At 43.1% G+C, this 576,716-nt stretch overlaps 6 protein-coding genes across 31 annotated transcripts in view; 3 read left to right on the top strand and 3 right to left on the bottom strand.

Annotated features, from left to right (window-relative positions):
* Positions 1–70,363: 70,363 nt before the first annotated feature.
* nf1a (neurofibromin 1a) lies at positions 70,364–361,917 on the top strand. 11 transcript variants are annotated; one of them, XM_068010585.1, is made up of 59 exons: positions 70,364–70,618; positions 112,351–112,494; positions 115,370–115,453; positions 117,565–117,755; positions 130,315–130,421; positions 136,142–136,209; positions 138,219–138,294; positions 139,585–139,742; positions 142,475–142,648; positions 145,373–145,501; positions 149,291–149,365; positions 157,002–157,133; positions 159,611–159,745; positions 164,920–165,033; positions 165,506–165,585; positions 168,436–168,559; positions 173,775–174,021; positions 176,660–176,733; positions 177,785–177,868; positions 180,404–180,844; positions 181,288–181,427; positions 182,713–182,835; positions 183,083–183,166; positions 184,894–185,010; positions 185,164–185,345; positions 186,525–186,736; positions 190,487–190,522; positions 192,195–192,356; positions 194,224–194,327; positions 196,312–196,447; positions 206,203–206,268; positions 220,765–220,923; positions 222,025–222,122; positions 227,334–227,480; positions 228,552–228,698; positions 229,517–229,627; positions 296,365–296,797; positions 303,136–303,476; positions 312,732–312,934; positions 314,051–314,244; positions 315,509–315,649; positions 316,388–316,667; positions 322,868–323,082; positions 324,443–324,504; positions 325,498–325,612; positions 333,978–334,079; positions 336,162–336,302; positions 337,388–337,514; positions 342,648–342,779; positions 343,558–343,693; positions 344,251–344,408; positions 345,404–345,526; positions 346,522–346,646; positions 349,136–349,236; positions 349,931–350,073; positions 351,165–351,211; positions 352,032–352,248; positions 356,797–356,850; positions 360,390–361,917. In XM_068010585.1, exons 1-59 carry the CDS (start codon positions 70,559–70,561, stop codon positions 360,530–360,532), a joined length of 8,454 nt encoding a protein of 2,817 aa, XP_067866686.1. In that variant the 5' UTR covers positions 70,364–70,558; the 3' UTR covers positions 360,533–361,917. The 11 variants fall into 11 exon arrangements, with proteins under 11 accessions (XP_067866686.1, XP_067866688.1, XP_067866689.1 ...); XM_068010587.1 differs by lacking the exon at positions 356,797–356,850; XM_068010588.1 differs by lacking the exon at positions 206,203–206,268.
* omgb (oligodendrocyte myelin glycoprotein b) lies at positions 240,191–243,400 on the bottom strand. 2 transcript variants are annotated; one of them, XM_068009994.1, is made up of 2 exons: positions 243,356–243,400; positions 240,191–242,343 (listed from the first exon to the last, which is right to left on the bottom strand). In XM_068009994.1, exon 2 carries the CDS (start codon positions 242,326–242,328, stop codon positions 240,769–240,771), a length of 1,560 nt encoding a protein of 519 aa, XP_067866095.1. In that variant the 5' UTR covers positions 242,329–242,343; positions 243,356–243,400; the 3' UTR covers positions 240,191–240,768. The 2 variants fall into 2 exon arrangements, with proteins under 2 accessions (XP_067866095.1, XP_067866096.1); XM_068009995.1 differs by having other exon boundaries at positions 240,191–242,305; positions 243,356–243,396.
* LOC137346771 (mucin-17-like) lies at positions 261,401–270,240 on the bottom strand. Of its 2 annotated transcripts, none has more exons than XM_068010581.1 (2): positions 270,009–270,240; positions 261,401–263,803 (listed from the first exon to the last, which is right to left on the bottom strand). In XM_068010581.1, the coding sequence occupies exon 2, from the start codon at positions 263,737–263,739 to the stop codon at positions 262,663–262,665; it is 1,077 nt and encodes a 358-aa protein (XP_067866682.1). In that variant the 5' UTR covers positions 263,740–263,803; positions 270,009–270,240; the 3' UTR covers positions 261,401–262,662. The 2 variants fall into 2 exon arrangements, with proteins under 2 accessions (XP_067866682.1, XP_067866684.1); XM_068010583.1 differs by lacking the exon at positions 270,009–270,240 and adding an exon at positions 267,851–268,034.
* Positions 277,836–289,734, bottom strand: LOC137346772 (mucin-4-like). The gene is made up of 2 exons (XM_068010584.1): positions 289,606–289,734; positions 277,836–283,914 (listed from the first exon to the last, which is right to left on the bottom strand). Exon 2 carries the CDS (start codon positions 283,895–283,897, stop codon positions 283,139–283,141), a length of 759 nt encoding a protein of 252 aa, XP_067866685.1. The 5' UTR covers positions 283,898–283,914; positions 289,606–289,734; the 3' UTR covers positions 277,836–283,138.
* A 25,196-nt stretch (positions 361,918–387,113) lies between the features above and the next one.
* On the top strand, positions 387,114–449,779 carry akap1b (A kinase (PRKA) anchor protein 1b). 2 transcript variants are annotated; one of them, XM_068010597.1, is made up of 11 exons: positions 387,114–387,301; positions 428,883–430,739; positions 434,432–434,571; positions 435,481–435,607; positions 437,591–437,715; positions 439,580–439,755; positions 442,996–443,148; positions 445,048–445,115; positions 445,211–445,284; positions 447,391–447,453; positions 449,346–449,779. In XM_068010597.1, exons 2-11 carry the CDS (start codon positions 428,903–428,905, stop codon positions 449,406–449,408), a joined length of 2,826 nt encoding a protein of 941 aa, XP_067866698.1. In that variant the 5' UTR covers positions 387,114–387,301; positions 428,883–428,902; the 3' UTR covers positions 449,409–449,779. The 2 variants fall into 2 exon arrangements, with proteins under 2 accessions (XP_067866698.1, XP_067866699.1); XM_068010598.1 differs by having other exon boundaries at positions 434,480–434,571.
* Positions 449,780–537,770: 87,991 nt separating this feature from the next.
* Positions 537,771–576,716, top strand: part of msi2b (musashi RNA-binding protein 2b) — a 539,697-nt gene continuing 500,751 nt past the window's right edge. For 4 of the 13 annotated variants that reach the window (XM_068010602.1, XM_068010606.1, XM_068010604.1 and 1 more), the window contains exons 1-5: positions 537,774–537,945; positions 538,226–538,266; positions 538,660–538,741; positions 539,114–539,198; positions 543,246–543,287. In XM_068010602.1, the coding sequence (XP_067866703.1) occupies positions 537,884–537,945; positions 538,226–538,266; positions 538,660–538,741; positions 539,114–539,198; positions 543,246–543,287 (312 nt within the window). In that variant the 5' untranslated portion in view covers positions 537,774–537,883. Of the gene's footprint in view, positions 537,946–538,225; positions 538,267–538,659; positions 538,742–539,113; positions 539,199–539,811; positions 539,859–543,245; positions 543,288–576,716 lie in introns of those variants that run through there. The other 9 variants (XM_068010599.1, XM_068010601.1, XM_068010603.1 and 6 more) reach the window with 6 other exon arrangements.

The following is a 576,716-nucleotide window of genomic DNA, read 5'->3' on the forward strand; positions in this document are numbered from 1 at the left end:
TGACATTCCAAGGTTAACCAAGCTTTACAAACATAGCTCACTCATGGTTCCTGTTCCTTGACAGAAGATGGGTTTTTGACATAATCACAGTAGTCTTCTCCTACAGCTTAACCTTGTACTCCCGATTTACCTTATCCCATCCAAAAAACAGTGGCAAAGAGAATGCCTTATTACTTTTTTTTTCCAAAAACATACTTTAAGTCATAAAACTTTCAAACATACATTACAAAACATTTAAAATTTCACATTTCAGGAAGTACAATAGAGATCAGATTTTTTCAATACAGAAAACATTAAGTGCCTCATAATTTTTGCCATTCCATTTCATTACATGGTAAAAAAATATTTTGGTGTATACAGCCCAAGGGGTTTTACAGAGGTTCCAGCCCCTCAGTTCGCTTTGGCAGGAGGACCTTACACAGTGGTCTTTCCCCATTGAGTCTTTGCTGCGGCTGCCCCAAGCTTTAGTGCGTCCTTCAGCACGTAGTCCTGGACCTTGGAATGTGCCAGTCTGCAACACTCGGTCGTGGACAACTCTTTGCACTGGAAGACCAGCACGTTTCGGTCAGACCAAAGAGCGTCTTTCACCAAATTGATAGTCCTCCAGCAGCAGGTGATGTTTATCTCGGTGTGCGTCCCTGGGAACAGCCCGTAGAGCACAGACTCCTGTGTTACAGAGCTGCTTGGGATGAACCTCGACAAAAACCACTGCATCTCTTTCCACACCTGCTTTACAAAGACAAATTCCAGAAGGAGGTGGGCAACCGTCTCTTCCCCACCACAGCCACCGAGAGTGCAGAGGGGTTGAGGCCCCGGGTGTGCAGGAAGGATCTGATGGGGAGACCCCTTCTCATCACCAGCCAAGCTACGTCTTGGTGCTTTATTGAAAGTTCTGGTGTTGAGGCATTCTGCCAAATGACTTTGGCAGTCTGCTTGGGGAACCATCAGACAAGATCCACCATCTTCTTTTCCTGTAGGGCCTTGAGGACATTACATGTAGACCACTGCCTGATGGATTGGTGTTCAAAGGTGTTTTTCCGCAGAAACGTTTCCACGAAGGATAGGTGGTATGGCACGGTCCAACTGGATGGAACGTTCCACGGCAATGTGACCAGACCCATCCTTCGTAACACCGGGGACAGATAGAACCTCAGCATATAGTAACACTTGGTGTTTGTGTACTGGGGATCTACGCACAGCTTGATGCACACAAAGGTGGTCATCAGGATGAAGGCGACGCTCTTATCCAGAAGTTTGAACATCATGTCCCTCCGGACCCAGTCCATCTTGGATCTCCAGATAAAGCAGAAAATGGCTCGGGTGAGCACCATGGCGCAGGAGTGGGGTATGGGCCAGACCTGCGCCACACACAGCAACAACATGAGCGCCTCACACCTGATGACCAGGTTCTTACCCACCATGGAGAGAAATCGCTGCTCCCATATGCTCGGTTTATGGTGTACCCTGGCTACTCGCTCCTTCCAGGTTTTGGCGCACGCCCTGGCCCTTCCGAACCATATCCCCAGCACCTGCATGCACCTGCAAGGCTTGGACCAAGTACTGGAAGGTGGGATTAGATTGGGCAGCGAGTTTTCCCGGCCGGCATAGACACGATGGGCCTAATGGCCCCCTTCTGTGCTACAATTTTTCTATGGTTCTATGGCTGCACTGGAGAGTCATGTGACAGGTAACAGGACACCAGCCTGGGGCAGTGCTATACCAAACAGCATGGAAGCTGAATGGAATAAAGAAAGTCTGCAGCTTTTCCAAGTCTAATGTGTGACTATTTCCAACATATGGGAACCAGAAAACAACCCAAAGACATAATACAGCGTAATGGGTTCCTTTACATTCACCCAAACTGGCAATTGGGGCCTCAGTTTAACATCTAAAACGAAAGACAGCACTCTCTATAATCCAGCACTCTCTATGTACTGCATTGAAGTGTCAGCCTAGGTTATATATTCAGTTTCGTGGTGGGACTGGAATCCAAAATCTTTTGACTCAAAGACAGAGTGCTACCAACTGAAAAAAAAAGTACCGTTCTCCTTTCCCTCATTATAAAATACAACCCTCTCCATATTAATATTCTCAAGATTTGTAATGACCAAGTGGGACTTTGTCACTTCCATGCCAGGACAATTATCCTCTTCACCATTAACAATAGATCTTTCGAAGATCTGATACTGATCGGTATCTCCAGTAGACAATTCATAAGGCTATCTGACACCACAAACATCAGTTTGGCTTTCATTGAAAGAACATTTTTACTTCTTTTACTCCAGCACTAACAGCAGCACAGTCACATTCCACAAAATTTTTTTATGGAAGCTAATGTTACTGACAGTGCGATGCAAGTAGGAACTGATGGGGGCTGAGCAGGTACACTCCCCTAAGTTAAATCCTATAATATATCGTAGAGGAAAGAAAAAGTACATTCTGTTGAATTGTCACATAACTTCATGAAGTGAGGCTATGCTTTCGTCTTCCAATCAGATTTATTTAAAGCTGGTGCTTGTTAAAATAGTTTAAGGATGGTGTTAAAATGATGCCAATTGGAAAGTCTAGGCTGGATCCTATACTTTGATATGGATGCAGTGTACATTCACCTTGTTAGAAGTGTGTTTTGCACTGCTCCTATTTATGGCCTGTTTTCCAAGGCCAGCTCATTAGCATTATTAAGCATCACTTCTGGATTGTGCAAGATGACCAGCGGCGAAATTAAAAAGCTACAAAAATAAAATTTAAAGGGGTGGGGTCAATTGAAGGGGCATGTCACAAATGGGTGACAGGAATTCTGGAAGGCTTTGGAAGAGCTCAAAAGCCATCTCAACCACCCAACATATTGGCATGGATAGAAGATTGGCTAGCTAACAGGAAACAGAGAATAGGCATAAATGGGTCATTCTCTTGTTGGCAAGCTGTAATGAGTGATGTGTTGCAGGGATCAGTGTTGGGGCCTCAATTTTTTACAATTTATATAAAATGACTTGGATGAAGGGACCAAAGGTATGTTTGCTAAATTTGCTGATGACAAAAAGATAGGTAAGAAAGTAACTTGTGAAGAGGACATGAGGCTACAAAGAGATATAGATAGGTTAGGTGAGTGAGCAAAGACCTGGCAAATGGAGTATAATGTGGGAAAATGTGAAATTGTCCATTTTGGCAGGAAGAATAAAAAAAGTATATTATCTAAATGGCAAGAGATTGCAGAGCTCTGAGATGCAGAGGAATCTGGGTGTCCAAGTGCGTGAATCACAAATGGTTAGTATTCAGGTACAGCAAATAATTGAGAAAGCTCATAGAACGTTATTATTTATTGCGAGGGGAATTGAATACAGAAGTAGGGAGGTTATGCTTCAGTCGAGGGAGTCAGTTGCCAGCATTCGCCAGAGCTGGCGGGCAGCCATAAAGACAGGGCTAAATTGTGGCGAGTCGAAGAGACTTAGTAGTTGGCAGGAAAAAAGACAGAGGCGCAAGGGGAGAGCCAACTGTGCAACAGCCCCAACAAACAAATTTCTCTGCAGCACCTGTGGAAGAGCCTGTTACTCCAGAATTGGCCTTTATAGCCACTCCAGGCGCTGCTTCACAAACCACTGACCACCTCCAGGCGCGTATCCATTGTCTCTCGAGATAAGGAGGCCCAAAAGAAAAGAATACAGGGCATTGATGAGACCACATCTGGAGTACTGTGTACAGTATTGGTCTCCTTTTTTAAGGAAGGATGTAAATGCGTTGGAAGCAGTTCAGAGAAGGTTTACTAGACTAGTACCTGGAATGGGTGGGTTGTCTTTTGAGGAAAGGTTGAACAGGCTAGGCTTGTATCCAATTGAGTTAAGGAGAGTAAGAGGCAACTTGACTGAAACATATAAGATCCTGAGGGGACTTGACAGGGTGGATGTGGAAAAGATATTTCCCTTTGAGAGAATCTAGAACTAGGGGTCACCCATTTAAGGCAGAGATTAGGAGAAATTTTTTCTCAGAGGGTTGTGAGTCTTTGGAACTCTCTTCCTCAAAAGGCAGTGGAAGCAGAGTCTTTGAATATTTTTAAGGCGGAGGTAAGTAGATTCTTGATAAGTAAGGGGGTGAAAGGTTATTGGGGGTAGGCAGGAATGTGGAGTCCAGTTTACAATCAGATCAGCCATGATCTTATTGAATGGTGGAGCAGGCTCAAGTGACCTACTCCTGCTCCTAATTCATATTTTCGTATGTAACCCTTTTAGCCCTGCTATTATTCTGGGGAATCTGCTGTGCTCCCGACAAGGACATTATATCCTTCCTGATTCATTTAACCCAGCACAGTCTGAGAATTGAACCTGGGGTCTGTAGAATTCAAAACTATACAACGCATTTTTGTCCTTACCCACTAGGCCATTGGAGAAACCTACCCCTTTGTAGGACTGAGCAAAATAAACAGAGGAGGGAAGACACTAATTGACTCAAGTGTTCAGTGAAAGTTTCCATTAAAGAGGAAAACAGAGGAAACTACAAGGTGAGAAACAGTTCATCCTAACCTCTGACATCGTGCTTTTTCAATTATCCTTATGCTGTTTGTCACTCCCTCACCACATCCCTCTCCAATGATAGCAGTCAAACAATGCTCCAGCAGAGCTGACCACTGCCACCTCCACAGGTACTTTTTGTGTGTGCTGCTTTGCGCGTTGTGACAGGGCACCGGAGGACAGGTAGAGAGCACAGGGTAGGAGACGGCGACACCACAGGTAAACTTGAAGAATTCATGGAGACCTGCAACTGGAAAGCCCCAGTAAACCTCAAATCTTCTGGAGCTGCTGGCCTTGACAAGACAGGTAAGCTTACCTTGATGTTGTCAACAACCTCGAGGTCCATGTGTCAAAGGAGCAAATGGCTCTAGCGTGACACCAGAGCAATATTCAAGCTGCTGAAATAATTCTACAGTAATTGTGAATCTCTTTCTGCCTCCTTGAACAAGCTTTTGGTCTCCTCACTCCTCCTAACATTTCCTCTTTTGGCTCGGTGTACATTTTAAAATATTACCCCTCTGTGCAATACTGAGATATTTTTCTATATCAAAACTGCTATAAATCCTAGAGGATAAATTGAGAAATAATAGAGCAAAAAAAGCAAGGAATTTATGATGAACCTTTTTAAAACACTCGTTCAGCCTCAACTGGAGTATTGTGTCCAATTCTGGGCACCATACTTTAAGAAGAATTTGAAGGCTTTTGAGAGGTTGCAGAAAAGATTTACAAGAATGGCTCCAGGGAGAGGGACTTCAGTTATGTGGATAGGTTGGAGAAGCTGTGGTTGTTCTCTTTAGAGAAGAGAAAGGTTGAGAAGAGAGGTGTTCAAAATCATGAGGGATCTAGACAGAGTAGAAAGAGAGAAACTGTTCCCATTTGTGGAAGAGTCGTGAACCAGAGGACACAGTTTTAAGGTGATTGAGAAAGGAACCAGAAGCGGGAAGAGGAAAAACATTTTACGCAGCAAGTGGTTAGGATCTGGAATGCACTGCCTGAGAGGGGGGCAGAGGCAGATTCAACCATGGCTTTCAAAAGGGAATTGGATATGCATCTGAAGAGAAAAACTTGCAGGACTATGGGGAAGGGGTGGTGGAGTGGGACTAGCTAAATCGCTCTTGCAGAGAGCCAGTATGGACACGATGGACCGAGTGTTGTAACCAGTCTATGATTCTTTCTACATCAGTGCAAGTTGTTGTCATTGCCATTATCTCCAGACAGATCTCAGATTGAATAATGGAGATACACTCAACAGGGTGCACACAATGTACTGAGAGTCACAGAAGGATGGAGAAGACAGTGGGAATAATCGGTTTTGTATATAACAACGGGATGCTGATTAAGGATTCAGTGGGATCTGCATAGCTGCTAAAAGCAATAAAATTTCACCAAGGCCGAAGCGATAATCCAGGTCATATCACTGACTGGCTCTGGTTTTAATGCATATTTGTGACAAACTTGTATTACTAGAGTTATTCATAAGAACCAATAGCCGAAATATTTTACACCACAGGGTAGGTAAAACTTATATTGCTGTTAAACGTCTTCACATAACAGTGGATTATCGTTAGATTACACTTCTCAGTGGGTTATCAACATGGCACCATGACAACAAACTAGTATGCAGGATGGATAAAAGGGAAAACCAGAAGTGAAAGGGCTCCTTTGAATGTCTCAGTGAGTTTATCCAGTCAGGAGTTGCGCTATACAAATTGGGTTAACACAGTCTGTGTAGATGTAACCAATCCCAGGCAGGGTACCAGCGAGGACACATCAAAAAATCAAGCAAGGTTTGTGTCTGCAAGTGAATGTGACAATGTTTGAGAAGAGGAAAGCAGCACCCAAGAAAGCTGAGAGTACAGCCACATCAAAGGGCATCAAGAAGCACAGAAAGTCAAAGAAGGAGAGTTTAATCGATTTACGCCTACAAAATGATGAAGCACATTTACCCCAAGACTGGCCTCTCGTTCAAGCACCATGAACACCTTTGTGAAATATATTTTCTTGAACTCATCATGGGTGAGGTTTCCCTCTGGGCCTATTACAAGTGTTTGAACATCAACTCCAGAGAGATCCAGACTGGTCCAGTTGCTGATCAGTCAGAGGAATGGGGAGGGGGCAAGTTTTAAAGCTAAAGTGGGTGGCAGAGATTGGGAAGCATGAGACTTTGAAAGGAATTTAAACACAAGGATGCGATTTCTTATTTGAGACATTGGGAGACTAAACAAGACTAAACTGAAGGCTTGTCTGCTTTCAAGTCGACATAAAAGATCCCATGGCACTATATCAGAGAAAAACAGGGGAGTACTCTTCATTGTTTTATTTTAGTTCCTCAATCAACATCACTAAAACAGACTGACCAAAAAGTTGGTTAAAACTCCTTCTTCAGCTCAGTGTCAATTTTTGTCTGATTATGCTTCTGTCAGGCAAACCCCCCACCTGCCAGGACTGAGGCACACATGATTTCGCCACACGAACATTAAAACTTAGAATTGCAAGCCCCTGACTGGAAAGACATTTGCATAGTAAGCGACAGTGTTGGAACAATGGGGACCTAGTCGTTGCTTCCCCAATACACAGAAGTGGTCAGACCAGTTTTGGTCACATGACTGACTGACTTTTGGAGGTTTTGAATTTGAACTTGCAACAGACGATTTTGAACTCAGAAAGCCATGTGCTCCTGGAACTGAAACAGAACCTCCAATCCTGCCTGCCTCCATCTCTTTCCAACACAATTGAATCTTGTAAAAACACATGAACTGTAAAGAGAGAAAAGTCTCCTAGGTAAACAAGGTTTAAGAAGAACACTGGACCCTGACGAACAGCAAGACTACCTACAATCAAGTGAGCTTGAAGCACAGTAAACAAGAAACTTTTCTGATATTGCCTCAAACCCCTCAACTATATTTTCCCCTCCTCTTTTCTGTCCCTATTTGCATGTGTGCATGCTAGCGTGGGCACGTCGTATATCCGTAGGTGCCAACCGTATTAGAGTTTAAGTCTAATCTTTAATAAAATTTCACTTTTCTCCTTTAAACCTGAAAAAACCTGGTGTGTTGGTTTCTTTGCCTTATAATTGGAAAGCTGTGAACAAGGATTCACAAAAGGGGGAACTCCAAACACTGTTTAAAAATAAAGCCCTGTTACAATAAGACCAGGTAAAGACAGCAAAAAAGACATATATATTTCGCACCTGGTCGTACCACTTATATGAAGCATCTTGGGGCTATGTTAAAGGTGCTATATAAACGCAAGTTATTGTTGTCATATATGCCTCTGACTGTTCTTTGTCTCCAAAGACAAACAACCAGCCCCAGAGGCTGTGGATATAGTTCTGGTGGGGTGGGGGCAGGTTCATTTGAAATTTTCTAGACTGAGAGGAATAGATTTTGTACAATAAGGGTATTAAGGTATATGGAGCCATGTGGAGAAACAGAGTTGAGGTACAGATCAGCCATGATCTAATTGGATGACAGAAAACAGAACATAAGAAATAGGAGTATGAGTAGGCCATATGGTCCTTCAAGGCTGCTTCACCATTCATGGCTGATCTTCTACCTCAATTTCACCTTCTTGCACTATCGCCATATCCCTTGATTCACTCAGTATCTAAAAATCTATCGATCTCTGTCTTGATTGTATTCCACGACTGAGCATCCTTGGCTCTCTGGGGTAGAGAATTCCAAAGATTCACAACCCTTTGAGTGTCCTTTGGGTAGTGTCCTAGGCCCAACCATCTTCAGCTGCTTCGTCAATGACCTTCCCTCCCTCATAAGGTCATAAATGGGGACCTTCACTGATTATTGCACAAGGTTCAGCACCATTCGTGACTCCTCAGATACTGAAGCAGCCAGTGTCCAGATGTAGCAAGACCTGGACAACATCCAGGCTTGGGCTGATAAGTGGCAAGTAATATTCATGCCACACAAGTGCCAGGCAATGACCATCTCAAACAAGAAAGAATCTAACCATCTCCCCTTGACATTCAATGGCATTACCATCGCTGAAGCCCCCACTATCAACATCCTGGGGGTTACCTTTGACCAGAAGCTGAACTGGACCAGCCACAAATTCTGTGGCTACAAGAGCAGGTCAGAGGCTGGGAATTCTGCGGTGAGTAACTCACCTTCTGACTCCCCAATGCCTGTGCACCATCTACAAGACACATCTACACCATCTACAAGGCCTCGTGGCTGCCACCACCCCCGCCCCCCCCGCCGCTCGGCCACGGCAGCCACATTTAAATATGTTAATTAATGTTAATTAAGGAATTAATGACTTATCTGGTCCCACCAGCCGTCCCACTCCGATTATTGCGGTCGGCGGCCGGCACTCCCGTGCTGTCCGATCTCCGACTAGTGAGCTATGGCGAAACACTGTTAGAGAGGGGCAAGGAGGTAAGTATATCAGTGCAGGAGGGGAGGGGAAGTGGAGTCAAACCTACCTGATTGGTCTAGGGGGTGATGGGAAAGGGTAAAGTTGAAAGTTTCTGAACTTTGCAGGGTGGTGGCAGGGGGTAGGTCAGGTTCACAAGGGGAGTATGTTAGGCAGGGAGAGGGTAAGGAATGAAGTGTAGGTTTACTGGGGAGGTGGGAGGGGGGCTGGGAACATAATTTATTTTTAATACATTTAAAAGCAATGCATCTTTAAACATGTAAATTAAATGTAAGGGCTGGAAGCCCTTCAAAAATGGTGCTGGCGCAATGGCGCCGGAAGCTGTTACCGGGGACGAATCGCCCACCCACTCCACGTCATCTGGGTGGGGGAAACGGTCCACCCAAGCCATGTAAATGAGCCGCCACATATAGTATCGCGGCAGCTTCACGGAGTAAAACCCACCCGTGCGCATCGTCATCTTTTACGGCCACTGCCGATTACAGTGGCAGCAAAATAAAATCCAGGCCATCACTTCAAGTGTGGTCTCATCAAGGCCCAGTATAATTGGAGAAAGATTCCAATTGTAGTAACAGCAAGACTGAGGGCAAGCCTACTGCTGTTCCAATATATTTTCTTGACAACCTGTCTATTTTATTGAGCCAGCAGAACAGCAAGAAACAGGTATCACCAGTTCTAAAGAAATTCTCCTGTGGCTGCTTGGAAAAAAAATGAAGTTGGCCTAATCAGAGATTCCTCAGTCTGGTAGCTCTCAAACCCTTTTTGTCTGAAGGGCCCCTTTTATTTCGGATTAGTAACTAGTAATTAGGGATTAATGATCACAGATCCACCCTGCCCCCGCTCCCCCACCCCCGCATCTAAATTATAATACTCATAATATGAAAGGGTCGCAATAAAGAGTACTTTATTCCTAATGATTTTAAGAAAACAGGTATGTAGTTTCAGATATCTGCAAGATGGGTTTGCCTGCTTCTCACTGCAGAGTCCCTCCCTAACAACACTGTGGGTGAACCGACACCACGTGGTCTGCAGCAGTTCGAGAAGGCAGCTCACCACCGTCTGCTCGAGGACAATTAAGGATGGGCAATAAATGCTGGCTTTTTGCCAGCAACACTCAACCCTTGAAAGAATAAAAACAAATCTGTCTATTGTTGGGGTGCTGCTTGACAATGCTCCAGACGGGATGTAGGAAACTGGTATTTTGGCACCCTTTCTTTGAGTTTAAATATGCAGTGTTTAATAGTAAAAATTCCCTCTCTTGATCAAGGTTGAACTCACCTGGTGCCGTGGTAACTGTAGGTCTACCTGGTGATCTTCCTGCCACTTTCAGCACTATCCATGTGTGCTTCCTTCCTTGGTGAGACAGCGGGCCCACTCTGCACTGTACATTTGGTAGCCTTTTTTAAAATTTTATTTCCAAAATATACTTTATTCATAAAAATCTGTAAAAATTACATTGCCAAACAGTTTCAAACAGCACCAAAAAATACAAACATTGCAAGGGAGATCAGTTTCCTTCTATACTATCATGAGTTTCTTCACAACCCTTCCGTTTCACAATTGTCATGCCAATTACAGTTTTACATTTACAGCAATTGAAAATATTAACGATACAGTTTGAGGGGTTTCCCATGGATCCAGCCCCTCAGTTCAGCTTGGTGGGGGGACCTTACACTGTGGTCTTTCTCCATTGAGACCTTGGAATGTGCCAGTCTGCAACATTCGGTCGTGGACAACTCTTTGCGCTGGAAGACCAGCAAGTTTCGGGCAGACCAAAGGGCGTCTTTCACTGAATTGATAGTCCTCCAGCAGCAGTTGATGTTTGTCTCGGTGTGCGTCCCTGGGAACAGCCTGTAGAGCACAGACTCCTGTGTTACAGAGCTGCTTGGGATGAACCTCGACAAAAACCACTGCATCTCTTTCCACACCTGCTTTGCAAAGACACATTTCAGGAGGAGGTGGGCAACCGTCTCTTCCCCACCACAGCCACTGCGGGGGCATTGTGCGGAGGGGGCGAGACTTTGGGTGTGCATGAAGGATCTGACGGGGAGGGTCCTTCTCACCACCAGCCAAGCTACGTCTTGGTGCTTGTTTGAAAGTTATGGTGATGAGGCATTCCGCCAAATGACTTTGACGGTCTGCTCGGGGAACCATCCGACAGGATCCACCGTCTCCTTTTCCCGTAGGGCCTTGAGGACATTCCGTGCAGACCACTGCCTGATGGACCGGTGGTCAAAGGTGTTTTCCCGCAGAAACTGCTCCACGAAGGATAGGTGGTACGGCACGGCCCAACTGCATGGAGCGTTCCGCGGCAATGTGACCAGGCACATCCTTCGCAACACTGGGGACAGATAGAACCTCAGCACGTAGTGACACTTGGAGTTTGCGTACTGGAGGTCTACACACAGCTTGATGCAGCCGCACACGAAGGTGGTCATCAGGATGAGGGCCACGTTGGGTACATTTTTCCCGCCCTTGTCCAGAGATTTGAACATCGTGTCCCTCCGGACCCGGTCCATTTTAGATCCCCAGACGAAGCAGCTAAAATGGCTCGGGTGACTGCCACAGCACAGGAGTGGGGTATGGGCCAGACCTGCGCCATGTACAGCAACAACGTGAGCGCCTCGCACCTGATGACCAGGTTCTTACCCACAATGGAGAGAGATCGCTGCCCCCACATGCCCAACTTTTGTCGTACCTTGGCTACTCGCTCCTCCCATGTTTTGGTGCACACCCCGGCCCTTCCGAACCATATCCCCAGCACCTTCAGGTAATCTGACCTGACGGTGAAGGGGACAAAGGATCGTTCAGCCCAGTTCCCAAAGAACATGGCCTCGCTCTTGCCGTGGTTAACTTTGGCTCCCGAGGCCAGTTCGAACTGGTCGCAGATGCTCATCAGTCTGCGCACGGACAGCGGATCCGAGCAGAAGACGGCGACGTCATCCATGTACAGGGAGGTTTTGACCTGAGTGCCTCCGCTGCCTGGGATTGTCACCCCTCTTATGCTCGCATCCTTCCTAATAGACTCAGCAAAGCGTTCAATACAGCAAACAAACAAGACCGGGAAGAGAGGACAGCCCTGTCTGACTCCAGATTTGATCGGGAAACTTTCCAATTCCCACCCGTTGATTGAGACTGCGCTACTGATGTTTGTGTAGAGCAGTTGGATCCAATTGCAGATTTATCCCCAAACCCCATTTTGGAAAGCACGTCCATCATGTAGGTGTGCGATATCCTGTCAAAAGCCTTCTCCTGGTCAAGGCTGATGAGGCAGGTGTCCACCCTCCTGTCCTGTACGTAGGCGATCGTATCCCTGAGTAGCGCGAGACTATCAGAGATCTTCCTGCCGGGTACAGTACAGGTCTGATCAAGGTGGATCACCAACTCCAGAGCAGATTTGACTCGACTGGCTATGACTTTGGACAGAATCTTGTAGTCAACATTAAGCAGTGAGATGGACCGCCAATTTCTGATTTCTGCCCTCTCCCACTTCTGCTTGTAAATGAGGGTGATGATGCCTTTCCTCATGGATTCTGCCATGCTGCCTGCCAGGAGCATACTCTCGTATACTTCCAGCAGGTCCGGGCCGACCCAGTCCCACAGGGCCGAGTACAACTCGACCGGTAAGCCGTCGCTCCCGGGAGTTTTACTCGTCTCGAAGGACTCGACGGCCTTTGTCAGCTCGTCCAGAGTTAGCGGCTTGTCCAATCTCTCCCTCCTGCTGTCATCTATGACCTCTGTGATAGATGACAGGAAGGACTGGGAGGCTCTGCTGTCTGTGGGCTTCGCGTCATACAGCCCAGCATAAAAGGATTTGCTGATCCTTAGTATGTCGGACTGCGAAGACGTTACCGAGCCATCTTCTTCCTTCAGGCTGCTGATAACAGAGCTCTCTCTGTGTACCTTTTGGAAGAAGTAACGCGAGCACGTCTCATCCTGCTCGATGGAGCGGACTCCGGACCGGAAGATGATCTTGGAGGCCTCCTTGGCAAAGAGCGAGGCCTGCTGGCTCTTCACCTCTTGGAGGTCCTCTTTGACCTCGACACCCATTGACTGCAACTGGAGTAGATTTTGCATAGTTTTCTGGAGTCGGGACGTTTCCCTCTGTCTCTCTCTCGCCCTCTGAACACCTTTGCGGATGAAGAACCTCTTGATGTTCTCCTTGATCGCTTCCCACCAGTGAACTGGAGACTCAAAGAGGGGTTTCACGGTCCTCCAACCTTTGTAATCCCTTTTGAGTTCCTCAACGTTCTCTGGGGTCAGCAGTGTAGCATTGAGCTTCCACGTCCCTCTGCCAACCCGCTGGTCGTCCTGTAAGTGACAGTCGGCCAGTAAGAGGCAGTGGTCGGAGAAGAACACCGGCTTGACGTACTCGGCTCCCACCTCCCGACTCACACCAAGCCCACTTCTGGCCACCACTCCTTTCCTTACGCTCCACCACAGCGCCTCATGATCATGGTGTCCTGGGTGGTCTCGCCCACATTGCCCACCCCTCAGGCCGGCCCTGCTTGGTGAGCACCTCCATATTATTCACAGGTTCCCTGGAAAGTTTCTACAGACCCCCAGGAGTTCACAGACCCCCAGAGTGAGAACCTCTGGCTTCATCCAATGCAGATTTCAGAACCTTGGTTTAAAAGGTGATGGTTAATTGTGCCAGATCTTTAACATTTCCCCCTTTACCTCATCTAGAAATCATTTAATTCTTGTAATAGGCAACAGTAGATGGAGCCCACTCACACTGGATTAAAACAACAATTTGCGTTTATATAGCACCTTTAATGTAGAAAAAAATGTGAGGAAACAAATGGACACTGAGCTAAAGGAGAAGCTATTAGGAAGGGTGTGGAAATGCTTGGTTGAAGAGATTGATTTTAAGGTCAGAAGAGGAGAGGGCGGTGAAAAGGCTGAGGGGTTTAGGGAGGGAACTTCAGAGCATGGGGGCCAAGGCAGGCACCTGAAAGCAAGACTGCCAATGCTGGGTGAAGGGGAGGGGGTATGCACAAGGCCAGATTCAGAGTAACAGTTCAGGGGTACTGGAAGTGCTGGGGATAGTTACAGGGATAGGATTTGTGAGTCCATTAAGAAATTTAAACAATGATCAGAATTGTTCATTTGAAGCCTTCGGGGACCAGGAGCCAATGTTGGTGAACACGCACAGGGTGATGAGTGTTAATTGTACATTTATTGATTCACTAGAATGCAATTAAACATCGGCATTAACTGGGAATTCATTTGGGCTCCGATACATAGGAGCAAACTAAAACTGTGGTTGTTGGGTTTGGAGGGGCATGTCTGTAATGTAAACATGTACATAAAAGCTTAAGTGTGTAAAGGTTAGCCTCCCATTCTATCCTTCACTGCCTGGCTATCTATAATAGAACAATGGGTGAGTGGGACTTGGTGCAGGATGAGGCACAGACAGCAGAGTTTTGAATGAGCTGTTGTTTACAGAGAGTGAAGCCTGTGAGGCTGAGGTGTCAGCCAGGAGAGTATTGGACTAATCAAGTCTGCAGGCGGCATTGACATGGATGAGGTTTTCAGTAACAAATAGGTTGAGGTAGAGGTGGAGATGGGCAATGTTACAAGGGTGGAAGGAAGTGGTCTTTGTGTTGATGAGGATATAGGATCAGAACTCAGCTCAGAGTCGAATAGGATGCTGAGGTTTTTAGATTAGAGATACAGCACTGAAACAGGCCCTTCAGCCCACCGAGTCTGTGCCGAACATCAACCACCCATTTATACTAATCCTACACTAATCCCATATTCCTACCAAACATCCCCACCTGTCCCTATATTTCCCTACCACCTACCTATACTAGTGACAATTTATAATGGCCAATTTACCTATCAACCTGCAAGTCTTTTGGCTTGTGGGAGGAAACCGGAGCACCCGGAGAAAACCCACGCAGACACAGGGAGAACTTGCAAACTCCACACAGGCAGTACCCGGAATCGAACCCGGTACAGCAGTCCAGTTCAGCTGGAGACAATGGCTGTGGAGGGGATGAAATCAATGGTGAGGGTACAAAGTTTACAGCAGTAGCCAAAAACAGGGGCCTAGGCATTGTAGGTAATAAGCTGGAGAAAATTGCAGCTTATCCAAGACTAGATGTCGAGCAAACAGTCAATCAGCACAGAAGCAATGGAGGGTTTACAATAGGTGGTTGAGTGGAAATGCTGGGTGTTGTCAGCATATATCTAGAAGTAGACCACCTCTGCGGATGACGTTACGAAGAGACAGCATGTTGATGAGGAACAGGAGGGAGCCAAGGATAGATTCCCTCAGAACCCTCAGAGTGATGGCAGGGGTGGGAAGCAAAGACATTGCTGGAAATAAAAACAAGAAATGCTGGAAATACTCAGCAGGTCTGGCAGCATCTGTGGAGAGAGAAGCAGAGTTAACGTTTCAGGTCAGTGACCCTTCTTCAGAACTAGCAAATATTAGAAATGTAAAAGGTTATAAGCAAGCAAAGCGGGGGTGGGGCAAGAGATAACAAAGGAGAAGGTGTAAATAGGACAAGGTCACAGAATGACCAGAAGGTCGTGGAGCAAAGGCAAACAATATGTTAATTGTGTGTTGAAAGACAAAGCATTAGTACAGATAGGATGTTAATGGACTGAAAATCGAACAGCTGCAAGTACAAACATGAAAAAAAACAATGGGTAAGCAACCGAACAAACTAAGATGAAATAAAATAAAATAAACACAAAAAAATATATTAAAAAAAAGGAAAAAGAAAAAAATAACTGAAAATAAAAGTAAAATGGAGCCCGTCATGCTCTGAAATTATTGAACTCAATGTTCAGTCCGTCAGGCTGTAGCATGCCTAATCGGTAAATGAAATGCTGTTCCTCGAGCTTGCGTTGATGTTCACTGGAACACTGCAGCAATCCCAGGACAGAGAAGTGAGCATGAGAGCAGGGAGGAGTGTTGAAATGGCAAGCAACCAGAAGCTCGGAGTCCTGCTTGAGGACTGAGTGGAGGTGTTCTGCAAAGCGATCACCCAGTCTGCATTTGGTCTCCCCGATGTAGAGGAGACCACACTGTGAGCAGCGAATACAGTATACTACATTGAAAGAAGTACAAGTAAATCGCTGCTTCACCTGAAAGGAGTGTTTGGGGCCTGGGATAGTGAGGAGAGAGGAGGTAAATGGGCAGGTATTACACGTCCTGCGATTGCAGGGGAAGGTGCCATGGGAAGGGGACGAGGTGGTGGGGGTAATGGAGGAGTGGACCAGGGTGTCATGGAGGGAACGATCCCTTCTGAATGCTGACAGGGGAAGGGAGGGGAAGATGCATTTGGTAGTGGCTTCATGCTGGAGGTGGCGTAAATGGCGGAGGATGATCCTTTGGTTATGGAGGCTGATGGGGTGGAAAGTGAGGACAAGGGGAACCCTGTCGTGGTTCTGGGTGGGAGGGGAGGGGGTGAGGGTAGAGGTGCGGGAAATGGGCCGGACACGGTTGAGGGCCCTGTCAACCACAGTGGGGGGAAATCCTCGGTTGAGGAAAAAGGAAGACATATCAGAAGCACTGTCATGGAAGGTAGCATCATCAGAGTGGATGTGTCGGAAACGGAGAAACTGGGAGAATGGAATGGAGTCCTTACAGGAGGCAGGGTGTGAAGAAGTGTAGTCGAGGTAACTGTGGGAGTCGGTGGGCTTATAATGGATATTAGTAGACAGCCTATCCCCAGAGATGGAGATAGAGAAGTCGAGGAAGGGAAGGGAAGTGTCAGAGATGGACCATGAGAGAAGGATGGAAATTAGAAGCAAAGTTGATGAAGTTTTCCAGTTCGGGGCGGGAGCAGGAAACGGCACCGATACAGTCATCAATGTACCGGAAAAAGAGTTGGGGGAGGGGGCCTGAGTAGGACTGGAACAAGGAATGTTCGACATATCTCACAAAAAGACAGGCATAACTAGGACCCATGCAGGCACCCATTGCAACACCTTTTACTTGAAGGAAGTGAGTGGAGTTGAAGGAGAAGTTGTTCAATGTAAGAACAGGTTCAGCCAGGCGGAGAAGGGTGGTGGTGGATGGGGACTGGTTGGGCCTCTGTTCAAGGAAGAAGCGGAGAGCCCTCAAACCATCCTGGTGGGGGATGGAGGTGTAGAGAGATTGGACATCCATAGTGAAGAGGAGGCGGTTGGGGCCAGGAAACTGGAAATTGTCAAAATGACGTAGGGCGTCAGAAGAGTCACGGATGTAGGTGGGAAGAGACTGGACCAGAGGAGAAAAGACAGAGTCAAGATAGATAGGAAGAAATAAGTTCAGTGGGGCAGGAGCAGGCTGACACAATGGGTCTGCCGGGACAGTCCTGTTTGTGGATTTTAGGAAGGAGGTAGAAGCGGGCTGTCCAGGGTTGCGGGACTATGAGGTTGGAAGCTGTAGAGGGAAGATCTCCAGGGGAGATGAGGTAAGTGACAGTCCTGTGGACAGTAGCTTGGTGTTCGGTGGTGGGGTCATGGTCCAGAAGGAGGTAGGAAGAAGTGTCTGAAAGTTGGCGCTGAGCCTCTACAAGGTAGAGTTTGGTACGCCATACAACAACAGCACCACCCTTGTCTGCAAGTTTGATGACAATGTCAGGGTTCGACCTGAGAGAACGGAGTGCCTCAAGTTCAGAGAGGGACAGGTTAGAGTGAGTGAGGAGGGCAGAGATGCCCTCACCAACTCACCAAACTAGTGGAAATAGTTTTTCCTGATTTTTTTATCCACTCTTGGGACGTGAGTATTGCTGGCAAGGCTGGCATTTATTTACTATCCCTATATCCTTTCAGAAGATGGTAATACAATGGAGTGGTTTGCTAAGTCACTTCAGAGGGTGGTAAGAGTCAATGTCAACCAACTCATTGGTTTAGGACTGGAGTTACATATAGGCAAGATAAGATAAATAGGACATAAGTGATCCAATTGAGTTTTTACAACATTCTGACAGCTTCCTGGTTACTTTTACTGATTCCAGTTCTTTATTTCCAACTTTTGTTTTCAAATAGAATTCAAGCTGCCAAGGTGGGGCTTGAACTCAGTTTCTGGATCACTTATGCCTGACATCGCAGGTCTCCCAAAGTTGCTTTCAGAATTACACGAGTTCGAATCTCGGCTTTGCTTGTTGCCTTGAGAAGCTGCTGGTGGACCTTCTCCTACTGGCAACAATTGGCAGCTGCCTATTGGCAGCAATAGCTGGCTTGCTGGGCCACTTCAGAGGCCAGTTAGGAGTCAAATGCTTTGGTGTGGGACGGGAGCCAGATATACGCCAAACTGCATCAGGACAGCAGGTTTCCTTCCCAAAAGAACATTACTGAACCAGTTGGGTTTTTAACAACAATCTGACAGACCATCAACACCCGGCCTAATTTTGAATACGACGACCACATCTTCTCTTAACCACTGCTCTATCCCTGTACTGCTCCATCTTGCCATGTGTGGCAAGTGATGGTGTTTGGTTTTATTGAGACATGTTAATTTGAAGACCACCTCAGGTTCTCGTATCAAACACCTGGCACTTGATCCAAAGCTACAGTCCAACGTTATGCTGTCTGGCTGGAAACCAGCATGAACAGATTTTTATGTCCATGGACTAAAGTCAAGGGACTATGTCAAATATAATAAATAGGTTAAGTTGTATTAGCCAAAAAGAATGTCACTTTGTAAATTTGATTGCAACAAGAAAAGGACACAAGTGAAATTGGCACAATGTATCATTATATAAGCAACTGAATGTAGGATGTAACAAGTACACAGTGCCACCATGAAGCAGTCAAAGGTCAGCTGCAGTACGATCTAGTTCAAACATACAGGAAGAATTTTCTGAGCTTGCAATACCAGCAGAGAGCAACAGCCACTGGACACAGATAGGGGAATCGAAAGAACATAAGAAAAAGGAGATAACCATACGGCCCCTGCTCCGCCTAGAACTCAATCGCTGCCTACGAGGGTGGTGGAAGAGGAGACGATCAAGGATTTCAAAAGGAAATTCGATAGGCACTTGAGGGAAATAAACTCGCAGGGCTACAGGGATAGAGCAGGGGAATGGGACTGACTGGATTGCTCTACAGAGAGCTGGCACAGACCCGATGGGCCGAATACCCTCCATCTGTGCCAAAATGACTCTATGACTCAATAAGATCAACTGCACTTTCCCACCCTATACCCAAACCCCTTGGTTCCCTTAATGTTAAATACTGGGTGGCAGGGCACCTGTTGTGAACTCAGAAAAGTCCTCACTCCCAGCCCCCCAAACGATTTGTGCTGAATACAGCTCAAGGCCTGTCCATTTTGTTTCCTACCTGTTGTATCTAGGGTTTCCAATTCTAGTTGAAAGTATTCCAGGAGGTTTCATCACATGATATACCCGCCTCCAACTGCCCCGCACCCACTCTGCCACCATTGTTCACTCGACATGTCCATCTTTGCAGCGCCCCACCTTCCAACAGCCAATTGCAAAGTGAATAGACTCTTTGTTACCCCCATTGGTTGATTCTTGACTGTAGGTCAAGCAGCTGTTTTACTTACATCGCGAAGATTTTTATAACTGGTCAACAAAAGCGTTCAAAGAAAGTGGAAAAACACATTGGGTGGATTTTGTTCTCCCCCAGGTGTCAGGGTCCGTGGCAGGGTGGGCCTGAAGATGCCTCCGGGAGAGAGCCGCCCCACAAGCCCGACGGCCGGAGGGCCCAGTCCGATATCACCAGCGGCGGCAATGCCTCATGGCAGACCCCCACCACTCGGCAACAGCCCCCATTTGAATATGTAAATAAATTAAAATGAATGAATAAATGATACTTACGCCACCGCCTGATGTTTTAGAGAAACCTCCAAGCCTGTTTGTGAAGAAGACACTGAGACTAGGATGCTTTAGTGGAGATTGTTTATTGCTTTCCACAAAGCTTACTTCTGCTCTCCAAACAACAACCCCAGTCAGTGCTGGCTGGGTCCTATATATAATCACACTTGAATACAATTAACTAATTCACACCCAACATTTGTTCACCCTATTATCTTGAACTACCAGGTATTTATCATCCATTAACAGAACTTCAGACCTGAACAGATTCCTCCTTTTTTCTTCAAATTAAATACATATATATATGAGAAAAATAAATAAAAAACAAAATAATGACACATTTTTCTTTACATTATTTATCATTAACTTTCAACAGCACCAGTCATTAACATGCTGTATATTCCCCCTTTTTAAAAAAAATGTGTTTTCAGAAAAAGCGATCTTATTGTAAAAAAATTTCCATGTTTTCCTAATTTATCATAACACAAGACGGCCCTCTTCGAGGACATCCAAAAATTTTTTCAAACAAGGACCTCTCTTAGTAAAACAATCCGACAACTGATGACTTGTGTCAACCCATTTTATTTTGGAAATTTCTTTTCTTTCCAACATTTCTTTTACACTTGCGAGATCAATCGTCAACTTCTTTTCTGTGACACCGTTTTATCGAATGGACATTATCCCAGACAGAATGGTTATGTATGTATCATTCTATAGGAAAACTCTTCTCCGATTGCCCCTGATACAAGAGTTCCTTTAAAATGCTCGATAAATACATATCCATATCTATCGCTTCTATCAGTGCAAGTGTCTCAGCAGCTATGGTGCTTTTAACTATCCTCCTTATTTTCTTCGATTCCCAGGCTAACGGACAACATGTATCATTTCTTCCCACCAAAAATATAATGAACCCTGCTGTGCTCGAATTTTAGCGTGTGAGGCGTCACTAAAAATGACCAATTTCATTTCTTCTGGGTCACCCGTTGCTGGAAACTTGAGTGTACATTTGTCAAAACTCAATCTCTTCAAGGTCTTATTTCTCTCCAGCACTTCCCCAAGCATGGTGCTCAATTCTAATACAACATAACAAGCATCCGCCCAGTTTATGTGCACAACCAGTTCAACTGCCTGATTAAACTCCTTAACTGGTGTGCTTCTTCCTTGGTTGCAGAGTCTTCCTTTTTTGAGGATCTGGCCTGATTTATTGGGATTGCATTAACATTCTCTAGGTAAGACTATTGATTTAGGGTTACTCCAAACATTGTCTGCCTAATATTCAACCCTATATATTTCAAAGCTCCGGAAGCCTGACTTCCAATTTGAAATTCCTGCAGAACTTTATCTACCACAAATTTCTCAAATGCCTCAGATCCTCTCCACAGAAAATCGTCCATGTGCATCAAGAAAATGCCTACTAGTTTTTCTTCATAGTACCAATAAACCATTGTCGGATCCACTTTTAGTTGAACACAACCAGCTTTTAGTCGGACAGACCTAACTGAAAAATACCACACCCCGAATGCATCATTTAGCCCATAAACACACTCGTTTAGCTGCCATAATTTCCCTTCTATATCTCCAGCTTCGTTTGGTGGCTTTAAAAATACTTCCGTTTGAAATTTCTCCCTTTGCAAAAATGCTGCTTTGATGTCAATGGACTTACATTCCCATGAATGTGTCACTAAAGGGGCCAATAAAATCCTCAAACTTGTTTTTCCTGCTATTGGGGAGTTCACTTTAACTTCCTGGTCACCTAGTCATTCCTCAAATTCCCGAGGTACAAGTCTGGCCTTCACTTTATACGTTCCATCGGGAAGTACTTTCTCTATCAGATCCATCTATGGGACAATGCTGGTTGGCTTCTATCTGGCACCTCTGTATATACGCCAAACTCTCCCCAACTGTCAAGCTCTTTTTGCTTGGCATCCTTTATCAAGTTACCATCTAACTTTTTTCGCCTACCGCCGAAATCAGCGGTGGGCACAATTTTTCAGCCCATTGGTTGGGATTTTCCATGAATCGGTGAGAAGGGGTAGGCAGGACCGGAAGCAGGTGGTGCTGGCCCTCATTCTCCGATCCCTGATCTCGCCGGAATCTCACAGTGGCCAGTCAATTAACAGCTGGCAGGTGGCGGGGCTGACCAGTCACTGGCCAGAGGTGAGGACTGAGGCAGTGGCCATGTCATCAACTGGCACAGTCGCTGTGCTGGTGCCATTTTAAAGGGCCGCCAGCACTGGAACAGTGCTTCAGGTCTCCTTATCCACCTGCCTCAGACCTGCTGAAGGGCCGCCCAGCCAGTTGCTTCCTCAACACACTCCACCCCACCCCCTCTCGGCCCCCTCAATGGACCCACGTGCCAGCAGCTAGATGGTATACTGGAGGCTCGAGCCCAAATCCCTGGCATGTGTGCACCCCCTCCCCAATGCAAATTGCTTTGGCCACTCTGCACCAGCTTCTTGTCAAGACAAACTTCCTGACCACAGCTGCCGAACGCAGCAATGATCTCAGCTGCCGCCCCTTTTTCCCTTACCTACCTGCCGGGGCTCTGATGTCCTGGGCCCCCAAGCACTTGCCATAAAATTCAAACAGGCCCATAAAATACCATTCAATTGGATGTTTAATCACCTCAACTAGCTCTCAATTTCCGGTTTTCCAGAAGCATTCCCATTCACACTTCACTTGCCATCTGCCGCTGGTAAAATATGGACCCGGTGTCATGGTGTCGGAGCTCCATGCTGACACCACCATATGCAATTTTACACTTCCCTACACCACCACCTCCAAGACCATCCGCAATGGGGCGTGAAAATCCTGGTTGTTGTTTTTAACGCCTCATGATTTTTCTCCTGGGTTACTTGCAGCAATCTCCTGGAGATTAATCTTTAATTCCTGAAGATTGCAGGACAATTCTGAAGAGTTGGTACCCTAGTTGTGTCTTCTTACATGGTTGGGCCATCTTTTATTGGTCTAGAGGTCCCTCACTGCTTCATTTACTTTGCACGAATATGAAGAAGAGCTCTGGATGATCAGCACATCTACTGAAACCCTCATTGAGACCTTTGTTACCTCTAGACTTGAGCATTCCAACACACTCCTGGCTTATCTCCCAGATTCTACCCTCTGTACAATTGAGGTTATTCAAAACTCTGCTGCCCATGTCCTCATTCACACCAAGTCCCATTCACCTATCAGCCCTGTGCTCACTGACCTACACTGCCTCCCGGTCAAGCAATGCCTCGATTTTAAAATTCTCATCCTTGTTTTCAAATTGCTCCCTGGCCTGTGTCCCACTCCCCCCACCATCTCTGTAATCTCCTCCAGCCCTACAACCCTCCAAGATATCTGTGCTCATCTAATTCCAGCCTCTTGAGGATTCCTGATTTTAACCACTCCACCACTGGTGGCCGTACCTTCAGCTACTTGGGCCCTAACCTCTGGAATTCCCTCCCTAACCCTCTCTGCCTCTCCACCTCTCTTTTTTCCTTAAAGAAGCTTCTTAAAACTTACCTCTTTGACCAAGCTTTTGCCCATCTGCCCTAATATCGCCTAATGTGACTCAGTGTCAAATTTTGCTTCATAACGTTCCTCTGAAATGCTTCGGGACATTTTATTACATTAAAGGCACTATATAAGTATAAATTATTATTGCTGTTGTTGATCTGGAAAGTTCTGCCAGAGAAATGCCAACATTCTTTTGCTTGCTTGAAAAGGAACTGCGAAAGACTGATACAATCATTCTCAAGTCAATTTGCCTACAATGTATAAGTGTAAATTGAAAGACAGGTCGTACTTAAAAACACAACCCTCCCTGAGGTGAATAAATATTGCATGAGAAATATTGGCCTGAATGTCCTGATCCGAAAGCGTCTCCATTGTGGCAGTGGTAGGACTGCTGATACTGGCCATGGCACGCCTGGGTTATGGAGGGGAACATCAACAGAAAACAGGGCATCAAAGGAGGGAAGAGTTTCTCTGGTCACTGTGTGTAATGATGAAATTTATTAAGAACATGAGGATATCAATGTGCACTAGCCTGTCAGTACACCTGAAAAGTATGTTGTTATCTGGGCAAGGCGCTCGATGGCTCCTGTCAAACCAACAGCTGTCTCCCAGTGCAATCACTGCCTTGAGGAAAATAAGGGGGAGTAGATGGGGACTGGAGGAGGGAAAATTTTAAAACTCGGGTGATTCCTGACAGAGTATTCTGGAAGCTGACACCTGTGCATTGCAGGGAAAGACAGAACTGCTCATAATTGCTACCCAGTCATGGCATTTCTATCGTAATGTTTAAAATGCAGACTTAAACAGCAGCACTGCGATTACTATCTAAAATGGTGGATGTTGCCGAACAAGAAATGCTGGAACCACTCAGCAGGCCTGGCAGCATCTGTGGAAAGAGAAGCAGAGTTAACGTTTCAGGTCAGTGACCCTTCTTCGGAACTGACAAATATTAAAAATGTCACAGGTTATAAGCAAGTGAGGTGGGGGTGGGGCAAGAGATAACAAAGGAGAAGGTGTAGATTGGACAAGGCCACATAGCTGACCAAAAGGTCATGGAGCAAAGGCAAACAATATGTTAATGGTGTGTTGAAAGACAAAGCATTAGTACAGAAAAGGTGTTAACGGACTGAATATTGAACAGCAGCAAGTGCAAACATGAAAAAAAACAGTGGGTAAGCAAACTGAACAAACTAAGATGAAATGAAATAACTGCAAAAAAAGGTTGTAAAAAATGTAAAAAAGAAAAGAAGAAAAAAGAAAAAACAACCAAAAATAAAAGTAAAATGGGAGGCTGTCATGCTCTGAAATTATTGAATTCAATGTTCAGTCTGGCAGGCTGTAGTGTGCCTAATCGGTAGATGAGATGCTGTTCCTCGAGCTTGCATTGATGTTCACTGGAACACTGCAGCAATCCCAGGACAGAGAAGTGAGCATGAGAGCAGGGGGGAGTGTTGAAATGGCAAGCAACCGGAAGCTCAGGGTCCTGCTTGCGGACTGAGCGGAGATGTTCCGCAAAGCGGTCACCCAGTCTGCGCTTGGTCTCCCCAATGTAGAGACCACATTGTGAGCAGCGAATACAGTATACTACATTGAAAGAAGTACAAGTAAATCGCCCACCGACTCCCACAGCTACCTCGACTACACTTCTTCACACCCTACCTCCTGTAAGGACTCCATTCCATTCTCCCAGTTTCTCTGTCTTCGACGCATCTGCTCTGATGATGCTACCTTCCATGACAGTGCTTCTGGTATGACCTCCTTTTTCCTCAACCGAGGATTCCCCCCCACTGTTGTTGACAAGGCCCTCAACCGTGTCCAGCCCATTTCCTGTACCTCTGCTCTCAACCCTTCCCCTCCCTCCCAGAACTGTGACAGGGTTCCCCTTGTCCTCACTTTCCACCCCATCAACCTCCATATCCAAAGGATCATCCTCCGCCATTTCCGCCACCTCCAGCGTGATGCCACTACCAAACGCATCTTCCCCTCCCTTCCCCTGTCAGCATTCTGAAGGGATTGTTCCCTCCGCGACACCCTGGACCACTCCTCCATTACCCCCACCACCTCGTCCCCGTCCCATGGCACCTTCCCCTGCAATCGCAGGACGTGTAATACCTGCCCATTTACCTCCTCTCTCCTCACTATCCCAGGCCCCAAACACTCCTTTCAGGTGAAGCAGCGATTTACTTCTTTCAATGTAGTATACTGTATTCGCTGCTCACAATGTGGTCTCCTCTACATTGGGGAGACCAAGCGCAGACTGGGTGACCGCTTTGCGGAACATCTCCGCTCAGTCCGCAAGCAGAAACCTGAGCTTCTGGTTGCTTGCCATTTCAACACTCCCCCCTGCTCTCATGCCCACTTCTCTGTCCTGGGATTGCTGCAGTGTTCCAGTGAACATTAACGCAAGCTCGAGGAACAGCATCTCATCTACCGATTAGGCACACTACACCCTGCTGGACTGAACATTGAGTTCAATAATTTCAGAGCATGACAGCACCCAATTTTACTTTTATTTTTAGTTGTTTTTTCTTTTTTACATTTTTTACAACCTTTTTTTGCAGTTATTTCATTTCATCTTAGTTTGTTCAGTTAGCTTACCCACTGTTTTTTTTCAGGTTTGCACTTGCTGCTGTTCAATATTCAGTCCGTTAACACCTTTTCTGTACTAATGCTTTGTCTTTCAGCACACCATTAATATATTGTTTGCCTTTGTTCCACGACCTTCTGGTCAGCTATGTGGCCTTGTCCAATCTACACCTTCTCCTTTGTTATCTCTTGCCCCACCCCCACCTCACTTGCTTATAACCTGTGACATTTTTAATATTTGTCAGTTCCGAAGAAGGGTCACTGACCCGAAACGTTAACTCTGCTTCTCTTTACACAGATGCTGCCAGACCTGCTGAGTGGTTCCAGCATTTCTTGTTTTTATTGCAGATGTCCAGCATCCGCAGTATTTTGCTTTTATTTTAATGCTGCCAAACACATTGGGGCTGATAATCCAGTATCTTCTCACAGTGCCAGCAGGATCGAATGGCCATGTGCATTTTGCCAATGCAGCTGGGAACATCGGCGTCACTGTTGACAATCTTCTAAATCTCAATTTATACACCTTTTGCCTCTTCTTGCAAGTAAAGGTCTGTCTGCACATAACAGTTGGAATCAAATTCGGATCGGACCAAGTCTTCCCTAACATTGACTGACTCAATATAAGCTCTGGGGAACAGATCCAATAGAGAGACTGGGGAAGGTCTGCCCTACTCTCGGAGTTAATAGATGAGCTTTCCAGCAGGGCTCACTGAATCGAGATGAGGACGCTTAGCCCAGACTGGCCTTTGAACTTAGGGATTGTGTCACTCAGTAACATGCATTTATGCACTGAGCCTTCAGGAAGGCAGGATTCTTATTATCACTTAATGATTCAACACCTCTTGATGGCACCACAATAGTCCTATTGATGCATCTCTGCTTTACGATGCAACAGCAAGCTTCTCATAACTTACAATCTGTGCATGATATTAACTGCATATTATTTAATTATAGGTTTTTTGGGGGGGATTTTCTTTATCTTCTTGAAGCTTCTTAACACCATCAATTTGTACATCATAATCTGTTCCATGCAAAGTAACTGGCATTTTCCAGTGTGTTTTTATTTTATTCATTCATGGGATGTGGGCGGCACTGGCTAGGCCAACATTTATTGCCCATCCCTAATTGCCCTTGAGAAGGTGGTGGTGAGCTGCCTTCTTGAACCGCTGCAGTCCATCTGGGGTAGGTACACTTTTGGGTGGACAGGCTTTGGGGAGTCAGGAGGTGAGTTACTCGCCGCAGGATTCCTAGTCTCTGACCTGCTCTTGTAGCCACGGTATTTATATGGCTGCTCCAGTTAAGTTTCTGGTCAATTGTAGCCCCTAGGATATTGATAGTGGAGGATTCAGTGATGGTAATGCCATTGAATGTCAATGGGAGATGGTTAGATTCTCTCTTGTTGGAGATGGTCATTGCAGGATATACAGGATATCTGGCACCTTGCAGTATATTATGTAAAGAGTAATGTTAGGAAGGGAGTTCCAGGATGTTGACCCAACGACAGTGAAGGAACGGCGATATAGTTCCAAGTCAGGATGGTGTGTGACTTGGAGGGGAACTTGCAGGTGGTAGTGTTCCCATGCATTTGCTGCCCTTGTCCTTCTAGTTGGTAGAAGTTGCGGTTTGGAAGGTGCTGTCTAAGGAGCCTTGGTGCATTGCTGCAGTGCATCTTGTAGATGGTACACACTGCTGCCACTGTGCATCAGTGGTGGAGGGAGTGAATGTTTGAGGATGGGGTGCCAATCAAACGGACTGCTTTGTCCTGGATGGTGTCGAGCTTCTTGAGTGTTGTTGAAGCTGCACCCATCCAGGCAAGTGGAGAGTATTCCATCACACTCCTGACTTGTGCCTTGTAGATGGTGGACAGGCTTTGGGGAGTCAGGAGGTGAGTTACTCGCCGCAGAATTCCTAGCCTCTGACCTGCTCTTGTAGCCACGGTATTTATATGGCTACTCCAGTTCAGTTTCTGGTCAATGGTAGCCCCTAGGATATTGATAGTGGAGGATTCAGTGATGGTCATGCCATTGAATGTCAAAGGGAGATGGTTAGATTCTCTCTTGTTGGAGATGGTCATTGCAGGATATACAGGATATCTGGCACCTTGCAGTATATTATGTAAAGAGTAATGCTCACTATACAATTTTAGATAATTGACATTCTACATTATGTTATTCACATGATAAAAGAAACTTTACATATTATGCAAACAGTACATCAGCATTTTACATGGAGGATAAAGGGTACATTACTGTGGGTTATTTACAAACACAAAATGGCCCATTTAAGCAAAATAGGTCTAATTTGCATTTGCACATAAATGAGTGGGCCCAATTACACATGAGCGATTTGCTGCCATTTTATAGATGCGCAAAGCTTCTTTTTAAAATACTTAGCGATGCAAAACCAAATCTTTCTTTGTTCAGTTCTGAAATACCGCAATTACCAGGAATTCATCCCTGTCACCAGACTATCCAATGATTGGATAGACATCCTTATCTGGGATACTGCTTCCTGTTAGATGTAAAATGGCTGTTTTATGTTCCAGAACTTAAAATGAAGGGGTGACTTGAGTATAGAGTCTCTGTCAAATTAGGACTCCTCAGTATGTAGCAAAACATCATGCCAGTTATTTTACTTTCCTCCCCCAGCTACTTGCTATCTTCACTTTTGAATGCAGATCGGAAAATGAATGATGGAGGTCGATTGCTGAAATCATGTAACACAAACTATCAAGGCTGTGGGGACATCTTGTGGCTAGAGTGTACAACTGGTCTTCATGTGGGATTGAAACAGGCAAGGCTGAATTTTGCGGCTTGGCCACAAGTCCCAATGTTAGGACCAGAAGCGGGTGCTGCCTCCGTTTATGCAGGGAGCACTTGATCTTCCAGCAACCAGCCAATTAGCAGTGGGGAGGGGCAGGGGCCGTCCAATGACAGCGTGGAAGTGGAATGCGAGGCAGCATCAGGTGGTGTTGGCGCCATATTTAAAAGGCTGCTAGCCCTGCTTTTATTGGTGACTGCCTGCCTGGAAAGCTGAAAATGTAAAGGAAACCTGCAGCCATAAATAGCAGAAGCAAGAGTGGGTGGCCACATGGTTCAGCGATGCCTAGACCGGCCCACCTGACCAAGTAAGCCAGGACATAGATCGCAAAGGAGGTCAACAGCCAAGGGGTCACCCCAGAGGATACAGTGCCACAAGTGAGTCGATGATCCTATTCGGTCTGCCCCAAGGTAAGTACTCCATACCTCTTTTCCCTTTGGGACCTGCATGTGGCAACACAAGAGGGTGTGTTTGGTGGAGATAGAGTGACCACTCAATTGATGGCAAAGGGTCAGGAAGTAGCATATGCTGCCAGAGGCATGGCTGTATCTTGGTGAGAGGTGCCCGTCTGTAATAGCTGACCCCCACAAGGTCCCTTGAGAGTGGCCACATGCAGGAGGCATTCCGTCCCCCTCATGGACTGCTGGACTGCCACCAGTATAGTTGGTGTGCTTCTCTCTGTGGGGAAACTAACAGTGTTCATTTGTGTTCTTGTAGGAGAAGACAACCCAAAACAAAGGAACAGGCCAAGTCAGGCAGAGAGATGCCATTTCTGTCCACCCTAACCCCCATGGAGGAGGAGGAGGCCTTACAGCTGGCAGGGCAGCATGGCAGCCATTCCATCGCTGATGAGGAGCCAGGAGTTCCCACCCAAGAGACACAAGGGTGACTGCAGAGACACAAGGGTGCGTCTGCTGTTCATGAGACATCGTGATAATGTGTCCAACACTGGACACATGGAGCTCCATATTAGGGATAGTTGGAATGATGCAATAGGAAGCCCATTACCCTTCAGTCTGTCTGTTCTGTCATGCAGGTCAGGGTCAGACCAAAGAGCGGAGAGCAGGAGAGACTGGGGGACAGCCGGCCACCTCTCAGGAGGGGGAGGGAGGCTCGGACGACACACCGTCACATCATTCCCCCACACCCTCCACCAGTGCAGATACTGTCATGCTGGTGAGCATCCATTTTCACGTAGATTTGAGTGCACACCCTGGTGAACACAGCACAGATGCGCCTGAGCAGCTGACAAAAGCTGTGACAGCTGAGGCCACTGAGCAGGAGGACTGTGGGAAGCCAGGCCAATGCTGAGCCCAGGCTCATGACGTGTCTCTGGCGTCGTCGGCGACAGGGCAAATGCTGCAGCTACAGCGAGATGTGAGGAAACATCTGGCAGAGCGTCCCGAGGCTATGCGCACTCAAGTGCAGCCGATGGAGAAGTCCATCCAGGCCTTGAGTGCTGCCATATCTCTGGCATGTGCGCGCTTGGCTTCCTCCAGATCCAGCGAACCACTCTATGGATGCCGGAGATGTTTGCAGACCTGCATGCCATTGCCTTGTCCATGAGCCCTTTGCAGCAGTGACAAGGTGAGAGGGGGTCGAAACACCTGGAGTCTATGTCAGGTCCTTGCAGTTCTCAGGTCAGCAGGAAGGTACAAGTGTGCCTTGCATGGGAGGAGCAGCAGCTGCCTTCTGCAACGGAGAGCTTTTCTCAGGGCGCTCCTGGTGTAGCCAACACCTCCTCAGCCCCTCTGCCTGTGACATCAGCGCCTCAAGTAATTGAGACAACAGAGGAGGGTCCTGAAGCTGTGCAGGAGCCGCTCAGCATGCCGGAGCCCTCCAGGGCTCACAGGACGGCCGCCAAGGTCATCCCAAGCCACGGGGCAGCAAAGTCAGCAGCCTTTCTCCACCTCAGCTGAAAGTGCAGGGGGAGCACCTTGTAGAAGCACACGTAAGAAATTTAAGAAGAGCACCGAGCTGCACTCAGTTTCACAGGTAAATAGAGTACCTTACATCTGTTGCGCTGATTAATAAAGGATTAATTAAAGTGCTGGTGCTACATCTCCTTCCATTTATTGCTACCTTTGGGATTTCAGATACATCCTCAAGGGGCTGGATGCAAGGGACCATACGTGTGCAGTTAACGCTTCACCCGTGTTACTGTGTACTGTGCACCTGGGCACTGGGCGATCGAGTGCAAAATTAAGGAGGCGACAGCAGGGCTGCATCAAGGTAAGGCTTTATTAGTATGGTTCCAACACGTAGTAAAGGTCATATGAAACGTCTCTGTATCAGCGCGTCCCGAGCCTCCCTTGCACGTTCCTCATTGTGCCTTGCCTGTGTTTCCTGGGGTCCTTCATCTAGCATTGCCTGCTCAACAGCCTCCTACATATCCTCATCGTCGGAGAAGGCATCGTGATCCACGATCTCCTCTTTGTTCAACCCTCCCTCCTCTGCAGCGCCAGGTTGTGCAGTGTACATCAGACCACCACAATATGCTAGACCCTTGCAGGGGCATACTGAAGGGCTCCACCAGATCGATCTAGGTACCTGAATCATATCTTCAGGAGACCAATAGTCTTCTCCATGGTTGCTTAGGTGTTGTATCTCTCCTCTGCATCCATGCATATGTTCTTCACAGGCATAAGTAGCCACATCCTCAGTGGGTAGTCCTTGTCTCCTGGTATCCATCCTTGAAGGCATGTGGAGGGCTGGAAAAGCTGTGGCATCTGGGACTGCCAAAGTATGTATGTGTTGTGGCTGCTGCCCGGGAACCTACTGCAGCGGTCGCAGACCAGTTGCACATTGAGGGAGTGGAAGCCCTTTCAGTTGATGGAGGCCACTGGCTGATCTGTGGGAGCCTTCATGGTCAATGACACTCTGCACCTTGGGGACTCCAGCATTGGCCCTGAACCCAATGGCTCTCTCAGCTTGACTGTCAGGATTGGTGCTATAGTACACACACTTCCCAGCCCTCCTGAATAGAGCATTGGTCACCACCTTGATGCATCGATGTGCCACAAATTGCGAGATTACACACATATCTCCAGCGGATCCCTGGAAAGTTCCTGAGGTGTAGAGGTTCAGTGCCAAGGTGACTTTCAGTGCCATTGACATTGGGTGGCCACCAAGTCCCACAGGGCTGAGCTCGTCCTGCAGATCAGTAATGGCCTCCCTGGAGAGGTGCAGTCATCGGAGACACTGCTGCGTGGACATCTGCAGGTAGTTGAGCCTCGGCTGGTAGACCCACTCTGGAGGGTAGTCCCTTCTGTGTGCAGGAGCCTGTTCGTGTGCCCCTCTGCAGCCTTCTCCTGCATCCCAACCCCGAGGCAGGCCCTCCTGTTGAGTCTAAGGTTGTTGCTCTCTCACTGCCTGTGCCTGAACCTCCCTCCCTCTCTGCTGCTCCTCCTCTTCAACGAGGCCCCTGGGTTAATGAGGTCCGTGGCTGGTGGCCTCTCTCAGTGTGCAAGGCCTTTTATGCAAATAGCATCCCCCCTTTCCCCCACCCATTTCTTCTTCTCAAGTGTCACTGCCCCGATGGCACTCTGGCAGCACATTCCCACAGCACTGGTACCTTATTCCCCCACTCCTGGCTTTATTTGCTGCTGCCCACAATGCTCCACCATCCCTGGCAACACCACACTGGCTCTCTCAATGGCTGGCAGAGAGATCCAGCGCTGAGCTCCTGCTGGCTCATTGCCTCCTTTTACCGCGTGAGGCTCTGAAGCCCCGTGTGCTGTTAGTAAAATCCAAAATCCTTGGTAAAATTGCTCTCAATTGGCCAGTTAATTGCCTTAACTACCTTCCCGCTGTGTCGATGTGCGAGGTCCGCCCTCCATGTCGGCCACCGTCGGGAAATCGCCTTCTGTCCCGATTTTACATGCCCCCACCCCATCTCTGAGCCCATTCTCAAAGGGTTTGTAAAATCCCAGCCGCACTTCCTGCAGTACTCCAGTATCCCACCCAAGCTGAGGGTATTCGTCCTGCTCTGCTACATGAGGATTGGCCGACCATTCAACTGCTGGGGCATCACGACCGAGCATTCTTTTTTAACCTCACTCAGTGTCTAGAAGTACACTTCCCAGCAGGAGTCACTGGTTGGAGTGGGAACCCTGGCTGATTTCTCCTTCCCTGATCTGGGGATACTGAGACCAGCTGAAGCTCCCCAACAGCTGAGATCGATGTTGGCGCTGTCCTGACCTATTAAATGGAAACCTCTGCAAAGCATGTAAAGGTTAACTTGCATGGTTCAGATAAAGCCAAATTATCATACCAAGAAAATAAGACCAGAGACTATAAAGGAAAAGAACAGAAAGTAAAATTAGATATTGGAGATACAATTTCCTAATTCAAAGAGTGATAAATATTTGGAATAGTTTGTCGTGCATAATAATGGTGTAATTGTTAGGTCATTGGATTAGCAATGCATAGACCTCGAGTTCCAGTATCACCATGGCAAATGATGAAATTGAATTCAATAAATTTCACAATCCAAGGGCCTGCAGCCGAAAAGCTGAGCGAGACACTTCTCCGATTGTTAGAAAAAAAAACAACTAAAGCAGATTGTGAAGCGATATGGTGCGAATGTTTAAAACCATGGAAGGATGGGACAGGATAGAAACATAGAAACAGACCATTTCCAGTAGTTGAGGGGTCAAGAACAAGGGGCCATGGATATAAGATTAAATGTAAGAGATTTAGAACAGAGGGCAGGAGAAAGCTTATTCACAGAGGGAGTTCTGAGGCTGTGGCATTCACTGCCAGGGTTAATGGTTGAGGCAGAAACTAGATCGACATTCGAGATAGGTGGATAAAGGTTAATGGGATATGGCAACTGGGTGTGTAAAGGTGATTAGGGTCATTTTCTTGCATGGCCACTGAAATAGACTGATTGGGTCAAGTAAGCCTATTTCCATGTTGCACCATCAATGGAATCTGCTGCCCATATCCGGGGAACAATTTTAAAAGAGGCAAATGATTGAGGGGAATTATTCAAAAAAAATGTGCTGTGATGGGGGAATTTCTTTTGGGCCTCCTTATCTCGAGAGACAATGGATACGCACCTGGAGGTGGTCAGTGGTTTGTGAAGCAGCGCCTGGAGTGGCTATAAAGGCCAATTCTGGAGTGACAGGCTCTTCCACAGGTGCTGCAGAGAAATTTGTTTGTCGGGGCTGTTGCACAGTTGGCTCTCCCCTTGCGCCTCTGTCTTTTTTCCTGCCAACTACTAAGTCTCTTCGACTCGCCACAATTTAGCCCTGTCTTTATGGCTGCCCGCCAGCTCTGGCGAATGCTGGCAACTGACTCCCACGACTTGTGATCAATGTCACACGATTTCATGTCGCGTTTGCAGACGTCTTTATAACGGAGACATGGACGGCCGGTGGGTCTGATACCAGTGGCGAGCTCGCTGTACAATGTGTCTTTGGGGATCCTGCCATCTTCCATGCGGCTCACATGGCCAAGCCATCTCAAGCGCCGCTGACTCAGTAGTGTGTATAAGCTGGGGGTGTTGGCCGCTTCAAGGACTTCTGTGTTGGAGATATAGTCCTGCCACCTGATGCCAAGTATTCTCCGAAGGCAGCGAAGATGGAATGAATTGAGACGTCGCTCTTGGCTGGCATACGTTGTCCAGGCCTCGCTGCCGTAGAGCAAGGTACTGAGGACACAGGCCTGATACACTCGGACTTTTGTGTTCCGTGTCAGTGCGCCATTTTCCCACACTCTCTTGGCCAGTCTGGACATAGCAGTGGAAGCCTTACCCATGCGCTTGTTGATTTCTGCATCTAGAGACAGGTTACTGGTGATAGTTGAGCCTAGGTAGGTGAACTCTTGAACCACTTCCAGAGCGTGGTCGCCAATATTGATGGATGGAGCATTTCTGACATCCTGCCCCATGATGTTCGTTTTCTTGAGGCTGATGGTTAGGCCAAATTCATTGCAGGCAGACGCAAACCTGTCGATGAGACTCTGCAGGCATTCTTCAGTGTGAGATGTTAAAGCAGCATCGTCAGCAAAGAGGAGTTCTCTGATGAGGACTTTCCGTACTTTGGACTTCGCTCTTAGACGGGCAAGGTTGAACAACCTGCCCCCTGATCTTGTGTGGAGGAAAATTCCTTCTTCAGAGGATTTGAACGCATGTGAAAGCAGCAGGGAGAAGAAAATCCCAAAAAGTGTGGGTGCGAGAACACAGCCCTGTTTCACACCACTCAGGATAGGAAAGGGCTCTGATGAGGAGCCACCATGTTGAATTGTGCCTTTCATATTGTCATGGAATGAGGTGATGATACTTAGTAGCTTTGGTGGACATCCGATCTTTTCTAGTAGTCTGAAGAGACCACGTCTGCTGACGAGGTCAAAGGCTTTGGTGAGATCAATGAAAGCAATGTAGAGGGGCATCTGTTGTTCACGGCATTTCTCCTGTATCTGACGAAGGGAGAACAGCATGTCAATAGTCGATCTCTCTGCACGAAAGCCACACTGTGCCTCAGGGTAGACGCGCTCGGCCAGCTTCTGGAGCCTGTTCAGAGCGACTCGAGCAAAGACTTTCCCCACTATGCTGAGCAGGGAGATTCCACGGTAGTTGTTGCAGTCACCGCGGTCACCTTTGTTTTTATAGAGGGTGATGATGTTGGCATCGCGCATGTCCTGGGGTACTGCTCCCTCGTCCCAGCACAGGCATAGCAGTTCATGTAGTGCTGAGAGTATAGCAGGCTTGGCACTCTTGATTATTTCAGGGGTAATGCTGTCCTTCCCAGGGGCTTTTCCGCTGGCTAGGGAATCAATGGCATCACTGAGTTCCGATTTGGTTGGCTGTATGTCCAGCTCATCCATGACTGGTAGAGGCTGGGCTGCATTGAGGGCAGTCTCAGTGACAGCATTCTCCCTGGAGTACAGTTCTAGGTAGTGCTCAACCCAGCGGTCCATCTGTTTGCGTTGGTCAGTGATTATGTCCCCCGATTTAGATTTGAGGGGGGTGATCTTCTTGATGGTTGGCCCAAGAGCTCTCTTCATGCCATCATACATTCCTCTGATGTTTCCGGTGTCTGAGGCCAGCTGAATATGACTGCATAGGTGTTGCCAGTAGTCGTTTGCGCAACGCCTAGCTGTTCTTTGTGCAGTACTTCTGGCTGCTTTAAGTGCTGCGGATGTTAAATCGCTGGGGGCTTTCTTGTAGTTCAAAAGTGCAATGCGCTTAGCGGCTATGACAGGTTCCAGCTCTTCATTATGAGATTGAAACCAGTCTGCATTTCTCTTCGCACTTTTGCCGTAGGTGGTCAAAGCTGACTCATAGATGGCGTCTCTGATGTGGGCCCACTTGGTCTCAGCATCCCCTGTGGGAGTGTTTTGAAGGGCTGTTACAAGTGAATTTAGAAATTTTTGTAACAGCTGTGGGTGAGAAATTCTGCTCGTGTTGATGCGCGGGTGGCCCTTCTGCTTGGAATGATGCAACTTCTTTGGTCTGAGTCTAACCTTGCTGCACACCAGGGAGTGGTCGGTGTCGCAGTCCGCACTGTGGAAGCTGCGTGTGATTTGAACACTGTTTAAGGCGGCTCGCCTTGTGACAATGAGGTCTAGCTGGTGCCAACGACATGATCTTGGGTGCCTCCATGAAACCTGGTGACAGGGTTTAGTGTGAAAGAACGAGTTGGTGATGCAGAGGTTATGATAGGTACACAACTCAAGCAGTCTCTGCCCGTTCTCATTCATCCTTCCAACGCCATAGCGCCCAAGGCAGGAGGGCCATGAGTCATGGTCGGCCCCAACCCTGGCATTAAAGTCCCCCAGCAGGAATAGGTGTTCGGTGTTGGGGATGCTGCTAATGATGTTATGGAGTTGTTCATAGAACTGGTCTTTAGCTTCAGGTGCGGAGCAGAGTGTTGGAGCATAGATGCTGAGTAGGTGTACTGGACCAGAGGTGGTGAGCAGTCGGATGGACAGTATGCGTTCCGAGCCATTTGAGGGAGGCTCTATCATGCTGAGCAAGGAGTTTCTGATGGCGAAGCCCACTCCATGCTGTCTTGGTTCTTCAGGATCCCTGCCCTGCCAGAAGAAGGTGTAGTCTTGCTCTGCTAGAGAGCCACTCGCGGGGAGGCGAGTCTCCTGAAGTGCTGCAATGTCCACATTGAATCTACTGAGCTCGTTGTTAATGATGGCGGTCTTCCGAGAATCGTTGATTTGTGTAAGGTCTTCCGACAGGCCAGGACACATAGTTCTGACGTTCCAGCTTGCAAAGCGAAGGGCTGGTACCTTCTTTCCTTTTTTCATGTTGTTTGGTGCGGTGTATCAGTCCACCTTTCGGGCAATGACCCTGAGCTCCAAGCACCCATTGAAGCAGGCAGACTGTGGCGGGACAGAACCTTATTGACCGGGGGCTGCCCGGTTTGAGGCGGGCGGTAGCTGTCCAGTGAGGTGCAATGACCTCTCCCACCGACAAAGGCAACCCGTGGCGCCCAGTTTCTACGCCAATTTATCTGGACTTATAACCCGTAACTGCTGCCTTCCGTGTTGTTTTAGTCGCTGTGAGGCAACTATGGAGTGACCTCTCCATGGCGCATGCCTGGGCAAATTTATGGGGGTTGAGAGTTGCCCAGTCGTCAAAACCCCCCTCTCGGCCTTTCTGGTGGGGTCCAAAGGAGTGCAGGACACGACGTTTGGCACCAGTATGGCTGCAGGAACTGCCGGAAACATGCCAAAGGTGACACATGACCGCCTACGGGGTTCCGCTCCGGATTTTCTGTTAGGGTTTACTCCCTTAGCCTTGGTCGCTCCCGAGACGCCCACAAGGCTGTGGGGTTGTTGGGGCCCCTACACAGGTGTAGGATGGTGCCGGTGGGAGGAGGGGATGCAAGGGGGAGGGGTAGAGGGAGGGGGTGGGGGGGGGGTGCAGGGGAAGGGGGTGCGGGGTGAAGATGGTGCGAGGGGGGGGCGGGCTGGGACGGGGTTGTGAGGGGGTGAGCTGAGAGGGTGGAGCAGGGAAGGGGACGGGGGTGGGGGGGGGTGGAAGGGGGGTAAAGGGGGGGGGGGAGGGGGGGTGGAATCTGGTGCAGGTAATAAGCCATTTCCTCAGTGCCCACCATCGACGTCCGGAAAGCTCATCCACGTCCTTCGGGAGGTGAAGCATCATTTGGCAGACTTAGAGGTGATTACATTTGCTAAGGGTTTTTTTTTTGCAGTGGTTTAAATAAAGGCATGCAGCATTGCCGACAGTGCGCTGCAGATGCTCTCCGAGCCATCTCCCGCGGGCGCTTTGAAGTTGCGGCCGGGGGGGCCGTTCGTGAATGTTTTGGGTGTTCGGGGCACCTTTTCACAGGACTTCTCTCGGGTCCCGCAGCTCCTTCTTCACCTCAATGGACTTACCGCATGCCGTGGCTGCAGACACTCTGGACTGTGAAGACAGCAGGATCGGAGATTAAAGTATCGGCAGCTGTTCTCGTCAGTTTCATCCGGATCAATTTCATTGAGAAAACAAAGAGCAGGTGTGGCTGGGGGAGGGCAGTGGGCCCAGGTAACATACACTAAACTAACTGTTAACTTTTAGATAGGGCTAAAATGAACTGATTTAAAGAGCCAGGGGAATTTAAACAGTTTAAGAGGGCAGATTGGGGGAGAAAACGTTAGGGATGGGAGCAGATGGCCATGGATAGAGTTGAACAGCAAGGGAGCTTCCTAGGGAGCTTCCAGCCCAGGAGCCATCTTGCAAATGGAATTAATGGGCCGAATAGCCTATTCTCCATCCCCAACCTTTCCGATAGTTACTTGGTTTGACTCCTCATGGTGTTACCCAGCTGAGACGTTGTAGAAGCTGATGTAAAGCAACAGAATCATAATGTTGAATGTAGTCAAAGCATCTCAAGGTGCATCACAGAGGTGTAATGAGACAGAAATGGATACTGAGCCAAGGAAGGAGATTTCAGAAATGTCCGAAGAAGAAAGACCAATAGCTCAGTCAAAGAGGTGGATGTTAAGGTGAGGAGAAGGAGGTTGGCTGTGGAGATATTTCGAGTGGAAATTCCAGTGCTTAAGGTCGAGACAGCTGAAGGTATGACCTCTATAGTGGGTCGAAGGGAGGGGAGATACATAAAAGGCCAGAGACAGATGAACGGAGTTTTTGGCATGAGTTACAGGGGATTAAAGGGTTGCAGATAATTACAAACAAATAATTCACAACCCAGAGGCACCGGATTTAACTGCTGTGAAAATAATTCACTGGAGTAAGCTGTGCTATTGCTGACTGAGTGAAAGAACACTCCCCTCCACTGTTGGTTACGCTGGTAAAGCCCAACAGCCTGAAGTTCACTGTTTCAATGGCACAGAGGCCTGTGGCAGTATGTTCCTGCAGGCTTCTGAGCTCCGCCATCAGGCTGAAGTGGGGGGTCAGAAGCCCACACTGTGGGCTGCATTTTGTGCCCATGGCAGGGCTCCCGGTGCCGGGCCAAAAAGGTAGATGGAATCCCACCTCGGCCAGCTGGAGACCCCCGCCCCCAGGAGCAATTGTCCAGTGCTGGGCCAATTAACAGCCCGGTGCTGGGATTCCCGTCCCTTTAAAGACAGGAACCCCACCTCTAAGAGCTGCCATCCAATCACAGGGCCAGCAGCTCAGCAGTGCCCCCTGGGAGCGGTGGCCACTGCCGGTACTGCTAGAGGCCCTGGACTCAGGCCGAGCGCTGGAGCCCGAATCCAATGTAAGTGAGGCAGGGTGCTGGGGCCATACCGGAAGGCTCCGGCGAATTGGTGGGGGGGTGGGGGGTGGATGCTTAGTGCAGTGGAATGGGAGTTCAGAGAGGTGCAGGTTTTCCCATAAATTTCCCATACAGGAGGGTACCCTCCCCCAAACCCGCAGGGAGGTTGCCTCATATTACTGGGTGACCTCCCCACATGGTGTAGGCCCCCTTGCTCCCGCCACTGGTTATATCCCAACAGAGGCAGAAAAAGGCCCCTAAGTGGCTGTTAATAGGGCTGTTTGGGGCCTCAATTGGCCTCTGGTTAGGAAGGCCGTCGTCAGCCTATCCCGCCCCCGACAAAATTGTGTTGCAATGGGGAGGCAACAGGCCCTCCACCCCCTGCCTCCCATCACAATTCTATGGGCCCCCCCACCTCTGAACCCATCTCAGGGGGCCCATAAAATTCAGCCCAGTGTCATTCATCTGTGATTCTCTGTGGATTGGTTAATTAATGGCCAATTAAGGATGGCGGCCAGGCTATCGAAACTGGAGGGCCAATCAGATGCCTTCCAACTTGAAAGCTGCAGCAGGATGCTATGGCAGGTAAGTAAATGAGAGGGGGCCCCAAAATGGAGGTGCCCTCTCTCCAACTTTTTCAAAGTTGAAGTAAAAAATTGTTTCAGCAGCTTGGCCACCATTGTTTTGCGGGGGGGGAGAGGGGAGACCCTCCATAGAAAGGACTGCTACCTCTGCTGAAGCCAGGCCAGCTGGGAGGGCCTCTAAGCCTGCCTGGAGAGATGGTCCCCTGGTCTGCCGCTGGGAGGCTGCCTCCAGGCAGCCAAACTGTCTACCACCTCCTGCGGGAACCTGGAGGCCGCCAGGAAAATCCCAGTTGGCCTCCAACATTTGGTCTTAAGTGGCCATTAATCATTTGAATTGGCTAACTGCCGCCCCATCCCGCCTCTAGGAAAATGGTCCGGGGGCGAGATGAAGCCGGGAAACTGGCACACTGGCCAATGGTGCTATTTTTAGCGCCCACTCACCTCCTTCACTGACTTAGTCAGGGGCTTAAAATCCTCCCCCTGGATTTCATGAGCTGTTGTGAGATGTCTGCTCAAAAGTGAAAGCCTGAAGCCTGGAGATACTTGGACACAAAGTGGGAATTTCCGACACAAAACTGTGCTGCTCATACCCTCACCCACCCTGTCCCATTCGCCCATCAACCCTGTGCTCACTGACCTAATTGGCTCCCGGTCTGGCAAAGTCTCAACTTTAAAATTCTCCCCCTTGTTTGCAAATCCCTCCATGGACTTGCCCCTCCCTATCTCTGTAATCTCCTCCAGCCCCACATCCCTCTGAGATATCTAGGGTTACTCCAATTCTGGACTCCTGCACATTCCTATTTTATTTGGTCCACCATTGGCCGCTGTTCCTTCAGCTGTCTGGGCTCTAAGCTCTGTGACAATGATGGCAGATTCTAAGCAGGTGAAGTTCATGGGAATCTCACCTCCAAGAGATTCTGGCCAATCAGAGGGCCGCAACTCAGTAGTATCAACAGCACCACCAGGTGGCCACTGCCAGAACTGCTAGAGGTCTCAGACCAAGGCCCAGTGCTGGAGACCCAGACCTGAAGTAAGTGAGGCGAGGTCTCCGAGGCCAGTCCAGGAGGCCCCAGCATTGGGGGGGGGGGGGTTCACTGCAGGAGGAGGGGTTCCAGGGAGGTGGGTTGTTTGCTGGTGGGGGCCCTCCACGAGCTAGAGGCCTGCTACCCGACCCGAACCCGCCGGGACCCGATGACATGTGTCGGGTTCGGGTCGGGCCAAGTCCAGGTCGAGTCGGGTCGGGTCGGGCTGGACATACATGGTAAGTGCTCTGCTGGTAAGTATTAAAAATAAAAAAAACTTACCTGAGCTCGGAGTCTGGGACGAAACTGAGTCTGCGCAGTGAGCGAGTGACGTCACTATGACGCTGCAACTTCTTTCAGGTTCGGTGTCAGGAAGGTAAGTGAAGGGATGGTCAGGTCGGCCTCGGGTCGAGCCAAGTAGTGTTGGGTTCAGGTCGGGTCAGGCTCGGGGCAAAATTGGAGGGACGGGACTCGGGCCGGGTTGAGCTTGGGCCTACTGTGGTTAGGTCGGGTTCGGGTCGGGTTCTTCCTCGCGACCTAAAGCAGGCCTCTACCATGAGCCACAGATTGCCCATGGAGGAGGGCACGCCCCCTCCCAAGCCTGCCGGGAGGTCACCTCATTTTACTGAGTAATCTTTCCGCATGACGAAAGCTTCCCCCCACCCCCGCTGCTTGTTTAATGCCATCTGGGGATGGGGGGCGGGGGGCGGGGTGCAGGGGGGAAGAGGCGCTTTTGATAAGCTTCATAAGGGCCTCAATTGGCCTCCGGGTGGGAAGGCCGTTGTCAACCTAACCTGCCCCCAATGAAATTGCAGTGCGACACTCCCTCCACACCCTCCCTGCCTTTGGTCACAATTCTATGGGCCCCTCCGCCTCCTCGCCTGCCTTCGGGGGTGGGGGGAGGCCATAAAATTCTTTCTTTCTTACTTCCTTTGTTTCTCAACAAAGTCATCCACAAAAACAGAATTCTTGGACAACTGAGCAATAGCACATATTTAAAGTGCCCAAACACTGCAATAAATTGGGTGGTGAGACACTTACCTCCAGAGGGCACCCTGCATCATTCTGAATGTGAAAACCACGTGGACATAGAAGCTGAACTGCAAGTAAAGATTTTCAAAGTGTGAGGCACCTCCTCTTGATGGTTCAATATGCAACTGAGCCATACCTTTCAGGAAAGACCTACTCCAATTACTGGGCTGTACTGAGTTATGGGATTACAGCCAACAAAATCGGAACTCAGTGATGCCGTTGATTCTCTAATCAGTGGAAAAGCCCCTGGGAAGGACGGCATTACCCCTGAAATCATCAAGAGTGCCAAGCCTGCTATACTTTCAGCACTGTACGAACTGCTTTGCCTGTGCTGGGATGAGGGAGCAGTACCTCAGGACATGCACAATGCCAATATCATCACCCTCTATAAGAACAAGGGTGACCGTGGTGACTGCAACAACTACCGTGGAATCTTCCTGCTCAGCATAGTGGGGAAAGTCTTTGCTCGAGTCACTTTAAACAGGCTCCAGAAGCTGGCTGAGCGCGTCTATCCTGAGGCACAGTGTGGCTTTTGAGCAGAGAGATCGACCATTGACATGCTGTTCTCCCTTCGTCAGCTACAGGAGAAATGCCGCGAACAACAGATGCCCCTCTATGTTGCTTTCATCGATCTCACCAAAGCCTTTGACCTCGTCAGCAGACGTGGTCTCTTCAGACTACTAGAAAAGATTGGATGTCCGCCAAATCTACTAAGTATCATCACCTCATTCAACGACAATATGAAAGGCACAATTCAGATTGCAGCGCCTCATCAGACTCCTTTCCTATCCTGAGTGGCGTTAAACAGGGCTGTGTTCTCGCACCTGCACTGTTTGGGATCTTCTTCTCCCTGCTGCTCTCACATGCGTTCAAGTCTTCAAAAGAAGGAATTTTCCTCTACACAAGATCAGGTGGCAGGTTGTTCAACCTTGCCCGTCTAAAAGTGAAGACCAAAGTACAGAAAGTCCTCATCAGGGAACTCCTCTTTGCTGACGATGCTGCATTAACATCCCACACAGAAGAGTGTCTGCAGAGACTCATCGACAGGATTGCGGCTGCCTGCAATGAATTTGGCCTAACCATCAGCCTGAAGAAAACTAACATCATGGGACAGGACGTCAGAAATGCTCCATCCATCAATATCGGCAACCATGCTCTGGAAGTGGTTCAAGAGTTCACCTACCTAGGCTCAACTATCACCAGTAACCTGTCTCTCGATGCAGAAATCAAGAAGCGCATGGGAAAGGCTTCCACTGCTATGTCCAGACTGGCCAAGAGAGTGTGGGAAAATGGCGCACTGACACGGAACACAAAAGTCCGAGTGTATCAAGCCTGTGTCCTCAGTACCTTGCTCTATGGCAGCAAGGCCTGGACAACGTATGTCAGCCAAGAGTGACGTCTCAATTCATTCCATCTTTGCTGCCTCTGGAGAATCCTTGGCATCAGGTGGCAGGACCGTATCTCCAACACAGAAGTCCTCGAGGCGGCCAACATCCCCAGCATATACACCCTACTGAGCTAGCGGCGCTTGAGATGGCTTGGCATGTGAGCCGCATGGAAGATGGCAGGATCCCCAAGGACACATTATATAGCGAGCTCATCACTGGTATCAGACCCACCGGCCGTCCATGTCTCTGCTTTAAAGACGTCTGCAAACGCGACATGACGTCCTGTGACATTGATCACAAGTCATGGGAGTCAGTTGCCAGCGATCGCCAGAGCTGGCGGGCAGCTATAAAGGCGGGGCTAAAGTGTGGCTAGTCGGAGACTTAGCAGTTGGCAGGAAAAAAGACAGAAGCGCAAGGGGAGAGCCAATTGTGTAACAGCCCCGACAACCAATTTTATCTGTAGCACCTGTGGAAGAGTCTGTCACTCTAGAATTGGCCTTTATAGCCACTCCAGGCGCTGCTTCACAAACCACTGACCACCTCCAGGCGCTTACCCATTGCCTCTCGAGACAAGGAGGCCAAAGGCTAGACTAGACTGAGTTATGGGATTACAGCCAGACATCAGACCAGCAGTTGGGGCTGCTACAATTGATCTGGGTATCCTGGGCTGCGAAGGGTATGAAAATCAGCACATGATCATAAAGGAGAACTTATATTTATAAAGCACCTTTCACATCCTCAGGACGTCCAAAAGGGCGTGAGAGCCAGTGAACCTACTTTTGAAGTGCTGTCTCGTCATTATGTTGATAAAACACAACTTCCAATGTGAACACAGCAAGATTTCAGAAACAGTAAAATTAGATGAATGTCCAGCACTGTTTTGGTGGTGTCGGCTAAGGGATGAACATTAGCCAGGACACCAAGAGCAGTCACTGCTCCTCTTTGACTAACACCACAGGATCTGTTACATGCGCGTGGGGCTTGAACTCACAACCTGACCATGAAGCAAGGATGGCAATGAATCGCTGCGACTGATCCCTGCTGGAGACTGCATGTGTGTGGATGTTGTGCCAGGTGTGGTGCATGCCACAGTGGGAAAGCCTTTACTGTTGACTGGCTGGCCTTATACATGAAGAATTAGCGAAGTGTCAACAAATGGTTTTTGCCCATGGGCCTGTACCCTGATGATGGCCTTCTGGAGAAGAGGAGAGGAAGTTGGGGTAAAATTGGGAAAACTGAGGGAATGCTGCATTGTCAGATAAGACATTAAACCGAGACCTTAAACATGAGCACAAAATCTAGGCTGACACACCAATGCGGTATTGAGGAAGTGCCTTTCAGATGAGGCATTAAACTGAGGCCCCATCTGCCCGTTCAGCTAGGTGTAAACAACCCCATGGCACTAATTCAAAGAAGAGCAGGGATGTTCTGCCCCAGTGTCCCAGCCAATATTTATCCCTCAACCAACGTCACTAAAACAGGTTATCTAGTCACTATCACATCACTGTTTGTGGGACCTTGCTGTGTACAAATTGATTATATTGCAACAATGATTACAGTTCAAAAGTGCTTCATTGGCTGTAAAGTGCTTTGAAACGTGCAAGGCACTATATCAGTTATGGGTTTCCTCCAAGCACCCAGGACTAGTCTCCAACAGCATTGCTGCAGTAAGGTGCAGAATGGGAAACTAGTTACTTTCCAGGTTGGTGGAGCTGGAGGAGGAGTTTCCAACAGGCTGGTCCCTGATGTCTTCAGGCAGCTCCACATTTTCAATGATGTTGACTCTAATATGTGGGTCTCAGGCAGTCAAGTAACTTTCCTCTCTCAGTCAATGTCAGCAGAGACTAGTTCTTTCCTGAGTCTCTTGAACTGCTGCTGCTGGAACAGGCTTGACAATTGGATGGCAGTGTACAATTGCACTGTTACACCAACATCTGTGATTTTAGATTGTTAATTAGGTTTTAGGGAAGGACTTTTATTTTGATTGTTTATGTGTGGGTGATGCTGGAAAGATCCTATTTATTGCCCATCCCTCGTTACCCTGACAACCAAAAGGCTTTCCAAGCTACTTCAGAGAGTCTTAAGAATCAACCACGTACAGTGGACAAGAGTCACATATAGCTCAAATTAGTAGGGGTGACAGCTTCTCTTCCATGAAGAACATTAGTGAACCAGTTGCATTTTTAATGACAATTCATCATTTTCCCTGGTGTCAGCCACAATTTACCAGAATTATCAAATTCACTTGTTTCAATTAATACAACTTGTCTTTACATAATGATACAAAATAATGAACATTCTGTTAATTGTACCTTAAATGTGTTTAATTATATGCAGGTGATGGGCATTAACTGGGGATTCACTCATGCCCCTATACATAGAAACAGACTGAAACTGTGGTTGTTGGGTTAGGAGGTACATGCTTGTAATGTGTATCTCTATAAATAAAAGCTTATATATGTAAAGATTTTTCTCAATGAAATTGATCGCAGTCCGGATGAAACTGAAAAGTACAGCTGGTGATACTTTGATCTCCGATCCTGCTGTCTTCACCATCCAGAGTGTCTGTGGCCACGGCGTGCGGTAAGTTCATTGAAGAGAAGGAGCAGCAGGACCCTCGGGAAGCCTTGCGAAAAGGTGCCCCGAACACCCAAATATCCACGAACGGCTCCTCGGCCGCAACTTCAAAGTGCCCGCGGGAGATGGCTCGGAGAGCATCTGCAGCGCACTGTCGGCAATGCTGGTACCGGCGCCCGAGGATGTCACTCACCTCCCGAAGGACGTGGAGGAGATTTCCAGGCGTCGATGGTGGGGACTGAGGAAATGGCTTATTACCTGCACCCCCTCTCCGCCCCCCTTCCCCTTCCCCCCCTTCCCCCCCTTCCCCTTCCCAGTTCCACTCTCTCAGCGCACCCATCCCCCGCACCCCCCTCCCCCCTCACAACCCCTTCCCAGCCCCCCACTCGCACCATCTTCCCCCTGCACCCCCTTCCCCTGCACCCCCCTTACCCCCTTACAGCCCCCTTCCCAGCTCCCCCTCGCACCCCCTTCCCTCCACCCCTCCCCCTCGCACCCCCTCCTCCCACCGGCATCATCCTACACCTGTGTAGAGGCCCTAACAACCCCACTGCCTTGTGGGCGTCTCGGGAGAGACCAAGGCTAAGGGAGTAAACCCTAACATAAAATCCGGAGCAGAACCCCGTAGGCGGTCCTGTGTCACCTTTGGCATGATTCCGGCAGTTCCTGCAGCCATACTGGTGCCAAACGTCGTGCTCTGCACTCCTTTGGACCCCACCTGAAAGGCCGAGAGGGGGGTTTTGACGATTGGGCAACTCTCAACCTCCATACATTCGCCCAGGCATGTGCCATGGAGAGGTCACTCCATAGTTGCCTCACAGCGACTGAAACAACACGGAAGGCAGCCGTTACGGGTTGTAAGTCCAGCTAAACTGGCGTAGAGATTGGGCGCCATGGGTTGCCTTTGTCGGTGGGAGAGGTCATCGCACCTCACTGGACAGCTACCGCCTGCCTCAAACCGGGCAGCCCCCGGTCAATAAGGTTCTGTCCTGCCACAGTCCACCTGCTTCAATGGGTGCTTGGAGCTCAGGGTCATTGCCCGAAAGGTGGACTGCAACACCGCACCAAACAACATGAAAAAAGGAAAGAAGGTACCAGCCCTTCGCTTTGCAAGCTGGAACGTCAGCACTATGTATCCTGGCCTGTCGGAAGACCTTACACAAATCAACGATTCTCGGAAGACCGCCATCATTAACAACGAGCTCAGTAGACTCAATATAGACATTGCAGCACTTCAGGAGACACACCTCCCCGCGAGTGGATCTCTGGCAGAGCAAGACTACACCTTCTTCTGGCAGGGCAGGGATCCTGAAGAACCAAGACAGCATGGAGTGGGCTTCGCCATCAGAAACCCCTTGCTCAGCATGATAGAGCCTCCCTCAAATGGCTCGGAACGCATACTGTCCATCCGACTGCTCACCACCTCTGGTCCAGTACACCTACTCAGCATCTATGCTCCAACACTCTGCTCCCCTCCTGAAGCTAAAGACCAGTTCTACGAGGAACTCCATAACATCATTAGCAGCATCCGCAACACCGAACACCTGTTCCTGCTGGGGGACTTTAATGCCAGGGTTGGGGCCGACCATGACTCATGGCCCTCCTGCCTTGGGCGCTATGGCGTTGGAAGGATGAATGAGAACGGGCGGAGACTGCTTGAGTTGTGTACCTATCATAACCTCTGCATCACCAACTCGTTCTTTCACACTAAACCCTGTCACCAGGTTTCATGGAGGCACCCAAGATCACATCGTTGGTACCAGCAAGACCTCATCGTCACAAGGCGAGCCTCCTTAAACAGTGTTCAAATCACACGCAGCTTCCACAGTGCGGACTGCGACACCGACCACTCCCTGGTGTGCAGCAAGGTTAGACTCAGACCAAAGAAGTTGCATCATTCCAAGCAGAAGGGCCACCCGCGCATCAACACGAGCAGAATTTCTCATCCACAGCTGTTACAAAAATTTCTAAATTCACTTGTAACAGCCCTTCAAAACACTCCCACAGGAGATGCAGAGACCAAGTGGGCCCACATCAGAGACGTCATCTATAAGTCAACTTTGACCACCTACGGCAAACGTGCGACGAGAAATGCAGACTGGTTTCAATCTCATAATGAAGAGCTGGAACCTGTCATAGCCGCTAAGCGCATTGCACTGTTGAACTACAAGAAAGCCGCCAGCGAGTTAACATCCGTAGCACTTAAAGCAGCCAGAAGCACTGCACAAAGTACAGCCAGGCGCTGCGCAAATGACTACTGGCAACACCTATGCAGTCATATTCAGCTGGCCTCAGACACCGGAAACATCAGAGGAATGTATGATGGCATTAAGAGAGTTTTTGGGCCAACCATCAAGAAGATCGCCCCCCTCAATTCTAAATCAGGGGACATAATCACTGACCAACGCAAACAAATGGACCGCTGGGTTGAGCACTACCTAGAACTGTGCTCCAGGGAGAATGTTGTCACTGAGACTGCCCTCAATGTAGCCCAGCCTCTGCCAGTCACCGATGAGCTGGACATACAGCCAATAAAAGCCCCTGGGAAGGACAACATTACCCCTGAAATAATCAAGAGTGCCAAGCCTGCTATACTCTCAGCACTACATGAACTGCTATGCCTGTGCTGGGACGAGAAAGCAGTACCTCAGGACATGCGCGATGCCAATATCATCACCCTCCATAAAAACAAAGGTGACCGCGGTGACTGCAACAACTACCGTGGAATCTTCCTGCTCAGCATAGTGGGGAAAGTCTTTGCTCGAGTCGCTCTAAACAGGCTCCAGAAGCTGGCCGAGCGCGTCTACCCTGAGGCACAGTATGGCTTTCGTGCAGAGAGATCGACTATTGACATGCTGTTCTCCCTTCGTCAAGATACAGGAGAAATGCTGCGAACAACAGATGCCCCTCTACATTGCTTTCATTGATCTCACCAAAGCCTTTGACCTCGTCAGCAGACGTGGTCTCTTCAGACTACTAGAAAAGATTGGATGTCCACCAAAGCTACTAAGTATCATCACCTCATTCCATGACAATATGAAAGGCACAATTCAGCATAGCGGTGCCTCATCAGACCCCTTTCCTATCCTGAGTGGCGTGAAACAGGGAGGTGTTCTCGCACCCACACTTTTTGGGATTTTCTTCTCCCTGCTGCTTTCACATGCGTTCAAGTCTTCTAAAGAAGGAATTTTCCTCCACACAAGATCAGGGGGCAGGTTGTTCAACCTTGCCCGTCTAAGAGCGAAGTCCAAAGTACGGAAAGTCCTCATCAGGGAACTCCTCTTTGCTGACGATGCTGCTTTAACATCTCACACTGAAGAGTGCCTGCAGAGTCTCATCGACAGGTTTGTGGCTGCCTGCAATGAATTTGGCCTAACCATCAGCCTCTAGAAAATGAACATCATGGGACAGGACGTCAGAAATGCTCCATCCATCAATATCGGCAACCACGCTCTGGAAGTGGTTCAAGAGTTCACCTACCTAGGCTCAACTATCACCAGTAACCTGTCTCTAGATGCAGAAATCAAGAAGCGCGTGGGAAGGGCTTCCACTGCTATGTCCAGACTGGCCAAGAGAGTGTGGGAAAATGGCGCACTGATACGGAACACAAAAGTCCGACTGTATCAAGCCTGTGTCCTCAGTACCTTGCTCTATGGCAGCGAGGCCTGGACAACGTATGTCAGCCAAGAGCGATGTCTCAATTCATTCCATCTTCACTGCCTCTGGAGAATACTTGGCATCAGGTGGCAGGACCGTATCTCCAACACAGAAGTCCTCGAGGCGGCCAACATCCCCAGCTTGTACACACTACTGAGTCAGCGGCGCTTGAGATGGCTTGGCGATGTGAGCCGCATGGAAGATGGCAGGATCCCCAAAGACACATTGTACAGCGAGCTCGCCACTGGTATCAGACCCACCGGCTGTCCATGTCTCCGCTTCAAAGACGTCTGCAAACGCGACATGAAGTCCTGTGACATTGATCACAAGTCGTGGGAGTCAGTTGCCAGCGTTCGCCAGAGCTGGCGGGCAGTCATAAAGGCGGGGCTAAAGTGTGGTAAGTCGAAGACACTTAGCAGTTGGCAGGAAAAAAGACAAAAGCGCAAGGGGAGAGCTAACTGTGTAACAGCCCCGACAAACAAATTCTTCTGCAGCACCTGTGGAAGAGCCTGACACTCTAGAATTGGCCTTTATAGCCACTCCAGGCACTGCTCCACACACCACTGACCACCTCCAGGCGCTTACCCATTGTCTCCTGAGATAAGGAGGCCAAAGAAATGTAAAGGTTGGCTCCACTTCTATCCTTCACCACCAGGCTTCCTGGAATATAACATGATAGCTTGTTGCTTGCCTAAAGGTAAAGTTTGGTATCTAAGAAAAATTTTTGCAGACAGAAAACTAATATCCTAGTGACCATTGTGGAAAATGGCAGAAAGTTAGTGTAAATTGTTGGGGTATGATTACCCTCCAATGTTCTTGAAGGCTGAAGCATATGATCTGTGAAAGAATGAAGTGGATATGTGGACATGGGTTACATCGCTACCAAAGAGGAAACAAGGTATGATCTTTGTGCTATCGCTTCCTGCAGGAAGTAAAATCAGAAGTAAAATATTTTGTGAGATGGATGCCCATCGGTTGGATATTGATAAAGGTTTGGACCTCCTATTCGAGTTCTTGGGTGAAATTTACAAGAAGATGATCTATTAAATGCCTATGAGGCATGGTCAGAATTTAATAGATTTCAGAAAACAGATAGTCCATGGAAGAAAATATATAAACTTCAACAGAATGCAATTTGGGGATCCCTGCATCGGTACTAGCATTTAAATTACTAGATTTTGCTAAGGTGTCTCATATGGACAGGCAACTGCTATCACTGGTCGGTTCTCAGAGAAGGAGACCCTGTTGGATCAGATGTCTGCTGTCTTTGAAAAGAATTACTGGGGAAACAATCATTTCCTTCAGTCCTCATGGAACAAATAAAACATTCTGCAGTGACACAATGAATAGAAGACTCAATTATTGATAGATTTCAAAATAATACAACACAAATGTAGGCATCAATACAAAGGAAGGATTTAAGGTAGGCAGCGTGAAGATGAAAGCACCTTTAGCAGATCCGGCTATTACAACAGAAAACAAAATTTAGAGCAAAAATAATGGGTAAATAAATCTTAGGAATGCCCAAGGAATGATTAATAGGTGCTTCAGGTATGATCAAAAGTATCGTTACACAGTGAACTACACAAACGACACATGCTGAAGGGAATTCTGAGGAAGAGACTGAAGATAATGGTGACTCTAAACAAATTATACTGGTCACAAGGAGTTTTAATCTTGTAGTGAATGTGTTAGTTGTGATCTCCTTTAATTGTGCAGCACTAGCTAGTACTTGTACTTCAACAGTATGTGTGACAGATTTGTTAAAATGTTATCTTGATTCACTAAGTACTGAGGATCGATGCAATGTTAATAAATATAAAAGTACTACTTGCTTTAGGTTTGGCGATGACAACACATTGAGGTCACTCAAGAGAATTGTCATTCTATGTAAAATAGTTGGAGTAAGCCATTTTATAAGTGCTGATGTAGTCTCTAGTGAGATACCTATGCTGTTGAGTAAACCTTCGATGGAAAAGGTACAAATGAAACTTAAGGGTAAACTAATAAAAGAGGCAAAACAAAGATAGTTGGAGAGAGTTTGGAGTTTATGCTAGAGTACCAGATAATGGTTAACCAGCCTTGTCACATCGATGTATTTGTACTAAAAAAAAAGTCCCTGCAGATGGGACTTATAAGGCTAAAATGAAACCAGTAGTTAGGGGGTTTGAAAAGTTACTGGGTGGTACGGATGTTATAGTGGATTCTTCCACAGCTGGAAATCGTAAATATCTTTTCTGTTCTTTTGGCCACATAGTCATGTGAGTGTAGGTCAATCGACATATAAGCCTGATTTCTGCAGGGCAATATTTCTGAGAGAGGAGTGTTTCTGAAACCACTCAAAAAGGCAGCAGATGTAGAAAGAAAACTATGGAAATTAAACAAATGTGTCTATGGCCTAAATGATCCCTGCAGGGCGTGGTATTTCTCCGTGAGATCTGTTTTACTGAAAGTAGGTTATGTTCAACAAAAAGCAGAGCCTGCAATTTTTTTGTTGGTATCAAAGGAATATTTTCAGGCATTTTCATGATGCATGTTCATGATTTCTTATGGGCTGGTCCAGTGGAATTTTAGAAATGTGTTATTAATAAGATTAGAGCAGAATTTAAGTTTGGGAGTCAGGCTTGTGGGGCTTTTAAATACAGAGACCTATACATTTCTAACTTTTCCCAGTTCTGATGACTGGTTATTAACCTGAAATGTTACCCCTGTTTCTCTCTCCACAGATGCTACCTGTTGAGTATTTCCAGCATTTTCTGTTTTTTATCGGGGCTTTTAAATATATTGGTTTAGATATTAAGCAAAGTAGGTCTACATTAACTTTAAATCAACAGTTCTATTTAAAGAGTGTTAATACCATCCTGTTGACTCATACTAGGTCATCACAGAAAGATGATGTTATATCTAAAGAAGAAACAGAGCAATTGCAAAACTTGTTTTGTCAGTTGAATTGGTTGTGCACTGAGACTAGACGATGGGCCGAAGGGCCTGTTTCTGTGCTGTATAACTCTATGACTATCACTCTATGACCAGATGTTAGTTTTGATGTGTTGGAGTTAAGTATCTCAATGAAACTCCCTAAAGTATAGAATGTTTTAAGGGCGAATAAAACATTAAGTAAGTTAAATCTGCATGAATGTGTACTTAGGTTCTCAGCCTTAGGTGACCCCAAGAATATGAAGCGTGTCATTTTTAGCAATGCTTCACATGCTAATCTTCCTGATGGGTATTCTAGTGCAGCTGGTTTCATAATATTTCTAATGGGTAAGAATGGGACATGTTGTCCTTTAGTTTGGGAAGCTAATAAAAAAGGTTGTTAAAAGTACTACGGCTGCCAAAACACTGGCTCTTGTTGAGGCAGTGGATATGGAATTCTATGTCAAATATTTTAAGTGAGATTCTTACCATGGGATAATGTACACTCTACGAAAGGTGTAAGTGAGACAAGGTTAAAAGGCACTTAGTACCTGAACAAGGGACCTGGCATCAGGAGGGAGGGGGCCCGCTGAGAGCCACCCCCCTGCTCTTGCTGCTGACCCCCCTACACCCCCTCCCCCTCGACTCCCACCACACGAGACCCATCCTGCCCTGACCTACCAGTGGCTTGGGTCCAGCACCACTCCTAGGCCTCAGGTGGGTGCTCCACTGGCAGCAGCCACAGCCTCTGCGGTGGCACTGCTGAATTAAAGAGCTGCCAGCCTCTGATTGGCTGGGGTCCTTAAACCCTTGATCCATTGGAAGGCCCGCTGCTGTCCAGTTAAGTGCCTAATTGGCACTTGATTCAGCAGGACTCCCACAGAAGAGGCGACACTGGGTTCTCGGCGTCACTTTTGCCAGACGTCAGGACTCCTGTCACCTGCATAAAGTCCTGGTCAATGACTCACTGTAAGGTTGATTGTTGGGGAATTTGGGCTACGTCCTAAAAGTGTGACTCATCGTCCTACTGCATTGCACATAGTCACCACCAGTACAACCAGGTATTCAAGCAGCCAGCAAATCTACAGACCATGAGAATCACCACTCCAACACGAATGGTGATGGACAACAAAAGACTTCTGCAAAAGCAGAAGATTGGCACAGCGAATCGAGGGGCAACATGATTGTCATCCATTTCAGTTTCAGATGCTGAAATGAGTAGCTTAATTTTTCCTACATTGCAATAGTGACTATTTCCTTGACTGCAAAGCGCTTTGAGACATCCATGGTCATGAAAGGCACTATATAAATGCAAATCTTTCTTTTTTCATACACTAATACCAGGTCACCTACACTGATGCACTCGATTAAACTTGCATGCATTTGAATGTGATGAGTGAAGCATAAAGTAAATGATCTGCACTAGTAAATTGCCTATGGTCAGTGTATGAGTATGTTTTTATTATAAAGGCAACGGAGTTGAGACCTCAAAAGCTCACTCCATAACACCACCTATGGGCTAGAACCCCCAACTATGTCAACAGAAGTAACTGTTTACATGCAGGCTTTCCACTCTGATTCCTGTATCATTGGTGGAAGATAAGGGGCGGCACAGTGGCACAGTGGTTAGCATTGCAGCCTCACAGCTCCAGGGACCCGGGTTCGATTCTGGGTACTGCCTGTGTGGAGTTTGCAAGTTCTCCCTGTGTCTGCGTGGGTTTTCTCCGGGTGCTCCGGTTTCCTCCCACAAGCCAAAAGACTTGCAGGTTGGTAGGTAAATTGGCCATTATAAATTATCACTAGTATAGGTAGGTGGTAGGGAAATATAGGGACAGGTGGGGATGTTTGGTAGGAATATGGGATTAGTGTAGGATTATTATAAATGGATGGTTGATGGTTGGCACTGACTTGGTGGGCCGAAGGGCCTGTTTCAGTGCTGTATCTCTAATCTAAATATAACTCATCTAACTGCTATCTCGTTTTTTTCTAAGGGAAGGATGAAAATACTGCTCTCCCATTTGCTTATCCCCTCTGAGGCTTGCTTCTGGGATTTGTGGGGCTTCGGCGGGGATGGGGGGGGTAGGTGTAGAGCGGCGGTTGTTGTAGTCTTCAGCCGAAATCACCACCCTCCTGTCCAGCACATCCTGCACAATGAAGGACACTTCAATATACATGGGACCACTTGAGTTTGTGATGATAAATAGCCATTCATCATACATGAGCCTTGAAAGTGAGTTCCAGGAGGCTATCCAACTCTGAAGGGCATCACAACCAAGCTCAACCAATGTCCATATCTGCACCCTTCATATACGGCTCCAGGGGTCATTGTACTGGAGTGGGAACCTTGACTAATTTTCCTTTTCCCAACACAGGAGCACTGCAACCGATTGTAGCATCCACTCAGCACTAAATCACAGTGCTGTTGAGAGGAATCTATTGTTGGGGATACAAATGGCTGCAGGTACTGCTCAGATCTTTCTAGGGTGGACCAGCACTCAGATTCCCGCCTCTCCCCACCCCCCCAACCAAAGCCCCAAAGCTCACTAGGCTTCAGACAGACTTTCTGGCCTCCCCAGCATGGTGGGTACCCCAGATGCAGCCCCAGAGACATGGGTATACATCATTTGAATGGGAATGCAGCACTGTCCCTCTGACCTCAAAAAAGGCATCAGGGTCAGTGGCATTGGTTCCTAATGGGCACGATCCTGACATTGGTGGCAAGATCACTGCCCCTTGGATTTTCAGTTCAGGGATCTTGCCATGAGGACATCTTTTAAAGGTCAAAACTCTGACAGTTCTTGAATTTGTTTTTGTTTAAACAGGGAATGCAGATAAATTCATTATGATTGGGGAGGGCAAGGGGGTGGGTTGGAAATGTGATGGCTAAAAATTTAATTTAGCAATGAAATACGTGAATTATCATGAGTTGTTAATCCAGAGAGGATTCAACCGTCTTCAAATGTAGCTCTCATTGGTAGAATCAATCGCCCTTCTCAACCAATGATCAGTTCTTTAAACTAAATATTTTAAATTCATCATTCCTTCTTGTATTTATCTAATGAGGGAATTAAAGCGCGTAGTCAATGCTAATTCACTCCTAGGTTTTCTGATGCTATCTCTGCTAATGATAACTCACTACCCATTGTTAGCAAGTATTCAGACAAAGATCATCAGGACTCACTGAACAAAATATACTCAAGAATTAACATAAATGGACAGAACAAAACTAAAGGATGATAATTAGAATCATAGGAATCCAAGTTGCTGTTGCTTGTAACTTTGTTTCGTTTACCAATTTTCCCTCTGCCGCCTCAAACTGATGGCAAATACTGGGTTATGGGTTATGCTTTCACCAACACATCTGACATCCACATGTACTCTTTATACCAGAGGTTGTTGGATGGCAGTCAGTGGATTGTCCTTTGTGCAAGAGGGCCAAATTATGAGGAAGAGTGGAGATACTGGGGTTCATTAGCCTTGAAAGGAGGCGACTGAGAGAGAACCTTGCAGTATAAAATAGTAAGTGATGGAACAAGGGTAGATCTGAAACATTACTTCAAGTTGAACCCCAGCAGCAGGACAAGGTTTGAATGCAAGTCTCAGACTGACACCAGGAAAATCTTTCTGCAAACAGTGACTGACATTTGGAAAGGACTTAATGAGAACAAAAAAACTTACTTATTTAAAAGACAGTTGGGGAATATGATGAAGGCACTGTAGGCTTTTCTGGGTGGTTGATCTAAGGTGGATACAAGCATACGAACAAGGACAGACAGGTAAAGAACCTTTGGTCCATCCAGCCTGTCTCATACATTGTTGATATCTTGTAATTCACAGTATAATGTTATAGAAGTGCTTCCATCTTTTTAAATATTGTTTGAGGACTCATGTTTAAAAATTGTGGAAATGGATTCATTTGAAAGACTGAAGAGATTCCATAGATGCTGGACTTTGTTTTTATTTAAAAAGGTCACTGGAAGGACTTGAGATTTTGTTTAAAATCAAACCATTACTGGATGTCACATGTCTTAAGCTAAGTAAACAGCAGGAGTCTTGGTGACCAGGGGAGTTGTTTACAAAGAAGTTGCATGTCAAGATTTATGGTGCTCACGAGTTGGTTTTGTTTTGGATATTGTTTTGAGTCAGTTGGCCTGCTAAGAGAGAAGCAACCAGCTCATCCTTTTCCACCCTTTTGAGAATCTCTGAGAATTCATTTTGTGGACTGGAGAAATTGATGCCGCATTTCTGCTGAAAAGCCTGCCCAACTAATCCTCAACATCGACTGAAGAGAACTACTCCAAAAAAGATCCCACTGACAGCCATCGGAGAACATCGCATATCTTGTTCTTTTTTCCTTCAAGAATTAGAAAGTATTTGGCCAAAGTATTTTTTTTGTCTTTTTGTAAAGAGAGCTCTGCAGAGAATTTTTTTTTTCTTTAACCGGTGTGTGTGTGTGTGTGTGTGTGTGTGTGTGTGTGTGTGTGTGTGTGTGTGTGTGTGTGTGTGTGTGTGTGTGTGTGTGTGTGTGTGTGTGTGTGTGTGTGTGTGTGTGAGAGTCAGTGAGTGTTGGGCTAATTGAGAAGGGAACTTTCATTTTTCAACCTGTGTGTTAATGCTTTGCATATTCATTGAATAGGTCTTTTTTTTTTATAATAAATTAATAATTTTGTTCTTTATTAAAGAAACCTGGTTGGTGGATTTTATTCTGAAATAAAAATAGAGTATATAATTGGCCGTATCGGTAACTGGCTAAAACATTTAAATATATGTTATGATCCATGTCATAAGATGTGGAACTAGAGAAAAAAACAGCTTCAGTTGTAATAATATACACTCTTCACCCCACCCAAAACCATTTGATCTCCTGGGAGAGGTGAAAATCCAGATTAAAAACCCAGGCCAATTTGGGGAAAAGTTTGAGAAATCCCTCTCTAGACATTTAGCTGATTACAACTAGTCCAGGAGATCATTCTGGCCATGAATTCCCCGCAGTACCTTCCTTTTGTTAGAGGTGATGTCCGACCCAGCCAGAAACAGGTCCAGCTCTCGCCTTGAAGGACAGAATGGTCTCACCTACATTGTAAGAAGCGAGAACCCGGGCTGATTCTTTTTCCTTCCTTGGCCTAGGGAAAAAGAGGTCAAATGCAATGTCCCTGTGGCTGCATTGGTTCAGATAATGCAGCAGTGACTAGGGAGGAAACATGGGACCTCTCTGGGTTTTCTGGCTCCACACCATACAACACTGTGGATAGTTTGAGGATCTCCTAACTGTTTGACTGTTAAAAGAATCATGCTGATGCAACCCACTTTTTTAAAATCATCAAAATTATAAATTGAGTAAATAATGCTTACAATGTTTCTGTTTTGGGAGGGAAATCATTTTCAAAACACCCGAAGCCAAATATTTTGTGGTAGATGACAGGCAGTGGCCAGGGCATTAACCTTAAAAATGTTGCTCATTGAGGCAGCATGTTGGAGGTTTGATACCGCTTCTACTGAGCTCCCAGTCTCAAATATATCATGGTAATGTTATATGGTGAGGTGGGAGGACTGACATTGGAGGCCAGACACTGGGAAAGCAAAGCTGGAAAGCAGAGTAATTTCTTTTTGTCTGTAAATGGGAGAAAAGGTAGTTTTAACATGCACAATCTGCAAAATCAGTAATCACTGTCAAACTGGGAGCCAGTGGGGCATGGTTCATTCTGATAGTTATGTAATTAGATGTTAAGCAGAACTAAAAAGTAAAATTAAAGCCTAGCAAATGCAGAATTCAGAGGGATAGAGCCATGCGGCAGGGCTTCACAGAGCAGTAGTCATATTCAATGACTCTTGGATGAGTGCCTCACTCACCTGTCTTCCTTGTTGCACTGCGTTTCTGCTGTGGCTGTTTTTGGTCAGTGCTTGCCTCCAGCTCCAGCCTTGGTTCTGGGATGGTCTCCGTCAGGATTAGGATCCTCTGCATTGCAAATTTGTGAAGTGTGCAGAAAGAAAGAAAGAACTTGCATTTCTTCAGAGTATTTCATGCCCTCGGGATAACATTCTGGTGCCAATTAACTACTTTTGAAGTGTGTGCAATGCAGTTAGCTAGGCAAACACAACTACTAATCTGTGCACAGTGAAACCTTGCCAACAATAAATGAGCTGAATGACTATTCTGTTTTGAGGCATTGCTTAAGAGATAAATGCTCAGAATCACAGAATCACATGACTCGGGCATTGACAGAACTCCCCTGCTCCTCCACAAATAGAGTTATGGGACATTTTATGTTCATCTGAGCAAGCAGACGAGGCCTTGGTGTAATGCTTCACCTAAAAGACACCATGGTTTATGATGCAGTACTGCACTGAAGTATCAGCTTAGATTGAAACTTGAACCTACAACCTCCTGACTCAGAGAAGAGAGCGCTCTCACTCAGCCAGCAGACAACAATGGCCGTGGCGGCACTGGTGGGAATATAGTGCAAGGCATCTTCTGATCTGCATGCTAATGCTATGCTCTATAAAAATCTTGGTGGTTGCATAGACCTTGTTGGAACTTCATTCAGATTCTTTTTGTGGTTATTGCATTATTGTGGTTATTCATTATTCATGGCTGCAGAGCAGCCATTTTTCCAGGTCACCTTCAAATTATTACTGTTATTGGCTATCCCTCGCAGGTGAGGATGATTGTCTTCCGTAAATCCAAAGGTGGCTGATGAGGCTGATTTGGGATGTACAGCCTTTATGGCACGTATGGTATTTGTGGTCAACTCAGATGTCCGGTCGTGTATTATTAGCTCGGGTCATGGCTTGTTCTTTCCGCCTCTCTCACTTTTCCTCTTCATTTTGTCGTTGCTGGGTCTCAAAATGCTGACATCCTTCCCACAGACTCTGCCTCCATCTGAGTCAGTCCAGGGCGATGATCGCCCAGGAGTTGATGTCAATGTTGCATTTCATCATGTTGGCTTTCAGCACATCCTTGAAACGTTTCTTCTGCTCCTCTGATGTGTCTGCCCTGCCTGAGCTGGGAGAAGAAGATCTGCTTTGGGAGCCTGGTATCTGACATCCGAACTATATGACCAACCCAATGAAGATGATGGTGGATAATCATAGCCTCGATGCTTGTAAACGAAACTGGCTTACAAACAAGCAAAGGCAGAGGTACAACGGAACACAAACAACATGAAGAAAAGGTGGTGGGCAGACAAGGCAAAGGAAATTCAGCATCTCGCTGACATGAATGATATCCAAGGCTTCTTCGCTGCCACAAAGACCATTTATGGCCCGAGTACTCAAGGACCTAAGGATGGGGAGATCTGATCAAGGAAAGAGAAGCTGTCAACGCCCGTGGGAGGGAACATTTTGAAGACCTTTTCAATCAAGAATCCATTGTTGATGAGTGTGTTTTCAACTCCATCTCACAACATCCAGTTGGAGACGAGCTGAGAATTCCGTCAATGCCGATGGAGGTGATGCAAGCCATCACACAAATGAAGAGCAGCAAAGTGGCAGGAGGTGATGAAATCCCTGCTGAAATCTTTAAGCACGGGGGAGAAGAACTAACATTACAGAGAGCCAGGATGGACTCGATGAGTCAAATGGCCATCTTCTGTGCCGTAATGACTCTATGTCTCTATGACTCTGCTCCCCAAATCTTAGTGTGGGTTTAGGCCATCATGAGGCACTGCTGCCATGATTTTCACAGCTCCCCAACTACAAGAAAAATGTCACCTGCAAATAAGCCTGGCATAGACGACTATCTTCAAATGAAAGCATTTTGATTTAAAAACAGGAAGTGCTGGAAATACTCAGCAGGTCAGGCAGAGAGAGGAACAGAGTTAATGTTTCAGGTCTGTGACCTTTCATCAGAACAAAGCATTTTGACTGTGATTGGAAAGTGGCCAGCTTGGTAGGGCAAAACCCTTTCAGTTCATGTAGGTCGTTGCATATTGCCTAGGAGCCTAAAAGACCACATGAGTGCCATCAATGACCGCTGAAGTTTGGAAATCCAACAGTGGGATGGAATTGTGCAGCCATCTCATGCTGCTTTTGCTGTTCAGTAAGAAAAGAGATGAAAATATTGCTGCTGCTGAACAATGCAGTGATACTTTGATGGGTGGAAAATTGGGTGATGTTACAGCTGTTCCTTTTGGTAGCCTGGAAGGAGCCTGATGCATGACTGCCAATAGAAGTGGCATCGCTATGGTACCAGTTCACTGCAGGTCTCTTTGAAGTAGATGTCACATCTCTGTTGAGCCTGCAGAGACAGTTCTCCTCTATCAGTGACAGGGGAATGTATCTGTTCCTCTATGTGCAGTTTCATCTGATGAAATGTCATCGACATGAACTGTTAACTCATTTGTCTCTCGACAGATGCTGCCTGACCTGCTGAGCCTTTCCAGCATTTCCTGTTTTTATTTCAGATTTCCAGCATCCGCAGTACTTTGCTATTCGATTAGTGCTTTTAGATAGTCCATCCAACACCTTAAATATCCATTCCCTTCACCATTGCTTACAATGGCTGCAGCGTGTACCATCTACAGGATGCACTGCAGAAAATTACCAAGGCTTCTGCAACAGCCCCTCTCAAACCCACCACCACTACCACCTCGAAGGACAAGGGAAGCAGGTGCATGGGAAAACCACCACCTCCAAGTTCTCCTCCAAGTCACACACCATCCCATTCCTTCATCATCGCTAGATCAAAAGCTGGCATTATCTACTTAACAGCTCTGTGTGAGTATGTTCACCACATGGACAGCATTGGGCAACTAGAGGTGGGCAATAAGTGCTGGCTTGCTAGCTAATCCATTCTCTGGATGTGAGCATTGCTCGCCTTCTTCTCTTCTTACCCATTGTCTCTCGAGATAAGGAGGCCAAAGAAGAAGAGAAGAAGGCTAGCAATGCTCACATCCAGAGAATGGATTAAAAAACGTTCATAAGAATGGTTGCTGACCTGACAAAAAAAGGAAAAAAGTTGCATTTATTTAGCATCTTTCCCAACCTTGTGATGTTTCAAAGCAGTAAAGAGTCATCAAAGCACATTTGAAGTGTAGTCACTGTTGTTGTCCAGGCAAATATGACAGCCATTTGACATACAGCAGGATTCCACAAACAGCAAGTGTTGTAAGCAATGAGGAAGATAAACAGACGGAATGGATGGACACAGTGTAGATGAAATTCGATGTAGGCAAATGGGAGGTGACACATTTTGGTAGGAAGAATGAAGAGAGACAATGCATGTTAAATGGTTCAATTTTGAAGGTGGTGCAAAGACAGAGACCTGGGGATGTCTGTGCACAAATCTTTGAAGGTGACAGGACAGGTTAATAAAGCAGTTAATAAAGCATACAGGATCCTGGGCTTTGTAAATAGAGCAACAGAGAACAAAAACCAGGAGGTTGTTCTAAACCTATATAAAACACTAGTCCAGCCCCAACTGGAGTATTGTGTCCATTTCTGGGCACCACATTTTGGGAAAGACGTAAAGACCTTGGGGAAGAGCTTTACTACAATGGTTCCATAGTTACATGAATAGACTGGAGAAACCAGGTTTATTCTCCTTTGAGCAAAGGAGGCTAAGAGGAGATTTGATAGAGGTGTTTAAAATCATGACGGGATTAAGAATAAATAAAAAGAAGCTGTTTCCAATGCCTGAAGGGTCGATAACCAGAAGGCAAAGATTTAGCCACATTGGCAAAAAAAAAAGTGACATGAGGAAAAACTTTTTAATGCAATGAGTGGTTAGAATTTAGGATTGCACTGCCTGATAAGATGGTGGAGGCAGATTCAACAGTAGGCTTCAAAAGGGAATTGGATAAATGCTTGAAGGAGAAACAATTGCGAGGTTATGGGGAAAGAACAGGGCAGTGGGACTAACTGGATTGCTCTTCGGAAGAGCTGGCACAGACTTAATGGGTCAAATGGCCTCCTTCTGTGCTGTGCTATTCTATGATTCTATAAAATGGTTGGCCACTTAATCTGTTTTGGATCTGTTGCTTGAAGGACCCCAGGAGAACTTCTCTGCTCTTTGAATAGGGCCACATCCACCTGAACAAGCAGACGGGGCCTCAGTTTAAGCTCTTATCTGAAAGACAGGACCTTTGACGGTGCAGCACCCCCTCGGCGCTCTGCCACTTGGCCAAAGGAAAAGATAGATTGTGGCTTTTTATCTCCAGTGTGTAAGTTTGTGTAATGTTTCCAATAGGCGCTGGGTTGTTTTGATGGGTGTGTACTTGTTAAGATCTAGAATGCACTGCCTGAAAAGGTGGTGCAATTCAATTGCATACAAACTTCCAAAAGGCAATTGGATGTGACCTTGAAGAGGAATAATTTCTGGGTTATGGGGAAAACGTGTGTGTGTGTGTGCGAGGGGGGCGGGGGGGTTACCTTTTAGAGCACTCTTTCAAAAAGTTGACACAAGCAATGACAGGCCAAATGGCCTCTTTCTGTGCCCAGAGATTCTATGATGCTACATGTGACTTGGTGTAAGCCAAACCAGAGCCCCTTGTGGTATTTCTCTTTGGATAGGAGCATCCCATAACTGAACTGGCAGACTATCAGATTTCCCTGAATCCTAATTTCTCAATTTGACATACACCTCATCTCAAAATATATTGGCAAGCATCATAGGACAAACTTCAATTATGTTTTGCTGTTGAAACGGTCTTTGTTCTCTTGGGACAAACACACAGCTGGACTTAAATGTGTCAGATGCACATACCAATGAATTATGTGGGAACAGTAGTGTGATCGTATGTATTTCTCTCTCTCATACGTCTCCTGGTTGTGTGAGGTATGCCTCAGTATGTGTTTGCGTCCTTGTCTGTGTCCATGTGTTTTGTATGTGTGTCTCTGTGTTGGTTTCTTGCTCCGTGTGTGGGGAAGGAGGGGGAAGGGGACTACTGAAGGTCTAACCACATAGCAATTAACTCCAACTGTATCTCCGCTCCAAAACCAAATACTAGAATGTCATACGGATGGGAAACTTTCATGTGTGGGAGCGTATCTTTGGGGGAGGGATGCATGTCACATTTTGGGCGATTGTTTGCATTCCACAGCCACATTGTATTCAGTCCCTGCAGCAAACCACTTGTGTGGGTGGATGCACTGCAACCCGATTCCTTACTGCAACCCTCCACATGTATTATTCTTTGCTATAAAGCTGCAAACGATTTCCTTCTCTGGAGTAGAAAATCGGAAACTTGCCTCTCATTTCCGACACACTGGCGTCTTAGCGGCGCTCCACTCTTCTGCATGACAACCAACATCCATCAGAATCCTGGGCTATTTAGCAAATTTAATAGACCAACTGCTCTCTACACCTATTACAGTCTGATCTGTACATGACATGGATATTTCCGCTCACCTTTTGAAATATAAAGTGTACTTAAATAGAGGTAAATGGTCACCTTGTAATATCATGGAGTCAGGGACTATCACTTCTTCAAGAAATCAATTCCACCCCCCCCCCCCCCCCCCACCATTCGTAAAATTAACCAGCAACTGAGTTTCTGCATTGGAAATCACACAAAATCAAATATACTAGTGTTGCCCCCGACATCCCGTTTGATTTTTCCCCTCCTTATTTTGACAGCAGTTGTTTTAAGGGGCGGGAGTGGGCGACATCAGGGATCTGATAAAATAAATTGCATCATCTTATGGTATAAATCGTTAACTTTAAAATGCATCCGGATGTACAATGATTTTGCAGATGAAGTGAAAAATAAACGCCCGGAGAACGAATTTATCAGCAGCTGTTTTAATGCCTTAAAATCGAACGCTCGCAAAAGACATTGTTAACTAAGAAACGAATGATCCACCGTTTGCAAGGTCACAGTTAGTTTCATGGCCTTTGAGATCAAGTCGGCGCTTTCGTGCACTTTTCGATAAATCGATTAGGTTAACAATGATACAGAGACAATAGATTTTGCTGCACTCGGAACCAGTGAGGGGAGTTTGTGAGATGTCTGAACAGGAACGGAATGTGTGTTCAAAAGGGGGAAAACAATTATGAATGTGGGTCAAACAGAAATAAATATATATCTTTTAAAAAAACGACACAATTCCTTTCATAAAAGTGGTTTATCGGTAATTCAAAAATAAGTTGAATTTTTGAATGGTCCAGGAACCCGACGAATAAAATTCCCGTTTTTACATTTTACCCAGCTCGAATAGATTATTAGTCACGCGCACAAAGAACGCCGAACTCACATAAAAAAAACACTTTAGTACGTACATGAAAATTGGTGACTATAAATAGCTACAACGCCCTTTGGCATTCGACCATATAATGTTTATATGCAGCCCCGTGCGATGACTTGTGGATAAATAAATGTTGGCCTTATGATTTAAGAAGTCGAATGCAACAACGAACAAAATGTGGAATTTGTAGAATATACAGTAATGCTGCATTGCTGTTATACCGCATTTTGTGAATCAAAATGGTTCCTTTTAGAATTGCAATGTGATCATGGTGTCTGAAGGGACGAGTCGTGTTCATTCACAGTGCCAGAGCAGAGTTGAATGGCAGGAGCCCCCTACCCTCCCCCTCCTCCACCCCGCAGCCTGGCTGAGCGGCTGCAAGCTCCCATTGATGCCTCTGACTCACACCATTCACGTTTCCCTGCTCTGCTGAGGCAGGTACGAACCCTGTGTGACGTCAGCCGCCAACTTTTTCATTAATGAAAGCCGGCGCCGGACGCAACCGCCCGAGTGCGCAGGCGCGGCCAGCTCATTTAAAAAAAACAAACACATACCGAGCACACAGCCAAGGATCTGTGTACATTGTGTGTGTGCGAGAGAAAGACAGTCTCAGACCCAGCACCGAGAAAACGGGGAAGATCAAATCTCAACAGCAAATGTATTATTTTAAGAAAACAAACCTCACTCTCATGAACACCAGGAAACGACATCTGGGGAAACAAGTTGCAACATTCACATTTTGACCAGTAACAATGTAAACCTAACAGTGTAAAATGCATGAATATTTAAAAGAGGAACTGTCATCATTAAAAAGCTGTTTGGGAAATCCTTTGTTCATCTCGAGAAGAGGGATTAGAACAAAAGGTTAACTCTATATCAACAATTACTGCATCCCAGAAGTCATTAATTGGGCATGAAGCACTTTTTAGAGATTGAGTAAACCTCGCTAAGGTGATATGTAAATGCAAATATTTATTTCGAAAATTTTGGACGTCTTTTTCATTTTGATGATATCACGTGATGCATTTCAACACAATCTGTGCAATATCTGGCAGGTAGTCGTTAAACAAAGGCTCACCAAACATTTCAGAAGGAAAATCGTGCCTGTTAAAACATCACAAGTCACAATTATCTGCCGGAAATGGGTGGGCCAAGGCGTTGATTAAAAAAGAAGCAAGATACTTCAAAGGGCTTCCTTCATGTAAAGTGCGAAGGTGCACAGACCCGGCTACTGAAGGCAGGCCATTCATCAAATTCCCGCCCTACCCAGAGAAGAAGCTGAAAGTAATGTAAAGCAGTATTAGCAACCGTTAGAAACATGACTATTTGAGGAGTATTAGTTGGATTATACGTCTTGCCAAAATGAGAACACAAAGATCTTTTTGCTGTACGATATTAAATACTGATGTTGTGACAAGACTCAACGCACAGCTTTCTTCCTTATAGATGCTGCTGCATATTTCCAGCATTATATAGAGGTAATATATGCTGTTGCTGTAGCGGAATTCCTCTTAGCGGGGTGATGTAGCATTGGTTATATCCTATCCGAGATAAATTGCGCATTGAGTTCATTAGTGGCTGTTATTTAATTTCTGCACCCCGCCCTCCCCCACCCCGCACCACATTCGTAAGACACATCAAAGGATTTAATACGGGAAACAGGTACTTCAGAGAACGAGCACAAACCGAGTACAGCGTAAAACTTGCTGTAAGCACTCAATGAGAATACACAAGAACACAATTTATAAACACATGCAAATGTCAGGGCTGGTACTGACAATGGAAGGAGCCAGGCTAAGCGTGGTGACAATTTACATTTGCCAGAACATTGTTACAGATCTGCTAATATCAGAACTGTGATACTGGGCGGAATTTTACAGTACTATGTAAATTATATAAAATTGTACATTGTTACGAAAGTGCCTCTGTGTTTTGTTAAGTATATTTTTTGAAGATTCATTTTTGAAAGATTGAAGAAATGTTAAACTTTGGGGTTTTCAAAGGGGGTCATGTAAAGGCCACTTGACTTTGAAAAACAGTCCCTGGAAATTTTTTTTAAAAGGGGCACTGAGAGGTCTTGTGAGGAAAACAAGCCTTTCCGGGAAACCACCTGACTTCCAACAATAACAACAAGCCTTTCTGGGAAACCGCTTGACCACTAGAACAATAAACAACAGAGAACTTTGGACACCTGGACAAATTGTTTACAAAGAAGTGACAGGTCAAGATTGATGGAGGTCAAAAGGTTGACCTCCTGTTGTTGGTTTCGCTTTTGAATTGTTTTGGGTTGGGGTTGAACTGTATAAAAAGGGAGAGAACTTCCAAGGAGAGAAGAGAATTCCCAAGGAAGGAGAGAAGACCACAACCCAGCTCAGCATTCCAGCACCTCTGTAAAAGACACTGTGTCAACTCAGCTGATCTCCAGTCGTTGAAGAAAGGTCTGCTAAATTAATTCTCAATGCTGCCTGAAAAGAACTGTTCTAAAACATTCCAGTGACCTGTCTACGTGTACTCGGAGGCCAGACTGTATGCCATTTTTGGAACATAACATATCTCATCTGCTGTTTCTTCAAGAATGAGCAAGTATTCAGCCCAAGTGCTTTTTATGTCTGTAATAGAGCTCTAAAAACAAAAATCTCTTAATTTTTCCGGTTAACCAATGTATGTGTGCGAGTGAGTGTGAGGGGCTAAGGTAAAAAGGGAACTTTAATATTTCTATCTGTGTGTTTATGTTTTACTTCATTACTGGTTAAGACTTATTTTATAATAAACTGATAATTTTGTTTATTAAAGAAACCCGGTTGGTGTGTTTTATTCTGGGATAAAAATTTAAATATATGTTGTGAGCCATGGAGAGGTGGAACTAGAATAAACAGTGCACTCCTCTCACCTTGGTTGTAATAGCATAAACATAGAAAAAGCTATAAATGTGCATCGGATTGACAAAGAACAGATAACATTTTGGATGTTAAAGAGCTAATTAGCCCTTGCAGGGAGTCGGCATGGGCTCGATGGGCCAAATGGCTTCCTTCTGTAGAGTAACAATTCTATGATTCTATGAATGGGACCCATCAGCAGAATTGCTATTCAGACTGTAAATTCCATTTACAATTTTTAACGCCAATATTTAGAGAGTGGAGAAAAGCTGCTGTTATCAATACAAAGTATGCTTGAAATAGACTCGAGAAAATCAGAGCATTTTTAAAAAGACAATTAAAGATTATTCGGTAACTGCAAGTGAATAATCCTAATCTTGCTTGACATTGAATCTCACTGGGCCTACTGAACAGTTTATTTATGAGTTGCTCTTTCACCCTCCCTTTGCTTTAATTGGTTTCCATTTCAGTACTCCAGTTGGGAGGTCAAAACAATCCTGGCAGTACTGCTTTTCGTCACAGTCACTGACCTGAAACGTTAACTCTGTTAGATGCTGCCAGATCTGCTGCGTATTTTCAGCACTTTCTGTTTTTATTTCAGATTTCCAGCATCTGCAGTATTTTGCTTTTACTATTATGGCAGCGATACTACCCAGTACAATGGGGTAAAAGCAGCAGGACGACTTTGCAGTGTGCGATTGGTCTCCCTGCTGCAAAGCTGCCTTTTAAGTTCTGGTGCGGGTCCGAACATAAGATTCTTGTTGAGTGGAATCCTTTCTCCCATTGCTAGCGGCGATTGGAGGAAGTGGTTAAATGAAACAAAGGTTGGAATTGAGTGAGGATAAGAAATACCTGCTTCAAATAGTTACTTGAACTATCCAGTTTAAAAAAAATGTATTTTATCCCTCTTAAATACAGCATATATTGCATTATTCCCCGTCTTCCAGTGGACAGGATATATATTTATAGGCCCTTAGCAATACTGGTCTGAACTGGGAGATCCACGTTAGTGACTCAGCTCCAATTGCCCTTTGATTTCCCCTCCCCCCGGTCGTTTCAAATGTTCACTGACTTCTTTGGAATGCGTGGCTGAGTTTGATAGCTTATTCTGTAGGGAATAATGAGGGACAAAGCTCCATCCTACCGTTCTGTGACGTACTGTACTCGTACACTTTGCTGATGGGATGTCGTTGTTGCCATTTTTGTTCCCCCAGCTCACTTATCCCTCTTTCACATTAGGAACCATTCTCTGGGGCCAGAGAGCGGGGTTACGCTCTCCGAGACCTTTATTATGCAGTTAAGAGGAAGAATCCCAAAGAACATGCCCACCGATTTCCCTTCCCGCCAGTATCTAGATTTGTGCCCGTTGTATCCAGATTTTTTAGCAATTCAGATGCAGAAATGTTTGTAGCATGCACTTGCTGCACAAACGGCAGTGCTAGCTTCTCCCGGTCTCTGTCCAGTGGATTTTCAGACCCCAGGATTGTTACTTCAGGAAAATATCCGGATAATTCTCCCGCCCCGACCAAATTTTCGTTCAGCAAATCTTTTACTGTGTCTCACTCAGTTTTCTGGCATTTACAGAACGTGTGGGGGGTCAGTTAACAAAGTCACCCCAATTGTTCTCGTGATTGAGAGAGATGCAGAGAGAAACCGCATAAGCAACCTTATAAACGTAACGATACGGCCCAGAACAACACATTAAACCTTAACTCACCTGTCGTATTTTTATCTTGTAGTGTAAAGAAAATTCTTTCTGCTTTTTGTCAACAGATAATTGGGACGCAAAGTGATGTCTCTTTAGCCCGCTCATAGTCGTTCTCAGATCGTATTGCATATTATATATTACACACATACGATGTATATCAGCAAACAAACATAAAACGGTGATATGTCCGTTCAGGATTAGGTTACTGGTCAGATTAATATGGAAGGCACATCCATATCTAGTTATGCCATCGTCTAACAACGTGAAAATGACAGGAACCCCGTTTCCACTTCCCAAAATTAAAGATTCCTCCCCAGTCTACTTATTTCCATTGAAAGTCACCCAGATTTGGCAGCAGGGACACTACGATGTTTTTTTTTAGCGTGAGTTTTTATTGGTGTTCGAGGTCTTCTGTTTGTATTCCTGATAATGTAGAGACCAAAAAACAAGTTCAAACAAATAAAAACAGATGCTGCCTGTCGGTCGTCGGTGGGTATTTGTAAAGGGAAAATACAGATTAACGTTTCAGAATGTGGGCTGTTCAGAACTGGAATGTGGAAGTTAAACGAGCCCCTTTATAGAATAGGACGGGATTTATGGTATTATTTTATTCAGTCGTATAAAGGAGTTGTCTCCTGGCTTCCAGTTCTGGCAAAGGGTTTACATCCGAAATGTTAATCGATCCTCTTTCTACAGATGTCGAGAGACACGTTGTGCATTCCCAGTGTTTTTCTATTTTTGTTTCAACTTCTTTGATAATTTGCAAACATATATAATTAAAAAATATATAAAATTACATAGAAACCAGAAGAAAATACAGAATGAAAAACATCCTTCTATATTAAAAATACACGCGGAACAAACAGAAAACAATCGCTGCACATTGACAAGCTTATTTTGTTTTTCTGTCTCTGTTGCCATTACACTCCAGCAGCGCTCTCCATTGAAAAAAATGCTTCTGGGAGCTGGTGCGCGTGCGCGTGAGACCTCAGAGGCGGAGGGAGGGGGGGAAGGGAAGAAGGGGGCGGTGTCTGGCGGGCGATGACGTAACCGCTCCGTGCTTTTCTTAATGAACGGCCGGGCCGCCAGCGCATGCGCGTTTTTTTTTTTTCACACGGGAGCCTGCGAGAAAAAAAATCCAACTTCCGGCTGGTGTCATGGCCGCCGTGCCCTGGTGAATGTGGAGACGCTGAGAGTGGGGAGCAGCGGAAAGCCAGAGACAGAGAGGAAAACAAACCCAGCAACACAACCGGGAGGGATTTATATCTATCTATTTATATTAAAAAAAAACAAGAACACCGATTGTACTTGGAGGAGAGTAGGGGAGGGGGTGGGGGGGGAAAAGCCGAGCATGGCGGCTCATAAGCCGGTGGAATGGGTTCAAGCCGTCATAACGCGTTTCGACGAGCAGGTAAATAAAAAAAGGGAGCTAACGGTTTCTGTTTTATTCGATACCAAAAAAAGTGTTGGAAGTGACTCTGTGATTTTTTTTTTTGCCTCCTGTGGTGAGCGCGGTTGAATGTTCTCTGAGGTAAAATTTGGCGTCCGTTTTTTGTTTCTGCTTTCTGGGGGTGGGTGGCTTTTTCCGTGGAGCCAGTCAGTCGAGGCCTGGCCTGGCTTTTCTCGATCCTCTCAAGGCTGGGTCCAGGGACCCGTAACCTGGACAGCGGGAGCTGGGGCCTACAGGAACCCCCCTCCCCCTCCCCCTCCCAAACCCCAGTGATTTTCAATGATTTTAATCTCCCTTGTTTTTATATAAAAGAAATCCCTCACAAAATTGAACGGTCCCCTTCTGGTCCTCCCCAATATCACGCAACCTCTTGCCCCCCCCCCCCCCCCCCATTTCTGAGCATTTGGGCGACACTCCCTGTGTATTTATCAAATTGGACAAAACGGTCCACTTCTCAGTGGAGTTCAACTTATGTCCTTTTTTTTTAAAAAAGCAAAAATAATTTGCAGTTTTCTATCCCGATCAATACAGTTATTATGCAACTTTGCTTTCGGCAGCGGTGATGTTGGGCTTTTATTGTAGTTCGCTTTGGAGCCGATATTTGCAATTCTTGTTTCTTCATGTTAAGATCAATATTGATTTACCCCCCCCCCCCCCCCCCCATTTAATAGTTCGTGTTTTGCTGATTTTATTGGCAGTTGACAATTTTGGGGGAGAGCTTGCTCAAACATTGATATTTATTCAAAATTTTAAAGTGGAGTTAGAAATGACTATAAATCTATTGACTAGGGGTATCTGAATATTTATAATTTTGTCTAAGGGGGTAGAGCTTTCACTTTGGAAGCAATTGGTAATCCGGATCCCAAGTGTGGCCAAAATCGCTTTAGTTTTGAGAAGCTTTTTTCCCCTCAAGTTTCCACTCAATCCCATTTGCTTATCAGTGTACGCGTGCAGTAGTCAGTTTCTTAGTAAATTAAAATAGGAGTTATATTCTGAATCTTTTAAAACATGGAAATTGGTTTCCTTGCACCAACAAAGCTTAACTATTAGAACCTCCTCGAAGGCCCGCAGAGTGGAAACTTGCAATGGTGATTAATTTGATCGGGGTGTGTTGCGCCCAGGTTTGTGAGCAGAGCTGGCTTTCCGCACAACATTTGTAAACTAACGCAAAAGCTCACAAACTTGATTTGCGTTGAATTTTTTATGCTGAATGATTTGCAGTGCTTTTGCCGATTTGAAGTGAATTGTGCAAAAAAAACAATGCAGCCTAGTGAAAACTCCAGGCCATGGTTTTTTATCAGAGAAATGATGTACTGTTTTGGTGACTAACACAAATGGAGCACTCTGTTGATTTTTTTTTCAGTTTAAAAAAAAACACAACCATGGATTAAATGTTTTATCAATCAAAGTTTAAAAAAGTGTTGTGTATGCACGTTTACATCTTGTGACTTATCAGCAGTTTTTGCAATTCAAGTATGAGAGTAGATAAACTAGAGGAAAAGACAAATAACATTCCAGTGTATTTTTGGTGGGATGAAGCACAGGCTTTTTTAATGAATGGAGGTCATTCCTATAGCACTATGCTACAGAATTTTCTGTTTTGATTCATTTATCAGAAATCAAAAGAATTTGGCAGAAGGTTATTGGATTCTTGGATTGTTCTGGAATGGAAATTGAAAAAGTTTTTCTTACAACAATTCTGAAGACATTGAATCTTTGGGGTATAAACTACACAAGCACAAGGTGTCTTGTCCAACCAGCCATTCTTCATGGGTGAAGTTCGACTGAGTGTGGACAGGTTATTTAACGGGTGAGGTGTCACGGTTAAGGCCAATCCTTGCTTTGTCTGGTGGAGATTTCTAGCAGAGGTTCATTGGATGGTGGATAGGAGAGGGGAATCTGGCTAATTTCCAGCCTCACCCTTCCCTTAAGATGAGGGTGCTAAGGTCATTTGTAGTGCCCAGCTGAGGTCGTTGTATTTGGCATAGAGCAGAGATTGAATTAGAAACTTTATTAGTCTGTATAGCTCAGTAACTCATGGAACCATTCCTAAGCGTGACTGTATTCTCATTCCCTGTCATTTGTTGGAAATCTCTTAAGCAGGTCAGTATCAGGAAACTACCTGAAAAGCTATTAAAGGATTTTTCTTGTAAACAATATTTGCACATTTATGACCTAAGGAGATTTATCAGTAAATGTACAAGATGTGCAACCCGAATATATGTTTCTGGTAATATTTGTTCATTTTGGAATACTTTTAATTGGTTTTAAAAATAAAACTTGCTCTACAAATCCTTTTTGCATTTTGTAAAATTCGATATTTAGAGTAACTTGTCTAGCAAGATTGTTAAAATAAATAGTCTCTACATCAGATGGCACTAATTGGAAATGGCTTTGATATTTCCAAATATTGCAGCACATTAATTCTGGACTTGGGTTTTCATTACAGGAAATTGTACAGTCATAATAAATTGAACTGGTGTAATGCGAGAGGTAATTATTTGTTTGCTGTTTTAAGCATGTGGAATGGAGGATATGTTCTGGATATCTGTGTCTTGTGTTAAGTATCTGAACAAGTGAGGTAGACCAAAAAAGGCACAAGCGAGCTATGGGTGCTCACAAATAATATTTATTGTGAAATGGTTGGTCATTATATAGTTGTGTAAAATTTCAAGTGCGCTTTAAATAATTGCATATTTTTGTAGTCTAGGAAATAATTTACAAACCTATTTTGTAATTAAGAAAAACTGAAGTAAGTTATAGGATCCGGAGTTGGAGAAAAGGCTTTGCTTTCTGACACTACCAATTAAAAGCCTGTAAGTTGCAATTGCTTTTGTCATTTCTGAAGAACTGGTATATTTATTTTAATCTCTGCTACCCTTCCTGATATATAATACTAGTGATACTGCTGGAGCTTGCCCGATTGGCTGACACTTTTTCATATATCAAGACTTGTATCAGAAACAGAAATTGCTGGAAAGACTCAGCAGGTCAGGTAGCAGGTGTGGAGAGAAAAGTCCAGTTAATGTTTCAGGTTGCTGACCTTTCGACCTGAAACGTTAACTCTGCTTTTCCCTTTGCAGATGCTGCCTGACCTGAGTATTTACAGCATTTTCTGTTCGTGTTTCAGATTTCCAGCATCTGCAATATTTTGCTTTTGTAAGACTTAACAGTCTTGGCTCAGTGCTAGTATTCTTTCCCTATGACTCAGATGAACGTGGATTCAAGTCCAGAATTATGAGCACATAATCTCGGCTGACAGTCCAAAGCAGTACTGAGGGAGGGCTGCACTGTTGCGGCGCTGTCTTTCGGATGAGATATTAAAATGAGGCTTCGTCTTTCCTCTCGGGTGGACATAAAGGATTCCATAGCACTATTTTGAAGAACAAGGGATTTCTCCTGGTGTTGGTTGAGGCATATGTTGGCCAGGACACCACCAAAAACAAATTAACTGGTCATTTATCTTATTGCTGTTTGTGGGATCTTGGAGAGAGGAAATGGGCTGCCATTCTTTGCTACATCATAATGATGACTGCACTTCAAAAAAATAATAATTGGCTGTGAAGTATTTTGGGACCTTCTGAAGTAATGAAAGATGCTTTATAAATGGAAGTTCTTCCCTTTTTTGCTTTTAATGGTGAGTGTCATCAGGGCTATTAGCTGTGGCAGGGCATTATTACTGGCAATCTCATGCTGACAAATATTTGCAGCTATCATAAGTGGACCCTGTTTGATTTTTTTCCTTCCCTGCAGATTGGGATTGCGGAGGTCAGTTTTCTTTCTTTTCCTTTGTTCTCTTTCACCCTTTCCTCCCACTGTTGTAACTGATCTGCTAGCTTGACCAGAGATTGAATTTGGTATCTTTGTAGTAATTACATCAAACCTTAGCTTAGCAGAAGTTCATGTATTTTACAAAGAAAGGTGCTGTGACTTGGGTTTTGCTACAGTATTAGTAATAGCATTGAAATTTTCTTTCTGAAGAATCTGCCTGGAGTTGCATTTGCTGATGTCCTGTTTTGACACCAAAGGTTCTGTAAAAATAATGGATTTAATATGTAACTTTTAAAACAACACTGCATTCATGTATTTAAAAATATCTGGAGAGAAATAATGGAGATTTATTTAGTTTCAATTAGTTGAGTATTAAAGTTCTCCAGTTATCATGGCAGTGTGTACAAAATGGAGATATTTATTCTTAATAGAAAAATGGTGTCACAGTTATAGGATTGTGATGCCTGAGGTTGACTAGCTGACCAACATTAGCTGTTTTGGGTCTTGCATGGGTGAGGTATTGGAGTGTGCCTGGTGCTAATGGAGCAGTATGGGCGGCACAGTGGCGCAGTGGTTAGCACCGCAGCCTCACAGCTCCAGGGACCCGGGTTCGATTCCAGGTACTGCCTGTGTGGAGTTTGCAAGTTCTCCCTGTGTCTGCGTGGGTTTTCTCCGGGTGCTCCGGTTTCCTCCCACAAGCCAAAAGACTTGCAGGTTGATAGGTAAATTGGCCATTATAAATTGTCACGAGTATAGGTAGGTGGTAGGGAAATATAGGGATAGGTGGGGATGTTTGTTGGGAATATGGGATTAGTGTAGGATTAGTATAAAATGGGTGGTTGATGTTCGGCACAGACTCGGTGGGCCGAAGGGCCTGTTTCAGTGCTGTATCTCTAATCTAATCTAATCTAATCAGTACCTGAGCAAGGAATTCGTAAGTTTGCGCAATGCATTAACAGCATGCGAGCTGCATTTTTAAAAAAACTTATCCTTTAAAATGTAGACAGTTAGAATAATTTTTGTAGTGTAGGTTTGCAGTGGATAATGGACTATCTGGATAAGTATGCTTTACTGAATTTAGTGGCTTAAATGAATTGAATTTTTTTGCAGTTACACTGAAAAATCATAGGATTGCCCATCTCTGACTTGTTTGGTAATGGTACCAGTGCTGATAATTCACTTCTTCACTGGGTTAGATGGTATTGCACTGCCTAGTTTTAAACTGAGACAAATGTACCAGGAAGGTATCTGGTTTGTATTGAATTAGCAGACTTGAGATGGGAGTAAGGGTGCAATACCTTGGCCTCTGCAATTCCAAACAAATGAAGGTGGGACGCTGGGTTGGAGGGGGGCTGCAGAGAGATGAAGAAATAACAGGGTTCCCACATCTGATGGCTATCTCCTGAGTATTGCTGAAAATCCCCGTGTGCGAACTGTAGATGAGAGCCGGATCTGACTTAGCTATAATATTCCCACTGTCTGGATTCACACACAAAAGGCAGCCACGTAGGATGAGGTGTGGGAGGGCAGTGGGCATCCATGAAACTGTAACTCTAACTATAAGTTAGCATCGATGAGGGAAGGGATGGTAACTTATTTCTAATTAAAATAAAAAAATACAAGTTTAGATGCTATTACATGGACAATTTAGAAAACTGATGGTTAGCAAGTAGAGTGTACAAAGTGCCAATCAGCAAAAGATAGAACAACAGAAAAAACTATTTTTATCATGCTCTTATTTTATTTGGTTTCTGGAAGCAGTATAATACCACCCTCCTGTATTCTCCATGAGATGCCGAGCAGAAGCAAAGCTGGCAAATCCAGTGGGAGTTCCCACAACCCACAAAGTGGGTTGATTCTGAAGTAGTTGAATATAAAGCAGACATTTCACACTCCATTTTATTCAAATCGCCTTCAGTATGGATGCACAATTTAATTCATCCCCCCCCCCCCCCCCCCCCCCAACCATTTCTTAACTTTATAGGTTATGTTCACAACTGCAGTCTTAGCCACAGTCTTTCCCGCACTCCTGCCCCAGGTTCCATGTGTCAGGAGAGAGTTAATTGTAACTAACAAGCTCCAATTCTCTTACTACTGCCCCCCCCCCCACTGAACTCCCCTCCCCAACTCCCACCAAGTGTGAAAATTCTAATTTGCAATTGATTCAAATCTTAATGTGTTATATTTCAAGTTGCACAGAACTGCAGGCATGTATTATAACTGAAAATGCAAGTGGCTGGTGCAGTGTGTTGGAGGCTCCACCTGTGATTTTTTTTTTCCCCCACATTGAGTTCTTGATCTCAGCTATGCTGTCATGGGGAGAAATTGAATTAAAGCCAGCTGCTTCTCTGTTTAGAGGGAGACAGAGAAAAAATCGGAGGAGCAAATCCTCTGGCCCCTTAGAGAATGGCTTAAGTAGGGACTGAGGAGTAGTTTGGACTTCAGTCACTTGTCTGATAGTGGAAGAGTGTATGGTGTCAGCAGGAAGGCGAGAAGGAAATTAGGCAAAGCTCTGGTACATATTTAAAATATTTCTCATCACACGAACGACTATGTTTGCTGTTCTAGGATGCAAAAAGATAAATGAACGAGGGCAGGTTTGGGCTCAGCTGCAGTGCTCCCCATGGTGCTGACACTCACTGTTGAGGCTTACACATGAATCAAGGTTTCTTTAACTTGATATCAGAGGGGGTTCAGCATCCAAGGAATTGTAACCCAGCGGGAAGGGGACAAAATGTCTGTGGGGAGGGGGATAAATTAGAGAAACTGTGCTTAACCGTTCTGGGAAATCCATGGCTTTTTTTGAAGAAGTCTGGTAATAAGTAATAATATTTGGTGAAAGCTTTAATTAGCCAGAAGGAGTAGAATTTGATTCCATGTATTAAGGTTTTGTCGACTCGTTCCTGTACTTGATATCTGCTAATTAGATTAGGGATGTCCAAGCTACAGTCTGGGCTATAATTGGCCTTACAAGCCTGTGCAAACCTCGACAACTTGTACCAATTTGAGCTTATGTTTCTTGATGGTTGGTGCTGTTTGAATTTCATCGGTCTGGATGTTTGGTAAGTTATTTTCAATGTTGTCGACTCATTGGATAATTAAGATACTTTGTATAAATTTCAAGAATAAATGTCAAACGAACGGAAACATTGATTTTTAAACTTTCTACTTGGCCAAAACGTTCGGACATTTCTGATTTATATTTTTCTAGTCAATTTATTTCCTCTTCTCTCCTGAAGGGATTGACTTTTGCTGGAATATAATTGTTCGGAGGGCCAAACACCCTTTAATACATCACCCAAAGTGACCACAATAGGTCAATGTGCTTTTGTACTGAGAGGACATAATAACTGAGCTTGGTCTTGCTGCTAGCCAGCATCCATGCTGTTTGCAGTTTCCAGCAGGGGATGTTGAGTGGCTTGTCCATTTTCCACATCCCAGTGATGCTGTGGTCAGTTGTACTGCCTCTCTTGCAACCCTTTTTGTGCACAAAGATCAGGAATTGAACCTAGACCTCCTTATCCTCATGTCTCTGGTTAACTTGCAAGGCCATTAGGGAGTCCTTTTTTCTGCCCTTTTGCACGAATCCTGCTGGAGTGCAGTTCCGTACCCAAATCACTATTCTATTCTTTACGTGTGAGTCTAGACCTTGAGTGGCAGTGGTTTGTGAATTGGTGTGATCAGCTGAACTAAATCAGGCATCCAACTTTACAGTGGGCATGCCAAGGATCATGCCCAAATTAATTTCATTGGGGAGGTGAATAATCAAATTTTTCCATGCAAAGACAGTTGAGTCAGGGCTAGGAATTGAATGCTGCAATATTCATGATTCAGCCTAGTATCTGCTTATGTTTATAAGCCTTGGTATGTGTGAACAAGATGCATGCTACATATCAGTTCAGCATTAGTGTGCGAGAGGAAGGAGGGCAGGGGACTCGGCTGCAAGAGCAGTAACAGTGGTCTTGTCTGTCATCTTGCATTGCCTTGTTCCTGAATCACTTGATGCCATATTTTTTTGATGGAAAAAAATTGAAGCTTGGTTCAATAAGCTGAATTTTGTACTTTTGTTGTTGATCCATTCATTTTGGAAGCCCATTCACTCTAGATTTTAGAACATGTAGTCTGTGATACCATTGATGCAATTGTTGCCTGAAAGCACTGCAAATATGCCTGATTGAATTATTTGGGTGACTGTGTTTGCTCTGGTACATGGTGCATTCCCTAAAGATCTATCTTTGGCTCCTCTTATTTCCAATCTATACGCTGCCTCTTGGTGACATCTTCAGAAAGCACAACACCAGGTTCATATGTATGCTGACAGCACCCAGCTCGATCTCTCCACTGCCTCTCTCGACCCCTCCACCTTCTCTAAATTGTCACAGTGCTTGTCTGACATCCATGACTGGATCAGCATAAATTTCCTCCAACGAAATATTTGGAAGACCAAAGTCATTGTCTTCGGTTCCTGCCACCAACTCCGTTCCTTAGCCACCAACTTCATCCCTCTTCCCGGCAACTGACTGAAGTTGTATCAGACCGTTAGCAACCTTGGTATTGTGTTTGTCCCATGGAGCAGATAAGGTCGGGAGCTCATCTATCAGCAAGGCCACCTGCTTCTGACTCTGTCCCACCTCAGCACGTCTGCGGAGACCCTCATCCTTGCCTTTCCAGACTTGACTATTTCAATCCTCTCATGGCTGGCATCCCATCTTCCACCCTCCTTTAAACCTACACTCATCCAAAACTCTGCTGCCCATATTCTAACTCTGGCCAAGTCCTGTTCACCCATATCCATTGTGCCCACTGACTTACATTGGCTCCTGTCTGGCATAACCTGGATTTTAAAATTCTCATTCTTCTTTTCGAATTCCTCCGTGGCCTTGCCACTCACCATCACTGTAACCTCCTTCAGCCCTACAAAGAGATCTCTGCAGTCCTCCAATTCTAGCCTCTTGGGCATCCCTGATTTTCATTGCTCCACTATTGGCGAGTGTGCCTTTAGCTACCTGGGCTCTCAGCTCTAGAATTCACTGCATAAACTTCTCCACCTCTGTACCCCTCACTCCTTCCTACCTCTTTCTTCTCCTTCAAGACGCTCCTTAAAACCTACATTGACCTGCCCTCATTTTTCCTTATATGGCTGTGTCAAATTCTTTTTGCCAACAATGCTGTGAAGCACCATGGGAGATTTTACATTGTTAAATCCACTCTTTAAATGCAGGTTGATGTTGAGTGAAGGTAGAATGCATGCATTTTAGAGCAGTGAAAATTTGTCTGAAATTCTTAATTAATAGTGTTACTGTTGTATTGGCAAATTAGCTGTCGATTGTGTATATTGAATTAGAATTCTATAAACCTCAAATTAAACAAGGAGACTGGCAGCCCCTTTAATTGTCATTTTCCAATTCACTTTATAAAAAAAAATAAATGTACTTTAGACAGCTCATTATTTTTTGAGCATAAAATACAATTTCTTTGCTGTTAGTATGTTGAGGTTTTTTTTTATTTATAGGTGCATAGATCAGGAGATTTATTCACAGCACAAAGTGACTACGTTGGGACTCTCAAAATATCTCCATGTCAATTTTCTCCTCTTTCCTCTTAAGGTTTGAACTCATTGCTAAGTTATAGTTCCGCTGACTATGGTCGGTCTCCACTCGCTAGCCCAAGTATTCAGTATTGGCTGAGTGGTAACACGATCATCTCTGAATCATTTTGGGGGTTGAAGTCCCACTCCCACAGACTGGAGCCTATAATCTAGGCTGATAATTCAGTGCAGTACTGAGGGAGTGCTGCACTGGTTGGAGGAACTGTCTTTTGGATAAGATGTTAAACTGAAGCCCTGCCTGCTATCTCAGGTGGGTGTAAAAGATCCTGTGGCACTACTTCACAGTAGGCATGGCGTTCTTGCAATATTTTTCCTTAACCAACATCACTAAAGCAGATTATCTAGTCATTACTGCATTACTGTTTGTGGGACAAAGCCGTGTACAAAAAAATGGCTGCTATGTTTCCTACATTGGCTGCAAAATGCTTCGGACTGTCCTGAGATTGTGAAAGGTGCTGTGGAAGTGCTATATTTTTTTTCTTTCGTGTGTGAAACTTGCTCCATGTCAGATAATTCAATTTGGAGAGGAAAGGGAAAAACACAATCACAGGCAAAGCCTAAAGCTATCTTCAGCTGTTGCCCACATATTTTTGAGAATTGGGAATCCTAATTTTTATCCCCTTATTAACCTAAATGCTGAGCCTAATTGTACCTGAGCTATCAACCCGTCTGAAGTCAGCTAATTTAGCACAGACAGTGGGTTGAATCAAGGACCTTGCTGGTTGGTACAGCTTAGCATGACAATGGGTAGATTCTCAACAGCAGCTTACATTTTTTTAACTTAAACGTCGCAAGGCAGTTCAGATGGGCGTAATCTGATTTTTTAAAAATGACCGAGCTGAGGAAAGATGTATTAGTACAGGCAAATAAAGGTTTGGTCAGATTTAGGCTTTAAGGGGGTCTTAAAAGAGGAGAGAAAGGCATAGAAGTTTCGGACCCAAACAGCTGAAAGCAGGGCCACTAGTAGTGGGCCAAGCAAGGGGTGGGGGGTGTGTGGGGGCAGGGTGCTGTATAAAGAGGCCAGAGTTGTGAGAATGCACAGTTATCAGTTATCAGCTTCCACAGTGCGGACTGTGACACCAACCACTCCCTGGTGTGCAGCAAGGTTACACTCAAAGAAGCTGCATCACTTCGAGCGGAAGGGCCGCCCGCGTATCAACACTAACAGAATTTCTTATCCACGGCTGTTACATAAGTTTCTAAATTCACTTGAAAAAGCCCTTCAAAACAATTCTACAGGGGATGCAGAGACCAAGTGGGCCCACATCAGAGATGCCATCTGTGACTCAGCAATGACCGCCTATGGCAAACGTGAGAAGCAGAATGCAAGCTGGTTTCAATCTCACTTTGAAGAGCTGGAACCTGTCATAGCCTCTAAGCGCATTGCACTGTTGAATTGCAAGAAAGTCCCCAGCGAGTTAACATCTGTAGCACTTAAAGCAGCCAGAAGCGCTGCACAAAGAACAGCCAGGCGCTGTGCAAATAACTACTGGCGACACCTATGCAGTCGTATTCAGCTGGCCTCCGACACTGGAAACATCAGAGAAATGTATGATGGCATTAAGAGAGCTTTTGGGCCAACCATTAGGAAGATCGCCCCCCTCAAGTCTAAATCAGGATACATGATCTCTGACCAACGCAAGCAAATGGACCGCTGGGTGGAGCACTACCTAGAACTGTACTCCAGGGAAAATGTCACTGAGACCGCCCTCAATGCAGCCCAGTCTCTGCCAGTCATGGATGAGCTGGATGAACAGCCAACACAATCGGAACTCAGTGATGCCATTGATTCTCTAGCCAGTGGAAAAGCCCCTGGGAAGGACAGCATTACCCCTGAAATAATCGAGTGCCAAGCCTGCTATACTCTCAGCACTACATGAACTGCTATGCCTGTGCTGGGACGAGAAAGCAGTACCTCAGGACATGCGCGATGCCAATATCATCACCCTCCATAAAAACAAAGGTGACCGCGGTGACTGCAACAACTACCGTGGAATCTCTCTGCTCAGCATAGTGGGGGAAGTCTTCGCTCGAGTCGCAGCTCACCACCACCTTCTCAAGGGCAGTTAGGGATGGGCAATAAATGCTGGCCTGGTCAGCGAGGCCCAAATCCCATGAATGAATAAAAAAAAAAGAAAACTGGCTCTAGAAGCTGGCTGAGCGTGTCTACCCTGAGGCACAGTGTGGCTTTCGAGCAGAGAGATCCACCATTGACATGCTGTTCTCCCTTCGCCAGCTACAGGAGAAATGCCGCGAACAACAGATGCCCCTCTATATTGCTTTCATAGATCTCACCAAAGCCTTTGACCATGTCAGCAGACGTGGTCTCTTCAAACTACTAGGACAGATCGGATGTCCACCAAAGCTACTAAGTATCATCACCTCATTCCATGACAATATGAAAGGCACAATTCAGCATAGCGGCGCCTCATCAGACCCCTTTCCTATCCGGAGTGGCGTGAAACAGGGCGGTGTTCTCGCACCTACGCTGTTTGGGATCATCATCTCCCTGCTGCTTTCACATGCGTTCAAGTCTTCAGAAGAAGGAATTTTCCTCCACACAAGATCCTGTCTTGTGTGAACACCAAAGTACGGAAAGTCCTCATCAGGGAACTCCTCTTTGCTGACGATGCTGCAGTAACATCCCACACAGAAGAGTGTCTGCAGAGACTCATCGACAGGATTGCAGCTGCCTGCAATGAATTTGGCCTAACCATCAGCCTGAAGAAAACCAACATCATGGGACAGGACGTCAGAAATGCTCCATCCATCAATATTGGCGACCACGCTCTGGAAATGGTTCAAGAGTTCACCTACCTAGGCTCAACTATCACCAGTAACCTGTCTCTCGATGCAGAAATCAACAAGTGCATGGAAAAGGCATCCGCTGCTATGTCCAGACTGGCCAAGAGTGTGGGCGCATTGACACGGAACACAAAAGTCCGAGTGTGTCAATTCTATGTCCTCGATACCTTGCTCTAGGGCAGCAAGGCCTGGACAAAGTATGTCAGCCAAGAGCGATTGTCTCATTTCGTTCCATCTTTGCTGCTTCCGGAGAATCCTTGGCATCAGGTGGCAGGACCATATCTCCAACGCAGAGGTCCTCGAGGCGGCCAACATCCCCAGCATATACACCCTACTGAGCCAGCGGCGCTTGAGATGGCTTGGCCATGTGAGCCGCATGGCAGATGGCAGGATCCCCAAGGACACATTGCACAGCGAGCTCGTCATTGGTATCAGACCCACCGGCCGTCGATATCTCCCTTTAAAGACATCTGCAAACGTGACATGAAGTCCTGTGACATTGACCACAAGTCATGGGAGTCAGTTGCCAGTGATCGCCAGAGCTGGCGGACAGCCATAAAGGCGGGGCTAAAGAGTGGCAAGCCGAAGAGACTTAGCAGTTGGCAGGAAAAAAGGCAGAAGTGCAAGGGGAGAGCCAACTGTGTAACAGCCCCAACAACCAATTTTATCTGCAGTACCTGTGGAAGAGCCTGTCACTCTAGAATTGGCCTTTATAGCCACTCCAGGCGCTGCTTCACAAACCACTGACCACCTCCAGGCACTTACCCGTTGTCTTTCGAGACAAGGAGGCCAAAGAAGAACATTAATCCCATTTTTCCCCTCTCACATCCCCACCTTCCCTCAATTCTCCTACCACCTACCTACACTAGGGGCAATTTATTTGCAAAGGCCAATTTACCCATCAACCCCCAAATCCTTGGCATGTGGGAGGAATCCGGAGCACCCGGAGGAAACCCATGCGGTCACAGGGAGTACTTGCAAACTCCGCGCAGGCAGTACCCAGAACCGAACCCGGGTCACTGGAGCTGTGAGGAACTGTTTTACCATTGAGCCTTGGAGAGCAACATAGGTCAGTTTTGAAGATGGATTACAAATATAATATGGTGGCGGAGTCAGTTAGTTCTCTGAAATGTAGCCTTGTCAACAAAGTGAGATTTGCATTACAATCATATTCTGAACACAGTAGCTTTATATTCTTGTTCTGAACTGTCTGATCTGTTTGCTGGGGAATTGGGAAAGACCATCTAGTTGAGCTGCTTCCTGTTCTTCTCTGTCTCTATCAAAATATTGAGATGGGGAGGTTGAGTAGGGTTCTTGACCTGCCTTTTTAGTTGTCACTGTTAGTTGCATTTGCACATGTGCATTGCAAATCAGTGATTAGAGTCCAACTTTTCATTGTAACATCAGTTGTGCTGTGGTCTGTTGGTTTTTTGGAATGCTGGGCCCCAGAATGGTGAGTTGTGAGTTTACACCTATGGTTACACTTAGAGTTCACAAACTTTATCCTTCCATAGAGAAATTAGCAGCTTTGAAGCTTTTTCTATTGGAAGGAGGGAATGGTGAGGTTCCTTCTCTTGAGGGGGCTCTTGTGTATCTCTTCCATCACATTTCTGACTTGTGCCTTAAAGATGATGAAAAGGCTTTGGGAAGTCAAGAGGTGAGTCACTTGCTGCAGAATACCCAGCTGCTGATCTCATGACCCACAGTATTATTGTGGTTGGTCCAGTTAAGTTTCTGGTTGATGACCTCCAGGATGTTGATGGCAGAGAATTCAGCAGTGGTAATTCTTTTTAAGACTAGGAGTGGTGGTTAGATGCTGTTGCTGGAGAAGGTCATTGCTTGGCACTTGTGTGGCTCGAATGTTACTTGCTGCATAACACTCCAAGCCTGAATGTTGTCCAGGTCTTGCTGCATGTGAGCACAGACTGCTTCATTTACCTGAGGTATTAAGAATGGAACAGAATACTGCGATTGTCAGAGAACACCCCCACCTCTGACCTTATGATGGAGGGAAGGTCATTGATGAAGCAGCTAAAGATGGTGGGCCTACGACACTACCCTGAGGAATTCCTGCAGTGATGTCCCGGGGCTGAGATGTTTGATAACCAACAAATGCAACCATCTTCCTTCGTGCTAGGTATGCTTCCAATCAGTGGAGAGTTTTTTCCCGGTTCTTATTGACTTCAATTTTACTAGGACTCCTTGAGCCCACACTAGGTAAAATGTTGCCTTGATGTCTAGGGTTGTGTCTTTCACCTCCGCTCTTGTCAATGTTTGGACCAACACTGTGCTGACGTCTGAAGTCGAGTTGTCTTGCTGAACCTAAACTGAACATTGGTGAACAGGTTATTGCTGAGTAAGTTTTGCTTGATAGCACTGTTGATGACATCTTCCATCGCTTTGCTGATGATGGGCTGGTACTTGGTTGGAATGGGTTCGCCTTCATTTTGTGGACAGGACATATCTGGGCAATTTTCCACATTGTTGAGTAGATGCCTGTGTTGGTACCGGAACAGCTTGACTTGAGGTGCAGTTCTGGAGCACAAGTCTTCACTGTAGCTGGGATGTTGTCGGGGCCCACAGCATTTGCTGTATCCAGTGTGCTCAGCCATTTCTTTATCAGGTGGGGTGAATCAAATTTGTTCAAGTCTGGCATCTGTGATGATTATGTCGGGGGAGGCCAGATGGATTATCCATTTGACACTTATGGCTGAAGATGGTTGCAAAAGCTTCAGCATTCTCATGCTGGGCTCTGCCATTGTTGAGGGTGAGGATGCTTATGTAGTTGCATATTCCCATTAGTAGTTTAAATGTCCACCACCGTTCACAACTGGGTGTGGCAGAATTGCAAAGCTTTGATCTGACCCTTGGGTTGTGGTATTGCTGAGCTACATCTATAGCATGATGCTTCTGCTGCTTTGCAAACATGTAGTTCTGTGTTGTAGCTTGACCAGGTTGGCATCTCATTTTTAGGTACGCCTGGTGACACTCTTGGCTTTATATTGAAGAAGAGCAGCAGCGTTCTCCCCAGAGTCCTGGCCAATAATTATCCCTCAACCAATGTCATGTAAACAGATTATTTGGTCATTATCACATTGCTGTTTGGAGATTGCTCTGTGCAAATTGGCTGCTGTGTTTCCTACATTACAACAGTGACTGTACTTCGAAAGTACTTTGTTGGCAGTAAAGCATTTTGGGATTTCCTGAGGTCTTAAAAGCAGCTATAGAAATTCAAGTCTGTTCATTCTATCGACCCACACACCCCTTCTCCTTCCCCTAGCAACATATTCAGATTGTGCTCTGTTGAAATTAGATTGTTTCCATCCCTCTGGTGGGAAAGATGTTCTTTAAACATTATTACATTTTACTTTCTAAGACACTAACCTCGGATACCAATAACCCCCAACTGTCTGCACCTCCTTGGATTACTACTTCAATGCTTGCAATCTGCACCTTGTGTTTGAGGGAAAGGTACAAGGGACTTAAGTAAATTAAATTGCTTTTTTTCTGTTCGTGTTTTTTGCATATCTGAAGGCACAGAAAAAATCACTGGGTAGAGGTCAGGAGAAGGTACCTTTTTAATGCTTTAATTGCTGCTCCAGCTGACATCTAACTTCAAACAGCCTGGAAATAGAACCTAGAATCTCTCATCTATATGGATTGTTAATACACTGAGCAGTGACTTTACCTATGAAAGCTTGTGGGAGTTGTTTGTTCCCTAAAGTAGCCATTTATCATCTTATTTGAGCAATGAATGCTTGATAGTTGATTGTGGGGTCAACGCAACCAACCTTGATCCTGTCTTTAAAGCATGTATATCTCAAGCAGTCATTGGACTGTTATAAGGGGAGAAGTGTAGTTGACTTCATACTTTTTACTTTCTTCCTTTTGCCCTTTTTCCACCCCCTGCTCTTGTGTCTGTGTTCTCTCTCGCCAATCTGTGAGGTCAGTGTTAGCTCGCCACATTGGGCATTACTGCATGAAATAGTGGAGTTAGCCAGTGACTCCTTAGGTTCCTACCTCATTTCTATTTTGTGCTGTCTCATTCTGTTTCCCTTCCTTCCTGTGCCATAAATCATGCCTGTCTAAGAGGATAGTCGACAGCTTCTAGATCTTCGTAATCAGTAGAAAAACTTTGCTCAGCTTTCTCTTCCCCCGCCCCCACACTGTGCAGAAGCACTTCACTGCTGCTTGGTACCTCCTTGGGTGCCAGAGCACAGTTTGAGAAGGCAGCGTGAGATGATTACAGTGATGTACTGCTGCTGGTTGATTATAGAATAAATAATTGTATCAAGTTATTGTAAGCATTTTTTTTTATTGGAGAGGGCTTTAAGGAGCTGAGACTTCAACTTGTTTTACGACTTCAAGCAAAATAAACTGGCAAGTCCATTACCGATCCTCCTCCTGGAGAACCACTGCTGTGGTTAAAGTGCCACATGCACACTTTGTCCTCTTACCTTACAGAAGTGACCAGTCTTTGTCTGAGTGTAGATTATTGGCAAGCTATTTGACTACAGATCACTTAGAATTGTTGCTATCCTCCCCATATTTTACAGGTACTTAACAACAGAAATTGCTGGATAGACATCAGAAGCAGGATTCTTGGATGATTTTTGTTTACCAGCCCAATGTTTGCTGTGTTGTCTGATAAATGTTATTTGATTGTGGGATCAACACAATGAACCTCGATCCTGTCTTCGACACATGTATATCTTGAGAAGGGGTCATTGGATGAAAAGTATATTCATACTTTTACTTCGCTCCTTTTCCCCACTTTCCAGCTCCTGGTCTTGCAATGCTCTTGCGTGCTCTCTATCCAATCTGAGTGAGATTTGTGCTGTCAGCTGGTAATGATAGGGATTTATTCTTTGGCTGCATTGTGCATTATTACATGAAATAGCAGAGATATCCAGAGACTCCTTGCTGTGCCCTGACTGCTTTGCTGACTTCTGGTCTGGAAAACAGTTATATGCTGGTTTTGCAAGCTATTGGGGAAGCTATCTCCATTAACTCTGAAAATAATTTCCTACTGCAGTTTGGAGTACTGTGCTCTTTCAAATGGTAAAGTGATGCTTTGACTTTAATTGGAAATGGAATTCACAATTGAGAGGAAATACCCAAATGGTGTGCCTGAAACCACTTTGAAACAAGCATGTCTAACTGGGAGCTTCGAGATGTGTGGCAATGTGGCATGATGATCTCCACCCAACTAACTGCCATCTCTGAACCAATATGGATTACAGTAATTGGGATGATTGTAATCCATACATAATTTACTTTTGTCATGTCAATAAGAAAGGAAATCACTACCAGTGGTAGCAGATTTAAAAAATATATATATTTTAAAAATAGCAGCTAAGGCGATGGAGTAAGTTTCAATGTTATCCTTTAGGACTGCTATGTTAGCTGTGATTTGTCCTGTTAAGGGGTGAAAAATCAGCTAGGATTTTACTTGTGACCCTGAATGGAAACTGCATGCACTTGGTTGTTGGCTGAGAGTAGGATTGACCTTGGCTATGATACCTCAATATGCTTAAAGCATGCTGACACTCACCTTGAACTTGTTCCTGCCTCTTTTAAAAATTGTTGTGGTTGATGTTTTTCCTCTCACTGACTGAAGTTTTTTTACATTGCCAGAACACTACTTAAAAGCAAAGTAAAAGAAAATTGTTGACACAAAATTTGTCCGCAGCTTCCAGAGCCACAATCAAAAAAACTAAGGTTTACTGATCCGATGAGCTAAGCGGAAATCTGAAGCATAATTATAAATAGAAAGGAATGATTCAAGACTGTAATCCAACCTCGGTTTGGATGACGTCCTCTGAACCTCAAGCCTTATATTACTTTCTTGCTGTCCATTTGTTCTATAAAAACCATTTGCTGATGTGAAGAATGGCTGAAATGTTTCAGTTGATCATTCAGCTGTATAACTGCAGTTGATGCAGCTTTGTCCTTTTAGATTTGTTATTGTTGCTTTCAGGACAGAAAATCTGAGACCGGCTGCAACCGAATATGTGGGTTATTTTTCTGATCACGAAATATTTGTCGTCAGGGAATTTTAGGTTGAATTATCAACATAATTCTCAAAGGAATAAATAAAATACTTTTCAAGTTTATAACTGTCTTTACAAAGATATCATGCTGAACGAATTGCAGAGGTCCTTCAGTGTGGATAAATATAACATGACGCATTGGAGTCTAGGTAGTTCCAGCTGTCTGTATACAGTGTACGGATATCTGCTAAAGGTTGAAAGATAGGAGGCGCACCTCATCACGGTGGATAAAATGGTGCATGTAAATGAGCAGTGTGGCAAGGCCATAGAGAAAGCAGATATGTCGTTGGGGTGTATTGGTAGATTAGTATGATATAAAGTCAGGAATAGTATGACAAGTCTGTTCAAAACCTTGGTGTAGCCACATTTGTAATATTTTCAGTTTTGAAGCTTTGGAGAAGGACGAGAGGCGGGCTTCCAAAATGATGCTTGATCTTCCAGCTATCGCAATCGGCTGAAGAAACTGAGATGGTTTTCCACTGGGAATTTCAAGAGATATGAATAAGATTTTTGAAATGACAGGAATAGATTTTCTGGGTGGTTAGGTTATTTGAGTGTGGTTGGGATCTGAGAACTAGGGGTGTGAGCATAATTTGGGTTTGATGCTGGGAAGAATTTACTTTCACCGAGTCATTGACCTTTGGAGCAGATTGATGAAGTATTTGTTGTATGGGTTCTTTGCAGACCTTCAAAAGGGAACTGGATGCATTTTTGAGAGAAGGACATTTTTAGTTACAGAAAGTAGGATTGTGGGATAGCTGGGATTAGTAATACTCACAAGTTGCTCTGGTCTCCTAGATGGCTTAGCTATCTGTAGGGGGTCGGAAACCTATTACCCAGCATGATTAAAATATTCAATATGGTAGATAGAAACTATTTTGTGGAGGAATCCAGAACAAGGGACCACAGTCTTGAAATTTAGGCCATTTAGGAGTGAAATCAGGAAGCACTCCATACACTAATGGTAGTGGAAATCTGAACAGCTCCCCCAGCTGCCTGAGATTTTTGTTAAGTATAGATATCAAGGGATATGGAACAAAAACTAGAAAATTGAGGTGCAGAGCAGCCATGATCTAATTGAATGGCAGAATAGGCTTGAGGGACTGAATAGCATACTTGTATTCCTATGTAAAGAGAAAGGAGAGTTCACAGTTTTAGGTGTACATGCTAAACTCGTTGACTGTAAGTTGGAGAATGTTGTGAACCTGAATAAAATTCTGGTTATCCTGCACCTTGAGTACTGTGTCCAGTTTTGGTTACTAGCATAAATTATGCAAACTGGAAGGCCGCATGGGATGCTGTTCAGGTGGAGGATAAAGCAAAATATGGACCAGTTAGACTGATTTACTTGTCTTCCATGTTGCAATTTCTACAAACGTTTATGTAATCAAATTGAGTTGTGAGGGAAGAACGCAGATGTTGGGGCTTGTCAGCTTTTAAGAGGTGGAGAGGGGTCTTCATAGAATTCCATCGGATGAATTATGTAGAAAAATTAAACCCAGACCATTGCTTAAAGCTATGTGGTCATAGGAAGGCAAGAGGGCACAGTTTCAGCTGTTGGATGGCAAATTTAGAACTAACATCCTAATGGAGACACAGTGAAATAGCTGAAGGTTAGTTGTGTGGAAAATTGCTGGTGAAGCGAAAGCTCCCTTCAGTTGCAAAAATAAAATGAATGTGATACATTAAACACAGGATAATAGCATGGACGAAAGGGTATAGATGCAGTGCATTCTCAGTACAAAACTGGGTAGAAAAGCATTAGAATACGTGCAACTGTAAACGTCGTGATACATGTAAAGTAAAAAGTGGACAGCCACAATTTAAGAATGATAATTAAAAAATATATTTTCTGTTTCCATTTTGAAGAGACTATGAAAAGTGAAATATTAGAAATAATACAGAAAGATTCAGAAACTAATTACTTCACCAAAGACCTCTTTGCGGATCGACCAGTGTGACATTCTCATGTTATAGGCAATATTTTTCATGTCTGGTGATTCTGTTTGATTTTATTTGTAATTTTGGATCTGTTTTGCATAGTTCTGCTGAAGAGTGAGGAGGTGAGCAATGCCCAGTGTTCCAAACAGGTGAAAATTCAGAAAATGGAGGAGCAGTTTGTTTCCACTGCCCATTTTTGCGCACAGATTAAGTTTTTCTATTGGATACTAAACTGCTGCATTTGAATGGTGGAGTACGCTTTGAACTAAGATGTATTTTGTTTAGGGCAGATTTACCAGTTTTTTTTCTGATTTTTCAAGCATGTATCTGCAGTGGTATTGCACATGTATTGCAAGTGTAGTCCTCAGGTAAAGCAGAGCTAAAGGCTAGGGATATTTGGGCCAGGACATGCAGATGTAATTCAGTCTGCATTTTAACATGCTATCCTTTTTATTTTTCCTAAGTTCCAACATTTGCATTTGTAATGGAAACTGCCAAAGTAAGCTTGTCATGCAGTAATTGTGCCCTACTGCCAGAGGTGGTGTGACAGCAGTAGCTTGGAGGGGTGAAGGCATAATTAGAGTTAAAAGTTTACATACACGGTTTCAATTATAAATATGAAGATAGAAATATATGATGGTGAAAATTGACAGGAAGTGCAAAAAACATATCCACACAAAATCCAAAATCATGAATTTTGAGCTTTAAACAAATAATGTTTATGTTTGAGACAAGAACTTATTTGGCTTTTTGCACATTAAAGTACTTTTATTTTGTTCAGGAATAAAGATAAGGGTTATAGAAAAAAATCTGAACTAAATTATGTATTTGAGCACTTGCTTGTCGTGGGTGGGTGTGTGTGAAAATATCCTTCCCAGGATGTAACTTAGCACATCTCTTCTGTATTAACATTTTTATGCTCGTGTATACGAAAGGGCTCCTTCAGCCTTGAATAACAGGGCTAAGCAATCTTATTTTGATGGGTTGGATATGCTTTTATAATATAGCTAATTAAGTGTAACAAACTGAGTGTTAGAAATTTGCATGTACCTGTCTCTATAATCACAAAACTGTTTAGCTGAGCCACAGAGATTTGTTGTCACTGACAGTTAATGCTGCCTGATGACCCAAATATCCTTGAATGTTTGGAGATGCAGTAACATGCTGAGAAGGAAACTTGATTCATACTTATACAATTTGAGGATTTTAGTCCTGGTATTTGCTTTCCTATTGGATGAGATTGGCATTTAAAGCATATAAAATTTTTTTGTGTAAACTTTGAAAGCCTTTGTAATCCTGTTTTCATACAGCCATCAACACTCAATTTTTTTTTCCCTCTCTCGTTCCATCCTGTTTCACCCTGTGTCGCATCTTGGTTTGTGAAGCAGTTGTGCATAAAGTCAAGCATGTTAAATACTAGCACTTCCTTTGCTTGTCTTTTTAAATCCCTTTTTTTTATCAGCACAGCTACAATTGTTATTTTCTTAGAATCCTATAAAGTTTACGGCACAGAAAGAGGCCACTTGGCCTGTTGTGTCTGTGCCAGCTGAAAAACGATTCACCCAGTCTAATCCAATCTTCCAGCATTTGGCCCTGCAGATTACGGCATTTGAGGTTCATATCCAAATTCCTTTTGAATGAGTTGAGGGTTTTTGCCTCAACCATCCTTTCAGGCAGTGAGTTCCAGACCCCCGCTATCCTCCGGGTGAAAAATCTTTTCATCTCCCCTCTAATCTTTCTACCAAGCACTTTAAATTTATGCCCCCTAGTCACTGACCTCTCTGCTAAGGTAAATAGTCCCTTCACCTCCACACTATCCAGGCCCCTCAATTTTGTGCATTTCAATCAGATCCCCCCCTAAGCCTTCTCTGTTCCAAGGAGAACAACCCCAGCCTATCCAATCTTTCCTCTTAGCTGCATTTTTTTCAGTCCTGGCAAAATCCCTGTACATCTCCTCTGTACCCTCTGTAGTGTAATTACATCCTTTCCATATTGAGGTGACGAGAACTGCACACAGTACTCAAGTTGTGGCCTAACCAATGATTTATATACATTCCAGCATAACCTCCCTGCTCTTATACTCTATACCTCAGCTAATAAAGGAAAGGATTCTATATGCCTTCTTAACCACCTTATCGACCTGTCCTGCTACCTTCCGGGATCTGTGGACATTCACTCCAAGAAAAGAAGTAACAATTGTAGCTGTGCTGATTTTTTTAAAAAAAAAGGGTTTTAAAAAGACAAGCAAAGGAAGTGCTGGTATTTACTCAACACTTCTTAGTATTTTCCCATTAATCTTGTATTCCTTTGCATTGTTTGACCTCCCCAAATGCATCACCTTACACTTCTCTGGATTGAATTCCATTTGCCACTTTTCTGTCCATCTGACCAGACCATCAATAGATTCTTGCAGCTTACAGCTATCCTCCTCGTTAACTACCCCCCTACATTTACGTCTAAATCGTTAATATATACCATAATAAGCAGGGAACTCCGTATTGAGCCCTGCAGAATACCACTGGAAACAGCCCTCCAGTCACAAAAACACCTGTCAACGATTACCTTTTGTTTCCTGCCACTGAGCCAACTTTGTATCCACCTTGCATTTCTGTGAATCCCCATGGCTTTTATTTTATCAACCAGTCTGACGTGGGACCTTGTCAAAAAGCCTTGCTAAAATCGATGTAGACCACATCAACTGCACTACCCTCATCTATCTTCCTTGTTACTACTTCAAAAAGTTCGATAAAGTTGGTCAGACAAGATCTTCCCTTAACAAATCCATGCTGACTATCCTTGATTAATTTGTGCCCTTCTAAGTGAAAGAAGACAGAGGGTGGTGGTTGATGGCAAATGTTCATCCTGGAGTTTAGTTACTAGTGGTTTTTTTTAGATTGGAGATACAGCACTGAAACACGCCCTTCGGCCCACCGAGTCTGTGCCGACCATCAACCACCCATTTATACTAATCCTACACTAATCCCATATTCCTACCAAACATCCCCACCTGTCCCTATATTTCCCTACCACCTACCTCTTCTAGTGACAATTTATAATGGCCAATTTACCTACCAACCTGCAAGTCTTTTGGCTTGTGGGAGGAAACCGGGGCACCCGGAGAAGACCCACGCAGACACAGGGAGAACTTGCAAACTCCACACAGGCAGTACCCAGAATCGAACCCAGGTCCCTGGAGCTGTGAGGCTGTAGTGCTAACCACTGCGCGTACCGCAAGGATCTGTTTTGGGGCCACTGCTGTTTGTCATTTTTATAAATGACCTGGAAGAGGGTGTAGAAAGGTGGGTTAGTAAATTTGCGGATGACACTAAGGTCGGTGGAGTTGTGGATAGTGCCGAAGGATGTTGTAGGGTACAGAGGGACATAGATAGGCTGCAGAGCTGGGCTGAGAGATGGCAAATGGAGTTTAATGCGGAAAAGTGCGAGGTGATTCACTTTGGAAGGAGTAACAGGAATGCAGAGTACTGGGCTAATGGGAAGATTCTTGGTAGTGTAGATGAACAGAGAGATCTTGGTGTCCAGGTGCATAAATCCCTGAAGGTTGCTACCCAGGTTAATAGGGCTATTAAGAAGGCATATGGTGTGTTAGCTTTTATTAGTAGGGGGATCGAGTTTCGGAGCCACGAGGTCATGCTGCAGCTGTACAAAACTCTGGTGAGACCGCACCTGGAGTATTGCGTGCAGTTCTGGTCACCGCATTATAGGAAGGATGTGGAAGCTATGGAAAGGGTGCAGAGGAGGTTTACTAGGATGTTGCCTGGTATGGAGGGAAGGTCTTACGAGGAAAGGCTGAGGGACTTGAGGTTGTTTTCGTTGGAGAGAAGGAGGAGGAGAGGTGACTTAATAGAGACATATAAGATAATCAGAGGGTTAGATAGGGTGGATAGTGAGAGTCTTTTTCCTCGGATGGTGATGGCAAACACGAGGGGACATAGCTTTAAGTTGAGGGGTGATAGATATAGGACAGATGTCAGAGGTAGTTTCTTTACTCAGAGTAGTAGGGGCATGGAACGCCCTGTTTGCAGCAGTAGTAGACTCGCCAACTTTAAGGGCATTTAAGTGGTCATTGGATAGACATATGGATGAAACTGGAATAGTGTAGGTCAGATGGTTTCACAGGTCGGCGCAACATCGAGGGCCGAAGGGCCTGTACTGCGCTGTAATGTTCTAATTCTAATTCTAAAGTTTATTCTGTCTCTCAGAATTGAGTCACAACGTTAGCAGTCCTCCAATCCTCCGGCACCACACCTGTATCCAGTGAGGACTGGAAAATGGTTAGACCTTCCGCTATTTCCCCTCTCGCTACTTTTAACAGCCTGGGGTACATTTCATCCGGTCCTGGTGATTTATCAACTTTCAAGGTTGCTAATGCCATTAATCTCTCCCTATGTTTATCACATCTAATACTTCACACCCCTCTTCCTTAACAACAATATCTGCATCGTCCCCCTCTTTTGTGAAGGCAGAAGCAAAGTATCCATTTAGAACAATACCAACATCTTCCACCCCTACACACAGGTTACTTTTTTGATCTTTTCTGTTCTTTTCTTAGTTATCCTCTTAATCTTAATGTATTGATAAAACATCTTTGGGTTCACCTTGATTTTGCTTGCCAATATTCTTTCGTGCCCTCTCTTAGCTTTCCTAATTTCCTTTTTGATTTCACCCCTCCCCTTTCTATACTCCTCTTGGCGTTCTGTAGTATAGTAGTATTCTACATTGGTCATTCAGAGACATGAGTGTTTAGTAAACCTTACCTGTTTAAATTTTTCTCCCTCCCTTGCACTGTAGCGAGTGCTACCATGATAGTTATTTTGAGCACAACACTAGAGATCAATGGAAACTGACCCAAAGAAGAATTGAAGCTGAGATTCTAATCCTGTGAAAGAAAATGAGCTTTCTATTTTAAGAACCTTCTCTAACTGTAGGTAAATGGGAAAACTTTTAATGTAAGCGAGCTACCTCATGGGGTATCTGCATTTTGGTATTTTTCACATCCATTCTACATTGCTTACCCTCTCTGCCAGTAAACTATTGGTGAGGGATGGGGTGAAAGTTGTGCATATACTGCTGTACTTCGTCCCTTGATTGAACAGACTTCCACTTTGTGAAATTGCCAATGTTGCTCAAAATTTAGAATAACTGGCAACTGACATTGACCTAAAGCTAATGGTCTAAAGCTTGTTTCATAACTACCCTACTTTGGACTACCTGATTTTATCTGTGATAAAATAGTGCCTTTCGCAGAATACCATTTCTGGTTAGATTCATAAATTGAAAAAGCAGGGTTGAATATTGAACTTCATATGTACTCTGTGAAACTGGCAAACCTGTTAGACATTTGGCAGCTTTTTATGAGCACGTACCGTACTGATGGGCAGTTTCCGGGTAACACCTCACTGTTTTATCAATTGACCTGCTCCTGATGCAGTTTCATTGCATCAGGACAAACCAGAGTTAATTATAATACAGTTTCCAACTGTAATTGGTTGTTAACAAGGGTTTGGCATGAATTGCAAAGTCCTAAGTGGTGCCTGTTGATTGAAGCCTTGAAATGCCAAGGTGCTTCTGCAGTAGTCCAGTTTCCTGAGGAAACTTTCAACACTTCATAGTTACTTTTACTTAAAGTATTCAGTTTCACATTGCACAGTGTGGTAATTGTGTAGAGGCTTAGGAGAAGGGCGGAGTGCGTTATACTTAGCTGAAACATAATGGAGATTAGACTCAAGCTACAGTTACTGAGACCCTTTGGGTGATTGTAAAGTCACAAAAGAGAATTAGAGGAGATTCTGTCATGTATGTGCAAGCCAGGTGGCTGAATCTAATAATAAAGCTCTTGACTTTTCTTCGATTAGTTTTGCTAAACCTTAGCACTATTGAAAGGCTCATCAGTTCAGTAACATTTAGCAGTTTCAGCCTACATATGCTAATTAATAGATTTACTTTTTGATAAGGCATGGGCCAAGAGACATGATACATTAATATGTCCTAAAATCTCAGGAAAAAAAATCATTGACCACTTTTAGGTGTGTCTTTGTTCAACTGCAGAATGTAGTGTTTTTTGTGCCAGTTTTCCCATTTTCCCCTTCGTTCTTCCACCTCCTTGAAGGTGTGTTAACTCTTAATGAGGTACAGCCCCTTGGATGCTGGGATTTGCCCATTCTTGGTGAATGTTGGCAGGCTGTGAAGACTGGATATTCTTTAGCTGTGATGTTCTCCAGATGTGTATGTACTTGCTAGGCGGGCTGTACGGGTAGCCATTAGGAACAAGAAATCTGGCTGGCTGTTTTTCTTGCTTCCTTCGCTGAGACTCGGAGGTCAATGGTAGCACCCCGATTGAACGGAGAGCTAATTCAGTACAGACTGGGACCAAACACAGAACTTGAGATTTATATGGCTTATTACACACTGGGGATGCTTGTACTCACTGCAACATGGGGGAACAAAAATATTGTTCAATTAGATATTGGTTTCGAAAATCCACTTAATGCTTGACTGCGAAGGTTTTAAACAACGTTGATTCCTTAGGGCCATTCTGTATGTGGATTGGAAAATAGATTATTTAAATGTGAATTAATATATTGTTTCATGGCAATTAAAATTGTTAGCCCAATGAGGTACCCACATGTCATTTTGGAGTGGTGAAACATGGATTAATTGTTCACGCATCACTTACTAATGTCTGAAACATTGTTATATGGAGGTGCTGAGTGGAGGAATGTTCTGCCCCAAAAGGAGGAAAGTTGTTCTTGGAGTTGCTGTCTTGCATCTTGGCAGATAGATAGTTAAGACCATGTACTAGATTACCCATCATACTAACTGCAGAAAGCATGTGTACTGTTAGATAGAAATTAGTGTACTTCCCATTTAAAAAAAAAATTAGCCAAAACGAGTGCAACTTTGTGAATCCTGCAATTAGTTAATCATTTCTCTAGAACTAACGGTAGATGATTCTCAAGAGTATTCTTGTTTGTTGTTTCCCCTTTTGTTAATGCTCTTAGTGATGGTATGGCCTGCTTTGGTTTGCATTAACATGTATGCATTATGGCCCCAGTTGGATGAAATAATGAGTGGTGGTTGCGATTTGCTTTTTATAAAAGAATGTTGGAGGCTTTTATATATAGCACATTGTACCGCAGAATTTTCAGTGTTTTTGCTTGAGGCTCAAGTGTGTACATTTGACCAATGAAGTTGGATATCATTGTGATTCAAGGATGCCATATTCTATCTTCAATATTTGCTTATTGCGTAGAAACATTGCAAGTTGCATACATGAGTCAGGAAAGATCTTGCATTATATAGCACCTTCCCCATCCTTGGTTAGTTCCAAAGCACTTTGCAATCAATGAGTTACTTCTGAAGTATTATTCAGGCAAATGTGGCTGTCAGTTTTTACAAAGTAGACACACAAACAGCACATCAGGTTGGTTGAGGGAGGTATGTTGGCCAGGACAACTCAGGATCTCTCTCATTTGTTCATGGGGTGTGAACATCACTGACAAGGCCAGTATTTTCTGCCCATCCCTAATTGCCCTTGCAAAGGTGCTAGTGAGTTGCCTTCTTGAACCACTGCAGTCCATGTGGTTTAGGTGCACATGGTTTAGGCAGCTTTGACCGAGTGTGGGATCAACACCCTAGTAAAATTGAAGTTTATGGGAATCATGGTGTAAGCTCACCGCTGTCTGGAGCCATACCTAGCACAACAAAGATGGTTGAGGCTGTTGGAGGTCAATAATCTCAGCCTCAGGACATTGCTGCAGGAGTTCCTCAGGGCAGTGTCCTAAGCCCAACCATCTTCAATTACTTCATCAAGGGCGATGAGGTAGGGAGATCCAAGATTTTGGAACAACAATGTATTTCCAGAGCAGGATGGTGCATGACTTGGAGGGGAATTTGCAGATGGTGGTGTTCCCATGCGCCTGCTGCCCTTGTGTTTCCAGAGTTTAGAAGTCATGGGTTTGGAAGGTGCTGTTGAAGGAGACTTGGTGTGTTGCCGCACTACATCTTGTAGACGGTACACAATGCAGCCATACAGGTATTTACAGGTGTGTCATTGGTGGAGGGAGTCAATATTTAAGGTGGTGGATGGGGTGCCAATCAAGCTGGCTACTTTGTCCTGGATGGTGTCAAGTGTCTTGTGATGTTGGAGCTTTACTCATCCAGGCAAGTGAGGAATATTCCATCACAATCCTGAGTTATACCAAGCAGATGGTAGAGAGGCTTTGGGGAGTCAGGAGAGGAGTTACTCGCTGCATAATACCTGCTTTTGTAGCGACTGTATTTGTGACTCATCCAGTTAAATTTCTGGTCAATGTTGATCCCCCAGGATGTTGATGGTGGAGCATTGAGTGATAGTAATCCTGTTGAAAGCCAAAGGCAAGTGGTTAGACATTTGTGTGGCATGAATGTTAATTGCCACTTATCAGTCCAAGCCTTAATGTTGTCCAGGTCTTGCTGCATGTGGGTATGGACTGTTTTATTATCTGAGGAGTTGCGAATGCAAATGAACATTATGCAATCATCAACCAGCATCCTCGCTTCTAACCTATTGATGGATGGAAGGCCCTTGATGAAGCAATTGATGATGGTTGGGCTTAGGACACTGACCTGAGGAATTCCTGCAGCAATGTCCTGAGGCTGAGATTATTGGCCTCCAACAGCCGCAACCATCTTTGTTGTGCTAGGTATGGCTCCAGCCAGCGGTCAGCTTACACCATGATTCCCATTAACTTCAATTTTACTCGGGCTGCTTGATCCTACACTCCGTCAAATGCTGCCTTGATGTCAAGGGCAGCCACTCATCTCACCTCTGGAATTCAGCTCTTTTGTCCATTTTCTTATTTGGATACTGCCAAGGTATCATGTCCACCTGAGCACATAGACGCACCTCAGTTTAATGTCTCAACTGAAAGATGGCACTCCTTAAATAGTGCATTGAGGTCAGACTAAATTTTGTGCTCAAATTCTTGAATAATGTTTGGAACCGCAGGCATCTGACTTGGAGTCAAGAGTGCTGCCAAGATAACATTTTAGAACTAGTGATTTTCAGCTAGTTACAGGACAGGTTGTTGATGTATATACCATACCTAATTTCAGACCCCTGTAAGGATTTTCAAGATGGTGCTCACATCTTTCAGAGAGAATCAAAGGCTGCTTCAGCAGAAGACTTGTAATGCCAGCACACCATTAAATTCCACATTGGCTTAATCCAAAAGGAGTTCTTAAATGCTTCATTCTAATTTCAGTTGAAGAGGTTTACTGCATTGAAATAGTGACATATGGTGACGCCACTGTTCCGGGCCAGGCTGGAGATTATTGGGTAATTCCCCTGTCAGTCACCCCTGGAGACTCTGCTGCTGTGAGTGACTGGCATTGATTTTACGCACATAATTTGTATTCTGTAGCTACCCGTGACTCGTTGCATTTTGTTGGAGAAGTAACTGTGCTTTTATTGGGAGACATTGCTGTAGTTCACAGAAACTCTGCCGACTTTTCCTCAGTGTGATGCTTAAACTATTTGCTGAGTAAATAGACTTGCTGTAAAATGCACTGTTTACTGAGTGTTATGCCTCAAGTCCTCCCGCACTTCCGACTTATTGTCTGACATTGTGCCAATAGCCTCTTAAAATACACCCTGACTGTTCTGCATGGTGAGGACTGAAAAATTGGTGTCTAAGACTTCAGCTAATATTTTTGTTTAACTTGGTTTATTAAAAAAATGGCTTTCAAATGGCTTTTCATAACTTTTTCTTCCATTTGTCCTTTAAATCAATTGGTGAATGGTTTAGTCTTGGTGAAATAAAGGTTTACTTTTAAGCATTGTGCCAAATTACTGTAATTGAAGCTTCAGATCTAATGTTACAGTAATTTTTTTTATAAGTAAGCATCGTTAATAGTCAGGGTGGTCAGTTGACCTGTCTCCAAACCTTGGAGAGCTTGAGAGATTCTTGTGGGGGTGAGTCTTCGGGTACTATTCTTCTCATATCTACTGTCTGACTCAGCACCTGAAAATACAATTTATGAGCTGCACACATGTTAAATTATAGGGCTGAAATAGTGATGCTTTGAAATGTGTCCCTATTTCTCCACTCCTCTACCCCCAGTGCCCTCGAAGATCATCTCATCTTGAACCTCGCCTCTGATTTGCTTAACACCATTTTCACTAAAGTGCTGATTATCCATTTGAATGAGATCAGGAAGCACTTTCTTACCCGAGGGTAGTGGAAATCTGCAACACTTTACACAGGCAAAAAGCTGTGGATATTGGAGGTCAGTTAACATTTTCAAGACTGAGATTGATATATTTTTGTTGGGTAAAGATATCAAGGGATATAGTGCAGAGGTGGGTATTTGGAGTCGCGGTACAGATCAGCCGTGACCTAATTGAATGGTGGAACAGGCTTGAGTGGCTGAATGGTCTACTCCTGAGTGTGTTTTATTCTGCTTCTCTTCCTGGCCCCATTCAAGCTGATATGGTAAACTGCTTCCTTTCCTCCAATCCCCCTTCCTTTTAAAACTGCAGTCATTATCTCCACTTCAAAGAATCCACCATTGATACCTTTGTCCTTGCAAACTACTACTGCCCCATCTCTAACCTACCTTTTCTTTCTGAAGTCCTCCTAACATGTTACTTCCCACATTTGTACCCATTTCTCCTGCAACTTCCTATTTTTAATCCCTCCACCAGATTTCTGCACCTCCCACAACACATAGGTAGACTTAAAAACAAGAAATGCTGTAAATACTCAGTAGGTCTGGCAGTATCTGTGGAGAGAGAAGCAGAGTTAACTTTTCAGGTCAGTGGTCATGGAGCAAAAGCAAACGAGGCAAGTCAGGAGTTTGGTGGAATACTCTCCACTTGCCTGGATGGGTGCAGCTCCAACAACACTCCAGAAGCTCGACACCATCCAGGACAAAGCCGCCTGCTTGATTGTCACCCCATCCACAAACATTTTCTCCCTCCACCACCGAAACACAGTGGCAGCAGTGTGTACCGTCTACAAGATGCACTGCAGCAACACACCAAAGCTCCTCAGACAGCACCTTCCAAACTCGCGACCTCTACCGACTAGAAGAACAAGGACAGCAAATGAATGGGAACACCACCACCTGCAAGTTCCCCTCCAAGTCACACATCATCCTGACTTGGAACTGTATTGCCGTTCCTTCACTGTCACTGGGTCAAGATCCTGGAACTCCCTTCCTAACAGCACTGTGGGTGTACCTACCTCACATGGAATGCAGCGGTTGAAGAAGGAAGCTCGCCACCACCTTCTCGAGGGCAATTAGGAATGGGTAATAAATGTTGGCCGAGCCAGTGACACCCACATCCCATGAATGAATAAAAAATAATTGCAGGAGGTGCAATATCTGCCCATTTACTTCCTCTCTCCTCACTATCCAAGGCCCCAAACACTCGTTTCAGGCGAAGCAGCGATTTACTTGTACTTTCAATTTAGTATACTGTATTCGCTGCTCCCAATGTGGTTTCCTCTACATTGGGGAGACCAAATGCAGATTAGGTGACCGCTTTGCGGAACACCTCCGCTCAGTCTGAAAGCATGACCCCGAGCTTCCAGTTGCTTGCCATTTCAAAACTCCCCCCTGCTCTCATGCCCACATCTCTGTCCTGGGATTGCTGTAGTGTTCCAGTGAACATCGACGCAAGGTCGCGGAACAGCATCTCATTTACCGATTAGGCATGCTACAGCCTGCCGGACTGAACATTGAGTTCAATAATTTCAGAGCATGATGGGCTCCCATTTTATTTTTATTTATTTTTTCTTTTTTCTTTATTTTATTTCAGTTTGTTTAGTTTGTTTCTATTGTGCCTACTCACTCTTTTTTCATGTTTGTGCTTGGGGCCAGGCTGTTCAGTTTTCTGTCAATTAACACCCTCTAACACTTTGTCTTTCACCACACCATAAACATACAGTTTGCCTTTGCTCCATGGCCGCCTGATCAGTTATTCTGTGTGACCTTGATCTATCAACACCTCTTTTGTTATTTCTTGCCCCACCTCCTGCTTTACTTGCTTAAAACCTATTACATTTCTAATATCTGCCAGTTCTGATGAAGGGTCACTGACCTGAAACATTAACTCTGCTTCTCCCTCCGCAGATGCTGCGAGACCTGCTGAGTATTTCCAGCATTTCTTGTTTTTATTTCAGATTTCCAGCATCTGCAGTATTTTGCTTTTATTATTACATAGGTCTTTTCTTTTGGGCCTCCTTATCTCGAGAGACAATGGATACGCGCCTGGAGGTGGTCAGTGGTTTGTGAAGCAGCGCCTGGAGTGGCTATAAAGGCCAATTCTGGAGTGACAGGCTCTTCCACAGGTGCTGCAGAGAAATTTGTTTGTTGGGGCTGTTGCACAGTTGGCTCTCCCCTTGCGCCTCTGTCTTTTTTCCTGCCAACTACTAAGTCTCTTCGACTCGCCACAATTTAGCCCTGTCTTTATGGCTGCCCGCCAGCTCTGGCGAATGCTGGCAACTGACTCCCACGACTTGTGATCAATGTCACACGATTTCATGTCGCGTTTGCAGACGTCTTTATAACGGAGACATGGACGGCCGGTGGGTCTGATACCAGTGGCGAGCTCGCTGTACAATGTGTCTTTGGGGATCCTGCCATCTTCCATGCGGCTCACATGGCCAAGCCATCTCAAGCGCCGCTGACTCAGTAGTGTGTATAAGCTGGGGATGTTGGCCGCTTCAAGGACTTCTGGGTTGGAGATATAGTCCTGCCACCTGATGCCAAGTATTCTCCGAAGGCAGCGAAGATGGAATGAATTGAGACGTCGCTCTTGGCTGGCATACGTTGTCCAGGCCTCGCTGCCGTAGAGCAAGGTACTGAGGACACAGGCCTGATACACTCGGACTTTTGTGTTCCGTGTCAGTGCGCCATTTTCCCACACTCTCTTGGCCAGTCTGAACATAGCAGTGGAAGCCTTACCCATGCGCTTGTTGATTTCTGCATCTAGAGACAGGTTACTGGTGATAGTTGAGCCTAGGTAGGTGAACTCTTGAACCACTTCCAGAGCGTGGTCGCCAATATTGATGGATGGAGCATTTCTGACATCCTGCCCCATGATGTTCGTTTTCTTGAGGCTGATGGTTAGGCCAAATTCATTGCAGGCAGACGCAAACCTGTCGATGAGACTCTGCAGGCATTCTTCAGTGTGAGATGTTAAAGCAGCATCGTCAGCAAAGAGGAGTTCTCTGATGAGGACTTTCCGTACTTTGGACTTCGCTCTTAGACGGGCAAGGTTGAACAACCTGCCCCCTGATCTTGTGTGGAGGAAAATTCCTTCTTCAGAGGATTTGAACGCATGTGAAAGCAGCAGGGAGAAGAAAATCCCAAAAAGTGTGGGTGCGAGAACACAGCCCTGTTTCACACCACTCAGGATAGGAAAGGGCTCTGATGAGGAGCCACCATGTTGAATTGTGCCTTTCATATTGTCATGGAATGAGGTGATGATACTTAGTAGCTTTGGTGGACATCCGATCTTTTCTAGTAGTCTGAAGAGACCACGTCTGCTGACGAGGTCAAAGGCTTTGGTGAGATCAATGAAAGCAATGTAGAGGGGCATCTGTTGTTCACGGCATTTCTCCTGTATCTGACGAAGGGAGAACAGCATGTCAATAGTCGATCTCTCTGCACGAAAGCCACACTGTGCCTCAGGGTAGACGCGCTCGGCCAGCTTCTGGAGCCTGTTCAGAGCGACTCGAGCAAAGACTTTCCCCACTATGCTGAGCAGGGAGATTCCACGGTAGTTGTTGCAGTCACCGCGGTCACCTTTGTTTTTATAGAGGGTGATGATGTTGGCATCGCGCATGTCCTGGGGTACTGCTCCCTCGTCCCAGCACAGGCATAGCAGTTCATGTAGTGCTGAGAGTATAGCAGGCTTGGCACTCTTGATTATTTCAGGGGTAATGCTGTCCTTCCCAGGGGCTTTTCCGCTGGCTAGGGAATCAATGGCATCACTGAGTTCCGATTTGGTTGGCTGTATGTCCAGCTCATCCATGACTGGTAGAGGCTGGGCTGCATTGAGGGCAGTCTCAGTGACAGCATTCTCCCTGGAGTACAGTTCTAGGTAGTGCTCAACCCAGCGGTCCATCTGTTTGCGTTGGTCAGTGATTATGTCCCCCGATTTAGATTTGAGGGGGGTGATCTTCTTGATGGTTGGCATTACATAGGTAGTCTTAATCAAAGTCATTAGCATCATTCTATGTGATTGTAATTCATTGTTCCTTCATTTCCTACTTGTGCTCTTTGCAGCCTTGGGCATGGTTGACCATGCATCCTTCTGTTTGTACAGCTCTTGAGAATGTGGCACTCTTAAACGTATAGGTGTGCAGAAAACTGCTGCAGCACAGTACTTCTACCATTAATAGAACTCTGATATAGAAGAGGTGACTGCATTATTGGCGATATTTGGGGCTTTTTGTTGGATGAAGTAACAAACTTCTGTGGAAAGGATCTCTACTTGAGTCAGAGCAGTGAAGGAAGGATTGATCATGGCCCATGGCTGTTAGGTCCCATATTGCGTACTATCCAAAGAATAAAGATTATGGCTCATGCTGCCACACTCTGGTAAATCAAAGCAAGTATTACTTTGAGGAATAATCATTGCTAATAAACTCTTAAGACCTGACCTCGAATGAATTTCTCAAATGAAATATCTATCAAATTCTTTGCTTTATCCACAATTAAGATATTGTTTTGTGACTGATGTCAAGAAGCCCCTACTTTGAGCTATTGCAAAAAGGAGGTACTGTACCAGATATGTTAACAAAATTCAGATATAAAACCAAACATTTACTTACTGCTTCAAACCTATACTAGTAGATAGCAATGAAGATATTGTGCTTTGCCTTATGTGGGTATAGGATTATAGACAACTGGTAAGTGGGGACAAGGGAGTAATTAAATTTTATGTTACTTCTGTTTTGCAGCTCCAAAGGTGAAGTTTGGCAGTTTATGGATATCAGTAGACATGCGATGTTAACTTGCTTCCTTTGACTCTGTGTCCTAAATGTAATGTTGATACTCTATAGCCCTACTTTTGTAAACTTGCACAGCAGGTGTAGCTGTGAGCAAAATTAAGATGGTGACCCAGAAGATGAGGATACCTACAATCAAATGCTGCCTTTATTAGCCCCACACATCAGACTATTATATTGCCATGTTATTTTCAATAAGCAAGTCATTGAGCAACAGCCTATATCCTGTATGTTTCTGTAAATAGCATAAAAACACAGTGCAAGAAATGCCCAACTGGTCCAAGGTCATCCAAGAACAGAAAGGATGAGTTCTTGTTTTGGGTGTCGGCTCTTACTCACATCTGCAAACTGTAAACAAAAAAGCAATCCCTTAATAGATCGGGTTTGGTGGGTGGGGGAGGTAGGAAGGTAGGAACAGGACTGTGGGATGAAAGCCTTGTAAAAGTTCAGTCAGAGTTGTTGACTGCTCTGAGGCAATTAATGGGTTAAATAGATTTAGCTGTGGTGCTAGCCACTGCGCCGCCCCTGCTCTCCTGAAAATGTTGATTTCTTTCAGTCCAATACCTATCCCAAGTAGCCATTATTCACGTAGTGACTGTTCTACAGTGAGAACCTCAGTGCTAGTCCTGTTGCTGTTCCTGTGTGCACATATTACCAGCAGGGGCCACCATCAGGGTCATCATTAGTTTTTTCCTTGCACTCTAAATCAGAGGTACTAAGGCTAGTTGCTTTGCTCAAATGAGCAAACGCCATATAGACGATCATTAAATCTGGAACCTTTCTGATCTGTATGTTGTAGGTATATACTGGGTAAACTCACTGAACCTTTGGAGGAGCTGGCGCCTAAATTCCAATCTGCCATTCCATACAAATTACACAGGATGCATTCTTAATTGGTTGGAGAGGGGAAATGTGCACAACAAGCCCTCTTTCTTCACCACCTCTCCCCTTTACCTTTTATGTATTTCCTGCATGACACCGACCAGTTAGCTGAAAAGTGGCATTCATGCTTGCATGTAGCCCTGGAGATGAAATGTTGGATGTTTTAGGAAAAATGAGGAAATAAAAAGGAGTCTTTAGAGTGGGCAGGGGAAGGATTGCAAGAAGGTGTTGGAAGCAAAGTCTATAGATTTATAACCACCACCACCCTTATGAATCAGACGTTCAGTCATTAACTGTAGTTAGTGCTTGATACATTGAGGCTCAAGCATCATTGCAGCCATCAAAGGGTTAATCTTTTTGTGCGCTTCCATACTAGTTTTGAAATGAAATTCAACAAGCGAGATTCAGTTGATGGTCTTCATGTGGTCCAATCCTTAGCATCATACACAACTGGTTCTGGCTTTCTGCACACAAGAGAAATGATTGGACTATGACCTTTAAGGAATTCACTGTATGCAAGTGAAACAATGTGTCCACTGTTTAGTGAATAGCACTTTTTAACATAAGCTTCAACAAATTGTATGCTGTCTGTGTGAGTCTCCTGTATCCCTCTGAATAGCTTGTTGAAATCTGGTCTGGAAATATGATTGAAGAGAGTCACGACATGGAAAAGAATGAATTGTATTTGGAGGTCAAAACTGCATTTGATTTGCTTCTGTACTATGGAGTCAAATGTGGAGCTTGTAATTAAGTTCAGTATAATACATTTTAGTTTGTTTAAGATATTGGACTATTGCTTTATAATTTCTATATTAGCAAATTTAGAAAACTTGCATGGATTTCGTTGCAACAAAACTGAGTTACAAAGTGGTTCCTGAAGCCCATGGTTTTATTTTGTAGTTGATAGACTGTTGGGTGTTTGTTGCGGTGTCTTGGACAATATTTATTCCTCAATCGACATCACAAAAAGGAAACAGATTATCTGGTCGTCATCACATTGCTGTTTCTGGGGGCTTGCTGTGCCCAACTTGGCTGCCACGTTTCCTGCATTTCAACAGTCACACCACTTCAAAAAGTACTTATTGGCTGTAAGACTCTTTGGGATGTCCAGTGATCATGAAAGGTGCTATATAAATGCAAATCTTTTTTATTTGTTAAATTATATCAAATGGCACCTCAATTTTGGATTTACACTCCTTTTCAAAAGGTTGGGGATGATGATGGTTACGGGAGTACTTTTTAAACTGCTGTTTCAGCATCAAAAGTTCTTGCCTTTAGGCATAGGCTGTACTTATTGTACTTTATCTGAACAATGCACTGCCTCTCTACTGCAGCAATGTGACAGGTGCATTTCCTGCATCAGCCATTTGAAGTGCCCCTCTATGTTGAGGTGGTTTTTGTATTTGAGTGTGTGTCGTGGTGGGGGCAGGGTGGGGATTGTCTGAGCGGAGTTGGAGAATGTGTGAGGGTGGAAGGGTTGGTCAGGGGTTGCGTGTGCGGATAGTTATATTTCTGTGCATTTTGATATTTGTGTACATGTATATTTGTGGCTGTGTGTGTGGTTACCTATGCATGTATATTATGCATCCAATACAAATGCTTCAGGGACTGTATGTGCCTTGTGAAGATTTTCTAAACATGATAATCTATCCTGTGTTATCAAATAGGTGTAAAAGGTTTGAGAGTCTGATTTTCTTCATTTTCTGTGATGAAAAACCTCTTGGTTGTATCTGGAGAAAATGGGCACAGATCGGCTTTGACAATTGCAAATTGGTAACCGATTAGTGGCCATAAGAAAATAAAGAGAACCTTTTTACTAGACAATATTTGGGTTTCCTCAGCCATTTTGTTAAGTAGTTGTGATCTGTGTTCTTCCCTGTTCTGGCTGATTACCGCTTTCTTTGGAGGGAAACGAACTGAAGCGTACAATGAGAGTATTTTATTAGAATATTTTTGTCTGTCTATTCTTTTGCCCCTCTTCTGCCTCCTCTCCAAAATACAGCCTTGTTTCACAATAGATATGCCGTTGAACACTGAAGTGTTTAGTAAATTTGAGGTCTCTTCAAAGGGAAAATTCAGATCTCTACAGTGAGGGACAGAAAATGTACTGACTGAAACAACACATCCATGTCAGTATTCATCTCCTGAGATGCACTTCCCCTTAACTTGTTGCTATTCTTGCTTAAGCATTTTAATTCACTTGGTCACTGATAATTTTATACTTGCTGGCAGTCAGGAATTGGAGCCCAGTAGCTGCTTCTGTGTGCTTCAGTTGAAAATCAGTGGAGCCAGTATGCTTTTCTGTAGACCGATGACAGGCTTGGTTGTGACCAGTAAAAGGCAGGTTTGGCCTTATGTAAAATGGACAGGTTGTGAGCCAATGAAAAGAAAGGCCAACCCGCCAACCTTTTGCTTCTTGTCAACCTGCTGAGGCTGAATTTTATTTAAAATGTGTAAACTTATTTTTATTTTTTTATTATTTAGAGATACAGCACTGAAACAGGCCCTTCAGCCCACCGAGTCTGTGCCGACCAAGAACCACCCATTTATACTAACCCTACAGTAATCCCATATTCCCTACCACCTACCTACACTAGGGGCAATTTACAATGGCCAATTTACCTATCAGCTACAAGTCTTTGGCGGTGGGAGGAAACCGGAGCACCCGGCAAAAACCCACGCAGACACAGGGAGAACTTGCAAACTCCACAGGCAGTCCCCAGAATTGAACCCGGGTCCCTGGAGCTGTGAGGCTGCGGTGCTAACCACTGCGCTACATGATCACTATATGACTCTTACTAAACTGTTCCTGTAATTGCGTAGCTTTTCTTCCCCCTCAGCGTGTCTCCCATTGTCTTCCATTCATTTCAAATCTCCAGAATTTTGCAGGTTTGAATCTGGGTTTTGTAATTGCACCATAGTACCCAGTGTATGTTGAAGAGGAGTTAAGTTTTCCTAATAATCTGTGCCAAGAAAACATTTTGTATTAACACTTGGTTAAATTTGTTACCTATGGAATAGTTTGTGTCAGTCTGACTCAATTGTTGCATTCTGGCACTTGAGTCAAAACGTTGCAAGACTAAGGTGACATTTCAGTGCTGGTATGAACTGCATTTTGGAAGGTGCTGTGTTTTTGAGATGTTAAACCGTGGGTCCCATCTCCATTATCAGTTGGTCGTAGAAGATCCCATGGCACAGTTTGAAGAAGAGCAGGGAGTTACCTTGGTGCCCTGGCCAATGTTCCTTCCTCAACTAAGGCCTCCAAAGGCAGATTATCTGGTCATTTGTTAATTTGCTGTTTGTGGAATCCTGTGCTCAAACTGGTTGCAGTTTTTGGCTTCATTCCAAAAGTGACTGCAATAGGAAGCATTTTCATTATTGGAAAAAAATTGTACATAACCACACTTATAATAATTAAGGCTGCTGGTTTTAGAATTTCCACAATAAACATGGACATAAGCACATTGTTTGAACTACAATGCTACTGACACCCCATAATACTTTGCATAAAACAATCATCACATCAGTAGCATCATCACATCAGTAGCTCTGATATATTGTACGTTAAGCATCTATTGGGTTGTTAACTAGTTTTCTCTGATCACAGTGAATCCCGGGTTCAGAGGCGAAAAGGTAGTTTTGAAATCCCAACATGACCCAGTTTTCTTCTTACACTCATTATCTTTTTACTAATAAATGACGTGGTCAAGGGAAACATGGTAGTGTTGAAAGGAGGCAGAACTCTTAAGATGTCTGGTAGTGGACAGATGGGAAATGATAGCAGTCTAAACCTGTTGGCAACTGATGGAAGGCCTGAGAATGGACAAGGAGGAGAGATTTTGGTGGTGAGAATTGCAGGGCTGGTTAAAGGGGAGCGAAAGCAGCAGTTGGAGAGTTAGGAGATAGTGTAATTGGAAGGTCTTTTGGACGTGACGTATTTTAATATGTCGAGTCAATTGCCTGTGGTGTTGCACATAGGAAGTCAAAACCAAGCATAGTCTTCAGGTGAAGTGGAGTTGGAGGATAATTGGATCTGAAAGCTCAGATGTAATTCAGTCACCATTTTAAAGTATTATACTCTGACCTTGTTAGTATATAATTGATTTTTGTATTCTATATAAAAAAATCTTGGTCTGCACGTCCTTCCTTTCCATGTTTTCTATTATAAATTCCTATCTCCAAGTTCATAATGGAAACTGCCAATGTAAACTGGTCATGTTGTAATTACACTCTCCTTCCTGTGGAGGCTCTGCACTTCTGGATGAAGGGCATAATTACAGCATAGCAAGTTTAAATAATCAGGTTGTTCTATAATTGACAAGTCTCAACTGTGAAATAGAACATCAGGTGCTGCCTTGGCTGTCCCATAACTTTATCAGCATTAATAAAGTACATGAACAGTTTGTAATATTTGGTGTAATGGTTATATGTCCTCACTTTTCAGTGCACTTGTATATGTGGTAACTATTTTATTTAATATGCTTGAATCATTATTTGTTTTCTAGTTTTCATGTTTATGTAAGTAAATGTGTCGAGTACCCACATACTTTTTTTAATGAAGTAAAGCAGTACCTCAGTCTAACAGCCATGGCAAAATGTGTTTTTAAAGGGACAGCAGAAGAAAGTGTTTTTATTTTTCTCTCCTGATCACTATAAATCTTGATGGTTTTAACCCTGATTAAGAAATTAAACTGGCAGAATTTTAATTTTTTTTTGTTTAATTTAGAAGAAGGACTTTGTGTGGGGTTGATACCGGCCACTAAATTCTGGATCAGTTGTGTGGGGGTGAAGCAGGAGAAGCTAACAAGGGCAGCATTGGAGAAACGGAATGATTGAAAGAGCAGTCAAGGTTTCCATGATTAAGAGGATAAAGTGGGCTGAAGACTGACAGTATTTCAGAGATGGCAGAAAACCATCTTAATGATGTGTGATTTTGAGGGTTACAGTTAAGCTTGGGTCACACAGGACTCTGGGGACCCTTAGTGCTGAGGCATGGTTTTGCTCATTTTTGCAACAGCCTGGTACCTTGCTGCTCTTATGCATGAACTGATGTAGTGTCATTTGATTGTAGGACATGAGGGGTGTATCAATTCCTTACTTGATGTACACACATAAAGCAGGGGTCATTGGATAATCAAATGTGGGAGGCCTGGCTGACTTTCCCACGTCACCCTGCCTCCGTTACCATGACCTCGTTAGTTAACTGAAGCTGAGATCAGTCAACTTGGCAGGAGACACTGGCCTTTGGATTAATTATGGTTCAGGCACTACCATGAGCAATTGAGCCACTGGGCGAGCTAGACTAGTCCTGACCTTTTTATCATAGTGAAACTCGTACAATGGGTAATGCTGATAAAAGGGTGTGTTCTGAATGTGTCATCAAATGTTGAATTTCCAGAAATGCAGGAGAAAAAAGTCTTGGCCTTTGTTCAGGATAATATTTAATTAATTTTTGAAGATGTAATTATCCAGCCTTAATGAAACCTGTATGTGAAAGAACATTTCTGATCCGAGATCATGCAAAGCTTCTATATCCAGTTTACCTAATGTATTGCATCTGATATCAAAACAATGAAGTGACATTTTTGTTCACTTTTTTTCCTTTCTCAGCTTCCAATTAAAGGTGGGCAGCAGAACACGCACTCCAAAGTTAGCACCGAACACAATAAGGAATGTCTCATCAATATTTCCAAGTACAAGTTTTCCTTGGTCATAAGTGGTCTCACCACTATCTTGAAAAATGTAAATAACATGGTAAGTTTTCTATTGAAACATCATGGGATTTCAACAGGTGGTGGAAGCAATTTGGGGTGGGGGGGTGGATTTGTAGAGTAAATAACTTAGTTTTCCTACACCCACTCCGGAAATCATAGAAGCACAGAAGGAGGCCATTCAGCTCATTGTGTCTGCGTGACCAAAAAAGTAATCCCACCTTCCAGCACCTGGTCTGTAGCCATGCAGGTTACAGCACTTCAGGTGCAAGTCCAGGTACCTTTCAAATGATTGAGGGTTTCTGTCTCCACCACCGTTACTGGCAGTGCATTCCAGACACCCACCAGGCTCTGGGTAAAAAAGTTTTTCCTCATGTTCGCTCTAATCCTTCTACCAATCACCTTAAATCTGTCCCCCCCCCCCCGGTAATTGACCTGTCCACTAGTGGAAACTGGTCCTTCCTGTCTACTCTGTCTAGGCCCTTCATAACTTTGTATACCGCCATTAAATCAGCTGTCAGCCTCCTCTGTTCTAAGGAAAACAACTCTAGCCTATCCAATCTTTCCTCATAACTGCAACTTTCAAGCCCTGGCAACATTCTTGTAAATCTCCTCTGTACTCTCTCCAGAGCAATTATGTCCTTCCTGTGATAAGGTGAACAGAACTGTATGCAATACTCCAGCTGTGGCCTAACCAGCATTTTATAGTTCCAGCATTACATTCCTGCTTTTGTATTCTATATCGCGGCCAATCCAAGAAAGCATTCCATATGCCGCCTTCACTATCTACCAGGTCAGGGACCTGTGGACATGCACACCAAGGGGTCTCACATCTACCCATCACGCAATCCTCCCATTTATTTTGTTTGCCCTCCCCAAATGCATTACTTCACACTTCTCTGGATTGAATTCTGTTTGCCACTTTTCCACCCACTCAACCGAATCATTGAATTCATTCTGGCGTCTACAGCTATCCTCTTCACAATTAACTGCACGACCAATTTTTGTATCATCTGCAAATTTCCCAATCATGCCTCCCACATTTAAGTCCAAATTGTTAATATATACCACAAACAGCAAGGGACCCGACACTGAGCCCTGTGGAACACCAGTGGAAACTGCTTTCGTTTCACAAAAACATCCGTCGACTACTACCCTTTGTTTCCTGTCACTGAGCCAATTTTAATATTAATCCCATATTCTCTACCACATCTCCACCATTCTCTTACCACCTACCTACACTAGGGGCAACTTATAATGGCCAATTTACCTATCGACCTGCAAATCTTTGGCTGTGGGAGGAAACCGGAGCACCCGGCGGAAACTCACGCAGACACGGAGAACTTGCAAACTCCGCACAGGCAGTACCCAGAACTGAACCTGGGTCCCTGGTGCTGTGAGGCTGCGATGCTAACCACTGCGCCACTGTGCCGCCCCTGATTGATTCTAATAATTTGCCCACTACCGAGGTCAGACTGACCAGCCTCTAATTATTTGGTCTATCCCTTGCACCCTTTTTAAACAAAGGTATAACGTTTGCAGACCTCCAATCCTCTGGCACCAGTTTTTTGATCAATCTTATAAGAAATTGGATGTTGGGGGGTGGGGGGGGGGTGTGGTGGGGGGGGGGGCAAGGTGTCAGTGATTGGAGATGGTTGGGTTGCAAGTATGATGCTTCCAGCTTTTGATCTTAGCTCTGCCATTGTGACAGTTGACTAATTGAAGTGAGGGACTTTACCATAGGGATTAAGAGAAACATTATTCTCAATTTTTGGGTAACTGGCACTCTTTCTAGAGACAGGTTATCAATTAGTGTTATCAAGATCTTGGGGAATAGAATCATTCTTTCCTCGTGAGGAATTGAGACAAAAGATAGAGCATTTTATGTTTTCTATTTTCTTTCCCCTTCTCCGTCTCCCTCTTAACGAAAAAACCTTTGAGCTGAAATGTAACCCTTGCATAGTCCTGCATTTGGCAACTTGAGCCTGATGCAGAGAAAGGCTATGGTTCAAGTTGACAGCTTGCCATTAGGGGAAACCTAATGTTAGCTGAAGCTAGATTGTAAACTTAGTTTTGCATCCGACATTGCAACTTTACCAAGCATTTTGTATCGTAACGCAGTGCATTTTAGCTCCTGGGAAAATGATGCCAAAATTACTTCCTTGTGTTCTCCAATTTTTTTTACAGTTGAAGTCTGTTGCTGGGCTTCTACAGGCTAATAGAATAATTTAATCAGTTCCTTCCTTTATCTGTTCTGCTTAGGCTATTATGGTGCACAGGATATAAAGGCTATTAACTTGCTCACCAGTGAAGCAATGCCTTAATGTTGCATTGTTTTCCTGTAGTGAACTTAACTTCTACATTATTTAAACTCAATGAACCTCATTTAGTGATCCTTCTCTTGTATAAGCCCATCATGTCATGATGTAATTCTAGTGCCAACTGTTATGAAGCCTTTTCAAACATTGCCCATGTTTGACTGAAATTATTAGTTAAATTTGAATTGCTCAAGTCATTGATCTTGTAATGTCATTCTCTGATTGGTTGTTGAGCAGCATTGATCGATGATATGGGAAACTACTTTAATTCCATAAGATTTTCATAGTGCTTGTGAATGAGATTGTGCCAAGATATTTTCATAGCACAGTCTTGTTAACAGTGAAGAGTGTTTTGTAATGGTGAAGAATCTCAATTAGTAACTGACACTTTTCATGGTGAATGAGTAATAATTTTTGATGAACATCTAACATTCCATATGAAGTACAAAAATCATTTAAGCAATTCAGGAAACATGCTAGTTCATGGTGGGACAAAAATTACTTTTTGATTTGGCGGCTTTTCAGAATCCTTATGGGACCTGTTCTTAATGTTAGAAAATACTCTACTGGAGTGTTTAACATTGTGCTTTGTTAATACAGCGAATATTTGGAGCAGAAGCTGAGAGGAACTTGTACCTTTCACAGCTGATCATATTGGATACATTGGAGAAGTGTCTTGCAGGAGTAAGTAAATACTTTGGATTTGATTAAGGATATCTAAGTTGGAGAAGATTTAGTAGTGTACTGTGAGTGAAGTATGAAGTCCTAACAATTAAAACTATAACTGACCCTTTCTGTCTTGGCAAACTTGTCACGTTTCAACTTGCTTTGCAACAACGTCCAGCTAAATTTTGAATTAACAAGGAATTGGTGCTGCCTAGGAAGGGGCGAGCTTTTATCAAGTATTTTACAAACTGCAGTCCACAACCTGTCCTTGTGTAACGGTTATAATTTTTAGTACTGGTTATTTTACAGCATGTCGCACATCTATTTTTCTCAATGGGTGAAAACAAGTGGGACATGAAGCAAATATTTTTTTTAAAAAAAGGAACACTTCAATTACCAATAAATAGTAAACATTTCGGTTAGGTTAGTTGGCAAAGGCAGCATGCAACTGAACCATACAGGTCCCAGGTTTAGTTTCTCATTTATGGTGGTGTTGTTTTCAATGGGGGTGGTAGTTGGGACATGACAATTGGCTCAATGCTCCTTGGCTAGGAAATGGTAAATTAACCAGGTTTCTGCTGTGACCTTTGCTGGAATATGTGTCATCGGAACTTCAGTTGAGGAAAGGATTGGGCATGCATGCTTTAACATCCCTCCACTCCGAGTCAAGGTGTTGATGCTCACTGAGCTATCAGACAAAGACTGGTCAATTCAGTGAGGTGCTGGAGGGCACTGGCCACCCATGTGATGGTACCCAGCACAAATCAATTTTGGGAGAGGAAATGTGAATAAAGGTCTTGGCTAATAAAAATTAACAACTTTTAGATAGGACCGTTCATTTAAGGTTTCCTCTTCAGTAAAGTGTCTGAAGAGGCATGACAATTTCGTTCAGCGTGTAATCACATATTGGGCAAACCAGCTTTTTGAAGTTTTAGTATTTACATAAAAACAGTAAAGTGAAAAATAAAGACCCAAATTTTGTGTGTTATGTATTCTCTCATTTAAAGTTGGATCGCTTACCACCACTAGCTAAAGATGTATTTTGCAGGTGTTTCCTTATTCTGGTCTACACTTATCTTGGCGTTTCTGTTGGGATTACATCAGGACCCAAAGACAAAGGGGTCTCAATGTATTAATTTTAATACAGTCTGTTGCTCCTTTTTACCTCCTGGGATGCAAAACAAGGGATTTTGTGAAAACAAAAAAAAAATTGCCTGCTGTTGCTCTGACATGAAACCAGTTGTTGTCCTGTTAACTTTTTTGTGTATGTTAATTTTTTTGCTCGACCCACTTCCTGAGTGTGCGCAGGAAACTTCCACTTTGTCTGGCTCTGATTTACTAGTACTGTTTGGCTTGCTGGACTGTGCTATTACAAATAGTATGTACCCGGTCATAGTTGTTTGGAACAAATTGATGTTTCCTTTGGTAGTTACTACTGCCACAAAACTTGCTTAAATCCAGTATCAAATGTTTTTTGCTAAATTCTGGGCAATCCTAACTCCTAGATACACAACTTGGTTTACAAATTTAAGAATTTACTTACTTTCCATCATATGCTTTCTGTAAAACCTATTTAAATCCCTTCTCCTTCCCCTTTTCTATATTGCAAGTTTCTCACGTTTACGCTGAGCTGTACCACATACCATATTTCTGAGCAGTCAGCATTTTTCCTGTCTCCACGGAAGTGTGCGAAAGTGGCACAGATTAACAAACCCTCTGCTTTTCTAGTCCTAATTTACATGTCTTTGAGCTTTGCCCAAATCTATCTCTGCAACCTTCTCCAGCCTTGCAAATCACTGCTTGTCTAGTGCTGTCTGGATCCTCTTCTGGAGCTTTCTTCCTAATCCCTTCGATCTTGCTTCCCACCTTGAAAAGCCTCTGCAAAACCTACCGCTACAGCCAGGCTTTTGGTTACCACCCCCAATTCTTCTCCAGGTTGGCATTAAGCCTCTTGTTTGAGATTGTTTACTTAAAAGCAATGATCAAGTTCAGTTGGTTTCCCCCATTGCCCACCCACCCAACCCCTGGAACATTGAATAGTTCCAAGTTTGTTCTTGGGGCTTTCATATCATATACAATTTGTGACATTGATGCACCTATAACCTTTAACCTCCTGTTGGTTTTGGTAGCAACCTAAGGATACGATGCGACTTGACGAGACGATGCTCGTAAAACAGCTACTGCCAGAAATTTGCCAATTCGTCCATATGTCCCGCGAAGGAAACCAGCTGGTAGCACAGCTCCGCAATTCTGCTTCTGGGGTTCTCTTCTCCCTGAGCTGCAATAACTTCAATGCTGTCTTCAGCCGAGTCTCCACCAGGTTAGTGTGATCTACTTGGGTCCAGGTCCTAGAAAGGAATCGGGAAGAAATGCTCTTAAATGATAGGCGCAGTTAATTCCTGATCAAATAATCTATGTGCCAACTAAAGTTTATTCATGTATCATTAACCACTTTTTTGTATTGAATGAAATCACTTGAGAATCATTATTGGTGCTGCGGTTACCGCTAGCTTAAACCTGGGATACTTGTCAAACTTTGGCTTCAAAAATGTCTCTGCCTGAATATTTGTTCCTATTGGTATGATTAAACATTAAGTGTAAACTTGAAACTGTTCTGCTCTGCGGTTAAAGTTCTTTTTACAAGAGTAAACTCCCTTGATGGCTTAGTTGGGAGAGGTAGCACCTTGTGTGCTGAGCCGTGGAACAGAAAGATCTCCAGTATGGGTTCCTGGATCTTTGCTGGTTAGTTGATCTTTGATGGAGAATTTAGCTTGTTGTCCCTGGTTTAGAAACGGGCAAAATCTGTTGAGGTTCTTGACACTGATTTACTCTCCAGTACCTTTTGGTTTGTGTGTTTGATACAAAAAAAAGTAGATGGGATTTAACAGAAATAAAATGAAAAGATATGCATTGGTACTTGTGAACCATTTTGTATTTTTGTCCTGTGCTTCATTTTGTGTTATGGATGTTAGCCTGTCAGCTGTGCCACAGTAAATAGCACTCCTGTCTGAGTCAGAAGGTGATATTGCAAAGTTGATTTGAAAAAATCACCAGAAAATAATTACTAGCTGCAGGATTATTGTAAAAACTTAGCTGGTTCATTTAATGTCCTTCAGTGAAGGGAACCTGTCTTGCATTATCTGGTCTGGCCGAAACGTGACTTGACTGCCACACTATGTGGTTGATTTTAATGTCCAACCTTGCCAGTGTTATCCACATCCCAAGAACAAGTAGAAAAAAAAAATTGTTAAATTTCCTGTTGCATGAATGAACTCTCATCATTGCTTTAACGTAGTGCAACTGTTGCAAAGTTTGGTTGCCTTTTGGCCCCACATTATTTTAAAATTGACTTAGTTTAACACTTAGCACAAACAAGTTACTTGGACAGAGGTCAGACAGGAAATGTGACTTGGTATAGTTGTTTTTCAACAAAACGTTTGATTGTGGCAGAATAATTTATCAAATTGTCGTCAGCGGCAGTTAGAATTTGACAACAATTATCTGGCCACAGATACATTGGATGCTATGCCAGTTCTCTTTGCTAGGTCTGTAATATTCAAACAATCTAAGACCAAAGTTTACATTTATGTTTGGGTTCCTTCTGCACCCCCCCACCCCCCACACCTACCTCCACTCCCCACAACTACCTCCACCCAAGAAATCTGGCTGTTAATGCCCAAGCAAAAAGTCGATCACTTCACATATACAAAGACGTTGAGTACAAGGGGGCAGCTGACGGACGTGTTTTTATGAGTATGTTGGCAGGCTCAGAAGTGATGATGTCTCTGGGCCTTGAGTGCTTCGGGGTTTATATCCTGGAGGCTCCATTTTCCTACTACAAATGCCCTTCATTACCCCATATTTCTTCATGATTTCTTCTAAATCGATCTGGGAAACTTTGTCCTGTGGAAATTTTTATCTCTCCTTCAGAGTAGACCCAGACTTTGAATAAATCTAACTTTAATCACTTTGGCCTCATTATCCTCTTCACTTTGTATGATTCAACCAGCCTCTAACCAGGAACTTCATCCATTCAATGTTTACTTCTGACTACAACTATTCATGATCTCATCCTCATTTTTGTTACTATGGTACTTCTTTTTCAACAACCCCTTCTATAAAACATTTTCCACTAAAAATCACCTTCAGTTATTGTACTACGCTTTCGCGAACTCGTGGGGATATAACGTTAAAATAATTTAGCATTTTTAGAGAGAGCAATTTCAATTTGTTAACTTTAAATTGAACTTTTTCCAATTGAAAGCTCAGCACAAACATTCAAGAATACTTGGGGAAGCAGAGTGAAATTATAAATAGCTCCCCCCTGTTGAGGCTGACTTGCGACTTTTGTTCATGTTACCCTGTTGACATCACTAATCGAGAATTTTATTCTCTTTATTGGTCTTAGCACATCCTCCCTTTTATTTATTGAACACTGCAGCTTCATGGACTTAAAAGTATGGCACAGCTACTTTCCCCCATTAACTCATTTAGTGAAGCCCTTGAATGGCAATGGCTTTATGCTGATGGCTTTCTACATGGGTTGTGTAGTTTTAATGTAATAAGGTGAAAGGTAATAAGTTAATTATAATAGAGTTGGATGAGAAAATATTTGCTGTAAAATGAGGTATTAATTTGTACTATGTTATACACTGACAGCAATTCAGCAAACCTCTGTTGTATTTGTTGTCCACACTGCTCCAATGCATCTTAGAAGCACCATTTTGAACCTATCTCAGAATCTCCACAGAAATGACCATCAGTGGTAAAGCAAAGGCTTTGAAATAATTGTTTGTTTCTCTCTCTTGCCCTCTGTCTTGCATGCACTCAGAGTGGCTTAGAGGGTGTAACACTGCTGCTGCAAAAAAAGTTTTATGATGTCTCCCTGAGTCCAAAGGTGTGATTGTCCGTTCCAAGCGTCAGTGTAATCCTGATGATCTCTTTAGAAGAACGCAAACACTTGATGCAAGTTGTGGACAAGGGGGTTATTCCTATGATATCAAGCTATTTCTGCTGATCTCATCTCTAACACTATTTGAGCAAGTGAGATGGGAGCCTGGATATCCTCCTTTAAGGTACTTTCACTGTCTCTCAGATGGATGTGACATAGGCTTGTTAGCTTGATGGAGTTCCTTGACTCACCCAAGTAAACTACAGATATAAGGTAGCCAGAATCCTATCCTAAGCTTATAACTCACTGGATACTGGACTGTTAATGAAGATAGATCAAAGATGCAACAGTAGGGGGAATACTTGTTAATGAACATTGAGCTACTGTCTGTGTTACCCAGGAATTGCTGATGCTGACCTACTTTACACCTTGTAAAATGAAGCTTACTTTGGTGGTTATAAGTTTGCATTTTTAATACTTGTCTTGAATGGAGGCTACAAATAAAATCAGGATTGCTCGTAAGAGCGTCAATAAATTGGTGCACTAGGTCAAGAGCTACCGACACATCCAAAGCTTCACAAAGTTTCTGTTACAGCTTAACATGTAATAACGTGATGCAAAATTGTGTATTTGCTGTCCATTCTTCTTCCCTGCTCCTCCACCCCATGCATGCTCATAGGGTAGATTGAAACATACCGTTTTCAATGGTCCAGAGGGGTCTAGATCATGAGGGCATAAATATGATTAAATGTAAGAGATTCAGGACCTAGAACTCAAAACTACTTCATTGTTTTTTTAATTCATTCATGGGATCTGGGCGCCTCTGACTAAGATGGCATTTATTGCCCATTCCTAATTGCCCTTGAGAAGGTGGTGGTGAGCTGCCTCCTTGAACTGCTGCATTCCATGTGGGGTAGGTACACCCACAGTGTTTTTAGGAAGGGAGTTCCAGGATTTTGACCCATTGACAGTGAAGGAACGGTGATATAGTTCCAAGTCAGGGTGGTGTGTGTGGCTTGGAGAGGAACTTGCAGGTGGTGGTGTTCCCGTGCATCTGCTGCCCTTGTCCTTCTAGATGGTAGAGGTCGCAGGTTTGGAAGGTGCTGTCTCAGTAGCCTTGGTACGTTGCTGCAGTGCATCTTGTAGATGGTACACACTGCTGCAACTGTGCGTCGGTGGTGGAGGAAGTGAATGATTGTGGATGGGGTGCCAATTAAGTGGGCTGCTTTGTCCTGGTTGGTGTCGAGCTTCTTGAGTGTTGTTGGAACTGCACCCATCCAGACAAATGGAGAGTATTCCATCACACTCCTGACTTGTGCCTTGTAGATGGTGGACAGGCTTTGTGGAGTCAGGAGGTGAGTTCCTCGCTGCAGGATTCCGAGCCCCTGACCTGCTGTTGTAGCCATGGTATTTGTATGGCTATGCTAGTTCAGTTTCTGGTCAACGGAAACCCCCCTGGATGATGGTGTGGAATTCAGCGATGGTAATGCCATTGAATGTCAAGGGGAGATGGTTAGATTCTCTCTTGTTTGAGATAGTCATTGCCAGGCACTGGTGTGGTGCGAATGTTACTCGACACTTACCAGTCCAAGCCTGGATATTGTCCAGCTCTTGCTGCATCTGGACACTGACTGCTTCAGTATCTGAGGAGTCGCGAATGGTGCTGAACATTGCGCAGTCATCAGCGAACATCCTCACTTCTGACATAATGATTGAAGGAAGGTCATTTGATGAAGCAGCTGAAGGTGGTTGGTACTAGGACACTACTCTGAGGAACTCCAACAGTGATGTCCTGGAGGTGAGATGATTGACCTTCAACAACCACAACCATCTTCCTTTTCGCTAAGTATGACTCCAACCAGCGGGGAGGTTTCCCCCTGATTCCCATTGACTCCCGTTTTGCTCGGGCTCCTTGATGTCATACTCTGCCAACTGCTGTCTTGATGTCCAGGGCAGTCACTCTCCGCTCACCTCTTGAGTTGAGCTCTTTTGTCCATGTTTGAACCAAGGCTGTAATGAGATCGGGATCTGAGTGGCCCTGGCCGAACCCAAGCTGAGCGTCACTAAGCAGGTTATTTCTAAGCATGTGCCACTTGACAGCACTGTCGACGACACCTTCCATCACTTTACTGATGATCAAGAGTAGAATAATGGGGTGGTAATTGGCTGGGTTGGATTTGTCCTGCTTTCTGTGTACAGGACATACCTGGGCAATTTTCCACATTGCTGGATAAGATGCCAGTGTTGCAGCTGTACTGGAGTAGCTTGGCTAGGGGCATGGCAAGTTCTGGAGCACAGATCTTCAGTACTATTGCCAGAATATTATAAGGGCTCATAGCCTTTGCAATATCCAGTGCCTTCAGTTGTTGCTTGATTTCAGGTGGAGTGAATCGAATTGGCTGAAGACTGGCATTTCTGATGCTGGGGACTTCAGGAGGAGGCTGAAATGGATCATCCTCAGTACTTCTGGCTGAAGATTGTTTCAAATGCTTCAGCCTTATCTTTTGCGCTGGGCTCCCTCATCATTGAGGATGGGGATATTTGTGGAGCCACATCCTCCAGTTAGTTCAATTTTCCACCACCATTCATGACTGGATGTGGCAGGACTGCAGAGCTGAGATCTGATCTGTTGGTTATGGGATTGCTTAGCTCTGTATATCACATGCTGCTTACACTGTTTGGTGTGCAAGTAGTCCTGGCTTGTAGCTTCACCAGGTTGACATCTCATTTTGAGGTAATCCTGGTGCTGCTCCTGCCATGCCCTCCTGCACTGTTCATTGAACCGGGTTCATGTGGCTACAGATTGTGGTTGAGTACCATTCTGCTGCTGCTGATGGCCCACAGCACCTCATGGGTGCCCAGTTTTTAGTTGCTAGATCTGTTCGAAATCTATCCCATTTAGCCTGGTGGTAGTGCCACACAACACGAGGGAGGGTATCCTCAACGTGATGAAGACGGGACTTGACCTCCACAAGGACTGCACCGTGGTGGACAGATGCATCTTCGACAGACAGATTGGTGAGGGTGAGGTCAAGTATGCTTTTTCCTTTTGGTTCCCTCGCCACCTGCCGGAGACCCAGTCTAGCAGCTATGTCCTTTAGGACTCTGCAAGCTCGGTCAGTAATGGTGCTACCGAGCCACTCTTGGTGATGGATATTGAAGACCTCCACCCAGAATACATTGCCACCCTCAGTGCTTCCTCCAAGTGGTGTTCAACATGGATGCGTACTGATTCATCAGGTGGGGGGGTGGGGCAGATGTTGCAGTAGGTGGTAATCAGCAGGAGCTTTCCTTGCCCATGTTTGACCATGGTGCCAGTGGGACAGGACATACCCAGGAATGGGATGGCAGTGTCTGGGACACAGCCATACTCATAGAATCATACCTTACAGGCTATCTCAGGCTGCAACTTGACTAATCTGGGACAGCTCTCCCAGCTTTGGCACAAGCCCCTTGATGTTAGTAAAGAGGACTTTGCAGGGTCGACAGGGCTGGGTTTGCCATTGTTGTTTCTGGTGTCCAGGTTGATGCCGGGTGGTCTGTCCAGTTTCATTCCTTTTCGGCTTTGCAGCGGTTTGATGCAACTGCGTGGCTTGCTAGTCCATTTCAGAGGGCATCTAAGAGTCAACCACATTGCTGTGTGTCTGGAGTCACTTATAGGACAGCAGATTTCCTTCCCTAAAGAACATTAGTGAACCAGATGGGTATTTACGACAATCGACAATGATTTCATGGCCATCATGAGACTAGCATTTAATTCCAGATTTTTATTCTGCCGTGGTGGGAATTGAACCCATGCACCCAAGAGCAATACCCTGTGTCTCTGGGTTATGAGTTCAGTGACAATACCACAACGCCACCACCTCCCCGAAGGATTATTATATAATTCTTGACTCTTTCATCTAGAGGGTGGTGAGGCTGTGGACTACACTGCAGTAACCATGAAAGATCATGACTGCATTTAAGAATGGTTAGGTAGTAGAAGGAAAGAGGAATGAAGGGATATGAGAACTGTGCAGGTACATGGGATTAACACTGCTGCTTGTGGAAAATGAGCACCAACACTGGTTGGTTTCTGTGGTGTACTTTTGATGTAAAGGTGTCATAGAAGTGTAAATTGTTTGCCCAAACTCCGTTCTCGACTAGATTTGTGGTGAGAGGATAAAGGGATATGTTTGATACCAGTCATGAAATTATCTTGATTCCTGGCACCAATTTCTTAGTTATTTTAAGATTATAAACATAGCTCCACGGAACATCTATGTGCACGTTACATAGGGGTTGGATGGAGAGCAGAGTGAGAACAAGGAAAGGGAAGCAATAGAGAAAATAAACTGCTTGCATGCATTAGTGTACCTTTTTAACGAGTCAAAATATTTGGTGGCAATTCAATTACTAGTGAGCTTTCCTCGAAACCATTTCTGCTCCATTTGTTGGCAGTCATTTAAATGGCCCCTGTAGATTCACTTCTACGTTCTGGACATAACAAGCTTGTTTGATTTCAAAGCTGAGTAATGCATTGGGTAAATCGTGCATCCTTTCATGATGTAGGTCTCCAAGTTTGGTCAGGCTCCTGGCATTAACACTGCTGACCTCTTAACCTCCTATCTTCCTGTTTGACATATTTTAAGCCTTGTTGCAGCAGCTGTAGGATTCTTGGCATTTTGCAAGCTTTGCTGGCCAGAACACATTCCCACAAATGGATGAAGGTTCCATTTTGAGTGTAATCCTGGTGTTGTGTTTCATGGAGTGACATCTATGATCTTGTTTGTTTTGATGAGAGATGTAGCCATCTTTTAAGAGGGTATGGTATGGTGCAGCTGGTTTATTTGAGTTAGTTTTTGCAAAATGGTAATAGATGAGTAATTGTGATAGGTGTTTCCACTACACAAGAAGCACTGTTTAAAAAAAAAATGTATATTTTAATGCCTTTTCCAGTCTTTCATTTCGGCACATGTCTTCTTTTGATCCCCTTTCTGTTTTGTCATCTCCATGAGGTATGGAATTTTAAAAGGCTGCTTGTGGATGAGTTAATATAATTCATGGGTTGAATTTCTCTAGTGTGCTTTAAAGCAGCATTTTCTTTTCATTGGTGTCAGCCATGGCTCAGTTGGTAGCACTCTTCCTCTGAGTCAGTAGGTTGTGCATTCAACTCCTACTGTAGAAACTTGAGGCTCTATGATTGAAAGTCTTTCTTTACATAATGCTTGTTTGCAGAAGATTCTTAATTCCGAGTTCTGAAAGTATGAAGGTTCTGCAGATTTCTGGCAAGTAAAATACCACTCGTACTGTATAGCTATTGGGTACCATGAGTCTATTCTGGGAGGGTGGTGCTTTTTTATAAAAAAGAACAATGAATTACACTTGAGTGACTATATCCTTCTCTCCATTGGTTGTTTGAAATACTACTGATTCGTGGTTCAATGCATTCCACATTCACTGCTTTACAAAGTAGGATGGCAAGGTATCTTTTTACTGTTGAGCATTATGGGCCTCCATCAGGGAACTCATCTTTGCTGACGATGCTACATTAACATCCCACACAGAAGAGTGTCTGCAGAGACTCATCGACAGGATTGCGGCTGCCTGCAATGAATTTGGCCTAACCATCAGCCTCAAGAAAACTAACATCATGGGACAGGACGTCAGAACTGCTCCATCCGTCAATATCGGCAACCACGCTCTGGCAGTGTTTCAAGAGTTCACCTACCTAGGCTCAACTATCACCAGTAACCTGTCTCTCGATGCAGAAATCAACAAGCGCTCGGGAAAGGCATCTGCTGCTATGTCCAGACTGGCCAAGAGAGTGTGGGAAAATGGCACACTGACACAGAACACAAAAGTCCGCGTGTATCAAGCTTGTGTCCTCAGGACCTTGCTCGATGGCAGCGAAGCCTGGACAACATATGTCAGCCAAGAGCAACGTCTCAATTCATTCTAACTTCGCTGCCTATGGAGAATCCTTGGCATCAGGTGGGAGGATCGTATCTCCAACGCAGAAGTCCTCGAGGCGGCCAACATCCCCAGCTTATACACACTACTGAGTCAGCGGCGCTTGCGATGGCTTGGCCATGTGAGCCGCATGGAAGATATGGCAGTATCCCCAAGGACGCAATGTACAGCGCGCTTGTAACTGGTATCAGACCGACTAGCCGTCCATGTCTCCACTTTAAAGACGTCTGCAAATGCGACATGAAGTCCTCTGGCATTGATTACAAGTCATGGGAGTCAGTTGCCAGCGATCGCCAGAGCTGGCGGGCAACCATAAAGGCGGGACTAAAGTGTGGCGAGTCGAAGAGACTTAGCAGTTGGCAGGAAAAAAGACAGAAGCGCAAGGGGAGAGCCAACTGTGTAGCAGCCCCGACAACCAATTTTATCTGTAGCACCTGTGCAAGAGTCTGTCACTGTAGAATTGGCCTTTATAGCTACTCCAGGTGCTGCTTCACAAACCACTGACCACCTCCAGGCACTTACCCATTGTCTCTTGAGACAAGGAGGTCAAAGAAGATGATTATTATGGGCCTATGATGACTCACTGTTTCTTCTGTGAAACTTAGTAGAATGATGTTTTCTGACCCAAGGGGAAAGAAGCAACAAAGGAAAACTAGCAGCAATTGAATAGTGTTATAAAAGCTGGACTTTGTAACTTTGCTTTAAAAACTGTGATTTTAAAATGTTTATGATGGAGTCTGAGAAGTTGGGTGACTTCCTATCCACTCTGCTTAAGGATATGACAGAAATCTTGGTTCGCAGGCCAACAGAGGGCAGAGATCAAATACTTGCTTTAAAAAACAGACTGCAGGGGTATAACACCTGAAAAACAATGGTTTTCAGCCTTCCAGTAGGGTAGATAAGTCCCCAGGGCCTGATGGGATCTACCCTAGAATACTGAGGGAGGCAAGGGAAGAAATTGCTGGGGCCTTGACAGAAATCTTTGCATCCTCATTGGCTACAGGTGAGGTCCCAGAGGACTGGAGAATAGCCAATGTTGTTCCTTTGTTTAAGAAGGGTGGTGAGGATAATCCAGGAAATTATAGGCCGGTGAGCCTTACGTCAGTGGTAGGGAAACTATTAGAGAGGATTCTTCGGGACAGGATTTACTCCCATTTGGAAACCAACGAACTTATTAGCGAGAGACAGCATGGTTTTGTGAAGGGGAGGTCGTGTCTTAGTAATTTGATTGAGTTTTTTGAGGAAGTGACGAAGAGGATTGATGAGGGAAGGGCGTGGATGTTGTCTATATGGACTTTAGTAAAGCCTTTGACAAGGTCCCGCATGGCAGACTGGTGCAAAGGGTGAAGTCACACTGGATCAGAGGCGAGCTGGCAAGATGGATACAGAACTGGCTCAGTCACAGAAGACAGAGGGTAGCAGTGGAAGGGTGCTTTTCTGAATGGAGGGATGTGACTAGTGGGATTCCGCAGGGATCAGTGCTGGGACCTTTGCTGTTTGTAGTATATATAAATGATTTGGAGGAAAATGTAGCTGGTCTGATTAGTAAGTTTGCGGACGACACAAAGGTTGATGGAGTTGCGGATAATGTTGAGGATTGTCAAGGGATACAGCAGGATATAGATTGGTTGGAGACTTGGGCGGAGAAATGGCAGATGGAGTTTAATCCGGACAAATGTGAGGTAATGCATTTTGGAAAGCCTAATGCAGGTGGGAAGTATACAGTAAATGGCAGATCCCTTAGGAGTATTGACAGGCAGAGAGATCTGGGCGTACAGGTCCACAGATCACTGAAAGTGGCAACGCAGGTGGATAAGGTAGTCAAGAAGGCATACGGCATGCTTGCCTTCATCGGTCGGGGCATAGAGTATAAGAATTGGCCAGTCATGTTGCAGCTGTACAGAACCTTAGTTAGGCCACACTTAGAATATTGCATGCAATTCTGGTCGCCACACTACCAGAAAGACGTGGAGGCTTTGGAGAGGGTACAGAGGAGGTTTACCAGGAGGGCATTAGCTATGAGGAGAGGTTGGAAAAACTCGGATTGTTGTCACTGGAACGACAGAGGTGGAGGGGCGACATGATAGAGGTTTACAAAGTTATGAGCGGCATGGACAGAGTGGATAGTCAGAAGCTTTTTCTTAGGGTGGAAGAGTCAGTTACTAGGAGACATAGGTTTAAGGTGCGAGGGGCAAAGTTTAGAGGGGATGTGCGAGGCAAGTTTTTTACACAGAGGGTGGTGAGTGCCTGGAACTTGCTGCCAGGGGAGGTGGTGGAAGCAGATACGATAGCGACGTTTAAGAGACATCTTGACAAATATATGAATAGGATGGGAATAGAGGGATATGGGCCCCGCAAGTGCAGAAGGTGTTAGTTTAGGCAGGCATCAAGATCGGCGCAGGCTTGGAGGGCCGAACGGCCTGTTCCTGTGCTGAACTGTTCTTTGTTCTCAGACTTTAGGATTGTAAAACAAGGAGTCAGTGATTCTGAGAATGCAAATGTGCATGGCACCTCCTAACACCTGGAAACAATGCAAGGCCCAGGTGGCTCTGCTGAAACCAGACTTCTGGACTTTGCATATTGGAAAAGGACAATGAGTATTGACTTTTGATTCCAGATAAATTTAACAAATTTTCTGAAGGCAGACAGGCTGTAAGAAAGGAAAAAGTGGTGGCAGCCTCAAGGGAGAGAGAGGGAACATCCCTCAGAGAATACTGATACAGCGAAATGCTGCGAAGATTTGAACCTGTTTGAAGGTTGAAGTTTGTGGAGAAGGAAAAGACCAGCATTATCACCAGGGATCACCTTATTCATGGACAGCCAGTTCAAAAGTGCTGGGAGAAGTGAGCAAAGAGGATGTAGGTCTGAGAGATCCAACCCAAGGCAACTGGGAGGAGTTTGGGACTTTTAATCACCAAGTTTTCACCAAAAAAGGGAACTGTGTAACGTATAAGTGTGGTATGAGGTTCTCGAGTACTTTCATAAGTCAAGAAAATACCTTTAAGTAATCTGGGGTATCAGCTACTAAAAGTACTATTTAGTTAATGGGGATTTCCTTCAGTTTAGTTATAATAGTCTTAAAACATGAAATCTTCTTGTGTAATTCTTTGAATTGGTCAGGGGGTGTTCATATCTCGTATTTTTAATGTGAACGGTCTTGCTGATGTCATAACGAGAGAATATAAATATCATCCAAAGGAATTGGGGCCCATTTCAATGGGTAATGTTGGCAAATATAGTGGGTTTTATTTGAGGTGTCACACCCTACCTCCAGTGTTCTCTCAGCTGTGATTGGTATCTTAGCATCTGATGGAAGGCAGTATACAAATGTCACCCAGTACCCATATGGGGATTTCCCAGTACTCTGGTGCAGTGAACCATCTCACTTTGTCACTGCCCCTTAGCACAGGAAATGCACAGAGAAGCTTTGAATCATGAGATGTTGCTGCACCCATAACAGATGGTATGTTGATTTGGATCAAGGTGGTGCGTACAACTTAATATGAAACCATTCTGAGTCAATCCTGTTGCGCATTCAGTGACATGATTCAACTTCCAGTGCTACAGAGAGGCATATAATTCTTCAGTTACCTAATCTTACACAACCCCAAAAAAGATTCTTTTAGGTTGAGATTGTAAACACTCACAACACTTTTATAAACACAATAGGCCCTGGGGTCCTATTAAGTAGCCCTTACTGTTGCTTGCCTGCAAATTTGAAGGCAAATATATCTGTCGAGTTGTGAAAATAAAATAAGTACTTGCAGCCAATTTCATTGACTGTTAGTGGGTAGTGTGTCACTTCTTCTGTGCCTTTTTAAAAATGATTTTGAGGAATAAAATTGCAACAGCACTAGTGCCCTTTTACAAAGCATTCTCCGAAGTAGTCAATTAATGTACAATTAATCTTCAGAAGGTGGTCAGTGTTTAGCTATGTTGGAGCAAGCCTGGGTTTGCTGCTGATTTTGTTTGCTAATTGGTTACACCTTCTATTTGCTCATTGGTAATATATAATTGATCCACCATTCATTTGTAGGTTGCAAGAGTTGGCTATGTGCTCAGAAGACAGTACAGACGTCAATGACATTGAATTGATACAGCACATTAATGTGGATTGTGCGAGACTCAAGCGATTGTTGCAAGGTAATGTGGATTTAAGTGTCTTACAGGTTTTTAAACATCGTCACACTGTCAAAAGCGAAACGTGCTCTCCTCTTTCCTCCTCAGTATTCTTAAGTTTTGAAAATGAAGTCTGAAGGCTTCTATCCTTAATTGGATATAAATACTGGAAATAAATTTGGGTGGGGTAGGAAGGCAAAGGCATGAGCAAGAGAAGAGTTTTTTGAAGGCAGGATTAGAGATAGCTATGTGAATTGGGTTTTACGAAATAGTTCCACATGCCATTGGGTGCAATGACTGAAAGATTTCCCTTCGATAACACAGCAGAGGGGATGGGGGACCAGCAGTCATCCAGACTTTGAGTAATGCCGGGTGCATCTTGGATGTCTGGTTGGAGAACATTTCTCAAATACTGAGCGGGGATTTGAAGACTAGGAAACTGAAGTTGATGATGCTGGGGCATGGGAGCCGGAGAAGCCAGGTGAGTACAGCGGTGTGAGTATGTGTTGTCTGAGAGAGCACTTGGAATATGTAGTTTGTGAAGGATGGAGGTGGACAGACTGGTGAGAGCATTTTTGAAATAGCTATGCTATCGATTTGTGGTTCTGCAATGAGGAGAGGGAGATGAGGGCATAAGTGGGAAATTCTCTACCAATAAATGGAGATGGTGATACTAAACTGGCTGTGGGATAGAAATTGGAATACTTCAGAATCAGAAGTTTCATACCACTAGTTTCATTCTCAGATGCAGAAAAGGAGGTCATGCCTGTCTGCTCGCGTGACAATAGTGAAATAAGTTTGTGCAGTCTGAATCTATTTAAGTTTGATGCTTCTCAGCAATGTCCCAGTTGAATTAATTTGATAGGCCTACTGATAATGACTAAAATGATATGCAGTATAGGAAATGAAATATCTTGTTAGTGGAGTGTTTGTGGATGGGTCTATTTCAGTGTGTAGTGTGGGGAGTTGGTAATTTTTTTTGCGCATTTTTTATGGGCGGCGCAGTGGTTAGCACCACAGCCTCACGGTTCCAGCGACCCGGGTTCAGTTCTGGGTACTGCCTGTGTGGAGTTTGCAAGTTCTCCCTGTGTCTGCGTGGGTTTTCGCCGGGTGCTCCGGTTTCCTCCCACAGCCAAAGACTTGCATTGGTAAATTGGCCATTGTAAATTGCCCCTAGTATAGGTAGGTGGTAGGAGAATGGTGGGGATGTGGTAGAGAATATGGGGTTAATGTAGGATTAGTATAAATGGGTGGTTGTTGGTCGGCACAGACTCGGTGGGCCGAAGGGCCTGTTTCAGTGCTGTATCTCTAAATATTAACATAAAATATAAAAACAGTGCAGAGCCAGGCCTGAGAGCTTGAAGCTTAGTTGATGGTAATATAGCAATTTGCTCCCCTTGCCCTGAAAATGGTTGGTTTGCTTGTGAAGATGAGGGGGTGAGATACTAAGTCATTGGGTAGACATTATACTTCAGGCAGGCGAAGGTGCAAAAAGCAGGAGTAACAAAGTTCTAAGATTTGGGCACATCATCTCAGTGAAGAAGGTAGTGAATGCTTTCTTCGAATTTTTAACAACAAGCGGCAACAAAAGCTATAAAGCTCTTCAAAGCTTTATAATTACTGCAGGGGTTTTCCTGATGTCGTCTTATATTCTGCATCTCCTAGGTTTCCTTGGCTTGTCTACCAAAATTGCAGTGGGTACTTGGGAGAACCTGTGTGGACTTTTCCATGTCAGAGGAGAAGTTTGAAGGTCTGAGCAGGGAGGTTAGAGGGAGTGTTAAGGCTGTTGATAGCTCTAGTTAGTCTCTTAGGAATTTGCTGTTTCTGAAATCGACCTGTTCAGTAGCCCACACTTTTGTTGAGATTAGCAAATATACAATGCTGTTCTTCATGCCCAAATTTGGGGTAGTTGCAGAAGTTTGAATATCAATGTATAAAGTGATTTTAAGCTTGGCTTTTGTTTGAAGTGAATGATGGATGCTTTCCTGTTTAAGCTCAAATACACCAATTTAAGTAATTTAAAAAAATCTTACCTATGTATACAGAAAGGTTGCTTGATTGGGAGAATTGTGAACCAGATGCTGTTAAGCGTCGGAGCCAGAAAGCAGCGTTTGGTGATAGTTGAGCTGTGTGCAACAGAGGGAAACGGCAGGATTAACTTAATGTTAACTCGAGCTGTTGGCAGTGTTGGGTTTGATATATACCACAGTGTTGCATGTGTAGTATATATCGGACCTGCTCCTTTATATGTCACTTGTCAGTGATTTACACTTTAGTGTCTTTTATTAAAAAGTGAGGTTGTGTTACAGTGGTATGGTGGTGCAGTGGTATATTGTGCCAAAGGTTGGAGGTTCATCCAAGCTTTGCGTTCATTTTGCTCTGCTGTCATTGGAGGTGCTAAGAAGAATGCTTTGTATTTCTGGTAGGGGGATGGGAAAGATGAATCAATTTGGATGCCTCCCTTGAACTTGTTTGAGGCCCTTGAAAGGATGTGACCGAGAAATGGAATCAGGTTGCGCCTCTGACCTTGCTGTTCGGGTTAAAATATGGCAAAGGGAGGTGCTAAATGATTGATGCGTAAAATAACGGGGGGAGGAGAACATTCAAAAGAAATGAAATGCTCAGTTTAATAACTCTGTTCTGCACTCCGACTTCTATCTGTCCTTTCGGGCTGGAGGAAGGTTTGTAGTGGAGTTCCCCAGGGGTCAGTGTTGGGACCCTTGCTTTTTCTGATGTATATTAATGATCTAGACCTCGGTGTACAGGGCACAATATCAAAGTTTGCAGATGATACAAAACTTGGAAGGGTTGTGAACTGTGGGGAGGATTGTGTAGAACTACAAAAGGGCATAGACAAGTTGATGGAATGGGCGGAAAAGCGACAGATGAAGTTCAATGCAGAGAAATGTGAAGTGATTTATTTTGGGAGGAAGAACATGGAGAGACAACATAAAATTAAGGGTACAATTCTAAAGGGATGCAGGAGCAGAGGGACCTGGGTGTATATGTGAATAAGTCATTGAAGGTGGCATAGAGTTATCCAGCACAGAAACAGGCCCTTCAGCCCATCATGTCCGTGCCGGCCATCAAGCACTTATCTATTCAAATCCCATTTTCCAGCATTTGGCCCGTAGCCTTGTATGCTATGGCATTTCAAGTGCTCATCTAAATACTACTTAAATGTTGATGGTTCCTGCCTCTACCACCCCTTCAGGCAGTGTGTTCCAGATTCCAACCACACTCTGGGTGAAAAGTTTTTTCCTCAAATCCCCTCTTAAACCACCTGCCCCTTTCCTTAAATCTATTCCCCCTGGTTATTGACACCTCCGCTAAGGGAAAAAGTTTCTTCTTATCTAACCTATCTATGCCTCTCATAATTTTGTATACCTCTAACAGGTCTCCCCTCAGCCTTCTCTGCTCTAAGGAAAACAACCCAGCCTATCCAGTCTCTCTTCATAGCTGAAATGCTCCAGCCCAGGCAACATCCTGGTGAATCTCCTCTGCACCCTCTCCAGTGCAATCACATCCTTCCTGTAGTGTCGCGACCAGAACTGTAAACAGTACTCCAGTTGTGGCCTAGCTAGTGTTTTATACAGCTGCATCATAACGTCCCTGCTCTTATATTCTATGCCTCAGCTAATAAAGGCAAGTATCCCATATGCCTTCCTAACCACCTTATCTACCTGTGCTGCTGCTTTCAGTGATCTGTGGACAAGTACACCAAGGTCCCTCTGACTCTCTGTACTTCCTAGGGTCCTACCATCCGTTGTATCTTCCCTTGCTTTGTTAGTCCTCCCAAAATGCATCATCTCACACTTCTCAGGATTAAATTCCATTTGCCACAGCTCCACCCATCTTAACAGCCCATCTATATCTTCCTGTAATCGAAGGGTTTCCTCCTCACTATTTACGACGCCACCAATTTTCGTGAGATCTGCGAACTTACTGATCATGCCTTCTATATTCACGTCTAAATCCTTAATGTACACTGCAAACAGCAAAGGTCCCAGCACCGATCCCTGCGGTACACCACTGGTCACAGCTTTCCAATCGCAACAACAACCCTCAACCATTACCCTCTGCTTCCTGCCACTAAGCCAATTTTGGATCCAATTTGCTAAATTGCTCTGGATCCCATGGGCTGTTACCTTCTTAACCAATCTCCCATGCGGGACATTATCAAAAGCCTTACTGAAGACTATGCAGACTACATCAATTGCTTTCCCCTCATCTACACATCCAGTCACCTCCACGAAAAATTCAATCAAGTTAGTCAGACATGATCTCCCCCTGACAAAGCCATGCTGACTATCCCTGATTAATCCCTGCCTCTCCAAGTGGAGATTAATCCTGTCCCTCAGAATTTTTTCCAATAGTTTCCCTCCCATTGATAGATTCACCAGCCTGTAATTACCTGGTTTATCCCTGCTACCCTTCTTGAATAATGGTACCACATTCGCTGATCTCCTGTCCTCTGGCACTCTTCCTGTGGCCAGAGAGGATTTGAAAATTGTGTCAGAGCCCCTGCTATCTCCTCCCTTGCCACACGTAACAGCCTGGGATACATCTCATCTGGGCCTGGGCGTTTATCCACTTTTAAGCCTGCTAAAACCACTAATACCTCTTCCCTTTCAATGCTAATCTGTTCAAGTATATCACAATTTCCCTCCCTGATCTCTACACCTACATCGTCCTTCTCCATAGTGAACACAGATGAAAAATAATCATTTAAAACTTCACCTGCATCCTCCGGCTCCACACACACATTGCCACTTTGGTCCCTAATGGGCCCTACTCTTTCCCTGGTTATCCTCTTACCCTTAATATACTTATAAGACGCCTTGGGATTTTCCTTTATCTTGCCCGTCAGTGTTTTTTCATGCCCCTTCTTTGCTCTCCTAATTACTTTTTTTTAGTACCCCTCTACATTTTCTATACTCAAGGGCCTCTGCTGTTTTCAGGTTGAGAGAGTGGGTGATAAAGCATACAGTATCCTGGGCTTTATTAATAGGGGTATCGAGTACAAGAGCAAGGAAGTTATGTTGAACTTGTATAAGACACTAGTTCAGTCTCAGCTGGAGTATTGCGTCTAGTTTTAGGCGTGCGCTTCAAGAAAGGTGTGAAGGCATTAGAGAGAGTGCAGAAAAGATTCACGACAATGGTTCCAGAGATGGGGAATTTCCGTTATGGAGATAGATTGGAGAAGTTCGGACTGTTTTCCTTGGAGAGGAGAAGGCTGAGAGGTGATTTGATAGAGGTATTCAAAATCATGAAGGGTCTAGACAGGATAGACAGAGAGAAACTGTTGCCACTTGTGAAAGGATCGAGAATGAGAGGGCACAGATTTAAAGTAATGGGTAAGAGAAGCAAAGGTGACATGAGGAATAACTTTTGCATGCAGCGAGTGGTTAAGGTCTGGAATGTACTGCCTGAGTGGTGGAGGCAGGTTCAATTGAAGCATTAAAAGGGAATTAGACTGGTATATGAAAAGGAAGAATGTGCAGGCTTACGGGGTAATGGCATTAAGTGAATTGCTCTTTGGGAGAGCTGGTGCAGATGCGATGGGCCAAATATCATCCTATGCTGGAACAATTCTGTGATTCTGTAAACGGAAACATGTATACCCATTCTAAATTTAGCCCTGTTCATTGTATTTTCCAAATATTTATTGCTTCATTTTTTCTGGCATTAGTTCCAAATGATACAGGAAAACAAAACTAATGAAACCCTTTTATTTGCTACAGAGACGGTCTTTAAATTCAAATCACTGAAAAAGGCAGCTCAGTTGGCAGTCATAAGCAGTCTTGAAAGGGTAAGTGTGACTTTGGCATTTTAACACTAGTCATCTGATGGACATCTGATGTATGCAGGGAGATAATTTGAGTGGTTCCTCTGTGTACAGCAACTGAAGAGTACCAAGATGAATATACATTTTTTTCACTGCTAAATCCTTGGAATTTCTGTCATGTTTAAATTAATTGATTGGAGGGCTTTGATTAAAAATTATTTTTTCTAACATCTTGAAATTTAGGTGCATAAATGCCCTGGTCACCTGAACAGAACAGCAAGATGTGCTTTTTATTTAAGTGCTCTGTTTTTCAAGATTGTATCTCTTTTATTTAACCTGATTTGAGAGCCAGTGTAAATTGTGTTGCTGAACATCTGGTTGATGTGAATTTCTTGTCTTTGAGAAGTTTACTAAATGTGAACTGTTATCATTAAATGAGAATTTTCTCCTTTAGGCATTCCATACAGTTCTACCTGTTTGCACAACTATGCAGTGATCGCTTTTAACAATTTTCACATACATATGAATATAAAATGATGGGCAGACCATCTGCTAATTGAGCCTCTTGGTACAATCATGGCATAATTAAGCATCACCATACTCTGTATTCACCACCCACCAGGGACCATGTAATATCCTGGGACAGGCAGGAAAAAAAGAGTTTAAGAAAAAAGCCCTCGGCTCATATAGGGAAATTAAATCTGAGCAATTCCATTCCAATCGCCAAAGGTGGTCATAAAATGTTCTGGGAGACTACGGTGACCAAGAGACACATCATCCAATATTCCACCTACCCTTTGTCAGTTGTGATAGCAACCACAACTAGGAAATTATTCAGCTCCCTTTTGAATGCTTGCAGCAAATCTGTACTTATACCATGTGTCAGCATCTTGTTTCAAAGATCAGTGACAAAGAACAGTACAGCACAGGAACAGGCCATTCGGCCCTCTAAGCCTGCGCCGATCTTGATGCCTGTCTAAACTAAAACCTTCTGAACTTCCGGGGACCGTATCCCTCTATTCCCATCCTATTCAGGTATTTGTCAAGATGCCTCTTAAACGTCGCTATCATACCTGCTTCCACCACCTCCCCCGGCAGCAAGTTCCAGGCACTCACCACCCTCTGTGTAAAGAACTTGCCTCGCACATCCCCTCTAAACTTTGCCCCTCTCACCTTAAACCCATGTCCGCTAGTAACTGACTCTTCCACCCTGGGAAAAAGCTTCTGACTATCCACTCTGTCCATGCCGCTCATAACTTTGTAAACCTCGATCATGTCGCCCCTCCACCTCCGTCGTTCCAGTGAAAACAATCCAGGTTTTCCCAACCTCTCCTCATAGCTAATGCCCTCCAGACCAGGCAACATCCTGGTAAACCTCTTCTGTACCCTCTCCAAAGCCTCCACGTCCTTCTGGTAGTGTGGTGACCAGAATTGCACGCAGTATTCTAAGTGTGGCCTTACTAAAGTTCTGTACAGCTGCAGCATGACTTGCCAATTTTTATACTCTCTGCCCCGATCGATGAAGGCAAGCATGCTGTATGCCTTCTTGACTACCTTATCCACTGACGCTGTGTAAAGGGAAACCTCCTGACATGTATGCTTGCAGAACTTATACATGTCTAACAGGTGCAGAACATCATGGTTAGACAAATCTTCGGTGTTGCTTTTTTCTGTTGAAACTCTCCATTGATGCATCCATTGTGTTTGAACGTTAGCCAGAGCTGGAACTTGAGCTGTGTGGTTTAAAAATCTGCATGGTGACAATTTTACAGGCACTGTTCCACTGATGTTAGAAGTCATCTGCAATCAATGAGGCAGCATTTACCTTAAATATTAGAACATTGCACACTAATGCAATTAATTTATTAGAGCAATCTTTACAGCACAAATGAACTATGAAGTGAAGCTTTCAGAATTGCAAAGTAGTTGTCTACTGACTCGGGTGCAATATCCTACATATGTGATTTCTAATTCAGTCATTATGTTTAAAGTTTCAAATAATTACAAAATTTGATAAATTGTTTAATCTATAGGCGTTTTGGAATTGGGTGGAAAATTATCCAGACGAGTTCACCATGCTGTATCAGAGACCCCAGCCTGATCTGGCAGGTAAGTTATGCTTAAAAATGACAGCAGTGCCGTCAGTACTGGAATGCAACCAGCAGAACAGTCCATGCTGCGGGGAGGGAAGTATTGATGCACAGTGCTAAAACTTTATTTTCCTTGAATATTGTGTTTACTTGTAGTTCGGACCTCACCCTGTTCTCTGTGAACCGGAACCCTTATGATAAATGTAAATGTGTAATGCCAGCCAGGCTAGTGTGGGCAGATTTCGACTTTGGTCATTTTATTTATTTTTTAAGTAAAATCTGAAAGGCATAGGAAATGCTTGGAGAGTTATTCATTCATTCTGTGATTGTTTGGTAAACAAATCGTGAAAGAAAAGTAACTGACCAAAATACTTGCGTTAATCAGTACGAGGAATGCAGCAGTTGAAAGAGAAAGCTCACCACCATCACCTCGGGGCAGGGCAGTGAGTGAGGTTTTACTAGCATCTCCCACATCCTGAGAACACAAATTTAGAAAGAAATAAAATTATATGGTGGCTTCCGATGTTGAAACATCTCAGTGCTTCACACAATGGATTACATTTGGAATGCACTGACTGATGTAGGGCATAGCTCAAAGCTGTTGTGTTTGTGCTTGTTTGGCTGATGCTTTGATATCAATATGTGGTAACAGTGTATTTGTTCAGCTGGAGATGGCTCATAAACAGTTAATAAAAATGAAGGAAAGCATGAGTTTTATGTTTACTCCCTTGCTAAGAGTGGCTCTCAAAATGATTGTTCAATTGGCATCAGTAATTTGCCTGCTGTCCAATAGGGTATTTGCGTTTATGTTCTTTGTTGTAGAAGAAAACTGCACTTGTCTGATCCAATAAAATGTTTGTTTTATATAGTTGATTACTGTCACAGATGGAAGTGCATTCATGGCACCAAACCTGTTCTTGCATGCTGTCCTCACATAACTCATGCGTCCAAAACAATTATACTTGGTATTAATTTTCCTCTGCCGTTTGAGTATATTCATAGCATTTATCACTGTTTTAAATCTATAGGATGTGAAGCAGTTGTGGAATGTCTGGTTTTTAATCAATGAAATTGTAATACTCAACAACTCTGTGCTTTTTTTGAAAAATTACTATTTTTCAGTAAATTAAAATTTATTGCTGAATTCGTGCAGTTGACTCATTTTCTTGTCTTCAAAAATGATTCTAAAACTCTTCTAATTAGACTGGCTGATTTATTAGATTAGCTACCGGCACAGTCAATACAACTTTGATGTGTTTTTACCTTTTGCACTCCTTTTTTTCCTCTTACCTCACTACCCCAATAAAAGATTGTTCGGAGAAGCTGTTTGACCTTGTGGACAGCTTTGCTGAAAGTGCCAAACGGAAAGCAGCGGTATGGCCTTTGCAGATCATCCTCCTCATCCTCTCTCCTGATATTCTGCAGGACATCTCGAAGGAAGTAGTTGAAGAAAGCAAACTGAACAAGGTAGTTTTAACTTCTCCCATTTTCAAGATGTTGGCACCTTGATGCAGGCTGCATCCCTTGGATGTTGCTTGGTTGCCCTGTCTGTGAGCCTTGATGCTTGTCAGAAAGCTGTTTAACTAAAGAAGACATTGCAGTTAAGTGTGATTCTGTTGTCATTTGGCCTCCATATGGGGAACTTGCAGCATGCATCACTTGATAGTGATCTGGGGTAAGAATTCTGGTTAACTTTCCAGTTTGGAAGGAATTGTAGTGCCCTTACCACCATTACCAGTCTGAAGTTGATCAACCCATATTTGACTGGGGGTCAGGGCTCCCATACTCTGCTTGGTCCATGTGCGTTAGTTAAATGAAGTCCATGACCTGGTTGGTCAGCATGGATCATATAAACTAGGGGAGTCCACTACAGATTTCTTCCTGGATTTATGAGCCATTTATTAGGTGCATTCTATAAATCCAAGATGAAATAACGGATTCCATATGCACACTAGCTAATTTTGTGCATAGATCACTAGCATGCAAATTGGTTCATTGAAACTTGACTTCTGGAAGACTGAGACTCAAGTTTCTGAGGAAAGCAGACGCTTACACCACACTCTAAAGGCAGTTCTATATTGTTGTTGGAGAGCATTAGTGCGTTGACTGTACAATCCCCACAGCATTTTCTGTTTGAAACTGTATTGCTGTGGAGAAACTTTAAGCAGAGGTCTTGTACTTTTTTTTTTAAAAAAGGAAATATTTGATGAGTCATTCCAGCTACTCTTCATTAAGTGGCCATTTGCAAAGCTGTAGAGTTCTGCCTGTGGGATGTTTGATCCACAGATGCAGATGAACACTCTAGGGGAAGGAGAGCAAAAATAAGACAGACTGGGGAAAATTTTGTTTTATTTTTGGCAGTGTTTTCTTAAAAAAAAAATTGCAGCCCTCAATTAGTTTAACTACAGTTCATGCCTTACAAAAAGATTGGTTAAAGCTCCTACAATGATACCCAGTAATTTAGAGATACAGCACTGAAACAGGCCCTTCGGCCCACCGAGTCTGTGCCAACCATTAACCACCCATTTATACTAATCCTACACTAATCCCCTATTCCTACCACATCCTCACCTGTCCCTATACATCCTCACCTGTCTTTATATTCCCCTACCACCTACCTATACTAGGGGCAATTCATAATGGCCAATTTACCCATCAACCTGCAAGTCTTTTGGCTGGGGGAGGAAACCGGAGCACCCGGAGGAAACCGACACAGGGAGAACTTGCAAACTCCACACAGGCAGTACCCAGAATTGAACCCGGGTCGCTGGAGCTGTGAGGCTGCGGTGCTAACCACTGCGCCACTGTGCCGCCCACTGTATATTTACAGCCTCGAAATCGTGACACTTCAATGACGACACTCATCCTAGTTTTTTTTCTCAATGAAATTGTGTAATCGATTCCCAATAATGGTGGTGAATTTTGCTGCAAACCTCTACCAGTTGAGAATAAAACAAATATGTCAGCTGTTGGAAATTTTCATTCAAATTCAGTCAGGTCTAAGGTTAGCTGGGCTGCAAGCAACTGTTCTGTGCAGTTACCTACTGTGCAACTTTGTTTTGGAAAAAAATACAACTATGAAAGCATGTCCAGTGACTCACCCTGTCTCACCGAGGACTTAAGGGACCTTGCTTACTCACACCACCATTTAGATTAAAAGAAAATGCACTTGTGCCGTTTGCACGTATTTTGCTTCATGCTTTAAACTGTACTTTTAACAAGCAAAGCCATCTGCATCATTGCTGTTAGTAGAATGACTAAACATTTAGAGAGCAGTTGTATGCTGAGTCATTGGTGGCAGTTTCTTACATAATGATGACGAACATTTATACATGATCAGATGATCTTCACCCCCTATGAAAACACTTGAGCTATGGAATAGTCTTCTGCTGTGGTTTGTTGGAATGTTTAGAAATAACAGATTCTGAATTTTCTCTTTTCCCACCCTTCTTTCCCCTTCCCCCTGCCCCTCACCTCCCTCCCCCGCCCCTCTCACCACCTCTTCCCCCGCCGCACCCCCCCCCCCCCCCCACCCCCCACTCCACCCCACCCCATCCCTTCTGTCCTCCTGTCCTTGTGATGGAATGTATACAGGTATATATTTTCTTTCAACTTTGGAAGCAGAATTAGTGTGGGACTCCGTCAGGATCCTGTTAGCTTATGCCCATTTCCACAGCTGGCATTTGGCCAGTACTCAACCTGGAGATGAAGACTCCAGAATGATGATTTTTTAAAAAAAGGAACTTTTTAACAGAATGTGTTTTAGGCTGTAAGTGTAAATTATTCAGATTGGCTTCCAATAGGGAAAAAACTCAAGTACAACTGGCATGATGGTTCCCACAATGTGCCCCTCAAATGTAGTTTAACATAAATATACCAACAATTATTTCAGGGAAACAAAAATGGCAATCCCATTGTCCATTTCTGATTCTTTTCCTATCTACCTCAACCCCAAATACATGGTCTGGCATTTCTTCCCCCCAATACTTTGTGTCCCAGTTTACTCAGATGACCTTATGTTCCAAGCCAAGCAACCACTATACAAATTTCCTTAATAATGTCTTGCCTTCAGTTTAGACTTGTTTTTTTTTTTACTTGTAACTGATCTGATGCAAGGCTAAAGAAGGTGAGTTTATAAATTAATACAAGTTCATTTTGAATTATGTTGTCTCATTGCTGTCTTCCTAATCTTTGTACAGAAGTTGTTTCTGGATAACTTAAAGAAAGCTCTTGCTGGTCATGGTGGTAGTCGGCAGCTCACCGAAAGTGCTGCAATAGCCTGTGTTAAACTGTGCAAGGCCTCCACGTATATCAGCTGGGAGGACAACTCTGTCATCTGCTTTCAGGTTCAGTCCATGGTTGTAGATCTAAAGGTATGGAATTTCAGCTACATGTCTTAATTTGCTGAAGAGGCACCAATAGATGAAGTGAGAAATGGGGATAAGATTATTCTAAACTTGTGTTTAAAAGTTTGCAAAGAGTTTGGGGAAGGGAAGACTGAAGGAGGCAACTGTTTCTACAGTTTGAGAGTAAGATGTTTTAATTTGGCTTGGTCTTTCATCTATGTTTCCCAATAGTTGTTTAAAAAAGATTCTGCCAGGATTGTTGGTGTAGCTAATTTGTGCACGAGTGTGCTGCATCATTGAAGTGAATGACATAGGTTTGCACTCACGAGTTCCTAGTATTTGCTTATTTGGAGAATTTTTAAATCTAAGGGAAGATCAATGTTCTGCTTTTGCAGTTCCAAGCAACTGGATAAAGACGGGTATTAACCGTCCAGGGTGACTGGTTGTTTGGCCCTATTTCTTGACTGTGGATTGGTACGTGGTGCAAGTGAAAAGGAAGAGAAAAAATTAACTTGGATTTTAACATGGTTCACAGATTCCCTATTATTGCTATGGTACACAATTAGAGCATGGGTGAGGCATCAGAGGAGATTTACGAGGATGTTGCCAGGACTGGCAAAATGCAGCTATGAGGAAAGGTTGGATAGGCTGGGGTTGTTCTCCTGGGAACAGAGGAGGCTGAAGGGAGATCTGATTGAAATGTACAAAATTGTGAGGGGCCTGGATAGAGTGGCTGGGAAGGGCCTATTTACCTTAGCAGAGAGGACAGTGATTAGGGGACATCGATTTAAAGCGATTGGTAGAAAGATTAGAGGGGAGATGAGGAAAATGTTTTTCACCCAAGGTGTGATAAGGGTCTGGAACTCACTGTCTGTCGGGGTAGTAGAGGCAGAAACTCTCAACTCATTTAAAAGGTGTCTCGACATGCACTGCAAGTGCCGTAACCTGCAGGGCCATGGACCCAATGCTGGAAAGTGAGATTAGGCTGGGTGGCTCGTTCTTCGGCCAGCGCAGACACGATGGGCCAACTGGCCTCTTACTGTGTCGTAAACATTCTATGATTTCTATGAACAGTTGAGGACGGTCATCGCTTTATGTGCCATTCTTCAAGTATTTTGGCATCTGAAAACCAGAAGCCAGGAGGTGTCACAGTATGGGCTTTGTCACCTCTTGTATTCAGACAGGTGATGTCACAATGTATCATTCACTGTTGTTCACCAAGGCGTTAAAATAAAGGTTGCAGGTTGGAACTGTTGTGGCTGTTCTAAAATGCAATGGATTGGTTTTGTGTAATTAGCAATGCAAACACCGAAGGTTTACCAGAAAAGTTACCGACAAGATTTCACGACTGGTCTGAGGCCTTTGCTTGGGCATGTACTTCCACTGAGTCAATCTCCATAATCCCAAAATTTCAAGGCCATGTGGCAAACCTATCCCAAAAGTTTCCATGTTCCCAACATGTTCTGTTTTAGTGCTAAAGGAGTGTTCTTAAATGTGAGACAAGTTAGTTCCTGTAGACCAACTAAAACAAAAACTAATATTGCTTTCCATAAAAAGAAAAGGCACTATCCATAATTCCCAGTTAGGTAGAAAGGGAGTCCGTTTCTAGACTTTTGCTAATGGCACCCTGGTTACTGGAAGCTGTCCTTAGACAGATAGTGACTGTTCCTCCAACCCCCTCATGCTTCTTGGTAATGAGGAAGCACCTGGCATCTACTTACTACCTCCTAGATTCCCGGAGAAGATTGCCTCCCTCTCTTTCTTTCTGCCGCGCCCCCCCTCCCCCCCCACTTCATTTTTGGAATACATAGATGTGAAACTGCATCCCACTTCTCTGTGACAAGCGTCCTGTTTAATTTTATGTTCAATAATTAGATATAACCAAGGTTTCTGATTTTCTTCTTGAACCCAAAATGGAAATCTAAAATTAGACTTAAACCAATAAAGCCCTAAGACATCATTATCTGCTTGCTGCAGTTCTAAAGTGATGCACACACACATTTTTCTTGTTTAACACAGGGCACATCATCTCTATCGTCAGACAAGACTGAGGTAGATGGCTGTGTCATTTAAGGAAGCTGAATGAAGTTTCATGGGGGCAGAAAGTGTTGGGGATGCAGGCAAAGATTCCTTTCAGCATGGTACATCTGAAATAAAAACAAGAAATGCTGGAAATACTCTGCAGGTCTGGCAGCATCTGTGGCGAGAGAAGCAGAGTTAATGTTTCAGGTCAGTGACCCTTCTGAAGAAGCAAACCCTTCTTCAGAAGAAGGGTCACTGACCTGAAACATTAACTCTGCTTCTCTCGCCACAGATGCTGCCAGACCTGCTGAGTATTTCCAGCATTTCTTGTTTTTATTTCAGATTTCCAGCATCTGCAGTATTTTGCTTTTATTTTGGTACTTTTGAAGACAGTTGTATAAAGTTTGCTCTTCGCTGTTCCTTCCAACGTTATTCTGATTAAACCCAAAACTGTTTGTAAACTTAATATTTGACCTAAGTTCAGAAAGCAAACCCTGAAATCGATAGGACTAATAAACAGTGCTTAAAGGAAAAGGATGGCATAGAAATGAGAGTACTTGTTATTACATTTCCTTTCCTCTTTTTAATGTTTTTTGGTTTTAGTGGGAGCTTTCAAATTGATCAAGGAAATAAACTCTTTTTAATAAGCCTCATCTGATAATTACATTACAGTATTACATCTATAGTTCTTTGTCTCAGTAATTGCTTTGGTCTGTTGTTATTTCACAGGCCCTGTTGTTTAATCCTAGCAAGCCTTTCTCCAGAGGTGCTGGCAGCCAGAGTGCAGATGTGGATCTCATGATAGACTGTTTTGTTTCCTGTTTTCGCATCAACCCTCATAACAATAATCACTTCAAGGTATCTAACTATGCTTTCATTCTGGTTCAGTAAAGTTTAATTTTAATTTCATGTTTTTGACATGAGCATATTTAAGGACATGGTATATAAGAGTTCAAACAAGTTATAATACTTTGTCATTAGTATGAAGATTCCCTAGAAAAAGATAATTTTAAATCACTAACTATGAATCAGCATTAGAAGAGTTAAGATGGGGAGGGGGTAACATGAGGAACCTGCTGTATACTACATCTGTTTTTCTGATGGAAACAAGCTGATTCTCCTGCTATCCCCTGTTCTCATGGCCACATTCATGGTGTAGACAGTATTATCATAGCTGTCAGCTTGGATATGTGTCCGATGCATCGGCCACTAGCCATATGTGGCTGATTGGGAATCCAGATGTGACTAATTGCATTTGATTCTTAGTTTTAAAAAAATGAGCAATTGTTGGGCGTGTAATCACTATTGATATCTACATGGCATATGTGTGTGTACTTTTAAATTTTTTGTGCACTTGGCAAAATGGTGAAGTGAAAAGCAGAGAATGCAAGTGTTTTTGATCATTTAGTATCGAAGGAAGTACGGCACTGAACAGTGGTAGATGTTAATAACTATACACGTGAGGTTTAGTTAGCTGTATTGTAAATGTATGTAACTTGTCTACTAAAATTAGTGCATGTGGCTTAAAGTGTTGTTGTAGCCGCACCTGTTGAGCAGCAGTGACAGGATCCCTAGAAGGATGAGCAAGATGGGTTTTTCAACAATCCAGTAGTTTTCATGACCATTTCCCCTGGTTACATTATAAATTATCAGATTGATTAAAATCATTTGCCAAGCTTGCTGTGATGGAGATTGAACTGCCAACCTTTGTATTATTGATAGTTCACTAGCAGATCCACAACATTCTTGTAAAAGCTTTTCACTTCATCTTTCTGTAGAGGAACTCTATAACTGCAAAGAAACAAAATGAGCCTATTGGTATGTGTAAGTTAGTTAGTGGAACCAAACAGGAGACATACTAGGCCACAGAAGATGGTATCATACAACAAAAAAAATGGTCCAGCCTGTGGATGGATGGAGTCATATTGCATTTAATTACTGTACTGGAGAGTCGCTCTCCCACAACTTTCTGCCATGGATGAGTTGGATGAAGAACCCTCATCACTGAAGCTCAACAAAGTCATAGACTGCCTAGCAAACAGACGGGCACCCAGCAAGGACGTAATCCCAGCTGAACTCCAAGTACAGAAAGTCCCATCTATTGCCACACCTTTATGGCCTTCTCTTTCTCTGCTGGAAAGTAGGCTGTGTTCCACAGGAGATGCATGATATCAAAATCATCACACTATACAAAAACAAGGGTGGAAGGAGACTGACACCTACAGGGGCATATTGTTCCTTAGCGTCATGGGGAAGGCCTTTGCTAGGATCATAAAGACTCCATTTACTTGCAGACCGAGTGTACCTGGAAGCACAGTGCGGTTTCTATGTAAGCAGATCTTCTGTGGACATGATCATCTCCATACGCCAGCTTCAAGAGAAGTGTAGGGAACAGAGTATACCCCTTTACCTTACCTTCGTAGATCTCACTAAGGCATTCGACACTGTCAGCAGAGCAGGGCTCTACAAGATTTTGGGAAAAATTGGCTGTCCATTGAAGCTCCTCAGTCTCATCTGCTCCTTCCATGGCAACATGCTCTACACTATACAGTTTGATAGCTCCACTTTCGATAGTTTAGAAGTGAAGAGTGGAGTGAAACAGGGTTGTGTCCTAGCCCTCACTCTGTTTGGCATCATCGTCTCCATGCTCCTGACGTTTGCCTTCCTTGCTGGTATAGAAGGAGTCTACTTCCACACTAGGTCAGATGGTAAGCACTACAATCTATCAAAACTGAAGATAAAGACAAAAACACATTGCGTCCTGATCAGAGAACTCCTTTACACTGGTGATGCTGTGCTAGTTGCTCACACAGACACTCAGTTATCAAGGCTCAAGGACTGTCTTTCCCATGCCTGCATCTTGTTCTCCAAGACTATAAGTGTCAAGAAAACTGTGGTCACGGGACAAGGTGTTTCTGCATCTCCCCTGATCACACTAAATAACACCCCACTGGAAGTTGTTAGCCAGTTCTGCTACTTTGAGTCCATGGTGACAGACAGTCTATTCCTTGATGCAGAGCTTGATACACACATAAGGAACACAACTACCACCTTTGGCCGACTTAGGAAATGCACATGGGATAACACCAAGCTGACCCTTGGGACCAGTTTGATGTTTTATAAGGCCTGTGTTCTCAGCACCTTGCTGTATGGCTGTGAAGCATGGATGACTTTCCATCTTTGCTGTCTGCAGCACATTATGGTTATATCCCTGCAGGACAAAATCGCACGCAGCAGTCCTCGCAAAGGCAGAGCTCCCAAGATCAGACATGCCTGCAGGATGGTAGATGGTTGCATACCCAAGGACCTTCTGCATGTTGAGGTAGCTAGGACCAGCCGACCAGTTGAGGGCCCCAAAGCTCCGCTTCAAGGATGCTTGCAAGCGTAACATGAAGGCCCTAAATGTTGACTATCGCACCTGGGAGTCACTAGCTGACGAAAGAGGGAAATGGCGACACATCCCGTGTGCACTACCATGGCAACCAGTGGCAACAGCAGCTTGGCAATAGGCATCAACGCCTGTCATTGTCATTTGGCAGCTTTACGTGCGGCACTTGTGGCAGAACTTGCCTCTCGAGGATTGGCCATCACAACCATCAGCAAAGGTGCACGAAGAGAAGACACCCCACCTAAATCGATTGTTTGCTGCGTGTCCATCATCTGTCATAGATGAAAGGATGTCAACACAAGGAGTCCTGCTGTGCTCAGTCTGTGTTTCTTAGTCCATTAAGTACTTTTGAAGGGAGGTCACTGTAGTAATATAGGGAAATGTGGCAGCCAATTAATGCACAAATAACTCCCACAAAGAGCAGTGAGGCACATGACTGGATAATGTGTTGTAATGTTGGTTGAGTAATAAATACTGAGTAATAAAATTATTGCAAGAGCATTGTTCTTAGGTAAATGCTATTGGATCTTTTATGCTCACCTGAGAAGGCAAACAGGGCCTTGGGTCAAGATCTTGTCTGAGCGATGGCACCTTTTAACAAAGCAGCACTCCCTTATTACTGCTCTGATATGTCAAGTCTTTGGAGAGGAGTGTGAACCAAAGGCCTTCAGACTCTCAGGCTTGAGTGCTACCACTGAACCAAAGCTGATGTAGCTACAGGGAGTGCCTAATTTCACTCTATTTTGCTCTTAAAAAGGATTTAAAGGTGTGAGCGCAGCAATGATTCAGTCATGATGCATTTTGTTCCTACAGTAGATTGCAATGTTATGCATGTGTAAAGGATAATGCTTAATTTAATACTGGAGAAGGCACCCCAGCTGTCCACAAGTAGAGGCAGAATCTCATTAATGAGAACACAGAATATGAAAAATAACCTATTTAAATGTGTTATTTTAAAAGCATTTTTTAAATAGTTGTTGGTATGTGGGTGATACTGGCACGGCTGCATTCTTGTTATGAGTCCCTACTACACGAAGGTGGTGTTGGGCTTCTGTAATTATTTTATTTAACCAGTGACATTTCATATCACGTTAAGAGCCAGCCTTGAAGTGCGCACGTCGCAAGTAGGTCAGGTGAGGTAGGGTGGTGGGCAGGTTAGTTTGTGAATCATGAGTTTTTATAACAATCTGGCAGATGTATTCTGTAGATTAGATTTCACCTTCCTGCTGACATCAACTTCTTTATTTATCGTGTTGCAGGTCTGTTTGGCATCATCCTCCCCTCCAACCTTTCATTATGTGTTGGTTAATTCACTGCACAGAATTATTACCAATGTAAGTATTCCTTGATGCAGCAAACTGTTAGCCTTCTGTATAACGAGATTTGAATAGTTCCTGTTGATGCAATTGCCAAACTTCTGAATGCTATCTCAATACGTTGTGGTAAAGTCATAATACGAAGTATTGCATTAATTGTGCCTTTTATTGAAGCATCGTAGATTCAGTTTGGTTTGCATTTGTTTATTTCATGAAGATTTCTGGTGTTACAACTTCTGAGGCAGAAGGTTGGTTGGGGTGCTGCATTGTGTCGTCACACTGTCCTTTCATCTGAGTTTGAATGTGGCACAGACTGAGTAAATGTCTTTCTCTCTCTCCTGACCTTGAAATGTGAAATAATATTGGGGCAGCCTCAAAGCAGGTCCTGAGGAATCTGCCTGTCCTTTGGCTGGGCCTGTCAATTTAGTGTTTGGAATCAATTTTGATATAAAAAAAAAATTTGGTTGATGAAAATCTGAAATAAAAATAGAAATGATTAATACACAATAGGCAAGCAAGCCACTATTAAGACAAAAAGATTCATGTTTTCAGTACAAACTCTTTGTCAGGATTGATCTTCCTCATGTCCAAGTTGTAAAGCTAATATATTCCCAACTGTTGCCCTGGCAGTGGTCAGTTTACCCTGTACAGAACCTGGGCCTGTGAGTTCTATGCATCCAGGTTCTACATTAAGCCTTCTGCAGAGCTGTTCCTGTTCTGAAATTCTTGAATAATCCAAAGGTTTACAACTATTCCTGGTCCAAATGGAGTAGAAATGAGGTTCAGATGTTGTCAAGGAAATGTTCACTGACCTTAAAAAGGTAAACAAACTACTTCATCATAAGCAAGTAACTTTGAGGGATTCATTCACTGTTTTTCTGAGCATAATTACAAATTGAATAATTTCACTGATCTTTGCAAGATGGTTTCCTTCACCTAGGCCAAAAAGAAAAACGAATGTTTAAAAAAAAAAAATCAGTGCAAGTATATGAGGGAGTCCGATTAGCTTTGCAACCTTTGAAAAGAATTGATCAGAGGATCATGTTTTAAGTTGCATGTTGTCTCCCGATGTCGAGTGCATATGAACCTTATTAAAAATTGCTCAGTTTAAATATTTGATTTGAATCTTTAGCACTACACTCCCACTTGGCTATATTCCCAGTACTTGATTCAAATTAGATTCAAATTATCAGCAATAGACCATGAAGATTTGAAGTGAAAGCACAGTTGTTATTGGAGGCAAAATGTTTCAGAGAGCATCTAAGGTGCTTGATAAAGGCAAAGCCGGATTTTAGAGAGCAGTGCTTCGCCTGCCGCTGTTCTCCAACAGACGATGGGGAAGAAGCAACAGCAACTTGAGGTCCGCAGAAAAGCGAGCCTCTGCTGCTGCTAGAGCAAGGAACAGCAAGGGGGTTTATAATGCTATTATCAGTGGATGGAAAACAAAATTCAATTTGTGGAACTGCAGCTTTTAAACCTGAAGATGCCATGACTGTATCCTTGCAGCATGATGTCCTTAACTCTGCATGCTTCAATTAGTTTTTCATTGTGTATTCAGCTTCCTTGCATACTCAAACTTTGTGTTTCTTCCAAGCCAATTATTTCAAATCACTGCTTAAATGCAGTCCATCAAGGTGGGTGTGGGTTGTGAAGGAAAGCTGAACGTGCAAGGCCACAAAAGCTTATTTGTCATGGATTAGAATTTTTCTTTTGCTAACAATAAAAGTCCCAATAGTAAGATATACTCTCAAAGTATTTTTCTTCAATACTCTATTTAATTTCAAACTTTGAATTTGGTAGCAATTGTGTTTTGAAGGCACTTTTACCTTGGTGCTGTTTAATTCAGATCCAGGAAGGCTGCTACCTGTGAGCCAAGTGCCTGGGTTTATGCAGCACTGTCAGCCATCCATGTTCTGGCACGTAAGAACAGGAGTAGGCCCCTCAGCCTGCCCCACCATTCAATACGATCATGGCTGATCATCCACTTCAATGCCTTTTTCCCACACGATCCCCTTTATGTCATTGGTATTTAGAAATCTGTCAATCTCTGCTTTAAACATACTCAATGACTGAGATTCCACAGCCCTCTGGGATAGAGAATTCCAAAGATTCACTACCCTCAGAGTAAAGAAATTTCTCCTCACCCTTGTCTTAAGTGGCTTCCCCCTTATTTTGAAATTGTGTCCCCGAGTTCTAGACTCCCCAACCAGGGGAAGCATCTTAGCTACATCTACCCTCCCTATCCCTTTAAATATTTTGTAGGTTTCAATGAGATCACCCCTCATTCTTGAAACTCTAGAGAATACGTCTGGTTTCCCCAATCTCTCTTCATAGGGCAGTCCCGCCATTCCGGGAACAAATCTGGTGAACCTTTGTTGCCCTCCCTCTATGGCAATAATATCCTTCCTAAGGTAAGGGGACCAAAACTGCGCATAGTACTCCAGGTGCAGTCTAACCAAGGTTCTTTACAACTGACGCAAGACTTCACTACTCCTGTACTGAAATCCTCTTGTGATAAAGGCGAACATACCATTAGCCTTCCTAATTGCTTGTTCCACCTGCGTGTTAGCTTTCAGTGAATTATTGACGACGACACCCAGGTCCCTTTGTACCTCTACACTTTCTAATCTCTTAGCATTTAAGAAATACTCTGCACATCTGTTCCTCTTACCAAAATGGATAACCTTACATTTTTCCACATTATATTCCATGTTATATGCCCTGTTCTTGCCCTCTCACTAACTCTGTCCAAATCCCCTTGAAGCCGCTTTGCATTTTCCTCACAACACACATTCCCACCTTGTTTTGTGTCATCTGTGAACATTTGGTCCCCACATCCAAATCATTGATTTATATTGTGAACAGCTGGGGCCCAAGCACTGATCTCTGTGGTACCCCACTAGTCATAGCCTGCCAATACAAGAATGACCCGTTTATTCCTACTGTTTTCTGCCTATTAACCAATCCTTAATCCATACCAGTATTTTATCTCCTATCCTATGTGCTTTAACTTTGCTAACCAACCTCCTGTGCGGAACTTTATCAAAAGCCTTCTGAAAATCCAAGTATACTATGTCCACCAACTCCCCTCTATTAGTAACATCCTCAAAAAACTGTAACAGGTTAGTCAAACATGATTTCCCATTCATAAATCCATGTTGACTATGCCCAATCAGCTCATAATTATTCAAGTGTCCATTTATCACATCCTTTAGAATAGATTCTAACATTTTACCTACAAAAGCAAACTACTGCAGATGCTGGAAATCTGAAATAAAAACAGCGCATGTTGGAAATACTCAACAGGTCAGGCAGCTTCTGTGGAAAGAGAAAGAGTTGACATTTCAGGATGGTTCTGTCTTCACTGAGGCTGCCTGACCTGAGTATTTCCAGCATTTTCTGATTTTATTCTTGCAGCAGACTCGTAGGCTCTGTTAGGTGTTCTATAAGTCTGCAGTTAGGAAAATGTACCTAGATTTAGCAGCTAAATGCCAGGAACCAGCTCGAGGCATTTACACTGCTAAAACATGGCTAATGTACAAGCAACTTAAAATGGCTGTTGTTAATTGCTCTTAATTAAAGTTTCCACAAACTATGTAATAATGAGTAGTTACAACAAAACAACTTTTTTCCCTGTTTGTAATCCTTGCTGACTTTTCTTGCATTCGGTGAGTGCAACTGAAACATGTTAAAATTGTTAGAATTCTTGAGTACTTTGCAGCCTGTTGTAAAGCCTTATCACATTAAATCTTGGTACACTTTGGCTTCTGGCAGAGCAATACTCTGTTCCTGGGATACAGTTCCATAGGTGTTGGTAGCCCTCCAGTAATTTGCCCAGGTAGCCACTTCTTACGTGTGATTCAAGCTGTTGAGTGTTGGGAAGCTATTTGAGCATGGAGTGCATGTCAGCCAAGCCTGATCTTGTACCTAACAGACATTTTTGACCCATCAAGTTATCTATCTCTTTCAAAACTAGTCTGTGTACTCTTTGTGAAATTGTGTGACATTGGTCTGCAAGGTCTATTTGTAACCTAACCCACAGTTTGCTACAGAGAAATCAAACTGTCCACATGTTGTAAGTATATACTTTAAATCTAGCCAATGCTTTGTGCAGAAAAATAACTTTTATGTGCTGAATAAACATTTTTGAATTACATAATGTAAAATGCAAATTGTACTTAAAGGTGCACATCTCCACCCATGAGATGGCAACATTAGCAATTACAGTGGTTCACAATGTAGTTACGCTACTCTTACATGTTGCCATACCTTAAATCCATCACTGCAACCAAAAGTCAGAGGGTTTTTTAAAATAGTGTTTAGTTGCTAAAAGAGTCTGCTGCTTCTCTCTCTAACTTGAAATACAATACTGTGTCTTCACACAGATACTGAAATGACAAAGCAAAGGTACTGTTGCATAACGATTGACAATCGTTTAGCCTGAACTTACACAGAATAAATGAATTGTTGTTGTAGATGTGTGGTAGCTTTCTTTTGTTGTAAATATAAGATTACAACTTGGAAGGTTTCAGTAATGTCCTATGTAGCATTTCTGGGACTGTAGATAAGATTTTTAAAAACTCTGATCTGCCACAATAGTGCAGTGAGTTGAGTTGGCAATCCTGAGGGAATACTTCACATTATTTTGGCCATTCACAAGTTGACTTCTTTAACAATCGTGGCTTTTTAAACACTATATTTACTGGTTGTGACAGTTTGATATATTTGCGAAGGTTGTGAAGACTGAAGGTAGCCTTTTAAATTGACAATGTGAATTGAAGGCACTGCAATGCTTTGTGTTTGTCTTATTGTGGCAGGGTAGAGGGGAAAAAGGTAAGAGTTTTTCATTCTGTACAGCAGTTAGTCATGCCGAATGTGCTAGAAGGTGGATAGCGCATAGGATTCCTAGTAGATCTGATGTCCTTAGATGGAGAAATAGTACTTGTTGTCGAAGAGCTGCTTGAAAGGATTTGGGTCCAACTTTGACCAGTAGCAGGGCAGTATAAAATTTAAGCTCCATTCATGCAGTGGCACCACAAATAACACTTCCAGTTCTACTGACTCTTACTCCGTAAAGTCCATAGTCTAGCACTTATGCTCATGTACAATATCCAAACTTTATGGAGTAGGCATTGAGTGAGCCAGCAATGCTAGTTGAGCCATGATTGAACAGATGGTTGGCAACTGTGATTGTGATTGGCAATTCTCGTATGTTGGATTGGGGTGGTAATAGAAGCTCCTTAATGAAATTGCTCTTAATGTGCAAAACATTCTCTCTTTTCCTCCAGTCAGTTTCAATAAGAAGTCTCCAGAATGCATGTGCAGTTAATTGTTATTGAGGACTGGTTTCCCATGAACTGAAAGTTCCTAGTTTTGGGAGGCACAATGTTGTATTTCACTGCACTGTGGCAGGATGTGGATTTTCTCACTCTGACATGTTAGCTTCAAATATGCTGCCATTGAAAGGAGATAACTAGCAATCAGTTCCTCATGGAAAATGTAGGAAAATTGAAGTAATAGGCAATTCAAACTCCTCCTCAGAGTTGCAATGGAGTGGCATTGATGGCCATGTAGCGCCTCTCCTTTCTGTTCTTTGCTAAAGAAGGTGTATGAAAGAGAAGAGTAAAATTACAAGAATGTAAAAGAATGGTGGGAAGCGGTGGGTGGTCTGGTTGCATGGTGTGTGGCTGAATTAATTAAAAACTGTAGAAATTGGTCAGATATGCGTTTGTCCAGGAGGAGAGGGGAATGAATTCAAATTTTGTAATTGGTCTGTGTGGGGAGAATCAATTGGAGATGTGAGATATCCCAGAAGAAAGCTGATCTGAGGGAAAGTTGACCTATGGCACTCTTGCACCTCCTAGTGGTTAGCTCAAGAGTGGCGTTAACAGGGGCTGAGAACAGTCAAAAGGACAAGGGAGGTCTTGAATGGAGCGGGGAAAATCTAAAGTGGTAAAATAAGTTACAAAAAGTAAGGTGGGGGAAAGAGTGAAACCTTTTTTTTTCCATGAGCAAAGTTGTAATTCTTCAACATTACATGTGTAAAACTGCACTAAAAATTATATAATGCCCCCTCCTGGGCCGGCTAAGGGATTGATTTTAATTTATCAACTTAATGGTTCTTGCATTAACCTAGTTCTGAAAGAGGGTTTCTACCCAAAGTATTCACCAATTTCTTTCTCTTCCAATGCTAATGGTGCTGGTATGTATTTTCCATTGTTTGGTCTTATTTGGTTTTCATTATTTACAGTATGAAAATTTTAATTATGTTTACTTGACTGCAGCAGTGCAAATAGTGTTGGTGCATTCTTTTAAGTGATTTAACATGAATTATGGAAATCATTATTTGCACAATAAACAGAAAAATGAACCTATATATTCTGCTTTAACTACAGGAACCTGTGAAAGTCTGTAGCAATGTTTTTGACTCCAGCTGGTCAGCTTTTTCTGTTGACTGAAACATAACTTGATAGCTAAACATGCAGCAGCTACGATTGTTACGTGCAATGATTTTATAAAATAACAATGCTGTTTTCTTTTCAGTGGTGTCTTGAACTTAACAAAAGACTATAAGACATGTTTAAATCATGGCAGTTTTTCCAGTGGTGGTTTATTTTATTCACAGTGCTGCTTTTCTGGTTCTCCTGTGGTTTCTGAGTTAGGATAATTTAAACCTGGAAACACTTTTCATCTGTTAGCACTGCTTGAATACAGCTTGATTACTTCCTGGCACTGAATAAACAAATAGTCAATTCGCATTTCCTGCACTGATTTCTTCCCCTACTTTTGCTGAAGACAAGATTACTCACTGGCCTTGCATCCTGTAAGAGATGCATTAATTTGTACAATGTATGGTCTGTTCTTGTCTGTTCTTGTCTTTTTGTATCACTTTGAAAACCATTGTCACATGAAAAGTCAAAATATAAACACAATAATTGTCCTATCTTAACCAGTAGGAAATGCATGATGAATAAATGCATAAACAAAAAAAATGATTGCTGCACTTCAGTGAAATTCAGTTATGTAACAAACTTAAGATAAAGTATTTCAATTTGTAACTTCTTTGCAAAGAAGATGCGATTGTACTGAATTTCTGAAGCAAATTGGGATTAAATTTGGTAAATGACTTCCCTTCAGCTTCCAGGATCTATTGAAAAAGCAAACTCCTGAAGCGAATGCTCTTTGAACGTGAATTAGTTACTAATAGCGTTGTTAGGTGCTCGGTGGTACAGCATTAATTAGGACACTGATCTTTTACCTCTGGTATCTGTGTTTGAATCTGGCCTGAACTAATACTCTGTTTAGTAATCTGATCCCAGTTCCTAATGAGAGCAAGTAACAGCACAAAATCAAATGCAGTTAGGCACTGAAAGTTTTGTGAAGACCATGAAGATAGGAGGATAAAATGGTCTTAAAAATACATCAGAAGTCTGCAGGGAAACATTGGCTTTGGAGGCTGGACAGGTGTTAAAACTCTTATCTGCCCTCTTCTGGACAGTAAAGGAATGGTGTATTGACATTTCGAATTGTGAAGATATCTGTAGGAATAGATGTAAGGTCATGATTCAGTTGTACTGTGGTAAAATAAATTTCACTTTGTTCTCTTTTTTTTTTTTTCCCCCCTTGGTTCCCCCCACCCCAACCCTTTTTTCAGTCTGCAGTGGATTGGTGGCCTAAGATCGATGCCGTGTACTGTTACTCAGGAGAACTTAGAGGCATGTTAGCGGAAACTCTGAATCGGGTGATCCAGAGCTGCAGCACGCATGCTCCCTTGCGTATGACATCGGTACGCCTGTTCAACAGTTTCTTGTTGCATTATTTGTATGTTTCCATCATGCCATTCCTGCAGTTTTTCCATAACTGTTTGTCTGGGATATATAGTTTCTAGCAATTTTTTTTTGCACCATGCATCCCAAAATACAAATGAACTTATTAATTTGCAACAGTTAGAATATATTAGAGTCCAAATAATTAACCGATTTGGTAGATATAAGACATCATTGGATTTTTATCGTAGAGTGCATTTTTTGCTGAGTAATTCTTTTCAGTGTTAAAATTAAGGCGAGTTACTGGTTTGGTAAAAAAATTAATTTTGAGGTGCAGTGGCCTGTAGAAATTTGTGGATATTTCCCATGCACTTAGTTTTGGAAAGGTGAAATACTTTGAGAGAACAAGAAGGAAATTTTTTAGTTTAGGCTGTGCAAGTTGCTTTTCAGTAGGGATAGACAAATACAAAGACCGGCCCTTTACTGGCACAAATGGTAGTTATTTTGTTGGACAGTTTGTTCTTTTTAGTATGGAAGTTTATGAATAAATAAACTTGAAGCCAACTTATAAAAAAAACTTTTTTAAGCAGACAAGTGAACAAACTTGTCAAGGTGAGTTATATTTTCTATGAACTACATACCCTTTGTTAGATGTCAAGAATTATGCATTTTGCAACCAAGTGTGCACTGTAATGATAGCCTCGAACAACATAAGTTGGAAGCCCAAGGTGTTTCAACAGAAACTAGTTGAAGTCTGGATTTCATTATGTACTATAAGTACAATAGCCTGCCTTAGTCAAAAAAGTGCACAACAATACATCTGTACTAAGTACCTTTGCTAAAGCAGTGTTATTTAGTCTTGAATACAAGGTAATTCTTCCCATCTGACAAGGCAGGTGCCCTAATCCCAGGCACCCTCCAAAGCTGTTCTAAACCCAGCTGCTGGCAGCAAGTCATGACATTTCCCTGCACTCAGGTGTACATTATGTGGCTAGAATTCTGTTTTTTCTAATGGCTGATAAACTTAGCCAGATAAGAATAGTGACTAATGAAGCTGCAGATGCGTTATATCTTGACCTCACAAGCTGACAAACAAAATATTCCTGCTTGACCAGTGGCTTCTTTCTGAGCTAATATAAGGCACCAACAATAGGGAAACCATGTATTTAGATTGTTACAGTTTTTCTTGTTTTCAGTGTAGTTATTTTATTTCTTTTGTCTTCTATCCATTGCTATCTCTGACAGTCAGCATAATTCTTTAGCTGGAAGAATAAGGATAGTGGCCAAAATGAAGCAATTGGACAAACGACGTTAGCCTTCTGTAGCAGCTGTAGTACAGACGTTTGATCTCTAATTTTCACATTGGACACTTGCTGTGTATGTTTGTTTTACACTGTAGTCTATTTTGCTCATTTGGTGTTGAATTGGTACATGACAACCGGACAGACCAGGTAAATTTTTGTACTTGTCTATTGTTGGTATTTTAGATTTCCAATGGTCTAAGTGCCAAATTCAGCTTTAGGGGATGATGCTTTGTAGATTATATAGAGAAAAGGTGATTTATTTTCATAAGTAGAAGTAAAGGAATATTGAAGGTTGGGAACCCATAGCTAAATTTATGTAGTCTTGCCTTTTGAGCTTTTAATTTGCTGTTTTATTGAAAACTAATATTTTAGGTCTAATATTGCTATATTTGTGCAGTACACATCAATTGGATGAAGTATTGTAGTCTTTTTTTCCAAAGAAGTTAAAAGAAGTGGAGTATATTGAATATTCGTGAATTGGAGTATATTGACCAAAAGTATTGACAGTTTATTGGGAGGACTGGGTGGGGGAAAGTATCGCAGTTGTAAAACATGTTGCAAAACCTTTCATTTCATAACCCATTTGTTAATGTATATTTAGTATCACATGTTCGGATAGGTAGCAGCTGTTTAACATGGCTACTCTGACATTGATTGGTGGTGCTTTGTCTTCTGCTTTATTTTCTGTGCTTATTGGCTGCTGTCGCTCACATGATCAGACGCCAACCAGTCACTGTTTTGCATGGCAGTGGGCTTCTGTTGCTGTAAGTATGATTCATAGTAACTATCACAGAAAAGCAATTAGACCACTGCCTTTTCTGTGTTTAGTTACATTAGTAAACCCAACATAATCCATCTAGGTCTGAATATGTAGCATGCATCCACCTTCTCAAATAAAATCTTAACTGTTGAAAAAGATCTGATTAAATTTAAACAGTTCCTTTTCTGCCATGCATTTACTAATGTTTCACACTTGGCTCCATTGTTCTATAATTGTTTTTGAATGTACATAGTGGTTTTAATAAGCATAAATATATGTATGTAGAGGTTAGTGTCTTGTTAACATATGAATCAGACATTCAGTACTTTCAAAGCCAGAGCAATATTTTAATTGGTATAATCAGGTGAATTGTAAGAAGCGGGCCATCTTGCTTATCTTTATGATTCCTCTTTTTTTTAAAAATTTATTTCAGAGTCTTACGTTCAAGGAGAAAATGACAAGCCTTAAATTTAAAGAAAAACCAACAGACTCGGAAACCCGAAGTTATAAATTTTTATTGTTGGCCATTGTGAAATTAATTCATGGAGACCCAAAGCTTATGTTACATGTAAGTATTGGTGTGGGATGTAAGTCTCTGAGCTTGGAAGGAACATTCATGTCAACAAGCTAGTGCATGTTTTTTGCGACCAGCAACAGAAATCTTAAGACTTTAAAAACCAAGAAGTAACCAGGTTAATAATTTGTTTAATAGTAATACTATTTTTATTCTGAGAAGCAAGGATGATGGTTTGTAATTTTATTTGTTTGCTCACGAATGCTGATGCATCACTTCATTTATTCGCAACTCTTAAGTCCAGCTTTGAATTCTGTGAGAGAATGGTGCCATCCAAGTGGAGAGTAGAGCACTGGTAAAGCTTTGAATTGCCAGGTGCCCAGTCATGGATTGATGTGTGATGAGTAGAATTCTGTGACAGGTGAAATCAGTGTGGATACTACAAAACATGCGTGATCTGTGCTCGAAAGATCGGATAATGTTGGGTGTAAATTGAATTGCTGCTGTCTGCCAAGCCAAGAAGTTTGAGAGTTTTATGGAAAAAGCTGATGAGCACAAGCATTACTCTTAGTGTTGCAGAGGCTTCAAGATTTAGTTCGACTTGGATCCATTCTGGAACTGAGGATTACCAGAATTTAAATGCACTCGGCCAAGGATTCTCAAATTAAGGCGTGTACATTGTGCTTTCTCTATATACCAATAGAAACTGCTGCCAGGAGTAAGCCGATCCTTTGATTTAGCAAGGGCCTATTCTTACTGCTATCCAGTTGGGCTAGCATCTGTCTACTGACACTTGAATATGGTGAGACCTGGTGAGATTCAGCTCCAGTTTCATTCGACTCTACATCCAGAATAAAAGAACATTGCAATTATAATAGCCACTGAGCCCAATATAATTGAGTCTGAATGTGAAACTTGCTACGGCATTAATACTAAAGTCAAGAAATTGAGATTTAAGGCACTGGGGTGCAAGAAGAATGAAGAAGCTGAGAACAATAGCACATATTACCTCAAATTCATCTTTGATAGCTCATTACTGTTGGGGAAATGACCTTTTATGCAACAAAAAAAATTCATGGAATAACTTGGAACTATTAATCATCTGTTGATGCACATCTCTTCTGAAAATTACTCCTTGCCATATAACTGAGAAGAAGCAATGAAGGAAATGGGCGTTATCATACCCGAAAGTGGCTAGAGTTAAGAAATGCAAAGGATTATGAAATGAAGTAGCTTAAAATGGATTTTGGCTGTTGGACCAGTATTGGTCAGTTTTATACTACGGTAATGGATCCGAGAGATAAATTTTCAAAACAGTGCAGCAGCTTTAAATAAGTCATTACTGTGTGGCCAAGAAAGTTTAGGCTTTCATAGCAGCTTTGGCAAAGATGAGTAGTGGAACATGCAAAATATTGGACTTAATGGAAGGCAAAGGAGTTCTGTGGGTCATTGAGTATCACCTTGACTTTGGCTTACTCCAAGCACTGAAGTTTAAGAGCTAGGCACTGGCACAGGTGCTGCAGGCTGGTTAGCCTCTGGTTGTGCTATAATTTCTTTGACACCCCGAGGTAAGGAAAACAAAACCACCTTTTTCAACAATAGATACAAAGCCAGTTGAACAGTTGGGATGGAAACAAGATGCTGATGGAAAGACATGGCAGTTCAGAGTATTTATGAACAGACCAGTAGGTGTGAAGACCAATTTGAATGGCGATCTAAGAAAATTTAATTTTGCACCTCCGAAGCTTTCATGAGATCTACAGAGCAAGTTACGTAAAGTTAACTGATTTGAATTTTTTACTGTGCTCTTCATGTTGACCATGATCTATCTGGGTCATTATTAGAAAAGTGCCCCTATTGCCCATGTGAAAATATTTTAATTTTCCTTAATAACCATTCTTACAGCCCACCTGAGTGAGAAGACATAAATTTTCCAGTGTCAGTTATACTTCCATAATTGTGGGTTAAGTAACCCCTTAGATTGAAGATCCAACTTGGTTACCTTTTGGTTCATATATTAGAGATTGAGTCAGCTGAGAAATCGAGCATGCTCATTAGGAAAGGTGTGAGAGGCATGTTGAGGCATGGCAACAGAATGACCTTTTTAATACCAGACACAATTCCGTCTGACAGTGCTGTGGTTTTCATGCCAGCAACTATTAAACTGGGCTTGGATTGTCATGGAATTAGATAAGGGAGTTGAACTCACTTTGTTAATGTTTGGAAAGGATATTTGGTTTAGGATATCAAGAGAACATGAATGGGGTTTTAGGTGATCTGACATGACCTAGCAACCTATCAGATGATACTGGTTGATAGACTTCTAAGATCTGCCATTGCAGCAGTAAAGACAAAAGTAAATTTGTACTGCATGGTGTCCTGTGATCCACAATTAGTATTTCCTATATAGTTACCCTGTTAAACTATATAATCTTCATACAAGTTTGTTGCATAATTCTGGAAGTATGATCCATGTCATGTTTTCTATTGTTGGAAATTGAAGTACACATTTTTACATTAATGTTGCAATTTTTAAGAATGTACAATTTAACATGGAAACATAGAAAATAGGAGCAGGAGTAGGCCATTCGGCCCTTCGAGCCTGCCTGTTCCGCCATTCATTATGATCATGGCTGATCATCCAACTCAGTAGCCTGTTCCCGCTTTTGCCCCATACCCTTTAGACCCAAGAGCTATATCTAACTCCTTGTTGAAAACATACAATGTTTTGGCCTCAACTGCTTTCTGTGGTAGCGAATTCCACCAGTTCACCACTCTGGGTGCAGAAATTTCTCCTCCTCTCAGTTCTGAAAGGTTTACCCTGTATCCTGAGACTATAACCCCTGGTTCTGGACTCCCCCACCATCGGGAACATCCTTCCTGCATCTACTCTGTCAAGTCCTTTTAGAATTTTATAGGTTTCTATGAGATCCCCCGCACTCTTCTGAACTCCAACGAATATAATCCTAACTGACTCAATCTCTCCTCATACGTCAGTCCCGCCATCCCAGGAATCAGTCTGGTAAACCTTTGCTGCACTTCCTCTCGAGCAAGAACATCCTTCCTCAGATAAGGAGACCAAAAGTGCGCACACTATTCCAGGTGTGGCCTCACCAGGGCCCTGTATAATTGCAGCAAGACATCCCTGCTCCTATACTCGAATTCTCTCGCTATGAAGGCCAACATACCATTTGCCTTTTTAACCGCCTGTTGCACCTGCATGCCGACCTTCAGCGACTGGTGTACGAGAACACCCAGCTCTCGCTGCATATTCCCCTCTCTCAGTTTATAGCCGTTCAGATAATCTGCCTTCCTGTTTTTGCTACCAAAGTGGATAACCTCACATTTATCCACATTATACTGCATCTGCCATGCATTAGCCCACTCACTCAACTTGTCGAAATCACCTTGAAGCCTCTCTGCATCCTCCTCACAACTCACCCTCCCATCCAGTTTTGTGTCATCTGCAAATGTGGAGATATTGCATTTAATTCCCTCATCTAAATCATTAATGTATATTGTGAATAGCTGGGGTCCTAGCACCATTCCCTGCGGTACTCTACTAGTCATTCTGAAAAAGACCCATTTATCCCTACTGTTTGCTTCCTGTCCGCCAACCAATTTTCTATCCTTTGCAATACACTACCCCCAATCCCATGCGCTTTAATTTTACATGCTAATCTCTTATGTGAGACTTTGTCGAAAGCCTTATGAAAGTCCAAATAAACCACATCCACTGGCTCCCCCTCATCAACTCCTACTAGTTACATCCTCAAAGAATTCCAGTAGATTTGTCAAGCATGATTTCCCTTTCGTAAATCCATGCTGACTCTGCCCGATTCTACCATTGTTCTCTTAAGTGCTCTGCTATAAAATCTTTGATAATGGACTCTAGAATTTTCCCCACTACTGACGTCAGGCTGACTGGTCTGTAATTCCCTGCTTTCTCTCTACCTCTCTTTTTAAATAGTGGAGTTACATTAGCTACCCTCCAATCTGTAGGAACTGTTCCAGAGTCTATAGAATCTTGGAAGATGACCACCAATGCATCCACTATTTTGAGGGCCACTTCCTTAAGTACTCTGGGATGCATACCATCAGGCCCTGGGGATTTATCGGCCTTCAATCCCATCAATTTCCCCAACACCATTTCTCTACTAATACTGATTTCTTTCCGTTCCTCTCTCTCACTAAGCCCTGTGTTACCCAACATTTCTGGTATGATATTTGTGTCCTCCCTTGTGAAGACAGAAGCAAAGTATGCATTTAGTTGGCCAGCCATTTCTTTCTTCCCCATAATAAATTCCCCTGTTACTGACTGTAAGGGACCTACATTTGTCTTCACCAATCTTTTTCTTTTCACATACCTAGAGAAACTTTTACAGTCAGTTTTACAGCAAGCTTGCTCTCGTGCTCTATTTTCCACTTCTTAATCAATCCATTGGTCCTCCTTTGCTGAATTCTAAACTGCTCCCAATCCTCAGGTCTGTTTTTTTTCCTGGCAAATTTATATGCGTCTTCCTTGGATCTAATGCTATCACTAATTTCCCTTGTAAGCCATGGTTTGGCTACCTTTCCCATTTTCCTTTTGTGCCAGACAGGGATAAACAATTGTTGCAGTTCATCCATGTGCTGTTTAAATGTTTGCCATTGTCTATCCACTGTCATCCCTTTAAGTAACGTTTCCAAATCCGTCATGGCCAACTCGCATCTTATAGCTTCGTAGTTTCCTTTACTAAGATTCAGGACCCTTGTCTCAGAATCAACTACGTCACTCTCCATCTTGATGAAGAATTCTATCATATTATGGTCGCTTGTCCCCAAGGGGTCTCGCACCACTAGATTATCAATTATTCCTCTCTCATTACACAATATCCAGTCTAGGATGGCCTGTTCTCTAGTTGGTTCCTCAACGTATTGGTCCAGAAAACCATCCCGTATACACTCCAAGAATTTCTCCTCTACGGTATTGTGACTAATTTGATTTGCCACTTAATTTGCAGCTTAAATCCTTAAAACTGTTAAGTGCCAAGGCTGAAGACTGGGGGGAGAAAAAGCTTATATTTTGTATTTAAAAAGTTAAACTTTTTACAGGTTTTTACTGAGTAGAGAAAAAAAGTGTTAATTTAAAAAAAAAATCCTAAAAGATAGGAATTCACACAAAAATCTTTTAACTGGGCTTTTTTTTTTTACTTTCTACTTGGAAAATGCTGTCTCTTGCTACACAGAATCCAGGAAAGCTAGGACATGAAATTCAGAGCAGCACTGCTGAATTGATAACTGGTCTCGTTCAGCTGGTTCCACAGATGAGCATGCCTGAGATAGCACAGGAAGCCATGGAGGTAAGGACACCAATTCAGAAATGTACCGCTGCAGTGCTATTCTATAAGATCTGTTTGTGTATTGCATTTGTTGGCTTGCAATTTTTCCCTAAGCGCTGCAAAATTGCTGGCTTACTTTTGTTTTCAGTTCTGGCGAGTACCTGGAATACTGTTCTAGCTTCACAGATAGCGATAGATCTGCCCTGCATTTCCATCATTTTATGTCTTCCTTGGTATGTTATTTTTAACAACAGCTTTTTAAGAAAAGAAAATACATACCCGGACTGACTGAAGAAAACGTGCTCAATATTGCAGGAGGTTGCTGATACTGATAACCTAAGGCTTTAGAGATCAAATGGTTTTGGTGCTAAGTGATGACATCAGTGGACGGACTGCTAAGAGACTGAAATATTTGATTAAAAGTTCTTACTAGTGTTAGACCAAGCTTGCATTTACACTAAGTTAAAACTTTTCCTGCCGTTTCTATTTCCAGGCCTTGTTAGTTCTTCACCAACCAGAAAACATAGAGTTATGGAACCCAGATGCACCAATAGAAACCTTCTGGGATATAAGGTGAGGGTTATAAGAATTATTCCGTAAGCTTCAGTATATATTCATCATATTTTGGATACGCTGTTCTTTCACCCATTCTCTTTACACAACAGAAATACATAGTTCTTGCACGCAGAAGTTAGTAGTCTTTATGACTTTCTTTGCTTCACTGTTATTGCTGGGGATGACATTGTTGAAATAATTCGCAGGCTATCTTATACATAAGTTTTCTTTAAAAGTTTTAACAGCATCTCACGTCAAGTGTCTTGGTCTTATAGTTGTAAGTCTTGATATGCATGTGGAATGATGGGCACTCATTTTATTTATTGCACTTAATATGTACCAATACATGGAAAAGCACAATGAATTAGTTTGAAAAACGAAGGCGACAGATGCATGTTGTCAGCTTGCTTTGGGCCTTTTGTCACACTCGTGGATGGATTTAATCATTAGGTCAGGTTCCACTGAATTTTCAGTAAACAAATAGTTTTTCTGCTGGTTAATTAAGCAACCTACAGAAGAACAAAAATATTTAGTTTTCAATTGCAGGCTAGTTTTATTTCTGTAATGAGGAAAATTGGATAGACTGTTGTATAATGACTGCTTTTGCATGTTTAGTCTATTATCACTTAATTCAAACTATCTGATACATTTTTAGTACTAAATTGTCATTTTGCCATGTTTGCGTAACTTTGATTATTGGATAATTTAAATTTAGCATCAACATTATACTTCAAATTATCTGGAGTAGATTGTAGATGCCTACAGATGTGTGGCATTTTCCAAAGTTTGGGAGGAGATTATCTGGTTTCCCCCTTTGGTATGGGATTGGGAAAACTAAAAAAGGAGAAAAAAAGCTCAATTAGAAAGAAAACTTGAAAGAAATATTTTGAAATCATAGTAATTGTTTCCAGATTACATGTGAAATTCCTGATTTTCAGTTCATTCGCGCCACATAAGTACCAGGCAATGACCATCTCCAACAAGAGAGAATCTAACCATCTCCGCTTGACATTCAATGGCATTACCATCACTGAATTCCCCACTATCAACATCCTAGGGGCTACCATTGACCAGAAACTTAACTGGAGTAGCCATATAAATACCGTGGCTACAAGAGCAGGTCAGATGCTAGGAATCCTGTGGCGAGTAACTCATCTCCTGATTCCCCAAAGCTGTCCTCCATCTACAAGGCACAAGTCAGGAGTGTGATGGAATACTCTCCACTTGTCTGGATGGGTACAGCTGCAACAACACTCAAGAAGCTCGACACCATCCAGGACAAAGCAGCCCGCTTGATTGGCACCCCATCCACAAACATTCACTCCCTCCACCACCGATGCACAGTGGCAGCAGTGTGTACCATCTACAAGATGCACTGCAGCAATGCACCAAGGTTCCTTAGACAGCACCTTCCAAACCTGCGACCTCTACCAACTAGAAGGACAAGGGCAGCAAATGCATGGGAACGCCACCACCTGCAAATTCCCCTCCAAGCCACACACCATCCTGACTTGGAACTATATCGCCGTTCCTTCGCTGTCGCTGGGTCAAAATCCTGGAACTCCCTTCCCAACAGCACTGTGGGTGTACATACCCCACGTGGACTGCAGCGGTTCAAGAAGGCAGCTCACCACCACCTTTTCAAGGGCAATTAGGGATGGGCAATAAATGCTGGTCTGGCCAGCGATGCCCACATCCCATGAATGAAATTTTTAAAAAGTGTTTGGGCTTCAATTTGTTCTCTTCCTTTCTGTAGTCTACTTTAGAAACCTTGTTAATATCTCTAACCTATTGATATTTCAAACTGATTCTTGTAGCTCCATGGACAGCAGGATGTGTGCAAAAATCTAAAAGGTAGCCTGAGCTTGGAGCCCCATCAATAAGCAACTCTGCAGAATCCGGTGGTGATTGACATTTTGTTCAGCCCTGGATCTGAAAGTGGAACGTTCAATAGCTGAACGCTACTGTAGTCTGTTTTCTGCCACCACCTGCTCACATGGCAGACCAAAAAGTTAAGGATGGTGATCACCTGGCTTGTTGGGAGTCATTCATCAATCGTGACTGAGGCTTGAAATGGGAAATCATTGTGGAGTTGCAATAATTGGTTTAAAAATCTGAGGTCTCCTTTGAAAATTGGAAATACTACAAACAGTTTGCTTTAAAATTGGGTTAGGCAAATGGAGGTGGAGTACTTTAAACTGATACCTGCATATTTTAATACAACTAGCCAGCGACCCCCCCACATCCTGTGAAAGAATAAATAAAAGCTTCCTCTTTAGCAAGTGAAATAGTTTATAGTAAAACTGAGCTTAATGAGAGCTTTCTTGTTTCTGAATTCAACTCTTATGCATCTGAAATAACGGTTGTTATATGCCTTTCATGACATAGCTTGCAAGGAGTAGAAATTATAATGACAGAAATCAAACTTGTCCTTGCCCTGACTTATTTCTCTCTCTGGCTTCCAAAGCATTTATTCCAGTTCAGCTAAACGATATGATCAGTGTTTCATGTGTGCTTTTCATTTTTAGTCAAGAAGCAGTAGTTGTACTTCTGCTCAAGTTCAGAAGTTAGAGAAAGATGTACTATAATTTGGAATAGCAAGCTAACTGTATCATGTTCTCACATGGTAAAGAACAGTCAGGTGGTCAATTTATAAGGTAATGGATATTCTGAAAGAATGAAATTTTGTAATGGGTTACACAATAAAATTAGCTCGGCTTTAACTGCTCCCAACCAACCCCATGCAGCCCATAAAAGGTGTAGTTTAAGTATTTCCCTCTCTCGAACTGTCATTTTCCCACCCACCACCACTAGCTATCTAATTGAAACTCTAACTCACTTCTAATAAGTCTTGTTTTGTGCTGACAGCTCTCAGGTTCTGTTTTTCATCTGTAAGAAATTGATCGCTCATCAGATGCTGAACAGCACAGAGATTCTCAAGTGGTTGCGGGAGATTCTAATTTGTCGGAATAAGTTTCTGCTCAAGAATAAGGTAGTACAAGACTTCAGAATTTCCCCATTGGAACTTGTTAAAGATTGACAACTTGTTAATAAAAATTAAATCTTCAGTAAGAAAACCTATGTTCCCAACCATGCCCCCCCCCTTCAGAGTAAATGTTCCCTGAAGTGCTTAAAAATAGAATGAGGTTTTTGAGAAATAAATGCAGTCTTCGGGAAGGTGATATTTCAAATGGAAAGTTAGTCATTTTGCGTGCAATCTTCTTTTCTAGCATATCAAACCTATACCAGGGTGCTCTTTGATGGAAGAACAGGTTGTCATTAGCCACAGAATTCTGCAGGACTTCAGTATATTACTCCACACTTTGGCACAAGGGGTACTTGGCAGGGCATGATTGGTTCTTCTTGCTCATCCCTCACTGCTAATTTTTTTCCCTTTGCCTCTTTCACTCCCTCTTCCCCATTCCATTCAAAGATGAGTTGCTCATCCTGCATGGTGAATATTGTTAACAAGGATTTAACAGTAGCCTTTAGCCATCTCGGCCCAAGTCCCTTTACCTCTTTACTTTTCTCTAAAAAGCCTCTTAATTCTATTCCTTTGACCAAACCTTTGGTCATTGCTCCTAATCTCTTTATGAACGCTTGCCATATGTTGTGTGGAATTTGTCTTCACTATTGAGGATACAAGTGACATCCCAGTATTAGCTTTAAGTCAGGAAATGGAAGGGAGTGAGGGACTCAAGAAAATTACAATCACCAGGGAAGTGGTACTGAACAAATTGTCGGAGCTGCGGGCTGACCAGTCCCCAGGTCCTGATGGACTTCATCGTAGAGTGTTAAAAGAAGTGGCTAATGAGAGAGTTGATGCGTTAGTTTTAATTGTCGAAAATTCCCTAGAATCGGGGAAGGTTCCGTTAGATTGGAAAATAGTGAATGTAGCTCCTTTATTCAAAAAGGGAGGGAGACAGAAAGCAGGAAACTACAGGCCAGTTCGCTTAATATCTGTCTTAGGGAAAATGTTGGAAGCTATAACAGGGTATTTAGAAAAATTCACAGTAATCAGGCAGAGTCAACATGGTTTTGTGAAAGGTAAGTCATGTTTAACCAGTTTATTGGAGTTCTTTGAGGGAGTTACGTGTGCTGTGGATAAAGGGGAACTGGTGGATGTATTGTACTTAGATTTCCAGAAGGCATTTGATCAGGTGCCACATCAAACATTATTGCAGAAAATAAAAGCTCATGGTGTAGGGGGTAACATATTGGCATGGATAAAAGATTTGGCTAGCTAACAGGAAATGGAGAGTAGGCTCAAATAGGTCATTTTCTGGTTAGCAAGATATAATGAGTGGTGTGCCACAGGGATAAAAACAAGAAATTCTGGAAATACTCAGGTCTGGAAGCATCTGTCGAGAGAGAAGCAGAGTTAATGTTTCAGGTCAGCGACCCTTCATCAGAACTGGCTAAGCCAGAAATGTAATAGGTTTTAAGCAAGTAAAGGGGGGGGGGGGGGGGGATGGGAGAAGAGATAACCAAAGAGAACGTGTTGATAGGACAAGTTCACGGAGAATAACTGACCAGAAGGCCATGGAGCAAAGGCAAAAGGTATGTTAATGGTTTGGTGAAAGACACAGTGTTAGTACAGAGAGGGTGTTAATTGACAGAAAACTGAACAGCCTGGCCCTAAGCGCCAACATGAAAAAAACAGTGAGTAGGCATAGTAGAAACATACGAAACAAACTAAAATAAAATAAACACATAAAAAATAAAAAGGGGGGCCCATCATGCTCAAATTATTGAACTCGATGTTCACTCCGGCAGGCTATAGCGTACCTAATTGGTAAATGAGATGCTGTTCCTCGAGCTTGCATTGATATTCACTGGAACACTGCAGCAATCCCAGGACAGAGATGAGGGCAGGGGGGAGTGTTGAAATGGTCAGCAACCGGAAGCTTGGGGTCATGCTACAGGGGTGTGCCACAGGGATCTGTGCTTAGGGATCTGGGGCCTCAACTTCTTACAATTTATATAAATGACTTAGATGAAGGGACCGAGGGTATGGTTGCTAAATTTGCTGATGACACGTAGGTAGGTAGGAAAGTAATTTGTGAAGAGGACATAAGGGACAAAGGCATATAGATAGGTTAAGTGAGTGGGCAAAGACCTGGCAAATTGAGTATTATCTGGGCAAGTGTGAAATCGTCCACTTTGGCAGGAAGAATAACAAAAAGCATATTATCTAAATGGTGAGAGATTGCAGAGCTCTGAAATGCAGAGGGATCTGGGTGTCTTAGTGCATAAATGGCAAAATGCAGGTACAGAACATAATTAGGAAAGCTAATAGAATGTTATCATTTATCACGAGGGGAATTAAATACAAAAGCAGGGAGGTTATGCTTCAGCTATGTAGGGCATTGGTGAGAGCACATCTGGAGTACTGTGTACAGTATTGGTCTCATTTAAAGAAGGATGTAAATGGGTTGGAGGCAGTACAGAGAAGGTTTACTAGACTAATACCTGGAATGAGCAGGCTGTCTTATGAGGAAAGATTGGATAGGCTCGGCTTGTATCCACTGGAATTTAGAAGAGTAAGAGGCGACTTGATTGAAACATTTAAGGTCCTAATGGGTCTTGATAGGGTGGATGTGGAAGGATGTTCTTGTGGGAAATTATAGAACTAGAAGTCACTGTTTAAAAATAAAGGGGTCACCCATTCAAGACAGAGATGCGGAGAAATCTTTCCTCTGAGGGTCGTGAGTCTTTGGAATTCTCTTCCTTAAAAGGTAGTGGAAGCAGAGTCTTTGAATAGTTTTAAGGCTGGGGTAGATAGATTCTTGGAAAGCAAGGGGGTGGAAGGTTATTAGGGGTAGGTGGAAATGTGGAGTTATCAGTTCATGCATGAACTTATTGAATGGCGGAGCATGCTCGAGGGGCTGAGTGGCCTATACCTGCTCCTAATTGGTATGTTCATATGTCTCTACATTGAAGCTGCTCTTCAATGACATTGTTCTTGAATAGAAAGATAGTGATTGTATTTTTTTCAGTGTAAACATATGAATTTAATTTTGGGTGGTAAGTTGAGAAAGGGGTTTGGGGAAGGGGTAGATCATTTTATCACCATAAAATATCATTGAGCACAAGGATCTAGTACCACAGCAGTGCTGAAACATTTTGTATGGCCCTGTATATTTCTGTGATTCACATTTGAGTTGCTGTACTGTGCAAAGGTGCGAAGGGGCAAGGTGCTTGCCATGGATGGATGCAAAGTTAGGAAAAGTTCTCTTCCTGGCCGAGTGGTATTGATGAATGGGAATCATCTTATGTGACCCGTGAAGGAGCAAGACAAAATTAATTTTCTAGTTTGATATGCTCAGTATTTTCACCTAACCGTGGTCAGCTTACAGAAGCAAAGTTTTCTCGATTCTGGGTTCAAATTTTCATTTGTGAGATTTTACCTCGCAATGTCAAAGCTGGGAAATAAAAACCCTTAGTGCTATTCAGTAGAAATTGAGATAAGCAGCTTCTTCCCATTTTGCGTTTACTCGGCACTTCATCACAGTCCTCAAAAATCTCCAGTGAATTTCCTGTGCCATTGATTACTTAGTTCTGCAGTGACTTTTGTGCTTTTCCTACCAATAGAAGTAAAAGCTAAGTAGTTTCAAGTCTTCATGTATCATTTTATTTCCAATACTTTCAATTTTTAGAATAGATAATATGTTTTGTAACTTGTTACAAATTTCTACATTTAATGGCTTTGCATGTTTACTGACTGAGTACTGCAGTTGCTTGCTGCAAGTTATCAGTTACTCCAATTTCTAATTAACATTTTAATTTCCTCCCTCCTTTCCCCTAAACTCCTTCAGTATCCATGTTGTATTCTGCTGAAGGCAGGACAGTCCCCATACACAGACATCTCTGGGGGGGGGGGGGGGGGGTTGTCAGTCCTATCAAATGGTTAACCAGAGAAGTAGGATTCTTGGATGATTTGCTGAAGGGCATTCTTGCCTCCCTTCCCCTCTATTCCAATGACCCAGCTTACATCGACAAGGTTGTTTGCTGATATTTCAGATGGGAATTTCACTCTTGCTTCCTCGTTTAGTCCAATGTACAACTGTTGTGTGGCAGATGGTGATATTTAAATATTTACAGGCGGAACTTATTGTGAACATTATTGTTAAAGCTTTCAAATGTAAAACTGTTATGAAAGGAAATTGTCACTGAAGTACCTTAAGCCACCAAAGTGCCCCCACATACTGGCATAGCAGTGCTTTATTTTCTATTAAAATTTCTAGAGTGTAATAGTCAATTAATTCTGTCCACAATAATGTAAACCGTTTCAAAAACTGCTTGTGATTCTTCGTGTGGAGTGACTAGGTAGACAGCAGGGTAGATTCTGAGCAACAAGCCAACTAACAGTTAAACATTTAACCATTTAACACAGTAAACTTTTTCACTTGAATAGCTAGATATAAATTATGATTTTCCTTTTCCATTTCTTGGTTTCATGGAGTCATTTTGGTTATGTCTATGGGTCATGCATCTTTTGGTATTCTACATGGATAAAGTTATGCTTTTAAGAATGTCTTCTACTGTAGGAAGGCAATTACAATTGGCACCATTATGATATGACTCCACTTGCACAAAATTCTATTCTGCGATGTTGTAATGTGGGTGCAGAGGGATTTGATATGAGCTTGATGAGCATTTGTATGGTAACAATGTGTTTAAGAACCTAGGTGCAAAATTCTGCTAGTTGGAGATTAATTTACAAATTCTAAATTTTTGTAAGTTAGCATTATGATTTGCAGAATAATATTTCTAAGGTTCTTGAGGTAATCAAACAACCAAAGCAATTCACTCAAGTCAAAGATCAGAATCCTTAGGCACTTGAGTAATTCTTGTTCCACTGCAAAATCTCATCTAATTATCATGTTTAGTTTGAAATGCATTGTTTATGGAGAAGATAGTTGAATGCATTGATTATGTTCTCTGATGTGATTTCGGGAAGCTAAGAATACACGTATGTATGTGTTCGTACCATAATCTGCCTTGTAGTATGCTTGATTACAAACTGGTGTATCATGATGTCACTGGAAGGTAAACCATCTTGTGCTGCCATTGTGTAATCAGTGCCTTGAAAGTCAATAAGATAAGTGCGTGTAGCACACTACTGTGGCTTTAAAAAAATGCTAAAACTGTCTGGAAGTTTGAACATTTATGGTTCTTTGAGTAAATTGAATTTTTAAATACAGGAGAATGCCACATTAGGCAGTGGGATCCCTATTTGTCGTCAAGCACAGACAAAGCTGGAAGTGGCCCTCTACATGTTCCTGTGGAGTCCGGACATTGAAGCCGTCCTTGTGTCCATGTCATGTTTTCGGCACCTCTGTGAGGAAGCTGATATTAGGTGTGGAGTCGATGATGTGCCTGTACAAAGCATCCTCCCAAATTATAATACGTTCATGGAGTTTGCATCAGTCAGCAACATGATGTCAACGGGTAATTACCAATGTATTTTGTGCTTCTGACCTAAAGTGTTGGTGAATGAACTTTCATTTACAGCTCAACTTGCTCATGATTTCCAAATGTAAAATTAGAAAGCTTATTCTTTAGGCCGCCCAGTCTTGGTCTTATATTTTATAATGTGCTAAATGGATTGCTATTGATTACCTCTTACCTTAAGGAAATACTTTGTTGAAAAGGTAATTTGAGGCAGTGAGGCAAGAATGGGGTTTTTTGGCCAAGACTCCAGTTGGCAGGGGTTGTGATAGCTCAGAGTGGAAATAGTTTTCTGTACTTTGGGATAGTTTAAGATTTAATATTTTACCCACAAACAAACTGCAGCTTATTGATGTTTCTCTCCTACCCCAATTATTGGGTAAGTTTGGCCTGGTCAGTCTTGGAAAGATGTGTCTGTAGGATGGCAAGCTGTACATCTCATTGTATTCATTCCATTCAGAGCCAGTATCAAGAAAACTCTTACAATGTGTAGGATCATTTAGATATTGTGAAATTCTTCTACTTTGCCCCAATAATGTGGTGGTACACAAACAAAAATATAATACAAACAAGAAATGCTGGAACCACTCAGCAGGTCTGGCAGCATCTGTGGAAAGAGAAGCAGAGTTAACGTTTCGGGTCAGTGACCCTTCATCGAAATATAATACAGTTGGATTTCAAAAGGAAAGGACCTTTTGAATTCTTTGAAGTTAGGAAGAGTGGACAAGGATAATGTAGATGTAATTGCGTTGGATTTTCAAAAGGCTTTTGATAAGTAGACTCGTGACTACAGTCAGAGCACGTGGAGTTGGAACAAGTAGTAGAATGGATAGCAAGTTTGCTACAGAATTGAAAATAGAGAGCAAGGGTTAAGGGTAGGTTCTCAGATTGGCAATAGGTGGGAAGTGGTGTTCCACAAGGATTGGTGCTGGCATCAATATTCACGATTTATGTAAATGATTTGGAATTGGAAGTACAAGTTCAAAATACTGAGGAAGACTGACAAAATATAAGACAACACTAATAAACTTGCAGAATGGGCGTGTAATTGACAAATTAATTCAAATGCATGTGTGTGGTGGTATATTTTGGTACAACGGAGAAGGAGGCCACATAATGCTTCAGTGATACTCTAAATCACTAAAAGGATCAACACAGCTTTAGGCAATTAAACAAAAAAGCAGAGCAATTACTGGGGTTCATTTCTAGAGGAACAGATTTGAAAACCAGAGAAGTTATGTTAAACTTGTATCGAACCTTAGTTAGATCATACTTGCCAAACTGTGCACTGTTCTGGCCTTCATATTATATAAAGGATGCAGAGGCACTGGAAAGTCTGCAGAAAAAAACCCAGATTAGGGCGGCGCAGTGGTTAGCACCGCAGCCTCACAGCTCCAGGGACCTAGGTTCGATTCTGGGTACTGCCTGTGGGGAGTTTGCAAGTTCTCCCTGTGACCGCGTGGGTTTTCGCCGGGTGATCCAGTTTCCTCCCACAGCCAAAGACTTGCAGGTTGATAGGTAAATTGGCCATTGTAAATTGCCCCCAGTATAGGTAGGTGGTAGGGAATATGGGATTACTGTAGGGTTAGTATAAATGGGTGGTTGTTGGTCGGCGCAGACTCGGGCCGAAGGGCCTGTTTCAGTGCTGTATCTCTAAATAAATAAAACAAGCAGATACCAGAACTGAGAATGTAACTTAACAGAAAAGGTAGAACAGCTTGGAGCTCTTCCTTAGAAGAGAGATAGCTGAGGTGTAGAGAAGATGTTTCTGAACATGGGGAAATGAAAACAAAAGACCATAAATTGAATATGGTCACCAATAAATCCAAAAGGGAATTCGGGAGAAACTTCTTTATCCAAAGATTGGTTAGAATGTAAAACTTGCTACCACAAGGAGTGGTTCAGGCGATTAACATTGATGCATTATGGCGAAGCTAGTAAACATATGAGGGAGAAAGGAATTGGATATGCTGATAGGATAAGATGAAGCTGGGGTGGGAGGAGGTTTGTGTAGATCGTAAATGCCAGCATGGACCATTTGAGTCAGATGACCTGTTTTTGTGTTGCAGACTTGAGGTAACACTATACTTACAGCACACCTTGCTGCCAGGGTGATATCTCTATTTTCTTATACACCGTCCTTATTAAATCTGTATGAAACTTAAAATTGGTGGTCTACTATGGGGCACCTTATCAAAGGCTTGTAGGCACGTGCTGAGTAGGAATTGGCTTATGACTTACAACTTCTGATGTGGATTTTGATGCAGGTCCTGATGTGAAAGGAAAGCATTCTAACCCCATGTAGTATATATTTTGTTTACATTTAATCAGATTTTTCTCAATTTTTGTAGTGATTTCATCTCACCTGACAATAGGCTACTTCTGAGAATGTTCATGTTGAAAGTACTGCATCTTTTGAATGCTAATGGTCTGTAAAAAGTGCTCATCGCCACAGGATCTCCCTAATAGCTAAACTAGAATTTGGTATGTCTAGCCATTTCTTTTAGTGAGAATCAGCTCTATAAGTCCTTGTTGAAGTAGATTGGACCTGTACTGGTGGTTAATGCTGTTGCCATTTTTTGAGTGTTGACTCAATTAATTTTTTCTTAATTTGATGTGTTTTATTTTTAAACGACAGGGCGAGCAGCTCTTCAGAAACGAGTAATGGCATTATTGAGGAGGATCGAACATCCAACAGCAGGGAACACTGAGGTAAATTTTCAAATGTTTTTTTTTGCATCAAGTGTTGGAGTTGCAAGATGCCTGTTTCTGTTGTGCGTATTACAGCAGAAGTGGGCACTTTGATGTGTTGTGTTTTAAGTGTTGTAAATCTACTATTAGTCCTGAAATTTGGGACAGATCTTTTAGCTTTAGAAAGCGAAGTGCAACTAGTGAAAGACGCTGTTTGTACTGAATCACCCAGTGGAAATTTAGGTACTTAGTGCATTACCATCATGAAAAATGAGCGGAAAACTTGCTGTGGCAAATCATGTTGGAGCTGTAACATGTTGCCTCGGGATAAGTTCTGGGTTTATACCCTGTAGGCTATTTCTCACCTGAGTTGCAAATCTCAAGAGCAGCCTTATGGGGAAAAATCAACTGAGGACTTGACCTTTTTCCACAAAGGGGAGGGAGAAGACTGTGAAATTGTAGGGTCAGTTATCATCCGGCTATTCCTGTCCCCTTCTCATAATGGTTTCAACAGTGCTATTGGAAGTCTGGATGAAGTGAAAAGAAACTTGAGGGTTTCTTTTCAAAGTGATTATCACAATTTTTATATAATAGAATATTTGTGTACATCTTGAAACCTGTTGAGTTATTCCAATATTCAGAAAAATTGACAGAACTGTTCATTCATAAGGTTGAGATTAAGATTTGGAAATGCACCATAGTGTAACCATCCAAAGAATAGTCCTGAATTGTCATAGGTTAGCTTCAGTGAAAGGAGATATTTTTAGAATTTAGTTACGTGTCCAAGTTGTATGCACTTATTTTGGTCTCCTTAGATATTAAGTAAACAACAGACCTGTTAAAGCTCAAACTTGGCAACATATCTGTTATGTTTACCACATTTTCTCAGAAATGACTCCTGTAGTAATTGGTGGTGTTATTTGTAAATAAAACTTAACACTCAGCCCAGCTGTAAACAGTGATGCTTTTAATCCCATCTGTGGTAGCCAAATTTGGATATCGACAATTGGGCCATATGTTCCACATTTACACAAGTTCCCTTTCCTTATGTAGATTTGTTGCTTGTTTTTAGGCCTGGGAAGACACACATACAAAGTGGGAGCATGCTACCAAGTTAATTCTCAATTATCCTAAAACTAAGATTGAGGATGGGCAGGTAAGTCTAAGTTTTGGAGCGTCATACAATGGACGTTTATCAGAACCAGCTTTGATTTGGCACCAATCTTGGTCATAGAAGTTGTTGGGATGGTTAGCACAATCACGTTGGGGCAATAAGAGATATTCTTATGCTGTTCAAGTTTAAATCATGTTGGCACATGTAAAAGGAAACCATAACTGTCATGGGAATGCTTAAATATAAACAAAAATGTTAGAAATACTCAGCCGGTCAGACAATAGCTATAGAGTGAGAAAAGTTTCCCCCCTCTATAGATGACCTGCTTGACCACCTGCGTATTTCCTACATTTTCTGTGTATGCTTCAGATTTCCAGTATCTGCAGTATTTTGCTTTTTGTGTGAGAACAATTAATATTGATACTGCTGGCAAAAGCCTGAAAAATGTTCCCCCCCCTTAGTACTGATTTTTCCCCCCATGGTCATGAGAACATAATTCACCAAAAACTGAAAATTAGAGTTGGAAACTCCAACTCTAAATAACTGTGTGACCCTAACTGGAGTGACATGTTTTTCAGTATGCTTATAACATAAGTATGGTGTTTGGTGTACTGCTTAGGCTTAAACAACCTACTAGGAAGGCCATGTGTTTGTTGAAGAAATCTAAATTGTCATACAATATTAAGTAATTAAAACCAGTTTTGAGAAACTATCAAATAAAAAGGTTCATTCTATTCTGCCTCCACAAATAACCCCTGATCTCTTAATAAAGTGTTATGGAAAGAATGACAATGGCATTAAGCTTTTTATTGTGTCCCAGTACATTCCCTATCCTTATTTTTAACACTGATGTTTGACCATAAAAAATTACATTTGAATTTTTTTTAATGCTCCTTGTGATTATCATTATGTTAAAAAGGTGGAGTAAAAAGCTGTCAACAAACCAGCTGTTGAAGGCTTGCACTCAGTAACAGATACGAAAAATTCACTTGTGTTGATGAAGAAGCTTGTTGAATAGTTGGTGTTAACGAGGGTATTTGTTTAATATGTCCAACTCATCACTGGCACTTTAGTCGTTTCCAGTTAATTTTTAGTGGGTGCCTGTCCAGTTAAGAACTTCATCCACTTATTGTCAGAATGTTTACCATTGATGGTAGTGAAGTAGAAGTACATTTCAGTTGAGGTAATAGTTCATCGAAGATAATAGTCTCTAAGTATTGGAGGAGGATGAGAGCATTTAGTCCTGCCCCAAGATCTCCGCCTATTGTCTTAGGGGACAAATGGTGTTTCGCCATTCGAGATTGTGCATGAGGAAGTTATTCAAGTGTGCCCATTCCAGAGACTTAAAATTATTCTCTCCTTCATAGTCATCTATTCAAAACCTCTCCTGCATTACTTCCTGTGACATAGGTAGCCTTGTGGATGGTCTGGAAACTGTTGTTCACAGGAACAGACCATTGCACCTTCAAGATTGTTGTATCGTTGGCCGTGGCAGTTTTTCAACCTCTTCAAACCCAGTTTCCTGATTTCTTCACATCCCTGAAAACTCTCATTTTTCAAGTAATTATCTTGCTTGTAAATACCTGAGTTGATTCTGGATCTGTGACCCATTAGAGCATTGTAGACCACATTTTAATAACCGTGATGTAAAGTTTTTTCTGGATTTGCTTGTAACCAGCTTAATTCTAATATATCCTTATTTTGGATTTCCCCTACTGTCAGTCTTTCACTTACACTCAAATCCTGCAATATTTTAGGTGCTCACTCAGTTCACCCTTGATTCTCCTGATGACAAGGAAATATAACCTAAGTTTGCCCAATTTTGTCATAGCTAATTCCTTTCATTCCAGGTTTTAACATGGACTCCTTCCAAACCCACCATTCTCTTCCTCAGATGAACTGGCCAAACCTGATCACAGCACTCAAATGGCCTTTATGTTTGCTCTAAAGAACTGTAGCAGGACTAGTATTTATATTCTCTGAACACCTTTGATGAAACTTAAGATCCTATTGGTCTTTTTGATCGCTTTCTGCACCTGTAAGATAGCTTTCAAGCCTGGACCCCAAAATCCTTTCATCAATACTGTTGCCTATTTACCTATTCAGTGTCTCTTGTTACCTGCCATTCTTGCATCCAAAGTATATTATCTCGCACTTTCACGTGAAACTACACCTGTTGTCGCTCTGTCAAGGTGCTTAATTTGTCCTTCTAAAATTTTTGTTGTCTTCACAATTCATTATGCCTCCATGCTTAATATCATCTGGAAACTTGGATATAGTTTACTTTATTTACAAAAGTAACCGGAATCATGGAATAGGGTGAATAGCTTAGGCCCCAGCGTAGATCCTGGGGGGAACATCACCTAACAGGGCCATTCTCAGATTGCTGGGTACCTTTACCTGCACCTCAACCAATTGACCATCATAACATTGCCTCCAATTCTGTTCTGTGCTTTTCTTGTGATTTGCATAATTATATTTGAAGCCATTTTAATAATGTATTGGTTCTGTTGTAGAATAATTTTCCTTTTTAATAATTCATTTACTATATGTACTGACAAATGCTTCCACATTTAGGTGACAGAAAGCCTTCATAAGACGATTGTTAAGCGCCGGATGTCGCATGTAAGTGGGGGTGGCTCGATAGATCTGTCGGACACAGATTCTCTACAGGAATGGATTAACATGACAGGCTTCCTGTGTGCAATAGGAGGTGTCTGTCTTCAGCATCGCATTAACCCTGGCTTAGTTACATACAGCCCTCCCATGGGGCCAATCACTGAAAGGAAGGGTTCAATGATATCCATGGTCTCAACTGAAGGAAATGCAGAGACTCCAGTGAGCAAATTTTTGGAACGGTTGCTCACACTGATGGTATGCAATCATGAAAAAGTGGGTCTTCAGATTAGGACTAACATTAAAGACTTGATCGGACTGGAGCTCAGCCCTGTACTTTACCCAATGCTCTTCAACAAGCTGAAAAATTACATCAGCAGGTTTTTTGACTTGCAAGGCCAGGTGAGTATCCAAGTAAATAAACTTACTGGTCCCTTTACTTAAATGGCAAATATATTAGTATGTTACCCGAGTTTGTATCATTACAGGTGGAGGGGGTAGAATTTGATTAAAAGCATAATTCGTTGCATCTTATGGAAATTGAGTTCTTGAAGTAATTGTCCTTACGAAATACAATACTGTATTAACTGATTGAATTGCCCGATAGCAGAGCAGCTTAAATATGTTAATGGACCTACCTTACATTTTCTGCCAAATATTGAATATTTCTGGTAGTTCAGTAATTTTTTCTGTTTCAGTAACCGACCATAGTGGCGTTTTTTCAAAACCGTTTTGGGTGGTAACACCAAGGGAACAGCATTCACATTAGGCTTAAGTATTGCAAATACATTTTATTTTAAATGGAACGATGATGCTCTTTAAAGTGTAACTGTATTTTCATACAGGTTTTATTGAATGATACAAACACACCGTTTGTGGAACAGACTATAGCAATTATGAAGAACCTACTTGATAATCACACTGATGGCAGCTCAGAGCACCTGGGACAGGCCAGCATTGAGACCATGATGCTAAATTTAGTTAGGTATGAGATTCCCTCTCTCTCTCCCCTCTCTTTTTCTGCTTCTTCGGCATTGCGCTCCTGTTTTCTCCCATTTCTTCTCTTCTGAAGGTATTGGCACATTGCATTGATTGCATGGTTGCTGGCCTTGCTCAACTACCTTGCCCAAGCAGCTGTTACTCATGCGTTATACATGAGTGTTGGGCAATTCGACTGAGATGGGGTGGCATTATAACAAGCCCAATCCTGGCTATGCACTTCCAAGAGTGGCAAACAGAATCAGAAACCCTTCCCTTTTATTCACCTCTTCCCATTTCCCTTCACCTGGGGCATTGAGGCCAACTGGATCATCTCAAAGGTGAAAAAACCCAACTGGAAGAGAGCCAACTTGAGTGATTTGAGAAGGAATCTAGCACAGGTGGACTGCAAACAAAGATTGGCCAGGAAAACAGTTAATGAGCTATGGCAAACTTCAAGGCAAGGTAGTTTGGGTACAAAGTGTATTCCAATAAGGGACAAAGGTGGTGCTTCCAAAGCTAGATTTCCCTGGATGAAAAAAGAAATGGAAATGAAAATAAAACAAAAAAAGGAGGTCCGTGACACGTTGGGTTCAGAATACAATCGAAAACCATGCAGAATACAGAGTGCAGAGAAAGTATGGAAAAAAAAGGGTGGTGGGCAACATAAACGGGAACCCTTTTTTTAAATATATGGAATGTAAAAGAATAGCTCAAGGACTGGTGGGGCTAATTAGATACAAGAAAGGAAATCATCTTGTGAAGGGAGAGGGCATGATTGAGGTACTGAATGAGTACTTTGCACCGTTCTTCACAAGTTGATGAAATTAATATCACATTTGTAGAGGTGGGAGCAGACATGTTGGATAGGATTAAAATAGATATAAAGGAAGTGCTAAATAGGTTGGAATCATTCAGTTAACAAGTCACCTGAGCCAGACGGTGCTACAAAAAGCTCTAGGTTGCTGCAAAAAGCTTGGATGGAGATGGCAAAAGATCTGACCACAGTATCTGGAACTGGTGTACGCTCATCGTTAAGTGGTCTTAATTTGCTTTACATTATAGAAGTAGCAGATTGAAAATAGAAGTGAATTCAAACCATTCAGCTGCTTATTTGCAAATTGATTTCACTTGCAATGCCAAATGACTGATCCAACTAATCTTTTGATTGCCTGACATTGCTATCTTAGCTTTCACTTTCTTCATACACCAAGTAGGTACAAAAAATAATTTCCACCAGTAAGTTCCAAATTGCATGATTTCAACTTGTTGTATTGTGCTGTTCAATGCAGATATGTACGCGTCCTTGGGAATACAGTCCATGCAATCCAGATCAAAACCAAGCTCTGCCAATTGGTGGAAGTAATGATGGAGAGACGCGATGATCTTTCCTTCTGTCAAGAGATGAAATTTAGGTGAGAATTTTAATAAAAATTTGATAGTGATGTGGAAATACAAACATGGCCAAGAATTACAGTATCCAGAGGCTTGGGATATAAGTAAGGATATCGGTTTCAAGTTGTCATGATAACTGTTAATACTTCCTCCTTGTAAGCAGATGTTTGAGATCAACATGTGAAATTGGGAGATCAGCTGTGTGGGGAGATTGATGCTGAGAATCCATGTTACAATATGGTGTTTAATTTATTTTTTTTGGTCCAGGAACAAGATGGTGGAGTACCTGACTGATTGGGTTATGGGAACATCAAACCAGGCTGCTGTTGATGATGTGAAATGCTTAACGAGGTAAAGCAGTTTTTTTCCCCATTAAGTCATAAAATCATAGAAATTTACAGCACAGAAGGTGTCCATGGCGGCTGACAAGTAGCCATCTAGCCTAATCCCACTTTCCAACTCTTAGTCTATAGTCTTGTAGGTTACAGCACTTCAAGGGCATATCAAAGTACTTTTTAAATGTATGAAGGTTTCTGCCTCTACCACCCTTTCAGGCAGTGACTTCCAGATCCCTACCACCCTCGGTGAAAAAAATTTCCCCTCGAATCCCCTCCACCTCTTGGCTCTTAATAAATCTATGTCCCCTGGTTATGGATCCCTCAACCAACGTGAATTGGGCCTTCCTATTCAACCAGTGTTAGCAAGCCAAGATTTCTGAATGCTCAAGAGATCATCCTCTCTTCCTGAAGTGATCATTTTTATTTAGTAAAAGTATATAATAAAGTCAAGAGCAAGCCAAAAGCCTTCTAACTTTTCAAACCTACTTATTTTGCCATCAATTCCACCACAAACTCTTGAGGGAAATGATTTTCTTATAGATAGAATGGCAGAACAGACTGGAGGTAACTCAATGGCCGTCTCCTATTACTGTGTTCCAGTGTACTCCCAAGTCCCAAAAGTAATCAACCAGTGCAGAATTTTTGTCCGTTTCCCCATGCTGCCCCTCAAACAAATTGCTATCCTCTTCCAGTCTGCGCCAATCTGGACCCATTGTGTCACTGGAGTATTTGATAGTCTAATAATTGTCCATTTCAACCCTCAATCCATGATGAAACAGATAGGCAGTTAGTTGTATTTTAAGCAGTTCAGTGTAACATTAATTGTTATGTTCTGCAGTTCCAATATTATGGGTTTAAAAAAAATCTCTAATCTCTCAGCCCACTTGAGGTTTAATAATTTAAGGTAGTGTCTTCCAGTTCTGCTTTAAGTCAAATGTGCTCCTTAACTAATTGTGTCAAAGCAATTTTTAATTGAAGTATTTAGCTATATTTTCATTTACTTGAGCAATAACTTGCATGTTGCTTCAGATGATTACAAATACAACATAATGCATGCTGGTTCAATGGTTAGATGTAACCTACAGATCGATACCTTGAGGGTCTAGCATTCCAAAGATCGGAACTCATTTTTTCATTATCATTTTCTTTTATTTTTCTCTTCCTCTGCACTCTTTCCTGTCTCACATTTTCACTCGCTTTTTCGCACTCTCTTTCTCTCTCCGTCCCCTACACCCCAAATGCAAAGTTCAATCGAGTCTCTTCTCATGACTTAGACTTCTAAAGCGTTCAGTCATACATATCTAAATTCTGCAAGGCACCTTAATGCATTCTTTTGAAGACAAGGTGTCCAAAATTGTATATGTTATCCCAAATGTGATTGTACAGGTTGTGCTGTGGGGTGGGACTGGAGATTTTCACTGTATGCAATAAGAAACAAGATCAGTAATCAGTTCATGAAGAGCAGCTTTGTTTCTGTTGCATATCGTGCACCGAGGAAATCTCCCCCTAAGTATAGGGTTTGGTTTGTAATCAAATTCCATGTAAACCTGCATTAAGGTTTATTGATGCAAGGAGCTTTGCAATGACATTGCATGGAATAAAAATCTAATCAGCATTTCAATCTTAATTTTTAATATCAAGTCAAATTTACTTGACATTACAAAGAAAAATTACACTATATGAAGTTTAAAAGAAAACTGAAATCAGTTTGTGCCTGTTTTTTATGGATGTCTTCTATAGAGACCTTGACCAGGCGAGCATGGAGGCAGTGGTATCGTTGCTGGCTGGGTTACCTTTGCAGCCAGAAGAGGGGGATGGCGTTGAACTAATGGAGGCTAAATCACAGCTCTTCCTTAAGTAAGTTCAGTTCAGACACTTGAGGTAACACATCCAAATGATGGTGATTTGAACTATGCCTAAAAATTCCTCAGTTGCCACATATATTTATGCTTAGTTAAGAAAAAAGCTTTCAAAAATTGTGCTGTTCAGACAAGTGTTACTCTCTCTTAGGTATTTTACTCTCTTCATGAATTTGCTAAATGACTGCAGTGAAGTGGAGGAGGAAACGGCACAAACAGGTGGACGAAAACGAGGGATGTCACGGCGCCTTGCGTCACTCAGGCACTGCACAGTTCTTGCCATGTCCAACCTCCTCAATGCAAATGTAGATAGTGGGCTTATGCACTCCATAGGTGAGCAAAATATTTTTATTGATTCCTTGAAAAGCATTCGCCATTTTTCATGGGCAGCTGATCAGAACACAGGTGGAAATTCAGGTTTGGATGCAAATATTTGAATCAACTATAAATCAAGCTACTTTACATACAGTCCTGTTACATAAAGCATTCATCATGTAAAGATCAAATGTCATGCTTCAAACTAAGGTGTGTTTGCATCAGAATCAATCATCAGCCTTTTTATAATTGCTGTTCTTCATCTGAGTCTGGACTGCGTACATGAAGGGCTGTTCTAGCATCAAGGATCTCACGTGCTGACCTCAACCAACAGCCACACATGCATATCCCAACATGGGCCACCAGATAGCAATTGGGTTACTTTTATCCCCTCTAGAGATCAGGTAATTCAGCAACAACTTAGATCAAAACTTAGATCTTCCTCATTGGCAAGATTTGATTTCCAGACTGGGCACTTTCATTTTTAACTAACTGGGCTGTTGGAGTAGATTCTTGGTTTTCATGGTTTTTCAAACGCTGAACATATCAAGTCTAATCTTCCGATTGCAGAGCTGCAAAGAGCAGCAGCACGATTTTTGGTAACATGTATAAAATTTATTTTGGTATTTTGTTTTAATTTATGATACAGTAATTTGTGCAAGTACATAGAAATCCTGATATTAGCAAACTAGCTATGTTATCACAACTGAACAATAATTGAGGATAGAAAATGAAATATTTTTTATACAAAAAATTATGGTTCAGATTACTGTTGGAAGAGTGGAGATTCAACAAACAGAAGACTTTGGTTTGTGTCTCTTGTGCTGCCCAGCTGCATCAGAATAAAGGCTGTCTGTGTTCCTTTGCTGGCTATCTTAATCAGAAATTGAATTGGGAAGTTGAGGTAAACCATCCTAAAATATGATTCCAAGGTTGACAAATTTGGATGTCTACCAATGTGATGAATTTTCCAAAATGTGCTCAGTTAGAATATTTTGTTGGTTTGGTTTGATGCTGGATTTCAGCATTGTCGAGTTTTTATGAATCATGCTAACTTTTATTTGGGAAAATTGCTTTTAGAAAATCCTTTTCCAATTAATGCCCTTTGGCAAGAATGATGATTTGAAGTTTAGTTTTTTCCTCCCCAACTGTAACAGAACCCTAATTGGATTTTAATTTTTGTTTTACTGTGCTTAGGCTTGGGGTACCACAAAGATCTTCAAACAAGAGCTACATTCATGGAAGTGCTAACTAAAATTCTTCAACAGGGAACAGAGTTTGACACACTTGCAGAAACAGTACTGGCCGATCGGTTTGAAAGACTCGTGGAGTTGGTCACCATGATGGGAGATCAGGGAGAGCTGCCCATTGCAATGGCTCTAGCTAATGTGGTGCCTTGTTCACAGTGGGTAAGTGGACTTACTTTGTAAACATTCCCTCTCTTCGCAGGTGCTCAGAATGTTTGAGATGCTTATCTTTGTTATTTGAAGGAAGGGGATTGTTTAAATGCAACCTTTTAGTGGCTGTATTCCAATGCCGTGTCCTAGGTGAAACTGTTCTAGACACATGATTCTCATGGTAATGTCATTGTCTTGTTTGGGAATGGTGAATGGTAGAGTAAAATGTGAACGAGCAAGAGAGTGACAAATGCAAGATAACGCGCATTCTTAACCACCCACCCACCCCCCCCCCCCCCCCCCGCCCCGAAAAATTAACCATCAGAATACATTTAAATTACTTATGCAGGGAAATTGTCAAATTGCATCTTTTTACTGTAAAAGGTTGCAATGTTCTAATTGTCGTTTGATACTTGTGTTTTCCAACTAGAAATGCACCGCATAGCTTCATAATGCTTTCCATTTTGCGTTCACTGCATAAACGCAGTGCTGCATGCAAGACAGATCTAATTTTAAATAATAAAATTATTGAATGCATATAGTTAGACAGCCTTGAAGCATAGCCACTAATTAGTCAATTCATTTCATGGGTAATGGATGAGAAAACCAAGGAGGGATTCACGTCCTGGCTACTTGATTTTGTCATTTGCTTATTAAATGTTTTCTGTTCTAAGCAAGATTCACGATGAAGCTGAAATGCTGAGTCAGTGTCCTGGAAGTGCATTTTACTGCCTATTATTAGTTCACCCAAATTGCATACCTTTATTGGTTGAATTAGTCCCCATCGAAAAAGGTAGTGGAATGTTCCTAGGAACTGGAATAACTTGATGAAGCTGAGAGAATTGTACTTGTGTTCTTCAGTCATAGTTAATATTAGGTTGGGTTTATTTTTATGTCATCAACACCATGATTAATTTTAAAATATTTACCTCACTACAAACCATTTCTGATGGTTATTATAGTGTTGGTGGTATGGGGATTGTCATCAGTCTGGGAGAATGTTACCAGTGGAGTCCCACAGATTTTGGGATGACATTTGTGCAGCAGCTTCAACAATGATGGTATTGGAGTCGTTAACTTCATGGAAAATACAAAGCGAATGAAAGTGGTCGACTATAAAGGTGAACAGGGTAAGCTATGTGAGGGTTTGGCTGTACTTAGGAATTGGGCAGACTGATGGCAGATGCAATCCAATGTAGAGAAATGTGAAGTGCTTAACATGGGGACAAGAAAAAATTAGCAAGGAATCGTTAATTAAATGGAAAAAAGGTGAAAGATCTGGGGGTGCTTATTGACAATAAGCTGAAGCAATCGCAGTGATGCCCTGACCATGTGAGTAAAGCACATCAAGTGTTGGGATGTATTACAAAGTCAATATTGAGCCTAAGGAGGTAATCCTGCCATTTTATAAATAATTGGTGTGACCACAATTAGAATACTATGTACTAGTCTGGTATCCGCAGTACAAAAGGATTTTGCAACAAATGAAAAGAAACAGAAGAGAGCAATCAGAGTAACTGATGTGATGGAGAAATTGAATTCAGAAGAGTGATAATTGGGCATTTCACTGGGAAAGAGAAGGTTGAGTGCTGATATTGTTTTTAAGATTCTGAAGGGACTAGATAATGTAAACCAAGTCAAGCTAGTTGGGGCGGCGCAGTGGTTAGCACCGCAGTCTCACAGCTCCAGCGACCCGGGTTCAATTCTGGGTACTGCCTGTGTGGAGTTTGCAAGTTCTCCCTGTGTCTGCGTGGGTTTCCTCCGGGTGCTCCGGTTTCCTCCCACATGCCAAAGACTTGCAGGTTGATAGGTAAATTGACCAGTAGCAATTGCCCCTAGTATAGGTAGGTGGTAGGGAAATATAGGGATAGGTGGGGATGTGGTAGGAATATGGAATTAGTGTAGGATTAGTATAAATGGGTGGTTGATGGTCGGCACAGACTTGGTGGGCCGAAGGGCCTATTTCAGTGCTGTATCTCTAAAACTAAAACATTTAGTCCCGAACAGTAAAACTGGAGGACACGGCCTATGCTTGAAGGGGCTAAGCTCAAAACTAATCTGCGGAAGAATTATTTCACCGAGTGGTAAATCTGTGGAACGGACTCCCTAAGGGGCCGGTGGAAACTTGATATTTTTCAAATGAAAATGAGATGTTTATTTCAGAAATATTTTGGGATACAGTAAGAGTAATTTGAAACAGGACATATGGTAAGTGTAGTCGGCTGGGGAGGAGCAGATACTTTGGGGCCTATGGTTGCTAAAACTTGGCACCATAGGAGGGTTTTCCCTGCCCATGTCGGGTCTGTTGTAGACAAATTGTTAAGGGACTGATTGCTGTGATCAGTGAAAAATTCCATTACCGTGTTATGGAACTAACAGGATGGTAGATGGCGAACCAGATGAACCTTGGTCTTTTTTGTCTAGCAGTTCCCATGTTTGAAGCATTCACAGCTGGTGAAATAAGGTAAGTGCCACGACTCCGCCTGTAGGTGGCAACAAAGTTTAACATTCTTGGGCTTTGATGCTCGACTATTAGATTACACAGCTGATGATTTCTAGGATTGCAGTGCATTAAAATAGCTGAAGTTGTTTGGGTAGCATTGTGGTTTTCTAATGACTGGAATCAAGTGGAGAACTGTCGGAGGCGAAGAGAGATGGAGATTGGGGGAAACAGTTAAAATTGTCAGGTTACTTGAATAAAATGAGATTTTGCACTTTACGGATGGGGGTCATTTACTTCATGGACCTCAGTTGTGGTCTCCTTTTTATCTTGTGCTTCCAATCAAACTTGCACATAAGTTACAAGAATAGTTCACAGCATTATCAAATAAAGTGTTAAGTCAAAACACCAGAATTCTAATTTCATTCAATGAGATCTTATTGTGGTAAGTATGAATTTCAGTTAATTAATGTAGTTTGAAGTAGATGGAAAATATTTAGACATGGGCGGGAGTAATCAACCTGGGTTCTTGTTTGGTTTTTTTCAGTCTTTGTTATTGGCCCATTCCTTGGTGCCTCCAGTTACCCCCTTCGCATTTTACCTATTTGCGTTCCTATTGCCTTTCAACGTGGCCATGTCCCCTCTCCAACCTGCCCTCTGCCCCATGCCCTTTTTTGCATTTTTGTACATTGAACAATTTAAAAATGGGAATTGTTTATAGCTTGTAAGATGCACATGTAACACCTGTTGCCATATAAATGTGAAAAGATGAATTACAATTTTCCGTTCAACAAATCCTACTTGTTGCTCAGTCAGATGAAACAGTAAACCCAGGACAAAGCTACAATTCCCAGCATCTCCACTGCACTGCCATGCATGCTTAACTGTCAGAAGTAGGATGCATTTAAGTAGTCCAGGTCACATTGTGGTGCTACAAATGTTATGCTATGGAGTGGCAGGGTGCTGGTTTTGGCAAATTGACGTTCCCTGTGCTCTTCTTCCCACAACCACTACTCCCCAAATCAGGGCAAGTTCTTAAATTACCCACATCATTTGGGGCAAGGTGGAAGCAGAATTCACACTCTTCCCCACAGGGAAGTAAAAGTCAGGGCCCCCCTCAAATATGGAAAGTGAAGGGATGCTGTCTTTCCTTTGAAACTTCCTTTCCTCACCTCCCCTCCCAACTGGGGCAGCTTCCATGAAATTGGACTGCATGCGGCGAATTAAACAGTTCCCATGGTTTAGTTTTACAAATTGCAATTTCTTGAAACTTACTGCATGGATGTAGCTCAAAAAAATGCAATTCTTCATTTTTACCACAGACTTCCGTTGGGCCAGTCACTAATCTCAACCAACAGGTAGGAAAGCTTAAAATGTGCACACGAGCAAAATGCACTCTTGAACCAATTGCAGTAATTCTCCAACTGCTTTGAGCAGAGAATGGTTTTAAGTAGTCCTTTAGACATTTCTTTCGTGGTGGTGATTTGCTTATGGCAGCTTAACGCTAAGGTCTGGGTAGCACTTGTAAAAAGGTAGCATGACTTGGTTGGAGCTGAGAACTAGACCTATACCATGACTCTTGCACATTCTTGCTAGTAGAAACGAGCAGAAAGTTGGGTTTGGAAAAAAAACTTAACCGATGGGGCCTCATTGATCCTTTTGAGAAAGGAGTTTGTTTTAGCATTCTCCTTGTATATTTTTGTGGATTTGTTGCATTTTTCTTCACTACTAGAATGAGCTTCATTGCGCGGAAACAGTCTTTGCAGAATTAGAGTCCCAAGTTTGTAAATAAGCTGGCATAGTTGGAAAAAAACAAAGTTTACCCATCCAGGCCTAGAGTCATGGCGTTATCCATTGACCGACTGATTTCAAAGGGGCCTGTTATTGTTGGTCTCAGTGGATTCTCTTTCGTAATGAAAATGCTCATTACCAAAAAAGGTTGCTTCAAACGTTGCTTCAATTATTGCCCCTTAAGATTTCAACTTGTACAATTCCGAAAGCAGCCTTGGGAGACCCGCCATGTTATGGATTAGTAATCTGGAGATTTTAATTTCAAATCCAACCATGACAGTTCGAGAATTTTGGAGTAAATTAAAATGAAAATCTGGAAATCAAGTGGTGTTAGTAATAATCACAAAGCTTGTTGGACTGTCATAAAAACCCAACTGATTGATTAATGGGGGTGAAATCTGCTGTCATCACCTGGCCTGGCCCACATTTATGACTCCAGACCCAACACCGACATGGTGACTTTTAATCTGCTCTCTGAAGTGGTGTAGCAAGCTACTCAATTGCATCATTAAGGATTGTCAATAAATGCTAGTAATATCCACATCACAAACGTATGAAACCGCCTGACCATGTGGGTAGGGGAAGGAGCTGAGATGATACTTTTACAGGTCTGTCAGTGGCCAGCTGCTGTTGATCTAAATGGGCTGTGCCGTCCTACCTGTTTGAGTGCAAATCCTGTCTCTGGAATACCAGTCAAAAGTTCAGCACCTGCTTCTTAAACAGTCCTCCTTGGAGAAGAGACAAGTTGGCCCCCCTATACACCCCATTCAAATTAGAGCACCAGTACTGCTCATTAATTTAGTTCCCTCGTTTATGAGCACAGTAACTAGATCCATTGATGCATTAAGCTTGAGGCTTCTATAAGAGTTAATCGCTGCATTTTGTTTGCATTTAAAATGTCACTTTTTTCGTATTTCATGATGTATATTTATAGGAAAGTGACTTTAGTCTTGTCTTGTGTGGAAATGAACCAAAAGCTTTAATGGGGACGGTGTGGTGGGGGTTGGGGAAGGGGTGGAGGTTAAAAATATCAGACAGGAATTTTTTTTTTATAAAGAGTCCTGTCCGAACCCAATTATTTGCTGCTTTGCACTGGCATTATGCATTCACCCTGCGCTGTTCTTTCTAGTAGTTTATTCACCATTTTCAGTTACTTGTCGTAGCTCTGCAAATAATGTTGATGTGTTTGTTTTTCTCTCCTCCAACCACCACCCTCCCCAACCCACCCCCACTCCCCAGGATGAACTTGCTCGTGTGTTGGTGACGTTATTTGACTCGCGTCATCTTCTCTATCAGTTGCTTTGGAACATGTTCTCTAAGGAGGTTGAGTTAGCAGATTCCATGCAGACCCTCTTTAGAGGCAACAGCCTTGCGAGTAAAATAATGACTTTCTGTTTTAAGGTAAATCTGTCCTATGTTTATGGGTGTAAGGGCGTCTGAGATTAGTTAAATGTGACCGGTTATTTTTTCTTTAAGTGAATCTGCTAGTATTAATGTGTATCCATCGCGCTTGATTATGCAATGCTTAATTTCCTACAAAAAACAAGTATTGAAGAAACCCACTCCTTTGCTGTTACTCTGTTTCAGAGAAGCCAGGATTTGTAAGCCAACTGACAAAGAAGCTTTCCCTGTAACAAAAAATACCTCCTAATTGACCCCAGAATCTGCACAAGCAATTAATCTATAATTGACCCCTGGATATGGTGCAGTACCTTATGCCTTTAAGGTCTAGGAGTCACACAAGCCTCATCTCAGTTGGAGCAGAATAATACATATTGTGCAGTGCTCCTCACTTTATAAAATGGCATTTCATCTCACCATGAGCAATGCCTTGGTAGATCTCATATTTGTAATATGTTTGGAATGCTTTTCCTTTAAAATTCAAATAAGCTCAGATTTGAATTCAACCTGTGTGTGTGAGATATGCAGCCATTAGTCTAGAAAAATCTTACCCTGGTCTTTCCCACTTCAATGCTTGCTATTCAGGCACCTCAGCACTGGAAAAGTACCACCAGAGGTGCCTCTGCAAGATCTTCCAAATCCAGTAGCAAGGAAGGCGGTCCAACAGCAGCTTCTCCTCTCAAACTAAGCTGCCCAGCCTCTGGGCACTTATCACCCCAAACCAGCTCTGCTGGGTGAGACATGTTCGCGTGCCTGACACCAGACTCCTGAAGCAGCTGCTCTATTCAGAATTTGGTCGTGGCAGGAGACTCCTAGGAGGACAGCCAAAACGCTTTATAGATGTCCTCAAAGCATCCCTGAAGATATTGGATATCCCTTTCGACTCGTGGGAGTCCCTGGCTCCTGACGGTCCTAGATGGAGAAAGCTCATTTGGGAAGGCATCGTATACTTCGAGGGACTTCATCGGGAACGTGCGGAGGCAAAGTCGAGACATCAGAGGGAGCGTACAAACCTCCAGACTACTCATCTACCTGACCCTTCAAGCACCACCTGCCCCTCGTGGCAGTCTGCAGATCTCTCATTGGACTTATCAGCCATCTCAGAACCCATTGAACTGGAGTGGATTGAGGGGATGCCTAAGAAGGAGAGAAGCTTGGCTATCTAATATTTTCCCACCCATTAAAATGAATTGGCTGAAAGTTGTGGACTGGCCAATGCAGAAGCAGGGAATCGTATCTATTAGCTTGTCATAGGATGAACAATGCCACTTAGTCTTAAGATTTGCTTTACTGTCCTTGTGCCTGTTAAATATAAATGTGTACATTAATGAAATCTTGTTGAAAACATTCTTAAAACAGATGGATAGGATGCTACGCTTAATTGGCATGTTCCAATGGACAGTCATACCAGTTAGAGTGCTAGCTTTTTGCCTCTAACCAAGGGGAATTTAGGAAATGTATGTACTTTCCATTGGAGGTTGGGGGTTAAGTAGATCCATGATTAAGAAATTTAGACGGCAGTAATCTAAGGGACAATAGATTGGAAGATCAATTTTGCAAGTGATTTGCCTCCAGAGATCAGGCTACCGCCTTGACATGGTTCCCTTGTTTGTAATATAGACTGTTTTGAATTGAAGTTTAATTTTGTTTTTGTGCTAGTATTAAATGTGCTAGTATGTAAATGACAAGCTTGGTTGTTTCATGCCCATAATATGCTGCTGTTCACAGCATAGGAGCCACAGCTTCGATAGTACTAGTTTACTGACAGCCTTTCACTTGGATCATTGGGAAAGTTGACATCTTGGGTATGATTTTTAAAATTCGTTCTACATTGCAAGAAACCTTTTTGCTCTCTTGTTGCTTTCAGGTCTATGGTGCTACATACCTGCAGAAGCTGCTTGAGCCATTGCTAAAAACAGTCCTTAAGGACCCCGAGAAACAGCACCTTAGCTTTGAGGTTGATCCTACCAGGTTAGGACTGTCTTTCTGTAATTTTTGTCAATGACCTGGTCTGTGAGGATGCTCAAATGAGAGAATATTATGTCAGTTTTATCACAGATCTATTATTTGTATAATGTTAGCACAGTCTGGGTCCCCATTACTTGAAAGAACTGTCCTGATGTGTGACTGTCCCCCCTTCTTCCCCACCCAACATTCCCTCCAGAAAGGTGTTACCATCTCAAAATTAAAAATAGGGACTTCTTGCTGCAGTTGGGCTGTGAAATTGTAGGGATGGTATTGAGCTTTCTTGAGCATGAGAGTAGGTGCTAAACTTAGCTTAATATGTGGAATGGCTGATGAGCAGAGTTCAATTATTGCTGGTGTTATTAAAAAAAAGTCAAGCTGTGCTTCCTCGGTGAGGAAAATTGAAGGGTGAATTCTCCAGCTGCGTCAGCCTTTGTTTTCAGTTTTTTTTCCTGTGACTGCTGGCTCCTGTTGTCATGCAGTTCCACATGTGCTAGCAGCTAGCTGTTCCCTAGTACCTTGCTTAAGTGGTCATTTGTTATATGTGGGCCGAAATTGCAAGCTTTGGCAGGTTGTTTTGACCACAGAAAACATCGTAGTTAATTCCAATTGTGTCCTCACCTGGCCTTCATGTATGTGCTTTATAGTGGTGATTACTAGTTAGTGACCAGGCACCAGAACACTGCGTGATCTTTAATTTTTTTCACTCCATTCTTGGCCTGGGCGCACAAGCTATTTATTGCAGCCTGCTGTTGTCCCAGCTAAGGTAAATTAATTTATCACAGGCCTGAGGTTAAACCTTTGACATTCCTAGTCTATATAGCTCAATACTACACTGAGTCGTGCACTTAACACCAAGCACGTGGGCCTTCCACTGGTAGTCTATGCCTATTCTCACTGTGCGGGTGGCGCAGTGGTTAGCACCGCAGCCTCACAGCTCCAGCGACCCGGGTTCAATTCTGGGTACTGCCTGTGTGGAGTTTGCAAGTTCTCCCTAAGTCTGCATGGGTTTCCTCCCACATGCCAAAGACTTGCAGGTTGATAGGTAAATTGGCCATTTGAATTGCCCCTAGTATAGGTAGGTGGTAGGGAAATATAGGGGCAGGTGGGGATGTGGTAGGGATATGGAATTAGTGTAGGATTAGTATATAATGGGTGGTTGATGGTCGGCACAGACTCGGTGGGCCGAAGGGCCTGTTTCAGTGCTGTATCTCTAAACTAAAGTAAAGAATGATGTATAGAGCAAGTGGGGTGCTGAGGGGTGGGGAAAGAGAGTGAGAAGGTTTTTTTCCATAAATCGCTATCCTGTGGCTATGCAGTTGGAGAGTCTAGACCAAGTGAAGTCTTGGGTGAGAGGATGGGGGTCAATAATTGGACCAATTTGGAGGAAGGAACTGGGAAACTACTTTAGGTGGAGGGTAATGGAGAGAGCAAGAAAACTACTTGGGTTGGGGAGGTACAAGAGTTTGTTGAAGTATCACATGGGGGCGAGGCAGATGTACTGGCTCTGAATTTGGCACCTTTTATATGCCTTGAATTTGATGAGGCCCCAATGAAGAGGATCCATTTTTTTTTTAACCCATTGAGGTATACCTCCCTGTACTGATGCAAATTTCAACAGGGCCCTGTTTAAAATTTTCTGCATAGATCTCAATGTCCTCCAGATTGGAGAGGTCAGTATTAGTTGCTTTTTGTAGAGGCCCCAAATCGTTTGTATTTGTCCTGGAGATGAGACAATATGGTGTTGGCTAATGCTAGATCACTTGACATTCGAAACCCCTGTCACAATGTCACCTACAGATTTAGCACTTATGGCAGGTTTATGAAATCGGCCATGGCGAGTGGCTGACATAGCAGTATGGATTGCAGTGACCCGCTTACGGATTTCAAGACATGATGGATGAATGTTGAAACTAAGTTTTGTCTGTTCTATGTGGTTTGTGTGGGTTTTTCTTGTCCCAATAAGAATGATATGAATACTGCTCTACAGGTTAGAACCAACAGAAAGCCTGGATGAGAATCAACGGAACCTACTGCAAATGACAGAGAGATTTTTCCATGCAATTATTAATTCCTCATCTGAGTTTCCCCCACAGCTGCGAAGTGTCTGCCATTGCTTGTATCAGGTATGCCGGCATGGGATAATGGGAATTGCAAGGGGAACTTAAAAAGTTGATTCTGGTGACTGGAACCAGTGTTGGGGTATTAGATAAAGGCCATTGTAGATCATTGAAGTCGAAACTGTTGAGTTCAGGGGTAAATTATATTGATGAGAGAATGGAATGGGATTTTGTTGGTTTTTCAAAAAAGCAGTGGAGTAATTGCAACAAATTTGAAGTGCAACCGTTATGTCACAACACAAACTATATTGAATGTTTAGTTTTCTTTATTGGACTGCTGACTCTCACTGCAGCTTCAGTTTGCATTGCCACCCTTTTTAAACCTGTTGTTTTTGCTTTCTGCTAAGATGGGTTTATTTTACTGGACTTCGACACAAAAACTAATATCCCTGCGTGTCAGCTTAATCTAGGCTGAACTTCAAAGCAGGAAAGAATCAAATTCAGTGATATGAATTTTTACAAATATTGACATGTTAGGTTTCTTCCAATATCTACTTTGAATACTTGGGAATTCTTAGAGCATTTTCCATGATCAGTTCATGAATATAGTTTTTTTAGAAAAATATGCCAAATGGTGACAAGGTTGAGAGGCTTCAGAAACTTGTTGCACAGTCACCTGATGGTGAGAATCTGCAACTCTATTGCGATGGTTGAAATAGCCAAATTGAATTGAAAATGTTGACTTCATAATTTCCCTCATGATAAATATTGACACAAAAGCATGACCAAAAATACAGAGCAGGAAACTAGGCTTGTGGGTGTAAGGTGTGTGCCTACGCAGGATTTATCATATAAACATTTTTAGTATATCTATAATGAAGTCAACTAATGCTGTTTGAACGGATTCATTGCTGGAGTGAAATGGCACTGACGAATGGAAATGCTAGTAGCACAACTAACATGGCACAAATTTTACCATGAAGGAGTAGGGACTTGTATGGGAGGTACAGGATGAGGGAGAAGGGAAAGCTGAAGAATAGAATCACTGATCATACTTTCCCAAAGTGTATTGAGGATCTGTCATGAAGTTTGGTATCATATTCATGCAATATATTAAGGTCACAGTTCATAGGAAAGCCTGCACCTGCCTTAAAACTGAGAGTAAATGAAAATTATATATAATTTAAATAAACATGCTCATTCTATCGAATGCCACAGCACAGAGGCGCCATTTAGCCTCGGTCAGTTCTTTCAAAGAGCTGTAGAATTAGTTGCATTCCCCTGCTGTTTCCCCACAGCCCTGCAAATAACCCCCCAAATGTTTAACCAATTCCTTTCTGGAAACTATGATTAATTATGCTTCCACCAACCTTTCAGGCAGTCCATTCCCAGATCACCCCAACCTGCTGCATAAAATAAATTTCTCATCTTGCTTCTGGTTTCTCCGCCTTTTAATCTGTGTACTCTGGTTACTGACCTTTCTGCACTGGAAACAGTTTCTCCTTAGTTACTCTGTCACAACCCTTGAATGGTTATAGCTGAGCTATCTGGTTAAGAGTTCTTATATAGTCTACATAAGTTATTAGTTTAATCGATTAAGCGTGAGTCTATTCTATACAGGAATTAAGTCCACTGTTGCATTTAAACATATTTCTTCAATTTTCTCTTCTCCAGTCGCTGGCCTCTGCTGGGATATTGTTTTATTGCACTATTATTTCTGGTGGCTTCAACCGAAGGGCCATTTTTGTGCCAGCGTGCACAGGCTGTTCACTTTTGAGGGATTCACATGTAAGCTAGATCCTGTCCTCATCTAAGATCCACCTGCATGCACTTTGCCACTGGGGTCGCAGAAAATGTTGACTGGAACATTGACTTGATTCCTTCCTCCCCTGCTTTTAAGTCTGAGGTCATATGTGGCATTTACAAGTTCCCAACATTATCTAACTTTTATATAGCAGTGAATTTCCAGCTGTATGTGGCTGAGCTATGGAAGATGCTCTGTTTGCAATTGTTTTGTGGCTGTTAGGCACTCGAATAAGTGAGCACAAAGCACTCTGGCCAAAGAGAAGATAACTAGTCTGAAATAATTAAAAGATGTTGCCTTCATCATTGGAGATATTAAGTTTTTTAAAACAAATTCAGGAACATCTGATGAAATTTTTGTTTGACAGTTTGGAAGTGTTTTTAATTTTTGTAGTTTCTGAACCTCTTAGCTTCTGCCGATATCTGCAGCAAATGTAACTGCAAAGAGAAAACTTGGGGGGGAAAGCCTGATTTAGTGAATTCTTGAGTGCCACAGGATAGAATTTATGTCCTTTTTAAACATGCAAGATCACACACAATTTCTTCAAGTGCAACAAAGATCTGGAGAGATGTAGCATAATTTTGCCTTCTAGTAAACGGGATCACTTTTCTCCCCCATTGCTACATGCTTCTGCTGGTGGATTGACTCTTTGAATCACTGATAAATATTTCTGTTAACTGCATAGAAGTGCTAAGTCACCATTATGTTCAGTTCAATAATACACATGCTTCAGATATATGTTTAATGGTTTAATTCTGGTAAATGCACTTGCCATGACTTAAATGACATTTAGCGACTTTCTCTGGACACAATACAGGAATTTTCAAATAGAAATAATATGCAGTGGTTTCTCTATGTCATTGCTGAGATGTGTTTAGATGTGCTGAATTTTTGTACATCTGTACTCGTTAGTTCACTTGAAAGGACTTTGCTGTAGTTTTCCAGACTTCGTGCCTTTCCAATACCTGCTCACATGCTGTATGTTTGCACAATGCAAGGTTTGAAAATAGCAACTTGGTCAGAAGTTGCATGTCTTTGTGCAAAACATGAGTTGAGATGCTTATCTGGTAGTCTTCCTGTCCTGCTACATTTTAGCATCCATTATTGTACGTTGCTCAGTAATTTTCTGGTCTAACATAAAAATAGGCCCTAACCTGGACATGAAGAAACTGGGTATACCGTTCATTTAGTTGAAACACCACAATCAGCTGTGTTGTGGGTGTTTAATTAGTCAGTGGTTAGTGTTTTATAGGGTAGGTTTGGACCAGCAATTACCTTTGGATGGTACTTTTGGTGAGCTCACTTAAGGTAGATGTAGCTGGTTCTGAAACTGGCTTTGGTTGAATAATATATCAGTTATTGAGCATAGAATGGGATTATAAAGAAAAATCTTATTTCCTAAAAAGAATAACTGTAACTACTGAATTATGTACATGAGTATGAATTCTGATAGAGGTTATTTTATGCTACATGTTAATTACAGCTGAAACTACACTAATGGTTATAGTAAATGTTGTAAACTCATCTCTATCTGTTTATTTCTATTTCCCATGCCTTATTCCCTTTGTTTTAAATATCTTTTGGATTTTAAAAAAATCTGAGTAATCTCGAGATCTACTGGAAGTCAAATGACCAACCATATGTATACTGGAAATTTTTCTGTCAGTGATTTTTGCTTTTGCGTATTCACTGTAAAACACGCATGCTGTTGACTTAAATTCAATTTGGAGTTTATATCTCATGGATGGTACCGCTCCTTAAAAGAAATGAAATAAAAAAATTATGAAGAATTTTTTTTATTAACATCTTGTTTAACTAATGTACACAGTGGAAGAGATGAGTCAATTGGAACATTTAGTGTGAATATCTTTATTCAGGTGCCTTATACTGTTCAGCTTAGTGACTCCTCCGTTACTTGCATCTCACACGTTCGAAATGTTAGTGAGAGATCAGTCAAAAGCTAAGGTGAACAACTTTCCCTTTATAAGTTATGTAAAAGATGGTTTAAATGTTTATTTTGGAAGCCAGTAATGTCAAACTTCAGCTGTTAATATAGCAGTGAGCCTTTTGGGGAAAGGATATTACAGCTAGAATTTTGACTCCCTATTTTGTAATGGGGGACGTTTTCTTCTGTTGAATGCTACCTTTGGTTCTTTGACATGATGGTGAAAAATTACATCCTTTTGTCACTTAAAATTAGGCTAGTGCAGTTTTCCTTAAATCCTGTGAGCTTTAACACTGTGCAGAAAGGTAAGTGTTTTAAATGGAACATACAATGATTTTCTACCATAGAAAGACTGAAGGAGGCAAATGTTAACTGCGTGATATCCCAACTGCTTGTATCCGGTTAAAACCGCTAACCTCATGCCTCAGCTGTTCATAACTCAAGGTGGCAACTTGAATTGTACATCCTCTAATTCAGGAAACTAATCAGCTGTTGACTTAACAATAAATTGTCCTTGGCAGTATGGTAGTATAACCAGAACTATCTCCTTTGTAGGCTAACATGATCACTTACTACTTTGTCACTTGTAGGTTAATTGTAGGCAATCTTACAGTGGAGCTATTTATTGTATTGCACCATTGACCAGGACATAGTAATTTCAACTGGAGAACAAAAATAAGCAAGTGTTTTGATTTTTAAAAAATGGATTTAAAATGTCTGGTGATCTTATACTAATGGACAGTTATTTTTTGACGCAGGTTTTTTTTATTTTTGGAAAATGTACGTCACTGGTAAGGCTGGCATTTGTTAGCCATCCATGCTCGTCCTTGAGAAGGTTGCGTTGGGCCACTTTTTTAAACTGTTACTAATAAAGGTGTGATACATTTGAGTGGCTTGCTCGGCCACCTCAGAAGGCAGTTACGGGTCAACTGCATTGGTGTGGGACTGCAGACATATGTAGGTTAAACTGGGTAAGGATGGAGGGTTTCCTTCTAAGCCAAATATACCAGAATGCAATAAAAATTTTGTTCATAGTAAGTACATCAAGTTTATAATACTCACTGTCATTTAGTTAGCAAGACAGTAATATCACTATTTACCTTGTCATAATTGCTCATAATCTTGGCGAGGTCTTATCTGTTCACCCCTTAGCCTCCTAAGGTCTAATAAAAATGAGCTGTAACTTCTCAAGTCTCGCTACATAACTATAACCTGTCATCCCTATAAACATTCCAGTGAATTTACACTTTACCTTTTCCATAACTTCTAAATTCTTCCTATAATAGGCATCCATAATGGTACAATGTCCCAACTGTAATTTTAAGATCTTGTACAAGCTCAACTCAACAAGCTCTTACTTCATTGTTTTTCCATTCAGTGCCTGCTGATGCAAAATGAAAAGTTTTGTTTGCCAGTTTATTGTGAGATGCCCTGACTGGTGATATGGTGTCAATATGAGGACCTCCTTTCTCTTTTTTTTCCCACTTCTCTCCCACCACCAACCCCAATCCAGTATTATTTTAGATAGTTCCTATTGTGTGTCGACCTTTTAGGATCATCTTTTTTCTTCAAACGATTTGTATCAGCCATGATTCCATCCATCTTCCTCTGCAGAGGTATAGTTTGGGGAAATGTTTACTTAGTTTCAGTTAACCTTTAGATCAGAATGAGTTGGGACAATGGCACAATTCGTGAGGTTAACACCTGTGGTGTAAGAGATCATGTGCAGGCATATAAATAGTAAAAGCGTGGTAAAAGGAGGCGTGGGATTGATTGGGGACCAAAAAGGAGATTTACGGTTGGAGTCAGCGGGCGTGGCTGAGGTACTAAATGTGTGCTCGGCATCTGTTTTTACCAAAGAGGAAGATGTCTCCCAAGTCATTTTGAAAGAGGAGGTAGTTAGACACTGGATGGGCTAAAAATTGATAGAGGAGGCATTAGATCAGCTGGCTGTACTTAAAGTTGATAAGTCACCAGGGCAGGATGAGATGCATCCGAGGATATTTGGGGAAGTAAGAGTGGAAATTGTGGAGGCACTGGCCATAATCTTTCAATCCTCCTTAGTTGCAGAGGTGGTGCCAGAGGGCTGGAGAACTGCAAATGTTACACCCTTGTTCAAAAAAGGTGTAAGGACAAGCCCAGCAACTACTGGCTAGTCAGTTTAACTTCGGGAAAGCTTTTAGAGTTGGTAATTCGGAACAAAATTAAGTCACTTGACAAATGTGGGTTAATTCAGGAAAGCCAGCACAGATTTAAGGGCAAATTGTGTTATATTAACTGGATTGAGTTTTTAATGAGGTAGCAGAGAGGATTGATGAGAGCCACGTGGTTGGTGTGGTGTACATGGACTTTGAAAAGGTGTTTGAAGTGCTACATAACAGGCATGTCAGCAAAGTTAAAGCCCCTGGAATCAAAGGGGCAGTAGCAGCATGGGCATGAAGTTGGCTGAATGACAGGAAACGTAGACTAGTGGTGAACAGTTGTTTTTGGACTGGAAGAAGGTATAATAGTGGTGTTCGCCAGGGCTTAGTGTTGAGGTCCTTGCTATTCTTGATATATATTAATGACCTAGACTTGGGTGTTCAGTGCACAATTTAAAAATTTGTGCTTGACACAAAATTTGAAAGTATTGTGAACTGTGAAGTGGGTAATAAATTTCAAGAGGCTGCTGGAATGGGAGGATGAAATTTAATGCAGAGCAGTGTGAAGTGATTCGTTTTGGTAGGAAGAACAGGAAAGGCAATATAAAATTAAGGGTACAATTCTAAAGTGGGTGAAGGAGCAGAGGGACCTGGGGTATATATGCACAAACCCTCGAAAGTGGCAGGGCAGATTGAGAAAGTTGTTAATAAAGCCTACAGGATCTTGGGCTTTATAAATAGGGGCATAGAGTGCAAAAACAAGCAAGTTATAATCTGTATGAAACGCAGATTCAATTGAGGCCTTCAAAAGAGCATGGGATATTTATCTGAGGAGAAAATATTTGCAGGTCTGCAGGGGAAAGGAGGGTGCATGGGACTAGGTGAGTTGTTCTTGCACAGACTTGGCATCGACATGATAGGCCGAATGGCCACCTCCTGTGCTATAACCATTATACAATTCTATGAATATATAGCATTTGAGCAATGATCATACAAGACATATATCAAACATTGTGTTCTGACTGAGTGTCGAGGCTGCTTGCTGGGAACTCTGGCCCAAAAAGCTTTTATTCAAATGAGGGATGACCTAGTACAACCTTTCTCTTTATTCCCCTTTCCATTAGTTTTCCAACTTGCTAGGTTTGTTTCTTGTAACTGGCTTCTTGCTGGCTCTGTCTACTTCTTACATAGTTTCTTGTGCTTCTGTTACATAATGGAATTTTTTCACGCTCCCTCGTGTTGGTGCAACAGCTCTACAGCCTTAAAAAGTGATCTCACAAGTGCTGAGGAACATGACTAAGTCCCACCTCCAATTGCATAACTGACTTTCATGCCTAAAGTGGAAATAGACAAAATGTGCGTCAAGGTGGATATTGGAGGGAGAGGGAGCAAGAATCTAGAAAAATATGAATGGCCTCGAAAAGGCAGCAGGAAAAGACACTTCAAAATTCTGATAGAGCTGAAATGTTGAAAGCTGAAGGATGAGGATCCTCGTGTGGACTTTGGAAGTAAATTCTGCAGCAGTATTGCAGACAAGAGTTTCATCAGTTGGGTTACCATTGAATCCCGATCCCAGAGATGAGAAGACTGTTCAAATCCACTCTGTGCCATTGAGTTTGCACTCTACTTCTATCAGCAAACATCATCATTTCTTGACTATATTCTTGATTGCTTTTCACATGACTCAGTCCAAACAGTGTTTCTGATCAATTCTCCTGGTTTACTGATGTTTTTCATAATCAGATCAAAACTTTCAGGACACATTCTAAATAAAAAGGAATAATTTTGATAGGTAAGCATAATTTTTTGAACCAGGCTTCCTCCCCTCTCCCATCAAAAAGTAAAGTAATCCTTTGTTTCTTCAGGACACTGAGTCTTGACCAGGCTTCTTGTGTGTATCTGATGCATTAAAATATTGTACTGCGTCTGAGGTCAATATAGCTGCAGTATTGTTTTCAGGAGTATCTTTATACTGCACATCTAGAACTACTAGCCTCTTGCTCAGGAGCTAACAGTAAAAATGTGTTAGCCAGAGTATTTGGCCATTCTGCACTCTTACTAAAGATTTAAATGAACTCTAGGTAGGGTTAGAAGAATACCCAGGATGTCCAAAGCCTGGCATTTTGAATACAATTTGAGAATGCATTGGAGTTGCACTTTCTATAGTATGTGAGGGGGATGGGTTGGGTAAAGTTAATGGTAGTGGGATTTACACTGTTTTTGTCCAGTTAGATATTGAAAATCTGGATTTAAATAGCTACCTCCACTGTAGAAACTGCTTCATGGTAGCATAAATGCCCTGAATCCACAGTGAATGTATTTTTGTTACGATGATTCCGTTTCGCAAAATTTTCATCCACAATCATGAGCTTCTAAAGACAGTTGAGTTGTCTGGAGGAGTTGCCAAATGGAGACCATGGAATTCTCTACAGTGCAGGAGGGAAGGAAAACTTGGCTGGTGAGTGACCCTTTGGAATGTGCTAATGCAGTTCTGATCAGCTGCTTAAAGGCATTGGCAGAAACCTGGGAGTGGGTTAGCTTCCCTTTCTCTTCAGGTTAGTGTGTGTTAGCGAATGAGGAGGAAACTTTTTTGGTGGCGTAGATAATCCTCGTCTTCAAATTGAAAAGAGGTGCAACTTTTTTTTGAAAGTCGGGCACGCTTCATTAGCTTTCAAGCACAGCTGGGTAAAGTGGATGGAAGTTCTTTAATTTCCACTGTTGAATATGGAACCATGTGATGCTTCAATCTTTTGGAACTAAGGGTAGCTTTTCTTGACTAAATATACCTTGCTGTTATGTGATTGTTGAAGGATGATCCCTGTGCTCCTTGGTCCTGCATAAATGATGCTGTTGAGAGTTCAATAATCCTGCATGCTACTGACTAGAAAGCTTCTAAATTCTTGTTTGCTTTGTTGCCAATGCATGCCTCTGTAAGGTGTTTGGGAAAGCAAAAGAATGCATTTTGGGGAATGGGACTTTCCTTCTTGCCCAATGTAAACAAAAAATATATATAATTTATGTACAAAGCCCTGGAGGGTGACTATGTTCACATTAACAGCTGAATAGAATGTCATAATGGAGTTAAAATAAATAGAGTATGTCTGATATTAAATGTTTCTAGACTTGGAATGCAGAATAATCTCAATTGTGTAATGGTTTTGTCCTTCCTGGAAACCAAACAACCTGGATAAGGATAAAAAGCCTTCATCATTGCTCTCCTGTCATCTGTGTTGATCAAGCTTTTTGCCAGATGATGGTGGTGTTTTAGTTTGATGCTCTTGTTAAGAGGAGGAGGAAAATAGATGACAGCCAGGTTGTGCATCCTGTTGCATTGATCCATCACAACATTTTGATATCGCTATTCACATATTAGCAATGCAATGTCCCTATTTACAAATATTAGCCTTGGGCAAACCCCAGACTTAGCTTTCCAACCTTAAGTTTCCACCAATATCCTATAAAATGCTGCTTTCGGGTAAAGCAGTTCCAGTGATAATCATAGTGTTGAATTGATCTACATGCTATCTGAAGCATTAATAACAAATCCTAATTTATTTTGGTCATTGAACAAAACTGGAAAAAAAATTGAGTATCTAGCCAGAAATAGTAGACTGATTGAAAGCAGTTGTATCTGTTTATACCTTGTGGAAAATGATTATGGAAAAACAAACTGCACGCTTCTCTCTGAGCAGAGTTCAAATACCTTTTTTTTTAAAGGTTAAGAATAATTACCATATTACACCCTTGGCTGAAAACCCAAACTATTGTACCAAATTAATTTTTATTTACTGATTTATATTTTTAATTAAAATTGACAGTTTAATATTCATTGTATTTTTGTTCTTGTGCAGTTGTATGTAGAAGCCAACAATGTGTTTTTGTTGTGTGAAGTTGGTACTGTGACTTGTTTGTGCTCATCTCTGTTCTGTAGGCTACTTGCCATTCTCTACTGACTAAATCTACAGTAAAAGAAAAAAAGGAAAACATGAAAAAATCAGTAAGTTCAGTGACCTTTTTTGCAATTTTGTATCAACCTTTCTTTCAAAGCAACTTCTTAAAATCTTGTGCTTTTTTTTTCCTAAAACACACTTTGCCTTCAGCCTTTTTGATCTTCACTTTGGAATCATTCTACTAATTCTGGCAAAAAATAGCTTTCATTCCAATTAACCCTATTTTTAAAATTTAGATTCTAAATCTATGTACAGTATAACTTGGGTTTCAGAAGTGGATTGAGTTGATGTTGTGGTTTAAGATGTGCTGCCTGAGATTTGCAACTCCTGTATATATCGTATATTTTAAAGCTTGTATTTTAAGGTTTAAAAACCTGAGACATGAGCAGCATTTCACGGTTCATTACACCCTGCTTGGATTAACTGGATTGTTACATGTAAGGTTAATGTTAGATTGCTGTCAGCGAGTTGTAAGGCACTAATTCAAGCAATAGGATTTTAAATGTCCTTAGCTAGACGGGCAATTTAGACATTATTTGATCTTCTGACTGAACTACAGCTTTGAACTTATTGAAGCTAGCTCATGCACGCAATGTTAAATCTCTGAGTAAAAATCTCCTGAGTGATAGCACTGATAAACTTGGGTGAGAAATTCTAGTCTGGGGCAGTGATGCTGCTTCTGAATGACTTTACCAGTATGGATGCTGACCTGGAAGCTGAAGATGTATGATGCGCCATGTGTTGTGGTACAGGATTTTAAAATGTACATGATATGAATTTTGATTATTTTTTTGTCAATTTTAACTAGTTGCAAGTTGCAGAAATTTTTGAATAAATGTTCAGTTGTTTTATACTTGAGAATTATTGAGCCAGCCAATATTTTTATCTAACTTAGCAAAATGTGTAATTGGATCATTGCACATTAGATCTGAAGGATCCAAAAAGCTTTTTAGGTTGTCTGTTCTCTAAAGATATGAAGTTAAATTTCTTTGTACAGCTGTGAATAAATACAGGTGAAATAATATGCTCTATCTGCCAAAAAAATCTGGATGTCTGCTCACAGCAACTCACACCACTACTTTGTACCAATCTTGCACAAATTCCACCAGTGGTAGCTAACCTTACATTTATGTTATATATAAATTGGGTGCGCTTTTCATTTCATTTAGCTTTCCAGTATGCATGTGCTGCTTTGGTGTTATCATGCACCAGACAGCAGAACGTCATTACAATTATCCAGTTAATGCTGATCTTTTAGCCACAATTAATCTGTTGTTAGAGGTAATGGGGACCAATTTCCGGGCATGGCTCGAGATTCTACCACTTGGTTAATTGTGACAGAATATGGTGTCAAAGTTTTGGCTCTTTAAGCCAGATGAGTATTAGTTCTGTCCAACTGACAAGACCACCTGTATTTACCACAAATACAATTAGATAGTAATGTTGCACATAATCCTATGCTTGTGGTGAAATATTGGGGATTGGTTGCATGTTTAATTAGGACAAACTGGCAGCATATTATTTGTAATTATTTTCGGTGTAACATTTTTTCTTTTTCAAAAAATGTGTTGCGAAAAATTTAAGAGATTGGGTATTGCTTAATCATTCTAAAGCCTGTTGACTTTTTTTTAGTGTGGTTTGCTGAACCAATAGAGGGTGCAAACAGGTGCATCATTTGGCTAACAAATTTCACAACGTGAGCATTACCGCAAAGTGGTGTTAACAGTTTTAAAGGATTTTTGCTTGGTGTAGGTGGAGAGCACCTATTAAAAGAAATGCACTATTTTTAATAATTATTCTAGAGCAATGAACATCATTGGCAACACCAGCATTTCTTAATATTTCTAATTGCCTGAGAAAGTAATGATGTAATACACACTGCAACTATTGCATACCTGTAATTGCTATTGTGGGCATTTAAGCTGGTGGATCAGATGCTAATCAGGTGAACTTTTTTGAACATAACATAAGAAATAGGACCAGGAGTAGTCAGTACGGCTCCTTGAGCCTACTCAGCCATTCAGTACAATCATGGCTGTTCTTCTGCCTCAACTCCAATTTCATGTTCGCTCCCTATATCCCTTGATTCTCAGACCAAAAATCTATGTCTGACTTAAAAATACTCAATGGTGAAGCATCCACAACCCACTGGGGTAGGCAATTCCAAAAATTCACAACCCTCTGAGTGAAGAAATGTCTCTTCAACTCAGTCCTAATTGATCGACTCTTTATCCTGAAATAATGCTCCCGTGTTCTCGATTTTCCAGTTCGGGGAAAGAGTGTCTCAGTATCTACCCTCTCAACCCCCTTGAGAATCTTGTATGTTTCCATGAGATCACCTCTCATTCATCTAAACTCTGGAGAGTGGAGGTCCAGTTTGCTCAGCCTTTCATCATGGGACAGTCCCCTCAACCCAGGGACCAATCGAGTGAGCCTCCACTGTACTGCCTCCAATGCAAGTATATCTATCCTTCCTTAAATATGGAGACCAAAACTGTACACAGTACTCTGGGTGTGGTGCCACCAAAACCCTATACAATTGTATCAAGACTTCCTTATTCTTGAAGTCCAATTGCCTTGCAATGAAGGCCGCCTTAATTGCTTGCTGTACCTGCATGCTAAGTTTTTGTGTTCCTTGTATGAGTACACCCAAGTCTCTCTGAACATCAACATTTAGAAGTTTGACACTTGAAAAAAAAAAAAAAAAATTATTCTGCTTTTCTATTCTTAGTACTAAAGTGAATAACCTCACACTTCCCCACATTATGCTCCGCCTTGTTGCCCATTCATTTAACCTGTCTATATTTCTTTGCAGCCTTGTTGTGTCCTCCTACAGCTTACATTCCCACCTAGCTTTGTATCATCCTGGATAATGTCAAGCTTCTTGTGTTGTTGCAGCTGACTCCATCCAAGAAAGTAGTGAATATTCCATCACATTCCTGATTTGTGCCATGTAGATGGTTAGAGAGGATTTGGGTAATTGGGAAGTGAGTCCCTCACCATAGAATACCCAGTTTCTGACCTGTAGTAGCCACAGCATTATTGTTGCTTGTTCAGTTGAGTTTCTGTCAATGGTTAACCTCAGGATGTTTGGGCATTTGATAATGCCATTGAATGCCATGGGGAGATGGTCATTACCTGACACTTGCTTGGCTCTTCTGTGGTTTGCCTCTTATGAATCCAAGCCGGATATTGTCAGGGTCTTGCTGCTTTAGGGCATGGACTGCTTTATAATTTGAGAAATTGCAAATGGAACGGATGCTGTACAATTATCAGCGGATGCACCACTTCTGACTCTGGGATGGAGAGAAGGTCACCTGATGAAGTAGCTAAAGATGGTTGCTCCTGGGACTCTGCCGAGGAACTTCTGCAGCAATGTCTCAGAGCTGAGTTGATTTGGCCTCCCACGGACAGCCATTTTCCTTTTTTGATAAGTATGACTCCAGCCACTGGAGAGTTTTCCCCCAATCCCTATTGACTTCACTTCAGTTTAACTCGCATTCTTTGATGCCTCACTGGATTGAATGCTCCCTGCATCTCAAGGGCAGTCACTCTTGTCTCACCCAGAATTCTTCATCTGCGTCCATATTTGGACCGAGGCAGTGATGAGATCTGGAACCAACAGGTCGTAGTGAAATCCAAACGGCATTGGTAATCAGGTTATTGGTGAATAAATGCTGCTTGCTAGCACTGTTGGTGATTTGTTCCATCATTTTGATAATTGGAGGTAGGCTGATAGAGTGGTGATTAACCAGGTTCAGTTTGTCTTGCTTTCTGTGCACAGGACTTGCCTGAGTAATTTTCCACAAAATTCTGGTCGGTTCCAGTTGTAGTAGCTGTATTGGAACAGCTTGGCTCAGGGTTTGGTTAGTTCTGGAGCCACAGGTCTTCACAACAGTTGGGCTGTTACTGTGTCCTGTGGTCTTTGCTTTGTCCAGTGCACTCAGCTATTTCTTGATGTCGTGTGGAGCCAGTCAAATTGACTCATGACTGACATTTGTGAAAGGAGCAACCACAGGTAGAGGCCAAAATGGATCATCCGGTTAGAACTTCTGGCGGAAGATGGTTGCAAACACTTCAGTCTTGTGTTTTGCGCTAATGCTGGCTCTGCCATCATTGAGATAGGGGATGCTTATGGAGCCTCTTCCTCCTGTTAGTTGCTTATTGTCCACGATTTATGAGTGGATGTAACAGGGCCTTGACCTAATCTGTTGGTTGTGGAATCGCTTAGCTCTGTCTATTGCATGCTGGCTTCTTAGTTTAGAATGCAAGTAGTCCCGTGTTCTAGCTTCATATGGATGGCACCTCATTTTTCAGGTATACTTGATGTTACTGTCTGCATGCTCTTGTACACATTGGATAGAGATTGGTCATCTGACTTAGTTGTGATGAAATGGTGGGGGATATACTGGACAATAAGGTTTCGTATTATGTTGGTATGCAGTTCTGGATGTTGGCCCACAGGACCTCATGAATGCCCAGATTTGAGTTGCTAGATCTGCCCTGATTCTATCCCAATTAATACGATGGTAATGCGACATGGCACAATGAGGCATTTTCTGGGTGTGTCGATGGGACTTATGTGGTAGTCACTTCTACCAATCCTGTCGTGGATTGGTGCAACTACTGCCAGTACATTAGTGAGGATGAGGTCAAGTAGGCTATTCCCTTATGTTGGTTCGCAAGCCACTCCGTGATGGCGATTAGAAGCCCCCATTCAAAGTACATCCTGTCCCCTTGCTGCCCTTGAATGCATCCTTCAGTGGTGTTTAACATGGAAGGTACTGATTTCATCAGCTGAAGGAGGGCGGCAGGTGGAAATCAGTGGGGGGATTCCTTGCTCATGTTTGACGAGAATCTACGAGGCATCATGTGGCAAGGAGTCAATATTCTGGACTCTCATGGCCACTCTTTGACTTTCTCTGACTGTACCTTACTATTTCCTCACCTCTGGTGGGTCTGTCTTGCCAGTGGAACAGAGCGTACTCAGGAATGGCCATGGAATCTGGGATATTGGCTGAAGGGTATGATTCTACGAGTACCACTACGTCAAGCTATTGCTTGACTCGTCTATTGGCCAGATCACCAGATGTTAGTGAGGAGAACATTGTATGGTCATGGGGTGGGTGTGGCCTTCATCATGTCCTGAAAAGATGCCTTGGTTGCAGCTGGTCTGCCCAGTTTGATTCTTGCTGTTCTTTGTAGCAGTTTGAGACAACAGAGTAGCTTGATGGGGCACTTCTTGAATCGCACATGTGCCAGACGGGGAAAGAATGGCAGATTTTCTTCCCTCAAGGGCATTCGTGAATTGGTTGGGTTTTAATAGCCATCTGGCAGCTTCATGTCACTCTGACTGATGCTATTATTTTCTCCCCAGGTTTTTAAAATTCAGTTCAAGTTGAGCTCAAACTGCTTTGGTGGGATTTGAAATTTGCATTTGCTGGTTTATGGATTACTAGTTCAATAATATAATTACCGCACTACTGCACTATTCATCAGGAGTATGCTTGTTCTTCAGTAAATGTGATGATTGTACGTTGACAATTAGTCAGATGTGTTGGTTCTTTTTTTAAAAAGAGAAAAGAAAGCTACATTCCAGGGCCAAGGCAAGACCATATGCTAATCGTGTGTGAAGACTAGATGAATCAACAAAAGTAAAAACTAACAACTGGGAGATCGTGACTTTGATCCCAGTCTTGACTGACATTTTTCTTCTTGTCCCCTTGATGGGGGTATTAAGTTAGTACTCCCTCTGAAGAAGGAAACTTCACTGCGGCAGGGAGTTGTCCCTTTCCTGTAAATGACCAAAAAGTGTCTCTGGTGTCTAAGCCAGTTGTTTCTATATTCTTGAATGAGGGGAATGAGAGGGTTAACTTGGGGGAAAAGATAATGAATGTAAATGGGGATTTCTGCAAAGGTGTATCTTGACAAATGTACAAGAATTATTTTAAGAAATGTAATCACATGCTTCTCCAACAGGGATCTGTCTTGCACTTAGAAATATTCAAATAATCATTGTCACAACATGCCTTGCCCCTTGATGCCAAAGGACTTGGATGTAGCAGTATTGCAAATAGCAAAGTATTTTACCTCTTGGGTCTGAGAGAATACTATGATACAGCTGTCCACTATGGTTAACATACCGTCAGAATATTTGAGTGCTTTGATCTATGCAATATTAGTGTAGCTACGCTGAGTGTGCGGAATTGTGTAAGTTACTTACCAGATCCTAACAGCACTGTGGGTGTGCCTGCACCCCAAGGACTGCAGTAGTTCAAGAAGGCAGCTCACTACCACCTTCTCGAGGGCAATTAGGGATGGGTAATAAATGCTGGCCGAGCCAACAATGTCCACATCCCACGAATGAATTAAAAAAAGTGCATAAATGCAGGACAAATACTTGAGTTTTAATTAACTATTCTATCTGATTCTGTGCAGGAATGCACAGGTATTCCAACATATCTGAATCATTTCAGAACACAAACTGCAAAAAAATAATCATATGTATACAGGAAATTCTTCTATAATCATACACAGGAGTAACTTCCGATCACAAAAATAGTAAATTCTGGGCATATAGGGTCTCGCATCCAAAAGAAAAAGATGGAAATAACAGTTTGCATGGGATCTTTTATCCAGGCCATGTCAAATTCAAGTTGTATGTTCCTTTCTGATACTGGGTGTTCATAAAAACACTCATAAACCTGTGTTTTGAAGTTAATCTTTGGCCAACCCAGTAGAGACTGATATTGTTATTCATTCATGGGATGTGAGCGTTGCTGGCAAGGCCACCATTTATTGCCCATCCCTATATAACTGAGTGAGATGCGAGGCCATTTTAGGAGGCAGATAATAGCTGTGGATTTGGGGTCACAGTTAGTCCAGACTAGGTAAGGATGGCAGATTTCCTTCTCTAAAGAACATTAGTGAACTGGACGGATTTTGTGTGACAAACTGGTAGTTACATAGCATTCCAGATTTAGTTAATTAGCTGAATTTAAATTGCTCAGCTGCTGTGGCGGGATTTGAACTCGTGTCTCCAGGTAATTCATTCAGGCCTCTGAATTACAAGTTCAGTAGGATACCCACTATATCACTGCAGCCCAATGTGTGTATATTTAATCCCAGTTTGCATGTTTCTCTCCAACTACTTCTCAGAACCACGTAAAATTAGTGTTGTGTAACATTTTCCTCAGCAAAGATAGACTCCATTGTTGATGACTAGTTTAACATCAGACCACGTCTGGCATTAATCTCTCTGACCTATATGCATCTCTCTGCAGTTATCTTCTATTTGATGCTTGTCCAGCTTTACCCAATAAATTGTTTACTACTGGAGTTAAGCAAGCACTAACTTTTTCCAGATTTGCCACCATGTGTGATTTCATAATGAAAGGTTGGAGCGCAGCACCAATATACTTCGGAGTTCATGGATGTGCATTAGAGTTGCTTTGTTACTCTGAAATAACTGAAAATGTTAATTTTTAGGATTTATGTCATCGATACTTCCTCAGGTTCGGTATCAGTAGCTTCTAATGAGCCATATAACGAAGCAGATCTTGCTAATCCCCTGTGATTTATAAAATGCCCTGATCTGCTTAATATCAAGGGAAAAGTAGTGAGATCCTGCAACACGTATTGCTACATGATTTTTCAGTAAGCAGAAGGATGTGTCTATCGAGCAGTGACTGAGAATTTGAAAATAAAATATAAACATAGAACAGTAACAATATACTAAGTGAATACAGACTTCACGTTTCTTTGAATCAAAGCAACAGATGTGCTTGAAATACTTAGGTCAGGCAGCATCTGTGGGGAGAAAAAATTAACATTCAGTTCTGTGAGCTTTCATTAGAACTGGCAGAAGTTAGAAATGTTATGGGTTTTGAGCAAATGAAAGGGGGGAGGGGGTAATAACAGCAAAATGGAAGGTCTTTAATAGGGTTGGGGCAGGAGAGATGAAATGACAAAAAGGTTTCATGATATAAAGACTAGGGGACTGGTAATGGGACAAGTTAAAGACACAAAAGATGTGTCCGGATGATGTGTGAATAACAGGATAGCAGCTGTGCAAACACAAGTAAAGTGATTGAGGGTGGTGGAGGAGTGGGGAAGAAAAGGCGAAATAGCAAAAGAAAACACAAAAAAAGGGTCAGATGTTATGATCTACAACTGAACTCCGTGTTGAGTCCAGAAGGTTGTAAAGTACCCAGTCAAAAGATGAAGCGCTGTTCCTTGAGTTTGTGTTGAGCTTCATTGGAACACTGTAGCAAGCCAAGAACAGAAAGGTCTGAGTGGGGGCAAGGTGGAGAATTGAAGTAACAGGTGACGGGAAGCTTGGGGTCGCACTTGTGAATTGAGCTCCTTAGTTACCCCCAACATCTCCCCCCTCTCCTACGGCATCTTTCCATGCAACCGCAGGAAATGCAACACCTGCTCATTTACCTGCTCTCTTCTCAGCGCCCAGCGCCCCAAACACACCATCCAAGTGAAACATAAATTTACTTGTACTACTTTAAATTTAGCATACTGCATTTGCCGCTCACAATGTGGTCTTGTCTGCATTGGGGAGACCAAACCGCAGACGGGGTGACCACTTTGTGGAACATGTCCATTCAGTCTGCAATTGCAACCTCGAACTTCCTGTTGCTTGTCAGTTCAATTCTTCACCTTTCTCTGATTGTCACCGTTCTCTCCTTGGTATTAGTGTTCCAATGAAGCTCAATCCAGGCTCAAGGAACAGCACCTCATCTTTTGACTGGACACTTTACAGCCTTCCAGATTCAACATTGAGTTCAGCAATTGTAGGTCATAACCTCTGCCCCCATTTATTTCTTCTTTAGTTTTTTTTGCTGGTTCACCATTTTTTCCCCTTGTTTTGTTATTAATCCCTTTACTTTGTGTTCAGGTGGCTGCTATCCTGCCATTTACACTTCATCCAGGCACTCTTTTATTTCTTTACTTGTCCCATTATCAGTCCCCTTGGCTTTGCACCATGAAACCTTTTGTTATTTAATCTCTCTTGCCCTCCACTCTATTACAGACCTTCCCTTTTGTTGTTCCCACCCCCGCCCCCTTGCTCAAAACCGATAACATTTCTAACTTTTGCCAGTTTAGATGAAATCTCAGATCTGAAACATGAACTGTTTTTCTCTCCACAAGCTGCTGCCTGACCTGTTGAGTATTTTCAGCATTTTCTGTTTCTGTTTCAGATTTCCAGCATCCACAGTATTTTGCTTTTGCAACAGATGTACTTCCCCTCTTTTACTCAGCATATAATCAACCCCTGAAGCATTGGCCCTCCTTACTTGATTATCCATTTCTAAGGACCTAGCCTTTTACACACAATTGTTTGGCTGAATTGGTCATCCTGTTAGTTTGAATCAGCAGGTTGTGGTTTCATGCCACACGACAAGCTTGAGCATATAATCTAAACTGACACTTCAGTGTTGCACTGAAGGACTACTGCATTATCAGAGGTGCTGTCTTCTGGATGAGCTGTAAAACTGAGGTACTTAATTAACCAAAGGCATGACTCCCTGTTTGTTTCAATCTTTGCGTTTTGGCTAAATGACATTGTCAAAATAGTTCATCTTTAGATACCAAAGACAACTGTTTCAAAGCTTAAAATATGAGTTTGAACACTACCTTCAAAAGGAACTCAATGTTTTACTGAAATAAGTGCTTTTAATCTTGAAAGAAGATTAGATGAGCCTCTACATTTTGTTCTTATAAATAGTTCAGCTTCAAATAAAATGAAAAAAAAAACTCGTTGTTTGGCTGTCTATAATAAATGTTGACGTGTCTTGTGATTTCTCAACGATAATTTCTGCAGTTTTCTAATGTGTAACTTTACAAATAATTGTAAACAGATGCAGGTTGGACCATAACTCCTGCATTCACCCCCCCACCTTTTTCAGTGACGTATAAATTGCTCCCTCTCCTCCACTCCCCCCCCACCACCCCGTCACCTCCATCTTTTATTGTAGTTAAATATTTGAAGGAAAATCTTGGACTTGAGACAATTATTCTTTGACAAATATATGCCTTTTTTAAAAATGTCCCTTTTAGGAAAAAAAATTGTACTGTTTTAAGGAGAAATGCATCTTCACCTCTGATTTGAATGGAGATACTTAAAAGCTAAGTGGGTTCATGTTGGGTACAGGCTGACTGCACTAAACTGTCCATTCTAAACCAGTGACAGTTAAAACTTCTGTCTTTGGGCAATATTTAAATATGTTGTTTGCCATGTATATATTTAATCTAAGATTATAGTGGAGAAATGTGCATTCACTGAGTTAACAGTTTGACAAATGTTAAAATAACTGCATTTGCTGTCCAACATTCGCAGCTTAAATAGTTATATAGTTGTCTGTTTCTACAGTGTAATTTTTGAAGCTCAGTTTTAATTTCTGCAGACCTCACATTAAGGCTCTGCTTTGATTGTCTGCACCAAAATAATGAGAACTTAATTGAAATTTTCATCCAGTAGGTTTTTGTTTAATTTGGTTTACTCTAACTTGCAATGCTGAGAGATTTGGCACCATTTTCTTAAATATAAAGTTGAGTTTTTAAATACTTTTGGAACACACAGCCTTTATGTAAAATTGTGTGGTTGGTGACCAGATATGTGACAGTTTAAAAAAAAATCTAGATGATTGCGCAGTCTTAGATAAAACTAGTTATTGTTGGGGGAAATTCAACTTTGGTGTTTCAGCAGTTCAGTTTGGTAGTCAGTCATAGCTTCACAGTTTAGAATTAACTTTGTAGTAACATGCAAGTCAAGTAGATGCTCCATGTAGATGGGGACCAACCTATCCAACTCTTCTAGAACGTTCAGTTCAAAAGATGCAGAACTGCTTTTGAACTGCTGATTTACTGAAGAATGTAACTGCACTGTAGAAGCAAATGTATGATTGTGACATATGGGAATAAATGATGTATTTGTTAATCCAGACAAGCAGACTACTATTATCAGTTGTTGCACAGGGTAGCAGGATATGAGTGTGTACTTATGATTCTTACTGTAATATTTTACTGGTATAATTTGGACTGTAGAATGAGTTGGGAATTACTTAATTAAGAATCAGTTTGTGCTATTCCTGCATTATTCCTGGCATCTGATTACATGATGTCATTGACAGAAACTTGAGAGTAAGTAATCTTCACAGCCTCTTGTCAGAGGTATGGTATGCCACCAAAAAGTGGCACAAAATGGGGGAAACAACACAACTTGTGACAAAAACACAGCTTTTAATGTGGAAAAATGTTCAAGACACTTCACAGAGGAAATCATGCTTAGGCAGTTGAACAGCTGCAATAAGAAATGGTTTTCAGTAGAAATAGACTTTAATAGAAGGCCATTGTCTGAATCCCATTTGTCATTTGTGCCTTCAGCTGCTGCTTGTGGGGCAGTCTTAACTGGTTTCTGAAGGAAGAGACAATACTAGTAGAAAAGGTTTTTCATTTCAATTGCAAATCTTGCAAGTTGACTAAGTGCCAGTATTGACTGCCACTTGAGATCTTAAATAAAAGCAAAATGACACATACAACGTGTCTGAAAGGGGGGACAAGTCAAGTCAGGTACTCGAGTAGGATTGTCAGAAGAATAATGAGAGTCTGTATTTTGGTGGCAAGAGAGAAAGAAATTTGAAGAATTGAAATTTTTGAATTGTACTTAGTACCTAATCTTTAATCTGCATTTCCATCTGATGTATTAAATCTTTTTCTGATGTATTAAATCACAGACCTAACCTTGCCCTCTTGCCTATTCTCACAGTCAGATGCGCAACAATTGGTCAGTCACGACAGATATCTCATTACCTGTTGTTTTCAACATTGTAAGCACTTTTTGGTGACGGAATAAGCAGTTCTGTTCTTGTTGCAAAGATTCCTGGTATTGGGAGTCACCATCCTCAACTGTATCCACTGTATAATTTGGAATTATATAAATATCAATTTATGGATGACTAGAATGTCAAATTCTGAAGTTTCTTGGGATACAATTTTTTTCTGAAGATTGCATTCTGCAGTTTTTTTCTTAAATGAGGACCACAAAGCAGTGGCCTTGACTGTCACCGTCTGTGCACTGGAACCATTCTGGCACAGTGGTACTCCCCATTACAGCTTCAGATTCTTGTTCTCGTTCAAAAATATTGAGGAAGAATTGAACCAATTTCTTTCCTCGCTACCTGATAATGTTTACTTATGATATTTAGTCAGCCAGATAAGATTATTCTGAAATGGAAGCCTTGGTCCCTGATTTACATTGGACAGTTGTCTGGAGTTTGCTTCGAAACTATAAAGGGTAATTTGTCTTCTCTGCTCCAGAATTTTTAACAACTTGTGTATAATTGAGAAATTAAACATGCTGTTGGAATTCTTTTGGCTTCCCATCCTTCCTTTGCCTCCAAACATGCCTGAGGTTACTAAACCTGGGTCCCAGCCTTTTGTGTTAAGTTTTAAATTACAGTTTGTCATTTTCATTAAATATTTTTCAGAATTCACAGATGTGGTCACCAAGCATTCTAATTATTGAAACCATTCCTTAGAAAATATTGTTGGAAGAGAGTTAGTTAAGTTTACATAATGAAAATCGCGTCACACGGCAGTAGCCTAATGAGTGCACAGACAGCCTCTAGTTGCAGTGTTGCAACATTAAACATATCTTTAAACTCTTAATTAAATTTCGCCTGTTACTTTTCACAAACGTTGCCTAAATAATGTTGTGAAGATGGGTGCCCTAAGATTTTTGTCCTTTGCTCATGACTTATGGAACCACCAAAATGTTCGATTAAGATCATATTCTGTGACCCTTAATCATGTATCCTCTATCTTGATTATGATTAGAGATACAGCACTGTAACAGGCCCTTCGGCCCACCGAGTCTGTGCCGACCATCAACCACCCATTTATACTAATCCTACACTAATCCCATATTCCTACCACATCCCCACCTGTCCCTATATTTCCCTACCACCTACCTATACTAGGGGCAATTTATAATGGCCAATTAACCTATCAACCTGCAAGTCTTTGGCATGTGGGAGGAAACTGGAGCACCCGGAGGAAACCCACGCAGACACAGGGAGAACTTGCAAACTCCACACAGGCGGTACCCAGAATCGAACCCGGGTCCCTGGAGCTGTGAGGCTGCAGTGCTAACCACTGCGCCACTGTGCCGCCCTGATCTGCTATAAGCAGCTAGCTGGAGTGTGCATCATTTGATGCACCACACTGACTCACCACCACCAAAAACACTCAAATAGAGTTGTATAGGGAATATGTTTGCAATATCCTAAGAATCTTCTGTGCGACAAAACACAAGCTTGAGCTATGATCTCTCCCCTTCCCCTGTGTAGGGAATAGCAGAGATGGGCATAGTTGGGGTGGGTTAATGTGTTTCAGCATTCATCTACCAATGTGCTTGGTGGTATCCTGAAATTAAAACATGTTTAGCTCTACATAGTGGTAATGGCTTCAGAGCATTGCTGTTCCTTCAACCAGGTGCTAACATTTGTGAATAGATAGAACTTAACAACAAAGATGGTTAGAGTGAGAGCACTTTCAGGATGAAATATTTTACCTTCTCCCTTTCCCCACTCTCCATCAAAAAAAACTAGAAACAAACAATAACAAAATTTCTTGCCTGCACAGAGAATTCTCTTTTAATGTAGCTCAAGATTTTGCATTTCAGATTGCCACACAATGGGCAGGAATGTTTCAAGTGGTATTGATGATTCAGGAGGCTGATGTTTGGATTAATGCTAGATGTCAGTCATGAGGCATGTGACTGAAGCGCATTACCACTAAATTGGAGAACTGATCAAAATGTTAATTTTCTGGATTTTCAGTGGAGCTGCTCCCAGCTATTAAATATCCTAAAATTTTGGGTGGTCTGTGGGATGAGGATAATTGGTATTTTTTCTTGGTTATTTTCTAACTTTAAAGAAAAACATCTGCTTTCCCCTCTTCCCTTGCTCTAACCCCACGTCTAATCCATCTAACTGCTCTTCTCTCCTACGGCCTCTTGAGCCCCTTGACCAAATCCTTGTGTAACGTTGCTAGAGTGTTGTCTCCCAGTGATCTTGAGCAGTGCCTGTCTATTTTTCTTAGCATTAGACTCTATCACGAACAGAAAAATGTAATCATTTACAGATGTGGCATAACTTGCTCCATGCTCTTGATATGTTTGAACTATCTCATACATGAACTGATTCTGAAGACTTTGATTGTTTTTTGGAAAATTTGTGTGGTAGGCTGCATTTTCTCCACCCCCACACTTGCCCGACCACACCATCCTTTGGCGGAGGAGGGTGGGGACCATCCAAATCCTAGCTGTGATTCTTGTAGCCTTGTATTTTTTAATATATACTTAATATATGTATATAATTTACTGTTGTATTTTAACCTGTACAGACAGAAAAAACTGAACATTACCTCTACATATGTCTTTTAACAGCTCTTCAAAAGGCTTTTTATTTTAAATTACAATGTTATTAACATAACATACTGCTTTTGTTTCTGCCTTTTCTTTCCTGCAGGTTGTCAGCCAACGTTTTCCCCAGAACAGTATAGGTGCAGTTGGCAGTGCTATGTTCTTAAGGTTTATCAATCCTGCTATAGTTTCTCCCTATGAAGCAGGGATCCTTGATAAGAAACCTCCACCTAGAATTGAACGGGGATTAAAGTTGATGTCCAAGGTAAAGGTTTTAATACACAAGGGAATATTTCTGGGTCCAGCAGAAAGCTAAGCAATTTTTTCCAGTGAGTAGCTAAGCCCCACAAACAAAAAAATTTCCAGATTCAACCCATGTGCTGAATATTTCAACCTCGGCTGGGGCAGTGATCGGGATGCTACAATTAATCAGTGCCCTGGGTCAGGGAATGAAAATGCGGCAATATAAACAGAAAATTCTGGTAATGCTGAGCAGGTCTGGCAGCATCTGTGGAGAGAAAAACCGAGTTACCGTTTCAGGTCAATGACCTTCCGTCACAACTCTGGAAAAATCAACCATGGTTCCCACTTATCGCTGTCCAGAAATCCCAGCTCGAAGAACAAATGTGTCAGGGGGAGTACAGGATCACATATGGCTGTGATGGGACTTCCACTCATCAAGGTCAAATAATCTGCCCAACACTGAACGGAAAAATGGTCATTTGTCTCTACGTTATTCTGCTTGTGACTTTATTTCCACTACTAACCATAATTCATTCAGTTACATATCACTTATGACACTCATCACAAAAATTATCTCTTGTTGAGGGGTGTTTGCTCTTGTAAACCAAGTGGTCTTGAGGGCTATAATGAGACTAAAGTATAATAACCAGATATGTAAACAACATTTAGTGGATGAAAAGAGATGCAACACCCATATTCAAAGCCTTGTTCCATTCTCTGCTTAACACTGTAAAAGGATATGCTTGAAGCTGACATCTGAAACTAGTGTTTTGCGTCAATGATTTCCTCAATTTGTTTCGGCACTAAGCAGCAAGAATAGCAAATTGCTGTTGAGATGGTAGATGGTACAAAGTTACGTAAAAAGAAATATGAAGATTCTGGTCTAGACCTGCAGTCAAGTTGCATTGTTAAGGTATAATGTGTACGGAATCCATACCACACTGAACTTTGGGGGTGCTGGATGATACCATGAAAGTCAGATAGAAGTTCAGTCTGTCTATCTCATTTCATTCCAGCATGTAACCAGGTGTATCTACTTGAGGTAAATTGTAATTAGTTTCTGGCTTGTCCCTTTGGTTTATAAACCTCAATCATTGACGTGTACAAATTCTGCTTTTCTCAGATTCTACAAAGTATTGCAAATCATGTTCTGTTTACAAAAGAAGAACATATGAGGCCATTCAACGATTTTGTGAAAAACAACTTTGATGCGGCCCGAAGGTAACAAATGAATTCCTGAACTGTTTGGAAAGATGATTTTAATAGAAATTTTTAAAAAAAATTTCTGTTGAGAATATGATCCTACATGAAACTGGGCAACATGATTAATTTTGGGTGTAATGCACATCGTATTAACAAAGTTTAATGAAGATTTAGCGCTGTTTTGTCCAGGGTGAATGCAAAACATTAATTTTTCTGGTGTTTCATATTTGGACTTCACCCACCACACTCATGTAGCTTTAATAGTTCAGTTTTCAGGAATGTCTTTGATACTTTTATACCTAATTCAAAAGTCTCAACTATGCAGTTCTGTTTCTGTAGAAGCTTGGTATTTCTCCTTCCAACCTATTTTCTGCAAAGGGAGTCCTCTCCCCTGTGTAGCTGGCTGCCTGTCTCTTTATTCAGAGCCCTGCTGCTTTTCACTGTGGCACTCCAGGGTTTTTTTTAGGAACAGCTCTTAGTCTCATACCAGGCATAAATTTCTCACCTGCTACATCGTTGTGTTTCCTAACTATTGATTTTTCTTAGTACAAAAGAACGATGAACATCTGGGTGAGGGTGAACTTGTTGGCTTGACATAAAGATCCACTTGTAGGCGGGACCAGAACTGGGGGCCATAAATATAAGGCAATCGCTAATAAATCAGATAAGGAATTCGGGAGAAACATTTACTGAGAGAATGGTGAGAATGTGGAACTCAATACCACATTGAGTAGTTGAGGCAAGTAGCCGAGATGCTTTCAAGGGGAAGTTAGATAAGCATAGGAGAAAGAAAGGAATAGAAGGATATGTTGATGCGTTGAGATGAAGAGGGGTGAGAGGAGGCTCATGTGCAGCATAAACGCTGACAGGGACCTGTTGGGCCGAATAGCCTTTCTTTCTAATCATTTATGAGATGTGGGCGACGCTGGCCAGGCTAGCATTTATTGCCCATCCCTAATTGTCCTTGAGAAGGTGGTGGTGAGCTGCGTTCTTGAACCGCTGCAGTCCATGTGAGGTATGTACATCCACAGTGCTGTTAGGAATGGAGTTCCAGGATTTTGACCCAGCGACAGTGAAGGAATGGCGATATAGTTCCAAGTCAGGATGGTGTGTGGCTTGGAGGGGAACTTGCAGGTGGTGGTGTTCCCATGCATCTGCTGTCTTTGTCCTTCTAATTAGTAGAGGACGTGTGTTTGGGAGGTGCTGTCTAAGGAGCCTTGGTGTGTTGCTGCAGTGCATGGTGTAGATGGTACACACTGCTGCCACTGTGCGTCGGTGGCGGAGGGAATGAATGTTTGTAGATGGGGTGCCAATCAGGCGGTCTGCTGTGTCCTGGATGGTGTCAAGCTTCTTGAGTGTTGGAGCTGCACCCATCCGGTCAAGTGGGGAGTATTCCATCACACTCGTGACTTGTGCCTTGTAGATGGTGGACAGGCTTTGGGTAGTCAGGAGGTGAGTTACTCGCTTCAGGATTCCTAGCCTCTGACCTGCTGTTGTAGCCATGGTATTTATATGGCTACTCTAGTTCAGTTTCTGGTCAATGGTAACCCCCAAGATGTTGATGGTGGGGGATTCAACAGTGGTAATACCGTTGAATGTCAAGGGGAGATGATTAGATTCTCTCTTGTTGGAGATGGTCATTGCCTGGCACTTGTGTGGCGCAAATCTTACTTGCCACTTATCAGCCCAAGCCTGGATATTGTCCAGGTCTTGCTGCATTTCTACATGGACTGTATCTGAGGAGTCGTGAAAGCTGCTGAACATTGTGCAATCATCAGCGAATATCCCTACTTCTGACCTTATGATTGAAGGCAGGTCACTGATGAAGCAGCTGAAGATGGTTGGGCCTTGGATATTGCCCTGAGGAACTCCTGCAGTGATATCCTGAGCTGAGATGATTGACCTCCAACAACCACAACCATCTTCCTTTGCGCTAGGTATGACTCAAATCAGCAGAGAGTTTTCGCCCTGATTCCCATTGATATCAGTTTTGCTCGGGCTCCTTGATGCCATACTCAGTCAAATGCTGCCTTGATGTCAAGGGCAGTCACTCTCACCTCACCTCGAGTTCAGCTCTTTTGTCCATGTTTGAACCAAGGCTGTAATGAGGTCAGGAGCTGAGTGGCCCTGGTGGCGCAGTGGTTAGCACCGCAGCCTCACAGCTCCAGCGACCCGGGTTCAGTTCTGGGTACTGACTGCGGAGTTTGCAAGTTCTGCATGGGTTTTCGCCGGGTGCTCCGGTTTCCTCCCACAGCCAAAGACTTGCAGGTTGATAGGTAAATTGGCCATTATAAATTGCCCCTAGTATAGGTAGGGGGAAGGTGGGGATGTGAGAGGGTAATGGGATTAATGTAGGATTAGTATAAATGGATGGTTGATGGTCGGCACAGACTCGGTGGGCCGAAGGGCCTGTTTCAGTGCTGTATCTCTAAATAAATAAATAGAACCCAAGCTGAGCGTCACTGAGCAGGGTATTGCTAAGCAAGTGTCGCTTAATAGCACTGTTGATGACACCTTCCATCACTTTACTGATGATTGAGAGTAGACTGATGGGGTGGTAATTGGCTGCGTTTGACTTGTCCTGCTTTTTGTGTACAATTTTCCACATTGCCGGGTAGATGCTAGTGTTGTAGCTTTACTGGAACAGCTTGGCTTGGTGCACAGCAAGTTCTGGAGCACAGGTCTTCAGTACTATTGCCGGAATATTGTCAGGGCCCATAGCCTTTGCAGTATCCAGTGCCTTCAGTTGTTTCTTGATATCACGCAGGGTGAATCGAATTGGCTGAAATCTGGCATCTGTGATGCTGGGGACTTCAGGAGGAGGCCAAGATGGATCATCAATTCGTCACTTTCGCACTGATGTGCTGGACTCTCCCATCATTGAGGATGGGGATATTTGTGGAGCCACCTCCTCCAGTTAGTTGTTTAATTGTCCACCACTATTCACGGCTGGAAGTGGCAGGACTGCAGAGCTTAGATCTGATCCGTTGGTTATGGGATTGCTTAGCTCTGTCTGTCGCATGCTGCTTACGCTGTTTGGCATGCAAATAGTCTGGCTTGTAGCTTCACCAGGTTGACATTTCATTTTGACGTATGCCTGGTGCTGCTCCTGGCATTCCCTCCTGCCCTCTTCATTGAACCAGGATTGGTCTCCTGGCTTGATGGTAATGGTAGAGTGGGGAATATGCTGGGCCATGAGGTTACAGATTGTGGTTGAGTACAATGCTGCTGCTGCTGGCCCACAGTGCCTCATGGGTGCCCAGTTTTGCATTGTTTGAAATCTATCCCATTTAGCACGGTGGAAATGCCACACAACACGATAGAGGGTATCCTCAATGTGAAGACAGGACCTCGTTTCCACAAGGACTATGCGGTGGTCACTCCGACCAATACTGTCATGGACAAATGCATCTGTGGCAGGCAGATTGGTGAGGTCAAGTATATTTTTCCCTCTTGCTTCCCTCACCACCTGCTGCATACCCAGTTTAGCAGCTTTAGGGCTCGGTCAGTAGTGGTGCTACCAGCCACTCTTGGTGATGGACATTGAAGTCCCCCACCCAGAGTACATTCTGTGCCCTTGCCACCCTCAGTGCTTCCTCCAAGTGTTCAACATGGAGGAGTACTGATTCATCAGCTGAGAGGGCAGTAGGTGGTAATCAGCAGGAGGTTTCCTTGCCCATGTTTGACCTGATGCCATGAGAATTTATGGGGTCAGAAGTCGATGTTGAGGACTCCCAGGGCAACTCCCTCCTGACTGTATACCACTGTACCGCCACCTCTGCTGGGTCTGTCCTGTCGGTGGGACAGGACATACCTGGGGATGGTGATGGCAGTGTCTGGGACATTGTCTGTAAGGTATGATTCCGTGAGTATGACTATGTCAGGCTGTTGCTTGACTAGTATGTGGACAGCTGTCCCAACTTTGGCATAAGCCCCCAGATGTTAGTAAGGAGGACTTTGCAGGGTTGACAGAGTTGGGTTTGTCGTTGTCGTTTCCGGTGCCTAGATCAATGCCGGGTGGTCTGTCCAGTTTTTCTTCTTTCTTTATTGACTTTGTCGTGGTTAGATACAACTGAGTGGCTTGTGAGGGCATGTAAGAGTCAACCACATTGCTGTGGGTCTGGAGTCACATGTAGACCAGACCAGGTCAAGACAGCAGATTTCCTTCCCCAAAAGACATTAGTGAACCTGATGGGCTTTTATGACAATCAACAGTGCTTTTATGGCCATCATTAGACTAGCTTTTAATTCCAGATTTAGTAATTGAATTCAAATTCCACCTTCTGTGGTAGGATTCGAGCCCATGTCCCAGAGCAATACCCTGAGTCTCTGGGTTACTAGTCCAGTGACAATACCACGATGCCACTGCCTCCCCTCTGTGCTGTAAATACTTGAATAGTTTGCAAGTGGGAAACATGCTATTCCCTGTTTGTTCCTTCCTGCTATGACTGAATATTTATTTCCAAATTGGTGTTCCATATTAGGTTAACTTTTGAGAGATTTGGTTATATTTTAATGACCAGTGTTGTATATTGCTTCCTGAATTTAAACATTCAGTCACTTAACAGAATTAAGAAACTTCAGTGAAGCTGGAAGTCTCGATTAATGTACTTTGTTATACAGTAGTTTCAGAACTAATTACGCCACATGGAGTGTGCAAAAAAACAAGCACAGCAAACCCATACGTTACTTTACTGCAGCCCCGTACATCAGGCTGAGAGAGAACAAAGAAAGCGGAAACTTTGGCAACCCACTTCACAGTCCTTAGGTTAGGTTGGAATTTAATGGGAGCCGCAGGGAAAGATCATTAGCTAGAGGTGTGAAGTGTAGAAGGGAATTGAAGTGAGAGGTTATTGGGCAAAGTGGATGTCATTCCACTATTAGCATCTCCATCCCTGCCGTTGCTGTGAGAAAGAACAATATTAAGGGTAATAGCAAGCAAACAGCGGAATGATATTAAACTTGAATGGCTCATGTGAGGGAAAGCTTTGGTACAAATTTGATGGAGTTTTTTTGTGCTGTATGCCGTCCACATCTTTATCAACTGCCAAGGCTGAGATTGGGAGCTAATTATGCAAGTGATTTATCTGTTGGTCTTCCCATTTGGATATGGTTTGGTGTAATATTTGTTTTGATATATATATATATATATATAAATACATTTTTATATTTTCTTCCCCTTCCCCCTACCCCAAACTCCGTGTCTCCTCACCTGCACCCCTTCGGAAGGTTTTTTCTGGACATAGCGTCTGACTGCCCAGCCAGTGACACAGTTAATCACAGCCTTTCGTTCATCAGTGATGGGAATGTTCTCGCTTTGCACAGGTTGCTGTGGAACAATCAGGAGAAAATTGGACAGTACCTCTCCAGTAACCGGTATGTGTGAGACTGTATTTCCTTTTGCTAGCCATTAGCTTTCCAGTGAACTTTTTATTGTGTGCCAAGTCAAATTTAATGGAAAAGTTTAATTCCAACAGTATTGGCTAAATTAAGTTCTTTGCTTTCCTTGCATGTTGCAAAAGATAATTTGAAAGAAGGGCGGCGCAGTGGTTAGCACCGCAGCCTCACAGCTCTAGCGACCCGGGTTCAATTCTGGGTACTGCCTGTGTGGAGTTTGCAAGTTCTCCCTGTGTCTGCGTGGGTTTTCTCCGGGTGCTCCGGTTTCCTCCCACGTGCCAAAAGACTTGCAGGTTAATAGGTAAATTGGCCATTAGCAATTGCCCCTAGTATAGGTCGGTGGTAGGGAAATATAGGGACAGGTGGGGATGTGGTAGGAATATGGAATTAGTGTAGGATTAGTATAAATGGGTGGTTGATGGTCGGCACAGACTCGGTGGGCTGAAGGGCCTGTTTCAGTGCTGTATCTCTAAACTAAACTAAACTAGACAATCTGCTGTTGCATTGTACACGTGTAGTCTCCAAGTGAAGCAGAGTTGGAAAGCAGGGACAAAAATTGGACCAGAGCTTGCAGGTGTTACCCCACATACATTATGTCCTTATTTTTGTACCATCAGTCATAAATATCTATGCACGCATTTATAATTGACTCTCTAAATTTGTGGTAATTAAATCCTCCTTGTAGTGGGGCACTGCAGTGCCTCTACTGGGAAAAAGGTGTAATTACAACACTGAGTTGACATTTGCAATTATGCGTGTGGGCATATAATTGTAGTAGTTTATCGGAATATGCCAAGATGGTAGCTTTTTAATGTGTTTAGTAGATTGTAATGAATGGCAAAATTACCACATTTTTGTCTTTGCCCTTATGCATTTTGCCATTGAACTGTAGACCAATAATATTCGGTGTGCATGATGGGAAGTATTTTGCTATATCGCAGAAGCAGTTTCTAATCCTTGCATGCTTAATATTAAATTGTATTCCAATTTAACACTTTTTTTAAAAAACTATAAACTTATCAAATGATTTTATTTATCTGATGTTCTCAGGGACCACAAAGCTGTAGGCAGAAGGCCATTTGACAAGATGGCTACCTTGTTAGCCTACCTGGGGCCTCCTGAGCATAAGCCCGTAGCTGACACTCACTGGTCCAGCCTCAACCTCACCAGCTCCAAGTTTGAGGAATTCATGACCAGGTAAGCAGTCATGTACTTATTTTTCAGGAAGACTGGAAGCTTTCTAACTGAATAGTTTTTTTGTAATGTTTGAGGTGATGTTTTGAAGTATTTACCAGTGCTGTTGCCTTTTGTATGTTTGCACCTAACATTTGTGTGCAAATTGAAATACTGATTAACTTAAAGAATACTTTTAAAGATGCCTCTTGGAGCATGATCAGATTTTCTCTCATGTTATAGTATGTTGGAATTTGAGTCTGTCTGTGCATCCCCAGTAGTTCTGAACTAACAATTACATCACCTGTGTTGCTGGGTTTCTTGCATCTTGCTCTTTGATTTTCTGGTGGCATTACCTGACATTTGAAGTACAGTTGCCCAAGTGCTTGAGACCCACCAGTACTTCGCTGAAGTGCCTGTGGCTTTGTACGAGAGCAGCGATGCCATCACAGCCCAGCCTGATCTCATCTTCAACTAGCATCGACACACAAGTGATCAGGAGTGGGAACCCTGGCTGATTTCTCTCGCACTCTTCACCTTTTCCCTTATGCCCAGGGGTACTGTAGCCAATTATGCTGATTCACTTGAGATCCTCTAGCTTGGTTCCTTTTTGGTCGAAATGCCTTAGTGCCAGCACTAGATGATGCATTTATCTACCAAGTCTTTAGGCTGTAGCCTTACTGTCAGTAGGTTGTAGAGTGACTTAGGCAGAGATTAAAGCAGCATGATCTTGTCTGAGGCATTAGAATCGCGATGGGAAATATAAATGCTTCTTGGGTGATAAATGCTTGCAGTGCAGATATTTTGAAAACACTAGTTACAGTAAAACATTTTCTTTCCAGGCATCAGGTACATGAAAAGGAGGAGTTCAAGGCTTTAAAAACGCTCAACATCTTTTACCAGGCTGGAACATCAAAAACTGGGAATCCAGTGTTCTACTACATAGCTAGAAGGTAGGATTCATTTTGGTTTGCTCTCTTAGAGCTCTCGTTCCACTGAACTGCTATGGGATGTGTGTGGGATTACCAACTTTGGATGTAATCTTGGAGTTCGCATCACGTAACCTCACACCTCCAATGGCCCTGCCCAATTAAATAGCCTTTTGCCTATTGTCAGTATTTATGTATCTAATAAAACTCTTCAATGAAATTGAAAAATCAACATTTTTTATTGCCCCGATGATTTTTCTCTGGAGTTACTTGCGTCAATGTCCAGGAGATTAACCGTCATTCCTTGAGAGTCCAGGCCATTCCTAAAGGATTGACAACCCTTGGTGCATTGGGGTTTCCCCCAACACCACTGGCAGTAACGTCAAAGCATATCTCTAATGACGAGAATTTTGTTTTTTAAATACAGAAGTCCAGCAGCATTTTTTAAAAAAGAAATACTGTCATGATTTTGTCACCTCTAAAGTGATCATTGACCAGTCCTAATGGCTGAAGTCTATAAGATAACAGTAGTAATGCTGGTAACTGGTCTTCACACAATGGGAGCTGCTCTTCTCACTTCTCTCTTGTTGGGAAGTTTGGAAATTTAATCATGCATGGTTGGTGCAATAGTTTGCAAATGTTACTAAGAAGCAAAAGCAATTAAGATCTTGATAAAACGCAGCTTGAATTATATCTGTTTCATTCACATCCCTCTTGGCAGTGAGATTTTGCTGTTTGTGGGAGAAAAAGGTTGGAGGGCAAACAGATCTTACCAGCCACATTACCAAACTGACCATTATTTGATCTCTGCCCAACACAACCTCTCATCTCGCAATCCAGCGTGGGGCTGCCCTGAGAAGCTAACCCCCTTCTGACGAGCTTTGGTGCAACACCTGTCCTGTCCATATCCTTCACCGTGGTCAAGTGGCGAAAGAATCCCAAACCATGACTGGGTCCCAAACTGACGTACCTTTGCTCGGCCTTGGGTACTGAAACAAATTGCAACAGCCATTAGTGAAGTCAACCAATCTTAGCATAGACTAACAGTCTAACTGGTGTCTTTGAAGTGTTTATTGCTCAGCTACATATGAACATACAGATTAGGTGCAGGAGTAGGCCACTCGGCCCCTCGAGCCTGCTCCGCCGTTCAATTAGTTCATAGCTGAACTGATTACTGCACATTTCCACCTACCCCCCTACATGCTACATGCTGCCTTAATCCCCTGGGCCATTTTAATGTTAATATTGAAAGAATATTACAGCTAAGGACTGGGTGTGGTGTAGTTTGGCACATTTCAATCCAGACCTGTTTGCATCTGCAGTAACTGTCCAAAGTGAAATGGGTTGTGAGCAGTCACAACCTAATGTCTGTGTATGAATCCATTGCACTGAACTGTTCATAATCAACGCCATGCTCGAAATCTATTTAAGTCATTAAAGATGGATAATGAAGGAAATAGTGATAAACTGGGTATCTTGGACAGTTTAGGTTACATTTAATTGAAATTGGTCTTTTATTCCTGTATCTGAAGTAAGACTGATACTCACAGGTACAAACATAGGAAAATAATCCAGAATTGCTAACTCCCATCCTGGAAAATTTGCTCATAAAGTACGCACGCATCTTAATGGACACCCTGAAGAATAATGTTTTAACCTTTCTTATTGAAGTTGACAGGTATACTTTAAGTTGAAGAATTTAACTATTTGATTATATTTTTTATAATCTAGAGCATTTCAATCAACAAATCTATACATGTGGGTATTTCAACATGTTGGCAATTGATCTGAAATAATCACAAAGTTAATTATTGCTGCGTTAGAAGTGCAGATGAATCTGCAGTTCTGTTTAGGCAGGTTTTGGGTTCTCTTGCTTCATACTGAAATGTTGCTGGATCATTGCAGCAGGTTTGTTTCTTACCCTAATCATCTGGTTAACGTTCACAATGAGTACAGAAGGGGCTTGTTTTCAAGGGAGGAGCTTTACTGCCATGCCCAGCAATGCAAACCCAGTACATGTTGCAAGTCTAGCAACTGAAAACGTGAGAGGGGTAGCCAGTGACTTGCTGTTACAGCAAGCACTGGATGTATCGTAGCTTACGTTGGTGGCCATAGGGCTCATTGGCTCTGGTGTGGTGGTCAGGCTGCTTTCTGGTTGTGTCAAATTGTAGTGTTCCATGGTCTCTGTACTAGTTTGGTCATTTCCAAGAGTAACTGGCAGCAGCGTCAACACAAATGAGGTCCAGGTATAGGCAGCCATTTTGTGCTGTAAACACAATACAGGTGATGTGTTTTTGCATATAAAAGCCAGATTTAAGGTTAATCTACAACTTGCAATTCTGGTTTAGTACAGGATTATGATTCCTTGACAAGCTTGCAATGGGTTTTGATGTTTAACTAATGAAAAATATAATTGCTATCTAACATTGTTTCTTAACATTTTTTAATTTGCAGCTTCCAACCCCCTTGGTAGTTCGCAGTGTCACCACAAATTGAGTAAACTGTATACCTTCAACTTAATTTTAACTCCATTTGAGGGACATGATTATATATTCATGATTTTTGTAATCTGTAAAATGATTGTTGCGACCAAGGTGGGAGTAATGCACTGTTAATTCAGTCCTGCTACTCCACAGGTCAAAGCATATTAGTAAAATAGCCAAATTAATGACTTTATTTATCCTCAGAATAAAGCACGCCAAACCAGATTTCTTTAAACAACAGAATTAACTATTTATTAATAAACCAAGTTTTAAAAGATAATGAGATGGATCAATACCAAAGAAAAGTTTTTATAATCCCTTAATCTTCCTAACTCTCATGTGCACACATACATTCAATTACCAATGGTTAAACGTGGAAAATGATTATTTTGATTTTAAAACAGTTTCTTGGGGTTAATAAAATAACTGGGTTGTAACACCTGGTAGGTTGTTTCTGGATCAGTGAGGTGGCCCAGAGTCGAAAAGTCAGATGCCACTTGAAGTCTCCAGATGAAATTCATGAACACACTGTGGTGGGTAGGCGTTCAAGGTAGTTCGTCTGCAACAGGCATCACACAGATCATTAAGCCACAGATTGTAACAACAGGTCTATTTAAATTTTAAAGTAGCAGTCTAACGGTAGAAACCTTCTTGAGATTTCAGGAACCTCCAAAAATACAAAAGTCAACAGGACTTACACTCAGTAAAGGAGCCGTCTCCACAGAGCACAGCAACTGCAGAACTCACTCTTCAGGGAGCCTTAACGGAGGCAACAGCAACCTGCCACACTTGAAACACAGGCTTCCTTTCTCCAAAACAGTGTTTCTCCACAGAGAGTCGCAATTCCTATTTTCTCTGGGTCATTTCCTTGCTCTCCCGGCAGGTCCAAACCTCACATTGAACGTATCACTTTTTCCCTTGAAATGCCAAGCTTGGTTTCAGAGAGACTAAGTCTTTTTCTCTGGTCTGTCAGCCAATCACAGCTCCAACCATTGCTAGCTGTTCTGTTTCCCTCTGCAGAACTCAGACTAAAATATTTCCACAGAAGTCATAAGACTGTTGTAAAATCTTCCTGTTGCTTGGATACAAATTGCCTTGCAGCCTACACTTCAAACACCAAATGTCAACATTCAGTCACTGTTCAGTTTTTTTTCCAGTCTTAAAGGCACACAGACCTAGTTTAAAAAAAAATCAAAACTCTTATGACAATTGTTTAATATCTGCTAATTGAAATGAAAGTGATAGTGTTGTCTGAGACCACACTTCAATCGGGTAAATTGATTGCTGAAAGAGTAATTGCTATGTTTAGCTTAGGCAACCTTCTATGGGCAGATTACAGGAGAAAGGTGGAGCTTTCTACATTGCTACAGATGAGGTGCATTTATAGAAACCAACACAAAACTATTGAGAGAGAACATGGTTCCATTAAATGCCCCACATTGTATTGCTGGGCCTGACTCTTGTTGCCTGGTTAAGAGCCTTCCACCGTCACTGCCCTGAAGGAAGCTACTGGGCAGTGTGCTGCCCATTTAACAATTTCACTTGGGCTATTTTATACTTCCTTCTCTGAGCACAACAGAGCAGGACTGTGGTTCAAGTTTTGAAGGCCTAAACTCTCCATTGCTGCTTACAAATCTCATAAGTTAAATCCAGCTCATTGGAAACACTCATTTTTTGACTCTGCAGTGTGAAGACCTTTGTGATTAGTTTGTTGATCAGAATAGCATTTCCCTATGAATTCCCTAACCTATCCTTAAGTAGCTAAATAAACCTTCAGAATTTCAGTAACTTTGGGCACAATAAGTCTTGAAACTGGGACAAAAACTTCAAAACTTTGTAGTCTTTAAAACTAATACTGTATCAAGTTGGTTACCAAATGTAAAAGCATACTACGTTTTGGAGGTTCTGCAGTGATAGTGGCTCTGAATGTTGCTGATGGTGCTGAAAGCTCTAATTGTATGCTGTACTACTTCATATCTGTTTAGATTGATCACTTTGCTAGTTTTGCATTCAATTTTCTGAAATCCAGCGCCTCTGTCAAGTTTAACTCTATACTTGAGCGGTTGTAGCTGAAGAAGACGAGACTCTGATAGACTGAGACCAGAGTTTGAGTGCACTGTAGAAATTGTGAAGCTGGGTCCACTTTTTCAACCTCCTGAAAGTTTCAGTGTAGTCTAAAAGTTAAAATGAGTTTTAAAAAGAATACAGATGGAAGTGTACGGTAAGCCTATCTGCATCTCCAAATAAGGGCAAGCTAATGTTCAAAAATTTGAGTTCGGTAAAGTTTTTACCCTAAACCTAAACCTGTCCTTGAACTTCAGATATTGACCAGCCTGTTGTGTATTTTCAGCATTTTCTGTTTTGAATTATTTCTAATATAATTCAAGCCTTTGCTCAACACAGTTTCAAATTTTCCACTTGTGTTGTATTTGCCTTTACAATGGTATTGTGCAGTGGCAGCTGTCACAAATTGTTCCTGAGCGTGTTAATGTTGCAGGTCAGTGTCACTTTTTGTGCTGAAAACCTTTGTATTGGATGCCAATGGTTGTCCTGCCTATCAGTTGTTGACCTCTGGATCTCTTGGGCTCTTAATCTGGTATACCTTGCTAAAATATAATTGCATACCAGGCACCCCTATGTAGGCAGTTTCTTTAGGAACCACATGAATTCTGCAAGGTAAGCTGGGCTATGTTTATGTACCTGTGCATGTCATCCACGTTAAAAAGATTCTGCTAGTTACAAGTGCCATGAATACGCAGTCGGGTGTGTTGAAAAGCAGAGGTGCACAGGTTTGTTTTAGGTGGAGGGAACTGTGTGTGCCAAATGGTCTGTTTTGGGAATCCCACACGAGACCAGTATAACAAATGAATAGACTGTTCTTATTGCTGTTTCGGGGTCTTAGAACTGCTCTAATTAGTGGAATTGCTAGGCAGTATGTTACAGCAAAGCTGGCCCTTTCAATGTGTGCTCAGGACCCACTGATTGCCATGCTTATCCAGTGGGTTTCTGGCCACTGGTGCCTGCTCCACCTTGCTGGGTTTTCATGCTTCCTCTTTCTGTTCCCCCCCCCCCCCCCCCCCACTTTGATCTATTCCCACATTGTGCCATTTGGCTGCCTTTGAAATTCTTTTGGTTTCTCTCAAAAGCCCTCCTTTTGCCACCAGCCACCATCACGTCTGTAATTCAATCACAGCTTGTCTTCCACCTAAATACTTCATGGAACATTCTGTTTCTTTTCCTGTGCGTCTGCAGTATTTCCCCCCCCCCCCCCCCCCCCCCACTTTCCCTCGTTATTGTTTTTAAGTATTGCTCATCTGTAGTCTCTCTCAGTCTTAAGAATAGGGCGAATGGCTTGACTGTTGTTTTGCACGGATGCTGGCTGACCTGAGTGCTTCTGGTGGTTGATGGTCGGCACAGACTCGGTGGGCCGAAGGGCCTGTTTCAGTGCTGTATCTCTAATCTAATCTAATCTAATCTTATCCGCTTTCTTGTTTTCAAATTTCCAGCATCTGTGGTATTTTGTTTTTATTGTTATCAACTGGACTTGATGGCCCAATGCAGTTGTGACTCAGTCATATTATCCCATTGGATGAATATCAATTTTCGATATAACCCTGTTTCAGAATGAACTAGTGGGAGGCATTAACGTGATAAAATACATAGTGATGTTGCGTGATGTAACTACTTTTCAAAGCAAAAATAAACATATATTCGTTTAGTGGTCGTCGTGGGCATGATTGTATGGAACATGCTAATTGATTCTGTACAATTACCAGCTGTGGTGTGGTTGCCAGGAGATCAGTACTGTTACAGCAGGATTTTCTGTTGTGTATACTTAAAGGGAGCGTGTACATATTTATATCATACTGTCATGCAGCTACATCTATATAGCAAGCAACGGTAATCTCAAGTTTGTCTACTGGGCTGAACAGTGTAACCCATATGTAAATTGTTTTAATCTTAGATTGCATTCTTCACACTGAGGTTTGTGCACGTACCTGGCACTTCTCCTTGCACACTCCACAAGAGAAATGTAATTTGAACTATGGGAGGTGGCTGCGTGCAGATGAGATCACCTCACACCAACATTGATGCAGGCGTTCTGATTTTTGGAAAAAAAAAGTGCCTTTTTGTTTTAACATGTATAATTGAAAATCTGATTTTGTTGAACTTGACATTTTTCCAATACATTTAAGAAAAAAAGACTTGGATTTATAAAGCACCTTACACAACCTCAAACTATGTCACAGCCAATGAAATACTTTTGAAGTGTAGTCACTATTGTAATGTAGGAAAGTATTTTTCAAATCCAATATTTCAGTCAGTAAGATTTTTTCAGTCCGTGCTGGAGTTGGGGATCATGCGCATGTACTATCACGAATCTATCATCATTTGTGGAATAGTCTTTGTTCTCGGTGGCTTAGTTTCATACCAGCATTATATGACATTTAAGTGTCTGCATGAACCAAGTTTTTCTATGATATGTAGATTATTTAGATAAAGACTCAGCAGAAGTTTATGCTGTCTTGATTCCTTTTTACTTTCATTTAAAAGTGGGTATGTGAGGTCGATTACCAAGTTCTGCATTATTTGTTTTACTTAGCCAGCTTGGATATTTGTCCCAGCTCACCACCACTGCTCCCTGTAACCAGATTCCGGGGAATGCCTTTTTCAGGGTTTGGGCACACCTTTCTTTGAGTGCAGTGAATCTTTTTATCCTGCAAGACCTGCTTTTGCCGCTAGAGAAAAGAAAGTAGAAAGACTTGCATTTATATAGTGCCTTTCACAACCTCAAGACATCCCAGTGTACTTCAAAGACTGTTGTAATTAGGAAAGGTGGCAGCCAATTTGTGCACAGCAACCTCCTACGAAGAGCAATCTGATGATGACCAGATAATCTGTTTCAGTGATGTTGATTTGAGGGGTAAGTACTGTTCAGAACATGGGGCAGCACTCCCCTGCTGTTCTTCAAAATAGTCCTATGAGATCTTGCATGTTTATCTGAAATATCAAATTCCTGTCTCTAAGCTACTGGGACAAGCCTGCAGGCCACATGCGTGTAAAGGAATACAAAGCAATAACCTACTACTAAATCAGTTTTGCAAAATTAAATTTACGTCAGTAAATCTCCTTCCCGCCAATCTAAGTTAGAAGCTTCAATTAAAAAAAAATACAGATTAAAGTCATCATCTGCTATATTGGTACTGTGGCATGTAGAAAGCCTTTCAGTGAAGCTTTCTGGGCTTGCAGGCCACAGTTTGAATACCTCAGTTTTAGAGAATACAGATGAGTTTTGGAATGATGAATTATGACAAATGATTTGATAAACCACACCCCTTCAGCATTGAAAATAGACACATATAAAACACTGAACAGGAGAAAGAATGTAAATCCAAAAATAAACTTTTAAAAATATGCCAGGGTCTGTTCAAGATTGTGTAAAGCATTTTGGGACACGGGTCACAGCATCTGGGATGGGTTGACCGAGAAGGGGACTGAGGATAGGACACGGGACTCATTCAGCCATGTTTAGATGATGTAATGGCAAAATGGTAAGGTTCATAATTTGGAGCAATGAGAGCAAATGGTGCCAAGAGTTTTCTTCAGTTGCGCCATTCTCTGATCAGTTCAATTATAATCAGAAATTATTCTAGCAAATAATGTGCCATGTGACTGTCGTACAGATTTTCTGCCGCAGGAAACTGTGAGCCATTACTAAAGCTTGCTCAAGTGGCAGAGAGCAGTATTGCAACATTAAGATTCACTGCTGTCAGCAGGGGATTATTTTTGAGATTTTCATAGCTTCTCCCAAACTTCGACTGATGAAATTTCCCATTCCAAAGAGGAAAACTGCTGGTAAGGCACCATGCAAGGGGTTCTTGAACTGTGTGTGGTAATTCAACCAGGACTTTAAAATAAAAAATCAGTTCCCATTTTCAGTATTCACAGTACTTAGTTTTAAGGACTACATATTTATTTTAATGTACATGGTGCTGTCAAGATTTTAAATGGGTGGAACAAGAGTCCAGTGGGAAAGGCCATATATAGTCTCTGGAATTCTAGCTTCTCACTTCTATCTATGCTAACAGAAGTTCAATGTTTTCTTTAAAAAAGGATTACAGGTAGTAATTTTAAAGTTTGTTAGACAAATTCTGGTAGAATCTCACTTTCTTTCAGCTTCGAAGCACTTCAATTTTTCTTTCTCTGTAGCAGAATTTAACTGGAGGGTATGTTAAATGGGTTAATCTGTATTGAAGGCGAGTTCTGTCTCATTACTGTCTTTGCTTCCTGAATCACTTGTGTATTTGAAATGTGATGAGTTGGTACTCAGGCTGAAATGATCTTTATTTTAAAATCTCAGAATTGTTGACCATGTTGCTTACCCGATGAGGGCATCATGTCTCGATATCTCATACAATAGAGACTGCAATTAATTAATGAGTAGGATGCTGGAATTCTGATGCAAGAAATGAGAGTCAACATGCCAACTTCCATATATATTGTGTCTTTAAGGTGTATGAAACAGTCTCAAGGTGCTTCAGGAGAGATTGGGAGGGATGACCAAAGGATCAGTTGATAACTTTGTACACTGTGCAGAAACAAAATGGAGCAAATCTTTTTCCGGGCAAAATTTGAAAATAATAGAATTCAATAAGTAATATTCAGTCAAATGTGAAATAATGTAAATTGGATACAGTGTTGACAGCTAGATCGTCTGTGCTCATGTCACCTAAAGAGGATACTGGTTGAGAAGTCGGCGCAGTGGTTAGCACCGCAGCCTCGCAGCTCCAATGACGCGGGTTCAATTCTGGGTACTGCCTGTGCAGAGTTTGCAAATTCTCCCTGTGAGTGCGTGGCTTTTCGCCCGGTGCTCTGGTTTCCTCCCACAGCCAAAGACCTTGCAGGTTGATAGGTAAATTGGCCATTCTAAATTGCCCCTAGTATAGGTAGGTGGTAGGAAAATGGGATTAATGTAGGATTAGTATAAATGGGTGGTTGATGGTCGGCACAGACTTGGTGGGCCAAAGGGCCTGTTTCAGTGCTGTATCTCTAAATAAAATAAATAAATAAAAGTCGGAACTGATTATTGTAGAGCTGCTGAGTCACTCATTGATATAAACTTTGCAGAGCTTTTCAAAGTGTCTTTTTATCAACTGTCACCTTTTATTACAATAATTCTCAAACCTGCAGAACTATTTACTCATTGAAATTGATAAGAAATGGGAAGTTTCAATATTGCCCAATAATGGGGATTGTTGCTGTCGCCTTGTCCAGCATTCATTAGTACACTGGAGTGGGTTTGCTGTACTTCAGGGTTTGTCAATCAAAGGGCTTGCTGGTGGTGGAGATAATTCAATGTGGAAACGTTTGACAATATTTTAGTTTAGTTTAGAGATACAGCACTGAAAACAGGCCCTTCGGCCCACCGAGTCTGTGCCGACCATCAACCACCCATTTATACTAATCCTACACTAATCCCATATTCCTACCACATCCCCACCTGTCCCTATATTTCCCTACCACCTACCTATACTAGGGGCAATTTCTAATGGCCAATTTACCTATCAACCTGCAAGTCTTTGGCATGTGGGAGGAAACCGGAGCACCCGGAGGAAACCCACGCAGACACAGGGAGAACTTGCAAACTCCACACAGGCAGTACCCAGAATTGAACCCGGGTCGCTGGAGCTGTGAGGCTGCGGTGCTAACCACTGCACCACTGTGCCGCCCATTTTCTTTTGAAAAAAGCCTTTAGTTTGCTCCAAGTTGTGAAACAGTTAAGTAATGTCCATTGGAGCCTGTAGAAAGATTCACTTAAATAAATATATATTTTCAATGGCTGCATTGGTTTAAATAAATATATATTTTATTGGCTGCTTTCAAAGGGCTTGCAAGATTCAACATTTTATTTGAGATTTAGTTGTATTACATTGCAATTACCTTGTATTTATAAAACAATCCAGTTAGACATTTTAGTTAACACAGAAATGATTTAGTTGTGAAATTATTAAACTATTACTACAAATTTTATTTTACAGAAAGAGTTGGAATTCTGAAGGTGTATCACAACTGATTTGTGTTGAAATAAAAAATAAGCCTTCAAAACACGATGAATAGGCAATTTGTTTGATAACCATAGGCAAAGGTGCTTTCTGTTACTTGCTGGTGGGCCGGTTTGTAGTGGAAGTTTTTTTTCTCTCTCCCCTTTCCTCATGATGGTGATGATCTATTGGTATACCATGCCATAGCCAATGGCAGCCCCTTCTGCCCTCTAGTACCTTGTCCATGTGGCTGTTCTTCATATGTGAACCTTGACCTCAAATGTTTTAAAAAGGTATGGTGGTGGGGTTGGGGGAGGTGGTCATTGGTAACACATCAGAACCTGATCTTGTCCAGATCTGACATTCACACATGCACACTTTCCAGCAGGAGTCAACGAGTTGCTGTTGGGACTGGGGAGCCTGAGATGACCTTTTTTATTCTGTCTGTCCTGGCCATGGGACAGACCAGGCTGAGCTGAAAGAAGAGGCTGACACATCACAAACCAGAGATCAGATTTGTTTTGTTTGGCCCACCGAGCCATCAGAGGAGGCCTTTGTTCTTTTTTTAAAAAGAAAAGAAATTACAAACTACCTGATTCGTTGACCAAAATTAGTGTGGTTATTGCCCTTGTTGAGAAGACTAAACGACAAATGGTTCCAGCATGATGAGTGCCATGATGTAGAGGGTTATCCCTGTGCATACACGTTCTTTTGAGTTTGTGGTTTGTGTTGTTGTCACAATTGTCACAATTTGCTTGATGCTTGTTGTTCCAGTATTACCATTGATCTTTGGCGCAGTCGTCGGATTGGTAGAACTGGTCTGAATGGTACTTGAGATACTTCTCATTGCAGCTTGAGAAGTGGTTGCATTGAAGATATTTGGCTCTGAGACTGTTGAGAATGCAGTAGATGTAGTTGGCATGTAACTTCTAGTGGGCATTGGCTGAAAGGTTGGCCGTGATATTGATCCAATGGTTTGACTGCTGACAGTTCCATTTGATCTGTTGACCATTGTAGTGGACTTGGTTAAAATAGTGGTGTTAGAGTTGAATTCCGGAACTGTAATGGGAATTGTGGATGATGAAGGCCTATCTGTTATATTAGCACTAGGCATATTGCTTGAACCTTCAGTGATGCCCATTGTTTGACTGGAAATATTATGGGTTGCTGTTTCTGATACAGGTCCATGAACAGAGCTTGGTGCAGGTGAATTCAAACTAGTACTGGTGACTAACTGTGAGAAGGGTGAAGTTCCAGTTTCTTGGCTAGCTAAAGAGTGGAGCGTATTTCCTTCAGTCTCTCTGGATCCAGTACTTCTTCTGATTTCAGTCTGCTGACGTGTGAAAGCTGAAGTGTGACTTGGTAGTGGAGTAGTGCTTGGGTCAGAGGTGGAGGCTGCTTCCTGAGCACAATCGTTGCATGGGCATCCAAGCACAGTTGCTGCCACTGTCTTTACCCATGTCAACAGATAGTTTATTCTATCTTGAGAGTTGCATTCCCACTGATTTCCATATAATGTAATCAAGTGCAAGCCAGTGAGTCGATCAAAAGATCCATTTGGAATAAAGGTGAAACTGTTGTTGTTCAGGTACAATTTTGCGAGTCTGTCTTGACTAAAAGTATCCGGGAGAATAGTATGCAAGTTGTTGTGTGATAAATCTAAAGTCTTCAAGTTGTAGGGTGTGTTGGTTGGGACTGTCCAGAATCTATTTCCTCTGAAATTGAGCAAGTTGAGGTTAGTTAATGTGTTGTTAATTAGAAAAGCCCTTTCAATCAAGTTGTTAGACAAATCCAGTATTCTCAGGTTCCACTGGGTGACGGTGTCTTCCTTTTCAAGTACTTTGATACTATTATTGGCAGCGTAGATTTCCCACAACGCTCGTGGAAACTTAGATGGCATGTGAGTGAGCAGATTGCTGGATATGTTGAGGAACCTCAGGTTGGTGAATTTGCTCAGCTTATCGCTGAGATCTTCAATGCCATTGTGGGAAATGTTTAGGGATATTATGTTGTTCTGGATGTTCTCTGGGAGTTCTGTTAAGCCTCTGCCAGAGCAGTCCACATACCTGTCATTTCGTGTGCATAAACACTCTGAAGGACAGGTTGCTGTGGTCGAAGGTAGGATGGACGAAAGGGCCAAGAAGCAACCAGATAACTTGAAATATTCCATTGTTGTCCTATAAAGAAGATAATTGCACATTGGTTTGTTTGTCCTCTGCAACAGAAAAAATTGCACCTGTTTATTTCAAGAAAAATATATTCTCCCATACCTTGCAACATTCTTTTGATGAGCAGGTGGATTAATTATCTGTGCCCAGACGAGGATATGAACTACCCAAAGCAACAACTTGACTTCAGACTACCCACCTCTGCCCCCTCCACCCCTTCCCCACAAAACAAAATGCCCTGTGGAAGTACCTGACCTCAGCTCAAATGGGGTCATTCAATGAAATGCCTTGATAATTGCATAGAGAATCTTGAGCACATGCCTTGCATTCTAATACTTGTGTGGCACAGTTCCAGGATGGTGTTAGAGAATACTTCATGCCTGAATATATTTAAGGACCCAGATGTCTGAATGCTCCATTATTGTTGCCTATGAAACAACAACTAGATGTACAAATGCTCTGGAATGAATAAATCAACAGACAATGTTGCAGCCCGAGATCTGTGCCAAATTGGTATGGTCATGTTGTGATTATGGTTTTCCTTACGCTACACCCACAATACGACAATTGCCAATTGATAAATTGTTTGATTTAAAAAGAAACTAATTTTGATATTGTTTTAATTGATGTAACTTACTGTCCTATAAAAATTATGGGTTTTTTAGTAGACAATTCTATTATCTAAAAAAACTGAACTGTGACATTCATAATCAAGAAAAGCTACTTGTAATAGATAAATATTCATGCTGAACTAAACGGCCAGCTTAATGCACAAATCAGTTCTGTTTTGATTAGTATCCCTCTTTCAATCCATTTTTTAAAAATGCAATAAAGGTTTAGTTCTGTGGAAAAAGAAAATTCCTGTACAAGGTTATTTTATTGTTAACAGCAGCATTACAGCTGGTGCCTTGGTTTTCATTTCGCAAGCACAGCATAAAAATCCAATTTAGCTGGTCACGACAAATTCGTTTTCTCTCTGCAGTGTCTGAGAAATGGTCTGAGGAAAATAGTACAAATATGATAAAAAGCAAAACCTGACAGAAAACATAGTGGACTTACCAAGGCAGCCCTTTACAAGACGATCTTTGCTGCTGAAGTGTTCTTGGTGCAGATGTTCAAATTCTAGATAGCTGCTTACAGATGAGCTATTTATACCACTCTGAAAAGACGCAGGGATCCTTAGTGTGAGCACCATGCCCTGTTCTGAGTATAATCTAAATTACGTGTTATTGACAATATGACCTCATTTCTACAACACCTCCCCAGCGTATGTATGACAGTTTAATTTATTACTTCAGTAGCACTACAAGTGGCAGACAACCAGGGTGTTGTATATCTATTGTTTGTGCAACACTGAAAAATAAAAAATATATATTTCTGTATAATTAAGACCAAGGAATGTGATGCCCAAAATAGTAGTTTAGAAAGACAAATCTAGAATCCCATGTAGTAATAAAATTTGATTTCAGTCACCATAAGCCACGGCTGTTGGTCACTAATGAAAATGCATTGGTAGTTTCCATCCTGTGGAGGTTGCTGTAGAGAATTTGGAACTAATGTGTGCCAAATTAGTTTGAATGTTTTACAATCATTTCACTCAGTTTCCTCCCCCTTTGCACTTTTCCTTCCCTGCCAGTTAGAAGGATATGGACAGAAGTGGCAATCTGTGACACTCCTGTACTGTTGACCATTGCCAGTACTCCACAATATTCTTCAATGTCTACCTTTCAGCTACTTGAGCTATTGGCTAAAAAATCTTGCAAAAAAAAACTTGGATGTTCTGTTGCCTTATTTTCTCTTCCAGTATTGGTTTTGTCAATTTTTAAAATTTTCATCCTCATTTTCAAATCCCTCCCAAGCCTCGCTGTAACATGCTCCAGCCCTACAACTCTCTAAGATCTCTGCACTCTTCCCATTCTGACTTCTTGCACATCTCCAATTTTCATTGCTTTACTATTAGTGACCTTTCAGCTTTTGTCCCTAAACCCCTCTGGCTCTCTCTCCTTTAATCACTCCTTAAAACTTAACTCTGACCAAGTTTTCAGACTCCTGACCCAATATTGCCATAGTGTTAAATTTTGTTTAGCTGCAATCCTGTGAAGCGCTTTAGGATGTATTACTACCTTAAAAGTGCTATATAAATGCAGGTTGTTAATTATTCATTGACTTATATTCTGTTCTACTTATTCCCTGCTTGGGGGATGGTTGAGTGGCCTGTAACATCCTCCATGATTTAAGATGTTAATGCTGACTTTGAGAGTCAGTTTGGCACATCTTTGACCATAATTCTGTTCTGCTGAAGTATATGGTACCTTTTATTTGATCTTTTGCATTCAATTAAAGGACTTTTTAAAATTTCCCCATTCAGGGAATGCACTAAGAAATAGCATTTACAAATCTTCACATTTTTTCCCCCTGACTCTCTGTACAAGGAGTGGTGCAACTGTTATCTATATCTGATCATTTCTTGTGCTAATTGGTTTCTGCATTAGAAGGTCGTGGGTTCAAGCCCCACCCTAGAAACTTAAGCACATAGTTTCGGCTCACAGCATTGTTGCATTGTCAGAGGTGCCGTCTTTTATTAGAACAACAAACTAAGGTGGATGTAAAAATTCCTTGGCACTATTCAGAGAAGAGGAGGGTGTTCCCTTGGTGTCCTGACCAATACCTATCCCTCAACCAAGAGCACTAAAACAGATCAACTGTTGCTTTATAGTACTGCTGCTTTGGGACTGTGCTCTGTGCCAATTGACTGCAGTGTTTGTCTAAATTGCAACTTATGTCACTACACTTGTTGGCTGTGAAGTGCTTTGGGATGCTACTATATAATACAAGTTCTCGTTTGTGATATTCCCTGGATGTGTAATTTTCTGATCATTGCGAGTGGGAAGGTAATTGGTGAGGGTGGGGAGAGGGTGAAGTCTGGTATTTTATCCCAACAGTGTTTTCCCATTATACCCTCGAAGGATGTTTCTCTCCATTTTTTTTGTCTCGCTTTTTTTTTATTAGCTGATGACAGGGACAGAGAATGGAGATTACAATGTCTGCTGAGATCTTTTTTGTGTAGGAGGTGTAGTCCTGAGTCGGCACATGTACAATATGTGCAATGATGGACAGAAAAAGACACGCTGTTCCATCCAGTCTGACCAGACAATTATGATATCTTGTGTATCATATATATTACAACATGCACACTCTCCGTTTATTGGCTATCCCTCACAGGCGAGGATGATTGTCTTTTAATGTGGTGAAACCGTTGACACCAGTTTCCACATGTATCTTGACAGAACGACGCAATGGCAAGGAAACAAAGATGATTAGAGGATTTCATTCTTCTGCTGACTTCATCTGCCAGAACAGCCATTGAGATATTTCAGATGGCACATCTTCCTCCACTTGTTCTACCATTGAGGACTTGTTTGCCAAAGCCCCGTCTGCTGAGTAGTTTTAGGGTTCCTAATCGGCCTTCACAGGTTACCGAAGCGGCCCAGGACATAGAGTCCAACTGTACTTCACCCTGCTTTGATCGACCCTTTCTTGCTCGTTGCCCAGCTTCTGCGGCGAGGATGAGGGGGTGGACTTTGGAACCTTGTACACACTCCACCCAACCCCAAAACCACGTTTTTCTGGTAGAGGCAAAAAATCAGAATTAAACATACAGGCCAATTCGGGGCGGTGGTGGAGGAGGGGGAAACTGGGAAATCCTCTCCGCTACCCTCGGCAATTGAACCCAGCCCAGTAGGTCACACGCCCTGATGGTTCAATGCGATACCTAGCTTTTGTAAGAGATGAGCTCTGCCCCAGCCAGAAGTGGGTTCAACTGTCGCTTGAAGGAATTCAGCAATTTGGTGTCCACTGCATGATCTGGCAGCCTGTTCCAGAGGTCTGCTATTATCTGGGGGAAAGAGCCATCTCCTGACACCTAAAGGATTGAGTAATGCTTAATTTGCTTAATTACCCCCCCCCCCCCCCCCCAACTTTGGATTGTTGTTGCTGATTGAGAATAGCTGGCAAGAGTCCCATTAAAATTCATGACATGATCTGCCAGAGTTTTGAAAAAAGCTGCTTGTTTAATAAAAAAAAGTTCTTTAAAAAAACTTCATATTGGCTTCAGTGATTTTGTTCCTGCAATATATGACTGTGACACTGCTGTGGAGAGTCAGGTTGTCCTGAAGTCTTGAGAATGGGGCTTGAACCCATTACCAACTGCCTCAGACAACAGCGCAGTGAAGTCAAGCTGACATTTGGTTGAAAATTTGAAATAAAAGCAGAAACTGGTAGAAATACAGATCAGTTCCAGGAGGCCTACACTTGATGTTTGCCGTTCTCTTTAGAGCTGCCATTGTGCACTTCCAACCTGTAATGCTTTTATAATAAAGTTAATAATGGGCAGGAGAACTTCTGCATAAAACCTAATCGTGGATTAATTTCACTGTTCATCGTTAATTGGAGTTACTTAATTCATTGTGGTTTATTTGGTATCTAAATCTGTGGTTTGCAACTTGCGCTGTATTCATAAAGTGTAAGTAGATTTGAACAGATTCTAGATGGGCAAGTGCTCTCCCTCTTTTATCGAATGATTGAAAAGAGTGCCATAGGATCTTTTGCATCCACCTGAGGGAGAAGACACTGTAGCACTCCCAGAGTACTGTACTGTGCCCACCTAGATTTTGTCCTAGAGTCTGGAATGGCCTGGAACTCTCAACCTTCTGACTCCAAGGTGAGAGTGCAACCACTGAACCATGGCTAACATTTGCAAAAGGCAATGACCATCTCCAGCACGAGAGAATCTCACCATCTTCACATGGAATTCAATGGCATTGCCATTGCTGAATCCCCCACTATCAACATCCTGGGGGTTACCATTGATCAGAAACTGAACTGGATCAGCCGTATAAGTATTGTGGCCACAAGAGCAGGTCAGAGGCTGGGAATTCTGCAGCGAGTAACCCCACCTGACTCCCCAAAGTCTATACCATCTACAAGTACAATCAGGAGTGTGATATAATACTTTCCACTTAGTTGAATGAATGCAGCTCCAAGAACACTCAGGAACCTCAACACGATCCAGGACAAAGCAGCCCACTTGATTGGCACCCCATCCACAAACATTCACTCCCTCCACCACCGACGCATAGTGGCATTAGTGTGTATCATCTACAAGATGCACTGCAGCAATTCACCATGCCTCCTTCAACAGCACCTTCCAAACCCGTGGCCTCTTCTACCTAGGACAAGGGAAACAAGTTCCCCTCTAAGCCACACACTACGCTGACCTGGAAATATATTGCCATTCCTTCACTGTTACTGGGTCAAAATCCTAGAATATCCTCTAACAACACTGTGGGTGTACCTACATCAGATGGACTGCAGCAGTTCAAAAAGGCAGCTCACCACCACCACCTCCTCGAGCAATTAGGGATGGGCAACAAATGTTGACCTTGCCACCGATGTTCACATCTCATGAAATGAATTTTTTTGAAAAGTCAGTAATAGTTAAAATATGATATAACTTAGTAATTTACAATTTTTTTATCTGCAAAATGGCACATTTGAGGGGGTGCAGGGAGAGAGACACTACAGAAACATGCAACTTAGAACCACCCAATGGCCAATGTCAACAGGACAGTGAACATAATGGGGAAAAAATTGAATGGGAGCTCTTGACATAGCAACCAACAGAGATCGACATTGACACAAAACCTTAAGCAACGGTCAATGTGGGAGCTGTGTGCCATATGTGACATTTTTCATATAACGATTTTGATCAATGATCCTAAAATGTTGAAGCCTGTACTAAAGAGCAATTTACATTTATAAAGTGCCTTTAATGTAGAAAGCTGCTTCACAGAGGAGAAACTGCTATCAGTGGGTTGTCGAGCTGTGGTAATTTTTGCAGAAAGCAGTTGGGCTAATCAAAAATGTATTTATGAGCTTTGTATATAATTCCAATGTGGAATAACGTCTGGCAGTTACATCCGTGGATGTGACGCTAATTGCAGAGAAGTGACTTATTAGGGCAAATGATTTGGAGGATGGCATGGCATTCCGCAGTAAGTCACTTTACTTTCTGCACCTCGTTCTGCAGTGAGTTTGCAGGTATTGTAATATTGCATAAGGAGGAAGAAAATGTTATGTGTCACTTACCGCAAACAATTTCTTGTCTTAATGATGTCCAGGCAGTTTCTACTAGATCTTGTCCCATCATTGGATTGTGTCACAGTCTTGAGGTGCTAGCTATAAATATTTTGTGGGAGGCCCATAATGTCATAGAAGCCAATGTCATAGAAACAGGTGAAAGAATCACTCCGCAAACTCTTAGTTTAAAAGCAAAAATTTTTTTAAAATTGGAAACATTATAAATACCAGAAAAATTAATTTAAGGAAATGCTGGAAGTGCATAGCAGTAAAAGGACAGATATTGTGTCATCAGGATTCACAGGCCAGCCATGACCTACGACCCCATTGTAGTCGAGCTGAGAGCCAGGGAGTAGCAGGCCAATGGTAAGGGAAAACTGCAGCACCAAGGTTGGTTTCATGAAATAAGAACGTAGGAACAGGAGTAGCCCATCAAGCCTGACTCACCATTCAGTATGATCATGGCTGATCATCCACTTCAATACCTTTTTCCCAGACTATCCTCATATCCCCTTATATCATTTGTATTTAGAAATCTGTCAATCTCTGCTTGAAACATACTCGATGACTGAGCTTCCACAGCTCTCTGGGGTAGAAAATTCCAAAGATTCACAACCCTCTGAGTAAAGTAATTTCTCCTCATTTCTATCCTAAGTGGCTTCTCCCTTATTTTGAAATTTTGTCCCCTGGTTCTAGACTCTGCAAGCAGGGGAAACATCTCAGCTGCATCTACCCTGTCTATCCCTTTAAGTATTTTGTAGGTTTCAATGAGATCATCTTTCATTCTTGGAAACTCTGGAGAATACCAAAACGGCACACAGTACTCCAGGTGTGGTCTAACCAAGGTTCTATACAATAGAAGCAAGGCTTCACTACTCCAGTGCTCAAATCCTCTTGCTATAAAAGCTAACCTACCATTAGCCTCCTTAATTGCTTGCTGCACCTGCATGTTAGCTTTCAGTGACTTATTGACAAGGACACCCAGGTCGCTTTGTACATCTACGCTTTCTAATCTCTTAACATTTAAGAAATACCCTGCACATCTATTCCTCCTACCAAAGTGGATAACCTCACAGTTTCCACATTATATTCCATTTGACATGTTCTTGCCACTCACGAAGTCTATCCAAATCCCCTTGCAGCTGCTTTGCATCTTGCTGACAACACATCCCCACCTAGGTTTGTGTCATTTGCGAATTTGGAAATATTATATTTGGTCCCCACATCCAAATCATTGATATATATTGTGAACAGCTGGGGCTGATCGCTGCAATACCCCGCTAGTCACAGTCTGTCAACACGAGAATGACCTGTTTATTCCTACCTGCCTGTTAACCAATCCTTAATCCATGCCAGTATATTACCTCTTATCCCATGTGCTTTAATTTTGCTAACCAACCTCCTGTGGGGGACCTTATCAAAAGCCTTCTGACAATCCAAGTATACCACATCCACCGACTCCCCTTTATCAATTTTGTTAGTAACATCCTCAAAAAAATCTCCAACAGGTTCGTCAAACATGATGTCCCATTCATAAATCCATGTTGACTATGCCCAATCAGATTATTATCCAAGTGTCCATTTATCACATCCTTTAGAATAGATTCTAGCATTTTCCCAATGACTGATGTGAGGCTAAGAGGTAATTCCCAGTTTTCTTTCTCCCTCCCTTCTTCAATAGTGGGGTGACATTTGCTACCTTCCAATCTGCAGGAACCATTCCAGAATCTATAGAATTTTGGAATATGATCACCAATGCATCCATTATCTCCATAGCTACCTCTTTCATCTCTCTGGGATGTGGAATATCAGGTCCTGGGGACTTATCAACCCTCAGCCCCATTAATTCCTCCAATACAACCTTCTTACTAATAACTTCCTTCAATTCCTTATTCTCCCTAATCCCTTGGATCTCTAATTCTGGGGGTTTTCTTGTATCTTCCTCAGTGAAGACAGACACAAAGTAATCATGTAGTTCGCCGCCATTTCTCGCTTCCCCATTATAAATTCTCCTGACTCTGCCTGTAATGGGCCCACATCTGTCTTGGCCAAATGTTTCCTTTTTACTTACCTATAGAAGCTTTTATAGTATATACTATATTTTTTGCTAGTTTACATTCATATTCTATTCTCCCCTTTATCAGTTTCTTTGCTCCTCCTTTGCTGTATTCTAAAATCCACCAATCCCCAGGTTTGCTACTATTTCTGGCAACTTTATAGACCTTTTCTTTTAATCTTATACAATCTTTTAACTTATTTTGCTATCCACAGTTGGCTGCTTTTTGGAGTTTTTGTGTCTTGAAGGAATGTATAGTTGCTCTAAACTATGTAATCTATCTTTAAAGACGATCCATTGCCTGTGTACTATCATATCTTTTAATGTATTTTCCCAAACCACCTCAGCCAATTTCACCACCCCCCCCCCCCCCCACCCCCCGCTCCCCCAGCCATACCTTTTATAATTTCTTTTGTTGAAATTTAACACCCTGGCTTCAGACTGAACTACCTCACTTTCAAAACATAATGTAAAACTCCACAATATTATCATCACTCATCCCTAAAGATTCTTTTACAACAAGATTATTAATTAGCCCTTTCTCATTAAATATTACCAGATCTAAAATAGCTTGTTCTCTAGTCGGTTCCTCAACATACTGCTCTAGAAAAACCATCCCTAACCCACTCCAGAAAATAGAACTGCTTCCCCAAGAGAATCAACTGGTATAAGCCTAATGTTGAAATAACCACTGCCCTTCAACAAAGTAGTTTCCCTTGTAAATCTACAGCAAGATCAAGCATGATCCTGAATCTAAACCAATCATCCCAACTCTCTGCCTAATCTAAGACATCCTGATTCTGCAGGCAAATTTATGTAGTGACATAGCTGGTGGCAATATTTAAGGCCAAGATCCATGGAGCAGGCAAAAAGTTGGTAAAATGTATAAACAGGTAAACATAGCTGCATTAGTAATAGGTCAGAGAGCACATGATAGCAAGTGTAATGGACCAGGTATGAAGGTGATGTGCAGAATTTCTTATCGTCCCCACAATTCAACAGCTAATTAAGGCCAACATTGGAAATCTTGAGAAATTCAAAAACTTGGTGTTGTAAGTACCTGATGGGACAGAACAGTGTCCTGGCCACTTCAGTTCCTGCCTGTAACTTCATTGAAGTCCAATGACTTGAGGCACAAAGAGCTGTTTCAGACAGAGGAACGCTGTGAATTATATTTTCTGTCTCAGCTGAAGTTTGCAATGGAACGATTGTAGTGCTCATTCTTGGAGGGAGCTGACTGCAGGCACCACCGTCTCAGTTATATTTTTATTTCAAGGTGTTTGTCCCCTTCATATTGCCTTTTGAAGGTTGTGGTACTGAGGTGATTGACTTCCAGCAATTTTTAAAATGCATCTTAAAGCAATTGTTCTGTTAATGATAAGACCTTGAAAGACTGCATTGACAGGATATAATACCCATGGATTATAATAAGTCTTTATTTTTCTTTGTTCAATACACCTGTGGCAGCAGTGAGTCACCAGCTGGTCCAAATTCCAACTCTCTCTGCATTTCCTAGTTTCATTTTGTGTCTTTGAAGCTAGACCAGAATGGTACAACCATGTTGGTCCAACGGGAGTTAATTTGGAGCTCCTATACTTTTTATAGTGTTGTCACCTTTTTAAAACAAAAATGCAGTTTTGTTTACAGTAATTAAGCTTGTGATACAAGATTGGTAGAATAAGTTTCTGGGCAAGTTGAACATCAGTCTTGTGACACAACCTACAAGTTACATACGAACTTACGAATCAGGAGCACTGGGCCCCTCAAGCCTGCTCCGCCATTCAGTAAGTTCATGGCTGAACTAATTACTTACTCCACATTACCACCTACCCCGATAACCTTTCACCCTGTTGCTTATCAAGAATCTGTCTACCTCTGCCTTAAACATGTTCAAAGACTCTACTTTCACACCTTTTGAGGAAGAGAGTTCCAAAGACACTCAACTCTCGAAGAAAACATTTCTCCTCATCTCTGTCTTAAATGGGTGACCCCTTATTTTTAAACAGTGACCCCCGGTTCTAGATTCTCCCACAAAAAGAAACATCCTTATCACATCCACCTTGTCAAGACCACACTCAGGATCTGTATGTTTCAATTAAGTTGCCTCTTACTCTTCTAAACTCCAGCGGATACAAGCCTAGCTTGTCCAGTCTTTCCTCGTAAGATAGCTTGCCCATTCCAGGTATCAGTCTAGTAAACCTTCTCTGAACTGCTTCCAACGCATTTACATCCTTAAATTCAGTGATATTTCAAATAACAAGATAATGGTGTTTGTCCCATTTTTATGAAAATGCATCTGTGATCACTGTTGGACATACAGCATACCAACATGCTGTGCCATGGCGCATACCTATCAGGGAATTTCCATTCCTTTAGCATACTAGTCAGTCTCCTGTGGCATTACACAAGGAGTATTGAGACCAAATGAACTACTTTTCTGACATTATTTTTACATTATTTTCAGTTAAACTGATAAATTTGCCAAGTCGGAAAGGAGAGTTGGTTGGAGCAAAGACGTTTCATGTTGAAAAGCGGGGAGATACAAAACTGAGGTGACACACCACTAACTGGTGTAATTGCAGTATGACTCATTTAAACAGGCAGTTTCCATTGTAACGGTGGGCACAGGAATGATTGGAAAAGATTGACGGGAAGTGCACCCAGGTGCAAGATTTTCAATAAAAATTGATGTAATGGCAATTGTATTTCACATAAAGCAATATTTTAACGTGTGTAGCTTAAGAACAGGAAGTGGTGCCTCTGACTCACTTTATGGTAATGCACCCCAGAATTAACTGATATCAACCCTTTAGAGCAGAAAGCTATTTTCTGTGCATTTTATTTTTGCGCTGCCTTAATGCTACAGCAGGAACCATAATGTATATTGATGTCTAAAATCCGGGCAGTCTTTTTTAAAAGATTGTCACGGACTTGTAATTATTTTTCACCTCGGATTAAAAACTGTGTGTGTGCCTTTAAGACTCTGTTAAAAATAGTGTGCCTTTAAGGGGGAGAAAGTTCTGGATGTAGTGTGCCACAGCTGTGTTTTTGTTACCCTGGGCAACAGCAGGAGAGAGAGAGAGAGGTTACATGGTCATGTTTCCACTTGGCTGTGTGTGGAACTGGAAGAAACCGGCTGAAACCAGTTCATTTTGAGAGACTTTCCAGCGAAGCGTACTGAAGAGAAGAAAGCTATTTCCTCTCAACAAAAATTTGACAGGGAGCTACAGGGCCAAGTTATTTCCCTGAGTAAAGAAGAAAAGCCTTTTTTTTTTTCAAGAAACCGTTTGTATTGCTGTGCTCATCGTTCAAATGCTGTTTAATACTTGCTGCAGCCGAAGAGTTGTTTACCTATCTACTGAAGGACTATTTTCATCAAATCCAGATGAAGACTTTTGAGTGTTTTTTGACTATTGTTACGAACAACCATTCAAGAAAAAGCCCCCAATCAAAATATGTGATTCTGATTGCGGTGGGAGAAATGAGCTGTCAATTCAGTCCCGTCCCTCCGAGATTGCCTAACATATCACTTTAAACTTTCCAAATTAAAGAAAACCACAGCCGAATGGAACCATCTGTTAGCCCCCGAATGAGGCGAACCAAACCGGCCGTCTTTAGATCAACAAATTGGAGAAAACTAAATTCTTAAACACTACTAAGATATCAACAACATTTTTAAAAAAAAGTAACACAATCCTTGCAGATTTACGCTCCTGCCGAATTTTTCGATGTGAAACAGTCCAAGGTTTCTTAAAGTCCTCGCAGCTGTCCAATTTGGGGGGGGGGGGGGGGGGGGGGTGGGGTGGATAACAGCGTTCTTCAACAGTAGGACAGACAGTCATCTAGTTCAGCATTTGAAGTGATGCTCGTCTTATTTTCCAGTGATAAACACAGCAATTACAGTGCTGTAGTGAAAGTAATTGGTTATTTTCTTTTGAGAAATTAATCTGGCTTGAAGCTTCTTCAAAATTGAGAGAGTATAATAGATAGGATTTAAACAGACAAAGGGAGAGCTCTCCTGTTTCCTTCAGTACACGCTGGCAGACAGTCTGTCTGTCAAAAGTCAGTTTTTCAGCTATTTTCAAAAATTTAATTGCAACATTGTATGTTTAACCTCAATCTCTGAGTGGCTGTGTCCAAGGCAACCAGGATGTACTTTCTCTAATTCCTGAGGCTTGCATGTTCTTAAAGCAGTACTGATCCTTTGCTGACTTTGCAGATTTTCCCAAAAATAAATATCTGGACACTATTACCACATTAGCAGACCTCATCCATCAGGAACTTAACCTACAAAAACTTATTTTTATTTATTCTTAGGAGAGAGCTAATTTTTAAAACTCCACTTTTAAAACCGATTGACAGTTTTTGAGTGAGAGAGAATGCGGGAGTTAGGTTAAAATAAGAAGTTATAAGGTCGTTAAACATAGATTTATCTTCATCGAGTTTAAGATTTAGTGTTTTTTAATGAATAGTTAATATGTTGTCTAAAGATACCTGGTTTGGTTAGTGTCATTTTGGGGTTACTAGAGTGTTTAATTTAGCTGTTTTCCAATTGGACGTGAAAGCTTAATATGCTGCGGCCTGTGGAGTGACAGGACTGAATTGCTCCTGTCGTGGTCGTAGCAAGGTGTTAATGGAAAATATTAGGTATTTGTAACCAGATATTTTTAAATGCAATGAAAATGGTTCATGTTTCATGAGTGAATGAGTGATGTTTCCCAGTCATATTTAATGGTTTAATAAAGAAAATGGTGTAAAGCAATATATTGTGATCTAAAATGGAGCAGTGAGTGGGCATAAATATACTTAAATTTTCACATTGGTATCCGTTCCTTTTAATTGTTGACATGAGCCTTCCAGAACAATCACTCAGTAAAGAAACATTTTTGCAGTTTCAAAAGCAAAGCAGCATCTGAGTTGCAATTAATATCGTCTAATTCAATTCAGTATTACGGACTTACGACCTTAACAGAGCTCAGCTTAAATGTCACAGCTCCGTTCAGCATTACTTCTCCAAGGAATGTCCAGTTTTTTTTTGTCAATTGTGGCTCAGTTGTTAGACTCTCACCTCTGAGTCAGAGGTTGGAGATTTTAGTCCCACTCCAGGGCTTGAACAAAAAATCAAAGCTGACGCTCTGATGGTTTGAAACATCCTGTGGTTGTGAAAGACACTAAATAAACATCTTTTAGTTTTTACTTTTTAGTCTCTTATAGCTTCTGTAGCAACGCAACCAGTGGTAATCAAATGCCATCTTTAACCTTATGGTATAGTAGTGACGCTTATTGCTCCAGAAATATTCACACTACCTGGTCGGCGTTGAATTTTTCTCTACAGTGAATTGCTTCTACCTCCCACTGCAATGTGTTGTATGCAGCATTTTGGTTGTCTTTAATGATTTTGGTTGTGACCGAACAGTCTTTCACACTCTATTTCTTCTGTAGCTGTTCTATGTTTCAAAGACTTGAGTTACTTAGCCAATTTGTTTCAAACTGCTAATCTTCCCTCTAAATTGAACCAATTTCTCTTGACTCCCTCTATCTGTTTTTGTCTTGGTCTTTCTTGGCATCTTTCCCCAATCTCTTTGATCTTAGTCCCTTCTAGTTTTTGTTAAACTAATGTTTCCAACAGTGACTACTCTTTTTAAAAAGAAAAGTAATCAATTGGCTGTAAAATGCCTTGGGGCATCCTGAGATGCTGACAGTTACTGAAAATGTGCAAGTCCTCTTCCTTTCCAAGGTTATCGAACATCCAAGAAATCCAACAGAGTTTGGCATGTCTTGTACTCCTGTTTCAAAATCTGGGCATTGCTTTTAATCTTTATTTAAATAAACTTTTATCTCTTTTTAATATGTTGTGGTGTATTTTGTTTTATTGAAGTTCTCGACAGATGCTGACCATAAAATATTCTAATAATTAGTTCCATCCTAACTTGTTGATCATGTGTATTAATATGCTGTACCAAAGAGCTGTCAAATAATTATTGCTGGCGAGTGGACTAATGTAACTTGCATGAAAAGCCAGGGGTGAGTCTGTCCTTTGGCCTATCCAAGATGACACATCTGGTACAGAAACACTCTCTCATCATGCCATCCAGTTGTATGTTGGAAAAACCCCAATGCTTTTACCTCTACTTTCTTGCTTGGCAGAGTGTTCTAAATGTTTATATCACTGTGAAAGGGGCTTTTCCTCTTCATATTTTGCCACTTCTCACTTGTGTCCTCTGACCTTGTTGCTTGGCTTACTTTAAAGTAACACTAAATTTACCTGTAACCATTTGCAGTCCCCTCTTAACCACTTACTTCAAGATTGTAAAGTTCAAGTTTTCAGATGTTTCCTTGTGGCTCAGCTCATCTCTATATTTGTAATCAGTCTTGCTGCTGTTCTCTGAATTCTATTCTATTACCTGTATCCTACCACTCCATTAACTTTTTTAATTGCTTTGGTGCACTATCTGAACATGGAAATGAACATGCCAATAATTTCTCCCCAAGTCCATTTTGAACTTTGTTAATTAATTCCATTGCATACTTCTGACCCACTTTCTTTTCCAAATTACATGATGAATGCGTGACTGAAGAGATGGTGCAGGAGGAGAGCTTTAGTTTCCTTGATAACTGGGTCTGTTTCTGGCAAAGGTGGGACCTGAACAAGTTGGATGGATTGCACCTGACCCGGAGTGGGACCAGCACCTTGCTGGGAGGTTTGCTAGTGCTGTTGGGAGGGGGTGGGGGTTTTTAAACTAATTTGGCTGGGGAATGGGATACGGAGTGGAGCTACAGTAGGGTGTGATGCTCAGTCAAATATAGAAGAGAAACGGAGTCAGTCTGGAAGGCAGAGCAAATATAGACCTGTTAAGACACAAGGGGAAAAATGCAAGGCTGGATTGCATCTATTTTAATGCAAGGAGTCTAACTGGTAAGACAGATGAATTGAGGGTGTTGATAAGCACATGGGATTATGATATTATTGCTATCACAGAGACATGGTTGAGGGAGGGGCAGGACTGGCAGCTCAATATTCCAGGGTATAGAATCTTCAGGCGTGACAGGGGAGGGGGTAAAAGAGGAGGTGGCATTATACTGTTGATCAAGGAGTCAATTACTGCAGTAAGGGGGATGATATCTTAGAAGGTTCTTCAAATGAGGCCATATGGGTAGAACTTAAACAAAAAGGGGGCAATCACTTGGCTGGGAGTGTACTACAGGCCTCCAAATAGTCAGGGAGAGATAGAGGAGCAGATATGTAGGCAAACCTCAGAGGTGTAAAAATAATAGGGTAATAGGGGATTTCAACTTGCCTAATATCAACTGGGATAGTCTTAGTGTAAAAGGCTTAAAGGGGGCGGAATTCTTAAAATGCATACAGGAGAGCTTTTTGAGCCAGTACGTAGAAAATCCTACAAGAGAAGGGGGCAGTACTGGACCTAATCCTAGGGAATGAAGCTGGACAGGTGGTAGAAGTATCAGTGGGGGAGCATTTCAGTGATAGTGACCATAACTGTAAGATTTAAGGTTGTTATGGCAAAGGACAAAGCCGGGCTGGAAATAAAGGTTCTGAATTGGGGGAAGGCCTATTTCAATATGATAAAACAGTATCTGGCCAAAGTTGACTGGGAGCAGCTACTTGCAGGAAAGTCTACATCAGACCAGTGGGAGTCATTCAAAGAGAAAATAGTGAGGGTTCAGAGCCAACATGTACCCATTAAGGTGATGGGTAGGACCAACAGGTCCAGGGAACCCTGGATGTCAAGGGATATAGAAGATTGTATCAGGAAAAAGAAGGAGGCTTGTGGCAGATTCGGAGCGCTGAAAACAGCGGAGGCACTGGAGGAGTATAGAAAATGTAGGGGGGTACTAAAAAAAGTAATGAGAGCGAAGAGGGGACATGAAAAAACACTGGTGGGCAAGATAAAGGAAAATTCTACAGCATTTTATAAGTATATTAAGGGCAAGAAGATAGCCAGGGAAAGAATGGGGCTCATTAAGGACCAAAGTGGCAATCAGTGTGTGGAGCTGAAGGACATAGGTGAGGTTTTAAATGATTACTTTGCATCTGTGTTCACAATGGAGAGGGACGATGTAGGTGCAGAGATCAGGGAGGGGGCTTGTGATATGAACATATTAGCATTGAAAGGGAGGAAGTATTAGCTGTTTTAGTGGGCTTAAAAGTGGATAAATCTCCAGGCCCAGATGAGATTTATCCCAGGCTGTTGTGTGAAGCAAGGGAGTAGATAGCAGGGGCTCTGACACAAATTTTCAAATCCTCTCTGGCCACAGGAGAGGTACCAGAGGACTGGAGGACAGCGAATGTGGTGCCATTATTCAAGAAGGGCAGCGGGGATAAACCAGGTAATTACAGGCCAGTGAATCTAACATCATTGGTTGGGAAAATATTGGAAACAAATTCTGAGGGACAGGATTAATCTCCACTTGGAGAGGCAGGGATTAATCAGGGGTAGTCAGCATAGCTTTGTCAGGGGGAGATAGTGTCTAACTAACTTAATTGAATTTTTCGAGGCAGTGACAGATGTGCAGATGAGGGTAAAGCAGTTGATGTAGTCTACATGGACTTCAGTAAGGCTTTGATAAGGTCCCGCATGGGAGATTGGTTAAGAAGGTAAGAGCCCAGGGGATCCAGAGCAATTTGGCAAATTGGATCCAAAATTGGCTTAGTGGCAGGAGGCAGAGGTTGATCGTCGAGGGTTGTTTTTGCAAGTGGAAGCCTGTGACCAGTGGTGTACCACTGGGATCGGTGCTGGGACCCTTGCTGTTTGTAGTGTATATTAATGATTTAGACATGAATATGGGAGGTATGATAAGTAAGTTTGCAGATGACGTGAAAATTGGTGTCCCTTACAGGACGATCTAGATGGGCAGAGCAGTGGCAAATGGAATTTAATTCTGGGAAGTATGAGGTGATGCATTTTGGGAGGACTAACAAGGCAAGGGAATATACAATGGATGGTCGTCGTCTTCTTCTTTGGCCTCCTTGTCTCGAGTGGCAATGGGTAAGCTCCTGAAGGTGGTCAGTGATTTGTGAAGCAGCGCCTGGAGTGGCTATAAAGTCCAATTCTAGAGTGACAGACTCTTCCACAGGCGCTGCCGATAAAATTGGTTGCCGGGGCAGTTACACAACGGATGGTAGGACCCTAGGAAGTGCAGAAGGTCAGAGGGATCTTGGCGTACTTGTCCATAGATCACTGAAGGCAGGTAAATAAAGTGGTTAGGAAGGCATATGGGATACTTGCCTTTAGCAGCCAAGGCATAGAATATAAGCAGGGAGGTTATGATGGAGCTGTATAAAACGCTAGTTAAGCCACAGCTGGAGTATCGTGTACAGTTCTGGGCACCACACTATAGGAAGGATGTGATTGCACTGGAGAGGGTACAGAGGAGGTTCACCAGGATGTTGCCTGGATTGGAGCATTTCAGCTATGAAGAGACTGCAAAGCTAGGGTTGTTTTCCTTAGAACAGAGAAGGCTGAAGGGGGACATGATTGAGGAATACAAAATTATGAGAGGCATTGATAGGTTCGATAGGAAGAAACTATTTCCCTTGGCGGAGGGGTCAATAACCAGGGGGATAGATTTAAGGGGCAGGAGGTTTAGAGGGGATTTGAGGAAAAAAATTTTCACTGAGGGTGTTTGGAATCTGGAACGCACTGCCTGAAGAGGTAGTAGAGGCAGGAACCATCACAACATTTAAGTATTTAGATGAGCACTTGAAACGCCATAGCATACAAGGCTATGGGCCAAGTGCTGGAAAATGGGATTAGAATAGTTAGGTGCTTGAGAGCCGGCACGGACATGATGGGCCTGTTTCGCTGCTGTATGACTCTATGACTCTCATGCTTCGCATTTATCAGCATTAATTTCAATTTGGCACATTGCTGCCAAGTTAGTTAGCCAATCTGAATCTATTTTTAAAATGTCCTCTGTTTCTACAGCTGTCCCCCTTTTTATTGCTATTGCTCTCGCGATTTGTGAAATAGGTCGAAGAATTTCTCATCGTAAAAATCTTCTCATTTCTGGAATCTGCTATTGCATTTGTCTAAGTTGGGATCTTTAGATGGTCTGCGTACCAATGTAAGGGAATATTTGCGCTTAATGGGGAAAAAAAACTCAAGTTGACCATTCCATTGCCTTTGTGTCTCCTTTATATTCAATATAACATATAAGCAAAGACTTACTGATTAAAATGTGCACATTTAGATTAGCTTTCTTAAAATTATTTACAATCTTTAGCAATGTAAGTAAATTATTTCATTTGTATCCATGTCCTGAAATGCATTCTCTCTCCCATGTTCCCTTTGTATGTTTGGATTCTTTGCTATTCTTTTAAAAGATGAAATATAGGTCAAAATTGGGAACATGACAGGAAGGCATGTTAAATTTCCCAGCTGAGAATGGGGCAAATTCATTGCAGTTGTTCATTTTATGTCTGTGATTATGTAAATCTTTTTTTCTTGGAAAACAATGAAAGTACTGTCTATTTGTTATTTTGCTCCATAGAAAACTGTATTGCATTTCTTTTAAAAAGATACGCGAGCATGCAATGCCCAAGACAGATATAGCTTGAACTTAAAAGCTGAGAAAACTCTATGCTGTACCAACAATTTGGCTTTAGCTTAACTCTGCTCAACCAGTGTAACATTCCCCACAATAACCAGTGGACTCAGTGAAACTGCAAAATCATGCTGTGTACTTGCATTCAAGAAGCTTGGTTGAAACTGCTGGGGCTCATTTCTTATTAGAACCATTGCTGACCAAAGGTCCATCTGTTTGTAATAGATTTACACCCAGACTCCAAAGATGAAAGGGAAGAGTCTTCTGTAGCTGAATTAATGTTATCTAGATGTCACTGTTATACGTTCCACCACTCCCGCCACAATAAAGCAAATTGAAATCCACAATAAAGCAAATTGAAATGTGTTTACTTCATTATTAGCTGTATATTTTTGATATTTATCATAGTAGAGGCTTGAGGGAGATTATTTGTGACTGTTAGCCTGCAAAGGACTCTGAATTTTTCCCCCCTTTTTAAACCAACTTTAGAGTATGGTGTATGAAGAGAATGCACGCCATGACTCATGCACAACCTGGACAGAGCTGATGACAGGAAGGAGTGGAAATTTAATGCATCATTTAAGAGGAAAGTCAACAGACATGTGAAAACATGTCCTGCACCCACCCCACTCCCAATCTAGTGAAGGACTGAAAGTACAAATGAAAATTGGTTCGGTTTTTACAGTCTGTAACCTACCTTCCTTCAAAAAAAAATCACACTTAAGAAATAAAGTAACTCTGAAATGTAATAATTTTCAGTGGGGGTTGAGAACGGTAGAGGGAAATCTGGAGGAAGAAATGGGGAAGCCCAACGTGGATACAATGCCAAAAGCAATATGCAGTATTATGGGGTATGATTGCAAAACATAGGTTGCTGCTTTTTGGATTGCATACTTGTCAGAGAATTTTTTTTTTAAGAACAGAAACTCAACAAAATATACTCTAACATTTCTATTAAGCTGACCCTTCAAAAAAAAAATCTTTTTAATTTCTGTGCTTTTTTTCTTTTTGAATGTCAACTAAGGAAGGTGCATGTGTTTAACTCTGCTTTCATGGGGTTGTTTAGCTGTTTTTCCATTTGTAGTCTTAAAAATAAATTTCTTTGCTATCTGATTAAAGGAAATGCAGCATTTGCTGCTATATTGTGGTTGACCACTTTAATTGTGAACTGTACGTAGGGTGGCTGCTGTGAAGGGACTTGGTGGAAAGATAATAAAAGTGAAAAGGCTTTTGAAGTTAGCCAGTGTATATGTGCAGAGGTGGGAGTGAAACAAATTGCAAATAAGCTTGTATTGCTGCCCTTTTTAAAAAAAAAAGCAGAAGTGCATTAATGGCATTGTAGTCCATAGGGGATTTTTTGTGTTGTTGTGTGTGTAGTTCAGAACATGTCACCACTTCCAACTTTGCATATCGGAAAGATGCAGTGCATTGCACTTCTGGCATGATGGGCAATTTTCACATGTCTGATTTTAAAATATGGTGCGGTGGTGGTGATGCATAGAAGCAGTTGCAACAAGAAGGCAGCTTATGCTGATGGCCTTGTGACCCTGCAGCCCATGCATACTTGCTTTGCAGTCATGAGAGCTAAAACTAGCACCTAAGTACTTCAGACTTCCACCTCAGGGAGTGGTGGTGGCAAATCAAAATCATTCACAAGATCCAGCAAATCCACTGGAGGAGGGGGAGGAAAGCTGGTGGTGTTTGGACCTCCATCAGGAGTCTCCTGAGGTGGGCCTGGAGCTTCAAGATCTGTTGCACGCAGTGGAGCAGATGGGTCATTGTCATTCAGTGGAGCTTGTGCCTCAAGAGGAGGTGATGGAAAATCTTGGCTCTGTGTTCCATTTACTGTTTGTGTTTCATGTGTTTCACTTAAAGGTTGTGTTTCTTTTCCTGTTTCATTTTCCACTTTGACTTCAGGCACTATGAGCTTTTCTTCAATTTCGGGTGAAGAAGGATTGATGATTCCTTCAGGCTCCAGCATCTCCATGGTACATTGATCCAGTAAGGATTCGCGTTTAGATTTTTTAGACAGAAAGGTAGTGAGTGAGGGGCGTTTCGCTGGAGCAGCATCTATATTATTGTCCTCAGCTGCATCTACAAAATCGTCACCACTGGGGACTGGACGCGTTCCTGCCCATGTGAGATCCTGTACAGGATTTTTTGAACACCTTTTCCATGTCAGAATGGTGCATATTATCATCAACATCAGTAACAGTACCCCGCCAATGAAGAAAGCAACAATCTTGCTTGAAGCCACATGATTCTGTGATTCTGTGATTCTGTTATCATCTTGAAATTTGGTGCTTGACTTGGTGGTTGACCTACTAGTCATGAACATCGTAGTCTGATTTATAGTTTCCATGTGTGAAGTAGGTTGAGAGGTTGAACTTGGAATTGATTGGACCTCAGGTGAAAATATTGATATGAACTGCGATGTGATGGAAGGTGTATTTGTCAAGCTAGAAGTGTCTCTGGGATGATCACTTGAAGGTCCACTTGTTGCGATTAGCGTATTCGTGATTATCCCGGGAATTGTAAGGGTCACGGGACTTGAGTCGTGAAATGAAGTTGATGTAATTGGCTCTGTTCTTTCTGATTCCGCTGTTGACTGATAGCTCATTGTGGTTGTGCCCCCAAGGCCAGTTGTCAGTACTGCCAGTATAGTCAGCTGGATTGCTTCCATCTTTCCTAGTTTTGAATAGACAGGATTTCAAAACCAAGACCTGGTTGCTGATGGCTATAAATACCTGCAAGAATAAAGATAAACATTTTTTTTAAGTTGTGTTTCTTTGAATTGTACCATCTTTCCAAAATAAACTTCTGCTGAAAGGAAAAACAAATCTGGTGTGTTTTTTGTGGGTGTATGTAGAAGAAAGATGTGGCTTCAATGCACTTCAAAAAGTCAATTTTAAAAGTGCCTGTTTTTGACTTGCTTGCAACAGTAACTGTTGTCAAAATGTCCAAAGGACACTATCTTGGTCCCTAGCCACTGACTCTTTCCTTTTCCTTGGCCACTGCCTGAGGCTGCACCAGACTATTTTCTACATTTGGCTTTCTATTTGACCCTGAGCTTAGCTTTCAATGCTATATCATCAAGACCACCTACTTTCACCTCTGTAACATCCACCTCTGCCCTCACCCATGTCTTTGTTGCCTCTGGCATCAACTATTCCAATGCTCTCCTAGCCAGCCTCCCCCTTGCATTCTGTGTAAACTTGAGCTCATAGAAAATAGAAAATTCTCCTGCCCGTATCCTAACTATCACCAAATCCTGTTCATCCATCACCCCTGTGCTTGCTGACCCACATTGGCTCTCAGTCTGGCCATGCCTTGATTTTATAATTCGTATCCTTGTTTTCAAATCCCTTCATGGTCTCACCCCTCCTTACCTCTAACAACTTCCAACCCTCTCAGATCTCTGTGCTCCTCCAATTCTGGCCTCTTGCATATCCCCAGTTTTCATTACTTCACCATTGGTAGCAGTGCCTTCAGCTGTCTTGACCATAAGCTCTGGAATTAAGCTTTCTAAATCTCCACTGCTTCAACCTTTCTCCTTTAAGATGCTCCTTACAAAGTAATTTTTTAACCCAGCTCTTGATCATCTGTCCTCATATCTCCTTGTCGGGAGATTCTTGAGGCCTTGAAGACTCATTTTGTTACTCACAACTTTGAAGTACCTTGAGAGGTTTTACTAAGTTTCAGGTGCTATATAAATGCAAGTTGTTGAAGTGTATGCTATCCCCCTGTCCCTCTCCCCCTCTCCCCATCCCTCCGCCCCTCTCCCCTTCGCCTCCCTCCCTCCCCCTCCCTCTCCCCTCCCCCCTCCACTCCTCCCCCTCACTCTCCCCTCCCCCTCCACTCTCCCCTCCCCCTCCACTCTCCCCTCCCCCTCCACTCTCCCCCCCCCTCCACTCTCCCTCCCCCCTCCACTCTCCCCTCCCCCCTCCACTCTCCCCTCCCCCCTCCACTCTCCCCTCCCCCCTCCACTCTCCTCCCCCCTCCACTCTCCCTCCCCCTCCACTCTCCCCTCCCCCCTCCACTCTCCCCTCCCCCCTCCACTCTCCCCTCCCCCCTCCACTCTCCCCTCCCCCCTCCACTCTCTCCCTCCCCCCTCCACTCTCCCCTCCCCCCTCCACTCTCCCCTCCCCCCTCCACTCTCCCCTCCCCCCTCCACTCTCCCCTCCCCCCTCCACTCTCCCCTCCCCCCTCCACTCTCCCCTCCCCCTCCACTCTCCCCTCCCCCCTCCCCTCTCCCCTCCCCCCTCCCCTCTCCCCTCCCCCCTCCACTCTCCCCTCCCCCCTCCACTCTCCCCTCCCCCCTCCACTCTCCCCTCCCCCCTCCACCCTCCCCCCTCCCCCCTCCCCCCTCCTCCCTCCCCTCTCCCCTCTCCCCCCTCCCCCCTCCCCTCTCCCCCCTCCCCTCTCCCCCCTCCCCTCTCCCCCCTCCCCTCCCCTCTCCCCTCCACGCTCCCCTCCCCCCTCCACTCCACGCTCCCCTCCCCCCTCCACTCCCCCCTCCACTCCCTCTCCCCTCTCCCCCCTCCCCTCTCCCCCCTCCCCTCTCCCCCCTCCCCTCTCCCCCCTCCCCTCTCCCCCCTCCCCTCTCCCCCCTCCCCTCTCCCCCCTCCCCTCTCCCCCCTCCCCTCTCCCCCCTCCCCTCTCCCCCCTCCCCTCTCCCCCCCTCCCCTCTCCCCCCTCCCCTCTCCCCCCTCCCCTCTCCCCCCTCCCCTCTCCCCTCTCCCCCCTCCCCTCTCCCCTCTCCCCCTCCCCTCTCCCCTCCTCCTCCCCCCTCTCCCCCTCTCCCTCCTCCCCTCTCCCCCCTCCCCCTCTCCCCCTCCCTCCACCCCCTCCCCCCCCTCCCTCCACCCCCTCCCTTCTCCCTCCACCCCCTGACCTACTTTGTGTGCTTTCAAGAGATTAAGTGGAAGACGAGAACAGATTTTGGTCTGATTTATTTTACCTTCTTCAGTGATATCATGAATGTGAACAGCATTCCTCATTTGTGATGCAGGTTGAGCTGAATGCTTTAATGTTTACAGAGATGAGGAGGAGTGAAGCCATGAGGGATTTGAATATAGAAATGGCTTATTAAAGGAGAACTTTATTTCTTCTATTAGAATTGGAGCACACACAAAGATTGAACATTCTTTACACTGTTTCTGTGTTACAACTAAGTGAACGATGCCCCGTTTTAGTGAAATGTATGTCTGATTGAAAGTGAAGATTTGAGCAATAATCTTGTATTCAGCCACTTGCAGTGGAATGCAGTGTAAAGCACTGTCTTCATGAAACAAATGCGCTTTCTTGGCTTGCATCATTTTTGCACTTGTTATTGGAGAGGCGAACTCTGTGTGTGCTCTTGTTGCTGAAGTGTGGAATGAGCTCTTCACATTTACTTTGGATTACAACCAGTGACTTAATTAGTGGTGTATTCTGGACCTGCAATTTAATGGGTCTGTTGATGTTATCAGTTTCGTGTATACCAGCTAGCTTGCATGAGGATTGTAGCAGCAAAGGACGGACTGTGCATCTGCAGTCTAACGCAGTCCTGTAATGTAAGCGCACTTTAAAATTAATCTAGGTCTGTAACTCTGATGCTCAGTACCTGTGTGACTGGGCTGGTAAATGTGTTTGAGTGGCAATGCATATCTGTTGTGTTTGTGAACTCAACCTTAAGCAAGTTTATTGCGAACAACTTTCAGCCAACATTGTGCATAATCCAAGCATGAATAAATGCACATGATGAATTGAAAACACTTTTATTGAGTGAACTGATGCTGTTGTGTGGCAATTCTGTCTACTTAATCCCTACAATCAGAGTCAAAATCATCATGAGCCTGACCTGAAAGTTAGTACATAATTTCGAAAGCAGTTGTAATCTTTGGACTGACTTCCTATCTGAACAGGATAGTGCACTTTAAAAGTGCTGTGTAAACGATATGCATAGTAGTTCCATTATTCAGTTTCAGGACTGGTGAACTAGGATATGGGAAAAATTTTCAATTTAACTGGGTTCGTTGACAAATCAAATGGTTGAAGTTGATTCAGTTAATTAATTTCTGCTCTGAAGCAATATTTCCTGTAAATTCTCCCTCCCTTTCTGGACCGTAGTCCTCAAAAGTGACTCAAATGAGACTGGACACCTGTTTTATTTCTTCAACCTATTTCAAATGCCACCTGGTATCCCAGTTTATGTTGAACAATTAACTTAATTTTTGGCTTGTTTCAGTTTCTTTTTGCTTCCTTTTCCACTTGAGCAGAAATGAATCATAAAATCGCATCGTGCCTGTGCTGACTCATTCACAGCTTTCCAATTATCTCACTCCCCTGCTCTTTTCCCTGTAAATTTCTTGCCTTCAAATATTTATCCAGTTCTGTCTAAGGTTTTACTATTACTGCTTCCACTGCCCTTTGAGGACATTGAACAGCTTCCGAGTTTTATTGTTGCTGTACAATTGGTTTCAGAAATGACACAGATGTAGTGCAGGAAAAGTTGCCCTCTTATTTTTCCCAGAGCTGAAATCGGGAACTTGTAGTGTAAGGGGAAACTCCTCAATCAACGTTTCCAAAATAGCTGACTTGATACTTAGTTCCTCAAACAGCACAGCTGTTGGTGACTGACTGTGTACAAAATGTATGCCAATGCCGTCTGCTGCCCAGTGTGTTTGTGTGTTATTGCACTGTTGGGATGAGGCACAATTTCTCCCAAGCACCCCTCCACCCCAGCCACGGCAGGTTCCCCACCTCAGATAATGCTTGTGGAAGGTTTGCGGCAGAACACCCAGAGCACTCACCACAGAAAGAGAAAATAAGTCTTGTCCACGCTACTGTTGTCTTTTTCTGATGCCCCATCTCAAAAGTAGCATTGACAGAAGCTTAAAGTTCTGTCTGCCCTCCTGGCCCTCAGCCTGGGAGTTGTGCAAGAAGGTGGTTAAATGAGATGGAAGAAAAGATTTTCAAATACCTTTGAGATGTCAACAAATATTTGCACCTTAGTGTCTATTGGTGTGGTCATTTTTTGTTTCAAGGCAGACTTGCATTTATATAGCACCTTTCATGACTTCTGGATGTAATGCGCTTTACAGCTAATGAAGTACTTTTGAAGTGTAGTCGCTATTGTAATGCAGGAAACGCTGCAGCCAATTTATGCACAGCAAGGGCCTGCATATAGCAATGTGTTAATGACCAACTAATGTGTTTTGGTTGAGGGCAAAAGATTGGCCAAGTTGCTGGAGAACTTTCCTGCTCTTGAATATTGCTGAAAACAGAGACATTTTGTTCAAGCTTTATTTCTTGCACTCATCAGAACAAATCGCAAGAATACCAATGCAAGGGAAGCAACAAATTTATACTGTATGCGAAGAGAATGCTGATTGGTTGGCAGGTGAACTCTGGTAGAGGTACTGCCACTGCAAATGCGCTACACTGTGAGACCGACTGACCATCTTACATTGGTTGTCAGCATAATTGCTAGCACACTGAGAATTATTTAGCATGTTATCCAATCACAGAATGCTACATATATTAATACACAGGGCCCTGTTCTTTGCAGACAGAAAGAACATGTACACATATTGCACCTGTTTCAGCTAAACAAAATAAGTGACAGCCATTCACTGGTTCATTCCTCAGGGCAATGCCTTGACCAATCAGACTCAAGCTGCCTGGTTTAAATTTCAAACAAAGCTTGGCAGTTAACTGTCAGTCGCAAACTGGTGAATTCTCCATGGCAATGCCTCTACCGATCAGAGTCCATTTGCCAACCAATTAGTATCATTTCGTATAAATTAGTTGCATCCCTTACATTGGTATTCTTGTGATTTGCCCTGATGAGTACAGGATGAAAAGTATCAACAAAATGTGTCTGTTTTCAGCAATACTCAAGTTCTCTACTACCGAACAACTATTTCCTGCCCTTCTTTGAAATAAGGCCAAGGAATCTTTTACACCAACGTGAGAGGGCAGATTGGATCTCGGTTTAAAATCTCATCTGAAGGATAGCACCTTTGACACTTTACAGTACTCAGTGCTGCACTGTCAGCCTGGATTATGTGCTCAAGTCTGTGGAATGGGACTTGAACCCACAATCTTCTGAGTCAGAGATGAAAGTGCCGCTATTGAGCAACAGCGGGCAACCTAATAGGAAGCACTGGCATGAATAAATATATGAATGGATTCTACTTTTATATTGCAACAAAAGAATTGTTTTTTCGTGAATTATAAATCCCCACAAAACATTCCTATGTCAAATCAATACCACCTAAAACAGATCGACTATGCTACCACCCCTTGCATTTTTGTGCCGAAACTGACTCTGGGATGGCTGCTGTGTTTGCCTACACTTGAAGAAAAAGCAGACAATTGTGCAAAGTGCCATAGAGTTCAACGTGAATGCCACTGTATAAATGAATGTGTTACAGCTCTATTAATCGATACTTACAGTCCATTGAAAATAATTTACTGCAACCACTCAGTAGGAGTGTCAGTGTGCTTCAGGCACTAACATTGTACTTGTGCCATAAATTCTGAATAAAATTACCCATAGGAATAGCCATATATTATGTATTTAAAATAGGTATCGGCAGGTTACTTCAAGTAAGCGAGCTAAACTCTATTCAAATGCCAAATTATGAATTAGTGGTGCCGATTTAGTGTTGTCCCCTGATCACCCAGATTTATCATCGCACTATCAATTATGTCAGTTAGCACACTCTGTCTTTTGTGTTTCTCTCTCCTCCTCTCCAATCACTCACTCCTTGGTTTAATTGCTGAGCAACTATACCCAACACTTGAGTGACATTTTGAGATCACAAGCTAAATCGGGCTAATCATAGGATTAGATTTCTTGACTGATCACAAATTGACAGCTATCTTCCGTGTGGTCTTATTCAGAAATTAACTTGTGTTTCAGTCCAAAACAAAAATCGCTCTTGTGTTTTGGCAAACACTTACCACTGATGGAGCTTGGACTTGAAAGTTGGTGGGTGCGTCTGTCTCTGCAGTTTCTGCTCATTACACATCAAGATATATATATATATATATATGTTGCTATAAAATTAATAACTCTGCATTTATTCTCATGCTCGGTAATGGAGTCAATGCTCATAAGTCAATCTGTCTGTGTGGTGTTATGCTGTCACTTGTTAATTTTGAGGTTTCAGTAAAAGGGAAGTAAGAGCAGTTGTGTGCTGTCCGGATGTGAAGAAATTAGTTCGAAACTGAGTGCTGGCATTATTTTGAAAATAAAATTTGGAGTTAAATCAGTTAAACATTAAATTATGAATGTCAAGTTTCCAACATTAAGTAAATAGCTGCTTGGTTCTATTGCTGCAGTCAGAGAGCTCACATTTATTCTAAGCCTATCTGGTATTTTACTTTGCTCCTGTTAAGTCAGTGTTAAACAGTTCATGTCATTACACAACCTGTACTGGTGCAACTCTGTTCCTTGTGCAATTCTTCTGTGAAATCCTGTGCCTGTCCGCTCTCTTTCCTGTCCAAGCGTTGCACTATGTTTTGTAGAATGATACAAGGACAGTCATTTCGCTGAGGGGAGTGGGCACCTTTGTTTTTGTTTTATGTAGCTCATTATCACTTGTGCTTCATCTTAAAAAAAAACAGTTACTGTTTTGGGGATCCAAACCCTCTGTTCCATTCTTCCCTTTTTACTTTTTCTGTTGAACACTGGTCTCCACAGTTTCGACGGGCTGCAGTGTGAAATATGGAAATTGATCCTGTTGGTAGCTTGCTTCTGAGTCAGAAGGTTGTGGGTTCAAGTGCCATTCTGGGACTTGAGCACAGAAATCTAGGCTGATACTCCAGTGCTGTACTGGGGGATGCTGCACTGTTCCAGGTGTCGTCTTTCAGATGAGACATTAAACCAAGGTTCCATCTGCCCCCTCAGTTGGACTTCAAAGACCTAGGGGACTATTTTGAAGAAATGTAGGGTAGTTAACCTGGTGTCCTGGGCACTATTGATCCCTTAACATCCCAAAAACAGATTATCTGGTCATTATTAGGTTGCAGTTTGTGGGAGTTTGCTGCAAGCAAATTGGGTGCTGTGTTTCCTATATTACAACAGTGACGACAGCTCAACGGGACTTCATTAGCTGTAAATAATTTTGGGACATCCTGAGGTTGTGACAAGGTGCTATATAAATTCAAGTTATTCTTTTCTAAATGCCCTTTCCAGATACTTGCATTTTTGTGTCTATCCTGTTGCTTATAGGGATCCAGAAGTGAATACTTAAGGCTGCAGTTATTGGTAGAATAGCTGTAGTTAGCTGCACTCTTAAGCAGAAGTGCTTCTACATTTATTCCACCAAATTGGTTTTAAGCATTACTGAGAATAAAGTTTATTCAGCTGCCCAAGTGTATGAATTAGTATTTACTTAAAATTTAAGATACAGCATCCTCAGCAAATGGTCTAATGCTTATTGGGCATTCAGCTTTTTGCTTTACCCTTAAAGAATAAAACACTTCACTCCGAAATGTTCCGAGGGGTTCCCAAGAAGGGTCACTGACCTGAAACGTTAACTCTGCTTCTCTTTCCACAGATGCTGCCAGACCTGCTGAGTATTTCCAGCATTTCTTGTTTTTATTTTAAACCACTTCACTCTTTGGTTTCCTCTCTTTCTCCCCCGACTCCCCCCACCCACCCACACACCCACCCACACACCCACCCGCCCTAGTAAATGTCTCATGCCCATGCCCCATGCCCCCCATTATCTGCAGCCAGAGGGAAGATGATACTCAGTTTACTTGGGGTATAAGAGCAGGGCCGGATGACACTTCCCTTCATCACCTTCCTGTTGACTGTAGGAGTGGACCACACTGGATAAGTTCCCTCTAGAGATATGCCTAAGATTGGGGACTTGGTGCTGCAAGCAATGACTGGTGTGACTCCCTTGTTTGAGTACTTGAATAGGGTGTGCATCAGTACCATGGGTAATATTTTATGTCCTGTTGTGGGCCTTCACGGTCACAAATATACTTTCATAGAATAATTATTTGGCCCCAAGTTCAGTAAGAATGCCATGTGGGTTTATAGTTGGTTCAGAGAAAAATCAGGAATTAAGTAAAAGGTGGGCCAGACAGTAATGATTCACACTCATGCCTAATATGCTTCGATTATTTTCTCCGCCAAAGGCAGCTTCCATATCTGAGCATGCTTTCCTTTGGAAATTTAGGAAAGGTGAGCAATTTTGCCGGAGAAAAGAAAAACAAATTTAACTTATGGTTCCTGAATTCTTTGTGTAGGCAGTTACAGGTGTGAACGCTCATCACTCTGTTGAAATTTGTTAGCACACCAGTGTTTGCCAACAGATGATATAGTACACTTTATATTCTGTTTCTAATGTAATCATGCCCATGAGTAATGATTTACTGTAAATCAGGAAAGAATATTACTGCAATCAAGGTTTGCTCGATGATGGTTCAGTCCATCTTATTTTATGGCATAAGTGATGAATTCAGATGTCAAGTGTAGATTAAGTGAAGAAATATTCTTTTGATTGCAGCCTTTGTCATTTATCTTTGGGTGTGTAGTTCTCACCTTTGTGTATTTAAGCAAGTCTTGATAAACAGTGAAGTAACTGATGACTGTTGAATGTACATGCAAAATTTGTCATTTCTGTGTATGAATTACTTCAGCTGTTTAAAATGTTGCGGTCAAGAATAGAATCTGATGCATTATTTGAGATTAAGTGCACCAAAGCTTGATTTGATTTGAATAAAATAATAGGCACACTTGCTAATCCCCTTAACTTGTACATGCCCACTCACTCACCCCCTCGATGGCTCACTGAGTTAATCAGCCTGGTGTGCTTCTGAGGCATATGTTTCAAGTCTGTGACCTTTCATCAGAAACGTTAACTCTGCTTCTCTCTCCACAGATGCTGCCAGACCTGCTGAGTATTTCCAGCATTTTCTGTTTTTATTTCAGATATGCAGTGCTGCGACCAGGTGAGAAAGGGGTTTCGGGTTCTCTCTTAGCCTTCACTTGGTCATACTGTAACATGCCGTTTTTTAGCTCCCCCCACCCCCCCCCCTTAGTGAATCCTTGTTCACTAACTTCCAATTAGAAGGCAAAAAAACTAGCCAAACAGGTTTTCTTAGGTTTAGAGAAAAAAGGGTGAATGTTATTAAACTTAAACTCTAATTTGGTTAACGCCTACGGTTACGTGGTGCGCCCACGCGAGCATGTATATGTGATGCACACATGCAGACAGAGACAGAAAAGAGCTGAAAAAATGAAGTGGGAAAGTTTGAGGCAATATTTGAAGATGGTTTTGGTTACTGTTCTTCAAGCTCACTGTAGAGTCCTTGATTGTAGGTAGGTCTTGCTTTTCGTTGGGGCCCAGTATTATTCTTAAACCTTGTTCGATGTAGGAGACTTTTCTCTCTCGTGCTTCATGTGTCTTCAGTGGATTCAGAGGCTTGTGAAGACAAAGATGGGAGCAGACAGGAAAGATGGTACTTCATGAGTAAACAGACTTTGTTCGAGTTCAAACTGTTGTACAATTCAGAAAAAAACCAGGTTGCCAAGCAGGTTAGTCATGTGACTAGCTGGTCTGATCATGTCTGTTTGTGGATTCTCTTGTCTTAGCCGACCCTGGAATGGTTCTTCCTACACACAATACCTGGTGCTTAAAGTCCATTGTGGGTTAAATAGGAGCAGAGACTAGTCCCTTTGTCCCTCCAAGCACTGTCTGTCAGTATGCAAATGTTTTTTCCAGCCATGGCTGATCTGTTTAACAAGTCATTTCCTCACTCGAGCAACAGTTTAAAATCAATGTTCATATGACAACATTACTATGTCTCATTCTTGGCAGGTGGGGAGCCTGCATGACAGCAGTATTTTGCTTTTATTACCAAAGGAACCATGTTCCAGTATAAACCTCTGTCTATTTAAAGAAAAAATTAAGGATGAGAACAATTCATTCAGTCCACCAAAGTTCATTCCTCTCGTTCTAACTGAATCGACCTAGCATCCACCTGTTTTGAATGCTTCTGATATCTATATTTTATTTTGCGCTGGTTTACACTTATAACCTCTGTAATCCTCTGTTCTCTTGTCTCAAAATAATTAGGGTTTGCCCTTAATCCAGCTATTTAATATTTTATGTACATAGAAGAGCTTCTCAACTTTTTGGCCCCATATGGACTGATCGAGCCACATGTCCTGTTTCTGTGCTGTATGTTCTGTCATGCTAGGCCCCCACCTGCCAAGAATGAGGCACATTAATTTTGTCATGAACATTGATTTTAAACTGTTACTGGAGTGAGGGGAGGACTTGTTGAATAGATTAGCCGTGGCTGGAAAATACATTTGCATATCAACAGATGGTGTTTGGAAGGACAAAGCAGCCATTCCCTGACATTCAACCCACAATGGACTTTTGATCACCAGGCGTTGAAGGTGGGGGAGCTCGCATTCCAGGTTGACTGCTAAGATGGCCGAATACACAAACGGACATGGTCAAACCAGCTAGTCACATGACTAACCTGCTGGGTAACCTGAGTTTTTTTTTTAAAAATTAGTACGAACAGTTTGAGCAGAAAGTCTGTTTGCTCCTGGACTGAGAAGATCGCTCTCCTGTCTGCTCCCATCTCTTTCTCACAAGCCTCTGAATCCACTGACTCATGAACCCCAAGAGAGAAAAGTCTCCTACCGCAAACAAGGTTTAAGAAGAATACTGGGCCCCAATGAAAAGCTGGATCTACCTACAATCAAGGATTCTACAGCGAGCTTGAAGAACCATAACAACAACTCTTCAGGTATTGCCTCAAAATTTTCCACTTTATTTTTCTTCTTTTTCTGTCTCTCTTTGTATGTATGGATCGCGTTTGCATGCTAACGTGGGCGCGTCGTGTATCTGTAGGCATCAACCGAATTTGAGTTTGTTTAATAAATTTCAACTTTTCTTTAAACTTAAGAAAGCCTGTTTTTGCTCGTTTCTTTGACTTATAATTGGAAAGTGGTGAACAAGGATTTGTCAAGGGGGAGCTAAAAACACAGGGTGTTTAAAAATTAAACCCTGTTACAGTAAGACCAGGTGAAGGCTGAAAGGAAACTCTAGACCTCTTTCTCACCTGGTCGTAACATTTGTAACTCCTGTCGCCTGAGGTGTACAGATTAATATTTCTTGAGCTTTTTTCATTGGAAAAGGGGGAATATGTTGGTTGTTCTGAGTTGTTCAGGACTGAAGTGAATTTCAGCCAGGGAGGCGAAATCTTGAGGCAAGCTCTTCCACATCTCCCAGTGGATGGTTAGCGAGCAGCATTAATGCATGTCTGGGAGCAGGTTTCTTGCTGCCCTGCTCTCGGTCAGAGATTAACAGCGCAAGAAGTAGGGTGGTAGAGTTGCATGAAAAAAGAAATTCTAAAAATATGAAAATGTGTTTTAAACCCTTGTGACAAAAGTGAAAAATGGGAAAGCAAACATTTGGGACATCAGTCAGCATTGGTGGAGAGCACAGACAAGCTAACGTTTCAAGAGTAAAGCTTTCATCAGAATTGGAAAGTATAGATCAACAGCATTTAAAAGGAGTCTTTGCTGCCTTTCACATGTTTGTTCCAAACTTCCAGCATCTGTAGTTCTAACAGCTTTCAAAGTTCCAGCACACAATAGGGCAATTGGCCATCTCCAATGTTGTAAGATTCTATAGTTAGAGTAATTTGTTAGACTGAACTTGTGTTGAACTCATCTCTTTATCAGGTGGTTAGCTGAATAGGCATGGTGTTATAATCCTACTACATTTTTGGAAAATGCAGTGTGTCTGTAAGACAGCAATGGATCAGTACTGCTTGAAGAACAAGCCAGCCTCAGAAGTTAGCAAGGAAAGTGCATCTTGGTTGCCCCAGATACAGCCACTCAGACTAAGAATTGATTATACAATGTTGCAATTAAATTTTGAACTGGCTTTTATTGGAGACACTGTTCTAACAGACAGACAGCTGCACCAGCATGAATGGAACAGAGATCTCTGATAATTTAAATTTAAGGAAGGGAAGTTAGACTGTGACAATCTTTTATCCCTCAAAAATTTTAAAGCCAAATTGATTCATTGAAAAGTGTTTACGAGTGGTTGATCTACGGTGGTCATCACTGGACGGATGAGGAGCTGAAGCTTCGGATGTTGGGCATTTTTATTCCCATCGGACAGCTGCGAGGACTTCAAGCAACCTTGGTCTGTTCCACATTGGAAGATTCCACTTAGGCAGGAGCGTAAATCTGTACGGATTTTATTGTATTTACTTTTTTTAACGTGTTTATATCTTAGTGTTTAAGAATTTAGTTTTTCTAATTAAACATTTAATTTGTTGATTTAAAGGCACTTGGTTTGATTCGCCTCCTTCGAGGGCTAATAAATGGTTCAATTTGGCTGTGGATTTCTTTAATTTGGAAAGTTTAAAGTGATATGTTAGGCGATCTGTGGAGTGGCGGGACTGAATTGACAGTTTGTTGCTCCCACCGCAGTCAGAATTAAATATTTTGATTTGGGGGCTTTGACTTGAGCGGTCGGTCGTAACAATGGACACTACACTCTGTTTGAGATGAAACATGGGCTAGAAATAGACTTTTTAGGAATTTCTTGAAATATTGCCTTCATATTTTCCTCCTCTGACCCATTCTTCAAGCATAAAACACCTACAATCCTCTAGAGAGCTTTTTCCAGGCACCTGCCAACCTGTCGTATAGTCAAGTCCGAGAAAATGCTTGAATCATCTAAAACAACATTTGCTCCCTTCCTTTCTGTTGGTAACCACTGCCCCTGCCCCTCTGCTAATTGTTTGTCAGGCTGGACCAACACCAGCAATGCCAAGACTTGTATACTTATAAGTCTTTCAATTTGGTCTATATGGCTGAAAATGTCAGGTAGTGCAATCACAATGTTAGGAGGAACTCTAGCATGTTTTTACTTAAGATAGTCACATAATTAATTTGAAGAATGCTAAAATCAACAGATTAAACTATGGCCAGAAGCACAGAGGAAAACATACAAACAACTGCAAAGCTTAGGCAATTTGTTTTGCTGCAAAGATACTTAATTGACCACAAAACTGAGCAAGTTTTTTATTAACTAACTCTAACCCGCCTTACTGATAAAATGTATCAGCCAGTCCAACTGTTGTGTTACTTCGGTTCCGAAGAAGGGTCACTGACCCGAAATGTTAACTCTGCTTCTCTTTTCACAGATGCTGCCAGACCTGCTGAGTGGTTCCAGCATTTCTTGTTTTTATTTCAGATTTCCAGCATCCGCAGTATTTTGCTTTTATATTATTGTTGTGTTACTTGATCCATTTAAGTGATAGAGATGTGGCCTTTAGATTCAGCTCCTTTTAGTTTGTCTTTTAATCAAGCAAATCAGTTTGATTATCTAATCTAACTATCTGTTGCACCTTAATTCTTGAGGCTTTCTTCTTGGCCTCGCCTATTTTATTTTGAGTGAATTTTAGTAACCGATCTTGTATGTAATGTGTATGCCTGAGTTTTTTTAGTTTTCCTTGACATACTTCCACCAAAATTAGTGAATAACCTGCAACCTCTTAACAGGCGACCTTTCAATCTGATGTGCTGTATCTTTCAGTGATCCCTTGCGTTGCGATTAGCTCTGCTGTTGGGCCCCTCCCATTGTTACAACCAAGGCAGGAGTAATGCATTGTTAATTCATTCCCACTACTCCACAGATCAGAGCATATTAGTAAAATTTCTCACTTACGAGTAAGTAGCCAAATTAAATACTATTTGTCCCCGAGAATAAAGCACATCAAACCAGGTTTCTTTAAACAACAACAAAATTACTATTTATTAATGAACTGCATCTGAAACAATAATCACATAACTCTATATGTGAAAAAGGTTCTTTTAAAATTTCTGAAGCTTCCTAACCCCCATGCACACACGCACACATATTTTTTTTAAAAAGGTTACCCGGGGAAAAAGGCGTTTTCAGTTAACAACGTTTTCTTAGGAATAATAAAATAATTGGGTTTTCACGGTCTGGTAGGTTATTTCTGGGTCAGTGAGGTTTCCCAGATGGAATAGTCAGATGCCACACGAAGTCTCTCGAGGTGAGGTTGTTGAACAGTCTGTGATGGGCAGGCTTTCAAGGCAATTTGTCTGCACCAGGCATCACACAAGTCTTTCGGCAAAGGGTCTAATAACGGGCCGTCTTGGGTTTTGAAGTAGTAGTCTAGCAATAGAAGCTTTCTTGACCCTTCAGGATCTCCCAAAACACACAAGGCAACAGGAATCACTCTTGAGGCAAGGATTTTTCAGACACTGGAGGCGGGAAGAATCTGCTACCTTTAAAGTGCAGGGCTTCATCTCTGCACAGCAGTTTTCCTCCACAGGATTTCTTTCCAAGAGCTACAAATCATCCTTTTTAGAGAGAGTTCTTTCTCTCTAGTCTGCAAGCAAGTCCCAGCCATACTTCACTGCATGCTCAGCTCACTGGTCTTTCACAATGCAAGAAGTGGAACTAAATTGCTAACAAGAAACTGGTTAGCCAGAGAAAAAGGATTTTTGGTTTACAGCTGTTTCTTAGGAATAGAAGGAATGATAATAATTGAGCTTATCGCATTCTCGTAGGATGTTTTGGGTATGGTGAAGTGCCCCAGAGTCGAATAGTTGGATGCCACTCGAAGTCTCCAGGCGAGGTTGATGAACAGTCTGTGATGGGTAGGCTTTCACGGCAATCTAACTGTAGCAGGTGTCACCTAGGTCTTGCATCAGGGATGTAGCAACAGGTCTGCTTGGGTTTTGAAGCAGCAGTGTAGCATTAAAGACTTCTTCAGATTTCAGGATTTCTTTGTAATAAAGAATGGGAGGTGATCTCATTGAAACCTACAAAATACTTAAAGGGATAGACAGGGTAGATACAGCTAAGATGTTTCCCCTGCTTGCAGAGTCCAGAACCAAGGGACACAATTTCAAAATAAGGGGGAAGCCACTTAGGACAGAGATGAGGAGGTATTTCTTTACTCAGATGGTTGTGAACCTTTGGAATTCTCTACCCCAGAGGGCTGTGGAAGCTCAGTCATTGAGTATGTTTGAAGCAGATATTGACAGTTTTCTAAATACAAATGACAAGGGGATATGGGGACAGTGTGGGGAAAAAGGCATTGAAGTGGGTGATCAGCCATGATCATATTGAATGGTGGGGCAGGCATAAAGTTCAACTCTTGTTATGAAATTCCTTTCAAAACATTGCAGGAATTCCAATTATTTGCAGGCGTCTTTCACCGAGCAAAATCCTTTTCTCAGTTTTTAAAACACACACAATTCTAAGTTCTATATATAAAAAAAATGTTGTGAGACCATTACTCCTCTTAGTGTCACCAAGTACTCTCGATTTCTGGACAATTTTTGCAAATTCATCATACAGCTCTGGAGCTCAAAATAAACAGGAAATGCTGTAGATGTGCAGCAGTTCTGCCAGCATTTGGGAAGAGAAAAGACAGGTTAATTAGGACAACTTGTATAAATATAGCGCTGTAAATGTAGAAAAACATCCCAAGGTGCTTCAGAAAGGCACAAGGAAAACACTTTTGTTGTAGAACTAGGAACTACAACCAAAACCAGATTGAGCTCCATTGATTAAAGTATTGATTTGTGCTACAGTTGCACAGGCTTTCACTGTCTTGCAGTACCCATCATTTTTCCCCTGTCAGACGCTGACAGACCTGTGCATTTTCAGCAATTTCTCTCTCTATTTTGGATTTCTAGCAATTGCAGTAGCCCACCAACCACAACCCCCCACCCCCCGGAACGCCATTGATTTTAAACAAAGCAGAAAAATAATTGAAATGCGCCACAGCTTTAACTTTTGTCATTGAGTTTGCAACTTTATTTCTCTTGTTTGGCCAAATAGTGTTTTTCTTGCATATCAAATGCGGCTGTTGGTTATGCATGTACACTGCGAGTAAAATAAGTTGGCAGTTTCACGAAGGTATAAATTAAAATTGGAAAGCCGGCTGCAGACATCTGAACTTCCAGAACCATCCTAAGAGATGAATTCCCCAAGCTGTCCACCCTTCACAGTCAAAACTTGAAGTTGTCATGCTAGGCCTCCACCTGCCAAGAATGAGGCACATCAATTTTGTCATGAACATTGATTTTTTACTGTTGTTAGAGCGAGCAAATTACTTGTTAAACAGATCAGCCATGGCTGGAAAAAGACATTTGCTTACTAACAGACATCGGAGGTGAGGAAGTGCATTCCAGGGCCTGCTAAGGAGGATAAAATCCACAAGGGCCTGGACTGATCAGATCAGCTGGTCACATGACTACCTGGCTGTTCCAGGGTTTTCTTTTGAACTGGCCACAGAGTTGGAAGACAGAGTGCCTGTTTGCTCCTGGACTGAGACGATCTCGCTCCTGTCTGCTCCCATCTCTTTCTCACAAGCTTCTGAATCCACTGAACCCCAAGAGAGAAAATTCTCCTCCAGCGAACAAGGTTTAAGAATAATACCAGGCCCCAGCGAAAAGCAAGATTTATCAACATTCAAGGACTCTGCAGTGGGCTCGTAGAACCATAACAACAACTCTTCAGATATTGCCTCAAACTTTTCCACTTTATTTTTCTTCTCTTTTCTGTCTCCATTTGCATGTATCGCATATGCATGCTGGCATGGGTGTGTCATGTATCCGTAGGCGTTAACCGAGTTAGAGTTTAAGTTCAAGTTTAATAAATTTCAACTTTTCCTCTTTAAACCTGAGAGCGCCTGTTTGTGCTTGTTTCTTTGCCTTATAATTGGAAAGCGGTGAACAAGGATTCACCAAGAGGGAGCTAAAAACAGTGTTTTTAAAATTAAACCCTGTTACAGTAAGACCAAGTGAAAACTGAAAGGGAACCCCAGACCTCTCTTTTTTTACCTGGTCGTAACAAAATGTTCTGAGCAGGTGCGTGTTTATTTTGATCTCTGTTGAGGTCGACAGCGATGAATAACTTTTTGGAATTAGTACCCTGCTGGCGGACAATCAGGAATAATGATTTAGAATGCAAAAAATTTGTGGCTATGCCAAGTCACCGTTATCTTGAACAGAAGAAAATTCTTCTTTGTACAAAGAGTAACTAGTAGTGGAAGTGAAAAATCTGATTTCTTTTGAGAAATAATTGGATGCTTAAATGACTGGGTTTAAAAATCCTTTTCAATGGATTATTTGAGATGGGCCAGATGGCCTTCAAGAACACAAGAAATAGGAGAAGGAGTAGACCATTTGGTCTGTCGAGCCTGCTCCACCATTTAGTATGATTTTGGTTTATCTTGGGCTTCAACTTCACATTCCTATCCTTTACTGTCTTGAGAGTATCAAAAGTGTCTTAAATTTTCTGAATACTATGCTAATTTGTCTTGAGTGCAAAAAAAAGGCAAGAAAGTAATGAGCTTTGCTATCTTTTTTTAAAAAAAAAATCATGCACAGCTATTTTTAAATGAGAGGAACACATTGAAATATATCATTGAAGTTATAGAAATTTTGGATCTTAAGTTGGAGAATTTCAGGACAATTTATTTGAAAACCTAGGAATTGTGAAAAGCTGAAATAGAAACAGAAAATGCTGGGCATACACAGAAGGTTAATCAGCATCTGTGGAGAGAAAATAAGTTCATTTCAGGGGTACTTTCTATAACCAGTTTGCAGGCCATTCAGCTTCACTTGCTGAATTTGAGGCATCAATTTATTCTCCCTTTTCTTCCTTCCGAGCCTAATGAAATGTTTGAATTTTCAGTTCTCCTGCAGGGTATATAGATGCTGCCTGGCATGTTTTGGATTTCCAGCATTTTCTGGCTTTGTTGGGAGAAATTCAGGGGTATTTAAAGCCTTTGTTGAGTGATGGTGCTCTTTAATCCCCATCGTAGAGTTGCATATCACTTAGCATTTACATTGTTAGTCGGAATGTGTAACCCAGTACAGCTGTATTTGGATATTTAAGGAACACCATGGATGCTGGTAAACAGCTAACAGAGGGAGGCTTCATTAGCCACCTGGGGAAACTGTCTGAGGTGTTGCAGACAGGTGGGCATTCTACAAACTGCCCCTTTTTTTCTTGATCCATAAGCCACCTCTCCCTTCCACAAATATGAACAGTTGAACAATATCCATGAATCAAAGTGGCATGTACAACACAAAATAACAATGACATACCCATGGAGTTGCTCACTCATCAGCCTTGGCAGGCCACTTGCCCCAGGGTCAGAAAGATATGAATGCCACCCCAGAGATGACTACCATACATTATGATGGTATAATTCACATGTACAATTAGCTACAAAGCAATTTGGTATGTCTTCGAGTCTTCATATGAATGCAAGTTCTTTTATTTACTTGATTCCAGATTTGGTATTCATTTCCCTCTAAAGAAATTAAATTCTCAACAACAGGAGATGTCCACTAGGTTCAATAAGCTTGTCTATTTTACATTGACCAACACTGCTGGCCTTGCCATATTGCTTATTGAATGTGTATGCAAGTACCTCCTGAATCCATTGATACCGTCATTTTCAGTGGTCTTCCGTATAATTTAGTCCCTTTGGACACACTTCTCATGACAGTTCCTTGATATGTAAATGAGTCGCCCGAACCAATGTGTCCTTTGCATCTAGAATCTTGAAAGCATAATTGGGTCATCCGCGATCCATGTTGGCATTGAGATCTTGTTACTTATGGAATCATTTACGAAGGCAACTGAATGGCTTGTAGAATGATGTTTAGTTTTTTCATCTATCCTTCATTTTTTTTCCCCCACCTCCAGGAATTCAGGGTAAGAATTGAGACCAGTTGGTCATTGATTAAATGAACACACAGCTGACTCGGAACAAACCTGTTTTTCACTGGGTGAATGTTTATACCTTGCGTGTTCTTCCCTTTCTCCAAATAATTAAAAATATAAGTATAAAAAGCACTGGTGTTTTCCTGTGAATTTCATTTGTTTGAATATTGCTGTAAGAGCACTTTGTGGTAAATTAGGCACATTAACATATAGAACAGCAGAAGAAAAGGCTGATTGGTGATTAGCTTCCACAGAGATCAGTCTGGTTAACAGCCTTTATTATGTCAGCTGGACTTCATGTTTTCTTCATTCGTTCTTCATTCTATCAGTGGCTTGTTCTCTGTCATCTTTCAGTGTTGTGGCGTCTTCCTTTCCATTCAGAGGTTTGATTTCCTCTAATGTGACATTGGTTTCTGCTGCTTTGTCTGGCAGTTGGCTGGGACCAGTGGACCAGAGTTTGGCAGAGCCAGAGTTGCTTGTCAGCAGCTTTTTCAGGCTGGTCTTAAGAGATGACACCCGAGAGGCCAAGGCAATTGTTGATACTAGCAGTATGGTACAGAGGACTATTAATATGCCTATTATGATTAAGCAAATGAACACTTCTCTGCCTTTTGTTCCTTGAATTAAAAGAGTGCGCCTGCTGTCTTTGGTAGGTGTCAAAAGAGGATTTGTGCCATTAGGGACATTTTTGATGGTTGTTGGAAGAGGATCGGCACCATCTGTAACATATTCTTCCTCGGTTGTTGGAAGAGGATCGGGCCCATCTGTAACATATTCTTCCTCGGTTGTTGGAAGAGGATCGGGCCCATCTGTAACATATTCTTCCTCGGTTGTTGGAAGAGGATCGGGCCCATCTGTGACGTATTCTTCCTCGGTTGTTGGAAGAGGATCGGGCCCATCTGTGACATATTCTTCCTCGGTTGTTGGAAGAGGATCGGGCCCATCTGTGACGTATTCTTCCTCTGTTGTCATTGGAACAGTAAACGCGCTGTTGACCTTGATCTGAGCAGACAGAGCCAAAATTACAGCGATCATCAAGAAATATTCCTTTATATGTCGACTCATTGTTCCTGGGAATTGACCTGTCGGATCATTTAAAAAAAAAGTTGTGATTTGTCTACGTTTATTTTCATACCAAAGCGCTAGAACAGTGCAAAGAAATCAGTTTAATCCTTAATCTTGTTAGATTTATGGGTTTTTTTCTCCGATTACTCTCGATCTATACTGACGATGCAACTTATGCTGGCATCAGCAAAATGCAAGTGCTTTTTATACCTATTTTTAAGACTTTTTGGTTCAATCCTATTCCTAATGTTCTAACCTTATGTCTTGATGTAACAGTTCTTTAAATTGAACAGACTTTATATTTTATAACTTTTGGAATAGCTTGAGACTCCATCCAGTGACTAGGTGTAAAGCATGTCAAGTGTTACATTGCTGAGAACCTGAAGGGGCATTTTTTTTTTCTGTTCTGTCCTTTCCCCTCAAGATTGTCAATCCTTGCTCTGGTGCAGATGGCTGCTATTTGTATGTGAGCCTACATACTTTGAGCAGTTGTTCACAGGTTAGCAATGGAAATCTGCTCAGGATTCTATCCACCACACCAGACCCTAAGGCCAAATTAGTCACCCTCACAAAGATCAGGTACTCTCCACTCTCCAAAACCTGTGACCTTCCTGATTGATCTGGCCCTGTCATTGGCTTGGTGAATTTATTCAGCAATTGAAGAGCCTAAGGGGCAACACTCTCAAGCATACAAGGTTGAAATTGTTTTGGTTCCTATACATAACCACAGGCTAATCCGTGTTCTCGTAACATGATGCTGAGCACTGTTCCATGTTCCAAGGAGAGTGTTTTGGCGGGAAATTTGAAATTTTCAGCTTAAGAAAATGTCTTTAAGAAATTTTTTTTTAAATTTCAGTTTGAGTTTACAGCAGTCGTGTGTGCTTGATGACTGCATTTACCTTGTTTGTGCAGTTTCTAGTGTTGTACACCTTAAAGTATCTTCAGTCTGTAAGAACCACTTTATATTCCTTTTTGAATTTTCCCCCTTTCTTTGCTTCAGGCAGTGATTGCTGCTTTGCTGGGACATGTTCCACAGGCCACATTATCTGGGACATTGCCCAAGCGACCATTCTTCTTGTATGACGATATTGAATGTCAGTAGGTTATTTGACAGTTTGTATTGCGACCACCGCTGGGGCTGCACATTACTGAGGAGTGTCCCCTCTACAGACTGTTAGGCGATTGCTTCTGTTTCTTTTGTAAAATATGTTAAGGACTTGTATTTAAATTATGGACGCTGATCATCTGAAATCTTGAAGAGGCTGGACTTGTTTTTTTTTAAAGAAGTTGCCAGAAGGTTCCTGGACTGGGCTTATAAACAAGTCTTACTGGAAGGCACCTGTCTGTGGATAATCACCCATCGGATTGTTTTTGACTTGGGAGATGTTTGCAAAGAAGTGACAGACCATTTATGGATGTCAGGAGATCACATCTGGAATGCTTTTATATTCACTTTGAATCCAACAGCCAGTTGGATTTTGCCTACCAGAAGAACAACAGCTCAGCTCGCTGTCTTGAAAACAAATCCTGCATCCAGTGTGTCAGATTCCTTTTTTTTAAATTCATGGGATGTGGGCATCACTGGCTAGGCCAGCATTTATTGCCCATCCCTAATTCCCCTTGATAAGGTGGCGGTGCGCTGCGTTCTTGAACCACTGCAGTCCATGTGGGGTAGGTACACCTGCAGTGCTTTTAGGAAGGGAGTTGCAGGATTTTGACCCAGCGACAGTGAAGGATCGGCAGTGTAGTTCCAAGTCAGGATGGTGTGTGGCTTGGAGGGGATCTTGCAGGTGGTGGTGTTCCGGTGCATCTGCTGCCCTTGTCCTTCTAGGTGGTAGAGGTCACTGGTTTGGAAGATGCTGTCTAGGGTGCCTTGGTGTGTTGCTGCAGTGCATCTTGTAGATGGTGCACACTGCTGCCACTGTGCGTCAGTGGTGGAGAGAGTGAATGTTTGTGGATGGGGTTCCAATCAAGCGGGCTGCTTTGTCGTGGATGGTGTCAAGCTTCTTGATTGTTGCTGGAGCTGCACCCATCCAGGCAAGTGGAGAGTATTCCATCACACTCCTGACTTGTGCCTTGTAGATGGTGAACAGGCTTTGAGGAGTCAGGAGTTGAGTTACTCGCCGCAGGATTCCTAGCCTCTGACCTGCTTTTGTAGCCACAGCATATATGTGGCTGGTCCAGTTCAGTTTCTGGTTAATGGTGACCCCCGGGGAGGTATAAGTGGGGGATTCAGCAATGGTAATGCCAATGAATGTCATGGGGAAATGGTTAGATTCTTTCTTGTTTGAGATGTTCATTGCCTGGCACTTGTGTGGCGTGAATGTTACTTGCCACTTATCAGCCCAAGCCTGGATATGGTCCAGGTTTTGCTGCATATGGCCATGGACTGCTTCATTATCTGAGGAGTCATGAATGGTGCTGAACGTTGTGCAATCGTCAGCAATCATCCCCACTTCTGACCTTATGATGGAGGGAAGGTTATTGATTGAGCAACTGAAGATGGTTGGGTCTCGGACGCAACCTTGAGGAACTCTTGCAGTGCTGTCCTGGGACTGAGCTGATTGACCTCCAACAAACAAAGAACAAAGAAAATTACAGCACAGGAACAGGCCCTTCGGCCCTCCAAGCCTACGCCGATCCAAATCCTCTATCTAAACCTGTCGCCTATTTTCTAAGGGTCTGTATCTCTTTACTTCCTGCCCATTCATGTATCTGTCTAGATACATCTTAAAAGACGCTATCGTGCCCGCGTCTACCACCTCCACTGGTAATGCGTTCCATGCACCCACCACCCTCTGCGTAAAGAACTTTCCACGCATATCCCCCCTAAACTTTTCCCCTTTCACTTTGAACTCGTGTCCCCTTGTAATTGAATCCCCCACTCTGGGGAAAAAGCTTCTTGCTATCCACCCTGTCTATACCTCTCATGATTTTGTACACCTCAATCAGGTCCCCCCTCAACCTCCGTCTTTCTAATGAAAATAATCCTAATCTACTCAACCTCTCTTCATAGCTAGCGCCCTCCATACCAGGCAACATCCTGGTGAACCTCCTCTGCACCCTCTCCAAAGCATCCACATCCTTTTGGTAATGTGGCGACCAGAACTGCACGCAGTATTCCAAATGTGGCCGAACCAAAGTCCTATACAACTGTAACATGTCCTGCCAACTCTTGTACTCAATACCCCGTCCGATGAAGGAAAGCATGCCGTATACCTTCTTGACCACTCTATTGACCTGCGTTGCCACCTTCAGGGAACAATGGACCTGAACACCCAAATCTCTCTGTACATCAATTTTCCCCAGGACTTTTCCATTTATTGTATAGTTCACTCTTGAATTGGATCTTCCAAAATGCATCACCTCGCATTTGCCCTGATTGAACTCCATCTGCCATTTCTCTGCCCAACTCTCCAGTCTATCTATATTCTGCTGTATTCTCTGACAGTCCCCTTCAGTATCTGCTACTCCACCAATCTTAGTGTCGTCTGCAAACTTGCTAATCAGACCACCTATACTTTCCTCCAAATCATTTATGTATATCACAAACAACAGTGGTCCCACCACTGGTCACACGTCTCCATTTTGAGAAACTCCCTTCCACTGCTACTCTCTGTCTCCTGTTGCCCAGCCAGTTCTTTATCCATCTAGCTAGTACACCTTGGACCCCATGCGCCTTCACTTTCTCTCTCCACACATGCAGTCTGACCTGCTGAGTATTTCCAGCATTTTCTGTTCCTTTTTGTACTGTTTCTACATTCAGTTTCCAACATCTGCAGTTTTTTGGGCCATAAATATAACATTGCTAAAGAGCCACAGCAGAGATCAGGTCAAATGTTCTTGCACCAAAGAATATTTGGATAGGTAAGGCTCTATTCGAAATAGTGGTTGAAGAATCCATAATTGCTTTTAAAAGATATAAAGAATTTTATAGGATATGGGAAAAGGACACTGGATTGGGGCTAAGTGATAGATCCTTCAGCAAGCCAGCACATACAAGATGTGTCATATGATCTTTGGCATGTGATTTTATGATGTTCTCTATTGATTAAGTCTAGTCCATAATGGAATTTGGCACAACCTGAATCCAGTGACTGAAGGAGGACAACACAAAGTTGCCTGTAAATTAGCTCTAATTGTAGTTCTAGTGGAAATTTCATATTGGTCCAATAGGGATTGGGATAGAGTAGGAGCAGCATTGTCTGTCTGTGATATGTCTGATACAGACACTGATCACCCAAATGGAAGTGTTCCTTTCACCACCAGCAAACTTCATATCAATGAAGGTAATGCTTTTGTTTTAAAAAGTAGTAACTTGTACACAAGGTAGCCAATGTTTATTTACATCATACCATAGCAATGGATAATTTAGATGTTTTGCTAAAGTCAAAAGTTGTGCATTATACAAAAAAAATTCAAATTGAACAAAAGTGGGAAATAAATCATAGTTGTAGTTTTGTAATTTTTAGCTATAGATTCCTTGTTTAGATCATACCTGTAAATAAGTTAGTTGGACAAAATAAATGTGAAGAATGAAAACTGGGCTAACAATGCTGTGCAATCTCGTAGGTAAATTAGCACTTTGCAAAGCAGCTACTCCAGTGATTCCATCACTATCTTAGGTTCCCAGACTATGATGGACATACTGGCGCTGATCATTTAACTCTCAGTTGTGTATGTAATCAATAACTTCTGGGCTTATCTTGAATTCCCTCTCTGAAGAAATGACGAGGGTGAGATCAGCTGCTTCTCTTCAGAACAAAGGGGAGTCACCGAGGTATTCATGTTTGTGACTAGCATGGTTGGAGCATTTGATGAAGGTATGTGATCTACACTTGTGGTCAGGAAGGTTTTTTCGGGCAGAGCAGTTCAGCAAGGGAGTTCCTTCAAAAGGGAAACAAAGCTTTGATCCTGCCCCCAAAAAATGGCCAAATTATTTTTCCCTATTTCTGTTCCAACCCATCCCCTTCCCAAGCTGCAGGCTCTCTGATTAGCTATTAACAAAACGAGAGTAGAACCAGGGTAAGAGTCATTTATGGTACAGAAGCAGGCCATTTGGCCCATTGAATCCATTCTGGCTCTCCACTGAGCTATACAGTCAGTCCCGCTCACCCGTTTGATCCCCATAGCCCTGGAAGTCTATTTCTCTCAGGTGGCCATCCAACTTAGTCTTCAAGTCATTGACCATCTCCACTTCCACCACCCCTCTGGGCAGCAAGTTCTAGCTCACTACCACCCGCTACGTTAAAAATGTTCTTGCCCATATTCCCTCTGCATCTTTTGCCCAAAACTTTCAATCTGTGTCTCCTCGTTCTTGTACCATTTGTTAATGGGAACAGTTTTTCTTTGTCTAACTGTCCTTTCAGTTTTTTGTTTGATTCACAAACCACCTCCAGTTCTCCCAAATTTTGCTATGTCTGTTCTGTTACTAAATAGTTTGAAACTAGAAGTTTTCTGAATTATTGAACAAATCAAGCAGAGTTTAAAACTACCAAAACCTTTTGAAGTGCACAGTTTCTTGGGGAGAGAAAGGAAACTGAGGTTTCCTCCAGTTCTGTAAAATTGAAGTAAACAGTTGCAAGCCTCCAAACATGGAGATATTAATGTTTTACAGTTTATCCAAAGAAAATACAACTCTTAGATAGAGATAGAGAGAATGAATGCAGCAAATGTTCATCCAGAGGAATGTAATAGCTTGATCTTACCTCCAAGCAGCTCCTAATCCACTCGCCTTTCTTCTAATCAGTGTGAGTGAAATGTACTCCAAAGCTCTGTTTTACCCAGTTGCTTTTTAAGATGGTAATTTTACTGATGTTGGAGCAGTTTATGATTGAGAAATACTTTGCCCAGTCCCTACTTCTGTGAATCTGTTGCATCATTGCATTCGATGCTGATGACGTTTATGGACCACAAAGGATTAACATATTTCCTGCTCAGCATGTGCACTTGCTAAATAAAGTTCCTTAGTAAAGTTATTAAAAGTGACCTCAAAAAACCCCTACCCGGGCGGCAGATGGAAGAGATTTTGGGAGGAGTGAGAGAAAATAAAAATAGAAAATGCTGCAAGTGCACAAAATGTGAAAGTAAGATGAGTTAATGGTTTTGAGTGTCAGGCCTTAGCCAGAATGGGAATTTGTGAGAATGGACAGCATAAAAATCAGAGTTGAGAGACAACAGGTCAAAGTGAAATCTAGTCTTCTGACATCTGTCATTGAGAGCCAGTTACTGGATTTAGCCAAGAAGCAAAAATAACTTAAATATGAACTGACTAAAGAAAATTGTAAAATTGAAATGCTCTTGTGACTTCAGATGTCAGTCAACTCCAGTGTTACTCTGTGGTTTTAATTTAGTACCAGGTTGGAAATTCTCGAACAATGTCTAAAATGTGGTTCTGCTGGTTGAAATTTTTAAAGAAAATTACACTTTCATTAAGTTTACAAGTTTATTTTCAAATTTAAGAAAGTCCACTTACTTCCATTCAGGTTGCAGAAAGGCATTTGATTTTTTTATTGCTTGGTAAGGCCAGCATTTATTGCCCACCTCTAATTTCCCTTGGTCAGGTGGTGGTGAGCAGCCTATAGCTGAGTGACTTGTTAGGCCATTTCAGTGGGCAGTAAGAATCGACCATATTGGTGTAGGTCTGGAGTCGTATGTAGGCCAGACCTGGTAAGGGCGGCACATTTACTCCCCTGAAGGACATTAGGGAACCAAATGGGTTTTTACGACAATCTGGTAACTTCATGGTCAATATTAATGAAACTAGTATTTTATTCCAGAATTGTTAATTGAATTGAAAATCCGCCAGCTGCTATGGTGAGGTTTGACTTCATGCCTCAGAGCATTAATCACGAACTCTGAATTGCTAGTCCAGTAACATTACCACAATGCTACCGTGGCTCTAGGTACAAAATCTGTGCTGCTTCACAAGTCAAAGACCATTAAGAGGACAAATTTAAGATCAAGAAACAAAGAGTATGTTAGGAAAATGGCAGTACATCAAGAAATTTGGCATGGTAGAAATGGAATGCTACAAATGGTTGCATAAAGCAGAGCCCATAAAATTCTTTTGATGGTTAGATCGCTGCTTCAAAGAGAAGAGAGGAATTGAAAAAGTATGAGGAGCACGCAGAAAAGTGGGATTAGGCTAGGTGGCTCAAGGAGAAAAGCATAGGCACAAACTTAAATGTCCTGTTTGTGTGCTGCTAAATGCTGTGATTCTGTGAAGGAAATCCACCAGGGTAGACCCTCAGCCCTGGTGTGAGTGCTGTTCTTTTGTCCCAAACCAAAACTGGTGCATTGTGTGACTGAAATACAGCAACCTCGCTGAACATTATGTTTTCAGTGGCCTGGCAGTAGACTGATTATTTATTTATGTCTGGGAACGGCTACTAAATATCGTACATCAAAGGCAGGTGCCCCCCTCTCTCTCTGGCACCCCTCTCTCTCTCCCGCACCCCACTCCTCTCTCTCTTCCCCCACCCCCCCCCCACCCTTCCCCTCTCTCTCTCTCCCCCCACCCCTCCCCTCTCTCTCTCTCCCCCCACCCCTCCCCTCTCTCTCTCTCCCCCCACCCCTCCCCTCTCTCTCTCTCCCCCCACCCCTCCCCTCTCTCTCTCTCCCCCCACCCCTCCCCTCTCTCTCTCTCCCCCCACCCTTCCCCTCTCTCCCCACCCCCCGCCCCTCTCTCCCCACCCCCCGCCCCTCTCTCCCCGCCCCCGCCCCTCTCTCCCCGCCCCCCGCCCCTCTCTCCCCGCCCCCCGCCCCTCTCTCCCCGCCCCCCGCCCCTCTCTCCCCGCCCCCCGCCCCTCTCTCCCCGCCCCCCGCCCCTCTCTCCCCGCCCCCCGCCCCTCTCTCCCCGCCCCCCGCCCCTCTCTCCCCGCCCCCCGCCCCTCTCTCCCCGCCCCCCGCCCCTCTCTCCCCGCCCCCCGCCCCTCTCTCCCCGCCCCCCGCCCCTCTCTCCCCGCCCCCCGCCCCTCTCTCCCCGCCCCCCGCCCCTCTCTCCCCGCCCCCCGCCCCTCTCTCCCCGCCCCCCGCCCCTCTCTCCCCGCCCCCCGCCCCTCTCTCCCCGCCCCCCGCCCCTCTCTCCCCGCCCCCCGCCCCTCTCTCCCCGCCCCCCGCCCCTCTCTCCCCGCCCCCCGCCCCTCTCTCCCCGCCCCCCGCCCCTCTCTCCCCGCCCCCCGCCCCTCTCTCCCCGCCCCCCGCCCCTCTCTCCCCGCCCCCCGCCCCTCTCTCCCCGCCCCCCGCCCCTCTCTCCCCGCCCCCCGCCCCTCTCTCCCCGCCCCCCGCCCCTCTCTCCCCGCCCCCCGCCCCTCTCTCCCCGCCCCCCGCCCCTCTCTCCCCGCCCCCCGCCCCTCTCTCCCTGCCCCCCGCCCCTCTCTCCCCGCCCCCGCCCCTCTCTCCCCGCCCCCGCCCCTCTCTCCCCGCCCCCGCCCCTCTCTCCCCGCCCCCGCCCCTCTCTCCCCGCCCCGCCCCTCTCTCCCCGCCCCGCCCCTCTCTCCCCGCCCCGCCCCTCTCTCCCCCTCCCCCGCCCCTCTCTCCCCCTCCCCCGTCCCCCTCCCCCGCCCCCCTCTCCCCCTCCCCCGCCCCCCTCTCCCCCGCCCCCCTCTCCCTCTCCCCCCCGCCCCCCCCGTTTGAAATTAGTTGACAAAATAATTCATTGGCAATAATTGAAGGACAGAGTGTCTCATATGTACGTATGTTTGTGTACCCATGCACAGAGCTTTACCATTTCCCACTTTGCTGAAATTGATTTGGTGGAATAACTATCTCCCCACTTGGATCACATGTGAGCACTGCATCAGCAAATCCAGTGTGAAATGACAATATGAGTAAAAAGACAATCGTTTTCATGTCAGGCTTTTATTAAGAACCAAAAAAGTGCCCATCAAAAACAGCAACAACTTTTATTTGTGTAGCACCTTGAAGGTAATAAAACTTCCCAAGACACTTCCAAGGAGCATTATAAAACAAAACATGACTCCGAGTCACAGAGATATTGAGTCAGGCAACCAAAAGCTTGGTCAAAGTGGTCAGTTTTATGGAATGTTTTAAAGGAGGAAAGCGCATTAGAGAAATGGAACGGTATAGGGAGGGAATTCCCAGACTTGGGGTCTAGACAGCTAAAGACATGGCTATTGATTGAACAATGAAAATCAAGGATGCCCAAGTGTCCATAATTGGATGAGCGTGGATGTCTCGGGGGGGGTTGTGAAGCTGGAGGAGATAATAGAGATAGGGATGGGCGAGGCCAGGGAGGGATTTGAAAACAAGGGTGACCATTTTGAAATCAAAACATTGTTTGATCAGGAGCCAATGTAAGTCAGCGAGTGCAGGGTTGATAGGTGAGCAGATTAAGACACAGCGGCAGAGTTTTGGATGACCTTAAGTTTATGGACGGTAGAATGTGGAAGGCCAGCCAGGAGTGCGTTGGAATAGTCAAGTCTAGAGGTATCAAAGGCACGAATGAGGATTTCAGCAGCAGATCAGTTGACAGGCTAAGCGTGGCAATTTTATGGAGGTGGAAATAGGCAGTCTTAGTAATGGTGCGAATATGTGGTTTGAAACTCATCTTGCGTCAAATATGACACGAGATTGCTAATAGACTAGTTTAATCTCGGCCAGTTGCCAGGGAGAGGGCTGGAGTCTGTATCTAGGGAATGGAGTTTGGAGCAGGGACTGAAAACAATCTTCCCAATTTAAGTGGATGAAATTTCTGCTCATCCAGCACTGGATGTCTGATAATTTAGCAACCCTGGAGGAGTTAAGAGAGGTGATGGTGAGGTAAAGCTGGGTGTCATCAATGTACATGTGAAAACTGATGCTGTGCTTTCAGATGATGTCACCAAAAGGCATTATGTAGATGAGAAATAGGCAGGGGGCCACGGAGAGATCCTTGGGAGAGACAAGAGGTGACAGTGCAGGAGCTGCAAGATAAGCCATTGCAAGTCGTAGTCTAGCTATGATTGTATAGATAAGAATGGAACCAAGTGTGAGTCCCACCCAGATGGGCAATGGTGGAGAGGCGTTGGTGGAGGATGATGTCGTCAACTGTGTCAAAGGCTGCTGACAGATCAAGAATGATGTGGAGGTATTGTTCACCTTTGTCAAAGTCACATAGGATGTCAGTTTTTGACTTGATGAGAGCCATTTAGGTACTGTGGCAGTGTTCGAAACCTGATTGGAGGGATTCAAACATGGAGTTGTGGGAAAGAATGCATGGATTTGGGAGGCAACAACACATTCAAGAACTTGAGAGGAAAGAGAGATTGGAGATGGGATGGAAACTTGCAAGGATGCTGTAGTCAAGGTTTGAGTTTTTTGAGGAGTGGGGGGAATGCAGCAGATTTAAAGGAGAGGGGGACACCACCGAAAGAGAGAAATGTTAACAATTTCGACCAATATGGGGTCTAGGAAGGTGATCAGTTTACTGGGAATAGGCTTGAGGGAGCAGGAAGTGGGTCTCATAGACAGGATGAGCTTAGAGAAGGTATGAGGGGAGATGAGAGAAATTAGAAAAAGATACAAGTTTAGGGCTCAGGCAATGGGAAACATTAGAGGAAGTTTGGCCTGGTGGGCAAGTAGAAGGGAGGGACTTGGCAGAGGAAGCTGATCAGATAGTGACAGAGGTCCATGAGTTCCTGTCACTTATTGTTGATGAGGGTGGAGGAGACAGGGAATTGGGGTTTAAGAAGACAGTTTGCAGCAAAGAAAAGAAGCCAATGCAAAACATGGAATTGGCTCTTGTAATGGGCAAAACTAAGCGCTGTCATAAAGATTGCTGGAGTTCTATATGGAAGAAGGAAGGAACTTGCATTTAGATAGCACCTTTCAGGGCATGCCTAGGCACTTTACAGCTGGAGACACCCGAATGTGTGGCACGGGATAGATTCATGCCATGTTACTACTTTTGATTTTCAGTTTGATCACCAGAAGAAATTGATAATAGACATCTGTTATGTGCATGAATGGTTTATATAATTACACATTTAAAGTTCCAGGTGGTTGACGTTTTCTGCCATGAAGTGCAATAAAACCAAAACCAAGATTATAATGGGGGACATTGTGCAATTTGTGAAGTGTTTAAAGCTACCGTCCAAGGAAAATCAGTAGAACAAGAGTATTGACTTCAGATGTTTTTCATATAGAAGAACTTTTTACTTAAAAGTTGGCAGCTTATTTTGGTGACCCTGTGTTGTGCTCCACTCATGCATGCAGCAGCAAAGAAAGAGCTTGTGTTTAACTAGCGTCTTTCAGGGTATCCGAAAGCATGTCACAGCCCATCAGTTATTTTTAAACATAGTCACCATTGTTTTGCAGACAAACATGGCAGTCGATATGCACACAGTAAGATCCCACAAAGAGGAAATGAAATAAATGACCACATGTTCTGTTTTGTGGTGGTAGTTGAGGGATAAATGTTGGCCAGGGCAAGGAGCTAACTTCCTTGCTGTTTGAATCATGCTGTGGAATTCTTTGCGTGTAGCAAAAGCTAGTGGGTGAGCCCTTGGTTTAACATCTCATCTGAAACACAGGGTTATTGACAATCCGACACTTCCACAGTAACTGCACTAGACAATCACCCTCAATTATATGCTGGAATCTGGCTTGAAACCACAACTTTATGACTCAGTCCTGAAGGTTACCAACTGAAGCCATCTGACAAATAACCTAGTACTCAGGATCATTGCGTTGTCTCATGTCTTTGAATGAGACAGTAACCCAAGATCCAGTTTACTTTTCTGCTCGGTGAGATGGGTATTTAAGATCCCGTGGCATGATTAGATGAATTATTCTTGTGTTTGGACTAACATTCCTCCTTCAACATTGCCACAATCAAATTAGCTGGCTTTTGATCTCGCAGAAGGATTGTCATTCATTCACATAAATGTGCTTCAAAGTTTAGTGCATGAAGAGTATTGGTATGTTGCCAAAGGTGTGATGAGGCACTGTGTAAATGCAAATTCTTTACACTGAACCATTCACCTTTTGTAGGTTGCAGTTCTAATGTCAGAGATGAATTTGGGATCTTTCAAAATGAACTCCCATTTGTGAGCGCCACTGTTTGCCACCTTACTTCTCTGTCTATGTGCCTGCCTCTTGCGTCAATATATCCTGTGAAAGATTGTTTTATTTAGTTTGCACCTCTTCAATATAGCTGCAATCGTGAGCTCTTCCATCCTTCTCCGATCCCATACCTTCACAGCCAGTGGAAAAAGATAACCCAAAGAGCCTACATGCTCATGGCTGCTGTTTTTGAGCAAAAGAGTACATTTCTTCCCCACCCCATTTCCCTAGCTCCTCTTCTCTACCCATGACCCCCAACGTTAGCTGGGCCTGAGAATTAGAAGGCACCATTTGTATGGGAGTGTATACTTCAGTACAGAACTGGTGTGCAGGGGACTTCCCAGTTCACCTTGGAAAATGTAATGAGGAATAACTCGAGCTTTTCCTTTTCCCTCACACAGGTTCAAAACTGGACAGATAAATGGTGATTTGCTCATTTATCATGTGCTCCTAACTCTGAAGCCATATTATGCCAAGCCATACGAGATTGTTGTGGACCTTACCCACGCAGGCCCTAGCAATCGCTTCAAAACGGACTTCCTCTCCAAATGGTTTGTTGTTTTTCCTGGGGCCGCCTACGAGAATGTGGCCGCTGTCTACATCTACAACTGTAACTCTTGGGTCAGAGAATACACAAAATATCATGAACGGCTTCTAACTGGACTTAAGGGAAGCAAAAAATTGATCTTCATTGACTCACCTGGGAAACTTGTGGAACACATTGAACCAGACCATCAGAAGCTTCCTGCTGCCACTCTGGCTTTAGAAGAGGACCTGAAAGTATTCCACAATGCTCTAAAATTGGCTCACAAGGACACTAAAGTCTCCATCAAGGTGGGAAGTTCCTCCTCCCAAAAGTCTGAAGTCTGCCTTGTAGAATTTGGTCCCAAGTGTGTCAAGTCAGGTGGTATTGTACTAGCATCAGTGTCACTGCAGAAATTCACAACTGTTCAATTGACACATAGAGTGGGCGAAAAATCCAGAAGCAAAATGCCACTATATGAACATAGGAATTAGGAACAGGAGTAGGCCATGTGGCCCTTCGAGCTTGCTCCGCCATTTGATATGATCATGGCTGATCTGATTGTGGCTTCAATTCTACTTTCCTGTCTACACCTTAAACCCTTTGACTCCCTTGTCAATCAAGAATCTATCTAACTCAGCCTTAAAAATATTCAATGACCCTGCCTCCACTGCGCTCTGGGGAAGAGAATTCCACAGCCTAACGACCCTCCAAGAAAAAAAATTCTCATCTCTGCCTTAAATGGGAGCCCCCTTATTTTTAAACTGTGTCCCCTGGTTCTATCCCCTCTTATAAAGGGAAACATCCCCTCAGCATCCACCCTGTCAAGTTCCCTCAGGATGTTAAGTTTCAATAAGATCACCCCTCATTCTCCAATGGGTTCAGGCCCAACCTGTCCAACCTTTCCTCGTAAAATAACCCCTTCATCCCAGGAATCAATCAAGTGAACCGTCTCTGAACTGCGAATGCAATTTTATCCTTTCTGAAGTACGGAGACTAAAACTGTACACCGCATTCCAGATGTGGTCTCACCAATGTCCTGTTCAACTGTAACAAAACTTGCCTACTTTTATATTCCATTCTTCTTGCAATAAACGATAACATTCCATTTGCCTTCCTAATCACTTGCTGTGCCTGCATACAATTTGTGATTCATGTACCAGGACACACACATCCTTCTGTGCCAGAGTTCTGCAGTCTCTCTTCATTTAGATAATATACTGCTTTTTTTATTCTTCCCACAAAATTGGACAAGTTTGTATTTTCTCACATTATACTCCAAATGCCAAATTTTTGTCCATTCACTTAACCTACCTAAATTCCTTTGCAGACCCCTTATATCCTCACAACTTACTCTCCTACCTATCTTTGTGTCATCAGCAAATTTAGCAACCATACATTCCGTCCCTTCATCCAAGTTGTTAATATAGATTGTAAATAGTTGAGGCCCCAAACACTGATCCCTGTGGCACTCCACTCGTTACTGCTTGCCAACCTGAAAGTGCCTCATTTATCCCTACTCTCTGCTTCCTGTGAGCAAACCAACCCCCTGTCTGTGATACTATGTTGCCCTCTACACCAAGAGCACTTATTTTGTGTAGTAACCTTTGATGGCACCTTATTGAATGCCTTTTGGAAATCCAAGTACATCACATCTTGGTTATCCAATATGGGAGAAACTGTGAAAAAAAAAGTCATCTGGTATATTTCAAAGTTAATCAGGTTTCTTTTTTTATCCTAAAGCAGAACTTTTGAATTCTTCAAGAGTGTTATTGTTTAAAAAAATCTTTAAAATTAACTTCAGTTAAAATGATAATTGTCCCACTCCAATGAGTTATATGATCAGTTTGACAACTTTGGCCATAAAATTAAAATACATGTTTTTGGAAATATAAAATGGGTATGTGCAGTAAAAAAAGAAACACAAAACAAAGGAAAGTGAGTTAAGTTTTGCTTTCTTACATGGAATAAATGTAGAAAAACAGGATACTTTACATCAGCTTGGTTTCCGTTAATAGTACTCTAACCTCTGAATTAGAAATTTGTGTCTTCAAGTATCTGAATTCATGATATAGATTAACGGTGCTACTTTTTGGGTGGTATTTTCAACTGAGATCCCATGTACCTCTACAGTTAGACATAAAGTTTCCATAACGCTATTCAAAGATTGGGTGAGTTCCCCTGATGTCCTGGGCTAAACTTGCAATAGCAAAAACATTTTGCATTGATTTTCTGAATCTGGATTATTGATGTAAATAGTGCACTATCTGCACTACAGAAGTCCAGCCAAGTACTAACGTACAAAATGGCGCCTATAGATGGATTACAGTGTCATAATGTGGATACTGTCCCCTGGTTCCAGATGTTCCAATCCTTTTGGTTTGAAGAGGTAGAGTTAGTTGAGCTTTACAACAACTGTAATCATAGAATGGTAATGGTTACATCACGAAAGGAAACCATTCGACCTGTTGTGTTTGTGCAAATCACAAAGTCCCACTCCCCTGCCTTCTCCCTGTAGCCCTGCAATTTTTTTTCTCTTGATGTGCTTACCAAATTCCCTTTTGAAATTTGATTGACTCTGCCTCTACCACACTTTCAAGCAGCGCATTCCAGATCCTAACCACTCACTGTGTAAAGAGAGTTTTTCCTCATGTCGCTGTTGCTTCTTTTGCCAATCACCTGAAATCAGTGTCCTCTGATTCTAGATCCTTTGGCCAATGGGAACAGTTTCTCTCTATCTAATCTGTCCAGCCCCCTCATGATGTCGAACACCTCTATCAAATCTCCTCTTAATCTTCTCTTCTCTAAGGATAGCAGTCCCAGCTTCACCAATCTATGCATATAACTGAAGTCCCTCATCCCTGGAATTATTCTTATGAATCTTTTCTGCACCCTCTCTAAAGCCTTCACATCCTCTGAAAGTGTGTAGCCCAGAAATGGACACACTATTCCAGTTGAGGCTGAACCAGTGTTTTATAAAGTTTTATCATAACTTCCTTACTCTTGGACTTTATGCCCTTATTTATAAAGCCCAGGATCCCGTATGCCTTTTTGACGACTTTGTCAACCTGTTCTGCTGCCTTCAACCATAATACTTGCAATTTTTGAAATTATGCCCTGGTACATCAAAGTCTACATCATTAATATATATCAAGAAAAGCAGTAGTCCTGGTACTAACCCCTGGGGAACCCCAATGTATACCTTCCTCCAGTCCGAAAAGTATCTGTTCATCTGTACTGTTTCCTTTCACTCAGCCGACTTTATATCCATGCTGCCACTGTCACTTTTATTCCATGGGCTTTAACTTGGCTGGCAAGCCTATAATGTGGCACTTTATCAAACACCTTTTGTAAGTCCGTGTACACCACATCAACTACATTACCCTCATCAAAAAACTCATCAAGTTAGTTAAACACAATTTACCCTTAACAAATCCATACTGACTTTCCTTAATTAATCCACATTTGTCCAAGTGACAATTTTCTCCCAGATTATCATTTCAAAAAGCTTCACCATAGAAGTTAAACATCTGCAATTCTCCAGTCCTCTGGCACCACCCCTGTATCTATGGAGAATTGGATAATTATGGTCAGTGCTTCCGCAATTTCCCCCCTTGCTTCCCTGAATATTCTAAGCTGCATCCCATCCAGTCCTGGTGACTTAGCATCTTTAAATACAGACAGCCTTTCTGATACCTCCTCTTTATCAATTTTTAGCCCCTCCAGTATCTCAACTACTCTTTCACTATGACTTTGGCAGTATCTTCCTTGATAAAGACAAATGCAAAGTACTTATTTAGTGCACCATCCTTACCCTCCATCTCCATGCACCTTTTTACTTCCCTTGTCAGCCTCACCCTCCTCCTACCCTTCTATTTATATGCCTATAGAAGACTTCTGAGTTCCCTTTTATATTAGCTGTCTCTCTCTTCTCATACTCTTTGTTTCTCTTATTTCCTTTTTCATTTCCCCTCAAAAAAATTCTACATTCAGCATGGTTCTCACTTGTATTATCAACCTGACATTTGTCATAGACACCCTTTTTCTGCTTCATCTTGCTCGCTATCTCTTTCATCATCCAGGGAGCTCTGGCTTTGCTCGACCTACCTTCCCCCTCGTGGGAATGTACATTGACTGTACCTGAACCAGCTTCTCTTTAAAGGCAGCATACTGTTCCATTACATTTTTGCCTGCTGATCTTTGATTCTAACTTACCTGGGCCAGATCTCACCCCACTGAAATTGGCCCTCTTCCAATTAAGTATTTTTACTCCAGATTGTTGCTTGTCCTTTTCAAGAGTTAACCTAAACCTTAAGGTACTATGATGACAGTTCCCTAAATGTTTCCTTAGTTACACATGATCCACTTGACTCACCTCATTCCCCAAAACCAGATCCAGAAATTCCTCCTTTCTCATCGGGCCAGAAACATACTGATCAAGAAAATTCTTAGGAGAGCACTTCAGAAGCTCTTCTCCCTCTTTGCCCTTTACACTACTACTATCCCAGTTTATGTTAGGATGATTAAACTTCCCCATTACCATTACTCTATATAGTTTTTGCACCCCTGTAACTTCCCTGCAAATGTGTTTCTCTATATCTTTCCCACTAGTTGTTGGCCAATAGGATAGATTCAGTAGTGTAATGGCACCTCTGTTGTTTAACTAACTCAACAGATTTTGCCCTTGACTCCTCTAGGATATCTTCTCTCTCCAGCGCTGCAATATTCCCCTTTAATCAATACTGCCACCCCTCCTCCTTTCTTTCCTTCCCTGTCTTCCTGAACCCTTTATATCCAGGAATATTTAGTACTTAGTCCTGCCCTTTTTGAGCCAGGCCTCTGCTATTGCCACATCATATTCCCATGTGGTTATTTGCGCTCACCAACTTTATTTACCATACTTTGTGCATTTACGTACATGCATCATAAACCTTGTTTAGACCTTATTGCATCCCCTCTTACTCTGACCACACCTAATACCTTATGATTTCTTAAACTAATGCTGTCTGTCTTTCCCAATTCTTGGTGGACTCTGTGTCTCCTTCCAAATGCTATTTCCTGGTTCCCAACTCCCTGCCAAGTGAGTTTGAAGTCTCCCCAACAGCATTAGCAAACTACCCCACAAGGACATTAGTCCCAGTTCTGTTCAGGTGCAATCTGTCTGGCCTGTACAGTTCCACTTCTCCCAGACTGTCTCAATGTCTTAGGAATCTAAAGCCCTGCCTCCTGCATCATCTCTCCAGCCACATGTTAATTTGCTGTATCCTCCTATTCCTAAAGCCACAAGCACATGGCATCCGAAGTAATCCGGGGATTGCTACCTTTGAGGTTCTGCTTGCTAATCTTCCTAGCTCCCTAAAATCTGCCTCATCTCCCTTTCTACCTATGTCATTGGTACTGATATGGACAATGACCTCTGGCTGTTCACCCCCCACCCTGAGTGCTCTGCAACCACTGGTTACATCCTTGATCCTGGCAACAGAGAGGCAACATAAATCCTGGATACGTGTCTGTGACCACAAAAACACCTGTCTGTTCCCCAAACCATAGAATCCCCTGTCATAATTGGTTTCCCGATCATCTTCCTACTCCCGTGTGCATTTGAGCCACCCGTGGTGTTGTGGATTTTGCTCTGATCACACTTTCCAGACGAGCCACCACCCTTGCCAGTATTGAGAATTGAATACATTTTGGAGAGAAGATGCAGTCGAGGAACTCCACCACCTGCCTGGTCCGCCTTGACTGCCTGGCAGTCACTCATTCCCTCTCTGCTTGCATACCCTTAAGCTGTGGGCTGACCACATCCAGAAACATGCTATCTATGTAGCTCTCAGCTTCACAGATGCACCGCAGTGATGCCAGCTGCTGCTCAAGCTCTGAAGCTCGAGTTCCTCTAGCTATTGACACTTCCTGCACATTTGATTGTCCAGGATACAAGAAATGTTCTGGAGTCCCCACGTGGAACAGGGTGTGCACTCGACGGGACTGAGATGCCCTGCCATGTCTTCACTTGTTGGACTAACTAAACTGAACAGAAATAAACGTAAGACTTATTAAAGACTTCTATACAAAAAAAATCACCAGCTGTTCACCAATCAGCACCTTCCCTTGTGTAGACGTCACTTTTGGCTTTTTCTACCTCGCTCCCTGACGCTTGCACTCACTTCACTCTGCTGCTCCACCCCTATAATCCTTCACACAGGTACACACTCTTTACGTCCAGGCTCTCCAAACAACCAATCGCCTACCTGCTGTCCTGTGACTTCACTCCTTGATTTTTTTTTTTTGGTTAATTTGTTCTCAGTGCTCCCATTCTCTGGCGCTCCTTTTATCTCTGCTGTGCTGTCAGACCTCCCACTATACCTGCAATGCTCTCACTCTCTCTCTGTCTGAAATATCATCTGTCTTTAACAGTCTTGTAAGGGTCTTGACTGTTGTGATTAACTGAAACACATAATAAATATTTTTTCCCTCGCCTCAATATTTCTGTTTATCGTGATGAAGTGATCTTTGGTGAACAGCTGATTTCAGAGTTTTATTGTAACAATATTGAGAAATAATACCGCTTAAAATAAAATGTGTTGATAACACTGTATATTGCATTGTTTGTGGTCTTCTGAGTTTTATCTGCATCTCTTCTTTACATTAGGTGGGATCCACAGCAGTTCAGGTGACGTCGGCAGAGCGGACAAGGGTCCTTGGCCAGTCTGTGTTTCTGAATGACATTTACTATGCTTCAGAAATAGAGGAAATCTGCCTGGTGGATGAAAGCCAGTTCACATTAACTATTGCCAACCAAGGCACACCACTAACATTCATGCACCAAGAATGTGAGGCAATAGTGCAATCTATAATCCATATAAGGACGCGTTGGGAATTGTCACAACCGGACTCTATCCCACAGCACACTAAAATACGACCAAAGGATGTCCCAGGAACACTGTTGAACATAGCACTTCTGAATCTTGGGAGCTCGGATCCAAGCTTAAGGTATGTTTTATTCCTTTGTGTGTTTTATTTTTAACAGTATGAAGTTCAAATAGTGTGACTGAAAGTTCTAACACATAGCATTTTGAATTTGATTCTTTAAATTTTAACGAATTATATTTAATTCTGAAGTATTCAGATGTCTGCATAGGCCGCTTGACTGCATGAAGCTGTAATAATGGACTAATCTGGTTCAGAACTAGTGCAAAAATCATAGTTTCTAAAATATCTAATTTTTGACTGGAGAGGGAGAATTTTGAAGGGAATTTCTCGTGCTGACTGGACAATCAAGCCTTCCCTCCAGTTCCCAAGTCCGGTGATTGACGTTAGCAGGAGACAAAACAGCAGAATTCAGTGCTGTAAGAAATCTGACATTTCAGTATTCTTGTGTTACTACAAGTTGGCATCTTGAAAACTAGTCATGATGGGGTTGTGTATTCACCACCCACGTGCGTATGGATAAGCAAATTGTTTTATCTCTGTTCTGCCCACTGGAAAATCTAATGATTGGGTCCTGCACCTTTCACCCTTCCCTGTCTTGCAGCAACTAAACTGAATAGTTCCAAAAAGAAAAGTTGGAACAAATATGTGAATTTTAACCAATTTCTCCATTCCAGCTGAAGTAAATACCTTTTGTATTTTTTATTACCTGATTACATGCATGAAATCGTGTGACATTGATCACAAGTCGTGGGAGTCAGTTGCCAGCATTCGCCAGAGCTGGCGGGCAGCCATAAAGACAGGGCTAAATTGTGGCGAGTCGAAGAGACTTAGTAGTTGGCAGGAAAAAAGACAGAGGCGCAAGGGGAGAGCCAACTGTGCAACAGCCCCAACAAACAAATTTCTCTGCAGCACCTGTGGAAGAGCCTGTCACTCCAGAATTGGCCTTTATAGCCACTCCAGGCGCTGCTTCACAAACCACTGACCACCTCCAGGCGCGTATCCATTGTCTCTCGAGATAAGGAGGCCCAAAAGAAGAAGATCTGTAAAGTGAGTGCAATGGAAAGTGAGTCATGGTGGATAGGCAGAGTTGGAACATTTTAGAAAGAAAATACGGAGGCTCTGAATGTTGCCTCCTTCAGCTGCTGAGGTTCAACTTGCTGACTCCTGAACCAGTTCTTTCTTAGCCTCACTGTCATAAACCATAAACTCTCCCACTTGTAAATGCTGCTCTAAGTTAAGTTCAAACCAGGAAGAAAGGAAGAGGAAATAAACTGGAATTGAAAATTGTGGCAGGAAGAAATATTGAGAAAATCATGAAATAAAAATGATGGATAATACTAAATTTATTCTACATTTCTATTGCATTAACGTGAATCATTTAGCAGACTTTGTCACACCTGATCAGAAACTGCATGGCATGCCTTCCTACAACAGATGAGTAACTCAAGTTAGCTTACTCTGTGTGTTCTTGCTTTAAGTGTAAAGCCCATGTCAACGAACAAGATCTATAAATGCATGGCGCCATCAAGATTGAGTTTAATATAGATCAAGCAAATTGAGGTATGGATTTGATTTAATTCAATATACCCAGCATCTGAGCAATAATGCTGTTTAAAGAAAGCTCTAAGTCGAAAATCTGATGTTTTGTTTTAAGTGTTTTGATACACTTGAGTACATGGTGCTGACAGGAAATGCCCTTCCTTGCTGTTAAGCTAGAAACAGATAGTGGTGACATAAAGTTCATCTTTCAGATCAGAAAGTAATGATAAGTATGTGTAGATGTATATTTCATTTTTTTTTTATCTACACTAGATTGACTTCGCTATATGTAAAATACCAGTGACCAACCCAAAAATTAATCTCTGCACGTTTTCTGTATATTTTAATGAAAATAAATGGAACATCAGATCGCAGTCACAGCCCTCATTCCACCATCTCCCACCTCTCAGAAATAGCTGTGAATCAGGAAGTGGAAGGGAGGGAGGAACTCAAGAAAATTACAAGCACCAAGTAAGTGCTGTTGAGCAAATTGTTGGAGCTGCGGGCTGACAAGTTCCCAGGTCCTGATGGACTCCATCCTAGGGGGATCTTAAAAGAACTGGCTAGTGAGGTAGTTGATGCTTTGGTTTTAATTTTCCAAAATTCCCTAGATTTGGGGAAGGTGCCATTAGATTGGAAAATAACCAGTGTAACTCCTTTATTCAAAAAGGGAGGGAGACAGAAAGCAGGAAACTACATCTGTCTGGGGAAAATGTTAGAAGCTATTATTCAAGACATTATAGCAGGGCACTTAGAAAAATTCAATGTGATCAGGCAGAGTCAACATGGTTTTGTGAAAGGGAAATCATGTTTAACCAATTTATTGGAGTTCTTTGAAGAAGTAGCATGTGCTGTGGATAAAGGGGAACTGGTGGATGTACTGTACTTAGATTTCCAGAAGACATTTGATAAGATGCCACATTAAAGGTTACTACAGAAAATAAAAGCTCCTCGTGTAATGCGCAACATATTGGCATGGATAGAGGATTGACTGGCGAACAGGAAACAGTAGGCATAAATGGGTCACTTTCTGGTTGGCAAGATGTAGCAAGTGGTGTGTCACAGGGATCAGTGCTGGGGCCTCAACTTTTTACAATTTATATAAATGACTTGAATGAAGGGACCTAAGGTATGGTTGCTAGATTTGCTGATGACGCAAAGATAGGTAGGAAAGTAAGCTGTGAAGAGGACATAAGACAGCTACAAAGGGATATAGATAGGTTAAGTGAGTGGGCAAAGATCTGGCAAATGGAGTATAATGTGGGAAAGTGTGAAGTTGTTTGGCAGGAAGAATGGAAAAGAAGCATATTATCCAAATGGTGAGAGATTGCAGAGCTCTGAGATGCAGAGGGATCTGGGTATCCCAGTATATGAATCATAAAATGTTAGTATGTAGATACAGCAAGTAATTAGGAAAGCTAATAGAATGTTATTGTTTGTTGCGAGGGGAATTGAATACAAAAGTAGGGAGGTTATGCTTCAGTTATACAGGGCATTGGTGAGTCTCCATCTGGAGTACTGTGTACAGTATTGGTCTCCTTGTTTAAGGAAGGATGTAAATGCATTGGATGCAATACAGAGAAGGTTTACTAGACTAATAACTGTAATGGGCGGGCTGTCTTACGAGGAAAGATTGGACATGCTAGGCTTGTGTCCGCTGGAGTTTAGAAGAGTAAGAGGCGACTTGATTGAAACACAAGATCCTGAGGGGTCTTGATAGGGTGGATGTGGAAAGGTTGTTTGTTCTTGTGGAAGAATCTAGAACACAGGGTCACTGTTTAAAAATAAGGGGTTGCCCATTTAAGACAGAGATGAGGAGAAATTATTTCTGAGTCGTGAGTCTTTGGAACTCTCTTCCTCAAAAAGCGGTAGTAGCAGAGTCTTTGAATATTTAAAAGGCAGAGGTAGATAGATTCTTGATAAGCAAGGGAGTCAAAGGTTATTGGGGGTAGGCGGGAATGTGGAGTTGAGGTTACAATCAGAACAGCCGTGATCTTATTGAATGGCAGAGCGGGGCCGAGTGGCCCACTCCTCCTAATTCATATGTTCATATGTATTTTACTTATTGTTCCACATGCTTGATATGGATGAAGTGAGAACAGGTGGTACCTTAAACAGTTTTGTAAAATGAAAGCAACTGTCAATGCAAACCATCAAGTATATAGACTGATTGTAGATACCCCTTAAAGCTTTTGCCTAGTATGTTTTAGTTTTCAAGGATCCATTTAAAGAACAACATAAGCATCAATGCAAATTGTGTATACTTCGCACGAAAGCTGTTGCTGCTGTTTGGTTTTCCCCCAGTGGAGTGTTGTTTCATGTAATATAGCTTCATTAATATGTGGAAAAAGAGCTATTTTGTTTAAAAATTCTTCGGAATATCCTTTTTTTAAAAATATCTTAGCTTCACAGAGTCCTGTGAAACCTAGAAAGAGAAGGGAAGTCATCACTGGCAACATTCCAATTGACCTGGGTGAGACCTCAAATAATTCATCCTTACCCAATCTGTGAGATTGATGGAATGATCGACCTCAACACACCTAAAATAACTAATGATTCCCTATCAACCCTGATCACCATTTGTTGTTAAAATCTGAAGTCTTTTCAGCTCTCAACAGCTGAAACGGCGAGCATCTTCAGCAACATAGCAGAGTCTTTGCCGAAGATGCAAGCTGGAGGAAAGAATGCCAGGGTATTGCAGTCCTTTATAATTGAGCTTTTTTTTTTAAAGTCATGCGTTCTTCTCATGTCATGGCCAACATTTCTCGCTCGACCAATGCTGCCGAAATTGATAACTGGTGAATGGTGTCAGTACTGTGTGTGCCATCTGAGTACCTGAAAAATGCTACCAAGTTAGCCGATATGTATCACTGCATCATAAAGCAAACCATTTTAAGTGCAGCACTTGGAAACATGAAGCACTATACAAATGAACCTTTTTGGGTTTTCAACTTCCAGGGTGTGTTGTGCAATTTTTGAACATTTTAAGAATGAATGTGTAAAACATATTCTTACAAGGTCTTTCAAATATTGCTGCTTTATTAAAGTTTATACAGCTGGACTCGGCCATCATTGTGACATAAATGTTGTGGAATTATGACTTTCATTTCCACTGTGCTGGAGCCACCCAGATGGTGATATGTGAAAAGTAAATGGATGTGCAATACAAAACAGTCACACCCTCGAAAGTTTCAAATAAGATCTCAAAACCTAAAGAGAGGTGGTTGAGGATATGTTACAGCCTGTGGAATAGTTTATTTTCTATAATGTATTTTTAAAAATTCACGTACAATTGCAGTTCTAATACATTTTCAGTTCTAATCATTTGTTACCACAGGTTTTCCTATGTACGTTTTATCAATATCACAGAATTGTTCCAACGCAGGAGGAGGCTATTCAGCCCATCGATTCGCACTAACTCTCCAAAAGAGCAATTCATTTAGTGCCATTCCCCATCTCCCCTCCATAACCCTGCACATTCTTCCTTTTCATATACCAGTCTAATTCCCTTTTGAATGCTTCAATTGCACCTGCATCCACCTCACTCTAAGCCAGTGCATTCCAGACCTTAACCACTTGAACAAGTTTTTCCTCATGTTGCTTTTGCATCTCTTACCCATTATTGTAAATCTGTGCCCTCTCGTTCTTCCTTTCACGAGTGGGAACAGTTTCTCTCATGATTTTGAATACCTCTATCAAATCACCTCAACCTTCTCTTCTGCAAGGAAAACAGTCCTAACGTCTCCAATCTAACTTCATAACTGAAGTTCCTCATCCCTGGAACCATTTTCCTGAATCTTTTCTGTACTCTCTCCAATACCCTCACATCTTTCCTAAAGTGTGGTGCCCAGAACTGGACACAGTACTACAGCTGAGGCCGAACTAGTGTGTTATGTAAGTTCAACATAACTTCCTTGCTCTTGTACTCTATGCCCCTATTAATAAAGCCCAGGATAAAGTCATAGAGTCAGAGTTATACAGCACAGAAACTGGCCCTTCGGCCATTGTGTCCATTCCAGCCATCAAGCGCTTATCTATTCTAGTCCCACTTTCCAGTACTTGTCCCATAGCCTTGTATGCTATGTCATTTTAAGTGCTCATCTAGATACTTCTTAAATGTTGTATGGGTTCCTGCCTCTACCACCCCTTCAGACAGTGTGTTCCAGATTCCAACTATCCTCTGGGTGAAAAAAAGTTTCCTCAAATCCCCTCTAAACCTCCTTCCCCTTAACTTAATTCTATGCCCCTGGTTATTGACACCTCTGCTCAGGGAAAAAATTTCTTCCTATCTATACCCCTCATAATTTTGTGTACCTCCGTCAGATCTCCCCTCAGCCTTCTCTGCTCTACGGAAAACAGCCCTAACCTATCCAGTCTCTCTTCGTAGCTGAAATGCTCCAACCTAGGCCACATCCTGGTGAATCTCCTCTGCACCCTTTCCAGTGCAATCATATCCTTCCTATAGTGTGGTGACCAGAACTGCACACAGTACTCCAGCTGTGGCCTAACTAGTGTTTTATACAGCTGTGTGCTTTATTAACCACTCTCCCAACCTGTCCTGCCACCTTCAATGGCTTATGCGCATATACACCCATGTCCTTCTGCTCCTGCACCCCCTTTAGAATTGTCCTCATTGTTTTATATTGTCTCTCCATGTTCTTCCTACGAAAGTAAATCACTTCACATTTCTCTGCATCGAACTCCATCTGCCACCTGTTCGCCCATTCCACCAACTTGTCTATATCCTTTTGAAGTTCTACACTACTCTCCTCACAGTACGTATCATCTGCAAACTTTGAAATTGTGCCCTGTACACCAAGGTCTAGGTCATTTATATATGTCCTCCTCCACCACTCTTTGTTTCTTGTCACTCAGCCAATTCCATATCCATGTTGCTACTGTCCCTTTTATTCCATGAGCTATAACTTTGCTCACAAGTCTGTTATGTGGCACTGTATCAAACACTTTTCAAAGTCCATGTACACCACATCAACAGTATTGTCCTGGTCAACCCTCTCTGTTACCTCCTCAAAAAGCTTCAACAAGGCCGATAAATATGATTTTCGCTTAAGAAATCCATGCTGACTTTCTTTAATTAACCTGCATTTGTCCATGTGACTATTAATTTTGTCCCAAATTATTCTCTAGAAGTTTCACCTGCCACCAAAGTTAAACTGACTGGCCTGTAGCTGCTGGGCTTATCTTTACACTTTTTTTGAACAAGGGTGTAATATTTGTATTTCTCCAGTCCTCTGGCACCATCCCCAAGGCCAAGGAAGACTGAAAAATTATGGCCAGTGCCTCTGTGATTTCCATCCTCACTTTCCTTAGTATCCTTGGATGCATCTCATCCAGTCCTGGTGCTTTATCCACTTGGAGTATGATTCGCATCTTCCTGCGTAGCTGGCCGTACGATGCCACCCATCTGTTCTTCACACACAGTCAGCATTTCAAACTAAGTGTCCGTGTCTCTGAAAGAAAAACAGCAAGGTTCCTGGGAGGAAGTATACTCTACAAGGAAAGTGCCAGTATCAACAAATGTGGGAGGTTGGGGGTGGGGTGGCAGTGGTGAGGCGGGAGGAGAGGATGAAGAGTGCTCACATGAATTGAACAATGTGGGGAAGCCAGGGGCTGGAAAGAAAAGTGGAAGAGTACAAGGGGAAAAGATGGGCAAAGAGTGCCAGTGTGATGAGGGGAAGAAGACTTTGACTGTCACTGTGGCAACTGTACAAAACAACATTAACAGCAGAGTACTAATATATATCCTTACTAGCTCACTGTTTCTCCTGAACAATTGGGGAAATTCTGAAAATTATGCCATAATCTTCCGTGCATGTGGTGAATTATTAGATATACCTGCAGCTTTAGTGCAGTTACGAAGGAAGTTCTAGGTTTTTGACCCAACGACAGTGAAGGAATAGCAATATCGTTCCAAGTCAGGATGGTATGCGACTTAGAGGGGAACTTGGAGGTGGTGGTGTTCCCATGCATCTGCTGCCGTTATCCTACTAGGTAGTAAAGGTCAGGGATTTGGAAAGTGCTGATGAAGGAGGCTTGGCGAGTTACTGCAGTGAATCTGGTAGATGGTACACACTGCTGCCACTGTGTGCCCGTGGTGGAGGGAGTGGGTAGGGCACCGATCAAGCGGGCTGCTTTGTCCTGGATGGTGTTGAACTTTTTGACAGTTATTGGAGCTGCACTCATCCAGGCAAGTCGAGAGTATTCCATCACATTCCTGACTTGTGCCTTGTAGACGGTTTGGGCAGTTAGGAGGTGAGTTATTCGCCACAGAATTCCCAGCCTCTGACCTGCTCTTGTAGCCACAGTATTTATTTGGTTGGTCCAGTTAAGGTTCTAGTCAATGGTAACCCCCAGGATATTGATGGTGGGGGATTCAGCGATGGTAATGCCATTGAATGTCAAGGGCAGATGGTAAGATTCTCTCTAGCTGGAGATGGTCATTGCCTGGCATTTAAGTGATGTGAATGTTATTTGCCACTTATCACCCCAAGCCTGAATCATGTCCAGGTCTTGCTGCACGTGGGCAGACTGTTTCAGTATCTAAGGAGTTGCGAATGGTACTGAGCACTGTGCAATCATCAGCTGACATCCTCACTTCTGACCTTGTGATGGGGGGAAGGTCATTGATGAAACAGCTGAAGATGGTTGGGCCTAGGACACTATCCTGAGGAATTCCTGCAGCCAAGTCCTGGGACTGAGATGCTGTCAATGGCAGTCACACTCACATCAGCTCTGGAATTCAGCTCTTCTGTCCATTTTTGGAATGTAATGAGGTCTGGAGTCGTGTGCCCTGGCGGAACCCGAACTGAGCATTGGTGAGCAGGTTATTGCTGTGACAGTGCCGCTTGATAGCACTGTTAGTGACACCTTCTGTCGCTTTGCTGCTGACTGAGAGTGGACTGATGGGGTGGTGATTGGCTGGATTGGATTTGCCCTGCTTTTTGTGGACAGGACCTACCTGGGAAATTTTCCACATTGTTGGGTAGATGCCAGTGTTGTAGGTGTACTGGAACAGCTTGGCGAGGGGTGCAACTTGTTCTGGAGCTCAAGTCGTCTGTGCTACAGCTGGAATGTTGTCAGGGCCCATACCATTCTGATCAAGAATGATGAATATAGTGCTTTCACTTCACTCTCTTGCCCATTCAGTGAATGAAGAAGAAATAGCAAAGACCCCAGAAGTTGGGTGAAGAAGCAAACTACTATTTCTTCACATACACGACTAGTTTGAGTTTTTTTTCCAGCTAGTTACTATGCAGTGAAGAAGGTAAGTTTAGGGAAATGGCAGCCTCTTGGTTCAAGGATGCAAAACTTTTGAGTGGCATTCATGTTTTTCTGCACTTGCTTTCATATTATTCAATATCTCTGATCTGGAATGAGCATGGTTCAGGCTAGCTTCCACGGCATGAATTTGTCATGTTTAGTTTTTGCACCAAACAGTTGAGATTTGTATCTGCTATTTTCTTTTGGGATTGAATTTGTGAGTGGGGAACTTGTTTTGACAGATGACTCCATTCATGTGCAACGTTTGGTAAACTTCAAATGGAGTAGCGGTGTCTTTGTTTGTATCTACCATTCTAAATGGTGTTTGCCAGCTGTTTAACCAGGCTAAACCTCGTTTTCATACAGAATGAATATTCACAACTTAAAGAATACCGGCTGCAGTTGATGCCACAATGATGAGACACAAACATCACTTTGTTTCCATTGGTGCAATTTTTAATTTTGCATTCATGCTGTTTTTTTGCATTCCTCTAGGTCTGCTGCCTATAATCTCCTGTGTGCCTTAACATGCACCTTCAATCTGAAGATTGAGGGTCAGTTGCTGGAGACATCCGGACTGTGCATCCCTGCAAACAACACATTATTTATTGTCTCCATCAGCAAAACCTTGGCAGCGAATGAGCCTCACCTGACATTGGAGTTCCTTGAAGAGTGTATCTCAGGATTCAGCAAATCCAGTAAGCACATTTTGGTTTGAAGAAAAACTTGAGGTATTGCCGTGTGGAACTGTGAGTGGCGGAGTGGTTTAAAAACTGCCTTTTCACCTCTGGTCCAGACTATTTCCTGATGGCTTTATATACGCCCCTGTATTTCTTTTGACCCATGATTCCCCTCTGATCTCTTAGGGCAATGCAGGAGCTGCAGTTGAGAGGATAACAAGTTCTGAACTGGCCAAATAGGTGTGTCGAGTGTCATTTGCATGTCGCACTCTCTGGTTCTTCCCATCAGCTTCAACTTGATACCTCTTCCTGATGGTTTATGCCAGATTATAAATGTGCTTTGTTCAGAGTTACAGGAATTTGCCAATGACACTGAGTGCAGAGGCACCACACAGATTTATTTTCCATCTGTGTGTAGTGAGTAGCTGCAGTACTGGACACAATACCGAGCAAGCCTGACACCATAAATTGCAACTTTCCTGCCTGAAGAGTGAGGCTTCAGGTTTCCTGCAAGAAGGAGGGAAAGTTCATTGGAGAGAGAATTCCAACCTCTGTCAGGCATATTGATGGAGATGTGTCATTGGGGAAGTCCATAGAAGATTGTGGACAGAGAGGAGAGCAGTTGCTAACTTGAAGGCAAAAATGTTGTGCAAAATATTTTATAACCTGGCTAAAATCGACAGTAGCTTCAGTGAAATTTTGCATAAACATATGACCTGTGTTTCAGTGTCAAATAATAGTCCAATCTTCAAAACTATAGCTCCTCTTCATATGTTCAGTGGCAGTGTGCAGAGTTGCCTTATTCCAATTTTGCAGCTTTACAAATTGTGCAAGGAGAAAAAAGTCAGTGCAGGGACCTGGTTCATTCTCTAAGATGCTGAGCAAGGTTGGACCCTGTGGACTGATTTTGTTCCCTCCCACATAGGAAAATGTGCAGGAACTCCATTCTAAACAATAATTAAATCATTTAAAGATATTCAAAAATGTGAACCTACATATAATCAACCTGAGCAAATGGAAACTGCTGCTGTCACCACTCGATGCAAAGTAGAATGTCTTTCTTTGCCTTAAGGATATCCTTGAAGAAAATGATCATGGTAAAGGTTTTGAAATCTAACCAACTTTTTGTTACAGGTATTGAACTGAAACACCTTTGTCTGGAATACATGACACCCTGGTTGTCAAACCTGGTTCGCTTCTGTAAGCACAATGACGATGCTAAACGCCAACGGGTTACTGCCATCCTGGATAAGTTGATCACAATGACCATTAACGAGAAGCAAATGTACCCTTCTATCCAGGCAAAGATCTGGGGCAGCCTCGGTCAGGTATCAATGTAATTCCTATTGAAATGCCACCACATATAATGACTGGCTGGCTATGTAATCTGACAGTATTTTTAAACCAGTTGTGAATAAGAAAAGCTGTATGATGTAGCATTTATAGGGAAGTAAATTTCTTGGTTTCGCAAATCCTATTCATCTGCAACTGAGGTTGCACAAATGTTTTTTTTGCCACATTCAGTGATACGTTACAACCCAGTTTGGCTGCATAGAAGCCCGCTCTTAAGGTCTTTCAGCAACAAATTGCTTTTATAATACCATCTTTAACAGCGAACAGCGCCTTAGACATATAAAGGGGGAAACAATGGGCATGGAACCAAAGAAAGAGATGTTCAGACAACCATAAGTGCACTGCTTTAGCTTTCGTTATTGGGATGTGGGCAACAGTGGCAAGGCCACATTTATTATTCTGAGAAGATGCTGGTGGACCTTTTGAACCACTGCAGTCTTTGTGATGCTGCTCTCTCAATAGTGGAAGGTAGGAAATTCTAGGATTCTGACTCAGTGCTTATAGTCGGAGAGGTGCATTTTAAGGATTGCCTTTGTTGAGCAGAAGAATGTAGAGAGGCAAAGGGATGCAGGGAGTAAGCAAAAGAATGTCACAGTGTTAGCTTCATTAAGTTTGTCACTCACTCTGTTCATTTCCATTTCTGGATTTGGCTGCAAATGTAACTTCCTTGTAACATTTCAAAGAAAATTCCACTTTGCCTGTTGGTTACCATGGCATATTTCAAAAAAAGGATCAAATAAATGGGCGTAAACTTATTCTTTTCCAATTTGTAATTCATTTTTGAATGGGAAATATGATACTTAACAGGTTAAACCAAAAAAACTTTAAAAAGCACAAAGAAAATGAGCATTCCAAAGAAGGATTCCATGCGATCTGGAATTATTTGGTGCCGAGTGATCATCGACCCCAAGCACCAAAATCTTTGTGTTGGCAATATTCAACATTTTATTGAAGTTAATTAAAACTTAATACTGATCAAATTTCATTGTGCTGCCATTTAGACTTTTCATTGTGTTTTTGATTTTTTTTGGGAGGGGAGATTTCTAATTTTATAAAACCGTTGTTCCATAACCAAAATTGGCAAACATCTTGACATCCAGTTCAAATTGTAGTGCGCTCTTAGCATTTACCCTCTTTTTACAGTGAGACATTTACCCTCTTCACAGTTGTTTCTGGCTTGATTTATTTTTCATTTTGTTAGGCACATTTCTTTGCCTTATCCCTTGTTTGCTTTTGCAGATCACAGACCTGCTTGATGTGGTCCTCGACAGTTTCATAAAGACTAGTGCTACAGGTGGTTTGGGCTCTATCAAAGCAGAGGTCATGGCAGATACTGCAGTAGCCCTTGCATCAGGAAATGTGAAACTTGTTTCAAGCAAGGTATGAGCAAAGATATTTCTGATATTTGGAATTTGACTTGGATTCAGTTACTCTTGGAATTTGAGCTAGCACACGAATGCTAAACTGAATGGCCCAGTGAGTGAAGGTATGGCCTGTTGCAGCACTAAGCTATACTGACCAGCGGTCACAGGTTTGATCCCCGGTCTGTGCTGTGTTAGCTAATCTTTGTCAGTGGGGCAGTTGGGTTGCAAGCATCCCTCAGCTAGGGAAGAGACAAATCAGTCTGCCTTCCTCCTTTTTACAGTTATCCAATGGCCCTCACTGCAAAGTGTGCATAAAGAGCTACAAAGACAGAATTATACTTGGCTCCCCATTGTCAAATAGCCTGTTGATTGTCACTGTCAAAGCTCACACGTGAAGAATGCCCACTTAAGTGACTTAATGGAGGTCCTCCAGCAACCAGAGGATTCATGCTTTAGAACGAAATTCCATCAGTTGAAGCAGGTAGAAAAGTTGGGGGGATTGGGGTGGTGGCTGGGTAGGAACTTTTCAAAAGAATTATCAAATTGAAGTTGTTGCAAATTGGCAGTTCAGTATAAACACTGTAGTTACACCCTGCGGATTTCTTGCAGCGCTGGAGCTGCTCAATTTTGGTCGTATCTTAAACTCAAGCTATTGATGCTTTATCTAAATTACTGTTCAGATAGTTTGCAAAGCAATGTATTTAGATATTAATCTTTTGCTACATGTGACGATTTTCTTCTTCCTTTTCTGCAGGTGATTGGAAGGATGTGCAAAATAATTGATAAGACCTGCCTGTCTCCAACTCCAACTCTCGAACAACACCTGATGTGGGATGACATTGCCATTCTAGCCCGTTACATGCTGATGTTGTCTTTCAACAATTCGCTAGATGTGGCTGCACATCTCCCCTACCTCTTCCATGTGGTTACATTATTGGTGGCCACTGGGCCTCTGTCCCTTCGAGCTTCCACCCATGGCTTAGTTATCAACATTATTCATTCACTCTGCACTTGTTCCCAACTCAATTTTAGTGGTAAGCTCTGGTGATGTGACCTTCTCTGTTATGTAGTGTGTAAAAATATGCAAGAATTTTGAAACTTTCTTTTCCAACGTGCAATTTTTGCATTAATATTTCACTTCAGACTTGCAGATTCTTACAGTTTCTCTCCTGTGTGTTGGTGAACCTTTTGCTGCCGCAAAAGAAAATGTTTTGAAATGAATGCTGCACTTTATTTTGTTGGAGGAGTTGTGGCCAAAATCGAGCAGCTCCAGTGCTGCAAGAAATCCCCAGAGTCATAGAGTGACACCGCACAGAAACAGGCCCTTCGGCCCATTGTGAAATTAGGGTGAAGCTACAGTGCTATACTGAACTCCCAATTTGCATCAACTTCAATCTGATAATTTTTTAAAAGTTCCTACCCAGCCGCCACCGCCCCCACCCAACCCAAGTTTTTCTCCCTCCTTCAGCTAATGGGATTTCGTCCTACGGTATGTATCCTCTGGTTGCTGGAGGACCTCCGTTAAGTCACTTAAGTGGGCTTTCTTAGCCCCCTTCTCTCAATCATCAACATACTGCCCCTTTACAACATCATCATCCAGCTAAACATTGGGGAAGAACAAAGCCATTGACTTCAGTCCCCTTGCCACCGAAAGTGAACCAGGTTGTTCACAACCTCAGCAGCATGTTTGACCCCGAGCTGAGATTCAGCTTTCAGATTCTGTCCATCACAAAGACGATCTACTTGCATGTCTTTAACATTGACTGTCACCGCTTTTACCTCAACTAATTCGCTGCTGAAATCCTCAAGTCTTTGTCACATACACACGCGAGGATTCCAATGTTCCTCTCATCTCTGATCTCCACCCTCCAAAACTCTGCCTGTATCCTATCACACACTTGTTCATCAACCTGCTGCCCCCTAGCTCTAGATATATAGGCTTCCAACATCTCCAATCTAAAATTCTCATTCACATGTTTAAATTTCTTCATGGTCTTACCTCTCCTTATCTGTATTACCTTCTCCAGCCCTGCAATGCCCCCATCCCCCAACCCAAGAGCTGTATTCCTCTGGCCTCTGTATCCACCCCTTCCTTCACTCCATGGTGGACATTTGTTTTGCTGTCTAAGCCCCATGTTCTTAACATCTTTTCCTACAACACTGCATCTCTCCACTTCCCTTTCCTCCTTGGAGACCCTCTTTAAAGCCCACATTTTCAAGCTTTGATTATTCCTTTTAATATCCTTCTGCTCGGCATCCTGTTTTTTGATTTATGCCTCTGAGAAGCTTCTTGGGACATTTTTCTACAGTGAAGGCACTAATAAATGCAAATGTTTTTGTTATCAAGGGTAAGGATGACAAATTTGGGAAACATGCCTTTCTCAATATCGCACATACTGTTAGGAGTCAGCACATGCAGATCTGAAGCAACTTAGAGGTGGAACCAAGTGCTCTGACTCTCTGTAATGCATCCCTATGAGACTATTGCAGCTCTCAGCTTCTCTGTCACTTGTTCCTTAAGTCAGTGCAGATGTTGAAGGTGTTCTTGTACTGCTGACTCATGTTTGCTCGGAACTTGATGGAAATGTTCATGCTAATGAATTTATAGTATTTCAGCAATACTAGACTAGTTGAGGAAAGGTTGCACAGCAGGAAGAAAATAGTTTCAAAATTAATTTGCCAGTTTATGAAATATCTTTGAAAACAATTAATTAGTACAGACAAAAAATTTTAATTGAAATATACTTTGAGGAGAAACAGGCTTAATATTTGAAGCTGTCTTAAATATTAGGATTTTTTTTAAACTGTTGTGTTTTATTCCTATACTGCAGCTCAGATTTCTACATACTAGTGTGTTTCATCTAGATTTGAAAATGAAAAGCAACGGTCACCTCACTGTAGGTCTTGAGTGTATATTCTAGGCTGACACTTCAATGTAGTTTATGTACATAATGTACATTATATCAGGGCTTAAATGGTTAAATCATGAGGACAGGTTAAATAATTTTGGGTATATTCTATTGAAGTTAAAAGGTTGAGAGACGATCCAATCTAGGTACTTAAAATTGTAAAGGTACTTGATAGGGTAAATGCAGAGAAACTATTTCCTCTGGGAGGAAAATCCAGAACAGGAAGGCATAATCTTAAAATTTGAGCTAGGTCATTTAGGAGTAAAATCAGAAAGTACCTTATGCATAGTGGAAATCTGGAACACGCTCTTTCAAAAGGCTATGGATGCTGGAGGAATGAAAATTTTCAGAAATGTTGCTTTTTTTGTTAAAGGTATATTGAACAAAATGGAGTTGAGGTGCAGAACATAAGAAATAGGAGCAGTCTGTTCGAACTCTTGAACCTGCTCTGCCATTCATTATGATGATGGCTGGTCTCCCTCAACTTCACTTTCCCACCCAGTCCCCATAACTTTTGGTTTCCTTAGTGCCCAAAAATTGACACTAATTTCATCTAATTGAACAACTGAACAGCCTTGAGGTATTGAGTGGCTCATGCATGTTTCTATCACCTGAATGGGGAGACAGGACCTTGGTTTAATGTCTCATCTGAAAAGTGGCACCTCTAAGTCACTGAAATATCAGCCAAGATTATGTGCTGAGATCTAGAGTGGGGTTGGACCCTCGACTTCATGACTTGGAGGCAACAGTGCTACTACTGAGGCTGTCATGTGTTTATTTGGAAAAGGAAGTTGGGTTCTAATACCCTATTAATAAAACATTAATTCTTGTTACGACTGAGGCGGGAGGAGTGCACTGTTTATTCTAGGCCCACTTCTCCACAGGTCACACACATTTTAAAATTTTCCCACTTACTGATATGGTCAATCATATGTTGCATTTTTCCCAGAATAAAATGCACTAATCACGTTTCTTTAATAAACAACAACAATTATCAGTTTATTATAAAACAAGTCTTACTGAGTAATGAAATAAAGCATAAATGCACAGATTGAAATATTAAAGTTCCCTTTTTACCTTAGCCCCTCGTACACACGCACACACACAGACATAAAAATACAACGGTGAACCAGAAATATAAAAGGGATTTTTGTTTAGAGCTCTGTTGCTGAAAAAAAAACACGAGCTGAATACTTGCTCATTCTTGAGGGAGCAGCTGATGAGATATGTTGTGTTCCAAAACTGGAATACAGTCTGGCCTCCGAATACACATAGATTGCTCACTGGGATCTTTTAGCACAGCTCTTTTCAGGTGGCGTTGAGAATTAATTTAGCAGGCTTTTCTTCAAAGACAGGAGATGAGATGAGTTGACACAATGGTCTCCTCAGTGTCTTTTAGAGGGGTGCTGGACAATTGAGCTGGGTTGTGGTCTTCCTTTGGAATTTCTCTACTCTCCTTGGAAGTTCTCTCCTTCAGGCTTTTTAAAGAGATGGAACAGGCTGGGCTGAGCTGGGGTTCTGTCCTTCTAACCTGTCACTTCTCTGCATACACCTTCCCTAGTTATCAGGGTTTCTGTTCTATTTTTGACTTGAGTCATGTGACCACCAGTAAATGTTGTCAAACAAATCCTCTTGATGACCCTCTTGGGAAGAAAACTGATGCAACATTTCTTCAGTTTAACTATGAATTTCTCAAAATATATTTAACAAAAAACAGAAGCACTTTCATAACACTGTAGAAAGTTCATAAACTAGGAAGTTACAGTGTAAATGAAACTGAACAGGAAAGCTCTGTGCATACTCGAGCATCTCTTCAAAACTGCTGTCATAGGAACAAAAAAATGCACCCTTGACCCCTCTGTCCTTACAAACGACCACCCCAACTCCAAGGTCCTTGAATGTATTGTTACCTCCCAAATCTGTGCCCATCTTTCCTGCAACTCTATGCTTGAATTCCTCCAAACAGGTTTCCATGCTCGCTCCTGTACCATTACCCCAGTGTTCCTTGAGGATCTGTCCTTGGCCACCTCTAATATCATCTACTATCATGCTGCCCCTCAGCGTTATCATCCAACAGACAAAACATCAGTTTCAACATATATGCTGACGACACCCAACTCTTTCTCACCACCGCCTCTCTCGACCCCTCCACTGCCTCTAACTTGTCACACTGCTTGTCCGACATTCAGTACTGGATGAGCATGAATTTCCCTCAACAAAATATTGGCAAGACAGAAGCCATTGTCCTTGGTCCCCTGCTACAAATTCCATTCCGTAATCACTGGCTCCATCCCTCTCCCTGCCAACTGTCTGAGGCTGAACAAGTCTGTTGGCAACATTAGCATTCTATTTGGGGATCTGATCATGGACCCATAGAAATTTAAGGGTACCAATGTGCTGATGAGTTAGGAGTCCACCTTTGTAAAAACAGATGATGGGCAAACAGGAATTAGTGCAGGATAAGCTAGGAACAAAAATAATTTTGCATAGGTTAAAGTTGAAGGATGGTGAAAGGTGGGAGGCTGGCCACAAGAGCATTGGCATTGCATATCCTATAACTGGCAGTGGCATGTATGAAGGTTGCTGAGGCAGGGTTGAAGGTGAGTCATGTCTTGGAGCTGGTGAAGTTGTGAGGAGGGCACTAAGTATCTGCAAAGGGATATGGATAGGTTAAGTGAGTGGGGAAAAAATTGGTAGATGGAGTATAATGTGGGAAAATGTATGTTTGTCCACTTTGGCAGGAAGAATAGAAAAGCAGAATGTTATTTAAATGGAGAGAAGCTGCAGTACAGAGGGATCTGGGTATCCTCGTACATGAATCACAAAAAGTTAGCATGTAGGTACAGCAAGTAATTAGGAAGGCAAATGGAATGTTGGCATTTATTACAAGGGAGATGGAGTACAAAAGTGGGAAGTGCGACTGCACCTAGAGTAAGTTTTGGTCTCCTTGCTTAAGGAGGCATATACTTGCATTGAAAGCAGTTCAGAGAAGGTTCACTAGGCTAATTCCTGAGATGAAGGGGTGTCTTATGAGGAAAGGTTGAGCCTATACTCATTGGAGTTTAGAAGAATGAGAGGTGATGTTACTGAAATACAATATTCTGAGGGGGCTTGACAAGGTAGATGCTGAGAGGATATTTCCCCTCATGGTGGAATCTAGAACTAGGGGACACAGTTTCAAAATAAGGGGTCTCCCATGTAAGATGGAGATGAGGAGGAATTTCTTTTCAGAGGGTCATTAATCTTTGGAATTCTCTTCCCCAGAGAGCAGTGGAGGCTCGGTCATTGAATATATTCAAGGCTGAGTTAGACAGATTTTTGATCGACGAGGGAGTCAAGGGTTATAGGTGGCAGCAGGAAAGTTAAGGCCACAATCAGAGCAGCCATGATCTTATTGAATGGCAGAGCAGGCTCAAGGGGCCGAATGGACTATTGCCCCTATTTCTTGTGATCTTATAGGTGGTCTTTGTCATGGAGATAATATGAGGTTGGAAGCTGCGATAAGGGTTGAGTAGGATGGCGAGATTGTGAACGGAGGTGCAAAGTGACTTGATGCAAAAGTGATGTGTAACAATGTGAACCAGGAAGATTGCAGATTAATCCTGATCTGCATGAGATAACTGATCTCTGCTGGTGGTAAGGTGTTATAGTCGCCTTCAGCATCCCCAGATGAGCCACGGTTCTTGCTCTTAATTGCTCTCTATGGATCCTTGCTGCAAAGACACAATTGGATGTCCGGTGAGGGCAAGATGCCTCCCACATCTAAAAAGCCTGTTGGCACCCATCGCCTAGACTCGAGTGAAATACGACTTGAGCAAGATATACCAGAAGACAACTGCAAGCTGTGAAACAGTGTCCCAACATGTGTCCCAGTCATACGGAAAGGGAGGTTATTTAGCGGGTAAAAGATGAGGGAAGGGGAATTCACAAGTGTTAATTTAGTAACGAATTTTCAGAATACAATGATTCAAAATAAATTGAATCACTCAAAGTATGTCTTTGCATTTGAAGATATTACTAATTGGGGCTACTCTAAGATGTTGCGTCTGTGATATTTTGGGCATTTTAGATGCATTGAATGCTGTAACCGTAAAGTACACTAAAATGATACTCGTCTCGTGTTCAGTAGAAACCATGCCATTTAAAATAGACTGGTTAATGACTGTTAGAGCAGTCAGAGGATTGTTATGAACACATTAAGCCTCTAATACTCTAATATCCCAACCATTAATTTCTCAGTTTATATGTTTAAGTAAGTTTGCAGACTTTTGAGTTGTAGTGTGCTTTACTATTTGCAAACCAGCTTTTCCTTTCCTTCCTAACAGAAGAAACGAAACAAGTGCTAAGGCTCAGCTTAACTGAGTTTTCATTGCCCAAGTTCTACCTGCTGTTTGGAATTAGTAAAGTCAAATCGGCTGCTGTGATTGCTTTCCGATCAAGCTATCGAGATCGTTCTTTCTCGCCTGGATCCTATGAGAGGGAGACTTTCGCTCTTACCTCCCTAGAAACTGTAACTGAAGCCTTGTTGGAAATAATGGAGGTAAGAGAGGCAAACAGACAGCTTTACAGTCACAAAAGCAAAAACCATGCAACTCTTAGGAGCCAGAAGTAGTTATTGTAAGATCACAGAATCTGATCAGAAGAAACAATCCCCTTCTGGAATGAACTTGTTATTTAGCTTCCTTATAGATGATTTACAAGATAACATCTTTGACTAAGTAAGGCAGGGCTATGCGATCGAACGTGGGAGTGGGACTGACTGGATGGCTCTGGAGAGCCGGCATGGACTTGATGGGCCGAATGGCTGCCTCCTGTGCCATGGATGACGCTCTGGCTCGATTTTATAGTGGAGAACAGCTTGTTATTTTCAATGAGTCAGTCAGGAATGGGTATAGAGGAAGGTCTGATGAAACGACACTGGTGTGGAGCGCTGCTATAACAGTATGTACTCGCAGTTAGAACATGGCTTGGCAGTAATGAGTTCCCTCTGTCCCAACAACCCCCCGACTATAGACTTAACTTGACTAACTCATTGAAGGAGGGAGCAAGTCCCTTCACCATGGGAGGAGAATGTAAGAGTTCGAAGTACCTTGGCTTGGTTATAGTGGAATGGCAGGCATCTGGAACCAGGTCCCTCTCAGCCCAAGGAGGGTGTTTGGGTTTTAAGCAAAGGCATGAAAATTGTTTGCTTTAAATGGGAGATAACAGGAAAAGAAAATCCAAGAGTCATGTTTTTCACTTGCTGCCCTATTTGGTACAGTATTGCAGATGTATGAATTTTTATTAAATGTATTTTAAATCACTGAAGCATTTCTCTAAAACTCGTATTCTCCTTCAGTAATTTTCAAATTGTAAAGCTAGTTTTGTTTCCCTCATTTCACTGTTGAAAATGATTGTGTAACTGGGTATCAGCTGAGAAGCAAAGTAGTGAAACGAGCAACTATTTGTATTAGCTTGTGCCAATTTCAAAGTGTGTCCATTGTAATTAAGTAGAGCTATTGTTTGAGTGAAGAAAGTAAGCCAAGATGAATAATTGATGCTGCCTTTTTCACTGTGTGGCCCATCCCTCAAGGGTACATTCAGTATTAGACTTTCCTAGCTGTCAGTTTATGCTCTGATGCACTTCATTGGAGTGTGGTTGAAATGCAGGTTGCATTTGCGACCTCTTATGAGTAATACTGCTGTGTATTGAAAAATGGGTATCACCAGCTTAGTTACAATAAGGGTAGGGTGGTATGTGTTGAATAGGCAGTGGTTCAATAAATGTATGTTTTTCAAAGGATATTTTCTAAGTTAATGAAGATCAGCAGGGAAAAATATCTGATGCAACATATGATCTGTGATATTTTTGTAGAAGAATTTGATTGTAGTCAGAGTTGTAATTCATGCTTTGTTTTCAGGCCTGTATGAGGGATATACCAACCTGCAAGTGGCTGGACCAATGGACAGAATTAGCACAGAAGTAGGTTTCATTAATTTGCATATTTTACAAAAAATTTGTTATATCTTGTTATGGTTTTTGCAGTGTACAATCATTCAATCTTTCGGGCTATGTGTCTCCTATGTCCCGGAGTACAGGGAAATGGGTCTTCTGCTCACAGACCTTCACCAGTGCTGCTTCTAAGCTGGCTCCAAGGAAGCATGTGTGTTGAAACTCCTTCCCATTTTCCTTCAACATCATAGCTGAGATTGGGAGTGAAGCAAGCAGAGGGATCAAACTTTTGTCCCACCATTTCATGATGCTCCAATGCACTGCATCGCTACTATCTTTCAAGTTAAATTATGAAATATTTGGTGTTTACATGGTCAAATAGAGACTATGCCACTTACTTTTAATCTACAATCTTCTAAATGCAGAAATCTGCATTGTCCAATCTGTACTGCATCTTTATAAATTATATAAAATCTGACTGGCAGTTACCATTTCCCTTGAGCAGTTCAAGATTTCTTACTATTCCAAACTCTGCATTGGAGCAGAAAGGGGTTTTAAAAATGAAATTATCGATGTCACTTTGGTATCAACTGTCAGTTGCCAATGAGTTGAGCTTACAGAGAGCTGAATCAGCTATAAGCTGATCTAACGAGGATGGCTCTTAAGTAACATTAGCCTCTAAGGTTTCAGAGGTAAACGCTGGCACCAAAATAGGTGGGTTTGCCACGTTGTGGTCTTTCTACCTGCAATTACCCACTGTGACATCCAGCCATCAAAGGAGGTCGATATGTGCACTTTTGAGCAGGAATCAGTGGATAACAGCAAGAAATGGGGAATACTGGGTGAACTTTTCCTTCTCCAGTCGGGTGGGGCTAAGTGAATTGCGCCATTACTGGCAACTGGTATTAAATACTATTGGTGCGAGATTCTCTAGTTACTGCTGTTCTGGTACTCGCGTAATGCATTGTCTGGTATCAGTGTAGCTTTGTCTCGCTCTTTATTAATTGTTCTTCTTCAACATAGATTTGCATTCCAGTACAACCCATCTCTTCAGCCAAGAGCCCTTGTTGTCTTTGGCTGTATCAGCAAGCAAGTGACCCATGGGCAAATTAAACAAATCATTCGGATCCTCAGCAAGGTAAGTGCAAAGCATTACTTGGACTTGCTGTTTTCCTTGCACCGCCTTCTTAAGCTCAAGTTTACAAAGCCAAATTCTAGCTGATAGGATATTTTTTAAAAGCCATGTCTCTAAACCAGTAGTGATGCTGCAAAATTTAGGTGGCCAGCTCTATAATTTTGCAATATGGAAATGTGTTTAATGGCATTTGCACACCCGAGAAGTTTGCTTTGGGATTAGATAAAAGCCTGCCTGTCCTGAGGTCAGGACGATGCTACATTGGTAATGGAGCGTTTGTCTCCAAATAACCATTAGTTAGTTATGTGCAATGTTCCTTTTAAGCTGCCCAAAAGTTCCTGCGCAGGACGTGCACAAGTCGGCTCCTTTTAACTTACCATGCAAGTGGCTGCACAAAAAAAATTTGAAGGCCCCACCCACATAAACAAACGCCCGTATGCCACAAAAAAAATTAGCAAGTACGTTTATATGCTCTGGAACTCATTATACTTTTGGGCAGTGAGGGAGATTTCCTCTGTGGGCCTACCTGTAATCAAGTCTTAAACCCATTTATAAAAATTTTCTTTACAGTTTTATTGCAACTAATGCACAGCAGGGCTTTTTAAAAATTATTTTCATGTATGGTATGGGAGTTTAGTACTGGAGTTTGTGAGTTTATACCTTACCATGGCAAGTTGTGAAATAAAATTCAGTAAGACTGGTTAGTTGTGGGCCAGCACCAGAAAACAAAGAACATGAAAGCTGTCAGATATTCGTAAAACCCAACTGATTAACTGATGTGCCGTCCCTATGCTTTTGACTTGGTGCCCTCTGAAGTGAGCTACTCAGTAAATGTTGCTTTGTCACTTTGGCCATATCCCAAGAACAAATGAATAAGCAAAATAATTTTTATCTAAGTTCTGGTTTGCATTAAAAATAGATTTCAGTATTTGGTGGTCCAGGAAACACCAATGCAAGGTTTTATTTTAAAATCTTTTGCTAAGGGTCTACCAGCAACATCGCCTGTAAGTTTTCCATTACAAAAGTGGCAGCATAGCTGAGCTGATATACCCTGGCATGTATCCAGCCTCCACTCTTCACCTCTAAAGTGACCAGAGACCCCAAGGAAACACTGATCTTAATCAATCTAAGATCATTTTAGCGATGCTTCAGTGATTGGAGAACTGAATTGGTGATGGACCATGAATGCTTTCTCATGCCAGCTAGTTCTTAGTGCACCTGACTCCTGACGCACAAGTAGCTTCTGGTACAGGCATTTTATAAATAGTCTGTACCTCTGCACTTTGCACATGGAATAAGAACAATTAGTTTCTCTATTGTGTTGCTAGAACAGGAGGGGATTGGTGGGAGTATTTTGTTTTTGCGGATTGACAGCTTGCGTTAATTTGCAGTGTCAAATAGTTCTGGAACTCTAATTGAGCCTGGACTGCAGAGGGTGGAGGTATGGAGGAGTATGCAACGAAAGGTGCACCTGTATTGTATTCAGAGGGGCTAAGGAACATTTTGTGTTGAGAGACAGATTGTCGCTTTCTGGCACTCAATATCTTTTATCTGTGTCGTGCCCTCTTGCCACCTGGTTGGAACTTAGAGGCTGCATCAAAAAGGAATATATTACCTCAGACCAGTGGTTCATTCTGTTGTAAAATCTCAATATAACTCAGTGTAAAATTTGTGCTGTTTATTTGGAAAATTTCCCAAAAAATCTACTCTGCTGTAGGATTTTAATGTTCCCCAAGGAGCAAGTAGCAAATCCTCCAATAAACATTCTGTATATATTTGCACCAACATTTTCCATTAAAGTTGGCAGGAGGATTAACTCAGATGAAATCCCGAATGCATCTACCTTCTGAAGAATGACTGCAGACCTAGAATTTGTGTATATGCATTTTACCTTCCTAATCCCCAAATTATCTTTGAAATGGGGGTTTTATCAACATTTGAAGGGCAGGAAAAGACCCTCTGGTCCAACCAGGAGTCCCACATTAAAATTATTGCGATACCTTGTGCATCAAAGTATATGCATTCTCCACCCCATCCAAAAGCTATGTGATCACCTGGGAGAGGTGAAAACCGAACCAGATTATAAGAGCCAGTCCATTCCTCTCTGACCCCAGCGCTTCAACTTCCTAGCTTCATCCTTGAAGATAAAATACACCCAACTCAAAAGAGAGAGATTATTATTTATTTATTTAGAGATACAGCACTGAAATAGGCCCTTCGGCCCACCGAGTCTGTGCCGACCATCAACCACCCATTTATGCTAATGCTACATTAATCCCATATTCCTACCACATCCCCACCTTCCCTCAATTCCCCTACCACCTACCTATACGAGGGGCAATTTATAATGGCCAATTTACCTATCAACCTGCAAGTCTTTGGCTGTGGGAGGAAACCGGAGCACCCAGCGATAACCCACGCGGTCACAGGGAGAACTTGCAAACTCCGCACAGACAGTACCCAGAATCGAACCCGGGTCGCTGCAGCTGTGGTGCTAACCACTGTGCCACTGTGCAAGGTTAAGAATCAGATCTGTTCAAATTATGCAATTCATCTTTTATTGTGCAATTTAACTGTGCAAACATACATAATCGTTATCCGAGATCTTTTTGTACTTCCACTTTGAACTGTTCGGTGAATTACAATAAATGTATAAAATATTATTGCAGGGCTAGTTTATGATCCTCAAGTATGACGAGGTGACATTGAGATTGTGTCAATCAGTTAAGAGTACCAAGAGAACATTGTCCAGTAAGCAAAGCAAGCTGAGTTAAAATTGACATAAAGACACGGACAAGTGGAAGCGGGTACTGTCATCTATTTGAGATGTGTGCAATTCTAGCGCAGAGTATTCTTGGTGTACCTTATCACCATTAACCTAGATCCCAATGATGGCTACTGATTCTGAATATGTGACTGTGAATAAGAAGGTTCCTTTACTACATTTAATTAAAAGTCCCCAAACTGCAGAAATATTGACCAACATACCTTTAAACCATTTCCGAGGTTTTAAAGTTCATTGTTCCTCGTGAAGTTTGAGTGTTGCTGGGGGATTGTCAGAGGATCTTGCTTCAGTCAAAAGACAAAGTCAAGTTAGGTATTTCCTCTTTAATTATCACCAAGCGCGCCATTTTCCAGCATTGCTGGCAATTCCAGTTTTCTGTTATTGGAGGAATGGGTTGCATTTACCATCAACACTGAATCTGCGTGTATGGGTAACGTGAGGATTGAAAGATATTTGTGCAACATTACTACTCATTTGAACAATCGTATTGTGTGCTGAATTTTAATTCATCAGCCTTCTTATTTCTTCTCTGTTCATTGGCTTTGATGTGACCCTATAAATGGTGCATCTTACTCTCTGAGGTGAACTTTGTTTTAAAATGTTAAATGTAGGAAAATAAATAAATGATTCTCAAACCTCCAGCATCCATCTGCACCTACTGTTGTTTAGAAATGTAACAACTTTTGACAATTCCTTGTTAAGCTGGTTCTATTGTTACAAAGGGATGCAAATTGCTACTCGAGCACATACGTCAGTTCTAATATTTAAGACAATCCTTAAAACAGTTTTGAAACTTAAAACATTCCTCTTGTACCTTTTCTTTTATACTATTTGCTTAAATGCAACTTTATGAATCAATTTATGAACTTTAGTTAGGCTACACTTAGAATATTGCGTGCAATTCTGGTCGCCACACTACCAGGAGACTTTGGAGGACGTGGAGGCTTTGGAGAGGGTACAGAAGAGGTTTACCAGGATGTTGCCTGGTCTGGAGGGCATTAGCTATGGGGAGAGGTTGGATAAACTCGGATTGTTTTCACTGGAATGACGGAGGTGGAGGGGCGACATGATAGAGGTTTACAAAGTTATGAGCGGCATGGACAGAGTGGATAGTCGGAAGCTTTTTCCCAGGGTGGAAGAGTCAGTTACTAGGGGACATAGGTTTAAGGTGAGAGGGGCAAAGTTTAGAGGGGATGTGCGAGGCAGGTTCTTTACACAGAGGGTGGTGAGTGCCTGGAACTTGCTGCCGGGGGGAGGTGGTGGAAGCAGGTACGATAGCGATGTTTAAGAGGCATCTTGACTAATACATGAATAGGATGGGAATAGAGGGATACGGTCCCCGGAAGTGCAGAAGGCTTTAGTTTAGGCAGGCATCAAGATCGACGCAGACTTGGAGGGTCGAATGGCCTGTTCCTGTGCTGTACTGTTCTTTGTTCTTTGCTCAAAAAATTAGTCTCAACATCATTGTTACTCCTAAAACTTGTAAAGGTCAACAATTAAATATCATTTTTGTCCCTTTATGATTAGTTTTGCATACGTATTTTAGGAAACAGAGACATTGCTGAGCCTGAAAGTTTTGAGATAAATGAATGCTTAAATGGAATGACACGGCAGGTGGCAATTCAACATCCTGTACATTTTGACTCAGAAGCTCCTCTCAATCAGAATCCACAGTATCATCTGTATTCTCTGTTTAAATGCAAATATTCCATGTGAACATGTTAATTAAAGTTGGTCATAGCTCTCTATGTAGTTTTAATTTTAAATGTGACGATAACCTCTAGTTGTGATGCCAAGTCATAACAGAAATGTCCCAAGTAGATATTTGGTGCCTCCTAAGTGGAGATATTAATTGATTTTAGCTCCCCTGAGCTGTGAAAGGGGGAAAAAAAATCATGCAGGTCTTGCCCAGCAACCCTACTGGACAGCAATAATGTAGAGGTATGAAGTGAAAATGAGATCAGGATCAGCTGCAGGTGCTCACTGAACTCAAGTGAAGACCAGCTGGTTGGGCAAGATACTTGAATGTAGCCAGCATTTCTGAAATTGTATCCCATTGCAAATTAGTATCTTGAGGTGAGAAATTTGAGGGGAAACATTCCAAGTGGCAATGCATGGTCTCCACCTCATATTTGCCCATTTAAATATTTTCCCTTGGTGACATTATCTGCAGACGTGGGGCTAGAACTTTCATATGTATCAGTGATACTCAGCTTTACCTTTTCATCTACACCCTTGCTTTCATGATTATTGATCTACTGTCCTATATCTTGCAATCAACATTGGCAAGGCCAAAACCATCTTGTTCAGCCTTTAAAGAAACTCCAAGCACGAGCCCCAAAGCTCAACCCTTTTTCCAGATGCTGAACCTGACTGTAGCTACTTTCGCATCCTCCTTGATCGTGCAATCAGCTTATAACTCTTTATCCACACCTCATCAGCCTTGGGGCATTTTACTATGTTTAAGGAGCTATATAAATGAAAGTTGCCTTGATTTTCCAACATCTTTCTGGCTGATGTTTATAAATGCCTCCCGCTGTTGGTTTAACTTGCATTAGGCCTGACACATCCATAATTCCACTGTCTAAATCCTATCCCATATCAATTGCTGCTCGCTTCTCCTCCCAATCCATGCCAGCTTCCATTAGCCTTCCATTCCTCCATGCATCAGTTTCAAAATTCTAGTGCTTGCCTTCAGAAACCTCTGTGGTTTTGCTGTTTCCTACCTTTGCAGCTTCCCCCGGCCCTGTGTCCTTGCTCTCACACTCTAATCTCTCTACTTAGGCCGACTGCACATTTTTCCCAGCCCTCTGCAATGCCATTAGTGGCAAAGCCTTCAGCCATCTTAGCTTCCACACTTTGGAACTCCCTCCCTCTGTTGCTACATTTCTCCCCATCTTAGCAAGCCTGCTTAAAACCTACCACGTTGTGTTTTCAGTCATTTCCCCTAACCCTCCCTTTCCTGCTCTGATCTGACTTTCAACTGTGAACTGCTTTAGGATGCTTTGCTATGTGAAAAGCATGTAGAAATTCGCTAAGTTGTTCTTGTGGAAGATCATTAACTTGTATTCAGTCACTATCAGCATCAGATAATCAGCCATTTAAAGCATAAACAGGATATGTGCTTTTTACACAGAATAGCATTTCAATGGAATTTGTAAAACCTAGAAACCAGGTCTTAACTACAGCAGTAAAATTTGATGGTGTGGTTTGAGCAGACTGGCTCACCAGAGGTCAACCATGTAAATCAAGAGTGAAAATTCAGTATCATCACCAAGAATGTATAGAGAAAACAAACCATCCTTTTTGTTCTGAGGAGCTGAACCTTTTACATGTTTTCATGAGGTACTTCATATGGTGAATGACCCAGAGCATAAAATGCTGCATTATTAAGTCATCTGCCAAGAGCTAGCAGCTTCCGGTGAAGGTAGCAGCACAATAAATAGCCTTATAGGTGGCTGAATTTTTACTCCTTTGACAGATCTACACAACAAACTCTAAACAAATGTGAGATATTTTATAAAAATATACACTTCATTCATAAAATTTGTAAAAGTACATTTAGTTCAAATTTAATATTACATAAGGTGCAATACAGTTCTGTTTATTCCAATACAGTACGTACCCCTCTGGGATGCTTCACTAAAACTGCCATTGCAGGTTATATTTACAACATGCATTTCATATCAAATATTCTCTGGTGCATACAGCCCGAGAGGTTTTACACAAGTTCCAGCCCCTCAGCATACTATGGTGGAAAGGCCTGAGATTGTGTCCCTGTGGACACGGTCCATTTTCAATCTGATAAAGCAGAAGATGGCTCGGGTGCAGGAGCAGGGTATGGGCCAGACCTGTGCCACATACAACAACACCAAGATTGCCTTGCACCTGATGACCAGGTTCTTACCTGTAGTGGAGAGGGAGTGTAGTTCCCATATGCCCAGTTTCTGTTTCAACTTGGCTATCCACTTCTCCCAGTTTTTGGCACATGCCCTGGCCCCTTCGAACAATATCTCCAGCACCTTCAGGTGCAAACATGATGGGCCTGAGCGCGGCAGTGTGCTTTGAACTCAGCGGCCTTCCCACACAGAAGTGCCACCGAAGAGCTCCCCCCCCCCCCAACCCCGATATTACTCATCAAATAGAGGAGGCAGAGCGGCCGCCCCTAATGACGTAGAGGGGGCAGCCGACGCGTCCCGGCAACGGTGTCCGGCGCTAGGCGCCACAGCATGAGCACTGGCGCCAATTTTAAAGGGCTTAAAGCTCTTAACACAGATATAAATTTAAAAAGATACAGTAGTGCTGATTTTTATTAAATAAACATTTGATATGGAGGCTCTTTCCCAACGCGCCCCCCCCCCCCCCCACCAATGGTCTTTTAATTGGCCTTCATTGACAAAAATTACTTCATTCCCTACCTGAACCTCCCCCTCAACCTTCTATCATTTGCCCTTCAACCCCTTCCCACGTCACACAACCAATAAAAATGGTTTTCCCCGCTCCCCCACCCCTCCCACCCTGAAAATGTTATTGCTCCCCCCCTCCGCACCAGGATCTTGCCTCAGAACTCGTACGGAGTTCTGAAGGCGTGCCAAGGATTGACGGCGTCTGTAAAATCAAAGTGGGACAGCCGACGCCTGCAGGTAAATTTATTTACAGACCATTATTGTTAATTTACTTATTCAGATGAAGGGCCCACCACCATGCTGCAGGGGGGCCGCACCAAGGTCCCACTGCCGCAGGTAATATGCGGAGGACCCTTCTTGACACTGGCCTCCTTCCCCCCCCCCCCCCCCGTCCCCCCAGCGTTGAGGGGCTGGTAAAATGTAGCCTATGGTCTACTCCATTCTGGTTGCAGTTCAAACAGCAAGTCAGATAAGTCCGATTCCAAGATTGCTTCCATCCAACTCCAGACCAAAGTAAGATCGTAACTTGCAGTCTGAAGCCATTTTTATTTAAAAAGTAACATGCTGTAGTTCTTATGGGACAGGTTAAATTTATGCACCGTCTGATAATTGCAATCAACGATCCGAATGTTTCTGGACCTAGAAAAAAAATTACTTTTGTAGCCAGGTCTAGCTTTTCAGAGGTATTTTAAAGTGACTGAGATCACAATAACAAACTAGTTTAAATAATATGTAGCCCCCAAAACATGATCACTAATTTGGGAGTCAAGTGTTTGGCTTATTTGATTTTTGACTCCAGTGTCGAGGAGTAAATTAGTGACGCCGGGGGAGTGTTTGAAGTAAAAGAACCGATTGGCATGGTGACTACTTGTAGAATTGTATTCATGACCGTTGTGTTCAATGCTCAATTACTAGGATGAAGGCCTTCCACCCGCTGTTCCCTTGGCTGCTTACAGTCTCGGTGAAATTGTGTTTGGATCGACTTAATCCAGTTTCAAGTGGATAGCATAAAACCACCCAATGAAGTTGGCACTGTCACTCAGAATTCGTAATGGGTTGTTGGAAATAGACATGCACGTTCCCCACCACTCACTTGGGTGAACATGTACGTATGTGTATGTTTTCTCCAAGAAAAGCTAATAACTAACCATTGTGGCCTTTCTATTCATGTACATAGGGTCTGGAGAGTTGCCTGAAAGGTCCTGATAACCACAACAGCCAAGTTTTGATAGAAGCCACCGTCATAGCCTTGACCAAGCTTCAACCACTGCTGAATAAGGTAAATGCAGAATTGAGAGCCAAATGGTGACTAAATTTGTCAAACAGACATTTTTCATAAGTACACCTGTCGTATGAAGTAAAGTTATTTTTGAAAAATAATCAGCGTTTCATGCCGGTGGAATGTTTACCAAGATGCCCCCCAGTCAGAAATGTGATGAGCTTAAAACATAGTGAATGCGTGACGAAAGTACAAAAAGGTATTTATGTAGTGCAGCAAAGGTCCACAGACTGCAATGAGATAATGAGCATAACTGAAAGAAATAAAAACAGGCAGTGCTGGAAATACTCAGCAGGTCTGGCAGCATCTGTGGAGAGAGAAGCAGTTCTGATGAAAGATCACAGACCTGAAATGTTAACTCTGCTTCTCTCTCCACAAATGCTGCCAGACCTGCTGAGTATTTCCAGCACTTTCTGTTTTTATTTCAGATTTCCAGCATCCGCAGTATTTTGATTTTATTTTACTGAAAGAAATAACACGTTTAAATTACTCTCTGCCTTGGAGTTGCATTGTAAAAATAAACATGTAGATAAGGAACAATGTGCATTGTTTAATGCATTGTGTGTCAGCCATGGTTCAGTTGGTAGCACTCTTGCCTCTGAGTCTGAAGCTCCTGGATTGAAGTCCCACACCAGGACTTGAGCACAAAAATCAAGGCAATGCAGTACTGAGGGAGTGCTGCACTGCCGAGGTGCCATCTTTAAGATGAGGTCCCATCTACCTTCTCAGGTGACATAAAAGATCCCATGGCACTATTTCAAAGAAGAGCAGGGGAGTTAGATATAGCTGTTGGGGCGAAAGGGATCGTAGGATATGGGGGGGAAAGCGGGAACAGGTTACTGAGTTTGATGATCAGCCATGATCATAATGAATGGTGGAGCAGGCTCGAAGGGCCTGCTTCTGCTATTTTCTATATTTCTATAAAAACAGATTATTTGGTCATTATCACATTGCTGTTTGTAGCAGTTTGCTGTGCTCAAATTGCCTGCCACGTTTCCTAAATGAAAATAGTGACTAGATTTCAAAAGTACTTAATTGGTTGTAAAGCATTTTGAGATATCCGGTCATCAAAGGCACTATATAAATGCAGGTCTTTTTTTCCTTTTATGAAATCCTGGAACCATCTGGAAGTTCAGTCAGCCCATGTTTTTGATACAAAAGCCATTTTTCTAGTTTCCTTCCATTTGTCATTTGGAAGAACTGCAAATCTGGTGGTGACAAGATTTTTCATGTAGTTTTTTCTATTCATCACTACCTGTAATATGGTCAGTGGATAGCTTGTGACCTACTTATGCTAAGTAGGCTGCAAGCTGCAATTCCCAACCAACCCATTTATCAGAGATTGCTGATGGAATCAAGTGTCGGGAGGTACTTGGTAATATTTATCGGTGCAAGCTGGAGTTCTGATTTAGGATTTGTTAAACATTGAGGTAAACAAGGTCAAAACCTCCAGAGCTGCAAGGTTCAAACAGCAGAAATGAGCAAATATAGTTGAAAATGGAACAGTTGCCATTTTATGGGTTGCACATGACCCACTGCCCAAATAGCCATTCATGACCCACTGCCCAAATAGCCATTTGGTCATTATCACATTGCTGTTTGTGGCAGCTTGCTGTGCTCAAATAGTCAAGGTGCTTTATTAAAATTATAGGGTCTCCAGCAATGCTGTGTAGCTAACTGCTCGATTGCATGCAGCAGTGGTCCGTCCCAGGTAACTGCCTGTGTGCTGCCTTCCCACACTTAATCGCCCCTCAACTATCCATGACTTAATTTTCCTTGTGTCATACCCCATTAGAGGGCAGTTTAGTTGAGGTCTGCAATCAAGTCACCTCCTTGGCCTCTTAGTCTGGTGTCAAGTAGATAGTACCCAAAGAAGGGAAAGAAAAAACGTTTTAAAATAAGGTAATTTACTGATCTAAATGTGCTCATTTTTGTTGTCAAAATAGGCCTGATGTGTAACCTGTAAGCTAGGTCTAATTCCCGGTGCATCGTTCATCATTTCTGTACAAATATACAACTATAGAATTGACTTACTAGAAGCTTTGCTTCACTGTTTTTTTTTAATGCCCTCTCTTTTGAAAGGACTCAAACATGCACAAGGCCCTCTTTTGGGTGGCAGTTGCAGTGTTGCAGCTGGATGAAGTCAACCTCTACTCAGCTGGTACTGCATTATTGGAACAGAATCTGCATACATTGGATAGTCTTAAAGTTTTCAATGACAAGGTGAGGTGACTGCAAATACTTTGAAAGTGGAAGATTCTGTCAGAAACACAGGTATCTGAAAAAGTACAATCTCTTTTGAAAGAAGTGCATTTAAGTTGGAGGGCAGCATCTAAAGGAGAAAGTTGAAGGCGCACACTATTCTAAGTATAGACAGTGGTTTTGTTTAGTTTTTCTATTAAAACAAATGACAGTTTTGGTTTTTGTTGAACTGAAATATATTGCGAATTTTGCCACCGATGTACTGTATAGCATGCCATACTAATATTTTGTATGTAGAAGTTTAAATTATTAAATTAAATTATAATAAAAGCATTCAAACATAATGTCATAAAATATATGCTGCTGGACCCTTGAGAATTCCCTATTTGACTTCTTTCTTCCAGCACATCAGGTTGGAGTGATAAGTGTAGGTGAGATGACTTTCCCCCAGTGAGCTAGAGGCCTGGAAACTTTGGGCAATTAAACCTGAGACAGCGCTCTGCATCTCCTAACAAGTTGTTGTTGACAGTGGTAATTGACCTGGGGGCAAATAACCTCACACCCACTTCTTCATCAGAGAATGTCATTTGAATTTCAAGTGAAAAACTAACTTTTGAAAGGAAGAACAAATTAGTAGTATTTGGTTGTTTGCCGACAGTTAGTTAGTCATACTCAACTTTCTGTTGGCAGGGCAATGAAGGCTTTCGATGTGCCTGTGGCCATTGATTTTAAATTGCTTTCATCAGTGCCAGTCCATGTCCAGCCAGTAACGAATGTGAAGTCTGACTTGAGGGAGAATCTGTGATAATTTTATTCCTCTTCCTATTGGATATCAATAAGCCAACCGGAGCCATATGTAGGCTGAGATCTGAGCCCATGTTTCCCAGTCCAGGACCAGTGTATAAATGAACTCTGCCAAAGGGTTTGTCTCTAGCTACCATTTTGATTTAAAATGGCAGCTGGAAGGAGTCGCAGACATGGACCAGACTGTCTCCAAACCACTGGTAATTGAATTGTATGTTGTGAATGCAGTAAATTTCAGCAATTCATAGAGCAAGCAGCCCTGATGAATATTATTCATTATAGTATTTTGCTTTTCTCTTCAGAGTCCAGAGGAGGTATTTATGGAAATTAGGAGGCCTTTGGAGTGGCATTGCAAGCAGATGGACCATTTTGTAGGGCTTAATTTCAACTCTAACTTCAACTTTGCACTAGTGGGACACCTGATGAAAGGTGAGGAGTGTTACTCCAACAACTGTTTCTTAAAATTCTAGATCTTTTGCTCTACCCCATGTTGTTCTGTTAATAAAAATGGAGGACGAGAGCTTGTATCATTTCGCAATGTAGCATTTTGCAATTCAAATGTTTCTGTCCAGAATCTGTTTTGTACCTTGTGCACTGTGTGTTGAATAGAGATACTGATCTAACTTTTTAATGCTGGTTATTGTTTTCAAATTTTTCTGCATAAACTAATTTTTCTTGGGTGGTTGGTTGGTGAAAGGAAACAAAGATTCCCTGAAATGCAATTGTGTCAGTGCCAGCAAGTATCAACAGAAATCTGGCAAAGACCTCTTTTTTTTAAAAAAAAGAACCTTTTAAGTTAAGAGTTTATAAGCATAAACTAAGGAACTCTGATTATTATGAAATAAATTCTTGGATGGTATTGGGTCTAATAACTTGCCAACAATTTGTCATTTGTAGACCAAGTGGGTCTGTTTCAACAAGCTATCCCTCTATCGACTAGCTGCCTCTAAAAATGATTGGGTGTTGATTCCACGTTTGGAAAGTGGACAGATGCAAGTTTCAGCTTGCCCTGTTCCTAGCAGTTGGATATGTCTTTCTGGAACTTAAGAATGGCTAAGACAGATAAAACATCATTGGGGCCAAATAGGCTGTTACTTTATCCTGTATCAGGAGTCTCCTGGAGTTACTCTGTGGCGAGTCCTCAAATTGAATTATTCCAGTATTTTGTTGCTTCTTGTTTGCCTCCCTGTGAAGTACGTTGGGTGAGAGGGTAGATGGGCAAACTGCTGCGTGACCTCTACCAATTCAGCTGTATGGCAAACTCAGCCTGACACTACGTTCCCTAACATTGGCAAATGCTTGTGTTTCTTTATGTATGGTATGGTGTGGTTATGGCAAAGGACTGGCAACCCTGAGGTCATGAGTTCAAATTCCACTTTGGCAAGCATGAAATTAGATTGAACAAATCTGGTACTTGGAGGGCTAGCACGTGAAAAAATTACTACAAAAGCTGCTTCATTGTTGCAAAAACCAACTGGTTCATTGATATCTCTCTGGGAAGGGAACATGCTATCACCACTCACTCTGGCCTACACTTGACTGTAATCCCACACTAAGTGGTTGACTCTTAATCCCTCTGAAGTGGCCTAGCAAGCCACTCGGTTATCAAGGCTACCAAAGATAGGTAATCGATGTGTCCTGGCTGCTGTCACCCATATCCTGTGAACAAATAAATAAATTATTGACATCAAAATGTGTTCTGAACAGAAATTTTAGTGTAAGCTGTGCAAGATGTTCAAGATGGAAATTTTATTTTAAACATTTTTTCCATTTGTCCATCAACAAATTCCATTCTTTCCCATCTGGGCCGGTGCATGACTCTAGTCCACATTATATTTCTTTGTCTCTTGCTGCCTTCTGAAGTGGCCAAGCAAGCCACAAACAATCACTACAGTCGAAGCAGGTCCACCAAAACCACTTTTATGTAACTAGGGATGCAGCCTTGCAAGCAATGCTCCTGAGAAAAAAGAACAAAAAAATTACATGTTCGTCAGTAAAAAAGTATTGGGTCAGAACTTGCTAGAGTACACATTTAAACCTAGTCCTGTACCCTCCAGCTGAAATTTTTGGAATGCAAACTTCCTGGAAGTAGGAGCTGATAACAGCGCAATGAGGTTAACAGAGCATTTGGGACCCTAGTGAATGGCAGGACCAATAGTATATCTCCCTAATCAATGAGATTTATAGATTGAGAAATAAACAGAAACGACTGAGGAGAAGGATGAATTAGAGTGGGTCGATTCATGTCAAATAGGGAAAGCAAGATTGGTTTGAAAGAAGAAAAAATAGAAAGGAAAGGGGAGAAAAATAATTGAAAACTTTAAAACTTCATTTTTTAAAACCTCCAGCAACAATTCATTTGAAGGAATGAGACTCCACAGTTTAAATTGTTCACTTATTGGACCAGTGTAGTTGATTGGCAGTCATTAACAATTATCATGTTAGAAGGGTACTTAGGCTATTTATTTACAAGACTTGACTTTCTGTCATCTGTTTAATGGGCAGTCAATGTTCAAATCCAGCAAGTTCTTCAAAATCGCGGAGGCTAAGAGTGAGATGCTGTTGGTGTGAAGCAAATGGCGGAGCAGTGTAAATTGAGCAGCGAGTTCTGGAGATTTGTAATTAATGTATCTCTGCATCCACTCAAAATTCTGGCCAGTTTGCACATTAATAATGTTACGATCTCTGAGACTGGTAATGTTAAAATACAAGATATGAACCCCCCCAAACCAATTTAAAGAACTATATGATAAGGTTTTACATTTTAAGACTTTTTTTTTTATAATCACTAAACTAAAAGAAAACCCCATTAACTAAATAGCAATTTGTAAGTAGCTGATAGCCCAGATTACAAAGAAAGGGTATTTTCTTTGCTTTATTAAAATACTTGAAAACCTCACATCACACTTATACATTACACAGTCCTTTTTAATGGCAAAATCCTTTGTGATTAAAAGTCCCAAACTCCTCCCAGTTGCAATGGGTTGGATCTCCCGGACCTTGCCAAAAATCAATGTCGTCCTCTTATTTCTCAGAGCACTTCCGACCTGGACGTCCCTGAATAAGGCGATTCCTGGTGATCTTGCTGGTCAGCCTCTCCCCCCTCTCTGTCGGCCTCTCCCCCCTCTCTGTCGGCCTCTCCCCCCTCTCTGTCGGCCTCTCCCCCCTCTCTGTCGGCCTCTCCCCCCTCTCTGTCGGCCTCTCCCCCCTCTCTGTCGGCCTCTCCCCCCTCTCTGTCGGCCTCTCCCCCCTCTCTGTCGGCCTCTCCCCCCTCTCTGTCGGCCTCTCCCCCCTCTCTGTCGGCCTCTCCCCCCTCTCTGTCGGCCTCTCCCCCCTCTCTGTCGGCCTCTCCCCCCTCTCTGTCGGCCTCTCCCCCCTCTCTGTCGGCCTCTCCCCCCTCTCTGTCGGCCTCTCCCCCCTCTCTGTCGGCCTCTCCCCCCTCTCTGTCGGCCTCTCCCCCCTCTCTGTCGGCCTCTCCCCCCTCTCTGTCGGCCTCTCCCCCCTCTCTGTCGGCCTCTCCCCCCTCTCTGTCGGCCTCTCCCCCCTCTCTGTCGGCCTCTCCCCCCTCTCTGTCGGCCTCTCCCCCCTCTCTGTCGGCCTCTCCCCCCTCTCTGTCGGCCTCTCCCCCCTCTCTGTCGGCCTCTCCCCCCTCTCTGTCGGCCTCTCCCCCCTCTCTGTCGGCCTCTCCCCCCTCTCTGTCGGCCTCTCCCCCCTCTCTGTCGGCCTCTCCCCCCTCTCTGTCGGCCTCTCCCCCCTCTCTGTCGGCCTCTCCCCCCTCTCTGTCGGCCTCTCCCCCCTCTCTGTCGGCCTCTCCCCCCTCTCTGTCGGCCTCTCCCCCCTCTCTGTCGGCCTCTCCCCCCTCTCTGTCGGCCTCTCCCCCCTCTCTGTCGGCCTCTCCCCCCTCTCTGTCGGCCTCTCCCCCCTCTCTGTCGGCCTCTCCCCCCTCTCTGTCGGCCTCTCCCCCCTCTCTGTCGGCCTCTCCCCCCTCTCTGTCGGCCTCTCCCCCCTCTCTGTCGGCCTCTCCCCCCTCTCTGTCGGCCTCTCCCCCCTCTCTGTCGGCCTCTCCCCCCTCTCTGTCGGCCTCTCCCCCCTCTCTGTCGGCCTCTCCCCCCTCTCTGTCGGCCTCTCCCCCCTCTCTGTCGGCCTCTCCCCCCTCTCTGTCGGCCTCTCCCCCCTCTCTGTCGGCCTCTCCCCCCTCTCTGTCGGCCTCTCCCCCCTCTCTGTCGGCCTCTCCCCCCTCTCTGTCGGCCTCTCCCCCCTCTCTGTCGGCCTCCCCCCCCTCTCTGTCGGCCTCCCCCCCCTCTCTGTCGGCCTCCCCCCCCTCTCTGTCGGCCTCCCCCCCCTCTCTGTCGGCCTCCCCCCCCTCTCTGTCGGCCTCCCCCCCCTCTCTGTCGGCCTCCCCCCCCCCCCCCTCTCTGTCGGTCTCCCCCCCCCCCCCTCTCTGTCGGCCTCTCCCCCCCCCCCTCTCTGTCGGCCTCTCCCCCCCCCCCTCTCTGTCGGCCTCTCCCCCCCCCCCTCTCTGTCGGCCTCTCCCTCCCCCCCTCTCTGTCGGCCTCTCCCTCCCCCCCTCTCTGTCGGCCTCTCCCTCCCCCCCTCTCTGTCGGCCTCTCCCTCCCCCCCTCTCTGTCGGCCTCTCCCTCCCCCCCTCTCTGTCGGCCTCTCCCTCCCCCCCTCTCTGTCGGCCTCTCCCTCCCCCCCTCTCTGTCGGCCTCTCCCTCCCCCCCTCTCTGTCGGCCTCTCCCTCCCCCCCTCTCTGTCGGCCTCTCCCTCCCCCCCTCTCTGTCGGCCTCTCCCTCCCCCCCTCTCTGTCGGCCTCTCCCTCCCCCCCTCTCTGTCGGCCTCTCCCTCCCCCCCTCTCTGTCGGCCTCTCCCTCCCCCCCTCTCTGTCGGCCTCTCCCTCCCCCCCTCTCTGTCGGCCTCTCCCTCCCCCCCTCTCTGTCGGCCTCTCCCTCCCCCCCTCTCTGTCGGCCTCTCCCTCCCCCCCTCTCTGTCGGCCTCTCCCTCCCCCCCTCTCCGTCGGCCTCTCTCCTCTCCCCCCCCCCCCCCCTCTCCGTCGGCCTCTCTCCCCCCCCCCCCCCCCCCCCCCCCCACCTCTCCGTCGGCCTCTCTCTCTCTATCTCTCCGTCTGTCTCCCCTATCTCCGCTGGTTGTCTTGCTTACCATCTGCCTGCCTTCAGAAAATCTGTTAAATTCATCTGGACTCAAAAGTCAATATCTTATTACCCCGTTCCATACGCTTTGTAACCCACAGAAAGTACTTGGCTGCAGTTATGGACAGCTATTTGCAATGTAACCCCATACCACAGAATGAGTTGCCACTTTCATGAGAAGACGGAGAGGTGGTGGGGGGGAAATAAGAGTGAAAGCAAAGAGCTTCATAACAAAATGCTATAAACTGAATGGAGCTAACCTCGCAAACCACAACAACCTGTAATGAGCATTCAGGGTTTCAAAGCTATGTCATGGTTTCAGTCAGTTACAGTGAACCAAGCAAGTAAAACTTTTATGGTTTGATCCAAGTTGCATCCTTGACATTGATGTCTTTTTTTTCCCCCCTCTTAGGGTACAGACATCCATCGCCCACCACAGTGGCCAGAACAGTGAGAATTTTGCACACCTTACTAGCCTTGGTTGGCAAGCACCGAAACTGTGACAGATTTGAAGTTAACACGCAAAGTGTAGCTTATCTTGCTGGTGAGAAGATATTTTACTTGCTTTTGTGTTGCTAAGTATTTGTGTAAGTGAATCAGCTGAGATTTGTCCCATTATATAATTGACAATATGCTAATTTAGCCACTAGGATTTCCAGGGAATTGCGGGGGAGGGAAATCAGTTGAATGCATTGTGACTGTAAGGCATGTCGGTGAAAAAAAACAAAAGTGGCCATTGAGGGTAACCAAGTTGGGAGGACAGACTAAGCCTGGTGTTCACACGCACACCCCAATGGCTGTTAGAAAAAGCAACTGTGCCATACAGACCAGAAGGTCCTAGGTTTCATTCCAAGTTTCTTCTAAGTTGACTGGGGAGCAGTGAGTGGATATTATATTGGGTTCACTTAGGGAGGGAAAAATCAGCTGCTATGCCCCCTCTGGATCCCTTGCTAAAAATTAGTTGTACAAGCCATTGCAAGAGGAGTTGATCATCTTAGCTGTGATCCACTCTAGCAGTCCAATTTCTACCAGTGCTCATCTTTTGAGTCTGATACATGGAGAGTGACCACTTGCAGGTGCTAGAGGGCAGCTGGTCTCCGTGGACCCATCCCCAGTGCTATCAGGAAACAAGTAGAAAAGATTGCATTGCAGCTTCTATAGGGGAATCTAGTATTCTACCATTAATGCCAGGCAGCCCATCTATAATATTTTACTGATATTCATCTCTGCAATAGTGAATCACAGGGACTGATACACTCTTGACTGACTGATGAAGAGCAGACTTATTAAGCAAGTCATGAAAAAATTGTGTTTTTCCGCAGCCTTGCTGACCGTTTCAGAGGAGGTGAGGAGTCGATGCAGTCTGAAACACAGAAAGTCTCTCTTAATGTCTGACATTTCCATGGAGAATGTGCCGATGGATACGTATTCCATGCACCGTGTTGACCCAGGCTCCAGGTCTGTGAAAATTTTTTTTAACTGTTTACCTTTTGTTGCTACTTTGGTGAAATTGGTCTATTGCCGGTTTCTGGCAATAACTGGAATGCATGATTCCACATCTGTAAATGTAACTCTAAAAATTACTAGTCTCTCAACAGATTAGCTCCGCCTGGCCTGTTTTTGTTTGAATTGGGAATTAAATAAAATGTAAGTTCTCCATGCTGCCATAGAGTTAACTGACTGCAAGGAGTAGTTAAATAAACACGAGGGAGAAAGGAATAGAAGGTTCTGCTGTTAGGGTTAGATGAAGAGGGGTGCGGGGAGGGTCGTGTGTAGCGTAAACACAGGTAAACCTGCTGGGCTGAATGGCCTGTGACTGTACAGTACATCATGGGTAATTCCATGATGTTGGGCATGTAGCATTGAAGTGGATGAAACAAGGGTGTAAAGTAGTACAATAAGAGGATGTGTTGTGTCTTTCTGAAGCCTCTTTATTGACGGAATGGACAGGTTAAATTTTCTCACTGTGTAGCCAAATGGAGTCTCACCCGTTTTCCTTCCATTTCTCTTTACAGAGCTTTAAGAGAAAGCCAGCCGTGGGTTTCGCCCAAGACCTCAAACAGAAACCTGGCCGCTAATTACCCAACAATGGGGCAAATTAGCCCCAGGACACGCAAATCAATGAGTCTGGACATGGGGCAACCTTCGCAGGCCAAATCCAAAATAATGCTAGGTAGGGAAGCACAGTAGCAGTGCACAACATAACATAAAAAGGAGCAGGTGTAAACCATACAGACCCTCAAGCCAGCTCCACCATTCTAACTCGACCGCCTTGCCACGCTATCCCCACATCACTTGATTCCCTTAGTATCCAAAAATTTGTCAATCTCTGGCTTGAATATATTCAACGACTGAGCACCTAAAATGCTGTATGGTAGAGAATTACAAAGGTTCACAACCCTTTGGGTGAAGAAATTTTTCATCTCAGTCTTAAATGGCCAACTCTTATTCTGAGACTGTGACCTCTAGCTGTAGGCCTTTAAACAAAATAATTTATTGTGGCACTGCATTGATCTGCTGGCAGAGAGGAGTAAAATGCTGACTAGAACAGTTTTAGTAAAAGGGGGAGCGTCTTGCTTGGTTGGCGGGTGTGCACGGGGAAGGGGTAATCTGCAGCGAAGAGGACCCTGCATCAGAAGGGTAAGTTACAGCAGTGATATTGGCCACGTTATTTACCTTGGTCCTTCACCTAAGTTTCTTTTAAGTTTTAAAATGACTTACATATATATACACACATATATTAAGCAACAACAGTGACCAGCATGGAGGACTACTTCGACTTTCCCACCTCTCAGTTGAAGGAGGATTGCATTGCAGCAGGACTTGCATTTATATAGCACCTTTCACGACATCAGGACATCCCAAAGTGCTTTATAGCAAATGAATTGCTTTTGAAATGTAGATACCAATGTCATGCAGGAAACGAGGCAACCAATTTGTACACCGAAAGCTGCCACAAACAGCAATGTGATAATGACCAGATAATCTTTTTTAGTGATGTTTGAGGAATAAATATTGGCCAGGACACTGGGGAGAACGTCTCTGCTCTTGGGAAGGCCCTGAAATGTGTTTGCCTGTATCTTCACGGTATTGATGAGTAAGTTCTGCCACACTGTGGCACACTCTTGTGTTCGAATCTGAACGGGTGATGAACTTTGTGCTTTACAGGTACAAGGAAAAGTTTTGATCACTTGATTTCCGACAGCAAAGCACCAAAGAGACAGGAGATAGAATCTGGGATTACTACTCCACCCAAGATGAGGCGAGTGGCAGAGCACGATTTTGAAATGGGTAAGTAGAAGCATTTTCATCTTGATTTATTTTTCTTTTATTTCTATGCTATTTATGATTTCTCCACCTCTCAGCCCTGGGTTAGTACTGGGCTGATTTCCGTTTTGTACCATGTAGTTCCTCAAAATGCAAGCTCAAGAGCTTTATGTTTAATTATTTGTCTTTCTATAAAAAGCATGTTCTGACTTGTGATGCATTGTGTTTTTGCTACTTTTACCTATTAGTATTGGACAATGGAGCACTTTGCAGATTGTGCACCCACTGTCAGAATCAAACTCTTCTGGTGAAACATAGTTGGAGAGTATAGTAATGCTCACTGAACTGTGCTTCAACTGTACCCTTCAAGCAACCCATTCTGCACCACAGTGGCACTTTGCCATTTCCCACATTGTTTTACCTTTTTTTGTTCTTTTTTCTCATTCACCCTTCTCTCCTGAAAGCCCTTGCAGAGGCGCTGTTCCATGAATTCAGGTGCCCTCCAATATCTCACCCATCTGACCATTATTGATCTGTGAACTTGGACAGTGAACATTAGTGGGTTGTTTGAGCTTGGGGCGTTACAGCCAAGCATGATCCTGTGCTCAGCCAATGTCTGTACTTGAGTGATTCCAGTTTATGTTGCTGCATAGCAACCAGGAGTAGGAGCCCTGACTGCTATTCCCTTCATTAACCTTGGACCATGGAAACCCTTCTATTGACCCTACCAAACTCATCGAACTTGGCGCAGACTAGGGATCAAACATAATATCATGACTCAATGGCAGTGAATAAGTTCACTTGAGGCATCCTAGACCTGCATTTTTTTATGTTGTCCCAAGTGTGACCTATTTTGGCTTTTAATCTTTTCATTAATTTAATTTTATAACTTTAATTTCATATCTTTAATGTAATTCTTGGACATGCCAAAGAATGGGGAGAACCTCACTCATTCTCAGTTACATGGGGGTATTGTGATCAGTTCAATGCAATATCTGTTTCCACTTTTCCCAATTTAGAGCAGCGGATATCCTCACAGCAGCATCCACACCTGCGGAAAGTCTCAGTGTCTGAATCGAACGTGCTTCTGGATGAAGAGGTCCTCACCGACCCAAAGATCCAGGCTCTGCTGCTTACTGTGCTTGTACGTGTAGCTTCCAGTTTGACATCAGATGTCTCTTTTTTTTTTTGCCTTTCGTCTGGCCTATGTGCCCACTTCATTGCATTGCTCCTGTTTAAATTTTCTACTTAAAATTTTTGTGAAGTACAGTTAGAGTTGTTAAATTATGCAATAACTTATTTTGTTGCAGCACTTCTTGGAGATGAGTGAAGCAAGTAACTTCAGTCTTGTTAGAGTTCATTATAGACACTGCACTCGCTCCCATTATCCGTTAGGGTGGTTATGCTTTTTAAGTAGCATTTTTTGCATGTACAAATACCAACTACTCGGAGGTGTGGATGAGCAGCCAGGGCAAGGGGTGGGAGAATTAACTTTCCTCCGACCCTCTCCTCTTCCCATCCCCTGGAAGAAGCCTGCCTTCCACTTAATGCATAATCTAGGAAATTACAGCCAAGCAGGTGACCATTCAGTCTATCGGGTGGTGAACTCATCAGCTGAAACTGTCTACACTAGTCCTATTTGCCTGCCCTTTATCCTATCCTTTTCTGTTGCTTTTCCAATGTTTCTCCAATTCACTGTTTAAAATTATGTTGAGTCTGTACCGCAGGAACATTTCATAGCATTTGGCCTGTGCCAGCTGAAGTTAACTATTCCATGTTCCAGTATCCCTCTGTGTAGAAAGATTCTTCTCACACCACCCCTCCCCCACCCCCCTTTATTCTAGAGATAATGCTGTGTCATTGCTTGCTGTTGCTCTCAAATTTTCATCATCTTGAAAACCTCTTGAGCTGCTACTCAAGTTTGCAGCACAGAAGAAGCCCGTTGTGCCTGAACCAGCTTTTTGCAAGAGGAACATAGGCACCAGAGGAGGACATTGAGCTCCTTGAGCCTGTTCCTCCACTTAATGTTACCATGGATCTTAACTGTATCCACGTACTTTGGCTGCATTATCCCTTAATATCTTTGGCTAGCAAAAATCTAGCGCGCTGAGGTTTAAAATTATCAGTTAAGCTAGCATCTACTGTTTTTTGTGGGAGAGAGTTCCACACTTCTCCCATCCTCTGTGTGACTAAATGTTTCCTAAATTCTCTCTATTAAACGCCCCTCACCAGCAGAACAAGTTGCTCTCTATTCACCCTATCATTTCCTTTCAAAGGTGTAAAACAAAACCCTTGGTCAAATCACTGCTTAACCTTCTATATTCCAGCGAATACGAGCCTAGTTTATGTCATCTCGCCTCATAATTTAACCCTTGGAGTCCTGATAACTTGCTGGATCTGTGTTGCACTCCTTCCATGGTCAATATATCCTTTCTAAGGTGTGGTTCCCTGAACTGTACATTATTCCTGATATGGTCTAACCAGGGCTTCAGCAAAACGTCCTTGACTTTATAGTCTAGCCCTCTAGATATAAAAGCTAACATTTCATTCGTGGTCGGGTACAAAAAAAAGCTGTTATCTGTGGACATGGACCCCTAGTGAGAATGTTTTTGAATTCCTGCCAAGCAAGCTGTGTTGCCACTGAAGGACTGTAACCTTCATTTAGTGTAAGCAACATGGACATTGGATCAAGGTTGTCCAAGATGTGGCTTGTGAGTTGAGCCCAGTGTGTGATCTGGCCATTGGAGCCCTTGCTGGTTCCTCTATTTATTTTGTGCAATTGTGCGCACAGCCAGTTTTGAGTTTGGTTCATTAAACTTCCCAGGCTTTGAAAGACTGGAAGATTTGACCAATTGGATATTCGCCTGAGAAATTTGAAGAGCTGAAGTTTTCAAGTCTTGAGTGAGGAGGGGAAGAATGTAAATGCTGATTCCTGATATAGGACCAAGTAAATTTGGGAGGGCCTCCACTTCTGTATATGATTTTTTAAGATGTTGTGTGTGGGGTATAGAATTGCAGGATGGCTGCAGCACAGAAGGAGGCTGTTCAGCCGATCATGCCTGTACCAAATCTCTGCAATAACAACTCAGATAGTCCCACTCCTTTCACTGTAGCCCTGCAATTTTTCCTTCTTCAGATAATTATCCAATTCCCTTTTGAAAGCCACGATTGAATCTGCCTCCACTAAACTTTCAGGCAGTGCATTCCATTTAACCACTTTCTTGCTTTTTGCATGTATTTGAGGTCTCCCTTTTAATCTGTATTGGGGAGGATCTTGCATTAGTACCAGGGTAAAAAATTCAGATTGGAATGCTTTGTGAAGAAAATCTGTTGCTGTACTTGGACATTTGTCATGGTCTTCCCAACTCAGAGGTGTCAACAACTGAGTTTAGCATACCATAAGTTTCATTTGTAGTGTTTTGGTACAGAAAAGGACCCTGAAAGGAATTGTACTGGGTTTCTGATCCAGTAGTTTGAATATTGTGCATTATGTTGCCACCACCCAGTGGCTTGCATTAGAACTGCATCATTCTGGATAGCTGGTGTTGAGCTGTCATTTCACAACTCTCATGTATCTTTTTAAATCTGAAACATACATTCCAACTGACTAACGAGTTTGTATTCTTCTCAAAGGCCACGTTGGTGAAACACACTACAGATGAGTTTGATCAGCGCATCTTGTACGAGTATTTAGCTGAAGCCAGCGTAGTCTTCCCTAAAGTGTTTCCAGTTGTGTAAGTTCCTCTTCCGATTACATCTGCATCCTTCAGAGTGTGATGTCAATTGGATCTTTGATCAAAATTCAGATTTGCAGAAGTTGAAATGAGCATTTACGGTTTTTATGTTGAGCTCATCTACATGTCCCTTTGGATCATGGACTCTAGCTTCTCATTGCAGTAAGATGTTGACCTAAGGAACTAAGTCAGAGAGTCTGACCAGTTGAGTTAAAATATGGAGACGGTCTTTGTCTCATGAGAAAGTACACCTTTAACATCCCAGTAAATCATTCTGCTTTCAGTGGATGTTTATCTGCACCAGGTGCTCTCTCTCATGCCGTCTTTAGAGCTTTACTTCTGCACTGATAATGTAACAGAGGCAGCTGGATAGCGGCCTATCCTAATGTACTTTTGTCAGTTATGAAGCACTGCCTTCTGGCCTTTTCCTCTAAATCTGGGTGGTGTTCCAGCTACTGAAATCAGATCTCACCCTGTGCCTTAATTTTTTTTGTTTCCTATTTTACACTCACACATTACAGCAATGGCACAATTCTACAGTTATGTTTGGAAAAAGTAGAGAGTGTAATGAAACAAGCTTGAATTTCCACAAGGAAATTTCATGAAGTGAAAGGTTCAGTCATAATTTTCAAGATAATTGTGCATTTTTGACCCAGTTAACAAATCTCACTGTGTGTTTCCTTGTGAAACTTAGGCACAATTTACTGGACTCGAAAATTAATACCTTGCTGTCACTGTGCCAAGACCCCAACCTGTTAAATCCAATCCACGGGATTGTGCAAAGTGTTGTATACCATGAAGAGTCACCACCACAGTACCAGCCATCATATTTACAAAGTAAGTGCACTTTCCAACTTCAGTTTTTAATAGAATGGTTTGCTTTTCAACAGGGTCACAGGAGAGAGAGGCTGATGCGATTAGGTTACATATTGGGCCATGTTTTTTTCTGTCAAACGAAACAGTGAGGCTAATAACAGTTGCAGTTATATACTCATGAATGGTACAGCAACTTCAGGCAAGGAAGTCTGATTGGTTAAGGAACTACACAGTTGGTTGCCCTTTTTCTCTTGCTATGCCATTATGATCTTGCACTTGCAGCAGCTTTGTGGGCAAAAATGTTTCCGGCTTTAGGGTGCAGTAGCAAGTCTAACTAATGGCAGATGTCACTGGATGCCCTACTACAGCAAATTCTGACCCAGTGTCGTTTCATCTCAAGGACCTGGTATCAAACCCAGCCCTGTCTCATCTAAGGATCATGTCATCTCTGTTAATTGCTCGGGTCCTATTACAAATTCGGCTGTGAGCCCATGGAAGCAAACTGATACAAATTCAGCACAAACTAGTACCAGTTTGGCAATTTTGTTCTGAGCAGGAAGGAGTTGGAGCATTGAAAAGAGGAAAATTCACCCTAATGCAGGAGGTCGGTGGTTTTCAGTAGGATCACCGAGGAGCTTAACAGTAGAAAAAGGCTTTGGGCGGGTGCTGTCCCGTCCTTGCAAGAGCACTTTAAGTATTAACTTAAAAACGTTTTGTTTGGAGCCAAACCATTGCTTAGCCATAGATAGTCAATTTCAAGACCTCAGAAATGCAGGGATGGAGCCCGAGCATTGTGTAAATTGAATAATTTTTGAGAATTTTATTAAATCATTAGCATTTGTCATATTTATTGCAAAATGGCCAAGTGAAAAAATAAACCCAAGCATAATTTAATGCTACAAAAGTGACCTGGTTGAAAGTATTCTAGGTGTAACAAAATCTGTTCCTGGAAGTTAGCCTGAATCAAGAGGGACATTTGTTGTGAATCCTTGGGGGCAATGATGTATCACTGAATGCTCTAATCTGGCATGCAGTTTGGTTCTCAAGTATCTTTTAGATTGTTCAAACCTCAGTTGTAACTTCTCCTATCTTTCCCCATCCCCAAATTTCAGGTTTTGGTTTCAACGGACTTTGGAGATTTGCAGGATCTTTTTCTAAGGTGAGATTGAAACTGTTTTGAAGCATTTTGTGTTGCTATTTTGTTTGCCTTTACAACTAAATTATGCAACATGTTTAAACTGAAATGCTAGATTTCACAAATTAATACCTCAGCTGGTTTTGTTCATTTTCAGAATGATTCGATGGTTTTGAAAGAAATGTGATGAAAGGCATATTTAATTTAAATGAATAATTCATTGATAAAGACTTGCATTTAGACACCGTCTTTCACGACGTCAGGGCGTCCCAAAGTGCTTCACAGCCAATGAAGTACATTTGAAGTGTAGGAAACTCAGAACCCAATTTGCACACAGCAAGCTTCCACAAACAACAATGTCATAATGACCAGATAATCTGTTTTAATGATCTTGGCTAGCATCATGTTGTGAATTTCATTGAATTTGTACTATAGGATTTCCAGTTAGCATACTTCTCTGGAGTCAGGTGGTTATGCATCGGTTGGATCTAAATCATATTCCCCATCTCCGCACCACTTCCCCTCCCATTGTATTCATTAGAGCTACTACAGGATTTCTGCCTGTTGGTGACATCACCAGAGTAGCCTAGAAGTGAGGAGACAACTTAATGGTCTTCACAGGAGCCTGGAAGTTTGTTTTCTTCGAAAACCCTATGTTTTTATCTCTTCCTCCAATATACAATGGAGGAATTATTCTGAGCAAACAGTACTATCCTTGTAGATTTTTCCTTGCCCTTTAAATCTTCATATGTGTGAGCTTATATGTGCTTTTAAATGTTAATTGCACCCTCCTCGGAACATTGAACTTACAAATCATTTGTAAAATATTCATCCTTTTGGACAGCAAACTCAGATTCCAGACTACGCGGAGCTGATAGTCAAGTTCCTGGATGCATTAATAGACACGTATTTGCCTGGAATAGATGACGAATCCACTGAGGAATCTTTGCGCACACCAACCTCCCCCTACCCACCTCCTGTCCAAAGCCAGCTTAGCATTACTGCCAACCTAAACCTCTCCAATTCCATGACCTCACTGGCAACCACCCAGCATTCTCCAGGTGAGTGACATTTTCCTCTACTGATTACAGAAGCATATCTCAAATTGATCATTTGCCTCCTGATACATCAATAATCAGGCTTTGTCTTCAAATAATAGCACTTGCAAGAACTTTCTATTTACAACTTCCAGTGGTGCCCTTTGTAAGTATCTCCGCTCCCTAAAGATTTGCAGCCTAACTGGTTATGTACCAGCATATGCATTCTGTGATGGGGAGGATATACACTGTATCCACTGAATATGCAATAATCTTTATATCAGCTTTGATGCTAGTGTTTTCATTGTTGTTAACTGCTGATTGCTGTAGTGTTCTGTTTATACACTTTGTGTACTCGTTTTAAGTAGCATCACTTTATCTGTTTTGATACAAGTGGTGAAATTCAAATGCCAGTGTCTGTTCTCCCTGTTGACACCTAATTAACCCTTCTTATTGGGAACACAGCTGAAGTGTTGTGACAAGTTGTTGCATTTAAAGTCCATTAGTTCTCAATTGTCCATTGCGATCTCCAACTAGTTTTGTATGCATGGGTAGAGGAAAGGACTATTTTTAGAATGGAGCATCACTTTTAGCCTGAACTGGTAGTTTTAATCCTCAACTGGATTGATTGAAGGTCATGCCCCACATCCTAATTAATCTGAAGTTGGCAAATTTGGCAAGAGGAGATTCAAATCAACCCAAGTTAGAATCAGAAGTAACTTCCCATAGGTCATCAGAAACTGGCCTCTCTAATTTGCAACTATTTTCAATACAGCTAATCTCATTATATCATTGTCAGCATCTTTTCATTTTGCATTGTATTTAATTTTTATTGTGTTAATCTGTTCCTTTTTGATTATGCATGCACTGAATTTTTCTCTTGTCTTGCCTCCTGCTGCTGTCATTGTGACTAGTGTGTAGACGATCCCCAACAATGCCCCACTTGAGGTCTTCTGCTGGTGAAAATAACTGGTACAGGTGAAAACTATAGTGTGGACATAATCCATGATGCCCTGAATGGCCTATAGTTTCTAATTGGTGAAAATCCTTGGTTGTTAGAATATGCTTCATTGTAGTATGTGTATCTGTGTATTGTAAATATGGATCTACTGTTATATTATACAACCAAATGGAACCTCATTGTAATTATCATCCCTACTCCAAGGTTCTATCATGTCCAAATCTGTATTGCTATCTGTTTTCACAGTAGCCTTGGTTTTTTTGCCCCTAGTGAGTACTGCCAAAGGCTCTACTAATTTCTACCTATTTAAGAAAAGTAGTCTGGTTTCTGTTGGCTCATTGAGTAATCCAACACCTGGTATGGCACGAAGACAAACAGACATAGACAATACCAGATTTGATTTCCAGTTTTGTGCTAAATTCACGTACTCACCTGGGGCAGTAGTCAGTGCTCTCAAATGTACTGCCTTGAGAAGATGGTGGAAGCAGATTCAATCGTAACTTACAAATCATATATTTGCAGGGGGAGCAAACTGCAGGGCTGAGAGTCAAGAGCAGGGGAGTGACATTAATTGGATAGAAATTTCAAAGAGCCGGCACAGGCACAATGGGTCAAATTAAAGGCCGACCCGACCACTGGAATGTTCACTTTACCTACCTTCCCATTCCGAATCCATTTTTCACTTTTTCAGTTTGTGCAGATAAGCAACAAAAACTGTAATTGGACTTGAAAGGTTGTTTAAAAAGATGAAGATTGGAGCCACACAGTCAGTGATTGTTTCGTCACGAGTTAAACAGAAACCCATGGAGTTGTGCCTAGACAGGTGGTGCCACACTGTACCAGTATCTGTAATGCTTAAAATAAACACAGCAATTGCCCAAAGGCTCAGAAAATATTATACATTACCTAGACTCCTGCTTTACAGGTTGAAATACTTGCTGCAAGTTTATCCAGTGAGCAGCTGAGATGCAGAGACCAGGAAGGTCCTGAGTGGTTAATTTTTATAAAATATACAGTGTTTCTATAAAAAGTATAAAATGATCACTGTCAGGACTCTAGTCTACACACATACAGTAACAGACACTTGTCATCAGGTCCCGTCGGGTTCAGGTCGGGTAGCAGGCCTTTAGGTCAAATTGCCTGCTGCTGTACTCATTCTGTGATTCAGTACCCTGAGCTAAAGATTAGAAAAATCATCTGGAGCACCTGTCTGCCACCTAGTGGACTCTGCTGGGGAAGTGCACAGTTAAGGACTGAATGATCTTGGCATCGATGCAATCAATGGTTGAATAACCTGTCGATATTCATGGTCACCTGGTGAAGTCATAGAGATACAGCACTGAAACAGGCCCTTCGACCCACTGAGTCTGTGCCGACCAACAACCACCCATTTATACTAACCCTACAGTAATCCCATATTCCCTACCATTCTCCTACCACCTACCTACACTAGGGGCAATTTACAATGGCCAATTTACCCATCAACCTGCAAGTCTTTGGCTGTGGGAGGAAACCGGAGCACCCAGCGAAAACCCACGCGGTCACAGGGAGAACTTGCAAACTCCACACAGGCAGTACCCAAAATCGAACCCGGGTCGCTGGAGCTGTGAGGCTGCGGTGCTAACCACTGCGCCACTGTGCCGCCCCCCAGGTAGGGGAGCAAGTTGTGGGGTGGGTGATTATTTTTGAGGAAACAAAATTGTGAGGTCACGTGAACTGGACGGCCACCACAGATCTGCAGCAGGGTTACAGCTGGTCCCAGACAGATTTCCACAACTGCCTATATAGTGTGCAATGATCTGCATGATCCTGTGTTGCTGGTCACTGACCAGCTCTGCACTAATGGAATGGAACTTGCAGCATTGTGCACAAAGTTTAGAAGGATACTTGGGGAACATGAGTATTACTTTGGACTTTGAGAATTGCACTCAATCCAGTGCAGGTATTCAATGGTGAAAATGATAACGGTTTTTACCTTCACATTGGCGTACTAATAACCATAAATGACTTCAATATGAAGTCTTTCAATTCCCCAATACTCTGGTATATGAAGATACCACCCCATTGGTTGAACTTGTCATTTTTATTCTGCACTATCACCCACCTCCATTGGTACCCCCTCTGCACTGTTGCTGATACTTACTATGCTTTTAGTTATCTCCAAGCTCAATCTTTCTCAACGTTGTCCTTGCCAGCCTCTCACTTTCCACCCCCATGTAAATAGTAAATAGTGTACATTGTTCCAAGCTTATAATTTAAAAATATTGTAATGATACAGCACAGCATGAGGCCATTCCACCCATCACACCTGTGTCAGTCCTTTAAATGAGTTATCCAATTAGTCCCATTCTTGCTCTGTCCCATATTACCCCTGTAATTTTTCTCTCCAAGTATTTATCCAGTTCCCTTTGAAAAGTTACTATTGTATCTGCTTTCACCACCCTTTCAGGCTGTGTATTCGGAAATAGTTAACCAGGATCCAACTAGCATGTTATTGATGAAAGCTCTCCTTCAGAAGTACTGCTTGCTAACCACAGCTGTTACTGCAGCAGGCAATATAATGACTTACATAACATCTTCAACAAAATAAAATGTGCCAAGGTCCTTCACTGGAGCATTATCAAACAAAATAAGGCACGGAATCACATGAGATATTAGGTCAGATGACCAAAAGCTTGGTCAAAGCAGTAGGTTTTAAGCAGTGTCCCAAAGGAGGACAGGGGGTAGAGAGGTGTAGGGAGGGAATCCCACAGCTTAGGGCCTAAGCAACTGAAGGCACAGCCGCCAATGGTGGAGCGATTTAAAATGTGGGATGCTCTGGAGTCCAGAATTAGAGGAGCACAGATATCTTGGAGGGTTGTGGGGCTGGAGGATATTAGAGAGATAGGGAGGGGCGAGGCCATGGAGGGGTTTGAAAATGAGGATGAGAATTTTATAATTGATGTTGCTTGACTGGGAGCCGATGTAGGTCAGCGAGCACAGGGGTGATAAGTGAACAGGACTTGGTGTGAGTTAAGACAAGGACAGCAGAGTTTTGGATGACCTCTGGTTTATGGAGAGTAGGATATGGGAGACTGACCAGGAATGCGTTGGAGTAGTCAAGTCCAGAGGTAACAAAGGCATGAATGAGGTAAGCAACTTTCAAGTGTGTTCACTGAGAAGAATTCACTAAATCTTCATTGGGTATTTTTTCCCCCAAATTCTGATCTGCCTGAAGCTCAATAGTTAGTCACCATTTAAATCCTAAATGGTAATGCTTAACCAGTTAAATTGCATAGAGGACACAAACCAAGCTCTGAAGTAACGATGTCCAATACGTTTTCTCTAAAACCCTTGATGTAAAAGAGGTAGTCTTTCTAAATATAGAGCATGAGCCTATTATAATACCTCTATTCAGTTTGTAGCTTCATGTCAAGTGCCTCTTCTTTCTTCAGCCCACTTGCCCTAAACGCACAGCAGTCCAAATTTTCAGCAGATCAGTTTTAACCAGAAATATTATGGGTTGGTACGCGGTGGCTAAGGGATGTGACATTTTAAATGTTTGTCCAAAATATTCTTTCATTCTCATTACCATTCGCTTTTTTTTCCTCTCTCACCTTGTTTCCATGAAGCTTCTCTACCTTGCTCTAAATCAGCAGTTTTCATGCAGACACACTATTCCAAAGGTACTTTTTTTAATTTTTGTATAAAGTACTACCATTTATTAACACAGGCCATCCTTAAGGATTAGATTGCATAAGTTGTAATTCCAGTATGCCAGTTCAGTGTGGGGTTGAGGGAGAGATCCCAAACCACACTTAAGCGTGTCGATTTTTTTCTTCCTCTATATCAAGTCGTCTTGGTCATCAAATTTGAAGCCCGTGTTAAAAAAAAAATGGGCTACTTCAGATGTTAGAGTATCTCATCATCAGAGCCACTTTTCGAATAAGTTACACAGGATTGTGGCCAACTCCAACATGCTATTTTTCAAAAGCAAAATACTGTGGATGCTGAAAATCTGAAATAAAAACAGAAAATGCTGGAATTACTCAGCAGGTCAGGCAGCATCTGTGGAGAGAGAAACAGAGTTAGCATACTAGATGATGAGAGTTCTGACCCGAAATGTTAACTCTGTTTCTCTCCCCACAGGTGCTGCCTGACCTGAATATTTCAGGCATTTTCTCTTTGATATTGCTATTTTTCAATCACTTTTTCATACTCCGAAATAGTTTTGTTGAAACAGTTATACAGAAGCTATGTACTTCTCGACCTGTGGGGGTAGGGTAGAGGGGAAAATAGTCAAAATCAGAAATACTAACCAAAATTTTCAAATAACGCAATATGTTCATTTTGAAACTATATGCTTCTTAATGTTTTATGATTTCCTCAAATCCACTTTAAAAGTCAGGGAGTTTCAGTTTGCTGTGTTTGACATGTGTTTTCCCCAGCCTTTTTAGTCTGGAGGGATAGTTGGGAGATGAATTCCTTATTATGGTTTAATTGTGTACAGTATAAACCATATAACATCCAAGCATAGTAAACTTTTAATCTGTAAGTGTGTGGAGTGGGGTGTTACAAATTAAACACATGCCATAATACTCCAGGATGCAACTCCAAAAGAAAGTCGATGGCAGCAGTCGTCCCAGGAACTTTTTAAAACCTCAAGATTGGACTATAGAAAAGGTGGAGGACAGCAACAAAACACAGGAAGACAGAAACAAACTTGCAGAGTGGGCTGATAAATGGCAAATAAAATACAATATAGTGAAGTGAGTGGTTCATCTTGACAGAAGGGATGATGGGGGTGCCACTTGTTGCTTGGATGGTAGGAAACTACATAGGGTACTAGAGCAGAGAGATCTGGGAATAAAGAAATATAAATTACTGAAATCAGCAGCACTCATTGCCATAAGATTGAAATTTAAAATTGGAATTCAAATTTGCAAACAGATCCCTGAAGGTAGCAGGACAGGTTGATAAGGTGGTTAAGAAGGCATATGAAATCCTTTCCTTTATTAGCTGAGGTATAGAATATCAGAGCAGGAAGGCTTTGCTGAAGCTGCAAAAATCATTGGTTAGGCCACAACTTGAGTACTGTGTGCAGTCTGGTCACCTCATTACAGAAAGGATGTAATTGCACTAGAGAGGGTACAGAGGAGATTTACAAGAATGTTGCCAGGACTGGAAAAATGCAGCTGTGAGGAAAAATTGGATAGGCTGGGGTGGTTCTCCTTGGAACAGACAAGGCTGAGGGGAGGTCTAATTGAAATGTACAAAATTTTGAAGGGCCTGGTTAGAGTGGAAGTGAAAGCCCTTTTCACCTTAGCAGAGAGGTCTGTGACGAGGAGGCATAGATTTAAAGTGATTGGTAGAAAAATTAGAGGGGAGATGAGGAAAAACTTGTTCACCCAGAGGGTGGTGGGGGTCTGGACCTCACTGCCTGAAAGGGTAGTTGAGGCAGAGACCCTGAACTTATTCAAAAGGTGTCTGGATATGCACTTCAAGTGCCGTAATCTGCAGGGCTACGGACCAAATGTTGGAAGGTGGGATTAGGACGGGTGGATCGTGGCACAGTCATGATGGGCCAAGTGCCCGCTTTCTGTTCCTTAAACCTTCTATGATTCTATTCTTTAGCTATTAAGGTTTATTTCTGAAGGAACAAAATTCAAAGGCAGGGAAGTAATTCTTGGAGTGTTGTGTGCAGTTCCGGTCAGGAAGGGCCCCCTTGTTTGCACATATGCATGCTTTCTTTTTAATCTACCATAATTCCCTCCAATATTTATGCTCAATTCCTGTTAAAACAAGGGTGTACAGGAAAAATCAGCACAGTTCTATGTTTGATTCTGGGCTCTATTCCAATTCCAGATAGGCTAAATAGGATTTCCGTGTGGTCTTGGTGTCATTTTAATATTTTAGCAGTTGAGCTGAAAGAGCTACCACCTGCTCTCACTTCAAAAATCCAAGTCATCGCATTATGAACCCGTTGTTTTGGTGATGATTGTGAAGGTAATTTTGTGTTGCCATAATAACTAAATCCTCAACATGAGGTCTGTGGTTTTTCTTTTTTTTTATTGTCTTATACTTGATCTCTTTGCATGACCGGACATTTATGCTAATGAGTTTGTAGCTCTTAATTAACAATTTGTGCAAAAGTCTATCTCCCCCCCACATTTAATAGTGGGTCTAAATATAGACGCTTCAAAGTATTGCATTTTCTAACTAACCACTTTATTTGATTTGTTTACAACAACTCTTTGTATCAATGCATCAAGAGTTGCTGTCAGGAATCTCTTTAAAAAAAAATTACGAATTAGGTGGCTGAGTTTGCAGAATGTTTTTGTGAAAATCAACTTAATCAAAGTGAACAGACCTCAGCAAGGGCACCAGTTGGCCTCTTGGTAATGGGGTGTTCATCACCCCAACTCACTATCCAGTGAGCCTCGTTGAAAAATTGTGTGAGGGAACTTTGTGACCAGCTCTCGCAGTCAAATAGCTTGTGCCTCCTTTCACTGACCATGCTAGTGCATGAATAACATTCAGCACAGCCTGCCACTTTTACACAATGAAGTCCAGAAATAATACCGGATGGCATGTGTTTCATTGATTCATAACCCTAATATGCTGTTTATTTTTTGACAAAGAAATGGGAAGTCTTTTCAGCTTTCTCTTTGAAATTTGAAGCTGCAAGCGTGCCCAGGGAGCTGATAACAAGTGTGCTTGAGTTAAGTAGCAGAGGGTTGCTGGCATGTATGGAAGCTGACTGATGCAAGTCGCCACCTTCAGGAGAAAGGGGGGAGAATGAACTGGCAGCAAGAACATTGGACTTGTAGCTGTGGACTCTTAACACCTCGAAATTAAGACAGTTTAGACTTAATGCCAACCCCAACGCAATTAAATGAACAAGTGCTGTCACTGGGATGCAGTTGCATTTTGAAGTTCCAATGCGTTTCTAAACAAACACTTAGCACAGTGTGTAATTTCCTGAAACGTTATCCTGGATGGCAAGTCCTGATCTTTTTCTGTCTGTTGGGAAAGAGAAGGCAGGTATAGCTAACATGTCCCGGGGGTGAATTGTCTCTAGTTGATGGCCAGTCTTGTAGCCGGTATCCTTAATACTGTGCCGAGTCTTGGGCATTCTTCAGTGCCTGACCATTAGCCGTTTTGAAAACAAATAGTTTTTGTTAAGTGAGTAACTTGTACCGTGTATATTTCCATGATTTTGCAGGAATCGATAAAGAGAACGTGGAGCTTTCGCCAACGTCGGGACATACCAACAGCGGGCGAATCCGTCACGGGTCCGCAAGCCAAGTGCAGAAACAGCGCAGTGCCGGCAGCTTCAAGCGCCCCAGCATTAAAAAGATTGTGTGAAGTGTTTTGTGACTGACCCATCAAATCTTGTTGGGCTTCGCCCAGGTGAACCCCACCACACCACCCCCCTCCCCAAAAAAAGTTTCTGCTCCTGCCACATCAGACATAAGCTGCCTGACGACTAACAGCCGAAGATCGCCCTGCGACCCACTTGATTTTTTTCTTTCACGCAACCAGTATTTTCTGCAGTGTTTCTAGAAAGTTGTTCTAGTTCACAGAACATGAAGTTCCAAAAGGAAGAAGAATTTTTATTTAGTTATGTCAGCTTTATTTGGGGTGGAGGGGGAGGTGAGAGAAAAAGGCACTGAAATTCTTATCAACACTGTTAATAGCTGTCAAAACATGGAAGCCATTAATTGCAGAAAGGATGGTTCTACCTTATTTGCCTTTTATATGATAATGATAAGTGCTTTGCTGTTTGTGCACTTTTCAACAATCAACAAAAGTGGCTTAATGGGTAGGAATTAATCACATCCGTTGGTGATTTTTGCTCTGAGGAGAACTCCCTGTGTTTCGAAAAAGAAACCTTTAAGCTGTGGGTACAGTAACCAACCGCCATGTTTAAAGCACATTTGAGACACACACACACACACACACGAGTTTGGTCCATTGCAGCAATCATAGAAAATGTACATAACCATTGCATTTATTTTACTGATTCCGCAAATAACAAAGACTTTGTCTGTTTTTTATATTTGTTTACAGTCCTGGAAAAACTATGAATTAAAAATGATATGCAAGAACTTTGCCAAAATAGATAATTATCACAACAAGAAACTTAGTATTAAATTTGTGGTATTCAGCAAATGTGACTCCTTTAGGGACGATTGTGTAGTTGCCATTATGTCATAAAAAAATGAAACAGCAACAATATCTTGTGCAATTAACAATACGTTTCAGTGTGGTCTTAAGAATGTTGCCCCAGAGACAGTAGTGTTCACAGTCAAAAGCTGATGAACCCTTGACAGCTGACCTGAGGCTAATATCACTGTCTTTGATTTTGTTTCTGGGTCTGTGTCTCCTTCTCACACATATATATAAATATACACACACACATACACACACGATTTACAAATCAAAGGTGTTTCTCAGTCAATGTTATGCAACAGACCTTACTGCAAGAAGTCACTGCTAGTGTTGGCCACAGATTTTTTTTAAACTGCAGTACGTTCATCTGTAAATAGTTTTTGTGTAAAATTGACAAAGGTATATTTACTACACTGTAAATACATGTGATGATATATTGTATTATTTTGCTTTTTGTAAAGCAGTTAGTTGCTGTACATGTATAACATAACAAAATTTGATTATTCTAGTGTCGGTAATGTTAACTTCTCTCTTCCCTTCCGTTGCATTTTATGTCATTAAAAGAGACAAAAATAAAACGCTGTGTATTATTACTTACAGGTGTCATCAGCCAAAAAACTTCAGAGAAAGAAGTCATTCTCAAGCGCAGAATCCCATCACAACCTATTGTACGAGCTTTGATCCAGCACAGGAAGCTCAGTGATAGAACACAATTTGTAGATACTGACGAGGAACCCAGTTGCCTGTTTCCCTCTGTAAACTATTTAACCTTTTTTTTGGTGAAGTAAGTGGGTTATAAAGGGGCTGTGTCAGTGATCATTCTAAAAAGGGATGAGAAACTGTCACTAGAATTTTTTTCTAAAAGCGTTTTTAGGAATACACAAATTGCAAGACGAAAGAAGACCAAAGTCCATCAAGTTCCCCTTCTGCTAGCTTGGCAGTTCCATGATAGAATAATAATTGAGTTGCCTAATCATAGCAATTAATCAATTAGTCCACAACAGACCCAGACATCTCATGAGAAACACCCCCAGTGTTGGAGAGCTTTGGGGACTGCAGGTCCAAAATCATCCATTTCTCCCAAGCATGCAACACTAACCATGTGACATATCTCAAATTACTCATGTATTGTATCCTAAAATGATATTTGTAAAATAAGTCTTACCTGATTTTCAGGCATTACAAGTGTGCAATGTAAAGTTACAGTATTCCTTTTCCTGTTCTCCACATACAGCCTGCATTATAAATCTTGTAAATGAGTGTTCTTTATATTTAGATTTCTGTAAATATTTAAGTTTTTTCCTCTCCGTTAATCTTTTATTTGATCTTTCATAGACAGTCCTCTAAATGCACTTGTGTGTACCTAGACTACTGTTTATTTCAGATTTGTGAAATTGATGAGGAAAAGGGATGCTGCAGCATTAAAATGAGGTTTGATCTTACAATCTTGCATTTATAATCTGTGGACTTTTATTTTCTCTCATTTGTATGGCAAGTTATTGAAGCTGATTCATGACGGTGAAATTGATTCATTCGCCAATGCACTGGTGCTTTTGCTACACAAGCATGTGCAAACAGATCTCCCATGGCATTGCTCCTAGTTGCAGGATGCACTGTTTTATGACAATAGGGCTATTATCCTCAGTGCGAGCAAATGGACTATATAAAACTTGAGGAGGACATATACAATTCAGCAGAATGGGCAGCCAGGTGGCAGATACAATTTAGTATGGAAAAATATGAAGTCCTCCACTTTGGAAGGAGAAATGAGGAATGATAGTAACTTCATTGGAAAGACAGCTTGACACCTCTAACCAAATGCATAATTTCTTTAAGGTGCTGGGAAAGAAACTTTTTTTTAAAAGAAGACATTTTGTTTTTAGGAAAAGCAAAGCAGTTGTGATAAATTTCTGCCAAGGTTGGACCACAGTTAAATACTGTCTGCAGTTACGGGTGCTATATCATAGAAAGGACATTAATGCCAGAGAGACTGTTGTTAGACAGATGGGAAGTGGTGTGGGTGATTCCCACTTTTCACCTCTTAACTGACCGTAAATAGTATTTTAGTCCCTAAGTGTTAAGGGTCAAATAAATAGACAAACAACTGGTTTTCTCATAGGTTTAAAACAAAATATTTATTGTTACACAATAACGAAAAAATATTCACAACTTCACCCACTCACGCATTTGCATACACACACACAACAAACGATCATGTAGCGAGGTAGCTTGCAATTGCAGACCAATTGTAAAAAAAAGTTTGTTTAAAAATCCTTTAAAAGCTTTTCTGGAGGAAATCTTTCAGCAGTGCAGGCCTGCATGTTTGTGGTCTTGGAAAGGAAGAAATGTCACAGGCTCCTTGTGGTTAAGCCTCAATCTGATGTCGATGGTGGAAATTCTGTTCCACTTTTGAAGTTGGAAAGTTCCACACGTCACCTTGCAATTTCTCTGCTGCAGTTGTTAAAAGATATCAGCAGGGCTGCTGCTTAGCTGGAACTGTCTCACGGCTGTTCTGGCTGGAAAAGACCTTCTCTTGCTGTTCTGTCCCCCCTGTCGCATGTGAGAGTTAACTTTTAAGGTAGAAACTTGTCAAGTTGAGGTGTCAGATGACTAAGGGCTCTCCTTTGGCATGATTCATACATTGTTCCAGGATATAGGAACCATTGTTACGTGATCTGTTGTCCTTTTTGATAAATGGGTCTTATTTCACACTTATTTTGGCCTTGGCTTCTGAGTCTGTCTGCAAAAGTCTTTCTTAGCTCCATTCCTGCAGATAGGAATTGTTAGCATGGAATGGGCTATTTTATATTTCAATGTGTTTTCCCCAAAGCTAATTCAGACCTCGATGATGGGTTTCATCTTCAACTGGCAAATCTGTTTATTGACAGTACAGGACTGACTTCTACTCCATCTTGCCTGTAGCACAAATGTGTCCATTTTTTTGTAGTTCAGTTCAACAGTTGACTTTTATTTCATAATTGTTCCAGTTCCTTTCCTATTTCATCACTGTTCCCTCCTTGAGTGTGATATGTCCCTGCAAAAAATGGAAAGGAAGAGAGACATAGGAGAGCACACATCTGTATGCATTCATCCCATGCACTCCTTAGGCTTTCAGTCATGATTTCTTTGTAGATTTCTGGTAGTACACTGTTTAAATTCTGGACAGTGCATCAGCATTAATGTTCTTCCCAGCTATGTATACAATTTTCAAGTTGAGCAGCTGGAGAAGTAAGCTCCATCAGAACAGTCTGACATTTTTAACTTTAAAATTTTTCCAGAAATGTGAGGGCGTTGTCGCCACTTTAGATTTGAATTTCTTTGTCTGTTATTTGCATAAAATTTGAAATGTTGAAGGACTAGTAGGAGTCCGAATGCCTCTTTCTCTATTGTGTAGTATGTTCTTTGGTGTTTGTTTAGCTTTTTTGAGAAATAGCCAGTCGGCCCCTTGAGGCCTGAATCGTTATCTTGGAGTAAGAACGCTTGTACTCTGACATCACTGGTGGCAATAGCCAACTTAAAGGGTTTATTAAAATTTGGGCGGCCAATACTGGGTCATTTGTTAAAATCGCCTTCAATTTTTCAAAAGCCAGCTGGCACCGCTCTAACCTCAGCACTTTTACATTTTTCTTTCGTAAGTCAGCTGAGGGAACAGTTAAGGTGCTGAAGTTGGAAACAAATTTTCGGTAGAAGCTGCACATTCCCAGGAACCATATGATTTCCTTTTTAGTTTTGGGAACGGGGAAATCTACCCGGGCTTGCAGTTTTGCTGCCCTTAGCAACACCCCACCTTGGTCTACAATGTGGCCCAAATCGATTACTTTAGCTTTAATGAATTTGTTTTTTGCTAAATTGACCACTCGGGGGTGAACCTTCTGTAGACCCTTCAAGAGTTCCCTTAAATGGTTCAAATGGTCTTCCTAGGTATCACTGTAAATTAACAGGTCATCCAGGTAGATGACATTGTTTAAAACAGCTACCATCTGGTTCTTTACCAAGGCTCCTTCGACAGCACCTTCCAAACCTGCGACCTCTACCAACTAGAAGGACAAGGGCAGCAACTACACGGGAACGCCACCACCTGCAAGTTCCCCTACAAGTCACGCACTATCCTGACTTGGAACTATATCGCCATTCCTTCACTGTCGCTGGGTCAAAATCCTGGAACTCCTTTCCTAACACCACTGTGGGTGTACCTACCCACCATGGACTGCAGCGGTTCAAGACGGCAGCTCACCACCACCTTCTCAAGGGCAATTAGGGATGGGCAATAAATGCTGGCCTGGCCAGTGACGCTTAAATCCCATGAATTTAAAAAAAAATTAGTCTCTGGATTGTTGCTGGGCCATTCTTTAAGGGGACTGGCATTGAAATAAGCCATCGTTGCGGGGATGGGGGTTTACAAAGGCTGAGATGTCTTTTGCTTGAGTGGTCATGAGAACTTAGCAGTATTCTTTCAATAAATCAATTTTACTAATGTAGGTAGAGCTTGCTGCTCAGTTAATACAGTCCTCAGTACAGGAGATTGGGTGAGAGTCTGTTCAGCTTAAGTAAGGATACGGACATATATCCACTTTCAATGCTTTTTTTCCAGAACTTTTACCTTTAGCAAGCTCTCTGGTGGAAAGGTTATGCCTTTATCCAGCATTAAAGATTGAGTAGCCCATGGATCTCTGAGCAGGACAATGGACTTACCTTTCCATTTAAAACAAAATTCTGGTAACCCTCAGGAATTGTTTCTATTTCTGCCACACCTAATTCTTTGAGGTATCCATCTCTGCGGTTAGAACCACAGGCTTGTCCACCTTGATGCCTGCTGGGCAATCTTTTCTAGGCTTGCCTGGTGAACTCCCAGAAAACTCACTGACTTCTTTAATTTCCAGCAGTCGGATTTCACGTGCCCTGCTTTGCTATAATGGGAACACACAGTTCTGTGGATAAAAGTTTTATCCTCTGCACTTCCTTTCCTGACTTGCAAAGGGCTCCCTGCATTCTCACTTTTAGTTTCCCTTTCACTAGCACCCCATCTTTTCTCACTATCCCATTTTCTGTTCTTCCCGGACCTCTGGGGATTACTATGCAAGGATTTTCCTTGAGAAAAGGATTTATGGGTGAGCTCATAATAGTCTCCCATTGTAGAAGCTTCTCTTACCCTGTGACTCTTTGTTCTTCAATATGGGTCTTGATGTTGATGGGAATACTGTATTTAGTTTCATCTAATAGAATCACCTCAAGTTTTTGTATGAGGTGTCTAACTTGAGAGATTGTATCCAGCGACCAAAAGCCGTATGTTTAATTCTTTCAAATTCAATAAGGGTTTGGGCAGGTCTTACCCTAGCATTTCTAAAATTTTGCTGATAGACTAACTCATATGCATGTACGAAAGCAGTTTTAGTCTGTTGGTAATCAAAAGGGCTTTCTTTAGACAACATGGAATGAGCTTCACGAGCTCTACCTACCAATTCACCTTGTAAAAGGAGAGTCCATTATTATTTTGGCCATTTTACTCTGGTAGCTATTTTCTCAAAGGAGATAAAATAGGACTCAATCTCTCATGAAATTTTGGCAATAATCATGAGTGTCTCAAAACATCCAAGCTTTGCTCTAAATTGGGGATAATATTGGAATGGCTGGTGGCATTCTCATCTTGTGCTTGCAGCCTGTCTAACTTGAACTGTCTCTCTGCTGCCTCTCTTTTTTCCTTTTGAAGCTGCATTTTGGCTTTTCAAATTGAATACTAGCTAGAGCTATCGTTTCAGTTTAAGATTCCATGCTTGCTTCTTCTGGATCAGGGTGCAATTAAAATGATAAGCTAGATTCCTAAGTATTTCAGGTTCATTATATTTTGCTTGAAAGTGACTCCCACCTGGGTAGCTACAGCTTTTAAATCATCAATGCATCATTGATTTAATGTTGGATACTTCTCCCTGCTGTGCAAACACTTTAACATTGAATGTGGCCATGCCTTTTGTTCTTAGCACTGTAGAGAGAAAAAAGGAATGTGAGAAAATCTGTTTAATCTTCTCAATTTTAGAAATCAATTTTCTTCCAGTCTCTAAATCTCTGGTATAATCTGATGTTTAAAATCCCATCTCAGCCCAGATGGGAAGTGGTGTGGGTGGCTTCCACTTTTCAACTCTCAACTGACCACAGATAGTGTTTTTAAAAGTGTTTTAGTCCCTGAATGTTTTAAGGGTCAAATAAATAGACAAACAACAAGTTTTTTCCTAGATTTAAAAAAGAAAGATAAAATATTTTTTGTTACACAATAACCAAAAAATATTCGCCACTTCACCCCCTCATGCATTCACACACGCACACACAAAAACAGGGAGAGTAGAGTGGTAGTAATAAATTAGAGTCCAATTGTTGTAAAAGGGTTTGTTGTTTAAAACAAAAACCTTTTGAATTCTTTCATTGTCTTGAAAAGGAAGTGTCACAGGCTCCTTGTGGATAAGCCTTAATCCGAAGTTGATGCTGGTTCACTTTCACAGTTTGGGAGTTCCAAAGTCACCTTTTAATTTCTCTGCTGCAGTAGTTAAAAGATGTTATCAGCAGGGCTCATGCTTAGCTGAAACTGTCTCACAAATGTTCGGGCTGGAAAAGGTCTTCCTGGATGTTCTACCTCACTCTCTCCGGAGAGATACCCTTTAAAGTAGAAAATTGTCAGTCAGGTGACTAAGGGCTCTCTCCCTGGGGTACTTCATACAATATTCCAGGATATGGGAAGCATTGTTACATAATGGTATTTGAATGTGGTCCATTTTGATAAATAGGTCTTATTTCGCACATTATTTTGGCCTTGGCTTCAGAGCCAGTCTGTCTGCAAAAGTCTTTGTTAGCTCCATTCCTGCAGATAGGAGTTGTTAGTATGGAATGGGTTGTTTTCCACTTCAATGTGTTTTTCCCCAAGGCTAATTCACATGTGGATTATGGGATTCGTCAGACAAACCTGTTTATTGACAGTACAGGAGGGGTGACGACCTCTGCTCCAAAATGCCTGTAGCACAAATGCTTTTTTTGTAGTTCAGTTCAATAGTTGACTTTTATTTCATAATTGCTCCAGTTCATTTCATATCTCATCACTCTTCTCTCTGAGTGTGACATTATACAGCATAATTTCATCAGGATGATGTCATGAATGAGAAACACTGGGGCTAACATGAATTCAATACTGGAAAATTCAACTGCTCAGATACATTGATATTTCTGCTTTCTTCTCCCTGACGATGGTCACAGGTTCCAGTGCTGCTAAAATGCCCTACACAATTCCTCAGGACACTTGTCAAACCAACTTCATGAAACATCCTGTGGTCAAAACAAAATCAGGTTCACTATTTGAATACAAATCCCAGGTAACAGAGTGTAGAGGACCAGAAAGTGCTCGAAATACTCAGCAAGTCTGGCAGCATCGGTAAAGAGAAACAGAGTTAAAGTTTCAGGACTGTGACCTTTCATCAGAAGTTACAGTTACATAATTCATTGTACTGCAGAAAATTATTTATAAATCGTCCTTTGCCATAAGCCTTAACTGCTTGTTTTAATATCCCAAAAAAAAGCCAATAGGTTTTAATCGTTCTCCCATTATCAGGCTAAGTTTGGGCTGTTACCTTAATTCCTTGGTTATGCTGGGGGTTTGAGACTCCTTTCATTCTATAGTGACAATAAAAAGGGTCTCTTTTTTTATTTTATTTTCTCCCTCCTGAAGGGCTTGCCTCCCTACTGGAGTACGGTTCTATGATCAATAGTTGCCATCTCAAGTGGCCATTACTCACGTGAGCCTTGGGTGTTAGGTTACTTATCATAGGAGTGTAAAGAAAATGAAAGCTTTGTGTTTATATAGCACCTTTCACAACTGCAGGACCTCCCAATGAGCTTTATGAAGTACGTTTGAAGTATAGTCACTCGTATGATGTAGGAAATCTGGCAACCAACTTGTGTTCAGCAAAGTCCCACAAGCAATAATGACTCTGTTTTTCCCCTTCACATTATTGCACATCAATCCACTGTTTTTGTGATTCGGTTTTTCCCCTTAACACTATTGCACATCAATCCACTTTTATGTTCCTTTATAATTAAGAAACACGTGAACTCTTTAGCATCTCTGCTGCTTTGGAAATACCAAAAGTCATTCCTAATACTGTTTTCAGCACAGCGATTGTAGTGGTCGCGTAAAATGTGGAAATAGGTAGAGTTCGAGCGTGTGTGTAATATAACATGCATTTGGAATCAGACTCCGATAAAATGTGGAGTTTTAATCACTGTGAAACTACTCAGATTTTCTGTTGTAAGTGTCAATTCTTAAAACAGAGTAAACAATTTCTACCATCAGGTCTTGGGTCAGCAGCTGTTGTTCTGGGAACTTCCAGCCTAGCCTCTTCTGACAAGTTTCATTCCACTCAAAGCGTGCCTCTTCTCCACCATCCCTGACTAAAAAGAAATGGAAATTCCCCAATAGCTCAGATGGAAGTGAGAGTAAATCCCCACCCTGCAATATGAAACTATCTGGGAGAATTCCAGGTTAGATCCCTGATATAAGCAATTTAGTTTTTCTCAGCACCACAATTTAATTGGCCTTGTGTCTCCTGAACTCGAGAGATGGAAAATTAACTGGCATTCCATTCCTGATTGGGAACCAGTGATGAATACATGTGTATAGGGCGAGTACAGACCTGCCTCTACCATTGAATAATAAACTGACGCTCTGTCCAGGCTCATACATAAATAATCAGTCAGGCAAGGCACTGGAAGGGAAACAATGACTATGGGACTTTGGTGGTCATCTTGGCTCATTGGATAATTCAAAGATTATCCTTTGTTTTCCAAACTGTGCTGTTAACTCTCCAACCTCATGAAATCGTAGAAATTCACAGCACAGAAGGCCACAATTTGGCCCATTGCGCCTTTGCCAGCTGCAAAAAGGCTATTTGTCTAATCATACTTTCCAGGTCTTGGTCCGTCATCGTGCAGGTTATGGAATCTCGTGTGCATATCCAAGCACCTTTTAAATATGATGAGAGTTTCCACCTCTACCACCCTTTCAGGTAGTGAGTTCCAGACCCCCACCACCTCTAAATGAAATATATTCTCCTCAACTCTCCTCTAATCCCTTTAAATCTATCCCCCCCCCCCCCCCACCCCCTAGTTATTAACTTCTCTGTTAAGGGCAATATGTCTTTCCTATCCATTTTATCAAGGCCCCTTATAATTTTGTACACCTCAATTAAATCACCCCTCAACCATCTCTGTTCCAAAGAAAACAACCCCAGTCGATCAAATCTTTCCTCATCGCTAAAATTATCAAGTCCTGGCAACATCGTCATAAATCTCCTCTGTACCCACTCTAATGCGATCACATCCTTCCTGTAATGTGACCAGATCTGTACACCGTACTCTCTGTGGCCTAACTAGTGTTTTATACTGTTCCAGCATATTGTTATGACCAGATGAGGAAGGGGTCTCAGGCTCCCCTCTCGCCCCTTTCCTGGTTTGACCATAACAGGGTTTAACCTTTTAAAAATACAGTGTCTTTAGCTTCACCTCAGTGGGTCCTTGCTCACTGCTCTATAATTGTAATTGTAAAGGAAGCAATCAGATAGGCTTTCTCAGGTTTAAACAAGAAGGATGTAAGTTTATTAACCTTAACTCTCTAACTCAGTTTAAACTACTAAAACTATAGGATGCAACCACACTCGCATGCATATGCGATAAACACACACACAAATAGATACAGAAGGGGAGAAAGAATTAAAGGGGGAAGGTTTGAAGTAGTAGATGAAATTCAGTTACTGTTTTTAGTTTTGCTGTGAAGTCTTCGATTGAAGTTAAGTCTTGCAGTTCTCATTGGGGCCCAGTGCACACTTTCAAACTTGTTTCACTGGTATCAGAAAGCTGGAAGGGTCTTCTGTCTTGAGGTTTAAGTTGCTTCTGTGGGTCCCTGGAACTTTGCCTGAAAGAAAGAGAGAGATCTTGCTTCTCTTTGGTCTTCAAAATTGCAGTCTGCCCAAAACTTTTCTGTGAGGCACAATTCAATCAATTCCCAGGTTAGTCATGTGACCAGCTCTTTGTTTGAAACAGCATCGCCTGTGAGGATTGTTGATTCTTCAAAGTTTGCTAGACACACTCGGTGGGGGGTTGGAGTGCTGGCTCTTGCACAGACAATGACTCTCAATGTCTTTTGATCATCACTATTGACAAAACCCATCTGGCTCATTGAATCAGGCAGCACTCTTATTGCCTCTCGATGCAACTGTATTTCAGAATGCAAATGTACAGCCATGTTTTCAGCCATTCAGTTCTGTGGTCTTTTTAAACAAGTTATGTTCAATGTCCAGTAAATGTTCAAATAGTGTTCCATATGACGAAATTAATATGTTTCCATTTGGCAGGTGTGGTTTCCGTCACAATATCCTCTTTGCTCTTATATTCTATGCCTTTGCTAATAAACACAAATATCCTGTTTGCCTTCTTAACCACTGTGATGGAGTACGCGATGTGAGACCATTATCTGAAGAGATGACTTGTCAAATGAACAGTTGGGTGCTATGATTTTGGATTTAAAGCATATTTTTGTGAGACAGACCCTAATTTGAAAATGAAATTAAAAACCTTAATGTTACAGAGTCATAGTCATTTATGGCACAGAAGAAGGCTCTTCATGGAACTATCCAGTCAGTCCCATTTCCCCATTAGATCCTCAGAGTCCTGCAAGTTTATTTCCTTCAAGAGGCCATCCAATTTCCTTTTGAAGTCATTGATTGTCTCTGTTTCCACTACCATTGTAGGCTGCGAGTTCCAGGTCATTACCACACGCCGAGTAAAACATTTCTTCTTCGTATTCCCCCTGCATCTCTTGCCCAAAACCTTCAGCCAGTGTCCCCTACTCCTTGTACCATCAGCTAACGGGAACAGCTTTTCTTTGTCTAACTTATCCAAATCTGTCATAATCTTGTACATCTCCATCAAATCTCCCCTTTGCTCTAAAGAGAACAACCCCAGCTTTTCCAACCTAACCTTGCAATTAAAATCCCCCATCCCTGCAACCATTCTGGTAAATCTCCTCTGCACCCTTTCAAGGACCTTCCTAAAGTGTGGTGACCAGATCTGGACGCAAGGGGGTGGAAGGTTATCAGGGGTAGGTGGAAATGTGGAGTAATCAATTCAGCCATGAGCTTATTGAATAGCCGAGCAGGCTCGAGGGGTCGAGTGGCCTACTCCTGCTCCTAATTCGTATGTTCATGTGTAATACTTCAGTCGGGGCTTAACCAGAGCTTTATAAGGGTTCAGCACAATTTCCCTGCTTTTGTACTCAATGTGTCTGTTTACGAATCCCAAGATCCCATATTCCTTATTAACGATTCTCTCAACATGTCCTGCTACCTTCAAAGATTGATGCACATGCACCCCCACGTCCCTCTGTTCCTGCACATTCATTAGAACTGTGCCATTAAGTCTATACTGCCTCTCCCAATTCCTTCGGCTAAAATGCATCACCTCATACTTGTCAGTATCAAATTCCATCTGCCATCTCTCTACCCATTCTGCTGTCCTGTGTCCTGTTACACATGGTTCATATCATCCTCACTGTTTGCCACACCTCCAAGTTTGGTGTCATTGGCAAATTTTGAAATTCTACACTGTATTCCAAGATCTAAGTCATTTTTATATATATAGCAAAAAAAACAGTGGGCCCAGTACTGACCCTTGGGGAACACCACTGTCTACCATCCTCCAGTCTCAAAAACAACCATTTACTGTTTTCTGTCCTTAAGCCAATTTTTTTTCCAGTTGGATACTGACCCTCCTATTCCATGAGCCTCAATTTTGTTAACCAGCTTTTTATGTGGTACCTTATCAAACGCTTTCTTAAAATCCATATAAACATTGCATTCCCTTCATCAACCTTCTCTGTTACTTGATCAAAAAATTCAATTAGATTAGTCAAGCATGATCTCCCCTTTACAAATCCATGCTGGCTCTCCTTAATTAACTCGAACCTCTCCAATTGGCTGTTGATTTTTTCCCCTGATTATTGTTTCTAAAACTTTACCCACCACTGATGTTAAACTAACTGGCCTGTAGTTGCTAGAACAGTCCTTATACCCTTTCTTGGATAAGAGTATCACATTTGCCACTCTCCAATCCTCTAGCACTTCTCACATATCAAGGGATGATTGGATTATGGCAAGCCCTTCCACTTCCTTTAGCAACCTTGGATGCAAGCCATCTGGACCAGGTGACTTATCCACTCTAAGCATAGCCAGCCTTTCCAGGGCCTCCTCACTCTCAATTTTTACCCTATCCATTGCCTCTACTCTCACCGCTTCTATTGATATTTTGTCAGATTCCACTTCCTTCGTGAACACTGATACAAAGTGCTCATTAAGTATATGAAGCATCAGGGTAAGTTAAAGCAGAAAAAGAAAGCTTATGATGATCACAAAAAACTTAATATGTTAGAAAGCCAAGAAGAGTATACAAAGTGCAAGGGTGAGGTAAAAAACGAAATTAGAAAAGCCAAGAGAAGACGTGAAAAATTATTGGCAGGTAAAATCAAGGAAAACCCAAAGATGTTTTATCAGTACATTTAGAGCAAGAGGATAACTAAGGAAAGGGTAGGGCCTATCAGAGATGTACAAGGGAACTTATGCGTGGATGCAGAAGATGTGGGCAGGGTTCTTAATGAGTACTTTGTCTCAGTCTTCACAAAGGAGATGGTTGATGCAGACATTGTAGTAAAAGAGGAGGAGTGTGAAATATTAGATACGATAAACATAATGAGAGAGGAAGTACTAGAGGGTCTGACATCCTTGAAGGTGGATAAATTGCCAGGGCCAGATGAATTGCATCGCAGCTTGTTAAAGGAAGCCAGGGAGGAAATAGTGGATGGGCTGAGGATCATCTTCAATTCCTCACTGGATACAGGCGAGGTGCCAGAAGATTTAGGTCTGCGCACGTTATACCACTATTTAAAAAGAGTGCAAGGGATAGGCCAAACAATTGTTGGCCGATCAGTCTGAACTTGATGGTGTGTAAATTATTGGAATCAATTCTGAGAGACAGGATAAAGTGCCACTTAGAAAGGCACAGATAAATCAGGGATAGTCCGCATGGATTTATTATGGGAAGGTCATGGCTTACTAACTTAATTGAGTTTTTTGAGGAAGTAACAAGGAGGATTGATGAGGGTAGTGCAGTGGATGTGGTCTACATGGATTTTAGTAAGGCATTTGACAAGGTCCCGCATGACAGACTGGTCAGTAAAATGAAAGCCCACGGGATACAGGGGAATGTAACAGGTTGGATCCAGAAATGACTCAGGCACAGGAAACAAAGGGTAGTAGTCGACGGATGTTTTTGCGAATGGAAAGCGGTTTCCACTGGTGTTCCACAGGGCTCAGTGTCGGGTCCCTTGTTGTTTGTGGTATATATTAATGATTTTAACTTAAATGTGGGAGGCATGATTGGGAAATTTGCTGATGACCCAAAAATTGGCCATGCAGTTGATAGTGAAGAGAATAGCTGTAGACTCCAGAATGTTTTCAATGGTTTGGTTGAGTGGGTGGGTAAGTGGCAAATGGAATTCAATCCAGAGAAGTGTGAGGTAATGCATTTGGGGAGGGCAAATAAAGCGAGGGAATACACAATAAACGGGAGGATAGCTAAGGAAAGAGTAGGGCCTATCAGAGATGTGCAAGGGAACTTATGCATGGATGCAGAAGATGTGGGCATTCCATATGCCTTCTTTTCCACTCTATCTACCTGTCCTGCCACCTTCAGGAGTTGATGAGGGTGGCAGGACAGGTAGATAAAGTGGTGAAGAAGGCATAAGGAATTCTTTCCTTTATTGGCCGAGGTATAGAATACAAAAGCAGGGATGTAATGCTGGAACTGCATAAAACGCTGGTTAGGCCACAGCTGGAATATTGTGTACAGTTCTGGTCACCACATGACAGGAAAGACATAATTGCTCCTGAGAGAGTACAGAGGAGATTTACAAAAATGTTTCCAGGGCTTGAAAGTTGCAGATATGAGGAAAGATTGGATCAGCTAGGGTTGTTTTCCTTAGAACAGAGGAGGCTGAGGGGTGACTTAATTGAGCTGTACAAAATTATGAGGGGCCTAGATAGAGTAGACAGAATGATGTAACCTGCAAGGCAATGGACCAGATGCTGGAAGGTGGGATTAGATTGAGCAGCTAGTTTCTTCGGCTGGCGCCAACACGATGGGCTGAATGACCTCCTTCTATATCGTAATTTTTCTCTGATTCTATATTAGCCTTGTCCTGCACCTCTAAGCATGTATTATACTCTTTGTTCCCAACAGGCCCCAATCCACCCCTTACTACCCACTTACTATTTACATGTCAGTAGAAAATTTTTGGGCTCCCTTTTATGTTCACTGCCATTCTATTCTCATGCTCTCTCTTTGCCAGTCTTATTTTCCTCTTCATCTCCCTTCTCAAATGATTGTATATGGCTTGGTTGTCACTTGAAGAATTCACCTGGCAGGCATCGTACACCCTCTTTTTTGTTTCATCATATTCGCTACCTCCCTCTTCATCCAAGGTGCCCTGTTTTTGGTTCCATTACCTTTCACCCTTGTTGGAATTCACCTAGCCTGCATCTGAAGCATCTCTTCTTTAAAGTTAACCTTTGTTACGATATAGCTCTTCCTGTCAGTCTTTGGTTCCATTTTACCCTGGCTAAATCCCTTCGCATTGCATTGAAATTAGTCCTCTTGACGTGTTGCAGCTGCAGTATGTGGAAGCTCATGGACACCAGCGTGATCCATGGCAAATATGTCTGCAGTCAGGGTCTGCAGCTCAAGGGCTTCAGCTCAGAGTCAGTGAGCTGGAGCTGAGCTACAGACACTGCGATGCATCGGGGAGGGGAAAGTTAACTGGACACTTTGTTCCAGAAGGCAGTCACACCCCATAGGATAGGGTCTTCTGATTTGGTCAGTGGTCAGGGACAGGAGGATGTGACTGCAAGTGAGGCAGGTAAGGGCATTGAAAAGGCAGAAGTGCAGGAGACTCAGCCTTTGCAATTGTCCAACAGGCTTGAGGTTCTTTCACCTTGTATGGATGACAGCGTCTGCTGCAGGGTATATGAGTATACTGACCATGGCACTGTGGTACAGGGAGCCATTCAAGCAGGGGGAGTAATTAGGAATGAAGTGGTAGTGGGAGATAGTATAGTCAGAGGGCTAGACACCATTCTCTGCAGCCAAGAGCGAGAGTCCAGAAGGCTGTGTTGCCTGCCCGGTACCAGGGTTCAGGACATCTGCTCTGGGCTGGAGAGGAGCTTGTAGTGGGAGGGGGAGGATCCAGTTGTCGTGATCCACATGGATACCAATGACATAGTTAGGAGTAGGAAAGCGTTCTGCATAGAGAGTATGAGCAGCTAGGGGCTAAATTAAAAAGCAGAACCTCTAAAGTAAAATCTCTGGGTATTACCTGAGCCACGAACAAATTGGCCTGGGGTAAATAAGATTAGAGAGTTAAATGCGTGGCTCAAAGATTGGTGTGTGAGAAATGGGTTTCGATTCATGGGGCACTGGCACCAGTACTAGGATAAGTGGGAGCTGTACCCATTGGGATGGTCGTCACCCGAACCGTGCTGGGACCAGTGTTCTAGCGAGTTGTATAACGAGGGCAGTAGAGAGGGCTTTAAACTAAATAGTGAGGATGAGGGATCAAGTGAGGGAAGATGTGATTATTTAAAGAGAGAGGGGAAGGTAAGAAAGCAAGATAGCAATAAGGATAATCATAATCAGGGTGTGACAGGAAGGGACAGTGCGTACAAACTCAAGAGTGAGCCAGCAGATAAGACTAGAGGTTGTGAACTAACAGAGTGGGGGGAGGGTTCGGGAGAGATCAGATTTAGAAATTCAAAGAGAATGGCCAAGGCATGGGAACGGTACAGTATGATTAGAACAAGTCAACATGGTTTTACTAAAGGGAAATCCTGTTTGGCAAATCTATTAGAGTTTTTTGAGTATGTAACTAGTATGATAGTTAAAGGGGACCCAGTAGATGTCATATACCTGGATTTCCAAAAGGCATTCGATAAAGTGCCACACTAAAGGTTAATTGTTAAGATATGACTTATGGAGTTTTTTTTATTCATTCATGGGATCTGGACATTGCTGGCTAGGCAGCATTTATTGCCCATCCCTAATTGCCCTTGAGAAGGTGGTGGTGAGCTGCCTTCTTGAACCACTGCAGTTCATGTGGGATAGGTACACCCACAGTGCTGTTCGGAAGGGAGTCCCAGGATTGTGACCCAGCGACAGTAAAGGAAGGGCAATATAGTTCCAAGTCAGGATGGTGTGTGGCTTGGAGGGGAGCTTGCAGGTGGTGGTGTTCCCATGCATCTGCTGCCCTTGTCCTTCTAGGTGGTAGTGGTCGTGGGTTTGGAAGGTGCTGTCTAAGGAGCCATGGTGAGTTGCTGCAGTGCATCTTGTCTGTGGTACACACTGCTGCCACTGTGTGTCCGTGGTGAAGGGAGTGAATATTGAAGATGGTGGATGGGGTGCCAATCAAGCGGGCTGCTTTATCCTGGATGGTGTCAAGTTTCTTGAGTGTTGGAGCTGCATCCATCCAGGCAAGTGGAGAGTATTCCATCACACTCCTGACTTGTGCCTTGTAGATGGTGGACAGGCTTTGGGGAGTCAGGAGGTGAGTTACTTGCCGCAGAATTCCCAGTCTCTGACTTGCTCTTGTAGCCACAGCATTTATTTGGCTGGTCCATTTCAGTTTCTGGTCAATGGTAAACCCCCAGTTTGTTGATAGACGGGGATTCAGCAATGGTAATGCCGTTGAACATCAAGGGGAGATGGTTAGATTCTCTCTTGTTGGAGATGGTCATTGACTGGCACTTGTTTGACTCGAATGTTACTTGCCACTTATCAGCCCAAGCCTGAATGTTGTCCAGGTCTTGCTGCATCTAGACATGGACTACTTCAGTAGCTGAGGAGTCGTGAATTGTGCTGAACATTGTGCAATCATCAGCAAACATCCCCACTTCTGACCTTATGATGGAGGGAAGGTCATTGATGAAGCAGCTGAAGATGGTTGAGCCTAGGACACTACCCTGAGGAACTCCTGCAGTGATGTCCTGGAACTGAGATGATTGGCCTCCAATAACCACAACAATCTTCCTTTGTGCTAGGTAGGACTCCAACCAGTGGAGAGTTTTCCTCCTGATTCCCATTGACTCCAGTTTGGCTAGGGCTCCTTGATGCCATACTCTGTCCAATGCTGCCTTGATGTCAAGGGCAGTCACTTTCACCTCACCTCTGGAGTTCAGCTCTTTTGTCCATGTTTGGACCAAGGCTGTAAAGAGGTCAGGAGCTGAGTGGCCCTGGCAGAACCCAAATTGAGTGTCAGTGATCAGGTTGTTGCTGAGCAAGTGCAGCTTAATAGCACTGTCGATGACCCCTTCCATCACTTTGCTGATGATTGGGAGTAGACTGATAATTGGCTGGATTGGATTTGTCCTGCTTTTTGTTCACAGGACATATCTGGGCAATTTTCCACATTGTCAGGTAGATGCTAGTGTTGTAGCTGTACTGGAACATCTTTGCTAGGGTCACGGCTAGTTCTGGAGCACAAGTCTTCAGTACTATTGCCGGAATGTTGTCAGGGCCCATAGTCTTTGCAGTGTCCAGACCATTCAGTCGTTTCTTGATATTACGTGGAGTGAATCGGATTGGCTGAAAAGCAAAGGACCCAGTACTACTGAGCCCTGCGGAACCTCATTGGCAACAGTCCTCCAGTCACTAAAACACACATTTTGACCATTACCTTCGCTTCCTGCCACTGAGCCAATTTTGAATCTAACTTGCCACTTTCCCTTGGATCCCATGGGCATTTCTTTCTGACCAGTCTGCATGTGGAACTTTGTAAAGAACCTTGTAAAAATCATATAGATCACATCAAAAGTGCTGCCTTAGTCAACCCCACTTGTTACCTCCTCAAACAATTCAGTCATTAGTCAGGCACGGCCTTCCCATTAATAAATCATGCTGACTGTCCTTGATTAATCCGTGCCTTTCTAAATGATGAGTAACACTGTCCCTCAGAATTTCTTCCAACCGAGGTTAGGCTGACTGGCCTGTAATTGCTCGGTCTACCCCTTTCTCCCTTTGTAAACAACAGTACAGCGTTAGCAGTCCTCAAGCAGCACACCTGTAGCCAGAGAGGATTGGAAAATGATGGTCAGAGCCTCCGCTATTTCCTCCCTTGCTTCTCTTAACAGCCTGGAATACCCTTCATCCGGGCCTGACGGGTTGTCTGCTTTCAAAGTTCCTGAATCCCTTAATATTTCCCCTCACTATGTTTACCTCATCCAATGTTTCACACTTTTCCTCCTTAACTAGAATGTCCGCATCATCCCCCTCTTTTGTGATGACAGATGCAAAATATTCATGAAGAACCATGCCCACAGCTGCCGCCTCCACACGCAACTTCACTTTTTGGTTTTCAAAAGGCTCTACTCTTTCCTTAGTTATCCTCTTGCTCTTTATGTATTTTTAGAACATCTTGGGTTTGCCTCGATTTTACTTGCCAATATTTTTTTCATGCCCTCTCTTTGCTTTCCTAATTTCCTTTTTAATTTCACCCCTACACTTTCTAGGCTTTCTGCAGTATGGAGCTCTTGGTATCTGACATAAGCTTCCCTTTTTTGTCTTATCCTACCCTGTATGCTTTTTGATATGAAGAGAGCTCAAAATTTGTGGCAACATATTTGCTTTGAACCCTCATTATCTCCTCCCACTGCTCTGACACTGATTTACGTTCAAGCAGCTCTTTCCAGTCCACTTTTGCAACATCACATCTCAGCTTAGTAAAATTATTCTTTCCCCAATTAAGAACTTTTACTCTTGGTCTATCTTTGTCCTTTTCCATAACTACACCAAATCCAAATGAATTATGATCACGACCATCAGAATGCTCTTCGCTGATATGCCTTCCATCTAAAGCCTGACTACCCGATCCGAGCCCGACCAAACCCGACTCTATGTGTCGGGTTCGGGTCGGGTCAGGCATTTAAAAAACTTAAAAGACTCAGGCCCGGGTCGGGTTCAGGTTGGCTGTTGTTGGGTTGGGCCCAGGTCGGGTTTTAATTTTATACCCGAGCCAGGCTTTACTTCCACCTGCCCAGCTTCATTCTCTGAAACTAAGTGCAGAACCCCCCATTTCTTGTTGAGTTTGCTACATACCAACTAAAAAAGTTCTCCCGTATACATTTTAAGAATTCTGTGCTCTTTGTACCTTCTACATTGATTCTATCCCAGATAATATTAGGGTAGCTGAAATCCCCTATTATTAGTGTTCAATTGCTTTTGCACTTCAATCTCCCCCTGATGATTTCGGGGTCTATAATATGCTGCCTGTGTGATTGCCCCTTTTTTGTTCTTCAGTTCAACCCAAGTGGCCTCATTTGATGATCATTCTGGCATATCATCCCTCCTCATAGCTGTAATTGCCTCTTTAACCAATATTGCGACCCCCCCCCCTCCACCTCCTTTTATACCCCCCTCTCTACCTTGTCTGAAAACCCTGTGACCAGGAATGTGTAGCTGCCATTCCTGCCCTTCTTAAAGCCATATTTCAAGATATCATACTTCCATGTGTCTATCTGTTCCCTCAGCTCATCTGCTTTATTCGCTAGACTCCTTGCATTGAAGTATGCCCAATTTAGCTCTGCCTTTGTTGTCTGTTTCCAGTCTTTGTTTCCTTTGCCTTCCACACTTAATTACTAGTTTACTGTCTTCCATTTCAAACTTTGCTTCTCTCCCTTCTGAATCCACGTTCAAGTTCCCATCTCATTGCCAAACTAATTTACACCCTCCCAAACCAGGGGTCGGCAAAATGTCTGTACACGGACACCAATGTCCATGGTAATAGATTTTGAGGTCTGTGACTGGTAATTTCAGGGATGAGAAATTTCCCATTGGCTTCTTCTCCCAGACAGCATTTCCGAACTTCGGACAAGTTCGGGGTTTTCATGTGGGTTCTGATTTATTTTTAAAAAGCCCGCGGAAAACCATGAACTTGTCCGAAGTTTGGAAAAGCTGGGGTGGATTTACTTCTCCTGACGCCGCTCCTGGAGGCAGGCAAAAAAATGGAAGCCTGCACATGTGGGCCGCGCCGCCCAGGATAAAAAGCTGATCCGGCCACCCCACCCCCACACCCTCAATCATGCGGAGGGATCGGGCTCTCCGATACCGGCAATGGCGTCAGCTGCGTGTGCACAGATGCTGGCGCCGTTTTTAAAGGGCAGCCAGCCCTGCGGGGTCATTTAAATTTTTTAAAGGGCTACCCCCGTACCTCCCACACCGCCCCCTGCCCCCACCCTGCATGCAGTAACAACCTCTCAACTTTTTGCACATAAAGCTTTTTGTTAATAATTATCTTGTTAAACCTGAATCGGAATCAACAGTGATAGACTGAGATATAGCCATAAGTGAATTTAAGAGAATCGCTTTATTGGAGGAACTGAAGGGCACTCTTTATTTGTAATTGTGTTTATCTAATTTTGTCACTAGCTTTGGTGAGCAATGACATTTTGTCGATGAGGGATTCTGTTGTTTCTGTATTTTAAAATCCAGGTCCTGGTTTAACAGCCTATCAAGGTGAAAAAACTAGTCTTGGCTACCTATCGTTAGTCTCTCTGTCCCTTCCTGTCCCATTCTGCTTTTCTGTTTTACATGACTCTTCTGAAGTACTACCTGCTTCATCCTATCAAATTCTCCTGACTTGGTGATCATTGCCCTTTTGTTGTCTGCCCTGTCTTCATACACATATTACAAGCAGGTGGAGAAGCTGCACAAACATTGACCATCACGGGTTAAATTGTCTTGTGACAACAGCAGCGTGAGAAATGGTCTGTCTTCCTATTGTTGATTTTTCTACTGCATCACCTCTATCTGTGTCTTTTAACTGCCTCTCAAAAGCCAATTTTTCAGCTAGTTTCAAACAACAATCGGCAACATTGTATCTTTGTCCTTGTTCTCCAAATAGCTGTAATCTACGGCAAGAGAATGCACATTTGAAGCTGGCTGTATCCTACGGCAACGAGAATGCATTCTTTGACTCAGTCCCTGGAGCTTGTTGCCTTAAAGCGGTATTGATCCTTTTCCAGCCTTAAAGGCACACTGCGTAATTCCCGGAAAAAAAAATTAAAACGACAGGATCATAACAAGAAACATAGAAAATTTACGGCACAGAAAGAGGCCACTTGGCCCATCATGTCTGCATTGGCCAAAAAACAAGCCACCCAGTCTAATCCTACTTCCAGCAGGTGGTCCGTAGCCCTGCAGGTTACCGCACTTGAGTTGCATATCCAGACACCTTTTAAATGAGTTGAGGGTTCCTGCCTCTACTTCCCTTTCAGGCAGTGAGTTCCAGACCCCTACCACCCTCTGGGTGAAAATATTTTTCCTCATCTCCCCTCTAATCTTTCTACCAATCACTTTAAATCTACGCCCCCCCCCCCCAGTCACTGACCTCTCTGCTAATGTATAATGGGCCTTCGCATCACTCTATCCAGGCCCCTCACAATTTTGTACATTTCAATTAGATCTCCCCTTAGCCTTTCCTATTCCAAGTAGAACAACCCCAGACTATCCAACCTCTCCTTATAGCTGCATCTTTCTAGTTCCAGCAACATCCTCTTAAATCTGTGGAGAGAGAAGCAGAGTTAATGTCTCAGGTCTGTGACCTTTCATCAGAACTATTAATTCTGCTTCTCGCTCCGCAGATGCTGCCAGACCTGCTGAGTATTTCCAGCATTTTCTGATTTTATTTCAGATTTCCAGCATCTGCAATATTTTGCTTTTACAGGATGATCCTGTAGATCATCTCTGTACCCTCTCTAGAACAATTACGTCCTTTCTGTAATGAGGTGACCAGAACTGCACGTAATATTCAAGTAGTGGCCTAACCAATGATTTATACAGCTCCAGCGTAATCTCCCTGCTCTTATATTCTATGCCTCAGCTAATAAAAGATAGGATTCCAAATGCCTTCTTAACCACCTTATCGACCTGTCCTGCTACCTTCCGGGATCAGTGGACATTCACTCCAAGGCCTCTCACTTCCTCTACATTTCTCAGTATTCTCCCATTAATCATGTATTCCTTTGCCTTGTTCGACCTCCCCAAATGCATCACCTCACACTCCTCTGGGTTGAATTCCATTTGCCACTTTTCTGCCCACCTGACCAGTCCATTGATATCTTCCTGCAGCCTACAGCTATCCTCCTCACTATCTACCACACTGCCAATCTTTGTGTCATCCGCATATCACTTGATCATGCCCCCTACATTTACATTCAAATCACTAATATATAACACAAAAAGCAGTGGACCCAGTATTGAGCCCTGCGGAACAATCACTGGAAACAGCCCTACAGTCGCAAAAACACCTGTCAACAATTGTTTCCTGTCACTGAGCCAATTTTGTATCCAGCTTGCTACATTTCCCTGGATCCCATGGGCTTTTTTTTTTACACAGTCTGTCATTTGGGACCTTGTCAAAAGCCTTGCTAAAATCCATGTAGACCACATCAAATACACTACCCTCATCAATCTTCCTTGTTACTTCTTCAAAAAAGTCAATCAAGTTGGTCAGACAAGATCTTTCCTTAACAAATCCATGCTGACTGTCCTTGATTAATCTGTGCCCTTCTAAGTGACAGTTTATCCTGTCTCTCTGAGTTGACTCCAATAATTTGTCCACTACTGAGGTTAGACTGACTGGCTTGTAATTTTTTGGTTTATCCCTCGCTCCCTTTTTAAACAGAGATACAATGTTAGCAGTCCTCCAATCCTCCAGCACCACACCTGTATCCAGTGAGGACTGAAAAAGGAAGGTCAGACCTTCTGCTATTTCCTCCCTTGCTTCCTTTAACAGCCTGGGGTCCATTTCATCTGGCCCTGGTGATTTATCAACTTTCAACTATGCTAATCACATTAATACTTCCACTCTCTCTATGTTTATTATATCCAATACTTCACACCCCTCTTCCTTAATCGCAATATCTGCATTGTCCCCATCTTTTGTGAAGATAGACGCAAAGTATTTATTAAGAACAATACCAACATCTTCCGCCCCTACTCATAGGTTACCTTTTTGGTCTTTTATGGGCCCTACTCTTTCCTCAGTTATCCTCTTACTCTTAATGTATTGATAAAACATCTTTGGGTTCACCTTGATTTTGCTTGCCAATATTCTTTCGTGCCCTCTCTTAGCTTTCCTAATTTCCTTTTTGATTTCACCCCTCCACTTCCTATACTCCTCTCAGCTTTCTGAATTCTCAGTGTCGGACATAAGTTTTCCTTTTCTGCCTTATCGTACCCTGTAAGTTTCTTGACATTCTTGGGGCTCTAGATTTGGCCGTCCAACACTTTTTCTTTGTGGGAACGTTTGCTCTAAACCCCTTGAATCTCCCCTTTGAATGCCTCCCACTGCTCTGACACTGATTTACCTTCAAGTAGATGTTTCCAGTCCACTTTCGCTAAATCACTCCTCAGCTTAGTAAAATTGGCCTTGCCCCAATTGAGAACTCTAACTCTAGATGGAGCCTCCTGATCTATAAACCAATATGTCGCATATACATCAGTTTTGTAATTCAATGCTTTTGAATAACATCGACAATTATTTTAAAGAGTTCGTATCTTCATGCCCAGGACAAGATGTGTACAGCCTTTCGAATGCAGTGATATTTTTGTGATGAATGATGCTTTCTGATGCTGCATACATCACCATGCTGCAATGATTTGTCAAACTCTTTTAAGTGCCTTTTTAACAGAGATTTTACATTTTTTTCTTATTGCAGGTCAGTCCACTGCATCCAATTATCCCACTGAAACTGCTTTCAGGAACTTGTCAGTTCTGATAGGATCTTAAAGTATGACATCTTCATTCGAATAGATTTTGTCAAAATTTGTTCAGCAGTCTGAAGAAACGGGAATGCCAACTGAACATCATTATTATAATGATCTCACGTGGAAACTGATACAATTATGTGTTTTGATGCAAAGACACAGTTGCATTATTTTTGCAAAGAAGCAAAAATAAGACTTCTTCAATGGTTGAATGAATAAAGATATCACTCAGTGTTCCATTGGAGCTGATCTGTTTTGCATTAACTGATTTTAGCCAGGGCAGCAAGGTGGGACTTGATGCTAATAGATTAGGGAGGGAAAAATTACCCAGGGTAAACAAGACTCGGGTGTAACATAGGATCTGAGCAGCAGTGAATTTTAGTTATGAGCAAAGATTGGATAAGCTAAAACTGTTTTAGTTTAGTTTAGTTTAGAGATACAGCACTGAAACAGGCCCTTCGGCCCACCGAGTCTGTGCCGACCATCAACCACCCATTTATACTAATCCTACACTAATCCCATATTCCTACCACATCCCCATCTGTCCCTATATTTCCCTACCACATACCTATACTAGGGGCAATTACTAATGGCCAATTTACCTATCAACCTGCAAGTCTTTGGCATGTGGGAGGAAACCGGAGCACCCGGAGGAAACCCACGCAAACACAGGGAGAACTTGCAAACTCCATACAGGCAGTACCCAGGATTGAACCCGGGTCATTGGAGCTGTGAGGCTGCGGTGCTAACCACTGCGCCTTTTCTTCGGAACAGAGGAGGCTGAGGGTCTATATAGAGTGGACAGGAAGGCCCTATTTCCCTTGGTTGGAGGGTCCATAACCAGGGGGCATAGATTTAGGATAAAAGGTTTAGAGGGGATGGGGCATTCGAGGTGAAATGTTTTCACCCAGAGGGTGGTGGAATCTGGAGCTCACTATCTGAAAGGGTGGTAGAGGCAGAAACCCTCATAACATTTAAAAACTACTTGGATGTGCACTTGAAGTGCCGCAACCTACAAGGCTACAGACCAAGAGCTGGAAATCAGGATTTGGCCAGATAGCTATATGACAGCCAGCACACACACAATGGACTGAATGGCTGCCTTCCATGCTCTAATGATTCTATGAATCAATGGCCCTCATTTTGTATACCAGGAAATTACCTGTTGATGAACATATGTTATTTTAAAAATAGAAGATGGGATTGGGAAAGCGGTTTGAAAAACTGGCTTCAGAGTTACCTATTGACCAGAACCTAAATCGAAAACCTGTCAGTGCACATAGGAAAATTGAATAGGAAATGTTGGCACCGAAGGGGAAGCTGGATAAATGTATTAAGAAGAAAATGGAAAATGGGATTAGAATAGTTGGGTGCTTGATGGTCGGCACGGACACGATGGGCCGAAGGGCCTGTTTCTGTGCTGTATGACTCTATGACTCTAGAAAAGAATCTGCTGATAGGGTTAGATGAAATCTAACGAGGAAGCTCATGCAGAGCACAAACATTAGAACTGTTGGGCCGAATGGCCTGCATCTGTGCTGTGAAATGCAACCAACAGTGTGACAATTGGAGGTCAAGAATGTGCTGGTTCTACACCAGTCTTTCATTGATTGCAATGGAGTTGTTGCCCCTTTAAGACTTTATTTAACACTGATTGCTGATTGATTGGACATGGGTTTGGGGGCTACGTGTCCAATTGGACGTTGACGGTTTAACAGCCACTTTCCCTAAGATTTCCCCCGAGCCCAGGATCCAGCTGAGGGCTTGCGCTCCAGGAAGTGAGTGCATCTTGTGAATAGGCGGGGCCAGGCGATGGTGGGCGGGGCCTGAGTCTGGCTGTCGCAGGGCGGTGGGCGGGGCCTGGAGGCGAGTTCTCGCGAGAGGCGGGGAGTCTGCAGGGGAGGGTGAAAGCACGTGGGCCGGCGCTGGAAGCGGAGCCGCGCGGCAGCAGCACCCAGCTGGAGCCCGGGGATTGAGCGCAGCCTGAGCGGCCTACAGAGCAGCGAGCGAGTCTGGGCTTTCCGGCACCTCCTCCTGAAGCCGCCTCTTCTTCTACTCCATCCCCGGGTGAGTGGCTACGCGAGTCCCCGGCTGCGGCCTGTCAGCCGGTGTGTGTGTGGGGAGGGAGGGGGTTCAGTTTATACCGGTACTCACGCCCCCTTTCCCCGCTCCATCTGCGGCTTCTTCCTCCGCTGGAAGCCGGGGACCGGCCGCCGCGGCCCTGGCGGGACTAACGGTGCGCTTTTTGCCGAGGTGACCCTAACGTGCGGCCAAGGTCGGGCTGCAGCATGCGGAGCCGCTGGGGCTGGCGGCGGGGGGCGGTGGGTGTGAGACCCCCCTGGGGAACGACAGGAGGATGGTGCCCCCCGGGGAGGCCCGGCTGGAGGGATAATCCCGGGTGGAGGTCACTGGGCGGCCCCTGTTCACCTTCACCGGGAGGGTGGGGAGCGGCCTTTCCCTCCCCTCCCACCATCACTTTCCATAACAAGGCCGGGGGGGTGCTGTTTGGTGCCCGGCTCAGATCAGCTGGGAGGCGGGGGTGCGGGCGACTAGCTTAATGCTGCCAGAAATAGACACCGACCCTTCAAAGCAAGAGGCTTTAAATGATTGGGGGATGGTCAGGCCTTGGAGCTGGGGCTTTAAAACATCCTGAGGTATTTAATTACTTCAGGTGTTGTCTAGAATTGGCTTCAATTCATAGTTTCTCAATGATAAATAACATTGCTTTGTGTTGTATATTTGTATTTTTAGTGCAGGGCAAATACAGAAATACCCGACACATAGTTGTTCCACATGTGCATTGAAGACTTGTCTGTTCGTTGGCTTTCACTCTTTTTGGCACAGGACATGCCAGTCATGTTGCCTGTTCCCTGATGTGCCCTTTGTGGCAACAAGAAACTTGTTGCAAGATGAGCTTTGCGTCTATTGTAATTGGAGCTGATTGAAATGGTTTATTCCTACTTTCACTTAGCTATGATTCAGCCTTTCTTCCAAGTGCAAAAATGGTTGCTAATTAGGAGGAGTACACTGGCTTGATGGTGAGCAGTACTTGGGTCATCTGTAACAGCGTAGACACTTTGAAAATCACTTTTAGGAATTGTACCTAAACGGGTAACTGGCAAATACCAACCTAAATCTGATTGTTCGGCTATCCTTTTAACCTTTGTAACACTGAAAATGACTCTAGTGGATGGAAACTTCAAAGTAGTCACCACTTCAGCATCGATATTCAGATTCCTAGTACCCCATTAGGGAGGCAGTGGTGTAGTGGTAATGTCACTTGACTAGTAACCCAGAGATAAAAACAAGAAATACTCAGGTCTGGCAGCATCTGTGGAGAGAGAAGCAGAGTTAACATTTCAGGTCAGTGACCCTTCATCATTGTAATCCAGAGCCCTGGCTCTGGAGACATGGGTTCGAATACCACCAAGGCAGATGGTGAGCTTTGAATTCAGTTAATAAATCTGAAATTAAAAAGCTAATCTAATCATAAAACCATTATTGATTGTTGTAAAAATACATCTGGTTCACTAATGCCTTTTAGGGGCAAGGAAATCTTCTGTCCTTACCTGGTCTGGCCTACATGTGACTCCAGCCAGACCCACAGCAATGTGGTTGACTCTTAAAATGCCCCCTGAAATGGCCTAGTAAGTTCCTGGGAAAATTTGGGATGGGCAAGAAATGCTGGCCTAGCCAGCAGTGCCCACTTCCCACAAAATGAATTTTTAAAGTATTGTATTTTTTAACCTTTCATTGGATATTCTGTTGAGAACGGTGCAGTTAGATTTAAAGTGTGCTATGTGGAAGTAACAAATCGGGTTACTTTTGATTTAACCAATTGCTATCTATTTTGCCTTTTCAGTGTTGAAATCACTACTGTTGTGATTATGCTAATAGATACATCTTGAAATGGACTACTTTATGTCCTTTGGCTGTGCCATTGCCCCTCCCAAAATTAATTGATCATGTTTCTGTACAAACATGTCTTGTGTCAGACTCTGTTTAGCTGGTGCGTTTCATTGTTCGCAACCAAGGTGAGTTTAGGTTAGAACCGAGCCAGCAGATCTGTGGGAATTTTGCCATTGATGCTTCGGTCTATTTGAGAGCTGGTGCTGTAACCTGGCTGCAGGGTTTATATTGAAGCCTGTAACAATGCTAATTATGTTGACTGGAGGAGAGTGAATGAGAGGAGGGCAGGATAAGCAGGCAAACTTACTCCTTCAAAGGGTGTAACTGGAGGGGGAGAAAAGTTGAGACTTGGCAGACTTGAGTGTAGAATTTTACTTATTTTAAGCCCAAATTAAGTGAAATTTTGACTTAATTTATTTGCATGCAGTTGTTTCCACTTCTGTTTGTTTCTGCTTTTGTAAGTTGAAGTCTGGTTTGAGGGAGGTGGGTGTTATGAACATCATAACATGAGAAATGGGAGCAGGCCCCTCAAGCCTGCCTTGCCATTCAATATGATTATGGCTGATCTGTCCCAGACCTGAACTCTTCTTTCATGCCAGCTTCTCATAGCCCTCAACTCCCTGATATTTCAAAAATCTATCTACATCCTCTTTAAATACTTTGTGATCCAGCCTCCACAACTCTCTCGGGTAGAGAAGTCCAGACGTTCACTTCCCTCTGAGAAGAAATTCCTTCGTATCTCCATTTTAAATGTGTCCCCTTATTCTGTAACTATGTTCCCTAGTTCGAGATTCCCCCACTAGTGGAAACATCTTCTCAACATCTACCCTGTCAATCCCCCTCAGATGCTAGTACGTTTCAATAAGATCACCCCTCATTCTTCTAAACTCTAATCAATAAAGGCCTAACCTATTTAGCCGTTCTTGATAAGTCAACCCCTTCATCCCAGAAATCAGCTGAATGAATCTCTTTTGAACTGTCTCCAATGCCAGTATATCCTTCTTAAATACGGGGACCAAAACTATACACAGTACTCCAGGTACAGCCTCACCAACACCCTGTACAGTTGTAACAAGACTTCCCTATTTTTAAACTCCAACCCCCTAGCAATAAAGGCCAAAATTGCATTTGCCGCCTTAATTACATGCTGCACCTGCATGCTAACTGTGCTGCACTTTTTTGAGTCTCTCCATTTAAAAAATCTGCCTTTTGATTCTTTCCTATCAAAGTGCATGACCTCACTTTCCTACATTAAACTCCATGTCAAGTTTTTGCCCACTCACTCAACCCATCTATATCTCCTTGCAAATTCCTTATGTCCTCATCACATGCTCTCCCACCTATTTTTGTATCGTCAGCAAATTTGGATATATTACACTCTGCCCCCTCCTCCCAAGTCATTAATATAGATAGTAAATAATTGTGAGACCCTAGGACTGATCCTTGTGGCACTCCACTAGTTATGTCTTTCCAACCTGAAAAAGACCCATTAATCCCGACTGTCTTCTGTGAGTTAACCAATCCTCAATCCATGTTAATACATTACCCCCAATACTGTGAGCTCCTATCTTGTGCAATAATCCTTTATGTGGCACCTTATCGAATACCTTCTGGAAATCTAAATACATTACATCTACCGGTTCCCCTTTATCAACTCTTTTTGTTATATTCTCAAAGAACGTTAGCAAATTTGTCACACTATTTCCTTTCACAAAACCATGTTGACTCTGTTAGATTGCGTTAAACTTTTCTAAATGTCCTGCTATTTCTTCCTTAATAATGGACTCTAGCATTTTCCCAACGACCAATGTTAGGCTGACTGGCCTATAGTTTCTTGCTTTTTGTCTCCCTCCCTTCTTGAACAGGTGTCACATTAGCGGTTTTCCAATCTGCTGGGACCCTCCCGGAATCCAGTGAGCTCTGGAATATTTCGACCAATGCCTCCACTATCTCTGCAGCCTCTTCCTTTAAAACCCTTGGATGCAGGCCATCAGGTCTTGGCGCCTTTTCTGCCTTTAGTCCCATTAGTTTGTCAAATACTTTGTCCCTCGTGATAGAGACTGTTAAAAGATCTTTCCTTCCATTAGCTCCTTGCTTATCTGATATCTGTGGGATGTTTATAGTGTCCTCCACCCTAAAGACCGATGCAAAATTTTGATTTAAATTATCTGCCATTTCCCTGTTATCAATTCTCCAGTGGTGTCCACCAAGGGTCCCATGCTCACTTTAGCTACTCTTTTTATATACCTTTTTTATTTTTTTTATTTGAGATACAGCACTGAAACAGGCCCTTTGGCCCATTGAGTCTGTGCTGACCAACAACCACCCATTTATTCTAACCCTGCAGTAATCCCATATTCCCTATCACCTACCGACGCTAGGGGCAATTTACAATGCCCAATTTACCTATCAACCTGCAAGTCTTTGGATGTGGGAGGAAACCGGAGCACCCGGCGAAAACCCACGTGGTCACAGGGAGAACTTGCGAACTCCGCACAGGCAGTACCCAGAATTGAACCCGGGTCCCTGGAGCTGTGAGGCTGCGGTGCTAACCACTGTGCCGCCCCTTTTGCTGTTGTGTTTATATTTCTTGCCAATTTACTTTCATAATCGGTTTTCTCCCTTATTAACTTTTAAGTCATAGGCTGTTGGTTCCTAAAAATTCCCAATCCTGTGGCCTACCACGAGTTTTTGCCGCTTTGTATGCCTTTGTTTTTGGTTGGATACTCTCCGTGACCGCCTTTGTTAACCATGGGAGGTTCATCCTTCTCATCGAGCCCTTTTTTGACTGGGATAAATTTTTGCTTAGCGTTACAAAATATCTGCTTAAATGTGTGCCACTGCTCATCCACTGACTTTCCCCTTAGTCTATTTTCCCAGCCCGCTTTAGACAACTTTCTTCATACCTCCGTAATTGCCCTTGTTTGAGTTGAGGACACTGGTTTGAGACCCGAAGTTGAAATTCTACCATGTGATCACTACCCCCCAGAGGATCCTTAACTACGATATCTTATTAATCCTACCTCATTACACATTACTAGATCTAAAATAGCCTGTACCCGGATAGGTTCTGCAATGTATTGCTCTAAGTAACAATCTTGTGGCCACCAGTTTGGAGGGCTTGGAGGCAATATAGAACTGTTTTATCTGTGGAAGGGAGCTCAACGATCAAAGCCTATTTGTTGTTTTCAAGGGGGATTCTGAGTGTTTCCTGGGCGATTCAGATTATAATTTTAACTATGTATTGAGCAAGCTCTTTGGAAGCCATTCAGCATGTGTCAACGTTTCTGTTTCTCAACAGACATTTGCAGGTGTGGAATTAAAGCACTGTTTCATTAGGATGTTTACAATAATGTAAACTAGTTAAGACTTATGGAGAAACTGTTTCCTCCTGGTGAAGTCTAGAACAAAGTGACATCACCTTTAAAGTTAGGACTTGGCTGTTGAGGGGTGATGGTAGGGTAGTGGAAATCTGGAACTCCACCTCCCCTTTTGCCCTACCCCCAGGAAAACAAACATGAGGCTGGGGGTCAATTGAACATCTGTGTATTTTTTTTATAGGGAAGAGTGTGGAGGGATATGATGTCATGGACAGTAGATTAGAGTTAAGATACATGTCAGCCATGATTGAGTTGAATGGTGGGACAGGCTTGAGGGGCTGAATGTCACCATAGGAATAGGTGACCAATGTGTAAATAGCCACATGGTGCATATATGCAGTTAACAAGTAAGCAACGTTCTAGCTACAAACCATCAATATTGGAAGCTGGTCTGCACACGTTTGAGGGGGAAGAGGGGTAATGATTGACAAGAGTTTAGAATACAGCAAAGGCTGTGGCCGCTGACAACATCCCAGCTGTAGTGCAGAAGACCTGTGGCCCAGAACTGGCTGTGTCCTGAGCTGTTCCAGTACAGCTACAACACTGGCATTTACCCATCAAAGTGGAAAATTGCCCAGGTATGTCCTGTCCACAAAAATCAGGACTAATCCCACCGAGCCAATTACCACCCTATCCGTCTACTCCCAATCATCAGCAAAGTGATGGAAAGGGTTGTCGACTGTGCTATCAAGTGGCACTTGCTCAGCAATAATCTGCTCACTCGCACTCAGTTTGGGTTCTGCCAGGGCCACCCAGCTCCTGACCTCGTTACAGCCTTGGTTCAAATGTGGACAAAGGAGCTGAACTCCAGAGGGGTAGTGACTGCCCCAGACATCAAGGCAGCATTTGACAGTTTTGCTAATGCTCCTTTATGCCATATTCAATGAGTCAATGGGAATCTGGGGAGGTGTTGGTGGGGAGAGCTCTCTACTGGTTGGAGTCATATCTACCACAAAGGAAGATGGTTGTGGTTGTTGGAGGTCAATCGTCTCAGTCCCAGTGCATTACTGCAGGAGTTCCTCAGGGTAGTGTTCTAGGCCTAAACATCTTCTGCTGCTTCTTCAATGACCTTCCCTCCATCATAAGGTCAGAAGTGGGGATGTTTGATTGCAGTGTTCACCATTTGTGACTCCTCAGATACTGAAGCAGCCAGTGTCTATATGCAGCAAGACCTGAATGACATCCAGGCTTTGGCTGATGGGTAGCAAGTAACATTCAAGTCAAACAAGTGCCAGGCGATGACCATCTCAAACAAGAGAATCTGACCATTTCCCCATGACATTCAATGGCATTATCACTGCTGCATCCCCCACTATCAACATTATGGGGGTCACCATTGACCAGAAATTGAACTGGACCAGCCACATAAATGTTGTGCCTACAAGAGCAGGTTGGAGGCTGGGAATTCTACAGGTAACTCTCCAAAGCCTGTTCACCATCTACAAGGCAAAAGTCAAGAGTGTGGTGGAATACACTCCATTTGCCTGACTGGGTGCCACTCCAACAACACAAGCTTGACACCATCCAGGGCAAAGCAACCCACTTCACCATGGTGCACGCTGCTGACACTGCCCATATACAAGATACATTGCGGCAATTCACCAAGGTTCCTTCGACAACACCCTCCAAACCTGCCACCTCTACCACCTAGAAGGACAAGGGCAGCAGACGCATAGGAACACCACCACCTGCACATTACACTCCAAGTCGCGCCATCCTGACTTGAAACTATATCGCCGTTCTTTCACTGTTGCTGGGTTCAAAAACATGGAACTCACTTAAAGGTGCTGTGGGAGTACCTGCACCAGATGGACTGCAGTGCTTCAAGGTGGCTAACCAACACCTTCTCGAGGGCAATTAGGGATAGGCAACAAAGACCCATGTCCCATGAAAGAAAAAGTGGAGGAGGAGGTTGCTAAGAGCTTCATTTGCATGTGGCCACAAAAATGGTGCTTCCCAACATCTGGTTCGCTTGTGATTTCTCCTTGATGTCTACCAGCAGTAGGGAGGGTACTTATTGAGCTGGGTCTCTGCTCCAGACAAACCTTGGGGCTAGTAGCAGCAGTTGGATTATGAAAGATTGCCAGGCTTCTGTAATGGGGAAATTGATTCTTTAAGTGGAATCCTTTTCACAATTGCATTTGAAGTGATAATTTTCCTTCAGTATGATTTTTACTTCCCTCAGATGTGTAAATGACTTTACCTCCTTAAGTTGCTTGGACTTAATGATTTGTTTTCATTTGATGTGCAAGTGTCAACTGCACTTTGATAAAGAACCTGGGAAACAAAGTGACTGTTTGAAAGGTTAAGCACTGCTAGTAAACAGTTTTCAAAGAGCTGGCTCCATCAAAGCACTAGTTGCTGACTGGAATTGTAACTTGAGTAAATTTAGTGTTGCATTCACTTTGAAATGAGTGGTACAGATGAGAGTCTTATTTCTGTATGGGTGTGAAATGGCTTTGCCACTTTGTGCTATCTACTTTTTCTCTTGGAAGCTGCTTCATGCTCCAGTGGTGCCAAGTTCCCCCTGTTTTAATCATTGGATGGATATTATGCCACTGCATGTGGAGTTGCTGCTAAGTCGTCTGTAATTTTTTTTTTTGTAATTCCATAGTTGTGGACAGATGGAGAAGCTTTGGTTTGTTCTCCTTAGGGAAAATTTTCAGATTTGTTAGATGCTCAAAAGCATGAGGGGTCCAGACAGTCGATGGAGAAACTGTTCCCATTGGTGGAAGGGTTGAGAACCAGAGGATGGGGGTTTAAGGTGGTTGGCAAAAGAATCAAAGGTGACCAAGTGGTTAGGATTTGGAATATACTGCCTGAGTGTGGTGAAGGCAGGTACAACCCTGGTTTTCAAAAGGGAATTGGAAACTACCTGAAAGGGAAGTTTTGCAGGGTGACAGGGAAAGGACTAGGGTGGGTTGTGCGTGGTAGTGGTAGGGTGGCACAGTGGCGCAGTGGTTAGCACCGCAGCCTCACAGCTCCAGCGACCCAGGTTCAATTCTGGGTACTGCCTGTGTGGAGTTTGCAAGTTCTCCCTGTGTCTGCATGGGTTTCCTCCGGGTGCTCCGGTTTCCTCCCACATGCCAAAGACTTGCAGGTTGATAGGTTAATTGGCCATTATAAATTGCCCCTAGTATAGGTAGGTGGTAGGGAAATATAGGGACAGGTGGGGATGTGGTAGGAATATGGAATTAGTGTAGGATTAGTATAAATGGGTGGTTGATGGTCGACACAGACTCGGTGGGCCGAAGGGCCTGTTTCAGTGCTGTATCTCTAAAACTGAATTGGCATGGAGCGAATGGCTGCTTTCTGTACTGTAACCATTCTGATTCTATTTTTGTGCTCAGCAGGCTTTCTTCGCTGGAATAATAGCGCTGAAGTACAAGGACAAATCTATCCAGACAGTACATACAGTCCCCCTACCACTGGCCCTGTCCTTGCCTAGCTTGGGCACAGAATTGGTCAAATGACTCCCACCAATGTTCTCCTTGAAGCTGCTCGAGTATCTCCAGGTCCCTGTACAGAAATCAGCCCATTTAAATTATTGCACATGTGCTATCATGCAAAAAAATTTTGAAGGATCGCACATTTAAACAAATTGCCCATGCCTGGTAGAAAAGTATTAAAGGGAACGTTGGACCAACCATTTGACAATACCATAGGAGTGCATTACATAGGCACTGCTTATAATGTATTAAACTGACTGACTATTTTGGGCAGTTTTAGGAAGTACTTATCCCTCTACATGTCAATTTTAAACACCACTGCTGATGTTAGGTGCAGTCTGATATTTGAGCAGTTTCTCAGCTGTTTGCAACTCACTCGTGTGATTATGTTATTCATGACATTAGAGCTACAACTGCTAACTGGGGCAGTTGCCAAGTGAGATTTGTTTGATTTTCAACTTAGTTTTTTTTTCCCATCCACTTTGTAAACTGGGAAAACCACACAAACACTAACATTCCTACAGTCGCGCACAACTCAACTCCGCTCATGAGAGCTACTATTATGGGGTCAAGTAATACCAGTGGCCTTTGTCTGCAAAAGTGGGCAATAAAATTGCCACTCTGAATTTGGATTTTAACATCTAGTTTGTCGCAGTGCTATTTCCCAGAGACAGTGGCCCCCAGAGAGCATTTGGTAGGTTGTGCACCCACCTACCACGGTGCCAATCCTGCTGAGCTTATTCCCTGCCCCCCCCTTGTGAAAAGTGTCTGCAATGGTCCAGTGATGTGGAACTTTCACCCCTGCACTCCAGTGATTGGTTTATTGCTCCTAAAATGGGATTAATTTGAAGCGCATGCTAATTCATGTAGTTCCAGAATGGGTGCGCTTGCACATTCTGCCCTCAAATAGATTTTTATTCAAATTAATGTGAATTATACAGACCTGACTTGTATTTTTGTTGGGTGGGGAAGAGAATTTTGGAGCAGTTGTTGACTTAATTGTATGTACCAAAGTCATAATGAATTAAGTGCAACAGTTTAAATTGAATATAATGTCTACCTTGGGTAGACTAGCTGTGAAGACGGTGTAGTGACTCTTCGCTTGGGTGGTCCTGAACCTATATTTACTTTTAACTGTATACTTATTTTAGAGATGCTTGTCTCAGGTGATCAGGTTGCATAAGTGGTTATTTTGGGTGCTTTTCCTATTGAGCAATAGAACAAAGAACAGTACAGCACAGGAACAGGCCATTTGGCCCTCCAAGCCTGCGCTGATCTTGATGCCTGCCTAAACTAACACCTTCTGCACTTCCGGGGCCCATATCCCTCTATTCCCTTCCTATTCATGTATTTGTCAAGATGTCTCTTAAACGTCACTATCGTATCTGCTTCCACCACCTCCCCTGGCAGCAAGTTCCGGGCACTCACCACCCTCTGTGTAAAAAAACTTGCCTCGCGCATCCCCTCTAAACTTTGCCCCTCGCACCTTAATCCCATGTCCCCTAGTAACTGACTCTTCCACCCTGGGAAAAAGCTTCTGACTATCCACTCTGTCCATGCCGCTCATAACTTTGTAAACCTCTATCATGTCGCCCCTCCACCTCCGTCGTTCCAGTGAAAACAATCCGAGTTTATCCAACCTCTCCTCATAGCTAATGCCCTCCAGACCAGGCAACATCCTGGTAAACTTCCTCTGTACCCTCTCCAAAGCCTCCACGTCCTTCTGGTAGTGTGACGACCAGAATTGCACGCAATATTCTAAGTGTGGCCTAACTAAGGTTCTGTACAGCTGCAACATGACTTGCCAATTTTTATACTCTATGCCCCAACCGATGAAGGCAAGCATGCCGTCTTGACTACCTTGTCCACCTGCGTTGTCACTTTCAGTGACCTGTGGACCTGTACGCCCAGATCTCTCTGCCTGTCAATACTCCTAAGGGTTCTGCCATTTACTGTATACCTCCCACCTGCATTAGACCTTCCAAAATGCATTACCTCACATTAGTCCGGATTAAACTCCATCTGCCATTTCTCCGCCCAAGTCTCCAACCGATCTGTATCCTCTGACAATCCTCATCATTATCCGCAACTCCACCAACCTTTGTCATCCGCAAACTTACTAATCAGACCAGCTACATTTTCTTCCAAATCATTTATATATACTACAAACAGCAAAGGTCCCAGCACTGAACCCTGCGGAACACCACTAGTCACATCCCTCCATTCAGAAAAACACCCATCCACTGATACCCTCTGTCTTCTATGACCGAGCCAGTTCTGTATCCATCTTGCCACCTCACCTCTGATCCCGTGTGACTTCACCTTTTGTACCAGTCTGCCATGTGGGTACTTGTCAAAAGCTTTACTAAGTGTCTGTGGAATATCTTGCTGCTAGGGAGAGGGTTGGTTTTTTTCCTCCTCCTGTGCTCTGGACTTATTAATTGGGCTAAGTGCTGAGAGGAGCTGCCATGTTGTCTAGTAATTTCGCACTCTGATCTCTGGTACATCTGCCATTGTTGGCTGCGTCTTCAGTCGCCTCACTCTTGGGAATCCTCCTCTCCACCTCCACTCCTCCCATTTTAAGGCCCTATTGGGCCAAACTTTTCACCACCTCGCCCATAACTAATATTCCCTCCATTGACACTGTGCTCAATGTTTTTCTTTCCAGCTTCTTTGTGAGGCTTTTCTATGTTAAAAGATGCTCTAAGGTGTCACAGTAGCATGGTGACTAAGTATGAGGGCTGCAGTGAATGCCAAATAGACATGATCAGCAAGAAGCTCAGACTTCACTGCCTTTAGATGAACTGTAATTGCTCCCTCTTTTTCCCCCTGCAAATGCTGTGTTCCCATGTTGGTAGCCTCTTCGGTACCCCTCTTGAAGTTAGCCATTTTTCACATTTGTTGCATCATGCCCAGGCTGTGCTCAGTCCCATCACACTTGACACACCCACACAGGATTGATAGCGGATCTAGCTGTTTAGTGAGCAGGAATTCAAGCTGTGCCAGGGCCGGATGGGATGCATCCTAGTATCCTGAGGGAGATTGAAGAATAGATTAGTGATTTTCCCCTATGTTTTATTTGAGGGCTGTATTGAGTGTGGATGTGTGCAGGAGGGCTGAAGATTAGTTAGTTTAACATCCTGGTAGGGAAAAGTGGCCTCAGCCACCCACCCAGTACCTGTGCTAGTAACACGTGTTGAAGAAAAAGCTCCCTTTGCTTTGAATGAAACTGGTAAATTGTAAAAGTACACAAACTGTTGCAGACTCTACCTAGGCCTGTAGATATTTCACCAATTTCTGCATGCTGCAATAAGTGTGACTGAAGTAGGATGGAGACAGATGGGTTGAACTAATGTAGGCATTACTTATGAAATGGTCGGTAAATTGGCATTGAGGGCATTAACCTGCCCACTTTGGTTTCCAACTCTGTTTTATCCGAGTTGGGAGAATGTAGCCAAAATATGCATTTAATGCTGTACTTCTCCCTCCTTCACAGCTAGTCTAGGTGTTTTTCAGATATATTTGTGTAACTTGGACAGTCAACATGCATTTAGTTTCCATCTTTGGCAGCTGTATGGGCTGAATGCAAATTCTGCTTCATTCGGAAAGCTGAATTTTTCACTAGTTTTTATCACAATTAAAAGCTGGTATGACCGAGACGGGAGGAGTGCACTGTCTCGCCCTAGTTCTGCTTCTCCACAGGTCACAACATATATTTAAATGTTTACCCAGTTACCGATACAGTCATACTCTTTATCCCAGAATGAACAAAATTATCAGTTTCTTATAACAAATTGAACAAATTTGCATTGAAAGGGAGGGGGATATTAGCTGTTTTAACGGGCTTAAAAAGTGGATAAATCCCAGGCCCAGATGAGATGTATCCTAGGCTGTTGTGTGAGGCAAGGGAGGTGATTGCAGGGGCTCTAGCACAAATTTTCAAGTCCTCTCTGGCCACTGCCTAGAGGACTGGAGGACAGTGTATGTGCTACCATTATTCAAGAAGGGTAGTAGAGATAAACCAGGTAATTACAAGCCAGTGAGTCTAACATCAGCAGTAGGGAAACTATTGGAACATATTCTGAGGGACAGGGTTAATCAGGGATAGTCAAAATGGCTTTGTCAGGGGGAGATTATGTCTGACATTTGGTTTAATTTTTCGAGGAGGTGACTAGGTGTGTAGATGAGGGTGAAGCAGTTGATGTAGTTTGCATGGACTTCAGTGAGGCTTTTGATAAGGTTCCGCATGGGAGATTGGTCAAGAAGGAAAGAGCCCAAGGGATCCAGGGCAAATTGGATCCAAAATTGGTTTAGTGGCAGGCAGAGGGTGATGGTCGAGGGTTGTTTTTGTGATTGGAAGCCTGTGACCAGTGGTGTACTGTAGAGATCGGTGCTGGGACCCTTGCTGTTTGTAGTGTACATTAATGATTTAGACGTGAATAAAGGAGATATGGTCAGTAAGTTTGCAGATGACATGAAAATTGGTGTCGTAAATAATGAGGAGGAAAGTGTTAGATTACAGGATGATATAGACGGGCAGAGCAATGGCAAATGGAATTTAATCCTGGCAAGTGTGAGGTGATGCATTTTGGGAGGACTAACAAGGCAAGGGAATATACAATGGATGGTAGGATCCTAGGAAGTAGAGGGCCAGAGGGACCTTGGTGTACTTGTCCATAGATCATTGAAGGCAGCAGCACGGGTAGGTAAGGTGGGTAGGAAGGCATATGGGATATTTGCCTTTATCAACCGAGGCATAGAATATAAGAGCAGGGAGGTTATGATGGATCTGTATAAAAGGCTAGTTTGGCCACAGCTGGAGTACTATATACTGTTCTGGTTGTCACACTATAGGAAGGATGTGATTGCACTGGAGAGGGTGCAGAGGAGATTCACCAGGATGTTGCCTGGGCTGAAGCATTTCAGCTATGAAGAGACACATTGGATGTGATTCTGCGATTGAACAAATTTGCTAAATGAGCCAAGGATTATGCTGACAACCAATTTAAGATTGTCAGTAGGGCTTGCAGTGTGGTGCATTTGTGCGTACTGGAGCCCCATATATTAATACACGGGGCCATGTTCTTTTTCTGGCAGACTATGCACAAACAAAATAAGTGACAGCCATTTGCCACCATTGATCAAGGCATTGCCCTGAGGAATCAGTCAAGCTGTCAGGTTAACTGCCAAGCTTTGTTTGAAATTTAAACCGATCAGTAACTGTAAACTGGTGCTTTCTCCATAGCAATGCCTCCACCAATCAGAGTTCACTTGCCAACAAATCAGCACTCTTTTCATACAGCATAAGTTAAAACCGAAAATAGGAGCAGGAGTCAGCCCTTCGGGGCCTACTCTGCCTTTCATAAAAGATCATGGCTGATCGTCTAATTCAGTACCCTGTTCCTGCTTTCTCCACATGTACCTTGATCCCTTTGGCATTAAGAAATATATCTATCTCCTCCTTGAATATATTGAATGACGTGACCTCCACTGCTTTCTGCAGTAGAGAATTCAACAGGTGCACCATTCTCATTATTTCGGTTCTAAATGGCATGCCCTGTATTCTGAGGCTGTGACCCCTGGTTCTAGACTCCCCAGCCATTGGGAACATCCCTGCATCTAGCCTGTCTAGTCCTGTTAGAATTTTATAGGTTTCTGAGATCCCCTCTCATTCTTCTGAACTCTAGTGAAAATTGGCCTAGTTGACCCAATCTCTCTTCATACGTCAGTCCTGCCATCCCAGGAATCAGCCTAGTAAATCTTCTTTGCACTCCCTCCATGGCAAGAACACCCTTCCTCAGATAAGGAGACCAAAACTGTGCACACTACTCCAGATGTGGTCTCACCAAGGCCCTGTATAACTGCAGTAAGACATCCTTGCTCCTGTACTTTTCCCTTACATTGGGTTATTGTGGATTGCCCTGATGAGTGCAAGACGAAAAGCTTCAACATGTCTCTATTTTCAGCAATATGCAATCAAATCTACTGTGAAGCTGTTCATAGATTACCAGCTTCAACACTGGTGTGGAGAGAATATTAGTGCCAGAGATTTTTTGAGCACTGATGCATTGCTGTCTTCTGGATTTTAGACAGATCAGATAGAGGTTGCTACTAATTATTGGCACCTCTCAGTCTGATCAATTTCAGTTGTCAGAAATGCCCTTCACTTGTATTTCCACTGCAGTGAGAAAATGTGGATGCTGGCATTTGCTTGTGGCCTTCAGTACAATGCTTACTGTTTGAGTGTTCAATCTATTGTCCTCGAAGCACTGGCAATTCAGCCCTACTTGTATTTACTGACTTTGTATTTTAAATTCAGGGGCCTGGAGGCTTGAACATAAGCAATAGCAGGAGTAAGCCACGTGGCCCCTTGAGCTTGCTCTGCCGTTTAATACAATCATGGCTTGTGATCGGCCTCAACTCCATTTTCCTGCCCTATAACCGATTCCCTTGTGCAAAAATCTGTCAACCTCAATCTTGAATATAGTCAGCTGTGCATCTATAGCTCTCTGGAGTAGACAATTGCCAAGATTCACAGCCCTTGGGGAAGATATTTCTCCTCCTCAGTCCTAAATGGCCAAACCCTTATCCTGAGACTGACCCCTAGTTCTAGATTCGCCAGCCAGGAGGAACAGCATTTCAGCATCTACCTTATCCAGTCCTGTATGGATTTCGATTCAGAGAATTTTGGACTCCAGAGAATATAGGCCCATTCTACTCGAGCAGAAAGATGTATAAAATGAGGCTGCTATCTTGCCTTAGATTAGATTAGAGATACAGCACTGAAACAGGCCCTTCGGCCCGCCGAGTCTGTGCTGACCATCAACCACCCATTTATACTAATCCTACACTAATCCCATATTCCTACCAAACATCCCCACCTGTCCTGAAATTTCCCTACCACCTACCTATACTAGTGACAATTTTTTTAATGGCCAGTTTACCTACCAACCTGCAAGTCTTTTGGCTTGTGGGAGGAAACTGGAGCACCCGGAGAAAACCCCCGCAGACACAGGGAGAACTTGCAAACTCCACACAGGCAGTACCCAGAATCGAACCCGGGTTCCTGGAGCTGTGAGGCTGCAGTGCTAACCACTGCGCCGCCTTATTGGATAAATATTAAATAAAAGCCTTCAGGTTTGTTAATATCAAACCTGAGATACACACTTAATGCGGCACCTCATCAGACCCCTTTCCTATCCTGAGTGGCGTGAAACAGGGCTGCGTTCTCGCACCTACTCTGTTTGGGATCATCATCTCCCTGCTGCTCTCACACGTGTTCAAGTCTTCAGAAGAAGGAATTTTCCTCCACACAAGATCAGGTGGCAGGTTGTTCAACCTTGCCCGCCTAAGAGTGAAGACCAAAGTATGGAAAGTCCTCGTCAGGGAACTCCTCTTTGCTGACGATGCTGCATTAACATCTCACTGAAAAGTGTCTGCAGAGTCTCATCAACAAGTTTGCGGCTGCCTGCGACGAATTTAGCCTAGCCATCAGCCTCAAGAAAATTAACATCATGGGACAGGACGTCAGAAATGTTCCATCCATCAATATCGGCGACCACACTCTGGAAGTGGTTCAAGAGTTCACCTACCTAGGCTCAACTATCACCAGTAACCTGTCTCTAGATGCAGAAATCAACAAGCGCATGGGAAAGGCTTCCACTGCTATGTCCAGACTGGCCAAGAGTGTGAGGAAAATGGCGCACTGACACGGAACACAAGTCTGAATGTATCAAGCCTGTGTCCTCAGTACCTTGCTCTACAGTAGCGAGGCCTGGACAAACTATGTTAGCCAAGAATGACATCTCAATTCATTCCATCTTCGCTGCCTCAGGAGAATCCTTGGCATCAGGTGGCAGGACCACATCTCCAAAACAGAAGTCCTTGAGGCGGCCAACATCCCCAGCAGATACACCCTACTGAGTCAGTGGTGCTTGAGATGGCTTGGCCATGTGAGCTGCGTGGAAGATGGCAGGATCCCCAAGGACACATTGTACAGCGAGCTCGCCACTGATATCAGACCCACCGGCCGTCCGTGTCTCCGCTTTAAAGACGTCTGTAAACGCGACATGAAGTCCTGTAACATTGATCACAAGTCGTGGGAGTCAGTTGCCAGCGATCGCCAGAGCTGGCGGGCAGCCATAAAGGTGGGGCTAAAGTGTGGCGAGTTGAAGAGACTGAGCAGTTGGCAGGAAAAAAGACAGAAGCGCAAGGGGAGAGCCAACTGTAACAGCCCCGACAACCAATTTTATCTGCAGCACCTGTGGAAGAGTCTGTCACTCTAGAATTGGCCTTTATAGCCACTCCAGGTGCTTACCCATTGTCTCCCGAGACCAGGAAGACAAAGAAAAAAAGAAACTTGGCGTGTTATGACTAGGTGAGAAAGGGGTCTAGGGCTCCCCTTTCGGCTTTTTCCTGATTTGGCTGTAACAGCATTTAACCTTTTTAAAAAGTGTCTTTTTAGTTTCCCCTCCGTGAGTCCTTGCTCACTGCTCTCTAATTGTAAAGAAATCAGCCAGACAGGTTTTCTTAAACTTGCGCTTTCCTTATTTAAACTCATTAACCTTAAAACTCCAACTCAGTTAAAACTACTAAAAATATGCGTTGTGACCACACTAGCATGCATATGCAATAAACTCTCATACAGAGGAGGGAAAAGAATTGGGGGTGGGGGTAGGTTTGAAGTAGATGGAATTCAGTTACTGGTTTTGGTTTGGATGTGAATTCTATGAAGTTAAGTCTTACAATTCTCGTTGGGGCTCAGTGCACACGTTCAAACTTGTTTTGCTGCTACCAGAAGGCTGCAAGGGTCTTCTGTCCTGAGGCTTAAGTTACTTCTGTGGGTGCTTGGAACTTTGCATGAGAGAGACCTTGTTTCTCTTTGGTCTTCAAAAGCAGTCTGTCCAAAACTGAATTGTGCTCACAGTAAAATCAATTCCCAGGTTGGCCAGCAAGTTAGTCGTGTGACTAGCTTTGTTTGAGACCACATCGTCTGAGTTTTGTTGATTCTTCAAAGCTTACCAGACCCACTTTTTTGGGGGTGGGGGGGGAGAATTTGGAATGGAATGCTGGCTGTTAGACCATGACTGTGTCTTTTGATCATCGCTATTGACCAAACCCATCTGGCTGATTGGATCAGGGAGCACTTCCATTGTCTCTCTGTGCAACTGTGTCTCAGAATGCAAATGTGCAGCCATGTTTTCAGCCACTGCTGTGTTTTTAAATGTTTTCAATGTCCAGTAAGCATTCAAATAGTGTTCCATATGACAAAATTAATGTTTCCGTTTGGCAGGTGTGGTTTCCGTCACAGCCTTCAGACCACCATTATGTAGTTTTATGCGTTCTGTCCAGGCTGAATCTTTAGATGAGCCCCTTGTAGCTTATTGTCTCGTCACTTGAAATCTTGCCATGGCCTTGCTTCCCATCTGACTCTCCCCACTTAGCATGGTTAAGATATTTTCTGCCTCCAGTTGACGAAGGCACGTAGATAAGCAGATCTACCCCCCCGGTCCTGTTTTGCTCTCCTTCACGCTGAAGCCGATGGTAACTGCTTCCCAAGCTAAACAGACTGAAGATGAAGTCAACAAAGGTAAATTAACTTGAGTTTTCGTAGGCCAACTTAAACCAGGATAAGTTCCAGCAGAGCAGCTATAGATTCTTTTGTTTTAGACTTCAGTGTTTTGAACTGTGTACAAGTGTTTGCATGCTATCTGACTTGAGATTACACTTGCTAAAGTGGAAAGTGTGTGTTGGCACATGAAACATATCATTCTGTTTTTCCTCTTCACCCGAACATGTTACTAATGTGCTACATAAAGTTTCTCGGCCATTGTTTACTTAAGTAATGCTAATCTTGGGTTTTGAACTGAACCGGTTTTATCATTGGGTTTGCTGTTGCAGATCCCTTGTGCACCAGGTGTATTCTATTTCTCTACTCCACCACCCTCCCCCCGGCCAAGATTTATTCTAAACTGAAGGTGGCTTTGTGTAATTATGAACTGCAGCAGCCGCGAAGGGATAGAGCACAGCAACTTAAGTTGTTTTTTTTTTTGTACTAGTATCTGTTTTGAAAGCCCTCAACCATTGGCTGCAACGGGGAGTTCTTTGCTCACCTGCTGCTGCATTGGCTAAAAGCCACTGCACATGGAACCGCGATGTACAGAGTTTGATCCTTGTGATGTTGATTGCCAGCAACCCTCCTCACCATTCAGACCAATGAGAACACCATTGCACCAGGAAAGGAATCTGCTTGGGTTCCTGTTGCTGTTCAGTGAGTCCTGCTTCAAAGTTTGTGCATGTGAATGTCTGACGAGACCAGGTTTTTGTTCAGCTGTGATTGTCCTCTGTTATCCTGGTCATGCATTCAGAACATTGTCGAGACTTGGGTGTGGAAATCCACTTGCTCAAGAATGTCTCGAGTTCTTCTCTTGAAAGACGTTCGGCAATTGACTGCAGATGATTAACTATAAAATAACTTGAAAAATAACTTCATATATAAACTGTTCTTAAATGTGCAGTCAGTTCTTGACAATTGAAAACTTGAGCATGGGCGGGGATGGAGAATATTTTCTACTTAAATCTACACAATTGTTTTCCTTTTAACATCTGTTCACAGAATCTTTTCAATTACTTACCAAAAGTGTTCAATCTTTTAAAGATGGGAGAGGAAGGAAGCCGTGGATTAAAATAACTTTTTTTTTTAAAAGGTACTTATTGCATTTTAGGTTTTATGTGGTGTCTCTCCTCTTAATCACCTGTGAAATCTTATCCATTATCCTTTGCCAAGCAAGCCAGCTGGATTTTGAACTGTTGCGCTTACACTCTCTCTAGATCTTTGCTTAAAAGAGGGTTTCTGTTGGGACTGGGTTAATTTGCACAAACATTCTGGCTTTTTGTGAAGGGGAGACCGTTCAGTAAAATGACTTAGTTGCCACATTCACTGCAGTTTTGTGAAGAACTTTAACATTTACTAGTGCTTTTCATGCTCTTGCGATAGCACAAAGCTTGTCGGCTGGTAATTTTGAAACGTAGTCACTGTTGCATCAGCAAACGTAGCCAGTTTGTGCATGGTAAGGCTCCATCAGCAACTGTGTAATAAATTACTGGTTAGTCTGTTTTTTTTTGGCTTTGGTTGAGGGAGGAATATATGCCAGGAAATGGGAGCGAACTCTTTGCTGAAAATAGTGTGACAGGTCCCCTTGCCCTGAACAGGTGTGTGACTAACAGCTCACCTGAGAAAGCACCTCTGATAAAATGGCACTCCAGTACAGCACTGTTCCCTAAAATTGCACGCTTGAGTCTTTGACTTGAACCCATGACTTTGACTTGAATCATGGTGCTACATTGAACCTTACCGATGTGTGCATTTTGATCTACAAGTTACTTCCTGTAGATAAAGTTCAAGCTTTGTGTTCTTTGGTCTAGATTACAATGATTCTATGCTATGCATGAGATGAGACTTCTGAAAGCTGTTTCTCATTGTTGCTGTAGCATAGAGTTTGGCTCTGAACTGTTGACAGACCTGTTAAGCGAGCGGCAGTCTTTCAGTTCTTAACTGAGTAATTTCACTGTACCACTGTTTTTCAGTTTGAGATCCTCGCAATTGTCCAGAGACTGTGGCCATCAGTAGTGGGAGGATACAACCATCTGATTCTGAAAGGGGTGCAAAATACCTTCAACCAAAAAGATCCATGAGAAAATGTACCCCTTGAAGTAATCCGTGCACACAATTTACTGAAGGCCCAAAGCAGCTGGCACTGAAATATGTTTCAGCAAGCAAAGTTTCAAGTGCATGTATAATCATTGGAGCAGTTAGTCTTCATGTTTGCATGTTTTGTATAGGGAGATTTATAGGAAGGATTTTTTAAAAACTGTTTTGGTTCAGATGATTTACAACCCCCAGTTTTATTCAACTGGGGAATGTGTAATTATTGGTGCAACTCCATAGTGGAGTTTATCATTCTTCATCCCCACCTTAACATATGAAGTTCGCTCCTTGTGTATTTCCTCAACCATGCATATACTGCAACACTTCACACGCACAGCCATCCTTACGGCCCTGCTGAGGTTGTCAGCTTAGTGGTACGTTTTGGCCTGTGCCAAGTGATTGAATCTGATTAAACTCATTCCATGTAGGACTGTTGGCATAGTGAAGCTGGCCACATCAGCTTGTGTTGCATGTTGAATTGAATCAGAGAGGTGCAACCCAGTCATATAACCTGTCTGAACCCAGAAATGCGACTGGCTAGTAGCTGGTGTGGCAAAAATTGGTTGAGGTAGCTGCACGATAGCAGTAAATTTAGTAACTGCAATTTAATTGCTAGAAGCTAAATGCATTGAAATCATATTAGAGGGATAATGAGCTTCATAAAATGGCTCCTGAGTCACCTTGTGTGCACATGCTCATCCATGGACCCATTAAATTGGAACAACTTTCTCTGCAACTGAAATACTTGATGGGAAAACTGTTGGGGTACGTTTTGTTTTCTTCCTGCTATGGGGCTGGTCACCTTCTATTGGTACTTCCTAAGTGGCCATTCATGTGAGAGATTTGAGCATCTACTTGTAGTCTTATTGTGAAGGAGGGAACATGAAGGGAGCCCTGGGCTTTTCTTCCACTATATCCTCTTGATTCTGGGTGTTGCAGCTAGTTTTAGTATGACCTATCTCACTTAAGGTTGGCCAGCTGAGTACAGACTGGGGTTTGCAGCTGAAGCAATGACTACGTCTCTACTGTGAGGAGCCATCTCCTATATATGCAATAAGATAGAGGAGCTATTGCAGAATTGAGTTGGTGGGGGGTGGGGGGGTGAGGCTTATTGGACTCTTGGTCCAAAATACTTAAATTGTAGCTTTAAAATATTTAAACATTAACCAAAGGGCTAAAACATTAACTTATTGAACAAATACCAATTAAACTTGAGTGTTCATTAGTCATGTTGCCAGTGTCTTGCTGCATGTGTACTGGAACAAATGGTGACTTCAAAGAGTCTCCTTAGTGCAAAAACCTATATGTTCCAACACACTGCATTAGCTAGCTAATTACCCAAGTGCAAACAAGTCAACCATATTCCTTTTTCTGCTGTAGTTGCTAAGGCTCTTCAGATGCCCTTGGATTTGGTGTATCATTTTGAGTAAGAAAGGGGTCAGAAAATGAGAATCAGTGTGTCAGATGTTCCTGTAGGTGTCTGGACTGAGTCCAGAGTGAAGGAAAGGAGCAGGAAGTCTGGACAGAAGCTTACTTTCATACTATGTAGAACTTTAACTGGGAAATGGTAACATCAGACCTCACAGCCCAAGTAAAGAATATGCTTTCTCTACAGTCTTTTTTAAAAGGAAAAAGAACTTAATTTTAGGAACTTTTTAAAATATCTAGTTGTGAGCAGGTTGCAGTTACTGAAACAATTGTAGAATGATGCATCACAGGAGCAGGCCATTTGGTTCATTGTGCCTCTGGCTCTGAAAGCTGTCCAGTTAGTCCCACTGCCTGCCCCTTTCCCATAGTCCTGCAAATCTCTTCCCTTTCAAAAAGCGAATTAAATACTTATTGAATCTGCTTCCAGCACCCTTTCAAGCAATGCATTCAGATCAAACTCACTATCTTTTAAAATTCTTAATTCACCTATGGGTCTTTTGCCATTTACCTTAAATGTGTCCTCTGGTTACCTGATTTCTGCCACTGGCAAGTTTCTCACTTACCCTAGGAAAACACTTCATGTTTTTGAACCACTATCATTTTCCTTTAACCTTCTCTCCTCTAAGGAGGATAATGCCACTTCTCTAGTCTCCATGTGTAACTGAAGTCCAGCATCCCCTTTTACCATTTAAAAAAAAATCTCCCCTGCACCTTCTCAGGCCCTGACATCCTCAAGAGTGATGCCCAAACTCAGACACAACACTTCAGCTTGGACTGAACCAATTAATTTTTTTAAAAATGTTTTAAAATTTTGCTAAGTGAAATACTTTGGAGTTCATAACCGTCTTAGTCACAAATTAAATTCTGCTCTCCTAGATTTGTAGTCACTTTGTCTGCCTTCCAGCATTTGATATTTTAACTATATCCTCTGCTTTGGTTTTGACTACTCGAAGTTTCCCGATCCTTTACTGGCAGTTCCAAAACATTTAATCCAGTGTTCTGTAATGACTTGCTACTGCCAGGCAAATAGGGGGATGGGAGGATCTAACTCTTCCCTTGGAAGGTGACCTTCTCGTGCACTTGTGCCCTTGTCTATTTTGGTATGAGAAGCACCACAGACTGCCTCTGTGACCCAGTTCCAGATTGATTCTTGGCCCCAATATTAAACTTGGTAAAAGCTCATCTCTCCAGCAGCCTTTATTCAACTGGGTTATTCCAGTTTATGCGACTGGCTGGATTGCTTGAAGGCTTTCCTGCTTGGCCCTTGATCTGAAGGCTACATTCTGCCCAGCCTGCTATTCAGTTGTTTTAACAGGCACCCTTGGAAGTTTGACTGGTAATGAAAGCCTTGCAGATTGGGTTTTATGTACAGTAGCAGTGCTGCAATTAGCCCCAGTGCTCTTCAGCTTCAAACAGGGAAAGCTAACATCGTCTCAGCACTCTTGATTTATATTCATCCCCTTCCTAGCATTTCCCTGCCATACAGATGCTAATGGATGTGAATCTCTTCCCCTACCCCCAACTTCTTCTCCACCCCCCCCCCCCCCCCCTGTTGCGGCTGACCCATGAATAATGACATTAGGTTATAATAGCTGTGGAACTGTGTCTAGAGGTGCTGATTTTTGCTGAGAACAGATATTTGAAAAAGAATACAATCTTTTTAAAGCACATTACTGAGCTGCTAAATATAACTCCATGTGAGCACTAAGCATTTCGACTCTATTCACATCGCAACCCAGCCAAAACCCTCACCCTTAAATCTCAAATGACTTAATCCCTTCATCTGCCTGCTCTTCTCTCTCGGGTCCAAACCTGACTGGTTACGTTGTCTCTACTGATGCTTTCGCAGTTCTGTTGTAGTTGGTGCAGAGCTTGAGATGGGTTAAGTGTGCAGAGCTAAACTGATGTAGCTGTGAAATGCTGAAGGCACTTAACTACTTTTTCCCCTCATCCTTTTTCTGCACCAACTCCTTCCAAGATAAAATTAAACTGGACTGTATCAACATTTCTTAAGGACCAACTGCAGCAGAGCTCCGAATGTTGAACAGAAAGACCACAACTCCGAAGTACTAGTGCTGGCCCAGTCTGCCTTCAGAATTTGCATGGACCGAGGACCGGCATAGAAATAGCCGGGATGCCAGTCTGGTGATCATATCATGTAAAAAGGATCAGTTGATGTCTTGCATTGAGCTTTCCAGTTTAAACCTGTATACAAGGGAGGTGGTCAGACTACATCAGCATTACTTTGCGGGTGGCGTACTGGCATTGTCACTGGACTAGTAACCCAGAGACCCAGGTATAGTTCTGGGGACATGGGTTCGAATCCCACCACAGCAGAAGGTGGAATTTGAATTCAATTAATAAATATGGAGTTTAAAGCTAGTCTAATGATGGCCATGAAACCATTGTCGATTGTTGTAAAAACCTATCGGGTCACTAATGCCCTTTAGGGAAGGAAATCTGCTTCCCTAAAGAAAGTCTGCTGTCGTTACCTGGTCTGGCCTACATGTGACTCCAGATCCACAGCAATGTGGTTGATTCTTACATGCCCTCAAAATGGCCTAGCAAGCCACTTAGTTCAAGGGCAATTAGGGAAGGGCAATAAATGCTGGCCTGGCCTGTGATGCCCACATCCCATGAAAGAATTTTTAAAAAAAACTTGTAGAACCTAGACATAACCCATAGTTTCTGACTATGATTGCCAGATTCCTTACGTTAAATGTTTGTCATGAGATTTTTTTTTCTTTTTTTGTTCATTCATAGGATGTTGGTGGCTAGGTCACCATTTATTGCCCATCCCTAATTTCCCTTGAGAAGGTGGTGGTGAGCTACCTTCTTGAACTGCTGCAGTTCATGTGGTGTAGGTACACCCACAGTGCTGTTAGGAAGGGAGTTCCAGGATTTTGACCCAGCGACAGAGAAGGAACGGCACTATAGTTTCAAGTCAGGATGGTGTGTGACTTGGATGGGAACTTGTAGGTGGTCCCATGCATTTGTCGCCCTTGTCCTTCTAGTTGGAAGAGGTTGCGGGTTTAGAAGGTGCTGTCCAAGGAGCCTTGGTGCGTTGCTGCAATGCATCTTGTAGATGGTATATGTGGCTGCCACAGTGCGTCAGTGGTGGAGGGAGTGAATGGCACCCCATCCACTATCAAGCGGGCTGCTTTGTTCTGGATGGTGTCGAGCTTCTTGAGTGTTGTTGGAGCTGCACCCATCCAGGCAAGTGCAGAGTATTCCATCACACTCCTGACTTGTGCCTTGTAGATGGTGGACAGGCTTTGGGGAGTCAGGAGTGAGTAACTTGCCGCAGGATTCCTAGCCTCTGACCAGCTCTTGTAGCTGTGCTATTTATATGGCTACTCCAGTTCAGTTTCTGGTCAATGGTAGCCCCAGGATGTTAGTGGGGGATTCTGCGATGGTAATGCCATTGAATGTCAACAGGAGTTGGTTAGGTTCCCTCTTGGTAAGGTAGATGTAACTCATCAAACTGAGTATTAGGTGCTTTGACACTGAGGGCTTGCCCTGTTCATGAGCGAGACTTACAGCAACTTATTCATTGTGAATCCATTGGTCAAACCCAACGGATGTTAACTGTAATTGCTGCATTTTGCTTGGCTTGGTCAACTAAGCAAACTGTTTATAGTGAAATTGCATGATGTACTTAATCCAGTTAATGTGCACAATACCCCTGTTGCTTATCCAGGATATCTTAATGGGTTGGAGTGGCAAAGGTGAAACCATTGCACTGGAAAGTGTAAAACAATGTTTTCTGGTTGTGATCTCCCAGTATAGGGGAACATGCAGATTTTTAAAGTGTTTTAAAAAATTAGTGGTTTGCAATGAAGTACTGGAAATGTACAGTAAACCTTCCAGCATCTGGAAAAAAAAGATGGGTAATGTTTCTGGTGGGAATTTTCATTAGAGGGTGTTTTTTTTTTCTTGCGGAAGAGGAATTGCTGTAGTGCACACAGATTGACTACAGTAGAAAAGGAAACTGAAATCTGTGTGGCTGCAACATGATTACAGCGGCAATAATAGACTTTGCCTTGACATTGTAATCAAGTGAGTGCAATGCTGTATTTACCCATTTGGAGCTGATGTATTAAGGACTGGCTTCCCCCTAGTAGAGTACACAGTTGCATTTTATATCGGTGCAAATACAACTTGCATCAGCCAAGTCAATTCTTAGTTCCTGTTGCACCAATAACTAATTGTGGATTAGTTTTCAATAGTTGTATAGATGAAAACTAATCTGATCTGAAAGTGGCTGTAAAGGTTTGAAAGTAACTGGCTACATTTCAACTTCTAAATTAAGTATTAGACAAGTTACTTGAAGGCAATTTGTAGAAAGCGGGAGTGAAGAGTCCACATGAGATTTCGTTTCTCTGATTTGATTGGAGTGATAATCTTTCCCAATTTTCCCTCAATGGACTGATTCAAAACTTTATAGAAATGGAAACTTAAAGATCTGTTTCTCAGAGTTCAAATTTAGTGACCGATTTCAGATATGTATTGATTACTTTTAAAATGCCCTACGATTCTATCTGCAATTAACAAGTGTTTGATTACAAATGTTTGCATTGTCCATGTTAATTTCTGATGGAAGCCAAAATACTGTGAACTTTTTTTTGTCTACTCCGTATTTGGCTGTTGGGTCCCTCGGGGACCCAGCTATTTAAAATACTATTGGCTTCCATTCTCTAAATGTTTGGCTGTATCATATTATGGCAAACTTGTCATTGGATTGAAGCAGCATTGCTTGCTACAGGGATTGTTCCTCAGTTGCATTCTTGGTGACGAGTGTGTCTAAAAGATTCAGACTTGAGCTCCAATCTCCAACTGGTAGTAACTTCCTAATTTTTTTTTCTTGGTGTGGTTGTTGCTGGAAAAGCCAGCATGTGTTGCCTACCCCTAATTGCCATTGACAGCTGACTGGCTACACCATTTCAGAGGACAGTAAGAGTCAACCACATTGCTGTGGGTCTGGAGTCACATGTATGTCAGACCAGGTAAGGACAGCTGACTTTGTTTTCTAAATGGCATTAGTGAACCAGATGGGGATATACAACAATCGATCGTTTCATGGCACCATTACTGAGACTAGCTTTCAATTCCAGATGTTGATTGAATTTATTAATTGAAATTAAATTGCAGCATTAAATTGTGGTGGCATTTGAACCCATGTCCCTAGGGGTCGTTGACCTCTGGATTGCTAGTCCAGTGACATTACCACTATGCCATCATCTCTTCTCCCACCAACCCCAACTACAGCAGGGACTACACTTAAAGTGCTTTGATCTGGAAGCTTGCAGTGTAGTACTAAGTAGATTAGAGATACAGCACTGAAACAGGCCCTTCGGCCCACCGAGTCTGTGCCGACCATCAACCACCCATTTATACTAATCCTACACTAATCCCATATTCCTACCAAACATCCCCACCTGTCCCTATATTTCCCTACCACCTACCTATAGGTGGGAGATGGTGTCTTTGTGTGAGATGTTAAGCCAAGGCCTCATCTGCTGTTAGGTGGGTGGAACAGATACGACAGCACTACTGAAAATATGTGGAATTATCTCCAGTATACTGGGACAATATTTATCCCTCAACATCATGAAAGCAGATGATTTGGGTGATTATCACATTGCTTTTTGTGGGAGCTTGCCGTGTGCAAATTGCTAGCCACATTTCCTACGTTACAACAGTGACTACATTTCAAAAGTACTTCAGTGGCTGCAAATTGCTTTGAGGCATCTTGAAATTATGAATGGTGCTGTATTTTTCTGTTCTAGGTGCATGGTGCTGGTGTACAAGGATTAGTACAGCTACAATATTGGGATTATGCAGTACCCATCTTGTATTTGCTTGTAAACCATGAGCTGATTTAAGTCTGTTAAAATGTTTTTGTTGAAGAAATCCCCATGGAATATTGGCACAATTTAGGATGACATTGAAGCAGGTGTTTGGGATTCTGCATAAATATGCAGCTTTAAATAACCGCATTATTTGTATTTAAATTGGTTTATAAATGCAACTTTGTCTCTTCTGCCTACCTCCAAAAAAAAAACACTTTGTAATCCCTTCCCCGGTGGCTATTAGTTTTGTGGTCAAACCCAGTGGGATCTGGCTCCCATTGCTGTCTAATTTTGGGCTGTGTAATCCTGTCACAAATGATGAGCAGAAATAAAGGCACTCTGTTCTGGTTGGATGTGTCAGCTTTCAGCTACAAGCAAGCTGCACGAGGCCCAAAACTCATGGCCCTTGTTCAGTATTCTCCTTTCATGAAAATACTGACTTGTATCCAAGCCAGAGAGCATCCAGGTATGAGAGGTGCTGTGCCTTTGCTCAACATCTTTCTCTCAACCAAGTGCAATATAATGAACATGCAGTCTTCTCTAAACAGTGAGAAGTGAAAAGTTATAGAATGATAGAAAATATGTATTTTATTATATATGTATAATGTAACAGAGGCCATTCACCTGTGTACTTAGCTTTAGTCCTTTCCCCACACTATTTTTTTTAAGAAAACCTCTCTGCTTGCTTCCACCACTGTTGCTGGTATAATGTTGACTTTAAGGACCATCTACAATTGGACATTTGCCTTGCCTGCTGTTAAAGCACTTTTTTAAATAAAAAAAAAAGTGAACAGTGTGCACACTGCCTCCTCTGTTCACAGAACTGTGTACGGTTATGGATATGTTGATGCTATTTAATGCAACATCAATTCTCTAGGTAGACTAATTATAGCAACTTTTATCCTTGCTGGAGTATATGTCTGCTTCCTCAGCCCCTGGATGTCAATTGGTGATGCTTTTTGGTTATTACTGCAAGGACTTTGGCTTATGAAACCCATCAAGTTTGATCAGCATCTGCTATAAACTGTGCTCCAGCTGCCTGTTTACCTTCATGTGGAGGGTTGTCTTGGAGTTGGTGGCTGTTGCCCATAGACTGTTCAGTACTCCTGCCAATGAGTTGCCTCAGCCTTGACCTAGCTGCAGGGTCAAAGCAAACAAATGTAAGTCTGTGAAAGCTTGCAGGTTTGCGTTCTTGCTTCGAGTGCCTTTAAATATGCGTGGAAGGTAAACTAAGGAGCAGGCGAGGATCTCTGGGCTGCAACCCAAATCATTGTGTGCCAGTGAAGCCTTGGAGCATTGCCTTAAACCAGGCCTGCTCATGCTGACTCTTCAATTTTACTCTACAGTTGAAGTTTCTGACACAAACTGCCTACAACTCAACCTTGTGTGATCTCATCGCATAGGAGTTGGCCATTTAGCCCCTCGAGCTAGTTTGGCCATTCAGTTGGATCATGGCCAAACTGTGTCCCTTAATATATTAACCAAGATTCATAAGTTGTTAGTTTATTAAGCTTCAGCAACTTTCATGGGGAAAATCCAGATTTCCACAGTCCTTTTGAGGTTGTCCCTGAAAAGTCTAGTTCTAATTTTAAGCCCCCTTGTTCTGACTTTCTCCACCAGAGGAAATAGTTTTTTTTTCTCTCCTCTATCAGATCCTTTAATCAACTTAACTCCTCAGTTAAAATGCCCTGATTCTTCTATCCTCAAGGGAATGCAAGCCTAGTCTTTGCAACTTGTCCTCATAAGGTAATCTTCTATGCTCCAGTATCATTCTGGTGAATCTGCACTGCATGCTCTCCAAGGGCAGAATCACCTTCCTGAGGTGCAGTGCCCAGAACTGAATACCATAGACAACCAATGGCTGCAATACAGAATGCTGTTGAGGTTGGGGCTATGTGAGATTAGGGATATTCTGTCTCAATGTGGGTACTAGGTATCGGTGTTTCATTTTTCCATTTTTAATTACCCTTCAAACACAAGTGGCATCAAATACTTGTGTGGTTCAGACTGCAGCTTTCCTCATTAACCTTCCTCTTGGCATTTCAACCAAACTCCATTGAAACAGCTTTTGCTAGGACACTACCCTAAAGGCCTGCTCAGGTCAGGAAAAAATAACGCAACCCGACATGAGTCCTTCCTTCTATTTTCCCCCCCCCCCCCCCCCCCCCCCCAATGCCTGACCTGACCACTGGAATGTTCACTTTACCTACCTTCCAATTCCAAATCCATTTTTCACTTTTTCAGTTTGTGCAGATAAGCAACAAAAACTGTAATTGGACTTGAAAGGTTGTTTAAAAAGATGAAAATTGGAGCCACAAAGTCAGTGTTTGGTCACGAGTTAAACAGAAACCCATGTTAATTTATAAGGTTTTCTGAGCCTTCGGGCAATTGCTGTGTTTATTTTAAGCAATATAGATACTGGTAGTGTGGCACCACCTGTCGAGGCACACTCCATGGGTTTCTGTTTAACTCGTGACCAAACACTGACTTTGTGGCTCCAATTTTCATCTTTTTAAACAACCTTGCTAGTCCAATTAATACTGCGTCCGACACCAACCCGTGCCTGACAGCAGGACCTGGAAGAGCAACCTGACCCGAACCCAACACTTCATCGGGTTGATTAGCAGGCCTTGACTCTACCCTGTAATCTAGCACCTTTGCAGCAGGGCCAAGATAGGTGGGAACCTCAACACAAAAATAACAAAGTTCTACTGAAAAGATTTAATTCCTTCTCCCTCCTTGCTTCTTTCTCCTCCTCCTCCTCCTCGATGCCGTTCCCTTCCCTTCCCCCAGCCCCTTTGCTGAATGCTTGGCTAAAATTAGTGACTACATGGGTTTGCATTTTGAGGGGAGAACTAAAACAGTAAGAACTAAATTTTTTTTTTAAGCTTAATTTTTATCTGAAGTTATTTGAGGTGTCTCATCATGAACTGGTTTGTCTGGTGGGATTGTAGCTGAAGGGAATTTAACACAGCAAAATTTTTTTTACTCAACCAGCTCCCCCTTTTTTAATCAGTCCCTTCAGTTTGGCTTAAGTTCCTGGCTGTCTGCAATGCTTCATTTATAAAACCTTCTGTCGCACATGCACATTTTTCAAAGAGTGCGCATGCTAGAAATACACAACAGACCTGTCTGCCTTGGCAGAAAAGGCTTAACGTTTGTGGTACTGTCCTGGTAAATCTCAACTTATGTCTGTCTTTTCACTTTGCATTTCCTAACATTTTGGATTTTGATCTTCTGTTCGAACAGTAAAAGGCTTGAATTTATACAGTGCCTTTCATGACTTGATATCCCAAATCACTTCAGTCATTTCATTACTTTTTTGAAGTGTAGTCACTGTTACAATGTAGAAAACTCAACAGCCAATTTGTGCACAGCAAGCTCTCTCAGACTGAATAGTGCAATAATCTGTTTTTAGTGTTGTAGACTGTGGTAGGTACCTGCCTATCTTGCCAGTAAGTTGTAGTAATAAATCACTTTCATCTTGCAAGCAGCTAGCTCAAGCAGTCAGATTTCAAGAATGAATTGGGAAGCCTCCTTCTTGGAAATAGTCCCCATGGGATCTTGCATCTGCCCAAGAGGGCAGATGGGACCTCGGTTTAACATCAAAGGACAGCACCTACAGCAGTGCAGAACTCACTCAGTACTGCACTGGAGTGTCTGCCTACATTTTGTGTGCAAGTCTTTGGAATATGACTTGAACCCATGTGTGGCTGAGGTGAGCGTGCTACCCACTGAGCCATGGCTGACACCTACAAACTCTAATTGTTTGCTGATCTGTTTGTATTTCCAACATAAGCAATATTTTTCCTTTTGATAAAGGGCAAGATTAATTGCAACTAACATTGCTGTTTAAACAGTTGAGTCTGGGTAACAAATACTGCTTTAGACCTTTAATGTAACTTGAATTCAAGTCACTTTTACCAATGTGCAATCGGTCTAAAATGTATTTGCTCAGAACGTTATTTGTCGAACTTGTTACCCAAGGGATCTTAACACCAGGCCTTGCCACCCTTTCTGTTACAATCTCTTTTATATAAAAAAAAATTGAGATACAGCACTGAAACAGGCCCTTCGGCCCACCAAGTCTGTGCCGACCATCAACCACCCATTTATACTAATCCTACACTAATCCCCTATTCCTACCACATCCCCACCTGTCCCTATATTTCCCTACCACCTACCTATACTAGTGGCAATTTATAATGGCCAATTTACCTACCAACCTGCAAGTCTTTTGGCATGTGGGAGGAAACCGGAGCACCCGGAGAAAACCCACGCAGACACAGGGAGAACTTGCAAACTCCACACAGGCAGTACCCAGAATTGAACCCGGGTCGCTGGAGCTGTGAGGCTGCGGTACTAACCACTGCGCCACTGTGTAATCCTGAGATGAGTACAATGCAGAATGTTTGCTCAAACTTTGTTCTCCTGCAAGTGACATGGTTTGCATCATCTATAATTAATTAACTGCATTGTGGCCTGCACTTCTCTCGTCTCCCTCCGTAAGAGCCTTTTTTTTAAACAGAACTTGGTGTGCTGCAGTAACTAAATATTTCCCAATTTTCTACAAATTGACTGAGTTGCACTCTTGCAGTGTAGCTGCCTTACTTCAGTTTACATCAGTCTGAATACTGTCCTGGTCTTAAAGGTATACCACACTCTACATGTTTGGCTTTGTAATGCAGCATTTGAATTTGGTCCTTTTTTACATAGCAACATCCAGCAAGGCTCTTTGAAAGCTGAGCGGGATAACTAATTTTTCTTGAGAGCTGTCGCTACAGATGGTGGCAGGCTGTACATTTTACCTGATGCTGAGGAGTGTGTGGGTTGACAGGATGGGAAGGGGTTAGCTATTGGAATTTGGGGAATTAATTTGGACATTGCATATGTAGTTTTATACCTCAAACTGAAAATTTGCTATTTGTGATGCAGTAGTTTGTGAAGTGCCTTTAAGCGCACAGCACAGTGATTTATACTGGCATCTTCAGGCTCACTTACAGAAACTTTTTTTTTGGGGGGGGGTGTGCAAATATTTCCAAGCTTGTAAACTGAAGCACACTGGACTAAACTCAAGCTTTCCTGCTGAAAACTTTGGGTGAGTACAGTGCTAGTATTTGAAGTTGCAAATGTACAGTATCTAAATGCCACAAACCAATTCCTAGCTGCAAATTTTAAAATGCAATCTTGGTTCTTGAGCTGTCTGATTCCAGAAGAGAGAATTTCAATGGAGTGTGTGGGGCTTTTATTTTTGTAGTAATGTGTAAAATATTGCAACCTGCCCATTAGCACTTGTCATCTGCTTCAGCCTAGTAATGCAGTGTCCCTCTCCTTTAAGGGAAAGGAATGTGTCTCCCTTTTTAGCTTGCTGTCCAGAGTATTGCTGACTGTTTTGGGACAGAGCACGTGAGGGTTTCCATTAATATGTTTCGAACAGTTCTCCTTGGACTAAATAGTAACCTAGGTGCACAGACTACAATTAAGGGCACAAAATGGGCTGAGAAGTAAGAACTTGCATTTAGACCATGTCATATGTTCACATTCCCAAAATACTTTGCATCCACTTGAGTTGCTTTTATTTTGAAATGTTCCCTATTAAGGTAAATGTGGATAGTTAGTTTTTGCAGAGATCCTGCAAACAGTAAATGAAATATTTGGAGTATTTGAGGGAGGAATATTCACCAGGACATTGTACAAAGAGAAATGGGGATATCTGCCAGTGTCATGGTGTCTGTAACATCCAACTGCACGGGTAGATAAGGTCTCCGTTTTAACACCCCCATCCAAAGGGTTGCATCTCCACTTATACAAGGGAGTGAGATATTGGTGCCTGCCTACATTATCTGTTCAAGTCCCAGAGTGGGACTTGAACCTGCAGTGGAGGCAATAATATTCCCAGCTGAGGTAACCTGCACTGAGCAGTAATTTGGTTTATTTCTACGTGTCTCCAATGGAATTTACTATGACGAGTATCCACGAAGGTGATTACTTTATCAGCATTGATAGTAATCAGTTCCCTGCTCATAGGTTGAGAGGGTATTGGGTTTCTATGCAACATAGCCCGATCAATGCAGTTGGGTAACAGACCATCAGTGAACCCCAATGAACTATGCCCGTTTTAAGTTCTGTTTGTCATTCAACAAAACTGCATTGTCTGAGCTTAGCATCTACCACAAGTACTTGTACTTTTATAGTGCCTTTTAATATAAAATATCCCAAGGCACTTCACAGGGACATTATAAAGCAAAACTTGACAAGACATTAGGGCAGTAACATGGTTAGAGGTCTTAAAGAGCACCTTGGAGGAAAGCAAGGTCGAGAGGCAGAGATATTTGGGGAATTTCAGAGCTTGGGGTCTAGGCAGCTGAAGGCAGGGCCACCAATGGTGGAGCAATTAAAATTGGGGATGTGCAAGAGGCCAGAATTAGATGAGTGCAGATATGAGGGTTGTGGAGCTGGAGAAGTTTAGATTCATATGGGGGGGGGGGGCCATGGAGAGATTTGAAAACTAGAATGAGAACTTTTAAAAGGGGCATTGCTTGACTAGAGCCAGCATAGGGGTGTTGGATGAAGGGAACTTGACTTGGAAGCTTAAATCACAGCAGATGACCTGACCTTTCCCGAAGCCTTTTTGAACTCTGTTGCAAGTTCATTACAAGTTTAAATGTTTCTGTACAGATTGGAACCTGAATCAAGCCAGTGGACTTTTTTTTATGAATTGTGTTTGAAATGGCTACAAGTTTATTTCTCTACCTCCCCTCTTTTTTAATTTGGCACTGATTTGATGCAAAAACCAGGTGCTCCTCTGGTTGAAGCTTGCAGGACACTTTCTGTAGTTCTAACTGGTTATTCGGAGCATAAAGTGGGACTTGGTTTTATTACCATGTATGTAATAAACGTGATTTTTATAAAAGTGAAATTGAGAGCACGAGCAGAACAAAGCAAACAAGTAACCCTCATGACTTTTTTTTATCTGATTTGTTTTTTGTTACTGCTTTGAAAATGTTCTGTGGAATTTAGCGTAACTTGGATCCATGTTTGTGTGATCTCCTGGGTTAATGAGACTTCCTGTAAACTGTCCCTGTTATTTTTGGAGGAGGTGGGTGTGGGTACTTGAAAATTTGCTCTTCTGACCCCTCTCCTAACAAACCCGTACAAGTGTTGAACTGTGTACAGCTTTCTGGATATATAAACCCTATCTGTTAGATTTCACTTGCGTCATTTTGAATTGTGCTGTCCATTTTTTAAAAAACTTTTGTGCACTTTTTACTTCAGCCAAACGGTCTTTCTTTCTCTCCCTCACCTCCATCCCAGTCCTGGTCCATTTCGGAGAATGATGCAGAGATTATGTTGCTCTAGCTAAATGTGAGTTCATCTCACAGAAGCAGGAGTAGACCATATGGCCCGTTGAGAGCCTGCTCCACCATTCAAAACAAGCATGGCTGATCCTGGGATTCAACTCTACTTTACTTTCCCGCCTACTCGCCATATTTCTTGATTCTGTGGGAGACCAAAAATCTCAGTCACAGCCTTAAATGTATTCAACAATGGAACATCCACAACCCACTGGGGTAGAATTCCAAAGTTTCGCAACCCTCTGAGTGAAGTAATTTCTCCTTATCTCAGTCCTAAATGATCGGCCCCTTATCCTGAGACTCTGCCCCGTGTTTGTTTCCCTGACCAGCGGCAATAATCTCCAAGTGTCCACCCTATCCAGCCCCTTTAGAATCTTCATGTTTCAGTGAGACAACCTCTCATTCTAATCTCTAGAAAATACAGACCCATTTTACTTGGCTTCCCATCATAGGACAACCCCCTCATCCCAGGGGCCAGTCTAGTGAACCTTCGCTGCACTGCCTCCAATGCAAGTATATCCTTTCTTAAATGTGGAAACCAAAACTGTACAGTATTCCAGAAATGAGAACCGAAAGTGACGGAAATTCTCAGCAGGTCTGGCAGCATCTGGAGAGAGAGTGTTAACATTTCGGGTTTGTGACCCTTCATCAGAACTGAAGCATCACAAACCTGAAGCGTTAACTCTGTTTTTCTCTCTCTCTCTCTCTCCTCAGATGCTGTCAGACCTGAGTATTTTCGGCACATTTTGTTCCTGTGCCAGCATCTGCAGTATTTTGCTCTTACAGTATTCCAGATGTCGTCCACTGAAACACTGTACAATTGTAGCAATACTTCCTTATCCCTGTATTCCAATCCCCCTGCACTAAAGGTCAACGTGCTATTTGCCTTCCTAATTGATTGCTGTACCTGCGTGTTTGTGTTCATTGTACAAGCGTGCCAGAGTCTCCTTGAACATCAACACTTATAGGTTTCGCACCTTTTATAAAAAAAAAAAAAATTCTGCTTTTATATTCCCTACATTATACTCCATTTGTCATCTTGTTGCCCACTCACTTAACCTGTTTATATTGCTTTGCAGCCTCTGTCCTCACAGCTTACCTTTCCACCTATCTTTATCAGCAAACTTAGATGGAGATGGAGTAATGTATCTAGGTCATTAATATAGATTTGAAATAGCTGAGGCTCCAGCACTGATCCTTGCAGCACTCCACTATTTACTGCCTGCCAACTTGAAAATACCCTGTTTATACCCACTCATTGGTTAACAGACAGGAAGCAATCATCTATCCATGCTAATATTACCCCCAGTGCTTTTCCCAGCGTCCAAAGCACTTCGCAGCCAACAAATTACTTTTTGAAGTCTAGTCACTGTAGGGAAACTGAAGCTATTTGGAACCTCCTCCAGTTGCCTGTTTTAATATGAGCAGACTATTACATCAGTAGATAGTATACAGGGGGCAGTGATGTCCATCAAGCAGACTACATATCTTGGACAGTTATTGGAAGCAAAATTTGAAGACCACTTTCTTAACCAAATTGCAATGTTGAAGCTGAGTGTACAAACATGAGTGCACCAGCAAATAAGGCCAGAGTAGGGAAAATGGTAAAAAGACAGAATTCAAGGCTCTTTATCTGAATGCATACAGTATTTGTAACAAAAGATGAAATTGATACCCATTTATTTCTATTTGTGCTATGATAGCCAACACAGACATGGTTGCAAGGTGACCAAGGCTGGGAACTAAATATTCAAGGATAGGGCGGTGCAGTGGTTAGCACTGCAGCCTCACGGCTCCAGTGACCCGGATTCGATTCTGGGTACAGCCTGTGGAGTTTGCAAGTTCTCCGTGACTGCGTGGGTTTTTGCTGGGTGCTCAGGTTTCCTCCCACAGCCAAAGACTTGCAGGTTGGTAGGTAAATTGGCCATTGTAAATTGCCCCTAGTATAGGTAGGTGGTAGGGGAATATAGGGACAGGTGGGGATGTGGTAGGAATATGGGATTAGTGTAGGATTAGTATAAATGGGTGGTTGATGGTCTGCACAGACTCGGTGGGCCGAAGGGCCTGTTTCAGTGCTGTATCTCTAAATAAAAGATATTTCCTATTTTGGAGGAAAGGAAAAGGGGGTTGGGTAGTTCTTAAAGGATGAGATCAGTACAGTAGTGAGAAATGATCTTCTGACTCTGCCTGAGGAGGTGGTGGAGGCAGGAACAGTAGCAACATTTAAGAGGCATCTGGACAGGTACTTGAGTGAGCAAGGCATAGAGGGATATGGAATTAATGCAGGCAGGTAATGCAGGCAAACTTATCAGTTTGAGTGGCAATAAATGGTAAAGGAAAGCAGTCACTGAGTAGTTTATAGGCCCCTTAACAATAGCTACATTGTAGGATAGAATATAAATGAAATAATGGGGCCTTGTAGGAAAAGTACTGCAATAATCGTGGGCAATTTTTTTTTTTAATTTGTAGAATGGACCAATCAAATTGGCAAAGGTAGCCTGGAGGATGAGTCCATAGTGCATTAGGGACAGTTTCTCAGAACAATATGTTCTGGAACCAACCTGGGAGCAGGTTATTTGAGACCTGGTGTAATGACCTCACATTAAAGGATCCACTAGGCAAGAGTGATCATAACATCTTGGAATTTCACATTCAGTTTGAGGGTGAGAAGTTTGGGTCTGCAGCTAGTGTCTTAAACTTCAAAGTGATTACTAGGAGATGAAACAGTTAGCTAAATTGGACTGGGAAATTAAGTTAAAAGGTAAGACCGAGGCAGTGGCAGCCATTTAAGGAGCTATTTCATAACTTAGATATATTCCATTGAGAGACTGAAGGATGCACTATCCATGGCTGAGTTAAGGATGGTATCAAATTGAAAGAAAAGGTGCACCATACTGCAAAGATTAGTGGTAGGACAGAAGATTGAGAAAGTTTTTAAAAACCAGCAGAGGATGACTTAAAAGGAGAAATTAGAGTATGAGTAGACTAGCAAGAAATAAGAGTAAAAGCTTCTACAAATATAAAACGAAAGAGTAGCTAAAGTAAGTAGTTTTGGTCCCTTGGAGGATGAGACTGGGGAATTAATGGGAAATAAGCAAATGACAGACTTTGGACAAGTATTTTGTACCTGTCTTCACAGTAGAAGACACAAAAATCCCAATAATAGCAGAAAATCAAGAGGTAAAAGGCAGGGAGGAACTTAAAATAATCGCTATTACTGGAGAAAAAGTACTAGAAAGCTAATGGGACAAAAGGCTGACGAGTCCGCTGGACCTGATGGCCTGCAATCTGGGGTCGTGAATGAAGTGGCTGCAGAGGTGGTGGATGCATTGGTTATCATCCAAAACTTCTTAAATTCTGGAGAGGTCCCAGGGTATTGGAAAACTGCAAATGTAACACCTCTATTCTAGAAAGGAGGGAAGCAAAGCTGGAAACTGCAGGCCAGTTAAGCTAACATCTGTCATTTGGAAAGTGCTAGAATCCATTATGAAGGGAGTAGTAGCAGGACATTTAGAAAATCCTAATGCAATCCGGCAGAGTCGACATGGTTTTATGAAAGGGAAAGTGACAAATTTATTGGTGTTCTTTTGAGGATGTAACAAGCAGCATGAATGAAGGGGAACCAGTAGATTTGGTGTATTTGGATTTAGGCGTTCGGTGCCACACAAGATAAGAGCTCGTGGTGTTTGGGGGTAGCATGGATAGATTGGCTAACAGGAAACGGGCAGGATAAACAGGACCTTTTCAGATTGGCTAACTAGTGGAGTGTCACAGGGATCAGTGCTGGGGCCTCAACGATTTACAATCTGTTCATGACTTGGATGAAGGAACAAGTATTGTAGCTAAATTTGTGGATGATTCGAAGATAGGTTTCTAAAACTTTCCCAATCTTCTGGCTACTGCTAATCTTTGCAGCATTGTCCACTTTTTTTTTCTTTCAATTTGATATCATCCTCAACTTCCTTAGTTAGCTGTGGATAGTGCCTCCTTCTCTGTCTCTCTCACTGTAACAATTCTATGAGGAGGACACAGCGTCTGTAAAAGATATAGATAAATTAAGTGGGCCAAAATTTGGCAGATGAAATATGTGGGAAAATGTGTTGGTCCACTTTGGCAGGAAGAAAAGCAGAATATTTATGTGGAGACTGCGGAATGCTGCGGTACAGAGGGATCTGGGTGCCCTTGTACGTGAAGCACAAAGTTAGCATGTGGGTGCAGCAAGTAATTGAGGGCAAATGGAATGTTGACCTTTATTGCAAGGAGAATAGAGTATAAAAATGGGGAGTATTGCTACAGCTGTACAGGGCATTGGTGAGAGCACACCTGGAGTACTGCAACAATTTTGGTCTCCTTACTTAAGGAGGGATATACTTGCATTGGAAGCAGTTCAGAGAAGGTTCACTAGGCTGATTCCTGGGATGAACGGACAGTTGAGCAGGTTGCGCCTTTACTCATTGGAGTTTAGAAGAATGAGAGGTGATCTTATTGAAACAATATTCTGAGGGAGCCTGACCAGGTTGAGAGGATGTTTCCCTTTGTGGGCGAGTCTAGAACTAGGGGACACAGTTGCAAAATAAGGGGTTTCCCATTTAAGATGGACATGAGGAGGAATTTCTTCTCAGAGCCTTGTTAATCTCTGTGGAAAGAGAATTCCAAAGAGCAGTGGAGGCTGGGTCATTAAATATATTCAAGGCTGAGTTAGACCAATGTTTGATCTATGAGGGAGTCGAATGTTATGGGGGGCCAGCAGGAAAGTGGAATTCAGACCACAATCAGATCAGCCATGATCTTATTGAAAGGTGAAGCAGGCTTAAGGGGCCGAATGGCGGCCTCCTATTATTTTCTTGTGGTTTTTTCCCCTGACTTGACTGAGAAAGGAGCCTGCCTGCTCTGACCGTTCATTATGTTCACTGGAGGACCTTGTTTCGATGACTCACTGCATGTCCTCCTGACAACTGCCCCCAGTGAAGGTGTGTGACATACCATTCTAGCAAATATTAATCCATTTTTTCCCCTCCTTATTGGATCTTGATTAGTCTTATTTTAAATTTTTTACTTGGGTTTATTCCCTTTTTGTGTAAGAACTGGAACTATTTTGGTTTTACTTTGTAAACGTTAATGTGGGATTATCTCACTTTCAAGGAGAGACGATAGTTAGTGCTTGTATCTGGAAATGCAGATCTGAGCACAAAATCTATTAAAGCACAGGTTTTTGAACTCCAATTCTTGGATCCTATCCAAGTGACTTAATTTTTTTAGTTCTTTGAATTTAACATGGGGTATTTGTATGGGTTACATTTAATGTCTGTTTATAGATGGAAAAACCTCCTGAAGGTAGTTATTGAAGTGGAGCCAGAAATTTACATGCTGTTGCCACTGCCCTCTGACTGTAGCAATGTCTAGATTGCTATTTGCACAATGGAGGTTGCCTGTAAGGGGTAGGTTAGACTAAATATCAGAATACCTGTGAGTAAAGGCAAGGAAGATCAGCTGCTACTTTCTGCAGGTAGGTGTAAAGCCTGGCTACCTGATCCGAACCCAACGAGACCGGAATACGTGGGTCGGGTCTATATTCTGAATCCAGCATTTGGGGTTGGGCTGGACAGTGCTGCTTCCAGAAAGTCACGGGATCAGGCTTAGCCATGATTCCCCACAACTCCATCTGCAGGAATAGCCTGCTGCTGGAACGGATGAACAATTAGTGTTGGGTTGGGCGTGAAAAATTGAAGGACTCTGGGTCAGGCCCAGGTCGGGTTTTAATTTTATACCCGAGCCAGGTTTTAGGTGTTCCCTGTGGATTACTGATGGTATTCCAATTGTAAGACGAGGGGACCTTGGACACCTCTCCAGCCTCCTGTTCCTTCCCTTGCATGTGTGTGAAAGCACACATCAAAAATGACTTGAGGAATTGAAACTTTTTGGATGGTGCAAAACTTAGTTTAGAGAGCATTTATCCTAGAAAATTGTCACAGGACTTTATGCTCACTTATGAAATGTTGGAGGCACTGCAGAAATGCATAGTAGTGTTCAGTAATCTCATAACACTTCTGTCAGCTCTGCTCAAAGGGCAGAGAGCCAGTTGGCAGGAAATCCTTGTACCCTGTATTGTTCAGTAGCAAATTACTTTATTAGGCAACTCCTGAAGTTACCCATCCTTGGTGTTTCGACCAAGTACTGTTGAAGCAGGCTTGGTGGGAAAGATTAAGTAAAATTTGTCCATCTTGATGTATTTTATTTGCATATTCCCTTTTAGCAGTGGTTTTTTCAGTGCAGTGGGAGCTATTTTTGAGCCTGGCACCAGGTAATTAGCAAATGGTCGCAATTTAATCTCTTCCCCATGCCCTCCTTCCAGTAGGCTGCATGGGTGGAAGCCCTAAGAGGCAAGTAGCCTAATGTGGTAGCTCCATTTTTTTACCTCCTTTTGTGGGTTCAATTGAGTTTTAATTGTAATACTTGTCCAATGCTGGATTTTCTTTTTTGTGTACATAATTGGGATCAACTATATTGCAATGAGGGATGCTGGTGAAGTATTACATATATTGACTGTTTACAAATGTTAATTTTTCAGATGAGTGACTAGATCCCACGATGGCTCTGAGATTCCGTACCATCTTTCCATATACTCTCCCTGGGGTACTGGCGCTCATCGGCTGGTGGTGGTACATCACCCGAAAGAAGAAAGGCAGAGAAAGCAATCATGACAAAGAAAAGGCCACAGCTGTGCCAGAATCTGTTACTAAGGCTGGAGGAGAGTATTATGCGGCTGTGGAGGATCATCAGAATGTTAGTACAGTGGCTGAATTAGCAAATGTCCGAGAGCAAGACCAGGATGAAGACATAATCAAGCCAGCAGAATTAGTGCCAGCTCTACAGGTTGAAACATTAGAGCAGTCTGACGCACCTGGAAGCGGTTCATACCTATTGACGGATTGCCTTGACCCCGACATGAAGGATGCTCAAAAGATGCTTCTTGACTCTTCGCTCAGACCCCAAGAAGCTCTGTTCATGTCCAATGTACAAGGACCCCTCCAGACATCACCCAAGGTTGAGAAGGAAAGTTATCTACACCAAATGATGGACAAAATCAGCATTGACAACTTGGAGAGCCGGCAGCCTTCCATCTGCAGTGCAGTCAAATCTCCTTTCCATGTTCCAAATTGCTCCATTAACTTGGAAGCAGAAGGAGAGAAGGACAAAATTTTACCAAGCCTCGGTTCAGTCACTTCTACAGAATGCAAGCTGCCAGTGTCTGATCATCATACAATGGAAAGACCTGAACCAGAGGGTGAAAATGCTGGCAATATGACAGAGCCCCCATGCTTCAAGACCACGCTTAACAATTTAAGCATCAGCCCATTTTTGATTCAGACTGGTCTTTGCCAAGAGTCTGAGGGGGGAAGCCAATCTTCTAAAGAAGCTTCCTTCACCAAAAATGGCTTGCCCGCAGATTCAGTTGAAAAAGGAGTCAATCTAGATGAGATTCAGGAGGCAGCTGCCGGTTTGATCTCCAAGGTCATAACAGCAGCTAAACAGGAACTCTTCTCTTCACAACCTGATCCTTGTGCTGAGGGAGTGTGTGAAGCTGGGATGATGGGAAGCAAATTAGTAAATTCTGATATACAGGTATTGCTGAAAGTTGAAGATGGTCATGGTGGTGAGCAAGTAGGTGATGAGGTGAGGCAGCTTAGTGAAAAGAGGCACTCTAAGTCTGAGGCAGTAATTGCCCAGAAGACTGTACTGCCGAAGGAGAGGCTTGTTGGAGATTTAAATGAATATGATTATGAGGGTGAAGAGCACAGTTTTACTGCAGAGCTTCCTGCTTCTATTGTATGCAGGAAGTCTTTGGAAGAACCTTACCTGCCAGCAGAAGACTCTGGTTGCCATTCGGAAGATGGGGCTGGTGGGGAAGATCTACCAGAAAGCAGTGTGGATTTATCCAACTTAGTAAACCATGAAGATTCATTGAACAATTGCATGGTGATTGAAGTTTATTCTGAAATGACCTGCAAGGAAAAGATTGTGGAGCCTAAAATGTCACTGAAGGAATCTGGTACACAAGGCAGTGTTCCCGGGGATTGTATTCAAGCTGCACATAGGGGCAAGAGTCAGACTCTCTCAGAGGAGCTGCAACCTACTACCAATAAGTCTTCAGAGGAATTGAACGCAGAGGATTCCAGTTGCAGTGTTTGCCACTCAGAAGATGGGGCAGGTGGAGTGGACTTGTTGAATAGCATGGTAGCATGTACACTAGAAAATCAGAAAACGGATGCACTACATAACTCTATGGCTGAAAGAAGCTCCCTTGAGCAGGATCCGAAACACGGACACAAACCTCTAGGCCAACAGGGGACTTTGATGTATGCCGAAGAAGGTGCTGAGGGGTATGGCCACTTGCTGCTAGAAATGGAGTTTGATCATTCTGGAGGTAAGATGGCAAAGTGTACGATACCGAAACATGACTCGAGGGTTGTGCGAAGTGACTTGCAAACTGAGCCAAGTGGGGTGCGGGGGCAGCGTTGGGAATGTTAGCTACACACTAGCCATCTTGGGAATGTCTCCATTGCAAAGAGTACAAAGATAGAGGCAATGCCGCAACCACTTCAAACCAATTTACTTCCAGTAAGAATGGACACTTAACTTTTACATTTGGCCCCGAAATTGTCATGCCAATTCTCACTCCTCCACCTACAGAATAAAGCACGAATGCCGAGGAGTGTTTCCAAAGCCGCTTTTACCTTGAATTAGTATATAGGCAGACAGGCAAGCAACCTGCTATGTGGCATCTAGTGCTGCTCGTGAACCAATAGTGTTACATGTTAAGTAAACTGCTGTTTCCCCTAAATTTGGGAAAATATGGCTTCCAGTTAATACTGCCTTCCCCCATCCTCACTCCTTCCTCAGCCACTGTTTTCCCAATTTTGGTGTAAAGATGAGTGATCTTCCTGGGAATTGATGTACTTGCCATTCATGGTGCATTGAACTCCCATGCTGTACTACCACTTGTCAAAATGCCAACATCTAGGGACTTGTGTCAAGATTGGGACAGCTGTCGAGCAACAGCCTGTCATTGTCATCCTCACCAAATCATACCTTTCAGCCCTATCCCAGATACCCCTATTGCCATCCCTGGGTGTGTTCTGTACCACCAGACCTACCAGAGGTGGCAGCAGTGGTATACAGTTGAGAGGGAGTGTTTCCGGGAGTCCTCAACTTTGAATTGGGATCCCATGAAGTCTCAAGGCATCAGGTCAAACATGGGTAAGGAATCCTCCTTGTTACCAACTACTCGTACTCCATGTGGAAGAAGTACTGAGGGCAGCAAGGATACAGAATGCACTCTTAAGTGGGGGACTTCAACGTCCATCACCAAGTAGCTCGGTAGCACTGCTACTGACCAAGCTGGAGCTGTCCTGAAGGACATAACTCCCAGACTGGGCCTGTAGCAGGTGGTGAGAACCAACAGAAGGAAAGCCTACTTTACCTCAGCATTGGTAGGAGTGACCACTGCACAGTACTTGTGAAGACAGGACTTTTCCTCCACACTAGGGATACATTCCATTGTGTTGTGTGGCATCACAGCTGCTAAATGGAATAGATTCAGAACTGATCTAGTAGCTCAACTGGGCATCTGAGGTCCTGTGGGCCATCAGCAGAATTGTTTTCCTCCACAGTTTGTAACCTCATGACCAGGCATATCTCTTGCTCTGCCATTTGCCATCAAGTCAGGGGACCAACCCTGGTTTGGTAAAGAGTGTAGGGAAGCAGCACCAGCCGTACTTAAAAATGCCTACCTGGTGAAGCTGCACCACAAAACTGAAAGCATGTTGAGCAGAGCAGCTTGTTACCAGCAGCTAAGTGATCCCACAGTCAGCAAATCTGATCAAAGCTCTGCAGTCCTGCCGTATCCAGTCATGAATGCTGATGGATAATTAAACAACTAATGGGATGAGGAGGTCCCGTGAACATTCCCATCGACATGATGGCAGAGCCCCCAGCATGCGTGCAGTGGAGAAGACTAAAGTGTTTGTGACCATCTTCAGAAGTTCCAAGTGGCTGATCCATTTTGGATCCCCACTATCACAAGCCAGGCTTCAGCCAATTCAGTTCACTCCGTAATATGAAGAAACTGCTGACGGCACTGGATACTTGATGGGCCAGTGAAGATCTAATCTTGCATTTACTATTTGGTACTTTTGTCAATTCACAAACCTACGCAAGTGGTGTCCTTCGCTATACATGCACTTATGGGTCTTCAGACCAAATATCAGTTGAATATCTTTAAACATTTCATGTCCTTGTAAAGCCCTGTTACTGTATAACACTAATACCACACCACACATTCATTGACATCTCTTGTGGAGCAGAGACATGCAGCCCAGGAATTTCTAGGATTTAATCACTGCTCTGGTTAGGGCAATAATGAGTGCTGCAATTCACTAGGTGTTAGGACATGGTGCCTCCGCCCCTGACTCCAATCATTCAGGCTTTTTGATTCTGATTATTTTCCTGTGACCTCTGCTTTGAACAGATGGCAAGGACAGAATTTGACTTTAAAATTCCCCTTTCCTCCCGATTGTTCTGTTTCCAGATTACACATCTCGCCACCATTTGAGATGGAATCGTACCTCAGGCTGAAGTACTTGGCGTACACCACTTAATGCATTCAGCTAAGTACTGGCGGTGCTTTATAGCATCTAACCCTGGTTTAATTCTAGTGTTTTCCAGTACATTCAGCATAATTGACTTCAGGAGAACTGTTGCAGGATAATGTGATGGCTCAGTTTTGTTGTGCTGTCCGATATCTCACTTGATCACTTGGTCTTGCTGTCTTTTGAAGAAAAAAAGTGAATCTCTATCTTAAATGGAGGCTTGCTGGATTTATATTGTCCTTAGCAAGCATGGAGTCGCACTGTCCAGACTTCCCCCATTGCATACTAGAGGATACCTTGGACCATTCCAGCCCTTCAGTTAGGTTATAGGTGATCTTTAACTCTGTCTACCTACCTTAGCTTAGTATCTGGAATGACCATCACTAACTAGGTAATACTTAGGATCTGACTTGCAATTGTGGAAAAGCTAACATCCATACTTGAAGACTGAGGTTGACTTTAACTCTCCCTGATGCCCTGGAACTGCATTTCTGCTGATCATGACAAGGACAGCATGTGGGCAGAGGAGAGGGGCCTAGGAGTGTGACTTTTCTATAAATGTTCCCTCTAGTAAGATGATTTACCTGTTCAGGGTCATCCAACAATAGCACAGCTGAGTTTAAGATTCTGTCAAGTGGAAGGTTTTGATCTGCCAGTTTATAGCACAGCGGTGCTTCATTCTGCTATACCAGATACCTGCAATTTAATATAAAGTTTGATTTGTAGTTAGTACTTACAGCTGTGATCTTCAGGGTGGAAGAGAATCTGACTGACAATGCAGATCAGAGTGCAGGCTGCCCTCATTCCTTATCCAAGTGTGAGAGCCTGGAGTGCCAAAGTCAACATTCACCATCTTCTAACAGGCAACATCAGGTAGTGATCAGGAGCTGAACCCTGGCTCCTTTACCTTCTTAGTTATTGAGGCCAGCTAATCCCCTTACTGTCACTGTCTTGATCAATTGCCTATACTGGGCAGTGTGTTCGCCAACAGGGCAGCTGTCAGATACAGTAAAAGCTTTGTTATCCAACACTTCTCCAACCAGCAAACTGTATAATCCAGAATTTCAAAATCTCCCCTAAGTACATAAATACTGTGAATTTTGGTTTTGTGTAGTGCATGTTATCTTGTCTGCCCATGCTGCAGTGACAAATTGTGCTTTAGTGTAATTTATACATTTAAGTTTACTATACCTCAATTTCTGTATTGTAGATCTTGTACTCTTATGTAATCATTGTGTTCAAAATTAAAACTACTTGGGTACAACTTTTGAGCAGAATTTCCAAATCTCCAGCACCCCTCGAGTGCAGCACGTGACTAATTTCAAAGCTTTTACTGTACTTCACTTTGCTATACATTGTTGTAATGTTTTAAAAATATTGTAAAACTGTTTCAAAACTATTGAAAATATGTACTCGATTGCTGATTATGCTCTATCTGTGTTGCTTATTTGTTTTTTGAAACGGCCAGGTTCTGATGTAAATAGTATGGATTCGAATGATAGTGGTTGTACTGCAGGTGGAGCAGAGGGTCAGAACAAGGATGGGGCTGCTTTGAACACAACACAAGACAAAACTGAACTTACCATCTGGGAGATACAGGTGCCAAAGGTAAAACTACAAGCAGAAATGTTTAGTGCGGGAGCTTCTTGCAAACAGAGGCTGTTCTAGTTTTGAAATTCTGTTTTGCAGAACAATCTAAACTGGTTTGAAGTTTGCCCAGGGCACAGTGGGAGAAATCGGGGCTGTTTCCTTTTCTTGAAAACATCACAATATGGCAGAAAATTGCACATGTTGGCACTTGGTCCACCTCGGTAATTTTATGAAGCAAACCCTTAACTAAATTTATCCTTGTTAGTTGGTTTAGTCTTTGTTAAATCTAGTTAGTCCATGACTTCAAGAATTTGACCAAAGCAGAACCATCGTAGTGCATAGAAAATACACTGAGGTCACCTTGTGGTAAGTAGTTGCTATTACAAGTAGCCTTCCAAATGCAATTGCTAAACTGATCCTGATTATAGGAAGGTGCTTTTGGTGATAGGCGAGTTTTAATGGGCCTGAATGAGGGAAAGGACTCGAGCTTCAAATAGGTGGCTTCAGCTCATCATAGGTAACATTTGTATTTGGGGAGAGAAAGTGGGGACAAAGTTTGTTTGAATGCAAATGCCACTCTTTTTTTTGTGTAGCTGTTGTGTACCTGGTTTGTAACTAAACGATCCAACTTTTTAAAAAGTGGGCCCTATGCAGACCTGTGCAATTTTTTTCTCAAGGCAGGTTTGCGCTACAATTAAATGCAAGCCCTGACGGAGATTGGGCACAATCCCCCTCATTTAGCACAACTTCAGTGGCTCAACATTGAAGGCATGTGTGCAGTGATTGAGATCGGAATTGGCTTGTGTTGCATCACAAGTGATTCAATACAAACTGCATAGCTTTTAAGCATGAGTTTTTTTGCTACTGCACATGGGCAAAATGCTTCTGTAATTTCTAATTCATGTCCTTACTGCTTTTTGTTCACAGCATCTAGTGGGACGGTTAATTGGCAAACAAGGAAGATATGTGAGCTTCTTGAAACAGACTTCTGGTGCCAAGATTTACATATCCACACTACCTTACACACAAGATTTCCAGATCTGTCATATAGAAGGTAGGTCAGGTGCAAGTTTAATGCCTACAGGCTTTATCTCTCAATCTTGTACAGCAGATTGAAAAACTGATTTGCCTCCAAGGTGTCAGCCATGAATCAGTGAGCAGCATTCTTGCTTTTTTTGATTTAGATTTTGGGTTCAAGCCCCACTCTAGAAACTTGAGTCCATATTCTGACTTTTCAGTGCAGTGCTGAGGGAGTACTGCACTGTTCCAGATGAGATATTAGAAGTCTGCCCTCAGGTGCACATAAAAGATCCCATGGCATTATTAGCAAAAGTATGGGAGAGTGTTTGCCAATGTTGTGGCCAACACCTATCCCTGAACCAGCACCTAAAACAGATTATCTGTTTTTTTAATCTCGCTGTTTGTGGGATCTTGCTGTGTTTCCTACATTACAACAGTGACTACACTTCAAGTGTTTAGTTGGCTGTAAAGTGCTTTGGGACGTCCTGAGATCATGCCAGGCACTAAATAAAAAGGAAGATCTTTATTTTGTTTGACATCAGATGTGAATCTGGAAAGTGGCCTGTGAATTATGGGATGAACAAGTTTCTTCAAAGCCGTATTCTGTCACTAGGGCTTCTTCCAAAGTGAGCAAAGGTTAAGCAAGTTGAGAGATCACAAATGAATGATGTAATGATGAGAAAACTGTCCAGTCCATCGAGCCTGTCTGAGACATGATGCAGCCCATGTGCAGCATGAACCCCCACCCCTGGTCATCCCAGTCTCCTGGGACTGGGAGAACCTTGGGGGGCCAGTCTAGGAACAAATATTACCAACAAATTTTCAAGCAATCAAGCTTGATCCAGGAGATCACATAGCTCATCAATATCACTTGACCGCCATCTACGTCTCTCCTCTGGAACTTGTTTCTCAACTTGTCCAGCGTTTTTTTTTGAAGAACTGCAACAAACCCATATTTAACATATTTCGCCAATCTCAAGGTTCTGAAAAGAGATACTTCCTGACGTCTAACTAAACTTTGATTTTTATACTCTAATTTTATAAGTCCTGAATAATTATCCCACAATTGTATTATTTTATTGAGCAATGCAGGAGCCAGATTGATGATTAAATACAAATAGAGATGTTATAAACCATGCGTTTTGAATGAGTAACTGGATGACAATCCACCTCTCTTTGGCTTGTCAATTGAATTCTATGCTTAAGCAACTTCATAGTAATTTGCAGTAGTTCACAATATTGCCCATTAATAGACACTTAACTGATCAGAAGTGCATGCTGGCTTACTGCTGGCAGAATAGTGAGCCCTAGATTTAAATTCAAGGAAGTGCAAGGCTGCTGACTGACATCCCAAGGCCCAACATTTGTCATGCTTGGCAGACATCAGTATAATAGTGACTGGAAATTTTGGGGCCAGCTGATCTAGAGGCCTCATTCTCAATTATATGCCACAACTAAAGGTTTGTGGATCAAAATCCTCAACGGGAGTTGGCAGGATTTTCTGGCTCCCTACACTGCTACCTCTCAACTAAGGAGTGGACTTGGTTATTTAATCAAGAGGTAAACTTTGCTGAAATATCAGCTTGACTTGGCTGGTTGGGTTTTCAATCCCCAAACTTCCCACTGCAAAATTGAGCGCACAATCTAAACTGCTTCAATGCTCAACACAAGTTCTGCATTGTCGGTGATGCCATCCTTCAGATGAGACTTTAAGCTGAGGCCCAATTTGTCTGCTTAGCTGGATGTGGAAGATCCCATGGAACTGTTAAGAGTAGAGGTGGGGAGTTGTTCAGTGTCCTAGCCAGTATTCTAGCCCTGGTCCCAAACCCAGCTCTTTGGTTATTTTGTTTGAGGTTTTTTTGCCATGTGTAGATTGGCTGCCACTTTTGTTTGTGTGTCTAAACTTCTAAATGTAATTGGTTATAAAACATTTTCAGACATCCTGAGGGCATGATTCACTTTATTAATGTAAGGGTTTAAATTCAGCTGGGTTTGTTTGTTTCTCTCTCTCAAACAGGTAATCAACAGCACGTAGACAAAGCACTTAACCTGATCGGAAAGAAATTTAAGGAGCTGGATCTCAGGAATCTATATGTTCCTCCTCCTCCTCTGACACTTCCTTCATTACCCATAACTTCATGGGTAAGCATTCACACTGGAACAGCTATTTTGCTGTAGTTGTATTAAAGCTCAGTTTCTGTTATGTTTTGTTGTGACAATTTGTGCTGCATTCTCCTGCCCTTTGGATAGTTTTGATCCCTGTTGATGGGCTAGATAGCACTTAAAAACCCTTATTCCTGTCGTTTTAGTTGGCTTTTGGTGTCAGATGAGATAGCAGAGCCTCTGAAAGTTTTTGATCCTCAAACATTCAAATTGTGCCAGGAGACTGGATGGAACACTGATGCTCAAGAAGAAACATAAACAGTGTGACTATAGACCAGCTAGTCTGTTGTAGGCTAGCTCAGTGCATAGTGCAAAGTAATTGCAACACAAACAGGCCATTTGGTCCGTAAGTCTATGCTGATTATATTTCACACGAGCCTTCTCCCACCCCTCCTAACTCCATCGTATCCTATTCTCCCTCATGTGCTTATCTAGTTTTGCTTTACATGAATCTTTGCTATTTGCTTCAACTATTCCCCTGTGGTAGTGTTCCAAATTATAAGCACTCTCTGGATAACGTTTCTGCTGCATTACCGATTGGATTTATTAGGTGTCTTGTATTTATGACCCCTAGTCCTGGTCTCATTCGCTAGTGGAAATATCCATCTGTTTAGCTTCCCAAACCCTTTCAAATCTTGAAGTCCTCTAGTGGGCCACCCCTCAATCCTCTCTTTTCCAGAGAAATGAACCCCAACCTGATTAAAGATCAAATTAGCACTTAGAAATGCGTGTGATGTTTTGAGCATAGCCAGCAGGGATTTGTTGAAGTTATGTTTGCGCTTTTAAGTGAATCATATGTACAAGACACTTATATTTTTGTGTGGTAAATCATAAGCCATTTGGTAAAATATTGCAAGGTTTGTTCAAAAATCCAAGTGTGGTAACTGGAGGAATATAGTAGCATGGATAGAAAGTTGGCTCTGGGGAGACAAAGGTTTATAGTGTCTGTTGTGCAGATTGGTGAAGGTGGTGGTTTTGTTCAACCCTGGACGCTGCTTTTTGTATCCATATATAGCTAATCGCTTGGACATAGGAAGCATTATCTGAATTTGCCAACTCAAAAGTAGACAGGCTGCCAAATGAAGATTTAAGATTTCAGAATCACGTGGGTTAGTAAAATTCAGAGCCAGCTGCTGTTGACTCTCTGGTGTGGGCTTACAACACAATGCACCATAAATTTGCAACTTTGCCTTCTGAGCAAGGATGGCGAGGGTTGAGAAGGAAACTGAAGCTGCTGGTGGTGCAGTTGATTTTGGTTTATTCAGTGGCATAGCAGCAGAACTTGCACTGTTGCCTCCTAAAGTGGTACGAGTTTGTATAAATCAAACACTAAGGTGGTTCTGTGGAGTGAACTGATGCTGCAATAGCCATCACAGGAGCTCACCAAGGGCTTTCAGACCAGGTGACCAGATGCAATTGCAACGCAAGTGAGAGGAAGTAAATTTTGGGAATAATCAAAGGAATGGGAAAATATACTTGATGGAAAGCTTGTCAAACAAGTGGCTGGGTTTTGAAATGCTCGAATTCAGCTAATTTTAGAATGCTTGTTTTGTTGATTTCTGCAGCACGACATCATTCAGTGGCGGGCGGCTTAAGAGCTGCTTAGTGGGAGACTGTCTCAAATGTACACTGTCAAAAGTTGCTTTCTGTGACGCAGCTTTTTGAAAAGTCAGTTGTCAAGTGAATTATTGGACACTTGAAGAAAAACACAATTTAAGTTGCAGAAAACCTTTTATGCCTAGCCTGGAGTTAAAATTTGTTTAAAGATGTGTAAATGTACTTGAATTGACATGGAATATTTTCTTCCCATTAGCATCTAATTCAAATTAACTGTCATCCACAGCTCATGCTTCCGGATGGTGTGACTGTTGAAGTGCTGGTGGTGAATATAGTCACTGCTGGGCACCTGTTCGTACAGCAGCATACACATCCTACATGTCATGTACTACGCAACATGGATCAACAAATGTTCCTCCTTTACTCTCAGCCAGGAATCCCAACGTTAACGCCTCCATTAGAAGTTAAGTGTTTCTAGTCGTTGACTAATGAATTGATCTGCATTTGGAGTGGAATGGGGGTTGAGATGGTTGCCTTCAATAGTGGTGACCTGGCCAAGGGCAGGTCCTCTGCTCATTTCTCCACGCTTCTCAAACCTGTGTCTTCCTCTTTGGTTGCTCATAGCCTCCCATTTTTTAACCTCCATGAGAAATGAGCAGCATGACTAGAGGAAAAAGCACCTAAGGTGGTTTCCCATTGCCTTCCTTATGTGCTTTAAAGGAAACATAAGCTGCCTTCCTGAAGGATCCTCTGCCTGTTAACAGCCATTGTCCCTCACGGTACTAGGTCGTCCACTATCACCACTGGAAATTCACTGGTTCTACCATGGTTTGTAACTCCAAGCACAGGGCCCTTGCCTGGGGCAAATCGCAAAAGAGCAGGGAGGGTCGCCCCGAACTCTGAAATGACTGAGTTGCCTTTAACACAAGGCATATTCCCAAGTACATAAATGCATATTGTAGCAAACATGGTGCCTGTAGCATGAATTGTTTCCTTGCATGTAAAATGTGATGCTGAGGTGAATTATGGTGCACCATCTGTTAGTGCATCTGACCATTTGACCCTGGGAACTTCTGGCTTTGCATAACTTAGTACCTCACCATGTGCAGCTTCTACACACTGCAGCAGAATCTCTGATTCCATGTTTAGTTGAGAGTAACTCGAACTTTGATTTTGATCAGAGAATCTATTTCTGTCGTTTTGATTTGTCAATTGTTCACCAATAGAACTTAGAACATAAAAAGAAGCTGGAGTAGACCATGTAGGCTCGAAGGGCCACTCTGCCATTCAACAAGGTCATGGCTAATCTACCTCAACTCCTCCCTCCTTTCACTATCCCCATATTCCTCAATACCCAAAAATTATCCATCTGTTTCCAAATATACTCAGCAACTGAACATCAACAGCTTTGAGAATTCCAAAGATTCACAGCCCTCATTACAAGTAGCTGACGCATAATTCTAGACTCCAGCCAGGTAAATGTTTTCTCAGCATCTACCCTGTCAAGCCCCTTAATTTTGTTTCAATAAGATCCTAATTTTTCTGAACTCTGCGAATATCGGTCTAATCTACTCCATCTGTCCTCAGCGCAATCTCCTCATTCCAAGAACCAGTCTTGTGAACCTTCGCTGCACTCCTCGGGCAAGCATGTATAACTTGCAAAAATTTACTTTATCAGTTGACTTAATTTGGCTTCTTTGCCGCCCCCCCCCCCCCCCCCCCCCTCCACCACTTGCTTTATACTCTACCCCATGATTCATTTTTGCAGCTCTGATTTTTTTTATATCCATCTCTTGGCCTGGCTCCTTCTGTAGTCGAGCATTGCCTATTTAGAATGGATTATGTTCATTTAGCCTTTGAGTGCCGTGTTTGACTGCCAGACTCAATCTGATCCTGTATATTATCCTGCATCCTTTATCGAGCGTAATAGGTTTCTTAAGCGCACAATGAGCCATCTGTTTTGTGTTTTTATATTTTTCAAAAGATGAAGAAAAATAAACTTCACCCATTTTTAATGCACTTCTTGGATGTGAGCAGTGCTGATGAGGCAGGACTTGCTGTCCATCACTTCTTGACATGGGATTAGGAGGAAGCCATTTACCTGCTTGTGTGCTCTGCCATTTAATGAGATTATGGTTGATCTGTGACCTAACTCCACAAACCTGCCTTTGCCCTATATCCCTTAATACCTTTGGTTAACAATCTATCAATCTGCTTTAAAATTAACAATTTAACTTGGTATCAGTTGCGGTTTGTCAAAGAGTTCCAAACTTCTGCCACCCTTTTGTATAAAAGTTTTTCCTAATTTCGCTTCTGAAAGGTCTGGCTCTAATTTTTAGACAATTCCCCAGTTCTAGACACTCAAGCCAGCCGAAATAGCTTCTCTGTGTCTACCCTGTCAGTTCTTAATATCGTAAATTTGGATCAAATAGCCTCTAACCCAAGTTCCAGGGAATACAATCCTAGTACTTTAATCTTTGGAGTTCAGGTATCGTTCTGGTTAATCTATATTGCACTTCCTCCAAGGCCAATATATCCTTTCTAAGGTGTGGTGCCCAGAACTGCTGTCATTACTCAAGGTGTGCTGTAACCAGGGCTTTGTATAGCTGAAGCATGACTTCTATCCTCTTGTATTCTAGTCCTGCTAGATATTGATCTGGTTTACTTCCATAATAAAATAAAAACAGGAAATGCGGGAAATCCTCCAGGCCAAGCAACATCTGTGGAGAGAAAGAGTTAACGTTTCAGATCTGTAACCTTTCATCAGAACGAGACTGATAGGTTATTGAACTGAAACGTTAACTGTTTCTCTCCACAGGTGCTGCCTGACCTGAGGATTTCCAACAACCACAGTATTTTGCTTCTGTATTTAGTGTCTTCATCCAGTTCACATAGCCTTGAGTCAGCCTCCTATTCTGGCACTGATTGCACATAGGCCAGACCAGCTAGAGATTTTCTTCCCTGACAGACTTTGGTAAACTAGGGTATAAAGAGCCTGGTGTATAGTGTAAAGACCAGCATGGACCAGTTGGGTTGACTGGCCTCTTTATGCTCTAGTTCGGTATAGTTGGATATTGACTTTTTCTGTCCCATAAATTACCAATTTTATTGAATTCCGTGTTATAACTTTCTGCTGTGGGAATTAAACTTGCAACCTTCTAGTCTGCTAGTCCCTCCAGGGGAGGCGGTAGCGTAGTGGTATTGTCACTGGACTAGTAACCCAGAGACCCAGGGTATTGCTCTGGGGGCAAGGGTTCAAATCCCACCACGGCAGAAGGTGGAATTTGAATTCAATTAATAAATCTGAAATTAAAAAGCTAGTCTAATGATGGCCATGAAACCGTTGTCGATTTGTTAAAAACCCATCTGGTTCACTAATGTCCTTTAGGGAAGGAAATCTGCTGTGCTTACCTGGTCTGGCCTACATGTGACTCCAGACCCACAGCAATGTGGTTGACTCTTAACTGCCCTCTTGAAATGGCCTAGCAAGCCATTTAGTTAGGGCAATTAGGGATGGGCAATAAATGCTGGTCTAGCCAGCGACGCCCACATTCCATGAATGAATTTTTTTAAAAGTACCACCATCACTCAACTGCCAGACTCATTGAAGCCGCTGAAGCACAACCACTCCTTTAACTAAACTATCACTGGTGCTAAGATGATGCAAAAAAAAGAATTTGTCATGCGTTTTTTCACTCCTACAGTTGGAATAATCTGTGCAGCTCCTGCAGTCGATGGCGCCTGGTGGCGAGCACAAGTTGTTGCCTATTTTGAAGAGACAAATGAAGTTGAAATCCGATACGTTGATTACGGTGGCTACGAGCGGGTTAAAATTGAAGCACTAAGGCAAATCAGGTGATTTTACGTACTCAACCTAACAGTTTAAGCATGCTATCTAACTTGAGGTAAACCAATACTGTAGAAAACTTACAATTTCCAAGCTAATGAAAAGGAGTATGAACTAGCTGCCTAAGCTCTGTAGGAGTATCCTGGTGTGATGGCTCTAAATCGGTTGAGAAATCTCCTCTGGATGTGTGGGGTGCTCCTCTTAACTAGCTTCAAGGGAAAAGTAGGTTGTGGAGTACTTGCCTTTATAAAAAGTAATTTGAGCCAAATGCTGTAAATCTGAAGTGCAAAAACTACTTTTTTTGCCCATTGTGGACACTGTCCATTCAGATCTCTCTTCCTGCTTAGTAATAGTTGAGGAGGAATCTCCTTTTTGTATCGTACAAGATCTTCAATGCAAATGGTAGGTGGTGACACTTTAAGCTGGCCTGGATGCTGCTCCAGAACAGCCTGACCCAGAAACCACAGCACGGGCCACATCTGCAGTTTAGTTTCTCTGATGCTGGTCGTGCTTCATTCAGCCAGATTGAAATGTTGAGCCCTACCAGCTGTTTGCAATGCAACTGCCCCGGGGAGCTTTGAAGTGTTAATATCACCAGAGTGAAAGGGGTGACCCTATTCGGTCTCCATATTGGAGAACATTTCCAGTTCACAATAGCAGTTTTCTCTGAAAGCCAGTAGGAGAAACATCCCAAAAATTTTAGGGAAGAGATTCCAGAGCTAACTGCACAGGAAAGCGAAGCCATTGCTGGAGATGCTTTGGCTACAATCAGGTGTTCAAGAGTTGGAACAAAGTAAGGGCGGTCCCACTGAGCTGGACAGTGGAGGGAAGAGGTTTGGGGGTGGGGGTTGGGGTGCCAAGGTGGTAATGCACCACATTTGTAAGGATGTCACTTGTGATTTTGATCAGACCATTTCAGTGCTTTGGAAATGAGAATGGTGATTGAAGCCATTCAAACCTCACCCATGAGCAAGGGCGTCAAAGGTGGAGTTAAGGGAGTGGTTGAGCAAATTGGCTTTAAAATTACTGTCTTGAATGGAAGAGCAAGCGACTACGAATTTGAAGGTGAATTGCAAGTGTCATGAGTTTTTTTTCAGGGTGCCGACAAAGCAATGGGGTTGGGAGGTAGGAGGATGTGTGTTGATGGATAGAAGGACGTGCTTGGAGATGGCCTTATCTTGTGGACTGTGGGAGTTCTTTTGTCTTTCTTTCTTTTGGGCCTCCTTATCTCGAGAGACAATGGATAAGCGCCTGGAGGTGGTCAGTGGTTTGTGAAGCAGTGCCTGGAGTGGCTATAAACTCCAATTCTGGAGTGACAGACTCTTCCACAGGTGCTGCAGAGAAATTTGTTTGTCGGGGCTGTTGCACAGTTGGCTCTCCCCTTGCGCCTCTGTCTTTTTTCCTGCCAATTACTAAGTCTCTTCGACTCGCCACAATTTAGCCCTGTCTTTATGGATGCCCGCCAGCTCTGGCGAATGCTGGCAACTGACTCCCACGACTTGTGATCAATGTCACACGATTTCATGTCGCGTTTGCAGACGTCTTGCGGACTGTGGGAGTAACCAGGCCAGAAGTTGCCAAGTTTGAGGAAGTGGCTGTGAATGCAAGGAAGAGATGTAGTGAGGGTAGGAGAGTTCTGAATTCTGTGGGCACTTGTCCTATCAAGATCTTAGAACATAAAAGAAATGGTGTTATTGGAGGAATTGTCTTCTATTGATGTGCATCTAGACCAGTAAGCAGTACATCAGAAAATGCAATGCAGCCAGTGGATGTAAAGCTTGCCGACTCCTCCTCCCTTTTAGAATTTTCAATATACATTCAGGGTGCTAGAGAAATGCAAGTTGTGTTCATTGTCCTTCCTATTTGTGATACTTGTTTGAACAACCTTTTTTTGTTTTAATCAACAGGTCTGACTTTGTATCACTACCTTTCCAAGGGACTGAAGTTCTGCTAGACAATATAATGCCTCTCCCAGGTAAGTAGTCTGTCATGTGTTCCAAATTATACTCTGGTCAGTTTTAAATTCAGTCTTTCAAATTAAAAGCTGTTCTCTGACTCTCTTCTCTACAGGTGAGGACCACTTCTCAGAAGAAGCAAACACAACAATGGATGAAATGACACGTGGTGCAGCTTTGCTCGCCCAGGTAAGATGTGCTCAGAAGATGGTGGTTACAAACTCTTTAGACGTGTGATACTATGTTTGTGCTTGTCCAGAGTAAAGCCGGGCTTGGGTATAAAATTAAAACCCAACCCGACAACAGCCAACCTGACCAGGGCCCAAATCCTTTTAATGTTTTCAAATGCCTGACACGTAGTCGAGTTTGGTCGGGTAGCTAGGCTTTACTGCAGAGCGTGGAGTCTGGACTGCACGTTTCCTGCCTTGACGCCCTGAATGTTCATTTGAAGATTACTTGCCAGACCAGGGCAGCACTGTCCACGCCCAGCCTGACCCCAGCCCGAATGCTGAACCTGGAAGAGAGACCCGAGCCAACCTGACACATGTCTGGTTCCGGTCAGGTAGCCACACTTTAGTCCAGAGAAGCTGATTGTAGTAGGCATCTGCCTATCTTGGAAGACGATGGACTGTGCCCAGGGTGTCATCACTTCTGAGTTAAACATTACCTGTTATGGCTGAAGAGGCTGGCTAATGAGTGACAATCCCTTCCACAGCTGGTACAGATGAATATCATTGGACCCCGGTTGACTGGCTATTTTTCATTCTGGAGAAGCTAGTGTGGATTGGGATGGTTTCCAGCTTTGGGCACGCTGATATCCTGGTTCGATAGTTAGGCTCTCTGCAGAAATGTGCCTTTCTCCAACTTTAGTGATTTTGTCAATTGACTGACTATTCTAATTGCCAAGTAGGCAGATTGTGCTACAAGCCCATGCCCAGTAGACACTATTGCGATTGTTCAATATTCACTCAGGGCCTTTTACCTCTGTTCATTCCATCACTGTACTGGATTCTGGAGCTGCAAAACTGATATCTTGCCTAATTTTTTACCCTCTAGTCACTCCAACCTTGGCTGTTCTTTTGCTTTGGTTATAAGCTTAGTTGAAGAGGAAAAATGTAGTTCAAAATTCTCAACAGGAATCTTTCTCATTGGGTACAGTAAGGATAAAGGTGAACACTGGAGAATTCATCAGTGATCAGACTGCATATCTAAGTGAGCCATGCCCAGAAATAACTTCTTTTTTTTTTTTCCCCCAAGTAAGTCATCACCTGCAAGGTATCTCTTCCATCGTCTTGCCCTGACTGCTCAGTTGGTGTTACAAATATACAGAGCAGGTGATGTCCAACTCATGCCTGGCCCATGCTGAGTTGACTGGTTTCAGCTAGTGTGACTAGGACCACTGTAATTGGCCTCTGTTTGTTTCTCTGGACTGTAAGGGGATAAAATCATGTTGATGGTTTCTACTTCATTTGATAGGGTAGATGGGGTAAAATTATTTCCTCTGGTGGGAGAGTCTAGAAAAAGGGGCATGACCTTTAAAGTTAGAGCTAGGCTGTTCAGGAGTGACCGCAGAAAGTGCTTCACACAAAAAGGTAGTGGAAATCTGGAACACTTCCCCAACTTCTCCCCTCTCCCACCCCCCTGGCCCAACCGAAAAAACTAAGGCTGGAGGTCAATTCAAAATCTAAAAACTGAAATTTTTGATGGGTATGGAACCAAGGCTGGTAAATGGGATTGAGGTACAGATCAGCCATGATCTAATTGGTACAACAAGGAGAGCCTGTATGCCCTACTCCTGTTCCCATGTTTCAGTTTAACAATCCTTTTGTCTTTCATGTGTGCAAGGGACAGCATTGTTAGTCTTGGTTGTAATGCCGCTGCACCCAAGTGGCCTCTGCTTTCAATGTCCACATATAAAAGCCAACTGTGGATGAGATGGACCAAATTATGGGACTGTGCACCATTAAGAGTCTGTTCTCTGTTGCTGCTGGGGTAGTGGTTGCAGAACTGGCCAAATCTCTTGCTTGTCTGGAGAAGTTGGAAGTGTTGAAATTTTATATGGTGTGTTTTCATGTGCCCCCTCCTTCTGCCAAAATAAGTCTTTAATTTAACCTTGCTATTGCTGAATGTCTTGAGTGCCATAACTTCTTTGATATTTGTGAAACTGTATCCCAGCATGAATATCTGCCTTCAGGGAAGGTAATGGGAGAAATTTATTTTTGATTTGAACAAAGTCTGTCTTGTGAAGATGCAGCTTAATTACTGTTATATTGATCTTTGCTTCTGTGATTTCAGATAACTGGTTATGACAACAGTGGTGTGCCCCTAATAAACCTGTGGAGTATAGTTGGTGATGAGGTAAGTTAGGAACCTTGCATCTAACTTTTAGTAGGCAAGGCATTTCAATTTGCTCTTGTACTGTACCTGTTGAAACAACTTTATAAAACATTTTTAGTGAGGGTCCTCAAGTCAGTCTGTATAGTAGACTTGGATTTTTCTGTGCACTTTATTGTCTGAACCAATTTGATTTGACTTGGATGTTGTATGATTGACCAGTTCCCTTTGCCTAACTGCAGTGCTGCCCATTTTCTCTTTTCCCCAACCTCTCAACCTCACTTGACTGATTTGGCTGCCTTAAGGACAATGCTTTTATGCAACAAAATTTATAGTATTGGTCAGGCCTCGCCTAGTTCAATACCAAACAGCTCTGAGCCTTCCATTCACTAGGCCAAATCAACACGTAGTTTGTCTAAAGCTGAAAGATTCACTCTTGCACTTGTTTTGAGTTACTAAGGTTTAAGTCCACAAACTGGATTGAAATTGGTATCTCTAATGCTATGAAGTCCAGCATGTTGAAAAATGGTCTGGCGATCCTTAAAACCTTACCATGAATGTCTTGCATATGTTTCCTGATCTATGTACCCTCCCCTCTTCCTCTCTGCAACCCCGTTTCTTCCCATTGAGGTATGTTAAAAATCCCTTTAATTAATTCAGTTGGTTAAGTTTGGCCCAAGTAAGCCAACCCCTCTTCCAGTACATAATGTGTGAAAAGTTGAGAAAAGGCCATTCAAAGTCCTTCTCCTGTAGTACAATGACATTTGACTGCTCTTGATGTCTCGTCTCCACTCCCTTACCTGCCAGACTATTCCCGACATTTATCATTCTTTGAATAATTTGCCTACCGATGACGTTGCATTTCAACAAATGAATGAACTACTTTGTAAAGTCCAGGGGATGAAGCACTAAGTAGATCTTAACTACTTGAAGATTTTCCAGATGTTTTAAATTCTTTTCTTTAATTATTAACATTTTTTGTGGGCTTGTTCAATGTTTTGCATCCATGAGGATTTTTGGGACCTTTTTTTTTCTACTTTCTCACAGCTCATTCTTTTTACACTTGGACTCCTTTACTCTTTTGGGTAACCATGCCACAAAAACCATATACATTATCCTAGATCTGCACCACTATTGCCAGACAAGTGACTTCTTGAAATGTGCTTCCCTTTTAACATCTGTTTTACAAATTGTGTATCAAGTTTTTTTTTTTAACTGCTTGTTTCTGAATCCTCACTTTCTATTTCTGACTGGAAACTCGATGCATATTTCTCAAATTAGAAATATGAATAAAATTACATCAGCCTTTTCATTGCATACCTGGAAGGGTGATTTATCGCTTCTGTTAACCCACTTACCATTTTCTGGTGAGGCAGGTGTCAGGAAGCTACTATCCATTTGGTAGGAAAATAACTTGCATTTCTGTAGTACCTTTCATGTCCTTGGGACATCCCAAAGCATTTCTCAAGTTATTTTTGAAATGTATCATCCTGTTGGTAAACCTTTCAAAGCTTGTGATCCAAGGAAGGAATTATCCACTCAATTTGTGCCGTCATGTTGTAAATGCCTTACCCATTTAGAATCCTCATGCAGTCATCATGCATGATCTCTCAGACAGCATAAAGCACTCATTTATCCAATTCAAACCTGTCTGTGTAATAAAGGTTTAACTGTTTGAATTCTTAAAATGCAATACTTTATGGTCAATCGTTTTTGCCATAAAAGTTGATTTTGTCCAATAATTTGAATTAACTCAACAAATAGTGCAATGGGAATTCAGTGTCAAGAATTGGATCCAGTAATTTAAATTGAGAGCAGTATACTCTACATGCCCGCACAAGCAATGCCCAGAACTGTGTGAGCATGTTTACTGTTCATGAGGGAAAATGCTAAAGCTTTTTTTTCTTCCTCCCAAGGTCCTGTTTTTGAACCGAATTCTGGTGGAGAAAGGACACGCGCAGTGGATAGAGAACTATTAGTCTGCAGCCTGAGGACTTTTTCTAAACTCATTTTGCACTGCATTGTAATTCAATCATTTGCTAGCTGTGCAGATGTGTATATAAGTCACTGTATTAATATTTTGTAAGATCACACGAGTATATAAAGGGAACTTTTTCAAAAAATTATGGGATCTAATAGAAAGTGTCACTCAGTTAAGTCATGTCTGATCAATTTGATATTTAAGAAACAAAAATCCTTAATTGTCATTGTACAGAATAGTTTTGCTAGATTACTTTAATGGAATGATATTGTGATCAATGAACTCTTTGCTACTCGGTTGTACAGACCTGTAAAAAGTATCAAGAAAAACAGCTTGTGTGGTGATTTAATTATAATTTGGAGCTTCTCAGTCTGTTTTTGTCATTTTTGGTTCAGTCTTTGAGAAGGCACTGAGTATTGGAACCCAGTCTGTTTGCCCACTTTGAAATCTAGGGTAATTGGGGACTTGTGTGCATCATTACTGACTTTCTTTTTGCCAGTTGATGCCATTCTTGCTTTCAGATTGTGGGTTCAAGCCCCACTTCAGAATTTGAACATATAATCCAAAGTGACATGTCAGCACAGTACTGAGGGACTACTTCCCTGTTTGAAGTGCTCTTGTGCAGACCAAAGCCCTATTATTGAGTAGTTCTTGTGGATATTTTATTCCATGGGACTAATTAAACAGTTCCATGGTGTCCTGGTCAACATTTCAAATACCCAAAATCCGAACCACATTTAACTGGTTGCGTTCCCTGTGGGATCTTGCCATATACGAAGTGTCTGCCACATTTGCCTCTATTCACTACTTCTAAAGTGAGTGTATTGAATGCACTTTGGGATATTTCCAAGACGACAACTACACGTTGCTGGTAAGTTGACCAAAAAAGAGAATCTTGTAACTGCAGATGGTGGGTAGCTCATGCTTGTTCTGGAAGTATACAGTGCCATCAGGTTCATATTACATAAGTACTATTGATCATCTAGCCTACCATCCCACCTGTGTTTTAATCTCCCTATTGCTTGGCAGATGATTCCATATATTATCCTTTGTTAAAATGCTTCCTTGTATCCATTATGAATGTTTGTTTTCTAGTCCATATAGCCAAATTTACTTTAATATCCTGGCTTATTTTATCTAATTTAATGTGAGATGCTGACATTCATCCACTCAAACACTTCCTCTACATAAGCTTTTTTGCTTTTCTAATTTCCTCAGTTCTTCCCCTTCATTTTGGTTTGTCTTCTCTGAATTGTCTTCAATACATCTATATCCTCTGGCATGACCAAGTGCAAATGGTTTTTGAGGTCTGAAGCTTGCATTGTAAAGCCTGAGCATAATCTTCAGATTTGTACACTCTTGTTCTGGCTGTATTATCCCAGCATTCTGTCTTTTTACTTGCTTCACCATTGCTTCAATATTGAAAGTGACAAGTCTTTTACTAGCCCCAGGCCCTTTGTATGTCTGAATTCAATTCATAGTGTATGTAACGACATTTATTTTCATCCAATGTGTAATACTTTATATTTCTCAACACTTTCATGTTTCTACCCAATTTACATAACTGATCTAGGTCCCATTATCAATTTTTAAACTGCATTTTATCTGTACTAACCTGACTAAGTCAAAATTACTTTAGATAAAATTAAAGACCTGCATTTATATAGCACCTTGCAGCACCTCAGAACTTCCCAACGTGCTTTAGTCAATAAGCTACTTTTGAAATGTCACTGTTGTAATGTAAGACATGTAGCAGCCAATTTGTCCACAGACAGCAATGTGATGACCATATCTGTTTGTGATTGAGGGCTAAATATTTGCCAGGACAGCAGGGTTAACCCTCCTGTTTGAAATAATGCCATTGGATCTTTTCCAGTCACCTGCCAGGGTAGACAAAGCCTCAGTTTAAACACTGCACCTCCAACAGTGCAGCACTCCCTCAGTACTGCACTGGGAATCGGTCTAGGTTTTTGTGCTCCAGGGTCTGGAGTTGGACTTGAATCCACCACCTTCTGATTGGAGGCGAGTGTGCTACCAACTGAACCACAGTTAACACTACAATTAGAAACCAAGACATCTGGTCCTGTCTCTGCCCCATCCCACAAAAGCAGTCTAGCACACTATGTTGGCAGATTTATTCAATTTAAAACCAACAGCATATCCAGTCTCCTGTTTTACCTGAGATTCTAATGGCTATGTTTAATTAGTCTTTCATTTAACTTTTATTCAAGAATTATGAATGTCCAAGCGAAGTTATCGAATTTGACTTTGTAATCCATTTGGAGGCTAATTTCTTGGGTGGATTCTTGTAATCAATACTAATTGTGTCTAACTCTTGACTGCTATTTCCCTGGACTAGAGATGTTTTAAGAGGTGATCTAATAGTTTTTTTTCTGGCAAATTATAGCCACTTGATAAATGAGTGAAGTCTATTCCTTTTGGGAGTTGAGGAATCACCAATTTAAAAATTGAAGCTAGGGGAAATTTTTCTTGTATTAAGGGTTTTCTGAGCATGGCATGCTTTGGTAGCAGGGCAGTTGAGACAGACTATATAACGTGTAGGGAGCAGGGCAGTGGGATTAATTTTGGATTATTCTAGTGCAGAGCTAGCTTAGACTAGATTGGCCAAAATACCTGTTTCTGGGCTGTAAACCTTTATGGTTCTAACCTGTTCCTTGGAATGTTATCCATTTTTTGCTTGATAGGCTAATAGTCCTTTTGATTATGGGTCTAATTTTCAAATGTATTTAATATAGAGTAGAATTTCTCCTGGGCTACTCTTATTTCCTGGGTAACTGGCCAAAACTATGAAAAAATGCCTGTTTTGGTCATTTAAAGGGAAATTGTGAAGCACTTTTTCCACAAAGGATGATAGAAATCTGGAATTCTTTGTCCAAGTGGTTGTGGGTGCTAGAAAGTTTTCAAAACTCCAATTTTTTTTTGGTTGGGTAAGAGTATAGAGGGATATGGAGTTGAGATAGAGACGCCACGATCTAATAAAATGGTGTCATCAACTTGATTTGACTGATTCCTGTTCCTTTATGTTCACTGGAATTTCTGGCAATTTTAAAATTCTATGAAAATGTTATCCTATTCTTTGCATCGAGTCCTGTAGGTCTTTGCTCATTATTCAAAGGTTTTTTTTAATATAATGATCCGTGCCTCTTAAACTTCCTGCCTGGTTTCCTTTGCTATCATTTGAATAAACCACCAAGCCTGGAGCTTTGTCTAGTTTTCATTTCCTCTAAGTACTACTCTTATACTGACTTTAAGATAGTCCACCAGCTGGATACATTGGGCATCAGTAAATGAAATACTTTTACTGTTTTTCTTCTTCAATTACCCACCATTTTTACCCTTCAGAATTCTGATTTTTTTTTTTATCTATCCAGGGCCAGAAAGAAATGAAGTTTTGAAGTAACAAAATGGACTGCAGCTGCCTGCCCATTTATGCTCCACTTTAGCTTAATGAAATGGAAAAAATGGATGAAGTGTAAAATAAAAATGTAAAGTTTACTGCTGCTCATTGTCTTACCACCCACCTTTAAGCATTTAGTATAGCCTATCTATTCAACTCTGCAGTTCATTCTGCACTCCTACAATAAGTCATAGCATTTTTATTCCTTCTGATATTTCTTCCCATATACCCAGCCTGCTTTAATACTTTGTCACAGTTTTTAGTACTATATGTTGGGTTCAGTATCCCTCATCATTTCTACAAATGGACCATGTTTCTCACCCAGTATAGAGCAAAACAACTAACCAGGGATTATAACACTAGCTTTGGTACAGGCAGCCATAAAGGCGGGGCTAAAGTGTGGTGAGTCGAAGAGACTTCCAGTTGGCAGGAAAAAAGACAGAAGCGCAAGCGAAGAGCCAACTGTATAATAGCCCTGACAAACAAATTTTTCTGCAGCACCTATGGAAGAGCCTGTCACTCTAGAATTGGCCTTAATAGCCAGTCCAGGTGCTGCTCCACACACCACTGACCACCTCCAGGCGCTTACCCATTGTCTCTCAAGATAAGGAGGCCAAAGGAGAAGCTTTGGTACTGAAATATAACTTGTACTACAAATTATTTTTGCCAAAGATGGACTTGAAATGGTTCTTCACTGAGGTGAGTCACAACTTCAGACTAAGTTTTATTTGCATAAAACATTTCTCCATGCTCCTTTTTTATGGAAACGTTCAACTTAAATAAAAAAAACTACTGGAAATAGTCAGGTCAGACAGCATCCGAGAAAGATCAACCTGAAAAGTTAACTTTCATTAGATGTAATGTCTCAACATCTTTTGTAGCTAAGCTGCTTCAGCTTTTTAAAACACTCCTTTTGCTGCTACTGTGAAATCATAGACCCACATGTCGCGGTCCTCTCTTAGCCTTGACCTATTTCTCCCACCACCTCCATCTTAAGTCTGTTTATATTGAGGAGTTTATCATCCCAGCCATCAATCAGGGATTCTTAACTGAGGTGTGGGGCCCACCCCTTCAATGTATGAGTAGGAAGCTAACTGGGGGTGCAAATGGTATGACATCTAGATTTTTCCTTGATGCTTTAGACTTTCCCTTACCAACTCCTGGAGGTGAAGACTAGATAGGGTAATCCATGGGCAAGCCTGATATCTGATCCAATAGACCCTTGGCCCAGATTTAATTGGCTGTGTAATAGTTGGCTGCTTCTCAACCACTTTCTAACTGGACTGGGACAGCGTGCCTTAAATCTTCAATAGGGGTGGGGTGGGGTCTGTGTGTCAGCAACAAATGTTATTACAGATAGTGTCCTCTCTGAGGTGGGCACAGATTGGAGATCAGATATCCTTGGTTTGTATGGCTTGGAGTTGGAGACTTCACCTCTAAGGTATTGGGATAGCCTTTGTTTAGTTCAAATTTTTGTCTTGCCTGAGATACCAAATCAGAATTCTATATTTATCAAAACCAACTCTTTTGCCAATATCCGTTTCCTAAAATGTGTTGCATTCAAACCCATTTGCTGCAGGGGGTGAGGAAGAGAAGTGATTTTTTTCTTCAATCCTTTTAATCTGTGTGATTTAGGCATTCCACTTTGCTTTCATTTATTTTTGGTTTAGTGTTATTGGCTGTGAAATTATGCAGCTCAAATATTGCAATGCAGATCCTTAACTGGCTGGGGTGAAATTCCCTCATCGGCTGTTTTAACCTGTTTGTTTTAAATGGGTTTATGCCTCCAATTATAGTTGACTGAGGAATTTTTTCTCAATCTGTGATGGGTCTATACTAGTGGCAACACAATCTCATTTCAAGCTCCTTGGTATTTGCTTACTTTGCCCCTACTTATTCACTTATTTCCTTTTATTATTGTCCAAACTCTCTCTATTTGCAGTTCATATTTCTTCTCAAAGCTTAAGCAGCTGGAATAATGTGTTTCAGAAATGTTTCATTGTTGTGAAGATGCAACCATTTGCTTTTTCTGCCTTTTCTATTTTACCACCTGCCACATAACCAAGGTTTCCTCTGCTATGCAATCTGTGTAACGCAAAATAAATTGGGTTCTGTGTCCATCGTGTTGCTCCTCAAGTTCTAATCTGCCAGAAACAAAGCACTTGTGATGTGACCTTGAATCATGGGCCTGAATATATTTTTTATTCTTGCATTATAGCCTGCGCTAAGATAGACATTGATTGTTCGTAGGTGAAGTGTGTGTAAGTAGACACTCAAATAGATTACAGCTCCTGCTGCTTTACTCTGTGCAGGAAGATGAAAAGTTTTTTTTTTTTGCACAATGCTTCTGTGGAGAAACACATACAAGTAACAAAAGCAAGTGCAACCACCGCTTGAGCAAAGTATTAAACTGTCCAATGGTACATCTTGTGAAATGTGGAACTGGGGTAAAACCAGGTTCGTGGAGGTGCATCTCAAACTGCTTATTGTTGACTATGATTATAGAAATACCTACTGTTGATATTCTGTTTGTTGGGTGAGAGAATGGTCAGGTGCCAGGCAATGCCTCTCAGCTCAAACACCTCCCCTTGCCATTCAAGGGTAAGACCATTGCTGAATTCCCCACCATCAGCATCCTGCGGGTTGTCATTAACCAAAGACTTAACTGCATCAGGCATATACATACTGTGGGTATAGGAGCAGGTCAGAGACTGGGAATTCTGGGGCAAGTAACTTAGCTCCTGTCTCCCTAAAGTCTGTCCTCTATCTACAAGCCACAAAGCTGGAGTGTGATGGACCCCTCTCCACCTGCTTCCAGCTTAACTTTATCCAGGACAAAGCAACCCATTTGATCACCACGTCCACCATCTTAAACATTCACTCCCTTCACCACTGGTGGTCTTGCCAGCAATGCCTGTGTCCCATTAGTGTGTAAAAAAGAAAGTGTACAAGCCACCTATTCACTTGCGCAGATTCAATTACACTGTTTTGTTGGGGGGTATCTAATTATTAGGGAGAGGGTGGCAGTGAGTGATGGAGCTGGCCTTGTGTGTGGAGCCAGCTTGTCTACTGACTATCCTGAAGTACTTGCTGCCCCATGTGATAGAAGGGCCAAAGTTAGATGCATTGATGTTGAGTATATATATCAGTTCCTTTTCTCTTTACCTTTTCCACCCCACCCCCTCACTGTTTCTGTACCATGTCCTCTTTTAGCTTCCCTTTTCCTAGTAGTTATTTGCTAGTTATAGGTTGGGCCAATTGCCTTCCTATAGCATAAACTCTGATCCATAGAGCAAAACATTCCTGAAACCAGTCTAGTTTGAGGTGCTAAATGCCCTGGCACCATGGGCATAGACTTGTGAGTGACATCAGAGCTGGTGGAGAGAGAAAAAAAAGTGGCTTTACTAAGCTATTGGAAGCAAAGCTACACCCAAATTTCATCTCAAATATCTTGTGCACTGATACAGGAGAAATTAGACTGTCCCATAGCCCTCCCTCCAACAAGAAAAATGTTGTGAAACATTGGGTTGATGGAGTTTAATATTAACTATTTAATTCTTAACAGGTGCATCCATTGGCTTAGATCAGAATAGGTAAGAAAGCTTCTCTGTGGAAGTCAGGCAGAGGCTATTGCATCCAACATATAATTATGGAATGAGGCACTAGAGATGGTCATTGCATTGAGCAACTGCAGCTGCTTTATGTAGTGATTCAATGCTAATTTGGGAAGCGTGGAGTAGGGAAGAGGACAGGTAGGTGGGTTGCAGAGGAGCGGAGGGAGTGAGGGGTAGTGAGAGGACAGGTGGATGGGTTGAGGAGGAGCGGAGGGATTGAGGGGTAGTGAGAGGACAGGTGGATGGGTTGAGGAGGGGCGGAGGGATTGAGGGGTAGTGAGAGGACGGGTGGATGGGTTGCGGAGGGGCAGAGGGATTGAGGGGTAGTGAGAGGACAGGTGGATGGGTTGCGGAGGGATTGAGGGGTCGTGAGAGGACAGGTGGATGGGTTGAGGAGGAGCGGAGGGATTGAGGGGTAGTGAGAGGATGGGTGGCGGAGGGATTGAGGGGTAGTGAGAGGACAGGTGGATGGGTTGAGGGGTAGTGAGAGGACAGGTGGATGGGCTGCGGAGGGATTGAGGGGTAGTGAGAGGACAGGTGGATGGGTTGAGGAGGGGCGGAGGGATTGAGGGGTAGTGAGAGGATGGGTGGCGGAGGGATTGAGGGGTAGTGAGAGGACAGGTGGATGGGTTGAGGGGTAGTGAGAGGACAGGTGGATGGGCTGCGGAGGGATTGAGGGGTAGTGAGAGGACAGGTGGATGGGTTGCGGAGGGATTGAGGGGTCGTGAGAGGACAGGTGGATGGGTTGAGGAGGAGCGGAGGGATTGAGGGGTAGTGAGAGGAGAGGTGGATGGGTTGCGGAGGGATTGAGGGGTAGTGAGGACAGGTGGATGAGTTGAGGAGGGGCGGAGGGATTGAGGGGTAGTGAGAGGATGGGTGGCGGAGGGATTGAGGGGTAGTGAGAGGACAGGTGGATGGGTTGAGGGGTAGTGAGAGGACAGGTGGATGGGCTGCGGAGGGATTGAGGGGTAGTGAGAGGACAGGTGGATGGCTTGCGGAGGGATTGAGGGGTAGTGAGAGGACAGGTGGATGGGTTGCAGAGGAGCGGAGGTAGTGAGAGGACAGGTGGATGGGTTGCGGAGGGATTGAGAGGTAGTGAGAGGACAGGTGGATGGGTTGAGGTTGGATTGAGGGGTAGTGAGAGGACAGGTGGATGGGTTGAGGGGTAGTGAGAGGACAGCTGGATGGGTTGCGGAGGGGCAGAGGGATTGAGGGGTAGTGAGAGGACAGGTGGATGGGTTGCGGAGGAGCGGAGGGATTGAGGGGTAGTGAGAGGACAGGTAGGTGGGTCAGAGCTATCATTCCTAAAAATAGTGTGTTCAAAACCTGTCAGCCAGAAAACCCCATTGGTGTTGGACAGAATAATAAGTCCCCAAGGCTACACACACAGCCTCCAATAATCGGTTTTACCCTCTTTTGTGCTCACACCTGCTTAGTCATTCAACATTGCAATTTAAACAAAAAACAGAATTAACAGCCTTTACAGAAGGCAGATTAGACTTGGTTTTAAATCAGTTACTGTCACTGTATGAAAGGTGGCAGGGGATTGATTATATTGAGTGTGCTGTGCATCAACAGGATAAGCAGGCTGCATTTATGCTGGGATCAGAATTTTGCAATTAAGTATTCAACTTGGGGCAAGGAATCCTGCACAATGGGACTTGGGTCTGCTTATTGGAATTTAATCCTTGGATCAGGTGCATGGTGATTGGACTATAAATGAGGTAGAAAGTATTCTTGCCCCGACTTATTCCCTCCTCCCCACACAAAGCACAGACGAAAAGCTGAGCAAACGCTCTCTGTGAATGCTCTGTGGCTAATGGAACTTTAGAAACGCCAACTGCCAAGTCTGATACAGTCGCCCTGGAATCCTGTCGCTATACACAAGACCCCATGCAGCTGTTAATCTCTGGTACAGTATGCTTGCTGTTGAAAATAGCAAATGAGTAATCATGCTTAAAATAAACGTATCACTTTAGGGGCCATCTGTATCTGTCAGCAAGAGAGCAAACTCTTGCTTGTCTCTCAGATGTGTAATGAAATCAGTTATGTTCATATATTGTGCATTTGGGAAATTAACAGTGGGCATTGCTCTGATGGGAATGGGGAGGGGGGGGGGGGGGCATAATTAGAGCTAGGTTGTTCAGGAAGGAAGTTACTGTTCACAGGATAATGGAAATCTGCTCTTGCCCAGAAGACTGTGAACATTGGGGGTCAGCTAAAGCTTTCGACACTGAGATTTGTGTTAGCTAAGTCTCGGGAGCTATGGCAGGAAATTGGATTTGTAAGTACAGATGAGCCTCATGGAATAGTGCAGCAGATTCTAGGGGCTGAATTTTCCTATGTTAGCTCACCCCACATATGAAAACTTCTTATGGAAGTAATTCCCATTCTGGAAGGCTCCTGGATTAGGGACCCACTGTGCTATCCAATTAATCTGGGCTTCAACACGTGGATATGGGATGTGCACGGAATCCAGCTCTTGTGTGATGTCTCCAGAGTAGATTTCTGACACTCTTTAGATTCACAGGTGCAGAGTGGTCACTTGAGTGAGATAATTAAGGATCACCAGTACCTACAGAGCAGCAAAAATGAGTGTCTGGATGTGAAATACAGATAAAAAGACAAAACAACTTTCTAAAATGAAGTAAAAGCAAAATACTGCGGATGCTGGAAATCTGAAATAAAAACAAGAAATGCTGGAATCACTCAGCAGGTCTGGCAGCATCTGTGGAAAGAGAAGCAGAGTTAACGTTTCGGGTCAGTTCCGAAGAAGGGTCACTGACCCGAAACGTTAACTCTGCTTCTCTTTCCACAGATGCTGCCAGATCTGCTGAGTGATTCCAGCATTTCTTGTTTTTATTTCTAAAATGAAGCCCTCCTTATCACCTGGCAATTTCAGCATTTTTACAAGGCTTTGAGTACTTGCAGAGGGACTGGTTTAAAATGTGCATACGCTTACCCTCCACTCCCATACACACTCCCCAATTTTCTCCTTTCTCTCCTGCAGAACAGAGCATGTTTGACAGTCCTTTGCCGCCCTCATTTACTCACCTCAGTGGCTATTCCTTGTGATGCAAGATAATGGCTGAGTGTCAAATCACATCAGGATAATCCTTGGCAAGGGCATGTAAAAGACAAGCCCTGCTACAAGCATGCTTCCTATTGGCTGGCACGGCATGATGGGCTGAATGGCCTGCTTCTGCACTGTATCATTCTATAATAATTCAATTGACAAAGCTCAGGGGGTGGTATGTACCCCCTGTTGCCCTTGTCTATACACAGGTCATGGCTCCGCTGGGAAACATAGGTGATGCAGGAGACCAATTACGCTAATCCTTATTTTATGTGAAGACTTTTTCTGAATGAGGCTCTCCAAGAAAGAATGAACTGTTCGGATTGTCCTCTTTGTGTAAATATTCAAAGCCGAGCCATTCTTTTAGCAGAATCCATTGCAAACTTCTCAGTGGGATATCCTGGTGTCACGGAGGTCCAAAAACATCAACAAATTATTTCTCCCACTTGGAGTGCGTTCCACCATTTTGGTGCATTGTAGATTGATTGAAGATGGAATAGGTGAACAACATGGTAACTCCACCACATTTGGGCACACAGTGGCACAGTGGTTAGCACCGCAGCCTCACAGCTCCAGCGACCCAGGTTCAGTTCTGGGTACCGTCTGTGCGGAGTTTGCAAGTTCTCCCTGTGACTGCGTGGGTTTCCACCGGGTGCTCCAGTTTCCTCCCACAGCCAAAGACTTGCAGGTTGATAGGTAAATTGGCCATTGTAAATTGCCCCTAGTGTAGGTAGGTGGTAGGAGAATTGAGGGAAGGTGGGGATGTGGTAGGGAATATGGGGTTAATGTAGGATTAGTGTAAATGGGTGGTTGTTAGTCAACACAGACTCGGTGGGCAGAAGGGCCTGTTTCAGTGCTATATCTCTCTATGACTCATTCCATGGCATTTGGAAGATTGGTGTCATTACTGCATCTCTCCTATAGGGGCTGCTGCTTCTTCTTCGGCCTCCTTGTCTCGAGAGACAATGGGTAAGCGCCTGGAGGTGGTCAGTGGTTTGTGAAGCAACGCCTGGAGTGGCTATAAAGGCCAATTCTAGAGTGACAGACTCTTCCACAGGTGCTGCAGATAAAATTGGTTGTCGGGGCTGTTACACAGTTGGCTCTCTCCTTGCGCTTCTGTCTTTTTTCCTGCCAACTGCTAAGTCTCTTTGACTCGCCACTCTTTAGCCCCGCCTTTATGGCTGCCCACCAGCTCTGGCGATCACTGGCAATTGACTCCCACGACTTGTGGTCAATGTCACAGGATTTCATGTCGTGGATGCAGACGTCTTTAAAGTGGAGACATGGACGGCTGGTGGGTCTGATACCAGTGGCGAGCTCGCTGTACGATGCATCTTTGGGGATCCTGCCATCTTCCATGCAGCTCACATGGCCAAGCCATCTCAAGCGCCGCTGGCTCAGTAGGGTGTATATGCTGGAGATGTTGGCCGCCTCAAGGACTTCTGCGTTGGAGATACGGTCCTTCCACCTGATGCCAAGGATTCTCCGGAGGCAGCAAAGATGGAATGAATTGAGATGTCGCTTGTGGCTGACATACGTTGTACAGGCCTCGCTGCCGTAGAGCAAGGTACTGAGGACACAGGCTTGATACACTCGGACTTTTGTGTTCCGTGTCAGTGCACCATTTTCCCACACTCTCTTGGCCAGTCTGGACATAGCAGCGGATGCCTTTCCCATGCACTTGTTGATTTCTGCATCTAGAGACAGGTTACTGGTGATAGTTGAGCCTAGGTAGGTGAACTCTTGAACCACTTCCAGAGCGTGGTCGCCAATATTGATGGATGAAGCATTTCTGATGTCCTGTCCCACGATGTTCATTTTCTTGAGGCTGATGGTTAGGCCAAATTCATTGCAGGCAGCCGTAATCCTGTCGATGAGACTCTACAGAGACTCTTCAATGTGGGATGTTAATGCAGCATTGTCAGCAAAGAGGAGTTCCCTGATGAGGACCTTTCGTACTTTGGTCTTCGCTCTAAGGCGGGCAAGGTTGAACAACCTGCCATCTGATCTTGTGTGGAGGAAAATTCCTTCTGAAGACTTGAACGCATGTGAGAGCGACAGGGAGAAGAAGATCCCAAACAGTGTAGGTGCGAGAACACAGCCCTGTTTCACACCACTCAGGATAGGAAAGGGGTCTGATGAGGCACCGCTATGCTGAATTGTGCCTTTCATATTGTCATGGAATGAGGTGATGATACTTAGTAGCTTTAGTGGACATCCGATCTTTGCTAGTAGTCTGAAGAGACCACGTCTGCTGACGAGGTCAAAGGCTTTGGTGAGATCTATGAAAGCAATGTAGAGGGGCATCTGTTGTTCGCGGCATTTCTCCTGTATCTGGCGAAGGGAGAACAGTATGTCAACGGTCGATCTCTCTGCACGAAAGCCACACTAATGAGACCATTTCCTTGCTGACTGGGTTGTTTGTGGTGGGAATATCAAGTCATGCAGTTTTCCACCCAGAAACAGAACGCACTGTAAATCTGAACTGAACAGAGAAAAAATGGTAATCCTGAGCTTTGAAAGCTACGTATTTTAATGTTTCTTAATATACCAGACATTGCACATAGGGAGTCAAAACTGAGTGTAGTCTTTAGTGGGGCGAGATGTCATACTTAAATTAAACCAAGCCACACAGTTGTAATTCAGTCCCCATTTTAAAGTTACATCCTGAGTATACTTTTTATATAATATTTATAGTTTATGTTATTTAAAATTACAGCAAATTGGGAAGCAGTGAAGTAGCATTGGATGGAGCATAGAACATAGGAACATAAGAGCAGGAGTAGGCCATTCATCCCATCGAGCCTGCCCCGCCATTCAGTACGATCATGGCTGATCATCCACTTCAATGCCTTTTTCCCACACTATCCCCATATCCCTTTATATCATTGGTATTTAGAAATCAGTCAATCTCTGCTTTAAACATACTCAATGACTGAGCTTAAGGCGCGTATCCATTGTCTCTCGAGATAAGGAGGCCCAAAAGAAAGAAAGAAAGAAAGAATGACTGAGCTTCCACAGCCCTCTGGGGTAGAGAATTCCAAAGATTCACAATCCTCTGAGTAAAGACATTTCTCCTTATCTCTGTCCTAAGTGTGTCCCTTATTTTGAAATTGTGTCCCCTGGTTCTAGACTCCCCAACCAGGGGAAACATCTTAGCAACATCTACCCTGTCTACCCCTTTAATATTTTGTAGGTTTCAAGGAGCCTGGTGATGCAAAAACTGAGGTTTTACAGTGCCACTACTGGCAACAGGGTGTAATTACACAGTGACAAGTTTACATAGGAATTTTCATAATAAATGTGGACTGCAGAATTTATAATGGAAATGTTGCCACAAAAGTAATAACAGGAAGAGAGACTTTGTAGACAGGAAGTACACGGGTGTAAGAACACAGTATATAGATATTAAATTAAAAGCAAAATACTGCGGATGCTGGAAATCTGAAACAAAAACAAGAAACGCTGGAATCACTCAGCAGGTCTGGCAGCATCTGTGGAAAGAGAAGCAGAGTTAACGTTTCGGGTCAGTGACCCTTCTTCGGAACTGACCCGAAATGTTAACTCTGCTTCTCTTTCCACAGATGCTGCCAGACCTGCTGAGTGATTCCAGCGTTTCTTGTTGTTGTTGATATAGATATTAAATACAGCTTCTCCCAGAAAATAGATCTCTGCTTGATCAATTTGTGGTCATTGCAACACAGTGAGTGCCTTGGGATACTTTTCTGTGTTAAAGCAGATATATCAATGCAAGCTGTTATTGTTTGTATTGACCACAAGGTGGAGCCTGTGTGTTTTTTTATATATATGTATGTATGGTATAAAAGTTTTTTCTTTCAATTATAACAAACCCCACATTGATTATCTGACTCTAGGTAGCAGCCTTAGCTAACTTGACTGCAATGAAGAATATATTTCAAGTATTAGAGATTGTGCTCCAAGCTGCACACTAACCATGAGCAATGCATGGGGGATCAACTAGTTTTTGGAAATAAAACCTTAAGGATCAGAAAGAACACACATGTATGTGGCTGATTACAGTCATAAACATATTGCATGATGCTAGAGAGCTTGTTGTTACGAAGTGAGAAAATAAAATCGAGATAGGCACCATCATTTCCCCCATTAGTTTGCAGAAACTATTTCCTGGATGCCGGCCAAGAAAATGGATGATCGAACTGTTCTTTGACCTCTCTCAGTATCACTCCTATGACAGTCAATAGGGGGTGCAAAAGAGCTGCTCAGGATAAGTGTCTTGACCTATCCCATCCCCCTCTGTCAGTGCCACTTGGCTGAGATTGGGAACTCACTATATGAACAGAAGTAGACATTTCCTTCCCAGGCCATGCTGCAGTTCATTAGAGCTGATTCCTGCTGTGTGTCTGTGCCACGTGGGTAAATTGAGATACTAAAAACGTTTCCTTTTTGCTTTAATCTTCCTCGGTGCAGCACGATCTCGCATAATCAGACTTATTTGTTTAATAGACCGATTCTCCTTAAAAGCAGCTACAATCAAAGCACTTTAATCATAATGGAAACGGGAGTTAGAATTGATGCAATTTTCTGAACTGCTCCGTCATACTAATTAATTAGTTCCTCAGAATTTCCATCTAATGCATATTATTGGGTAAATTTGAGAGTCCGGTAGATATGATAAGCTGTGTGAAGCTTGATGCACAATATATGCTAAAACTTGAAATTCTTTAGTCTGTGAGTTGTCAATAAACATGGTTTTAATCAGTTGTCCTCTCGAACTAATGTTGAAATATGATGGCCACATTGGGCTTCGGGTTGCTGTGATGCTGCTTTAAACTGCTGGTTAATTTGGGATTTATTTCCTTCCTCCTTCTCATTTTCCTCCTTCCTCCCCTGATTCTTTCAGGCACTTAGTTCAACTGACGCCTCCTGTACTAAGTGACCCTGCTCTGCGCCAGTCCATTACGGTGAGTGTCACTGGGCTGTTTGAGAACAGATGGCTCCAGAGCTAACCCTCATTCCCGACCAATAAATGTTCTAGCCTTTACTGAATGGTGGATGACTAGGCTCAGCTGGTACTGCACTTGCTTCTGAGCTTGCAGGTTACGGGTTTTAGCCCCACTCCAGAGCTTGAATCCCTCACCCAGGTTGTACTCCGGGATGAGCTTTTAATCCAAGGCTTTTCTCATCTATTCCTGGGTGCTGGTGATTGTTAAAATCCTGTGGTGTTATTTGAAGACCAATGGAAAGTTTGCCCAGTGTCCTGACCAACATTCTTCCCTTAGTTGATACCAATCCAAAAAAAGCAGATCAACTGGTTATTTGTCCTGTTGCAAGTTGATTACCGTGTTTTCTTAAATAAAAACCATGACAGCATCAAAACAATTTATTGTGATTGAAGTGATTTGGAACGTTCATGAGAAATATAAGGAACAGGGACCCTGGTTTACATCTCACCACCCGCTCCCCTAAAAGATTACACTTCAGTCAATTGAAGACTCTCTATCACAAGGAACAAGCCCCGATCCTTATGGCTTAAGTCAACAGTGCCCTGTCTGTGTACTGACCAGTAATCCTGACTCACCCTGCCAGTGATACAGCACTGAAACAGGCCCTTCAGCCCACCGAGTCTGTGCTGACCATCAACCACCCATTTATACTAATCCTACACTATTCCCATATTCCTACCACATCCCCACCCTATATTTCCCTACCACCTACCTATACTAGGGGCAATTTATAATGGCCAATTTACCTAACAACCTGCAAGTCTTTGGCATGTGGGAGGAAACCGGAGCACCCGGAGAAAACCCACGCAGACACAGGGAGAACTTGCAAACTCCACACAGGCAGTACCCAGAATTGAACCCGGGTCACTGGAGCTGTGAGGATGCGGTGCTAACCACTGCGCCACTGTGCCACCCGCTGTTTACAGACACATTCTGACTCACAGACTGTTGGACTGGACAAGAAATGAAACTCCGAAAGAAATGGAGGGGGAAAGAAAACAAAGCTGAATAGGCATGAGGTGCCTTGAAGTGCTGCATACTGGGATCTGTGCCTGCCATGCCATGCACAGTCAGCTACTGGCTTGGGCCTGCTGCTGTGCTGAGAGAGAGAGAGAGAAAGTTGGAGGTGTACTCGAGCCTCTCAGGTGGCTCTGTCGGTGGTATTCTCACCTCTCAGCCAGGAGGGTGTTGGTTCAAATCCCATGCCTAAGACCTGAGTACAAAAACCACTCTCAGTGCTGTACTGTGGGAGTATAGCACTGTTGGCAATGCTGTCCTTTGGATGAGACATTAAATTGAGGCCCCTTCTGCTCTCTCAGATAGACATAAAAGATCCCATGGCACTATTTCAAAGAAGAGCAAGGGAGCTGTCCCCAGCATCCTGACTAATTGTTATCCCTCAATCAAAATCACAAAAAAAATTATCTGGTTATTATTGCATTGCTGTTTGTGGGAGCTTGCTGTGCGCAAATTTGCTGCTGCGTTTCCTACATTACAACAGTGACTACATTTCAGAAGCATTTAATTAGCTATGAAGTGGTTTGGGACATCTGGTGGTTGTGAAAGGCGTTATCTAAATGCAGATCTTTCTTTTCACTCTTGCATGCCTCCTAGTGGCTGATCACAGGCTATGCAAATAGAGGTTTGGGAGCAGGTCACACTGAAAGGACTTGTGTGTGAGAGTTGAACTCATAGAGAAAAATAATAAACACCATTACAATTTAAATGTACTGGCTGAGAAAATCCAGTCGCAATGCCCACATGGATTTGTGCTTGTTCTTTTCATTCTGTCTCTCTCTCTCTGTCTTCCTCTCTTTTTCCTTCTCCCTTTCTCTCTCTGGCCTGGCTGGTGTCCCATTCCAAAGCCTTGGATGGTGTAGAATCATTGAGTCATTACGGCATCGAAGGCAGCCATTCGACCATCGAGTCCATGCCAGCTCTCTGTACAGCAATCATGTCACTCCTATTCCCCCATTCTCTGTATCTCGGCAAGTTTATTACCCTCAAGTGCCCATCCAACTTCCTTTGAAATCATCCATTGTCTCCGCTTCCACCACCCTCAAAGGCAGTGAGTTCCAGGTCACCTGCTGCGTAAAAAAAGTTTCTTCCCCCATTCACCCCCACCCCCAACATCTATATTCTGTAGCGAGCCGAGATTATGATGGGATGGGGAGGTGGGGTGGGGGGGTTGCACTGCTCTGGCACTGATGGGCTGCACCAAACCCTCCAGTTTTGCATCTTAATCTTTACTCCTGAGCACGCCAAGGTTTTGAAAATCGAAGGATGTTTGTCTTAAAAGCAAATGGCCTTTTCAGTCTGACTTTGCCTAACCAGAGAAGCTAATTGAATATTTGCTCCAGGTTCTGGTTACACAGAGACACAACTTCTCATTGAGAATTTGTTGATGTCACTTAAAGCAAACACATTAATTAAAACACTAACCAGGAATGGATGTGTGTTGGCAGTGACTGGTGGCCGGGAAGCAGCCTTTCCGTCACTAGATGGCACAGTTATACCAGCTGCCAGTGCCTACTAGCGAGCAATGAAAATGTCCTCCTCCTTCAGCTAAGTTTGACCCTTGAAAGCCCTAAGTCTGTGAGATGCTATTACAGCCTCCTTTATCTTTTATTAAATAAGTTCTGTAGCAGAGCAGCTGATGAGGCCAGCAACACAGATAGATTGAGGAATTCCGGGGAATGTTCAAAAGGAAGGGATTAAAATTCAAAGCGGTCTATAGAGATTTAAGCTGCAGCTGTAAATCAGCAATGTCAGCTTGTGTGATGGCTCGGGATAATACCAGGTCTGTTGGGGGATGGGGAGAGGCCACAATTAGCCTCAGTGCCAATAGGCTGTAGAATGGAAAAGTTGAACTCCGTGAGAATTTGAACCCAGTTTTAAAAAATCTGGAAATAAAATGTTGATCTCAGTAAAAGTGACCTGGAAGCTGTCAGATTGTTGTAAAAATCCCAACTGCTTCACTGTCCCTTTCAGGAACGGCAACAAGCCTCCTTTACCCAGCCTGGACTTGTGTGTGACTCCAGACCCACACTAATTTGTTTGACTCTCAACTGCCCTCTGAAGTGGCCCAACCAGCCACTCAGCTGTATCAAAACTGCTGGAATGAATAACGAGAGCTTTACTACACAAGACTGCAGTGATTCAAGAGGAAGGCCCACCATCATCACCTACTCAAGGTCGACTGAGGATTGGCTGGCGGACGACCACGCCCTCTGCGAACAAGTTGTTTTAAAAAGCAGCAGCAAACTTGTTCATGGGTGTGTGTGTGTGTTTGTGTTTGTGTGTGTGTATGCATGTCCATGTGCGTGTGCGCTGGCATGTGCCTGCATCATATGTGTGTATGTGTGCGTGTGTATGTATGGGCAGGATGGGGCTTTATTGTGATGCTTGGTCGCACCCCACGGTCAGAATGCTTATTGCTCAAGCTCACGTACAAAGCTCGGGCTCATGGTCATGCGTAGACATCCCAACATTGTCTTCAGGAAAGAGAGAGAGGAGGAAACTGGTGGCAGGAATGGGAAGGACGGACAACCTGTTACAAAATCCAATGCACTGTATAATCGGCTGTATTAAATGGAAAATGTTCTGAGAGCACAGCACAGCCCAAAGGGTCAAACCCAGGATATCCCTGCTCTGTATGGCTCAGCTCCATACTTGTGAGCGCAGTCATGGGATCAGAGTCAGAGGTACGGAGAGCTAGAATAAAAACAGAAAGTGCTGGAGATACTCAGCAGGTCCGGCAGCATCTGTGGAGAGAGAAACAGAGTTAACATTTCAAGTAAGATTGGACTTCTCCTTCAGACCTGCTGAGTATTTCCAGCACTTTCTGTTCTTTATTACAGCTTTCCAGCATCTGCAGTATTTTGCTTTAATTTTAGTACGGAGAGTTGGGATGAGGTTGTAGATCTGGAGGAGTTACTCTGTAATGAAGCATGACCACAGGGTCTTTGTCTGACCGCCCTATGAATCTGCAGCTTAATGTACATTGAGCCTTTCTGCTCAGCTTTATTTCATTTTTCATTTGTTTTCTAAAATAAAAGAAACCTGAAAATGACGACGACAAAAAATCGAAGCTCTCACCTGGAATTGCCCAGAAATCTCCCAACAACTTCTGCAAGCAGGAGATTTGAGCAGGAAATGACAGACAATTGGTCTCAATCAGGTCAATGAGGAAAAGTGCAAAGCTGAATAAATAAATAAACCCAATCAGGCTGTATTATTTAAACTGAAATGTTTCCAGTGATATAATGTGCTTCTGTGTCCTATTCCTCCCCATTGTGTTTTCGAATACTTGTCGAGCATTAGTAGGTCGTAGAGGGAAGGGGATCTGCTCAGAATTCCACAACCCCACTGAGTGCACCAGTTGTTTACACCTTGCTTTAATTACGCTTTATATGGTTTTTTTTTAACCATAGTCCATGTTAAAATGATGCCTCAAGACAAGTGTTTCACAATGTATGGCTCTTGAGTTAATTGTTCATAGAAGACAGTTACTATCCTGTTATAACATCCATATGTACACTATATAACACAATATAACTTACATTTCTTTGGCCTCCTTTTCTCGAGAGACAATGGGTAAGCGCCTGGAGGTGGTCAGTGGTTTGTGAAGCAGCGCCTGGAGTGGCTATAAAGACCAATACTAGAGTGACAGACTCTTCCACAGGCCCTGCAGGTAAAATTGGTTGTCGGGGCTGTTACACAGTTGGCTCTCCCCTTACACTTCTGCCTCTTTTCCTGCCAACTGCTAAGCCTGTTCGAGACGCCTCTCTTTAGCCCCGCCTTTATGGCTGCCCGCCAGCTCTGGCAATCGCTGACAACTGACTCCCACGACTTGTGGTCAATGTTGCAGGACTTCATGTCGCGTTTGCAGACGTCTTTAAAGCGGAGACATGGACGGCCGGTGGGTCTGATACCAGTGACGAGCTCGCTGTACAATGTGTCTTTGGGGATCCTGCCATCTTCCATGCGGCTCACATGACCAAGCCATCTCAAGCGCCGCTGGCTCGGTAGGGCGTAAATGCTGGGGATGTCGGCCACATAACATAACTTACATAAGTATTACACAAAATCATTGTCCGATAGAGACACAGTATTCATGCATATGTATGGAAGGAGATATATAAGGACAACAATGAATTGCATTTATATAATGCCTTTAACGTACTAAAATGTCCCAAAGCACTTCAGACAGGAGAGTTATCAAACAAAATTTGACACTGTACCATACAAGGAGCTTTTAGGACAGAGGATCCGAAGCTTGATCAGAGAGGTAGGGGTTAAGGGGCATCTTCAAGGCGGAGAGAGAGAGAGGAGAAGCGGTTTATAGTTTACACCCAACTCTACCTTACCACCACCTCATGTGTTCATCCAGCTTCCCCTTAAATGCATCTATTCTATTTACCTCAAGTACTCCCTGTGGTAGCGAGTTCCACATTCCAACCACTCTCTGGGTAAGAAGAAAGAACTTGCATTTATATAGCGCCTTTCACAACCTCAGAATATCCCAAAGCTCTTTACAACCAATGAAGTACTCTTGAAGTGTAGTCACACTTGCATAATGAATCATTGATTCATAGAATAGTACAGCACAGAAGGAGGCCATTTAACCCATCAAGTCTGCACCGGCTCTTTCGAAGAGCAATCTGGTTCGTCCTACTCCCCTTCATTATCCTCTTTTCTCTGCAATCTTTTCTCCTTCAAGTACTTATCCAATTCCCTTTTGAAGGCCACTATTGAATTTGTATCCACCACCCAATCAGGCAACGCATTCCAAATCCCAACCACTTGTTGCGTGAAAATGTTTTTCCTCACGTCGCCTCTGGTTCTTTTGCTAATCACCTTCAATATGTTCCCTCTGGTTGTTGACCCTTCAGCCACTGGGAACAGATTCTCTATATTTACTCCACCTAAATCCTTTGTGATTTTAAACAATGAATCTTCGCTTAGCCTTCACTGCTCAAAGGAGAACAACACCAACTTCCCCAGTCTATCCACAGAAGTGTAATCCTCATGCCTGGAACCATTCTTTTCTGTGCCCTCTCCAAAGCCGTCACATCCTTGCTGAAGCGTGGAGTCCTGAATTGGACACAATACTTCAGCTGGGGCAGAATTGGTCCTTCCTTTTGTGAATGTAGGTTTTAGAGATACAGCACTGAAACAGGCCCTTCGGCCCACCGAGTCTGTGCCGACCATCAACCACCCATTTTATACTAATCCTACATTACTTCCACATTACTACCACATCCCCACCTGTCCCTATATTTCCCTACCACCTACCTCTACTAGGGGCAATTTATAAAGGCCAATTAACCTATCAACCAGCAAGTCTTTGGCATGTGGGAGGAAACAGGAGCACCCGGAGGAAACCCACGCAGACACAGGGAGAACTTGCAAACTCCACACAGGCAGTACCCAGAATTGAACCCGGGTCGCTGGAGCTGTGAGGCTGCAGTGCTAACCACTGCGCCACTGTGCCGCCCAGGTCTTGCATATTGGTGTACAGAGATCTCACTTCTTTAAAAAAATGTATGGGAAGGTGTCTCATTGCAGTCCACTTATTGGTTTTGGCATGTTTACCTGAACTCAGCTGCAAAAGGTCAAAAATCCCTGATTTTGGCCATTGTAGTATAAGGATGTAAAGGGTTAATACTGAAGACAGTGAGAGAGACCTGTCCGACTGTACGAGCAATGATGTAACAGTCACATGAGATAGGCTTGAGAAGAAGCCGGTATAGGAACACGAAGGATGCTAGCTTAGGTGGGGTTGCGGAGAGTGTATATAGTAGCTGTGAATAATAAAGAGTTGTTATGCAAGTTCTTTCTTTTTACCCAGAGAGTGGTTGGAATGTGGAACTCGCTACCACAGGGAGTACTGGAGTCTAAGACTTTCTCTGGAACACCCTACAATGCTATGAATACAAATACAACTCAGCCCAACAGCCATCATGAGCTGATGCAAATTGTCACCATTTTGTAGACAAGACTGCATTCCGTCCTCTTTATCCTTTCCTCATCCATGAGGTCCAAGGACTCTAATTCTGTTCCTTGGTGAGTTCCCTAGATTTCCACAGGATTGTTGAAGTTTGCGGTTAAAACCAAGGTTCCACTATCCATCAGCTTCAGGTTAGTTTCTCCTGAATTCATTAATAGATTTATTACGAGCTAACTTGTATTTATGACCTGCAGCTTTGGATTCCCCCCACAAGTGGAAACATCTCTATGTTTTTAATATTGAACCCCTTCATAATTTTAAAGACTGTTATCAGATCGCTTCCTCAGTCTTCTGTTGTCTAGAGAACACACCCCAGTCTGCTCGGTCTTTACTGGTAGATTTAAACTCAGTTCTGATATCAACTCTTTCTTCTACCTTCTCCAGTGCTTCTTTATCCTTTTCGTAATATGGTGACTATGCAAATGTGTCACTGATGCAAATTCTATGTCACACTTGCATTGATTGGTTGGAATTTTGTATCCCGAAGACAGCAACAAATTGTAACTGAACAGATAAGAATGTGCCAATCAAAATGTGACAAATGGGAATGAAAACTACAAATCATTAGCTTTGAGAATAACCACCAACCAATCAAAGATCAACAAGCAGTCACCAATAGTAAAGGGATAATAGAGAACAAAGGAAATTGCTCAGAATCTTTTTTGGGAAATTCCTTTGTACCACCATCTTCCTCAATAATGGAAATAAGGTTTGTAACATAATAAAGACGAAAGCAGTTGTTAAATTTATAGAAGAGTGATGGACTTGTTAAATAATTACTTTGTATTGATCTTCACCGCAGAGGAAAAAGATAAAGTTCCAGTCATATGAGGAAAAAATAAAATAAATCAAAGGCAGGAAGATTAAATATAAGTTTTAAAAATCATAATGGAGAAATAATGAGACTGAAGATTGACAAATCTCCAGGACCTGATGGTTTCCATCCCAGGATATTAAAAGAAGTAGGTGAGGAAATTGCAGATGGTTTGGTCATAATCTTCCAAAACTTCCTTGATGGAGGAATTGTCCACAAGGATTGGAACATTGCCAATGTCACTGCATTCGTTAGGAAGAATGGGAGAGAGAAACCAGGAAATTATAGACCTGTTACTCGAATGTCTCTTGTGGAGAAGTTACTAGAGTCTGTTATTAGGGACAAAGTGACTAAGCAATGGACAAATATGAACTGATCAGAGAGGGTCAGCATGGATTTGTAATGGGTATAGGAAGGATGTGGAAGCTTTGGAAAGGGTGCAGAGGAGATTTACTAGGATGTTGCCTGGAATGGAGGGAAGGTCTTACGAGGAAAGGCTGAGGGACTTGAGGTTGTTTTCGTTGGAGAGGAGGAGGAGGAGAGGTGACTTAATAGAGACATATAAGATAATCAGAGGGTTAGATAGGGTGGATAGTGAGAGTCTTTTTCCTCGGATGGTGATGGCAAACACGAGGGGACATAGCTTTAAGTTGAGGGGTGATAGGTATAGGACAGATGTCAGAGGTAGTTTCTTTACTCAGAGAGTAGTAGGGGCGTGGAACGCCCTGCCTGCAACAGTAGTAGACTCGCCAACTTTAAGGGCATTTAAGTGGTCATTGGATAGACATATGGGTGAAAATGGAATAGTGTAGGTCAGATGGTTTCACAGGTCGGCGCAACATTGAGGGCCAAAGGGCCTGTACTGCGCTGTAATGTTCTATGTTCTATGTCTAAGCTAGTTGAATTTTTTCAGGAGATTACCAAGGTGGTAGATAAAGGAGTGTCTGTGGTTGTTATCTATATGGACTTCCAGAAGGCATTCGATAGGTCTTCACTCAAAAGACTGGTAGCAAAAATGAAAGTGTATGGAATTGAAGGCAACTTATTAACATAGGTAGGGAACTGGTTTGGAGGTAAAAGACAGAGAGTAGGGATAATGAGCACGTACTCTACTTTTCAGGATGGAACTAGTTGTATCTCACAGTGATTTAGTCGGGGGCTCCAACTTTTCACTATATTTATCAATGACTTAAATGAAGGAATAGGGCGCTGTACATCCAAGTTTTATGATACTAAATTAGGTGGCACAGTAAGTAGTGTCGATGAGAGCAGGAGGTTTGCAAAGGAACATTGCTAAATTAAGTGAGTGGGTAAAACAGTGACAGATGAAATTCGATGTGAGGAACTGTGAGGTCATCCATTTTTGACCTAAGAAAGATAGATGGAATGTTTTCTAAATGGTGAGAAGATGGCAACTGTGAAGGAGCTGAGAGATTTAGGCGTCTATATACAGAAATCACGAAAAGCTGATGGTTAGGTACAAAAAAATAATTAAAAAGGCAAATGGATGGTTAGCCATTATCTCAAGAGGTCTAGAATACATAGTTATGCTACTGTTTTACAAAGCTCTGGTTAGACCCCATCTGGAGTGCTGTGTTAAGGAAAATATTAGAATTTTAGATATGTCTATTAACAAAAGCCTGTAATTTCCTGACATTGACAACCTAACCGCTTTCTAAGGGCAGTTGCCAATCTGCAGAAACTATCCTCAATGACTAAGCTCTATTTGACCTCCAGATGGGCCTAACTAGGCTACTTCTAAATCTGAATACCTGAGTCAAGTTAAATACATTCCATCCAAACAATTATATATCGCGGTAATGCTTCAGACCTCAAACCACAGCTGAGCAATGTCACAGCAGATCAGCTAAAATTATATAATAATATATTGGGTTCCTGTTTAGCGTTCCTGTATGTTATATAACAACCTAATTCACTCTGTGCTAGAGGTAGCACTCTTGTATGTAGAACAGCATATATAGTACAATCCTCTTCAGAATTTGCCACCAGCCAGTATAATAATGAACAACACGGGTAGGTCTTCAGTCTTCATCCACTGTTCTGTTCACTCTTAGTGATATGTAAAAGCTCATTTGTTAGCCCATAATATGATCGATTGCATAGGGCACGAGCAGCTGCACTCCTAGTTTGCAAAATACTTACATGAGGCAACAGCTGTTGGGCATGAATCCTCCTTCGCTGAGACTCCCCAGATGGTGCCATATCTGATTCCAGGAGTGTTGCACCATCTCTGCCCAAACTCTCTCTCTCTCTCTCTGCCATCTATATCTGCCAACCATATTGAATCAAACACAGTAAGCCAGGGCATCAGATCAGACAGTGAGTGATTGACCCATTTGGCCTATTAAGCCCATTGTTTCCAACAGCCCTTGTACAATTAGTCTTTTCATGGAATTCTCCCACAACTTATCTTTTGAGTGGGATCTAGGTGTCCTGGTGCATGAATTGCAAAAAGGTTAGTACGCAGGTACAGCAAGTAATTAGGAAAGCTAACAGAATGTTATCATTTAATGCGAGGGGAATTGAATACTAAGGTAGGGAGGTTATGCTTCATTATACAGGGCATTGGTGAGATCACATCTGGGGTACTGTGTACAGTACTGGTCTCCTTATTTAAGGAAGGATGTAAATGCGTTGGAAACAGTTCAGAGAAAGTTTACTAGACTAGTACCTGGGATGGGTGGGTTGTCTTATGAGGAAAGGTTGGACAGGCTAGGCTTATGTCTGCTGGAGTTTAGAAGAGTAAGAGGCGACATGATTGAAACATATAAGATCCTGAGGGGTCTTGACAGGGTGGATGTGGAAAGGATGTTTCCCCTTGTGGGAGAATCTAGAACTCGGGGTCACTGTTTAAAATAAGGGGTCGCCCATTTAAGACAAAGATGAGGAGAAATTTTTTCTCTCAGAGGGTCGTGAGTCTTTGGAATTCTCTTACTCAAAAGGCAGTGGAAGCAGATTCTCTGAATATTTTTAAGGCAGAGGTAGATAGATTCTTGATGAGCAAGGGGGTGAAAGGTTATCGGGGGTAGGCGGGAATGTAGAGTCGAGGTTACAATCAGATCAGCCATGATCTTATTGAATGGTGGAGCAGGCTCGAGGGGCCGAGTGGCCTACTCCTGCTCCTAATTCCTATGTTTGTATGTCCTCTTGTAATGGAGACATATAGTATCTTATCAAATATCTCAGAAACCTTGCAAAGAAAGAAAAAAAAGGAAGACTTGCATTTATATAGCACCTTTCACAACCTCAGGACATCCCAAAGTGCTTTACAGCCATTGAAGTACTTTCGAAGTAAAGTCACCAATGTAATATAGAAAATATGGCAGCCAATTTGCACACAGCAAGATCCCACAAACAGGAATGGGATAATGACCAGATAATCTGCTTTTTAAAATTATGTTGTTTGAGGGATAAATATTGGCCAAGACGCTAGGGAGAACTCCCCTGCTCTTAAAGATAGTGCCATGGGATCTTTCAAATCCACCTGAGAGAGTAGACAATGCCTCGGTTTTAACACCTCACCCAAAGGACAACACCCATGACAGTGCAGCATTCCCTCACTACTGCATCAAAGTGTCAGCTTAGATTTTTGAGTTTAAGTCTCTGGAATGAGATTTGAACCCGCAACCTTTCTAATCACAGACTAGACTGCTACCAACTGAACCACAGCTGACACTAATAGCACGTTGCTTACAACTAATGACTTTGAAATGCAGGGAGTGTTGCCAGTTTGCATGGAGGGCACCACAAACAGCAATGAGATGAATAAACATTTTGATGGTGTTGGTTGAAGGAGGGATGTTGGCCAGGATACCAGGGACATATCCTGCCCTTGTGCCGTGCTCTTGGGCTAAAGTGTCTGTTTAGATTACATGCTCGAGTCTTGGAATAAGATGTGAATCCAGAACCTTTTGACTCAGAGGCTACTAATTGGAAAAAAAATGGGAGAATGCTTGTTTTTCTCTGTATCTAATGGCCCTTTAACAACATTGCATTCTCAGAAATCATATAGTTCAATGCTACACATTCCCACAATTCCATTAGTAGTTATTGTGGGAATGAAGCAGCCATTTTCCACTAACAGAGGTACTTTGCCCACTCAATCTCCTTAAACGGAAATGAAAATGATTCGAAAACTATAGATTATAGTAGGGGAATCTAGGACAAGGGGACTTAAAATTAGAGCCAGGCTTGTAGTATAAGGGTCTGAAAGGGTTAATCTTGACAGAGTGTAAAGAATACCTCCTACCAAGATGATGTCAGAGATCACATGTGAGAGAGACTTGAAGATAGATGCAGCATGGCTTTGGAGGAGTCACACAGACTCGTGTGAAGTTGTACATAGTTATAAGGTAATAAATGTTAATGTTCTAATTACTCCAGCCTAAAGAATCTCTCTAAGCTAAACTAACTAAGGTGGCGGCATACCAAACAAATATACAACTCAGCTATTCAGGTGAGAAGTTGGGAAGCACTTCCTCATACAAAGATTGGTAGAAGTGTGGAACCCTCCCACGAAAAGCAGTAAATAATAATTAATAATTAATTAATTAATAATCAAGTAATAATTTTAAATTTAGATTGATAGATGTTTGCTAGACAAGGGTTTTAAGGAATATGGAGTCAAGGCAATACAGATCAGCCACGAACTCATTGAATGGCAGAACAGGCTCGAGGGGCTGAATGGCCTCCTCCTGTTCCTGTGTCCCTATATCAATATTATTTCATCAACCTGACCAGTTGCACCCCCACATGTGTAACAGGACTGGAATCAAATCGCCACCCATGATGAACTCTAGTTGGACATATTCCTGGAGGTTTTATCACATGACCTCCAACCTCCCCACCTGGACAAATAGCCTTTTTATAAAAACTCCTACTCCAATACTTTGATAACTAGAAACAAAAATGAAAATACGCACAATGATTTTTCTAGCTAGGTTTGCCAGAAGCAATGTTCTGGAGATTAATATTTAATCCCTGGAAACTCCAGGGAAATCCTATCGGGTTGGCAACCCAATGTACCCGATGTTATTGACCCCCGATAATGTTGGCCATACTGTTCATTTCATCCAGGGCATTGGTAAACTCCTGTCTTTGAATGGTGCGTGTGTGTGAAGAAGTGATGGCTCAGAGCAGCAGTCACGTAGAAACCAAGAGAGAAAGGGAGGTTCAGAGAGCTAGAAGGCCTACACGGACAGGCCCCACTGTTAGTCCTACAGCAGGATCCCAGTCAGAGACATCGACTGACTGTTCTCCCAGACTTGCTGTGTGTTTCCCTTGTCGGTTTCTGTTTCTGCATTACCTTTGCCTCCTCTGGAGCTTTGTTTCTTGCACCCGAATTCAACATTTGAAACACTCTCCCCTTTCACTTTGTTGACTCACCTTGCCATCTCCTACTCTACCTCATCTTCGCCTGATCACAAAACTCTCCCCCCTCATCTCTTCCTTCCTTCCACATCCTTCGGGCTTTTAAAGCTCAAGATCACCCAATGGCCACTTCCTGGTGCCTTTCATTTTCTCTTTTATTCTTCTCAATCTTGGTTTGGTGGTGCCCTTAAACTATGACCTTTGGCCCTTCACCCTGCACCTCGCAATATATTTTAAAATAAAGGCTAGACAAGGTTACTAGGGAGAGAGTAGGAGAGAAGAAGCTGACGTTCCTATCGAGTATCATGAGTCCTACTTGCTGCAGAGTCAGGTACGAGCTGTAAATGGGACTAGCACGGAGAGAGTCGGCCAGCCTCAGTGTTCATTAGCATTCGTCCTGCTTGTAGAGAAAGCGAGGGGGTGTAAATTGGACCTGCAGAGAGAGACAGGCCTCCCTCGAGACTGGTGTTTGTCCAGAATCTATTTTTTTAATACAGTGCACTTGAGAATAGCAGATCAAACAAAATGCAAATGGAGCTGATTTGAAAATGAAATGCACACAATTGCAAACTCTTTTAAAAGCTATGATACCAGCCGCTGAATAGTTTAATTGGTTCTGAGGAAGCTTTCAAATTTACACAATCCTCTTCAGTGGCAGAAACATTGTTTCATTGATTTTAGATGTTTCTCCTACTTTCTCAAAATCCACTGTATAATATTTTTGGATCGTGGCAGCAAGACTCCAATGACTTTGCTTACAGTAATCTAGAGGATATCATGTTTCATACAGGCAGGAGCATCACACCATGTAACACACAGTGCATTATTCTACTGCTGAGGGATATAACCAGGCACATCCCTTGAAGGGCACGGGGTCTAATTAGTGTGTTTTCTTGAGATCAGTTAAAGGTCACTTGCACTTAGATCCTATGGTCAATAAGGCGAGTTTGCAGATGATACCAAACTAGGGAGATGTGGGTGTTGTTGAAACATTTTGGACCTTTTGAATGTGGACATTTTTGCTCTCTACTCTTAAGCAAGGCCAGCAGAGCAAGAATCAGTTAAAGGAATGGACTTGAAACTCTGGATTAGCAGAGTGAACTTGGTAACAGAACATAGAATCATAGAATGATATAGCACAGGAGGAGACCATTTGGCACATCAGGCCTGTGCTGGCCCTTTAGTGGAGATATCCAATTAGTCCCATTCCCCCATAGCCCTGTATTTGTTCCCCTTCAAGAATGTATCCAATTCCCTTTGAAAGTTACTATTTAATCTGCTTACACCACCCTCTCAGCCAGTGCATTCCAGAAGGCAACAACTTGCTTTGTAAAAACGTGTTTCCTCATGTCACCTCTGGTTCTTTTGCCAATCACCTTAAATCTATCCTCTGGTTACTGACGCTTCTGTCGCTGGAAACAGTTTCTCCTTATTTACTCTATCAAAACCTTTCATGTTTTTGAACGCTTCTATCAAATCGCCTTTTAAACTTCTCTGCTCGAAGGAGAATAACCCCAGTTTCTCCAGTCACTCCACAAAATGTGTTGAACACCACTGAGGGTGGTAAGGGCACAGAATGTTCTCTGGGTGGGGAACTTCAACGTCCATCACCAAGAGTGGCTTGGTAGCACCACTACTGACCGAGCTGGCCGAGTCCTAAAGGATATAACTGCTAGACTGGGTCTGTGGCAGGTGGTGAGGGAACCAACAAGAGGGAAAAACATATTTGACCTCATCCTCACCTATCTGCCTGCCGCAGATGCATCTGTCCATGACAGTATTGGTAAGAGTGACCACCGCACAGTCCTTGTGGAGACCAAGTCCTGCCTTCACATTGAAGATGCCCTCCATCGTGTTGTGTGGCACTATCACCATGCTAAATGGGATAGATTTTGAACAAATATAGCAATGCAAAATTGGGCATCCAGGAGGCGCTGTGGGCCATCAGCAGCAGCAAAATTGTACTCAACCACAATCTGTAATCTTATGGCCCGGCATATCCCCCACTCTACCATTACCATCAAGCTGGGAGACCAACTCTGGTTCAATGAAGAGTGCAGGAGGGCATGCCAGGAGCAGCACCAGGCGTACCTCAAAATGAGTTGTCAACCTGGTGAAGCCACAACACAGGACTATCTGCGTGCCCAACTGCATAAGCAGCATGCGATAGACAGAGCGAAGCGATCCCATAACCAACGGATCAGATCTAAGCTCTGCAGTCCTGCCACATCCAGCTGTGAATGGTGGTGGACAATTAAACAACTAACTGGAGGAGGTGGCTCCACAAATATCCCATCCTCAATGATGGGGGAGCCCAGCACATCAGTGCGAAAGATAAGGCTGAAGCATTTGCAACAATCTTCAGCCAGAAGTGCCGAGTTGATGATCCATCTTGGCCTCCTCCTGAAGTCCCCAGCATCACAGATGCCAGACTTCAGCCAATTCGATTCACTTCGCGTGATATCAAGAAACAGCTGAAGGCACTGGATACCGCAAAAGCTATAGGCCCTGACAATATTCCGGCAATAGTACTGAAGACCTGTGCTCCAGAAATTGCTGCACCCCTAGCTGAGCTGTTCCAGTACAGCTACAACACTGGCATCTACCCGGCAATGTGGAAAATTTCCCAGGTATGTCCTGTACACAAAAAGCAGGACAAGTCCAACCCGGCCAATTACTGCCATATCAGATGCAGCTTTGAATGGATCCACTCTTACTGCCAATGAATGATGCACATTTGCCCGGAGGTCTTGCTCTCCCCCCACCCCCCCTTCAAAGACCATTGCTTCCCTTCACCACCTCTTCCCTCTTTTCCAGTTTCACCATTACAGAATGGAAGCACGCACATTTGGATTCATGCGTCAATATTTACAGTGTCTTCCAAAAGTGACAAAGTGCAGATTAACAAGTGAAGCACACACCAGGGACCCACTCAGTGCTCTGCCCTTCAGGATGGTCCCCCACTCAGTGACCTGCCCCTCGCGGTAGCCCCCCTGCTCTCAGCCATTTCCACGTGATGCTCCCCATGTGGCCTCAGATGAGGTGCAGGCAGCCTGCCCGCTTGTCTCTGCTTGCGGCTGAGATGCCCGTGGCAGTTGTCCTTGTTTTGGGGCAGCTCCAGAGGCTGTTGCCCCGGCATCCGTGCAGGGGCAGCCTCCATCACTGGGCCCTGCTGCATAGATGGTCCCTCAGTCAGAGGGGCCAAGGAGGCCGATGATGGTACCTCAGCCCTTGGATGGTATTCCGGATCACTAGAGGTGACCATCATTTGGGTGCAACTGGTATCCACTCCATGCATCTTTGCGCCACTAGCCCCACTGACCGGTTCATGCTACAGAGTGTTGTATGCATTCTCAGAGTGCTGCCGCATATGGCTCACCATGAGGTTGGCCACTCTCTGGAGGAGCTCATACGTTCAAAGCCCTGAGCTGTAGTGGTGCACATGAGCTGAATGGACCCCTCAATTCTCAGCCCATCACTTTGCACTGCCTTAGGCAACTCTAATGTGTGGGGACACATCAGACACTGCTGGTTAAAGTAAAGCCACCTTTCTTGTGGCTCCTGAGGCTCTGCATCTGTGCCCAGTTGAGCAAAGCTGGGACTGTCCTCCATCCTCCGAGGGGGACTGCCCACAGTTGCCTCTGCCACCATCACCACCTCCTGTTCACTAGAGCCGTGCTCTTCACCCAGTGCCACCCTATCTAAGCCACATGTGGACCCACCGGTGTCAGTGTATCTGTGCTGGTGGAGGGCGGGCTTGTAAGATGTGATCGTGCTGGATCTGCTGCCTCAGTTTCTTGTGACGGCCCCAGTGCTGTGACAAGACTCAGGTGATCCCCCTCCATGTCAGAACTTGTGGGAGACACAAGAAGAGATCATGAGGACCATCTGCTGACAGCAGAAGTCTCCACAGTGCTGAGGCTTCCCAATACAGCTGAGTAGAGGCTTTGATTGAAACATATAAGATCCTGAGCAGTCTTGACAGGGTGGATGTGGAAAGGATGTTTCCCCTTGTGGGAGAATTTAGAACCAGGGGGTCACTGTTTAAAAATAAGGGGTCGCCCATTTAAGACAAAGATGAGGAGAAATCTTTTCTCTCAGAGGGTCGTGAGTCTTTGGAACTCTCTTCCTCAAAAGGCAGTGGAAGCAGAGTCTTTGAATATTCTTAAGGCAGAGGTAGATAGATTCTTGGTAAGCAAGGGGGTGGAAGGTTATCGGGGGTAGGGGGGAATGTGGAATGGAGGTTACAATCAGTTCAGCCATGATCTTATTGAATGGAGGAGCAGGCTTGAGGGGCCGAGTGTCCTACTCCTGCTCCTAATTTGTATGTTCGTATGTTGGTATGTCTTTGGCATGCTATTGAACGGGGAGGAGTGCACTTCACCCCTTCATCTACAGATTGCAATATCTTTTCACCCTCTCCATTAGGAATGTCCATCTCGCTTTCCCCGACTTGCTCCTGCGGGGCCACCCTGGCGATTTCCATGGTTCCCTCCTCCATGGCAGTAATGATGTGGAGATGGGGTACTCGTCTGCCAGTCAGAGCCCTCCCTCTGGCATTGTGCACCCTTTTCTGCTGCAAGGACAAGAGAGAGAGAGAGAGAGAGAGATAAGGCACTGCTGACCTCTCTGACAAATGCCAATGGCTCATATACATAAGAAGCTGCATGTATCAGTGGTGACAGGTCCTCAACCGTGCTAGAGCTCTGTCCCTTGCTGAGGAGTCAGTAAGTACCCTGGCACACATTCCTCCCATGTTCAGGAGCTGCATGTGCCCTCAGGCTCCTCAGCTAGAGTGTGTGCTGGATGTTTGATACCCAGAGGCCTGATGATCTGCCATTTTTTTAATTCTTTCTTGGGATGTGGGCATCGCTGGCAAGGTCAGCATTTGTTGCCCATCCCTAATTGCCCTGGACAACTGAGTGGCTTGCTAGGCCATTTCAGAGGGCAGTTAAGAGTCAACCATATTGCTGTGGGTCTGGAGTTACATGTAGGCCTGACCAGGTATGGACGGCAGATTTCCCTCCCTAAAGGACATTAGTTGCACTCACCTTGCCCTAGTGAGACATTGAACTTTTAGCGGCACTGGACCCAGTTCCTCCTGTTCGCACTACTGCTACTGAAGATCTCATCCACCTCAATCCATGCCAGCTTTGTTTGGGAGGGTGGCCTTCTCCTTCCACCCTCTGGAAAGAGGACCGCCCTCCTCTCCCTCACAGCCTCCAGGTGGATCTCAAGGTCAGCATTGGAGATCACTGCCTCTCCTCCTGATTCCCTGGTGCTGGCATATTTTTCTTTCAAATGGCAGCCACACTAATGGTGGCTTTAAGTCGGGGATGCACTTCAGCAGTCCCACCGCCTCTTATTGGTCACGCAACCCGCCCTCCAGCCAATTAGCAGCCGACCTTCACAAAAATCATGGGCTGTGACTACCGCCACCAACCCCCCCCCCCCACCCCCCCAACGCACAGTAAGGACCCCAAAACGGTGCAGCCTGGAGGGAAAATCCTGCCCCATATGTTCTCTATGTTTTTTATATCATGGAGCATCCAAAAATTCACACAGTACGCTAACTGTGGTCTAACCATTCCTTAAAGGAATGTATCATTACCCCTTTCTTCTGGTACTTTATGCCACTTAGAAAACCAAAATATAATTGGCCTTTATTACAAAACTAATAAAGCTGGACAAGCTGACCAATGTGAATTTCAACAAGATGTTGCTCTTCACCAAGAGGTGCAATTGAGCATCAAAGGAAAGGGATTTTCATCCTTGAGGAAGGTTCACACAAACATCAGTCCAGATCGGGACGCGAAGAAATGGAGGCTGGGTCACCGAATATATTCAAGACAGATATTTGATTGACAAGGGAGTCCAGAGTCATGCGGGGCAGACAGGAGAGTGGAGTTAAGGCCACAGCCAGATCAGCCATGATCTTATTGAATGGCGGAGCAGGCTCGAGGGGCCGAATAGACGGCTCCTGCTCCTATTTCTTATAACCTTATGAGACTACTGTAGATCAGTTGCTGTACATTGGAGAATTTTGGGCAATGGACAAATTGTCCAAAGTCCAGGACACCACTAAAGATGGAAAGAATACGGAAGAAGATGCGATAACTTGATCATTTAAAGCCAACCTTGCATTTTAAAAGCCCGTAAAGATCATGGAAGGGGTTGGGGGAAGACTGAGTGAGGTATGGAGGTCCCCAACGAGGAGTTTTGCATCTCACTGGATGCAGCTAATTTAAGTAAGTATAGCTGTGAACTCTGTTTCAGGATAAATTCTTCCAACAAACTGAGGAGCCCATGTTCCTTTTTCTATACTGTTTGCTCCTTATTTTAAGGCCTGGCCTCAATTTGCAACTAAATCACTTCAGCACTGTGTTAGAGGTCAGTGTTTGCAGATTGGAGGGCAGGAGCTCAGGGAAAAGTATAAACAGGGATTTCCAACTGCAGTTACAGCGGTTATGGATTCCCAGCTTCAAATGCTTAATCCAGTTTTCCCTTCAAGGAAGCCCTTGTCTCTGCCTCAACCCTTGCCTCCATGCTCGCAACAACACCCCACCTGAGTAAATTCATTTCTCCTAACCTTTCCGCAGAAAACGCCTAAACAGGGATTTCGAACTGCAAGCGGTGGGTAGCAAAAATCAGAGAGTAACTTAAACTAAAGATGGCATTTGCACCGAGGATTTCAAATTTAAGAGCAAATGCTTGTTGTCAGGATTATTGCTTCAGGCCATGGCCTACTGTGTTCTCAGTGAACATCTCACTTAATCTAGTGTTTGTGTCCAAGGTGTCACCAATCTATTACCGGAATTACAGAACAATAAAACTATTGTGTGCCTAGGGCCTGGAAGTGTGAAAACTGATCTCCATAACTAAACACTAGTGAAAATGCAGCCTGTAAAAAAGGCGCACAGTGGCTGATTTCTTCAGCAGGGATTAAAATCCTACACAAAAAAAAACTGTGAATGATTCTGGAGCTGTTGTATTTAATAAGAACTCAATACTTTGCTTTGACATTGATGTCAAAGACTTGCCACTGTGATTACTAGAGCTCTGGATTGATTTAAGCACTGTAAATTAAATTGAATTGAATTGTGTTAAGCACAATAGCAAACAGGTTACAATAAATTAGAGAATTAGCTGTTTTACACCCAACAATTGGCTGCTGAGCACACAATGACTAACTATGAAGAGAGAGCTGCTCTTACCTTAGCCTGTAAACTTATTTGGAGCGGGCTGTATACACCAGATATGGGTTTGCTGTAAAATGTACATGGCATGTAAAATGGAATGGAAGGGTTGTGAGGCAACTCACTCCTGTATCGAAGAAAACTGATTTCCTTTGCACCTTTTGGAATGTCAACTTGGTACTGTTCTGTAATTTTTTTTTTTACAGATTTTTATGAATAAAATATATTTTTGGGGAAATAAAGAGTGAATCGGCATTTTGTTTTTCCAGATTTTTCTGCCCTGTTATCCTGACAGCACTGACATGTACAGGGATGTGCACAGCTCCATAGTGGGAGCAGCTGTCTGAGATCTCACCCAAGTGGCGGGCTATCCAGTAAATATGGTTTTGCTATTCAACCATGTGAGACATCAACGCTGAGTCTAATTCTGACAACAATTTACAGTTGGGGCTCTACAACTGGATTCAAGCCCCCTTGGTGAGGGAAGAGTAAACCAACCAGTACATTATCGAGGCTCACACATAAATAATGGCGTTTAGACAGGGTGCCAGGGGCACAGAACACAGCTCAGAGAAAGGTCAATGGAAGGAAAGCAAGATTCATTGCAAGAAGGGGAGGCAAATCTCAAATTATCACCGTATATAAGTGAAACCACAAGACCCAGCATGAAAATGACAAGCTCATAATTGAACAGTCAGCCACCACAGACCTTCAAACAGCATCACCAGATAGTTCCACATCTATTCCACACTTAAAAGGAAAAAACAAACACTAGCATTTATATAGCACCTCAGGACATCCCAAAGCACTTTGCTACCAATGAAGTACCTTTTGAAGTGTAGTTACTGTTGCAACTCAGGCAAAACTGAAGAGCACACAGCAAGATCCCAGAAACAGCAAATGAGATAAATGGCCTGATTTAGTTTAGAAACAGGCCCTTCGGCCCACCGAGTCTGTGCCGACCATCAACCACCCATTTATACTAATCCTACACTAATCCCATATTCCTACCACATCCCCACCTATCCCTATATTCCCCTACCACCTACCTATACTAAGGGCAATTTATAATGGCCAATTAACCTATCAACCTGCAAGTCTTTGGCATGTGGGAGGAAACCGGAGCACCCAGAGGAGACACAGGGAGAACTTGCAAACTCCACACAGGCAGTACCCAGAATTGAACCTGGGTCGCTGAAGCTGTGAGGCTGTGGTGCTAACCACTGCGCCACTTGGTTGAGCAATAAATGTTGGCCAAGATTTCTCACAAATCTCTTTCACAGATCTGTACTTTTTATTGCGTTCTGTAACACCTGTGACAAAGACACCAATTACAGGGGAACTGCTCATCTGAGCTCTGAGAACATCAAAGAACAAAATGTACAGTGAGGAGAGACATGAAGTTAAATGCAATAAAAACAAGAAATGCTGGAATCACTCAGCAGGTCTGGCAGCATCTGTGGAAAGAGAAGCAGAGTTAACGTTTCGGGTCAGTGACCCTTCTTCGGAACTGAATGCTCTGAAATGCAACCTGAATCCTCTCTTTAGTCGGCCGTGTTTCATTATCATTGGGTGACTCCCGGGCATGTGAGAAGACCCAACCTGTGACAAGTGCTACTGTTGTCTGATTTATTGGCAACTTTTATGTAGCACCGCCTAATTTTCTTAGTTAAAGCAAGTGATCCTGCTGGAGCTGTTTTAGATGAGAATTTTACTATTTAGTTGCTGGAGCAGGAAGAGCTGGCTTTAGAGCAAAATGGATTTAGTCATTCCCTGAACTCTTGTGTAGTACCATTAAAAGCAAAGAAGATTTCCAGCTGATGAATCCTGTTTATGATCCACTTCAGACTTTGTCACCAACTCTTCTACTGCATTGTTCAGTCCATGTTTTATATCTGACACTTTAGCACATATTGATTATTAGAGTGACTATCAGGAACTAGTTTGTGTTAGGCTGTGCTGGTGAATGTTGTTGGAATTATATTCAGCAATATGTTCTGAACTGCATTGGTGGCCCTGCCTCCAGCCTCCCAGGCCCTAAACTCTGGAATTCCCTCTCTGAACCTCTCTGCCTCTCTATCTCCTCCTTCAAGATGCTCCTTAAAACTTAACTCTTTGACTAATCTTTTGGTCGCCTGTCCTAATGTCTCCTTCTTTGGTTCAGTGTCCATTTTTGTCTGATCCTCCTCTGTAAAGTGCCAAGGGACGGTTTACTGTGTTTAAAGGGGCTACGTCAATGCAGGTGGTTGTTCTGAATGACCCCTGACCTCTGAAATACAGTGAGAACTTTACAGGAACTGCAGTCATCCCCACGTGCTATTCAATCAAGTGTAGAGATGGAGAAAAGTGATTTCAAGATACGACAGTAATGTGGAAAGGCCATAGATGTGATCTTTTTCATTCAGTCACAGCTGACCTCTCTGGTAAGTGAAAGATGTGCCATTAGTTGTTTCAGCACTGCGAGCTTCGGTCTGTTTTGAGATGATTGTTGCGAGCATGTGCGGTGGCTATTGAGCCCTTGCTCCCCAAGAGGCAGAACTTACCATTCCATTCATTAACACCGTGCTGTCAGGAAAAGGCAGACACTTGGCAACTCCTACAAGACGGAAGAAAAATCTGTCAGCAAGATGGTAAACTTTAAATTGGCATCAGGTGTTGCATCGTTTTTACGACTCCCAATGGATCGTCCATCTGTCTGGTGGCATTTGCTCTGTGGTACTGGATTGTAATCCCTCTGTGATACAGTAGCTGAGTTTGCCAGTAGAGGGTGCATGATCGTGTTGGGTTATGTGTTGGGTTAGGTTATTGGGACAAAGCTGGATCCTATTCTGTTGAGTGATATCAGTATTCTTACATTAAACTGACACCTCTATGGGTGGTGCCTCTTCTGCAAGTGTAGCTCAGTACTCTGCTGGGTTTTTTTTTGGCTTGCAAAAGACAGTTGGAAGGGAAAATGAAATCAATGGGATAGCTGCAAGAGATCTGGTTCCAGCTATTAGTGAGCACCCCAGCACGCGAAGCTCATCTTAATTCCTCACTCCTGTTGCAGTTAGAAAACAGAACAAATGTGCAGTCAGGATTTGCATAAGCTTCAGCTTATCCCAAACTCTGCCACTTATATCAGATCCCACACCGAGTCCCACTGGCCCAATGCCCCCCATTCTCGCTTACCCACAGTGGCTCCTGGTTCCCCCAATGCCTCAAATTTCAAACTGAATCATTCCTTGTGTTTCAGTCTCTTCCCTCCTGCCCTTCCCCCACTACAGGATTTTGGGGCCAGCACAGGTGATGTGCCATTTTGCTGGATGATTTGTATGCTCCATTCCACAAGTGAGAATGAACTGTTGAGAAAAAGAAAATCCAAGTGATTGTGAACAAAGGCAGTCTGCAGTCACGGCCCTGACAGTAAAAGTGCAGACTTACATTGTTGATTGATCTGCGTCTCTCAGCCAATGCAGAGTTTGGCAGGAGGGAAGAGGGTGGAGAACCCAACTGGGCAAAGGTTGGCAGAAGGGTAGGGAGGAGAGTCTAACTAGGATTGGGCTTGAAAAGGAGGAAGAAAGAGCTTGCATTTATATAGCGTCTTTCACGATCCCAGGACGTCCCAAAGCACTTTACAACCAATAAAGTACCTTCGAAGTGTAGTCAGTGTTCTAATGTTGGAAACACAGCAGACGGTTTGTGCACATCATGCTCCCACAAACAGCAATATGATAATTAGCAGGTAATTTTTTTTTTGTGATATTAGTTGAGGGATAAGTATTGGCTGGGACACCTGGGAGAGCTCCCCAACTCTTCAAATAGTTTCATGGGATTTTTTTCTGTCCACCTGAGAGGGCAGACTGGGCCTTGTTTAATGACACATCTCATCCAAAAGACAGCAGGCAGCACTCTGACAGGGCAGCACTCCCACAGTACTGCACTGGTACATCAGCCTAGATTATGTGCTCATCTGGAGTGGGACTAGAACCCTCAATTCTCTGGGCTCAGAGATGTAAACGCTACCAACCGAGCCATGAGAAAAGACTGAGGAATTCCAACCAAATATGGGAAGGAGAGGGAGATAGGGCCCCGCCCCAGTTAGGCATAAATGGAGATTTTAAAAAGCGAGATGAAGGGGGTCAGTGCAAGAAATAAAATCATCCAAGCATTCTCCTTCTTCTTTGGCCTCCTTATCTCGAGAGACAATGGATAAGCGCCTGGAGGTGGTCAGTGGTGTGTGGAGCAGCGCCTGGAGTGGCTATAAAGGCCAATTCTAGAGTGACAGGCTCTTCCACAGGTGCTGCAGAAAAATTTGATTGTCGGGGCTGTTACACAGTTGGCTCTCCCCTTGCGCCTCTGTCTTTTTTCCTGCCAACTACTAAGTCTCTTCGACTCGCCACACTTTAGCCCCGCCTTTATGGCTGCCCGCCAGCTCTGGCGAACGCTGGCAACTGACTCCCACGACTTGTGACAAATAAAATCATCCAAGCATTCTATAGGACATGGAAAAGTAAAGGCTGAGGTTGGGAAGTACAAGCTCATCAAAGTATAAAATATTCAATAATATAAATAAAATAAGGCCAGATTATTACTTTAAAGTAAGCTAGGACCAGAAGACATAACTGGAAATCAGTGAAATGTACATTTAGAACAGATGGTAGGAAAATGTCTCAGCTCAAGGAATGATGAATATGTAGAATAATCTACCAATACAGGTAATAGAGAGAAAGACTTTGAGTTATTCAAAATACAATTAGTTGTCATGATGGGAGAGTTAATCTAGTTGAGGGAGAGCTTTGATGAGCCAAATAGTCTTTTATCATCCCTGAGCTTTTTTTTTTAAATGTTGTGGCTCATCCATTATGTCAATTGGCATCATCAGTCCAGCTTGGAATGGTATAAATCTTCCCCTGCTTGCCACCTGACCAATGACTTTGCTTATCTTTCAGCCCTGATAGTGTTGTACCTGAAATGCTAACCTGTCTATTGTTTTTAAAATTTGTTGGTTAGGATGTGAGTGAGACTGGCAAGGCTGCATTTACTGCCCATCTCTAACTGCCCATCTCTAGTTTCCTGGAGGGCATTAGGAGTCAACCATGCAGTGTGGGATTGGAGTCACCTGTCGACCAGACAGGACAGGACACGGCAGATAGATTCCCTTTCCAGAAGGATATGAATGAACCAGTTGGGTGTTTACAACTTTTAGGATTTAATGAATTCAATTTCCCAAATTGCCATTGGTGGAATTTGAACGCACAGCCTCTTGGTTGCTGACCATACACGCAACTATTGGGCTACTGTGCCCTGTTGTTTCTTTATACACGTATGGACAGACCTTGTGTGTTTGCTACTGTACAGTTTGAGTTTGTTTCTGCTATTGTGTGGTGACTGGGACACAGTGAATGGATTTGTTTCAGTTTAATGGACTCATACATCTTTTCCAGGTGTGATGCAGGTGCTGTCCTTATGGCATATCAAATATTGGACTTGAGTATGTATGATCAAAGATTGAACTAAAGGGTGTCATTTTAACCTAACTTTCCCATTGGGAAACACAGAGGGTCAGGTGGAATGCCAGTTTTACACCTCATTCAATATTACTCTTTACTGACTTCAACAGAGATTAGAGAGGAAGGGTATGAAACTGACTTTGCACCAGTTCGCATCAGTATATTGAAATTGCCCCCATCCACCAGAGTCATCTCAATGCTTGAACTATTCTGTTTGCTCCTTGCTCTCATGTGAGATTCTGCATCCTCCCAGCATTCAGCAAACCTTGGTTCAAGCTTCCATTTTATTCAAGGTGGCCGTTAGTTGCCATTAAATCTGAGACTAAAATCACATCTCAAATTGATTTGCGTTTTTAACCGTTATTCTCCAACATGCGCTGCAGGAAAGGTAAACGAAATCCCATCTTGACTTGGTATAGTTTGACAACATGACACTCACCCAGTGGAGTTCAATCACTGTCACTTCTCTATCTACCTGCAGCTATTCTTAGCAGCTCAAGATCTTTGTTGCAGCCACGAGATCACCAGTAACAAACCTGTTAATTAAAAAAAAAGCCTTTTACAGTTTAAGTCCATGAATCTTAAGGGACCACTGCCTTAGTCACTGGGAATAGAGAGGAGTTGGAGCAACAGTGCAGCTTTTAAGCTGTGATTTTTTGCGATGAAATGATGTATTTTACTCAAGTTCCTTTGTTGTGTCAAGTGTTTGGCAAGGAAACAAAAGGTTTGCCAAAAATTTTTGAATAATAATAATAGTTTTTCCCTGATGGTTGAGTGAGATTATCCTAGTGAGTAGCTGAGCCATTAAGACCAGAAAGGTCTCAGGTTCACCTACTGGTTAGTGCTGGGTTAGTTAGCTGGGGCTCAACCAAAAATCTGCTGCTGATATCCTAACTCGCACGAAGTCCCGTTCACTCATCACCCCTGTGTTCGCTGACCTACGTTGGTTCCCAGTCTGACAACATTTGGATTTTATGATTCTGATCCTTGTGTTCCGATCCCTCCATGACCTCTCCCCTCCCTATCTCAGTTAAAGGCCTGCTACCCAACCCGAACCCGATGGGACCCGACCGACATGTGTCAGGTTCGAGTTGGGTCAGGTCGCACTTCCGGGTCCAGCATTTGGGCTCTGGTCGGGTCTGGCTGGATCGGACATGCTCTATCACCACCTCAGGTAAGTGACTCTATTGTTAATTTACTTTTTGGCCTTTAAAGGTGGTTTTGTTACAGTTATTTTAAGCTTGTGCAGGTAAGGAACAAAGTGAAAAATGGAAGATGGGTTAACTGATGGTCGGGTCAGGTCGGGCGTGGGAAAAAATGGAAGGACTCGGGCCGGGTCGGGCTGGGGTTTGGATGGGGTTCTGTGAGGCTCGGGTCGGGTCTCATTTGCAGACCTGAGCAGGCCTGTATTCTCTGTAATCTGCTTCAGCCCACAACACTCTAACATCGCTGTGCTCCTCCAAATCATGGCTCCATTGCTGTGCCTTGTTACCTTGGTCCTAATCTCTGGAAATGCACCCTTAAAACCTCTCCCCCAATCTACCCCTCTTTCCTCCTTTCAGACGCTACTTAAAAACTACTCCTTTAATCAAGCTTGTGGTCATCTGCCCTAATATCTCTTTATGTGGCTCAGTGTCAAATTTTGATTGGTAGTGTTCCTGTGAAGCTCATTCAAACATTTTACAATGTTTAAGTCACTTTATAAATGACAATTGTTTCTGATGATGAAGTGGTAGTAGAAAGCATTACAGTTGGACTGGATTAGACAGTGTGAGATGGGCCAGGGCTCCCCCTCCTGTCTGCAATTTTCAAAAGCCCTTATTACTCGGGGCATAGAGTACAAGAGCAAGGAGGTTATGTTGAACTTGTATAAGACACTAGCTCGGCCTCAGCTGGAGTATTGCATCCAGTTCTGGGTGCCGCACTTTAGGAAGGAGGTGAAAGCATTGGAGAGAGTACAGAAGAGATTCATGAGAATGGTTCCAGTGATGAGGAACTTCAGTTATGAAGATAGATTGGAGGAGTTGGGACTGTTTTCCTTGAAGAGAAGGCTGAGAGGAGATTTGATAGAGGTCTGGACAGTTGATGGGGAAAAACTGTTCCCATTTGTGAAAGAGTGGAGGAGCAGAGGGCACAGATTTAAGGAAATTGGCAAAAGAAGCAATGGCGTCTTAAGGAAAAACTTTTTCACGCAGCAAGTGATTAGGATCTGGAATGCACTGCTCGAGAGTGTGGTGGAGGCAGATTCAATCGAGGCATTCAAGAGGGAATTGGATTATTATCTGAAAAGGAAGAATATGCAGGGCTATGGGGAGATGGTGAGGGAGTGGCACTAGGTGAATTGCTCCTTCAGGGAGTGTGCGTAGACATGATAGGCTGAATGGCCTCCTTCTGTGCTGTGAATTCTATGAATGATGGCCACTCAGTCAAAGCCACAATAGAGACACTGGAATCTTTGCAACCTTATGCCAGCAATGAGCCAACACCTTCCGGGGAGTGGAGAGAGAAAATTGGTTCTAAATTTAAAAATTATATATTTAATTCATTTGGGTGCAGACAAGATCAAAGGTCATACATTACTTCCAGATTGAAACTAACCCAGGACTCTCACACTGCACCTGTCATAAGAAGCAACATGCTTGTCAGGCACAGTCCAGTTTATTGAGAATAGAATCATTTGTCCCAAAATGCTGCTGTCACAGTCAAAACCATTTATATGCAAATTCCGTTTAAATGCAAGGTGCTTTTAAATCTTGATTTCTCCCTCCCCTTCCCCCTCCTTGTATCAATGTCATCCTAATGAATCTATTACTTATTTTCTGGCAAATGGTAACAGATAGAGTATGAACATACAGAGCCAATAAAAAGACCAAAACAGATGACTTTTTTTTTTAATGAATGCTATACTCCACTCAATCTCTTTATTTCTGCTTTCTTTGACAGCTCTTCCAATTTTTTTAATTTGTTCCTCCTCTTTGTGTCTCTTATTCCAACCACCCATCCCACTGCCACTGCCCCCACCCCACCCGCCCCCCATACCCCCAAACAAAATGTCTGCCTTCACACTGCTTGTGAACAACCTTTCTTTTGCCTTTTCAATTCTCTTCCCCTCATGGTGCGGACTCATGCAGAGGGATGGGAGGTCCAGTGATGTCCCAGTTGGCCAGTAATTGAAGGATAGGTCTGGCAGCAACTGCAGAGAGAGTAGCAGAGTTAACGTTTCAGGTCATTGACCTTTCATCAGAATGGCCAAATTTCCTGTGTGCTCACCTGGCAAAGCATCATATTGCCCTGATGTCCACACATACACACATTATCCAACAGGATCCAGGGGAGGGTGATTGGGACCAGGAAACCTGACTGTCTTTTTTTGTAGCCAGAGGCATGGAGCCTAATTGTAAGGACCATGTTGTAACTCCGGCTGCTAACTCAGCACAGACTGGAGATTGAATCTGGTTTCTACATGGTTTTCATGGCTCACTTTCACACTGGGTAGGGACTTCAACAGCCGAGCCCTTTGGATAAATTCAATTAATTAATTTTTAAAAATCTAGAATTGAAAGCTAGTCTCAGTAATGGTGCCATGAATTGATCATCGATTGTCGTAAAACCCATCTGGTTCACTAATATCCTTTAGGGAAGGAAATCTGCCATCCTTATCTGGTCTGGCCTCCATGTGACTCCAGACCCACAGCGATATGATTGACTCTTAACTGCCCTCTGAAATAGCCTAGCAAGCCACTCAGTTCAAGGGCAATTAGGGATGGGCAATAAATGCTTGCCTTGCCAGCGATGCCCACATCCCATGAAAGAATTTTTAAAAAGAGACTGTTGTATGTTAAAACAATAGTTAACATACGTTTCCTTATGTGGAAAGCCCCCTCCTGCAAATGTTGACTTAATCTCAGGAATCTGAGATTAAGGGGCGGCACAGTGGCGCAGTGGTTAGCACCGCAGCCTCACAGCTCCAGGGACCCGGGTTCGATTCTGGGTACTGCCTGTGCGGAGTTTGCAAGTTCTCCCTGTGTCTGCGTGGGTTTCCTCCGGGTGCTCCGGTTTCCTCCCACGTGCCAAAGACTTGCAGGTTGATAGGTTAATTGGCCATTATAAATTGCCCCTAGTATAGGTAGGTGGTAGGGAAATATATAGGGATAGGTGGGGATGTGGTAGGAATATGGGATTAGTGTAGGATTAGTATAAATGGGTGGTTGATGGTCGGCACAGACTCGGTGGGCCGAAGGGCCTGTTTCAGTGCTGTATCTCTAAATTTAAAAAATCTTCTGCAAATGTTGACCTACTGTCTGAATGGGTGGGGATCCATCCACCCCACCACTCACATCCCCCCCCAACCCCCCATCGCGATCTGTCTGACCCACCTTATGTGATCACTTACTGTCTAACCGGTGTCTATCTCTAGCTGTAGCTTTGAGCTCCCAGGTCTTCCCATTCAACAGGCACCCAGCTTTCAATCTCTCTGGCTGCAACCAGGAAGTAGAATTTTTTAAAAATCAGGTCCTGCCATTAAATTCATCTGGATCTCTGTATTCTGGGTTTCCTGGCTGGTAAACCTCTCCCCCTCCCCCAACCCCGCACCCTTCCCATCTCCTTGTTATTATCGGGGCCAGCGTGTCAGCTAACCCAAGGGAAGACAGTGCTGTTATTGCAGAAAAAATCTTTAATCAGTATGCAGCAACAGAAAACATTACTAATAAATCAATGAATACCAAGTTCTGGTGTCCTCCAGGACTCCCCATGGTCTGGGAACTCCATTCCATGTGTCAGGTGAAGATACTTCCCCTTTAAATAGTATTCTATATAGCAGGGCATTAATATGTATTGTGCAGAGTTCTTTGCAATTAACATGTAAGCTGTGTGCTCTGGGTGTGGGTTGTGTATATAATAACTTGCTTGAATATCAGATGATGTTAACCCAGATCTATCAGGAAAGGTTGAATAGGCTGGGCCTCTTTTCTCTAGAAAAAGGAAGGCTGAGGAATGACCTTATAGATGTCTTTAAGATTATGAAAAGGTTTTGATAGGGTAGATGTAGAGAAAACATTTCCACTTGTGAAGAGGAGGGGGGTGGGGGCATAAATATAAGACAGTCACAAATAAATGCAATAAGGAAATCAGGAGAAATCCCTTTACCCAGAGAGTGGCGAGAATGTGGAACTTGCTACCACATGGAGTAGTTGACAGGAATAGTGTAGATGCATTTAAGGGGAAGCTAGATAAACACATGAGGGAGAAAGGAATAGAAAGATGTGATAGGGTTGGATGAAGTAAATAGAATGGGAGGAGGATTGTGTGGAGCACAAAGACATACATAGTCTCATTAAGCCAAATGGCCTGTTTCTGTATTGTTAATTCTATGCAAATTATAGATGAACGTGGCATGTTACATCTGCTGGCAATCCCAATTTCCCCTTTGACTATTTTTTTGGAAACACATGACAAGAGACAAGACAACAGGAGCACAGAGAAACTGGGAGACCAACCACTGATACCACTCCTGTGAAGTGCCTTGGGACATTTTAATGCATTAAAGGCACTATACAAACGCAAGTTGTTGTATCAATATTTTGAAAGTGGTTCTCGAAGGTGTGTTTATATTTTCTTTCCCTTTGCCCTAAAAGCATGGCCTTACAGCAATCTCAGAAAATAACCCTTACTGGCCCACTGCAACAGTTACATGAGCCACATCAGTCTTTGTAGCCTTTCTGAGAGATATTGTCAATTTACTGCTAATTAGTGTCAAATTACCAGCAATTTGTGCTGTGGACTTGCATCCCACTAGGGACTGAGCTACAACTGCCCCAACTTCAGCCTGCTACATCTGTCAGAGCAAAGAAACATTCATCCCATCAGTCTGGATGTAGATCACAGAGGCCAAAGTTACACTACCAAGCAACCCCATGCAGCTTTAAAATCTCAAAAATAAAAGATAATCACCCTAATAGCTGATGCATAATTCACACTTCCACATATATTAAGCTGTGCAATAATTAATGAACATTTTTATACCCACAAAATATGTAAGTTATATAATCTATGTGTGCATACACTGAATGTATGCCATAGTCAACTTGTTTCATACCACGTTTTTTTTTATCTGTCTAGCCTTTACATGAGTTGACCTCCTTATACATAAATCCAGGTATGTCCTTTTGCTCTTTTTTCAGTCCCATGTACGTTCAAGTCAGCAGATTCAAGCAGAAAATATTGGATTATTTTACAGTTTGTGGTGAATTTGTTCCTTTTGAAGTGGCTTGGATGGTATTCAACACTGTACTTTTATCTCTGGGATCTGGCAATGGTGCTGGAAAACACCCACCTAGTAACAATGGCTGCCAGTTTTGTAGCTGCTTTGTGATAGCTCTCAAACATACAGCTTCAGCAAGATGTAAACCCCACAGTGTGTTGTTTTAATTTCCTTTACTCACCCATTTCCTATTTTCTTCCACTTGCCGCCTTCTCCCCTGTGGCCATTGGTTCGTTGTTGCCGATCTGGTTGCACAGGCACCGATGGACCAGCAGTACTCGCCCAATTGACTTGCGTAATGTCATTTCAGCAAGCTATTTGACTATGCTAATAGCAACAACGACTTGCATTTATGTAGCACCTTTAACGTAGTAAAACATCCCAAAGCACTTCAGAGAAGTGTCATCAAACAAAATTTAATACCAAGAGACATAAGGAGATATTAGGTCAGATGACCAAAAGCTTGGCCAAAGAGATGTGTCTTAAAGGAGGAAAGGGTGGCAGAGAAGTTTATGGAGGGAATTCCAGAGCTCAGGGCCAGGGCAGCTGAAGACCAATGATGGAGCGACTAAGATTGAGGATGAGCGCAGAGATCTTGGAGGGTTGTGGGGTGGGAGGAGATTACAAAGGTAGGGAGAGGTGAGGCCATGAAGGGATTTGAAAACAAGGATGAGAATTTTAAAACTGAGGAGTTGCCAGACTGAGAATCAATGTAGGTCAGTGAGCGCAGGAGCGATGGGTGAATAGGACTTGGTGCGAGTTAGTATCTGTGCAGAAGAGCTTTGAATAAGCTCATGCGTACGAAGGTGCACGATGGGGGGCTGGCATTGAAATAGCTGCCAGTTCTGACCCTGGCCTCACTTAGTGTTCACACACAGGCATATCCAGCAGGGGTTATTGGACGGCTATCAGAAATGCAAGCTATGTTTGACATTCCCCTCTCACATAGGAGAACTGACGTGGACTGTACTGGCTCCACTTCCACTCTCCCCAGCACTTGCTATGAGCTCAGTATGATTTACTTATGCTGCCTTTGAATGGTATTAAATGGGATTAATTAACCCAGCACAGACTAGGATTCAAATTTAAGGCCTTCTGATTTGTATGACCCTGTGCTACGCAGAGCAGTGCCTCCAGCCACTAACTCATCAGGAGATCTCAGTTCTTTAGACCTTCTTTAAAAGTTTGCAAATCCATTTGCTGTGGCATTGTCTAAATTTCTGTGCCTTGACCTGATTGGATTGATCATGAACATTTTCATGCAAATGACTCAAATGCTCTGCTAAATGTAGTCACCTGCCAAAAAAATGTAGGCAGCCCCTGTTATAGATCTGGTCCCACAATAAAGAGTAAACGTTCCAGCCAATACTCCGATCCCTTAGCAGAGATGCTTGCTAATAGCGATACCTACTTGCCGCTAATAAATAAATGGCAAATGTCCTGTGTGTCTCAGCCTCATTGAGCCACTCACCAAGGCTAATCACATATTCCGTTAGTAACATCACCATGGGAATCCATAAAACAGAAGAATAATCATAGTACTTAATCAATATTCTTTCGTTTTTCAGTAATCCTCAATCTTCACTTCACAGATGAAGATTAAGCACATGAACCCACTGGTAAGGTCTCACTGCCAAGCTCCAGTCTTCATACAGACAGGAAAATGTCTCAGATTAACCTTCTGTACTTTAGCTCATTCTAAGCAAAGACCTTCCATGACCAACAAATACATTATCTATCTTCCATGGGTTGGCAATATCTCAATGGCTCTCCCAGATGCTCATTACTAGTAGGGGGATATCTTCCTAACCTATTAACCAGACTGTCAGACAATGTGGAACCAGCCAAGCTCTACGTGTTGTAAGAATATCCTACATTTCCTAATGGAAAATAGCCTGAGATTCATCAATGGTTCCCTCTGATTAGGTCTCAACAGATCACAAAGGAGGTTAATTTATAATGTACGTTGACTAAATAGAAGGAAACCTCATAGCTGAGCCTCCAATGTTTATGTAACTCACTAAACCTAATTAGGTAGGTTGTGGCAGATGTATAAATGTTTACACATCTTTAAATACAGACCTGGCACGTCCCACTTAACACCCATTGAGGTCTGTGAGCTCAGTATATTGAATGACTCTTTCTGTACAGGGGTTGCTGATAGAGGTCCTTGATAAATTGCCCTTACTTGCTTGAATAAAACACCAATAAATATCCATTAGCCTTCATGCTATAGATTGTACAACTGAGCTGAGGAACATAACCTGGAAATATTCAACATTTACCAAAAACATCAAAGGTAGCTATTGAAAGGCCATACAATTACTTGTGAGTTTAAAAATAGGGACTACTGGAGGTGGTGGGCAACAACATGGATGTAATGTCTGACATTTTGGCTTTTAAGCATGCTGGGATTGTTGTAAACTCTCTATGTGTTACCTCGGTAATCTGCAAGCTTTGCTTAAATAGATAAACAGAGAGAACAGGTTGAAACCAGTTGTTGTAGAGTGGGTGTTCAGTAGAATGAAACGTCAAGTCTTAGCCTCCATACCTTGCAGCCTCCATGTTGTTTCGTATTAACATACCTCCAGAGAAGATGCACACATTGAAGCAGTATAACTAGGGTTACCACCTCGAGTTTCAGTGTACCCCTGGAGATTTCATTACATGGTTTTCTGCCACTAACCTCCCCACTCAGTCAAACAGCCTCTTTTTATAACTAATGAATGGAAATATTCAAAGAAAATGAGGTAAAGCACACCTATTTTTTGAGGCCCCTCTGATTTTTCTCCCATGTGTTGCTAGAAGCAGTGCCCAGGAGATTAATGTTAATTCCTGGAGACTTCAGGACAATCCAGTATTAATGGGTATTATTGGACCCCAGTTAAATTCAATGGTTCCTTCCAGGATGCGGCAAAACTGTACATAGATAGATAAATATCCTCTTGCATTTCCTTATCCATTACTCTCCGATGAATAGTTACCAGCCACAATATTCAAAATAATGAGCTTGCTTAAACCAGATGATCTGGTTTTAGTGGTGTTGGGAGGTGCAGATGTTTTTCATTTCTTCCAAAAATAACCCTGTCTTCCACTGTCCATCCTGTTGACAGCTAACCAGTGGATGTATTGGGCATCTTGAAGTATCTCTGGACCCATGCCACGTGCCTCCATGATATATCTTCTCAAACCCTTACTCGTCTTTTCCTGTTGCTCCCGAACCATCTGGAACCATCAATATCAGATGGCAGAAGCCCAGTGAACTCACTGGGAAAATGGCAGAGACCCACCATTTCCTTAGTGCTCTGTAAAGGGATGGAACTTCTGTCTTTCCTTTACAAGGAGTTCCCATTGATTGAGCCTGGAACAGAATCTGGCATTCTTGTATGCTCAGTCAGATGGAGCAGCCTCTAAGTTGGCGCATGGGGGTCCCGCCAGTGGGGACCCAACCAAGTAAGCATTTGGGCCCAGTTCAAAAATATGTGCTTTCTTTACAAACCTTCCTTCAAGGTTAATCAGACCATAGTGGGAGTCGGAAGGAAGGGTGCATCGTAGGGGAGGCAAGTGTCAAATCTGGTTGAAAGTGGTACTTTTGAATGCCTGTTTTATGCTAATAAGAGGCCCTCCCTCTCACCCCATGTAACCTCGGCAGGGTCATTCCTGGAAGACACCATTGGGAGTAATCCTACCATTTAAGAATCTAGGGAATTTGGGGTCATGGTGTATCAGGTTACAGTTCCTCTGTCAGTAACTGATACCTGGTGTAAGTGCTCTGACTGGAATAACCTGAAGCTTGCATTGTGCACTGCAGAGACTGTGCTGACATTCCCGTGCAATACTGAAGAAGTACAGCACTGTCAGAACTGCCATCTCTTGGTAAAAATGTTAAACCGAGACCCTGACTGCCCTCTCAGATGAATGTAAAAGATCCCAAGGCAAAATTCAAAGAAGATTAGAGGTGTTCTCCTCAATGAAATTCTCATCCTTGCCTTCAAATCCCTCCATAGCCTCGCTTCTCCCTATCTCTGTAATTTCCTCCAACCCTACAACTCTTTGAGATCTCTGCACTCCTTCAATTCTGGCCCCTTGTGCATCTCCGATTTTAATTGCTCCACTATTACTGGCCCTGCCTTCAGCTGTCTAGCCCCAAAGCTCTGGAATTCCCTTCGGAAACCTCTCTGAGTCTCTACCTCTCTCCTGTTTTTAGACTTTTTAAAACCAAGCTTTTGGTCATCTGTCCGAATATCCCTAATGTGGCTCGATGTCAGATTTAGTTTGATGATGTTACGATGAAGCACATTGAGAAACTTTACTACATTCAAGGTGCTATGTAAATGAAAGTTGGTGTTGAAGTCTTGACCAATATTTATCCCTCAACCAACATCACCAGACAGGGTTATCTGGTAATCTGTCTCACTGCCGTTTGTGGAACCTTGCTTTGTGTAAATTGACTGCCATGTTTTCGACATTGTGTCAGTAACTACACTTCAAAAGTACTTCATCGGTTGTGAGTTGCTTTGGGACAGCGTGAGGTCATGAAAGGCGCTGTATAAATGCCTTTTTTTAATTCTCCTTCTTTACAATCTGTCATCCCTTCTGAAAATATTGACAAAACCTTAAATAAAAAATGATGCTCCCCAAAGCACAGAAGGCTTGGCAGATCTGAACTGATGACCAGGAAGGGAATAGGCAGGGATGGCTGTGAGTCATGATAATATTACATTTAGAGTAATTACATAGTGAGAAGACGGAGTAATTTAATGAAAAGAATGACTTCACCAATGGAGGTATAGTCCTCCTTTAACCAGCTAATTATAAAACCTTTTTACAAGAAGTGTAACAAGTTATCTTTTTGACAGTCACATGTTACTCATTATCGATGAACAAACCACCTAACATACTGTCTTATTACAGCTAAAAAGTTGCTGAACTGTGTTCAGGATACACTTCCAATGTAGGCTGTTAGCAGTTGTGAATGAGTAATTACAATGAGGAGAAAATGGTCGCAGCTGTTTGTCAGCATGTGGCCCTTGGTTTCCAGGCCAGGTAATGTAGATGGGGTAAAAGTGGCAAGTCTCACAAGCCCTTCCATCCTCAAAAGCACTGTCTTCAGTGGAATTGCTTTTCATTTTTTTTGGTTGCTTTTGTTTTATTTTCTGGTGCACGAGAGCCTGGGTTCAGTTTCCAAGAGAGAATGAGTAGCAGCAGCTGTAATCTTTCCTTCCATTAGTGGTTTACGGTAGAGCAGTGGTTCTGATACTGGGACAGGTAAATTCAGGGGCCAGGATTAACAATTTGGGAATTTGAATTCAGTTTAAAAAAAAAACTGGAAATAAAAAGAACCGGTTTCAGCAAAAGTGACTATGAAGCTGCCGGATTATCATAAAAACCCAACTGGTTCACTAATGTCCTTACCCGCTCTGACCTAGATTTGACTCCCGTCACGCACTAATGTGATTGACTCTTAACTGCCTTGCAAGCCACTCAGTTGCATGAAAGAATTACGTGATTCAAGAAACAGGCCCCAGTACCACCTTCTCAGGGCAACTAGGGATGGGCAATAAATACTGGTTTTGCCAGCAATTGTCCACATCGCAAGGATGAATAATAACAACAACAACTGGTATTTATATGGTGCCTTTAATGTGATAAAATGTCATCGAGTCATAGAGTCGTACAGCATCGAAACAGGCCCTTCGGCCCACCGCGTCCATGCCGACCATAATGCCTATCTATACTAATCCCACCTGCCTGCATTAATTCCATATCCCTCTATGCCTTGCTCATTCAAGTACCTGTCCAGATGCCTCTTAAATGTTGCTACTGTTCCTGCCTCCACCACCACCTCAGGCAGCTCATTCCAGATATCCACTATTCTTTGTGTGAAAAATTTACCCCTTTGATCCCCTTTAAACCTCCTCCCTCTCACCTTAAATCTATGCCCTCTAGTTTTAGTCACCCCTACCGTGGGAAACAGACTCTGGCTATCTACCCTATCTATGCCTCTCATAATTTTATATACCTCTATCATGTCCTCCCTCAGCTTCCTTCACTCCAGGGAAAACAGACCCAGCCTATCCAATCTCTCTTTATAACTCAAGCCCTCCAAACCAGGCAACATCCTTGTGAATCTTTTCTGCACCCTCCCTAGCTTAATCACATCTTTCCTGTAGTGCGGCGACCAGAACCGCACACAGTACTCCAAATGCGGCCTAACCAACATTATGTACAACTGTAACATGACGTCCCAACTCTTGTACTCAATGCCTCAGCCAATGAAGGCAAGCAGGCCATACGCCTTCTTCACCACCCTGTCTACCTGTGTTGACACTTTCAGGGAACTATGTACTTGCTTGGCCATGTGAGCCGCATGGAAGATGGCAGGATCCCCAAAGACACATTGTACAGCGAGCTCGCCACTGGTATCAGACCCACCGGCCGTCCATGTCTCCGTTATAAAGACGTCTGCAAACGCGACAGGAAATCGTGTGACATTGATCACAAGTCGTGGGAGTCAGTTGCCAGCATTCGCCAGAGCTGGCGGGCAGCCATAAAGACAGGGCTAAATTGTGGCGAGTCGAAGAGACTTAGTAGTTGGCAGGAAAAAAGACAGAGGCGCAAGGGGAGAGCCAACTGTGCAACAGCCCCAACAAACAAATTTCTCTGCAGCACCTGTGGAAGAGCCTGTCACTCCAGAATTGGCCTTTATAGCCACTCCAGGCGCTGCTTCACAAACCACTGACCACCTCCAGGCGCGTATCCATTGTCTCTCGAGATAAGGAGGCCCAAAAGAAAGAAGAACATGACGTCCCAACTCTTGTACTCAATGCCTCAGCCAATGAAGGCAAGCAGGCCATACGCCTTCTTCACCACCCTGTCTACCTGTGTTGACACTTTCAGGGAACTATGTACTTGCACCCCAAGGTCTCTCTGCTCAACAACACTCCCCAGGGCTCTGCCATTCATTGTATATGTCCTGCCCTGGTTTAATTTCCCAAAATGCATCACTTCACACTTGTCTGCGTCAAATTCCATTTGCCAATCCTTTGCCCACTTTCCCAGTTGATCTCTATCTTGTTGTAACCTTAGACAACCTTCTTCACTGTCCACTATACCACCACTTTTGGTGTCATCTGCAAACTTACTAATCATGCCCCCTACATTCACATCCAAGCCATTAATATATAAGACAAAAATCAGAGGTCCCAAGGTGATTCACAGGAGCGTTATTAAGCAAAAATCTGACACTGAACCACATAAGGCGATATTAGGGCAGATGATCAAAAGCTTAGTCAGAGAGGTTATTTTTAGAGGAGAAAAGAGAGGTAGAGAGGGGGAGAAGTTTAGGGAGTGAATTCCAGAGTTTAAGGCCTTTGCAGTTAGAATCATAGAATCATAGAACATACAGCACAGAACAGGCCCTTCGGCCCACAATGTTGTGCCGATCCTTTGTCCTCTGTCAAGGACAATTTAATCTATACCCCATCATTCTCCTTTATCCATATACCTATCCAAAAGCCTTTTGAAAGTCCCTAAAGTTTCTGACTCAACAACTTCCCCGGGCAAGGCATTCCATGCCTCGACCACTCTCTGGGTAAAGAACCTTCCCCTGACATCCCCCTTATATCTCCCACCCTTCACCTTAAATTTATGACCCCTTGTAACGCTTTGCTCCACCCGGGGAAAAAGTTTCTGACTGTCTACCCTATCTATTCCCCTGATCATCTTATAAACCTCTATCATGTCACCCCTCATCCTTCTCCTTTCTAATGAGAAGAGGCCTAGAATGTTCAGCCTTTCCTCGTAAGACTTATTCTCCATTCCAGGCAACATCCTGGTAAATCTCCTCTGCACCCTCTCCAAGGCTTCCACATCCTTCCTAAAATGAGGCGACCAGAACTGCACACAGTACTCCAAATGAGGCCTTACCAAGGTCCTGTACAGCTGCATCATCACCTCACGGCTCTTAAATTCAATCCCTCTGCTAATGAACGCTAACACCCCATATGCCTTCTTCACAGCCCTATCCACTTGAGTTGCAACTTTCAATGATCTATGCACATAGACCCCAAGGTCTCTCTGCTCCTCCACATGCCCAAGAACCCTACCGTTAACCCAGTATTTTGCATTCATGTTTGTCCTTCCAAAATGGACGACCTCACACTTTTCAGGGTTAAACTCCATCTGCCACTTTTCAGCCCAGCACTGCAACCTATCCAAGTCCCTTTGCAGACGACAATAGCCCTCCTCGGTATCCACAACTCCACCAACCTTTGTATCATCTGCAAATTTACTGACCCACCCTTCGACTTCCTCATCCAATTCGTTAATAAAAATCACAAACAGGAGAGGACCCAGAACTGATCCCTGCGGCACGCCACTGGTAACTGGGCTCCAGGCTGAGTATTTACCATCTAAGACCACTCTCTGCCTTCTATCAGTTAGCCAATTCTTAATCCAACTGGCCACATTCCCCACTATCCCATGCCTCCTGACTTTCTCCATAAGTCTACCATGGGGGACCTTATCAAATGCCTTACTAAAATCCATGTACACCACATCCACTGGTTTACCCTCATCCACTTGCTTGGTCACCTGCTCAAAGAATTCAATCAGGCTTGTGAGGCAAGACCTACCCCTCACAAAACCGTGCTGACTGTCCCGAATCAAGCAGTGTCTTTCCAGATGCCCAGAAATCCTATCCCTCAGCACCTTTTCCATCAACTTGCCTACCACCGAAGTAAGACTAACTGGCCTGTAATTCCCAGGGTTGTTCCTATTCCCTTTCTTGAACAGGGGCACAACATTTGCCACCCTCCAATCACCTGGTACCACCCCCGTCAGCAGAGAAGATGAAAAGATCATTGCCAGCGGCTCTGCAATTTCATCCCTTGCTTCCCATAACATCCTTGGATATACCCCGTCAGGCCCGGGAGACTTGTCTATCTTCAAGTTATTCAAAAACCCCAACACATCTTCCCTCCTAACGAGCACTTCCTCGAGCTTACCAGTCTGCTTCCCACCGTCCTCTTCAGTAATACACCCCTTCTCATTCGTAAATACCGAAGAGAAGTACTCATTCAAAACCTCACTTATCTCTTCCGGCTCAACACACAGTCTCCCGCTATTGTCCTTGACCGGACCTATGGTCCCCCTAGTCATCCTCATATTTCTGACATACGCGTAAAAGGCCTTGGGGTTTTCTTTTATCCTACCCGCCAAGCATTTTTCATGCCCTCTCTTAGCTCTCCTAATCCCTTTCTTCAGATCCTTCCTGGCCATCTTGTATCCCTCCAGAGCTATGCCTGTGCCCTTTTTCCTCAACTTTATATACGCATCCTTCTTCTTCCTAACAAGACTCTCAACCTCTCTTGTCAACCACGGTTCCCTCACATGACCATCCCTTCCCTGTCTGACAGGGACATGCTTATCAATGGCCCCTACTATCTGCTCCTTGAAAAAGTTCCACATTTCGACCGTGCCCTTCCCTGCCAGCATATGCTCCCAACTTATGCTCCTCAGTTCCTGCCTGACAGCATCATATCTACCCTTCCCCCAATTGTAAACCTTGCCCTGTTGCACATACCTATCCCTCTCCATTACCACAGTGAATGCTACAGAATTGTGATCACTATCTCCAAAGTGCTCGCCCACCAACAGCTCTATCACTTGCCCTGGTTCATTACCTAGTACCAAATCCAATATTGCCTCCCCTCTGGTCGGGCAGTCTACATACTGAGTCAGAAAAGCTTCCTGGACATACTGCACAAACACTACCCCATCCAAACTATTCGATCTAAAGAGTTGCCAATCAATATTTGGGAAGTTGAAATCCCCCATAATTACTACCCTGTGACTTCTGCTCCTTTCCAAAATCTGTTTCCCAATCTGCTCTTCCACCTCCCTGCTGCTATTGGGGGGCCTATAGAAAACTCCCATCAAGGTGACTGCTCCTTTCCTGTTCCTGACCTCAACCCACAGTGCCTCAGTCGGCAGATCCTCCTCGAAAATTCTTTCAGCAGTTGTTACACTATTTCTAACTAACAATGCCACCCCCCCACCTCTTTTACCACCATTCCTAATCTTATGAAAACATCTATAACCAGGTACCTCCAAAAACCATTCCTCCCCCTCACCTATCCACGTTTCAGTGATGGCCACAACATCGTAGTCCCAAGTGCCCATCCACGCCTTCAATTCACTCACCTTATTCCTGATGCTTCTTGCGTTGAAGTATACGCACTTTAACCCTTCTCCGTGCCCATCTGTCCTCTGTGACAGTGCTACCTTCCTCAATACCTCACTACACTCTTTGTCTTTCTGAGTGGACCCACTGGTCCCTGGATTACAAGTCCGGTTCCCATCCCCCTCCCAAACTAGTTTAAACCCTCCCGAACAGTACTAGCAAACCTCCCTCCCAGGATATTGGTGCCCCTCTGGTTCAGATGCAGCCCGTCCTGTTTGAACAGGTCCCATCTTCCCCAGAATGCAGTCCAATTATCCAAGAACTGGAAGCCCTCCCTCCTACACCATTCCTGCAGCCACGTGTTCAGCTGTGCTCTCTCCCTATTCCTAGCCTCACTATCACGTGGCGCCGGCAACAAACCAGAGATAACAACTCTGTCCGTCCGAGCTTTCAGCTTCCAGCCTAACTCCCTAAACTCACTTCTAACATCTGTGCCACCCTTCCTTCCTACGTCGTTGGTGCCAATGTGCACCACGACCTCTGGCTGCTCCCCCTCCCCTTTAAGGATCCTGAAGACGCGATCACAAACATCACGGACCCTGGCACCAGGGAGGCAACAAACCATCCGTGCGTCTCGCCTGCGCCCACAGAACCGCCTGTCGGTACTCCTCACCATCGAGTCCCCGATGACTAGTGCTCTCCCATTCTCCCTCCTTCCCTTCTGAGCCACAGTGCAGGACCCCGTGCCAGAGGCCCGGTCACTGCAGCCTGCCCCCGATAGGCCGTCCCCCCCAACAGTATCTAAAACTGTATACTTGTTGTTGAGGGGAACGACCACAGGAGATCCCTGCACTGACCTCTTCCCACCTCTAACTGTTACCCAGCTGCCTTTGATTTGTGGAGTAACGACCTCCGTGTAGCTTCTATCTATCAACCCCTCAGCTTCCCGAATGATCCTCAGTTCATCCAGCTCCAGCTCCAATTCCCTAACACGGTCTGATAGGAGCTGGAGACGGATGCACTTCCAGCAGGTGAAGTCGGCAGGGCCACCGGAGGTTTCCCTCACCTCGAACATTCTGCAGGAGGAGCAATACACTACACTGGCTGCCATTTCTTTTATTCAATTACCCCTTAGTTAAGTACAACTATAGATATTAACAAAAACAGTAAATAGCTTACCTGCTCAGTCCTTTTTGGTTAGAGGAGGAGGGTAAAAAGGGTCTTATTATTAGGTTAGAGGAGGAGGATGGGTGGGAGACACTACATGTGTAGTGCCTCGGGTTTACTCAGCTCCGCACCTTTAAGGAAAATACCTACCCAGGAGTCCTCGCTGCCGACCAGCTTCCGGTTCCTCCGGCGCCAAAAGAAACTCAAAGACAAGGAAAACAGTAAGTAAAACAGTAAGTACTTACTTTTAAAACACAGCTCCTGATGCCTTCACTCACCCACCGAAGAGTCGCTACCTTCTCCTGCTGCTCCGCCGGGAAATGAGCTGAAGGCACAGCCACCAATTCTGGAGCAATTAAAACCGGGGATGCTCAAGAGGCCAGAATTAGAGGAGCACAGATATCTTGGAGGGTTGTGGGCCTGGAGGGGGTTATGTAGATAGGGAGGGGTGAAGCCATGGAGGGATTTGAAAACAAGGCATCGAATTTTAAGATCAAGATATTGCTTAACCGGGAGTCAATGTAGGTCAGCGAGCACAGGGGTGATGGGGTGAACTGGAGTTGGTGTGAGTTAGGACACCGGCAACAGAGTTTTGGATGAAGGTAGAATGTGGGAGGCTGGCCAGCAGTGCTTTGCAATAGTCATGTCTAGAGGTAACAAAAGCAGGGATGAGGGTTTCAGCAGCAGGTGAGCTAAGGCTGGGGCAGAGTCGGGAGATGTTACAGATGTGGAAGTACGTGATCTTAGTGATGTGCAAAATAAAAAAACAAGGGTTGGTTTTGGAAGGAGGTAGAGGGAAGCTATTTTGGAACTCACAGTTGCTCATCTGATGAAGTTCTGAGCTAGATGGGCTGAAAAAAGGAGCACCTAACACGAGGAAGAAGCTGCACAGTGGCGCAGTGGTTAGCACCGCAGCCTCACTGCTCCAGCGACCCGGGTTCAATTCTGGGTACTGCCTGTGTGGAGTTTGCAAGTTCTCCCTGTGTCTGCGTGGGTTTCCTCCGGGTGCTCCGGTTTCCTCCCACATGCCAAAGACTTGCAGGTTGATAGGTTAATTGGCCATTATAAATTGCCCCTAGTATAGGAAGGTGGTAGGGAAATATAGGGACAGGTGGGGATATGGGATTAGTGTAGGATTAGTATAAATGGGTGGTTGATGGTCGGCACAGACTCGTTGGGCCGAAGGGCCTGTTTCAGTGCTGTATCTCTAAACTAGTTTGTAGTGTAAAACAATCAGAGGACAAGTACCACCAGGCCACTCTTTTCCACCTCCTAGCACATGAATGTCGGGCAATGTAGATAGATGGGAGTCTCGGAACAAGTCAGCAGTTCACATCATACCTAAAATGCCTAAAAGGTAATTTTTTGAATGTGGCATGCAGGAGTCAGTTCTAACCCTGAATAGATAATTGAGATATATGGTATGTTACCAAGCCATTCAGATGATAAAGGTTCAATTCCAAATCTGTGTTGAGTTAGTTTTCCACAAGCCAGGATAAAGGAACGAAAAGCTTGCAATTATATAACATCTTTCACAACCTCCGCACGTCCCAAAGCCAATGAAGTCACTGTTGTAATATAGGGAAACAGCAGCCACTTTGCACACAACAAGGTACCACAAACAGCAATGTGATAATATCCAGATAAATCAGTGATGTTGGTTGAAGGATATATATTAGTCAGAACATTGGGAATAACTCCCCTCCTCTTCTTGAAATAGTGCCATGAGATCTTTTACATCTACCGGAGAGAGCAGACATGGCTTTGTCTCATCCAAAAGACTGCACCTCTGACAGTGCAGCACTCCAACAGTACTGCACTGGAGCATCAACGTTGACTGTTGTGTTTAATTCTAGGATTGGGACTTGAACTCACAGACTGATTCAGAGGTAAAAATGCTACCAACTGAGCTACAGCTGGTACACAAATAAAACATATAGGCTAAGAGTTTCTGCTCTGAGTGCAACTGACAATCCGGACACAAATTGCATTAGTTTTCGGAAGCGTTCCTTTGTTCAAGGTTCCACACAAACTTATTTGCATATCGCTAAGCGTAAAAATCTGCCACGAACCAACACAATCAGGCAGTGTTTTAGAACGCAATTATTTTTTGAAAAATTTGCATTAAAAATATTCCTTGATTTATTTAAGAGTGGTAATCAGAGTGTCTAGTCCACCACATGTGAGTAACCTGATTTTAAATAACTGAAAATAACTTTAAAATGCTACACAGCACCATTTACTAGTTACATCAGTGTATAGCAGTCAGTTTCTTAGTGTGTAAAATAAAGCTTAACTTTAAGAAGCTCCTCGAAGGTCTGGAAATAGGAGCGATTAGCAAAAATACAGCAAGGTGATTAATTTGATCCAGAGACAAGGCCAGTTTTTGTGGGTGGGCCTGCTTCTAGCACAATACATGTTAAGTTGGAGCAAAAAGATTGTGGAAACTTGATTTGCGCTGGATGTAATTTGCACTTGAAATTCCTCGATCTTTTCCACCACTTTGGCCAATTTCGGGCGAATTGCATTGAAAAAGGCCACTGCAACCTAGCAGAAACTCCAGGTCCACAATCTGGGATGGGAATTAGAAGTAAATGCCTTTAGTTCCTACAAAATTTCTATATAGTTGCATGAGAGATTAAGAGCTACGTGGCAGACACCCTACAATCAATTTCCAGTCCACTCTGAGTTGGCTTATCTCAGCTGGGACTGTAGTTTGGAATGTTACAATTGGCCCAGGCCAAGAGAGGAAAGAAGGTCATCAGCCAGTGTTGCTGCTCCTGGTCACTGTCCAGGCATTCCAGCTAGAAAATGTGAAAGTCTGGGATGTGTGGCAAAAAGAGGATCAAGCTGTACCGTGATGCCCCGCATAGTCAAATAGCTTGCTGACATTCATGTTCTGGCTCACGTAATAACTAATACTCGCACTTATACATTGTCAAAATGTATCAAAACTCTTGTTACACAATAGAACATAACAGGTGGAGGACATTAATCCCTCAAGCCTGTTCCACCATTCAATTAGTTCGTGGCTAATCTGTATTTCAATTCCATTTACCCACCTTGGTACCAAAGCCCTTAATACCCCTGCCTGACAAAAATATATCAATCTCAGTTTGGAAATTTTCAACTGCCCTCAATCGATCAAAAGCCTCAATAGCTTTTTGGGTGAGAGAGTTCCAGATTTCCACTACCCTTTGTGCAAAGAAACACTTCCTGACATCACCCATGAATGGCCTAGCTCTAATTTTAATTTTATGCCTTCTTGTTCTGGACTCCCCCACCAAAGGAAATAGTTTCTCTCTGTCTACCCTATCAAATCCTTTAATCATCTTAACTACCTTAATTACCGCTTAATCTTCAATATTCAAGGTAATATAAGCCGAGTCTATACGACCTGTCCTCATAAATTAATCCTTTTCGCTCCAGTATTATTCTAGTAAACTATGCTGCATCCCCTCCAAGCATTATATACCCGGAACTGAATTCAACATGCCACATGGGGTCTAACCAAAGATTTTTATTGCAGTAACATAACTTGTTTACCTTAGTCTCCCAGCAAGAGACGATGCATTTTGTAAAGGAAATGAGGAAAAGAAAATAACAGAAGAAAGGTAGTTTAATAAAGATATGTTTATTGCTAATCTTTAAGTAAAGCCAACGAAATACAGTACAAGGCATGCAACACATTGCCTATAATGAATGACTGTGTGCGGAGGATGATTTAATTAATATTTGTCTCCTTCCTCTAGATTTACACTAAGGTGCAGGTGGAACAGTTCTCTCATGTGGATCTCACCCAAAGACATGACTCCAATTATTTGAAACAAGGTTTTCTAAAATATTTTTTCAATTCCCACTGATCCACACTGCATGAATCACCTGTCTAACTATAGTATGAGAATTACAAAGAAGTGTGAAATTGAACTCCTCTCATGAGAGGTATGTTGCTTTCTTGTATATCTCTCTGTGGTTAGTCATTTCAAAGTTTACATTGCAGTATTGTCACAGAGTGATTTCTCTTTCTTCCCGCATGCTCCAGCTTCTTTCCTCTCCCAAAGTTGCCAACTCACACTGGGATTCGGTTCTGTGGTTTACGCCTCTGGTACTCCACCCAATCCTGCATTCCTCGTGTGTGAGTCTACAACAGGCTATTCAACCATAGAAGTGAGGCTACTTCAAAAACAACAACAATAATTTTTAATGATATCATGGAATAAAAAGGCCAAAGGTGCTTCACGGGAGCATACACAAACAAAGATTGACACCAAACCAAAGACAGAGATATTAGGATGGGTGGCGTAGTCACCTCAGAGACATTGATTTTAAGGAGTGTCTTAAAGGAAGTGAGATTTGGGAAGAGAATTCCAGGGTTTAAGGTTTAGATAGCTGAAGGTATGGCCTGCAATAGTGGGGCGAATGGGGGATACATGAGGTTGGAGGTTTTTTTTCTCAATGCCTACACTTGCCCACTTTCCAGCAGAAGCCAATGTATGGTGACCAAGAGTGGTAACAGTTCTCCACCTGCTCTCTAGCCCAGGAAACAATGAGGCCACCTGACTGCCCAAGCTGTGATCTTTTGAACTCAGCACCAACCAGTTGGGATCTTTTTGCCACAATACTGTGTGATGCAGCAAGCATGCTTTCCATTAAGCCACTGGGGAAGTGACGGCTCCCCAGATGCAACATTGAGCTATCCAGGAGCATTGCTTTAATCATAAATTTATGGCTCTATACTTAGCATCTCAGTATTTCAGCATACAGTTTATTGCTATCATTGACTCCTTATGAAGAAACCTTTTTTTCTGCAGTTAAGTACCTTTTTAGGCTTGTAGTGTTTTTCAATTCATCTATGACAATTATTGCAATTATAACATATACCAGGCTCTTAATTCTCCTATAATTTTGCTTCAGAACTGCAAAATAATTCTCTTATTATAATTGCCTGTGAAGCACATGATTCTTTGTTCTGTAGGAGTGAAATCACAGCAGCATTGATTTACATAATTTAAATAAGATAGGAATGAGAAAAAGGCATTCAACACATCCAACTAACCCTGTCATTCAGGTCCATGCACGGAGCCCACTCAGACTCTTTCTATCTCTGTCCTGCAGAACTCGATGGAAATAATGTTACGATTTGGCATGCACGCCTGAAAGGGTGTTGGATATAGACTGAATAGTAACTTTCAAAAAAGGGATTAGAAAATATATGAAAAGAAAAAAAATATTTGCAGGGCTGTGGTGCAAGGGCAAGGGAGTGTGACTACTTATTTAACTCTTAACAAGAGTCAGCACAGACATGATGGGCCAAATAGCCTCCTACTGTACTGTGTCTTGCTATGTTACAAGTTACAGTGAGATACTGATTGAAAATCCATTTGACCCTATGGAGCTGTGCTTATCCTTCATACTGACACATGTCAAAATAGTGATCTTCCGTCTTAATGAATGGTACTTCAATGGCTCACTTCATTCAACCTAGACAGTTGTCATAACCAAGTTGGTTATAGATGCCACAAGCCCTCGTCATTCAATTCTGTATACTTTCTCCCCTGCCAGTTGTCTATCAATGGCCACTCTCTCATCCCTCCATACAGTTCCATCTTTGACTTCTCATGGTCATTTGGGACCCACTCCATCACGTTCTGAGGCTACTGGTGTCAGCCATTAAAAAAAAAATAAAAACTTGCATTTATGTAGCACCATTCATGGCCTCAGGACATCCTAAAGTGCTTCACAGCCAATGAGAGTACTTTTGAAATGTGGTCACTGTTGAAATTTAGGAAATGTGGCAGCCAATTTGCACACCGCAAGCTCCCACAGACAGCAATGTGATAATGATAAAGATCACCTGTTTAAGTGATGACGATTGAGCAATAAACATTGACCAGGGATAATTGCCCTGCTCTTCTTTGCAATAACACCAACATTTTTTTTTTGTACATTCACCTTTGAGAATAGGCAGGGCCTTGAGTTAGTGGCTCATCCAAAAGACAGGGCGGCACAGTGGCACAGTGGTTAGCGCCGCAGCCTCACAGCTCCAGCGACCCGGGTTCAATTCTGGGTACTGCCTGTGTGGAGTTTGCAAGTTCTCCCTGTGTCTGCGTGGGTTTCCTCCGGGTGCTCCGGTTTCCTCCCACATGCCAAAGACTTGCAGGTTGATAGGTTAATTGGCCGTTATAAATTGCCCCTAGTATAGGTAGGTGGTAGGGAAATATAGGGACAGGTGGGGGATGTGGTAGGAATATGGGATTAGTGTAGGATTAGTATAAATGGGTGGTTGATGGTCGGCACAGACTCGGTGGGCCGAAGGGCCTGTTTCAGTGCTGTATCTCTAAACAGCACCTCCAACACTGACTCACTACTGCACTAGAGTAGCAGCCTGGATTTTATGCTCAATTCTCTGGAGTGGAACTTGAACTCATAACCTTTTGACTCAAAGGTAAGAGTGCTACTAACTAAACCACAGGTGACACCATAGTCATGTTGTGCTGCCCTGCCCCAAGACAAACCTTCTCATCTGATATTGCAACACAGACAACTCCTTCTTATTTCTATAGCATCCTCTGTGCATCCCATTTCTTTTGTACCTTCCCTGAAGAATCAAGACTGTATCCACTTCAACTATCACCAGTCACTCTGTACCAGGTAGCAGCCCGTTCCATAAAAGTAGCAACAACCAAGTGAAAAATTATTCCCCTTTAAGTTACTTTTAGCTTGAGGCTGTCTCAGCTTATGAGCATGCCTCCTGGTTCTCCTCTCTGATTCAACTCAAAGAGCTCCACATCCATCCCACTGAAACATTTCATGATTTAAAACTAACTTGGATCAAAACTCCACTTAGTTCCTTTTATTCCCAATGAGAATAGACTTATCTCCCAAAGCCTTTCTTCTTGGTTCATTGATTTCACACTAGCTGCCATCCTTGTTGGTTACTTTGAACCCTTCTCAGTATACTTTGTGAGTATAGTAACGCTATCTGTATAAAATATACCTGTGCAGCCTCACTGAATGTTAACCTCGCTTCCTTAGATCTGTGCTGCATAAATGTGCCTCTACACCCTGATACTTGGCAATTAGCAACTGTTGGAGAATAAGGTGATGTTACAGTCGTGATTCAACAGACACACCCAGGTATTTTTACACAACATTTCATCATATTTGATCATTTTGTGCTCATATACAAAATTATACCTTTCTCAATGTTAAATTCAATTTACCTACCCAGTTAATTTGTACCTGCCAGTCTCTTTAACCAGAATTTCTCACCTCGACATCTTATTAAAATGTATAAAATTCTAAGAGGGTTTGATCGGGTAGATGCTGAGAGGACGTTTCTCCTGGCTGGAGAATCCAAAATTAAGGGGGCCATAGTCTCGGGTTAAGGGGTCGACCATTTAAGACTGAGAAAGGAGAAATTTCTTCGCTCAAAGGGTTGTGAGCCTTTGGAATTCTCTACCCCAAAGAGCTGTGGATGTTCAGTTGTGGAGTATATTCAAGACTGAGATCAATAAATTTTTGAACACGAAGGGAATCAAGGGATATGGCGATAGTGCAGGAAAGTGGAGTTGATGTAGAAGATCAGCCGTGATCTTAATGAATGGTAGAACAGGCTTGAGGGGCTGAATGGCCTACTCCCGCTCCTATTTCTTACATTCAACCCATCCTGCCTTTCCACACAAGTCTCATTCACAAATTTAGACGTTCTACTGACTGTACATTTGTCAAACGCATTCATACATTTTAGGGTCCTGTGAGGACACACCTTCTGTTTTCCCCTGTGTTTGCCCCAAAGGTGTTAGGCTGATAACCAGGAGACACATAACAGTGATCTGGTAGAGACTTTCCATCCAGTTTTCTATCCTCTGCTCCCACTGTGGGACTGCAGCGGTTCAAGAAGGCGGCTCACCGTCACCTTCTCAAGGGTAATTAGGGATAGGCAATACATGCTGGCCTTGCCAGTGATGCCCACATCCAATTCCTGGGTGTTGATTTTAACACTACCCTTCAGGCGGAAATTGGCAGCTAAAAATATAATGGATAATTACCGCCTCAAATTCTGATCATTTTCAATGTTAGCCTCCACCACTTCCCTCCTGTGATACCCTCATAAAACATTCTCCCTGCTGCCCACATGGAAGCCAAGGGCTGTTCAACCTTTGACCCTCGGCAGTCACCCTGTGGCCTCTTCATAACTGTTCTGGGGCAGAAAGTTTACGAGTGGCCATGCTTCCTGCTGCCTCTGAGGGGCAGGAAATCAACTTCCACTGGCCTCTTATGCATTCACTGATTTTAATTGCTCCAGCATGCCTCGAGCTGCTTAGGCCCCAAGCTCTGGAATTCCCTCCCTAAACCTCTCTGCAGCTTTACCTCTTTCTCCTCCTTAAAGACACTTCTTAAAATCTATCTCTTTGACTGAGCTGGTGCCAACGACGCGATCTTGGGTGCCTCCATGAAACCTGGTGATAGGGTTTAGTGTGAAAGAACGAGTTGGTGATGCAGAGGTTATGATAGGTACACTACTCATGCAGTCTCTGCCCATTCTCATTCATCCTTCCAACGCCATAGCGCCCAAGGCAGGAGGGCCATGAGTCATGGTTGGCCCCAACCCTGGCATTAAAGTCCCCCAGCAGGAACAGGTGTTCGGTGTTGGGGATGCTGCTAATGATATTATGGAGTTCCTCGTAGAACTGGTCTTTATCTTCGGGTGGGGAGCAGAGTGTTGGAGCATAGATGCTGAGTAGGTGTACTGGACCAGAGGCGGTGAGCAGTCGGATGGACAGTATGCGTTCCAAGCCATTTGAGAGTGGCTCTATCATGCTGAGCAAAGAGTTTCTGATGGCGAAGCCCACTCCATGCTGTCTTGGTTCTTCAGGATCCCTACCCTTCCAGAAGAAGGTGTAGTCTTGCTCTGTTAGAGATCCTCTCGCGGGGAGGCGTGTCTCCTGAAGTGCTGCAATGTCCACATTGATTCTACTGAGCTCGTTGTTAATGATGGCGGTCTTCCGAGAATCGTTGATTTGTGTAAGGCCTTCTGACAGGCCAGGACACATAGTTCTGACGTTCCAGCTTGCAAAACGAAAGGCTGGTACCTTCTTTCCTTTTTTCGTGTTGTTTGGTGCGGTGTTTCAGTCCACCTTTCGGGCAATGACCCTGAGCTCCAAGCACCCATTGAAGCAGGTGGACTGTGGCGGGACAGAACCTTATTGACCGGGGGCTGCCCGGTTTGAGGCAGGCGGTAGCTGTCCAGTGAGGTGCGATGACCTCTCCCACCGACAAAGGCAACCCGTGGCGCCCAATCTCTACGCCAATTAAGCTGGACTTATAACCCGTAACTGCTGCCTTCTGTGTTGTTTTGATCGCTGTGAGGCGACTATGGAGTGTCCTCTCCATGGCGCATGCCTGGGCGAATGTATGGAGGTTGTGAGTTGCCCAAGCGTCAAAACCCCCCTCTCGGCCTTTCTGGCGGGGTCCAAAGGAGTGCAGAGCACGACTGGTATGGCTGCAGAAACTGCCGGAAACATGCCAAAGGTGACACATGACCTCCTACGGGGTTCCGCTCCGGATTTTCTGCTCGGGTTTACTCCCTTAGCCTTGGACTCTGCCGAGATGCCCACAAGGCAGTGGGGTTGTTAGGGCCCCAGCTCAGGGATAGGTGGATGCCAGTGGGAAGAGGGGGTGCGAGGGGGAGGGGTGGAGGGAAGGGGGTTCGAGGGGGAGCTGGGAAGGGGGCTGGAGGGGGGCAGGGGGGTTGCAGGGGAAGGGGGTGCAGGGGGAAGATGGTGCGAGAGGGGAGCTGGGAAAGTGTTGCGAGGGGGGAGAGGGGGTGGGGGAAGAGGGTGCGGGGGGGTGAGCTGGGAAGGGGAAGTGGGGTGGGGAGGAAGGAGTGCAGGTAATAAAACATTTCATCAGTTCCCACCATTGACGCCTGGAAAGCTCATCCGCGACCTCCGGGAGGTGGGCGACAGCCTCGGGCGCCAGTACCAGCAGGAATTCGCCGACATTGCGCTGCAGATGCGCTTCGAGCCGCACATCTCCCACAGGCGCTTTGAAGTTGTGGCCGAGGAGCCGTTCCGCGATGGAGTCAACGGGGGCCGGGTCGTGGCTTTTTACGTGTTCGGGGGCACCTTTTTCTCAATGCTTCCCCTCTGTACTAGGTCTTATTACCCTAGGGTTCCGCTGCTCCTTCCTCTCTGCACTGGACTTACCGCACGCCGTGGCCGCAGATGCTCTGGACGATGTAGACAACAGGATAGAAGATCAGAGTATCACCAGCTGTACTTTGCCACAGTGGCGCAGTGGTTAGCACCGCAGCCTCACAGCTCCAGCGACCCGGGTTCAGTTCTGGGTACTGCCTGTGTGGAGTTTGCAAGTTCTCCCTGTGACCGCGTGGGTTTCTGCCGGGTGCTCCGGTTTCCTCCCACAGCCAAAGACTTGCAGGTTGTTAGGTAAATTGGCCATTGTAAATTGCCCCTAGTGTAGGTAGGTGGTAGGAGAATGCTGGGGATGTGGTAAGGAATATGGGATTCAATGTAGGATTAGTATAAATGGGTGGTTGTTGGTCAGCATAGACTCGAAGGGCCTGTTTCAGTGCTGTATCTCTCTCTATAAGAATATAAAGAAAGGCAGAGAATGACTAAAAGGTTAATCCAGGAGAAAGAGTATGAGAAGAAGCCAGCTAGAAATGTAAAAATGGACAGCAAGAGTTTCTACAGGTATTGAAAAAAGTAAGTAAAGTGAGTGTTGACAGGTTATATCTAAACTGGAGGGGGACCAATATCCTCGTGGGGAGGTTTGCTAGCACTACTTGGGAGTGTTTAAATTAGTCTTGCATGGGGGGTGGGACCCAAAGTAGTAGTAGTGTCTCTCAGATGAGATAGTTAAGGCAAATGTAGAGGTTAAAGCAAGCAAGTCCAGTAGGCAGGCCGGACAGGGGCAGGACAGGGAGCGTGGAAGGTCTGGTAGGCTAAACTGCATTTACTTTAATGCAAGAAGCCTTACAGGTAAGGCAGATGAACTCAGAGCATGGATCGGTACGTGGGATTGTGATATTATTGCTATTACGGAAAAGTGGTTGAGGGATGGGCAGGACTGGCAGCTCAATGTTCCGGGGTACCGATCTTTCCGGCGTGACAGAGGTGGGGTTAAGAGAGGAGGGGGAGTTGCACTATTGATTAGGGAGGACATCACGACAGTACTTAGAGAGGATATCCCAGGGGGAATGTCTAGCGAGGCCATATGGGTAGAACTTAGAAATAAGAAAGGGGTGATCACTATGATGGGATTATACTATAGGCCCCCCAATAGTTAGAGGGAAGTGGAGGAGCATATATGTAGGGAAATCACAGATAGGTGTAGGAATTATAGGGTTGTAATAGTAGGTGATTTTAACTTCCCTAATATTGATTGGGACTGCCTTAGTGCTAAGGGATCAGATGGGGAAGAATTTGTTAAGTGTATCCAGGATAGTTTTCTGAAGCAGTATGTGGATGGCCCTACTAGAGAAGGGGCTACACTCGACCTCCTCTTAGGAAATGAGGATGGGCAGGTGGTTGATGTGTCAGTTGATGTTTGGGACCAGTGACCATAACTCTATTAGCTTCAAGATAGTTATGGAAAATGATAGGACTGGTCCTCAGGTTGAAGTCCTAAATTGGGGGAAGGCTAATTTCAATGGCATCAGACAGGAATTCTCAAAAGTTGAATGGGAGAGGCTGTTTACAGGTAAAGGGACGTCTGGCAAGTGGGAGGTTTTTAAAAGTGAGATCGGAAGAGTTCAGGGCCGGCATGTTCCTGTTAGATGGAAGGGCAAGGCTGGCAAGTTTAGGGTATCATGGTTGACGAGTGATATTGAGGGTCTGGTCAGGACAAAGAAGGAGGCATTTGTCAGGTATAGGCAGCTGGGATCGAGCAAGTCCCTCGAGGAGTATAGGGGATGTAGGACTACAGTTAAGAAGGAAATTAGGAGGGCAAAAAGGGGCCATGAGATTTCCCTGGCAGATAAGGTAAAGGAGAATCCTAAAAGATTCTATAAGAATATTAAGAGTAAAAGGGTAGCTAGGGAGAGAGTAGGTCCCCTTAAGGATCAGTGTGGCAATCTATGTGTGGAGCCACAGGAAATGGGCGCGGTCTTAAATGAATATTTCTCGTCCGCATTTACCATGGAGAAGGTCATGGAAGCTAATGAGTTCAAGGGAGGGAACACCGATATCCTGGAGCATATCAACATTACAAAGGGGGAGGTGTTGGAGGTTTTGAAGTGCATTAAGGTGGATAAATCCTCAGGGCCTGACCAGGTGTATCCTAGGATGCTATGGGAAGCAAGGGAGGAGATTGCTGGGGCCCTGGCAGAGATTTTTGTATCATCGTTAGCCACGGGTGAGGTACCGGAAGACTGGAAGATAGCTAATGTTATGCCTTTATTCAAGAAGGGCAGCAGGGATAAGCCAGGGAACTACAGGCCAGAGAGCCTTTCATCAGTGGTGGGAAAGTTATTGGAAGGGATTCTGAGAGACAGGAGTTATATGCATCTGGAAAGGCAAGGTCTGATTAGGGATAGTCAGCAAGGCTTTGTGCGTGGGAAATCATGTCTCACGAATTTGATTGAGTTTTTCGAGGAGGTGACCAAGAGGATTGACGAGGACAAGGCGATGGACGTTGTCTACATGGACTTTAGCAAGGCCTTTGACAAAGTCCCGCATGGTAGGCTGGTTCAGAAGGTTCGAACACATGGGATCCAGGGTGAGCAAGCAAATTGGATACAAAATTGGCTCGGTGATAGGAGGCAGAGGGTGGTAGTGGAGGGTTATTTTTCAGATTGGAGGTCAGTGACCAGTGGTGTGCCGCAGGGATCAGTGCTGGGCCCTCTGTTGTTTGTCATATATATTAATGACTTGGATGTGAATGTAAGGGGTGTGATTAGTAAGTTTTCAGATGACACTAAAATTGGTGGTATAGTGGACAGTGAAGAAGGTTGTCTAAGGTTACAACAGGATATAGATCAACTGGGAAAGTGAGCAAGGGATTGGCAAATGGAATTTAATGCAAGTACATAGTTCCCTGAAAGTGGCAACACAGGTAGACAGGGTGGTGAAGAAGGCGTATGGCATGCTTGCCTTCATTGGCCGAGGCATTGAGTACAAGAGTTGGGACGTCATGTTACAGTTGTATATGAAGTTGGTTAGGCCGCATTTGGAGTACTGTGTGCAGTTCTGGTCGCCGCACTACAGGAAAGATGTGATTAAGCAGAAAAGATTCACAAGGATGTTGCCTGGTTTGGAGGGCTTGAGTTATAAAGAGAGATTGGATAGGCTGGGTCTGTTTTCCCTGGACTGAAGGAGGCTGAGAGAGGACATGATAGAGGTATATAAAATTATGAGAGGCATAGATAGGGTAGATAGCCAGAGTCTGTTTCCCATGGTAGGGGTGACTAAAACTAGAGGGCATAGATTTAAGGTGAGAGGGAGGAGGTTTAAAGGGGATCAATGGGATACATTTTTCACACAAAGAATAGTGGGTATCTGGAATGAGCTGTGAGCCGAAGGGCCTGTTCCTATGCTGTACGACTCTATGACTCTATGACATTGATTTAAGGTGATTGGCAAAAGAACCAGAGATGACATGAGGAAAATCTTTTTTACACAAATGGTTAGGATATGGAATGCACTGTCTGAGAGTGTGGTGGAGGCAGATTCAATTGTGGCTTTCAAAAGGGAATTGGATAATTATCTGAAGAGAAAAAATTTGCAAGGCCACAGGGAAAAGGCAGGGGAGTGGGATGCGCTGGGTCACTCTTACAGAGAGCTGGCACTGGCACAATGGGCTGAATGGCCTCCTTCTGTGCTGTAACCATTCTACGATTTTATGATTCTCCTGCAACGGTTCAAGAAGGCAGCTCACTACCATCTTCTCAAGTGCAGTTAGGGATGGACAATAACTTCTGGCCTTGACAGTGATGCCCACATCCCATGAATGAATACGGAAAAAGCCAGTTTTTAATACTTCAACTGGCCAGTGACAGAGCCTGTGAACACATCCACTCGCTACTCTTTCACTTGCTGATGATAGTGAGTGGTGAGTGGTGAATGGAAACCTTCCAGTTAAAGATAAATAAAATACTATTTCTTTTGAATGTCACCATTTGGCGCCTTCCTCAGGTCTGTACTCAGCCCATACACATTTCTTGTGCTCAGGACAAGAAGTGAAGGGAGAATTTGATCTTTTAATTCCAAGGGCATTAATAGACCTGATCTTTGGGCTACTATTCTTTCCCACATGTAAAGTGCAATCTTTGTGCAAAGATGTTTGCCTTTATGCACACATTTTGGGAATGGCAGAATGCAGATGCAAATCGCACTATATTGATAATACAAATCAATGGACATACATAATGCAGATACGGCTGGAATCAAAGTATCCCTGGTAAATCTCTTCCGTGTTTGGACTCAACCAGCGGATTTTTGAATGGGCTGTCCAGAAAGTTCTAAACTGGATGATGAGCAGGGCTTTCTACGGCAGATTTGCCAGCTCTGGGCTTCCCGTCACAAGTTCCACAATTCCATCCCTGGTCTCTGCTGGGTTAGTGTTTCTTTACTGTGGGAAGAGGTGGAAGAGCTATCCAATGGATAAAAGGTCACACACCCGAAACGTTAACTTTGTTTCTCTCGCCGCAGATGCTGCCAGACCTGCGGAGTATTTCCAGCACTTTCTGTTTTTATTATAGAAGATGCCTTTAGTGCTAGGAAGAAGAGAAGACTGGAATAAAATTAATTCTCCAGTGAGAAGACATTTTTTCTTACACAGTGAGTTATGATGATCAGGAATGCACTGCCCGAAAGGATTCAATAATAACTATCAAAAGGGAATTGAATAAATTCTTGAAGGGGAGAAAATTTCAGAGCTATGGGGAAATGGTGGGACTAATTGGATTGTTCTTTCAAAGAGCCAGCACCAACACCGTGGGCTGAATGGCCTCCTTCTATGCTGTAAGATTCCATGATTATTCCTATGCCAATTAATGTGGAATTATTAATAACTACAGTTTTAGATGAACTTACAAAGCCAACCCCAGAACTTATGTCCGTAACTCTACCCCAAATCCTGTCCCCATCCACGTTCAGCCAGGGCAAAAGACAACAGCCCTGGTTGTGTGGGTGAAAATCACTAAAGATGTTTAAGACTGCCATCAAGAGAGCTGTTTTGTTGTTGTTTGACTATCAGAAGCTGGGATTTGGAGGGATAAAGTGTCGTGTTCCTTCTCTCGATCACTAGCCAGTAGGCCCTACTGCAGGAAGCAGGTGGGTGGACATCAGATGGAGGGGGACAAGCTTGAGTTTGACTGGTGTGCATTGGGCAGCTGAATAACTTGTCAACACAATGTCTAAGCTCACCCATGAAGAGTAGCTACGAATGCAAGGTAAGAGTGGTTTATTGAGAAACTGCCGCCCAGTAAAATGCATGCCTTTAGGAGGGGAAAAAAATTGGTGAACTCCGTAACCCAATAAAATCATGCAGTACAATCAGGGCAGCTCCACTCAAACCATCCTCCCAAATTCCAGTGCAACATCAGTTCTCAGTTTAACCTTAGTATTAGTCATTCCTTACAGTATAGAATTTGGGCACTGTATTTACATAAGAACATAAGACAGAACATGAGAAATAGGAGCAGGAGTAGGGCATTTGGCCCCTCTAACCAGCTCCATCATTCAGTAAGATCTTTGACCTCAACTCCCCTTTCCAGCCCGATCCCCATAAACCTTGATTCACCTGGAGTCCAAAAATCTATTTATCTCAGCTTTGAATATACTCAATGACTGAGCATCCACAGCCTTCTGGTGTCGAGATTTCCAAAGATTCACAAGCCACTGAGTGAAGACATTCTTCCTCAGTTTTAAATTATCCTGAGATTTCCACCCCTCCCCCCACCCCCAGTTCTGGACTCTCAGCATCTACCCTGTCAAACCCTCTAAGAATCTTATAAATTTCAATAAGATCATCTCTCATTCTTCTAAACCGCAGAGAGTATCGACCCAATCTACTCAATCTCTCATCATAGGACAGCCCTCTCATCCCAGGAACCAATCTAGTGAATCTATGTTGCACCACCCGCAAGGCAGGTATATTCTGGCAGATAAGGAGAGCAAAACTGTACACAGTACTCCAGGTGTGGTTTCACCAATGCCCTGTACAACTGTAGAAAGACTTTCTCATTCTTGTACTCCAACCCCTTGCAATAAAGGCCTCCCTTAATACCTTACTGTACCTGCAAGTTAACCTTTTGTGTTGTTTTATGAGGACACTCAAATCTCTCTAAACATCGAGAGTTAAAAGGTTCTAAGTATTTAAAAAATATTCAGTTTTTCTATTCTTACTACCAAAGTGAATAACCTCACATTTCCCCACATTATACTCCATCTACCATCTAATTTGCTCACTCACTTAACCTCTCTATATCCCTTTGCAGTCTCTTTGTGCCCTGCTCATAGCTTACATTCCCACTTAGCTTTGTATCATCAGCAAACTTGCTTACATTACTCTTAGCACCTCCATCTAAGTCATTAATGTTGATTGTAAATAGCTGAGACCCAACACTGAAACCAGTACTGAATTTCAAACTAGAATTCTAACATCAGGTTATCCATTTGGCTGTGTCAAATGGTGATTAAAAAAAATAACTTGCCTTATCTGGCCTTTCTGATATGGGTAGTGGAACTACCTGAGTCAATGTGACAAAACACTCTTTCCCAGAGATCTGATAAAAGATTGCTAACTCTACTAGTCCATTCATTCTGCAGATAGCCTCAGTAAACATATTCCAGTTATCTAGCCTGGAAGGAAAGAGCTGTTATCAATGTAAAGGATTACTGCAATAGATGATGTATGTAGAAGACTGATGGCTACTTATTATGGAGCTCTGTTTTCTGTTGAAAATAATAGGACCATAGGAACAGGATGAGGCCATTCAACCACTCGAGCCTGTTCCACCATTCAATTAGATCAGGGCTGATCTATTCCTCAACTCCATTTACCCAGCCATTGCTCCATTTCCCTTGATACTGTTGCCTAACAAAAATCTATCGATCTGAAGTTTGAAAGCTTCAATTGTCCCAGCATCCACAGCCTTTTGGAGGAGAGAATTACAGATTTCTATTGCCCTTTGTGTGAAGAAGTGCTTTCTGATTCCCCTCTTAAATGGCTTGCTCTAATTTTAAGATTATGTCCCCTCGTTCTTGATTCCTCCATTAGAGGAAATAATTTATCTACCCTGTTGAATCCTTTAAACACCTCGAACAGATATCACCCCTCAATCTCCTATACTCAAGAGGACACAATCCAAATGCAAACTGCCCTCATAATTTAACCCTCTAAGCCCTGGTATAATTCTGATGACCTGCACTACACCCCCTCAAAGACCAAAATCATCATCTGGATGATCTGAATGCTCTATTTCAGATGGAGTCTGACCAAGGCTCTCTACAACTGAAGCATAACTTCCTCCCCTTTGTATTCCAGTGCCCTTGAAATAGAGGCCAACATTCCATTTGCCTCTTTGATTACTTTTTGTACCTGTCGACTCATTTTAAATGATTTGTGTACTGCACATGAGCTCCCAGATTTTGTTGCTCCTCTACAGTTATTAGTTTTTCAGTGATTAGAAAAAACAGCGATTTATCTTTCTTGGGTCCAAAGTAGATGAACTCACACCTGCCCACATTAAGCTCCATCTGCCATAGTTTTGTCCACTCACTTAAATGGTCTATGGCCCTTTGCAACTTTCAGCTCCCATCTGCATTACTTATTTAGTTTAGTTTAGTTTAGAGATACAGCATTGAAACAGGCCCTTCGGCCCACCGAGTCTGTGCCGACCATCAACCATCCATTTATACTAATCCTACACTAATCCCATATTCCTACCACATCCCCACCTGCCTCTATATATTTCCCTACCACCTACCTATACTAGGGGCAATTTATAATGGCCAATTTACCTACCAGCCTGCAAGTCTTTTGGCTTGTGGGAGGAAACCGGAGCACCCGGAGAAAACCCACGCAGACACAGGGAGAACTTGCAAACTCCACACAGGCAGTACCCAGAATTGAACCCGGGTGGCTGGAGCTGTGAGGCTGCGGTGCTAACCACTGCGCCACTGTGCCGCCTAATTATCCCTCCTAATTAAATGAATATTGTATTAAAAATCTTATGTCTGAGCGCACTTCCATAATAAATTTCTATGGTCACTTGGTTGCATATACAATAAAGTTACCGTGCTGTAATTGCAACCTCCAGCCAATAGTGGCACTGCAGCTTACTGTCAGGAAGGAATTATTGCTGTGTGACAAGTTTCCGATTTTTCATTACAAATGTGGGGCTCAATTTTTAGGCCCTATTGGGGGCAGGCATGGGGCATGGAGATGGCTGGGGGGGGGGCATTAAAAATAACATTGCTGGCCAGCATCCCGGCTCCCTGGCACCATCCCGTCCCAGGCCACTTTTCTGGTGGTGAAATGGTGGAAAGGGGGGGGGATGGGTAGGGCGGGCAGTGGGGTGGGGGGCAGCAAGCAGCCAATTGACCCTGTTGGTAGCCATCTAAGGCCAATTGTCAGAGGCGGACTGGGATTTTCCAGGCGGCCTCCTGGCAGCAGACTGGTGGGCCAGAGTTCTAGACAGGCTTAGAGGCCCTCCCAGCCTGCCTGGGCTCAGGTGCAGCCGCACGCTGCCCTGTGGAGAGAACTCCCCTCCGCCCCCTCACCCCCCCCTCCCCCACCACACCACCCCTACCCTGACCCCACCGACAATGATAACCCAGCTGCTGGATCTATTTTTTTCTTTCAAATTAATAAAGGTTGGACGGAGTGCACCGCCATTTTGAAGCGCTCTCTCCCTCACTTACCTTCATTGGCATCCTGCTGCTGCTTTTAAGCTGGAAGGCCTCTGCCCGGGCCACCGGCCATCCTTCAGTGGATGGCCAACCCACCCTCTGACCATTAATTGCCCAATTCAGGGAAAATCACAGCTGACTGACTGTTCATCACACAGTGCAGCCTTCGGACCCCCATTTGAGCCTAATGGCGGGGTGAAGCTTGCAGGGAAAATCAAGCCAATACAGGAATTTAAAATGAAATGTAAAATTAAGTGCAGAATGTATGACTTTAAACTGAGAACTGAATTATATCTGCTGCGAATGTCCAGGTCCAATTATCCCCAACTCTCAAACCCCATTTCTCCTGAAGACTTGCCTCCCTGTGTACAATGTCAAGGGAGAGTAACTCATTCTATCTTACTTAAGCAGTATGATGTAGCATTTTTCTCACCTCCGATTTTCTGCCCTCCTTTTCCGGGTTTGGAATACAATTCCACTGGCCTCAGCAGTTCTTCAGTACCCCTCCCAATTAGATATAATTATCATTTTTTCTTCTCACTTTTCTTGAAGGCCATGGATTAACCTGGTGTACAATTCCCCAGGACCACCCATCTGCAGTACCTGCCTTGTCGTGTGAACCTGGGCAGTAATCGCTGACTGGCTATTTCCCTGTTGGGGATCACAATTGAGTCTGATCACCTTCTCCCACAACATTAACAACAACAACAACAAATTACATTTATATAGTGCCTTTAAAGTAATGAAATGTCCCAAGCTGCTTCACAGGAGCATTTTTTTTTATTCTTTCATGGGATGTGGGTGTCACTGGCAAGGCCAGCATTTGGTGCTGACCCCTAATTACCCTTGACAACTGAGTAACTTGCTAGGCCATTTCAGAGGGCAGTTAAGAGTCAATCATATCGCTGTGGGTTTGGAGTCACATGGGGGCCAGACCAGGTAATGACGGCAGATTTCCTTCCCTAAAGGACATTAGTGAACCAGATGGGTTTTTACAACAATCGATGATAGTTTCATGGCACCATTACTGATGTTCCAGATTTTTTATTAATTAATTGAATTTAAATTCCACCAGCTGCCGTGGTGGGATTTGAACTCATGTCCCCAGGGCATTAGGCTGGGCCTCTGGATTACTAGTTCAGTGACATTGCCACTATGCCACCATCTCCAAAAATATGACACTGAGCCACATCAGGTGATATTAGTTCAGATGACCAAAAGCTTTGTCAAAGAGGTAGGTTTTAAGGAGTGTCTTAAAGGAGGAAAGTAAGATAGAGGTGGAGAGGTGTAGAGAGGGTATTCCAGAGCTTAGGGCCTAGGCAACTGAAGGTGCGGCCACCAGTGGTGGAGCGATTAAAATCAGGGATGCTCAAGAGGCCAGAATTAGAGAAGTGCATATATCCCGGAGGGTTGTGGAGCTGAAAGTGACAGAGATAAGGCCATGAAGGGATTTGAAAATAAAGATGAGAATTTAACTCATATGGACTTTGCAGCATGGGTCACTGAACAGAGATGAATCAGATATAAATATTCATTGCACTCTGTGGAGCCCCTGGGTTTTAAAGGGCATAATTAACTTAGCTTGATATGAACTGCACCAGAGGCTATAGACCCTAGGATGCTGATCAATGATGCATAATAAAATTGTGATGCATCCTCCCCTAGCTTAATTGCCCCTGAGTGGGCCAGGGTAAGTTGCCCCATAGCTGTGGACAATGTAGTTGCAGCCTCAGCTAAGGGAGAGCAGCACAGGGTGCGATTTGGAGTAATTCTTTGGCTGTGAAGTACTTTGAGATGCCCTGGGGATGTGATAAGGTGCTACATAACTGCAAGCTCCATTCTTCATTGTAGTACCTGATGACCGCGTTTCCTCGTGTGGAACTGATCCGTACAGATCAGGGGGGCCCAGCTTCAATCCCTGATTTGCACTGAGTTAATGATGTTCAGCCAAGGCAGCAGCGGACATGACAATTTCTGTCAACACCCAAAAACTGGGGAGGGGGAAAGTAGCCTGTGTCCCTGCTCCCAACCATAAGTCTGTGGCTGAAGTTAAAATGTGCGGGGTTAAAGATGTAGGGAATAGCAACAACTTCATTTGTGATGCCCCTCAGGAAAAATAGTTTACTGACACAGTCTAGGCTCACAATTAGAAAATAATTACTTGGATGCAGTATTGGAGGATTAGTTGCCTGTGGAACCCTAACTGCAGCAGAAGTCAGCACCCTTCGGAGAGTAGGTGAGAAAATCTGGACAGATTTGTGATTAATACAGTGATAGTCCAAAAATTCCAAGCTTTAGTTCACCTGGAATAGGAGGATAGATGAATTGTAGGAACTGCTAATTTCCTTTTATTTTTTAACTTTTAAATTCACCTTTTCCAAATAAAGGTTGTGGGGGGGGGGGGGGGGGTGGGGGGTGGATCTCTAAGCTACATCTCAAGGAACATAAGAATGCACAGCACTGGAAAAAACCCATTGCTACCTGTCTGACTGCTCCCCGAATCACCCACTCCCTTTGTCCCACCATTGGCGGCCGTACCCTCAGCAGTCCAGACCCTAGGGGAATTCCCTCACTAGATCTCTCCACTTCTCTCTTCTCCTTTAGCACACTCCTTAAAGTCTACCTCTTTGTCCAAGCTTTTGGTCACCTGTCCTAATATCTCCTTATGTGGGTCTGTGTCAAATTTTGTTTGTTAACACTCCTGTGAAGCATTTTACTGCATTAAAGGGGCTGGTGAATACAAGTTATTGAAATATCATATCCCACGATATCTCTCATACCCCTCTATCAAATATTTCCCCAGATACTTATCCTCCTTTTGGAGTCCATTCCATACATTCACTACCCCCTGTGGAAAGTAAACTGTTTTGCTCCACTTCCCTCGTTTATGTTTGAGGCTATAACCTCTTGTTATTTGCATCTGCACAAGCCGACAATCTATTTAGGGTGCATTTAAACTGCAGAGCATCCTTAGAGCAAAACAGATTCTGAGCTGGCAGCAGGTGTGGAAACTGTGTTTACCTTGAGTTCTACAGGTTGGAGGTTTCAAGTTTGAATTCCTATTGCAATGGGAAATCAGATTGTTAATACAGTCAAGCAACCAACTTAATTATTTTAATACATCTGATGTATAAGCACACCCTAAGAATCATAATGCTGGCAGCAAGTGAATAATAATAGTTAACAATTGTTCTTTAACTAGTGTCATTATATAAAATGTAACTGAAGAGGTAGATTATTGTACAGTGTCAATCTGATGAAGGAATATTACTTGGAACGTAGAACTAGCCCTCTCCAGAGCCAATAAATATAAATTAATTGAGAGATTGATAATATTATTTACAAAGACAGGCAGCTTTGCCTGAACCTGAAATAATCACAAATGAATCGATTTTAAAAAGGCTCAAACTAGCTCCAAACTACTGTGACATCAGATATCAAATGTTGCTGATTAAAATCAGGATGAATTAACTTGTATTTCTTGTGGGCACACTGCACTCTCTCTACACATGAATCATATCAGCTCTGAGATTTTGGGTCTCTGGTTCTATAAAAGTCAAACTGCTCTTGGAATCTTATTTTTCGCTCATCAGAAGTCAAAATCTGTACAGTATCTGGTCTAAAAAGTCAATATTAATCGATTGGGGTCGTTTTCACTGGATCACTGGCTGGTTCTGGACATGAAAGTGTTAAAGATTCATGTGTCGCAGTCTTTAAGGGGACACAGAACTTTTGTCAGTTTCTCAATTCACGCTTTCAGCAATCGGCTGTCTCGGTCTCCAATGAGAGCAGTGGTCCCCACAGCCTGTTAAAGAATGATATGAAAGCCATGCCTTCAGGAGTCCAGATCACTGGATCCAGCCCAAGTCTGTTTGCCTTGGTTCTGATGAAAGGTCGTCGGCCTGAAACGTTAACTCTGTTTCTCTCTCCGCAGATGCTGCCAGACCCGCTGAGCATTTCCAGCACTTTCTGCTTTTTTCCCCCCCCAGATTTCTGGCATCCACAGTATTTTGCTTCTGTTTGCCTTTCTCCTGTTTTGGTTCCCTCGCTGTCCCCTAAATATGATCTCAGCCTGTACCTCCTAACATTTTACAGGGTTTTAAAAAAATAATCTGGTCCGTGAGATCAACCTGTGAGATACAAACAAATGAACGCTAAACAGATCTGTCTGAAATTCCTCTCTGACATTCGGGCTGTGGTGTCAATCTTTTGAAAATAGTAAGACTTCCACTGAAGTAGTAGAGAAATGAACCAGTTAAGCACCTGCGTGTAAGTTTCCCCCATAGTCATTTCAGGGCCCTTGTTTTAATCTGTCTCTCAGGAGTAAAACTTCCAGTAGCAATCCTTTATTTTTATTTAAATCAGGCCTAATACAACAGAGACATGCTGGTCTTGTACACTAGTAGCTTACCTTCATGTTTTGTGTTCCACAGTGGAGCTATAGCATCTGTGTAAAATTAAAGCTTTTTTCATGAAACTATCACTGTGTAATAATGACAGTTTAGTGCAATAACCCTTCTTCAAATTTACACACACAGTTAAGTGCACCTTTCATCACTTTAATTGAAATTTCTTTTAAATTTTTTTTTAGTGTAACTCAGGAAAATCTTTTTGTGCCAAACTTATCAATGGGAACTGATTAGCCTCAGTGATAAAAGGTTCAGTAAAACGATAACCCACCTAACTCTTCCTGTTATTAAAGGGACACTACCCATTTTTTCTGTACACTGGTCTGTATATTAACTTAGTGTAATTGTGAAGTTTTATTTTAAATTCATTTTAAAGTGCAAATGGAGACACTAAATCTTGTTAACACCAAAGTCATTAATTTAAAAAAATGGGTTTCTGGAGAACTTCTGAATTAATGATGGAAAATAGTTTGGAGGGTCCATGATTAAAGTGGGGCTAAAGCACATGTGAGTAAATTAGCCTCAGTTTAAATCCCTGCAGTAGCCCTGAAAGTTGTGTCCATGTGAAAAGTGTACTAATTCTGGCCCTTGCCCATCCCCCATTTTAATTGCTGTACCATTGGTGGCCATGCCTTCCACTGCCAAGGCTTCCAAGCTCTGGAATTTCCTCCCTAAATCTCTCCATCTCTCTACCTCCCTGTCCTCCTTTAAGATGCTCCTTAAAACCTACCTCTCACCTGTCCTAATGTCTTCTTAAGTGGCTCAATGTCAAATTTTGTTTAACGCTCCTGTGATGTGCCTTGGGTCGTTTTACTACATCAAAAGTGTTATATAAATGCAAGATGTTGTTTGTGTTTCTGACTGTCCAGATGGACTGCAGAATCTTTCCTGCTTCTGTACTAACCTATTTATCTTATGCAAGGCGGATGCCAAGACATTTGTATCATCCTCACCTCCTTTAACAAATGGATCGAGAATCATGAAACAAGGAGTTCAGAACAGGCATTTAATTGTCTACACTTCCAAATGTTAAGACCAGCAAAGGGTTACGTATGCTTACAGTTCTACTTAAAATAATATCCAACGAGTTGTCAAGAGCTGTCCTGTGGGCTTTTCAGAAACACCAATAGCTTTGTCCAATTATTAATTATTTAAAGTAGTGTTATCATGAGCTAGTAAATAACCACAGCACACAGCCATCATTATTTACTAGCTTACAATAACACTGCTCCCATCACCTTAGACACAATCAACCACAACATACAAGCTATATCATGTTGATGTCTGGTGACACTGTGCTTTGTGTAAAGGCAGTGTTGATTTAGATAAGGCTTTGGGAGCTTAACAGAGGGAAGTTGACTCCTTCCTTCCCTTCCCTATATATGAATCCCTCCATCTTCCTTTTTGTCCATTCCTCACCCTTTCTCTGCTTATCGTTCTCTTTGTCTATGTCAGCCTTTCTGTGTGTCTTAGTATTTCTCTAATTCACACACATTCTTTCTGTATGTCTGCCTCTCTATCATCCTTTGTCTTCCTAGTTCTATTTTTTAAAATCACTGTTCCTCTTGGTTTCTTACCTTTTGTGAGTGCAGACATTCTCCTTCTCACCCTCCTCTGCCTCCCTGTATGTATTTTTTTATTATCTGTCTCTCCTTCTCTGTCTCACTTTGCTACTTTGTTTTGGTTGAATATTATTAGTACAATTTATAATCAACTAAGGCATTACATAATTCAAAGAAATAATTGTAATTGCAGATGAATGACAGCACGACTACAACTTTGACCCAAGGCTCCATAACTTGCATCTCTGATCAATTCCCTTTTGTAAGAAAGATTGAGCCTTCACTTTACCTGTGAACTGACACTATAGAAAAGTCTCACCAATTGTCACTTTGGCCACTGAGGAAAGGAATCGACATCAGATTTAAGAAGGCAGAACTTTTTGGTACTTTTCATTAAAACCTGTTGCTTTTGCAATATAATTATGCTTGCATTTGTATGGTACCTAATCACATCGAAATGTCTCAAAACTCTCCACACAATGAATTGCATATCTCAGTGTTTCACTGGAGTGTTAGCTTATTCATTGTTGCAGTCTATCAAAAATCCTGTTTTTGTGCTGGAGGTCAGGCCTGCTTTGAAAAGCTTCAACAGGAATTAACAAAAGGGTTAAAACTACTCAGTTTTTGTACTGATTTTTTTTTTTATCCTTAAAGCAACAAAGCAGAGAAACAAATCTGTTTTAAATTTATTTTAAATTAATTTGTATCTGTTTTTCGGTTTCAACAATGAAATTGGTTGGGGGGGGGTGGGGGAGGAGGAGGCAGGAATTAAGGTCGGTTATGAATCAGTACTCTTCCATTACACTAAGGTCTATCTGTGTTCAATTTTGTTTGTGCCGTATTTCTGTTTGCAGTCTTCTGAAATGATCAAATGTGCTGGATCATATGAGGAATAATATATTCTTCAACTGAAACACTACAGATAATTGCTGTAACCATCTGAAGACTTACAATATGTTCCATTCAAGTTTTAAAAAAAACTCGGGTTTGTTATTGTATATCATTCTATTAATAACAAATGAGAAGGTGTGGGCGCAACAGGAGATATTTTACCATGATAATTATTATTGTTGCACACAAAGCATAACCAAATATTAATGCAGTCACTGGCATGGGTCAAAAACTGTGATGTTTTGTTTTCATTCAATGACATATAAAAATAACTTCCTACAGATTTCTTCACTGGTTTGATAGACCCAACATGTTTGATGCTGCAAGCAAGTTACAACTTCACAATGTGGTACTACTTTAAACAGTGTTTTAACCTAAAGTAGCTATTAGCCTTGTAAGCATCAAAGCAAACAATTAAATAGAAGGCAGTGCACAATGCAGTTGGAAATTTAAATGCATAAGTGCACTGCCCAGTGTGGTACTGAGGCATACAGATGAGGAAAGTACCAAAATCTGTCCTTTTACCATTGTAGAGTTAGTTGATTTCAGTTGGGTGGCGCCACAGTTGGTCTCGTCCTCTGGTTAACTCACACAGCTGTCAATTGTGGCTCAGGGGGTAGCACTCTTGCCTTTGAGCCAGAGGGTTGTAGCTTCAAGTGCCACTCTGCAGACTTGAGCAGTACTGAGGGAGTGCTGCATTGTCAGACACGCCACCTTGCAGATGAGATATTAAGCAGAGGCCCTTGTCTGCTCACTCAAATTGTCATTAAAAATCCCATGGCACTATTGTGAAGAAGAGCAGGGGCGTTCTCCCTGGTATCCTGGCCAATATTTAACCCTCAACCAACATCACTAAAAACAGATTATCTGGCTGTCATGGCATTGCTCTTTGTGGGATCTTGCTGTGCATAAATTGGCTGTCATGTTTCCTACATTACAACAGTGACTACACTTTAAAAGTACTTCATTGGCTGTGAAGCACTTCGGGGCACCCTGTGGTCATGAATTATAAATGCAAGTCTTTCTTTCTGCTCCTCCAGCTCCTATTTCTTATGTTCTTATGGGATATGGGGATAGTGCAAGAAGCTGGAGTTGAGGTAAAAGATCAGCCAGGGCAGAACAGGCTCGAAGGGCCAAATGGCCCACTCCAGCTTCTATTTCTTATTTGCCATGCATTGATCAGTGCTGGAAAGTGCATGGATGATGTTGGGTTAAAGCAGGATAAGACCTGCTGGTGATGTTTTTGTGCTCCGATACCCTTGTCTGTCTAGGTTCATGAAGAGTGGCCACTTACAGAACTGTATCCCAGCATTCTGTTTGCCTTCAGAAGAGGAGGGAGAAAACAGAATAAAAATTCAGAATAAAAAAAGTCCGTGTGATTATCTCAATGAGCACACCTGGTGTCGTGAAGGTTGAAAGGCGAGCTTTAGCCAACTCTATAGCTATCCATCAGACTGAGATCTAAAGATGTATTAATATACGGAACTCATAAAATGGTTCAGTGGGTTATCATCTCGGGAAGATAGGTTGGAATCTAGCCAGGCTGATAGGATGTAGCCTGTTCGTTCAGCTGCCTGGAAGGGTCTGAAGTGAATTGAGTTTGGCACAGTCTCAACTCAATCCCTAGTGAGCACAGCATAGGACTACCTATAACCTGACACTAATTTATAGTTTCATTCAGAGGACATAGAGAATTGCTGGTTTGCGAATTGAAAAGTTCACATTGGTACGGGGGTTGGCAGTTATTACTCTGGGGAAAGAGCCTTTCGCACTACATCATGCATTACCCTAGATTGCAGAGATATGGTTTAAATTCTCCACTCCATCCTCAAGCACATCTCCAAGAGGCTGGCTCCAAGTGTCATTAGTGGAAGCCCAGAAGCAGGTGAATATTTTACTGGACCATATCATGAACGTAATGATGGGAGGTAGAGGTGCCAAAGATCATGGGCCAAAGGGCCTGGAATATGCAGGCAATGTTGCCGTTTCATTGGATCTTTGGTTGCTGCATTCATGATTTAAGTTATTGATCAGCTAAAAAGGAAACCAGAGAAAAAGACCTATGAAGCAATTTATTATTAGCAAATGATGCAGACACTTCCCTGCAGAACTGAGGGAATGCTGCACTGTTGGAGATGCTGTCCTTCAAATGAGGCATGGTTAACTCGATGCTCTGCCTGTGTTGGTAAGTGTTGAAGATCTGAGGACAGTAACTGAAGAAGAGTGAGCAGTTATTCCGGTATACCGGCCAGCATCCCTCCCCTAAACACCAGCAGCAAAACAACATTAATCAAGTCGCTATTTGTGAGCAAAACGGCTCCCTCCCTCCTTTGCCTACATAACAGGATGGCTGCACATACGAAACACTTTTGAGACCTTTCGGAGATAGGTGCCAGGAGGTGTTGTGCTAACTTAGATTTTCCATTCTTTTTCTCGTGTGTGGGAGTGGGAGAAACCTTTTAGTAGAACTTTGCTCGGTTTTTAGTTTGAAACGAAAAAAAAAAGTCTGGGTAAATAAAGGAAATCAGTGGCTGCAATAGCGAGGGACGGTTGGAGTATCACATTGTCAACACTCTACACTTCCTGGAAATTGTCACGAATCGACCGTGTTATTGAATAACAGCCGCGAACTGGGAGCTGATTAAAAAATTGTGTTTTATTAAAAATTTTAAAAAGCAATTTTTGCTCGTCTGACTCTTAACACTTTAAAAAAAAATGCATTTCAGCGTTTGAGCTAATGATTAGAAATCGGCTGGATGGAAATAGCAGAACGATTGAAATCTTGAAGCAGTCATTGATCACCAACCCCATCAAAATCAGAACATTTATATATATAAATATATATATACACACACACACCAGCTCTTTGGATTAATATTTAGTGAATACGTTGTCGCCCTCGCAATCAGAGGGAAAGTCTGATTTCTGCCACCCAGACTTTAAACACAGAATTGATTGAGCGGAGCGAATGCTTTGGTAAAGCTGAGCACCGTGAAATCCAGTCCGGAGCTGGAGCTCCATCTGAAAGGCTGGGAGAGTGCAGCTAGATTTCTCAATGTTGGGTTCACAGGCAATCTGTGTTTTCTGTTGTGTTCTGAGAATGAAGGAAATGAGATTAAAGCGAAACGAGAAAAAAAGGTGGGGCGGGGTGGGGGAGGTAAGGCTGCAAAACTAGTGTAACTGAAAGTTTTAAAAAGGCAGCTGCATGGGAAGGTGAATTGCATTCATCACCCACATGCAACCATTCATTGCGGGGGTTGCACTTCCAGATGTTATTTCATGTGCAAATAATCTTTTAAGGTGCACTTTATTCTCGAACACTTTGCAGTCAGTTTGCTTTTCTTTCTGAAAACTCTTTTCTTTTGCAGTGCACCTGTCAATCATAGTTTCAGCTCCCTTACCCTCCTCCCCCCGCTCCCGGGAGTCGCAGACCGACTTCGATCCGCAAAGCTTCCGCAACTTGCACCGAGATGCAAACTTATTTCATTCTACATTTTTTCTCCCTCCTCTCCTTTTGCAAAGATTCTCTCTCTCTCTCCCGGACTGTTGTGCAATGACGTCATTTGCATTGGTGCCGTTTTCCATGACAACGGGGTGCGTGGCGGGCCAATGGCGGGGCACGCCGGCCAGCTGTCAATCAGCGCCGCGCCGTCTCTGACGCACGAGGCCGTGCGGAGGGAGGGGTGGCGGGGCTGGGGGGGGGCGGGGCCGGGACGGGGAGGATGATTGGCGGGTGGCGGAGGCCAGTGGCAGGGGACGGCGGCGCCGCTGCGCGGCGGGCGCGGCCTATGGGAGCGGGCTTGGGGGCGGGGCCTGAGCTGGTTTGGATACATGGATTGTATCAAAGCCGGGGGGGGGGGGGGTAGGGGGCGTGGCTCCGTCTTAGGGCCCGCCCACGTGGGGGGCTCAGGCAGCAGCGGCGCCCGGACTGAGCTGATCCCACGTGTGACGAGCTCCTTCCCGGCTGCCAGTCGCTTCTTTGAGTGGGGCTGATTTTTTTTTTGGGGGGGGTGGGCTGGGGGGGGGGATGAGTGAGTGAATGAGGGAGGAAGTGAGTGAATGAGTGAGAGAGAGAGAGAGAGAGAGAGAGAGTGTGTGTTTTTTTTAGTTGCTAGATATGGAGGCAGACGGTAGCCAAGCCACCTCTGGCAGTCCAAACGACTCGCAACATGACCCAGGGTATGTTATCTGACTTTCTTTTCCCCCCCCCATTCGCTGCTTTTCTTCTCTTCATTCCATTCTTTTTCATCTTGACTTTCTTTTACACCTAGTTTTTTTTTATAAACTGCACTCAGTAGACTGGTCAGGCCTCCCCCCCTCCAGCACCTTCCCCCCCCCCCCCCCCCCCCCCCGCTCTTTCTCTCTCTCTCCTTTCTCTCTCTTCCTATTTAAGCTGCAAGTTACACGTCAAAATGGCCGATCTGACATCTGTGCTCACTTCTGTTGTGTTTTCCCCTAGTAAAATGTTCATCGGCGGCCTCAGCTGGCAGACCTCACCAGGTAAGAGAGCCCAGGCAAAAAAGTATTTCTCCCTCTGTTCCCAGCGCTTTTTTTTTTGTATATATAACCTTGCAAAGAGGAGTTGGGGAGGGGGGGGGGGGGCGGAGGGGGTTGGCTGCTGAAGGAATGGAAGGAGGTGGTGTTGTGGGATTCAGTCAGCGATCGCTCTTTTAGTTCCAGTTTTCCAAGGTTGCTTTTCGATTGCGGCGGGCTTACTGTAATGGTAACATCATGGGGTTGCTTTGGTCCTCTAGACGACCCCTACGTTCAATTATTATCTTTTAAGTGCACATGAAAGCTACCCAGTGACAACCAACGCTAACCTGCTTTTCTTTTTTTTTCTTTCCCCCCCCCCCCCCCCCCTCCCTCCCTCTTCGAATTTTATTTTTACAGATAGCCTTAGGGACTATTTTAGCAAATTTGGAGAAATCAGAGAATGTATGGTAATGCGAGATCCGACCACGAAACGATCCAGGTAAGGTCGTTCATTTACTTTTCTTCTATTTTTTGGAAAGCCTTCCTGATTTTAAATAAGTTTGATCTCGATTGCACCTCGAACGCAAAGTGTATTTGCTTCTAATTGTGGCACCGTCTGCAACCAAGAGTCTCTGAACAATGAGCTTATTTTTTGACATTGTCCTGATGTTTGGAGGTGATACTTTGTGTATATTTGCGTTGTATTTTTTTCGCTACATTTGTAGCCCGTCTTCCTCTCTCTCTCTCTCTCTCTCTTCCACCTCTTTAGTCTTTGTACGATCGAAGCGATATTTTGACACTTATGTTTGATTTCCTCTCCCTGTTGCACGTTATTTACTCATCGTCTTTTTGTTTCTTTGTGTCATTTCAGAGGCTTCGGTTTCGTTACGTTTGCCGATCCTGCAAGTGTAGATAAAGTATTAGCTCAGCCCCATCACGAATTAGATTCCAAGACGGTATGTTTGTGTGTTTCTGTGTCAATTTCCTTCATTGTAAAACTGTAACGAACTGATTTTCTTCTTTCTCTCAAGGTAATTTATTGCCTGATTTGTGTCATCTTATTAGAAGCAAAAAATAGCTTGGAATATTAGGACCAACTGTTAAAATCTGTTTTTTTTTCCCCCTCTGCAACTTAAAATAAATAATTGTATTATGTCCTACCCCACCGGAATATCTTCACTGTCAGTTTCATGTCAGTTACATAAATTGACAATCAAACCACCTAGTGGCCGATTAAATTGCTAGTTAAATGGAAGTCTTGCAATTAAATTCTAATCGCTTTTCCAAGCGGTACGATCAGGATGAAACGCAAATGGGAGACGGTAAGGTTTGAATTTTACATTTTGAAATAAACCCCCCTCTCCCCTTTTTAAGAAAAGCGATGCTGCAACATCAAGCAGAAAGTTTACTCAACACAAACAGAACCGACACACAATCTGAGTTTGACTGTGAATCGCATGAATGAGTTTCTTGTTGATCATTCTGTGTTCTTGTGTCTTAGCATCTGTTTGTAGTGTTCTATATACCCTTTCGACTTTGTTTTAAGGTTCAGGGCGGGAAATCCGATCCCCCTCGAAAGAAGCTGTTCTTTACGGTTGCATTAAAGCGTTATTTAGGTAATGACAACTACATCAGAAATAGTGTATTTTTTTTCTGTCTAGTGACTTCTAGAAGACTATAGTTAGAGTTTATTATTTAAAAAAAATCCTCTTTACCTAGTTAGAGCTAACTAACTAATTTATCTTGTAGTTTTAAAAATACTTAGTTTATATATTTGCAACATAATGGTTTTAGCCAGTGCTAATTTTTTTGTAGTTTTTTTTTTTAATTGAATGAGACGAGAGGCTAGTCATGGCTAGATGATCCAGTTTGAGTTCAGAATTCTAGCACTTTTTCCCTCTTTCCCCCTCTTCCTGCCCCCTCCCCCAACCGATGAAATGAAAATTCTTTTGGGTGCGAAATTGGTTTCTCAGGCAACTTGTAACGGCACTGGGCGAGATGATTAAAATTCCCACTCTTAATTCTGGTTGACAGACTGGATTAGACGCCCTTGAACCACAAGGTATCAGACTGTGCAAAGGCGGTTAATAAATGCTGTAACATTAAAAACTTTACACGGAGAAGGAATAAGGCCCAAGTCCAAAGTGAGGAGAGAGTTTGGTACCTTGGAATGATGCTTCAGTGAAAATTATCTTGAAGCAGCTGTGGTATTGACCTGTTTTAAACACTAGAAGGTGCACTATATATATATATATCTTTTGCTAAAGTCCTGAAAAGTAAATGAAATGTAAATTTTGTATCTTTTTTTTCCCCCTTCTTGGCCTCTCTGTTGGTTAAACTGCCCCAAACATGAGGATTGCATATTCTTCTCTGCTAGAGTTTTATTTAAAATTTGTTGCGTGGTTGTGCACGAGCCAGTTATTTTGGGGTTTAAAGTGTGACTTTAATTTTGCAAATATATTGGAATTGGTGTCCTCTCGCCAATGTAATATAGCCAATCTGGTTTGCTCAGTGCATGTCGTGCTTTAAGTAAATTGGAACCATTTAAAGAGGGTTTCATGCTGGTCATTGGGCGGATGGTATTGTGTTTTTGGTAGGTGATCGGTGTTGGTTCTGAGGGAGGCAGGTTGTGGAATTATATTGGATGTTAGGTATTACACTGGCATTGCAGAGGATAATGTGCTGCCGTTGATTAATACTGTCAACAGAAGTGTAAGGTGTCAGTGTTGCAGGGGCCTGGTATGGACTGGGTTGTGGGAGAATGAAACACCTTTACTCATTGTTTAGATCCATAGACTTGTACTGGGATAGTCAAGTCCTTTTGCATGCAAAGGGATTACACTTGTAATGGGCGGCGAGATCACACCGGGGGCCTGACCGCGTTTCTCCTGGTGCAGTTTCTCACTGATGCTCCCATCAGAAGGTGATTCTGCCTGGGATTTTGGAGGAAGTTTACTCCCCATTCGATTGCCATTTCACCAGTGGCTTGAAACTAAAGTTAACTTGGGTGGATTTTGGAAGAGTTATTTAAGGTTCCCACTGGGTTTGAATGCAGCCGGCAAAGCACATGTCACCAGGTGGATAGCTGTTGTTTACCTCACCCCAATCCTTTATTTTGAAACTGCCAGACATGTGTGCTGGGGTATACTCTTGGACACCAGTGGCTTTTCACACCTTACACATGACTGTTCCCCATATGCAAGCCAGTCTTAAGAGTATTTCCAATCTCTTTGGCATTGAGGTCATTCACACAGATGCCCTTTCAACAGTGTGATCAGGAGTGGTGAGCCATACCTAATTCAACCACCCTGCCCTCCCCACCCCCCCCCCCGCAACGCCCCCCCCCCTCCAATCTGAGGTAATTTAAGTTGATAGTTGCCCGTCACCCTGAGGCTTTCTCCCTCTGGGCTATCAGAATGTATGATGAGCAGGGTTGCGGTTCTGTCTTCAGGTTCTGAAGCTCTGTCCTGTCTCCATTGTTCCTGACCTGCCTCTCGGTTGCATTCGTTTCGGTAACTAATGGCGAATGCCTGAAGCAAGCATTGTCTTTGCCACCTTGGCCCCTGTGACTTTTTCTTTTAAATGATGTCAGTTTGGAAACCCAGCATCTGCACTAGTCCCTGACATTGGTGACATGTTAGCTGAGCTGGTCGCCTCATCAGTCTTGCTGCCTGGTTGAATCTAGTATCGTGTGCATTAGAGCGATTTAAGAAGGAGATCCCCACTGCTTGGGTTTATCGCCCCTCCTGATTGGGGAGGGCGTTAATGCATTGCCAAGATTTCAACTGGATGCCTCTAGTCCACAAAACTTCATAGCTGTGGAAAGAAATCGAGATTTTTGTTGGATATCCACCAAGGTTTGGTCCCAGCATGCAGCTTGCACGAACAGTAGGAGTTTATGTTGGTTGAGTGGAGTGGGGGTAGTTATTATGTAGCTGTTGAACACTGAGCCACAGAGTTCAGGAAAGTTGGCTCTGCTCTGTGTGTTGGCTTGCATTGGCTGTGCTCAGCCAGGATGCTGTTGAGAGGTGTTTCAATGGGTTAGGGAGAATCACCAGGTTTCCCACTTGTGACCACTGCCCAGCGCCCCTGCTGGAAGTGCGTGTGTATGTTTGTCAGTTGAGGGCAGGCTTGAACTTGGCTGGAATGTACCTTCCCCCATCCCCGTGTATGAATAGCCTTCCTGCATTTGCACGAGTAATGGCTGGTTGAGTTAGCTACTCAAAAACCTGTAGGAACTGGATCCAAACTAGGAGTTGACATGTTTAGGATGGTGGTAGGGGGGGGGGTGATGGTTAGTGAGGAATAGAAAACTTGCATGAAAAGCTTTTCACTAAATTCTCAGCTGGGAAGAAAGGTAATTCAGAATTTGTGTTTTTTGGTGTAAAAAGTTCACTTTGCACAATGGTGCTAATACAGATTTTATTTGGGGTCAGCTGTCAGTTTGTTGCCTGCTCTGTTCACTTGATCCCTGCTCTATTTCATTCTCTCTCTGAGCCACATCACAGCACCAAGTATGTGGCACCTTCCTTCGGAGGGTCACTGCTGGCAGTATGTGGGTGGAAGGGACATTGACACTCAAGGGGCAGGTCACATTCCTGTCTGTCCAGGAAGCCAGAGGTCTAAGGCATTTTGTAGACATGTGAAGATTTAAATGGGGCATAAAGACTACACAATGTTCAGGTTGTGTAGGCCAAGAGGAAAAAAAAAAGATTGAATTCCTTCACTTTGATTAGCAATAATTGCTGAATTGCATCGAGCGAGCAGCTTCTAAACAGTATCATATAATCCTTAAAACTGTGGCTGCCATCTTTAAAACAGGTTCAAAGATAAAGCAGTCCGTGAAGTTAAGCGGTGACTTGTCCTCTGCAAAGGTTGTACCTGGCCTTAAAAAGCCTCTGCTGCGATTATTGCCTGAGAAACAGCATGTTAGTTTGAAATGACCTGGGGCCGGGGCAATGTACCCAATCATTTCCTGACCCTTCTCTGATTTGCTTCAACAGATTGACCCTAAGGTTGCATTTCCCCGAAGAGCACAGCCCAAGGTAAGTGGGAGGATCATTGCTGTGATTTATTTTCTTTCTCCCAGGGCACTGTGAGGTATTGTTGGAGCATTTGACAGTGCTTTGGGGAGGGGGCTGGAAAGACAGAAACATTTGGTTTTGAGTTGGTAATGATGTCTTTAAAGCTCATGTGCAGTTTGTTGAGGTTCTGAGACATTGTAATGGGAGCATTCCTTTTGTGTTTTATTTTACACTTCTGATTTGCAATCTAATCCTAGTCTTGTGGCTTGTTTGCCATTTACAAGCAGCGTGAGGGACTTTTATTGTTGTGATTTATTATAACTTTTGTTTTAAAAAGTAGAGTGCAGTGTTCCTTATGATCTTGCTGAAATACGATTACAACAGATGGATTAATGCTAGGTATTTAGATTCAATTAGCGGAGAGGGTCGAGATGCGGGTGGGGGGTGGGTAGGAGAAAGATGCTGCTGAGGCCTTGGTAACAAGAAGTGTGTTGTGTACTGAACCATGACTGTCCTGTGAAAATGGAGATGGCAATACGGGGCCTGAACCTTCCAGTGCCCTTTGACCTTTAGATTGAGAGGGTCAACATGTGGAGTTGCTTAATGTTGCTTTGATTCCAGGCGGGCAGGATGTGAATGGGCCAAAGACAAATTATGCACATTTTCTTGGAGCCTGATTGTATTAACTCTCAACAACTCTGGGTCGCCTGGAAATAGTTGGTGTGTCCATGCAAGGAAGCCTGTGTCAGCTCTGTCAGCTTTCTTTAATTGTATATGTTTTAAAAGCCAGACCTCCTCCTGGCTACTGAGGTGAAAGGAAGGAAGCTCGGTTCTGCCTGACTTGTAGTTCACTGGGCTGAACACCTTGTGACCGCTTCAAACTTCTTAACCATTGCTGCACAAAGGTTTAGGGTCGCGTGCTGCCAGCCTGTCTGTTTCGGTTGATGTCTGTGTACAGTGAATGAGAACACCTGTCTTATTTGTGCCACCTCGGGTGGCGGAAAGAGGAACTGTTCCCTCAGCACATCTATTTGATAAGTGGTCACTCTTGACAAGAGCGGCAGTATCACTCTAACTTAAACAAGGAAACCACCAGGGTCTCCTCTCGTAAAATAGATACATAAAATATACAGTTTAATTCTTGAGACAGCGTGCAGTTTGCTCACTAACCAGCCTTTTCCGAGGGGGCACCCCACCCCTTCAACTGGATTCCTGGAAATCACTCTTTTATTTAATGGAACATTTTCACACCAGTAACCTACCACTGAACATAATGGGATGGTAATGAAAAGAAGAAATCTCACTCAATAGCCCTTGTGTGAATAGCACTAAAATTATATTAATGCAGGAACTGTTTGATCTGTGACAGCGCTTTATGCGCACAGAGCTTAACACAAGGTGTAATACAATCTGGCATGTAGAATAATCTGTATATAAACCTGCATTTGGCTTTGTGCTGATGAACAGAGATGGTTGGGGTGGTTGCAGTAAGATTTAAAAGCAAAGTGCTCGAGGAAGGGTGTTGGATGTGAGGGAAGCATCCCCAGTCATGGCTTTGCAGATCACAGGGGCATACTTTTTCAGCTGCCCGGTTTAATTCGCCATTTCTAGCAGTTTTTGGTATTTTTATAACTGGCTTTGTGCTTGACCCTTGGGATATGTCATGGAGGGAATGCGAAATGAGGAGCAGGGTAGCAAAAAGGCCAATTCGAGTTGAGTAGCCTCCGATAGAAGGTGCTGTCACACATCGTAAATATGTTTGTGGAAGTTTTCTCTGGTGAGGACTTGTATTGAATTCGCTCTTTGTGATTTTAATGTATGGTAAACAACCACTATTTTTGGTTCCCCTGGCTGTGCTACAACTCAGCAAACTGCGCCAGGCTCTTTTTTGCCACTGGTGGTCTGCAGTCAGCCAGGAGTGCAGCCCAGGGGCCAGACTCTTTCTCTGGTTGTTGCACTGCTGTGGGTGAGCTCAGGATCACAGTATGCGTGGAGGTGAAGCCGGTGTCCCAACGATGCAGCACTCTATTCCGCTACCCGTGCTCTTGAGCACGCCCAAAAGGACGTAACGTTGCGATACCGCATCTCTGGGGAAAACAGTCCTGAAACCATTTTCCCCCCTGTGAAATAAAAACAAGAAATGCTGGAACCACTCAGCAGGTCTGGCAGCATCTGTGGAAAGAGAAGCAGAGTTAACGTTTCGGGTCAGTGACCCTTCTTCGGAACCCCTGTGACTGTTGTTGTGTAGGCAAACGTGGAAGCTGTTTTGTGCACAGCAAGGTCCCATGAACAGGTCCTGCCACGTGATGCCAAGCTTCAGCCTGAAACACAAGGACGGGCAAATGGGAACCCGGTTGAGTGTCCCCTCTGAAGCCTGGCGCCCTGTTGTGAGTGTCACGCTCCCTTGATACTGCACTGGCTGTCGGTGCAGATTATGTGAGACAATCAAAACCACTTTCTGTTTGCTTTTAGTTTGACTTCCAAAGACATGAGTGGAGGTCAATGGTTGTCAAATCGGACTCTTCTTTTTTGATTCAAAGACTCTTGATTCTGAGAAAGACTTTCGTATTTTCTCCCTCGACTCCCAGGCAGGGTCTGTTCTGTGCATCTGTAGTTAGTCTCTGGCTGTGGTCCTTACTATTCAGCGTTGTATGTGTTTCTTGCAGAGCAGTCCTTCAGGACGCAGCCCTCACTGGGGTTAACGCTTAAGCCTCCTTGTTGGCAGCCGTTGAAATGAGCAGTGTCAAATTTTTTTTGGCGGAGAAAAGCAATTAGCATTTGGAAAATTCCTCCTTGCGCACTTAATAGCTGGGATTAAATTAAAAATTCTCCATTGAGATATTGCCACAGTTTGAATATAACAACTTTTGGCCTTTTTGGGGAGGGGCGACGGGGGAATAGATTCTATTAAAAGTCAAATCAGCCTTGGTTGCGTGCAATTTATTCAGGTGTACACTGAGAGAATGTGCGTAGCTATGACCGTTTTCACTCTTGCTTAAATCGGACCCTGCACGCTCAGAGGGATGTTTACATGTGACTTGCAAGCTGAAATTTCCTTGACAACCGTGGCCCCTTTTAAGTCCCACTTATACATCAGGAATGAAACACAGCGTCTCAGTGCCTTACGAGACCTTCGCCTTCTACAACTGCATTCAATTTAGATCTACCTTGAAGTCTCTTTCTTTTATATGCGTGTGTGTGTGTATGTATTTTAAAAGGTGGTCGAGAAAGCTTTTAAAATATGCAGGGGTGACCTAGACGCATAAATCAGCTCCGTACAATAAAAAGCACTGGATGGAGCAAAGTGGTATTGGAGACTGATTTGTGGTGAATGTAGGGAGGTGGGGAGTAAAAGGACACTGGGGAAGGGGTGAGGTGAGGTTGTAATGATTTTTGTTTTGTGCAGAATCCTGCTTAATTTCCCACAGCTATTTTGTGCAGGACTCACAATGAAACTATCTGATTTAAGAAATGAGACAGAACCAGGGCCACAAGTCTAGTGTTGGGAGAATACCGAATGTTGAATGACACTAATGAGGTTACTAGGGTGGTTTTGTGTACATGTTCTCAGGTTATATTTCAGTTTTGAAAAAAGCTAACCTTTTTGCTTTTTCATTCTTCCTTGCATTATCTGTTAGCAATTATTCTGTCCTGTTTTCGAAGATTCCAGTTACGATAGCTCTGCTTCTGACCCACTTTGCCTGTTGAGAGCGCGATGATTAGTGCGATTTAGGAGGTGCAGTATACCAAGTCTGTTTACCTGTGTACACGGCTCCACATCTCCCCTCGATGAATGACCCCCCTGCACAGCCCTTGCTGAATGCTCACCTCCCCTTTGAGTTTAACTCTTTCTTAATATGTTTGTTTTTAGTAAGGCAGCCTGGCAAAGGGTCAATGAATCCACACAGTTTTGCTCAAGGAAATCTTGCAATGTTAGGGAGTGGGCATCACCCCAAAACGTTTTATCCCTCACCCCTCCAAGGGGTGGCTGCGGGTAGGGGAAACCGAGGTTTCATTTCTTTGCTGTATTGTTTTCGATGTGCTGACTAATAGGGTCACGTTAACTTGCTGTTAGTGCTAATGCATTTATTAGCCGATTTAAAAAAAAATAACAAAACAGGTGAAACACAAAAACATTAATTATTGCATTAAAATGAGTCCACGGAGGAAATGAAACTCCCTGGGTGAAGTTCCTAATAGCATAGCTGCTCAAATCCTGAGGTTCGACAATGGGAAAGCTAACCTGCATGCAAGAGTAACATTAGTGTTGTTGTTAGGATTTCAATAAGGCATTGTCATGTCTACTTGAGATTTAAAAAAAAATCACCCAGTGGTACAATTATAGATCCTATCCTTCTAAACATGGGTTGTGTCTGCGGTGGGCACATTGGGTTGTATGACTCTAGGACAAAATACTTACAGACCTGTCACCTACAATGGCAATTGGAGCAATTTAAAGTAAGTCAATGAAACACAAGATAAGTATTGGCACTGCATTAAAGTCTATTGGATTAAGTGTGATTTCTTTTACCTATAGAGTACTAGTGCCGATATGCTAAGTAGGGCTAAGTGACTTGGCTGTATTGTGCACCAGGCTGAGGATGGCCCTCTCTTTTACTTTCTCTTTATTTCTCTTTCTCTCTTTCACTGTCACTCTCTCTCTCTTTTATTTCTCTTACACACGAACATATAAATTAGGAGCAGGAGTAGACCACTTGGCCCTTCGAGCCTGCTCCGCCATTCAATAAGTTCATGACTGAACTGATTACTCCACATTTCCACCTACCCCTGATAACCTTTCACCCCCTTGCTTATCAAGAATCTATCTACCTCTGCCTTAAAAATATTCAAAGACTCTGCTTCCACCACCTTTTGAGGAAGAGAATTCCAAAGACTCACGACCGTCTGAGAGAAAACATTTCTCCTCATCTCTGTCTTAAATGGGCGACTCCTTATTTTAAAACAGTGACCCCTAGTTCTAGATTCTTCCACAAGAAACATCCTTTCCACATCCACCCTGTCAAGACCCCTCAGAATCTTTTTCTCTCCTCCTCTTTTCCCCCCCCCCCCCCACCCCCCAAAGGATATCAGAAATGCGAGGTTATACCTACCAGGAGAGGATGAACAGGCTGGGTCTCTTTCCTCTTGTAAACAAAAAATCAGGCTGAGGTATGGCGTAATAGAGGTCTTTAAAATTGTGAAAGGCTTTGATAAAGTGGATACAGAGAGGATGTTTCCACCTATGACGAAGAGCAAAACTACAGTCCCATCAATATAAGATAGTCACCAAGAAATCAAATAGGGAATTCAGAAGAAACCTCTTCACCCAGAGAGTGGTGAGAATGTGCAACTCGCTACCACAGGGAGTGGTTGAGGTGATTATTATAGTTGCATTTAAGGAGAAGCTAGATACGGGAGAAGAGAATAGAGGGTTATGATGGTAGATTTAGATGAGGAAAGACAGAAGGCGCTAGCATGGACTGGTTGGGCAGAATGGCCTGTTCCTATGCTGTATAGTCTATGTAATCTCTTCCTCTCCACCAACCCAATATTCGTTGTAATTTTATGGCTGTACAATTATCTTTTTTGTTTTCCTTTTAAGTTTGGCTGCTTTGCTGCTGACCCGGGGTCTTGTTCTGTAAGCCGGGTGTGTGGTTTCCCACTGTAGGAATTCTGCAATGAGTCACTGCTGCTAGTAACCGGCTCCTGTGACCATCTTGCCGAGCTGCACTTGAAAGTCAGTAAAGAATTTTGCCCCTGTCAACCCTCACCTTATTGCTGTTTCTGACGGGCACTGTTCACAAGGAGAACTGTGACGCTGTAGATTTAAAAATAATTTGATCACCACACGGCCTGCGCCTGCCCCCACAGCAAAACGTAACAATATGGGAATGTGTTTCATTGGGTAAGAAGTAGGCTTATGCAGCATTTCCCCCCCCCTCCCCCCCCCCCCCCCCCCCCCCCAGATTTTAATATACACCATCAAAATGGCAGCTGCTCGGAACTTTCCTGCGGCTGTTCTTTTGTGGAGCACAATTCAATGGCGAGAGCCTCGGAAAATTGGCCAATTGCCACCCACCGTTCTCGATCGCCCCTTAATCTGGCATAAAAGGGGAGTGGATTGCTCATCCAGCTGTGGAGATTGCAGGACAGGACTGGGCCGAGTTATGGCTTATCACCCAATTCACAAAGCCAGGTGTAATGAGTAGAACATGGCGATACTGGTACATGGCGCACGGAACATGGCAGTGCTGGGAGATGGAGATCCAGAGATAATAAATGATCTGATTGGTGCCACCGCACTGCAATGCAGACACAGAATGTGGCAATGTGTAACAGAACAAGTGAACCTGGAGCTTGATAAGTGAAGATGTAGAAGCACTAGAAGCTTTAAAAGGAGAAAAGATGACCCAAGGTAAGGCTGCACCGCTGCTGTGAATTAGCAACAAGACCGGCTTCAAAGGGGTTTTTAAAGTTTTAAGTGGCTCATTCTAACTGAGAAATGAGCTTACCTCATTGGGCCACTATAGGCATGTTGGAAAGCACCGACTTTCTAATGGGAAAATGGAACAGTGTTCCGTCAGCCTGGATCTCTTCCCACTTTGTGTTGTGCCCAGTTTCTGGTATCCATGGAATTTCAGCAGTGAAAGAGCTCACCTCAAACTGATTGAAGCTTAGTTTAAATATTAATTCCGGATTGGACGTGCCCATTGCGAAGAAATCGGCTATCTTCTGCAGTTGATTTAAAGGGTGTCTTAACTAAATTTAATTGTGCAGTTACAAAGCCATTTTGTTAACTGTTTTTCTTATTTTTTTTTTCTCCTGCTAACATTTCTCAAGAGTTTTCCAGAGTGAATTCCACAATCCATGCTTCCAGTGTGTGGTGGCACTCACTGTGAATGTACCTTAGGAAACCACTGCGAGCATTGGATTGGGAAATGACTCTCTTTTTGACAATTAATTTTATTTTTATGCCCTCCCTGCCACCCTATCCCAACTCCATTTATTGTAGCAATGGGTCTCCCACTGGGAATCCACCTATCTGAAGACCAATAGAGGAATGCTAGGTCTGTCTGGCTGCACAAGAGGTGCCCACCAGCTTGCACCTGTACATCTGTAGACAGATATGAATGCATCACTCTCTTCGGAAGAGAATTGCACATGGTGGTTCCGACTCCCAAAGCATGTTGCAACACTCAGGTATGTGACTTCCTGACTAAAGGTAATAGAGATGTTTCTCAGGAAACACACCATGGCAATCTCTCCTTCTTCCAGCGGCACTGTGTGAAAGAAGGCATGGCAGGATGATCAGTGGCCAAGGTGTCCTGATTTGCCACATCTGCTAAGAGGCCACGTCCATGGCACAGCTGGCTGGCAGCGACTCTGGGGGGGGGAACTGTCTTGAGGGAGGGTGGGGTCTGGGTTAGCAGATGGCCAGATGTAGAACCAAGCCGTCTGCTGCAAGGACACTTGCTGCTACCATCCAGCACAGGGCTGGCATGACCAGTGGCACTATCGGTGAGATTGCCGCCTGAAATGTGGCTTCACCTCCATGGAGGCACGCTGACCAATGGCACAGGGGAATGACCATGGCCCCACAACTATCTCATGTAGCATTGCCTCCACTTCAGTGACCATTAGAGGGGGTCAGGAGGTGGACTCCTCCATCACTTGCTTGCCAGCTCATGTCTGCACCTTAGGCTTCTTTCCCTTTTCTTTTTGTCTGGCCAAAAGCATCCAAACTTCTCCTTGCGCAGTGAGGATTTTTGTCTCTGTTCTGACACTTCCCTTCAATTGTCTTTCAATTTCACTCCTGTGCAGCTTTCAGCTCCTATGGTGTACTCATTTGGTTCCACTCTTGTCTCTTGAGTCTGGAGGTCCTGGGTTCAAGTCCCACTCCAGAGACGTGAGCACACAATCTAGGCTGATGCTGTTGTAACAGACATTATGAATGGCTTCAAGAAACAATGAGATTTGTTTGTGGTGAGGGGGGGGGATTGAGGGATACAGTTGGAAGTAGGGAGATATGGGGGATGATTTATCCCCCAAAAATTGGACTTTTTGGGTTTTAATGCCCTCTTCCCCAAATGTTTGTTCCTCAGTATTTATAAATGTATATTAAGAACTTTGGAGACAACCTTAATTACTTAAATCCTTAAAATGCTGACTTCAAATGATTTCTGTCTGGCAATCTTTTTGTCATTCAGCCTGCTTATCTGGGTTTAACAGCTTATGTTTTATTGTCTTGGCTCCATTGATCTCCGTATCCAATTTTATAGTCCCCTGGAGCAGGTCGTCTATTTCATTCCTTTTTCCCACCACCAATTTCCTCCCCATTCCTGAAGCTGTAGACTCCTGATGACGTGCGTGTTCCTGGGCAGCAGGTGCTCTTTAGCACCTCCCTCAAGTGACCATTCTTCCCTTGAGTCTAGACGGCGAGTGTCAACAGGCAGTTCAACTGCATTATTGTCCTCTCCTCTCCAGTCCCTCTCCGCTTCCATCTTCTCCACGCATCGAAAGAAATAGCTTTATGTAGCATCCTTCACCATTTTCAGGGTGTCCCAAAGCACTTCACAGCCAGTCGAGTCCCTTTGGAAGCGTGGGCGCAGTTGTAATGTAGGAATTGCGGCATCCAGTTTGCGCACAGCAAGACCCCACAAACAGCAACGTGATAATGCCCTGATCATTCATTTTAGTGACATTGGTTGAGGTATAAATGTTGGTCAGGACATGGGGGAGAGCCCCCCTGCTCCTCTTCGATATGGGATCTGTTGCGCCTACCTGAGAGGGCAGACAGACCACAGTTTAATGTTTCCTCTGAAAGTGTGGTGCTTCCAGTGGGGGAGGGGCTCACGGGATAGTGATTAGGCAAATTCTTGTTAATCTTCTCCCCATCCCTGCTGCTCTGAGGTCAATCATAGTACTTGAAACGCTGCCCTGGCTGCGATCAGTTGATGCAGCACAGATTGAGGACTGAAGCTGGGCCCCTTCTGTTCTGGACGGCTGCAGAACTCATTGGATAGACCCACGAGGCCATCAGGGAAGCAGCAAGTTACTCATTTAATGACTGCACTTTGCATCCAACCCTGGTCCCTATGCCCTTCCAAAGGAACGATAAAATGAGTGAGAAAATCACAGCACTGATAACATGAATCTGGTCGATCCTGATTTGTGCGTCTGTTATGCCTCTGTGAAGTGTTGACGGGATGATCTTTGAGAAATGCACCACAGAGAAAATAGTGAGGTAGTCTTGTTTGTGCTGTGCAGTGACAGGGCCATTGCAGTGACCCCAAGTCCAGATGGTGGTTGTACTAATGAGCCTGTGCTGTCGGTGCTGTCTGAGCATAGCTGTCTTTTGCTTTCTTTCCAGTGTGGAGATGGGGGAGTCGTTTAGTCAGCAGGGCTGCCTTTTGCCTGCTTTTAGGTTACTTTTTTTTTTAACAAAGCACAGATCTTTCCCGAACCACTTTGCTTCCCTTGTCGCAATCTCTCCCATTGTCTTTCTTCTCCCCTTGCAGTGCAGCTGCGAAGTTTATCAGCTTCGCTGCGTGATCTGGTCGGACTAGCATTGTTACCGACACGACTTCTGATTGAGGCAGGCTGCCACTCCTGTGCTATGATTGTGCTCTTTGTGGCACAGTCTCGGGCTCAGTCTCCTGCTCTGCCTGTTGGATCTTGATGGCACTTTCCCGAGACGCAGAATCATACAGGCTCCCGTTGTGCAGACCTTTTGTGCTCCTGCTTGATTACTATTAAGTTCTGTAGCCCTGTCCCTGTTGTGCTTTCACCTGGCAGGTGAAAAAAGAATTAAAAATTGCATATCAAGCATTAGGTGATGTGATAGGGTCAGTTTTAAAGTGCATCCGGTAATGGAGTTGATTGCTACATGGTAAAGCACTCAGCCCTACATGCAGCTCTGTTACTTGACGCATGGAGACCTTACCAAACTGTACTGGGCAAGACTGCAGCACCTGATACAATCATGTCCATTTTGGTATATAACCAACTTTCATTAGCTTTTGACGGTCTGGTTTGAGGGAGCTGAAGAGTATTATAGTTGAATTGTGGAAATGCCCATTAAAGGTGGAACAGCGAGGTAAACGTCTTATCAGTTAAAAAAAAAATGACAGGAAGCCTTTGTGATTGATGAGAGAACTGTGTCTGCATGAAAGTGTGCTTGTGTATCTGGGAGGGAAGGTGAAGAGATGGAAATCTGAATTCATTTTCCACCCCCCCCCCCCCCCCCCCCCCCCCGGCCTCCCCAAAGGCTCTAGACACTGGATCAGTTGAAATGATCATGACTGAAATAGGCATGATCTTTGTTTGGTAAGGGTATCATGCGATACAGGGCAAAGGTGGGTAAATGGAGTTGAGTTATAGATCAGCTATGATCACATTGAATGGAGGCAACAGGCTCCAGGGTCTGACTGGCCTACTGCTGGTCATATGTTTTGTATGCAAAGGCCTTGCCGTGCTGTGCGCAGAGAGGGAAGGCAGTTAACCCGTGACTGTAGCAACCAGGCTTCAAACCCATTATTACAGAGTCTATTGTAAACTGAATAAATCCCACTCTAAATTTGTGTCCTCCGCAAGGTCTTAAACCAGTGACGTTTCCAGGATGTTGGGTGAAGCACAACAAAGAAAAGCCTGCATGATTTTCAGTATTTGTGTAAAAGTTTAGATTATCCCTTTTACCCCTTAAAGATTCTTCTTCCCAACCTCCTGAATTTTTTTTCCCCTCCGCATATTTAGTTTTCCTAAGTTTGGTACCATTTTGACCGAGTGTTTGTCGAGAGCTAGTAATCTTGGTTGCATGTATGACATCAATGTGTCATGTGACCTGGGACAAGAGAGACCTATTAATCTTGAGAAAGTGTTTACTGCCATGTGCATCTGCCGTGCTACAGAATCCAAGTCTCTGAAGATAGCATTGAGACCAGGTGTTGATGTGCAGGTTGCATTGGCAAATGTTGTTTGTGCTTCTCTGACGGTGAGGAGGAACTTTTAACCATCTCACTACTGGGTGTTCTTTGGCCATTGTCTTTTCCTGTGAAATTCTTATACCGAATAAAATAAATTTTTTTTAAAAAACAAGGACGTTATGATAAACCTGTATAAAACACTGGTTTGGTCTCAACTGGAGTATTGTGTCCAATTCTGAGCACCACGCTTTGGGAAAGATATTTAGGCATTAAAGAGGGTGAAGAAAAGATTCAGGAGAATAGTTCAGGGGTGAGGAACTTCAGTTAACGTGGATCGATTGGAGAAGCTGGGGCTATTCTCCTTAGAGAAGAGAAGGTTGAGAGAGATTTGATAGAGGTGTTCAAAATCATGAGGGGTCTGGACAGAGCAGATAGGGAGAATCTGTTCCTGTTGACGGAAGGATCGAGATCCAGAGGATACCAATTTAAGGTGATTGGCAAAAGAACCAATGGTGACACGAGGAAAACCTTCTTTATGCAATGAGTGCTTAGGATCTGGAATGCACTGCCTGAGTGTGTGGTGGAGGCAGATTCAATCGAGGCCTTCAGAAGAGAATTGGATAATTATCCTAAGAGAAAAAAACTTACAGGGTCATGGGGGAAAAGGCCGGGAAATGGGACTAGGTGAGTTGCTCTTCCAGAGAGCTGGCACAGACATGACAGGCCGAATGGCCTCCTATGCTGTAACCATGCTATGATTCTATGAATAAATCTCCCAAAACCTTTTTTGATTCCTCTTATTTTTGCTTTGTAAATTAGTCATTTTAATTCCGACATTTTCCCAACCAGCTGCCCTTCAGTAGGATACGTCAGTCTCTGGTCATATGGTGAGTGTAGCAATCTTGGGAGGAACTGGTGGCACTGGACTTAATGGTACCCAAAGCTCTCCACAGCTGGGGTTTTCCTTGCCTCACACCCGGGTCTGTTCCAGACTAATTGATAGAGATCAATTTGCTATGATTAGTCAAACACTCCATTATCGCTGTGTCACGTGGCTACAAAGATGGTGGAAGGCAAACTAGGTGGACCATGGTCCTTCTTTGTCCAGCATTACTACATTCCTAACCTGTCCAGTGCTACTGAAGATTATATTGTGTTTCCTTGCCAGGGATGTCTTTGTAATGGGTGTGAGACAATGACCCACTTGGCTTTCAACCCTCTCACTCCAGTTGGTTTAGTAGCTAAACAGACCAGGCAGGATTTCCTTAAGTGATCCTCACTGGTTGTGACTGGTAGGAATACTTTGTTACAACAGGTATTCACTGTTGCTAGGTGAGGTGGAGGACAAGGAAAGGTTTAAAAGATCAGATCAGTAGCAGGACTGTTGATGTGCGAATCCACTGAAGGTGCTGTATAAATGCAAGTTGTTGTTCTTGGCGTCTGGACGATTTATTTCTCCTTTATTGCAGGAGAACTGAGGTGTATTGTAACATTCCTACCATCTCCCCAACTGAGATCAGCCATCGCAGCACAAAGTGGGGACCAAACCTGGGGAGTTTCTTGGTCTGTACACTTCAGCTACTCATTGAGTATACTCGGGGAGTGATTGGGAGGAGCTTGTTATAGAGAGTATTACACATTGCAGTTTATGTAGTATAGCGGTGTGGCAAAGATGGCATGTGCTACATTATTTGCCTTATTGGCTGGACCTAATGGTGGGTATTGCAAATTGGCAGGTGATAGTGGTTCCACTTTGCAAGCGTGCAGTTGTTATGACCTGGAGGAGGTGATCACGATATTTTATATAACTGTTTTTTTATCCTCAAAGCGCAGAATGCAAATTAGTGAAAGCTTTGCATTGGTTGAATATATGAAGGTGCTGTAGAGGGCAAATTATTGGTTACAATTGCTCTCTTAAATAGTCTGCTTTGCAAAAGGGAGTTGAGTTGTGCAGGGTGTTTGTTTAAAACACCAGTGTTTCATCAGATTACTGAGCACCCATGTCCCATTGACCCTCTTCCTCTCCCTAGCCTGGTTTTACCTCCCCCTTTTCTCCCCTACCCAGCTCTGCCTCCTGCAAAAGGAGATTGTCCCATTTTTCATTAATAGGCCTGTGGCTAACCATTCCCACCTCTCTCCTCGTGCAGCTTAGTCAATATGTCAGTGGATTTCCTTTAGTGGTGCTCTCAATAAGTTTTTTGACGCCAGAAGCATTATACCATGCAATCTATAGTGTATTATTATGTTGTTAAGGCCTTATGTGCTCTTTAAGGCCATAAAAGCTAAATGCTGTTAAATAAACATGGCCACAGATCAGTCAGAGTTCAATTGTCGTATGGTGAGTTGATTATAAAGTGTTTGGAAATTTCTGGCTCCAGATCAACAATGGGCTTCCTTAGATTAAAAATTGCAACATCTAGAATATGTTGGATGCTCGCTGGATCTTTTATTGCCCAGTGTATATTATATACAAGAAATATTGAACAGTATAATACATTATAATAAAACCTCAGTTTAAGGGCTCCATCAATAATACTGAACAGCCATAATTGTGAGGCACAGAAACCATTGAACTAAATATCTAGAGAGGCATTAAATATACAAAATTATCAAAGAAAGCAACTACAGCGGATGTTGGGAAGCATGGAAAGTTCAGTGGCGTCGGCTACCAGAAAAGCTTGTGGGAAGTTGAAAGAAAGAAACTTGAGTCCCCAGGATACTAACTGTAATGTATACAGACGTCTGTAACATGTATTTCCCTGTAATCAATTATTGAAACCAAATGTAGCAGTAACGTGCCACCGAATCCCTTCAGAATGCTAGTTGTTGTCCTCTTTTTGCCAGCTCATCACAGTCATGCTCGGTGTGGGGACAGAATAACAAATTCCGAGGTGTTTCGCGCAGGTGCAAAGAAAGGATGGAAGCGGAGACAGAGAAGGAGATGCATGTAGGGGGTAACCAAAAGCTTGGGTAAAGGTCCGAGTTTTAAGCAGGAGAAAGAAAGGAAGAACTTACATTTATTTAGCACCTTTCACAACCTCCAGATATCCCAGAACATTTTACAGCCAATTGCAGAAGGCTAAGAGGAAATTTGATGGAGATGTTTAAAGTCATGAAAGGTTTAGATAGAGACAATAAAGAGACACTTTCCAATGGCTGAGGGTTGATAACCAGAGGACACAGATCAAGGTGATTAACAAAATAACCAGAGATGACGCGGAAAATCTTTTTTGAGCAACGATTGGCTAAGATTTGCAATACACTGCCGAATAGGGCATTGGATACAGATTCCATAGTAGTTTTCAAAAGGGAATTGGATAAAGGAGAAAAAATTGTAGGGATAGGGGAAAGTGTGGGAGAGTGGAACTAACTAAATTGATCTTCGTAAAGAGCTGGCACAGACATGATGGGTTGAATGGCCTCCCTCTGTGCTGTACTATTCTTTTATTGGTTAAATACTTTTGAAGTGTGAAGGAAAGACTGAACAGGCTAGGGGTCTTTGCTCTAGGAAAGAGAAGACTGAGGGATGGCCTGAGAGAAGTTTTAAGATTATGAAAAGGTGTGATAGGTAGACTTAGAAAAGATGTTTCCACTTGTGGGTGAAATGAAAGAAAGACTTATATTTATATAGCGCCTTTCACCACCTCAGTATGTCCCAAGGCGCTTTATAGCCAATGAAGTACTTTTTTGAAGTGTAGTTGCTATTGTAATGCAGGAAATGCAGCAGTCAATTTGCACACAGTAAACACCCACAAATCGTAATGAGATATTGACTAGATCAGCTGTATTAGCGATGTTGTTTGAATGTTGGCCAGAACCCTGGGCAGAACTTCCCTGCTGTACTTTGAAATAGTGCCGTGGAATCTTTCTGCATCCACCTGAGAGGACAGACGAGGCCTTGATCTAAAGTTTCATCCAAAGGACAGCATCTCTGACAGTAAAGTGTGGCTACCTGACCTGAATCCGACCAGACCCAACGACAGTCGGGTCTCTCGTCCAGGTCCAGCATTCGGGCTCAGGTCGGGCTGAACGTGGACAGTACTGCCTTTTCCGGAAGTAATCTTCAAATGAACATTCAGGACGTCAAGGCGGGAAACATGCAGTCCAGACTCCGCATTCTGCAGTAAAGCCTAGCTACCCGACCCGAACCCAACTACGTGTGTCGGGCTTAGGTTGGGTCGGGCATTTAAAAAAATTAAAGGACTCGGCGGGGGGGTGCCCGGGTCGGGTTCGGGTTGGCTGAAATAGGGTTGCCAAAGGAGTGCTTCCAGTGTCTTTGCTTATGTTGCTCAGGAACAGGCAGAGAGAATGGGAGACATGCAGAGGGACAGACACACAGACACACACAACAGGTACAGGCAGTGAGACATAAAGAAAATATCTCTCTCAGGTGGCCCTAAAGTCCCCGTGGCACTATTTCGAAGAGGAGCAGGGGAGTTCTCCCCCGTGTCCTGGACAATATTTATCCCTCAATCAACGTCACTGAAACAGATTATCTGATCATTATTACATTGCTGTTTGTGGGAGCTTGCTGTGCATAAATTGGCTGCCGCGTTTCCTACATTACAACAGTGACTGCTTTAAAAGTACGTCATTGGCGGTGAAGCACTTTGGGAAGTCCTGAGGTTGCGAAAGGCACTAAATAAATGCAAGTATGACTTTCCTTTCCTTGGGTGGATGTTTGTGCCGCATGTTATTCTCCAACTGAGAACAAATTGTGTGCGAGGGAGGGGCAGGCGACCCCTTATTGTTCCCCTTGATCGTCCTGTTTCGTGTAAACAATGGGCTGTTGACTATCAATGATCAGAAAATCTAACCGTATGTCCTGGCTTCTCCCGGCCTTTTGCCCGGTTTGATTATATTCCGAGTAGATACTTAAGATGGTTTTCTTTTCCTTGATGCTTGCATTGGCCAGGCCTCTCGCCATCCGTACCCCATGTGGATTGGCTTTCAATTTCCTCATTCTTTCCAGCGTGTCACCATTTATTAAAAGCCAGTCAGTGCGGTGGGTGGGCACAGCGAGTTAAAAGCCTGTAACTATAGCATGTCAAACATTTCACGGCAGTTTATTTATTTATAATAAAATCATAAAGGAAGTGTAGCAGTGCCAGTTAAAAATAAATCCCAATAGAATGGACGCATCAATCACTGGTTGAATGTAGAGCATTTACAAAATGGCAAGAGTGATGGGTGCAATGCAGTATCTTTGCTCCTGTGTAATTTTGGTCATTTTTTTAATCCAGTGGCCTGACCTTTTCAACAGGGACCTTATTAAAAGGGGAGAAATCATGTTTCCCGCTGCCCCTTGAACACTCTGCGAGCACACGCCGCTTTTTCGGTAAAGGGTTCCTGATGAATTTCAGATCAGAAATAGAAAAGTTCTGCATTTTCGGCATGTCTGTCTACTGGGGTTAGTCAGAAGTAGCAAGCGATAGGTAGAAAAAGCTTGCTGAGTGGTTCCAGCATTTCTTGTTTTTATTTCAGATTTCCAGCATCCGCAGTATTTTGCTTTTATTTTAAGGTAGAAAAAGCTTGATTTGCGCAGAGTGAAATTGCAGCCTTTTTGCTGCTGAAATAAAGCTTTGCAGGATATATATTTTTTGAACCGAACTAAGTTCTGCATTATGATTGTACTCCGTATTGGTTTGAATGGTGTTGAGGTTTACTGCGGTTCTCCAGATGACTCGACTGAGTCCTACCAACTTGGAAAATCCCAAAAGCAAAATACTAGATGTTGGAAATCTGAAATAAAACCAAAAAATGCTGGAAATGTTCAGGTTAGGCAGCGTCTGTGGAGAGAGAAACAGTTAACGTTTCAGGTAATGTTCTGATGAAAAGTCATCGACCTGAAATGTTAACTCTGTTCTTCTTTCCACAGGTGCTGCCTGACAGGCTGAGTATTTCCAGCACTTTTGTTTTTTGTTAAGGAAGATCCCAAATTTGATCTGTGCTGAGTCAGTTGATCTCAGCTAAGTGTTCCATTTGACCATGATGGGTTTGAAGAAGCAAAAACCTTCCAGGATTCCCATTCCTGACTTTCATCCAGTGACCTCTGCAGGAACGTGTGATCAGATTAGGTTTGAGATTGATGTCCCTGTGGTCGAATAGCCTGTTAAAGCTCAGAATGGAGAGCACTTGTGGAACTGAACCCTGACAAGGGATCATGGACTTCATTCATTGACTATGAATAAGTGAGTGTATTTTTGATAGATGTTCTTAACGAAAGGAAGACCAGCATTTATATAGCAGCACAAGGCACTTGCAGCCAATGAGGTGCAGTCACCATTCTGATGTAGGGAAATGTGGCAGCCAATTTGCACACAGCAAGCTCCCACAAATAGCAATGTGATAATGGCCTGATCATCTGTTTTCGTGTGAGTTGAGCGATAAATATTGGCCGGGACACGGCGGAGAAATTCCATGTTTTTCAGAATAGTGCCCTAGGATCATTTATGTCAACTCGAAAGAGCACTTGGCACCTTGGTTTAATGGCTTGTCTACTGCCTGGAGTGTCAGCCTAGATTTTTTGCTCAAGTCGCTAAAGTGGAATGTGAACCCACAACCTTCTGACTCGTGTGCTACCCACTGAGCCTTCTAATAGCTGGTGGCTAAAATCACACGAGATGCTCTGCGGTGAGATAGTTGCAGTGAGGTGCCATTATATTAGCAGCCTATGCCTGTGACTTCCCTGGAATGGTAGCTGATCCCAGTCAGAGCAGCAGTCATCTGAGTAATGTGCAGCCTGGCATCATGAGCATACCAGCAGAAAGTTGTTCCATGAAACCAGTCCAGAGGAGTTGCTACAATTGCGCAGAGCGATTTGAGAAATGCTGCCTTGCAAGTCGACAAATCCTAGGTGTTATTGGAATGGCGTAGAACATACAACATGGAAACTGAAACCGGTCACTCAACCCAACTGGTTCACTTAGTTAGTTAGCTCGATAGTTATTAGAGATACAGCACTGAAACAGGCCCTTCGGCCCACCGAGTCTGTGCCGACCATCAACCACCCATTTATACTAATCCTACACTAACTCCATATTCCTACCACATCCCCACTTGTCACTATATTTCCCTACCACCTACCTATACTAGGGACAATTTATAATGGCCAATTTACCTATCAACCTGCAAGTCTTTGGCATGTGGGAGGAAACCGGAGCACCCGGAGGAAACCCACGCAGACACAGGGAGAACTTGCAAACTCCACACAGGCAGTACCCAGAATTGAACCCGGGTCGCTGGAGCTGTGAGGCTGCGGTGCTAACCACTGCGCCACTGTTTGCGACCAACCCCGAGATGCTGAATCAGTAGTTCACATCTGTTGGGTTAGGTCCTGGAGCAGTGATCCGCTTGACTGTACTGTTCAGTTTGGGTTAGTTCTAGAGCTGGGTGCGTGACTTTCACTTTTGCACTTTTTCAAAATTGCTGAAAAAGCCTCTCTTTGGCTTTGCATCATTGCCGATGATTAGCATCTACTGGTCATCTGTTGAGTGTTCAGGTGGGAGCGCAGTCCAGTACGAGCAAGGCATTGCTGGTTGCAATGGGGGCATCGTAGGTCATCATTCGCTGATGCAGGGGCTACTGCGGTATGCTCCTTCCTGCAAAGGTGCTTTCCTGTGGCAGCTGGAAGACATAGTTCTTCACATTTCTGTGCTCCAGTCTGGAGACTTCGGTGCCAAGTGCTTTGGTCATGTGCAGACCGTTCCCAGTTGTTTAATTCAATCTGCCATGCAATGATATCCCACTTGCACAAATCCTTGTATCTTAGCCTTGGCCGTCCAATGGGTCTACTGGCACCACCAAGCTCTCCATAAAGTGCATCTTTTGAAAGGCGACCATCATCCATTTTAACGACATGGACTCGCCATTGTAGTTGACGTCATCTGAGTATTGTCATGATCCCTGCTGAATTAGAAAGCTGCAGTTCTGTGTTGGTGACTCTACGTCAATAGATGCCAAGGATCTTTCTCAAGCAACGCATTTGAAATGAATTCAATCTGAGCTCCTGTTTCTGATATGTAGTCCCAAGTTTTAACACCATACAGCCGCCTACTTAATAAGCAGGCATTATAGATTCTTAGTCATGTGGCAATTATGAGTTTGGGGTTTTTCCAGGCTGTGGCCAGCAGCATGACCAATATGAGCCGATACTGCCTCATCAAGCTTCATTTCACTTGACCCTAAGCTCCAGGTAGCCACAGGAATGTGTCCTCACTCGCTGCCCGGGTTTGTTTGGCAGAATTTATTTTCCATGCCTACTCAACCAAAAAAAAAAAGTCGACCGGAAACATGAACGCGGGCCCCAAATTTTGTCATGCGGGTCGGGGGAGGGAGTGGATAGGAGGTACTGGAGCTCCATAATGAAGAAATGGTTATTCTTCCTGTGTTAGAGGAGCCATGAAGAAAGAATGTTACATATTGGAAATTGAATAATGGGAATTGTGTCCCAGATATGTTTTGTTTTTTCTTATTTTTAAAGCTCAGACATGTGTCAGCTCCTGGCTGACTCTTAAATCAATATTTTTCATATTTCTTGGTTCTTTCACTAATAAAGACAGTGTATAAAGTGCCCCCTTGTGTTACATGCCCATCAACATAACCTGTGTGCATGTGATTGTGAATGAGTGAGTGGCTCAGTGCTGAAGGTGTATTGTGTCCCACTGGCTGCTTTTGATTTGTCCAATTGCAGGAGCTGTAGTAGTTTCGATTTCCCTCGTGTGTGCAGGTTTAAACAGAGATGAGGAGAAATTACTTCTCTCAAAGGGTCGTGAGTCTGTGGAATTCACTACCCCAGAGTGCGATGGATGCCGTGACATTGAGTAAATTTAAAGAGGAGATAGACAGATTTTTGATTAGTAATGGGTTGAAGGGTTATGGAGAACGGGCAGGAAAGTGGAGGTGAGGCCGAGATGAGATCAGCCATGATCGTATTGAATGGCGGGGCAGGCTCGAGGGGCTGAATTGCCTACTCCTGCTCCTAGTTGTTAATGTTCATAAGATATAGGAGCAGCAGTCAACCATTCAGCCCCTCGAGCCTGCTTCGCCATTCATTGTTGATCTTCTACCTCAACTCCGCTTTCTCGGCCTTTCCCCATATCTTTTGATTCCTTTAGTGTCTAAAAAGATGCTGTTTTATGTTGAGCAGCCTTTTAAAGACTGGGGTGTGATTGCAATCATGTGGCATTAACCTGACAAAGGTGTTCATTTAAAACTATGTTATATTGTTGTTTGGGAGGTTCCATTTGGAGCTTGGTTTTGGGTGAGGTTAGCTTTGGCTTGTATTGACATAGAGACATGGAACCAGTTGTACTTGAGGGTGGTGCTGGGGATAAGTTCTCTGAATGAGATGTGGACCCCAAACCTTTCTCTGTGTCATGTTGACTGGAAAAGAATGACTGTGTGTACGGTAGCATAGTGGGTTATCTTACTGGACTAGTAGTTCAGAGGCCTGGAATAATGGTCCAGAGACATGAGTTCAAATCCCACCATGGCAACTGAGGAATTTAAATTCAGTTAATTTTTATTCCATATTGTTATTTAATTATCAGTAAAGGTGACTGTGGATTATTGTTTTAAAAAAAAAAAGAAACCCTTCTGCTTCACCAATATCCTTTGGGGAAGGAAATCTGCTGTCCTTACCCATTCTGGCCTACATGTAATTCTCTTAATTGACTCTTGACTGCCCCCTAAAATGGCCTAGCAAGCCACTCAGTTGTATTCAAGAAGCCAGCTCACCACTGCCTTCTCGAGGGCTATTAGCGCGCTATAAATGCTGGTCTTACCAACCATGTCCACATCCCCTGAATTCAAACTAAGGCTTGCTATTCCTTTCCTCCTTGGCTGTGACTCCGAACTGCGCCTTGGGGGAATTGGGGAGCCCTGGGAATTTGGGAATAACAGCCCTCGACGAGGCCTCTTTCCTTCTTTCATGGTGCCTGAACATGATAGACCTAGAAAATTGCAAATAGCTTTTACACGCTGGGTATTAATGGAGATTGCACCCTTTCTAAGACGAATTAGCATTGGGGAGAGGGGTGGTAACTGTACATTTCTATTACAGGATGTTCGCGCCTAGTCTACTTGAAGCAGCATTGGATTTCTCCTGTGGAACTTCAAACTGAATGTGTTCAGTTAATGGCAGACATGTCAGTACGTATCATTAGAAAGTGCTCCCTTTTCAATATTTATTCACTGAACAGAAATAGTTTAATTGAGTAGTTGCTGAAGTGGAATTGATGACTGGGAATGTTCTCTTGTCAACTACAACTTCTCTGGCTTTGTGTGTGTGTGTGTTTTTTTAACTGAAGCTTGGTGCCACAGAGTGGGGACTGATGGAGATGAAAGCAGAGGCTGTGGTATCTCCCAGGGAGGTGGAGGGAAAATCTGAGGGAACAGTCAGGCCTGAGTGTTCCTGTGCACTGGTAGGGTGGTGTAGTGGTTATGTTATGGGACTAGTAATCCAGAGGCCTGGATGAATAATCCAGAGAACGTGAGTTCAAATCCCACACCGTGGTGGTTTTGGAAAATAAATTCAGCTTCATAAAAAGTAAATATGACTAGAAATAAACAGTACTGGCATCAATAAAAGTGACCAGGAAGCAGTCAGATTGTTAAAAGCCCAACTGGTTCACTAATGTCCTTTTATGAAAGGAAACTTACCGTCCTTAGTCACTCCAATCTGTGTGTGACCCCAGGTCGTACATCAATGTGGTTGACCCTTGACTATCTCCTGAAGTGGCCGAGCAGGTCACTCAGTTGTAGCAGAACCACTGTTGCAGCAGTTCAAGAAGTTGTCACCATCTTCTCTCGGGAAGGGCAATAAGCTTTGGCCTAGGCAGCCTTTGTTTGTTTCATGGGATGTGGGCTTCGCTGGCAAAGCCAGCATTTATTGCCTACCTCTTATTGCCCTAGGGAAGGTGGTGGTGAGCCGCCTTCTTGAACCGCTGCAGTCCATATGGGCTAGGTACACCCACAGTGCTGTTAGGAAGGGAGTTCGTGATTTTGACCCAGGGACAGTGAAGGAACGGCAATATAGTTCCAAGTCAGGATGGTGTGTGGCCTGGAGGGGAACTTGCAAGTGGTGGTGTTCCCATGCATCTGCTGCCCTTGTCCTTATAGATGGAAGAGGTCGCGGGTTTGGAAGGTGCTGTCGAAGGAGGCTTGATGAGTTGCTGCAGTGCACTTTGTATATGGTACACACTGCTGCCACTGTGCGTCGGTGATGGAGGGAGTGAATGTTGAAGATGGTGGATGGGGTGCCGATCAAGTGGGCTGCTTTGTGCTGGATGGTGTTGAGCTTCTTGAGTGTTGTTGGAGCTGCACTCATCCAGGCAAATGGAGAGTATTCCATCACACTCCTGACTTGTGCCTTGTAGATGGTGGACAGGCTTTGGGGAGATAGGAGATGAGTTGTTCGCCACAGAGTTCACAGCCTCTGACCTGCTCTTGTAGCAACAATATTTATGTGGCTGGTCCAGCTCAGTTTCTCATCAATGATAGAATCCCATCCTGGGGACTATGATGATGATGCCATTGAATGTCAAGGGGAGATGGTTAAATTCTCTCTTCGATTAGATTAGAGATACAGCACTGAAACAGGCCCTTCGGCCCACCGAGTCTGTGCCGAACATCAACCACCCATTTATACTAATCCTACACTAATCCCATATTCCTACCAAACATCCCCACCTGTCCCTATATTTCCCTACCACCTACCTATACTAGTGACAATTTATAATGGCCAATTTACCTATCAACCTGCAAGTCTTTTGGCTTGTGGGAGGAAACCGGAGCACCCGGAGGAAACCCACGCAGACACAGGGAGAACTTGCAAACTCCACACAGGCAGTAACCGGAATCGAACCCGGGTCCCTGGAGCTGTGAGGCTGCGGTGCTAATCACTGCGCCACTGTGCCGCCCTAACATCTTGTTGGAGATGTTGATTGCCCGGCACTTGTGTGGCGTGAATGTTACTTGCCACTTATCAGCCCAAGCTTGAATGTTGTCCAGGTCTTGCTGCATCAGGACATGGGCTGCTTCAGTATCTGAGGAGCCTGGGATATCACAGGCTGGGAGAGTAGGCTTTCCCAAAGTGTGCTCCCGGTGGGTGGGGTGGGGAGAGTGCTAAAGGCTCCCCTCCATTACTGGCATCACTTTGTGATATCCTTCACATCTCAAGTGGACATAAAGCTGTATCTGGACTGCTTAAAAAAAATCTTTTTAAAAAAATTATGAGGGAAAAGAAAAGTTGTCGATTTGTGATACCATGCATTTATCAGACCTGCTTAGTAGGCCTAGCTGGTGCAGGAAATCCTAACTAATTTTCTGGTACAGTTGCCTTAAAATTGATTAAAAATGCTCCAGAGAGCCAGTGTTTATGGCTTTGCGTGCGGCCAAGGATACGTCAGCCAGCTCTTAAAGGGCCACAGGGCACCTAAGGTATTTGTCCACAGGTCATGAGATTTTCTTCGAAACCCTTCACCGAGTAGCCGTATGTCGGGAAGGGCAAACCTGTAGGGCGGCAGTTGGGGTTGGGAGTATTGGGGATTGAAATTGGGAAGGGTTTTAATTCCCAAAGTAACTTTCTTCCACTTAGAATACAGCTGAAAATTCCCTTTTGAGTGACTTTACAATGTGAGCAACGTTTTGCCTTGCTGAAGTGTTCTAGCATTGTGTGTGAGTGAAGAGATTTCCTCTGTAATTGGTGTGTGTGTTGTCTGATCTCATTAAATTCTGTTTAGAATAGATTCTGTGTGCGGTGACGTTGGCGTATGATCTGTCATCCTCAAGTCTTCTGGGAACAACTGCTCTTCAGCAAAGCTGAACAAAAGGAAAACATTTAAACCATTGAGAGTCTCTTTTGGTTGTAAGAAAAACACCATTGCAGCTTGTACAGAGCATTCATAGAAGGTGGGGTGTGTGTGCTGCGTATCTGTGTCTTTTTTTTAAAAAACCCATTGCAAGCAGCCCTCCTGTCCAGACCATGGTGGGTGGGACACCACCCGTCATCGCTCTGAATCACACTGACTGGAAGAATAGATCTGCTACTTCGATATCTGGCCTGTCCTGAGCTGGCTGATCTCATCCAGGATGGTGGTTGAGAAGTGAGAGTTGACCTCAGTGCCCCCGGGAGAGAAGAGGGAAAATCCGATGACTTCTTTTCCCCTGCCCAATCCCGACCGCTAGAAAGTACGTGTTTGGTGAGGGTAGGAGTGATGCCCTCCCAGCCTGAACTCTCTGCTGATGTCACTCATGAAGGTTTTAGTCACTTGCGTGAGGTGGGTGCCTTTGGGTCTGTACTTTGGGAAGGAGTTTGGCACCTTAAGGAGATAAGAGGGAACAAAGTGGAAGCAGCCTGGTTGACCATTTCTGCAACAGGGCTGATTGCAGAATGTTGAGTGACTTAAATGAGGCATTTTAAGAAGGATAGAGGGGCTGTTGGGAATGTGGGGGAGCAGTGAGGAAAATCTACACCCCATCCCCTCGTGTCAGAGCAGTGAATCAACTTGTTTATATAAAAGCAAAATACTGCGGATGCTGGAAATCTGAAATAAAAGCAAGAAATGCTGGAAATACTCAGCAGGTCTGGCAGCATCTGTGGAGAGAGAAGCAGAGTTAACGTTTCAGGTCAGTGACCTTTCATCAGAACTAGCAAATATTAGAAAGGTAAAAGGTTATAAGCAAGTAAAGCGGGGGTGGGGCAAGAGCTAACAAAGGAGAAGGTGTAGATAGGACAAGGTCACAGAATAGCTGACTAGAAGGTCGTGGAGCAAAGGCAAACAATATGTTAATGGTGTTTTGAAAGACAAAGCATTAGTACAGATAGGGTGTTAACGGACTGAAAATTGAACAGCAGCAAGTACAAACATGAAAAAAAACAGTGGGTAAGCAAACTGAACAAACTAAGATGAAATAAAATAAAATAAACACAAAAAAATATAAATAAAAAAGGAAAAAGAAGAAAAAAAAAGTAAAATAGGGGGCCCGTCATGCTCTGAAATTATTGAACTCAATGTTCAGTCCGGCAGGCTGTAGTGTGTCTAATCGGTAAATGAGATGCTGTTCCTCGAGTTTGCGTTGATGTTCACTGGAACACTGCAGCAATCCCAGGACAGAGATGTGAGCAGGGGGGAGTGTTGAAATGGCCAGCAACCGGAAGCTCGGGGTCCTGAGCGGAGGTGTTCCGCAAAGCGGCCACCCAGTCTGCGTTTGGTCTCCCCAATGTAGAGGAGATCACATTGTGAGCAGTGAATACAGTATACTACATTGAAAGAAGTACAAGTAAATTGCTGCTTCACCTGAAAGGAGTGTTTGGGGCCTGGGATAGTTAGGAGGTAAATGGGCAGTTATTACACCTCCTGCAATTGCAGGGGAAGGTGCCATGGAAAGGGGATGAGGTGGTGGGGGTAATGGAGGAGTGGACCAGGGTGTCATGGAGGGAACGATCCCTTCGGAATGTTGACAGGGGAAAGGAGGGGAAGATGCATTTGGTAGTGGCATCACGCTGGAGGTGGCGGAAATGGCGGAGGATGATCCTTTGGATATGGAGGCTGATGGGGTGGAAAGTGAGGACAAGGGGGACCCTGTTGTGGTTCTGGGAAGGGGTGAAGGTAGAGGTGTGGGAAATGGGCCGGACACAGTTGAGGGCCCTGTCAACCACAGTGGGGGGGAATCCTCGTTTGAGGAAAATGGAAGACATATCAGAAGCGCTGTCATGGAAGGTAACATCATCAGAGCAGATGTGTCGGAGACGGAGAAACTGGGAGAATGGAATGGAGTCCTTACAGGGTGTGAAAAAGTGTAGTCGAGGTAGCTGTGGGAGTCAGTGGGCTTATAATGGATATTAGTAGACAGCCTATCCCCAGAGATGGAGACAGAGAAATCGAGGAAGGGAAGTGTCAGAGATGGACCATGTAAAGGTGAGAGAAGGGAAAAGAAGCAAAGTTGATGAAAGTTTTCCAGTTCGGGGCGGGAGCAGGAAAGGGCACTGATACAGTCATCAATATACCGGATAAAGAGTTGGGGGAGGGGGCCCGAGAAGGACTGGAACAAGGAATGTTCGACATATCCCACAAAAAGACGGGCATAACTAGTACCCATGTGGGTACCCATAGCAACACCTTTTACTTGAAGGAAGTGAGTGGAGTTGAAGGAGAAGTTGTTCAATGTGAGAACAAGTTCAGCCAGGCGGAGGGTGGTGGTGGATGGAGACTGGTTGGGCCTCGGTTCAAGGAAGAAGCGGAGAGCCCTCAGACCGTCCTGGTGGGGGATGGGGGTGTAGAGAGATTAGACGTCCATAGTGAAGAGGAGGCGGTTGGGGCCAGGAAACTGGAAATTGTCAAAATGACGTAGGGTGTCAGAAGAGTCACAGATGTCGGTGGGAAGAAACTGGACCAGAGGAGAAAAGATAGAGTCAAGATAGGAAGAAATAAGTTCAGTGGGGCAGGAGCAGGCTGACACAATGGGTCTGCCGGGACAGTCCTGTTTGTGGATTTTGGGAAGGAGGTAGAAGCGGGCTGTCCGGGGTTGTGGGACTATGAGATTGGAAGCTGTAGAGGGAAGATCTCCAGAGGAGATGAGGTCAGTAACAGTCCTGTGGACAGTAGCTTGATGTTTTGTGGTGGGGTCATGGTCCATGGGGAGGTAGGAAAAATTGGTTTAACCTTGAAGGCACTCATTGGAATGCAGGTTTGCACTGCCTGCAGGATTCCGCTTGACCTGCGGAGTGTTAAATGCCTCGGTGATGGGACTTTGAGGGAAGGGCTGCGGGTCACTGTACGTCTGTGGATCCTTGCAGTCATTGAGAAGAAGTGGGAGAGGGAGATGGTCCTTTCGCCGACATAGTCTGCTGTCTTGCTTTGCTGCTGGTTCTCCCTCAGCTGTCCCGACCTTCTATTTGTGTTCAGTTTTGCCGTGTCGGCTGACTTGTTCTATTTGGAGCTGTCCTGTGGCTTTTTTTTTTTCTCAAACCTGTAGTATGACATGATGGACAGCCCAGAAAGATTCCAGCTCTCGCAGCATGATAAATCTGATGCTAAAATTAGTGCAGGGCCTCTGCATGGGCTGTAATGTCGGTGAGGTCATCATGGAACACTAAAGCTCCACTATTCCTGTCAGATGGCCTCCATAAGTTGTGTAAATCCAGGTACCTCCCCCCAACCCAATCTCCCTTGCTCTGGCTATTCGCTTCATTGGCCCAATTTTAAGGGCAGTCAATATTGCCCAATGCAATCCAGAATATTCAGAGGCACCAAAGATATTTTCCTGTGCCATTCAGAATTTGCAACATAATGGTGCAAGAGGCCAACGGAATAGATGGCTCAATTTCTGGTGAAATGATGCATTGTTGATGGACAGTGCACAGATAGATGGAGACAATTAACATTCTTCTGCTGTTCCCTTTTTTTGTTGCTTAATTTTGAGGCCCAAAACCTAACACGACTCTGACTGACCTTTGTTCAACTGCTGTTCCCATGGAGCCCGTCTCCATTTTGGCCTTCAAAGTTCTCATTTCAATATTGGCTCCTACCACCGAGAATGTGGAACTCGCTACCACAGGGAGTTACCTTCCATTCCCCATTTTTTTCCAATGCTACTCCAAACACCATTTCCTAACGGTGGGAGATTATACTGAGCTTACAGTATAAAAGGTCATTCAACCCAAGGGTCCCATTCACCCATCACCTCTGTGTTCACTGACCTACCTTTCGGTCAGGCAATGTCTGTAATCTCCTCCAGCCCTAAAAGCCTCTGCGATCTCCACATTCCTCCAATTCTGGACTCTTGTGCATCCCTGATTTTTAATTACACCACCACTGTTAGTCATATCCTAAGCTCTGGAATACTCTCCCTACATCTCTCCTCCTCTCTACCTCTCGTTCCTGCTTTAAAACACCTTTTTAAAACCGACCTACGCGACCAAGCTTTTGTTCATCTGCCCTAACAATTGCCTCGTGGCTCCGCATCGAATTTTGTTTGCTTACACTCTTTGTGAAGCGCCTTTGGGATGTTTCTAAGCTAAAGGTGCTATACAAATGCAAGATGTTGTCCGCTTTCCTTTCCCCGTTGGGCAGCCACTCCCTGGCCTCCTGCCATTCCTGACCTAGAAAATCCCAGGATCTGTTCCCACCTCCCTCCCCCACCACATTGGGAAAGTCTCTCCCTGTTAAACTGCTTTGGATGTGAAGTGGATTCTGTACTGAACAACTGCTGCACCCCCACCATGCTGTGCCCCCGAGGGCCCTCCTGTCAGTGTTTCTGTTGAGCTTCTCACTCTTCCCACCACCTGCCCACACTTGAATAGTTATCTTCCTTTTCCCATCTTTTCTCCAATGCTACTCCAAAGACCACTTCCTAACGGTGGGAGATTATACTGAGCTTACAGTATAAAAGGTCATTCAACCCAAGTGTTCCATGCTGGCATTTATGCTCCACATGAGCCTCCTCCCACCCTGCTACATCTCACCCTATCTACATATCTTTCTATTCCTTTATCTCTCTCGTGCTTCTCCATAAATAGCATCGATGTTATTCACCTCAACCACTCCCTGTGGTAGCGAGTTCCACATTCTCACCACACTCTGGATGACACAGTTTCCCCTGAACTCCCGGTTGGATTTATTAGTGACTATCTTATTTTTATGTTTTGATCTCCCCACAAGTGGAAATACTCTCTGCATCTACCCTATCAAACCCTTTCATCATTTTAAAGACCTCTATCAGCTCATCCTCTCTGCCTTCTAGTTCCTAGAGAAAAGAACCCCACCCTGCTCAGTTTTTCCTGATAACTGTATCCTCTCGGTTGCAGGTATCACCCATGTAAATCTTTTCTGCATCTGCTTCAGTGCCTCTTTATCATTTTGATATAGTTCCAGGCTGCTACCAGGGTCACTGTGTGACAGGATGTGCGGAGATGTGTGAGGATGAGCAAATTGCCATCCCTGTTGTGAGGTACCAAGTCCCTGGTCGGTGTCGTTTTTTTGTCCCTTCCTGTCGATGCTTTTTAACAGAAATGAGTGATGAGAGTGAACTTTATCTCCCCTCCCTCATCACTAATGGACCATAGAATAACTTCTTTTTCTAAAAAAAAAGCTGCTCTGTCTGACAATTTTCCCTTTCTTCTGATTCTTATTGTAACTTAAGTACAATTTATCTGAAGGCTGCATCTTTGAGGTCTCCCTAGAGGGTGGGGGGGGGGGGGTGGGATTGATCTCATTGGAGGGAGCGTCCTGTTTGAGCTGTGCAAATAAATGGACACATTTCCCCACCCCCACCCACTTCTCTCTCTTCTTGAATAGGCCATTAATGCATTTTTGAGCCCCTGGCATAGCACAGGCTGATTGATGGGGTAACCTACAGAACAGAAGAGTGAAGCAAGGTCACCTTAAATCACTGGTGACCGGCTGGAAGGAAATCTGGCTGTTTGTTAAATGAATTCCCTGGCTCTCTGGAGTTGTCAGGATCACAGAAATGATTTGGGAGATTGGGGATCTCCATGGTGCCTCTCTCCTTCGCCAGTCATTATCTCATAGCTGTTTTCTGAGAACTTACTGCAGTCAAATTGGCTGCTGCATTTCTCTACATTACAACAGTGACTACACTTCACAAGTGCTCCATAGGCTGCAAAGAGCTGTGGGACACCTTGAACTTGTGAACATTGCGATATAAATGCAAATTTACTTCCTCCTTCCCTCTCTTTCTTCCCTCTCTGACTCTCGCTCTCCTCCCATCTCTTTACCTCCTTCCCTCACTTTGCTCTTCCCCGCTCTCTCTCATTGTCCTTTCCCCCTCTTTCACTGTTCTCCCTCTCTCTTCCCCCTCCTCCCCCATAACTATTGATGTAAATATTCTCTTCTGTCCCTTTAACTGCATTTACCAGGTAGGTGCTTGTTCCTATTCATTGTTTCTCTCTCCTTCCAACCATGTTACCCTGCAGTGTTGTGGAGTGAGTGACCATTCCTGACCGGGTTTGGTGGGGTGGGGGTCGGGTGGTATTTGTAGTTTGTTTATTGGCTGAATGGAGCTCAGACCGCTCCCTGCAGGGTTGTGAGATGGTCCCAAGCTCTCCCTCTCGGAGACTCTCCGTGGCTGGTTTTGCAGGAGGATGGCTAGGGGGTGGCTCGGGTCTGACTGTTGCACAGAAAGGTGCGAAGGGTTGGGAGAGAAAAGGAAGTCAACAATTGGTGCCAAGAAATAATAGAATTCAATTGGTTAATGTGCTTACAAGACATTTCTCTGTCCATCACTTTAAGGGTGAGCATCAACTTGTTTACGTGTACAGGTTACCCGTCTGTTAGCGTATGCAGAGGATTGTAGAAAGTGAACTTCCAAAATATCACAGTTCTAGGCTGTTTTTTTTTCTTTGAAAGCTCGTTGAGGCTTCATCATGGGATAGGTATACCTGGACTGAGGAAGGCACAGTGAGAGCAGTGCTGGAATCAGTCCAGAGTGACAAAGATTGACCCAAAGTCTTCAATGAAATTTTTCCAAGTGGCGTATGTGAAGGTTTATTGATTAGTCTGAAGCAGAGATAGCAGAGCGAAGCTTTAATGAATCAAGGTTTATAGTGTCCTCGAGCCTTTCTCTCCCAACCTACTGCCTGACTCTCTTTTAACACTTTGCCCTTGACTGTTTATAATAATACGTTTTGTCTACAAATTGCTGTGCCTTTTTTTTAAAGCAGCAGAGGAATGGAGATTGAGAAAACGATGAGTCAGACAGATTCCAAATACTTGCGTGCTTGATTGCAGGAGCTACTGTTCCATAGGTCTGCTCGTTCCATACTCGGGATCTCTTCTTGCTGTTAGCATTACCTTGTAGTGCTCCCTCTGATACAGCAGGGCGATGATGCCATCTATGGAGACAGATACTTTATTGGGGGAAGCGGTGGGATTGTTTCTGTTTTATTGGATTTTTGAGCGGAGGGATGTACTGCCGTCCTCGACTCTTCCCCCTTTATACACAAGGAGCCAGTCCGTGAAGTTGTCTGAGACCAATATGATACTGCAGTCACTCTGGTACTGGACAAACAACCCAAATGTCATGAGTTCAAATCTCATTGTGGCAACATCTCGTATTAAACTGAATTTATGAGCTGGCGTCAGTTAAAATTGACCATAAAAGCTGCTGGATTGCTGTAAAAGCCCAACTGTTGCAGTACTGTCCTTAAACTGAGCCTGCCTCCTCTATGCTATCTGACCTACATGTGAGTCCACTCCAACATTGTGTGGACCTTCCGAAATGGCCTAGTTTGGTTGTAGAATCACTCGCTAGACGAAGGCTCAGCGCCATTTTTGCAGGCCAGCTTGGGATGAATAATGAATGCTGGCTATGCTGGGATTGTTTGTATCCTGAAAAGAACTAAACAAAACCTCCCCACAGTTCAGCCGCATAGAAGCAACCCTCTTAAAGAGGTGGGATTCACGAGCGCTTCCATGGTAGACGGTACTCCTGGCACCAAGTGTTATTTCAGCCGCAGAGGTGGAGAGGCTGATGCCTTTTCTGGTCCAGTTGTCCAGGCCTCCTCCTGTCGCTGGCTTTGTGCCAGTCTCCCCATCCCCCCCCCCCCCATCCCCCCCAAGATATCTGGGGAGGATGTGGCCCTTAGAACTGGGGTTGCAAACAACTGTTCATGTGCAGTCTTGCACATTTTTAAGGGGAGGGTCTGACGAGAGCAAGTTCACATACAGGAGCTTAATGTATATCACACGACATTCCTGGCCATGCTATTTTTAAACAGGTGGTAAGGATGTTAACTTTTACTTAAAAATAGCACAACAGGAATGGAGTGTGGGTGTTTAAAGCCCCATGGCCATGCCTCGCATCCCTACCTATGTAACCTCCTCCAAGGTACAATTCTCCGAGATCACTGTGCTCCTTCAGTTCTGGCTTGTTATGTATCCCCAATTTTAATTGCTCCATTATTGACGGCCATGCCTTCAACTGCCTCGGCCCTAAGCTTTGGACTTTCCTCCATAACCCTCTCCACCTCTCTGTCCTCCTTTTCAGGCGTTCCTTAAAACTGACATCTTTGACAAACCTGTTCTATTATCTTCTCACGATTCTCTGTTAAATCCTGTCTGACACTCCTGTGGATCGCCGACGGATGCTTTCCTACGTTAAAGGTGCTGTGTCAATGCAAGTTGTTGTGTTTGTGGGTGAACTTTGACCCCGCCCAGCTTCTTGTTGAGGTGCTGTGAAATCTGTGTTTGCCGTTTTTAATGCTGCTTTTGTTTGTAAAGTGGCAGGAGCTCATACATTTAACTGTATGCTATCGTCTAGTGCTGAGTGTGCATCTGTCATGTCAGGTGCTAAAGTTGCAGGCCTCCATTTCAAAAGTTTTGAGGGACAAAACAAGCAAGCCAGTCATTTCCTACTGGTTCTACTGACCTTGATAACTGGCCATCTCCCTGAAAGCAGGAGCTGGGGATTTACTAGCAGCTGTTAGACTTACAGAAGCTTGTCTCAATTATTAGATTCAGCTTGACCTATTTAGACCACTCCCTCCCCACACACACGCTCAAAGTAGTTAACCAGCAGTCTTAAAGGGATAGGCCTGGTTAAGGAAAACTTGATGGTAGCAGATGAATATCACAACCGTGTTTTAATCCACAGCACAGGTATCGCTGGCTGGAGATTAATGTTATCATCAATGGTCTGTTGCTGCTCCAGAACCCAGGGTGACTACTAATGACAGGAGCTTTCCAAAGCTCTGGTAATTTGAAACGCTGTTTAGAAGAAGGTCCAAGTGAATCTGATACTGTGATTTGGACTTGCCCGAAGGGCAGGGTGCTGTGAGGGAAACTAATGTTATTTCTCTCTCTTTTTCTCTCTCTCTGATTTGGGAAAGCAGACTCCCTGGTTATATTAAAGGACCAGTTCAAGACGCGATGGTTGTGTAATCCAGGATGAGGAATCCACCTTTTTAAAAATATGTATATTGAAAGAATTCCCATTGCCACAGTGCCTTTCACGTCCTTGGGTTGTTCCAAAGCATTTCATAGCCAATTAATTAGGTTTGAAGCATAGTCACTTGTTATGCAGGGAAAAGCAGGAGCAATGCGACCACAGAGGAGCCCACAAAAACGATGTGATAAATGACCTGTTTTGGTCATGTTGGTTGAGGGCAGGATGCTGGGAAAACTCCCGTGTTCTTTGTCAAATCGAGCCACTGGCCAGGCAGACAGGGCCTCAGTTTAACCTCTTATTCAAAGGCCGACACCTCCTCCAGTGCAGCACTCTCTCAATTGAAGTATCAGCCTGGATTATATGTCCAAATCCGAGATCAGGACTCCGAGCCTGCAACCTTCTGAACTCTGAAGAGGGAGAACTACCCACTGAGCCAAGGCTGACGCAGTGAGACATCTCCACCAGCAAGCAGCTGTGCATATATATCTATCTGAATGCCTTGTTTCACAATTTGATTTCCAGGCTTTTCTGCCTTCCCCAGTCATTTCAGTAGATCTCAACAGGCTCGTGATTGGAAAAGGTGACTTGCATAATCAGCATGCCTGTCTGTGTGGCCAAG

This window comes from Heterodontus francisci, chromosome 30, assembly GCF_036365525.1.
Source record: "Heterodontus francisci isolate sHetFra1 chromosome 30, sHetFra1.hap1, whole genome shotgun sequence".
Taxonomy (NCBI): Eukaryota; Metazoa; Chordata; class Chondrichthyes; order Heterodontiformes; family Heterodontidae; genus Heterodontus; species Heterodontus francisci.

Coding starts and splice junctions, on each gene's coding strand:
- nf1a (XM_068010585.1), top strand. CDS start 70,559: ATGGCGGCTCATAAGCCGGTGGAATGGGTTCAAGCCGTCATAACGCGT. Junction 149,366..157,001: donor TGCACAGAATTATTACCAAT/GTAAGTATTCCT, acceptor CCCTTTTTTCAG/TCTGCAGTGGATTGGTGGCC. Junction 315,650..316,387: donor TGAAACTTGTTTCAAGCAAG/GTATGAGCAAAG, acceptor CCTTTTCTGCAG/GTGATTGGAAGGATGTGCAA.
- omgb (XM_068009994.1), bottom strand. CDS start 242,328: ATGTGCAATTATCTTCTTTATAGGACAACAATGGAATATTTCAAGTTA.
- LOC137346771 (XM_068010581.1), bottom strand. CDS start 263,739: ATGGAAGCAATCCAGCTGACTATACTGGCAGTACTGACAACTGGCCTT.
- LOC137346772 (XM_068010584.1), bottom strand. CDS start 283,897: ATGAGTCGACATATAAAGGAATATTTCTTGATGATCGCTGTAATTTTG.
- akap1b (XM_068010597.1), top strand. CDS start 428,903: ATGGCTCTGAGATTCCGTACCATCTTTCCATATACTCTCCCTGGGGTA. Junction 435,608..437,590: donor CCAGATCTGTCATATAGAAG/GTAGGTCAGGTG, acceptor TCTCTCAAACAG/GTAATCAACAGCACGTAGAC. Junction 439,756..442,995: donor ACGTTAACGCCTCCATTAGA/AGTTAAGTGTTT, acceptor TTTCACTCCTAC/AGTTGGAATAATCTGTGCAG.